At 40.2% G+C, this 576,716-nt stretch overlaps 3 protein-coding genes and 1 long non-coding RNA gene across 5 annotated transcripts; all 4 read right to left on the bottom strand.

Moving 5' to 3' along the window:
- Window positions 1–19,987: 19,987 nt before the first annotated feature.
- Window positions 19,988–78,447, bottom strand: SNX2 (sorting nexin 2). Its single transcript, XM_047778501.1, has 15 exons — window positions 78,279–78,447; window positions 53,337–53,460; window positions 47,886–48,049; window positions 46,239–46,305; window positions 45,869–45,912; window positions 44,172–44,313; window positions 40,236–40,314; window positions 34,793–34,868; window positions 33,182–33,295; window positions 32,835–32,928; window positions 30,630–30,835; window positions 24,268–24,411; window positions 22,752–22,832; window positions 22,569–22,640; window positions 19,988–20,144 (listed from the first exon to the last, which is right to left on the bottom strand). Exons 1-15 carry the CDS (start codon window positions 78,384–78,386, stop codon window positions 20,094–20,096), a joined length of 1,566 nt encoding a protein of 521 aa, XP_047634457.1. The 5' UTR covers window positions 78,387–78,447; the 3' UTR covers window positions 19,988–20,093.
- A 195,739-nt stretch (window positions 78,448–274,186) lies between these two features.
- LOC125124359 (uncharacterized) lies at window positions 274,187–368,196 on the bottom strand. The gene is made up of 3 exons (XR_007134287.1): window positions 367,995–368,196; window positions 301,974–302,098; window positions 274,187–274,315 (listed from the first exon to the last, which is right to left on the bottom strand). It is a non-coding gene; the product is annotated as an uncharacterized LOC125124359 (long non-coding RNA).
- A 9,734-nt stretch (window positions 368,197–377,930) lies between these two features.
- On the bottom strand, window positions 377,931–539,773 carry SNCAIP (synuclein alpha interacting protein). Of its 2 annotated transcripts, XM_047778498.1 has the most exons (11): window positions 539,587–539,773; window positions 459,963–460,066; window positions 443,850–443,922; window positions 422,931–423,799; window positions 421,142–421,321; window positions 415,322–415,435; window positions 405,373–405,498; window positions 400,426–400,595; window positions 394,246–394,338; window positions 392,352–393,420; window positions 377,931–378,562 (listed from the first exon to the last, which is right to left on the bottom strand). In XM_047778498.1, the coding sequence occupies exons 2-11, from the start codon at window positions 460,017–460,019 to the stop codon at window positions 378,557–378,559; spliced, it is 2,757 nt and encodes a 918-aa protein (XP_047634454.1). In that variant the 5' UTR covers window positions 460,020–460,066; window positions 539,587–539,773; the 3' UTR covers window positions 377,931–378,556. The 2 variants fall into 2 exon arrangements, with proteins under 2 accessions (XP_047634454.1, XP_047634455.1); XM_047778499.1 differs by lacking the exons at window positions 421,142–421,321; window positions 422,931–423,799; window positions 459,963–460,066; window positions 539,587–539,773 and adding an exon at window positions 391,015–391,085 and having other exon boundaries at window positions 443,850–443,879.
- Window positions 470,652–471,988, bottom strand: LOC125126267 (neuropeptide Y receptor type 1-like). Its single transcript, XM_047778500.1, has one exon. It carries the CDS (start codon window positions 471,780–471,782, stop codon window positions 470,811–470,813), a length of 972 nt encoding a protein of 323 aa, XP_047634456.1. The 5' UTR covers window positions 471,783–471,988; the 3' UTR covers window positions 470,652–470,810.
- Window positions 539,774–576,716: the final 36,943 nt, after the last annotated feature.

The raw sequence follows: 576,716 nt of genomic DNA, 5'->3' as shown, positions 1-576,716 counted from the left end.
ATGCAGAGCCCGAAGGTCGGCGGCTCACTGAGATAAACAGTCCGGTTTCTTGCTTCAGTTCTAAAATGCTGCGTCTAAGTAACTACACAGGTCTTTTTACCTGTAAGAGAAAAGAGAAGGGGGGGAGGGGAAGATGAGGGCTGAGATTTGCCCCTCGGGCTTTGAGCTACAGATTACTGATCAAGCTTTTATTATACTTTTTATACAATAGCACAAACGATAACAGCCTACTACTAGTAGCCTGACATATATATTTTTATCTGGCATGGCTCACCTATTTACCCATTAGAGTTAAAAGTTAGAAATGTATCAGTCCAAGAAAATCTGACAGGTGGTCCAAATAAATCCTCCCCCCCCCTTTTTTTTGCTGTATTTTACTAACTGTGTATAATTTAATTTTGCTTTGCTGAAAATATATGCAAGCCCTCAATATGCGGGTATGTTCTTGAAGGTCTTTCAGTTCAGCTATAATTGTTATAATTTTGGTTATTTCAGATGGCATAATTAAAGCTCAGAGAGGATAAATAGCTATGAAATTACAGGCTAATAATTAGAAGAGCTAAATTTCTAATCACCTTCTGTGGGCAACCACTATAAAGGAAAGAAGAATGGCACTGCAGTGAGAGAACATGGCAAATGTATTATCCCGATGCTCTTACATATCTTTTAGTATGACTCTACAATCTGTGACAGGTCAGCTGTCTTCTCAGAACATTAAGAAAAATACATGACAAATACATACATAAGAAGTTGAGGAGTTCCCACTGTGGTGTGACATTATGAGTGGAGTCTCTGCAGTGCCAGGACACAGGTTCCATCCCCAGCCCAGCACAGTGCGTTAAAGCATCCAGTGTTTGCCACAGCTGCAGCACAGGTCACGACTGTGGCTTGGATCTGATCCCTGGCCCAGGAACTCCCTATGCTGTGGGGTGGCCAAAAAAGAAAAAAGAAGAAGAAGAAGAAGTTGAGAGGGAAGATTGCTGCCATGTCCTGCCCTGATGTCTGCCCCACATGATGAGCTGTCATCCCAGGACCTTGCTTCAGACATGTAAATGTCCCCATCCATCAGACACCACTGTCTCTGTCGCTGACTCTGGGCTCTTTCTTCATTCTTAAAGCTGGGCAAGTAGAGTCTTTTCAGGCCTGTGGGGTTCAGCCCAACAACCACCAAAGAATAAGCCTTAAAAAATTGTCCCACGGAATCACTTCCCTTTAAAGAAGTGTCTCAGAGTAAACAGGAAAAGAAGGAATTCAGCTGAGGGTGGATGTGCTGCAGACCAAAATGAGTTCAGATCTGTTCAGTTTGTCTACTTACTCTCCAAGGACAAGCAGCATCTGAGGAGAAAGCCAGAGCCTAAGCCAGATCCCACAGATGACACTCTCCTCTCACTTCCCGCCCACTAACATTCCATGGACTGACGAGGCAAGGGGACAAGATGGCAGAGTAGAAAGGCTTGAGCTCACCTTCGATCATGAAAACACTAAACTCACAACTAACTGCTGAACAACCATCAACAAAGAAGACTGGAACCTACCAAAAAAAAGATACTCTACACCCAAGGACAAAGAAGAAGCTAAAATGAGATGGTAGGAGGAGTGATTTTGCAGTATAATCACATCCCATACCCACTGGTGGTTGACTCATAAACTGGAAAATAATGGTATTACAGAGATCCTCGCACAGGAGTAAGAGTTCCGAGCCCCATGTCAGGCTCCCCAGCCTGGGGGTTTGGTATAGGGAGGAGGAGCCCCTAGAGCATTTGGCTTTGAAGGGCACCACAGGGCTCGGGGAAACAGAGACACCACTCTTGGAGGGTGCACACAAGGTGTCTCCTGCACTGGGCCCCAGGGCAAAGCAGTAACTCCATAGGAATCTGGACAGACCTACCTGTGGGTCTTGGAATGTCCCCTAAGGAGGCAAGGGTTGGCTATGGCTCACTCTGGGGGCAGGACACTAGTTGCAGAGGCCCCAGGGAATAATCATTGAGGTGAACTCCCCCAGAGGTCACCATTTTGGAAATGAGACCTGGCTTTATCCAAAAGCCTGCAGGCTCCAGTTTTGGGAAGCCTCAGGTCAAACAACCAATGAAGTGGGAATAGAGCCATATCAGCTGACAGATTGCCTAAGGTCATCCTGAGCCCAGAGCCACCTCTAAACACACCCCTTGACACAGCCTTTGCTCCCTAGAAAGACAGGACCCAGCTCCACCCACCAGTGGGCAGGCATCAGTCTCTCCCACCAGGAAGCCTATACAAACCCCTGGAGCAACCTCATCCACCAGGGGGCAGACAGCAGAAGCAAGACAGACTACAGTCCTACAGCCTTGTGGAATAGAGACCACAAACATGAAAAGTCAGATGAAATGAAATGGCAGAGAAATATGCTCCAGACAAAGGAGCAAGATAAAACCCCAGAAGAACAACAAAGTGGATCTAGGCAATCTGCCTGAAAAAGAATTTAGAAGTTGAACAGTTAGCATCTATTAATAAAGGCAAAACAATTATGTAAGGAAAATAACAAAATTCTTCTGAAAACTGGGTATAAAATTCCTACAATAAAAATATCACATTTACCTAGTATTTTATAGAAACATAGTTCAGCAAATTTAATGATAAACTGCTTTAAATATCAACTTATCAACTTCTATTAGAAATCTTTTTTTTTTTTTTTGTCTTTTTAGGGCTGCACCCTCAGCATATGGAGGTTCCCAGGCTAGGGGTGGAATTGGAGCTGTAGCTGCCAGCCTATGCCACAGCCACAGCAACGCCAGATCCCTAACCCACTGAGTGAGGCCAGGGATTGAACCTGCGTCCTCATGGATGCTAGTCAGATTTGTTTCCACTGAGCCATGACAGAACTCCCTATATTAGAAGTCTTGATGAAAATCTATCTAGAATATATTACATATTCAACATAGAGTTATAAGACTAATCTGTCACAACCAAACAATATTTATACCTGGAATATAAAGATAGTTAAAGACTAAGAAATCTGGTGATGTATTTCTAAACATTGTGGGATTAGAAGAGAACCAAAATAAATGTGTATGCCAATAAATTCTGAAACAACCTTAATAAATCACTACAACTCTTCCTAATAATTCTTACCAGGCTAGAAATCGCAAGAAACAGCTTGAATTTGATAAAGGTTACTACAACCCTACAGAAAATATCCTATTTAACATCATGTGAGGAAGCATAAAAATAGTTTCAGTAACTTTATCATAATTATTGTTAGGCCCTATCCAGTGCAATAAGACAAGTAAAATAAATATGACGTACAGATACTGGATAGGAAGATATAAAACTAAGGTTACTCGTGAATGAAATTATCTACATAGAACAGAATCAACTAAAAAATTATTAGAACTAATAATAGAGTTTCATAAGTTGCCAGATATTAAATCATCATATACAAATCAATAGATTTCATATATAATACCTTGCTTACACACCAACATTAACCTAATAGAAATACCAGGAGCTCCTGGTGTTGGTCAGTGGGTTTAAATCTGACTAGGATCTATGAGGATGCAGGTTCAATCCCTGGCCTTGCTCAGTGGGTTAAAGATCTGGTGTTGCCATGAACTATAGTATAGATTGCAGGCGCAGCTCAGATCTGGCTTTGCTGAGGCTGTGGTGTATGCTGGCGGCTACAGCTCCAATTCAACCCCTAGACCAGGAACTTCCATATGCCTCAGGTGAGGCCCTAAAGAGAAAAAAAAAAAAAAAAAGGCAGACTATTAGAAAATAACATAGGGAAAACCAAAATATTTCATTAATAATAGTATGTAAACTTAATAAGTATGCAAGACCCATATGAAGAAAACTAAAAAAAAGAAAACTTAAAGGACAAAAAAGAAAATCTGATAATAGTTTTATCATATTTCTGTATGAGAAGAATCATATTTTATTGATTCTGGGGGGGGGGGATACTTTGTCACCAAAACAATTTATAAAATTAATACAATCAAATCCCCAACAAGTGACAAGCTTTTTCTATAATTCATTTGAAAAATGAATAGCCAGAGCATGTTTGAAAAAAGAAAAAGAAAAGAATGAGGGAGAGGATAAGTTAATCTATAGGACATTAAAACATACACTAAAGCCATAGTATTTAAACCAGTATCATCCTAGAGCTAAATTAGACAAGTGATAAAGGGAACCAAATAGCCCCAAAATAGATCCCTTGATACATGAGAACAGAATAAGAAACAACAATGGTATTTCAAACCCATGAGAGAAAAAAAATAAGCTATTCAATAAATAGATCAATGTTTAAATAGTTTTAATAAATATTTAAATAGTAAAGTTTTAAAATAAAACTAGCTTGTGGATAACTGGCTATCCATTTGAAAGAAAATAAAATTAATTTTTAAAATGAATTCCATATATAGGAAAAAGCTCTGTGAAAAAACAAATCTACAAATTCTTAAGGTTGACAAAAACCAAAATGTCAGAGTTCCCATCATGACTCTGTGGTTGATGAACCCAACTATGATCAACAAGGACACAGGTTCGATCCCTAGCCTTCAGTGGGCTGGTGATCCGGCGTTGCTGTGAGCTGTGGTGTGGGTCACAGACGAGGCTCAGGTCTGGTGTGACTGTGGTGTAGGCCAGCGGCTGTAGCTCTGATTCAACCCCTAGCCTGGGACTGCCATATGCCTCGGGTTTGGCCCTAAATAGACAAAAGACAAAAAAAAAGAAACCAAAATGTCAAAGACATTAGGGGAAAGATTATACTATATTAGACTAGATAGGGATTTAAAGTTAATGTAAACCAAAGGACCTAGTGTTTAAAAAACATTTGATAAATTGAAAAAATACTTGCAACACGTAGACCAAGGATTAATGTATATTCTGTATGTAAAGAATATACATTGTGGCTCAGCAGGTTAAGAACCCGACATAGTGTCTGTGAGGATGTGGGTTTTATCCCTGGCCTCCCTCAGTGGGTTAAGGATACAGTGTTGCTGCAAGCTGCAGCATAGGTTGCAGATGCAGCTTGGATCCAGTGTTGCTGTGGCTGTGATGTAGGCCAGCAGCTGCAACTCTGATTCAACTTCTAGCCTGGGAACTTCCTTATGTCACAAGTGTGGCCATGAAAAGAAAAAAAAAAAAAAAGAATGCATAGTTTTCCTTAATGGCACAATAGAAAACCAACACAGTATTAACAGGCAATTTCCAAAAGAATACAAATGGACAAAAAAAAAAAAAAAAAAATCTGAATGAACTATCTACTACCAAGTAAAAAAAAAAACACCCCCAAACTTTAGCTGCTTAAAGCAATAAGTGCTTATTATACATATTCTGTTGGTCAGGAATCTGGGAGCGGCTTAAGTTGTAGTCAAGATGTACTTCAAGGCTACCATCATCTCCAATTACAGGGCTGCAAGATCCACTCATAATGTGGTTCACTCACATGATTGGCAAGTTAATGTTGGTTGGTGGCATGAGACCCCAATTCCTAGCTGTTGCACCTCTCCATGGAAATGAGTCTTCCTCCAAATCAAGAAATCCAAAAGCAGAAACTACAGTGACTTCTTATCACCTACCCTAAGAATTCACACTCCACCATTTCTGCAATATCCTGCTGGTTACAAAGTTTGGCCTACTCAGTGTGAGAAAGACTACACAACGGCTTCAGTCTTAAGAGACAAGAATTAATTGCCTATCATGGGGACTAGCTACCACATAAACATGAGCTACCACATAAACATGAGCAGAGATGCTCAAATCCTGTAGTGATCAAGGAAATCACCCTGATTTACATAGGAAAATAGCCAAAAGTCTCAGTAAGAGGGAACAGAAGGTACATCTAAAATGGGAGGTAGTTGGCTAAAAGAAGGAAGACTGAGTGAAAGCTGAGAACTGGGGAAAACCCTTAATCCTCTCTCCAACCACTACACAATTCCAGAGGATATTTCCTCAAGAGAAAGTTAAAAAAAAAAAAGTGAATCTTTGCTTTAGAAGTTGATGGGCCCATCTGAGAGCATGGAAACTTTTATTAAAAAAAAAAAAAAAAAAAGGAGTTCCCGTCGTGGCTCAGTGGTTAACGAACCCGACTAGGAACCATGAGGTTGCGGGTTCGGTCCCCACCCTTGCTCAGTGGGTTAAGGATCTGGCGTTGCCGTGAGCTGTGGTGTAGGTTGCAGACGCGGCTCGGATCCCGCGTTGCTGTGGCTCTGGTGTAGGCCGGTGGCTACAGCTCCGATTAGACCCCTAGCCTGGGAACCTCCATATGCTGTGGGAGCGGCCCAAGAAATAGCAAAAAGACAAAAAAAAAAAAAGTTGGAGTCTGGGGGTAAGTAACCATACATATATTGGATAATGAATGCTGAAACCATATAGAGGCTGGCAGCTACACTTTTAACTTCCAGGCCAGAAACAGGAAGATATTCTCTGGGAAATCTGACAAACCCAATAGGAAAAAAAAAAAAAAGTCCAGAAACACCAACACCGGAAATTACCTAGAAAAAGCCCAGTGAGGTCACTCTTCAATGCTGCCCAAATTTGACAGGCCTTGGGTGTGTCCAAGATGGCAGAGTAGGAAGATCCCAAGCTCACTTCCTCCCACAGGCATACCGAAACTATGACTATTTACAGAGCAACTATTGATGAAAATAATCTGATGACCAGCAGAAAAGATTTCCCACAGTTAAAGATAGAAGAAGGAGCCATAACAATAACTGGTAAGACAGTCAGAGACTTGATATAGTTGAGACTCACATCCCTAGGGTAGGCAATGACACAAACAGAAGGATAGTCACAACTGGAGATGTTTTCTCCAAGGAGTGAGGAGTCTATGCCCTATACTGGGCTCCCCAGCACAGAGACCCTGCACTGGGGAGACAGGCCCTCAGAACATCCAGCTCTGAAGCCCAGTGGGGCTTGTGCACAAGAGAGCCAGAGGGTTGTGGGAAAGACACCCTATTTAAAGGGCATATGCAAAATCTCACATGCTCCAAGTTCCAGCACATAGGCAGTCTGTAAGTAAGAAGCTGTAGTCAGACACACATGCTGATCTTGGAAGGGCTCCTAGAGAGGCAGGAGGTAACTGGTAACCCTATGTCTGCATAAGGGACTTACCCACCAATAGCAGGTCAGCACCAGTCCTGGGCCCCCACCCCCCAGGGTGAGCAGTCAGCCCTGCTGGGATCCAGCCCTACCCATCAGCATACTGGCAGCCTCCATATGAGACAGGCCCAGCAGCCAACTAGACTGGGAGCCAGCCCTACCTACCAGTGTGCTCACAGTAGTCAGCTCACCACAACGGAAATGCCTACAGAGACCATGGAGGGGTCACCTCTAGAGAATATAGCTTGAGTCACCAAAAAGGAGTGCACTCCTAAGCCCCAGAGGATGACTCTTACATAACACCACTTCTGCAAGATTGGAAAATGTAGCTGATTTACACATTACAGAGAAATACAAGCAGCAAATCAGACAAAATGAGGTATCAGAGCAATGTGCTCCAAACGAAGCAACAAGATGAAACCCCAGAAGAACTAAGTGAAGTGGAGATAAGCAATCTATCCAGTAAAGAGTTCAAGGTAATGATTGTAAAGATGGTCAATGAACTCAGAAGAATGGATGAAAACAGTGAAAATTTTAACAAAGAGTTAGAATATATAAAGAAGAATCTAAAAAGAATAGAATATAATAAATGAAAATAAAAAATACACTAGACGGAAATCAACTGAAGATTAGATGATACAGGGGAGTAGATCAGCAACCTGGAAGGCAAAGTAGTGGGAATCACCCCAGCTTTTTTTTTTTTTTTTTTAACCCAAGGAAGAATTTAAAAGATAATTTAAGACATTTTTTGGACAACATCAAATACACTAACATTCCATTAAAGGGTTCCCAAAAGGCAAGATAGAAAGAAAGGGGCAGAGAATTTATTTAAAGAAATAATAGATGAGGGAGTTCCCGTCGTGGCGCAGTGGTTAACAAATCCGACTAGGAACCATGAGGTTGCGGGTTCGGTCCCTGCCCTTGCTCAGTGGGTTAATGATCCGGCGTTGCCGTGAGCTGTGGTGTAGGTTGCAGACTTGGCTCAGATCCCATGTTGCTGTGGCTCTGGTGTAGGCCGGTGGCTACAGCTCTGATTGGACCCCTAGCCTGGGAACCTCCATATGCTGTGGGAGCAGCCCAAGAAATAGCAAAAAGACAAAAAAAAAAAAAGAATAGATGAAAATTTTCCTAACTTGGGAAAGGAAATAGACATCCAGATCCAAGAAGCACAGAGTCTCAAACAAGATGAACCCAAAGAGGAACACAACAACACACACTGTAATTAAAATGGCAAAATTAGGAATTCCCATTGTGGTTCAGTGGTAACAAACCCAATTAGTATTCATGAGGGCATGAATTTGATCCCTGGCCTTGCTCAGTGGGTCAAGGATCCAGAGCTGCTGTGAGCTGTGGTGTAGGTTGCAGACACAGCTCAGTCGTATCCCTCATTGCTGTGGCTGTGGCATAGGCTGGCAGCTGTTGGTCTGATTCAATCCCTAGCCTGGGAACTTCCATATGCTGCAGGTGCAGCCCTAAAAAAATAAAACAAAAACAAAAAACAAACAAAAAAACATTTTTTTTTAAATGGCAAATTTAAAGATAAAGAGAAAATCTTAGAAGCAGCAATGGAAAAGCAACTACTTACACACAAGGAAACTCCCATAAGATTTTCATATGACTTTTCAGCAGAAACTCTGCAGACCGAAAGGGAGTGGCAGGATATTTTTGAGGTAATGAAAGAAAAAATCTACAACCAAGAATACTCTACTCTGCAAGGCTAAAATTCAGATTTGAAAAACAGAGAAAGAGTTTTATAGATAAGCAAAAGCTAAAAGATTTCATCACCACCACACCAACTTTACAGGAGATGTTACAGAGATTTTAAGCAGAAAAGAAAATTAGAAATACAAAAATTACAAAAGGAAAATCTCATTGGCAAAGGCAAACATACAGTATAGGAAAGGTAGATCAACCACTATAAAGGTAGTAGGAAGATTAGACAAAAGCAGTAGAATCATCCATATTAATAATAAGTAATTAAAGGATACACAACACAAAAAGATGTAAAACATAATGTCAAAAATATTATTCATGGAGTTCCCTTAGTGGCTCAGCTGCTATGGAACCCTACTAGGATCCAAGAGGATGTGGATTCAATCCCTGGCCTCGATCAGTGGGTTAAGGATCTGATGTTGCCATGAGCTATGGTGTAGGTCCCAGATGCAGCTCAGATCCCACATTGCTGTAGCTGTGGCATAAGCTGGCATCTGTAGCTCTGATTCAACCCCTAGCTTGGGAACGTCCATTCGCTGCAGGTGAGACCCTAAAAAGCTATATATACATATGAATATTTTCATGATGGGAAGGGTAAAAATGTGTGGTTGTTAGAATGCATTCAAACTTAAGAGATTGACCAATTTACAAAGAGAAAGAAACCTAAATAAAACACTAAAGATAGTCATCAAATCACAAGGGAAGATAGCAAAAGAAGAAAGGAACAAAAAAACTTCAAAAACAATCAGAAAACAATGAACAAAATAGCAGCAAGTACATACCAATCAATAATTACTTTAAATATAAATGGACTAAATGGTCTGATCAAAAGACGTAGAGTGGATGAATAGATACAAAAACAAGATTTGTATATATGAGAGACTCACTTCAAATCTAAAGACACACACAGACTAAAAGTGAGCAGATGGAAAATGTTATTCCTTGCAAATGAAAACCAAAAGAGAGCCAGGGTAGCAATACTTACATCAGACAAAATAGACTTTAAAACAAAAATTATAAAAGAAACAAAGAAGGACATTACATAATGATAAAGGTATCAAACCAAGAAGATATATCAATTGTAAATACACATATACTCAATATAGGCACATCTAAACATGCAAAGCAAATATAACAAAGATAAGGGGAGAAATTAACAGTAACACAATAATATTTGGAGACTTTAACACCACTTATCAGTGGACAGATCATTCAGCCAGAAAAATCAATGAGGAAATGCTGGCCTTAACAAATTAGGCCAGATGGATTTAATGGATATACAAATTTTTGTTTGTTTGTTTTTGGGGGGCCTACATACAGCATATGGAGGTTCCCAGGCAAGAGGTCAAATCAGAGCTGTAGCTGCTAGCCTACGCCACAGCCACAGCAACACGGGATCTGAGGTGCATCTGCGACCTACACCACAGCTCTTGCCAACACCGGATCCTTAACCCACTGAGTGAGACCAGGAGTCGAACCTGTGTCCTCATGAATGCCAGTCAGATTCACCTCCACTGAGCCACGATGGGAACTCCATGTACATATTTTTTTCAACTGCACATGGAACATTCTCCAGGATCACATGCTAGGCTACAAACAAGTCTCAATAAATTTAAGGACTGAAATTATATTTGTCTTTTTGACCACAAGAGTCTGAGATTAGAAATCAACTGCAAGGGAAAAAAAAATGCAAAAATCACAGGCAGGTTGAAGCTAAACAGTATGCTACCAAACAAGCAATGGATCACCGAAGTAATTAAAGAAGAAATCAGAAACCTAGAGACAAATGAAAATGGAAACAAAATGATCCAAAACATGCAGGACACAACAAAAGCAGTTCTAAGAGGGAAGTTTATAGCTATACAAGCTTACCTTGGGAAAGAAGGAAAACTCTTAAACAATCTAACACTACAAACAAAACCCAAAGTTAGAAGAAGGAAAGAAATAATAAAGATCAGAGCAGCTCTTTGACATCGATAGCAATGTTTGGGGTGGGGGGGGGAATATATCTCCTTAGGCAAAGGAAACAAAAGCAAAAACAGACAAATGGAACTACATAAAACTCAAAAACTTTTTTATAATGAAGGAAGCTATCAACTAATTGAAACGGCACATTACTGAATGGGAGAAGATATTCACAAACAATATATCTGATAAAGGGTCAATATCCAAAATATACAACTCAACATCAAAAAAACCCATACAACTCAACATCAAAAAAAAAAAAAAAATCAGCAAAGAACCTGAATAGACATTTTTCTTTCTTTCTTTTTTTTTTGTCTTTTCTAGGGCCGCACCTGAGGCATATGGAGGTTTCCAGGCTAGGGGTCTAATCGGAGCTGTAGCCGCTGGCCTATGCCAGAGCCACAGCAACACCACATCCGAGTCACGTCTGTGACCTACACCACAGCTCATGGCAACACCAGATCCTTAACCCACTGAGTGAGGCTAGGGATTGAACCTGCAACCTCATCATTCCTATTCGGATTCGTTAACCAATGAGCCACGATGGCAACTCCTAGACATTTTTCTGATGGAGAATACAGATGGCCAAGAGACACATGAAATGATAGCATCACTAGTCAGCAAAGAAATGTAACTCAAAACCGTGAAATACTACCTCACATCTGCCAGAATAGCTATCATCAAAAAGACAACAAAAAACAAATGTTGGTGAGCATGTGATGAAAAGGGAACCCTTGGTGGGAATGTAAATTGTAAAACCATTATGGAAAAGAATATGAAATTTCCTCAAAAAATTAAAAATAGAACTACAGTATGATCCAGCAATTCCATTTATAGGTCTATTTCTGCAAAACACAAAAACACTAATTCGAAGAGATACATGCACCTTTAGTTCACTGTAATATTATTTACAATAGCCAAGATACACAAACAATGGATAATACTCAGCCATAAAAAAGAATGACATCTTGTCATTTGTTATATACATTTGACCCTGGAGGGTATTATATTAAGTGAAATAGATCAGACAGAGAAAGACCATATGATATCACTTACATGTAGAATCTAAAAAATAAAACAGGAGTTCCCTCTGTGGTGCAATAAGATCTCTGGAACACTAGGACACAGGTTCAATCCCCAGCTGGGCACAGTGGGTTGAGGATCTGGCATTGCCGAGGCTGTGGCCTAGGTCACAACATGGCTCAGTCCTGATCCCTGGCCCAGGAACTCCATATGCTGCAGATGGCCAAAAAGAAAAAACACAAAACAAACAAACACAACAAAACAGTAAAAGACTCACAGATACAGAGAACATACTAGTGGTTGCCAGAGAGAAGAGGATGGAGAAGTTAAAAAAAAAAAAAAGGTAACTATGTGAGGTAATGAATGCTAATTAGTTTGGTTGTGGTTCTCATTTCACAATGTATATTTATATGAAACCATTACATTTTACACCTTTAATATATACAATTTTTGTCAATTATATCTCAGTAAAGCTAGATTTTTTTTTTTATTATTTGACAAGCCCCATTACTACACTCAGAGCTTCCAATCAGCTTTCGGTTCCCACTCTTCATCTTAAGACATCCAAAGATGAACAGATTAACTGAAGAAAGCATCCAATGTGGAAGAGAGATAAAAATAGAACAATTTTGAAGAAACAGAAGAGGGAGGCAAAAAAAATTTTACAAGTAAAACTATCACTTATATCCTCAGAGAGATACAAGAAGACATTGTTTCATCTATGAAACAAGAACAAGTTAAAGAACAATCAGAAAGTTGAGAGTAGAGCCAAGACCAAACAGTAGAAAAAAATGACAGATGCAAAATAGGAAAGAAAAACAAGAGCATCAGTAGAGGACATCCTATATCCAAATAATGGGTCTTTTAGAAGGAAGAGAGAGTATATGAGGAAAATAGGAGTGAAATAACTCAAGAAAATGTCTAGAACCAAATGTCATGTCTCCCGATTGAAAGTACACACAGAATGAAAAAAGATGTATACCATAGCAAATCTTTATGAGGTTTCAGAACACTGATAAACAAAGATCCTGCAGTCTGGAAAGGGGTGGGTGGGGATGTGGCTCTAATATACAAAAGATCAGAAAACAGAATGGCTTTCAAATTCTCAACAGTAACATTGGAAGATAGATGACAATGAAGCTGTCTTCAAAAGTCTCAAGAAAGTGATTTCCAACATACAATCAGTTAAATTACAAAGTCTTAGTTCATTAAGAAAATAAAAGCATTCAGGAACTATTTCCAAACATATCCATCTTTCCTTTCCTTATTTTTCAGAGGGAGAAATATCCCTATTTTTTCTGAGGATCTTTCCATCTGCCTGACTTCACCTCCATTCTTGCCTCAAATGCTGGTTTTACATGGGATTTTGTTCTAAGATGCCACTCTGTTTTCTAAGGAGCATTAATTAACAGTCATGGTTTCAAGGGACAGAGCATGTTCACATCTCTAAGTTGATGATGCAATACCTAGTCCTGACTTAAGTTTTCACACATTTTCATCTCGGATTTCCAAAACTACATCACAAACAAGCCCCTCATAAGTTTATTTTTACCCAAACCTGCTGCATCTCAGTTAAAGCAGTAGTATCTTAAGTCATCAAAGCCAGAAATCCCGGCATCATCCTAGACAATTTTCTTGTCATTCCCTGACACCCAATCCATTGTTTCAGTGCCTGTCACAGTTGAGACTGACCAGTATTTACTGAATGAGTGGATGTGAAGCTTGCCCCATTCTTATCTCCATTTCCCTAAATTATCTCTGTTCCTACTTCACTGCAATGTCAGGCCCTCACCATTAGTTGGATGTATGCTTGCTCTTCTACCAACTGCTGTCATGATCTTCTTTATTCTCCATGATTTTTCTTCATTGATTACTACTTCTCTTAGGCCACCACATATTCAAGGTTCTTACATGTGTTTGTGTGTGGCAACAAACTTATTTACCTAAGAAATTGCCACATTTCTGCCTCACCCTTCTTTCCTTTGTCTCCAAGTTTCTTAGAAGTCTCTGCTCCTTTCCTCACAACTCATTTAACTAGTAACTCTGAATTTAGAACAACCTCCTCTGTAGTGGGGGGTCATTCTAAATTTCCTGGCTGAATAAAAGCAGACTTCCCTTCCACGTCTGATCGTTAGCCTCGGGGCTCCAAGAGCAGATATCAGGGGCAGCTTCTGCGAAGAAACCCATTTTGGTAAGCCCATTTAGATCCTAAGTCAAGCACACACCCATTGTTTTGAAGAAGCTGTGAGGACTGGTGAAATAATCAAAAGGCAGGTACTTTGTTCAGACTGAGATTGAGTATTCAGTAAACATTTACAGGATGAGTAATAGCTAATATTTATTAAGCAAAGAACACTGCTGAGAAATTCACATCAATTACCTTAATCCTCTGAGGGAATACCTGAACAGGTACCATTATTACTTTCCATTTTACAAACAGAAAAACTTAAGTTTTAGAGAAAAATAACTTGCTCAAAGTCAACATTGAGCCAGGGTTCAAACGGAAGACTACATGTGTAACTTCATTTTTAATCACCCCATTAGACTATCTTGGCCATGCCGTACTAGGTTTTTCTAGAAACAAGGGCATAATAGTTAACTTGAGAGGCATACAGACTGCTCCAAGCAGAAAGACAGCTATTGTGGAAGGCAGACATTAGGAAGCACCATCTGAAAGGTGCAAAGGGTTACTAGAGTCCTGCTGAGTCCTGGCTTCCTTCTAGTTAGATTAAAAAGGATATATGGAAGATGTTGGTTTTAAAGACTGGGTAGGATTTAACCAATTGCTGGTAAAGGGGAAAAGGTAACTCAGAGGAAGTAACATCAACAGCACTGAGCCAGGAAAGGATAGCGCATGCTCGCAAGACACGGGGGTTACTTGATTAAAGCAAAAGGTGGGTGAAGGTAAGGAGTATGATCGACGGGAAAAGCAGTCTGAGACCAACTTGGATATTTTGGACTTTATCATGGTCACAAGATCTTGTGGAGTAAAAAGAGTAGAAATGAGAAGGGAACAGATTTCAGAAACAGAATCAACACAAGCTGGGCCTTGGCAAAATGATATCTAAGCAATAGAACTGAACACGTAAGCATTTTGCTTTATGTCTCAGTTAGAAGAGGCTGGGAAACACATTAAACTGAAATTTAGAAACTAAGTTTGGTTGAAAAGCATTATTATTATACATGCACATAAACATAAATATTCACACCAACTTATACACATACATAGTGAAGACATTTGAAACAAAGATCTAGGAAATAAATATACGTTAAAATCAAGATAACTCAAGACTTGACTATGGAAGCAGTGAGAAAGCAATTTATTGTTTATTTTGTTAAATTTTTGTCTGATTTTAGCTTTCATTAAACAGTTACAAATACATAAATTTTAAATAGAACTTATTTTTCTCAAAGTAGTCCCTTAAAGCAGTTTATTCCATTCACTGATCTAAATGAAAAAATAATTTTATGGGAGTTCCTGTTGTGGCTCAGTGGTAACGAACTCAAATAGCATCCATGAGGATTCAGATTCGATCCCTGGCCCCGCTCAGTGGGTTAAGGATCCGGCATTGCCGTAAATTGTGGTGTAGGTTGCAGACTTGGCTCGGATCTGCTGTTGCTATGACACAGGCTGGCAGCTGCAGCTCTGATTGGATCTCTAGCCTGGGAACTTTCATATGCTACAGACGCTGTCCAGAAAGAAAAAAAAAAAAGAAAAATTTTTTTCTGTGTATTAACACATGGGACGTAGGCAGCTTCACCTTTTTTTTTTTTTGTCTTTTTGCTATTTCTTGGGCTGCTCCCGCAGCATATGGAGGTTCCCAGGATAGGGGTTGAATCGGAGCTGTAGCCACCGGCCTACGCCAGAGCCACAGCAATGCGGGATCCGAGCCGAGTCTGCAACCTACACCACAGCTCACGGCAACGCCGGATCGTTAACCCACTGAGCAAGGGCAGGGATCGAACCCGCAACCTCATGGTTCCTAGTCGGATTCGTTAACCACTGCGCCACGACGGGAACTCCGGCAGCTTCACCTTAATTGGCTTTGGCTTTAATTACAAAGTTTCCGTTTGACTCAGTGAATTAAGAAAAATACTTAAAATTACTCAATTTTTTTGAGAATCAAAAAAGTATGTGACAAGAGAAAGGAAAATGAGGATTTTTAATTTCTCCATGTGCATGAGAAGATTTGACAGCAAGCCACAACTTCTGAAGTAAAAGTTTAAAGAAATAAAATATCTGTATACCAAAGGACTTCCTAGAATTTTGTGTAAATGATTAGAACATTGAAAAGCTTATCATACATTTTCAAGGAAGAATGTTCACAGACGTTTAACATGTTTAAGAGGAAAACTCAGTTCAATCATGATTTAAGCTCTGGATTTGCTAATCTATAAAATGACGAAGTTGTACTAGAGCCTTCAAATTTCCTTCACGCAAAAGTGTTACCACTTGTCCCAGAAGATACTGAGTACCCATTACTTGCAAAGCACTGTGCTACAAAGTCTTGCACCTAACTTGTACCTGTGTTTGAGAGCAACACTGATTGGCCCCTTTTATTTAGGTTTGAATTTTTCACTGGATTTGGGATGGCAAATAACACCTGTTGGACTTGCTTTGCTCTCCATTCCAGGTCCACAGCACTGTTTAAGTCTGTATTGTCCAATATCACACCCACTAGCGACGTGTGATAACTGATCACTTAAAATGTGGCTAGTCCAAATGAAGATGTGATGAAAGTATAAAATACGCAATGTGTATTGAAGACTCAGTACACAAAACAATGCAAAACATCACAATAACTTATGATATATGGATTACATGTTAAAGTATCTTGGAGCTGCTAGGTTAAAAATTATTTTTACCTGTTTTTTACTCTTTAAAAGCTGGCTATAGCAAATTTAAAATTATGTATGTAGTTCACATTATGTTTCTATTGGTCTGAATTCTAAGGACCTCATCCACAGATCATCATGAGCTCTTCATGGCCATGATTACAAAGTCAGGGCAATCACTTTTCATATCACTCTTGTGGCAACTCCCCCCTCTTCTTGCTACTTCTGTCTGGCCAACTATTTACCTTACTACCTGAAACGGTATCCTTTACTATGAGGATATGGATAAGGAAGTTGATAATTCTGTTCGTTTTTTCAATACTTTGAAACAGACTATGTCACAAAGAGAGATATTGCACACATTTCCTGACTACTGGATATGGAAATGCTCCCAAAGTTCTCACCCGTGACTGGACTGCCTTTTCATAGCTCTTATGTTCCCTCCCACCAGGGACCTTCCTTCCTTTAAAACAGGATGACTTTCGCTCAGCCTATTTGTAGTTACTGTTACTCAATTTCAAACTCTTGTCAATCATATGACTGTCCATGCAGTGTCATAACAAGAAAGCGAAGGTGCCATTTAGCTTTATAATTAGTCATATGCTTGAGGACAGAAAAATGAAAATCTTTGCCATTCCCTTTAGTTACATCAAGTATTTTTCGCAGGAATATAATCTTTCTCCAGTCATCTGATTTCCTTCCTTAAGATGTGTGTGTGTGTGTGTGTGTGTGTGTGTATTTTTTTTCCCCTTTTTCTTTTTATGGCCACACTTCCAGCATATGGAAGTTCCTAGTCCAGGGGTCGAACTGGAGCTGCAGCTGCAGCCTATTTCACAGCCCTGGAAACACCAGATCTGAGCTGCATCTGCGACCTACTCTGCAGCTTATGTCAACACCAGGTTCCTTAACCCACTTAGTCAGGCCAGGAGATGAACCTGCATCCTCACAGAGACAATGTCCAGTCCTTAACCTGCTAAGTTGCAATGGGAACTCCTAAAATACAATTTATGAAACAATTTGTAGAAGAACTTGTAAAACTTTACTGTATCTGAATAATAAAAAAGGTTTAAAGAATAGCAACAATGAAACAAGGGCAATTTTGAGAGTAATATAAATATATATGTATAAAACGTGATGGATAGTTGAAAATACCTCATCAAAAAATACAATCAAAAACTTACTTTTTGTATTTAAGAAATTACTTTTTACACAAGTTTTAGTCTTGCTTCACTTTAATAAAACAGTTTTGATTAAAATTTGACTTTCTAATAAAATAATATTTATACTGAAGTCTGGTATTTTAAACAACATATTTTAAAGTAGAAAGGCACTTCAGGAATCAGTTTTATACCTGTTTTATAGATGAGATGTGATATGTCCAAAGTCACACAGCTACTGAGTGACGGAGGCAACACAAGTATGAAGAGTCCAAGTTCAGCTTGTTCCACTGTATTATGCTTAGTCCTTCTTTAATTTTTATCCAGTTAAAGACAAAAAGAAACACTTCAATTCAGACCTTTATAACTAAAAGATTATGTTATCAGCATTATCAATGCTCTCATCATTCTATTTATTTGGAATGAATATGGATTAAGACATTGAGGAATAATGTGTGGAGACAGGTGTGGTGTTGAAGAAATTAAATTAAAATGTTGGTAGGTATCAGAGGCTCATATAAATTACTTGACATTCCCAATATACTCTTTACCTTTTAGTAAAGGTTGTTAAGGAGAATGAAATCTGGAACAGAGACTGGGTTGGTTACTCTCTTTGGCTTGATCAAATCTGAAAATATTTATTATTTTATTTGGAGGTATTTGATGTTCTTACAAATGTACCACTGTAGAGTTAAGATTTGGGCTTGAATAACTAACTTATTATCCTATGTGTAAACTGAATTTTGGAAATAATGTAACTATGTACCTAATACTAGGACATCATTCTTGGTGACACTGTTACCACTAAGCCTATATTTTGATTATTAATGGGACAACAAGATAGGATCTGATATATATTAATATGAATCACTCATTTAAGTATTTTAAGTTACCTCCAATAAAAGCAACAAGAGAAGCTATATTATTTCTGTATCAGCTTCTTCTTAAGATGGCAAACATTATTTTATACCTTCTAGGATTTTTTTTTACTGTTCAATTCACCAAGTCTTTACTATTAACCTGTTATGTGTCAGGTAGTCTTCTGTGTCCTAGGATCATCAATATGAATAGTACTAATAGGCTTAAAATCTCAGTTAAAATAAGTGGAAACAAACATATCCTGAGGATACTCTGTTAAGTTCATTGTACCCAGGAGGCTGCTAGAAAGGACTCACACATATAATATCTCACTCTTCTGGAAGGGAGATACAGTTTTTAAGACTGAGAAGAGAGGCATTTTTAAGAATTCTTTTTAAAAAATGAAAATAACTCTGATGACAGTCGCAATTTAAAAACTTTCATCAGCATTAAGGATAAATAAATAGGTGAGATGGTTGCAAAAGACAACTTTCATCTTACTTCAAATTTGTTTTGCACTATCGTTATTCATCAGATTACAGAGTATTTTAGCATGACACCATTCTTTGTCAATTATGACCACAGAAAACCTACTTACAGTTTAAAATGAAAAACAAAGGAAAGGTAAGGAATAAATTAAATATATGTGAAGATAGTAGAAGATGTGCAAAATCCATAGGACTTGTAGCAGAAGCATTATAAATACATTTTTTCTAATTCTTAAACTGGGCACTTAAAACAGGGATGGATAAAAACAAGCAAAGACAATTACTGGCTCCTTTATCAACACAAGAGAATTCCCCAGAGTTGAACTAAGAGATAAATGTTCTTTGATTTATAAAGATTTTGTAAAAAGAAAACTGAGTTTCATTTAGTCATTTAATAATGAAAAAGTTTTTTTTTCTGTCAATTAAAAAAATTAATAGGTTGTAGTATCACCTATATACATCTAAAAGAAAACTCTTCTTCCTATTAAAAATGCTTTTAAAACATCCTAATATGCTTAAATACCCAAATAATTTGTTACTAATACGTCACAAGGAATATCATTTTATTACTGTAATCACAAAATCATAATTTCTGTACAGGAATGTATAAGTGATCATTAATCTATGCATTGATAATTCACTTCATAAAGAGGATGAACACACTACAGAACATATTGTAAAGGAAAAAATATTGTAAAATTTTCTGGCCTTGCAGTGCACTTTTTAGTGCAAGTATTTAAGACACAATAGTGTTCAATTCGGCAAAGTATTGCAGAATGTCATGCCACAGTCCACTTAATTCAAAAAAGGTCAGGACATGCAGCTTGTAATAAAATGTCAGAATATATATTTATAAAAAACCACATGTAATTCATAAAATATATAGTGGTTTATTTAGATGGTTTTAAATGATTTCATTGTGGAATTCTGCATAACTGGAACATCCAAGATCTTCTTGACAGGAATAATCTTCTTGCTAGGCAATGGCTTTGGCTTCAGGTAGGAATGCCTCCCAGTATTTTATCAGCTGTGGATGATAATAAAAATAAAAGATATTCTCATAATTTTTTTGTCATCTATAGAATATATCCTGTGACACCCCTAATAAAAAATCTATACAAATAGCCAACAAAGATTAAAATTTACTAAAGTCTGGTTCTTAAAGCGAATCATCCAAATTCCCTTAAACTAAGTTTATTAGCATAATTCATGTATTAATTATTAATTAATTTATTTTGTCTTTTGTCTTTTTAGGGCTGCACCCGTGGCATATGGAGGTTCCCAGGCTAGGGGTCTAATCGGAGCTGCTGCCACCCGCCTATGCCAGAGCCATAGCAATGCCATATCTGAGCCATGTCTGCGACCTACACCACAGCTCACGGCAACGCCGGATGGTTAACCCACTGAGCAAGGGCAGGGATGGAACCCGCAACCTCATGGTTCCTAGTTGGATTCGTTAACCACTGTGCCACAACGGGAACTCCTCCCTCCTTTTTCTTAATTTATTTTTCAAAAAATTATTTCAAATATTAATTACTCCTGGCTAATTTCAGTTTTTTTTTTTTTTTTGGTCTTTTTAGGGCTGCACCCATGGCATACAGAGGTTCCCAGGCTAGGGGTCAAATCAGAGCTGTAGCCATAGGCCTATACTACAGCCACAGCAACTCCAGATCTGAGCTGTCTCTGTAACCTATACCACACCTCAGGGCAATGCCGGATCCTTAATCCTCTTAGCAAGGCCAGGGATTGAACCTGCATCCTCATGGATGCCAGTCATACTCGTTTCCGCTGAGCCAGGACAGGTAACTCCTAATTTCACTATTGCATGTAAAAAAATACAACTTTAAAATACCTAAGAACTTCTTTAATTTTTGCAAAACTGTACACAGAGAAAGAAAGTTGGAGTTCCAGTTGTGGCTCAGTGGAAACAAATCCCAAGTAGAATCCATGAGTTCAATCCCTGGCCCCGATCATTGGTTTAAGGATCCAGTGTTGCTTCGAGCTATGGTATAGGTCACAGACAGGGCTCAGAACTGGTGTTGCTGTGTCTGTGGTGTAGGCTGACAGTTATAGTTCTGATTCCACCCCTAGCCTGAGAACCTCCATATTCAGCACCTGCAGCCCTAAAAAAAAAAACTAATTAAAAAGAAAAAAAAAGGAAGTCTGTTAATATAAGCTAAATAAGATTACCTTAAATAATGAAATTGCAACGAGCTTTTCCAATATAAGGTTATAACATTTCCTAGTTCAGAGGATATTCATTTTATGTTATTGCTAGTAAAAAGAATGAGAAAAAATGAGGAAGAAAAGAAAATATCCAAGCAGGAAAAGAGACTGGAAAAAATTACCTGCTGGTCTTTGCTGGATAGTCCAGATAATAGAATAGAGTGCCGTACAAACTACCATTAAGTTAAAACTCCATTAAAAAAAGCTTACAGGACCTACGTTTTTTCTATTTAAAAAAAATGTGGGAGTTCCCATTATGGCTCAAAAGGTTAAAAATGAAACTAGTGTCCATGAGGATGTGCGTTCGATCCCTGACCTTGTTCAGTGGGTTAAGGATCTGTTACCGCCGTGAGCTGTGTGGTAGGTCACAGACGAAGCTCAGATCCCATGTTGCTGTGATTGTGGCACAGGCTGGCAGCTGCAACTCCCGATTTGACCCCTAGTCTGGGATTTCCATATGCCACAGGTGTGGCCATAAAAAAGCAAAAAACAACAAAAACAACACACACACACACACACACACACACACAAACTGACTTTACTAAGTAAAACAAACATAATTTGAAGATATGTCTTCACCTAATTTAAAGGTACAATCTATTTTTTATATACATGTGTGTATATATATATATATATATATTTATATATATTTTGCTATTTTAGGGCTGCACTCGTGGCATATGGAGGTTCCCAGGCTAGGGGTCGAATCAGAGCTGTAGCTGCTGGCCTATGCTAGAGCCACAGCAATCCAGGATCTGTGCTGTGTCTGTGACCTACAACACAGCTCGCAGCAACACCGGATGCTTAACCCACTCAGAGGGGCCAGGGATCGAACTCACATCCTCATGGATCCCAGTCTGCTCGTTAATCCCTAAGCCATGAAGGGAACTCCCTATTATATATTTTAAAACAAATGAAGGAAGAAATCCTTCTATTTAAGATATTACATAATTTGCTCTATTACTCAAATTACATGAAAATATACAGGAATGTTTTCTCACAGCCTAAAATTGGGAAAAGTGTTAAGAAGTAGAAGCAAAAAGGACCCAAGAATTTTCAATTACTTTAACTACCATTTTTTCCTTTGGTGTCTTTGTTTTTCTGTATTCCACTGGTTACTTCTCCAGTTTAAAAGCTGAATTCACTGATGATTATCTTTAAAATGAAAAAGTATACCCCAAACAAATTCTAGAAGTCTGCAAGTTATAAAAAAAAATTACCTTACCTGTTGTTGTGTTTGTACTAATGACTCTAAGTACTTGATAATAACAGTTTTAAAATCTTTCACTCGTTCTTTCTGTTAAAGTACATGAAAAAAAAGGTTCATTAGTACAGAACTAAATTTGATTTTAACACAATAACACAGAAAATGTGACCATGCTGTTAAGTATACAATTATTATACTTGCCTCAAATCTTCCCACTTCTTTTCGAATCGTTTTAGAGATCTGTTCAAAATCTCTTTCTCCTTGTTGCACTTTTGCCTCCCACTAACAAAAACAAAAAAAAAAGGGCACAAGTTTTTTATTCTTGTCTGGGAAAAAATTACAGAACTAGCTGTCATGACCATTCATTTAATTTACAATGCAATGCCTAAAAACCCTGAAAGTTCAATATTGGGAAAGCCCAATTTGGCATCATTCAAACCACTGCACCACGATGGGAACTTTCTCCCTTAATATTTTACTGTCAGATTTATTCAAGATTAGGATATTCTAGTACTTAATGAACTACATTCGCCACAACTTAATTTACATGAAAAGATTTCCCCGAATATAAAATTCATTATCAGGAGTTCCCGTCGTGGCTCGGCAGTTAAAAAACCCGACTAGCATCTATGAGGATGCGGGTTCAATTCCTGGCCTTGTTCAGTGGGTTAAAGATACGGCATTGCCATGAGCTGTGGTGGAGGTCGAAGATGCGGCTCAGATCTGGCATTGCTGTGGCTGTGGTGTAGGCCGGCAGCTGAAGCTCCGACTGGACCCCTAGGCTGGAAACTTCCATATGCCATGGGTGCAGCCCTAAAAAGACAAAATAAATAAATATCAAATCATTTAACAGTATTAGAATGTAATTTCTCATTATTTTCCATATCTTTAAATTTTTAAAAAATATATCAATATTCTGCTGCTAATTTCAGGAATACATGTTCATTACGATTTATATGCCCATGGAAATAATTAGAAAAATTATATGACATTTAAAAAACATTTTTGTAATGATGAAATGTCCAGATTAAAAAAAAAAAAGTACAGTTATGGTCTACTGAACACCTACTGGTAAATATTAAATTCACTACAAAAACAATGATGTGATTAGTGACCAATGGAACAGCTAAAATAAAATAACTGAAGACTTAAGCAATGAAGTGACATTTTCCCACTATGTAACCAAAACACTGGTACATACTCTTCAAAGAGCAGGTACATTTACTTTAAGTAATATAAAGGTTGTCCTACCTCTTCAATTTCCTTATTGAAGCATGGCAAAAAAAGTGTATAAATTATAATAAACTTAGTAAATTTACTGAAATACCATATATAATACATATATATGGGGAATAATGTTGCCTGAACAGCTAAATGTGGGACAAGTCTATCTCTAAAACCATTTTTAGACACAAAGTAAGTAATTATCTGAAATCAAATTAACCATCTCCAAAGAAATATGTAAATATTAATTCAAGGTTAATTTAAGTCTCTTCCTTATATGTTTCTTTATCCATTCCATAATTATGCAGAAGTAACAAAGAGCTCTGGAGATTTTAATGATCAAAATGTTAAAATAATTCTAAAGCAGTTCATAAAATTATGAAAACATAGCTAAGTGTTGAATGGCTCAGAAAAAAACTTATGAAAAATTATGCACATATGAATGACTCATGGAAAATCTGGGTAAAGAGTTAAAGCATTTTGTATTAATCACCTCTCTTATTTCATTTTTAGCCTGCTGTATTTTATCTGGTTTGTTAGCAACCATCATTTTTGCTTCAGTTTCACGTTTTTTAAGTAAAGTCATTTGAGCATCTTCCCATTTCTGCCAGCACTTCATTCGATGGTCAAACACACCCTATAAGTGAATCACATAAAACTATTAACTGGGAATTAACACTAAAACACTTTCATGATACAAGAAATGCTGCAATAATGAAAGCAATAAAACCAAGTACTTATATGCTACTTTCTTATACTGAGATACTGAAAATAAACATGCCATTATCAAAGAAAAAAGGTTTCCATATTCATTTGCTTAAAAGCAAAAAAAAGCTGTGATTAGATGAAATATAAAAGCTCAGAATGGAAAAAACTATATACAAAATCCATTTCACTAGACTTTGGGGATTAATTCGTGGCTCACAAGATTTCTAAGAGTGTTATGCTTTGAAGAAAGATTTCTTTAATAGGAAAATGCTGGTGTCATATCTACGGTGGAATTTTTCCTACTAAGATATCAAAAGCAGATTTAAGTGTAGGAAATATGCCAGAAATTAAAAAAAAAAAAGTTATAAGACAACAGAAAGTAAAGTAAAAATGTGGAAGCGATTACTAAGAGCTAATTAAAAAATTTTTATTTTTATTAGCTAATTTTAATTTAAAAAGGCAAAGCAATATGAGTATAACAAGACTGGGGAAGAAAAAAAAAAGAGTCCTACACAAGATGAAAAGGGCAAACGAATAAATGTACTTAGTATGCAGAACTAAATGAAGAAATAGACAAAAAGACTGTAACAGAACAATTCAACCAAGTCCACTACTTCTTTCAAGGAGTTTAGTGGAGCAAGAGTGAGTGAATGCAGGAAAGAAATGAAACAGGAACATAAAACTGTCATTAGAAACTATATTAAAAAAAAAACCTGATGGATAGGATGAAACAATAATAATCCCTTTTCTAGCTTAATGTTGGGAATATATTCGTATTACTTTAGTATTTATTAATTTAACAAATGATGAATTAAGCATTAATAACTTGGGTGAAACAGTTATTTTCATTTATTCAAAATAAAGAGCTTTTGAATTGAGAAATAATAAATTAATACAAGTTCTTAAAGGAGGCTGATGAAGAAGAAAACACACAGTGTATTTTTAAAATATGGGCTTGGAAACAAATTAAATTTGGATTCAAATACTGGTTTTGTCACTGTAAGATCTTGAGCAAATTCATTTAATTTCTTTCTATAACTCACAGTTCTTCTATATATAAAAGAGGGAAATGAGATCTAGATTTATAGAGTAGAAATAAAACGAAAGTATGTAGCACAGTGCCTTAATCTAGTGGGTGGTTAATAATTAGTAGATAGTATTATGGATTACTCCTAAATAACATACACCTATAGATGTAGGTGACTAACTCTAGATTTCTACTAAAAGTGCAAATAATGACTTAGGTAATAAGGAAAAAAACATACTTAGACTGCTAACTTGTATCATACAGCATATTTCAAAAATGCAGACAATAATGTTAACAACTCCAAATGAACAGAGTTATTCAAGAGTGTGCATATTTTAATTAACTAGGACAAGAGACATCCTCAGCACATCAGGTAGGTTAAAGCACCATATCTATAGGTATTTATATCCATTTTACTAGATTTGTCATTTCATATCATGTCTCTTCTCACATCTGTTAAGTCCCCTTTGTTTAATTTTCTTATATTTAGAAGACTACAGTCTCCTTAAAGCATTTCTCATTATGGAGTAATTTGCTTCAGCCAAATTAATTTGGATTGAAAATCACAAAAGTAATACATCTAACAAATATATTTAAAAAGTAACTATCACTTAAACAATCCCTGCACCTCACCCCCTACCTTTACACAAATTTTAAAAGGAATTTAAGATTTTAGGCTTAGTTTTCCTTTAAAGGAACAGGGCCATATAAGCTCTTCATTTACAAACCCCTCTGTTCAATAACAATTTGATTATTTAAAATATGTACCAATACAGGGCAAAAGTGAACAAAAACGCTCTTTAATCTCAAATTTGCTTAACTTAATATATATCAATTGGCTTTTTCAGTACTATACTAATTTAAACTAATTTGGTCCCTGCACAGTTTATTATCTCTTAATATTCCAGAACCATCACAAGATTCTTGTGGTACAGGTATAGGAGCTATGGTAAAGGCAAAACTAAAGTCAGGTTATTTCGGGGAAAAAAAAAATTTTTTTTTGCTTTTTAGGGCCACACCCATAGCATATCTAAGTTGCCAGGCCAGGGGTCAAATCAGGGCTGCAGCTTCTGGCCTACACCACAGCCACAGCAACACCAGATCCAAGCCACGTCTGTGACCTACACCATGGCTCATGGCAACGTCAGATCCTTAACCCACTGAATGAAGCCAGGGATTGAACCCACAACTTCATGGTTACTAGTTGTTGGATTCTTTTCTGCTGCGCCACAATGGGAACTCCAGGAAAAGAAATCTTTAACTCCATTAGAATTAATTTTTTCTTCACCAGTTTGTTCATTTTTTTTATTTCACTTCATTCTTTGTTCATTTGTCTGTTAACACCGGAATGTAAAAAGAATCAGAACCACACCCAATCTTCTAAAATCTTTTAAAAATGCTATCTTGAAAATCAAATCATAACTTAAGGTTTACTCCTGCAGGTCAAGATACTAATCCACTCTAGAAGAACCAGCTTCTTCTAAAAAGACAGATACATTTTCACTAATGATTCACTTTGGCCCCCCCACTCCCTGCCAATTTATGCTACACATGTATAGGCAAACTAGTCTAGATTGAACAAGGTTGCAGTTTTCCTAGCCAACCAGGAAATTTGAAGCTGTAATTTTACTTTATTATTTTATATATTTTATAAATTTGCATTACCTACAGGAATTTTATGAAGAATTCTAGTGCTGAAAACATTGAAAACTATTACCTTCAATCTCTGATGCTACTCTAGTGATTCAGACATGAAAATGCATGTAACAAGTTTATTGCTTAATATATGTCAGCTAACAGTACTAGTCAAAATATGAAGTCTCGGATGTTAGAGGCTGTACAAAAGAGGGAAACAGGAGTTTCCTACTACAAGGCCAGGCCTAGGCAGTATTTTGAATGAGTGAACTTGATCTCTTTCTTCAGGGCTCCAATTTTTCATGGTCTCAGGTTCTCCACTTTGCCTCTCAACTCTAATTCACAAAGTACTCGCACTTTCAAAATTATCATTTTGAAAAGTACTCTCAATGTGTATAAAACATAGGGTTAAGTAGCACTAAACAGCTATTACAAATCAGTAAGACAAAAAAAATTAAAATGGAGCAAAGGACAAGAACAGTTCATAGAAAAAAGAAATCCAAATAGCTTATCATTTGTAAGGATGCTTAAATTCACAATAACTAGAGAAATTAAAACTTACACAAACACACACACAAAGACCTTCGTCATTGGGATGGAGAGGAAGCAACAGATATGTTTACTGAAATTTTAAATTCCTTGGCCAAGTAATTCTACTTCCAGGAATTTTATGCTCAAAGAGTTAGTATCAAAATATTTAAGATTGGACACATCAAATCATTCAAGGTACATCTATATGGTAGGTTAAGGAATACGATACAAATCTTTAAAAGAATCAAACACATATTTATACAAGCTGATAAAGAGTCCTCTTCAAAATGAAGTGAATAAAAAAAGCAGGCAAAGAACACTGCATATAGTATTCTCCTCCTTGATGAAGGGAGGGAGAAAGGGTGGTTGAGAGAAAGAGACAGAAAGAAGGAAGAAAAGAAAAACACAGAGACAATTAGCCTTATAAATATGCACAGCTAGGAGTTCCCTGGTGGCTCAGTGGGATAAGGACCTAATGTTGTCACTGCTCTGGCTCAGGTCACTGCTGTGGCATGAGTTTGATGCCTGGCTCTGGAACTTCAGCATGCAGTAGGTGAAGCATCCCACCTCCTCAATCCCAGCAAAACAAAACAAAACAAAACTAAACTAAACTAAACAAAACCACATAGCTAATTATAAAGACATACAAGAAATCTAACAGCATTTAACTGAGGGAAAAGAGACCAGACGTCTTGGATAGATAAGAAAGTTACCCTTCTGGGCTGTAGAATTATTATGGGCAGGTATTACTTTTTCAAGTACAAATGAATTAGTTTAAAATAAAAACCAGGAGTTCCTGTAGTGGCTCAGTGGTTGACGAATCTGACTAGGAACCATGAGGTTGCCGGTTCAATCGCTGGCCTCGCTCAGTGGGTTGAGAATCTGGCACTGCTGTGAGCTGTGGTGTAGGTCGCAGATGGGGCTTGGATCCTGTGTTGCTGTGGCCCTGATGTAGGCCGGTAGCTACAGCTCTGATTGGACCCCCTAGCCTGGGAACCTCCATATGCCGCAGGTGTGGCCCTAGGAGAAAAAAAAAAAAAAAGACTGAAAATAAAAAATTAAAAAAATAAAATAAAAACCAAACAAGTAATTAGACCACAAAAATCATCTGCAGTCCTATTCCATAATTTCTCAACTCCTTTATGAAGTGACCTGGGCTAGGTTTCGGCAGAAAATCATTCTGAAAGAGCTTTATTTATCTTAAGGTATAACTTATTCGTAGGTCTTTAACTCTCTTTTAATCAATGAATCACTAATTCAGTGTTTCCCCAAGTGTGTTCCACATACGTAAAAAAGATATTAAGTAGAAAAGAATTCCTGTTCATATGAATTTGGAAGCCTCTGGATTGAACAAAGTTACATGTCTTATTTTACTTTTACTCCTACACGGTTCTGAGGTTTTTAAATTCAGTCTGACTCTACAAGACAGGGCTACATTATCTCCAAAACTCAGCTGATAATGGTACATCTTTTGGTGTCAGTGTTCTGCAGAAAACATTCTGGAAAACATGACTATAACTCTAATTTTATGGAAAGTAAAAATAGATCACGCAGTATGGGAAAAGCTGTTTTTTGGGGATCAGCATCCCTCACACAGGAAGGCCAATTAGGTCATGGAGTCTCTTCCAGGGTTAGCTCTTTGCAGGTAGACAGACAGTGCCTAGTTTCCCTCTTTGAAACCACAAGTTTTCTGGAGGTGTTATACTTTTTAGTAATAGCTCTCAGGCTAGTGGAAGCTCTGGAATGAGGTGAGAATAGGTGGTAGAGAAACAGGAACCATTATCTATAAAGTGGATTTCTGTATATTATAAGTTACCTGCACATAACGAGTTATACTCTAATAACTATCTATATTAACATCTTTAAATAACTGAAAAGATAAATTCACCACCACCAGGAATATAAAGAATAACATCTAAGAGAAAATACAAAATTGGTAATGTAGCTAAACCTAAGAAAGCATTATTCTGAAGTGCTAAGAACTCTCTGGTAAGAGCTGTCAACACGAGCCCGAGAACAGAATCTATAATACTCTGTGCATCAATGTTCTGATTATAGATGAATACTAACTTGATCAGACTTTAGCTGAAAAAAATTAGCCTAAGAAATCAAGGAACGAGGTCTCGTTAACTTTCCGGATGTCTATAATTCAAGGTAAATTCAAGTTCCCCCAATCCATGATAACTAATGTTCATAACAGTAATTCAAAGACACCATAAGATCTTAAAAAGTATACTCCAAAACATGTTACAGAAGAAACAACTATTCAGTTTTATTGTCTGAATATTGGTGATATCTGTAGAATACTAATTTTCATCAGTTAACTGGATTATTTTCCTAACTATTTAGAAACTTAAAACTGTTCATCCTTAAACATTAGTACTAGATTAACACAATTTTAATCTAATTTAGTCCCATCTCATCTATAAATACATGGTGACACATACACAGAATGTGTGCTTACAGTCCAAATCCATGCTATGGCCACTGTTAAACATATTCATGCAACAATCAGTTGTGGTTCTGTCCTGCTTATTATAATTTTAATGATAACAGAGTCCAGCGGGCAGTTTCAGGTTAGAATGAGTAAACAAATGCTATAAAGTAAACTGTTGACTTCTATATGCAAATACAGAGGTGTATATCGGTTTTTATCTTATTTGGCATTGCTTAGATCTCTTAAACACATCAATTCTATTATACTATCTAATATCTAAGATCACAGGGGAAGAAAATACTAAGCTATGGATAACCACCTTAAAGCCAGTTTATACATACTAGTACAGCGTGCAATTTACATACTTAAATACAACACTGTAAGTCAACTATGCTCCAATAAAATTAAAAAATTTAAAAAACTAAGTAAAAGCATATCTAATAGCAAACCATATTCTTCTTATAAGCAAAACATTTAAATGAGAAGGATTCAAGGAAGATTACAAAATAAGGCTTACTTTCACTGCAGCAATAAGACGAATGTAGTCACTAAGTAGTTCTGAAAACATATAAAAGTCAGCAAAAGCTTGTTCTTGATGTAACTGGTCTATCTTCTCCTCAACCTCTGCAAGCTGAGACAAAGCTCTAGATAGAGCAGTATGATCCTCAGAATTACCTAACATGGCAGCACTTTTAGCAAAGGCAGCTGTGTTAGCTGAAAGTTCTGAAATGAAAAAATATTCACTTTTAGTGTTCGTTTGTAAAGTTTTTAAAAATTACATTATTTTTTCATCTTCTCTCTAAATTTTATCTATTCACAAACTGCTCCAATATTTTAAAATAATTAACATGAAACAACCAGTCATTAAAATTCCTTGGGCATCTGGAGTTCCCGTCATGGCTCAGTGGTTAACGAACCCAACTAACATCCATGAGGACACAAGTTCAATCCCTGGCCTCGCTCAGTGGGTTAAGCATCAAGCGTTGCCAGGAGCTGCTGTAGGTCACAGACGTGGCTCGGATTCCGAGTTGCTATGGCTGTGGCGTAGGCCACCAGATACAGCTTCAATTAGACCACTAGCCTGGGAACCTCCATATGCTGCAGGTGTGGCCCTGAAAAGACAAGAAAACAAACAAAAAAATTCCTTGGGCATGTATGTTAACTGCTCAGAGTTCTACTGAAAGTGTAAAAGAACCACTGCCTATATTCCCAGGGGACGAACCTTGTTCAAAAATTTTATGTAATAATCTGCATCCCTGTTCTCCTCCTAGGAAGTGCTTTTTCTCTATCTATTCCTAAGAAAGACAAAAAATACATTTTTCATATGGAAAGCACTGGGAATACTCACAGTTGATTTATACCACATTATCTGGCATCGAAACATTTATTATTGAAAATAATGTTTATAATTTTTGATGAGAGTATTATTTAGCTCACAAGAAGAAAGCAAGGTAAAACCGTATATACAATTCACATAAATCTTTTTCTTTTCTTCTGTATATACAAAAACAATGCGTAGTGAAATACTAAGAAATTCTAAAAATATTTTTGAATGTTATCATTTCAGATACATCAAATAAAGAAAAACAGATGTGAAGGATGAACAATTACACTGCCTGGAATGCTCTGCTACCCTGCATTACCTAAAGTTATCTAGAAGAATCATAAAATGTTCCCTAAGGGAGATCATACAAACAGCAAAAGTCGCTCTAAACTACTTTCAATAATAAATGTATTAGTAAATTTCTGTAATTATTTTATTGCAACATATTGCTGATAATGACACATACCAAACTGCTTATTAAGTATTTTAGAAAGGTGGTATTAAAAGTTGTGAATTCTTTTTTTTTCCTTCTTTTCTATAGCTGCACCTGCGGCATATGGAGATTCCCAAGCTAGGGGTCTAATTGGAGCTGTAGGTGTCAACCTACGCCAGAGCCACAGCAACGCCAGATCTTTAACCCATTGAGCAAGGCCAAGGATCAACGCCGCAACCTCATGGTTCCTAGTTGGATTTGTTGACCACTGAGCCACGACAGGAACGCCCTAAAAATTGTGTATTCTTAACATTTTTTTTTTATAGCATCTGGAATTTCTGGGCCAGGGATTGAACCCCTGCCACAGTAGCAACCAGGGCTACTGCACTGACAATGCTAGATACTTAACCCGCTACGACACAAAGGAATTCCTTAAAAGGCGTGTATTCTTTAAAATAAAATAAAACTAAAACCCTCTATCATGGAATAAAAAAAAAAAATTACAACTCAAATTTTCTATGAATTTTTAACACCCCTCTCTGCATGTTTTCCAATATGCTGATTCAAAAATGAAGAAATTACTTTAGTTTTCCAGGAAACACAGGCACCAAACATCTTAGAGAAAAGTTTCAAGTACCTATGTTTGAGTCTCATTCTTTAATTACAGTAAGAGTTACCAGTAGGATATCTTCATTCATTTATTAAATGCTTAATGAAGAGTTCATCAAAAGTGGATAGTTTTAATCCAAAATATATTTTATAAGCTCAAGATTTTTCTACTTCTTAACTAGAAGACAGATTAAAATAGAACAAAAAATATTAACAAAGTCTAAACAGAAAACATTCTCTTAAACTATCGTTTTCTCTCTTCTACAATGACTTAAAAATATTCATTTAAAAAAATTTTAATGAAACACCTGAATTAACTTATTGTGTTAAACACATAAATAGTAAGACAAACAAACCTTTTCTATGACAGACCAAGGCTTCAACACTGGCATGAAGTTTCCTAAGTTGCTGATCCAGATTTTCAAATTGCTGCTGCTTTTCTTCAAACCACTAAGAAAAAAAATGAAAAATGGAGCTAATTTAGCCAGAAGAAACCACTGTAAATTAGGTTACCAATAGTAAGCTACATTCCTTGTTTTAAAGCAACAAATTAACCATGTATAACCATGGTGGTCAACTGATGTGCTGAGAACTAAACTCAATAAGCAAATTAATATCCTATTTTCTACTTGTACAGCTTTAAAATGCAATTGTTGGGCTCATTAATTCATCTCATTATTCAAGTCGAAAAATCAGCTCTTACTGCATCCGATTCATTCATCTTGATTGTCATTTTGTTGACAGCGTCGGCAGCCTTGTTCACCATCCTCAATATTCCTGCTCCACTCAGAGCCTGTGTATTAACTGCTCTAGGCAGCTGGAATTGAATGACAAATAAGGGCAAACAAACCAGTTAAAAGCCTGGAGGTTTAACTGGCCACAGAAGGGACTGCCCTCACATACCCACCCCCCCCCAAAAAAAAGAAAAGAAAAAAAAGAGGCTGTATTTTCTTGACTCTCGTATGTTTCAACAGTGAGATCTAATTTCTCAAATACACTACTTGTACGTTCTCAAAGGAAAACTTAAAAAATGGACTTTCCATTTGTTTTTCTTCTGCACGTTTACATTTAGATGGAACAACACTCTGTTTGTCAAAATATATTAAGAAATTGCCAAGCACCTTAACACCGGCCACCTGTTTGCTAGCAGAAATAAACTATTTATAAGGAAAAAAGAAGAAAGTCTTGAGAAAAATCTCCTTATGCAGTTAGGACTGTATGATTTTGAATTTTTTAACCATCCCAAGGTTCAAGTAAATTAAAAAAAAAAAAAAAAAATCGGAGTTCCCGTCATGGCGCAGTGGTTAACGAATCCGACTAGGAACCATGAGGTTGCGGGTTCGGTCCCTGCCCTTGCTCAGTGGGTTAAGGATCCGGCGTTGCCGTGAGCTGTGGTGTAGGTTGCAGACTCGGCTCGGATCCTGCGTTGCTGTGGCTCTGGCGTACGCTGGCGGCTACAGCTCCAATCAGACCCCTAGCCCGGGAACCTCCATATGCCGTGGGAGCGGCCCAAGAAATGGCAAAAAAAAAAAAAAGACAAAAAAAAAAAGAGGAAGAGAAACAGGAGTTCCCGTCATGGCGCAGTGGTTAACGAATCCGACTAGGAACCATGAGGTTGCGGTTCGGTCCCTGACCTTGCTCAGTGGGTTAACGATCCGGCGTTGCCGTGAGCTGTGGAGTAGGTTGCAGACTCAGCTCGGATCTAGCGTTGCTGTAGTTCTGGCGTAGGCCGGTGGCTGCAGCTCCAATTCAACCCCTAGCCTGGAAACCTCCATATGCCGCGGGAGCGGCCCAAGAAATAGCAAGAAAAAAAAAAATCTCAAATGCTAACAATAAGAACTCTAAACTGTTAAGAGGGCAAAATGTACCCAATATAAAGAGCAGCATGGTTATAATTAAAGCTCTTTCAAGTTACAAATTTGCATTTCAAAACCCTTAGTAAGACTATTAGAATGTAGACTCACAAACACACATTCAACTATCTCTAAAATGAGGTCTAAATATACTTATTTCAACATGATGCCTCAGCAACAACTTAGGACACTCGGAATTAGACTATATATGACATTCTTTTGAATTTGGATTTAAGTTTTCAAGGAAAGGCATGATCATCCTACAAATATCAATGCAAAGAAGATATTTTGCTGGTAAGTAATTAAAGCTAATCAAAGTTCTAAGTCAAAAAAATCATTGTTCTATTACATCTATTTAATGCAACTATTCACTGAATACCTATTCCTATATAAATTATTACACTGATAATCATAAATAATTAGAACATTTACATATAAAATTTTAAAGTAGAAAATCTTACCTCTGAACTTTCCAAGAACTGCCTCAAGTCAGGATCCTGTAGTAAAGTTGGATGCTTTACTGTTCTTTGAAGATATCTAGATTCAAGAATAAAATCCTCCTTTATCAGTAGCATTTAAAATCTTATTTCAACAACAGAAAAAATTTTAAAAAACAGGTAAAAAGATGTACTGTTTAACTCCTATTATTTGTTTGCCATCACTCTAATTATTTAAACTCTTATAGCAATTTAATGATTAAAAGGCTCTTTCACTCACCTTTTGAAAATTCATAATTATGTAAAAAGAACACGGGGATGGGGGCAGGAGTAGAGAGGTTAAATAACTTACCAAACTTCTCACCGTTAAGTACTAGTTATAAAATGGTGTATATGTATATGTGCACCCTTTTATAGCTAAATATATATATCCCAATCAACCTACTTATTATTATTTTTTTTTACTGCACCATTACCGAAATGGAGAACAGCCTACTAATTTTTTTTCCTTGCAGCAGACTAAATCAGTTTTGGTCCTTATTTGACAAGGACTACATTTTCTTCAATATTTCTGTTTTTAAGGTGTTGCTATTTTTGATGTCTTCCTTAAAGGATACCACATAAAGTAAAAAGTAAAAGGAAACATCATTATTAAATCCTTACCAGCTTAACTTTAGTAATTTCCCTTTACTAAAAGTACACCCCTGACAGTCACAATAAATTACAGTCTTTCTTTCACAAAAAAGGGTAAGATCCACTATTTGATGACTATTGATTACTTATTTAATCTCATTTTTAAAAATTTCTCCTTTCCACTGATTAATGATTATATGCAATAGTATTTCAATTATAGCATTCTGCCTAACAGTTAATATTCCTTTATTCTATCTCTGCAGAATAGTCAGTAATTAAATTGTTCTATCTCTTTACAAAATTATAAAATATGCCTAAAATAAAGTTCCTGAAAAGCAAACCAAAAAAACCAGGAGTTCCTGTTGTTGCTCAGTGGAAATGAAGCCAACTAGTATTCATAAGGATGTGGGTTTGGTCCCTGGCCTCACTCAGTGGGTTAAGGATCTGGCGTTGCCATGAGCTGTGGTGTAGGTCGCAGATCCGACTCGGATCAGGTATTGCTGTGGCTATGGAGTAAGCTGGCATCTGCAGCTCCAACTAGATCCTTAGCCTGGGAACTTCCATGTGCCGCCATGTGCACCCCTAAAAAGAAAAGGGGAAAAAAACAACAACCAGAAACAAAAAAATAAATGACAACCTTCTCTAGAGTCAAACACTAAATATAATGGTTAAAACTGCATTTTATTCAATTGCTATTCAATTGCTGTTTTCATATATTTAAATAAAACACACGCCATATTAAATTTCCTTTTAAGTCATTAGCCCATTTATACTATAATAGAAACAGAGCATCTAATAGATAGGTATAATACAACCCATACTGTGTTTTTTTTTTTTTTTTCCTTTTTAGGCCTGCACCCTCAGCATATGTAAATTCCCAGGCTAGGGGTCAAATCTGAGCTGTAGCTGCTGGCATATGCCATAGCCACAGCGAGGCAGGATCTGAGCTGCATCTGTGATCTGCACCACAGCTCACAGCAATGCCAGATCTCTAATCCACTGAGTGAGGCCAGGGATGGAACCTGCATCCTCATGGACTAGTCAGATTTGCTTCTGCTGAGCCATGACAGGAACTCCCCATGCTGTGGTTTTAAAAAATATTTGTTGCTTATTTTATAAAGCTAAAAAAGAGATGGAAGTTAGAACACTTATCTTGTAAGTTTAAGAAATGTTGGTATTGCCCCATTAGAATTTTACTTATAATAAAACAGGTGATAACCATAAAACAATAAGTAGATAAGTTAGTTGCTTAGGCTGCATACTAAAGCAGTTTGCCTAAGTTGTTTATCTGAGTGCATGCAACAGCTGGTGAATAGCAAGCACTCAGACATTTGTAAAATAAACAAGCAGGAAGGAAGACAAAACATCTTGGACCCAACTCTCAAGAGATATTCTAATATTTTGAACCTCAGTGGAAATATCAAAAACAACTTATATTCTAAAATAGCTTTTTTAAAGTGAGTTCCACAGAATACTAGTCCCATCCAATATTCCATGAAAAAGATTGGTTCTACAATCAAGAAGTTTTGAAATATATTACATACATATTCCTTTCTTTAAGATTCATAATGAACAGCAGCTTATTAAATGCTGTGAACGGTCTTAGAGGAAATAAACCTGGTTTAACTTTAAAATTTTATTTAACAATGATTTTTATTTTTTCCATTATAGCTCATTTACAGTGTTCTGTCAATTTTCTATTGTACAGCAAGGTGACCCAGTTACACATACATGTATACATTCTTTTTTCTTACATTATCATGCTCCACCGTAAGTGACTAGATATAGTTCCCAGTGCTATACAGCAGGATCTCATTGCTTATCCATTCCAAAGGCAACAGATTGCATCTATTGGGTTTAATTTTGTTACATCTTATGTTAATAAAATGCATTTGACTGCAGAGTTCCTTTTTTTCACCCTACCACATACCAGCATCCTGAAAAATCAATTTTGGAAGATGATATTCTAGTAAAGGACAGTAAAACTTTTCTTCTTAAGGGTTACATGAAAATAAAGAGCAATTAACCATTAAAAAGGTATTAAGGTTACATAATGTTAAAATTGAGCGAAGAAACATAAAATGGGAGTTCCCATCTCTGCTCAGTGGAAATGAATCTGACCAGGAACCATGAGGTTGCAGGTTCGATTCCTAGCCTCGCTCAGTGGGTTAAGAATCCGGTGTTGCTGTGAGTAGCGGTGTAGGTCGCAGACGTACCTCGGATGTGGTGTTGCTGTGGCTGTGGTGCAGGGTGGCAGTTGTAGCTCCAATTCGACCCCTAGCCTGGGTACCTCCATATGCTGCTGCTGTGGCCCTAAAAAGCAAAAAAATAAAAATAAAAAATAAAACCCTACACCCTGTATCATGCTATTTTCTATTTCTCAGTTTACATTTACATAAGTGTATCCTTACCTATAAATACAAACTCAACGTGTTTGTAAGCTAAAATACGAAGCACTCTTTAAAAAAATAAAGTGAACAATCTTCCAGATACCTAGAAGCAGTATCTGCTTACTTTACCCAGAGTGGCACAGGGGAGTTACCTGGATTCTAAGCCACTCCCTTTCTCTTCTTATATTTTAATACCATATGTTTATGTTTTCATTCAAGACAGTCATCTGGATTCTATAAGTTGAACAAATGAATATGTAAATGAATATCACAGATTTTACAAAGAAATATTTCCTTGACCCTCCTTATTCAACTCGGTTGTGTATCCCACAGATATGACTGTTCTGATGTTTAGGTTTTAAGAAATGCCACAGAAAAATCACTTGAAAAAAAATCATTCCAGTTCCTTTGCTTTTACACCCTTTATACATGTTATTTTCTTGAGTCACCTTTTCTAATGCAAAATGAATTCACAGTACATGTTTTCTTTTTTTTTCACTACTGCAAATTCCACTAAGGTAGTATTTAACAAGTAACATTTTCAGTACAGAAACTATCTTCACATACACATTAGATCAAGCTTCACTAGTTCCTTAAATCTCTCCTCAATGTTACACACGGAACGAAAAGTATGGTTTAACTACTACGCAACACATTCAAGTTATAAGAAAGGTGACTAGAGAATCAAATTATATGTTCTTGGTACAATAAATCTTCATTAAGGTCCTTATCAAGCATGCCATTTGAAATATTTCAAATTTACTCATAGAAAAATAGGATTGGAAAGGTTTCTCAAAAGGTCGTGGTTACACTTTCAGGAAGGACTAAGTGAAATCAAGGCAGCACATTATCTGCCTTTATTCTTAAAAATACTCATTCTATGACCTCTTTCACAACAAAATCGATTCTAATACCTAAAGTAAACTTCTGTTGATACAATTTAAATCCTTTTCCTAACTGCTGAGTCTTACAGACAATCTCATCTTTTAAGACTTCTCTAGGATTTTTAAGCTATACACTAGCTTTTCTTCCTGCAAATTGTTCAAACCTGACTTTAGTGTGGCATTTTCTTACAACTGAAACAATTTATTACTAAAAATGAGAAATATGTTGCCTTATGGTTTTAAAAAATAACTTGTACATTATACATATATTGCACCCTAAAATCTGTCCTATCTACCCCAACAACAAATTTTTCTTAGCTGCACGTGCAGCACACTGAAGGGGTTGAATCCGAGCTGCAGCTTCAGCCCACATCACTATCACGGCAACACCGGATCTGAGCTGCATCTGTGACCTATGACACAGCTTGCAGCAATGCCAGATCCTTAATCCACTGAACAAAGCCAGGGTCTGAACCCGCATGCTCAAAGAGACTATGTTGGTTTCTTAACCTGAGCCACAATGGGAACTCCCCAAACACGAATTTTAAGCCAAGAGAGAAAATAATGAACAAAAAAACCAAACTCAATTAAGGTAACAAACAAAATTCAATTAAAATAACAAAAAAACTACTACGAAATTAGAAAATGTTTTAAGTCTAGGTAATTACCAATTTATGTCCTAAAGCTGGGCTTTAAGAGAGTTTTAAATTTGTTTCTCACATTTTCAGAATAACAAGAAAGGAATAAATGTTAAGATTCTGGGAGTGGGATTCCTCCCATTCGTTTCTTTCAGTAAGCCACAATGAAAACAAGACTTCAAAACTACGGGAAATGTGCTGAGCCAAGAACTCTAAAGGAAGGTAGCCTATATATCTATCAACCTTCAATGACGCAGTTAACTCAAACAATGACTAATACTTTTGTACACTAAAGTCAAAATCAATCATACACAACTGAAGGAGAGAACACAAACATAAATGTTCATTGTATTTCATAATATTCCAGTATTACCAAGCAACAATTCAAAGGAAAGTTAATTTAGATGCAAATAGGTATTACTCTGCTAAACAGACTAATGAGAATAGAAAAAGAACAAACATATAGTACTGTGGGGTTTTTTTTGTTTTTTTGTTTTTTTCTGCCATTTCTTGGGCAGCTCCGTGGCATATGGAGATTCCCAGGCTACCGACTGAATCGGAGATGTAGCCGCCAGCCTATGCCAGAGCCACAGCAACACGGGATCAGAGCTGCATCTGCAACCTACACCACAGCTCACGGCAATGCCGGATCCTTAACCCACTGAGCAAGGGCAGGGATTGAACCTGCAACCTCATGGTTCCTAGTCGGCTTCATTAACCACTGAGCCACGACGGGAACTCTAGTATTATGTTTTTGAATGAAGTAATATCCTTAATAAAAGTTTAACATATTCTTAAGTAAGAGTCTTCCAGTGGTACTTTAAAAATTTTAACACAAAATTTACATGCGCCACTTAATGGAATTAGACATATTAATGCAGTAAAAACATGAGAGTAATAAAGTATAGCTGATTAGAATTACCTTTCAAGAGCTGCTCTCCGTTTTTCTACAAATTCTGTGGATGATGAATCTTCTTTACCCACTTTGACCTTGGTCATGCCTTTGAAAGAATTGAATGAGACTCATGATTTTATACTACTGAGAAACATTTTTTTTTTTTTTGTCTTTTTAGAGCTGCACCCGCTGCATACAGAGGTTCCCAGGTTAGGGGTCCAATGAGAGCTGTAGCTGCTGGCCTACACCACAGTCACAGCAATTCGGGATCCAAGCTGAGTCTGCAACCTACACCACAGCTCATGGCAACGCTGGATCCTTAACCCACTAATCGAAGCCAAGGATCAAACGCACGTTTTAATGGATGCTAGTCAGGTTAGTTAACCACTGAGCCACGATGGGAACTCTGAGAAACATTCTTTTATAATCATTTTTGCCTAACTTAAAATATATTTTAAATCTGAACATGACAAAAAAGCTCCTAAAATTATAATATCATACTTTTGAAAATTTAAAATTCATGACATATTAGTATCTCTACTTGGCCAGAACTTAAAATATAAGTTATAAAGGATTACAGGTAGAGCAAAGGTTGAGCTATATCTGTAGTTTTTCAACCTCTAAGTGTTTGAATTCCTTATCTGCTATGTATTACACTCTTGGCAAATTAAAACGTGTCTGCATTTCAATATGCATAATGGAGTTCAAATCAGTAAATTTAAATATAAGCTCATTTAATACTTTCATTTCTTATAAGCAATAATTAATATTTACTTTGGGGACTAGAAAAATAAAAAAATAAGTGTAATCCATGAATACGTTAAATATTTCCTCTGTTGCAGAGTCTAAGGACATGTTCTTATTTCTTACAGCTGGCTTTTTAACAGCTGAAATAACAAGCTCTCTCACAGAGACATCTAGAACACTTCAAATCTAAAAAGAAGCATGTTAATCATTTCTGTATTAGCAAGTTCAATTTTAACACTAATATCAGACTGCAGATTTTTTCGGTTTTTTCAAAATTCAGCTCTGTAGAAATGAGTACTGACACATGTATAACATGAATGAACCATAAAAATATTATACTATGTGACAAGCATCACAAAGGATCTCTTCCTGATTCCTTTTTTTGAAATGTCCAGAAGAGGAAAATCTAAACAAGGCGAACTGGTGACTGCCTAGAACCGGGGTTATGAGGAAATTAGAGGATGGAGGCTAAGGGGTAATAAAAATATTCTAAAATTGACTATGGTGATTTATGCACACTCTGAATACATGAAAAGCTATTGAATTAAATACTTTAAATGGAAAAACTCTATGGCATGTGAATTATATCTCATGCCATTAAAAAATGATTATGTAAAACCATGTAATTCTTATCCTTTTTTTTTTTGGCTTTTTAGGGCCACACCTGCAGCATATGGAGGTTCCCAAGCCAGGGGGCTAATCACGACGGGAACTCCAAACCATGTAATTCTTATTCAGGTTGGTACACCTGGTGAATAAACATATATTACCTAGATAAGTTCCCGTAGTGGCCCACCTAGGAACCATGAGGTTGTGGGTTTGGTCCCTGGCCTTGCTCAGTGGGTTAAGGATCTGGTGTTGCCATGAGCTGTGGTGTAGGTTGCAGACGTGGCTCGGATCTGGTGTTGTTAAGGTTGTGGTGTAGGCTGGTGGCTACAGCTCCCATTAGACCCCTAGCCTCGGAACCTCCATATGCCATGGGTGCGGCCCCAGAAATGACAAAAAGCAAAAATATATATATATATATACATATATATATATATATGAAAAACCTAGAAAAGTTTTAACATAATTCCTCAGAAATACAGTAATTTGAAAAGTAAATCTCAAACACTTAAAACTACTTATCCTGAACAGACTACTAGATGTGTGATGTTAATTACTTCCCATATTCTGTTTCTCTCAAAACACCTTACTACTACATAGTTCTTTGTTTTTTCAGTCTTTCCTGCTCATACTACTTCCTAGAGACAAGAAATCATTACGAGTCACTGAAATAAAAAACATACTCCAACCAGTTATCTCTTAACACTTTTAAACTTGTTTGCTGCTTTTTTTCTTTAAAAGTTTGGTGAAAATAGTGTTTTTAAGTCAACTGAAGGTTCTATAAAAGTGGTAACAGCTATATGCTATCAAACTCTTCTTCCTTCCGTGTCGGTTAAAACTTCCCGAGAATGAGACATTACTACTTTATTACTCCACTGTAAGTGCTTGTTACTTGAAAACCACTGGCTATGTAATTAAAAGGACCTCTATATTTAAACATTTTCTTAGACAACAAACATACTCATTTTTATTTTAAGAAACTGATGGAAAATGTAAAAATCTTAAAATGATTGCTTCTCTACTTGGTTTTCTGCCAGGACCTTCAAGAACAACTTGTTACCCACCTTTAATAACTGTTCAGACTTTATACACGCACTTAGAGGAAAATGTTTAACTTAGCTTCATCTTATTAATCACCATAATTTTTTCCTGCTAATTTCTTTATTACTTTTTTTTTCAAAAAAATACATTTTATGTGGCTGCCTCAAATCCTTTCAATCATTTCAATCCTTTTAAAATTAAATAATTTGTGGAAGGGTGAAGATTATTAGGGCAAAATATCAGTGTGAAATACAATAAACTTGGGCATAAAAATTTAGTTTAAAAAAAATTTTTGGCATCAATATTTAAGGAATAAACTACATATCTAGCCACCAAAATGAGAAAAACTATTTTTCGTTTTTTCCTCCTTTGACATATATAAAAATAGTTGTATAACTTAAAGCCAAATAAAAAAGGATATTAATAATAAATATAATACATAATTTATGATAAATGAAACTTAACTTGACTACATAGATAATGGCAGGCCAAAAGATGCCTCTAAAACAGTTCAGAGAAGAGAGAAATAACATTAAATAGATTAGGAGTACTCAAAGTATGGTGAGAATACATGGAAGGTTTCTAAGACCCTTTTGGGGATAGTGGGGGATATATATAAAAATCTGTCTTCATAATACTAAGCTTTATTTTGTCTCTTTTACTCTCATTCTTTCATGAGAGCTCAGGGAGTTTTGTAACAGTCAAAAGTTATATGATGTATTATATCATAACAGATAAGAGTGCAGAAGTAGCTATGAAAGTATAGTTATTTTCTATTAAACCAGAAATGAAAGCAACTTTGTAAAAAAAATTTAACAAAAAGCAAAAGCAAGCCACTCTCATCTTAATATTAAATTTTCTTATGACAATTATTTTTCAAAAAAATTTTATTCATTAACAGTTTATTATTTTAAAATGAATCAATAAACATAATTTAAGGAGTGTTCGTTGTGGCTCAGAGGAAATGAACTCAACTAGTATCAATCCATGAAGATGGGGGTTTGATTCCTGGCCTCACTCAGTGGGTCAAGGATCCAGCATTGCCGCGAGCTATGGTGTAGGTTGCAAATGCAGCTCGGATCTGGTGTTGCTGTGGCCCTGGTGTAGGCCAGCAGCTGCAGCTCTGATTAGACCCCTAGCCTGGGAACCTCCGTATGCCGTGGGTGTGGCCCTAAAAAGACAGAAAGCTGAAGGATAAAACACTTCCAGACCTTAGAAAACTGTTAATATGCCAATAATAACTGTTACCTCTAAGTGTTGCTCAGTAATAAGGTACTCTAATGACTCTAAAAGGGTTTTTAACTGCTTTAACCTTGGCAAATTCTGTCCCAATACATTACATTATCCATTGCATTATTTAAATCAAAATCCTCAGGTACTAGAAAGTAAAACTATTAGCTATACACTCTTCAGATGATGAATGGCTATTATAGATAGAATATTTAAATTCAGTATCTCTAGACATTGAAATATCACGATAGTGAACGATCATGGAATACACAAATCTATACAGGTAAAATTGAAGTAGTAACTGTAACAAAAATCAGTTTTTAAAAAATTCATACTTACCTACTATACTCTTTTCTGGAGCTGGTGGCACAATATAACCAACATGTAAATATTTGCTTGCTAACTTGCTATGCAAACCAAGAAAGTCACTGAATCTTCTTTTAACTGAAAATTCACTCTTACTGAACATGGAAAGAGAAGTCTATAAGTGAAGAAGAGGTATTTCAAATTTTGAATAATAAACAATTATTTAGAAGTTAATGCATAATTATGAACATGCATACACACATACACAGTTTCTACTATGCAAAAAAAAATGCACAGTAGCTACTTAATGTAATATAAAGATTTCTAACAACTGAAAAAAATATAAATCATAGATGTTTTTTCCAGAAACTTCAGAAGACAGAAAACATTTGCTTCACTCTACCCTTAACTCATCTCACTGACTCCACCAGTATTTATGCCAATGATTCTTAAATCTTTACCTGTGGCCCAGATCTCCGAGCTTCAGTCCAACATATTGAAATGCCCAAGGGAAACCTCAGTTTACATCTCACTGACACCTCAAATTCACCATATTTTCCACTGCTCAAACATAAGTTTCTGAGTGAAAGGCACTTCTCCGTACTGTTTTCTACTATACTCTAGTGCTTGGAAAAGAGCCTGACCTGTGGTATTTAATAAGTATGTGTTCAATGAATGAATAAATCTCACCCCATTCTGTGTTCCTCCCTTTGTGTTGCCTTTTCTCCAGGATCATTCCAACAACCACAAAGTCCCTCTAGACAGGAACTTAGGTACCCCTCCTTCCTCACTCCTTACATCCAAGCCCTACTGAGTCTACCTCCTCTACAGAGGCCATTTATTTTGCTCACTCCAGAATCAACTGCTAACTAGAAAGTATCACTTCTCACAGCTAGGACCACTACAGACTCTCTTTAAGATTTGTACAATCTTTTCAAGAATTGCAAGGCCTCTTAACTGGTAATCCTGACCTTTACTTTGACCTTCCCAATCCATCAAGAGTCAGAGAGATCTTTTTTTTTTTTTTTTTTTTTTTTAAGGGCTGCACCTGCAGCAAATAGAAGTTCCCAGGCTAGGGGCTGAATCAGAGCTGTAGCTACTGGCCTACACCAGAGCCACAGCAATGCAGATGTGACCCACATCTGCAACCTAGAGCACAGCTCATGGCAACACCAGATCCTTAACCCACTGATTGAGGTCAGGGATCAAATCCCCATCCTCATGGATAATAGTCTTGTGTTACCACTGAGCCACAACAGGGAACTCCCAAAGAGATCATTTTAGGACAAAAATCTAATCATGCTACACTCCTGTCTGAACCTCTTCAATGGCTCTCCATTATGCTAACAATGAAGCCCAAACTTCTAATGTGGCTGTTCATAACACAGTAGGCATACTGCCAAACAATTTAATCTGACCCCACTTCCTGCAGATCCTAGAAAGCACAATGCTTTCTTGATTTCTGGCTTTTACACAAGCAAATCCCTTTGCCCCCTTTCCCACCCTGATCACTTATCCTGCCTTTGCCCAGATTAAATCCCTTCCCGCATATTCCACTCTACGTACCAAACCACTCAAAACTCATTGTAACTATTTATGTGCAACTTGTATTGGATGGTAACCTTTGCAAAGACAGGGATCATTTACACCTTTACCATCACAGCATCCTCATACGACACAAGGTGAGGAGCAAAAGGCTCCTCCTTTTTTTAAAGGAGCAAAAGGCTCACCTTTGTTGTTACTCTGTAAGCCATGTAAGCATTCATGCCATCGCCTAGAAGAAAAGTCAAACCATTAAAATTCATTAGCTGAACCACACATACATAAGCTAACTATGTGAGATAATATATTAACCTGATTGTGATAATCACTTCATGTGTACATATATTATTACATTACACATTCTAAATATGTATAATTTTTGTCAATTATACTTTCACTAAGCTTGGGGAAAACTAAACAAAAAGCTGCCACAAGTATAAAAATGAAAGCACCATTTTAACACTGTACCAATGGGTATAGCTAGGAAAAATGGCACATTACCAACCAAGCTAATTATCAAAAAGAAGCAAATGCAAAATACAATAAATACTGACTCACCAACTTTCTCTGGATCTGATACGCCAATCTCTATATCAAAAACGTCTCCATTTGCTTCTTCTTCAATCTAGGAAAAATTTTTTAGTATTAAAGATTCCAATTTATATTATTGTCCTAATACTAATAACTATAATTTTTACCATCTATTTTTATCAGGGTCATTGTCACATCAAGAAATTTTAAGAAACCACTCAGCACTCCATTTCGGAAAAACAACAAAAGCTTTCACATTCCCTAACGATGTAAAACACACACAGACACACACAGACACACACAGACACACACACACAAAAAAATAGGAAAGGATCAATTGCAAAAGAAAAAAATCTTGTGTTCTTCCAACCCCTCAGGTGTAGAAGATACTTTTTTAGTCCTCTGTGGGAATATTGCGGATTTTTTTTTTGTTCTATATACTCAATCTTCAGATTTGGATTATTAAAATAATTAACTCCTTATTTTTAATATTAGTATTTTTCAGAGTTGTATCTTCCCTCTTTAAAAAAGAGGACAGGCAGCCATTGCTTTTGCCAGTAGAAGCCTATATACTTACAGAAATTATTATACCTGTAAGTAACTTTAGCATCATGATTTCTCTAATTAGCTAGTAAACACATGTTCTTGAAACTAATGAAAGCACAAAAAGCTGGAAAAACAATAACCCTATGAAATTTTATGCCATTATAAATAAGCAATCCTCATTAACAGCAGTTCTGATAAAAAGTTTTGTTATTTTCTTTTTGCCTTTTTTTTTTCTTTTCTGCTTTTTGCTTTTTTAGAGCTAAACCCAAGGCATATGTGAAATTTCCAGGCTACAGGTCAAATCAGAGCTGTAGCTGCCAGCCTATACCAGAGCCATGTCAATGCCAGAACCGAGCTATACCTGTGACCTACACCACAGCTCAAGGCAATGCCGGAGCCTTAACCAACTAAGTAAGGCCAAGGATTGAACCGCATCCTCATGGATACCAGCCAGGTTCATTACCACTGAGCCATGATGGGAAGTCCCAGAAATTGTTAAATCTTACAAATTTTAAAAGTAGTATTTTTGATAGTCTAATTAAGACTATTAAAAATTATTTTTCTAATGATAGTTTTTTCAAAGTTGCTCTCTTGTACAGATTTAAGTAACCTTATTTAAACTGTAACAAACATAACGTATATAAACCCTAGATACACACTCAATAACTCTTACAAAGTGAACACATCTTTGTAACCAGAACTTAGATTAAAACAGGATCATTAAAACTGAGAAGGCCCTCACACTTCCTCTCCATTCACAACATATCCTCTACTCTGCCAAGTAACATTTATTACACCATTTTATCAAATAAAATGACTCAAGATGTTACTTTATTGTGATTAAGTTTTTTTTTGACCAACAGAGGAACACTGAGAGGCACACATTATCATCATGAGATCACAAATAACAAACTATTTAAGAAGAAAAGTGATGTGCCCAACTCATTGGATTAAAAAGTTGTAGGCAAAAAATTAGAAGCCAAATCATCTGACTCTTTAGTTTAGTGTTCTATCCCCACAATGTCTAAAAGACTTTGACTACAAATGACTAAAAGGAGACAAATGGTGGGTAGGGGGAAAAAACGCATTATATACATATTAATTTAGAATATAAACACTTTCCCATACCTCTTCCCTAGATCTATCAAAGATCACAGGAGCAGACATACTCTTTGATTCAATTCTGGGAGCAATGAGTGTGGTGGGTGTCACAGGTGTGACTGCAGGAGAAGGTTCTGAGGAGAGTATGGGTTCCCTTTCAGGACTGTCTAGAGAAACTTCTTCTGTGGCCTCTAGATACAAATGAAACAAGTTAGTTGAGGACAATGGCAACAAACTCCAAATAGTCTGTAGAACAGTCAGTGAATCATAAAAAAAATGTTTTTGAATGACCCACAATATCAAAATATTATTTAGAAGTAACTGTTATAAATAATTTATGAATCCTTCCTTACTTGTCTACCAAAACTTTAAAACCAACAGTGACTTTGTTGATTTTAGGAAGAATTTCAGTTAAGTTAGCATAATTATCTATACTAGTGATAGGGATAAAGCCAGAAGGAAAGCAAATGAGGATAATTCCACATTCATTTACGTTTGGATCTGTAACATATCTAATACTTGTGGTAACTTACCTTCCAAAATTGTTTATTCAGGCTAACATTACAATTCTTTTATACATATGAACACAAATTTTATGGCAGAAGGCTGCTCAAAATAATCTCAACTGGGATTAAAAATTTGTTATGGAAAATCCACAAAGTTAGTAATCTAAAGCAATTAAATGCTAAAGATTACTAGATATTAGTTCAATACACAAATATGACACAAAGCAAATAGGTGTTTAGGTTTTAATTTAAAATTTGAAAAATCTAAAATTAAATATATTTAAAAATAAATCAATAAACTGAGCATCTACAAACTACATAATATTGTGCTAAACATAATGGAGAAACACATAGAAATGAAAAATATCATACCTGCCCTCAGGGAGTTTATAATCTAGTTGGGAAAACAAGACATAAGCATGTGGAATGTTAAAGAATAATACAAGACAGATAATAGCCAAGAGAACAATAAAAAGAATGTTACAAGACATTTAATTGCTATATGAACTACAGAACAAATGCTGTAATTTGAGTTGAGATAGAGAAAACAATTTAGTCTGAGAAAAATCAGGAATATTTTATGAAACTGAATTGAGATATGAATGAGAGGAAAAAATAAGGGACCACGAAAATGAAATACAGTTTACCAGTGACCCTTGAACAACACAGGGTTAGGGTTGCTGACCTCTCTGCACAGTCAAAAAATGAGTACAATTTATAGTTTAGCCCTCCCTTATGCAGCTCCTCTGAACTCAACGTTCTACCTACTTGGATTCAACCAACCTCAGATCATGTTGTACTGTAACATTATTTACTAATTAAAAAATTTGGTATTAGTGGACTTGAGCCTTTCGAACCTGTTCAAGAGTCAAATATAACAGCATGAGCTAAAAGTCAAGCCCGAAAAGTGAAAATTATAATCAGTGGCCAAAATGATAACCACACTTCTGCTGGTTTACAGAACTGATACCAAGAAAAAGCAGGTGGGACTGCAACGGAAACAGGAACAGATCAGTGGTTTCTAACCTGAGGTTCTTAGATTCCTTGAGGTTCAGGAAAGCAGTAAAGATAGTAAGCCATTTTCATACCTCAAAAAGTATATCAGTAATAACACATTTGCCTGAAATATGATAAATATGTTAACATTTAAATACATAAACTACATAAACAGGTTAGCATTTTAACATGTTACTGTTATCTCATGTTAATGAGCTCCTTACTTGGCATAGGATCTCTTTATATTAAAAATAAAAACAATTAATAACCAAAATCTTTCAAATCATGGTAGCTAAAGGAAGGAAAATGAGACTACAGATGTTGAACAGACCTAGATGACCCTAACATATCAAACTAAAAGCTCGCATGCAAATTTGGACTGTTAAGACTGCTAATAATCAGTCTTAAAAAAAAAAAAAAACAAACCTGAAACTACTGAGCAATATAAGAAAGCAAGAAAATATATCAAAGCCAGGAGGTATGTGATCTTTAATATGCAAACAAGCAAAACAACAAACAGCAAACAAAATAAAAAGAAAACCAAAATCCCTGAAAGAGGTACTGTTATTGGCAAGAGGCCTTTAGACAAAAAACTGTGAAAGATAGTAACTTTGATATAACAGCACAGATAAAGTATTTTTAAGTTTTCAGTCACACTTCACTTCATTGATACAAGATTTTATGTTCTTTGCACAGACTTTACCAGGCTAATCCATAAACAGTAGGAGATCTCAAAATAAGAAAAGCTAAATACAATCTAAATAGCTAAAAAGGAGGGAGAAAAGATAAAGAAATGGGGTAAAGAGAAGAGGGGGAGCAAGACAGGGGTAGGGGGTTAAGAGGTACAAACTACTATGTATAAAATAAATAAGCTACAAGGATATATTGCAGAGCACAGAGAAAATGGTCAGTATTTTATGGTAACTACAAATGGATTTAAAAATTGAATCACTATCCTGTATACCAACTATATCAAATTTAAAAAAGAGGGATAGAGATTTAGGTTCAGCATACAACTGTACAGTTTGCTTTAAATTCTTCCCTTGACTTATTTCAGTGAAAGTAAATTAACATACTACAAATTAACAAATATTAATTTAAACCATATCTAAAGGTTCCATAAAATGCCCCATATGTACTAAGTATAAAAGATAATACTTCCTTAGAAGAGAGACTCTGTTTATGTCAATGTCAGCTAAGCCATAGTAACTTCATATTACAGACACCAGAGAATTTTTTAAACAAAGCAATACTTGTTTAACTTGGATTTAGTATTATTTGTCGAAAAGCATAAGTGAAATAAGCTAAGTACTCTAGCAGAAACAAGTTCTAAAAGACTAGGAAAATTTCAATATTGGCAATTTGCTCACCTTCACTTTTACCCCTAGGACAGTTTCCTAACGTACGTTCAGTGAAGCTTAGTACAGGATGTAACTAATGTGAAAAGGGGCTCTGAAGTTACCTGTATTTGGTGAACACTCTGTAAGCAAGCTAATAACAGTAACATCTATCATGCTGAAACTTTTTCTGATACCACTTCTGACATAACAATATTGAAATGCTACCCAAAATACATTAGCATACATACCAGTACAAGCTAACCTCCTTAGGTTTTAAAACCAAAGGGTTAGATTACTAAAGCAATACCTATAGTTCCTCCTCTGACAAAGGTCTTAAAACACATGATGTCATGAAATGCAGCTGTATTTAAGATAAAAGATAAAGAACAGAAAGTGTTTGTAGATAACAAAAGAAAGAAAACAAAAACCCAGATGACTATTTTTATTCCTTAGTCCCTGTCTCACTGACAATGACCATATTAGAATCACTGTACTTAGCATAGGCTGCCCCAGGAAGACTAATAATGAAAAAGATTTTTCTAAACAAGCTTAGTGGACAAATATCACTATATAGTCCTCAGGTGGCAAACTGATCAGCTGAGCACACAGGGAACAAGAAAACCCTCTTTCCTTGCATACAGTTCTAAGAGTTTCAGCATACTCGGTAACACAGAATTCTGAGACTGAAAGGTGAAGGATTCTTTAATAAAATGGATAATCCAAATGTTTTATGTATGACCCTATACTACTAAAGGAATAGGCACAATTTTATTTTATTTATTTATTTTTTTGGTCATTTTTGCTATTTCTTGGGCCGCTCCCGAGGCATATGGAGATTCCCAGGCTAGGGGTCCAATCGGAGCTGTAGCCGCCAGCCTACGCCAGAGCCACAGCAGCGCGGGATCCGAGCCGAATCTGCAACCTACACCACAGCTCACGGCAACGCTGGATCGTTAACCCACTGAGCAAGGGCAGGGACCGAACCCGCAACCTCATGGTTCCTAGTCGGATTCGTTAACCAGTGCGCCACAACGGGAACTCCACAATTTTATTTTTTAATTTAATTTAATTTTTTTTGCTTTTTAGGGCCGCACCCGTGGCATATTGAAATTCCCAGGCTAGGGGTCAAATTAGAGCTGTAGCTGCTGGCCTATATCACAGCCACAGCAACGCCAGATCCGAGCAGTGTCTGTGACCTACATCACAGCTCACGGCAACGCCAGATCCTTAATCCACTGAGCAAGGTGAGGGATCAAACCTGTGTCCTCGTGGATACTAGCTGTGTTCATTACCACTGAGCCACAACGGGATCTCTGACAATTTTAGATTAGTATGTACTAATTCCAAAGTGACTTAGGCCATCTTTCCAATTCAAACATAAATGCCATGAAAAAAATCTTTAAGAACTGCCTAGGAGTTCCCGTCGTAGTACAGTGGAAATGAATCCAACTAGGAACCATGAGGTGCAGGTTCGATCCCTGGCCTCACTCAGTGGGTTAAGGATCTGACGTTGCTGCGGGCTGTGGTGCAGGTTGCAGACGCAGCTTGGATCCTGTGTTGCTGTGGCTGTGGTGTAGGCCAGTAGCTGCAGCTCCGATTCAACCCCTAGCCTGGGAACCTCCATATGCTAAGGGTAAGGCCCTAAAAAAAGACAAAAGACAAAAAAAAAAATCAACAGCTTAATCCGCTGAGCGAGGCCAGGGATCAAACCCTCATCCTCATGGATGCTAGTCGGGCTTGCTAACCACCGAGCCACAACAGGAACTCCGGGAGAGTCTAATTTGTTTAATGTAGAATGGACTATACCAAATCCTGCCACTAAATCAAAAATAAATTCCTCAAGCATCAACTTACTGACCTAAAACTGAATCAAAACGGAACAGGTGATTAATACTGAAACATCATATTAAAACAGGTTTCAAATATATAGAGATGATAAATTGATTTTTAAATCCAGAGTTTAATTTTGCTTTGTTAACAATTTGTGAGTAACGAAGAATATAATCACTCCTCTTTCTTAAAGCGTGTTTGCTACAATCATTAGGTCTGAGTCCAAGTACTGATCAAAATAATCAAATTATAATGTTCCTGCTGTGGCTCAGTGGAAACTAATCTGACTAGTAACCATGACTAATTTTCAAATGCTTCAAAAACCAGAAAGGGAGTTCCCGTCATGGCGCAGTGGTTAACGAATCCAACTAGGAACCATGAGGTTGCGGGTTCGGTCCCTGCCCTTGCTCAGTGGGTTAATGATCCGGCGTTGCCGTGAGCTGTGGTGTAGATCGCAGATGTGGCTCGGATCCCGCGTTGCTGTGGCTCTGGCGTAGGCCAGTGGCTATAGCTCCGATTCAACCCCTATCCTGGGAACCTCCATATGCTGCGGGAGCGGCCCAAGAAACGGCAAAAAGACAAAACAAAAAACAAAAAAAAAACCCAGAAAGGATCACATTTGTGCAACAGCTTTTATTTTTCACAAAGCAATCTGATGGAAATTTCTTACTCTCCTAAATATTTGGTTAACAAGAAGAGCGAACACTAATACTTTGACACAAAATGTCAATTTTGCCTTAGAGAATATTTTCTAACAAGATATATACTACAACTGACAATTACTAAACAAAGATATTTCCAATTACCTGCAAAAAGATCTTCTCTGTCATCATCTAGCACCACTTCTGCAGGTTTTGGGCCGTTGGAGTTAGTACCAATATCTTCTGCAAGAAGACTAGCTGCAGCTGGTTCTGGAGATGATGGACTGGACTGTTAAAAATAATAATTGATAATTATTATTGGCATGTTTACCTGTTATAGTTATGTTTCTATACACTACAGAAGAGAAGAAAACAGGAATGTTACTTAAAATTCCTCCTTTCAGGGTAGGAACGAGCAAAAAACACTGTTACTCATCTTCTCCTTACTTAAGAAGAAGTCACTTAGGATTTTAAAAAGACAATCTTTTCTAGTCGTCCAGTTACACTAATTCATCGTGCTGAGTTATAATTAACAAAAACAAAATTTAATGATTTATATATCATAATATCTGATGTAATAGTAAAAATCAGATCTTGAAACCATGCTACATGAGTAACAAATTCAAATTACTGCTTTACCATAATAGGAAGGTTTAACACTAGTTGAATTAGGACTACGATTATTCTAAAATTTCTACAGCTTCAAACTAAAATATGCCCTCACCCAAATATTTACATGTCAACTAAGCTAATGGACTATTTTTGTACTTGTACAATGATCAGCATAATAGAATCAAGACTGTAAAGCTTTTATCATAGTTTTCTTATAGTAATAGTTAAAACCAATACTTAAAAAAATTAAAAGGAAGTTTTAAATGTCAAAAGTGCACAGCTCAATTTTTCACAAACCCAACATACCCGTGTAACCGGCACCCAGATCGTGAAAGAGAACATTATCATCAACTCCAGAAGCGCCATGCAGGCTCTCTCCTACTCTTTACCTTCTCCCCCACCTACACTTCTCCCAATATGGAATTAGTGTTTCCTGTTTTTGCTCTTTGTACAACTGGAATCCTAAAGACTATGTTCTTCTGCGTTTGGTTTTTGATTTTTTTTTTGTCTTTTTTAGCTATTTCTTGGGCCGCTCCCATGGCATATGGAGGTTCCCAAGCTAGGGGTCGAATCGCAGCTGTAGCCACCAACCTACGCCAGAGCCACAGCAACACGGGATCTGAGCCTCATCTGCAACCTACACCACAGCTTACTTGGCAACGCTGGATCCTTAACCCACTGAGCAAGGGCAGGGACCGAACCTGCAACCTCATGGTTCCTAGTTGGATTCATTAACCACTGCGCCACGAAGGGAACTCCTGGTTTTTGATCTTAATGTCATGCATACGAGATTCTTACATACTGTTGGGCGTAGTAACAGGACAGTCCTCTTACTGTGAATATTCCACTGTGTACACACACAACTGATCCATTCTACTGTGGATAGGCATTTGGGTGTTAGCAGTTCTTTACCACAACCAGGAGGGCTGTAGGAACTTTCTAGTATATCTTTCAGCAAGTGTGAACAAATTTCTGTCTCGTGCGTATCTAGGAGTGAAATAACTGGATCACAGGGTAAGTGAATGTTCTACTTTAGAAGATATCACTAAACAATCCTCCTAAAGTGGTTATATAATTTACATTTCCACCAGCAATATATGAAAATTTCGGGTTCACCATATCCTTGTCAACGTTAATATATTCCAGCTTTTCATTTTAGCTATTATGGAGGGTAGAGAGTGTGCTTTGAATTTGTATTTCCCTGATAAATAATGATGCTGAGTAATTTTTCAGGTTTAACAGACATTTGGGTATCTTCTTTTGTGAGGGATTTCTTGAAGTATTTTTCCCACCATTTCTATCGTTCTTTTTTTTTTTTTCTTGTCTTTTTGTCCTTTTTTAGGGCCACACTCGTAGCATATGAAGGATCCTAGGGGTCTAATTGGAGCTGTTGCTCCTCCCCTTCGCCAGAGCCACAGCAACGCAGGATTGGAGCACAGCCTGTGACCTACACCACAGCTCATGGCAATGCCAGATCCCCAATCCACTGAGCAAGGCCAGGGACCGAACCCGCAACCTCATGGTTCCTAGTTAGATTCGTTTCCACTGCACCACGACGGAAACTCCTGTAGTTCTTTACTAGATAAAAGTTCTTTGCTAGATATATATAACAATTATTTTCTTCTCATTCATACATTACTTTGTCTTTCCACTTACTTAATGGCAGATATTGATGAAGAGAAGTTCTAATTTTAGTAAGGGTATATTATCAATTTTTGTTTTATGACTAGGAAAGTTTTTGCAGGATCAATAATAACCTTTTAAGGCCACTCCTAATTCATAAGATTTTCCCATCAGCTTTTTAAGTAAATTTATCTTCTATGGCAAGAGGACTTTTTTTTAGAGTTTTCAAGAACAGTTTAAATTTCTTAATGGAAAATTCAAAGGAGAAGCTGGGAGTTCCTGCTGTGGATCAGCAGTAACGAACCCAACTTGTATCCATGAGGATGCAGGTTCGATCCCTGGCTTCGCTCAGTGGGTTAGAGGATCAGCATTGCTGTGAGCTGTGGTGTAGGTCGCAGAAGCAGCTTGGATCCCGCATTGCTGTGGCTGTGGCGTAGGCTGGCAGCTGTAGCTCTGATTCAACCCCTAGCTCGGGAACTTCCACATGCCACAGGTGAGGCCCTAATAAAATAATAATAATAACAATAAATAAAAATCAAATAAATAAAGGAGAGGCTTTCTTGTCTCTCAGGGGTTCACTCATTATTACAAACCTAAACTCTCATAAAGGTGGGCTTCTATTTACTGTAGCATTTTTTCTTGAAGGAATTTAAAAGGATTAAGCTTTTATTATAAGTTTTTTCTAGAAGATGTTCCTGACAACCTAAACTTCATCTCTAGCTGAATCTGGTTAGGTGAGAGGCATATATGCTCCCAGAGCACATCTATTTCTTCTGTCATGGTTTCTCTTACCATACTATAGTTACTACCTGTTTTTTTTTAACTATAAACTCTGCAAGGAAAGAATATCTTGCTTATTATTTTTCACCCAACTCCTGGCAGCAAACACTCAGACTAGTAACTGAATTCTAAGAAAATAATTATGAATATGCCTAAGAATTAGCTGTAACTTTGTCAATCAGAGTGTCCATAATACTGAAAAGTTTGAAATACCCTAAAGCACATTTACCTAAAAATGCAGTAGAGTGGCTCCAACATCCATTCATGGTAAAAGCTTTTAGTAAACTAGGAATACAGGGGCCTTTCTCAACTTGAGAAAGAATATCTACAAAAAACCTACAGCTAACATTATACTTACTAATGTGAAGCTCAGAGCTTTCCCACTAAGATCAGGAACAAGGCAAGGATGTTCCCTGTCACCACTGCTTTTCAACATCATTTTGCAAGTCCTAGCTAGTGCAAAAAGATAAAAGGAAATAAAAGGTATACAGACTGGGAAGAAATAAAACTCCGTTCACAGATGACATGCTCATCTACCTAGAAAATGCAAAAGAATCAAGAGAAAAGCCTTCCAGAACTAATAAGCGATTATACCAAAGTTGCAGGATACCAGACTTTTTTTTTTTCTTTTTAGGGCCACACTTGTGGCATATGGAAGTTCCCAGGCTAGAGGCTGAATCAGAGCTGCAACTGCACAGCCACAGCAACACCAGATGCTAGATGCATCAGTGACCTACACCACAACTCACAGCAACGCTGGATTCTTAACCCACTGAACGAGGCCAGGGATTGAACCCATATCCTCATTGCTACTAGTCAGGTTCTTAACCTGCTGAGCCACAATGTGAACTCCAACAAGACTAACATATAAAAGTTAATCACTTTTCTATACACCATCAACAAACAGAATTTGAAATTAAAAAAAAAAAAAATGTACACCAGCACCCAAACAACTAAATACTTAGAAATAAATCTGACAAAAATATATACAATATCTATATGAGAAAAACTAAAAAAACTTTAGCAAAGAAGTTTAAAGAAGAACTAAATAAATGGAGAGATATTCCATGTTCATGAATAGGAAGACTCAATACCATCAAGATGTCAGTTATTCTTGACTTGTTCTACAAGTTCAGTGTAATCCCAATCAAAATCCCAGCAAGTGGGAGTTCCCGTCATGGCATGGCGCAGTGGTTAATAAATCCGACTAGGAACCATGAGGTTGCGGGTTCGGTCCCTGCCCTTGCTCAGTGGGTTAACGATCCGGCGTTGCCGTGAGCTGTGGTGTAGGTTGCAGACGAGGCTCGGATACTGCGTTGCTGTGGCTCTGGCGTAGGCCGGTGGCTATGGCTCCAATTCGACCCCTAGCCTGGGAACCTCCATATGCCACAGGGGTGGCCCAAGAAATAGAAAAAAAAAAGACCAAAAAAAAAAAAATCCCAGCAAGTTATTTTGTGGACATCCATAAAATGAAGCTAAAGTTTACATGGAGAAGCAAAAAAAAAAAAAAAAAACCCAGAAAAAACAACACACTACTGAAGGAGAAGAAAAAAATGAGAGGCCTGAAGCTACAGACTTGAAGACTAACCATAAGGCTGCAATAATCTACACAGGGTGGTATTAGTGGAAGAATAAATAGATTAGTAGGACTAGAATAGCCCCAAAATAGACCCACTTTAATATAGCCAACCGATCTTTGACAAAGGAACAAAGACAATACAGTGGAGGAAAAAAAAAAATCAATAAACAATGATAGAACTGGAAACCCACAAGCAAAAAAAAAAAATCTAGACACAGACCTCACAGTCTTCACAAAAATCAACCCCAAATGGAGCACAGACCTCAATATAAAGCATGAAAGCATAACGTTCCTAGAAGATAACACAGGAGAAAATCTAGATGACCTCAGGTTTCATGACGAGTTTTTAAGATACAACAGAGGCATAATCCATGAAAAGAATACTTAGTAAGATAACTGACTTTGCTAAAATTAATATTAAAATCTTCTGTTGTGCAAAAGATACTGTCAAGAAAATGGAAAAACACAGGAGTTTCCTTCATGGCTCAGCAGTTAATGAACCCGACTTGGATCTATGAGGATGTTGGGTTCAATCCCTGGCCTTGCTCAGTGGGTTGAGGATCCAGAGTTGCTGTGGGCTGTGGTGTAAGTCACAGATGTGGCTCGGATCCCACTTTGCTGTGCCTGTGGCCTAGGCCAGCAACTGCAGCTCCAATTCAACCCCTAGCCTGGGAACTTCCATATGCTGCAGGTGTGGCCCTAAAAGGCAAAAAAAGAAAGAAAATGGAAAAACAAGCTGCAGACTGAGAAAAAACATCTGAAAAAGACAGAGCTGATAAAGCACCGATATCCAAAATATCGAAAGAACTCTTAAAATTCAACAATTAGAGGAAAAGAGCAGAGAGCATACAATGGAAGCCATAAGGCAGGGTTGTAATGTTTCAGATGGAGACCTTGCGCCCAAGCTGGATCCCAGAAGATGAAAGAAAAGATTTGTGAGTATGTGTTCTCCATTCGGAACTTCCTCATCTATGTGCCCTACTGGGAGTCATTTCTTTAATCTTAAAGAAATTGGACAACACATAAAGAGTGGGTATCATGTGTGAATGCATGATATGAAGAACCTGTTTCTATTCCTATCTGCAAATGAATATGCCCAGAAAGATGTAAGAGCATCTTAGATTGAATGGACATAAAAATTCTACTTAAGAATAAGTTTTGACTTTGCTAATTGAACTTTATAGCTAGAAAATAAAGCTATTTGGAATGAGGTCCTACAGCAAAAGGAACTATATCCAATCCCTTGGGATACACCAAGGTAGAAATTAATATCAGAAAAGGAACGTGTGTGTGTGTGTGTGTGTGTGTGTGTGTGTACATGTATGACTAGGTCACTTTGGTGTACAAAAGAAATTGACAAAACATTGTAAATCAACTATACTTTTTTAAAAAGAGGACAAACAAAAAAGACAAAGCTAATTGGGAATTACGAAAAGATATCTTGTGGTCACAGTACATCCTTTTGCCTGTGATATTCAGCCTCTGTGAATGCTGGTATAGTGGTAAATGATGTCAAACTCCATTTTCTAGCAAATATTAATTTTATAGGGGAATTATATGTGCAAAACAAAAAACAAAAATCCCTCAACAATTAGAAAATAAAAAACCTAATTTACAAATAGGCTAAAAACCTTAACAGACACTTTACCAACAACATACACATGGAAGATAAGCACATGAAAAGATGTCCCACATCAGATGTCATCAGAGAAATGCAAATTAAAATGAGACACTACTCTACCTCATACTGGTACACTCAATACACCCATTTTTTTTTTTTCCTGCACCCACAGCATGTGGAAGTTCCTGGGCCACGGATCAAAGCTGTGCCATAGGTGCAGAGCAATGCTGGACGTTTATAACTCACTGTGCCACAAGGGAACATTCTAGACACCTATTTAAAAGGCCACTGACAACAACAAATGCTGATGTGGACGTGGAACAATGGGAACGCTCTTTCACTGCTGGGTGGGATACAAAGTGTACAGCCACTTTGGGAGATAGTTTGGCAGTACATTTATAAAATAAACATACTCTTATCATATGTTCCAGCAATCACGCTCTTTAGTATGCATCCAGAGGAGCTGAAAATTTATGCCCACACAAAAACATGCACATGTTTACAGTAGCTTTATTCATAATTGCCCAAACTTAGAAGCAATGAAGATGTTCTTCAGTAGGTGAATGAGTTAATAAACTAAGTACATCCAGACAAGAGAGTATTATTCAGACTAAAAGGAATGAACTACCGAGCCATGAAAAGACACAGCGGAAAGTTAAATGCATATTACTAAGTGAAAGAAGCCAGTCTGAAATGGCTGTATACTGTATGATTTCAACTATACGATATTGTGGAAAAGGCAAAACTATGGAGAGAGTAAAAAGATCAGAAGGTTGGAGGAAGGGAGTGATGAAGAGGCAGAGTAGAGAGGATTTTTAAGACAGTGAAACTACCCTGTATGACAGTATAATAGCGGACACACATCATTATATATTTGTACAAACCCAAAGAATGTACAACACCAAGAGTGTACCCTAATGTAAACTATGGACCTTGGTTGATTATGACACGTCAGTGTGGTTTTGTCAATTGTAACAAATGTATCACCATGGTAGACAACGTTAACAATGAAGGATAATGCATGTGTAATGGCATTAGATGAGACATCTCTACACTTCCCACTCAGTGTCGACATGAACTTAAAACTGCTCTAAACAGTAAAAATCTATTTCTCAAAAAATGTAGTAGCAAAGTGGCATTTACTGACACTGAAAGATACTTATAGTATAACATTATACGAGAGGTAGTCGTCTATACATGTGATCCAGTTTACTGATGCTACTCAGCAATAAATGTTGTTTCCGCAGTTGGCCCTCTGCATTTGGAAGTTCCAACAGATTCAACCGAGTATAGATTAAAAACATTTTTTAAAAAAGTAAGTTCCGGGAGTTCCCGTCGTGGCGCAGTGGTTAACAAATCTGACTAGGAACCATGAGGTTGCGGGTTCCATCCCTGCCCTTGCTCAGTGGGTTAACGATCTGGCGTTGCCGTGAGCTGTGGTGTAGGTTGCAGACGCGGCTCGGATCCTGCGTTGCTGTGGCTCTGGCGTAAGCCAGTGGCTACAGCTCCGATTAGACCCCTAGCCTGGGAACCTCCACATGCTGCGGGAGCGGCCCAAGAAATAGCAAAAAGACAAAAAAAAAAAAGTAAGTTCCAAAAAGCAAAATTGGAATTTGCCACATGCCAGCCTATTTCAACAATATTCACATTGTTTACAACTACTTACAAACATTTATATTGAAAGAAGTATTGTTAAGTAATCTAAAGACCATTTAAAGTATGTGGGAAGATATGCATAGGTTATATGGAAATACTATGCCATTTTATACAAGAGATTAACATAAATGGGATTTTGGAATCTGTGGTCCTGGAACCAAAACTCTATAGTTAACAAGGGAGGGACTGTACTTGTTTCGAGTAAGATACAGGCACTAAGGTCCTACTTAGAGCTTGTACACTAACTTCATTTTGAACAAAGGTATTTATCTTTAAAATATCAAAACTTCCTAGGGATCAAAAGTTCTAGGTTCTGGTTCTGTTTGCACACTAACTTGTCTATTGTCTGCATAAAAAACTTCCCTAGGTAGGAGTTTCTTGCCTATACAATGAGAACAACACCAGGATTGCTATTATAGTCGTTTTTAAACTACCCACTTTATTATCTTACAATTTTTTTCTTTTTTGTCTTTTTGCCTTTTCTAGGGCAGCTCCTGCGGCACATGAAGGTTCCCAGGCTAGGGGTCGAATCGGAGCTGTAGCCACTGGCCTATGCCAGAGCCACAGCAATGCGGGATCTGAGCCGAGTCCGACCTACACCACAGCTCACGGCAACGCCGGACCCTTAACCCACTGAGCAAGGGCAGGGACAGAACCTGCAACCTCATGGTTCCTAGTCGGATTCGTTAACCACTGCGCCACGACGGGAACTCCGATTACCTTACAATTTCTAAATCTAGAGTAATCTAACTTGATTTCCTTTCACATTTAACCTTGCTTGATAATTTTGAGAAAAATAAAGCACCAAAATTTGTAAAAATTAAATGCAACTTTAAAAATAATAAATCTCAACTCACTGCTCTAACTTAATGCTTATGTAGTGAACTTGTGACCAAATCTCAAAAGAAAAGACATTCAACAGATGCCAACCCCAAAACAGCCCAGATGTTGGAAGTATTACTTAAAGAAAAATTTTAAGGCTTTTCTAAGCTCCATAAAGTGAAGATAAATACAACTGAAATGAATTAAAAAACAATCACAGCAAAAAAAAAAAAAGAAACCTACAAAAAAAAGGAAAAAAAAAGTCCAGAACTGAAAAAAAATTATCTAAAAGTTTACAGAATGGATTCAATAAAAGAATGAAGAAAACATGAAAAAGTGTCAATGGACTTGAAAATAAACCCATAAGTATGCACTCTGAATAATAGAAAAAAAGAAAGTTGGGAGTTCCTGCTGTGACTCAGTAGGTTAAGAACCTGACATAGCATCTGTGAGGATGAAGGTTTGACACCTGGCCTCACTCAGTGGGTTAAGGATCTGGTATCCCTGAAAGCTGGGGTGTAGGTTATAGGTGAGGCATAGGCCTGCAGCTGCAGCTCTGATTTGATCCCTGGCCCAGGAACTTCCATATGCTGCAAGTGCGGTTGTAAAAAGGAAAAAAAAAAAGTTGAATAAAATGAATTTTTTAATTATATTCCCCAGGGACCTAATCTAACATTCTTGTTGCTAAAGTCCCTAGAGAGATAAAAATTTCTTGCAGCAATACTTAGAGAAAAAAATGGTTGAAAATTCCTTAAATAGATTCAAGGAGCAAAAATGTACAGATTCGAACCTCAGACAGGATAAAAACAGAGAAAACTATGCGTACACACATTATCACAGAGCTAAAAATAAAAGTAACAGGTGAAAAAAAATGAAAGAAGTGAGAGAAAAAAACATTTTTACAAGGGTACATCAACTCAAATGACTGTAGATTTCTCATCAGAAATGAAAAAAGCTAGGAAAATAGTTAAGAATAGTTTCAAATTGATGGAAAAAAGAGCTGTCAACCCAGAAATAATCTATAAACAGCAAAAATACCCTTCAGGAATAAAGTTGAAATAGTTTTCAGATGAAGTACAAATAAGAGAACTCATCATCAGCAGACATGGTCTTAGGAAAAAAAAAAAAACTAAAGGAAAGTCTCTATGTTGAAGAAAAATGATATAAAAAGAAACACTGATCTAAAAAAAGGACACAATGAACTTCTCTGCAGAACAGATACTGACTCACAGACTTTGAAAAACTTATGGTTTCCAAATGAGACTGGTTGGGTGGGAGTGATACACTGGGGGTTTGGGATGGAAATGCTATAAAACTTGGTTGTGATGATGTCTGTACAACTATAAATGTAATAAAATTCGAGTAATTAAAATTTAAAAAATAAAATAATGATTATAAAAAAAATACTGAATGAAGGGAAAACAACAGAAATGCTAGATATCTGAATGACAAGAAACTACATTTTCCCTCTTCAATCCTTTGAAATAGGTAAGACGGCTCAAATTAAAAATTGTAGGAGTTCCCTCCATGGCTGAGTGGTAACGAACCCAACTAGCATCCATGGAGATGTGGGTTCAATCCCTGGCCTCACCCAGTAGGTTAAGGATATGGCAATGCCGTGAGCTGTGGTGTAGGCCAGCAGCTAGAGCTCCAATTGGACCCCTAACCTGAGAACTTCCCTATGTCTCAGGTGCGGCCCTAAAAAAAAAAAAAGTAAAAATTGTAATATAGTACATAGTTATAATACATGTAGACTGCTAACAACCTATAATGTATTACCATAATTGAATGTTCATATTACACTAATATCTTAGGTATTCATAGTCCTCTCACACAAAAATTAGAGAAAGTAGAACTAGTATATTTATAGAACAAAAAGTACCCTTTATCTCAAAGTTCAGTGCCTGAGAGTGGAGGACAGGATGGAAATGGTGTGGATGGTGAGCAACTCCAGGAATGGCTATGGTGGCAGCCATCATCCCACTGTGGGGAAGCTATGAGGCATGTACTTTCTATGGATGCCCATCCGTCGGCAGCATTGGAATCCTGTTCTCAGCTGCAAACAGAGCAGTCAGGAACAGTCAGCCACTCAATAAAGGCTGTGAGGACTCACTTGTCCTTGCCTTTCCTTGTCTCTTTCAGCTTCCTAGTAAGTTCGAGAAGAGCTGTTCTTGGAGTTCCCTCGTGGCTTAATGGGTTAAGGATCTGCTCTTGTCACTGCCTGGCACAGGTTCAATTCCTGGCCTGGGAACTTACACGTGCTACAGGCATGGCCCCAAAAAAGCAACAGTGATAGTTTCTAGGTGATGAGAATTATAGTAGTCCAAGACAGGCAATAAGGAGGCATATATTCTTTTCTTCCAACATCGTGATCTGGTAGTTTGCTGGAGATTGTTTTTATAAAAAGTTTCAAAGTTGCTAATATTTCTTCAAAAAAAAAAAAAACCCACAAAAAAAATCTAATGATGTAGATTCCAATCAAGATTAAATAAGTCCACCTGAACCTCTTCTACTGATGAACACTAAATGCTCTGAACAGAATACAAAAACAACATCTAAAAGTAAATAATAGTCAGATTGGGGAGAGAGCCAAAAAAGTGAAAAATGATCCTTAAGAGGATGAATTTCATGATTTTTTTTTTCTTCTTCTCTCACCCAGCTTTTCCTGAGAATGGTCCCAAATGCAGAAATACACTAGGAGTATGTGAAGAAATGACTCCCCCTCCCCACAAAACACAAAGAAACAAAAAGAACCAAAACCAAAACCTCATCTATTTGGGTATAACACCAGGGCCCTTACAACCTAGAGAACACAGGCGGAAAGTTCCTCTTTTCTCTTCTCCCCTGCCCTCTCCTTTCCTCTTTTGTCCCTGCCATGAGCCCAGACTTAGTTGCTTACTTGCACGACATAGCAGTGATGAGAGCACAAGCATCAAAAACACCAAGAGAAAATCTACTTCTCTAGTCAGTTGAACCAGGAAAAGGGGGCCCAGGAGCATCAAGAGCAGGGGACAGAAATCATCACTGGTATTTCCTCTCCCTTCTTTCACTGCTTTTCTACAAGGCTGGTCGAAGCTGAGCTGAAGCAGACAGCTAAAACCCTAAGAGAAGCATAAGTTTCTGGGAAATGGCCTTGGAAAAAAGAGATCGGCATCTCTTTCCCAAAAGACAAGGTCTGTTTTCTGTCCGTATAATAAAGATAATGTCTCTTATTGTACAAAGAACATGCAGACTTATTGCCTATTATAAATGATTTAGGTTTCCTAACCTCAGGTTCCTCAGCTGTGACACAAATCAAAGGCTGGTGCAACAAAGGCCTGGACCCCTTCATCTCATCATCCTGGCAAGAGCAGGCAAGGGAAATGGTCACAAACGAGCTCATGCTACTTGCAATGCTTTGAGTAATAAAGTCCTTTATCCTGTCAATTCCCAGCAGCCATAAAATAAATTAATCTGTTAGCTTACCAGGAGGGTAAAGTTTCAGGCCATTTACAGTTCTTGAATGAAAATCAGTGACCTTGAAGATAAATCATTAGGAAATAGCCAATGTGAATAACAGAGAGGGAAAAAGAAATAAAAATGAACAGAACATCAAGGATCTGTGAAACAATATAAAAAGGTCTAATATTCATGTTACTGAGTCCAAGAAAAAGAGCAGTGCAAAAAAATATTTCAAGAAATGATGGCTAGAGAGTTCCCATTGTGGCTCAGTTTGTTAAGAACCCAATTAATATCCATGAGAATGTGGGTTCAATCCTGGCCTCACTCAGTGGGTTAAGGATCTGGTGTTGCCGCAAGGTGTGGCATAGGTCATAGATGGGGCTTGGATCTGGCATTGCTATGGCTGTGGAATAGGCCAATGGCTATGGCTCCTATTTGATCCCCAGCCTAGGAAAACAAACGATGGCTAGAAACTTCCCAAATTTGGCAAAAGACATCAATTTACAGATTCAGAAACTGGCAACTCCGAAAAGGACTTCAGAGAAAACTAGCTGCAGCCGCATCATTAAAAATGACAAATCTGATAAATAAAAAATTAAAAACTTGAAGCAACTAAAGAAAAACAAAAAATTAAACTGATGGGAAGAATTAAAACAACTCATCTGTCACATCAGAAATCAGAGACCAGAAGACAGTAGCAAAAAATCTTTTAAGTACTGAAAGAAAAGAATTGCCAATGCAGAATGCCATATCCAGCAAAAATGTCCTTTAGGAATGAAGATGAAAAAAAAATGATTCTCAGATTAAAGAAAACTATAGGAATCTGCCATCCCTAAATCAACTCTTAAAAAAAAAAAAAAAGTGCTAGGAGACTTTCTTCGGCCTGAAAATACATAAGAAAGTAACAAAAACTTAAACCTTTAGGAATAAAGGAAGAGCCATAGAAATGGTAATTAGGGAAATAAAATAGACTATGTTTCTTCTCTTAAGTTATTTAAAATGTTTATAACCAGGAGTTCCCATTGTGACTCAGTGGGTTATGAACCTGACTAGGATCCATGAGGACATAGGTTTGATCCCCAGTCTCAATCAGTGGGTTAAGGATCTGGTGTTGCCATGAGCTGTGGTGTAGGTCACAGACACCAGCTTGGATCCTTTAGTGCTACAGCTATGGCAGAGGCCAGCAGCTTTGATCCGATTTGATCCCTAGATGGGAACTTCCGTATGCCTCAAATGCAGCCCTAAAAAAGCCAAAAAAAAAAAAAGACACAAGGGAACTAGAAAATATTTTAATGAATTAAAACAAAAATACAGTATCAAAAACACTGCTTACAAAGAAATACATAGGTAAATGACAACACTCAAAAAGAAGACTCAAATCAATGATTCAAGCTTCAATCTGACAAGACAGAGGAGCAAATTAAACAGCAAGCAGAAGACAGAAATGAAATTTAAAAACAAGATAAAAAATAGAAATCAAGAAACCAAAGACCGATTTTTTTGAAAAGATTTCAATAAAATGACAAACCTTCAGTAATATTAAAGTAAATAAGCAAACAACGAGATGACATAAATTACCAATAATGAATGGTAATTCATTACCACTGAATGAAAAGGGAGAGGCATTACCTACAGACCCCACAGATATGGTAAACGGATAATGGAGCATTATGAGAAATCTATGTTCATAAATTTCACAACTTACACTGAATGGACAAATTCCTTCAAAGTCACATATCACCAAAGTTCACCAAGAAGAAATACACCACCAAAAAATCCAAAGATAATGAATTTGCAGCTAAAAAATCTTCCAACAAACAAAACTATATGTTTAGATGATTGCACTAGTAAGTTTTGTCAACACTTAACAAAGATATAAGACTAATTTCATACAACTTTCAAGAATATAGAAGAGGGGAGTTCTCTTGTGGAGCACACAGTAGGTTAAGGATCCAGTGTTATCACTGCTGTGGCCTGGAAACTTCCAAGTGGTATGGACACGACCAAAAAAAAAAAAAAAAAAAAAGGAATATAGAAGGGAGTTCCCATTGTGGTTCAGGGATAACAAACCTGACTAATATCCATGAAGACACAGGTTTGATCCCTGGCCTTGCTCAGTGGGTTAAGGATCCAGCATTGCTGTGAGAAGACAAAGCTTGGATCTCATGTTGCTGTGGCTGTGGTGTAGGCCAGCAGCTACAGCTCCACTTCAACTCCTAGCCCATTACCATATGTCTCAGGTGCGGCACTAAAAAAAAAAAGGAATATAGGAGTTCCCGTTTTGGCTCAGTGGAAATGAATCTGACTAGTATCCACGAGAATGCAGGTTTGATCCTGGACCTCGCGCAGTGGGTTAATTACCTGGTATTGCCGTGAGATGTGGTGTAGGTTACAGACACAGCTCGGATCTCATGTTGCTGTGGCTGTGGTGCAGGCTGGCAGCTACAGTTCTGATTCAACCCCTAGGCTAGGAACTTCCATATGCAGCAGGTGCAGCCCTAAAAAGAACAAATAAATAAATAAATCATAATTAAGGGAGGAAAAAAAATATGAGTATTTTCCTTCTATGAGCATGAAAGGGGTAAAGATATCCACCCTCACTAATTCTTTCAATATTATACTGGTGGTGCTAGGTAGCGCATTAAGGCAAGAGGGAAAAAGGCATAAACAGAAAGAAACTGGAATTCCCGTCGTGGCACAGCAGAAACGAATCCGCCTAGGAACCATGAGGCTGTGGGTTCGATCACTGGCCTTGCTCAGCGGATTAAGGATTTGGCGTTGCTGTGGCTGTGGCGTAGGCTGGCAGCAACAGCTCTGATTGGACCCCAGCCTGGGAACCTCCATATGCCACAGATGCGGCCCTAAAAAGACAAAGAAATAAAGAAAAAACTACATCAAAAAAAAAAAAAAAGATTAGAAAGAAATGAAGAGTTCCTGTTGTGTTGCAGCTGAAACAAATCTAATAACCATAAGGATGTGGGTTCCATCGCTGGCCTTGCTCAGTGGTTTGGGGATCTGGTGTTGCCGTCAGCTACGGTGTAGGTTGCAGACGCGGTTCAGATCCCAAGGTGCTGTGGCTGTGTGGATGCTGGCAGCTGTAGCTCCGATTTGACCCCTAGTCTGGGAACCTCCATATGTTGCAGGTGTGGCCCTAAAAAGCAAAACAAAGAAAAAAGAAAAGATTAGAAAAAAATAAAACTAATTAATTAATCAAAGACAACATGATTGTCCACATAGAAAATCCTGAAGACTCCACAAAAAACCTACTAGAGTGTTTTGCACTTGCAGAATACAGGGTCAACATGCCACCAATGAGCAAATATAAAAAATGTAAAAGCACCCCAAAACCATAAATTACTTAGGCATAAACAAAACATGTACCATATCTGTATGCTGAAAACCACAAACACTGATGAAAAAATCAAATAAGACCTAAATAGAGAGAAACAGGATACTTAAGGCTTAATGGCTTAGTCGTGTTAATACATTAATTCTCCTCCAAACTAATCAATGGAATCATCACAACTCCAACTAAAGTCTTGGCAGGAATTTTTGGTAGGAATCAATGATCTGATTGTAAAATTATACGAAAAGGCAGAAAAACTAGAATAGCCAGAACAATTTTGAAAAGAACAAATTCAGTGGATTCACACTACCTAATAACAAGTCTCAGTTACAGTTATCAAGACAGCACAGAACTGTCAAAAAGACAGTTAAAAGATCAATGAAACAGTCCAGAAATAGACCTACACACATACATGCTCTATTGATTTTTGACAAGGATGCAAAGACAACCGAAGGGAGAAACTTTGAAAGTCTAGCTTCTTTAACTTAGTATAAAACATGTGAAATTGATTGATGTTGTTGCCACGCACTGAAAAATACTATCAACCAAATGAAGACTTATAGAACATTCCACCCAATAACAGAATACACACATTCTTTTCAAGTGCACACATAATATCTACTATGAAAGGTCACATTCTGAGCCATAAGACAATTGTAATGACATCATTATCTTTCAATAAATGGTGCTTGAACAACTGGATATTTATATGAAAAAAATGAGCCTCAACTCATAAGAAAATCAACTCAAAATCAATCCAAAGTCTAAATATAAAAACTCAATCTATAAATTTATAGAAGAAAACATAAGCAAAGCCTTTAACGGCCTTAGGTTAACATAAGCAAAGCAGGAGTTCCCGTCGTAGCGCAGTGGTTAACTAGGAACCATGAGGTTGCGGGTTCGGTCCCTGCCCTTGCTCAGTGGGTTAACGATCCGGCGTTGCCGTGAGCTGTGGTGTAGGTTGCAGATGCGGCTCGGATCCTGCGTTGCTGTGGCTCTGGCCGGTGGCTACAGCTCCGATTCAACCCCTAGCCTGGGAACCTCCATATGCGGCGGGAGCGGCCCAAGAAATAGCAACAACAACAAAAAAGACAAAAGACAAAAAAAAAAGAAAAAAGAAAAGGATAATTTGAACCTTAAAATAACGCATTTTGCTATGTGAAAGATACTGCTAATAGCTAATAGCATAAAAAGACAAGCCACAGACTGAAGAGAAAATACCCCCAAAACACACATCTGCCAAAGGATTTGTAATCAGAATATACAAAGAGTTCTCAAAACCCTATAAGAAAACCCATTCCATTTTCAAATGGGCAGAAGGTGTGAAAGAACACTTCACCAAAGACAATTTTCAGATGGAGAATATGCAAAAAGATACCATTGTTAATCATTAAGGAATGGATATTAAAACCACAATAAGATAACAGTACACACCTCTTCCAACGGCTAAAACTCAGTGGTATGCTGGCAAATATTTAGCAATCAGGTCTTCAGGAGAGAGGACCCTGAATTTTAGCTTTTTTTAATTTCTGTGGCATAAACATGCCCTCCATGGCTGATTACTCCCAACTGAATGTGGACCTAGGGAGTATGTACTTTCCACCGCACAGATATAACAAATACATAAACTTAGGAGCATAGAAAATAGTGAAACATAGTAAAGAAATGAGGAAGTGATGAGTTTTAAATATTTATTACTTTTGTTTTTAATATAATTTAGTTACGTTTATATAATTTAATTTTTAACAATGGCTGTTTACTAACCAGCTTACAAAATTCCTGAAACTCTAAAGATCAGATCTTTCAAGCCAGTATAATCTAGCCCCAAGCATGCCACTGCCTGAAAAAACTACCACCACCAAGTGCTGACAAGGATGTGGAACAAATGAATTTTCAATCACTGAAGAAGAGTCTGGTAGTTTCCTTTTTCTTTTCTTTCTTTCTTAGAATCTTTAACTGCATTAGATTTCAGAGATAAAATGGATGGAAACCTTGACCAGAGACTAAAATACGCAAACTAGCTGCCCTGAAGGCTCCTTGGGATCAGCATTCAGGATTCAAACACTCAATAATACATACAAAGTGTGACTCCCAGAATAGGAATGAAATTTCAATATTAAAATAGCTTTTATGATACTTGGAAATACACTGACATGCTTGTGTCTTGAAGCATCATGCTTTTGTTTTAATGAAACCATATATTATCAATTATCAGACCTGGCAACACTGTCCTAATGGATATGATCTTGAATTTATTATTAACCATTAACTTGTGAAACTAAAAGCACATAACTTCGTCTCCTACGCGTTGTCGCCCAAGAATCTTTCTGGCAGAAAGTTTGGCAGTTTCTTAAAAACTTAAACATATATTTACCACACAACCAGAAATCCTACTTCTAAGTATGTTGCCAAAACAGATGAAAACTGTGTTCATAAAAAACCTGTACATAGATGTTTATGCTGTGTCTACTCATTAATGCCAAAAACTATAAACAGCAGAAATGTCCTTCAACAACACTGATACATACATACAAAGGAATACTAATTCAGCAGTAAACAGGAATGAATTGCTGATAAACGCAGCATCATCAATTAATATTGGATGTTTTAGGTTACGTTAAAGAAGCTACTTTCACAAAGTTTCATACTGCTTTATTTACACAAAGTATAATTCTATTTAAACTATTGGCAAAAACAGATCAAGTGGTTGCCAGAGGCTGGGAGTAGGAAGAGTTAATTACATGAGCGAATTTTTCGGGGGTGATGGTAGGTAGTGTCCTTATCCTGACTGAAGTAAATTTTATCACAACTAAAAATTATCATCACAGGAAAAAAACACAAGAGTTCAATTTTATAACAAAGTGGACCTTTGAAAATTAACACTAAAGATAAATTTTACTCTTTTTAAGAAAGAAATATGAAAAAAATTGAGCACTTCTGCCTTAAGCAACTTCACAGAGTAACATTTTTTCAGGCACTAAAAATAGTTCATTCTGGAGTTCCTGTTGTGGCGCAGTGGTTAACGACTCCGACTAGGAACCATGAGGTTGAGGGTTCGGTCCCTGCCCCTGCTCAGTGGGTTAACGATCCGGCATTGCCGTGAGCTGTGGTGTAGGTTGCAGACGTGGCTTGGATCCTGTGTTGCTGTGGCTCTGGCGTAGGCTGGTGGCTACAGCTCTGATTCGACCCCTAGCCTGGGAACCTCCATATGCCACAGGAGCGGCCCAAGAAATAGCAAAAAGACAAAAAAAAAAAAAAAGTTCATTCTAAACCCTTAAATTTAATGGTTTCCAAAGAAGGTGGTCACCTAGAGTTATACCACTTCATAAATCTCTATCTAGTAATTTTCTGTGTTGTTCCCTTTAAATACCTGGTCACAAAATGTCTTTGCTCTGAAACACAGGTAACTTACAGTGAAATTTTCAAAAAAATTAATACATTTAAAGTTGGATGCCTAACTAAAGATTAGAAAACAGAATTAAGAAAACAAAGGGTTTCCTTAATTCTGTTTCTTAATTCTGTTTTCAGGGTTTCAAAGATCATCTCTATGCAATTAAGTGACTCCAATCTTCTATATTATTTCCATACCATGTGCATATTTTTTTCTTTTTAGGGCCACATCTGTGGCACATGGAAGTTCCCAAGCTAGGAGTCAATCGAGGCTGCAGCTGCTGGCCTATACCACAGCCACAGCAACACAGGATACGAGCCATGTTCTGCAACCTACATCATAGCTCACAGCAACAGCAGATCTTTAACCCACTGAGTGAGGCCAGGAATTGAACCCACATTCTCATGGATACTAGCTGGGTTCGTAACTGCCAAGCCACAATGGGTACTCCCCATGTGCATATATGTATTTCAATTACACATATATCATGCGTTTTGCAGGTGTTTGTTCACAAAGCTGTGTTTTTGTGTTGACTCCTGTTGATTCATATACTCTATGAGGGCAGAAACTACACTTCCACAGTCTGGGTTAGTGTCAACCATTCAATAAATCTGACAGACTCTCAAATTTCTATCTCTAGTCCAACCAGTGTTTCCAGCTGCCTGATAGTATCTTCATTGATATAACTTAACCCCAAATGAAACAAACTTAAAATTCCTTCTCCCAGACACTTAAGGCTTAAGATGACCTCTTTTTTTTTTTTGGCCATGCAAGTTCCCCTGCAGGAACTGAACCAGTTCCACAGCAGTGACCCAAGCCACACCAGTCACGATGCTGAGTCCTTAACCTTTAGGCCATCAGAAAACTCTTTTATTATTTTTACTTTTCTTCTTGAGGCCTTTAACCTCAGACTTAAAATAACCTCCCACTTAAATTTATCCCTCAGACTGCTAGCACATTAATCTTCCTAGGTGATCATGTTACTGCCCTGAAAACTTTCCACAGCTCTCATGTGCCTGCATAACTAATTTCAAAGCTCTTCCCAATCTCACCATACACACCTGTAACATCCTATATTCAGCCGCCTAGAATTATTTATGGTTCTGTATAATATGGACTAAACCTTAAGTGACACTTGCTATTCTCCCACACTGACATTTCATTCCACCCTTCAAGGTCTCTGTTAATTACTGCCATCTCAATGGCTTTTCCTAGCCAACATCGGCATTTACTGTTCAACTACTATGCGTAAGGAACACTGATAGGAATTGGAATCTCTCCCATTTCACTGGTATATTCAGTGCAAACTGGTGCTTTCAGATCTACAGTCACAATCAGTCTAAATCAGAGTTTTTTGTAGCCTCTTCTCCATTGGAGAGTTACTGTCTTCAAAGACTTGCATTATCTTGCTGATACCTGCACTCCCATTATCATCTAAAAAGGATGGCAGAGAGTAAATATTCAGGTTTTAATTGAAGTCAATCAAGTACAGTCACTTACGGCATGGAATTACATGGTGGGAAAGGAATTCCAAAACACGTGAACCTACTACACGGAAATTTCATTTAAACTGCTCTATAAACTTTATCATGCGACAGTGTTAGGGAAACTGTAGCTCTCAGATTAACTTCAAGTGACTTTAAGATTTCAGGTTTGTCCAAGAACCATGTATAAACATCTATATAGTCAATTGATTTTGAAAAAGAATGCCAAGACCATTCAGCAGAGAAATTAAAGAGTCTTTTCAACAAATGGTTCTGTGACAAATGGACTGCCACATGCAAAAGAAGCAAACTGGACCTTACTCCACACCATATACAAAAGTTAACTCAAAACGGGCTAAATATAAGAGCCAAAACCATAAAATTCTTAGAAGAAAACAGGTGTAAATTTTCATGACCTTGGATTGGAGGCAGGAGATTCTTAAATATGATGCTGAAAGCATGAGCCACAAAATAAAAAAATAAATTTGACTTCATTACATTTTTTTAAAAAAAAAAATGTGCTTCAAAGAAAACCACTGAGAATATCAAGACAACTCCACAGAATGGGAAAAAATAACTGGAAATCATGTATCTAATAAGGAATGTGTACCAAGAATATATAAAAAATTCATGTAACTCAATTTAAAAAAAGTCCAATTAAAAAATAAGCAAAAACGGAGTTCCCGTCGTGGCTCAGCGGTTAACGAATCCGACTAGGAACCATGAGGTTGTGGGTTCGATCCCTGGCCTTGGTCAGTGGGTTAAGGATCCATCGTTGCCGTGAGCTGTGGTATAGGTTGCAGACGCGGCTCAGATCCTGCGTTGCTGTGACCCTGGTGTAGGACTGGCTACAGCTCCAATTCAACCCTTAGCCTGGGAACCTCCATATGCCGTGGGAACGGCCCAAGAAATGACAAAAAAAAAAAAAAGGAAAGGAAAAAAAAAAGCTCTGAATAGATATTTCTCCAAAGGTGTACAAACAGCAATAAGCACATGAGAAGATGTCTTCAGGAAAATACAATCAAAATCACAATAAGATACCATTTCACATGCATTATGGTGGAGAGAATCAAAAAGTTAAATAACAAGTGCTGATGAGATTGCTGAAAAATTGGTTACCTCATCTATGGCTGGTGGGAATGTAAGATGGTGTGGTCATTTTGGGAAACCCATTCCAGCAATTCTTCAAATGACTAAATGGAGAGTCACCATATAACATCTGAACACAAATGTTTATTGAAGCATTACTTATCGATAGCCAAAATGTGCAAACAACACAAATGCCCAACAAATGACAAAATGTATAAACAAAATGTAGCATAGCCATACAATGAATATTACTTGGGGATGAAAAGGAATAAAATATAGACTTTCAAAACAGTCTGCTAAGCAAAGGCAGTCAGTCAAAAGACCACACATTACATGATTTCATTCAAATGAAATCCAGAATAGGAAAGTCTATAGAGACAGAAAGTGAATTAGTCGTTGCCTAAGGTTGGGGACAGAGGGGTTTAGGGAATGGGGATAGGAGGTGAGAGTTAAACGTACAGTTTCTTTCTGAGGTGATGAAAATGTAAAACTGCACATACCTGTGACTATACTAAAACCCATAAAATTGTATAAGCTAAATGGATACACTGTATGATATATGAATTGTATTTCAATAAAGCTATTTAAAAAAAGAATAGGCATATAATATAAATTAACTGACTTTTTTAAGGTGTTGCCTTACCACTCGATGCCGCTTTAGGGCAAATATCTTTTAAGCTTAGAGTTACATCATTTAAAAAAAAAGGTAGTATTTCCACACAATGTAAATGCTCACCTCCCAGATACCAAAAAAGAACATGTTTTTGCCATATTTTTTCCTTTCTTATTCCCTTCCCTGCCCCCTATTCCAGCCCTTCACCACTTTGTTTCACAGTCACAACAGAAACATAAACTAGGGGTTTAAAATATGATTTAACTACTGAATACAGCCTTATGTGACAGTTCTTAATTTTGAAAGGAAGGAATTTAATATTGGGATAAAAATATACTCATAGCATACACATACACTAAGTTGTATAGTCAGTACAAGCTTAACAATTATGACTGTGAAGCTATCTATAATTTGATTTTCACTTATATGGATTTCAATTAATCTGTCTTTCTCGAAAAGCCGTCAAGGGAAAAAGTTTCTACACGGATAATACCTTTCTTCTTTTTTTTGCTTTTTAGGGCCACACCCTCGGCAAATGGAGGTTCCTAGGCTAGGGGTGAATCGAAGCTGTAGCTGCCAGCCTACACCACAGCCACAGCAACGCCAGATCCGAGCCTGTCGGTGACCTACACCACAGCTCATGGCAATGCTGGATCCTTAACCCAGTTAGCGAGGCCAAGGATGAAACCTGTGTCTGCTCCATGCACATCCCTGCTTCCTTCTCCATCAGTGGCCTCCTGGATACTAGTTGGATTCATTTTCACTTCGCCACAGTAGAAACTCCTGAATAATATCATTTTTAAAACTATGATTTACTTTAAAAAAAAAAAACATACAGACATTAATTTGTATGTCTTTCTTACAATTTACAGCTTAGGTAATAACTATTCAATGCAGATGATCTGCATCAGAATCACCTCTGGCTTTGCAACTCATTATTGTCAACAGACAAGAAGCAATGTCATTAAGAAAAGTTTGTTAAAAATGAAGAATATTGGCTTATCCCAGCCCTCCAGAATCATAATTTGCACTTTAACAAGATCTCTAGGTAACATATAAAAAGTCTGAAAAGCATAATCTAGAACACTTAATTAAACACGCAGATTATAGTGAGGCAAAGGCATGTGCATTTCAAACAAGAATGCTATGGTGTTTCCTGCGCACTGAAGTTTGAGAAGCACTGTTCAAAAGAAAAGTGAGTATACTGAAAAACATTCCTTTAGAGCAGCTTTGGTATACTAATAAATACTGCCATATTCTTCCCCAAACAGCTTGAAAAGCAAAACAAAATTCTCAATTTCTTAACTCTCAGTTATACTACCTTAAAATGACCCTGAATGAGTCTCATGAAATAAAGGGTTTAGATGATCAAAATAAACTTAAAAAAAAAAAAGTTCTTAGTGCACTAAGCAAAACAAATTTATTCACACCCACAATTCTGTAGATTTTTACTGAAAAAAGTCAAATATCTTATTGAAAAGTCCCATCTAAATGGGAAAAATAAATTATAGTTCATTTTACTCAACTTTCCAAGACCCTAATTAAAAAGAATGTTTAAGTGTTCACAACATGCTAGCTTGCACTATGTCAATTAAGTTTTTTCTGATCCTTGCTGGTGGAAAACCTTTGTAGCCCCTCACAGGAAATACAGGTCTTAGGATCCAACATAGACACTAACCTTCAATACACTTTAAGGTAGGCTGCAGAGTGTATACAAAGGACTAAAAGGATATTAACCTCAAAAGGCAATTTACATGCAAGACAATTTTTACCGATTCCCAAGAGATGTTGGTTTAGACAATTCAGCAAACATGCAAATGTTCAAAATTTTGTGAGGAACACAAGGATGATCAAAGCACTATCCCTAGCCCCAAGAAGCACACAATCTTGAGAAGTGGGGCTTGGCCAGGAACTTGCATATACAATTAGAAGAATGTGGTCAGTACTGAAAACAGTACCCCGAAGTTCCCAGTTTCAGGTACCTGAACGTCAAATAAAGGATATTTTACTGTAATTTCCCAACTGATTTCGTGCATAGTTGAACAAGCTAGGAAAGCGTACTAAAAAGCACTTTATAAGGAATTATAGCCCAAAGTAAACAATTTTCTGGGAAATTTGCTTATATTTTAATACACATATACATACTTAAAGTTGGGCTATGAGGTGTGTGTGCTCTCAACAAAAGCAAAGCAATTCAAACATGAACTTGATACAGGAGGCCCAATACAGTTAAGTTCATCGAGGGCGTTTCCTTTGACAAAAACAGGAACATTTAGCTTCAGAGATCGCTGATCATGCGAGAAAAGAGGAAAAAGGAGTGAAGATCTGTTTTCATTTCTCCCCTGGTAAATTAAAAAAAAAAAAACCAACCTCCCCCAGCCCACAGGAGTTTCCTGGACTCTTAACTTTATATTTTATCAATACTATGGCCCTTTGAAAGCCTAGAAACTTAAGAAGACAAACAAAATAGGTCAAATGCAGGTACGTATTAACACGCCAAAACAGAAGCCCCTCCCTCAAAGGGAACTAGGGGCCGCGAAGGGACAGGATCGGGAAAAGTGCATTCAAACGCTCCCTACAGCGCCTAGGACACTCAGCATTCTGTACTCTGCTGTCCCCTTTCAGAGGCACACCCTCCCTTGGGAAGGAAAAAGCAAGCACCCCTTTAAAGGAGCTGCGGAGGTCGCCCAACAGCGTGGTGAGGTTTGTTGGGACCCAGGGCAAGACCTCTGCTCTGTAAAAGGAGGTGCAAGTGACACTGAGGAGGGCCAGCGGGGAAAGGACACTCCGATGCTCCGTCCGGTCCTGGCCCCTTTGGAGATTAGGCTGGCCCCGGCCCGCAGACTGCTCTCGTAAGGAGGCCTAGGGGCCAAGCCAACTCGAGCCTATTGACAGGTACCCGAGGTGGGGCCCGGGTCACAGGTGTCGCCCCAACCAGGTCCTTGCAAACCCGGGGGGTGGGGAGAGACAAGTCAGGGCAGGGCAAAGGCACCTAAAGGTGAGACGCGCGGCGGGGGCGGAGCGCGGCACCCACAGCAACGCAGGCTCACCTCTAGAGTGGAGACAGTGCTGGTGAACAGGTCCTCTCCGTCCTCCAGCTCCTCAAAGTCGGTGGGTTTCCCGTCCCCCAGTGGAGGAGGTTCCCTCTCGGCCGCCATCTTCGCTCGCCCAGACTACTGCGCGAGCGGGACCTCGCGGACCTGTCACGTGAGCACGCACGGCTGGGCTGGCGCGCCGGCCGCCAGGCTCCCCCGCCTCCCCAGCCAGCCTCACGCGGCCCCGCCCAGCAGAGCGAGGCCCCGCCCCCGGCCCGGTGACGCCACCCGCTCCGAGTTGGAGCGTGCAGCCCCGCCCCTTTGCCCCTCCTTCCACCTCCACATCTGGGTGGTGGTCACTTTCTCACTGCCAGCTTGCAGTACTGACTTTTGTGGAAGAATCTTAAAGAGTTTTGTTACCACGTCGTCTTCTTAGCAAGACTAGGCCAAAAGATTTCTGTTGTCATTACCAGTTTTAAAATCTCCTTTAGGAGTGTTAAGAACTTGAAGACCACTCTTTGGGCTTGGATTATGCACAGACTAAAGCGCAAGAGATTCAGGACTGGCGGAAGAGAGACATCTCTTAAATTTCTAGACTGTTCCACAGAACTTTCTGACATGATGGAATTATTCTGTATCAGTGAAATGTGACTAAATTCACATTTAATTCAGACTGAGGAACTGAATTTTAAATTGTATTTAATTTTAATTACCTTAAATAGTCACATGTGGTTAGAGGCTACCTATTGGACAACGCAGCTCTAGATAACAAAAACGTCCTGAATAACTTGTCTGAAGTTTACTCCAATTTCATTACAAGCCATACAGTATTTTTCCTCAACAAAGTAAGAGTCAGAAAGGCTGGAAGAATGACAATTAGGAAAAATCAGTGGATGATTGGTAAGAGTACCGTACTTGGTTCCTTCTGCCAATTACTAGATCATCACTGTGGGAGGGTCTCCTGGAGAATTTCAGCTTAAATTTCTTTATTTAAATGGGAATGTTACCTTACCCATCTCACTGCATAGGATTTTTGTCAAGCTCAAATGAGAAAATACGTGAAAGTCTTCGGAAAGATAAAGAGTGCTATGCCAATGCAAGGTATATTCTTAGAAAATTAAAAGGGGGCATAGCAGATAGCAACCTGAAGTTTTAAGTTTGCTGGAGAAGAAGGCTTCAAAGGGATCTCTCTCTCTCTCTCTCTTTTTTTTTTTTTTTTTGGCTTTTTAAGGGCCAAACCTGCAGTATATGGAAGTTCCCATGTGCTAGGGATCTAACTGGAGCTGCAGCTGCCAGTCTATACCACAGCCACAGCAAAGCCAGATCTGAGCCGAGTCTGCAACATACACCACAGTTCACAGCCACACTGGATCCTTAACCCATTGAGTGGGGCCAGGGATTGAACCTGTGCCCTCTTGGATACTAACAGGGTTTGTAACCCACTGAGCCACAATGGGAACTCCGCCCCACCCCCCGTTTTTTGTTTTTTTTTTTTGTTTTTTTAAAACAGGGATTCTTTACAAGTAAAGTAAATACAAGCCCTCAGCCCTCATTTGCCTGGGAGTTTGAAGGCCTGGGTTCTACCAGCTGTGTCCAAGACTTACTTAGCAGCACAGGAATTATCATTTTTTAAAAAATACACTGGGAGCAGAAAGTTTTTCTACTCATTCTTATTCTTTCCACCCCTAAGTTTCTGAATTTCTGTGATTAGTATCAAGAAACATCAACCTGAACTATGATTAATTTAAGTACACCAAGGTCCAAATGTTGCTTGGGTGGGTTTGATTCATGGGCCAGTTGTCCCTACCATGCTGCCATCACCATTGCCATTGTTTTCTGCCTAACTGGAATAATCACCTGTTGAGGCACATTCACTGGCCTGCATTCTACCTCCTAGAGACAGTCTGGAGTGTGTCACTGATCAGAAACTTTAATATCTTTTGAGACATCACAGCCTGTTCTGAGGAGACTCTTCTCTGTGTCTTTTTTTACCTGTGCCTCTGTTTATTGCTTACTTCTTTTTGTCTCATGTTATGGTCATTTATATTCACAGCTTATCTTTTTCTTTTAAACTGGACATCTGAATTAGTTGAGATATAGATCCAGCTGCTTGTAACAGAACCACATTAAAAGTGGCTTTAAAAAATTTAGTTTCATCCCTCGTGTAGGATGATGAGGATTTTATGAGATCATCCAGGGGATATAGGTGCTCTGCCTTCCCTAGGATATAATCTCTTCCTTGTTGTAAACGTTGGCTCATCACCACAACCACATTCCAGCAGGCAGGAAAGGAGTAAAGGGAAATGGAATGATATCCCTTCCCCTTCGGGGCATAGGTCAGAAATTGCCCACACCACTTCTCTCCATATTCCTTTGATCAGCTCCTTGGTTAAATGGTCATCCCTACCTACAGGCGACTAGGAAAGACCACTGTGATTACACCGCCTAAGAATGAGGGGTTCTCTTACCCTGGAGAAATGGAGACTGTTGTAGGGAACCTGCCATCTCTGTTATAAAGCATTCATTCACTCTTCTCATGGTAGCATACCAGAATTTCCTTCTGGATAATGATTCTTTCCCACCGTTGGCTGGAAGTCTCCTCCAGCTCAGGAATGGAGTGTCTGATCTAGGCTTAGGCCAAATGTAGCACGGAGTCCTTTTAAACTTTTTTTTTTTTTGTCTTTTTGCCTTTTCTAGGGCTGCTCCCAGGGCATATGGAGGTTCCCAGGCTAGCGGTCCAATCGGAGCCGTAGCTGCCGGCCTACCCCAGAGCCACAGCAACGCAGGATCCGAGCCTCGTCTGCGACCTACACCACAGCTCATGGCAACGCCGGATCCTTAATCCACTGAACAAGGCCAGGGATCGAGCCCGCAACCTCATGGTTCCTAATTGGATTCGTCAACCACTGACCCACCATGGGAACTCCAAAGGTGCTGTAATTCTTTTTTTTTTTTTAATATTTATTTTATTTTATTTTTTGGCCGCACCTGAGGCATGGGGAATTTCTTGGGCCACGGGTTGAACCTGCGCCACAGCAGCAACCAGAGCCACTGCAGTAACCAGAGCCACTGCAGTGGCAATGCTGGAGCCTTAACCTGCTGCACCACAAGAGAACTCCTCCTTTTAAACTATTGATTGGTGGGAGGTAAGATTCTGCTCCATTTTCCCAAACTCTCAGCAGCTTTGATTGTCTTTCTTTCCCTATTAAACCTAAATTCCACCAGGACTTTATTTATTCTTGTTTTTCTCAGCTCTTTTTCTTCACTCCTTTGCTCTTCTGTTTTATCTTCTCTGAAATCCCAAATTCAATCTCTAATCTTATATGCATATGGCTAAGAGCATTTGAAAAATAAACCCCAACCTCACCTGGAGAGCCTGTGAGTCCACAATTTCTAACCCCAACTCTCCACTACATAGATATCATCATTTATTTCTTCTCCAAATTCTTCAACTATTCTTTCCAGTAGAGGTTCTAGAAATTCATTTTTTCCTCTAGCATCTCATCACCTTTTCTCCTCATTTTTATCATAAGACTTAGCCTGCTCATTCAATGACATGAAGTAAAATCTGCTAGTGAATCCTTCAGCCATTAAGCATGATGGGAGTTCTCTCTGTACTCCCATCACTCACTGTCTACACCTATGACATGGTGCAATGATCATGGCAACTTTTCTGTCACCCCCTAATAATCTGCAGAATCGTTGAGTCCTGGAGATCTTCCTTACTTGACTTCAGATCCTAGGGAGCCATGTATTAGTTATTTATAACCGTAAATCAAATTATGCCAAACTTAGCTTTAAAAGGCAAATATTTGGGAGTTCCCGTCGTGGCTCAGTGGTTAACGAATCTGACTAGGAACTGTGAGGTTGCGGGTTTGATCCCTGGCCTTGCTCAGCAGGTTAAGGATTTGGCATTGCCATGAGTTGTGTGTGGTGTAGGTCGCAGACACGACTCGGATCTGGCATTGCGGTGGCTTTGGTGTAGGCTGCTGGCTACAGCTCCAATTCGACCCCTAGCCTGAGAACCTCCATATGCCATGGGTGCGGCCCCAGAAAAGACAAAAAAAAAGGCAAATATTTATTTTCTCTTGATTTCTGTGGGCCGGAAATTCAGGTGCAACTTAGCTGAGTGCCTCAAAAGGACTCAGGGTCATTGCGAAATTGCAATAAAGGAATTAGCAAGACTGCAGTCAACTCAAGACTCAACTGGGGGAATTGCCTTTGTGGCTCAGCAGTTAACGAACCCGAACCCGGCTAGGATCCATGAGAATGCAGGTTTAATCCCTGGCCTGGCTCAGCAGGTTAAGGATCCGGTGTTACCATGAGCTGTGGTGTAGGTCGCAGACGTGGCTCAGATCCCATCCTGCTGTGGCTGTGGTGTAGGCCAGGCCAGCAGCTGTAGCTTCAATTCAACCCCTACCCTGGGAACTTAAACGTACCATGAGTGCGGCCCTAAAAAGCAAAAAACAAAACAAAAACAAAAAACCCCAAACAAACAAAACAAAAGACTCAACTGGAACAGGATCTGCTTCCAAGCTCACTCACATGCCTGGTGGCAGCCTCAAGTCCTTGCTGGCTGTTGCCTTGCGATGTGAATTCCTTGCTACACAAGCTTCTCCAGCTTCTCATAGGACATACCCTCAGCTTGCTAGCCCTAGAGTGAGAACTCTAAGAAAGACAGAGTGAGCCGAGAAAGGACAAGAGAGGCTGAACAGACAGAAGCTGAAGTCTCTTTGTAACCTCACCTCAGAAGTGGCATTTCATCACTTTTGGTGTATTCTGTTCACTAGAAGCTCACACTAAAGGAAAGATAAAACAGTGTGTGACTATGGAAGTTCCCATGAGGCACAGTGGGCTAAGGATCTGGTGTTATGGTGCAGGCTGCAGCTCCGGCAAGGGTTTGATCTCTGGCCCAGAAACTTCCACGTGCTGTGGGTGTGGCCAAAAGAAAAAAAAAAGAAACAAAACAAAAAACCAGTCTGTGACTAAAAGGAAGCAGGGATCTTGGGGGCCATTTTAGAGGTTGCCAAAACCCCCAATAGTGTTTAGTACTCAGTAAAGTAAATACCCTGCTAATAGCTTCAGTGAATAGATGAATGTACATACGACACTCAGAAGAGAGGGCTCAATGGAAGATACAGATTCGGTAGTTACAGGCCTCGTACATGATCGGACTCACATATGTGCAATAACATGTATCTGTCTTTCTCTGACTCATTTCACTTAGAAATTCTATCTCTAGGCCCATCCTCATCACTACTATTTCCTGAACACCAGAAAGGGAGACATACAGATTATAAGAGTCTGAATAACAATCAAAAAACCCCCTTATCCTTTTCCTTCCTTCCCTTTTCTCATAATGTAAATGATCCCTGTGCTGCTCTCACCTCAGAATGCCCCCTGGAAAACCTCACCCTGTGTCTCTGGGCCATAGTTTCCTGCAACCCACCTGCTGCCCACTTGCCTGGCTCCAGGTGTCCCTAGGCCCACTACTCCTGTCACGGCCAGCTTCACGGCCATGAGACCTGTGCAGCCACCCAGCACCCTGCACTCAGAAGCACTCCACGCTTAATTTAATACTTTGCGGTCACTGTCTTGAAAGTCCAAGATAAGTTTGAACAGGGGGCCCTATATTTTCATTTTGCACTGGGCCCTGCCATTATATGACTGGTCCTGACTCCAGTCTGCCAGTTATGACAGCACCAGGGGACAGGGGCGGGATTGGGTGGCCCATGTCCTCCGGGGCAGAGACTCTCCATTCAAGAGACTTGCCCACGTGGCTTTGGTGGCTTTACCTGTGGCTCTCATTTCTACAGTGCTGGGAGGAGCAGGAGTGGATGTGGTAGACACTTACATATTAATAATTTTTGTCCTATCGCACATTCTTTTGAGGACAAGAAGTCAAATCCAACCATAGTTATGCGTGTAAGTGTATATGGTTAACTTTACAAGGACTAGAGCATGTCAAGAAAGGCTTAAAGCAATTTTTCAGTAGAATAGAATATTAGCAACACTATAAAGTAGTTAATATTTGATATTTCTAAGGAGATACATTTATGGATACAGACCTCTAGGGATAGGATTATGTACCTGGTTGAGTTGAAATGGGAATGGAAACTTTTTTTCTTTTCTTTTTAGGGCCACACCCATGGCACGTAGAACTTCCCAGGCTAGGGGTTGAATTGGAGCTACAGCTGCTGGCCTACACCACAGCCACAGCTACTAGGGATCCAAGCCACATCTGCAACCATGGATCCTAGTCCGTTTCCTTAACCGTTGAGCCACCACAGGAACTCTGAGAATGGAAATTATTAAACATGGAGAAAAGATCAAAGGAAATAAAATACAGTTTGGGGGGTTAGGTAGACAATGGGGCTAAAACCAAAACAAAACTAAAAAAAAAAAAAGTTGCTGTAATCTCTCTTTTTTTTCAATTCCAGTCATGAGCCCTGTTCTCCTACATCCGAGACTTTCTTGTTCTGATGAAAGATTATATCTTTTTGTCTTTCATCGCCCTTGACGTTACCTTACGCATTGTACTCCTCAATCAATATTTTTGGTTTAATTGAAAATAAATCTAGAGGAGTTCCCGTCGTGGCGCAGTGGTTAACGAATCCGACTGGGAACCATGAGGTTGCAGGTTTGGTCCCTGCCCTTGCTCAGTGGCTTAAGGATCCGGCATTGCCGTGAGCTGTGGTGTAGGTTGCAGACGTGGCTCGGATCCCGCGTTGCTGGGGCCCTGGCGTGGGCTGGCAGCTACAGCTCCGATTCGACCCCTAGCCTGGGAACCTCCATATGCCTCGGGAGTGGCCCGAAGAAATAGCAAAAAGACAAAAAAAAAAAAAAGAAAGAAAAAGAAAATAAATCTAGAAAAGAAACAAAGGCAATTCTTTGAGATCAAAGGAAGCAAACTTTCAGCCTGCGGCTTTGTCACAGCTGGGTTTTATTTGGCCCACACCGGTTTTGTAAAATATTTTAATCAACTGGTAATATTTAAAAATCAGGAAGTTTCACATATAAATCCAGATTTCTGGCTTCTCTTTAAGAAATGAAAAGATCTCTCTGGGCATATGCTGTCCTGATCTGCACAGTCCCCAGTGCACCCTACTGTCCTTCCAAACAGGTTGAGCTCCAAACTGATTGAGTTCCCCACTCCCTCCATGGCAAAGACTGTGGGTCTCCAAATCTATATCCAACCCTACCTCATTTTTTTTTTTAGGGCCACACTCGCAGCATGAGCAAGTTCCCAGGCTAGGGCTCAAATTGGAGCTACATCTGCTGGCCTACACCTCAACACAGCAACATGGGATCTGAGCTGCATCTGTAATCTATACCACAGCTTATGGCAATGCCAGATCCTTAACCCACTGAGCAAGGCCAGGGATTGAACCCTCAATCTCCTGGATCTTAACCACAGAACCATGAAGGGAACTCCCGTACCCCATTCTTCCTTAACAATAACCATCAGGTTTCAGCTGGCATCATGGTAACCCAGAATAAAGAGAACTTTTCCTTCTCCCCTCCAGCCACTGGTGGCCATGCAGCTGAGCTCTGACCATCCTATGTAATATAAACAGAGTTTTATATACAATTTCTTAAAAAAAAAAAAAAATGGAGATGTTCCCTACCCCCACTTACTCCTTCTGTGGGCTGGAATTCAAATATAATTGCTGACACTCCAATAGCCATTTGGAACCGTAAACTTGGAACTGGCATAGCAATCAAGGGGAGGGAGCCTGAGTCCCTGGCTCTGAGAATCCGCTGTATCAGCTCAGGGATGTCAACTTCCAGGCATTGACATCAGACAGAAACAAACTTCTGTTTTGTTTGAGTCATTGTTTGGGACTTTCTGTCAAATACAACCAAACCTAATCCTAAATAATACAACTACGGATCATCTCTGATAAGCAAGATTTTTCTTCCTTATCATGACTACTATTATTAAAGGTAAATACGTGAAAAATCATAGTCTTTGAAAAGAAGGATGTGTGCAGTAGCTCTCTTGGTTTGGGAGCGGTATGTGTATATTTCATGAATACCAACTGGTTGACGCTTCTCTGTCTCTGAGAACATGTGGTGGTAAGGCATGTTGGCTTTGGAGTTTTCATACATAAGATGAGGCAAAAAAAAAAACCCCCAAACCAGGAACTTCCTTAACGGCTTCTTGGAAAGATTAGATGAGATAATGCACCCAGTCAAACAGAAAAGTCTCATTCCTTAAATTCTGGGCAGATGAGACAGAGTGATGGCCGGGAAGTAGCAAGGCCTGTGGCGCTAAAGAGAGGCCCATTTCATTATCTGCTCACACTGCTTTTTCCAACGTTAAGAATTATTAAAGAGGGTGGGAATAATAGTGAAAAGTTTTCATCGGACTTTGAAAGAGCTCAGTGTGTTTTCACTTCAAGCCAGCACATATATGATCTAGTTAAAGTTAAAACTAATGAGGAACTCTCAAATAGTATTATTTTTATATCACACTGAAATCTTCCCTAAAAGCAGTGACTCTAGTGACATTCGATTAAGAATTATATTTTTCTTAATCAAAGCACCATTATTAGGCAAGTAAATTCTCAAGAGAGCCCTGCATGTACCAACAAACTTAATTCCTCCTATTGGAATGAATTCCTGGTCAGAATAGTTTTAAAAATTTTTTTCTTGGTTTTCGGCTGCACCTTTGGCATGTGGCAGTTTCAGGGCAAGGGGTCAAACTTGCGTTACCAAAATGACCTGAGCCATAGCGCTGACAATGCCAAATCTCAACCCATTGCACTGCCAGGGAACTCCCAGAATAGTTCTCATGAACTAAGAGCAATGTACATACAGAATATAGACATTTCTCCTTCTATCAATAGAACAGTTTCCATGTATTTGCATAATATACATGTATTTTTGGAAACCAATGTGTCAGTAAACTAGAATCAGAAGAAATTCTGTCTATTTGGTACCTTTCATAAAACTAAAAAATTTTTCCCTAAGCCAATATCTAACCCTTTTTTAAAATAATCTCCAGGGAAGTCTGAAACTTTAAAATATCCTTAGTTGAAAGTAAACACAGGGCTTAGAAGAAATAAAAAAGATAATGCCATTTTAAGGAAGTAAATGAAAATGGTTTTATCTTGGCAAATAGAGTATAAGCATAAAATATTTGCATAGATGGAAAAAGAATATCATACACAGTCAGTAGGTGATTTACATAGAGTTATATTGCGATATTTTTGTTCATTACTCAGTGTCCACAGTAAGAACATCTTATTCTCAGTGTGTTTTATATTAAAGTTGTCATCTTACCAATGAGGAAGCAGTTTTATATATCATTCCCTTGTCCTCTACATTTATTTTTTTACTTTATTGTTATTATTGCTTTTTAGGGCTGCACTCGCGGCATATGGAAGTTCCTAGGCTAGGGGTTGAATTGTGAATCGGAGCTAGAGCTGCTGGCCTATGCCAGATCCAAGCTGCATCTGTGACCTACACCACAGCTCATGGCAATGCAGAATCATTAACCCACTGAGCGAGGCCAGGGATCGAACCTGCGTCCTCATGGACATTAGTCAGGTTTGTTTCTGCTGAGCCACACTGGGAATTCCCTGTCCTCCATGTTTAAAGGAATATTTGAATTAAATAAAAAAGCTAAGCATCTTTATATTTAATTATGATATAATGATTCATGAATAAATTTTACAAAATGGCCCTAAAAAGGGTTTGAGAAACCATATTGTAACTCATAGAGATCATACTAAAATTTTTTTCCAACAGTTTTTTTAAACTCTCAGCATATGCAATTGTGGGTACATTTTTAAAAATTATATTGTCAGTCTGTTTTTATGAGATTTCCATAGGATAATCCATGGGGCCAAGACCCTGCAGGTAAATACCAATTATAATGAGGCCTTTTATCTTTGATACTAGAGTCTCAAAGTGCTTGAAACCATAGCCTCTAGACATAAAACAGGCTGATGGAATGTGATCAAATATAGGAGTTTAAGTTTAGGTAACAAAGTTCTATCTAAATTTTAGTGTAGGACTGACTTTTGGATATGTTTTCAAAGACTTGGAAAGTCCCTTTTGCTTGGCAGCCCCTTTTCCTCAATGCCTGGCTCCCCTTGATGTAACTGGCAGTCAGTCTTGCCCCTATTTCCTGCCCCCATCAATTAGAGGACTACATCCAGCCAGCCCACTGAGAGGGAAGGAACAGCAACACAATGCAAATAGAGCACACACCCAGTTCTTGCAGCCAGCGCTCAGTACTTGCTAAGTTAAACTGACCTTGTTTGCTGGGGCAAAGTCAGACTCAATCTCCCTGAAGGCTTGGCTGTCTGAATGCCTCCACCCACCTATCTCTTTCACTCGCCAAAGTGGCTAGAGTAACTATCCCTTGGCTAAAGATCACTAAAGATCATTTCCTTCCCCTTCCCCCCATTTGGTCCTGAGAGCATGGTGGAATGACAGGCTGTTTATGCTTTTTTCACACTCCGTGGTACTGTGTCCTTGTTTAAAAGTTGACTTACGGAAAAGAGTGATTCTTAAACTCTGTGTGCCCTAGAATCCCCAGGAGGGTTTGACAAAACAGAGATTTGTGGGCTTCACTGTCAGCATTTCAGACTCTAAGTCTCTGAGGTGGGGCCAAGAATTTGCTTTTCTGAACAGTTCTCCATCATGTTGATGCCGTGGACTGTAGTATCACACTTTGAGAACCACTGATCTAGAGGATAAAAGCCTTTGGTTCTGCCTCTGCAACTGGAAAGTAAGTTACTTTAATCAACTCATAAGTACTTTTATGTCTATCAGATCAGTATTTGAGGGTGTTGTCATAGTAGAACGCCTTAAGGATTCTTATTGTGTTATTCAAATAAGTGCTCTTTGGTGATTTCAAAACATAAGACTGTGGATAGAGACCTGGGTTTATGTGCTGCAGGAGCAAACAGCCTCCCTTAAGATTTGCCTCCTTTTCTACTTGCTTCTTATTTGGTTGCCTGCCCAGCCAGTGTGACCTGAAATCTCTACAGTCACTTTCTAATTTAGATAATGAAGACCAGAGCACAGGCTCCAGAAAAATATGAATAAAAAGAAAGGAAGAAAGGGAGTTCCTGCTGTGGCACAATGGGATTGGCGGCATCCTGGGACCCCTGGGATGCAGGTTGAATCCCCGGCTGGGCACAGTAGGTTAAGGATCCAGTGTTGCTGCAGCTGTGGCTTAGGTCTCGACTGTGGTTCAGATCTGATCTCTGGCTCAGGAACTTCATGTGCTACCAAAAAAAAAAAAAAAAAGGTTGCAGGAGGAAAGGAAGACGAAAGAAAGGGGGAGGGAGGGAGGGATGAAGAAAAGAAAGAAAGTTTTAATGATTTTTAAAAACATATTTTGAAGATGATACATTTAGAGGATGCCTGGAAGGAATTATAATGACTTAATCAAAATAATGATAGCAACTAAAATTTTTTTTGACTTTTTATTCATGCTGAGTAACTGCTAAATGTTTTATGTATCATTTCATTACAAAAATCCTACAAATTAGTGGAGTTCCTGTCATGGCACAGCGAAAATGAATTCAACTAGGAACCATGAGGTTGCGGGTTTGATCCCTGGCCTCACTCAGTGGGTTAAGGATCTGATGTTGCTGTGAGCTGTGGTGTAGGTCACAGACACAGCTTGGATCCCGTGTTGCTGTGGCTGTGTTGTAGGCTGGCAGCTATAGCTCTGATTAGATCCCTAGCCTAGGAACCTCCATATGCCGAGGGTGCGGCCCTAAAAAGCAAAAAAAAAAAAAAAAAATCCTACAAAGTAGGTATTACTATCTCCATTGAAAATGTTTTTGGTGATGTTGAATCACATTTAGAACCAGATTTTAAAACAATTTTAGTGTATTAAATCACAGGCTAAGGAATGTTTATTTTCACATAAGCAGGATAAGCAGAACCAAAACTCTAAACAGTTTATTGTTTCCTCATCTTGTTTTTTAACTATTGCATTTTTGCTCCTGCTTTCGCCTTTTCCTTTCGCCTTTTCCTTTCCCCCATAGCTAAAATTCTAAAATTCTGCCCTTTCTTCTGGTCAAATTCAAATGATACCTCCTCTTTTTTTTCTGTTTCCTGTTTTTACTTCAACTTCTTTTGAACAATCAAATATATGTGCTAATGGAAAACCAGGTAATCTTTCTGACTTTTGCCACATAATAGGTGTGAAACTTTGAGCAATTAATGTTTCTGTTTCTCTGCTTCAAAAGTGAGATTAATAACATACTACTATACTGACCTATTTTTGTCTTATGAATTTATGAATCAGTAACTGAGTGTTCTCTGTGTTGGCTTCTAGAGAACTCAGAGATGAATTGACAGGCCCTCTCTAGAAAATGTACGGAATCTTGTGACACAGCATTTCTGTATTACTTTGTACCATTTTCCTCTAGATTTATCTGAAAATAACTTTAAAATTAATTTACAAACACAATTCAACTCTGCTCATACAGGTTAGAAAATGCAGAACCCTTACCCCCACTCACCCATTGAGGAATGATCACTTCTTATGTACAGTTTCTCATTCATTTCTATTTATTATCTACCTAGCTGTCATCAATCTGCCAATTTAAAATGGTGTTCTATTACACATATTGTTGTATAACCTGATTTTTTTTTTCATTTAGGAATGTATTGTGAACATCTTCCCGTGTCAGTAATTTTCTACAAATGAAAATTTATCACCTGTGGAGTTTTTCATCCTAAGGCTCCACCATAACAATGTACAATTTGAGCAGGTGCAAGGGGATGGAACCCAGCACACAAAGAAGGATTGATTTTAAGTAGAGGGAGAAACATTTCTTCCACTTTAAAAGGAAGAGAGGATGGATGCAGATAAAGTAGATTGTAAATATATATTTCATATTTTATTTTTAATATGTATACTGACACACACACATGTAATTTCCCCTCATTAAACAATAAGGTAAGAAGAAGCATGGGGATAGCAAATGAGATCTTCCTCTGATGACCTAAAAGCAAAAGATAGTCAAATCTCCATTGCCAGAGTTAGGTTCAAAGGAAAAAAAGGGCAGCAGTCTGAATGAATGGAACTGTGTGGTTAAACCTTTTCAAGCACTTCGAATTATTGTTTTGTTTTGGCTTTTTTAGGTTTGTTTCCTTGCTTTTCAGGGCCGAACCTGTGGCATGTGGAAGTTCCCAGGCTAGGGGTCAAATCAGAACTATAGCTGCGGCCTATACCACAGCCACAGCAACGCCAAATCTGAGCTGCATCTGCAACCTACACCACATACTTAACCCACTGAGCAAGGCCAGGGATCAAACCTGCGTCCTCGTGGGTACTAGTCGGATTTGTTACCACTGTGCCACAATAGGAACTCTCTAGAATCATTGGCTAAAGAAAAGAAAAGAAAAGAAAAGGTGTGTTTTTCTCAAACCTGGAAATTAAACTGGATTTAAAGTAAGCAGTTATTTAGGACAGTTAGAGTGAACAAAGCATCTAATGGTATCCAGGAGCTTCCATATTGCTGTATTCATATGTGGTATTTAAAAAATAACTATGGGCATCTATCCGGACAAAACTCTACTTAAAAGAGACACGTGCACCCGTATGTTCATTGCAGCACTATTCACAATAGCCAAGACATAGAAACAACCCAAATGTCCATCGACAGATGATTGGATTCGAAAGATGTGGTATATATACACAATGGAATACTACTCAGCCATAAAAAAGAATGACATAATGCCATTTGCAGCAACATGGATGGAGCTAGAGAACCTCATACTGAGTGAAATGAGCCAGAAAGACAAAGACAAATACCATATGATATCACTTATAACTGGAATCTAATATCCAGCACAAATGAACATCTCCTCAGAAAAGAAAATCATGGACTTGGAGAAGAGACTTGTGGCTGCCTGATGGGAGGGGGAGGGAGTGGGAGGAATCGGGAGCTTGGGCTTATCAGACACAACTTAGAATAGATTTACAAGGAGATCCTGCTGAATAGCATTGAGAACTTTGTCTAGATACTCATGTTGCAACAGAAGAAAGGCTGGGGGAAAAATGTAATTGTAATGTATACATGTAAGGATAACGTGACCCCCTTGCTGTACAGTGGGAAAAAAATAATAATAAATAATTTAAAAAAATAACTATATTTTAAAATATTACTTCATACTTTTAACAAATTTGTGTCAAAATCTCACTGAGTGAAAAGGTGAACTGTGCATTTTCACTCAGGCAAGCAGTGTATGAGAAAGACCAGCTCTCTGTCCTGCTGCTAAGTTTATCCCAGCTGTTTGCACTAAGTGCCTTGTTAAAAGAGAAAAACTACAGCCCTCAAATGGTGTCACTGGGGCTATACCCCATGATACCAAATCTAGATTTAATACTTGACCTATTGGGGTTTTGACTTCCACCAGAAAGGTAACCTTCATTAACCAGTCTGGAATTTTCTGGTCAGCACCTATGAGTTAATCTGTCCCCATGAGCCCTGTCTCCCAGAGGAAGAAGAAGCAATCTGCATGATAAAACCCATGCTGCCATATTCCTCCCCTTCAAAAGAAGTCTTGGCCCCAAATAACCTTTTCTTTTCTTTTACTAAAAATATCTTTGACCCATACTCCTACCTATAAAAACCTTCCATTTTGTACAACTCCTTGAAGCACCTTTCTAGCTGCTAGATGAGATGCTACCTGATTCGTGAACAGTTGAACAAAGTTAATTAGATCTTCAGATTGACTCAGCTGAATTTTTTTTTAACACTTTCATTTGCAGATTGCTTTGTCCTTGGGCAATAAGCAAAGCTGATTTGGCCTTAGATTTTTTTTCCTGCCAATAAGGAAAGAAAATTTTGCTCTAGTTGCTACTTGAAGTTTTGAAGCCCTGAACACTCTGGCTGTGCTATTCTTGGCTATCAGCCACATTGTCAGGCCCTTTAATTACTTCTGGAGAGATGGCAGGAGGACTGCTTGGACTCCTTATGCCTGGTTCTCCAGGGCTCACGTTCATTCTCTACTTTTCCCTGGGTGGGGGGTGGGGGGAGCACTCAACTGGAACCCCTGCTAGCCCACTGTCTGTATCATTTTTTGTCAGCCGCTTCCTGGGTACTGGACCCTGATCTACTTCCTTCATGCGGTGTATTTTTCCATTGACTTTGCTGGCTATGACCTTCCGGCATCCTCACTGCAAAACCCTGAAACTGTACCTTTTATCTCATGCTAGATCAGACCCTCGGCTCCCTCCCTACCCTTCCATTAGCTTCCCAAACACCTCCCTACCTTGAGGGCTCTCCAGCCACTCCCAAACCCCTGCAGGACACTTTGCTAAAAGGATCATGAGACTGTGCCTAAAATGCCCACAAAAATATCCACTAGAGCAAAAATGTAATATACATCAGATCAGTGAAGTTCACACACAAACAGAAGCCATTAATGATCAGTAGTCTATTCAGAAGTACCGAAAACAGTGCAGTGGTATATGAAACACAGTGTTCCTGAGTTGCATCAGAGATGGAGAGTAAAATGTTTACACTTATGCAAAATGCAGTCCATTCAAGTTAATGTTTAAATGACAAAAAAAAAAAAAAATTCCAGCTAAGTGAATGAAGTTGTACAATAAAAATGCACTTACCTTCTGTTTCTATAACATCCTAGGTTCTAGGAGAATTCTTTCTGTAGATAACATCTACATTACTTGCTTATATGACTTCACAATTACTAGCTCCCAGGTGTAAACATGTGAGATACGCAGTCACATGGTTAAAAGATCTGAACAATATAATTCTCAAATGCCATGAGGTTTGTTAATGCTACAGTAAAAAAAAAAAAATCAAACTCAACCAACAGATACAGACACAAAAGGTCTAGTCCTTAACTAAATGAGTTTATTTCCATACAAATGGCTTATTTTTGACTTGTGGGAATGTGGAAAGTATCATGAGACTCATGATATTGGGAAATCAGCCTAGTGATAAGGGATTGTCCAGGGAGATTTTAGGAGAAGAAACGATGGGAGTGAGTGAGAGGGGGTAGTCAGCAAAAGCCGTAAGTCTGACCGAGAGAGAAATGATGGTCATAAACTCACATTAGTAGTAAAGGATATTAGATAAGCAGGCGAAACCAAGTTAATATGTATTCATTTGTGAGTCACAAGACCCAGGGGTTTAAATCTAAGTGAGAATTTTGAAAGAGCCCAAAGGTCAAGTTGCAAGATTGAAGGAGGATTACAACCTTTCTGTGGCATTCTCCAGTATCCGAAAGGTTACATTTCTAAATAATGTCACTACTTCATTAAACTCAGTAACCAGACAGCTGTTGGAAGTATTATAAGATTATTCAACCAAAATTGTATAATGATTATGTTGAAGGTATGATCTTGAAGTGAAAGCAGGTAGTACAAATTTCACTTAGTAGCCACTGTTCCCCCACCATTTGTAGTGAGAAATAGGAATGGGAGAAGGGCAAATGGACAGCTCAGCATCCATGTTTGTGCTGGGTGCTTCTGAGTGGGCCTCTTGCAGGGCAGGAATGAAGACAGGGTGGTGCATTCTTCCTGGATGTTCTTGGGTAAGGGATAACTTGTACCTCCTCCTCATGACTTACTGTATGCTGTTCACAAATGAAGCTGGTAATTTGACCCTAATTCATGTTTTTCCTGTTCCTCCAGATTGAGGAGAGAACGTTGGAATTGTGCACCCTGATTATCTTAAAACTAGGTAGCTTTCTCTCCCTGTTTCTTTTCCCATCTTCTTTTATGGCCAGGGTCAGGGAGAAGTATCCCATATGTGAATAGCTTGGACTTGTTTTCATACTCCAGGTGCTTGCCTTTATAAATTAAATCTGATCTCTTACATTGGCAAGGTCAGTCAGTATTTACCTGCAATGATTGTTCTGGAAAGGGATAACAATAAGGGGAGGACATCCTGACCTTGGCTTGGAAATAGGCTGGGACCTGGGACCTGGGACCTGGGACCCTTTATCCACACACAGCTGGACTAATGTCTCCTCAAGCAATAGAAAACAAGGAAACCATAAGGGACTGAAAATAAGACCACACAGGTGCAGTTGGTACAATTATGAACAATAAGATGAACAAAGGTCATGAACCAACTGCTATTCCTGAGGTGCTGGGAGCCAAATTAGGGTACTGCACAGATCCCTGCAAAGAGCACCACCAAGAGAGTGGGCAGACCACTCAAGCCATCCCTCCAGCCCCACATCATCAATCTGCCCCCAACCTCACCCCATTTAAGGAACCAGCCTGCCCTCCTCAGAGAGTGAGCAAAGGTGTCTTTTTCTTATTTTTGCTCTCTTGTGCTGCAGCAATAAAGTCCCAGTAAAGCTTTGCCTGAATTTGTCTGGCCTCTTCTTAATTTTCTACTGATTAAAGAATCCAAGGACCTGGGTCTGTAACGGCATAACAGTGACATACTTCATTTCCTTTGGTCACATTCCATTGGTCAGAACTAGTCACATGGCTCCACTTCCATGCAAAGAGGCTTTGAAATGAGGTCCTTGGTTGAAGTGAAGTCCCAGACTCCCTCCTCTCAGACTCTAGGAGTATCCTGAACCTAGGAGTATCTCTTTAAAATGCCACTAGGTTGTTGGCTGTTCACAAATGAAGCTGGTAATTTGACCCTAATTCATGTTTTTCCTGTTCCTCCGGATTGAACCTCTCACAAATTGGGCCTCTCACAAATTTTAGGTGGCCCATGTGTTACTGGTTACAACGATATTAAAATATTTTCAATTAGTTGTCAATATTTACAAATAGGGAGATTTTGACATTAAAAAGAAATCTACATTTTTAGTTTCTCTCAAAAGAGTAAGATTCTCTAGCAAAGCTAGGCCTATATTTCTGGATGGTAACAAATGACAGAGAGCTGGAACCTACCTATTTTCCAGTTTGCCTCAATCCCCTTTAGCAATCCCAGTTAATCCATCTGGTCAGTTTCACTGCTTTGCATTACCTGCTTTGGCACTGCTGACCCTTGAGCTTGTGTTTCTGGAGCAGAAATGCAAATTATGGCCTATTTGCCTGGAGGTGGAGGAGATCTTCTTGTTCTGCCACCTCTATAATGTGTTACCACAAACTGGGTGACTTAAACAATAGAGATTTAATGTCTTAGTTCTGGAGCTTGAAGTTCCACATCAAAGTGTTGGCAGGGTTTGTTCTGGCTGAGGGCTACGAGGAAAAGATCTATTCCAGGCTTCTCTCCTTGGCTCGTAGATGGCCATCTTCATGGTGACATGGCATTTTCTCCATATGTATATCCTCGTTTGATAAGGATATGTCCTATTGAATTAGGGCCTGTCTACCGTAATGAGCTCACTTTACCTTGATTGCCCCTGCAAAGACCCTGTCTCCAAACAATGTCACATTCTGAGGAATTGGGAGTTAGGACTTCAAGATGTGAATTTGGATGGGACCCGATTCAACTTGCAATGCCATATTTATTCACGTGGTTTCATGTGCAATTTACAATTACATGAAGAAAGGAAAAAATTCGGAAAATAATCTCAACGAGAAAACTTATACTGCTGTGTTGGAAAAAAATGGGCATATTTTACAACATGAGAGTTGAGATAATAATATTGAAATTAATTTTTTTTTTTTGGTCTTTTTAGTGCTGCACCCATGGCATATGGAAGTTCCCAAGCTAGAGGGTAAATTGGAGTTGCAGCTTAATCTCTTTTCTTTGCAAGGACCATTACAGTTTTGTTTTTCACAGAATAAGACAGGGTCTTATTCTAAGGCCCAGAAGAATCTCTCCATTGCATGGGGGAAAGGCTTTTTCTCATAGGAAGGGGCAGTGCAAAAGATGCTGTTGTGGACCAGGTAGGTCACCTGCCTCATCAGTCAACAAAGGATGTCTCGGTCATCAAGCCAGCAGCCACTACAGCCACTCCCACTCTGTACCCGGAAAGGATTCAGGATGGAGAAAAGCAGAAGGCTGGGCCTAGATGATTAAGGTGCATATTAAAGGAATGATTTCAGTGAGCCCAGACTCTTGCATCTTCTCATACATAGACAAGCACCAAAATGCATTAACTTGAATGTCTAGTTTTCTTTAACTGACAGTAATCTTTTGATGTTTCGACAACCTGGTTTCTGCTGCAGAGACTCCTCTATATCCCTGCTCCTCCCTTATCTCTTTGGAACAGTCCCTCAGAACTATCTGAGAGGCTGCCTTCCAGGCTTGGGTCCTCAGAAAGTCCGCCAAATAAAACATAATTCACAACTTTGAGGTCGTGCATTTCTTTCCAGTTGACACTGTGTTCCTTAACAAAAGAAAGAGGCACGTATGACTACAGCTCTGTTCAATCTTGCATGAACTTTGCTTCTCTCCCAGGCAGAAAAAAGAGGTTCCTTTTCAGGTAATTTTCCACCCACATCGACCCCAAAAGCAGTTGCGAACTTACGCACATATTCAGTGGCTGTCAAGGCTTTCATTAACAGCAATCTCCCCACAGAGCAAACTATAAAATGTCACCACAGTTCAGTGGTGGTACATTTAACTGTTTACTGAGGTTAAGTGGAAGAGTTACTAACCGGCACTTAACAGTTTGTCAGCTTCTCCCACCAAAGCAATCACTGATGTCTCTGAGGGGGTGTGGATGCCTTTCTGGGTGGGGACAGGTGCATGGGACAGCCAAGACAGGCCATGGTGGCTTGAAAGAAAGAGCTCCCAGCTGCTGGGCATGATGGCACAAAGGCCAGCACACCCTTCGTCTTCTGCATCCTTTCATTAATAAAACACAGTAAAAGGGAAGTTGAGTAGCATGAGTTCTCAAAACTCTGCTGTTAATACACTTGGGAGCTCAAAGTGCCAGACGCAAATGGCCTGATTTAGATACAAACAGCTAATGAATCATTATTAGAAGTGGGGGGAAAAAAAAGGCCCAATTTTTGAGTCTTCACAAAGGCAAGTAGCCAGTTTAACTGTGTGTGTATGTGTGTTTCTATTAGCCAATGATTTGACTCACTTCACCAAACAGATCAGTTGTGTGGAGACACGTAAGCATATTCCCACTTAAAAGACTGTATAAAAATCTTTAACATCAGGAGTTCCCCCTGATGGCTCAGGGGTTAAGAACTTGACTGCTGTGGTTTGGGTAGCTGCAGAGGTGCAGGCTTGATCCCCAGCCTGGCACAGTGGGTAAAGGACCTGGCATTGCCACAGCTGAGGCATAGGTCATAGCTGTGGCTCAGATTCATGCCCTGAATAAAGAACTTCCATATGCTGCAGATGTGGCCATAAAATTAAAAAAAAAAAAATATTTAAAGTCAAATCAGTGGGTTATGAAAATAAAAAACCCTGAGGAAAATATGAGCAAAACATTCTCCTTACTTAGATCAAAATTCAAAATGCTTGGAGTTACTGAAACAATTCAAGACTGCTTCTTGCCACGGCAATTCCATGATTCATTTCCTTCCTCGTGATATGAGAGGCTGATACCTTCTTTCACTAGTGTTGGTTGAAAAAGAGGATCTGGAAGTCTTCTCTGGCCACAGAGGTGCTGAGTGGCCAAATGTAACTATAGAATTCTGTAACTCTGCACAAATGAGATACCCTGTCATTTGATCTTAGGAACAATGATAGGAAATAAGCTATTATCTCTTCTGTGGAGAAGAGTTTTCCTTAAAAAGCATGTGACTACATCCTCCTTTAACCCAAGCCTCTGCTCCCTGGTTAGTCCCTGGTAGTCCCTGCCTCCTGTCCTTCTGGAATCACCTTTTCCTTTAATATCCAAATAACATGCCCAAATCTCAATCCCACTCACTACAGTCTGGAGCTCTCTTAATAAACCTGCCTGAAGAAAGTAGTGCCCAGGCTACTCTTTTTTTTTTTTTTTTTTTGCTTTTCAGGGCCAAATCTGTGGCACATGGAAGTTCCCGGCCTAGAGGTCGAATTGGAGCTGCAGCTCCTGGCCTACACCACAGTCACAGCAATGTCAGATCTGAGCCATGTCTGTGACCTACACCACAGCTCACGGCAACTCTAGATCCTTAACCCACAGAGCGAGGCCAAGAATCAAGCCCATGTCCTCATGGATACTAGTCAGATTCATTTTTACTGTGCCACAATGGGAACTCCACCCAGGCAACTTCTGCATCCACCTCCAGTGCTGTCTGCTCCTACAGAGCCTACTGGATCCTTACATTGCTCGTGGCTACCTGTCATCATACCTTCATGTTTCAAATATAAGATGATCAGGCTTCTACAGAAGGCTGGGAGAGAACAGTGTATAATTGCAGCTCAGGGTATTTGGACATTCCTATCCTAAAATTTGTCGGCTGCCTTCAACATATACAATCCCTTCTCAAACAACTTTCCCTCCAGCCTCTGCCTGCAACCATAATGCTTGGGTCCATCTCTCTTGTAGGTTATCAGACACTCCCCTCCTTCAGCTGCCACTGAGGAACCAATACCCAATTCTCTCGATATAGTGTCTATAGAAGTAGGCTTGGCTTGTCACTCAAGGTTATGAGAAAAGCTGTTTTGGGTGTCTCTGGTTCTAATTCTCAAACCCTGGCCCAAATCTCTTGTTGATATGCAACTTCATCTAGCTGAAAATATATATCCCCAAACCTGTTCTAAAAGAACACATTGCAAATTCTGTTTACGGTATAATTTTTCTTTAGTTGACGTGTGTACTTTTGTTTCTGGGAAAATGTGGAATTAAATATGAAAGTGATGAAGGAGATAATCCATATGATTAATATGTATCTGTTAAGGAATAATGTATATTTGGATATTTATAATTTCTTAGATAATTTGGCCTCTTAGAAGGACCTCATCATTCCAATTTAGTGAGTAAGTGAATAACTATTTTTTTTTGTCTTTTGTCCTTTTAGGGCCACATCCATGGCATATGGAGGTGCCCAGGCTAGGGGTCTAATCAGAGCTACAACTGCTGGCCTACACCACAGCAACAGCAACTCCAGATCCAAGCCGCATCTGCAACCTACACCACAGCTCACAGCAACGCCGGATCCTTAACCCATTGAGCGAGACCAGGGATCAAACCCATCACCTCATGGTTCCTAGTCAGATTTGTTTCTGCTGTGCCATGATGGGAACTCGCTGAATAACTCTTTTACATTTGTGACATTAAGTTAAAATCTTACTAGGTTTATAAAGAGTACAATTAAAACAGGAGAACTTATGATTCGTCTTATCTATAAATTTAACTTACTTGATTAATAAGAATAGCTTGATTAAGGGGGTGCAGATTTTCTTTATGGGGTGATGTAAATGTTCTAAAATTGACTGTGATGATGCCTGAACAATTCTGGGAAAATGCTGAATTATACATTAAGTTGTTCATTTATAACTGTACTCTTTAATTGTATGGCATGTGGCATATCTAATAAAGCTGTTAAGGATCATTTGAGAAGGGCTGTGAGTCCATTGTACTACTGAAAAATAACATATAGTATACATAAATTCAGGATCAGTATATTCTTTTCCTGTTTAGGGGTCAGAATATTTAAAAGCATCTAGATTAACTAAATTAGAAAATCTGCCTGAAAAATGATTGTTAAAATTTGCCAAATAGATTACTAGAATTTATGTTATAATTAAAGCTTAAGGTAAAAGGAGGTTTTTAAAATTTAACCTTAATAAAGTGAGTAATAATATCTCATGCATGCTTAGAATTTCCCTATGGAATGAAGGGAACAAAATTTATATGGTAGTTAGTCATTACAATATAAATTAGCAGTACTGAGGAGTTCACTTGGGGTAGAGTAGGTTAAGGATGCAACATTGTCACTTCAGCGGCTGGGGCCCTGCTATGGTGCAGGCTCTATGCCAGACTTGGAAACTTCCACAGGTATGGACAAAAAATTTTTTAGCAGTGCCGAGCTTACTGTAAGATGGATTAACAAACACTTCAGCAAGAGTGGGGTTGAAAATCTAGTAATTCGAAATTAGAGTCCACAACTTTAACTTGTACCAGCTCTGGCTTTTTACAGGATAGAAGCTGACAAAATGCCAACTTTCTCTGCTTTCTTCACCATAAAACAGAGAAAGAAAATTACCTACCTCCTAAGACTGTTGTGAGGATTAAATAAGACAGTACAAACACAAATCAACGTATCTACAAAACAAAAACAGACTCACAGTTATGAAGAACAGACTTATGGTTGCAAGGGGGAGGGAGGGTGGAGGAGGGAAAGAATTGGAATCTGGGATTCAAAAAGGCCAACTACTATCATAGGATGGATAAACAATAAGGTCCTACTGTATGGCACAAGGAACTATATTCAATATCCTGTGACAAACCATGACGGAAAAAAAATATATGTATAACTGAGTCACTTTGCAGTAGAAATTAACACAACATTGTAAATCAACTATACTTCAATGAAATTAAAAAAATAAGATAGATGTAAGTGGCTGAGATCCTGGCACAGAGAAGGTGCTGTGTAAATGCCATCTGTTATTATTACCTGGTCAATGACAGAGCATCCCAGGTAAATGCATAGATAGAGTGGACATCTGATGTTCTTGTTGTTCTAATTTTTGGCCATTTAGTGTCCATTCTTCCTTCCCAAGTCTTCATTTCCTTTTTGAGACGTTACCTACTGCTTGATGTGTAGTACCCTTAGTGGAACTATCTAGGTGCTTGTCTTCATGGACAGACAAGTGATCCAATCTAGCCTGGATCCCCAACCTCTACCTCTGGGGAATTCAATGCTTGAATGAGGTGGTGCAAGAAGAGAAAATGTTTTTCTCATCCAAGGTATGGAAAGTGTAGGTCCACAGCCACGTATGGTGTAGTGCACCTGGGGCCATAGTTGGTCAGCAGGGCCATCAATGAGACAGCTGAGCAGGACGCAGCATGAGGACAATGAGGACAAGCAGGAACCTGCCTTGTGCATCTGCATCTGTCCATTACTGAATCTGACAACCTCCCAAGAGATTCCTTGCTCAGCTTTATGGAACAATACACAGAAGGGGATTCTGAGAAAGGGAACTCTCAAATCAATCAAGCTGACAACTACACATTCCAGCACAGTTTTTAAGAAAATAAATGGCAATGATATACATGAACATGTCAGCGCAGGGCCTGGCCCATAGTTAGGGTTTTCTGAAAGCTCATTTATTTACCATTGTGTTCACAAAACAAGTGACCTGTGCTAAGAGTACTGAGACTTGAAGTCATTGTTTATGACCATTTAAAACATGTGAATAGCTGACACATACTTCTTTATGGTGAATAGCATTGCTGGTCCTCTGTTTTTCTTCCTATGGATATATTTGGAAATTTTTCTCTGGATAAAATAACTTAATTTGGTTAAATATAAAAAATAATAAATACAAGTTTTATAGGTCTTATATTTAGATTTATTTTCACTAGGCTTGTATTTGGATCTATAGTTTTGAAAATAAGGATAATGATCTTTTTCTCATTTTCCTATTAAACTTGAAGTTTGTATTTTTTTTTTTTAAGTCAAGATCTTTTTTCTTTTCTCTTCTTTTTTGGCCACACCTATGGGCCTGCAGAAGTTCCCCAGCCAGGGATCAAACCGGTGCCATAATAGTAACCAGAACCATAGCAGTGACAATGCTAGATCCTTAACCTGCTGAGCCACCAAGGAACTCCAAGACTTTTTTCTTTTTTTTTCTTTTCTTTTTGTCTTTTCTGGGGCTGCTGCCACAGCATATGGAGGTTCCTAGGCTAGGGTCTAATCGGAGCTGTTGCTGCCAGCCTATGCCAGAGCCACAGCAACTCGGGATCCGAGCTGCGTCTGCAACCTACACCACAGTTCACGGCAACGCCGGATCCTTAACCCACTGAGCGAGGCCAGGGATTGAACCCTCAACCTCATGGTTCCTAGTTGGATTCGTTAATCACTGAGCCACGACGGGAACTCCCCAAGGCTTTTTTTCTTATGCTCACTTCATCCTAATTTCTTTCTTTTGGTTTTCTAGACGAGACTGCATTATTTGTTAAACTATGCCAATTTACTGCCCATGCTCTTCTTGCCTGTACTTTTCCTGCAAAAGAGGTAGCTAATAAGCTCTTAGATAAGAGTCTCAGTAAGCATAATTACATCGGAAGTGTTCTATCAGGAAACAGAAGGCATGCCTGGCTGGGATTTTGAAGAGAATTTATTGAAAGAGCCATTTACAGAGGTGAAGCTAGGGCTAAGGGCATCAACAGGAAATGTTGAAGCACCCAGGGAGAAGCCACAATTGAAAGCTATTAATGCCCCTAGGCCTGAAGGGGCCCAGGGAGAAAATGGCCTGGTAAGTGCTAGAGCCAAGCAACAGGGGTACCCAAGAGGAGCTTTAGCTCTAAATGGATGAAGCCTCTTCCAGAACCTTCCATTGAAGCAGGGCAGGAGTTTAGGAAGAAATATCCACCTTTTCCTCCTGCTCAGCAATCTCCTGCCAACACCCACCTAGCAGCAAGAGGACAATGGGGTGTGGGGGATGCAGTCTAAAGAAGGCGGCTCTCTGGGGAGCACAGGACCCATTCACATGCAATTGACTATGCGTGGGCACTAACCAGGTTCCGTGGGTGCCCCCTGGGACAGTGCTTGAGAAGCCCCAGAATAGGGAGCAAGAGGTACCTGGAGCAGGCAAGGAGGTGAAGTACCATCCCTAACAGGCCAAACAGAAGCTGGGGAAACTGTCACTGGTCACTACAGCTGTGGCAGGATTAGGAGGTGGGGCTAAGAGGCTGAGTGCTGGTGCAAAGAAGGTGTCTGATGCAATTCCTCAGCAACACTGTGTATTCGCTATGGTCTTTCTGTCCAACTAGAGACTAGGGTAGGTGGTGGCAGTTGAGGTATCACCTGTGCAAACTTGTCAGTGTTACCCCATTTGTCTTTTCATGATCTTTTTTTTTTTTTTTAACAGGCATTTAGTATCTAATAAAGATCCCATCTCCAGTTGTTAACAGAATAAAGGATAGTTAGAGAAAAATTAATAAATTGAATTTATTCTCTATACCTTAAACTAGGATAAATTCAAACATAGCACATATTTTAAAAGTAAAAAATGAGGAGTTCCTGTAGTGGCTTAGTGGGTTTTGAACTCGGCTAGTATCCATGAGGAGGCAGGTTTGATCCCTGGCCTCACTAGGTGGGTTAAGGATCTGATATTGCCATGAGCTGTGGTGTAGTTTGCTGACATGGCTCAGATCCTGTGTTGCTGTGGCTGTGGTGTAGGTTGGCAGCTGCAGCTCTGATTCAACTCCTAGCCTGGGAACTCCCATATGGTGTGGGTGTGAGTGCGGGTGCGGGTTTTTTTTTTCTTTTTGTTTTGTTTTGTTTTGTTTTTTAGGGCTGCACCTGTGGCACCTGGAAGTTCCCAGGTTAGGGGTCAAATTGGAGCTGCAGCTGCTGGCCTACACCACAGCAACAGCAATGAAAGATCCAAGCATTGCCTGTGACCTACACCACAGCTCACAACAATGCCGGGTACTTAACCCACTGAGCAAGGTCTGGGATCGAACCCAACTCCTCATGGATACTAGTCAGTTTCATTACCACTGAGCCACATCAGGAACTCCCTTTTCATGATCTGTTGTATTAAGTGAAAACCACAAGTAATCTCAAAAAACCACTTTGTCCTATTAGGATAGGTTTTTGGGGTATTTTTTGTTGTTCGTTTTGTTTTAAAAGGCCACACCCTGTGGCATATGGAAGTTCCTGGCTGTGTACTGAATCAGAGCAATAGCTTCCACATGCCAGATCCATTAACCCACTGTGCCCAGCTGGGGCTCGAACCCATGGAGACAGCAATCCCAGCCCTGCAGTTGGGTTCTTAATCCATTAGCAACAGCAGGAACTCCTCTATTAGGATAATTTTAACCTTTTCCTCTTAAAACCATTATAGTGCAACAGAGGTCAACTAGCAGAAAATATAAACTTATTTTGCTTCATCTCCAATTTTTAAAGTTAACTTCAGCAGCAAAAAGGAAGGAAAAAAAAAGTAGCAGTGGCTAGGATTTCTCTATGGCTGGATAATAAGTTATAAAATTGCTTATCTTATTTATAATATTTAGACAGCAGTTCTGTTTCATGTATCAGTTATCCAATAGGTTTTTATGGAACAGCTTTTAGGTTTTTGGGTTGGTCATTATAAATATATATTTTAAAGCAGCTCTTATTCATTTATTTATTTATTTTGCTTTTTAGGACTGCACCCATGGCATATGGATGTTCCCAGGCTAGGGGTTGAATCAGAGCTACAGCTGCCAGCCTATGCCACAGCCATAGCAATTCGGGATCCGAGATGCGTCTGCAGCCCACACCATAGCTCATGGGAAGCCGGATCCTTAACCCACTGAGAGAGGCCAGGGATCAAACCCGCAACCTCAAGGTTCCTAGTCATATTCGTTTCCACTGCGCCACGGCGGGTGGGAACTCCTTGAAGCAGCTTTTAGATTTGAAGTAATGTACTATCCATTTGGGGGATACAAAGAACCAGACATGGGTTTTTTTTGTTTGTTTGTTTCTGTTTTCGTTTTTTTTTTTTTTTTTTTTTTTTGTCTTTTTAGTGCCACACTCACAACAATTGGAGGTTTCCGGGCTAGGAGTTGAATTGGAGCTATAGCTGCCAGCCACAGCCACAGCAATGCGGGATCCAAGCCTCATCTGTGACCTACACCACAGCTCATGGTGATGCCATGTCCTTAACCCACTGGGGTTAAGGCCAGGGATTGAACCTACATCCTCATGAACACTAGTCAGTTTCGTTAACTGCTGGGCCATGACGGGAACTCCTATACATGCTTCTTGACTGGAGCTGCATATAGATTTTGTGAGAGAGTTAGCTAGCAGGGTCTCATGAATGACTGGTAAAAGGAAACAGACGGAGGTCAGATTGGGCGGGGAACAGTCTTGCAAATATCCCTGCTTAGGCAGCAGACATGTGGCTGAATCATCTTGCGTGTTCCAGCCCCAGTTACCCTCTGACTACAGCTGCATGCCAGATTCCAAACAAGATCAGCAGAACCACAGTTCTGAGCCCAGACCGAAGAATCATGTTTAACCTGTTAAAGCTCAGAGTGGTTTGTTGGAGAGTATTTGAAAATCCAAGGTGCAACAGCAGTTGTCTTCTGGATGAGGAGGGTCCTCCTGGGTATCCCCTGATGCTCAGGGCCCTGGACCTGAGCACCTACTACCCTGGCCTGTGGGGAAATACCTCGCAGTATTTTGAACAATGCTGGTTTCCAGCCTTTCACTCTGGTGTTACCTCTACTAGGCAATGTCTCCCCTTTAATTTTGTGTTCTTCGCCTCTGGGGTTAGTGTGATGGTGAACCACACCCACTCTTTTTTTCTTTTTTCTTTTTTAGGGCCACACCCATGGCATGTGGCAGTTCCCAGGTTATAGGGGTTGAATTGGAGCTACAGCTGCAGGCCTACACCACAGATACAACAATGGGAAATCCAAGCCATTTCTGCGACCTACACCACAGCCCAGGGCAACACTGGATCCCCGACCCACTGAGCGAGGCCAGGGATCGAACCCTCGTTCGCATACTAGTTGGATTTGTTTCTGCTGAGCCACAACGGGAACTCTCACACCCACTCTTCTGAGTAGACTTCTTTGGTGCATTTTTCAGGATGGACATACTTTGAATTTTATACTGTCTTCTCCCCTTTTTACAGGGAATTGTAAATCATTTCACTGCCAGCAATTTATCATGGATAAGAGTAGAATTGTATATATAGAAAATAATATACAATAATATCTTCAGGAAAACTGGAAAGCAAGATTTTCTTTTGGAGAAGGAAATAGTTGCTTGTAGTTAATCTGCGTTCTTGATACAGTCCAGTTTAACTTTTTTTATTTTCTCTGAAGTTTTATGATCTAATTCATTGATTTTATGCCATGCTCAACTTGTTTTTAACTGCCTATATTTGAGGGCAGAAGAACCTCAGTGGTTAAAAGACCAGATTTTGAGTCAGACTACTTGGAGTTGAATTCAGGGTGAACCACTTAGCAGTTTATATTTTGGGCAAGATATTTAACCCCCATCAAACCCATTTTACAGTCTGAGGAGAAAACGGAGAAAATAGCAATGCCTAAGAGTTGTTGAAAGGGTTAAGTGAGAGAACACAGGTTAGAGGGCTGAGTGTGTTGGTTGGCCTGTGGGAGGCACATGATAAATAGTTGATGCTTTTACAGTGAGACTTTAAAATCGGCATTGATGACTTTAATTCTTCCCTTTTAATTAAGTCAGAGCATGTTCAAAAATGAAAACCTGGAAAACGGAGGGGGAAAAATAACTCTCCTTTGAATCATACCACCCAGAGACAATTCCTGCTAACATTTTGGTTTTAGTCATATTCATATGTAACAAAATATTGTTACAGTTTCCATACTGCTCTGTGGCCAACTTTTTTGTTTGGTATTATACCATGAACAATTTTACAAATAAATAAAAGTAATTCCACACAATTATATTTACTGGCTACACACTATTCTAAAAATACACATAATAATTATTTTCTTTTTTGGCTACCCCATGGCATATGGAGTTCCTGGGCCAGAGATCAGATCCAAGCCACAGCTGTAATCCTTAACACTGCACTAAGCCAGGGATCGAACCCACAGCACCAAAGAGACAAGAATGAATCGTTAACCCACTGCATGGCAGAGGGAACTCCTATTTCTTCTTCTTCTTTTTTTCTTTATTTTTTTTAAAGGAGACTTCAACATCTTAACTATTTCAAAAAAGGACACCTGGACAAAATGAAGCTTTTTATAAAGATGGAGGAAAGCGAATGGCTATTGGGTGGGCAGTCAACCATGTCTGCTACCAAGTAAAAACATAGCTTTCCTAAATCTTGAATTATAATGAACATGTTATTGACAATTACATTTGTAGCAAAATTCCTGATGGCTTTATTAGAATGTAGGATGACAATTATTTTTGAAATAGTTATGATTTTGTAGTTTCCTTGAAACACAATTTTGCCCCCCCCCCCCCAATTTATGTAATTCTGGCCCATGAGATTTGAAGAGAAGCCTGTTGGATGTGTAGGGGTTGAATTCTGGGAAACTTTTCTTGATCTTAAAAAGAGACTCAGGGAAAAAAAGGTCTTTTCTCCCCCACTCCCCAACCCCAGTCTCTGAAAATAGTATTCATTTCTAAAAAGATTCATGATGGAGGAAATTAGTCTGGGGGTGAGGCTGAAGTGCTGAGAAGGCAAAATAAAAAGATGGAAAGAATAAGGAAAGAAAGAAAATGAAGGAAGGAAGGAAAGAAAGAGAGAGAGAATAAGGGTCCTTGGAAATGTCTTTCAGATGCTAAATTTACCAATCCTGGACTCACTCTATTTTGTGCTTTCTTATCAACACGAGAATCAGTTTTCCTATCATTTTGGACCACTAAGAGAAGGCTTTCTGTTCCCAGAAGCTGAGAGTATTCTAATTAATAAAATATATCAGAGGCATCGTTCCAAATAATTCTTAGAGCATGGGTTTTAATGACAGTAGAGGTATACAGCTATATATTTAGCATATGTAGTATACAGTTGGTTAAAACAATTTATAAAGCACTTAAACTATGCCAGACCTTAGCCTCAGCTTTGGGAACTCAAAGGAAAGTAAAAGAGGGCCCTTTCCCTCGGGGAGAAAAACATGATTGTTTCCCAATAATTTTTATTTTCATCATGTTTCCAGGAATGAAAAAAAAAAGAGCTTTGTTTAAAACTTGTTAATATGGTTTATTTATTTATTTTTAGGATGTTTGATGTGATCATAAAGAAATTTATGCTATTTTAAGATCCTAGAAAGAAAACTAAGAATATGTGTGAAAGGCTAAAGGACAAATGCAGGAAAACTACCATATATATGTATTTTCTAAAGTTCTATACAAGAATGCTACCTTTGAAAAGACCAAAGAAAGCATCTTGATTTGGATTCATAGCACACCCCACAAGAGAGGTAAATTTGCATATTAATGTCCTAATACATTTTTTAGCCCATATTTTATGAGAAAGGTGAAACATTATAATATCTTTGACAGCTAATCAATACGGTAGGCATTCAGTTTTACCACTTCCTAGGTTATTAGGCTGCTGAGTGAAAGCAGAAGAGCTAGTTAAAGGAGGTATGTATTTAATAAAAGGTGTGTAGAATGTTAATTGGTCTTTAAGATAGATATCATATTCCTAGTCGGCCTCTCTGATTTCCTTAGCTTGACATTTAAAAAATTAACAGTTCCAAAGTTCTCAGGCACCTTTCTCCTTCCCTTATTGATCTGCCTTTATATCTGCCACTGGCCAAGATTTAAACACAACGCATAAATCATACACTTAAAGTTATAAGGCTGTAAGTAATACAAGTAATAAGATAAACCTGTGACCTGGTCAGAAACCTCTGCTGAACTGTGAGCCCAATCCATGAATTCACACCCTTTGCATAGACCACACGGAATGCTGGTGTAGGAACCGAGTCTTTCATTGCTCTTGAAGTTCTTGGACTGCCACCCAGGGGGCAGTGTTGGCACCTCCAGGTCACCATACCTGCTGACCAGCAATATTGCCCAAGGTCTTTCAGGGCCTCACCCTTCCATCCTGCTTCTGATTGTGTCACAAATGACTCTTGGTGGAAGACTCTTCCTTTTCAGGCTGGTCCTAATCCTTCAGAGGTAATTTCAGGACTCAGCGCAGTCATTATGGTAAAATTATGATCCCTTCTATAGATATGGAAGATCTGCCTGACTCTTCTGATATAGTTTAGTAGGCTTGGCTTTGCAGGTAGATGTTCTGTACACACAATGTATAGACCAAGTAATTTGGGAAAGGTGCTCTGGGAGATAAAAGGAGAAGGAGACCCCTTCCCTGCTTTCACTGCGGGAAAGCTGAATAGCTTCCAGTACCATCTCAACTCCATTCCACATGCTTCTCCAACCTGTCAACCCTGGGCAACTGACTGATGGGGATTCCATCAGTGAGTTCCTGTGGTTCCCCACTCTATTGGGGTCAGCCAATGGGTTGTCCCGACAGGAAATTAGAGGAAGGGAGGAGAAAGAGGTCAGGGTATTTATGACCCTGGAGACCTCCCTGTGGAGTAACCTTAAGTTGGCTGTATCACAAAGTCTCGGCTCCTCCCAAGGAGGTTCCCTGTCTACAACTCTCTCCTCTGGTAACCACTTCCTACCTGTGAGCCTACAGTGGTGACCGAACCCTTTACCTTCCCAGATTATTAACCTAGACTATGGTTGTGGTTCCTCTATATGGTGTCCAGACCCATGTAATAAGTTCATTGCGAATGATCCCAGTGTGTGTGCACCATCAGCGTAGGGTTGGGATCCTGGCTGTGATAGTGGCCTTGTGCGACATATATACAGAGATTTATAAAGAGATAAATTGTGCAGGTGAACCGATATAATAGGATTTCATAAGAGCAATTCATGTTACCATTGGGTGATGGAGTTTTCCTCAAGGGGCGGGGGGGTGTGTGTACAAAGTGCAGGGGAAAAGGAAGCACTGATCTCGTTTCTCATGATCATGTTTGAGCGCAGGTCTCCACCTACCATGCACATTTTGCGAAAAGAGTGAAAGATAAGACAAAATGTTAAAGATAGTCATCCGTTGCGGCCAAGTACATTTATCAAGTGCCTAATTTAATGTGAGAAATCTTGGGATGAGCGTTCCCTTTTACATTAACTCTTTTTTTCTTTTTTTTTTTTTTGGTCTTTTTGCTATTTCTTGGGCCGCTCCCGCGGCATATGGAGGTTCCCAGGCTAGGGGTTGAATCGGAGCTGTAGCCACCGGCCTACGCCAGAGCCACAGCAACGCGGGATCCGAGCCGCGTCTGCAACCTACACCACAGCTCACGGCAACGCCGGATCGTTCACCCACTGAGCAAGGGCAGGGACCGAACCCGCAACCTCATGGTTCCTAGTCGGATTCATTAACCACTGCGCCACGACAGGAACTCCCCCTTTTACATTAACTCTTATCATCACTATCCCATATATCACCTGAAAGATGCTACAAAGCATCTTTTTGCTCCTTCTCTGTTTTCTGTAAACGTGCTCTCTCTTCCTAAGGGATGAAGAATGGAAATAAGTCACAGCCCCTTAGTTCTTTAGCTGTCTCATCATCACACAGGTTGTGAATTTACCACACACACACACCTCTAATTCTCATTTGCTTCAGTGAGAAAATCTGTATGTGACTGTCCTATAAACAATCATAATTATAGATCTAGTAAAATATTCATCATGATGCATACATAATTCATTAGCAGATATTTACAGAGGGCCTACTATAGATCAGGTGCTGTTCTGGATAGTAGGCAGAGAACAATGAACAGAGTCTCTGTCCTCATGAAGCTCACGTTTAAGTGGGGCAAGCCTGATGAGAAAACAAAACCAAAAGTAAAATACATAGAATTGGAGTGCCATAGAGAAAAACAGTGCAAGGGAGAAGGACAGTAAAGGCTGGAGGCCACTTTGTGATTTCAGACTGAGTGATCATGGAAGGAGTGGTGGCTTTGGAATGTGACTTGGCTAGGCTGAATTATTTTTTCCTCCCCTGTGTGTTTCTTGTGTAATATTCAGAGAGAAGAAGTGAAGCTGCTATGTTGTTTCGTATGCTTGAAAGGTCCATACAGGTCTTACCGAAGCTCATGTGTGTTGCACCTTATCTGGGGGCTTACTTTATTAATAGGGGGCTGTGGCCAGGCCTGTATTATACTTCAGCTTTTCTGATTCTTGGGCCAGGTGTGTACTCAGTTCTGTGATGAAGGGGACCAGCTTCTCATGAAGGATGCCCACAACAACAGGTTGGAGGCAAGTGGAATCTGATATGGGTTCCAATGTGTCATGTTGGATTCCAGTTTGTCCTTGTTCTCCCCAATTTTATATCTTCCTTTCTAACTTTCTCATCTGTGGGCATCAAACTATAATATCAAATGTAAAGAAAAGAGCCTTATAGACTGCTTAACAAGCTCCCACAACTGCATAAAGTCAAATCTCTGTAAGAAATTGATCCCTATTTATCTACCTATCTATCTATCTATCATCTATCTATCTATCTATCTATCTATCTATCTATCTATCTATCATCTAATCTAGCTAAATAGATAAAATATAAAAACATGAATGAGGAGTTCCTGTCATGGCTCAGTGGTAAGGAACCCAATTAATACCCATGAAGACACAGGTTCAATCCCTGGTCTCACTCAGTAGGTTGCTATGAGCTGTGGTACAGGTCGCAGACACAGCTCGGACCTGGTGTCGCTGTGGCTGTGGCATAGGCTGGTTGCTACAGTTCTGATTCAACCCCTACCTGGGCACTTCCATGTGCTGTGGGTGCAGCCCTATATATATGAATGGTATATCTATCACCTTAACTCAGTCTCTCTTTTTATTTTTAACAGGATTTGACTTTACACAACATATATATCATCTATCTATCTATCTATCTATCTATCTATCTATCTATCTATCTAATCTTAATTTCAAGTAATTATGCTCCATCAATTAAACCCTGTCTGAAACAGATGGCTTGACTAATAAGGTGGTATCTTAGCAAAGATTTAGAGGAGGTGAGGGAGCAGGCTATGCAGAAAGGTATTTGGCATAAAATCATTTCATGCAGAGAGAAGAGCAAAGGAAAGGCCTAAAGCAATATCGGGTCTGGTGTGAATGAGGAACAGGAAGGAAGCCAGTGAGGCAGGACCACAATGATGGTGGGGATGAGTTTAGAGAGGTAAATGCAAGGAAAAGATGGCAATGCTAGGCTGGTAGGGCCTCATAGATCACTGAAGGCGTTGGCTTTACTTTGAGTGGGATGGGGAGCTCTTGGAGGATTTTGGAGCAGGGGAGTGATGTGATGTGGCTGAAATCATAGCAGGATGTCTCTGGCAGCTCTATGGAGAATCAACTGTCAGGGAGAAAGAGTGGAAGCAGGGAGACCAGTTAAGAGGCTATTGCAGGGTTCGCACAAGAGATGATGATTTGGAGCAGTGCAAGCATCAGTGGGGATGAGAAGCATTGGATTTTGGATATTATTTGAAGGTGGAGTCAACAGATCTGCTGGTGATTTTTTACGATGAATCTAGGGCAAAGAGAAAAAATCAGGGTAAGTATAGGATTTTCAGCCTGAGCTGCTAGGTAAATAGTAAGATGGGAGAATGGCCATGGAGGAAGGTTTGTGAAAGAAAATTAAGGATTCAAGCAGTGACAACACCAGAGTCCGAACCTGCTGAGCCATCAGGGAGTTGCTTGGTATCTGTTCAAAAGGCAGTGTTTTCGGCCCTATTCCAGATCCACCAAATCAGACACCCTGGAGGTGGGTTCCAGCCCTCTGGGGGTGAAAAGGCTCTCTGTGGCATTCAGATAGATACTCCAGTTTGGGAAGCATGGCTGGCGTCCTTCTTCATAGACACTGATTTTTGAAGGGAACACATCTTACAGCTTCAGAGCCATGGACATGTTCAGATATTAACCAGGCTCCACACAGTTCGTGCAGGGCGCCAGCAACCATCATCCACCGCAGGGGATTCCAGCATGGCCTGAGGGGTCAGTCCGAGAAGCAAAGGGGAGAAGTTTGGGACACTGTGAATTGGCGCCTCCCCCCAAATCTCCCTCTGCCTCTAGGAAGAAGGAAGCTCATTTCAAACGAGTTTGGTTCAGGACTACTTTCCTGGCCAAAGGCGAACCACTTTTCCCTCCATATTGATTTCTTTGTCTTTCTCCGGCCATACCTGTGGCATGTGGAAGGACCCAGGCCACAGCTGGGGCCTAAGCCACAACCACACCAAGCCACATTTTCGACCTACATCACAGCCTGTGGCCATGCTGGATCCTTCACCTACTGAGCCAGGCCAGGGATTGAACCTGCATCCTCAGAGGCCCTGTCTTCTCCTTAACCCCCTGAGCCACAAGGGGAACTCCACCACTTTCCTCTGTCCCTCTCGCTCTCTTTCCTGGTAGGGACTGCAGTGAGGGAAGAGTCATTCACTGGGTGTGTCCCAAGGGGAAGGCATGTATATGAGAGCATGCTCTCATGCATCCCCCTGGGAGGCTGTGAGTGTTCTTATCCCCACTGGGCAGACAGAGATTTGAGGCCCAGCAAGGTGAGCCTGCTTGATATCATACAATGAGGAAGCAGGGAGTGGAGCTTGGATGGGAACTCAGAACTGCCAGGTTGGAAAGTCTGGATCATGCCATTGCAACACAAGGCCTTTTTTGATGAGGGGCACCCCCAACCACAGCTCTTTGTCCCCTGGGAGGCCTCTGACCAAGGCCAAGTGGAGTCCAAGCTCCCTCTGAATATACAGACAAGTCAGCATCCCAGCGGTTAGCCAGGTGGCCTAAAACCCGAGGATGCTTTAGGCTCTGGGCTTCATCAATCATTTCACTATTGAACAATCATTTGCTTTATAGATCATTAATCCAAAACCAAAAAACCAGTTGGAAGACTAGACAACCAGGTGTGGGAAAAGAAACCAAAGAAGATATGTATATTTCTTCCTATACTTCCGTAAACTGATTGCATATGGATTTCCTTAAATATGCTTAAAAGTATCCAGGAAGATGCAAATCAAAATGGGACCAGGGAAACTCAGTTCCGGCAGGTAGGATGTTTTGCTTCAAACTCCGTTTTTGAACCTTTGAACTATGTGGATATATTGCCCGTGAAAAGAAAAAGGACAAGGATGTAAATTCCTTGGCTATTTTTTAATGTGTATTCTTCTTAAAAATCAACCAGGTCAATGGTACAACCAGCCTCTCCACCAGTATTTCAGACAACGTGCAGCAGGGTTTTGTTCTGTTTTGTTTTGTTTCTTTTTTAATGGGAAAACATGGACATGCCCACTGTCCCTAATTTCCTATGGAAACATGTCAATACCACACCTCCTTCCTCCTTTCCCTCACCCCTGCCACACCTCAGTGAAAATGCTGATGCACGAGTCCATCCATCTGTCTGTCCACCTCTTTTGCCTTCCACACAGAAGTCACAGAGCACCTGTGCAGATTGACACTGCCTTTCCAGGAGCAACGGTGCTTTCTGTGCCTGCTGGAGGATCTCTGCATTCCTTTGAACATTATTTGTTTGCATGAACCAGAACTTTTTCAAGAAATAACAGGGAGTGGGTAGTTCTTTTCTCTCTATGATGACCAATGAAGGCCACACTGGAGATCCCTGTGCACATGGTGACAGGATTGAGATGGATATTATTCTTCTGATAAAATTTGTTGACTAATTTACACCCTGGGCAAAGCTGCCAAGTTTCTTTACTTCATTGCCTAAACACCAACAGGAAGGCAGGAGTATTTTTTTAAAAAAATTATTTATTTTGACTTTGAGGGCCTCACCCGTGGCATAGGAAAGTTCCTAGGCTAGGGGTCAAATTGGAGCTACACCTGCCATGGCCATGTAGGATCCGAGTCACATCAGCAACTGATCCACAGCTCATGGATCCTTTTTCTTTCTTTCTTTTTTTTTTTTGTCTTTTTTTTTGCTATTTCTTTGGGCTGCTCCCGCGGCATATGGAGGTTCCCAGGCTAGGGGTCGAATCGGAGCTGTAGCCACTGGCCTACGCCAGAGCCACAGCAACACGGGATCTGAGCTGAGTCTGCAACCTACACCACAGCTCACGGCAACGCCAGATCCTTAACCTACTGAGCAAGGGCAGGGATCGAACCCACAACCTCATGGTTCCTAGTCAGATTCGTTAACCACTGTGCCACAATGGGAACTCCTCACGGATCCTTTAAGCCACTGACAAGGCCAGAGATCAAACCTGCACCCTCATGGAGACTACTTGGGTCCATTACCGCTGAGCCACAAAAGATGCCCCCTACAGGTGGACAACGTCCAAGATTGACTGTCTCGCCACCAGCCTGATCATTGTCCAGATGGGAAAACTGAGACCCAGCAGAGCCAGGGCAGTGCCCGACCTCCTAGGTTCGCTCGTGGTCACATCCAGCTCCAGGCTCCACTCAGCCCTTGGCTCTCCCCAAAAGCAGGGCCATCAGAGAGAGCAGAGCATTCTAGAACCTGGCAGGCCTCCCCCTCCCCCAGCCCTAACCGCCATCTGCCCTGGTTGCCAGGCACCTGTGTGTTTGGGCGGCAGAGTTCCGTGGGGTCAGTTGTGGCCCACAGTCAGAGGCAGAGCTGTGGTGCCCGTGGGGCCAGAGGGCTGCCTGCCACCCAAAGGTTTGGGCTAATGGCCCTGGAGCACCTGGGGGACGTTCTCCCGGTGGTGTCTGATACCTTGAGAGGAGTTCTGGGCCTCCTGGGGCTTTCCTCAGAGATTTCCCCCCCTGCCCCAGGCTGCTCTGCTCGTCTGGATCATCCAGAGCAGGTGTCCTTTAAGAAGAGGAAGAGAGCCAGCCGAGAGGGGCTCTGTCCGTGCTGAAGTCTGTCTACAGAAAGTTCAGGAGAAGATTGGACTGATGGCCTGAGACCTAGAAGCCCTCCAGTCACCTGCTGTGGTGGCCAGTGCTCCCACGTTGCAAAGCCTGTGCTTGGCGGCACCCCATAGGTCTTCTCCCCACAAGGAAGGCTTCCTTGGAAAAGGATGGAAGAGTGAGCCCTCTCAACTTTGCTGTCTCAGGCTGATGTGGGCTCACCTCCAAGGACAGATCCGGTCCCTTGGAGACACATCCGAAGCCGACCACTCCCAAGTGACCGAGGCCCATGACTCCTTGAAAACATGCCAGGACAAGGTCCACCACCTCCAGGAGAAACCTGTGGTTGGGCTGAAGGAAACCCCTCATCTTCAGCAATGTCTGGAACAGCTCTGCCAGGACATGGAGGGATGGAAGCAGAGAATGCGTGTCCTGAGGGGATGAAAAGATGTGCTGGGACATTTACACACACGGAAGGGGCGGGTCTGGGAGGAGAAAGGGAGCCGGCTGACATCTCTGGTCAAAATCATGCTGAAGACCATCCTTTGGCCTGAGCCCTGGGAAGCAGAGGGGACCCGAGATGCGGAGGATGACTATTCCCCAGCGCGGCTGCTGAAAGCCCATCTGAAGCGTCTCACTGATGCTGTGCATGGCAACGTGTCCTTGCAACGGCACAAAGAAGAAATCAAGGACATCTCCAGAACACGGTCTGAAGATTATCAAATCAATGGAGAGCTTACGGGACAGGGACAAAGTCTCCAAACCAGGCGAGCGTCCTTGCCGGCAGAGAACACGCAGCTGCAAAGGGAGATTCGGGAGCTTGGGCTCCAACTCAGGATGCTGCCTCAATGACATGAAGAGCACCTCAAGCTGCTCCTGAGAAGATCCATTGAGGAGGATGCCTAGGCATCCAGAAGAAATGCCCCCAGGGGTTTAGACACCTGGACTCTCTGGGTCAGCGGGGCAGAGTCTACAAGAAAATAGCGCAAGACATGGGCAGAGAGTTGGCAAGAACGACTGTCTCTTACCAGAACAAGATCCTCTTCTATGAGAAAAGAGCATGATAAAGAGGAAGGGCAGCTCTGGGTGCCGAGAGACAGCTCGTGGAGCTCAGAAGGGAAAACGCTTCCATGAGACAAAGGCTGGCCCACCTCCAGTTTGAGCTCCAGCCTTTCCCAAGCAGGGCTTTGGCGCCTGCTGTTCCACACAGGGCCCACAGTTTCCCACAAGCCCCAGGGCATCCCCTCGCTCATCTGGTTCCCTAGGAAGCAGGAAGGTCGTGCCAGGAGGGCTCAGGCTTCCAAAGTCCCACCCAGGTTGGATTCCATGGTCAGACCAGCTGGGTCTACACACCCACAGCCATGCTGAGATCTACACCTGTGACATCTCTCTAGACAAGGACATTGGATTTATCCCTTTCCAGTCCAATGGCTCTATTTACCTGATGCTCCCTCTCCTCCCAGTGAAGTGTGCTGGCATTAGAGTGCCTCGTTAGTGTTGGCTCAAAGAGGGATTCGTTTAGTGTCATTCTTAGGAATACCTTCATTGCATGTTACTGGGCCCTCCCAGTGAAAGAGTATAAGGATTGTCATTTGAGTTCAATAAAAGGCCCACTCTTCATTAGGAAAAAAAAAAAAAAGAAAATTAAGGATTCACTTTTGGGTATCGTAATTTTGAAACGTATTTCACATTCAAGTGGATAGTCTGGAGTTCTAATGAGCAAAAATTCAGACTGGAGAGATAAACTTGTGAGATGTTACAGTGAAATTTAAACCATGGGGCAGACTGAGATTACCCAGGGAGATGGTGAACCTGAAAATGACTGTTTCAGTGGGGTTGTGAGGATCAGAGCTTCGTTAGCATATATCTAAGAGAAAATGGGAGCAGAGGAATTGAAGATGGCAAACTTAGGGAGTCCTCCTACTCTGCTGGTGGGAATGCAAACTGGTGTAGCCACTACGGGAAACAGTATGAAGGTTCCTTAACCAATTAAAATAGAGTTACCATGTGATTCAGCAATCCCACTCCTGGGCAGATACCCAGAAAAGATGAAAAATCTAATTTGAAAAGATACATGTACCTCAGTGTTCATAGCAGCAGTATTTATAATAGCCAAGACATGGAAGCAACCTAAGTGTCCATCAACAAATGAATGAGTAAAGAAGATGTATTATGCACACACATACACACATATCATACACATACAATGGAATATTACTCAGCCATAAAGAATGAAATAATGCCATTTGCAGCAACATAGATAGACACAGAGATTATCATGCTGAGTGAAGTAAGTCAGATGGAGAAAGATAAATATGAATGCACACATTTGTGGAATCTAAAAGATAATATGTGCATTCCCATCGTGGTTCAGCCATAACGAACCTGATTAGTAACCATGAGGCTGTGCGTTCAAACTGTGGCCTTGCTCCATGGGTTAAGGATCTGGTGTTGCTGTGAGTCGTGGTGTTTATTGCAGACATAGCTCGGATCCCATGTTGCTGTGGCTGTGGTGTAGGCTGGCAGCTGCAGCTCCGATTTGACCCCGAACCTGGAAACTTCCATATGCCGTGGGTGTGGCTCTAAAAAAGACAAAGTAAATAAATAGATAAATAAATAAAATGTTTAAAAAATAATACAAATGAACTTAGTTACAAAACAGAAAATGACTCACAGATATAGAATACAAACTGTCGTTACCAAAGGGGAAAGTTTGGAGGGAGGGATAAATTAGGAGTTTGGGATAAACATACATTCTACTTTATATAAGATAAACAATAAGGACCTACTGGATAGCACAAGGAACTATATTAAATATCTTATAATCTATAATGGAAAAGGATTTAAATAATATATATGAAAGAATATATATATATGTATATATATATGACTGATTCATTTTACTGTGTACCTGAAATTAACACAACATTGTAAGTCAACTATACTTCAACTGAAAAAAAAAAAAACCACATAAAGGCCACCTTCTTCAGGGAAGCTTCCCTTAGAAACAAATTCAGGTAAGATCTCTTCCCCTCCACATTCTTTTCCAGACCATCCTTGTGGCACATAACCCACAGTGCCTTGAGTTGTAAATATTTGGACACCTTTTTTTTATTTCCTTATTCTTCAGAGGTAGGACTGAAGTTACTCATTACTGCACATCGCATAATTGGGCACAGACTACTTTGCCCGAAGTATTCAATAAATGTGTGGTAAAATAGGAAAAAAAAAAAAAAGATAGCAAATTTAGACAATGCTCTTGCAGAGTTCTCCTGTCATGAATATTGATTTCTAACTACAGTCCAGGTGTCCCTAAAACACCACCCATCATTTGCATCTTATAGACACTTTCATTAAAGAATAAATGATTTTTTATTTAATTTTTGTTCATATGTATGCCTTTCCTACTAGCCAACTAGCTCCCAGCAAGAAGGATCTGTGTGTTTTTCATCTTTATTTTCTTGCCAAGCACAACGCAAAAAATAGAGGTTTACTGAAGACTAAACATCTTTCATTAACTGTTTCGCTGAGTTAAATGCTTGGTGTATTTCTATACAGTTCTTGGGGGTATTTAAGAGTTCAATTGGGCATGGTTTTCATATGATCACAGCAGTGGTAGAATACATGAGTAGCTGGAGAGTAGGAGAAAAATCTGTCCATTTTAAAAATAAATACTGCCAGTAACTGAGGAAAAGTAAGTAATTGCTTTTTAAATTTTTTTTTTCCTTTTCTTTTTAGGGCCACACTTGTGGCATATAGAATTTCCCAGGCTAGGGGTTGAATCAGAGATTCAGCTGCTGGCCTACACCACAGCCAAAGCAACACGGGATCCGAGGTGTGTCTGCGACCTGAACCACAGCTCAGGGTGTTGCTGGATCCTCTACCCATTGAGTAAGGCCAGAGATTGAATCCACGTCCTTATGGATACGAGTCAGGTTCATAACCCACTGAGCCACAATGGAAATATCCATTTTTAAAGTATTTTATGATTTTGTTTTTTAGACCAGAATAAGGGAGCAGAAGATGAATTCAGAAATCAAAGGAGGAATGCTAGTTTGTATAACCTTCCTGAAAGTAAATTTTAAAAATTTATGTATTTAAACTATTTTTACCTTGATGTAGTATAGGAAAATGAACATATATATTATGTGCACTTCTGAGAGCTTCCTTAATCCAAAGTTTAGTTTTAAGAAACATAAAAATAGCTGAATTGTGTTTTTACAACTCTGAGGAATCTTTTTTTTTTTTTTTCCTTTTTATGGCATATCTGTAGCATATGGGAGTTCCTGGGCTACAGGTGGAATCAGAACTGCAGCTGCTGGCCTACACCACAGCTACAGAAACGCCAGATCTGAGCTGTGTCTGCAACATATGTCACACGGTAATGCAGGATCCTTAACCCACTGAGCGAGCCCAGGGATCGAACCCACATCCTCATGGATAGTATTTGGGTTCTTATCCTGCTTTGCCATCACAGGATCTTCAGAACTCTAAGGAATCTAGAAAGAATAATAATTATTAAAGGCGAGATCCAAATAACACATAGGTAATCACAAAAATTGGAAGGAGGGAAACATAAAGATATTATAGAGCCAAAGAAATAGAAATTATATTGCTATAATCATTGTAGATGTATCTAACATAGACAATATTTGTTAAAACTGTGAGTACTGCAATGCCATGTACTGGGGATGCTATGGACTTAATTATGTCCCTCAAAATTTTTATGTTGATGCTCTAAACCCTAATGTGAGAGTATGAGGAGATAGAGGTTTTTAAAAGGTAATTAAGGTTAAATGAGGTCATAAGAGTGCATTCCCTATTTGAGGGGATTGCTCTTCTTATAAGAGAAGATACCCCTCCCTCTACTGGGTGAGGACACAGTGAGAAGGTAGCTATTTTCAAGACAGGAAGACAGTCCTCACCAGAAACCAAAACCTGCTAGAATCTTGATCTTGAATTCCAGCCTCCAGAACTGTGAGAAAATAAATTTCTGTTGTTTAAGCCCCCTAGTCTATGGTATTTTTCTTATGGCAGTCTCAGCTAAGACAGGGCTAACAGTTAAAAAGGGAAAGAAATGTAGTACTCTTTTATTAATACATGCAAAAAAAATCCAGAGCCTTGATAATGGAACATGTGGGTTATGCCAGGTACATTTAGTTTCAATTAATCCACAAAAGAATTCTTGGAACTAGGGATTGTGATTTCCGTTTTAGTGAGACTCAGAGAAATTTATTCAAGGTCACACAGCTTGTAAGTGGAGGAGTCTAGCTTCATATTTCCTTCATTTGCCATCAAAGGATACATTCTCAGCCATCTATTTTATTCATTCTTCACACAGTACTTGAGTTCTTACTATGTGGCAGGAACTAAAGTGGATGTAGACATGATCTTGGACCTGTTCCATGCCCTCGAGGGACTTATGGTTTGAGGAGAGAGGATCTGAGCCAGGATGCTATATCTGATATCCTGAAAGCCTAGGTCAGGTAGGAAGAAGAAGGTAGGGAGAAGAAACATCACAGAGACGGAGAAAGAAACATCCAGTGCTAAGACCCAAAGTGAAAGGTGAGAATAAGAATCTGAAGCATTCTCCTGCATTCTAGACCAGTGCTTCTCAAAATATACTGTGCATATGAATCACCTAGGGATTTTGTTAAAATACAGTTTCTGACTCAGTTTCAGGCACTGGTGAGACCTGAAAATCTGCATATCTGACAAGGAAGGTGCCAGTTGGTAGAGAAGTTGCTGGGGACCCCAGTAGAAATAGCAAGAAACTAGAAACGAATGCAATACTTCTTTCAGTCCAGGGAGAACCTGGACACTAGTCTTGCATGAACACACGTATTCTAGCTCACTAACGGGTTAGGAAACAGAGTCCTTTTGGTAAGAAAACCCATGTTCATTTATTGAATTATTCCTGATTGAACACCAGGTTTTAATTAAATCAGGTTATATGGTTCTACATAAGCCCAAGTGATCAAAAACGACAGAATTTTAAATTTCACAACGAACGTGTTTTTTTTTTTTTTTCTTTAGAGATCCGGGTTTTGACTTTATTTGAAATCACTGTGACATCCCTATGTCGAGGGTACAGAAAGAAATTAAACAAATTCCCCAAACAAAACTATTATATATACAATAAAGTGTGTTTATAAGCTCTGAACCGTTGGCCATGTAATTAACTTTATTTCGGTTATGGAAACTGAAGCTTGATACATTTCTTCTTTCTTTTTTTCGTCTTAGCTTTATTGAGATGTAATTTACTACTTTTTCTCATTTTAAACCACCACTTTCAAAGCCAAACCACATCTAAAGCTGACCAACAAGATGATTCTTTTTTCAGAGCAATGAATAGGTAGGGAATTCTATACTATTTTGGGATAAAGTACAAAATAATATTTTACTAGAAGGGTTTTGATAAAACCCATTCTGTGATGATTTGAGTCTGAGGCTTCCACCCCATTGGACAATGCTTTACTCTTTTTCATGTATTTAGGGTTTTCTAATTGCTAATGTTTCCATCCGGGAGAAGCCGGAGAAGATGTAAACGTTTTAAACAACTTTTTAAAATCAGCTCTGAGGCATTTCAGTCGCATACAGATACTTTTCAATGTGAGGATTAAAAATAGTGATAAGAAATTAAAGTCTTAAAAAAAAAGAAATTAAAGTCTTTCTTAGTCTTCTTTTACGACACCTGATTTATTCTCATGACAACTATCACTTGATATTTACAGAGTAACTTTCTCTATTTCTCAGTATGATCAAACGCTTATAAATATCGTCACCATATTCCTATAAGAAGTTTAGATACAAATGAAGAGTAAACTCAATTATTACCTTCTCATCCTGAAAATAACAAGAAAATCTTTTTTTTTTTTTTTGTCTTTGCTATTTCTTTGGGCCGCTCCTGCGGCATATGGAGGTTCCCAGGCTAGGGGTCGAATCGGAGCTGTAGCCACCAGCCTACACCAGAGCCACAGCAACGAGGGATCTGAGCTGCGTCTGCAACCTACACCACAGCTCACGGCAACGCCGGATCCTTAACCCACTGAGCAAGGGCAGGGACCGAACCCGCAACCTCATGGTTCCTAGTCGGATTCATTAACCACTGCGCCATGACAGGAACTCCCGAAAGAAAATCTTAAACCATAAATAGAATGAAGTCTTTTATAAAGCTTAGGGAAATTTTTTATTTTTTATTTTAAAGTTTTATTGATAATTTCTGCTATACTCAAAGTAATTCAGTTATACACATATACACACATCTATTCTTTTTCAGATTCTTTTGCGGTTAGGGAAATTTGAGTTGAAAAGATAAGAGATTTAGAAGTTCCCATCAGGGCTCAGAGGTAACAAACTTGACTAGTATCCCCATGAGAATGCAGGTTTGATCCCTGGCCTCACTCAGGATCTGGTGTTGACGTGAGCTGTGGTGCAGGTCGCAGATGTGGCTCAGATCCTGCATTGCTGTGGCTGTGGCGTAGGCTGGTGGCTACAGCTACAAATCAGCTCCTAGCCTAGGAACTTCTATATGCCATGGGTGTGGCCTTAAAAACAAAACAACAACAACAACAAAAAAACCCCAAAAAGGTGATGATATTTACTTAAAGGAAAAAATAAACTGTTATACCAGAGAGAGAAATTACACAGGAAATATTGGCTGTTGGACAGGAAGCAACTGCAGATTATCATAGGATGTGGCCACCCACCAGTGCAGGATTTTTCCTTCCTTTCTGGTCTTACTGTCACTTCCCTAGAAGTAACCATTTTCACCATTAAGAGCAGGCTTTTGCATTTATTCTAAAATGACATCTCTACCTCCATCCTTCCCTCGCCTCCCAGTCTCTCTCCTCTCCTGCCGTAGACTCCAAGGTCATAGAACTGAAAAACCACAACTTCAGACCCACTCTCATCTTCCAACTCAGCTAAAACCTCTGCAATAACTCTTTGGGTACCTCCTGGGTAATACCAGTTGCTGTAACTAATACAAAATTTCCAGTGGCTTAAAACTGGAGATTTTCCAAACCTACTCAGAATTAGAGTAGTAAAACGAGTTTCCATAACCCCATAGCATAGTGTCACCATTTTTCAACTTTTCTGCCAATCTTGTTTTATCTACCCCTCCAACTTTTTGTTACATTTGTTAGATTATTTAAAAACAAACCCCAGAGACCACAGCATTTCAATTGTAAATATTTTAGCATGTAAACATAAAAAATAGGGTATAATATACTCATCCACAATGCCATTGTCCTACTGAATATGCCTAACAACTATTCCTTAATAACACCTAATACCCAGTTCTTGAAATTTTCCCAACTGTGGAAAAAGTCTTTTTACGATTGATATGTTTCAATCTTTAACATTTGGTTGTTAACAGCTCTTAAATCTCTTTTAATCTGTAACTGTCCTCCTGCACCACTGAAGAAATCAAACCTTGTTCTTTAGATTGTCTCATATTCTGGAATTGACTAACTGTTTCCTTGTTGTGTTGTTGAATTTGTTCCTCTAGCCTTTCCTCGCCCCTCACCAATTTTCCATAAGTTAGTCGTTAGGTCTAGTTGTTTGGTTAGATTCTGGAATGGTTTTATGGGAGGGAGGCAATAATATTTTGTAGGATTGCTTCCCCTTTCTGATAGCTGCCCACCCAGGTGGACCTCACTTTCTCATATTCATGTTCTTGTGCAGTCTCTTCCCTCCCACATTGAATAGAAGAACTGATTTGTGAACCAATGGGACACAGCAGAAATGCTGATATGTGACATGAAAGACTGTAGATACGTCATTTCTTCCTCTTGGATCCCTCAGTCTGGGCTCCAACAGATGTCGGGGGGGATACACACTCTAGCAGCACTATGGAGAAGGCTATGTGATGAGGAACTGAGGCCTCCTGCCAAGAGCCATGCAAGTGAGCCATTGTGGGAGGGGATCCTCCAGCCCCAGTCAAGCACTCAGATGACTGTTACCTTAGCTGACATCTTGACTGTAACCTCAAGGTTCCTTGATCTAGAACTGCCCAGCTAAACCACTGCTGAATTCCTGATCAGAGAAACTGTATGGTATGACAAATGTTTACTGTTGTCTGAAGCCACTAAACTTTGTAGTAATATCTTATACAGCAAGAGAAGAAGATCACCAATGCATCACAAATTGTTTGCCTGACATACTTTTAATAATGCTAAGATTGCTCAATAAAATGTTTCAGGTGTTATCAACCTAACTTTTTGATTATAAAGTTCTCCATGTATATTTCACCTAATAGTACTAATAGTCATTGATGTTCACTGATTAAATTTATTATTTTATAGACATTTTATTTGCATATTGTTTCTTTTGTATTTATTATTTGAGATTCTTAAAAACTTAGAAGTTTTTTTTTGTTGTTGTCTTTTTTAGGGCTACACCCATAGCATACAGAAATTCCTAGGCTAGGGGTCAAATTGGAGCTGTGGCCTTCAGCCTATGCCACAGGCACAGCCACAGCAATGTGGGATCTGAGCCATGACTGTGACCTATCCCACAGCTCATGGCAATGCCGGATCCTTTACCCACTGAGTGAGGCCAGGAATCGAACCTGCATCCTCATGATTACTAGTCAGATTCATTTCCACTGAGCCATGATGGGAACTCCAAAACTTGGAAGTTTTATGTAGGTGAAGTTAAGAAACACATTTACAAAATTTTCATGTTGTTTTTATATCTCCTTCCTTGATTGGCCTAAGTGAATTAAAAATCAGTGTCTTCAACTCCCGGACTTCAGACTATGCTACAAAGCAACAGTCATCAAAACTGTATGGTACTGGCACAAAGACAGAAATATAGATCAGTGGAACAGGATAGAAAGCCCAGAATTAAACCCACACACCTACAGCCAACTAATCTATGACAAAGGAGGCAAGAATATACAATGGAGAAAAGACAGCCTGTTCAATCAGTGGTGCTGGGAAAACTGGACAGCCACATGGAAAAGAATGAAATTAGAACACTCTCTAACACCATACACAAAAATAAACTCCAAATGGATTAAAGACCTAGATAGAAGACCAGACACTATAAAACTCTTAGAGGAAAACATAGGCCAAACCCTCTATGACATAAATGATAGCAACATCTTCTCAGATCCACCTCTTAGAGTAATGACAGTAAAAACAAAAATAAACAAATGGGACCTACTCAAATTTCAAAGTTTCTGAACCGCCAAGGAAACCCTAAACAAAATGAAAAGACAACACACAGAATGGGAGAAAATCTTTGCAAGTGATTCAGCTGACAAGGGATTAATCTTTACAATTTATAAACACCTCTCAATACCAAAAAAACAAACAACTCCATCAAAAAATGGGCAGAAGGTCTAAACAGACAATTCTCCAAAGAAGACATATGGATGGCCAAAAAACAACATCACTCACTATTAGAGAAATGCAAATCAAAACCACGATGAGGTACCACCTTACACCAGCCAGTATGGCGATCATCCAAAATCTACAAACAATAAGTGCTGGAGAGGGTGTGGAGAAAAAGGAACCCTATTACACTGTTGGTGGGATTGTAAATTGGTGCAACCACTATGGAAAACAGTATGGAGCTTCTTCAGGAAACTAAAAATAGAACTACCATTTGAATCAGCCATCCTACTCCTGGGCATCTCTCCAGAGAAAACCATGACTTGCAAAGACACATGTACTCCAATGTTCATTGCAGCACTATTTGCAATGGACAAGACATGGAAACAACCTCAATGTCCATCGACAGAGGAGTGGATCAAGAAGATGTGGTACATATACACAGTGAAATATTACTCAGTCATTAAAAGGAATTAAACACCAGCATTTCTAGCAACAAGGATGGACCTAGAAATTATCATGCTGAGTGAAGTCGGTCAGACAATGAGACACCAACAACAAATGCTTTCACTGACATGTGGAATCCGAAAAAAGGACAGAACGAACTTCTTTGTAGAACAGATACTGACTGACAGACTTAGAAAAACTTATGGTTTCCAAAGGAGACAGTTTGAGGAGTGGGGGGATACGCTGGTGTTGTGGGATGGAAATCCTATAAAATTGGATTGTGATGATCATTGTACAAGTATAAATGTAATAAATTTATTGAGTAATAAAAAAAAGATCAGTGTTTTCATGTAGAAAATGGATTTGTGGTTGCCAAGTGGGAGAGGGGAGGGAGTGGAACGTATGGGGAGTTTGGGGTTGGTAGATGCAAACTATTACATTTAGAATGGATAAGCAATGAGGTCCTACTGGACAACATTGGGAACTCTATCCAATCTCTTGGGATAGAATATGATGGAAAATATTATGAGAAAAAGAATGTATACATATGTATGACTGGGTCGCTATGCTGTACAGCAGAAATTGGCACAGCACTGTAAATCAACTATGCTTTAATAAAAAATTAAAAAAATCAGTGTCTTCAAATTAGAACACTTAAAACTAAAATGACATGGGGGTAAAATGAGGGGATATTTATGACATGATGCAAAAGAACTAACCTGGTTTTCAAGGATGCAACTGGCTGCTTCCAGTTGCATGTGGGATTGAGAGAAAATAGTACTGGTTTGTTGTTGCCAGTGAGTGCTGATGTTTACTGATGAACAGGTCTAATATGACTACCAGCATTTTTTGCTCCATTCAGCTTTAAAGGGTCCCCTGGGCTAAGTGTTTTGCAAAGCAGCAAACATTACTGTCAATGCAGTTCTTATTGTCATCGCTTTAACACAGTTTTATGTAACCACTTCTGGGCTATAAAATGGTATAATTCCCAAAGCTATAAGGTCATCTAAAATTATGGTTAAAAATATGCACGCTAATTGTCCACATTTCCAGAAATTATTCACAGCCATTCCTGGTGATGAGAATGGATTTCCTTCCTTCTTTGAATACATCACCTGCCACATATTATATTTTCTAAGTAAGTTAGTCTATTACAATATTTTATTTCCTAGGATTGGGAATAGTTAAAGGCCAGTATTGTGCTTTAAATGGTTTTCAACTATATTTCCTCAAGGGAAAGATAGTAAGATCTTATTTCACATTTTGTGAAAACACATTTTGTAGAGAAAGGAAAATCTGAAGTTCAAACATTTTAAATGTTCATGTTAGAAGTGTGTATCCTTAACTCATGATTAACTTTGACCAGTTACCACCACTGTGATTAACTTGCTTTTAGGGTTTGCCCTCCATTCAGTTAAGTTATGTTTCTCAAACATTTATTGAATATTTTCTAGAGGCACAGCTGTATGCTCGGAAGATGTGAGCTGGTAGAGTTACAAATGTGAAAGATTAAGGGTATTGGACCCATTGTTCATTCAAAATGGCCAATTAGTTTCATTTTATGAGCAAACTTTGATGGGTTACTAGGGATTTTCAGGAGTGCTCTATAGAAAAGAAATCTAGGGCCACACTCAAGGTCAGCAGGCAGAACTACCATCATCAAAGTGATATTTTACATAGTCTAGGAGGGTGGAAACTCATGGTAAAATTGCAGATTTTAATCTAAATATTATGAGATAATTTTAGAGAAAGGATTATTAGTTCTCAGTTGCTTCTTAGAGGAAATAATTATGAACTAGCCTTGGAAAAGGAAAATTTAGATATCAAAGAATGAAGAGGAGAAGGGACATTCCAGGCGATAGGAATCTGGAAGGTATAGAGGTGAGCAATCCAGAAGAGCGGATTGGTGAGATTGAAGCAAAGTTTGCAAGACATATTGTAGGAGACAGGCTGGAAAGAATGTAACCTTTGAACTTTCATCGAAAGTTGCACCCCTATGTTCATAGCACCAATATTCACAATAGTCAAGACATGGAAATAATCTAAATGTCCATTGACAGATGAATAGATTAAGAAGATGTGGTTCATACACACAATGGAATACTGCACAGCCATAAAAAAGAACAAAATAATGCCATTTGCAGCAACATGGATGCAACTAGAGATTCTTGTCCTAGGTGAAGTTAAATCACAAAGAGAAAGACAAATACCATATGGTAGCTCTTATATGTGGAATCTAAAATATGGCACAGACGAACCTATCTAAAAAACAGAAACAGACTCACAGATATAGAGAATAGACTTGTGATTGCCAAGGGGAAGGAGGAAGTAAGAGGGGGTGGATGGGAGTTTGGGCTTGGTATAAGAAAAATATTACATTAAGAATAGGTGAGCAATGAGGTTCTACCGTATAGCACAAGGAACTATGTCCATTCTCTTGGGATAGAATGTGATAGAAGAGAGTATGAGGAAAAAGAATGTATCGTTATGTATGATTGGGTCACTATGCTGTACAGCAGAAATTGACACATCACTGTAAATCAACTATACTCTAATAAAAATAAAATTTTAAAAATACTTGATATTCAAAAATAAAAGGAACATAACTTGACTTCTTAAAGAGGACCAAAATCATTCTTTCCTTAGGTATGCAGTGTCTGGGCTTGATATTTTATATACTTGTATGTCAGACCATAAGTGCTTAGGAGCCTAAATGATTCTTATTTTGAAAATATAAACAATATGCAAAATGTCTCTTTCTAACATATTATAACAGTATTATCATAGTGGACAGTAAGTGTTGTCCAACATACCTTCCCACTCTATCGAGGACCTTCCTTTGGGAAACCACTCCCCTCTGCTCAGCAATTTATCTATTTCCCCTATTCCAATATATCTGGAGAAATAACTCAGGATGAAGCTAAAACACAGAGGAAGACAGAGTTGAAATTTGGAGATGAAATGAGCTTATAGAACATTGCATAAGCCCCTGGAACAAGTTATACCTGAAGCTAGGTAGACCTTGAGCTTGCTGACAAATGAACCAACAAATGCCTTTTCTTTCTTTTTTTTGCTATTTCTTGGGCCGCTCCCGCGGCATATGGAGGTTCCCAGGCTAGGGGTTGAATCAGAGCCGTAGCCACCGGCCTACGCCAGAGCCACAGCAACGCGGGATCCCAGCCGCGTCTGCAACCTACACCACAGCTCATGGCAACGCCGGATCGTTAACCCACTGAGCAGGGGCAGGGACCGAACCCGCAACCTCATGGTTCCTAGTCGGATTCGTTAACCACTGCGCCACGACGGGAACTCCAACAAATGCCTTTTCTTAATTAAGTTTGAATTGGATTTTTCCAACAATTGCAACAAAAAGAGTCCTAACTTATAGAATTATTTAAAGTCATCACTGCTTTAAGTTCTTTTTTTTTTACTACAATGGAAAGTTCTTCCTGTTAGTTAAATGTACCCTAATTGATCCAATGTTGTCACTGCTGTGACATGGGTTCATTCCCTGGCCTGGGAATTCCCTATGCCAAGAGTGCAGCTGAAAAAAAAAGTACCTTTATTAACTTGCTCCTGAAACTATTTTGATTGGCAGCCCATGGGGAAATAGAGAGCTGCTACTCCATCATCCCATGACTTTTATATCTTTGTATAATGATAGGTTTCCCTACCTCTTCTTGGAATTGGGTCTTTTTGTTGACTTACTTGATGAAGCCTAGTTTCAAATTCTCTTTTTCTTTTATTTATTTATTTATTTATTTACTCTTTTTAGGTGCACACTTGTGGCACATGGAGGTCCCCAGGACAGGGGTCAAGTCAGAGCTACAGCTGCTGGCCTACACCACAGCTACAACAATGCTAGATCCAAGTTGCATCTGTGACCTGCACCATAGCTCATGGCAACGCCAGATAGCTCATGGCAACGCCAGATCCTTAATCCACTGAGCAAGGCCAGGGATCGAACCTGCATCCTCATGGATACTAGTCAGAATCGTTTCCACTGAGCCACAATGGGAACTCCTTGTTTTATTTTCAATGGACACTGCATGAACTCACCTCATTTCTTAAAATTGCAATTAGAACACGAATGGATCAACTAAGACAGTTTATGGAGAAATAAGTTCATGTTTGTCACATATCTGAGTAATATTATAAAATTCTAAAATCATGTTTGTCTTTGTAACAAATAGCACCATGTGACACCTTATATTTTATCTGTCATCTCTTCAGACTCATGGCCAAACTTTTGGGAGTATCACAGGGATGTGAAGGTGTGAATCAAAAGCTACTTGGTTCATTGTACCTTAGATTTGTCTATGGTTCCACCAAATCTGTCTTTGGATTGATAAGCCAGAGAGTTTCTCTGGATCTAAAGCTGCTCGTACTGATTTCACTCAGGAGCAATTGATTTTCTTTAAGTCACACAAATACTGGGTTTTAAACATAGCTGGAGATGGTCCTCAACAAACAAGGAAGAAGGAAGGGAAATTATCTTATGTTTCAGTCACTTTACTTTGGAAAATACTGGGTAAGATTTACTATAAGAGTTCCTTTTGAAGAAGTTACATGGTCTCATCCCTGTTGGAAAAACTTAACTTTTCTTATCCAGTACTATAATGATCAGTAAAGAGTTATTTAATCTAATTATATTTATTTATATTTTTTTCCTCCATTTTTATTTTTTTCTTTTCAGGGTTGCACCTGTGGCATATGAAATGTCTCAGGCTAGGGGTCAAATTGGAGCTGCAGCTGCCGGCCTACACCACAGCCACCGCAATGCAGGATCCGAGCCACATTTCCTGATCTTTAACCCACTGAGCGAGGCCAGGGACCGAATCCTGAGTCCTCTTGGATACTAGTTGGGTTCATTACCCCTGAGCTACAACGGAAACTCCCTAAGCTAATTATATTTGGCAACAAGGTTTTGTTGTAAACTACTTGCTAAATATAGTTATTTCCAGGATAACTATTTTCATTGTCACTGATTTAAAAGGACATTTAGGAGTTCCCATCGTGGCGCAGTGGTTAACGAATCCGACTAGGAACCATGAGGTTGCGGGTTCGGTCCCTGCACCTGCTCAGTGGGTTAACGATCCGGCGTTGCCGTGAGCTGTGGTGTAGGTTGCAGACGCGGCTCGGATCCTGTGTTGCTGTGGCTCTGGCGTAGGCCGGTGGCTACAGCTCCGATTCGACCCCTAGCCTGGGAACCTCCATATGCTGCGGGAGCGGCCCAAAGAAATAGCAAAAAGACAAAAAAAAAAAAAAAGGACATTTATGGCCCAATTGGAAAAGAGATACTAAAATGTAAAAAATCAAATCTATAAAGAATCTTCAAGTAGGTGAAAAAAAAAAAAAGGCCTGGGCATTCATAAAACTTTCAAAAATCTACTGAACAGTCTTTACTTGCTCTCTTATGCACTATTAATTTTTAAAACAGTCATCATTTTAAAGAAATGATATGTTTGGGTTTAAATGTGTTGACCTTCGAGTGCTGGTGTGTGTAAGAACCTCTTCTTGGAGAAAGAAAGAGATGTGGGGGTTTGTAGTGTCACTACTGAGAATGAGGATGGGAAAAGGAGACACTGGGTTAGGCACAAAAGGAGGACACTTGAGACCCCTGCAAGGGCAGAATTGGAGGGTGGCAAAGAGAGAAGAGATGGAGTCTGAAGGAAGAAATAGCTGGTGACATTTTGGCAGTGGAGGCAGTGTTTGAGAGGTTTCACAGCAAATAATGTAATACCAGGGCCAAGTAACTGAACTTGCTGGGTCACTTGGAGAGATTATTTAATTACTCTAGCCTTGGAATTCCCTCTGAAGCTCACTGTCAAGACCTGAAATTATCTCTCTGAGGATACAGTTCAATCCCTGGGCTTGCTCAGTAGGTTAAAGATTTGGCATTGCTGTAAGCTGCGGCGTAGGCTGCAGATATGGCTCGTATCTGGTGCTGCCATGGCTGTGGCATAGGCTGCAGGTGCAGTTCTAATTCGATTCCCCACCTGGGAACTTCCTTCTACCACAGGTACAGCCGTAAAAAGAAAAAAATTTTACTCTAGCCTTAATTTTCTTGTCTTATCTATCATTGAAGAACAAACCAGCCCCAAAGGGGGAGCTGTTCAAAACAACAGTAATTTATTTTGCTCACAAATATGCAATTTGTATTCATTTTCTATTGCTGCTATAACAAATTACCACAAGTTTGGTGGCTTGAAACAATACAAATTTATTATCTTATAGTTCTGGAGGTTAGAAATGCAACACAGTTCTCCTTGGGCTAGAATAATGGTGTGACAGGGCTGTATTCCCTCCTGGAAGCCCTAGGAGGGAATCAGTTTCTCTGCCTTTTCCAGCTTCTGTAGACCGCCAGACTCCCTTGACTCATGGGTTCTTCTTCCATCCTCAAAGCTCACAACGTCAGGTCAAGGGGCTCTCCCACTGAATCCCTCTGACCTGCTCGGCTGCTTCTCTCTTTGAAGGATCCTTGTGATTATACTGGACCCACTCAGACAATCCAGGATGAATGTCTCTAGTGGAAGGTTAGCTGAAAAGCAGCATGAATTCCACCTGCAACCTCAATTCTCCTTTGCTGTGTATGACAGCACACTCACAAGATTAGAATGTAAATACTTTCCCATTATTCTGCCTACCATAGGCTCAATGGAGATGGCTGCTCCTCTCTGCTGCACACAGCATTAGCTAGGGCAGTTGGGCTGGGTCTGGAGGAGCCACATCTTGACAGTTCACTCATGTGGCTGGCGGGTTGGTACCGACAGTCAACTGGGGGCTCAGTTCCTCTCCAAGCGGGCATCTCTATGGAGCGGTGTTGGCTTCCTCACAATATCATAGCTGGCTTCTTTTTTTTTGTCTTTTGTCTTTTTTTTTGTTGTTGTTGTTGTTGTTGCTATTTCTTGGGCCGCTCCCGCGGCATATGGAGGTTCCCAGGCTAGGGGTCGAATCGGAGCTGTAGCCACCGGCCTACGCCAGAGCCACAGCAACGCGGGATCCGAGTCACGTCTGCGACCTACACCACAGCTCATGGCAACGCCGGATCGTTAACCCACTGAGCAAGGGCAGGGACCGAACCCGCAACCTCATGGTTCCTAGTCGGATTCGTTAACCACTGCGCCACGACGGGAACTCCCATGGCTGGCTTCTAAAGACTATTCCAAAGGACAGAGAATGGAGGCTGCTGTCTCTTAAGACACAGTGTCATTTCCATCATATTCAGTTGGTCAAAGGAGTCAGCACCTACCTAGATTCAAGGGGAAGGGGCATTGTTTTCCAAATTTCGATGGCAGAAGTGTCAAAGAATGTGACCACCTTTAATTCTCTATATTCCTTATTGGTAAAACTGGAATGATCTTATACTTTTGCTGTGAGAATTAGAAATGAGGCATATAAGTTGCCTAATAACATTCCTACTACATGTCTAACAGTAAATGGAAGGGAAAACTCTTAATGTTTGTTGAATATTTGTGGGTGTGAAACAGTGTAGAAAGATCACTTTTCAAAACTGATGGTTATGTTCCTTCTTCCCAGAAAAATGTATACAACATGCATTTATGTACACACTCTCTCTCTCTCTCTCTTTTTTTTTTTTTGTCTTTTTAGGACCGGACCCATGACATACGGAGGTTCCCAGGCTAGGGGTTGAATCAGACCTGTAGCTGCCAGCCTACACCACAGCCACAGCAATGCAGGATCTGAGCCACGTCTGTGACCTACACCACAACTCATGGCAATGCTGGACCCTTAATCCACTGGGCGAGGCAAGAGATCAAACATGTCCTCAAGGATACTAGTTGGGTTCATTAACCGCTGAGCTATGACGGGAACTCCTTATGTATACTCTTTGGTGATGATTTCAAGGGATTTCCAGACTTGCTAAAGAGCTTTAGCACTAAGACACAGAGTGACAGCAGAAGAAAAAAAACTGCAGGGCAGTTGTGCATGTGCTGTGAGGCATAATTTGGGATTATTTCCTCTTAAAATCTGGGGCCAGGGAGCGTTTTCATATCTGCTTCCAAGATAGCCTGCGTTGCTTTTTGTTGTTGTTGGTTGAGTCAGAGATATGGGGAAAAGATGTTCTACTAAAAGTATTAAGTGTGCTTCATCAGTTGTTAAATTTTCTCTGCTCATATAAAGGAAATGCTATCAGATAGCAATCATGTTTAGGAAAGGAAGGAGCTGAATATTTCCATTTTCTTGTCAAAGCTTTTCATCTTTCATTGTATTTTTTCTTTTTCACTTCCACTCTGGCTGGGTGCATATATGAATAATTGCACTTTTCTGCAATTAATCACTGTTTCAATAGCATTTTTTAAATTTTAAATAAAAGCCTTATTTTTCCCTGATGATCAAAGTCATAGATACTCCTGAGAATTTAATAAGACAGAGATAAAATAAAAGGGGAAAAGTCTTTATAACATGGAAGGATAACCACTATTAATGATCTGGAAGATGTCCTTCCAGATTTATTACCATGTTTATATACACATAAAACAAAAATAGGGTCAGGATTGTAGATACTCTGCAGCTGTTTTCTTTCTCCCACATCTTTCTATCCTAGTGCTTGTTGGCTAGATCACTCTTTTTTTTGGCGGGGGGCTACATTTGTGGCATATCAAAGTTCCCAAGCCTGGGATCGAATCTGAGCTGCAGTTGTGAACTATGCCACAGCTGCAGCAGCACTGGACCCTTACCCACTGCACCGGGCTGGGTGTCAAACTTGCACCACTGCAAAGGCAATGGTGGATCCTTAGCCCATTGTATCCTAGTGAGAACTCCTAGCTCACTTTTTGTTTTCTTCTTCTATTGAGGTATAGTTGATGTATGATATTATATAAGTTTCAGGTGTACTGTGTAGTGATTCACAATTTTTAAAGGCTATATTTCATGTATAGTTATTATAAGATATTGGCTATGTTCCCTATGCCAGTATATACTCACACCTAATTTATTTTACACATTGTAGTTTGCACCTCTTTATCTCCTACTCCAGTCTTGTAATTATGAGTTTGTTCTCTATATCTGTGACTGCTTCTTTTTTGTTTTAATTACTAGTTTGTTTTTTTAGACTCCACATATGTGATATCATGTAGTACTTGTCTCTGTCTAATATCACTAAGCATAATACCTTCCAAGTCCATTCATGTTGTTACAGATGAAAATATTTCATTTTTTATGGCTGAGTAGTTTTCCACTGGATATATATATCACATATTCTTTATCCATTCATCTGTTGACAGACACTTAGTTTGCTTCCATATCTTGGTTTTTGTACACAATGCTGCTATGAATTGGGGTGCCTATTATGCCTATTATCTCTTCAAATTAATGTCATTTTCTTCAGATATATACATAGGAGTGGAATTATTAGATCATATGGTAGTTCACTTTTTACTTTTTTGAGGAACATCAATTCACAGTGGCTGCATCAATTTACATTCCCACCAACAGTGTACAAATATTCCATTTTGTCCTCAGCCTTGCCACCATTTTTATTTATTGTCTTTTTTTTTTTTTTTTTTTCTGGCCACACCAATGACACATGGAAGTTTCTAGGCCAGGGACTGAACCTGTGTCACAGCAGTGACTACGTTCAATATTTAACCTGCTGAGGCTCCTGTTTGTGTTCTTTTTGGTGATAGCCATTCTGGCAGATGTGAGGTGATAACTCATTGTGGTTTTGATTTGTAGTTCTCTGATGATTAATGATGTTGATTTTTTTCTTTTTGTGTTTTTAGGTCCGCATGCATGGCATATGGAGGTTCCCAGGCCAGGGGTTGAAAGAGAGCTACAGCTGCTGGCCTACACCACAGCCACAGCAACTCAGGATCCAAGCCACGTCTATGACCTACACCACAGCTCACAGCAACACCAGATCCTTAACCCACTGAGTGAGGCCAGGGATCGAACTCACCACCCCGAGTCAGATTCGTTTTTGCTGTGCCACGATGGGAACTCCAAGGAAATTATTTCATGTCTCCTCTTCCCTCTCTCTCCTCTCCAATTTATCCTCATAGTAGTTTGATTGGAAGACTCCATTAGAAAACATGCCTTGAAGACTGTCCCTTGCTGTACGTTTTTACACTGCCCCAGTCTGCAGGGGCTTTCTTTCCTTCTTTCTTTCTTTTCTTCCTTCTTTCCCTCCTCCCTTCCTTCCTTCTTTCTTTCGTCTTTTTAGGGCTGCCCCTGTGGCATATGGAAGTTCCCAGGCTAGGGGTCCATTCGGAACTGCAGCTGCCCGCCTACACCACAGCCACAGCAATGCGGGATCTGAGCCATACCCGCAACATAGACCACAGCTCAAGGCAACACCAGATCCTTAACCCACTGAGCAAGGCCAGGGATCGACCCTCGTCCTCATGGATACTAGTCAGGTTTGTTACTGCTGATCCATGATGAGAACTCCTGCAGGGGCTTTCTGCTGAGGAAAGAGCTCTGAGACTTCAGAGACCTGGGATCAAATCTAAATCCCAGGCTCAATGTGCAACTCTAGGCAGTTTACTTACTTCTTTGGACATCACTTTCTTCATATGCAAAGAGGTAAGTGAAATTAGATGGTCTCTCGGCCATCTCTACTTGGGTTTTTGTTTGTTTGTTTCTTGTCCACAGTATGCATTGACTTGATGTGGGATCTCAGTTCCCAGATCAGGGATTGAATCTGGGCAGTGGTAAAAGTGCCAAATTCTAACCACTAGACCACCAGGGAACTCCCTGACTCCCTCCACTTGGTTTTCTTCAGTCTATCATGTGCTAAGCATTGTACAAGGGACTTTCCAGGTAGTCTTTATACTAATTTCAAAAGATAGATAAGAGAATCCCCATTTTTCACCCAGAGAAAGTTGAGGGAGATAGAATGTAAGAAACCAGAAGTCAAGAATGGAGACTGGAATTATTAGAATGGGACTGAGCAAGAAAAAAAGTTGGAGTTGCTAAGCTCTTACAAGCAGCTTTACCTAAACTGAAAGCCTGGAGTTTAAGAGTTCTTGCTGGTTTATAGTCCAGTTTCATAAATATTCTCTCAGTTCTACTTCCCCAAGTTCTATATAAGTAGATTAAAAAAAAAGGATATTTTATTCTCATTTTAAAGGTGATAAAATAGAGAAGTTAATTGACTTGAGCAAGGTCGGATAGAGAGGAAGTGGTCTTAGGATTCATTTCTTGGTGAACAAATCGCAAAGCCAGGCTTCCAGACCTAATTACGATTAACATCTTCATAATTAATATCACAGCTATTTAAATTCATTGTGCTAATTTCTTGGTTACAATAGAGAAAAGAATTCTGGGACTCATAACTGAGAAGCACACATTGAGAAGAAAATATTTTTAGAAATTGATATTCAAAATTTACATGGACTTTTACAATCTCAAAATACAGTTATACTACTTTTAATTTACTCCCTTTTTTCATGTTTAAATAATAATAGGATATTGGTGATAAGTGTATTCTTTAAAATGAGCAATGGATTCTGTTCAGCAGATAAAGATATATCAAGGGAATGAGAACAAGGAAATATTGGGCAATACCATGAATATATAGTTTTAGTTCAGTTTGTGAACAAATTATAGGCTCCTAAATCCATGAAGGAACCATCTTGCTTCATGTGTTTTTAAGGTTGAGTACAAATCACTTTTTATTTTATTATTTTATTTTATTTTATTTATTTTTCTTTTTAGGGCCACACTTGCAGCATATGGAAGTTCCCAGGCTAGGGGCTGCACTGGAACTGCACCCACTGGCCTACGCCACAGCACAGCAAGGTAGGATCCAAGCTGCCCCTGCAACCTACACCCCATCTCATGGCAACGGCTGGATCCTTAGCCCTCTGGGTGAGCCAGGGATCGAACCTGAGTCCTCATGGATATTAATTAGTCAGGTTCATTATCACTGAGTCTTAACAGGAATTCCCAAATCACCTTATTTAAACAAACTCCCTAATCAAGTGGAATTTAATGTTTCCAATGCAGGACCTTTAGAAATTGCTTTTCACCCTAATTTCATTTCCATTGTTGCATTTTAAAAGAAAGCTTCACATATAAAAAGCACGCAGAAATTTCCCATCTAAGAGGACTATGAAATGGGGAATGTGCTTACTCACTGCCATAGTCTCCCTTCTGGGCATTATAGTCCACCTCCTGTTTAGAACCTAGGCAAGAGACCTCTGTGTATAAACACTGTGCCTACTTGGGATTGGGTTTATGATCTCACTTTTTAAACATCTACTTTCATCCCAGCCAGTTCTGGTTTCAATTACATAATTGGTTCAGCTCTCTGAGTTTCCACCACGACTCTCTCTTAGGAACGGCCTAGCTCTCCCTTTTTTCCTTTGCCCTTCCCCTAATCACTGATCATTTTATTTATTTATTTATTTTTAGGGCTTTACCTGCAGCATACGGAGGCTCCCAGGCTAGGGGTTGAATTGGAGCTACAGCTGCCGGCCTACACCACAGTCACAGCAACGTGGGATCCAAGCCCTGTGTGCAGCCTACACAGCAGCTCACAGCAGTGCCAGATATTTAACCCACTGAGCGAGGCCAGGGATTGAACCCACCTCCTCATGGATACTAGTTGGGTTTGTTTCCGCTGAGCCATGACAGAAGATACCCTAATCGCTGATCATTTTAGAGAATCTTTCCTTGCATCATTTTCACACTATTTTCTCTAATCTTTTCAAGTACTTTTTCTCATTTCTGGGTAGGACTTTTTTCCTACCTCTATGCTTTTCTTCAATCAGAAAGAATTTTTTATTTAAAAACTTTTTAAAATTTATTTTTTATTTTTTTTGGCCACACCCATGACACATGGAAGTTCCTGGGTCTGGGATTGAACCCATGCCACATCAGTGACCCAAGCCTTACAGTAACAATGCTGGATCCTTAACCTGCTGCACCACAAGGTGCAGAGAATTTTTTTTGTTTTGTTTTCTCAAAGGAAGAATTTGTTGTTTTCCCAAGTAATTTTTTTTTAAATTTCAGCTTTATTGAGATTGCTGATCATGTGGTAGCTATTTTTCTTTTTTTTTTTTGTCTTTTTTGTTGTTGTTGCTACTTCTTGGGCCGCACCCGTGGCACATGGAGGCCCCCAGGCCAGGGGTCGAACCCGAGCTGCAGCCACCGGCCTACGCCAGAGCCACAGCAACGCGGGATCCAAGCCGCGTCCGCAACCTACACCACAGCTCACGGCAATGCCGGATCGTCAACCCACTGAGCAAGGGCAGGGATCGAACCCACAACCTCATGGTTCCTAGTCGGACTCGCGAACCACTGCGCCACAACGGGAACTCCTATTTTTCATTTTTTGAGGAAACTCCACATTGTTTTCCAGTGGCTGCACCAATTTACATTCCCATCAACAGTGCACTTTTCTTTGTTGGGAGGCTTTTGATTACTGACTCAATCTCCTTACTTGTTATTGGTCTGTTCAGATTTTCTCTTTCTTCATGATTCGGACATAGTAGGTTGTATATTTCTAAGAATTTTTCCTAGGTTGTCTAATCTGTTGACATATAATTATTCATAGTAGTCTCTTATTATCTTTTGTGTTTTTATGGTACCAGCTACAAAGTCTTCTCTTTCATTTGTAATTTTATTTGAGTTCTTGTTCTTTTTTTTTTTGGTAAATCTAGCTAAATGTTTGTCAGTTTTACTTACATTCTCAAAAAAACCAACTCTTGGTTTTGTTGCTCTTTTCTATTGTTTTTTTTTTGTTTGTTTGTTTGTTTTTTTTTTGCTATTTCTTTGGGCCACTCCCTCGGCATATGGAGGTTCCCAGGCTAGGGGTCGAATCGGAGCTGTAGCCACTGGCCTACGCCAGAGCCACAGCAACGCAGGATCCGAGCCGCGTCTGCAACCTACACCACAGCTCACGGCAACGCCGGATCATTAACCCACTGAGCAAGGGCAGGGATCGAACCCACAACCTCATGGTTCCTAGTCGGATTCGTTAACCACTGCACCACGACGGGAACTCCCTATTGTTTTTTTTTTTTTTTGTTCCCTATTTCATTTATTCCAGCTCTGATCTTTGTAATTTCCTCCCTTCTGCTAACCTTGGGCTGAGTTTGTTGGTTTTTTTTTTTTTTTTAGTTCATTGATATGTAAAGTTAGATGTTTGAGATCTTTCTTTTTTCCTTGACCTAGGCTGAAAACTTCCCTCATAGAACTGCTTTTGTTCCAGTCCATAAATTTTGGTTTTGTTATGTTCCCATTTTGTTTGTTTCAAAATATTTTTTGATTTCTCATTTAATTTTATCTTTGTCTCATTTGTTGCTCAGGAGTGTGTTGTTTAATTTCCACATGGTTGTAAAATTTTCAGTTTTCCTCTTTTATTGACTGTGATCAGAAGAGATACTAGATATAAGTTCAATATTTTAAAATTTTCTAAGACTTTTTTTGTGACCTAACATATGATCTATTTTGGGGAATGTTCCATGTATGCTTCAGAAGGATAGGTATTCTGCTGCTGTCATAGTTTGAGCAAATACATATCCAGGCATAATAAGAGTCACAAGATTTCCATCCTGGATTTCTGAGTTTTTGCTGTTCTATGTCCGATTGATGAGCTACTATCACTTATCTTTTGTTATAGCAGTCTCACTTTTAGATACTAAATCTATAGTCATTAGAAATAGGTTTAACTGCTATAACAAAGATCACCGAATACCAGTGGTTTAAGAAAGAAAGACATTTCTTTCTCATGTTGCAGCCTATGTAAGCCGGCCATACCTAAAATGGCATCTCCATGATGTCAAGGCCTATGTCCCTTCTATTGTGTTGTTTTTAATATGTGACTTCTTTAACATGTGACTTTTATGTTTTTGCCTGAGATGGCTTCTCTAGCTCTTGCTGGAATGTCCAGGTCCCAGCCATCAGGAAGAATAAAAAAGGCAGAAGAGTGGAGGATGACCCATTTCGTTTTGAATATAATCAGGGAACTGTAAATGTGACTTTTACTCATAACGCATTGGCCAGTACTTGGTCACAAGGTCACACTTAATCTTTTTATTTATTTTTTTCTTTTGTATTTTTAGGGCCACACCCACGATATATGGAGCTTCCCAGGCTAGGGGTTGAATCAGACCTGTAGCTGCCAGCCTACACCACAGCCACAGCAATGCAGGATCCAAGCTGCGTCTCTGACCTACACCACAGCTCATGGCAACACAGGATCCTTAACCCACTGAGCGGGGCCAGGGATCAAACCTGCATCCTCATGGATACTAGTTGGGTTTGTTAACCACTGAGCCATGACAGGAGCTCCTTCACACTTATCTTTAAAGGAACTCAGAAAATAGAGCTTTACTCTGGGTGGCTATGTGCCCAGTTAACATACTGGGGCTCCACCAATTAAGAAAAAAGAGTAGAATGAATGTTGGAAAGAGCTAGCAATTTTTGCCATATTACTTGAATCTAAGTCATATTTCTTTAAAATTCTGATGTCTGTAACCCTACAATAATGAGTTATGTTGGCTCCTCAATTTTCCTTACCAGGCCTGAAATATTTTATCCTCCAAAATACTCAGACTAGAGATTTAGCTAGCCCATTGGAACCCTCCGAATGTTGAAAATAATCCTTTAAAAAGAGAGCTTTTGTTACTCTCTACCAAGAATCACATAACTCAATATTTTGTTGAAATGGTAGATGGAATCTGCCAGTCTCCAAGGAAACCTTATTTCTTGATGTATGAGGAACCATAACAACAAGGAGGCCAGACGTTAGCTGGGGAAATTACAACCAAGTTTGCCTCAGCCAAAGTTTAAAATGGTCCTATAAGACTTTTTTTTTTTTTTTTTTTCAAATAACTTACTTTCTGGCAAGGATCTTAGTATTAGTCAGGGTCCTCCAGAGAAAGAGAACCAATATTTTACATATGTGTACATACAGAATATCTTAAATATATATGTGTATAAAATAAGGAATTAGCTCACATAAGTATGGAGGTGGAGAAGTCCTACAATCCTCCATCTGTGAGTGGGAGAACCAGGAAAACCCTGGTGTAATTCCCTCCAAGTCTGAAGGCTCAAGAACCAGGAACACTGATGTTCAGGGGGCAGGAAAAGATGGGTGCCCAGGCTCAAGCAGAGGCAACAAGTTCACCCTTCCTCTGCCTTTTTGCTCTATGGGGGCCCTCAATGAACTGGATGATGCCGACCCACATGGGTGAGGGTGAACTTCTTTATTTGGTCTACTGATGCCAGTGTTAACCTCTTCCAGAAAACCTTCGCAGACACACCTCGAATGAATGTTCTTTTCATCTAGTTGGTCGTTCCCTAGCTCGGTTGAGTCGACACAGAAAGTTGATCATCCTGGGAGTTCCCGTCGTGGCGCAGTGGTTAACGAATCCGACTAGGAACGATGAGGTTGCGGGTTCGGTCCCTGCCCTTGCTCAGTGGGTTAACGATCCGGCGTTGCCGTGAGCTGTGGTGTAGGTTGCAGACGCGGCTCGGATTCAGCGTTGCTATGGCTCTGGCGTGGGCTGGTGGCTGCAGCTCCGATTCGACCCCTAGCCTGGGAACCTCCATATGCCGTGGGAGCGGCCCAAGAAATAGCAAAAAAAGACCAAAAAAAAAAAAAGTTGATCATCCCAATCTGCAAGAAAAAGCGAAGGACTGACTCTAGAGTTAGAAGGATTCTGTTTAACTCTCCCCTCACTCTACATACAGAGAATGGTTGTTTGGAGAAGTGGTTGATTCCTGGGCTGGAACAGGAAAAACACAAGATCAGCTTGAAATACCTTGTGGTGCCAACAAGTCAGGAAGTGTTCAAAAGGACACAGGAATCAACTGGAAGGAGTAAACTAATGGCCAAATCTGAACCAGTTAAGCAGAAAATTTTAAAGTTATTATTTATAACACATAAGATAGAATAGGCATAATCCATATTAAATAAATAGTCAAATAAAAATGTTTCTCCTTAGAATGCCTTTCTAATAATAAATGTAGAGGCAATGAGGAAAACAGAGAATCACCATTTGACAAACACCTCAGTAATAGTGATTTTAGGCAAGGATCATTAATGACTGTTTAAATTAATGGGTGAAAGTTTGATGAGAAACAGGATATTTACCAGGGCTCAAAAGTATCTCTCTGTAAAATACGGATTAGTTACAGTGGGGAATCAATACGGGGGCAGCTTGGTGGATCTGACCTTAACAAGGAGATCAAAGAGGACATCCTCAGTAATGAGTCATGTTACATCATGTTCCTCCTGAGAAGTTCACGGCATAACTTCTGCACTAATAATCTTGCCCAAAACAGCATAACCTGAATTTCATCATGAGAAAATATCAGACAAACTAGAATTAAGAGGCATTCTACAAATAACTAGGCAATCCTCTTCAAAAATGTCAAAGAAAGATAAGGAAAGATTACAGTACTGTCCAGATTAGTGGAGATAAAGGCAATATGAAAACTAAATGCAAGGTGAGACCTAGAAAAATGTATTAGTGGGGAAACTTGGTAAAATCTGCGTTAACTGCATAATATCAATGTTAATTTCTTGTTTTTGATAATTGTACTATGCTTATGTAAGGTATTAACATTTTGGGAAGATCGGTGACGGTATGTATACATGAAGTCTTTTTGAAACTTTTTCCCTAAATCTGAAATTATTTCAAAATAAACTTTTTTTTTTTTTTTAAGAGGAAGAAATGGTGATAAGGCTTCAGAGGTGATCACAGGCATTCCCTAGGTCCTTCCTCCCCTCAAAAGTAATTGAGTTGAACACTGAAAGCACTCTGACATGCATACTTTTTATGCAAAACTTTTATGTCACAAACTTCTTATTCACTCTTCTCTGGAGCTTTGTTTTTCTTGACTCCGTTTATAGTTGAGTAACCAGAACTCTATGCAGTATGCCATATATGGCAATTTTGAGATGAGATACTGTTTTGTATCCAATATCGCTTCATAACTAGGCCTGGGGTTTTCTTTAACTTTAAGCCGCAACAACACCCTGCTGGGTCTATGCTCTTAGAGGTCTCTGAATGTGACTTTAAGATCAGATTTCCAGATCACTTCAGAATATAGAGATTTAAAATTTCGTTAGAGAGAGCTTGGATTATTTGTCCCTCTTCTTCCCCTTCCCAATGGATTTATCCTAATTTACATGAATTCCCCCCCCCCCTTTTCTGATCATTATGAGAAAACAGCTTGTGGATGAAAATTTTGCTAAGTTGCCCTTGGTGGTTTTTGTATCTCCTTTTTTCCACTTACATATAATACAGTGGCCAAAATACAATGCATTTTAAATATGTTATCTATAACCTTTGGGGCTTTAGGATATCCATTTTTGAGATGAGAAAACTGAGGTTCAAAGATTATAGAATACCTAGAGAAGTATCACTTTAACCATGTTTACAGGATTTAGAGTTTCTGATGATTCCAAAATGCCATGATCCTCAAATCTTCAGGTAATCCTGGGGAACCTCTCAGAGATTCCACCTGGGTCTTACTCTCTGATGCATTTTAACAGCATAAATGTCTACTCCTGGCAAGTCACATGGGTGTTCTACTCCTTCCAGAATCAGATTTCTCTGAAAACAGTTAACCCCCCCCAAAACTATAATGTATACTCTGCAGCATTAAAAAAGAAAAAAGATAATTGATTAATTTCTATTAGGTCTTTGGCCTCATTTTTAGACCTTTTGGAATTATTTAGGCATTGGATACATGCCTATCTTCATATTTCTAAAAAATTCCATGAAGTTATGTCAAAAAAAATTCCATCCTCATTGGCATTCAGTAAATAGTATTTTTCAATGTCTACATCATGCCTGGAAGTGGCAACATTTTAACCTATTAGAGACCAAACTTTAAAATAGTATCTTTTTTTTAAATTATTTATTATTATTTTTTTCCCACTGTACAGCAAGGGGGTCAGGTTATCCTTACATGTATACATTACAATTACATTTTTCCCCCAGCCTTTCTTCTGTTGCAACATGAGTATCTAGACAAAGTTCTCAATGCTATTCAGCAGGATCTCCTTGTAAGTCTATTCTAAGTTGTGTCTGATAAGCCCAAGCTCCCGATCCCTCCCACTCCCTCCCCCTCCCATCAGGCAGCCACAAGTCTCTTCTCCAAGTCCATGATTTTCTTTTCTGAGGAGATGTTCATTTGTGCTGGATATTAGATTCCAGTTATGAGTGATATCATATGGTATTTGTCTTTGTCTTTCTGGCTCATTTCACTCAGTATGAAACAACCCAAATGTCCATCGACAGATGATTGGATTCGAAAGATGTGGTATATATACACAATGGAATACTACTCAGCCATAAAAAAGAATGACATAATGCCATTTGCAGCAACATGGATGGAGCTAGAGAACCTCATACTGAGTAAAATAGTATCTTAAATTACAAATGAACCATTTCTGATCTCATACATCTAATTTTAAGAGAAGATTTGCATCTATTAAGTCACCCTAAAAATGTGAGTAAGGAATTAGGGACTTAAGTAAACCATATTTCTAGGGGTAAAACATCTTCTGTCAAAAAAAAATTGGGCTCCCTACTGTGTATTTAGAGTTACTGTGCCACATGGGACATAGATATTAATGGACTCATATTTTATTAAATGACCATTCCTGTCAGTTTTCATTTACTATCTTTTTTTTTGTCTTTTTGCCTTTTTGAGGGCTGCTTTCCATGGCATACGGAGGTTCCCAGGCTAGGGGTCGAATCGGAGCTGTGGTCACCGGCCTACGCCAGAGCCACAGCAACACAGCAACGCTGAGCCAAATCTGCAACCTACACCGCAGGTCACGGCAATGCCGGATCCTTAACCCACTGGGCAATGCCAGGGATCGAACCCTCAACCTCATGGTTCCTAGTTGGATTCGTTAACCACTGCGCCACGACGGGAACTCCATTCATTTACTATCTTTATGCTTTATTCAATCTCTGTGAACCCAACAAGGGAAAGTTTTATGGAATTTAAGATGAAGAGAGATTTCAAATAATTTGGGGCAGAAAAACTAATTCCTGTCCAGAAGTTCAGTTATTAGCGACATAATCACTATTTCACATTTTAAACAATACAATACAGTAGAGAAAATATATATTTAATATTTCTCTTAAAATGTCTATTTTCTCTATTCTCATTTTCTAATTCATGGTAAGAAGCTGGAATTATACACTTTCTTTAAGGGAGGAAGGTCTGTATAGAACTCTACAAGAAAGGGAAATTATGCCCATAAATTTCATGAGATGTATCCAGTCAGGAGGTCTTTGGAAACTCATCCATGTGGTTTCCCATTCACTTTCTGGAACACTGCTTAGAGTTATTTAAGTAGGTAGTATCTACATACAGTAGCAAGTTCATGTTATCTCAAAACTCTAGTACCAACATAAAAGATTCATATATTCTGCTTTTATCTAAGTAAATTTGCTTTACTAGTTATTAAGCTCCTAACGAAAGGAAGGTTTTGTTAACTATTCCTACCATTATAATAATTATTTACAATTATATTCATTATATTCCTTGATTCTTTCTGCCCTTTCTCGGTTTCTAACATTTGTTAAAACCAAAAATACAGTAATAAAATTTGACTGGATTATTAAAAGCTAGAGTTACAATGGTTAGGAGATAGAATATCTTAGGTCTTTGGTGGGAAAAAATACAGTGGAACACTTACTCTGTGTTCTAGTGAATGTTCACAGCCACCACTTAAACTTGGAAATATAAAGAGTACCAAAAGCAAAAACAACAACAAAAAAATATGGAGTCCAAAAGAGAAATTTACACTGATGTTAAAATTTGCTGATTTCCTTTTATGATTTCATCAGTTTATATATTACTTTGATGAATTCTGCCATCCTTTATAAAACCAGATAAAAACATTGGAGAAAAAAGACCAATTTCCTCTTTTATTTTTATTGCTAGAAGTTAATAATTAAGGCAATCTGTTTGTTTCTTTTTCCTTTTTAAAAATCTGTTTATTTCTCACATTAGCAGTTATTCAGTACCTTAACCCTTAGGGCTCCTTTCTGGAAACTTAGAAGAATATTACTGTGATATTATGTATATTTTAGGATACACACACACACACATATTTTCTTTTTAGGGCCGCACCCACAGCACGTGGAACTTCCCAGGCTAGGGGTAGAACTGGGGCTACAGCTGCCGGCCTACACTACAGCTCACAGCAATGCTGGATCCCCAACCCACTGAGCGAGGCCAGGGATTGAACTCATGTCCTCATGGATACTAGTCGGATTCATTTCTGCTGTACTACAGCAGGAACTCCAGGAGCAATAACTTTTTTATGATCCATTAGATAAAAATGATGCTTTGATTGTTTGATTAAATCAATTCTATTATGATAATTTTTGTTATTTATGGAAGCTTTAAGTCTTTGCTACAACAAAGTTCTTAACATTTGTTTTCTGCCAAAAACATCTCAGAATTGCAAAGGATTTAAAAGTTGCTGCCCTCCCCCCCCCATCCCCCCTGCAGTCACCCAGCCCCGGGCCCCATTTCTCCTTGATGTAGAAACTCTTTTGTGGATTCCTAGGCAGATTACCATTAATGGTTTCACTGAATACCTTCTAAATGGACCCTTTCTTTTCTTTTCCCCCTAGCAGTTCCTTGCCATTCTTGGAGAGATCTAGCTGTTACTGACCTATCTCTTTTCTTTCCTCTTTCAAAATAAACAAACACACAAATAAACAATTACATCTCTTTTTCACTTTTACTTATTGGTCTTCTGTCTTGTACTTTAGAGCATTTCTGATGAATGCTAGTTAAGACTATCTAGCACAACCTAAACTTCCACAGATTTTTAAAAAGGAGTTTTGATACCTTTTTGAGTTTTCAAGGATTAAGGGTGAGTGGGACGTTGAAATTGTCTCCTTAGGTAGTTAAGTCAAAATGGGAGAAGTTAGCTTGGATAAACCATAAAATCAAATTAATTAATCTAATAACACCCTTTGCTGTTTGTAGGAGAAATGCTTTCCTTTAAACAAAATTAAATAAGAGGTAGAGAATTTCCAAGTCAGAAATGACCTTGGATTTAGAGTTCAAGTTCTTTATTCTGTGTTTGGAGGAACTGTACTGAGCATTTGTTAGAGTTCCCTAAGTTCCCAGGGATACGTGGGAACCTCGGGGACTTATCAAATAGTTCACAGACAGTGTGAAAGCTTCAGGGAAAGAATGGAACAATTTTGTTTACACATGTTTTCCAAATGTGAAATTTAACATCATTTAATGTTTTCATTGGAATCTTTCTATCTCAAAAAGTATGTTAAAAAAAAAGTATATATTGTAGTCTTCAAAGTTTGCATGAATGATAAGGACTGTGTTGATCAGCTTATCTAGTATGAAATATTGACACATAATGTGCTTATTTCCATGTGTGAAATTTGCCCTTTAGAGTTATTATTATATAATTTTAAATGCCCAGTTCACAAAAAATGCATCAGCAGGTCAAATACAACCTCACAAAGGCTCTAGCTTCATGTCACTAAAAAATTTGACTCTCATGGGTTGAGACAAATGAATTACCACGGTGAAGATGTCACACAGGAAACTGGAAGCGGTAAAGGCACATCAGGAGTAAAAAATTAAATATCTGAATATTAAATTTAATTAGATGGGCAGTTTGCCCTCATTTCTGGTATGATGTCAATTATTAAACTTTTATAATGACACGAATAATTAGTGTAATTTTCAAGCAAAGCAGAGTGAATTCATGGGTAAACCAACAGATATTTTCAAGGACAAGTTTAAAATATGCTTTCCAGGACAAAATTGCTAGCATTTAAGAAGAGGACAGATTATATAAAGACTTTACTCAAAGCTTCAATTCAATCTCAAACCAGTCAGAATGGCCATCATTAAAAAGAATAGAAATAATAAACGCTGAAGAGAGCGTGGAGAAAAAGGAACCCTCCTACACTGTTAGTGGGAATGTAAGTTGGTGCAACCACTATGGAAAACAATATGGAGGTTTCTCAAAAAACTAAGAAGAGAATTGTCATATGATCCATAAATCCTACTCCTTGGCATACACCCAGATGTAACTATAACTAGAAAAGATACATGCATCCTGATGTTCGATGTTCGTAGGAGCCCTATTTACAAAATCCAAGATGTGGAAACAACTTACATGTCCATTGACAGATGAATGGATAAAGAAGATGTGGCACATATATACAGTGGAATATTACTCAGCCATTAAAAATAATGAAATAATGCTATTTGCAGCAACATGGATGGACCTAGAGATTCTCATAGTAAGTGAAGTCAGAAAGAGAAGGACAAATACTATATGATATCACTTACATGTGGAATCCAAAATTTGACATAAATCAACATATCTATGAAATGAAAACAGACTCACAGATATAGAGAACAGACTTGTGGTTACCAAGGGAGGGAGGTGGGAGGGGGAGGACTGAGAGTTTGAGATTAGCAGAAGCAAACTATGATATGTATAGGATGGATAAACAACAAGGTCCTACTGTATTGCACAGGGAATTATATTAAATATCCTGTGATAAACCATAATGGAAAAGATCTGAGCTGCACAGGGAATTATATTAAATATCCTGTGATAAACCATAATGGAAAAGATCTGAGCTGCATCTGTAACCTATACCACAGCTCATGGCAACGCCAGATCCTTAACCCCCTGAGTGAGGCCAGGGATCGAATCCACAACCTCATGGTTCTTAGTCGGATTCGTTTCCACTGCACCACCATGGGAACTCCAACTACAATAAAATTTAAAAAAAATTTAAAAATAAACATTTAGAAAAATTTTCTTTCCACATAAATAGCAACGAATATAAGAATATCCTAAAGAATGGAAAAGGTTCATTGGTTTAGTACTGACAGAACTTTATATACACACAAAATGAATTTAAAAAGCCACATTAGGAGTACCCATTGTGGCTCAGCAGGTTAAGGACTCAATGGTGTCTCTGTGAAGTTCGATCCCTGGCCTTGCTCAGTGGGTTAAGGACCCAGCGTTGCCACAAGCTGTGGTGTATGTTGCAGATGTGGCTCGGATCTGGCTGTGCTGTAGCCCTTAGGTGCAGCTCCAATTTGACCCCTGGCCTGACAACTTTCACATACCATTTTTACAGGTGCAGCTGTGAGAAAAAAAAAAAAAAAGCCACACTGTATACCAATCCATACAGTTTTTGCCATAGAAGATAGTTGTTAGTTGACTTAATGTTGGGAAAAATTGTGAAATACTGTAAACATAACTAAACTGGGGCTTCTGAGATTTTGTACTTTCAGAAATGTGCAGAGAAGTAACAAATAAAAGATTGACTGCTTTTCAGGGAAGATGCTGACGTATTTTTAAAATGAGGTATAATAGGACACATTTTTTTTTCGTGTAGATGAAGTAAAGACTATTTCTATGGTTTTATTTTATTTTATTTATTTATTGTTTCTTTTTAGGGCCGTACCCATGGCATATGGATGTTCCCAGGCAAGGAGTCCAATAGGAGCTATAGCTGCTGGCCTATACCACAGCCACAGAAATGCGGGATCTGAGCCGTGTCTGCAACCTACACCACAGCTCCTGGCAACACCAGATCCCTGGCCCACTGAGCGAGACTAGGGATTGAACCTGCAACCTCATCGAATCCATGTCCTCATGGATACTAGTCAGATTCATTTCCACTGGGCCACGATGGGAACTCCTCTATGGTTTTAACTTGCTTAAGTGATAAATCTCAGTAATACTTCAACATCTTGACAAGCCTGAATTGATCACTTTAATCAATGATCAATTCAATTCAATCAATTATGGTTGCAATACCATGATTTTGCATGTTGAGGATGACATCAAGGTTTTCTCAAATCAGATCAGACTAAATTGCAAATAGCTTGATTGTCAAGAATTTTACTCTTCCCCAGGAACTGATGATTTTCTTCAGTCTTCAGAGACAGAAATTGATGATGTATTATCAGACATTAGAAAACCATTGTCCAGCAGCTGTGATTGAACTTGAGAAGAGTAGGTAACTAGATGTAAGTTATGGCAGATGTTGCTGATTGTCCCCCGGCAATTATTTTCCCTGTTTCCCTCATTTACGGAGCCATGGAAGCCATGGGGGATAAAGAACAACTGTTCTAGATTGGGATCATGTACACTTACACAGGTCAGTGAACAATACGGCCATCATGATCATTTATCCCTGCCCTGGGTAGAAGACAATCGTAACAATCCTATTCCCCTTTGCTTGCAGAAGGGTTGGCCATGTGACAATGCTCTGGCCATGAGACCTAGGGTGAGAGGTTTGGGGCCCTCTAGGAAGGCCTAAGAAGGAAAGCCAACATACTAAGGATAACAGAAGAATCATCCCAGCAGCCTTAGGACAATGTAAAGTCTGCCTTGTTGATGACATTGTTGGGCCTCTGAACCAAGTCCAGAATGACCTAAGGACTTTCATTAGGTGAGAAAAATAAAGCTCAATTTGTTTACACAGTATTATTGAATACCCATGAATTGTAGCAAAAAAAATTGACAAAGCCATATACCCATTCTTTAGGAGAGAATTATTTATCCATCTGTCTAAATATAGCTGCTATGAATATTTTGATGTTTTTACTCCCAGATTTTTCTGTACATATACATGGTAAAACTAGGCTCATCTTACACTGACATGCAGTGGAGTGTCTGGGAAGCTGAAACTTAAATAAGTCCAACAATACTGTTGTTAAATGGAGACAGCATGTCAATACGAGGTGATTTTTTGTTAAAAGGTAAGAATCATTTGAGTAACCTTCCTTATTACTAAAAGGCAAGATGTTTACATTGATCTGCCAAAAGTCTATAATGAGACTTTGTTTTCTCCCAAAAAGTCCTTTATCCTAATAACTCCAGAATATAGAGCATAGAGAGGGAGCATGCTGCTTTGCCTAAGGGATCCAGAGGCTTTCTGAGAGAGGAGGTATCAAGACCCCAACCTTCTCTTGCCTGGGACTTAAATTAAGAAAACCTGTTGGGATGGGCTGAGGTGGTCCTAACCATGGCCCAGTTATAAGAAAAAGTAACAAAGTCACGGGAATAAAATGATCATGTCTTTAAAATGGAGCCAATGATTGGGTCTAGAACTAAGCTGAAGGGAGAACAAAGGGAGATGTTGGGGGACCCTTGAACCTGCCCCACCCAGTTATCTTGGGAGTTGACTTGTATTGGGTGTAGTAGTTATGAAACTGAATCAAAATTTCCATAACTTTAAGAACCCTGCCCAAGTCAATGTGGAGCAAAACACTGAAGAACGGGTTTTTATTCTTAAGAACAATTATAGTAAAGGCAGGAACCTGAACCTGGACAAAAGATAACAGTGGACGGACCAGCCATATCAAATCAGGCAAGTCCCTTTGAGAGAGTGCTTCTCTACCATAGCAGAATGCCTCCACAATGGAGAAACATATCTGCTGTATACCAGAGGTTTCACATGTTTATGCCTAGGAGGGTCAGGCAGGTAACATAAATGAGTTGGCTTAATGCAATCATTCATTGACTCTTTAAGTCAACTCCGTATCTGTCAGGTACTGTTTTAAGGAATCCATCAGAAGAAAACCTAACCCAACTCAACCCAAGATAACAAAACAATTCACATCCTTGGGGAGCTTAAATTCTGCGAAGGGGCATTCATATACAGTCGTATTGAAAGATGATATATGTCAACTAACAAACTCAGTGTTAGCAAAAATATAGAGTGTTGGGGTCTGTGCTAAACAGGACTGCACATGCATTGTCTGTAGGAAGCAACCATGGTGAGCCCAGGTGATAAAGGCAGGTTGGCTGAGTCTCATGGACCTACTGGCTTTTAAGAAATTTTAAGTGCATATTTTTGTGTTTTATCTCCTTGTTTTTAAATGTAGGAGTGAATTCCAAAGTAAAATATTGTGAGGACTATGTAAGATGTTATTGGAGGGACGGGGTGATGGGTATCTATAAATCCTCTACTATTTTTGCAACTTCCTGTGATCTAAAATCATTTCTAAATAAAAACTTTAAAAGGAAATATTGTAGGTACTAAAATATATGGTCTGGATGTGGCTCATAAGTTGTCTGTTATAGCTCTTGCTCTTTAAATTGATTCTCTGGTAAAGGAAATTTTAAAGAGCCATATCCATTCGTTCGTTTGTTCAATCTTTATCCATCTATTCATTCAAAATTACTTATTGAGAATGCAATATATGTGTTCTAGGTGCTGGGGCTGTATCAGTGAATAAGACAGATCCTGAAACATAGTCAATGAATAAATTACATTATATTTTTAAAAGTAATACATGTTCTGGAGAAAATGAAGGGAGATGATGGAAGATGGGAAGTGCTGGATAGAAAGAGGACAGCAATTTGTAGTTCCCATCATGGCTCAGGGGTAATGAATACAACTAGTATCCTTGAAGATACGGGTTCACTCAGTGGGTTAAGGATCCAGCATTGCTGTGAGCTGTGGTGTAGGTCCCAGACTTGGCTCAGATCCTGTGCTGTTGTGGCTGTGGGGTAGGCCAGCAACTGCAGCTGTGGTTCAACCCCTAGCCTAGGAGATTCCATGTGCTGTGGGTGTGGCCCTTAAAACAAAACACACACATACAGATAAACCAAAAAAAAAAAAAAAAAGAAAGAGAGTGACAATTAACATATTTTAGTTACTCAAGTAAGAAGGTGATCCAGTTTTGTTTGACACTGCCCTGAGAAAACACAATGCTGGGGTGAAGGAGTGGATGTTGTTTGGCTCTGAAGACTGTGCCAGGGGTGATCGATGAGTGGAATTTGGTCTGGATCCCCTAGTGGAAGTATTAATGCCACTCCCCAGGCTGGCAATTCAGTGACCTAATCAGAAATCACATGCACCCATATGTTCATAGCAGCCCTATTCACAACAGTCAAGACAGGGAAACAACCTAAATAAACGTCCACTGACCTGTGAATGGATTAAGAAGATATGGAACATATACACAATGGAGTACTACTCAGCCATAAAAAGAATGAAACATTGGCATTTGCAGCAACATGGATGTAACTAGAGATTCTCATACTAAGTGAGGTAAGTCAGACAGAGACAGACAAATACTACATGATATCACTTACATGTGGAATCTAAAATATGACAAAAACCTATCTATAGAACAGAAACAGACTCAAGGTCATAGAGGACCGAATTGTGGTTTGCTAAGGGGGAAGGGGAGGGAGTGGGATGGACTGGGAGTTTGGGGTTAGTAGATACAAACTATTGCATTTAGTATGTATAAGCAGTGAGGTCCTGCTGTACAGTGCAGGGAACTATATCCAATCTCTTGGGATAGAACATGATGCAAGACAGAGAAAAAGAACGCATGTATATATGCATGAGTGGGTCACTATGCTGTGCAACAGAAATTGGCACAATACTGTAAATCGACCATACTTTAAATAAAGAAAAAAATCAGTATTGCTGAGTATATGCCAATGGTCTCCAGACATAGTTGGGGAAGGTTGCTTAAAATTTCAGGGAGATGAGTAGGAAGAAGTCAGGTAGCCATCATACCTGTTACCATTCCTAAGAGTCAGTGACTTGTAAGTAGCTTGCTCAGTCACCCAGAATACTAAGAATTATAAAGAGAAACTTATTCAGGATTATATTGCTCAAAATAATTCTTTCATTCTACGCACACACACACATACATTTCTATATAAGTATTTTATTTTATTTTATTTATCTTATTTTGCCATTTCTTGAGCCGCTCCCACGGCATGTGGAGGTTCCCAGGCTAGGGGTCGAATCGGAGCTGTAGCTGCCAGCCTACACCAGAGCCATGGCAACGCGGGATCCGAGCTGCATCTGCAACCCACATCACAGCTCGCTGAGCCAGGACGGGAACTCCAATTTATTTTATAATGATGTATTTCCACACATATTACTAAACAGTTTTTCGAATAACGACTTTACACAGTTGTATAGAACACCATTTTTAGACGCACGTTACATGGTAAAATATTGCTTGATAGACATTTATAAGGTTTTTGTTACTTCATTATAACACATTAGGTACAAATGAACATGATTGAATATAAATCTTTATGTGAATCTGTGTGTTTAAGTTTTTTTTTTTTTAGGGCCACACTAGCGGCATGTAGAGGTTCCCAGGCCAGGGGTCGAATCAGAGCTACAGCTGCCAGTCAACGTCACAGCCACGGCAACTCGGGATCCGAGCCTTGTCTGCGACCTACACCACAGGTCACGGCAATGCCAGATTCTTAACCCACTGAGCAAGGCCAGGGATCGAACCTGCAACCTCATGGTTCCTAGTCGGATTCATTTCTGCTGCGCCACGATGGAACTCCTGCATGTTTAAAAATTTTAAATTCTTCCTGTTAAATTGTATTCTTAAAATATTGTACGAGTTTATACTTCAGCCAAAGCAAATGAGAAAGATCATGTCCCTGTATTATTGCTGGTACTGTGTATTATCATTAACAAAATTCCAATACTCTTTTAGCTTGAGTGGTAAGCAATAAAATTATTATTTTATTTTGCATTTTTTGGATGCACTCAGTTCCAAGATAATTTTGTTACTTGGAATCTTACATAGGAAATATGCTGAGCAACTTTTCTTCTGGGTTGTTAAAATGTTTTTCTATTCATTTAGACCTAAAGTTTTCAGTGTGGGTTTATCCGCCACCTAGATATGTGATCTTGGATAACTAATGACTATTCTGGGCCTCTTTTTCTTCAGCTGTAAAATGATCACTAAAGTTTCTAGTGATTTTTAAATGAGAAATGAGATATAACAAATAATTTTTTATTGAATAGTTCTAAAGAATAACATTAGGATTGGGCTGTTAACTTTATTAAGTTGCTATTTAAATCTGAATAGCACAGAACTGCTATAAATTCCTTTTCAGTTTTAAAAACTCACAGTGTCTACACAAACTAGTGATTGAACTATACTTTAATATGATGAGAAATAAATATGTAAATATTCTACATAGCGTTTATCTTTTTTGGTCTTTGCGATTTTTTTTTTTTAACAGAAGATTATTTCTGGTCCTAAGATTCATAGTTGCTAATTGAATATAATGTGATTTTTATACTATTTCAATGACACTTTTTACACACTCCCTCTAGTGGTTTAGTGAACATTCCAGACAAACTTAGTTTCTTTTTTCTTTTCTTTTTTTTTTTTTTGTCTTTTTGCTATTTCTTGGGCTGCTCCCGCGGCATATGGAGGTTCCCAAGCTAGGGGTCGAATCGCAGCTGTAGCCACCGGCCTATGCCAGAGCCACAGCAACGCGGGATCTGAGCCTCATCTGCAACCTACACCACAGCTAACTTGGCAACGCCGGATCCTTAACCCACTGAGCAAGGGTAGGGACCGAACCCGCAACCTCATGGTTCGTAGTCGGATTCATTAACCACTGCGCCACAACGGCAACTCTGACAAACTTAGTTTCTTAATTGTACTGTACTGATCTTAAATCTGTCCTCTTATACCCTTTCTACATCTATCCAGAACCAATAATGCTTTAAAATTTTTTTTTTATTGGAGTATAGTTGACTTACAATGTTGTATTAATTTCAGGTGTACAGCAAAGTGAATCTAGTTGTACATATACCTAAATCCATTCTTTTTTCCCCTATAGGTTATTATAGAATCTTGAGTAGATTTCCTATAGTTATTATCAATTTTACATACAGTAGTATGTATCTATTAATCCCATTCTCCTTACTTATCCCTTCCACCCATGACTTACCCTTTGGTAATCATAAATTTGATTATGAAAAACTGTGAATTTGTTTTTGTTTTATAAATAAATTCTTTTGTGTCATTTTTATTAGATTCTACTTATAAGTGATATCCTATATTTGTCTTTCTCTGACTTACTTCACTTCGTTTATGGCTCTTTAAAGCAATGACTGAGACAACCAGAAAGAGACAGTAGACAGGATGGAGATGAGAGCCTATTTTTCTTCAAAGCCCAGGTGTTCCTCCAACCTGAAGGTAGCAGAGAAAGAACCTGCAGTAGTCAGCATGGTGTGTTCTGTCTCATGGTGAGTCTTGGCAACTTGAGAGCAGAAAAATAGATGGTAAGAGGCCTCCAGAGTGGGGAGCTGATGTGGAGGTCAGGGGTAGGAAAGCTGGAAGAGAGTCCTGGTAACTTTGGATCCTCTGGAAGTGCAGGAATGGGTTCTGTCTCTTCAAGTGAGCTTACACTCTGCACCTTTGAAATTTAAACGCTCGGTTTCAGTTTTTCCATTGTGCCAAATCTTGGCAATTCAGATATTTTTTTTTCTGATTTTTTTCATGTTTCTTTGAGAGCACACCATGTAGCAGGAGACCGCAGACTTAATGGCCATGTGCATTCTTGGCAGAGAAGTCTACATCTTCAGAACTGGTTGGGAGTAGGTTTTTCTTTTCCTTCCTTCCTCCCTCTCTCCCTCCCTCACTCCCTTCCTTTTGTCTGTCTGTCTTTTTAGGGCCATACCTATGTCATGTGGAAGTTCTCTGGCTATGGGTCAAACTGGAGCTGCAGCTGCCAGCCTACACCACAGCAATACAGGATCCGAGCCTTGTCTGCAACCCACACCACAGCTCATGGCAACGCCAGATCCTTAACCCACTGAATGAGACCAGGGATTGAACCCACATCCTGATGGACACTAGCTGGGTTTGTCACCACTGAGCCAAAGCGGGAACTCCGGGAGTACGTTTTTCTAAAAATTCTGTTGTTGATGTCTATTTTCTTCTCATGGCCAAGTAGATGAATACAGTTTCATCCTTTGTTTTATCTTTCTAAACAAAATAAAATACGATATTTCTTCAAACACATGCAATAAGGAAAAGGAAAAGCCAATTTGACACAACAAAGTATGATATTTGCTGAAAGTGCCTGTCAGAAGAGTCTGTATAATGCAGATGGGCCAAGGGAAACAAGATACAATTAAGGTGGAAACTCATTCTCCCAAGAAAGCTGACATGTGAGTTTATGCATCCTGAGAGGTAGGGGGCCAAAGGAGGTCTAATGGTGTCTTATTTAACTTGGCCTTTTAAATGTATAAACCTTGGCTTTCTTAGCAAATATCGCCCTTTTGTCAAGTTGACCTTATTCTAATATGTTTTTCTTCTTTCTGCAAATGTGAAGTATTTTTGATCATACAATAGTAACTCAACTAACAAAGTTTGCAACTACAAAAGTATATTATACTCTAATGGAAACCATATTGCCAGAGGAAAGAGTTCCATTCCTTATTATTGTATTATAGTTTAAATAGCTCTCTCAGCAGGACCTCTAAAAGGGCCCAGAAAAATAGCTCAAGAAATATTGCTTTTGCAAAGATTCACACACTCAGTTTGAACATACTGGAAAAATAACAGACTTGCCCATCCAGACAAACGGATGTTCATAATCAGGAAAGAAATTTTGAGATATCATCAACTCCAAGTTGTGTTCTAGTTGCACCACAGGAAAGAGTTGTGCTATAGAAAACTACAAATCATAGTTCTTGAGCTACTTAGCTTAGGGTTTATTGAAATAGATAATATTTCCTCTTTCTTTCTCTCTTTCTTTCTCTCTCTCTCTCTCTCTCTCTCTCTCTCTCTCTTTCTTTCTTTCTTTCTTTCTTTCTTTCTTTCTTTCTTTCGGCTTTTTAGGGCTCTACCTGCAGCTAGGGGTTGAACTGGAGCCACAGCCACCAGCCTAATCCACAGCCACAGCAATGCAGGATCCGAGCTGCACCTGCGACCTATACTACAGCTCATGGCAATGCCAGATCCTTAAGTCTCTGAGCAAGGCCAAAGATCGAACACTTGTCCTCATGGATACTAATTGAATTCACTTCCACTGCACTACAATGGGAACTCCAAAATATATAATATTTTCTGAAGGAGATTTAACTTCTTTTTAATTGAAAAATAGCTGATTAACAAAGCTGTGTTAGTTTCTGGTGCATAGCGAAGTGATTCATTTAGTTATATATATTCTTTTACAGATTATTTTCCATTATAGGTTATTACAAGATATTGAATACAGTTCTTATTTTATCTTCTTTTTTTTTTTTTTTTTGGCCAGGGTTTCCATGAATGTCTTAAGGTCTTGAGTACAGGTGATCAGAATTCTAGTCTCAGTTGCCCACAATGCGCATTTGGTGAATCACTCATTCTCTCTGGGACTTCATTTCTTTCTTTCTTTCTTCTTTTTTTTTGTTTGTCTTTTTGCCATTCATTGGGCTGATTCCTCGGCATATGAAGGTTCCCAGGCTAGGAGTCCAATCGCAGCTGTAGCCTCCGGCCTACACCAGAGCCACAGCAACATGGGATCCAAGCCTAATCTGCAACCTACACCACAGCTCACGGCAACGCCAGATCCTTAACCCACTGAGCAAGGGCAGGGACCGAACCCGCAACCTCATGGTTCCTAGTCAGATTTGTTAACCACTGTGCCACGACGGGAACTCCATGGGACTTCATTTCTGATGTGCAAATGACTGTCCTGTATGAGATCACTGCCATGTTCCCTTCCACCTTTAATAACTGTATATAACTCTATTTGCTCTATTTGACTTCGAGCCTTTGTAAATAATCTGAAGTTGAATTAAAGTTGGGAGGAGAAAGGTGGTTTCTTAGTTTCTTCAGTTTTGTGTTCTCTCTCTCTCTTTTGTTGGTGGAGAGGTGGGGTGCTTTAAAAAATTTCAGGAGAAGGTATTTCCCTTGACAAACCAGGATGTCATGTCCTAGGAGAGTTAGGATCTGACCTGGCTCTTTGAGGGAAATACATCAGGCCTGGATAAAGAAGAAGGAAGACTGGATACCAATGAAAGCAGGAAGGACAGAGACGGTGGGAGCTTTGGTTCTGAGGATTTGTAATTGTCCTTAAAGCACATAGACTGAATTCTTGCCTGCTCACCTCCCTGGATCTTGTGTAAGAACCTCCTGCAGAAAATGGTAACAGTGTGAGTGACCTTCACTGGGTTTAATGATTCACTGATTGTAAGAAATATTTTACCTAGAATAACAATGAGTATGTATTTCTGGAGCTTACACCCATGGACCTGGAAGGAGGCCCCCCAAAAGTGTGCTAAGTGGACCAGGGAAGCCTGGCTAGTCTATATTTATCTAACCAGATAATTGAGTGAACTAAAAGGTCTTTTATTATCCTTACGTTGATTACATACCTTGTAGGGTATCCTTAGTCATTATTAAAACCACGTGTATTCCCTGTCTTACTTCTGAGCACCTTCTCTAAAAGTCAATCCATACATGCTCAGGAATGCAAACCATGCTCATTTTGGAGTCAGTGTAAACAAACATAATTAAGGAGGCAAATTTACTTCAGAAATTATCTAATGCCTTCTGCATGAAAATAGAAATGACTTCTGGCTGTTCCCATCTACTTATATGGATAATTGTTAAGTTCCGATCTGATATTTCTGGAAAAACAAGTTTAAAAAAATCTCAACAAGCTTGATCTAATCCTCCATCCTGATATTTTCCACAGTGACAAGTAATTCATGGAGATTACGATCTCAGAATTTTAAATACAATATTCTTAAGACTGAAGCGAAAATAATCTCACAAAGATGCTAGGTAAAACTCATAGTTAGAGAGGTGGTGCTTGAAGAGAGCAGAAACTCTCAGAGGATTTTTGAGTTAGAATACTTTTGTTATATAGGAAAAAGGGACTAGGCAGTCCCTTGGCAGCCATTTTTTTCTTTTTTCTTTTTACTGCTGCATATGGAAGTTCCCAGACTGGAGGTTGAATCAGAGTTGCAGTTGCAGGCCTACACCACAGCCACAGCAATGCTGGATCCTTAACTCACTGACTGAGGCCAGGGATTGAACCTGCATCCTCAGAGAGGTAGTGTTGGGTTCCTAACCTGCTGAACCACAACAGGAACTCCTAGTTTTGATAATAAAGGGGAAGAAAATAAAATAGCTTCAAAAATTCTCATTAAAATTATACTTTAATATAGTCTCACCAAGACATAAAGACTTAAAACCAAGAAAAATTTCTTGACCCACCCTGAGGTGAATATTAAATCATCTTCCAATGTTCTTTGCTGTTTCTTAAAGCTAAAAGTGGATGAGATTTAATAATGTCTTACTTAGCTTGTGCCACTATAAATATTTAGTCCACAAGAGCCAGTACTTTTCATGGTCAAAATCATTTTAGATTGTAAATATTCTTTTAAAAACATTAATAAATCAATAAAATATGAAAGTGAGACCTGTGAAAGTAATTTTATGGAACAGCATTTTAAGATGATTTAAGAATATCAAACATGTCTCTTAATAGTCATTCTTAACTATTAAATATTCTTGCTTATTTTAGTATGGATCTGAAAAAAATGAACATTCTTATCTATTAAATATTCTTGCTTATTTTATTATGGATCTAAAAAATGAATTATCTTAACAGTCATTCTTATCTATTAAATATTCTTGCTCATTTTATTATGGATCTAAAAAAATGAACTAGTATCCTTTATATTTTGCTTTAAAGCTATTAAAATATTTAAAGTTGTTTATTTAAAATGTTTAAATTTAAAATCCATAAATTCATAACATGTTATCTTCTTTAATTTTAAAACTATTGTTGAAATATTTAAAGTTTGATTACACAAGCAACAAATGAATATATTTTCCTGGTAAAAATTACAACTCCAAAGATTTGAGTCAAATTTTTTTTTGATAGCATATGGAATCTAGGTCTCCTACCAAGATCTGAGTATTGCTATCTGCATAGAGTATTTTGGGATATATTTAACATAGCTGGTATGAAATGGCTGTATTATTACATAGCTTGGTTTGTTTGTTTTTTCACTTCATGTCAATTTTTTTTTGCTTTTAAGGCTGCACCTGTGGTGTATGGAAGATCCCAGGCTCGGGGCTGTACTGGAGCTGCAGCTGCGGGCCTATGCCACAGCCACAGCAATGCAGGATCTGAATGTGGTCTGCAACCTACACCACAGCTCATGGCAACTCCAGATCCTTAACCCTTTGAGCGAGGCCAGGGATCAAACTTCATTCCTCATGGATAATAGTTGTGGTCGCTACTGCTGAGCCACAGCGGGAACTCCCAACTTGGTAATATGTCTGGAAGAGTTGTCCCTCTTAGTACATATACTTGACTTCATTATTTTAAGCTGTTCCTTAGTACTTTATGGATTAGCTCTTAAAAATCCATTTTTTATTTTAATTTTCATAAGTATTTAGGTTGTTTCTATTTTGTTTCCAGTGACAAAGAATGCTGCAATGAATCGCATGCTTTTACACAACTGCCAAGTCTGAACGGCATCATAAACAGGATTTTTTTCCCTGAAGCTTTGGTACAGCCAATTCTAAGTCTCCTAAAGATTAATTTTTACCCTAAGGCTCTATCAAGGCATTTTCCCAAACAAAGAACATTCTCTGAGAAGCATTTTGAGACTAGCTGTTAAAGTAATTGAGAAACATCCTACCTCAAGTCCTCTGTGCTTGGCACTTGGGATAGCAAATAGCTGATATTTGACAAACATTTTTGTTGATTGAGTAAATGATATACTTGAGGCACAAAGAGTATTAGACTGGGAATGAGTCAAGAGTTAGGCTTTTGTGACTTGGGTTTGTGATTCTGGGTAGGGGAAAAATCGCTTCTGGCTTTCTTTTTGCTCTTTAGAAATAGAGGATGGTCAACTAGGAGATTTCAAACACCTTGCTCTTTGTTCCATTTTGTAGTTCTCTCTTTTTTAAAGGGCCTGGGAAGTGTTTTCCACAGTGCTGTATATTTAGTAGGTGCTAAAGAAGTATTTGATTTTTATCACAGTTTTATCTAATTTTCACAGTATCGAAATGTAGCCAAAATTTAAATACATGTTTATAAATTCATCTCAAAAGCATGGGTAAAATGAAAAAGCCAGAGTTTAAGGCAATTTGTCACACTAAAAGAACATACTTATGAATCTAGATGTAATCCTGAAGATTAAAGGCAGAAAATACAGATCTCTAGGGAGCAAAGGGAAAATCACTTGGATAATCATTTTTTTTTAAGCTCACACCTGTGCAGATGGGATTTCCTGGGCTAGGGGTTGAATCAGAGCTGCAGCTCCCAGCCTACACCACAGCCACAGCACCAAATCTGCGACCTACACCACAACTCATGGCAACACTGGATCCTTAACACACTCAGCGAGGCCAGGGATCAAACCTGTGTCCTCGTGGATACGAGCCAGGTTTGTTACCCCTAAGCTACAATGGGAACTCCTGGGTAATCATTTCCTAGGGAACAATTATACTTCTTTAAAATAAGGAACCTGTGATTGATTTGCCATTTTTTAAAAAGAAAAGCATATATTCATATTGGACTTAAGACAATAAACTATTAGGTATGTCCTTTATTCTATATTCTAATACTTTAATTTCTAGAAGAAGGTAATGGTTCACATTGACTTTCTTTTTTTTAAATCAAATGTCCATGTCTAATTGCTATACATAAAAGAATCCAGGATACTCTTTGTTTCAAGTAAGTTAGTTCTTACTTGAAAGAGCTGGGGGCTAAATTTAGATTTACAAATCATGAGGAAGAAAAGGGATACATTTGAATATATAAATGACTCACTTTCTATAAAGCTCTTTCCTACTTTGTTGTGAGAGCAGAGGTCAAAATAGAAGAGGCATGCTTTTTTTTTTTTTGGTCTTTTTGGCATTTCTTGGGCCGCTCCCGCGCATATGGGAGGTTCCCAGGCTAGGGGTCCAATTGGAGCTGTAGCCACCGGCCTACACCAGAGCCACAGAAACTCGGGATCCGAGCCGCATCTGCAACCTACACCACAGCTCACGGCAACGCCGGATCGTTAACCCGCTGAGCAAGGGCAGGGACCGAACCCGCAACCTCATGGTTCCTAGTCGGATTCGTTAGCCACGGCGCCATGACGGGAACTCCCCAGAAGAGGCATGCTTTATAAAAATTCTTTTACTGAGAAGAAAGTCTTTAGGAGTTTAAAAAAGCTAACAAGTAAAAGATATACAAAACCCCTCATACTCCTATTATTGTGTAGTTGGGTAATTTAAAATATTTGAACCTTGCATATATTAAATATTTTTACTTGAGTGGAACTCAGTTATGATTAATTAAATTACTATTTTCTTAAAGTCAATATGGCTATGACTGAATCACTAGCATTTCATTTGAAACTATAACCATTAGAGAGTTCCCCTAAGGGCTTTATTCCTTCATTTTTCTTAGAGTATTCTTATTGTCTCTTCAGTAACAATAGTCTTTGCTATGAATTGTTGTGTAAGAGGAACAGGGTGATTGTGTAAACATTTACTAGTATGTTATTTTTCACTGAGCTCTTAGAATTTAGCCTTAGGTGCTCAATGGTCTTTGGAAAGGTTAATTTAATAAACATGCAATAGTCTCTGTAAAATGGTAACTTTATGGATTTTTAGAACTGGGAAAGAGAGCGCTTCAGTAGCTGATTCAATGTCAATACCATGATTTCACTGCAAAGGGGAAAAAGCATACAATATCTCCTTCTTCCTGATTATTTAAGGGGGGAGCTACAATTTATCGAGGGCTTAGTGTGTGCCAGGACCAATGTTAAGGTAGGTTAAGCTACTGTAATGAGACTGAGCAATAAATTAGGGGCTTCAGATTGGCCGAAGGTTGTTTCTCTCTCAGGAAAGAGTTTGAGCTAGTTGCTGCAGGTACACAGGGACTCGGACTACGAGTAGTCTGTGTGGTGGCCAAGGATCCCTCTGAGGCTATTCCAGTCAGCAAGAAGCGGAAATTCGGTGTAGAAGATTGTGTTGTACAGCATTTATGGTCTAAGAAGTGTCATTTTGTTTAAATTATATGGGCTGGGCCTTAGGCTCATGGCTGCATCTGGCTGCAAAAAGTGTCTCTAAAATGGAGTCAATGGCTGGGCAGCAGTTTCCCAAGTACAAGTTTGCCACCAAGAAAGAAGTGGGAGTTCCCCTTGTGGCTCAGTGGTTAACGAATCCGACTGGGAACCATCAGGTTGTGGGTTCGGTCCCTGCCCTTGCTCAGTGGGTTGGAGATCCAGTGTTGCTGTGAGCTGTGGTGTAGGTTGCAGACGCGGCTCGGATCCCATGTTGCTGTGGCTCTGGTGTAGGCCGGTGGCTACAGCTTCAATTGGACCCCTAGCCTGGGAACCTCCATATGCTGTGGGTATGGCCCTAGAAAAGACAAAAAAAAAAAAAAAAGAAAGAAAGAAGTGGAGCACAGCTGGAAGATTCTTCCATGACATTTCATATAACTATCTGATTTAAGTACTACTCTGAACAAATAGGATTTTATAGAAACTAACCCATTACTTATCCAAAGTCATACACCTTATAAGTGACAGAGTCAGAATTTGAACCCAAGCCTCTTGGTCCAGGTTCTTACTCTCTACACCATACAGTATAACAAAAGTTGAAATCAAGCCCAATCAACTGGGTTCAATGAATTGTAAATACTCCTTTTCTTTAGACAGATGTCCCATAAGGCCATAATACCTACCCTGCACAAAGAATGAAGGCGTGTGTTGTTTGACTTGGAATTTCATCTTCGGGTTCTCATTACAACCACAGATGCTGCTCTGAAACATTTAAGGATATCCTGGAAGGTTTCTAATTTAATTTACTTACTTTCATTTCAAATGCATTTGTTGTACTCCCTTTTGCTGAGCTAGGTTGACTGAATATCCATCATCTTCCTTGTTTTCTCACAAGTGGAAATCTGGAATTCCCTAGACCCCTCTCATCCAGCGGGTATTGCAGGTACACTTCTGCTGCCAATGAGATATAGAGGGAAGTATTCTGCAACTGGCCTCCTTTTGCAAATAAAAAGGCAAAAGGCCTCAAGTAGAAGGCTTTGGCCCTATTTACCTTATTTTTGCCTCAAATGTGGATGTTATTTCTACGGGTGCATTGGTCACCTCCAAAAGCCCTGAGGATAAAGGTCTGTATGTCAAGGAGGCAGAGTGGGAAGATGGCAAGTTTCTGCTGGACCTTGGTACATCTACCCTGGAAGGCTAATCTCTTGTGGTCCTTTCTCTAATTTGCTGCAGAAAGAAAATACAATGAATGTCTTACTTCTACTTTCATTCTCTTGCTTCCTTCATTCTTTTTTGCTTTTTTTTTTTCTTAAGGCCACACTCAAGGCATATGGATGTTCCCAGGAGTCCAATCGGAGCTCCAGCTGCCGGCCTACGTCACAGCCACAGCCACATCACATCCAAGCCATGTCTGGATCCACACCACAGCTCACGGCAACACTGGATCCTTAACCCACTGAGCGAGGCCAGGGATGGAATCCACCACCTCATGGTTCCTAGTTGGATTCATTTCTGCTGTGCCACAAAGGGAACTCCCACTTATTCATTTTTTAAAAAAGTATCTTTCTGTTTGTGACGCTGTCCATGTAAGCCATGTAAGGATATGGAGCTGAAGACTGAGAGGGAAGGAACAGCTAGAATTCAAGGAGTAGGAACTGGTTTCTTCACGCTCTTAAGGCAGTTGTCTGTGTGTGTTTCTGGCAAGGCAAAGATCACGGTCCATCAGAAGGGACTGGCATGATGTTGGTTTCTCTGCTTTGGCTTGTTAGGTGATTAGCCGTTCCTGGTTTCTGGAGATGGGATCTGGACGTTCCACTAGACGTACTTCTAGGCAGCCCTTTTTGCACCTCTCTCAACACTGTTCCTTTCTTCTAGGCTGTCATAGAATATGCTGAGGCTGGCAAGTATGCATGTTCTTAACCTAAAGAGACTGGGTTGGTCCTGAGCCACGTGTATTGCTGTTACCTGAATGAATGGACCTTCATTCTCTTAGTGAAGATGGTTTTTCTACATGCTTGTCTTTGGGAAGGAAAATATTCAAAAAGACACAGAGTACAGAAAATGCTTTGATTTTCTTATATATGTACAAAAGGTTTTCCTTATTTTGTACTTCAGATAATGTACACTCATGTTTCTCTGCCTAATTTTTGGATAATGGAACAAAAAAGAGTAAGAGAAAATAAGCCTGAGCAGAGTATGATAATCATGATGGCAAAGGGTCAGGGCCACTGTGTGACCTTGCAGGTTGTATACTGCACAACTGTAGGGGCTGCTATTCATGTAGATTTTGGTGTGGAAAGTGTTCCATAAAGTTATGCAACATGGTGGCCCTGCAAACACTTTAATAGCATCCGCTATTCTAAGAAGAGTCTACTCAATAAATCTTTACCACGGTCCTATGAAATAGATCCTGATATCCTAATTTTACAGGTAAGGAAACTAAGGTTCAAAAAAGTTCAAGGTCAAAGAAACGGCATAACTGGGATTTGAAACCAAATCTGAATTCATAATGAGGGTTCATAACCATTCTACCACATGGACGGACCCTGGACAAATTAGGACAGATCCAAGGCAAATATTCCCTGTTCATGCCATCATTTCAAAATGATTTTTTGAGTGTTCTGGGCATTGTGCTAGGTCCTGGAGCAACGCAGTTCAACAACCCTGTTTTTAGCCCAGTTTAAATTAAGAAAGTTGTTGGATTGTCTTCTCCTTAGGTTTTTAAATGGTGGTGTTGTCACGAATTTCTTTTCTTTTTTTTTTTTTTTGTCTTTTTGCCATTTCTTGGGCCGCTCCCGCGGCATATGGAGGTTCCCAGGCTAGGGGTTGATCTCCAACCCACTGAGCAAGGGCAGGGATCGAACCTGCAACCTCATTGTTCCTAGTCAGATTCGTTAACCACTGCGCCACGACGGGAACTCCTGTCACGAATTTCTGAGGTGAGCTGAAGAAAAGGAACAGTGTGGCTGATTTGTTAGAGTCTTTTGGAAGCACAAAAACCAGGCTGGGACATGGTTAACTGGCATCCCAGACACTTCTTGCTGTAAGACTTTCTATTACTCTCCTGATCCCGGAGGGAATAAGCACGAATGTCACCTTTCTTCTTGTCCTCCTCCTCCCTCTCTTCCTCTTCTTCTCATACTATCTCTCTCCTTCTCTTCCTTTCATCTCATCTTACTGCCTGAATGAAAATTCAGAACAATGACCCAAGCCTTCCCTACTGGTGGGAAGCATGTTAACTCAGTAATCTCATTAAATTTATAAAAATTATGCTAAATGAAACATGTAGACATTATAGTTCTGAAGGCTGAGACTCAAACTGTGTTTCATTAAATAAAACGAGTGACCTAAACTCACTCTTTTATGGTCATACTATCCAAATATGAGCCAAATGAACTCACAGAGGAGGCAGTGCAGGAAAAGAATGAAAACATATAAAGAGGCAAAAATCCATCTGCAATCACCATGTTCCTTGTGCATTATAGTTTCAGGCCAAAGAACTTCTCAGTGAACATATTTTTCCCCTTAGGTTGATCTATATTGACAACCACCCATGGACACTAATTTTTTTAAGAGTAGACTGTGGCTTGACAGAGGCAGAGGCAAGCTGGTATTATATTTCACTGAAGTACATTTGCCATGAAAACAACGGTTATTGTCGTTGCCACTCAATGGTCAATACCTTTCAGTATGAATACCTGGAGTTACATAAATTCTATTTATACCAGCTTCCTTCAGACTGTCACAAGGTGGAAGTAGGGGGATGGGGAGGCCCAGGTTGGACTCTCCCCATGTTCTCTAATTGTTGTTAAGGAAAAAAAAATGCTGAAGTGGCAGAGCGTACCGGGTACAAATGTAAGCAATATTTAACCCAGTCTGTTAATAGAATGAGGTTTGCTTGCTGGTACCCCAGTAAGCCATGCCTCAGAAGCATTGTGGTTTCAAAAATTATTCCAAGTTAGGCACGGCTACAAGTAAAATATGCTGCTGGCTGTGAAATAATGAGAGGGATAATAAATATACAAAACTTGGACTCTCCTGATGCAAAATGAAAGAGATTTCATAAACCCAAGCAGTCAAACTCGGATGAAAAACCCCTGGTGTGCTCACCATGACTAATGCCCTGGCCTTGCATGTGAGAAGTTCAGATTCAATTTCCTCTTCTGATATCTTGCTCTGGAGGTGGTTATGCTGGGGATCATTACTGGGACAGCGAGTTCATCTGGAGGTGGTAAGTGTGTGCCTCCAAGGTCCAGGTGGGACGGAAGGAAAGGTCAAAGCCTTGGTGTGTCAGCATGAACCCCAGAAAGCGTGTCTCTCTAGACCTGGGCGGTGGGGGGCAACTCTGAGAGGGGACAGTTAACAACAGTAACATTGAGCTTTGCTGTGTCCCTATGGAATACTCTTGTTAATTATCCTTCTATTTCTCAAGACCCTGGGAAGTAGTCAAATGAGTCTCATAAAATCATCTAACAGTCAAGGAAACAAAGGCTACCAGAAGGCTTGACCAAGGTCGCATGGTGGGTAAGGGGTTGAGTCTAGAGGAAAAGCTTCATCTTACCCCTGTGAAGAGCTCTTTTCCTTCATATCTTCATTGTTACTCTTTCCCTAACCTGCTCTTAAACCCACATGCTTGGGCGTGCATGTGTGGACACACACACACACACACACACACACACACACACACACACATATCCTCTCCATGGGGCATGAACAAACCAAGCATCCTGTCTAAATTAATTTATTTCATGAGATCATTTCTCCACACTCCATTTCACATTGCCTGTGGAGACATAAACCTAGTCTTGAGTAAAAGAATGAGGACTTTGGTCCCTAATTTGGCCCTAAATGTCATGCAGAAAATGTTTTCTTAACGCAACGTGAGCCCTGGAAGGCTTGTTTGCTTGACTTTCAAACACTGCCAGACAGAAGACGCATCACCCTAAGTGACTTTATAGAGAAGGCCGAATCCTGATGGAAAATTAATGCCTGGGAGGATGTTACTGTACAGAAAAGATTTTTTTGGGGGGTGTACATATGGCTTAGTAAAAATTCCTCCTCAGCTGGAAATTCTGGCCCCTGAGTTCCCAGGCAGGCTTTCTTTTTAGACATTAGCTGTTATGAATGATCAAGATGGTTGGTACGGCCTCATCTCAAATTTCTCAAGTAGAGGAATGTCTCTTAATTAATCATTAAGAAAAAAAAAATAGAAGAATAAAGCAAGACGAAAATTACATGTTTGTCTTATTCTAGATAACGTTTTAAGTTCTTTGACCCCGCCGAGCCCGCAGAAACATGTCTGTGACACCAAGAAGTAAAATAAATTGCCAGGTCATCACACCTTGCCCACCTCAGACCTCCTTTCACATTCGATAAATGATGTGTCATTAGAGGTGGGCCAGTAGCATCGCAAGGGAGGATGTTTTAGGAGCACTTTTTCTCTCTCTTCTCAACACTGGGGCTGTGGCCGAGGGCCACGGTGTTCTAATCTACCTTTCATGAAGATCAGTCAAGATGTTCTGATGGTTTCTGAGTGTAATTCAGAGGTCCCTGTTTGAAACTAGCCTCTCTGTCATCAGTGCTCTTCTAAGGGCCTTGGGAGCCAGCAGCTGCTATGTAGGATGGTTAATGGTACACAGTAGAATATCTTCTCCCCAGTCTTCAAAGAGCCATGCTTTTAGAATAGGACTTTCAAGGCCTCTTTATTTTTCGCTTTTTATGGCCACACCTGAGGCATATGGAAATTCCCAGGCTATGGGTTGAATCGGAGCCGCAGCTGCTGGCCTGCACCACAGCCATAGCAACGGGAGATCGGAGCCACATCTATGACCTACACCCCAGCTCACAGCAACACCAGATGCCTGACGCACTGAGTGAGGCCAGGACTCAAACCCACATCCTCATGGATAAGAGTTGGGTTTGTTACTGCTGAGCCACAATGGGAACTCCCTCTAAGGCCTCTTTAAAAAGCAGATACATGAAAATAAATAAATAAATAAAGTGGATACATGACATCTGGAAGTGACAATAATCAACTATCTCTTATTTATACCCCCAAACAATGTTTCTCAATCGTAAATGTATGCAAAGTGCATCTAAAACACAGCTTACTACCTCCTGGTCCCAGAATTCATTAGGTTGGGTCTGGGCAGGTATTTACATTTTTATAAATTCCCGTGTTAGGCTGATGCTGCTGGTAGGGGCTTTAACCCTTGAGTATCACTGTTCTAGAATTAACTTTTCAGAGTAACAGTTACCTAGTAGGGGTTTGAAGGAATGGGAAAGAGGTAAAATGGGATGATGAAAGGAGAATGAAAAGTTTTTCAGAATTTCAGAATAGTGTAATTGAGGACAAATATAAAAGTGGGCACTGGGAATAGTGTGGGAGAGAATGAAAAATAATAAAGGAGAGCAGGTGGAAGAGGACCTCATCACACGTTTAACCAGGGCCAATGCTGGAAGTGACAGCTGCCACCCCAGCCATTCCTATTTTCTCCTCTTAGGAATGGAAGCTCTTCAGAACATCAAGTGCCACATCCATCTTTTCCTTTTCTTTTCTTTTTTTTTTTTTGTCTTTTTGCTATTTCTTGGGCCGCTCCCACGGCATGTGGAGGTTCCCAAGCTAGGGGTCAAATCGGAGCTGCAGCCACCGGCCTATGCCAGAACTACAGCAACGCTAGATCCAAGCCGCGTCTGCAACCTACACCACAGCTCTCGGCAACGCCGGATCGTTAACCCACTGAGCAAGGGCAGGGACCGAACCCGCAACCTCATGGTTCCTAGTCGGATTCGTTAACCACTGCGCTACGTTGGGAACTCCCATCTTTTCCTTTCCTTTCTTTCTCTTTCTTTCTTTCGTTGCTTCTTTCTCTTTCTTTCCTTTCTTTCTTTCTTTCTTTCTTTCTTTCTTTCTTTCTTTCTTCTTTCTTTCTTTTCTTTCTTCCTTCCTTCTTTCCTTCCTTTCCTTCTGTTTGCTTTTTAGGGCCACACCTGCAGCATACGGAAGTTCCCAGGCTAGGGGTCAAATCAGAGCTGTAGCCACTGGCCTACGCCAGAGCCACAGCAACGCAGATCCGAGCCATGTCTGTGACCTACACCACAACTCATGGCAAGGCTTAACCCACTGAGCAAGGCCAGGGATTGAACCCAAATCCTCATGGTTACTAGTCAGATTCGTTTCTACTGAACCACAACGGAAACACCCAAGTGCCACACCTTTTGACAGTAAACTTTAAGAATGACAAACCAAGCAGCAAGATGTTATCCTTGAATGACTAGAAACTTCTACCTGCCTTTAAAGTTGAATTTAGCGAAATGAATGATGAGAAGAAACTGGAATCCAGTAGGTGATGGGGGGGGGGGGCAGAGGGGGAGGGAGTGGGATGCAGGTGTACTTTGGGCTGGCATGTTGGGTTGCCGTATATTTTCTTTCTTTTTTTTTCTTTTTTGTCTTTTTGCCATTTCTTGGGCCGATTCTGCGGCATATGGAGGTTCCCAAGCTAGGGGTCGAATCGGAGCTGTAGCCACCGGCCTACACCAGAGCCATAGCAACGCAGGATCCGAGCTGCGTCTGCGACCCACACCACAGCTCACAGCAATGCCGGATCTTTAACCCACCGAGCACGGCCAGGGATCGAACCTGAAACCTTGTGGTTCTTAGATTCGTTAACCACTGAGCCACAACGGGAACTCCTATATATTTTCTTTTGAACTCACTGAAGAACCTCAGACATGGCACTGCCTAGTGGGGGTCCTTAGTAAACTCTGACCGTGTTGTCCAGCCTGGCAAAAGTTCAGGGCAACTCTTTGTTGCTTCAGAAATGGAAAGACTGAGAACAATTGCCAAGTCTTTGAAGTGTGTGCCTGTGGGACTCGGTCTCACAACTGTTCAAACCTGAAAATAATTAAGTATTTCACCACTGCAATGATTCATTGGGGTTAGAATCTCACCAGATTGGAGCTTGACTATTTTTAATGCACAAAGTTTAAAAGTAGTTGAGAGGTGTGGCTCAGAATATAACCCATTCCAGAAAAACTCATGCCCTCATACAGTTTCTGGAAACCCAGGGCCTCTAGGGCAGCCCACACGTCTACCAGTCCTGTTTCTAAAGCAGCACCCAATTCTTTAGACTTTGTGATTTCGCCTTCCTCCCTCATCAAAAATTGTCTCTTATGCCCTAAGTATGTTCTAAGATAGTGAGTGACGAATAGGTAATCTGATGAACACGGTGGTTGGCTTTTTCTTGTCAACCGTATCTTAGCTCACTAATAACATTTTCACAGAAATTTCCTTGACCATCCAATGCAGAGCAGTCTTTTCTAAAAATCATCTCACACTATTTTATTTTCTCTACATCATTTACCTCTCTCTGAAATGGCCCTGTTCTCTTGTTTATTTACTAGCTCCCTCCTCACCTTCAGTGTAAGCTCCAGGTGAGCTGAGATCTCGTCACTCTTGTTGACTGCACTCTCTCCAGTGCCAAGACTTGTGTTTGGCATGTAGTGGGTACTTAAAGGTATTTGTTGACTACACGAATGCATTCAAGCCAAGGTGGAGATGAGTGATGTCTACAGGTTAGCCCTACAAGATAAAATACATTTTAACAAGACCCTTAATTCTTTAACTCAAAGGAGCAAAAAAAAAAAAAAAGTGGAAATTTCAAGTTCTTCACGGAAGTCTGTGGGTGGTTGTACCACCTCATGCATTGCTCAGTTGTGTCATGGTGGTGACAAGCCTCATACACATGCTGGCAGGCTCCATCACAAGAGATGACTTTCTAGCCAAAATAACTAATTGGAGTGTCAGGAAGGTGATGGAAAGAGCTTGTCAGCCCAAATTCACCCGCTCCCATTCTATAAGTGCCTCCCTAGAGGGAGTTGTGTCTGACAGTCATTAGGTTACAGATTTTAGAGCAAAGTGACATCATTTCAAAGCTTTGTACTAAGATACAAATCAGCTATTAATTTCAAGTGCACAAACTGTTATCACTGCCTAAAATGAGTTTTATTCATCTGTTTTAAATTGAAGACTTGCACTTTACTGTTCATGTCCCTTCTGTTTCCAAAAATACCAAACAGGGGAAATAAGAGAAGACAGTGATTGGGATCTTCTCTAAGACCTGTGGAGATACCTTATTTTTGCTGTTTGCCAGCTCTCTTTAACGATGTTGAGAAAAGAAAAATCTAAGTTCAGAAAGACATTTCTCAGTGATAATACCACCCCAAGACTATGGCCTAGAATAATAATTTACAAAGTGTGGTCCTGGGATCAGCCGGGTCATTGCCACCTGTGAATCTGTTAAAAAATGCAAATTCTACCCCCTCCCCCCAGAGTCAAGGTGTCGGGAGAGGGCTGGGTTCCACTGGAGACTCTAGGGGAGAATACATATTTTGCCTTCTCGAGCTCGTGGTGGCTGCCAGTGTTCTTTGACTTGTAAGCACATCAGTCCAATTCTGCCTCTGTGGTCATGTGGGTCAGAAATGTGGGTAGGGGGAGCCATTTGTGTTTGGCTAGGTGATTCTGAGGCGTGCTGAAGTTTGAGTACCACTATCTAGAACCCTGCTCAATATGCGACCTACAGTCCGGCAGCATCAGGATCACCTGGGAGCTTATTAGATGTGCCGAATCACAGGACCTGCCCCAGACCTAATGAATCAGAATCAACATTTTAACAAGATCCCCAGGGGATCGTTATGCACATTAAAGTTAGAGAAACACTGGATCGAGAATCTACAGGCCTGTCCTATAAAAATTTGAGGATATTAAAATATTGTACCTTGCTTTGGCACTACATTTTTAGGCACTGAGATGTTCATTTTCTTAAACTAACACATTTAAAGAAGAGTAATTTAAATTTCTTTTTCCAGGACAGTTTTTCCTAAAGTGCGCTCTTCAGATGAATCAATCCTCTGGAGCACTTGCTAAAATTCACCTCCTTGACCAGACCTCTTTTCCATTCAATTAGAATTTATGGACACACGCCCTAGAATCTGCATTTTTTCAAAGCATCTTGGTGCTTCTTGCACATTTTGGTCTAAAGGAGGTGAACTTTTGTACGTAGTTTTTTCTAGTTTAAACCTTAAGATTTGCCCTTGAACATTAACATTTGTTAGTTTATACTGAAGAAATTGGCATGAAAACCAATGCTATCAGATGAGAAACACTGAATAAATTTTATTATAAATTAATAATATGCTTATAATTGTAACAATTACAAAGAGTTACTTAAGGCTATACTTTCTTCCTTTGATATTTCTGATATTAGCATATTTAAAGTAAAAAAGGTAACTCTTCTGAGAAACGTAGCAACCTATAAGGGTCTTGGAGAAAAGGCCTCCACTTATGTTAGATAAGAGTCTCTTTTTCTCTGGTTATAATTTTCCCATTAAAATTATTTTTCTATCAAGAATATAAGTTGTTGAGAAAAATTAAAAGTGACATCGAGGAGAACTCATCCCCTCATCCTTGTTCATGCCTTCCTACCTTCATTTTGTTGAGGTTGCGTGAGAACTGCCAAGACATCCACACTGGTTAACAAATGGCTAATTGACAGTCACCCATCTGTTGATGTGATTTTGGCTGTTTTCAGATGGTGTCAATGATCATTAGATTTTGTTTCCCCTCATGGGGGAAAGCTGTGACATACTGATTACCTGACAGTGTTAGAAAGACTTCTGACTTACTGCTTATGGAGACTAAATACATCTTTCTTCAGGTTAGTGGTCCTGTCCTACTACTAGTATCTACCTAAATCTAAAGTTTAATTATTTTTATTATGGCATATAGATAAGGCAGTTTTTAATGTAAATATATTGTTTTTATTTTTTGTTTGAAGAGTTTTAAATTTTGCTATTTATTGAGTAAGGGATACCATTACATAATTTAAAAATGTGTTTTTCGAGTTTTCCTTTTTTTCTTTTTCTTTTCTTTTTCAGGCCACATCCTGTGGCATATGGAAGTGTCTAGGCCAGGAGTCGAACTGGAGCTCAGCTGCTGGCCTACGCCACAGCAATGCCAGATCTGAGCTGCGTCTGCGTGCTACGCTGCAGCTCATGGCAATGCCTGGTCCTTAATCGACTGAGCAGGATCAGGGGTTGAACCCACATCCTCATGGATATTAGTTGGGTTTGTTACTGCTGAGCCACAGTGGTAGAGTTTTAAAATGAACCGTTTTATATTCATCCTGTTTTTAAACAACTATCCACATATTGTGCCCACTCTTATTCATTTCTGCCAGAGTTTCTTTATGCATATTACAAATAAAATACTTTTTAAAATCTGCATTTTTGATACAAATGGTCCCAGATATACATGCTCCTCCATGTCCTCATTCTTACCAGGGAAAACCCTGTAAATATTATTCATATTGCCTGAAAAAGTTTCCTCCACGTATATTAAATAGGAATATTATTTCAAGAAGAAAAGAATGAAAAACTGAATGCATGGTAAGAGAAAAAGAGTAAAATGAAAAAACTGTAATTGCAGGGCACAGGGAAAAATGTTAGCAGGTGAGGCACCTTGGTGACAATGAAACTCTTCCACCAGCTGCTCACTAACCTTGATGGGCCACTTAGGTTCATTTACAAAATTAACATATGAACAAGAAGCATATATTTTTTAAAGTTATTCAACAAACACTAAAAGATATCTAGGAATAAACCTACCTAAGGAGGCAAAAGACCTGTACTCTGAAAACTATAAAACACTGATGAAAGAAATCAAACATGACAGAAACAGATGGAAAGATACATCCTATTTTTGGACTGCAAGAATAAACATCAGAAAAATGACTGTACTATCCAAGGAGGTCTACAGATTCAATGCAATCCCTATCAATTTACCAGTGATATTTTTCACAGAACTACAATAAAATATCCTAAAATTTGTATGGAAACACAAACAACCCTGAATAGCCAAAGCAAATATTAGAAAGAAAACCGGAGCTGGAGGACTCAGGTTCCCTGACTTCAGACCATGCTACAAAGCTACAATTATCAAAACAGTATGGTACTGGCACCAAAACAAAAATATAGATCTATGGAACAGGATAGAGTTCCTATCATGGCTCAGCATTAGTTCCCAGAGGAGTTCCTATCATGGCTCAGCAGTTTATGAACCCAACTAGTATCCACAAGGATGTGGGTTCAATCCCTGGCCTTGCTCAATGGATTAATGATGTGGCATTGCCATGAGCTGTGATGTAGGTCACAGATGTGGCTCAGATCCTGCGTTGCTGTGGCTGTGGTGTAAGCTGACAGCTCTGATTGAACCCCTAGCCTGGGAACATCCATATGCTGCAGGGGCATCCCTGAAAGAAAGAAAGAAAGAAAGCCCAGAAATAAACCTACACACCTATGGTCAATTAATCCATGACAAAGGAAGCAAGAATATACAATAGAGAAAAGACAGTTTCTTCAAAAAGTGGTGCTGGGAAAATTGAACAGCTACATGTAAAAGAATGAAATTAGAACATTCTCTAACACCATACACAAAAAAATAAACTCAAAATGGATTAAAGACATAAATATAAAACCAGATACTATAGGACTCAAAAAGGAAAACATTGGTAGAACACTCTTCAACATAAAGTTCAGCAATATATTTTTGGTTCCATCTCCTAGAGTAATGGAAATCAAAAACAAACAAACAAATAGGACTTAATTAAACTTAAAAACTTTTGCACAGCAAAGGAAACCATAAACAAAATGAAAGACAGTCCACAGAATAGAAGAATATATTTTCAAATAAAGTGACCAACAGGGAATTAATTTCCAAAAATACAAAAACAGTTCATGCAGTTCAATATAAAAAAACCCCAAACAATCCAATCAAAAAATGGGCAGAAGATCTAAGCAGGCATTACTCCAGAGAAGGCATATAGATGGCCAAAAGGTATGCTCAACATCACTAATTACTAGAGAAATGCAAATCAAAACTACAATGAGGTGCTACCTCACACCAGTCAGAATGTATGTGCATTATCAATATTCTACAAATAATAAATGCTAGAGAGGGTGTGGAGAAAAAGGATCCCTTCTACACTGTTGGTGGGACTGCAAAATGGTGCAGCCACAACAGAGAACAGTGTGGATGTTCCTTAAAAAACGAAAAATAGATCTACCATATGATCCTGTAATCCCAGTCCTGGGCTTATATATATCCGGAGAAAACCACAATTTGAAAAGATACATGCACCCAATGTTCACTGCAGCACTATTCACAACAGTCAAGAAACAGAAGCAACCTAAATGTTCATCAATAAATGCATGGATAAAGAAGATGTGGTACATACACACAGAGAGGAATATTACTCAGTCATAACAAGAATGAAGTAATTCCATTCGCAACAACATATATGGACCTAGAGATTACCACACTAAATGGAATGAGCCAGAGAAAGACAAATGTCATATGATATCACTTATACGTGGATTCTTTGAAAAATGATATAAATGAATGTATATATAAGACAGAAATAGACCCACAGACATAGAAAACAAACTCTGGGTGCTAAAGGGGAAAGTGTGGGTGATAAATTAGGAGTTTGGGATTAATAGATATACCCTACTATATGTATAAAATAGATAATCAATAAAGACCAACTCTACAGCACAGGGAATTATACTTGATATTTTGTAATAACCTATAAGGGAAAACAATCTGTAAAAGAATATATATACACACACATACATATCTGAATCACTTTGCTACATACCTGAAACTAACAAATTGTAAATTAACCAAACTTCAATTAAAAAAAAAAGGTAAAAAAAAATTTCCAATGGTTTCCCATCACACTCATAAAATAGTCTAAGTCCTTGCCATGAACTACAAGGCCTACCAGAGCTGGAAAGTCTCCTGAGCATTTCTGCCATGTTCATTTGCTTTCTTAATATTCACAGTTCTCCTCATGAGACACTATCTGCCTGCAGGTCTCCTTGTTAGTCAGCTAACACCTGGTCTCTACCAGACAGCTTTCCTCATTACCCATCTCAAGTAACTCAATCCCTGCCACTAGAATAAAAACTCCATGAGAGGAGGGAATTTTCCATCTCATCTACTGCTATTTCCTCAGGCGTGGGCTGGTACAAGTTCAGTTTTTAATGGTAATGGTATGTAAAAGGGGGTTCATACTTTGAAATATTGTATACATAAGTTACTGGCAAAACTTGATGATTTGCCTTTCAAGTTTAAGCAATTTCCCCCCCTGCATATTGCATTTTCTCATATGCCTTGCAACCTCTCTGCTATATAAAATATGCAAAAGCATTTTCAGGGTGAGAGGGAAAAACGCAAGAGTGATGCTCTGATCTTTTCATGAGGGGCAGCCTTGACTATATTTTGCCCAGAGAGACCAAGAACCAGGACATATACAGTGGCAACCAGGCTTAGAGGCCTGACATGAATGCAATTTTTCTTTTTGGACAGTATCTGAACAGCATTAGTGTAGGATATCACAGCCGCTTTGAGGTCCCAGGCTTGTTTCTCTGCTGACCTTCCTTTACTTAACCATGGAGCACTCCTTCTCCTTGGGAGACTGGCCTCTTGTTAAGATTGCATCCATCTGTAGAAATAAGTCTACTTTCTAGTAACTGTCCTTTTTTTTTGGTCTTTTTGCTATTTCTTGGGCCGCTCCCGGGGCATATGGAGGTTCCCAGGCTAGGGGTCGAATCGGAGCTGTAGCTGCCGGCCTACGCCAGAGCCACAGCAGCGCAGGATCCGAGCCACGTCTTCGACCTACACCACAGCTCACGGCAACGCCGGATCGTCAACGCACTGAGAAAGGGCAGGGATGGAACCCGCAACCTCATGGTTCCTAGTCGGATTCCTTAACCACTGCTCCGGGAACTCCGTAACTGTCCTGTTTTTGCTTTTTTTTTTTTTTTTGGCTGCTCCCATGGCATGTGGAAGGTTCCGGGCCAGGGATTGAACCTGTGCCACAAACCACTGCCCAGCCTCGGCAGTGACAACCCTGGATCCTTAACCCACTGTGCCACAAGAGAACTTCAACTGTCTCATTTTCAGAATGAACATATGGCTCTTATCTAAGTCTATAAAAATGGGTTTATTCAAAACATTTAGGGTAATTAATTTTAACCTAAAGTTAGCAAAATATGCCATATTAAATTATCTTGTAATTATAACCATATATGCAACGTATTTCGTGAGTACCTACTATCATGAACTGTGCTAAGTACTGAGAGATCATGTATAGTAAACCAGATGTGGCCTTTGTTTCCAGGTAGATTAGATGATAATGGGAGAGATTAATCAAGTGATCACACAAATAAATACAAAGTTATAATGTGATGAGTTAGCAGATGGGTTTGAGCTGAGATTTGAAGGAAGGGTAGGAGTTGATTAGGTGAAAGAAAAGGATAAGCAGTCCAGGCAGCCCAGGCTCTGGGTGGGTTGGATCTTTCCAGGAACCAAAATAAGGCCAATGTGATGACTGGGTGTGATGGGGGCTGTGATAGGAATGAGCCTAAAGAGACGTGTGAGCGGGGAGTTCCCATTGTGGCTCAGTGGTTAATGAACCTGACTAGCAACCATGTGGGTTTGATCCCTGGCCTCGCTCAGTGGGTTATGGAACTGGTGTTGCTGTGAGCTATGGTGTAGGTGGCAGATGCGGTTCGGATCCCATGTTGCTGTGGTGTAGACCAGTCGGTGGACCCTTAGCCTGGGACCCTCCATATGCCACGGGTTCGGCCCTAAAAAGATCAAAAAAAAAAAAAAAAGAGAGAGAGAGACACTTGTGGGGGTTGCCTTGTACAAGTAAAGGACTTCAACTTTTATCCCAGCATTAATGGGAAGTCATTCAAGAGGTTTAGGAGAGGGATTAGTGGGAAGCACAAGAGGAAAAACGTAGGTCTATTGAGGAAACCATTTCAGTTGTCCAAAAGAAAGATGACTGAAATTTGGTCTAGAGTGTGGGACTATCAAGAAAATTAAACAGATTTTTAAGAGGTAAAAGTGATGAGTTTTGATAATGGATTAAATATTTGAAGTGACCAAGAGAAAGATGTGTGCTTTTTTAATTGGACAAATGGGTCCTATGGAGTGCCTTGTTTTAGTGGAGGGATCGGGAGTTGAATTTTGAAGATGTGCAATTGGAATGCCTTTAGGAAGCTTAAGAAATAATATGAACTGGGCAAGTGTCTACATTGAATGTTAATGTAAATTTGTATATGGATGGCATTCAAGTCAATGAAAGTAGAAAAATCGACCTAGTGAAACTACTAGTGTACGACAAAAAGGGAAACTCGCAACATTTAATGACAGTGAAGAAGAGATGAGCCAGCAAAGGAGAAAGAGAATTAGCCAGAGGTAGAAAAAAATCCTCAAAGAATATAATGTCTTTGAAGTCAAGGGCGTGACATGTTTTGGGAAGGTGCCAATAAGGTCAAACATCCCCAGTGAAGTGAACATTCATGCAAAAGAGATGTGAACGTTTCATGTCAGTGAGGAGGACTGGGAGGGAGATGCTGAATATGTAGGAGATGGGATTAGAGAGAGTGACAAGTTCCTGGGAATATAAGAGGGGAGAAGATCCAGAGCTTAGATTGATTGTTGGCCTTAGAGCAGATGAAGGATGTTTTTTCCTGCAGCAATAGTGCAATTCTGGGCTTATAACAGAATCATCTGGAAGACTGCAAATACAGTTTGCTGTCCCTCCACATCCAGGGCTGATTCAGAAGGACTGGAGTTAGACCTGAGACTGCATTGCTAAAAGTGCATAGATGATGCTGATGCTACTTTCCCAGGCCATACATAGAGCAACTGAGGTCAAGTTTCTATAGGCAGCTTCTTATGTTTTGGTTAGTAGATCAGGGAGTTCCTGCTGATAACCTCTGAAATCATTTTTTTTTCTATGATAGTTGATTTACATTGTTCTGTCAATTTCTCTGCACAGCGAAGTGACCTAGTCATCTATCTATCTGTATCTGTATCTATATTTACATCCACATTCTTTTTCTCACATTATCCTCCATCATGTTCCATCACAAGTGACTAGATATAGATTCCTGTGCTATACAGAAGAATGAAATCATTTTGAAGGAGGAGATGAGGTTCTTTTCAGAGAGTAGTGACACGGTGGGCTTGAGAGCAGAGAAATAGGAAATGCCCTTTGTGGAGAGGAGGGGAGTAAAATGGCCTAAGAAATACGAGAGGATAGCCCCGCAGCGTTGAAGGTTCTCTTGAGGTTGGTGGTCAGGAAGTCACTGTCATTTTCATCCGCCCTGTTTGGTAGTTTTCTGAAAACAAAAACAAATACAAAACCAAACCAAAACCAAAACCAGTGGCTCCTCAAATGCAGGCCTGGAGAAACGGGATCATTGGTGGCATCTAGGATAAACAGGCTATAAAATGTGAAAGATGAAAATAGAGAGTGCAAGGTCCCCGGCAAAGGTTTTCACAATTATTGAAATGCTGAAGCATGCAACCCAAGCCGGATGTAGGAGTTAAGAGAGGAGAGGACTGGTGGGTTGGGAGAGAGTAGAGGGTCAATGGCATGGAGGTCCCAGTGAGGTCAGAGGGCAGGTTCAGTGGGAGGGGGTGTAGAACAAAGGCACTGGAAGAAAGCCAGTTTGTGTTTCCAGTGTGGGATATATGAATTAAAGACTGTAGAGGTGGACTAGCTAAGAGTGATGATAAAGTGATCCTGTGAGTGAGAAACAAAGTGACTGTAGATGAGGAGGAAATGAAGGAACGAAGGGTACAGTATGTTGAATTGACTCTTTTTTTTTTTTTTTTTTGCTTTTCTAGGGCTTCACTCACAGCATATGGAAGTTGCCAGGCTAGGGGTTGAATCGGAGCTACAGCTTCCAGCCTACATCCCAGCCACAGCAACACGGGGTCCGAGGTGTGTCTGTGACCTACACCACAGCTCCCAGCAATGCCGGATCCCTGACCCACTGAGTGAGGCCGGGGATCATACCCTCATCCTCATGGACACTAGTCAGATTCATTTCCACTGTGCCACAACGGGAAGTCTCTTGAATAGACTGTTGAATATTGACAATTGGAGTCACCAGAAAGATAAGAAGACTTGAGTTGGAGAACAGGATGGTGACCTATGGACAGGGATTTAATGACGGAGGAAGAATGATGGTGAGAGAGGGAGAAAGCTGAGGAAAATAGCAAAGACTGAAGTAGAGGATGAAAAAGCCAAATATCACAGACAGGTTTCAGATCAATTTTTTTTTTTTTAAATATAAGATTGGAGGGGCCCTAGTCTGAGAGAAGTGTTCTTATTGGAGATCCATTTGCAGAGAGGAAAGGAGAACAGGTACTATTTTCTCTCTTTTTAACAAATGAAGAAACAGGGGCTTAGAAAGGATGAATGGCTGTCTGAAGTCTACTTAGCTGATAGGCTGTGAGGCCAGGTCCAGACCTTGGGTTCTCTGATTGCTAGCCTAAGCTACTCCCCTTTCTACTCCCTCAAGAAGCAGCAAAGCCAAATAATCAAGCAGCAAAGCCAAGTTTTCTCGGCCTCTGTGTCTTTCTGTCTCTTCAAAGGTATTTGTTGTTTCATTTATTCTGATCAAAGTTTGTGAGGACAAGTTTGGGTTTGTTAGCTATAAACCTTTTTTATAAATGTTTTGAGTGGCTCTAAATGATTCTCTGAATTCTAGCGTCATTTATTTCAAATAAGTACATTAGAAACCAAGAAATATAATGCCTGTGAGTCATGTCTTGGAGAAGGAAGGGAAAAGAGCAAACGGATAATATTTTCCCATCAAAAAGTACTTAAATTCTCCTTATTCAAGGAGCTCATGTGAACATGTGCTTAATGAATACTTTCGACATATCAAACTCTCCCCCTACCCTAGCTAAAGTGAAGACTATTGGTGTACAACAGAAAGTGACAGAACATTGTAAATCAACTATAATAAAAAATTTAAAAAAATAAAAAACAAAACAGAAAAAGCCAAGAATAAGCCGTATTACAGAGAACACAGAGGTAGCAAATATTTTCTTTATTTCCTTTTTTTTAGGGCTACACCTGAGTCATATGGAGGTTTCCAGGCTAGGGGTGGAATCGGAGCTACAGCTGCTGGCCTGCACCACAGCCACAGGATGCAAGCCACCCCTTCAACCGACATCACAGCTCAAGGCAACCCTGGATCCCTGACTCACTGAGCCAGGCTACGTGTAGAATCTGCATCCTCATGGATACTAGTTGGATTCATTTCCACTCTGCCACAATGAGAACTCCTTAAATATTTTCTTAAATAAATTAAGGCTTTTTGTTTCATAATTATCTCCAAGTACTAGATTTAAATCCATGCTTTCACTAGCATCAATTTATTTTACAAAAATGTATCGGGGAATGAAATGCCCACATAAAATCTAGCATCAGACTACTTTCCACAGCTAAATATCTGGAAGGGTCATTAAAATAGACTATTTTAGAATGGATTTATTAGGTCCTCGAGGTACGCATATATATTTGTGTGTGTGCATGTCTCTGTGTGTTTATGTGTATGGACGTGTCCTAAAGTGCATGTTTTAGAACAGTGAAAATCATCAGTGAAAATGTTGGCCAGTTTTTGAATCAGTCTCCATTGATAATTAGTCATGAGTTACCTGCATTTTTGCATATTAAATCAGTCTAGGCCCATTTGAAGCACTAATTGACTCAGCTCTTATTCACAGAGGCATTTGGTTATACTACCGGAGTGGTTCAACTGCTTGCATAGTAAATACATTATTCTGGGATTATATTTAATAGGCTTCTGACATCCATCAAACAAAGTAGCATGTCACACTTTGAGGCAGAATTCTCCAGACAGTATTTCAAACTCAATTCTCCAACTGGAATGGAAATAAGAAACTACATTTGATAAAAAGGAAGTACTGACTTGGCAGGATTTCTAAAAAATCCTCTTTATAGCTTGCTGGGCAACCTGGTAGTTGAGCCTTTTGGAAAAAGAATTAGGTAGCTCATTAGAGGTTCAATTCTACACTCACTCAGAATTAGGTAGCTCATTAGAGGTTCAATTCTACACTCATTTTCCACTTGTTCAGATCAGAGTCTATGTTCTGTCCAGCATTGTATATGAAAAAGGTAAGAGACACAGAACAAACTTTTAATTCAAACCCTTCACCGATGGGCTTTATTTTAAACTGGTGATTTGGAAGCTATAAATATCTTAATGTAATACTTTGTAGAAGAGTAGTTCACATGCATTCTTTTAAAGGCTGAACCAAGTGAATAAAAAACAGCAAGTTTCTAATTGGCAAGATGATGAGACATAATGTAAAAAGAATAAAAACAAGATTGTAAAAGATGTAAGAGGTAGGAGATAGTATGGTGTGAGTGCAACGGGGAAGTACATTTATAGAAATTAATGTGGATTGATTTCATTATTTCTACAACAAATGTCTACACTTACTGCTGAGAACTATTTAAAATTATATATATATAAAATTAGGAGTTCCCATCATGGCGCAGCAGAAATGAATTTGACTAAGAACAATGAGGTTGAGGGTTCCATCCCTGGCCTCTCTCAGTGGGTTAAGGATCTGGTGTTGCTGTGAGCTGTGGTGTAGGTCGCAGAGGTGGCTCGGATCCTGCATTGCTGTGGCTGTGGTGTAGGCTGGCAGCTGTAGCTCCGATTAGATCCCTAGCCTGGGAACCTGCATATGCCGTTGGTGCGGCCTTAAAAAAAAAAATTAAAAGTGAGTCTGTGAATGTGTGTGTATGTGTGTTTATTTGTTTATTTATGTTTAACTTATCTATGTCTAGGGATGTAGAAAAAAAACACTGGGTAATCTCAGGTTTTTTTTTTTTTTTTAGTAAAGATTTTTGAGGGTTTTTTTAACATTTTTTCTGAGTTCTTTTTTTTAATCCTTTTAGCAACATTATTTCCTTTTAAGGTATTTTTAGTTTTTCATTTTTCTCTTTAGTACTTGAATTTTTCCTTTACAAACATTCATAAGCTATGTTATTCTTGTGGTGGGTATCATGTAACTAGTTTTATTCACTCCTCTGGCTTTACTTTTCTAATTGAATTTAGCACAGTTTATAGGAGATATTTGCCATGTATGGAGACCTTTAGAAAAGTAGATGTTGCAACTCCCTTTAATAAATCATATCTTTAACAGTGCTGCCTCTTAGCAAATTTCCCCCCAATTATCAACTAAAGCTCGAATAGGAATCAGTTAGCCCTTGTCCATAAATTATCTTCTCCAATCCTTCTGATTTCTTTTGTGGTTTTTCTCCAAAGTAATCCTTTAATAAAATGTGAAGATAAATAACACAAATGAATGCAGAAGAATCAGCCTCCAATTCTCAGAACACTTTTTTTTTCTTTGGTATTTCAAAAATGTGGGGCTCCTGAGAGTGAGACATGAGGTCAAAATGGACTAAGTTCCCAATCTCAACTTAGTCTCTTGCTATAGGTGACCATGACTTTGTTAAACCTCAATTTTCTCATTTGGAAAATGGGGACCATAATGGTGATTTTCTCATTTGAATGTTTGAGGGTTAAATGAAGTAATGCTTATCATACTACTTACACACTTTGTAAGTGCTCAAAATAAATAAAAATCCTAGTTCAGATTTTGACTTAAAGTATATAACACTGAATATTTATTTTACTTTAGGGCTAAAACATCTGTGTAGAGAAATAAGTTCTTATTTAACATGTTTCTGTGTAAGTGGAATGCACTTCTTAGTGCACTTTGCAAACAACTAGGAATTACAAAATAAAACAATACCCCCAAATGAAAGAACTATACTCAATATATAAACTATATGTTGCAGAAACTACCCAGAAGTGTTGTGTAAAGACGTTAACTTTTCTTTCTTTTTTTTTTTTTTGTCTTCTTGCTATTTCTTGGGCCACTCCCGTGGCATATGGAGGTTCCCAGGCTAGGGGTCCAATCGGAGCTGCAGCCACCGGCCTATGCCAGAACTACAGCAATGCTAGATCCAAGCCGAGTCTGCAACCTACACCACAGCTCACGGCAACGCCGGATCGTTAACCCACTGAGCAGGGGCAGGGACCGAACCCGCAACCTCATGGTTCCTAGTCAGATTCGTTAACCACTGCGCCACGACGGGAACTCCAGATGTTAACTTTTCTAAAGCTTAATCTGCTACAACTGTGATGCTATACTGTTATACTGTTGAGTTCTCACTCCTAGACAATAATAGTTTCATTTACATAAGATTTTACAAGGCATTTTGCATAGGGTTAGCTAATTTTATCTTCACAAAACTCTTGTAAGACAGGTAGAGAAAATCCAAACTCACTATCTGCAAAATACCTTATTTTGTAGGCACAGAAAACCAAAGTCTGGAGAAGGTAACATGCCTTAGGACACAAAGTTTTTGAGGAGGAGAAAATCACTTTCTGTTACTAGTTCTTGGGTTCCACAGGCTCCCCCCCCACTCCCCCGCCTGCTGCCCCATTCCCATGTTGCCTCTGTCGGCCTCAGCAATGACAAGATTCAGAGTCAGGTATAAGAAGTAAGAAAGGGAAAGGTGTTTGGTGTTACTCAGATTATCTTCCAGGTCCTGCACTTGTGAGGGGTCATGAGACAGGCAATACCCTCTAGTTTCTATCTGTCTGGACTATCCTTTTGTATGGAAATGCATCAAGATGGCATGTGAGACTGAAATGGCAGTGCCCAGGGGTAGGAAAGGGGGGCAAGATAGAGTTTCAACACAGAGAGGGAAGAGGGCCAGGGTTAGTGAAGGGAAGGTGAGCGTAGGGAGAACATATTTACCCTGATTTTTTTTGCCTAGCCACGAAAGGACCTCTATGCCTGCCATCTCTGAAGTTTCTGCTATTTACTAAGGCAACTAGCAAGTAATAATGACTTGTGCCATCTTGGAGAGCTGATTTTTTTCCCCAAGATCAGTGGGAGTGAACAAAATCTTTTAATAAAGTCTTCATCTAACTCAACAATAAAAAGGATACCTAACCAGTTAAACAATAAGCGATGATGTGATTAGATATTTCTTCCCAGAAAGTACACAGATGGCCAAGCACATGAGAAGATGCTCAACATCATTAATCATTGTAGAGATGCAAATTAAAACTGCAACATACCACTTCATATTCACCAGGATGGTTAAACTAAAAAAAGACAAACAATAATAAGTGTTGGGGAGGATGTAGGGGAATTGGAATCTTCATGTATTGCTGGTGGAAATGTAAAATGGTGCAATGGCTTCAGGAAACACTTTGGCAGTTCTCGAGGAAGTTAAACACAGAGTTGACATTTGCTCCAGCAATTCTACTCCCAAGTATACACTCCAGGGAACTGGAAATATGTTCACACAAAAACTTGTACACTAATGCTTAGAGCAGCATTGTTTGTAAAACCCCAAAACTATAAACAACCCAAATGTCCACCAACAGATGAATGGATAAACAAAATGTACATAGAATAGCCACACAACAGAATGCTATTTGGCCATAGTAAGGAAGGAAGGACTGATTCATGCTATAACATGTATGAAACTTGAAAATAATAAGTCAGACACAAAAGGCTACATATTATATGATTCCGCTTACATGAAATGTCCAGAGAAGGCAAATCTATAGAGACACAAAGTAGATCAGTGGTTGCCATGGGCTGCAGAAAGAAAGAGTAGAGAATAACAGCTAACAGATATGGGATTTCTTTGGGGGATAAAAAACCTTTTTGTGGTTAGGTAGTGGTGATGGTTGCACAATTATAGGACTGAAGTGAAAGCACTAAACTGCACACCTTAAAAGGGTGAATTATATTTCAATAAAAAATCTTTTTTCGGAGTTCCCATCATGGTGCAGTGGTTAATGAATCCAACTAGGAACCATGAGATTGCGGGTTCAATCCCTGGCCTTGCTCAGTGGGTTAAGGATCCGGCATTGCTGTGCCTGTGGCATAGGTTGGCGGCTACAGCTCCGATTAGACTCCTAGCCTGGGAACCTCCATATGCCTCTGGAAGCAGCCCTAGAAAAGGCAAAAAAAAAAGAAAAAAGAAAAAAGAAAAAAAATCTTTTTTTAAGATGATGATAGTAGCTAACATTTCTTAAGGGATAGTGCTAGAGACTGTGCTATGAATTTTATGGATTATTTTATTTAGTTCTCACAACCATCACATGGATATGTACTCTAGTTCCATCTTGCATAGGAGAAAACTAAGGCTTACACAAATGCAATAATTTGCTGCATGTCTGGTTTCACTACACAGTGCCTCTGTGATAAGCATGGTTAGATCTGATATATTTCCTGCTCTCTCTATACTGTAGTCACTGGGTTCAACTTCGGAGTTTGGGGACCTTTTGATATTTGTCCTTTCAGGATTCTGCAATTGGATGTTCTACTAGTCAGGAATAAGAAGAGCGGTCTGAGTTGTGGCCCACCTGCCACCCCAAGAGAGAATTTTGTTGCAGGCTAGTCTTCATCCCCTGTTTGCTGAAACGTCATTGCCTTGGAGCACCCATCTTGACCCCCCCACCCCCATGCCTGCCCCATGTAAATGAAAGACCTACCGTCCGAGGCTTTCACTGAACTGTGCCCTTCTTTTTTTATAGCACCTATCACAGCCCTCGGGAGATTTGATTAATATTTGTCTTCTTCCCTGGACTATACACTGCATGATATCAGGGACCATATCTGTTTTGCTCACCACTGTACACTCCCTCAGCAAGTAGCACTGAGCACACAGTAGGCACTCAGTATGTATTCATTGAATGACTAAACACCATCCCTGTGAGAAGACACCGACTATCTTCACACCTCTCTATCGTCTCCTGCTGTACAGAGTTCCTTCTCAGAAATTTATATACCCTTCCTCTGGCTTCTGGATCCAGCATTTCATCTTGGCATGGGACTGGCTTCAGAACCACTGCTGGCTCACACGACTGGAAAGTGACGCACCAAGGGAAAATTCTGGCTTTGGGTCTAACCTCAGAGACTTGACTGAAACATTTCCTATGCACCACGTTCCTCCACTCAGCCTGGGATTCTGGCTTTCACTTCGTGTCTTGTCTCCACCAGCCTTTATGACTGATCATAGCAGCATTTTCCATCAACTCTCCCGTGATTCCAAACCATGTTACCCCTACAACTCTAACACCACCACTTATGTACCACGCAAAATTCCCAAGATATAAATAAGGGAAGTATCCCAGAAATGTTCATTGCTTTAGGTTATACAAGAAATAAAGAAGTGATAAAACCAGAGTGGGAAACTTAAATAGATTCTTTTTTTTTTTTTTTTGCTTTTTAGGGCCACATGTGCTGCTAGTGGAAATTCCCAGGCTAGGTGTAGAATCAGAGCTGCAGCTGCCAGCCTATACCACAGCCACAGCAACACAGAATCTAAGCCGTGTCTGTGACCTACACCACAGCTCATGGCAGTGCCAGATACTTAACCCACTGAGCGAGGCCAGGGATCAAACCTGCACCCTCGTGGGATACTAGCTGAGTTCATTACCACTGAGCCACAATGGGAACTCTGAAACTTACCAGATGCTAAACTTCTGAAGGCCTTTATTTTATATATTTAAGTTTTTCCTAACAATGCCCAGTGCAGGGCCTGGCACATATTATGAGCTCATTAAATATTTTTGAACGAGAACCCCAAATTCTTGCTAGAAGGGACTCATGCTCCATTCTGCATCCGCTGATTCCTGAAATCCCAATATATCTTCCCTCAATTAAACTTCCTAAGCTATACAAATTTTGGAGTTGGAATGTCCGAATTATAAATGTAGCTAACTAAACCCACCAAACCAACCCCACTTTCTCACTTTTTCATATCACTAATGGATGTAGGCACCACCGTTTTTACTCACCTTTGGTTGAAACCCATCTTTTCAATTCTCCAATCTCATTACTACAAACATGCAATGGTCAAGTCCTATGGATTCACTTGCATAACACCTCTATGTTTTCATTTCAACTCCCACTGAATTGTCCAATTCAGACTTTCATTCCTTTTCAATTGGACTTAACTTGATAACAGTTTCAGGCTTTTTCTGCCTTTAAGCCCTCCCAACTACAATAGTATTCTTGATATATTCTTAGAAACTTTCAATAACTCACTACACTATTTTTTGGTGTGTGTGCCTTTTTAGGGCCACACTTGTGGCACATGGAAGTTTCCAGGCTAGGGGTTGAATCAGAGCCACAGCTGCCAGCCTACACCACAACCACAGCAATGCCAGATCCGAGCCATGTCTGCAACCTACACCACAGCTCACAGCAGCACCTGATCCTTAACCCACTGAATGAGGCCAGGGATCGAACCCACGTCCTCATGGATACCAGTCGGGTTCGTTACCACCGAGCCATCATGGGAGCTGCAACACTATTTTAAATTACATGAAATTTAAAGTTGGACAAAGCCTTTCAAAAAGTAATCCCAACTTAACTTTCTACCCTTGTTTTTCCCTTCTATGCACACAATTTCTCTGGGCAAACCAAAGGGAACTCTACAGTGTTCTCTAGACATAACTCACTTCCTCTGTCCATGCTACCTATGATTTATTCCTTATGTTCAAATCCCTGCATCTTAACCCGAATATCACAAAGGAAAGTTCTCTTGGAACTTTTCTTGATTCTTGTCACCAGATGAAGTCTTGCTATTTTTTTTTCTCTTGTGGGCTGCACCCGAAGCATATGGAAGGTCCCAGGCTAGGGGGTGAATCAGAGCTGCAGCTGCTGGCCTACGCACAGCCACAGCAATGCAGGATCTGAGTTGCATCTGCGACCTACACCACAGCTCATGGCAACACTGGATCCTGAACCCACTGAGCGAGGCCAGGGATCCAACCATAATACTAGTCAGATTTGTTTCTCCTGAGCCACAAGGGGAACTCCAAGTCCTGCCATTTTTGACTCTTCTAGCAATCTTTTTATGCTTCTTCTGTGGCTTAGCTACCTTTTGTTATAGCTTTTCATGGGTCAACATCCCAAGCAGATAATGAGGTCATGGTCCATAACTTACATAACTTTGTAACCTGTACACCAAGCTAGCATCTTGTATAGAGTGAGCAAGGGTGGCATTAAATAGCTCTCTTTCTTTCAAAAAATCCACTTCCTTGCATTTAACATGTTAGGAAGCTGACAAACACAACTCTATCTAAAGCCCACTGTTCAGCTCACTCATGTACTCCATGTATAAGAAACTGTTTACCAGCTTCCAATGGTTGAATAATATTTATAATTAGAAAATATCAATTTTTTTGTTTTTGTTCTTTTTGCTTTTTAGGGCTGCACCCACAGCATATGGAAGTTCCCAGGCTAGAGGTCAAATTGGAGCTGCAGCCGCTGGCCTATGCCACAGCTCACAGCAATGCCAGATCCTTAACCCACTGAATGGGGCCAGGGATTGAACCCACATCCTCATGGATACTAGTCAGATTCATTTCTGCTGTGCCACAACAGGAATTCCAGAAAATATCAACTTTTAAAGAGGGCATAGCATGTGGCAACCAAAACCTTTAGATAGTTATTCCAACTTCCAACTAATTTTTAACAGGAAAACAATGAGAGGAAAACACAAACATTTAAAGGCACAATGGAGTAGCCAATAGACTGGTCTGTCTACCCTATGGAATGCAAGTTTTTGGCTCCTAAAAACATTTAGCTATCTTTATGGCTGCTTTTGAGTAGCAGTAACTGGCATTAGTTGGGATTCTTCTCTCTGGGGGATGAAAAATGAAGTTTGAAAGAATGTTCATTACCATTCAGGTATGTGTTGACCAAATTGATTTTTCATCTGCCAAAACATGTATATGGCTTCTGTCTCATCTACAGACCTCTGGAACGAAAAGTCATTGATCAAATTAGCTCAGCTATAATCCCCCACCAGTTCTTTCACGACTGCAGCATGTCAACCTTAGTACACTGTTTATTTAAACCATGTGAATGACATGAAAACCAGCTTCATTTCATCAAAGCACAGTGCAGACTCTGAAAAACAATTTGGTTTCACACTACTCTAGGACATGGTCTTTTTTTCTTTTCTTCCCTATACTGAAAGATAAAATATAAGACCTCAGTTCTTAGTTGTTTGATATTACTCCAGCTGGCCCTCCTCTAGAAAAATGGAAGCATTTTCATGTCATTTAGAATCAAGCCAATGAAAATATCAAACAAGTCTGTCTCGGTCCTGGAAAAGGAGCAGTGGTGACAGGAACTGTTCTCTTGATGTTCATCTTAGTCTTTAGGTGCCAAGTTCACTTGTCCATGCTGTTTAATGGTTTCCTGTACCAATGCCTGCCAGACAATGTCCAGCAAGGTACTGAGGCCAGAATTAATCACAGAACTGGTAAGCTATTTACCTTGGGTTAGGAAATTTATTCTCCTTTTTTGTGTCCTTATGTTCCTGTACAAGCGCTCATCTGCTTTAATTAGAAAAGTTGGTGTATATAGGTACCATTCTCACCTCCAAGGTGTGCTCAGTTCCTTGTCTCCCATGATGCTTCTGTTGCCACAGTTCTAACATTATTCCACAACCCCAGCTTCCTCCTTAGCATAAGTATTAACACCTATGATACCTAATTTTTGAATATTGGTAGGAGACAGATGAATTGGCAATTTGAAATGGGACCCTCACTTAATTTTTTTTTATTTTTATTTTTTCTGCTTTTTAGGGCCGCACCCACAGCATATGGAGAGTCCCAGGCTATGGGTCAAATTAGAGCTGCGGCTGCCAGCCTACAACACAGCCACAGCAACACAGAATCTGAGCCTTATCCGTGACCTACACCATAGCTCGTGGCAATGCCAGATCCTTAACCCACTGAGCAAGGCCAGGGATCGAACCTGCATCCTCATGGATGCTAGTCAGATTCATTAACTGCTGAGCCACAACAGGAACTCCCTATGGTGAAAATTCCTTAAACTAACTAACCCTACATGTGTTATTAAGCTTTCTTTAGGTACTATGAGGGGTTAAAAAATGTCTAAAATCATAATCATTGTCTGAAAGAAATTGGTAATTTAGCTCAGCATTTCTAAAACTATATTCTGTGGACCGCTAGTTCTAAGACATGCTCTGTGACAAAAGAATTTCATATATAAAGAAGTCTGAATTCCCTCTTGTGAAATCTTAACATATTAAAAGCCCTGAGAAATTCTAAAGTGAGCACATATGTTAAATCTGTTTTGCCTAGAGTTTACCCCATGCATTGGATCATGAATCACTGTTTTTGTATATTACCTCTAAACATCTCATGGAATGCAATTTGGGAAATACAGGCTCAGTAAGCTTGAGTACAGGGACTGCATATACTATTTCTTTGGTATCATCCACAGAAATATCCACAATACCTTTTTAGAAATATAAGGTTAAATGAATATATTGTCGAACACAGGTGGTTCCAGAAGAGACTCTCAAATTCCAGTCCAGAGAAAGGTGTCTGCTGTCTGTATTAGTATTTCTTGGGGAAATTGTTATAAATACAGGTTTCTGGGCTCTCTTCCTAAAGTTTGTAATCCAGTGGGCTTGAGGTCGGGTGTGGTAATCTGCATTAAAAATTTCTCAAGTGACTATCAGTCATGGGTAGTTTAGGAACCTCTAGTTAGTACATGAAAAAAAAAAAATATGAGGCCCAAGGTTGAGTATTCAAGTGTTTCTGAACTAAGGTTGTCCACTGTGTGGTCACAAACTAAATCCTAGCTTTGAAGGTATATGTACATTATATCTGTCTAAAATGTGAATGAACTTGATCACATTAAAAGCACTGAGCCTGAAGGTAGGTCAAGTTACCATCACATACAGAAAAAAATTCATATTTAGCACAAACCCAGGCTTTGAAAGAACTTGGATTGGGCCAAGAAGAAATGGAAATAATAGTAATATTTATTTATTTAAAGTTAAACATCCCCTCCCCAATGTGGATTAATACTGCTGTAAGATACATCATTACTATCTATACTGACTGGCAAAGAAAGAGCTAGCAAGAAAGAGATGTGAAGTATTTCTGGAATTGGGAGTTTTTTGGACTGGTCTTTGAGATGGTTTTAATGGGAGTTTCCGTGGTGGCTCAGTGGTTAACGAATCTGATGAGAAGCCATGAGGTTGCGGGTTTGATCCCTGGCCTCGCTCAGCGGGTTAAGGATCCGGTGTTGCCGTGAGCTGTGGTGTGGGTTGCAGATGCGGCTTGGATTCCACATTGCTGTGGCTGTGGTTTAGGCTGGCGGCTATGGCTCCGATTTGACCCCGAGCCTGGGAATCTCCACATGCTGCTGGAGTGGCCCTAGAAAAGACAAGAAGCCAAAAAGACAAAAAAAAAAATTGTTTTAATGATATTACTGGCCAGATCCTCCCCAGCCTGCAAGAAGGTGGCTTTAAAAGTTGGAGGGTTGTCCTGGAAGTCTGATGTAACTGTGAATCTTGGGTGTTAAGACTAAGCAAAGATGATTTTCTTGATGTCAGCATTGCAATCATTATAAAACAGCAATAAAAATTTCTATAAGCCCATAAATTCTACAGTGTCCCATTACCAGAAAGGTTCTGTATAGTAATATGTACTGAAATGGTCTATCTATTTCATAACACAAATATCTGAGGTCATTCCTGACTTGGCCCTCTTATTAAAATTTAGCTTATAAATAGCTGCTGTTTCTTAGTTATTTTTCATATATTGCTCATAATCAGAGTTGACTGATTGATAATTTACCTTCTAAAATAATCTTAGGGAAAGTCTTCTAGGTCAAACCAGCTAATACTAACCAAAAAGTTGTGGGGTAGCCCTTAAGATTATTTCTCGAGTTGATAAAAATCAGGAGAATTATAAAGAATGTATATTAGTGGTTTTTGAAATTTTTATGGTGATTATTGTGTGCTGCCACCTCTCCTCTTCTTTTTCTTACATTAGGCTTTTTTTTTTTTTTTTTGTCTTTTTAGGCCTGCACCTGCGGCATATGGAGGTTCCCAGGCTAGGGGTTGAATTGGAACCGTAGCTGCTGGCCTACGCCACAGCCACAGCAACACCATATCCAAGCTGGTGCTATGACCTACACCACAGCTCACAGCAAAGCTGGACCCTTAACCCACTGAGCAAGGCCAGGGATCAAACCTGCATCTTCATGGATACTAGTCAGATTCATTTCTGCTGAGCCATGACAGGAACTCCCTTACATTGGGTTTTAAATCCAGTAAATTAAAAAAAAGACTTTAGAGATTTATTAGCAGGCTGTACTTTCACTTTCTTGAGTTCTTAACCTAATTTGGATCTTTATCATGAAGTTTTATTATGGAAGAATAGATCCTTTAAATTGTTTCCTTTGATTGGTTAAATAATTTGATTTTCCATACAGTTGAATGCCATATGGTGATTAAAAGTGATTACATAGGTCTATACTAATGGACATGGAAAAATACTCATTAAATAAAAGGAAAAGATGTTTGAGGTACATAATTAAGTGAAAAAGCAGAATACCAAACAGTATGATTCCATCTGTTTAGATTCTATATATTTAATATACAAATTGAAAAGGGAAATAATAGCTAAAGTTTGTTAACCTGAAATGATGTTCTAAACACTTCATATGCATTAACCTATTTAATTCTCACAACCACCTACTAAGGTGCCTTCTCTTATGCCTTCCCCCTGCTTTGAGAAACTGAAGCACAGAGACTCTAAGTAACTTGCTCAAGGTCATCACACTAGTAAATGGTTTTGAACCCAGGCAGTCTGGTTCCATATCTCACCTTTTTAACCTCTTAGCTGTAGGAAATGTACGAAAATATTAATGTTGTTATCTGAGGTTTTTTTTTTTTCCCACTTCTATTCCTTTATGGACTGTTGCAGTTTCTTCTTCAATCAACGTGTATTACTTTTAAATTAGAAAGAACAAAATTTTGAATGAATATGAAAAACGCCTCCTCCACCTAAAGAACGCAGCAATAAATACAACAGATGCTCAAACGACATCATACTATTTAGGGTTCAGTCAAGCAGTCTAAACTAAACTCTTTAAGGATTACATATTATCTTAATACCACAGATAAGGACGTAAAAGTTTTTCAATGTAGTGAATTCTGTAGTTAAAGATGAGTCAGTGGCAAAGAATTGCAATGTAGTCCAGTATATCTAAGGACCTGAATTGCATTTTAAAACTTCGATGGTGATGAATGGATGAAAGAACTTTTTGTATTTATCATGGTAAAAGCTCCTAGGCACAAGGCTACAAGATCAGTGTGCCCAGGCTCTGCTCCACTACTGTGCGAACTAGAAACACTGCTTTCCACTTCACCTGCTTAGTGTGCTCCTGCTAACTGATTTGTGACAGCTTCTCACTGGATTACAGCAAAGGATGACCTTTGTTTAAGGGTACTCTGAACTCAACCCCCAAGTCATATACCAGGTCTAGTAAAAGGTTCTCATATAAGGCAGCCTAAATTCACACTGCTGTGCTTCATGATTGCTAAGTAGAAAAAGAACTGTCCTCTCAGTTTGATGATCTTCTGTTTCATCATTTTCAAATGAGAGAAATCCCTTCCTCCTATCTATTACGGTTTAACGCTAATTAGTATGATCTAGAGGAAACCTCATTCTTCTATATAATCCACTTTAGCCCTTAAATGGATATGAGATTACCATCTTTAGCACTGGAAAGTTTCCAGTTTCCTTGAGAACCTACAACCAAAATACTGTCTATTGAGTAAATACTATACCTGTTTGTACTATAACTGTGCTAGAAGTGTTGGGAAAAGGAAAGAGACAACTGTTGTATCACTCCAGTTGATTTGTTGTGTTCCACAGATCAAGGGACAGTTAGAAAGTGCAATTTAGAAATTGGATGATTCTAAATAAAGAGAACTGTTCAGTTGACAAGTGATAATTGGGAGGTTCAAGAGGAGATAGCTTAACGTGTAGAGCCACGTTGTTGGTTATTCCTTAAATTGGGGAAGAACATGTAAATAAGATAAAGTTAGCCATTTTTCTAAGTGGGAACATCATATACACATTGCAAAAAATGTAAACTATATAGATAGAAAAAAATCGTATAAAAATTTCACTGCTCAGAGATAAAAGTGTTCTTTTAGCATAATTTCGGACTTTTGGTTATGCATATTTCTTGCAAAAAAAAAAAGACCCCAAAACTGTTTTAAAAGTTGATTTCTTACGTAATGATGGACTTTGGAGTTTTCCCATTAATAAATATAACTTAGCATTATTATGTTTTAAATAATTGCTTATTTCATTGTAAGAAAGGGTCATAATAAATTACTTAATCCTGTCTTTCTGAAGATTTGGTTTATTCCAACATTTTTGGGACATTATCCACAATGCCACTGCATGCATATAACCCTATGTACATATATCTGTACAAATTTGCATACACATATGTATATCTTTGTATGATATATGTATGTATAATTTTTTGCTCTTTCATTTGATTATTTCCTCAGGAATTTCCTTGGAATTATGGCTTCAGGGGGTGAGCACAGTTCCCTCTTGATACAGTATTGCTGGATTTCTGTCCAAAAGGGTAGAACCAGTTTAACCCCTGACCCACAAAATGTGTACTGGGCCACATCACCAGTCGTTGGTATGATTAGCTTCTAAATACCTAGGATTGTTCTAGGTAAGAAACTTAGCTTTATTCTGATGACTAGCAAGGCTGAATATCTTTTTACCTGTTTAGTGGATATTTACATTCTTTCTTTTTTTTTTTTGGTCTGTTGTTGTTGTTGTTGTTATTGTTGTTGTTGCTATTTCTTTGGGCCACTCCCGCGGCATATGGAGGCTCCCAGGCTAGGGGTCTAATCGGAGCTGTAGCCACCGGCCTACGCCAGAGCCACAGCAACGCGGGATCCGAGCCGCGTCTGCAACCTACACCACAGCTCACGGCAACACCGGATCGTCAACCCACTGAGCAAGCGCAGGGACCGAACCCGAAACCTCATGGTTCCTAATCGGATTCGTTAACCACTGCGCCACGACGGGAACTCCTTACATTCTTTCTTTTGTGACTTGCTTCCTTTTGGCCTTTGCCCCCATTTCTAGTGAGATATTTATCTTTTTCTAAATTATCTTTTAATTTATTTTTTATACCATCATTATTTAATTTGTCATATACATCATAACATTTTCCCAGTTCATTTTATCTTTACTTACCTATTTTCTTTTTGTTTGTTTGTTTTCATACAGAACTTTAAAATCTAATTAAAATGAAATTGACTACAGAAAAGTTTCCCCAGGGAGCTTCTGTTTGTCATTACTGTTCTTTCTTGATTCAATTCAAAGAAAACAATCTGACCATTAATGAAATAGAGGAGCGCTTATCTAGTTTGAATAATAAATGTATTCAGTATTTTATTGTTATAAGTAGATGAAATTTTCTATGTATTTAGCCATTATTTAAACTTTGAAGTAGAAGTCTTTTCTCCAATGCCGTGTGTGTTATAAGACACACACTTTTACTTTTTTGTTTGTTTGTTTTTAGGGCTGCATCTGGGAACATACAGAAGTTTCCAGGCCAGGGATTGAACTGGAGCTGCAGCTGCCAGCCTAAACCACAGCCACAGCAACGCAGGATCCTTAACCCACTAAGCGAGGCCAGATATTGAACCCTCATCCTCAGGGATCCTAGTCGGGATGGTTAACTGCTGAGGCACAAAGGGAACTCCTATATTTTTCTAGTTTATACTTTAGTACATATTTACATATATATATCTATCTTTGCATTTTAGGTGCTCACGTGGAAACACATACACAGGTGTTTAAAAATTTGGTCATTTGGGGAGTGTCCATTGTGGCTCAGTGGAAACGAATCTGACTAGTATCCATGAAGATACAGGTTCTATCCCTGACCTTGCTCAGTGGATTGGGGATCTAGTGTTGCTGTGAGCTGTGCTGTAGGTTGCAGATGCAGCTCAGATGCTGTGTTGCTGTGGCTGTGGCACAGGCTGGCAGCTGTGGTTCCAATTCGACCCCTCGCCTGGGGACTTCCATGTGCTGTGAGTGTGGCTCTAAAAATAAATAAATAAATAAATAAATAAAATTTGTATCTATTTGCACACTTTCACAAATATGCATATATTATGGCTTAGCAATATTAGGGAGCATTTATCAGGCTCACAGAATATATCAACTATAAGAACTAACACTCCCCTCCTTATGTGGTTAATAGCAAACGGAAGTGTGCTATAAGCAGTAACTGCTAACAGAACTCGCATTTGCACTTTTTTTTAGTGCTATGAGACAGTTTAAATCACACTAGTTAATAATGCGTATTTTATTTTTTTTAAAGTGTAGTTGATTTACAATGCATTAATTTCTGCTTTACAGCAAAGTGACCCATACACACACACACACACACACACACACACACACACATCCCCTTTCTTATATTATCTTCCATCATGGTCTATCTCAAGAGACTAAATATAGTTCCTGGTGCTACACAGTAGTGTGATATACGTGTAGGGTTTTTTTTGGCTGCACCTGTGGCTTGTAGAAGTTCCTGGGCCAGGGATGGAACCTGCACCAGAGTAGTGACCTGAGCTACTACACTGACAAAGGCAGATCCTTAACCCACTGTATCACAGGGGAAATCCAGCACTATTCTTTAAGTGTAACAAATCTGACCTTTTTATTTTAGTAACTGAAAGGGTGCAGAGGGGACAATAATTCAGCTGCGGGCCCAGTTAGAAGTTTTGGAATATTGCCAAATACCATTTTACATGCACCCACTTACAATGCAAATAGTGATCTTATTGCACAGCCCAGCTCCATGTGTTGAGTCAAAGTTCCTCTGAAGACATCGCAAAGTGAGCTGCCACCCACAATTCAAGTCAGTTGTATGTTACCTCTGGCTTTTAATGAAAATGTAAAACCCATGGGCCCAATTCTTCCTGTTTGGCTCTGTGCGTATAAAGGGTGAGTTGAAATAAAATAATTAAGGACAGACCAGGAACTTTTAGAAAAACTCAACGAGGGATTAACTCAGACGCACTAAGAGTCGTTTAAATTCTTTTTGACCTTCTCTTATAAACATAGCCTGTTTAGGTAACCTTGACTGCTTTGCACAGTTGAATGGTTGATACAGCATCTCCCTGTGAGGTAGGTTCCTAAGCATTCAATCAAACATGAGACCAAGAGATAGAAGTAACAGTATGTTTAGTACTTGAATTATTACTTCGGGATGTGTTATATAGACTGTTTAAAATAAAAATGGTTTTCATGCTCACATTTCTGATTCAGTTGGGGGCCATACTTTTATTGCCACATGGACTTTTAGAGACTCCAAGCTCATTTCGATTGCTGGTGCAAAGGCATAATATATTTTAGTAATTTGGCATTTGTTTATTATTATTGTCAGTGAATCTGCACATGTGAAATTTATTTTAAGTTAATGAACACTGTTGGACATGAGTAGGCCTCTCAGATGCCAATAGGATACACCAAGACCCCAGTGTCAATTAAAAGTTGAGTTATTGTTTCTCTATCTTTTCTTTGGGGCAAATTTTATAGATTTGGGGGCAAGTTCTTTCACCAATCTAAGATAAACTCTTTTTGAGGGTATATGCAAGGTACTAGCAACTGATAAAATATAAAATAATACATAAAATGTAAATAATTATTCCTTACAGCTTTTATAAAAGATTAGAATAAGGACGTGATCTTTTTACGATGTCATAAATTGAAGCTTTAAAATCTTAAAACCAAAGTATGGTCCATAAGATGACAGATTCTGAATTTAAGGAACTTGAGGAAAGTGACAATTCTGCATCCATAATCCTTGGGGTGGCTGTGAGATATAAAGGCATTAGGTTTTCAACAGTACTTAGTGGAACTGTACGCAGTGTGGGCTCTCCACTTGGTGCTATATTTAAAGTGGTTTTCATGAGGTTTCCTTGAGGATTTGATGAAGTTACACAATGTTTCTAGCATCTTGTCTTAGTAGCATAGAGCGGGGGGCTCAAGAAATGTGCTTTTCTTAAGTTAATGACCCAAGCTGCCCTAATACTGGCACTAGCAGGAATTATTTCTCCCATATTACAGATGAAGAAACTGAAGTTTAGAAATATTAAGAAACTTTCCCAACTCACATAGTAAATGACAGAGCTGGGATCCAAATCCAGGCTTGTGGACACCTAAGCTTAACCTCTTTGAGAGTCAACAGTGTTCCCCAAACTTTGGTACTTTTACGTCTCCTAGTATGAATGAGATTATTCTAGGTGGAACACAAATACATCTTTTAAATGTAATTGTGTGTATACGTCCATCTATATATATCTCTATACTTATTTTTACCTATCTCACCACCCATTTTCTTCTGTTTCATTTCAGTGGAAAAGCATCAAGAGAAATCCTTCTTATTTGCAAAGAAAAGCAGTTGTTTTAGAAATAAAATATGTGCAATATCCCAGAAACACCTTTCAAATTTATTATTTTCTTTTTAAAACAATATTGGCTTTAAAGGGGTTCACTCTTTAAAAATGTGCAATTCAGCAATTTTTAGTATATTCACAAAGAATATTAATTACTACTATCTAATTCCAGAATATTTTCATTATCCCTCCCCCCAAATTCCCATGGATATTAAGCCGTCACGTCTTATTCTCCCCTTTTCCTAGTCCCTGAAAACCACAAATTTAATTTTTGTCTCTAGAGATTTACCTATTTTGGATATTTCTTATGAATGGAATCAGACAATACATGGCATTTTGTGTCTGGCTTTGTCCAGTCTCCATGATGTTTTCAGTGTTCACCTATTTTGTATCATGTACCAATACTTGATTCCTTTCTATGGCCAAATAACACACCATTGTGTGGATGTAGCACATTTTGTGCATCCGTCCATCAGTTGATAGACATCTGGGTTGTCTCTACTTTCGGCTTTTATGAATCATGCTGCAATCCACATCCATGTTCAAGTATTTGTAAGAGTCCCTGTTTTCAGATCTTTGGGGTAATATATCTAGCAGTGGGATTGCTAGTCTTATGAGAATTCTATGTTTAACCTTTGAGGAATCACCCAACTGCTTTTCACAGTGGGTGTACCATTTTACGTACCTAGTAGCAGTATTTGAGAGTTCCAATTTCTCCATATCCTCAATGACACTTGTTATTTTCCATTTTTTAAAAAAAATTATAGCCACACTAGTAAGTATAAAGTGGCAGATGCATTTATCTTCAAATATATTTGAAAATATAATCATCCTATCAGACTCATGGTATTGTTGGTTTTCCATTCAGGGCACTGATAAGATTTCTTAAATATACTTTCATTTAAGTAGAAAAAAGTGAATAGTTTAATGACAATAAGTAGATAAATAATGTATGGACGAGATGGGGATATGGCAAAATCTGTGGAGATGTGAGCCAGGGGAAAGTTACTAAATTTCTTTGAGCCTCAGTTTCATTATCTGTAATAAAAGAGGGCCTTGGACTGCTAAGTGGATCAGATGGCTAATATTCATAGAGTGCTTAAAATGGTGCCTGTATAAAAGTATTCTAAATAAATAGAGAAGGTGGTATTGATGACACAAGTTTGAAACACTCTTGAATAAGTTATACCATGCTCTTCATGAACAGCAACTGGCTTCTTCTAGAGAGTGTAAGCTGTCAATGTTTAACTAAGAAAATGAATGGTGGATTGAATTTAATTGTGGCGTTGAATTTCCCTGCTCACCTGAGGCTTGTGTGATAAAAGGTGCCACAGAAATGGAGAATCTTCTTGGGGGGTGGGGGTGGGGGGGTGGCCTGGTCACACAGGCACAGGGTAGTCACTGCTGACTTTGTGCCACAGAAAAACCCAAGCTTTTCACTAGCGCCAGCCACCACTCCAAGCGCTGGTGTTTGCAGGGAAGTGTGAAAAGCACCCATCTCTTCTCCTCTTGGATTTTGGACTTCTTTCTTTTCTTCTCTCCCCGATGCTGCCCACCCTTTTTAAAATCCTATCTAATAATTTTCTAATTAATTGGTGGGGCTAGTTTACAATTTGCCCTGCTTGTGGCCATGGCAGAAAGGCAAGTATACTGTGACAAAAAATAATGGTATTTCAGAGTCTTAATAATGGGATTTGACCTACACATTGTTCTGTGGAAGGATCCTGGTTGAAGTCACCAGGAGTCATTTGACCTTTTGCGAAGGGCAACACGACAAACAGCTCCCTTCTCTTATCAAATTCATCTTCTCACACTTGGATGTTAGAATTTAAACATTCATGAGTTACACAGCCAAATCAGTGATTGTTCTACTTGAGATCAGACATAAAGAATTTCCTGGAGTAAAGCAAGAGAGTTAATGAAGAAAAATATTTCACTGATATTTAAAAAAACACTTTAATTTTCATTTATAGCATTATGAGCAGTATAATGTTCTTTGCTCAGCAGTGCCACTGTTTTATGCATCTTTGCAGTTAATAACTTATTCTAGGTATTAAATCTGTCACATTCCTTTTACTCAGACCTGCAGTGAAGAATTTACAGCAGGAGACCCAGAACTGACCCGGCAATTTGAAAACATAACACAGATATGAATCCAATTATTCTTCATCTAAATGCTGACACTTGTGCCCTGCATCAATAAATGACATCTGAACCAGTCATACTTAATGTCTAACTCATCAAAGCCAACCCAGAAATAAAAACAAAAGGACTAGTTCATGCCCACTTTCTGAAGAGTTTAATAATAATAATAATAAAAAACCCATGCCAGCCTGCTCTATGTAATTTAGATACTGCCATAAAACATATTTTAAAAAGTTGGTTAAAAAACAAAATATGTGCTCCCTCCTGGTGTGCTGGTCTTTTCCCCTTTACTGACTATTTTGCCGTGAAAAAGAAAGAGTTGCTTGTTCAAGTCCATAAAACAAAACAAATCAGTCGCGCAGCAGGAATGTATCAGTGGCTTGCTCCTCACGTCTGAAGGTTCCTGCCAAATGCTCCGACCGTTTCTGTTTTTATTCTTTGTAAAATCAGCAACTGGAGCTGCTGAAAATGTTTTCCGTATAAAAATGTAACTAGATCAAACAGTGGCCTTGTAAAGAGAAGGGCGTGGCCAGGGGAGAGTTCTTTGGAAAAATGCGAAAGTTCAAAAGTTGTGGTGTAAATGAAAATTACTTTTAAGAGGTGTAAAGTGTATTTTTTACATTTCACGTTTCTCCCTCTTCAGTGGGGAGAAAGGAAGACATTGTAGAACAGGCTAAAAAGTGAAAAAATAAAAAGACTGAATTAGTGCTTCAATCAAGGCAGAAAGGAGCCTTTTTCTGGTCCTCGGTGTTGAAGGAAGCAAAAGGAAACAGAAGGTGAAGAGATATTAGCATCAAGAGAAACAGAGCATTGCATGTGTGCACCTGTACACACTCAAAACATGCTCACTTCCCTTTTTAAAGATTAAAGTCAGAGTCAAAGCACAGAAACTAAGTTGGTTATAAGACCTAGTTTCTTATGTTTGATCAAAACTAAATTCTATGTGGAAGAAAAAAAATCAAACCTTTCTGGAATGTGTTTAACTTCTAAGGGATTACATGAAAATGAAGGGACCTGTTCTCTAGCAACTACCAAGAAAAAATTTCTTAGCCACCTTTTTACAATGCGTGAAACAGACTTTGGCTTTTTATTCTGTTACCTTTATGTTATGAGAGCCGAATTCCCGCCTATCCTAGTTACAAAGGGGAACAAAGGCAACACAGTATCAATCCAGAACCTCCAGAACTTCAAGTAGAAACAATTTTTTTTTTAAAGCCTTAACATCAAAACTCAAAATGACAGCAAGAACTATCCTCTTCCACCAAACACATCGACTCTATATTTGCATGTGCACGTATTTTAACATATGGAAAAATTTGATCTGGAAAAACCCCAAAATCTTAGCAGTGGTTATTACATTTTAGGGAAGCAGTGGAGGATGAGGACAGGGGCTTTTAAATATTACTTTGTATATCTTATTTTAAACACAGTGTAGAAGGTAGTGTAACAAGAACCCATGTGCACACCATTGAGGTTTAACAACTAGTAGTATTTGTGGTCTTTATTTCAGATTCCCAGCTTCCTCCTGCCCCGCCCCCCTTTTAAAAAAGAAATAAAACATTACAGATACCATAGTGCATTGATCTATATTCTGAAGAGGATCTCAGACCTCACCTCAGGTTGCTTGGACAACAATTTAGCAAAGACTAGGGTCACCCCCATCCTCTTGTTGAAGGGGCTACACCTAAGTTTGGCTTCCCATCGCACTTGTGATCTCTAACCTGAGCAGAGGTTTGGCAGATCTCCGTGGGACCCACGAACTTCAAATGAAGGGCAGCTGATCCTTCCAGACAACGCTGTAAACAGCCAACGTCAAAAATCCTGACCTTCTAGCACCAGGCAGCCAGTATATTCCCCTATTAATAAGGCATCTTTCTTATCTTACCCTATAAAAATGCAGAAAAACAGGAGGGCAATGTCCCTCCACTAGCGCATAGACTCACCAGTCTCTGTAGGATAGTGGAGTGATGGAGAGGCGTCTTCTCTCTCTGATTGTGGTCTATACACAAGTTTTCTCTTTACCGCAATAAAGCCTGTTTGTTAACTTGTTCCGGGTGACATTACAGAATTTGTTTTCAATCCTGGTATAGGACAGGTGGTCATCCAGATGGGACTCACCTGACATGGTAGGTGATAACCATGAAAGAACCTAAATGCAAAACAGATAGTGTTTTTCTCTCTTGCAACCTTCTCAAATCCCATTTCTACTCTGCCCAGGGGCAAGCACCATCCTGAGATAGATATGTGCTCCTGTTTTTGTACCTCTATGACCTAAATTTGTTTACATGCAATAGATTGAATTGTTTTGTGAGTTTTAAACATTTATATTAATTCTTTTTCTGTAGCTTCCTCTTTTGCATTAACATTATATAAGACCATCCATGTAGATTTTGCACATGCATTCAATCTAATAGTCTCTATATCATAATAAGAAAATTTAATCCATTAACATTTAATTATTGATTTATTATTATGAGGATCATGCATTCCAATTTCCTTTTCTTTTTTTTCTTTGCTTTACTTCTTTTATTCTTTCTTGCTTTAAGTAAATTTTCATTAATCTGCTGTTTTAGAAGTAATTCAAAAAATTTTTTTAAAATGGCTACCTCTAAATTTTTAAGTGCCTGCTTAATAAGGCTAAGGTTGTAAATAAAAGAACCTTAGGCCATTTTTACTCTGATTATCTCCCTCCTATTTTCCATGTATTGATCTAGCATTTTATTGGTCCTCCTATTTACTTATCTATTTGTGTTATTTCATATTCGTATTTTAACATATTATCTATTAAAATTTATTTTATTTTATTAAAGTATAACTGATTGTTACAGTGTTGTGTCAATTTCTGCTGTACAGCATAGTGAATTAGTCATACATATGTATACATTCTTTTTCTCATACTCTCTTTTATCATGGTCTATTCCAAGAGATGGGATATAGTTCCCTGTACTATACACTAGGACCTTATTGCCTATCCATCCTAAATGTAATAGTTTGCCTCTACTAACCCTGAACTCCCATCCATCCCACTCTCTCCTCTTTGGCAACCACAAGTCTGTTCTGTATGCCTGTGAGTCTGGTTTTTTTTTTTGGTAGATAGGTTCATTTGTGCCACATTTTAGATTACACATACAAGATATATCATATGGTATTTGTCTTTTTCTGACTTATTTCACTTAGTACGAGAATCTCTAGTCGAATCCATGTTGCTGCAAATAGCATTATTTTGTTCTTTTTATGGCTGAGTAGTATTCCATTGTGTATAGGTACCACATCTTTTAATCCTTTCATCTGTTGATGGACATTTAGGTTGTTTCCATGTCTTGGCTCTTGGGAATAGTGCTGCAATAAACATAGGGGTGCATATATCTTCTTGAATGATAGTTCCCTTTTTAAGTTGTTTTTGAAGTATAATTGATTTGCAATGTTGTGGTAATTTCATGATTCAGTTATATATGTGTATATATATATATATATATATATATGCATATCCATTATTTTTCAGATTCTTTTCCCATATAGATTATCAAAGAATATTAAGTTGAATTTCCTGTACTATACAAGAGGTCCCTGCTGACCATGCATTCCATATACCACAGTGTGCGTCTGCCAGTCCTAAACCCCTAGTCCATTCTTCCCCCCCCATGTGTCCCCTTTGGTTTGTTTTTGAAGTCTTTGAATCTGTTTTTGTAAATAGGTTCATTTGTATCATTATTTATTTATTTATTTAGGAGGAAGTCTAAGATCTCAGAGTAGCAGGAAGTAAGGCTCATCTACTCCCACAAAGACATTGAAATACAACTATATGTGAAACTATTTGCACAGAAAATTTGTGAAAAACTAATATTTATTTATTTATTGGCTGCACCCATGGTATATGGAAGTTCCTGTGTCAGACAACATCTGAGACATTTTAGTTCCCTTCCTAACAGGAGTGAACTCAGGAAAGCGTGAGTAGTCTGGAGAGCGTGGACTCCCTTCAGTGATCAGGGTTGGTTACCTACACTGCAGCTTACAGCAATGCAAGATCCTTAATCCACTGAGTGAGGTCAGGGATTGAACCCATATCCTTATGGCTACTGTGTTGGGTCCTTAACCCACTAAGCCAAAGTAGGACTCCTGGAATATAACTTTTCTTTTCTTTTCTTTTTTTCTTTTTCTTTTTTCTTATTACTCAAATGAATTTATCACATCTGTAGTTGTATAATGATCATAATAATCTGATTTCACAGGATTTCTATCCCACAGCCCAAGCACATCCCCCCACCCCCCAAACTGTCTCCTCTGGAGACCATAAGTTTTTCAATGTCTGTGAGTCAGCATCTATTCTGCAAAGAAGTTCCGTCTGTCCTTTTTTCAGATTCCACATGCCAGTGAAAGCATTTGATGTTGGTGTCTCATTGTATGGCTTACTTCACTTAGCATGATAGTTTCTAGGTCCATCCATGTTGTTAAGAATGCCGGTATTTCGTTCTTTTTAATGGCTGAGTAATATTCCATTGTGTGTATGTACCACATCTTCTTGATCCACTCCTCTGTCGATGGACATTGAGGTTGTTTCCATGTCTTGGCTATTGCAAATAGTGCTGCAATGAACACAGGAGTACGTGTGTCTTTGAGAGTCATGGTTTTCTCTGGATAGATGCCCAGAAGTGGGATTGCTGGATCAAATGGTAGTTCTATATTTAGTTTTCTGAGGAAGCTCTATACTGTTTTCCACAGTGGTTGCACCCACTTACAAACGCACCAACAGTGTAATAGGGTTGCTTTTTCTCCACACCCTCTCCAGCACTTACCGTTTGTAGACTTTTTGATGATAGCCATTCTGGCTGGTGTCAGGTGGTACCTCATAGTGGTTTTGATTTGCATTTCTGTAATAATGAGTGGTGTTGAACATCGTTTCATGTGTTTCTTGGCCATCTGTATGTCTCCTTTGGAGAACTGTCTGTTTAGATCTTCTGCCCATTTTTTGATGGGATTGTTTGTTTTTTTGGTACGGAGCTACAGAAGTTGTTCATAAATTTTGGAGATCAATCCCTTGTCAGTTGATTCACTTGCAAAGATTTTCTCCCATTCTGTGTGTTGTCTTTTTGTTTTGTTTAGGGTTTCCTTTGCTGTGCAGAAACTCTGAAGTTTGTTTATTTTTGTTTTTGTTGTCAATACTCTAAGAGGTGGATCTGAGAAGATGTTGCTGTCGTTTATGTCAGAGAGTGTTTGGCCTATGTTTTCCTCTAAGAGTTTTATAGTGTCTGGTCTTCTATCTAGGTCTTTAATCCATTTGGAGTTTATTTGTGTGTATGGTGTTAGGGAGTGTTCTAGTTTCATTCTTTTCCATGTGGCTGTCCAGTTTCCCAGCACCACTTATTGAACAAAATGTCCTTTCTCCATTGTATACTCTTGCCTCCTTCGTCATAGATTAGTTGGCTGTAGGTGTGTGGGTTTAATTCTGGGCTTTCTATCCTGCTCCACTGATCTATATTTCTGTCTTTGTGCCAGTACCATACAGTTTTGAGGATTGCTGCTTTGTAGTATAGTCTGAAGTCCGAGAGCCTGATTCCTCCAGCTCCATTTTTCTTTTTCAGGATGTCTTTTGCTATTCTGCGTCTGTTGTGCTTTCAAACAAACTTTAAAATATTTTGTTCGAGTTCTGTGAAAAATGTCCTTGGTAATTTGATAGGGATTGCATTGACTCTGTAGATTGCCTTAGGTAGTATAGTCATTTTGATAATATTAACTCTTCCAATCCAAGAGCATCGTATATCTTTCCATCTATTTGTGTCGTCTTTGATTTCTTTCATCAGTGTCTTATAGTTTTCACAGTACAGGTCTTTTGTCTCTTTAGGTAGGTTTACTCCTAGGTATTTTATTCTTTTGGATGCAATGGTAAATGGGATTGCTTCACTAATTTCTTTTTCTGCTCTTTCATTGTTAGTGTATAGAAGTGCCATCGATTTCTGTGTATTAATTTTGTATCTTGCGACTTTGCCAAATTCGTGGATGAGCTCTAACTTTTCTGGTAAAGTCTTTAGGATTCTCTAGGTATAGTATCATGTCATCTGCAAATAGGGGTAGTTTTACTTCTTGCTTTCCAATTTGGATTCCTTTTTATTTCTTTTACTTCTCTGATTGCTGTGGCTAGGACTTCCAGAACTATGTTGAAGAGTAGTGGCGAGATCAGACATCCCTGACTTGTTCCTGATCTCATCGGGAATTCTTTCAGCTTTTCACCATTGACAATGATGTTCGTTTGTGGGTTTGTCATATATGGCCTTTATCATGTTGAGGTAGGTTCCCTCTATGTCCACTTTTTGAAGGGTTTTTATCAGAAATGGGTGTTGGATTTTGTCAAAGGCTTTTCCACGTCTATTGAGAGGATCATATGGTTTTTATTCTTCAGTTTGTTAATGTGGTGTGTCACACTGATGGATTTGCGGATATTGAAGAACCCTTGCTTCCCTGGGATAAATCCCACTGGATCATGATGTACAATCCTTTTAATGTATTGTTGGATGCGGTTTGCTAGTATTTTGTTGAGGATTTTTGCATCAATGTTCATCAGTGAAATTGGCCTGTACTTTTCTTTTTTTGTGGTATCTTTGTTTGGTTTTGGTATCAGGGCAATGGTGGCCTCATAGAATGAATTTGGGAGAATCCCTTCCTCTGCAATTTTTTGACATAGTTTCAGAAGGAGAGGTGTTAGCTCTTCTCTAAATGTTTGATAGAATTCACCTATGAAGCCATCTGGTCCTGGACTTTTGTTTGTTGGAGGTTTTTTAATCCCAGTTTCAATTTCAGTTCTTGTGATTGGTCCATTCATCTTTTCTATTTCATCTTGGGTTTAGTCTTTGAAGATTGTAGTTTTCTAAGCATTTGTCCATTTCTTCTAGGTTTTCTGTTTTATTGGCGTATAGTTGCATGTAGTAATCTCTTATGATCCTTTGTATTTCTGTGATGTCCGTTGTTACTTCTTCTTTTTCATTTCTAATTTTACTGATTTGAGTCCTCTCTCTTTTTTGCTTGATAAGTCTGGCTAGGGGTTTATCAATTTTGTTGATCTTTTCAAAGAACCAGCTTTTCATTTCATTGATCTTTTCCATGGATTTCTTTGCTTCTAGTTCATTGATTTCTGCTCTGATCTTTATGATTTCTTTCCTTCTACTAACTTTAGGTCTTGTCTGTTCTTCTTTGTCGAGCTGCTTGAGATGTAAAGTTAGCTTGTTTATTTGAGCTTTTTCTTGTTTCCTGAGGTGGGCTTGTATTGCTATAAACTTTCCTCTTAGAACAGCTTTTGCTGCATCCCATAGGTTTTGGAGTGTCATATCTTCATTGTCATTTGCTGCTAGATATTTTTTAATTTCCTCTTTGATTTCTTCAGTGATCCATTGGTTGTTTAGTAGTATATACTTGAAAATGGAAATGGAGGGGTCATGCACTAACTTCATGTTACTCTTTGAGATACTGCCAAATTGTTTTCCAAACAGACAAATGTTATAAAACATTTAATTTTTGCAATTAACTCGGACTTTAATTACATTATGGTCAAAAAAATTTTCCTGGTTCTTTGAATCTTAATCTTGCAGTTGATCCTGCAGTCCTTCCCTTTGTCAGGGAGGCTTTAGGGACTGCTATCTGTAGCTGGAGGTGGGGGCACCGTAGGGGACTTTCTTTGTAGCCCTAGAGGCTAGAGCTGCTCCATAAATGTCACTAAGAGGCTCTCTCTGTAGCTGTAAGGCCTGCACTGTTATGGTGGTCCCTCTTCCTACTGTGCTGATGGTAGAGTGCTTCCTGGAGCTGTTGTGAAGTAAAAACGTGTGCCAGAGGTCCTCTCTTAGCTCCTTTGGTTAACAGTGCAACATACGCTGATTTCATGGTCCCCTGCTTGACTGTTGGCAGGGATCACATTGCTCCTGCTATTTTGGAGATCACTCCACCAATCCACCAACCAGTTTGGGGTTTTTGGATGTAGTGCCTGTGTGCGTTATTTCCAGGTTCACTTTGCCCCTTCACTGGGCCTTTTGGAGCTTTCCACCTGTCCACCTGGCCTCTTTCGATTCTCAGGATCCTTTGTGTTGTTTCCAAGTTCACTTTCTCTGCCCCCTATGCAGGTTGCAGCTCTTTACCTGCTACCAGCCTTTTGTGACTCCCAGGACATTTTGCATTCTTTCTATTTAGCTTTACCAGCTCAGTGGGCTAAACCACTGGGACCTAATTAAACTCAAAAGCTTTTATAAAGCAAAAGATTAAAAAAACAAAAATATAACCCACAGAATGGAAGAAAAAAATCTTTGCAAACAATGCAACAGACAAGGGCCTAATCTCCAAAATATACAAACAACGCATACAACTCAACAACAAAAAACCCAACAACCCAATTGAAAAATGGGCAGAAGACCTGAATAGAAAATTCTCCAAAGAGGACATATGGATGTCCAATAGGCACATGAAAAAATGCTCAATATCACTAATTATTAGAGAAATACAAATCAAAACTCTGACTCCTCACACCAGTCAGAATGGCCATCATTAACAAGTCAACAGATAACAAATGCTGGAGAGGGTGTGGAGAAAAGGGTACCCTCTTTCACTGTTGGTGGGAATGTAAATTGGTACAACCACTATGTAAAACAGTATGGAGATACCTCAGAAAACTAAATATATAATTACCATATGATCCAGCAATCCCATTCCTAGGCATATATCCAGACAAAACTTTCACTGAAAAAGATACATACATTCCATGTTCAGTGCAACAATATTCACAATAGCCACGTCATGGAAACAACGTAAATGTCCATCAACAGATGAATGGATACAGAAGATGTGGTATGTATATGTGATGGAATACTACTTATCCACGAAAAAGATAAACTAATGCCATTTGCAGCAATATAGATGGAACTAGAGATTCTCATACTAAGTGAAGTATAACTATAAAATTATAAAATTATAGTCAACTATAATTTTAAAAAATGAAAAAAATAAAATAAAAAGTTTACATATATTACCCTTATTCTCTTAAAAGATCTTCTGGGTGTACATTTTTTCCTCTGTTATTGTTAATGAGAAGTCTGCTATAGTTCTTATTGGGATTCCTTTGAAGATAGCCTGTTATTTTCCTCTGACTGCTTTTAAGTCTGTTTTCCTGTGTTGGAGATGTATGCTTTCACTAGACTGCTTTTGGATCTCATTTTGTTTCTTCTGCTTTTTCTTTATTCTTTGCTTTTGGGGTTCTTCTTAGATACATGATAGAACTTCTCATTTTATCTTCTACTTCATTTAATATTTCTCCTATATTTTTCCATCTCTATCTCTTTGTGCTATATGCTAGATAATTTTTTTCAGATAAATATTCTGGTTTATTATTTCTCTCTTCCAATATGTCAAATTCACCATTTAATTATAGACTGAGTTTTTATTTCAACAATTCTATTTTTTCATTTTTTAAAGTGAAAAAATGAACATAGCATATGGAAATTCCTAGGCCAAGGATTGACTCTGAGGTGCAGCTGTGACCTATGCTGCAGCTGCAGCAACACTGGATACTTTAACCCACTGTCCTGGGCCTGGGATTGAATTTGTACCTCTGCAGTGACCTGGGACATTATAGTCGGATCCCTAACCCATTGAGCCACAGTGGGAACTTCCATTTTTTCATTTCTAAAGACTGCATTTAGGAGTTCCCAATGTGGCTCAGAGGTTAATAAACCCGACTAGTATCCATGAGGATGTGGGTTCGATCCCTGGCCTTGCTCAGTGGGTTAAGAGTCCAGTGTTGCCATGAGGTGTGGTGTAGGTTGCACAAATGGCTTGGATCTCGCAGTGCTATGGTTGTGGTGTAGACCAGCAGCTATAGCTCTGATTGGACCCCTAGCATGGTAACCTCCATATGCCAAGGGTGCGGCCCTAAAAAGATAAAAGAAAAAAAGATAAAATAAAAAAAACAAAGACTACATTTATTTCTTTTGAAAACTTCTTATTATTCCCAGTTTTTTTGTGTGTGTGATTCATCTTTAATTTTAAAAAATTTCGCTAACATAAAAAGGCAGCTCTATATTCTATATCTGACCATTCTAATAACTACCATGCTTGAGAAGACAGTCTAAATTTGTTAATTGTGTTCACTGTCTCTCAGACTTTGCACATTGCTTTCTTTTGTCTATGCCCTTAAACTATGAAGTCATGGATTGATCTTATTGAGTAGGGGTCCCTTGTTCCCAAATTGGTAACTGGAGAAGCTTTCCTTTAGAAAAGACTCATTTTGCCTCTATCAGTAGCCAGGGGAAGCCATCAACCTTGGAGCAATGTCAACTGCCCTTGATGGTGGCAACTGGTGTGAGGAACTCTGGCATTACTTCCCAACTTCATTGCTAGATTGTGCCCATTTTTCCTAAATGACTTTTCCAGATGGTACCACTACTTTTAACAACTGCTTTAAAGCATACTCACCCCTTCTCACTACCTGTTTTTTTGGCCCTGACTCTGAGGTTTGTTCATCTCATTTTTCTTTCTAGAAAGAGAGGTGACATGGTAGAGATGAGTTGTTCCGCAGTTAAAGAATACCTGGGCACTTCACATGCCAGAAGTGGAACACCACATCTTGTTAATAAACTTATTTTCTGTCTAACTGTCAAAATCATATTCTGCTGATAATACCTAAGAAGTGATACAATCCACTGTTTTTTTATGTTGAGGGAAAAAAGTTTCATATTCAGTTACATAACATAGTTGGAATTTTATGAAAACATAATCCCCATAATCACAGAGGAATATCTATGTTCCCACCTGATGGACAAAACTGAATAAGCTAAAACTTTTTCTACTGAATCTCTGTTACTATAAATTTGCTTCCGAGAAAATACCTATTTCATCTGGCTTTTTTAAAAACTAGTACATTAATTTTTTCTATATATATATAATCTGATAAGAATTATGTTTTTCCAGACACTTACAGTCAATTAATCTTTGACAAAGGAGGCAAGAACATAAAATGGAAAAAAAGACAGTCTTTTCAGCAAGAATTGCTGGGAAAACCTGGACAGCTGAATGTAAATCATTGAAACTAGAACACACCCCCATACCATGCATGAAAATAAACTCAAAATGGCTGAAAGACTTAAATATAAGACAAGACACCATCAAACTCCTAGAAAAGAACATAGGCAAAACATTCTCTGACATCAACCTTATGAATATTTTCTCAGGTCAGTGTCCCAAAGCAACAGAAATAAGAGCAAAAATAAACCCATGGGACCTCATCAAACTGACAAGCTTTTACAGAGCAAAGGAAACCAAAAAGAAAACAAAAAGACAACTTACAGAATGGGAGAAAATAGTTTCACATGATGCAACAGACAAGGGCTTAATCTCTAGAATATACAAGCAACTTATACAACTCAACAGCAAAATAGCCAACAACCCAGTGAAAAAATGGGCAAAAGACCCGAATAGATATTTTTCCAAGGAAGACATACAGATGGCCAATAAACATATGAAAAAATGCTCAGCATCACAGATTATTAGAGAAATGCAATTCAAAACTACCATGAGATACCACCTCACACTAGTCAAAATGGCCATCATTAATAAGTCCACAAAAAACAAATGCTGGAGGGGGTGTGGAGAAAAGGGAACCCTCCTGTACTGTTGGTGGGAATGTAAGCTGGTACAACCACTATGGAGATCAGTATGGAGGTACCTTAGAAATCTGTACATAGACCTGCAATATGACCCAGCAATCCCACTCCTGGGCATATATCCCGAAAAAACGTTTCTTAAAAAACACATGCACCCACACGTTCATTGCAGCTCTATTTACAATAGCTAAGACATGGAAACAACCCAAATGTCCATCGACAGATGATTGGATTCGGAAGATGTGGTATATATACACAATGGAGTACTGCTCAGCCATAAGAAAGAGGAAAATAATGCCATTTGCAGCAACATGGATGGAAATAGAGATTCTCATACTGAGTGAAGCAAGTCAGAAAGAGAAAGACAAAAACCATATGATATCACTTAAATCTGGAATCTAATATATGGCACAAATGAACCTTTCCACAGAAAAGAAAATCATGGATTTGGAGAATAGACTTGTGGTTGCCAAGGGGGAGGGGGAGGGAGTGGGAGGGATTGGGTGCTTGGAGTTAATAGATGCAAACTATTGCCTTTGGAATGGATTAGCAATGAGATCCTGCTGTTTAGCACTGGGAACTATGTCTAGTCACTTATGATGGAGCATGATAATGTGTGAAAATAGAATGTGCACGTGTATGTGTCACTGGGTCACCATACTGTACAGTAGAAAAAAAATGCATTGGGGAAATAATTATTAAAAATAATAATAATAAAAAAAGAAGTTTGCAAAAAAAAGAATTATGTTTTTAGTTAATGAAAGCACAAATGTTCATCTTTCAGTTATCTTCACCTCCTTCAAATATTGGTCTTTATATAATTGCAATCTATTAATAAGAATTCATTAACATTAAGAACAAATCTCAATAAGAACTATCTTTCTGAAGATTTGCACCATCTTTTATTAACAATATAATCAAACATTTTATTTGATCAGTGCTGCCAACCTCCAGGATTTATGAAGCATGGTTACAGAAAGTGGAGAAGAAACATGAAATTGTCTTCATTTAACATTAATTCATTCAATATTCATTGAGCATCCATGTAATACAGGAATAGTACTAGAGATAACACTGGTGAGTAGAAAGATGTTCTCTATATTCTTGGAGCTTGTAGCTTATTGAGGGTGGAGGGAGGGATCAGGTAAAACATTGGTCAAAGAATCACACAAATAAGTGAAAAATTTTAATGACATTCACTTCAATGAAATAGAGAGGCATGGTACTATGAGATAGGTGAACTTGACTTGATCAGGGAGACCAGGAAAAACTGATCTAAGGAAGTGACTATTGAGTTGGCAACTGAAGGATGAATAGGAGTTTACCAAACGAGGAAAAACAGTGAGGGAACACCAAGCAGAGAAATCACCAATGAATGGGAATATGGCTCAAATAAGGTACTGAAAGAATTTTAAAATGTCTGCAGCCAGGAACACAACCATATAGCGAGATGTGGCTAGAGAGGTAATCAAGATCAAGCTAGGGGAGAGTTTGGAATTTTTCTTAAGAGCAAGAGGAAATGACTCAGACATTATGACCCTTCAATGTTTGCGTGTTTGCAGTTAGAAAAGTGTGCAGAAACAGTGTAGACCAACAAAAATAGAAAAAATAAAAACCACTATAAAAAAACCAAAAAGAAGGGGAAAGAAGCAATGTTTGAAGAGATGATAACAAATAATTTTCAAAAACTAATGAGACATATAGATCCATAGATTCAAGAAGACCAGCAAGTTCTAAGAACAATTTAAAAATAAAGACAATATTTTCACTGGCCAAAAGAAACAAACAAACAAACAAACAAAAACAAAAAACCCAGCATATCTCTAGACCAATGGGAGCAAAAATGGATGCAGTAGAACAATTAAGAGGAAATTCTTGTAGTGAGGGTACTTTGACCAGTTACTTTCAACTAGTTACTTTAGAGTAGGATGTCTAAAAAAAATTGTGCTTCCCAAATCACGATTTTAGATTCTTTTTGATGAATTGCCTTTGGAATGGATTAGCAATGAGGTCCTGCTCTGTAAAAAATTGTGCTTCCCAAATCACGATTTTAGATTCTTTTTAATGATCAAATATTTCAAAGTGTACACAAGTTTTGTCAAAAACAGTTATTTTTTTAGGTTTTTATTTTTTTCTATTATAGTTGCTTTACATTGTTCTGTCAATTTCTGCTGTGCAGCAAAGTGACCCAGTTATTTATATCTATCTATCTATCTATCTATCTATCTATCTATCTATCTATCTATCTATCTTATTTTTCTCACAGTATCCTCCATCATGTTCCATCACAAGTGATTAGATATAGTTCCCTGATATAGCAGGATCTCATTCCTTATCCACTCCAAATGCAATAGTTTGAATCTAGTAACCCCAGACTCCCAGTCCATCCCACTCCCTCCCCCTCCCTGTTGGCAACCACAAGTCTGTTCTCCAAGTCCATGAGTTTGAAAAACAGTTATGTTTAAGAGTAGTTATGCGGGGTCTTCTCCAACTGATCCAGGTGCAAAAGTTTCCATCACTGAATTACTTAACAAATTAGACAGCTCAATTGATTGTATTCACCTAACAATAACCATACACAAGTCTTTTTATTATTCATTGAAGGCCTCACATGTGCACCGTTTTACGGTGACTATCTCATCTATGAAGGGAAATACCCACTAGCCAGTTCACTCATCAGTTTTTCTACTTTTTTTTTTTTTTTTTTTTTTTTGCTATTTCTTGGGCCGCTCCCACGGCATATGGAGGTTCCCAGGCTAGGGGTCCAATTGGAGCTGTAGCCACCAGCCTACACCAGAGCCACAGCAACAAGGGATCCAAGCCGCATCTGCAACCTACACCACAGCTTGCGGCAACGCCAGATCGTTAACCCACTGAGCAAGGGCAGGGACCGAACCCGCAACCTCATGGTTCCTAGTCGGATTCGTTAGCCACTGCGCCACGACGGGAACTCCTCATCAGTTTTTCTAAAGGACCATGGAAGTTTGATCATCAGTGAATGTATGGATTAAGTCTGTAAGTTGGTAAGATGTTTCTTTGACTTGGGATGCTATTTATTATAAAATTCACCATTATTTTATATACTACTAAGAAAAAAATGCTGTCTTTTAAACTATTATGCTGATTTCCCATCACTTACAATTTTTATTTTACACTTATTGAAAGGGCTTTTATGCTGCTAGATCACTGCAGTGGCTCCCTTAGCACTTACAGTCTAATTGAAAGCATCTTAAAGAAAGATCGGCCTTTGTTAGCATTTCTTATTTGACTAGACTTGGTTTTGTATTTTTACCACTGAAGTCACATGACACTGTCACACCAGCTTTTCCTCACTACATAAAATTTCTTTTCTCTAGTCTCAGAGATTAAAAAAAATTTCCCTGCATACCATACTGCCATGTGATAATATTTTTGTGCTTATCCCAGGAATAAAATGTAGCATGGCTTCATGAAGATGTGGTGACTATCCTTTCCTAGATTCTGTATTCTCAAAAAAGTACAGTTTTGGTCATTTACTCCAGTGGCAATTCTTTGCAGCACTAGCATCAAATATACATCCCCCCCCCACTCTATTTCTGTGCTGTTCACATCTATAATAACTTTGCTTCCAAGCTGAATCATAGTGTTTTTTATTAACCTACAGTTGATTTACAAGGGTGTGCCAATTTCTGCCATACAGCAAAGTGACCCAGTCATACATATACATAAATTCTTCTTTTCATATTATCTTCCATCATGTTCTATCCCAAGAGACTGGATATAGTTCCCTGTGCTATACAGTAGGACCTCACTGCTTACCCATTCTTTCTTCTATTTTTTATTTTTTACTTTTTTGCTTTTTAGGGCCACACCTGAGGCATATGGAAGTTCCCAGGCTAGGAGTTAAGTCGGAGTTTCAGGTGCTGGCCTAACCCACAGCCACATCAACGCTGGATCTGCACCATTTCTCTGATCTATACCACAGCTCACAGCAACCCTGGATCCTTAACCCACTGAGCAAGGCCAGGGATTGACCCCACATCCTCATGGATCCTAGTTGGGTTCATTAACCGCTGAACTACGAAGGGAGCTCCTTGTTTATCCATTCTTTTCCTTCCTTCCTTTCCTCCTTCCTTTCTCCCTAGTCCTTATGTCCTTCCTTACTTGTTTTCTTCCTACCTTTCTAATCTTCCTGCCCTCCATCCTTCTTTCTTCTCTCTCTCTCTCTCTCTTTCTTTCTTTCTTTCTTTCTTTCTTTCTTTCTTTCTTTCTTTCTTTCTTTCTTTCTTTCTTTCTCTCTTTCTCTCTTTCTCTCTTTCTCTCTTTCTCTCTTTCTTTGCTTTTTAGGGCCGCACCCAAAGCATATGGAGATTCCTAGACTAGGGGTCTAATTGGAGCTACAGCTGCCGGCCTATGCCACAGCAATTCAGGATCTGAGCTGCAACTGGGACATACACCACAGCTCATGGTAACACCAGATCCTTAAGCCACTGAGTGAGGCCAGGAATTGAACCCACAACCTCACGGTTCCTGGTCAGAATCATTTCCACTGTGCCATGATGGAACTCCTGCTTATCCATTCTAAATGTAATAGTTTGCCTCTACTAACCCTAAACTCCCCGTCTATCCCACTCCCTCCACCTCCCCTTTGGCAGACACATGTCTATTCTCTATTTCTCTTGAGTCTTTTTTGTAAACAGGCTGTTATGTGCCATATTTCAAATTCCACATATAAGTGATATCATACAGTATTTGTCTTTCTCTTTCTGACTTACTTCACTTAGTATGAGAATCTCTGTTTGCATCCATGTTGCTACAAATAGCATTACTTCATTCTTTTTTATGGCCGAGTAGTATTCCTCTGTATGTATGTACTACATCTTCTTAATCCATTCATCTGAAGGTATTTTAATATGAAAAGTCTCAACAATGTACATAACTCATTCGAAGTGTTGATAACATGAGCAGCAATGACTATGTTTGTGAATGCATAGGTAATGACTACTATGTCAAGGCTGTCCCCTGGCTGATAGGGATTTTAAGGTCCCATTTGATCCTTTTATTAATAAACTTACATTTAAAAAAATGTTGCATTCACAGAAAAATTGTGAATATAATATATCCCCAGTGCCCCCATATGCATAACTTTCCCCACTATTTACCTCCTGCACCAGAGTGCTACATTTGTTTACAATGGACAAACCTACACTGATGTGTCATTATCACTCAAAGTCCATAGCTTACATGAGTGTTCACATTTGGTGTTGCGCATTCTATGGATGTGGACAAAAGTATAATGGCATGTATCCACCACTGAAGTGTCATACAGAGAAGTTTCTATGTACTTTTTCATCCTCCCTTCCTCCTAAACTCTGGTGACTACTAATCCTTATTACTGTCTCCAAAGTTTTGCATTTTTCCAGATGATATAGTTTGAGTCACAGTACATAGCTTTTTCAGACGGGCTTCTTTCACTTAGTAATATACATTTAAGGTCCCTCCATGTCTGTTATGGCTTGATAGCTTATTTATTTTTATTGCTAAAGAACATATCATTGTTCAGAGGTACCAAATTTATCCACTTGCTTACCGAAGGGTATCTGGGTTGCTTCTAAATCTTGACAATTATCAATAAAGCGGCTATAAACATCTCAATGCAGATTTTTGTGTAGATGTAAATTTTCAATTCAAGTAGCTTGATTACCGGATCATATGGTAAGAACATATTTAGTTATGTAAGAAACCACTAAACTACCTTCCAAAGGAGCTGTTTCATTTTCCTTTCTCACCAGCAATGAATGGGAGTTCCTATTGCTCCATATCCTTGCCAGTATTTGGAGTTCCTATTGCTCCATATCCTTGCCAGTATTTGCCAGTATTGTTAGAGTTCTAGAGTTGGTCATTCTAATACATCTGAGGTGGTATCTCATTGTTATTTTAATTTTCAATTCCTGATTACATACAATGTTGAACATATTTTCATATGCTTACTTGCCATCTGAATCTTCTTTGGTGAGAGGTCTGTTAAGATTTTGGTCTACCTTCTCACATAAAAACAACAAAATTACAACCAACTGCTGAACAACCTTCAACCAAATGGACTGCAAACTTTCAAAAAAGATAGCCTACTCCAGAAGCCAAAGAGGAGGCCACATCAAGGCAACAGGAGGGGCAACCTCACATCCACTAGGTGGGCAGCTCACAGACTGGAAAGTAACTGCATCACAGAGACTCACCTACGGGAGTGAGAGTTCTGAGCCCCACATCAAATCTCCACTCCTGGGGATTTGGCATAGGGAGAAGGAGCCCCCAGAGCATCTGGCATTGAAGGCCATTAGAGTCTTCTTAGAAAAGTACAATTTTACAAGAATAAACCAAGGTGAGATAGAAAAGATGAACAGACCAGTCACAAGAACTGAAATTGAAACTGGGATTAAAAAACCTCCAATAAACAAAAATCCAGGACCAGATGGCTTCACAGGCGAATTCTATCAAATGTTTAGAGAAGAGCTAACACCTATCCTTCTGAAACTACTCCAAAAAATTGCAGAAGAAGGAACATTCCCAAACTCATACTATGAGGCCACCATCACCCTGATAAACAAACCAGACAAATATACCACAAAAAAAGAAAATTATAGGCCGATATCACTGATGAACATAGACGCAAAAATCCTCAAAAAAAACACCAGTAAACCAAATCCAACAATACATTAAAAGGATTATACATCATGGTCAAGTGGGATTTATCCCAGGGATGCAAAGATTCTTCAATATCTGCAAATCAATCACTGTGATAACACTACATTAACAAACTGAAGAGTAAAAACCACATAATCCTTCAATAGATGTAGAAAAAGACTTTGACAAAATCCAACACCCATTTCTGATAAAAACACTTCAGAAAGATTTATAGGGAACCTACCTCAACATGTAGAGGAAACCTACCTCAAAATAATAAAGACCATATATGACAAATCCAGAGCTAACATCATTCTCAATGGTGAAAAGCTGAAAGAATTTCTGCTGAGATCAGGAACAAGACAAGGATGTCTGATCTTGCTACTACTATTCAACATAGTTTTGGAAGTCCTAGCCACGGCAATCAGAGAAACAAAAGAAAGAAAAGGAATCCAAATTGTAAAGGAAGAAGTAAAACTATCACTATTTGCAGATGACATGATACTATACATAGAGAATCCTAAAGACTTTACCAGAAAATTGTTAGAGCTCATCCACGAATTTGGCAAAGTCACAGAATACAAAATTTATACACATGGAGTTCCCACTGTGGTGCAGCAGAAATGAATCTGACTAGGAATCATGAGGTTGTGGGTTCAATCCCTGGCCTTGCTCAGTGGGTTAAGGATCTGGCATTGCTGTGAGCTGTGGTGTAGGTTTCAGGTGTGGCTCAGATCCTGCATTTTTGCTGTGGCTGTGGCATAGGCTGTTAGCTGTAGCTCTGATTTGACTCCTAGACTGGGAACCTCCATATGCTGTGGGTGCAGCCCTAAAAAGAAAAAAAATTAATACACAGAAATCGACTGCATTTCTAAATTCTAACAGTTTAAAGCAGAAAGGGAAATTAGGGAAACAATCCCATTTACCACTGCATCAAAAAATAAAATAAAATAAAATACTTAGGAGTAAACCTACCTAAAGAGACAAAAGACCTGTACTCTGAAAACTATAAGATGCTGTTGAAAGAAATCAAAGATGACACAAACAAATGGAAAGACATACCATGCTCTTGGATTGGAAGAACCAATATTATCAAAATGACTATACTACCCAAGGCAATCTACAGAGTCAATGCAATCCCAACCAAATTACCAAGGACATTTTTCACAGAACTTGAACAAAATATCCTAAAGTTTGTTTGGAAGCACAAAAGACCTAGAATAGACAAAGCCATCCTGAGAAAAGAAAATGGAGCTGTACGAATCAGGCTCCCTGACTTTAGACTATACTACAAATCTATAGTCATCACAACCATATGGTACTGGCACAAAGACAGAAATATAGATCAGTGGAACAGGATGGGAAGCCCAGAATTAAACCCACACACCTATAGACAACTAATCTATGAAAAAAGAGTAAAGAATATGCAATGGAGAAAAGACAGCCCCTTCAATAAGTGGTGCTGGGAAAATTGTGCAGCTACATGTAAAAGAATGAAATAAGAACACTTCATAACACCATACACAAAAATAAACTCAAAATGGATTAAAGACCCAAATATAAGGCCAGATACTATAAAACTCTTAAGGAAAACATACAGCCAACAGTCTCCAACATAAACCACAGCAGTATCTTCTCAGAGCCACCTCCTATAGTAATGGCAATAAAAACAGAAATAAACAAATGAGACTTAAGTTTCTACACAGCAAAGGAAACTCTAAACAAAGCAAAAAGACAACCCACAGAATGGGAGAAAATATTTGCAAATGAGGCAACTGACAAGGGACTAATCTCCAAAATTTATAAACACCTTTTGCAGTTCGATATCAAAAAAACAAACAACCCCATCAAAAAATGAGCAGAGGATCTAAACATACAATTCTCCAAATAAGACATAAGATGGCCAGAAAACACAAGAAAAGATGTTTGATATCACTAATTGTTAGAGAAGTGCAAATCAAAACCACTGTGAGGTATCACTTTATACTGGCCAGAATGGCCATCATCAAAAAGTCCACAAACAATAAATGCTGGAGAAGGTGTGGGGAAAAGGGAACCCTACTACACTGTTGGTAGGAATGTAAACTAGTGCAATCACTGTGGACAACAGTATGGAGATTCCTCAGAAAACTAAAAATAGAATTATCATTTGATCCAGCATCTATCCAGAGAAACCCATGACTCAAAAAGATATATGGGAGTTCCCATCCTGGCACAGTGGAAACAAATCTGACTAGGAACCATGAGGTTTCAGGTTTGATCCCTGGCCTTTCTAAGTCGGTCAAAAATCCAGCATTTCCATGAGCTATGGTATAGGTCACAGACATGGCTCAGATAATGCATTGCTATGGCTGTGGTGTAGGCTGGCAGCTGTAGCTCCGATTCATCCCCTAGCCTGGGAACCTCCATATGCCATACGTGCTGCCCTAAAAAGCAAAAGCAAAAAACAAACAAACAAACAAACAAACAAAAAAAGATATACGTACTCCAATGTCCACTGCAGCACTATACACAATAGCCAAGACATGGAAACAACCTAAAAGTCCATCAGCAGAGGAGTGGATAAAGAAGTGGTACATATACAAAATGGAACATTACTCAGCCATTAAAAGGAAAGACATAACAGATTTGCAGCGACATGGATGGACTTAGAAATTATGCTAAGTGACGTTAGTCAGACAGTGAGACAACAACATCATATCCTATCACTTACATGTGGAATCTAAAAAAAGTATACAATGAACTTCTTTGCAGAACAGACACTGACTCACAGACTTTGAAAAACTTAATGGTTTCTGAATGAGACAGGTTGGAGGGTGGGGGGATGCACTGGGGGTTTGAGATGGAAATGATATAAAATTGGGTTGTGATGATTGTTGTACAACTGTAAATGTAATAAAATTCATTGAGTAATTAAAAAAAGATTCTGGCCTTCTTTTTAATTGGATTATTCATCTTCTTCTTGTTGACCTTTAAGAGTTCTTTGCATATTTTAGATAATAGCACTTTATCAGATGTATCTTTTGCAAATATTTTCTCTTAGTCTATGGCTTGTCTTCTTAGTCTCTTGAAGATACTACTGATTTTAAGACATAATTTTAAATATGTAAAAGTGTGAAAAAAATGTGCATTTGTAGAATCAGTGAAATATAGCAGTTCACGCAGTGGTGTTAAATGAATCTAATAGAAACCAAGAAGGAGGGATCAGACTTGATTTATCATGGAAACTGAATGACCTAAGGCCGAGTACAACAGCAATTTGATTCCCAATTTTCTGTAAGGGTGAGTCAAATATAATAGGAAGAAGTATATTAGGAATAAACATAAAATTCTATATTTAGGTTCAGCAGAAAACTAAGTATAGAACTACCATATCATCCAGAAATCCCACTCTTGGGTATATATCTGGGACAGAACTTTCCTTGGAAAAGATACATGCACCTGCACGTTCATTGAAGCTGTATTCACAATAGCCAAGACATGGAAACAACCTAAGTGTCCATCTACAGATGAATGGATTAAGAAGATGTGGTATATATACACAATGGAATACCACTTGGCCATAAGAAAGAGGAAAATAATGCCATTTGCAGCAACATGGATGGAACTAGAGACTCTCATCCTGAGTGAAGTCAGTCAGAAAGAGAAAGACAAAAACCATATGATATCACTTAAATCTGGAATCTAATATATGGCACAAATGAACCTTTCCACATAAAAGAAATGCATGGACTGGGAGAACAGACTTGTGGTTGCCAACGGGGTTGGGGGAGTGGGATGCACTGGGAATCTGGGGTTAATAGCTGCAAACTATTGCATTTGGAGTGGATAAGCAATGAGATCCCGCTGTATAGCCTAGGGAACTACATCTAGTCACTCGTAATGGAACATGATGGAGGATAATGTGAGGAAAAGAATGTATATGTGTGTGTGTGTGTGTGTGTGTGTGTGTTTGATTGGGTCACTTTGCTCTATGTAGAAAATTGACAGAACACGGTAAACCATCTATAATGGAAAAAAATAAAAATCATTTAAAAATTCTAACGAAATAAAATGCCAAACATACAATATAGAGTAGCGTTGATTTCACGAGCATTTAGTGATGTTAAAAATTGTCTATAAGTTAAAAAAAATGTTAGATGACTGCCAAGGAAAAAAAAGCTACACACAACAGTTGTGTCTTATAGGGTTATCAAAAGTCAAAAAAGACAAGATTCTCCTTGAGTCAAAGGTACCTTGAAAATCTGAAATTTCCCATAAAGAATGGCAATATATTTAGGGGTGAGGAAAAACATACATCTTTAAACCCTTGAATCATATTTATCCCTCCCCTATAAGAAACATTACATTTATGACCCATGAGTGCCCAGATTCACATTTCTCATCTCATGTTTACTCCAAGACATATATTTACTGGGAGGGCTCTGTCCCTTTTTACTTATCTTTGCTGAAATATGTAGTAATATTACTGTATATTACATGCATGTATGATGTAGCATCACTGTAATCTAAGTGATGATTACTGTAAGAATAATTTGCACAGAGCAAGTGAAGGTCCTACACTTTTCTATCCTAGCCATTCTACACCTGGCATCCCATCCAAACCTGCGTGACACATTTACGAAGAGTTGTTGACAAATGTGCAGAGGGCAGTGCTACTAACAGGGAATTGTCCTGGTGACAATAGATTTATTTATTAAGAAGAGGGAAACTTAGCTTGGAGAAGGCAGCTTGAAAGCTGTCTTCAGATATTTGAAAAGCTGTCATGTTGAAGATGGATGATATTTAAAATGCATTACCCTGAAGGCAATACAATACTCCATGTGCGGTCAACTAGGTTGGCACTCAGAGGGAAGATGACCTCCCATTTTCTTGGGGACTGGAAATATGACCAAAGATTTCAGTTGTTTTTGTGGCAGATGTATCACGATTCGCTACTGTTACTTTTTTTCTTTTTAAGGGCCATAACCATGGCACATGGAGGTTCAGAGCCGTAGCTGCTGGCCTACACCACAGCCACAGCAACACTAGATCTGGACCTACACCACAGCTCACGGCAACACCGGATCCTCAACCCACTGAGTGAAGCCAGGGATGGAACCCGCACCCCCATGGATGCTAGTCAGATTTGTTTCCGCTGAGCCACGACAGGAATTCCTCATGTTACATTTTCAATCAACAAAAAAGTCCAGTTCCTTCCACAAGATTTGTGTTTAAGGCAGATCTTCCTAATTCTGTGCATGCAAAGCAAAGATCTGTACATAGAGACAAGCTTTAATTTCTCCTTATTAAATGAAGTTTTATGAGCTTTACTCTTCAAATTCAGTTTGCTGAGGATTTTTTTTGGTAATACTAATTGTCTGAATTTGTGTTCCTGTCTAGCTTTTATAATTCACAAACAAGGTTTAATTGTTTTATGCTTTTCAGCCAAGAAAGTAAAGAAAAATATTGGACAAGATGAAACTCAGTGAAGGACTTGACTAAAAACTCCTTCCTCTTTGATGGCAATTCCTGAGTTAATGTTATTCTTTAAATTTTCCCACAAGAATATCACAAGTTAAGACACATCATCTTTATGACTTTTCCTTAAAAAAAAAACAGTTGAATAGTATGACTTAAAGATGAAATTAGCTTTCCTTGTTATGAATTACTCTTAGTGCAACCATGCAAGCTAATTGTAACCATTTCCTAAATGCTTCTGAGTTATTTAAATATCTTAAAATTGATTTTGTTGCTGAAGAGCAGTGTCAAATGAGTTTTATAATTTTAATTTCTGGAATATACCTTTATTCTCCTTTGGGAAACTGGCATCAATTTCCTACTCCTCTGGCATCTCTTCCATTTTCTGTGTTTCCTCAAAAATCTTTGACAGACTGCATGAATGCACCTGCAGGGTCTTTCATTTACCACAGCTGTGGTCTGTCTGAGGTTAGGTGCCTGAACTTAATCAAAAAAGCATAATTATTACAGTAATAATATATGGGAATTAATTTGTGGAGTCAGTGAATAAAGTGAAAATTGAGTAGAGCCAAAAGTACTTTTGAAATCTTTTAAATCACCCAGAGAGAGCATGATTTTGGTATACAATTATTTATATATACATATGATATGAATAGGTATACAGTGAATATAGTACACTGCAGTTTATGTATGTATTGTACACAGTAATGTATATATGTGATGTATATATATGTAATATATAATATAAAATAAAGCATACTTATGAAAAAAGCAGTGAATGTAGTATGAGGGAGCATAGGTCTGAAATTGATTCAGGGGGCAAAAAACTCTCTACCATTTCATGGCAGGCAGACTGTGAAGCTTGAAGTAAGAGTGGGAGAGAAACTTCCAGTTTTTCTGACTCTGAGTTCCTATAGTTGCCTTCCCATGAATGAAATACCCTTTCATGCCATTCTACTATCACTTGTCCTCTGTTTGGGGCTTTATTTCTTCCTCAAGCTTTATTCTGCTTGGATGGAGTGGCAGAAAATCCCAAAGGGTAGAAAGTCAGAATATTTGGTAACCTTGAGTCAAAAAAGAATCCTGCCTGGCATGTGTGGAGATTTTATTTCCCATTGCATTTAACTGCCCCCCCCCCCAAATCTGTTAATTATTACATGAAGGCGTCATCATTCTGGTATCATACTGGTCTCCTCCTTGACATCATCTAAACTGTTATTTATACTTCAAATCTTTTCACTTAAAAAGAATTCCCTCCAGCTGGACAATCACATGAAAGAAGAACCTATATTTCCAACTGCTTAAATTTTCTGGTGGTGAGAGTAAGGGATACCAAAAAAAAAAAAAAAAAAAAGAGCCCACATGTCAAATTCTGTGCATTTGGACAAAGAAATGTAAAACCTTGAGAGACTGCACAGATACTCCAAATAAACATTTTCTTATGTGCTCCCCATAAGCTACTGAAAATAGTATTTAAAACCAAGCCAAACCTCAGCTGTTTGCATTTTCTCTTTTCCCTGGCCACTGTTCACAGAATTGAGCTCACTCAATTCTTAGGCAAACACAAAACAAAGAATGTGTACTGCCTACCTTAAACACTGCCCCTAAGACACAGGACAATATTATACAATGAAAAACCTGGACAGGGCCAACACAGCCCTGAGCTCCGGGTGGACTTGAGACATGTTTTATCGTCTTTGATAAATAAGATACAGTGAAATGAAGGCTGGTTTTATTCAGAGGTGGGGATAGGGTGGCTGTGGAGGAGGGGGCATATACTTTAAAGTAAACCGTCACTTTAAAGGGGTCAGTACAGCAGGAAAGAGGCAATAGAGAAATACCTGCTGTGAGGTATTTCTTTTTTTTGATGCTCTAGCAATGTAGAAAAGCAATGGCACATGAGGGAACTTTCCTTCTCTTTGGGAAATCATAAATAACATAGTGGTGTAAGCCAAGGACAGAAGAAAAAAGAGACTTCAGATATTTAATTCTTATTTACCTCCTTCTCTATTATGTATGACTCCTGGGCAGGAGAGGAGGTTATAAAAAACATCTCAGCCTGCCCCACTTGTCAGAGCCTCCCAAATTCTGAGCCTGTTGCTCTAATTTACCGCTTTCTGGTCAGTGACTAGAGAAGGGTTTGAAAAGGTCTACAAGAAAAAAAAAGTGGTGAGGTTTCTGCTGGATTTGCTCTCAGGGCTTGTATCTCTCTCTGACTGATAGTGCTCTCCACAGTTTAGGTCTCCACCGAGCCAGGGCTTCTGCTGGGGGTACTTCCAGAAGCTTCTACCTGAGGCAAGGGCTGGGTGTCAAAGATGGAGACAGTGTTTCAACTGACTAGGAGGTGTGAGGAGCATTGAGACAACCTCTGAACGTGGAGAGGTCCCTGTTCTCCCACCCTCTAGCCAGGGATCCTGGCTTTAACTCTGACAATTTCTTTTCTTTTTCCTTTCTTTCTTTTTTTTTTTTTTTGTCTTTTCTAGGCCTGCACCTGTGGCAAATGAAGTTTCCCAGGCGAGGGGTCTAATCAGAGCTATAACTTCCAGCCTATGCCAGAGCTACAGCAACACCAGATCCAAGCCGTGTCTGTGACCTACACCACAGTTCACGGCAACGCTGGATCCTTAACCCACTGAGAGAGGCCAGGGATTGAACCTGTCACCGCATGGTTCCCAGTCAGATTCGTTAACCACTGAGCCACGATGGGAACTCCAATTTCTTTAAGCATGTGCATAAACACTCATGCCATAGACGATGCAGAAATAAATACCATGTGCTAGTACTTTAGCAGCATTCACCGAACATAAATAAAAATGCAATGTGGTGAAAAGAAAGTTAGCCAGGATTCTGCAGAAAAGGACAATGATTGCCACCTGGATATACTCCAACAAATCAGAGATGGACAAGCTCTTGCTTCCCATTGTCACTTCCACTTTGCCATTCTACATTCTTCCCATGGGAAAATAGCCATTGTTCCCTTATTTAGTCTTTTTGAAATGCTTCAGAAATAGACTTACAAACATTTCTCTCCACAAGATCCTTTACTAATAAAGGCAAAATGAAAAGAAATTGTTTATTTATGTCTGTGTCCCTCAATGGGCCTTATGCTTTGATTGGAAAGAAGTGACTTCACTATATAAGCAATTAATAGAGATCCCCTCTAGGACCTTTCAATGATATCACCAGTAAAATTTCAAACCATAATTTGATATTATTAAACTCCAACACAGCATTTTAGGATTAAGTCATCTTTTCTAAGTGCTCTCATTAGCACTTAACATCTGTTACAGCAAAAGATTTTACCTTTCTATAGACTCATCACTATTCGATGACACAAATAAAGTGCAGAAGAACTGTCACTTGCCTGAGGTAATTCAGTGCTAGAGATAAATCTAAAAAGTATGTTTCAGTGTTAAAAGCAAGGCATGAATGTGGATCAAGGAAAGAATGTAAAAAGAAGACGGTGTTATAATTTACTTCAGTTCACAATCAGTGATGTGAAAAACTCACCATTAATCTTGTGTCCAAAGTTTCAGTTTTTGACATAAACCATATATCTCCCCAAGTCACTAAGAAAACAGGATCATATAATAATTTGTACCCAAGATATTTTTTACACAAAATTAAGAATAAGCATGTCTTAGTAAAATGGTCTGTGTTTTCCTTCCATATAAAATAGAAACCATTGGTCTAATTCTTTGTCTGCAATTAGAATTTGAATCCAGTTATTATTAACTTTCACTGGGATGGAGAGTTAGGAAGCAAATCTGGCCAGACACTTGTGACTGGACAAAATTATAGCTATTTGAATGTAAACTTAGCAGAATGGCTGTTACTATTAGGGGACTGGGACCAGTAGGGCCAAGGCTAAGGTGAAGCAAGCAAGGCACCCAGAGTACAAAGCTGAAGTGCCCTCAGTTGACCCTGACAGACCCTGTCTCCTTAAGTTTTGCAGCCCTTCCCTCAGTCCCAGCTCTGGAGAGAAAGATCAGCTCTATGAGCTAAGTGCACTCTATATTCTGAAGATTGACTGCACATCAGCGATCTGAAAACTAAGGCAATGCACAGCATTGGAAATTGTCATTAATTAGTCCACATTATCCTGTACTTTATGTTAAATTTCCCTTTCCACCATGTAAATAAGTCTCTGGTTAAATGAATTAAATTAATAAGAAAAATAAAATAGTCCTTTCTGGGGAGCTTTGATGCAGAACCAATGGTAACAACAACAAAAAACTGACTGTCTGCCATAGCTATTTAAACTTTCTCCCAGAGAAGTTTTTTGCTAGCATTTTCCTACTGGCCACATATTGTGGATAGAGAGCAAGTTGATTTCAAATCACACTGTTGTAGGTAGAAACCTTACCTATTTAATCTACTTTATAAATTCTCATTGTAAGAATATAAGCAAGCCAGTTGCTTAGGAAAGAATTTTTTAAGTGATTGCAAATTTCTTCTTTAAGATCATGCAGTGCTGGGAGAGGAACTGATCAAAGATCTCCTCAATATCTTTCCAATGGTCTAAGATGGAATAAGTCAGAGGTGGATTATCTCAGAGTGAAAAGTTGATGGAAAACCTTTGAAGCTGTTTAGAAGGTGGAAAGATGTTTTCTTGAAAATGGCTGATTTTGCACTCACCCATAGCAGTATGCCAGAGCTACACTGGCACAAATGACTTACATCCATAAATTCTCTTTCATCAGCACAAGTGCCACAACTGTCCCTGAAGTACAAAGGTACAGACCCCAGTTTATAGATACTCTCAGCATTTTCCTTTCCTTTCTGATTCTTCTTTTTGGGGGGATATGCTTAGCCTTCAACCAAGGATTGTCTCCTTTTCTTCAGAGAAGCAAAGATGTTTGCCATGTATATATATATTTACATGACTGTACCTGTGGCATATATAAGATCCCAGGCCAGGGAGCTGCAGCTGTGGCCTATGTCACAGCCACAGCAACATTGGATCCGAGCTGCAGCATCATCAACCTATGCCTCAGCTTGTGACAATGCTGGATCCTTAACCCACTGAGTGAGGCCAGGAAACAAACCTACATCCTCACAGAGACTATGTTGGGTCCTTAACCCTCTAAGCCAGAATGGAAACTCTATCTATCTATCTATCTATCTATCTATCTATCTATCTATCTATCTATCTATATCTGTGTATGTATACTTTTGAACAAAGTAATAATATGTATATATTATATATGTATCTTATAAATAAATATAAAATAATATATAATAAAAGTACATATACTTTTGAACTAAGCCTCAGTTAAGTTAGAATAGCTCTCTCTGATCGTACTTTCTTAAAATAAATAATAAATTGGTAATTGCAAACATTTAAGGCAACTTACTTGAGTGTCAGTTTGCTACCTTTCTTTTCGTTAAGTTGGCAAAGAAAGATGTTCTGTTTCCTACAAGCCACAAATAACTATGAATCTATATGTTTCAGCAAGCCCCAGGCAAATTACAAGTGTTGTAACTACATATAAGCAAACTGTTTCAATGTCAAAGGTTCAATAGCAGGGGGAGGCAATGTGCTGATGACAGCAATGATTCAAATTTCCAAGTATGCTTGCCATCTCTTCTCTGCAGACAGATTTCTTCTGAGCCACCAGTGGAAGCTTCCTAGGGAGATGCGGCTTTATTCCCTCATGGCAAACAGGAGGAGGACGCTGTTACGAAGCTGATGCCACCTGGCAGCAATGGTCGCACAGACTGCTGGAGAGGCACAGATTGGAACCCAAGCTTCATCAGAGGGCAGCTGTGACAGCGGCATTTTTCAAAAATGTATTGCAAAGTTCACAGAAGGGGTCTTTCAAATAATTGGAAATCTCCTTGGATTTCATAGACTTTTAAGAGCAAAAACATCTACTTTGGAAATCAAAGCACTACTTGCTTATTTTATGAATCTGAGGGTAGATAAGAACTTAGGACCACAGTGTTTTAAAATATCTGCCATTGATTGTGCTGTTTTCACATTTAATATTATAATCAGTTTTCTTTAGGAAAAAAACAAAGCCAAAACAAAAACTGGCATTTGGGCACTCACCACTAAAAGAAAAGAATTTAAGAATGTAAGATTTTCTTCCTTTTTTTTTTTTTTCCACACTCACATCACATGGAAGTTCCTGGGCCAGGATTGAACCTGCACCACAGCAGTGACCTGAGCCACAGCAATGACAACCTTGGATCCTTAGCTGCTAGGCCACTGGTCAGCTTTCTTAAACTCCTTAGAATCTGAGCAGCCAATCTGAGTATTCCTCTTGTGCTTACCATGATATTAGCAAAGAAAAGGGTAGTTTTAGTGAAAGAAGTATCTCTTTGGGGATCTCACATGAAAATCTGAGAAATACCCATCTTCCCTGTTAACTTCTTTATCTATCCTCTTCCAGAGATGATTTCTGTACCTGGGTTGATCTATAGCTGAGAAGGATCAGTGGGGATGGCTCTTCTGGCCACAGACAGAATCACAGGTATAGCAGAAATTTTGAGAAGCATTCACTTTTGATTTCAATCCCATGTAAATTCACATTCATGATGAACGAGAACCATGGGCTCTGTGGCTTATTAGGGGTAAGAACATCTACTTCTTGGCCTCAGTGATTCTGTTCTTGCCACAGGTGGTCTAGGTTTTGTGGAACCTGAAGTTCACACAATTTGGGAGGCCTCCTTTGAAAAAATACTAAGGAATTAGAAATAAAAAAAAAATTAAGTCCAGGGCCTTGAGATCCTAAAGCTTCAGCTGCATGATAAGTCCCCCTCAGGGTCTTATATGAATGTCCAAGGCCCCCTTCGGATGTCAACGCAGCGGGCTGGATTGCATTTTCATGTTATTGAGAGTGTGGACAGGGTTTTGTCTGCATGCAGTTTCTAAGGGTGTCTGGAGGGCAGACTGGCTTCATCACAGGTAAGATCTAAAGCTAGTGGAGTCAATTTTTCTGGAAATGGGGGGGTAGCTGGTTAAACAAGAAGAGATGAATGACCAGGCTTTTACCTCTTTCCACAGAGTTTCTGCCAAATGCATTTTCTTAAAGTTTGTGAAGATGAAGAAACAAATAGTTCTCAAATCACACTTGACTCTTTTTAAAAATCAACTATAGGACCACTTGCTTTATCTTTTTCAGTGTTCTAACGAGCCACTCCCATCCAGAGGGCAATTCCCACTTTTAGCTACAAGGCTGTGAACTGAGTTTGAGTCAGATGGTTAAACCTGATCACTACAGGTTGACAGCCTATCTATATATTACTCCAACGGCCACTGCAAAGTAGCACCACCCCCACACAAGCACTAGCAAAAGCCCAGCATCACCCAAGAGCTTCCATCTCCCCATGGATAATGACAACAAGTCCGTTTAGGGACTGACATACTCAGACACTGTCTTAATCAATTCAAAAATCACTGTACTTAAGGTTTTCAGCTAGAGTTGACTCATAGTTCAAAAGTGATAGAAGTAGTTCCCAGAACTGGTAGATACAGAGTATATTAAAATTCAGCCAGGATGGGGTCAGTACCAGGGCATTATGAAGAGGAAAAAGGAGTTCTAGTCACCAGCATTTAACTGGTTCCCTTGATAGCTCAAGGGAATCTATTGGTTCTGTGTTTTTAGTTCTTTCTCCCACATTTCTTGCCTCTGTGTCTTCCTGCGGGGCTCTTTTACACAAATCTCTCTTAATCTCTTACTCTCACTTATGAAATAAATACACAATAAAATACATGAGTGAATATTCCTTTTTCTTTAATATGTTTTCCTAGAAGAATAAAAACCCCACAAGGATTGTATCACTGCTCTGAACATTACTCACCAAGTACTGTATTTTAGCACTTTACAGTAGAAATGATCAATACCAATTGGCTAGATTCAAAAATAGGCTCTGCGCCATATGGATGGGAAGGGAATATAAATTAACACTCATACTTTATAGAACACTGTCAGGAATGAGTTCTGGCTGATGTCAGATGTTGGCCAATGTTGAGATTATCCAGCAATCTGCTAATACTAACCAGCCCTGGAACAGTACAGGGAACAAAGCTGTACTTGGCCTCAATGAAAGGCCAGGAAGAGAAAAGCAGGGCAGGGTCACTCGAAACCTGTAGGATGCCTCTTACCTCACAGAACTGTTATGAGGATTAATTGAGCTTATCTACATGACTGCCTTTTATAAACTATAAACCCTTACTTAAAATTTAGACATTATAATTGTCTGAGGCTGTGACGTGTTGAAAAGCTTCCTCATGTTCTCTCATGATGGGAAGAACTGTCCTTAAACTTGAATTCCATTACGATACTGATTTCCTCAAACCCATGCTGACTTGCCTATGGACAGGATCAATGAGGAAACTTCTGCTGTGGGTGGTGGGTGACTCTGGATGATGAATAAGATGCAAGGTAGATTTAGCGGTGAGCTTTACAATGTGCTTGGATGTGGATCTCACATATGGATCACACATGACTAATTCTTTGATCCAGTTCAAGTAGATATTAAGGGCTCAGGACAGATTTTTTATTACCACAGGGCTAAGCATATGGTGGGGGTACAGTTATATCTGTTAAACAAATGACTACACATCTGTAGTCTGGCCCCTCCTACTTTACAAGTAGGGAGTAGTCACAAAAAAAGTCTAAATAATTAAAATTAAAATAATTTCTCTAAAAGACAGATTTCTCCCCAGTGGAAAGCTGTCATAAGATCCTTAGCTTGGTTGTAGTAAAGAAGAATGAAAGAGCCTTTTTCCTATTATCCATCCATCCATCCAATCTTCCATCCATTACTCAATAAATACTTATTGAACAACTGCTACATCCCAGACTCTCAGCTCTATTCGAGAGATACAAAGATGAATGAGACACTATTCCTACCCTTTGTTACTCTCACAGAGTACCTAAAGTACTATTACCACCATTATGATGAAACAGTGGAAACAGAACACACAGGTTACTATGGAAGCACAGAGTAAGCAGGCCTTATACTGTGACAGACTCTGTAAGTGTTGGGAGCTGAAGTCTAATGCAATACACACACCCAACAGGGCAGTTAATCAACAATGGTGTCACATATGATGGAAGGTATGGCTTTGGATGTGAGCTCTATGGAAAAGAAGAAATACAATTAAGTCATACAGGTATACAGGCACACATGCTCTGTGAAAAAGGGTGGGGGCAAAACCAGAGATCGACAAGGAGAGAGTAAGCATTTCAGATTCATTCACTTCCTTTAAATCAGTGATTGGACAGTAGAGCTAGAGAGTAATTTTCTACTCCCTTTGCACTACTATAGGATCTCCCATTAAAAGGATCTTAAATTTTACTGAATATCCTGGTCTACCTCTAAATGGGCATATAAAGTCTCTCACGTGGTAGGCATTTCAATGTTCATACCACACAGCCTTACTCAGTCCCTGGACTTAGTATCTACCAGCAGTCTCAAAAGCACTGAGCAAGTAAGGGGTGCGCATGGTGGGAGGTGGTTGGATGGATGGTTCAGGATTATTTTTTAAACCACAGGTGGTAAACTGTGGAGTCTTAAAATAAACTTAATAAAAACCAGTAACATCAAATAGAACAAAATAAAAGTGGTGTACAGTACATGTTGTAAATCTATTCTATTTCTATTCTATTCTATTCTATTCTATTCTATTCTATTCTATTCTATTCTCTTCTCTTCTATTCTATTCTTCTCTATTCTCTTCTATTCTATTCTATTCTCCTCTATTCTATTCTATTCTATTCTTCTCTATTCTATTCTATTCTATTCTATTCTATTCTATTCTATTCTATTCTATTCTATTCTGCTTTTTAGGGCTGCAGGTGTAGAATATGGAAGTTCCCAGGCTAGGGGTCAAATCAGACCTGTAGCTGCTGGCCTGCACCACAGCCACAGCAATGTAGGATCCGAGCCATGTCTGCGGCCTACACCACAACTCACAGCAATCCCGGATCCTGAACCCACTCACTGAGGCCAGGGATCAAACCCACATCCTCATGGATACTAGTCCGATTCGTTCCTGCTGAGCCGTGACGGGAACCCCTAAATATAATTTTATGTGCGTGAAATTTTTGTTTCGGTTTTAGGACTATGTATATGTATGTACTGGATTGTGAGGTAAAATATTTCTTACTGAATTACTGATCAAGATAAACATAAATTGAAAGAGCCCTGTATTGATTCTCCTTGAAGCTCCCAGAGCAGTTCTGAGGCTTCGTCCTGTCTGCTGTCTGGCCTCAGGGTCTGACCATGCCAAAATCATGCCTCCACTGCCGCTGCAGGCTGTAGGCTGAGAATGATGACAGTAGGAAAACTGAGCTGGGTGTCATGTGACTGGGTCACTATGCAGACATGCTAATCACAATATTGTGAACCCTTGAGAATCACATTTAGAAACGGTACAATTTTGAAAGGGAGTAGGGTGGTCACTGTTTGTGGAATTACATTTTAATCAGGGACTGAATTGTGTGCAGTGTCACATACAGTAGTTTTGCTGGCTTCTCCTTTGCCATCTTGTGGTGGGACAGGATGTGTTCAAGAGCCTGGCTTCCAGCTGCACAGAAGGGCCTCCAGAGTCCTTCAGCAGCAAAGCTCCCTCAGAGCTCACTTACGCATGTGGCCCACACTCTCCATCCCAGCCGCTCCCAGCTTGGGTGTCTTTAGGTTACTGCACTGGACTGCAGTGATGCTCTTAGGAGGTGAGCTGATGTGAAGCCAAACAGGGTGATGACGTACCCACTCCTTGCTCAACACTTTAAGTTCAAAGGATTGGGTTCACCGGGAGGACCAAACCCACAAAACCTCTTTGTGTTCTAGCTCAGCTCTTACCGCTGTGTGCTTCTCAGACCGCTTTGTTGTTGTTAGAAGTCATGATGAATGATTATATCCTGGTAGACAAGACATGATGGAATGGAGAGTATAAAAGAAAGAAGATAACGCTTGTTTCTAACCTCCTGCTCCCCAAGAGTTTTTTGCTCTGGAGGTAGAAATCCTTTAGTGCAGCACCCTCTGCTCATATGTCGTAGTAACTGATATTCCACAGACTTTGAGAGGCCCTCAGACTCTCTCTCATGCTTATGCTTTTCTGTACTACATCATGCAAGCACCGCAAACCTGCTTTAATGAAATAAAACTTGACAGACCTAAATGAGGGTCTTGTCTCATCCCCTTTCTTCCACCCTCTTCCAAGGCACTCCCTCCACAGCACCCTGAATGATTACATTACTCAAAAATGCTGAGTTGAGCTGGAGTAGTTCAAATGTGAGGCCTCTGCAGAAATGATGGAAATACGAGATGCTATGAAGCAGAAATAGAACACTTTGTGAGTGCCTTGTGGGGGGGAGTTTCCTTTTATAGCTATGAATGCAGTTCATGCACTCTGGTGGGCTTCTAGACCTGGCCTGCGAGGTTCCTCCCTCAAGGCAATGCCTCTGTCCCATGTGATTTCATCTGCCTAGCACAGTGTCTGACACTTAATCACTATTTGATGAATGAATGTCTCGTCGGCTCCAATGGTAAAAAATATTTTGATTACACAAAGTCTGTTAAGGTAGACATTATTACAACCTAAATAGGCCACCATGTAATGAGAAGATTAGCAAGCTCTTGAATAGCCTCACTTTGGATTCATCGCATGAGTAACACATATTTGAATGTGCATTGTTGGGATGTCATTTGCTCTTTTTTCCCCATTTATAAAAGAACATAGTTTTTTGAGATACAGCAAATGATATGGGACAAAGAAAACAAAGGATCTGGCCAAAGAGGTGAAGCTTTAATTTCTTAAAAATTGTGTGTGTGTGTGTGTGTGTGAAAGAGTGAAAAAAAAATTGCAAATGGCTGAAAGGAGAGATACATAAGGAGACAGACAATGTCTCATTTACATCAAGCTGTGAGACCAGATATTTGTTATTGAATCCAGGGAATGAGAGCGCAGCTCTTGTTTATTTACATTTTGTTCACAGTTTGAAAGACAGCCCGAGAGGTAAAATAAAATGAGAGTGCCTCAAATGCCTTCTAAATTTCCCCTTAAATTGAATTTCTTGTTTTATCAGGGAACAATACTTGCACTGATGTTAGCCAGACAGCTAAAAGGTCAACAAGTTCCCTTGGTTGCCTTTTGTCAAGGGTTTTTGACTTGTTTGTGAATAAAGATCTCCCAGGAGGAAGGCAGACCTGCATTTCCTGTCATCTGGAAGACAGCAATGAATTTGAAAATGTTACAAAAAGCATAAGGGACTACAGGCACACCTTCAGACCCACCGCGGATGCCAATCGTTGTGCGTGTAAACATGTAGACAGAAATGTTTTGGATTTGTTCTGTCAACTTTTGGTTGTGAAACAAATGTTCCACCGCAGCCCACCTTGAATACGGAATGAACCCAAGGGTTTTTTGTTGTTGTTGTTGTAACCGCCTCACATCTGATCTGAAGATAGCAGATCACTCTCTGTTCACTCACAATGCAAGAAGCTTGTTCTGTTTCAAGACGTGGAGGAGGGCATTTCAACCAGCAAAGCCCCATTTTCCTGATCACGTTTCTGTTACTCGAACCTCCTCAGATGTTCTTCATCTATTTTTTTAAGGGTCTGAAATTTCTGTATGTTTGGTAAGAGCTAAATCTTAACTATTAGCAGCTAGACAAAAATAATTTCCGCTGTTAATCACTTTTTGAAAGAAGTGAATTGTTTTTCTCTAAAACATCCCCAATGGGAAATATTTTACTTCTGTCTTTCTTTATGGAAGGGAAAGGGACTTTTTTCACTCCTTTTTAAGCTGGCAATTGATTGTTATCTGGAAACATCATCCAAAGGAGAAGAGGCTTGAGCAGTCCTGCAATTTCCTTTAGGCTCTTGAGAAAGCACACAGTTCACTTCCTACATTAATTCCAGTGGGATCACAAATGGATTAAAGAGAATTTAAATTCCTTACTTCAAATGTTACTGATAAAAACATGATTATACATTTATTAGACAAACATTTATGGGGTGACTTCACAGGCAAGAAGTTGAACCAGCTGCTTTAGGGAATAATAGTAATTTCTCCATTTTATCGAAATTTATCACTTCTTGATATTATATTGTTTCTAATAGCCCTTTATAATTTTTCCTTAATAAAATTTTAAGGTAAAATAGCATTAGAGTTACAAAAAATTGTGAAGATAGTACATAGAATTTCCATAATATCTCATGCCCCATTTTCTCTATTGCTAACATCTTACAGCATTATGGTATTTTGTAACAAGTAATGAACCAATATTGATACACTATTATTAACTAAACTCCATAGTTTATTTGGATTTCATTAGTTTGTCCCTAATGACTTTTTATCTGCTCTAGGATCTCATCCAGGTATTTCATTATCTTTAATTGTCATTTTCTCCTTTCTTAGACTTTCCCAGTTTTTGGTGACCTTGACTGTTCTGAGGAATACTGGCCAGTATCTCGTAGAATATGCTCCACTTAGAGTTTTCTAATGCTTTCTTGTGGTTAAACCGGGGTTTTGTGTTTAGGGGAGGAAGATTAGAAAAGTGAAGTGCCATTCTCATCACATAATATCAGGTATATACTTATAGAAATTTTATCTTGTTTTTAATTAAAGTATAGTTGGTTTACGATATAGTGCCAATTTCTGCTGTACAACAAAGAGACCCAGTTATACTTGTATATACAGTCCCTTTCTTATATTATCTTCCTTCATGGTCCAAGAGACTGGATATAGTAAGCAACGTACTTATAATTTTAAAAATATTTTTAGGATCTGCAATAATATCTCTCTTTTCATTCTTGATATTGATTATTTCTTTAATTTTTTTCTTGCTAGCTTTGATAGGATTTTTTTCAAATTTTTTTCTTTGCTTTCGAAGGACTGACTTTGAGGATTCCCTCTATTGTTTGTTTGTTTCCTTGTTTTGGGGTTTAATTTCCTCTTCCTTTTCTAATTTCTTGAAATGAATTCTTAGCTATTTGATTGTTACCTTTTCTTTTCTGATATTTTCAGTATTCTAAAGTAAAGGCTACAAATTTCTCTCCAAGCAATGTGTTGGTTGCATCTACATATTTTGATATGTAGTATTTTATTACCATTCATTTAAAAAATATCATCTGGAGTTCCCCTCATGGCTCAGTGATAATGAACTTGACTAGTATCCATGAGGACATGGGTTCAATCCCTGGTTTCGCTCATTGGGTCAAGGATCCACTGTTGCTGTGAGCTACAGTGTAGGTAGAAGACAGGGCTGGTGTTACTGTGGCTGTGGCATAAGCTGGCAGCTACAGTTCCGATTCCATGACTAGCCTGGGAACTTCCATATGCCGTTGGTGTGGCCCTTAAAAAAAAAAAAAGGCAAAAAATATCTACTTTTCAACTCCGTGGTAATTTAGAAGTCATTTATCTTATTATTGAAAAGTATGAGGATTTCCTAGTTTGCGTGTTTTTGGTTATAAGTTTCTACCTTAATACTGCTGTATTCAGTCAACATATTCTATAAGATTTAAATACTTTGAAACAATTGAGAGTTGTTTAATGGGCTAGGATGCTGTCAAAATTGGTACATGTTCCACATACATTTGTCGAGAATGGGGAACTCTTTATCAGTTATCTGCTTTACATGGACTGTGTACCATTCCTGTTTTGCCTGCTGTTGTTGTTCAAACTGGAGCTTTGTCCCTGAGCCCACAAGCCACAGTCTCCACTAGGGTCCTCTTCCCAGCTTGTACCCTCCGTAGGCCTCCACAGTGTCAGTTAAAAATCACTGGGTTCTCTTTTCATTTCTATCACATTGGATTTCCCTTTTTTTTTTTTCCAAACTCAGATGTTTATGAAAAAAATGTGGAATTTCTCTGTTCTTTTGGTGGAGAAGCTTCTGTGCTGCATTGCCACCAACTCTACCTCCTGCTCCGTCCCTAAACATATGGTCCTGTATGCAAATGTTGATTTAGGCTGAATTCTGAATTTTGGGGGTCAGCCTGAATGAGGTCTCACTATACATATAAATGGAATGATTGCCATCTCCCCTGAAATGCTTGGGTACTAGCAAATGTTAACGTCAGCATTTCAAAAATGGACTACAGACACTCATCAGAAGAAAGAAACTTCTCCTATCAAAAAGAAAAACAGAAAAAAGAGTTTGGGACCCTTCAGGAGGCAGATAAACATGAAATGAAGAACCACCACCTCCAATGGGAACTTGGATGGGAAATGGGAATTTGATTCATTTCATGTCAATGAACGTGAGGGAAAATGCAAAAGGATCCTTAAGGTCAACACGTTTCTAAATTGACAGCTGACAGTTTGAAATGGAGCTGGGTCCCTTTTAAGTTGGCAAAGGTTCTTCTTTCATATATACCAGAAAGGTATACCTCCCTGAGGAAAGGGAAAATATGTAATAAAGGAAGCTGAAAAGGACAGGTGCTTAAACATTTCAAAGTAATAGTCTGCACATTGGCACTATTGGACTTCATCCATAGTGTGTTAAGGGCTTTACCTGCACTATCTTATTCATTTCTCACAGTAACCCTAAGGTTCTTAGGATTTAAGATGTTAAGGAGTTCCCATCATGGTGCAGCAGAAATGAATCCGACTAGTAACCGTGAGGTTGCGGGTTCAATCCCTGGCCTCGGTCAGTGGATTAAGAATCTGGCTTTGCTGTGAGCTGTGGTTTAGGTCACCGATGTGGCTCAGATCCTGTGTTGTTATTGTAGGCCAGCAGCTACAGTTCCTATTCAACCTCTAGCCTGGGAACCTCCTTAAGTGGCAGGTATGGCCCTAAAAAGCAAAAAAAAAAAAAAAAAAAAAGCAAAAAAAAAAGAAAAAGGGATGTTAAATGGGAAATATACAACTGAAATACTGATACATAAAAAGTGCTGCCTTTCTGAGGAGGGTATAGAAGGAAAGGGAGATTGAAACTTGGGGAGAGCTGAGCTAGGACTCCTAGTTTCACTTCAAAGAGGAAGGGTGGAGATTGCCTTTCACTTCAGTCCATGGTGGCTGAAGCCTGTGGAGAGTTCAACATGTCTCTAGGAGCTGGATGGGCACATTGGAGTGAGGCAGAGACACAAGTTTGAGAAATTTAAGAGCAAAATCTGTGCCTAGCGCCTGAGGGGGCAGGGAGATGGGACTTGGGCACACTCCCGCCAATGGTGGGCAGCAAGAATGCCTGAGCCCTTTTAGGCAACAGATGCATACCAGGTAGAAAGCAAGCTGGACTAAAGTTCCTTTACATCTTGTTTAAGAAGACTGCCTGGAAAAGCAATGAGATCACTAGAGTCTGACCAGGTGGGGACTGAGGCCGAGCACAGCAGGAGGCCCTCCATGGGGACCTCAGAAGAAGACATGAAAGTCCTCAAGAGAGTAAGTCATCTTTAAGTATGTGCTAGGCAGACATTCAGAACACATGAAGCTACTGCAGAACGGTACAGTCAGGAAAGAATTTTTGTCCCCCCTTTCCTATCTCTCCTTCCCCCTAACTATGTTGGAGTAAAAAAAAAAATCAGTGTACGCTAAGATGGGGGCAGAGGAAATAGGGTAGGTCAAACAGTAAGAAAAGGCCCGTGTCCTTCTAGGTATACTAAAGGGAATTTACAGAAGTCTAGGCTCTGTAGCTGCATGCAGGTCACTGAGAAGGTACCATTTCTTCATGGTGCAAAAATCCACTCAAGTGTCCTGCCTCCTTTCTATCCCATGCTCATCAGCCCTTGATAGTATCGTACAGTTAGGCTGGAATGCAAACAGTTTCTTCTGGAATCACAGTGGAATTCTGGTCTATGGAGCTCATTTAAACCACTCCTTCATTCCTAGGCTCCTGGAGCCCTTGGCCTGGACCCCTTGTTTACCTAGATGCACAGAATATCCAATTCAGCAAATATTTATGGTTGTCTACCATGTGTCAGACAATGGGGACCAATGGATGAATAAGGCAGTTTCTGAACTCAAGGAGCTTACAATATAATAGGGGAGGCAGATGTTCATGGAGAGCAGTGTCATAAGAGCAAACAGGGGAAGATAAAAATTGAAGGATAGGGGAGAATAAGGGTCACTCTATGAGGAAAGCTTGAGTCAATCCTCTTCTGCTGTAGCTTTAAGGATGAGAGAGAATTGTGTGATGTAGGGACTTTGGAGGAGAGCTGTGTTATGTGTATGATCACAGGACACAGAGCCATCAAGGCATCAAATATCTGAATCTGGCTGGAGCCCCAGGTGCTAGGGTGGAAATGGTGGGATGGCAGGAACAGATCCCACTTCAACCATGTTTTAAACTTCTCATTATAGATGCTGTAAAGCTATGATTACAAGGTTTCAAGAAGCGTATATTATTTTATCAGATATTTGTTTTAAGAATGTGGCTCTGGTGGTTGTGTGCAGGATGGAGGATGTGTGGGGACTGACCACTTCACACCAAGGTTCTTCTGATGGTAGGTAGGTTGAAGACAGATGGGAAATTCATAGGGTTCACTTTTCCCCTGCCTCCTTCCTAACAGCAGTGGAAGAGCTACAGAAATTAGCCCAGCAATTCCTGATACACTGTTGTATTTCAGGCACAGATCTCTGTATTATTTCTGGAGTTGATCCAGCTCTTCGCCTTAAATTTGGGGAATTATATGAGTGCAAATAACTCCTCATGCAGAGCGTGCTAGATCATGGCTCAAAGATCTTCTGGGAATTCTCCAACAAGATGAATCATGCCAGACACTAGAGTTCCACGGGTCTTGAAATTTTTGAGCATAGATTGATTTGAGAATCCCTTGAAAATTGCATGTGTGTGCATATACACACATAATTTTTCTCATGTTCTGAGGGTTCATAGACCCACTTAAGGCCATCTGTTGATTTCTTACAGACTACAAACCCCAAGTACAGGATACCTACTCTGAAACCACTCAATAAACTGGAGGTTAAAATCTTGCATTGGTGGTCAAGTTCAAAAAGGTTCAATTTCTTACTTCATCTAGGAATGTTTACAGTTCATTAGCCGTCTCCTTGTAGCCTAGAGCTGAAAACAGAGCAGGGCTTTATGTCTAGGAGATCTTTGCCAACTGCCATCAACTTTAAGCGTGAAAATAGTGCCAGCTTGACTGTCTTCCTGCCACCTTGAGTAGAGAGCTATAGGGGCAGATGTGAATCCAGCTGGGGGCTTCCAAGGAAAGACTGTGAACTCTCAAGGGAATGCTTATCTTCTGTGGCTGAAGTGGCAAGAGTAGTCATGATAGCTTACTGACGTGCAGCTGAGGTATATATATATATTTTTTCCTATTTGGCAACACCTGCGGGATATGGAAGTTCCTGGGCTAGGAGTCGAATCAGAGGTGCAGCTGAGACCTATGCCATAGCCATGGCTACACCAGATTATTAACCCACTGAGCAAGGTCAGGGATTAAACCCACATCCTCAAAGAGGCATAGTTGGGTCCTTAATCCATGGATCCACCACGGGAACTCCACGAGGGATATTTTATATTTTCTACCAAGGCTGGGCTTGTGGACCATCTTTGTGTAAGGCAAGCCAATATGGTTCCCACATACTTGACTTTCTCGTTTCATTATCACCAATTTTTTATAACCCCAAATAAAAGAGCAATGTTGAGATGAAAAGTAGAAAAGAACCTATGTGTAATCTCATATTACTGCCTGCCTGTTATCTGAGACCCATGAGCCACTGGAAACTCTAAGTGTCTTGCTGAGTTACACTGCAACTTAAATTTAAGGTGTATTTTTGGCACAGTAATTGTTTTAGCAAGTATTTTTGACACCTTGGTTTTGGCACTTCAAAATACAATTTATAGACCTTTACAACTTTTCAAAGGTGGCTTTCTCACATGCTAACTCTATAATTCTGGGTGAGAAATCCATATGCAATGAGCTTCTTTAAAGCTCTGCAAAAGACTGATGGTGTGTACACGCGCTTGAGGAAATACCTAGCATTAATACACTACATATTGGTTTTCTTGAGGAAAGAGCAAAACTGCATTCTTTAAGCATAAGCTACATATCTCTTATGCCTCTAAAGATCTACAGAAAGAGAAACTTTTAAAAACAATTCTGCCATTTTGCTAAATAATAATTAAGACAACAAAAAAGAATCTTGCCAGCATGAAACCTTATCTTTGAGGGTGGCTTTATTTATTATACTGAGACTTTAAAAAATAGTGATATTTTGTAACATGTAGAGACTTTATTTTTATCAAGTCTGGTGTCACATAGGACCAAAGAGAATATGGCTCTCAAAAATGTGGGTTTCAAGAACTGACATGTACTAGTCCTTATCCAGACTATGAGATCCACAGACTTTATCATTTGTTTATTAGTTTATTTATTTTTTCTTCTTTTTTGGCTGCACCCATGGCATATGGAAGTTCCCATGCCAGGGATCGAATCCAAACTGCAGCTTTGATCTACACCATAGCTGCGGCAACATTGGCTCCTTAACCCACTGTGCCATAGTGGGAACTCCCTGTTTGTTTTTTTAAGAATGAACAGAAGTCAACTTTCTCAGAGAATGGGAAGACCCCAGTACATAGCCATACTTACTTCTATTCAATAAAGGCTGCTTCCTGAGACCCTAAGGCCACTGGTTAGCAGTGTGATGCTTATAATTGTGATGCACCACAGCCCCATTCAAGTTTCCATTTTGTAAAGGAATGTTGTTTTGCACTAATCCTTGACACAGAAGCTTATATTTATAAGAACTTTGCCTGGCTAAGTTCTAAATCTTGCTTAAAACTCAGTTTCGGCCTGGTTCCTTTGGGAAATCATCTCTGACTGTCTTTGGGACACATTTAATATTTATGTGCAATAAATAAATGTGCAATAAATTCAATGATAGTAAATTCAACAAAAAGGATGATGCAAGATTGAATAAGGTATAGTTCACACTCCAAACTATTAATCCTTTTGATATTTCATCTAGTTTTTCTACTTCTACAAAGCATTCAACACTATTTCTTAATAAAATTGCCATATAATTAGTATAAATCCTCATAATTTTTAAAGAAATTGGAGTGAGCAAGAACATAGCCTTTGAGGACAGACTGCCTGGGTGTAACCCTTGACTTTTCTTATTAAAAGTGCTGTGATCTCAGCCAACTAACTTAAAATCTCTTGTCCTTGGTTTCTTTAATGAAATAACAGCAACAGTGTTTATGTCATAGGTTTGCTGTATTTGATGCAATCATATATATCATTTTGCTTGCCACCAATTAATTTCTCTAATACTTTTGGCTATTTACCATTACTATCATTTTCAAAAGCAAAAGAAATTAAAGCAAAAATAAATCAATGGAAGCTAATCAAACTGACAAGATTTTGCACAGCAAAGGAAACCATAAAAAAAAAAGACAACTTAGAGAATGGGAGAAAATAGTTTCAAATGATGCAACTGACAAGGGCTTAATCTAGAAAATATACAAACAACTTACACAACTCAACAGTAAAAAAGCCAACAACCCAATGGAAACATGGTCAAAAGACCTGAATAGACATTTTTCCAAAGAAGATATACAGATGGCCAACAAACCCATGAAAAAAAAAAAAGTTCAACATCACTGATTATTAGAGAATGCAAATCAAAACTACGATGAGGTACCACCTCACACCAGTCAGAATGGCCATCATCAATAGGTCCATAAATAACAAATGCTGGAGGGGGTGTGGAGAAAAGGGAACCCTCCTGAACTGGTGGTGGGAATGTAAGTTGGTACAACCACTATGGAAAAGAGTATGGAGGTACCTTATAAAACTATATATAGAACTATCACATGACCCAGCAATCCCACTCTTGGGCATATATTTGGACAAAACTTCCCTTAAAAAAGACACATGCATCTGAATGTTCACTGCAGCACTATTTACAATAGCCAAGACATGGAAGCAACCTAAATGTCCATCTACAGATGAATGGATTAAGATGTGGTATATGTACACAATGGAATACCACTTAACCATAAGAAAGAGGCGATAATGCCATTTGCAGCAACATGGATGGAACTAGAGACTCTCATCCTGAGTGAAGTCAGTCAGAAAGAGAAAGACAAATACCATATGATATCACTTATATCTAGCATCTAATATACGGCACAAATGAACCTTTCCACATAAAAGAAATGCATGGACTTAGAGAATAGACTTGTGGTTGCGGGGGGGAGGGGGAGTGGGGTGGTTGGGGAGCTTGGGGTTAATAGATGCAGACTATTGCCTTTGGAATGGATTAGCAATGAGATCCTGCTGTAGAGCGCTGAGAACCATGTCTAGTCACTTATGATGGAGCATGATAATATGAGAAAAAAGAATGTGTACATGTATGTGTCACTGGGTCACCTTGCTGTACAGTAGAAAATTGACAGATCACTGTTAACTATAATGGAAAAAACAAAAATCATTATAAAAGAGAAAAAAATACCATTAGTATCATTTTCACGTTTTCACTATGCAGGCCACTGTGTCCCCTTCTTTTCTCATTGCTCTTTGTGTTTTCCCCTGAATTTAAGGGGATCATCTCATTTAGAAAAGAACTAATTTTTAGGCACAATTATTTTAGCATTTTCAATATACCCTTAGATGACACCAAACCAATGGGCTGCAGAGTGGTAAGTTCTGGTGATGAGTGTCATTGGTGCCTCACTTTGAAGAATGTGAGAACAGCATCTTTTTCTTCCTTAGTGTCCTGAGCCTAAGAGCTTAAAACGGCCTGCCTATCTGGATGTTAGAAAATGTGGGCTGTGGATTAACCACAATGTACCTTTCTTAGCAGGCATGGGGAGGGGAGGGAGAGAACGGTAAAAATGGACTTGGAAGAATTAGTTTCCTCGGTCCCCAGCTTGAAGTAGCAGCATTGGAATGGCAGACGTTTTTACAAATGAAAGTACATTTTCAGAAAGAGAGAGAGCTCTGTTTTCTGAAGTTTAAAACAGAGCCCAACTCATTTTACAACTGTTTTTATACCCCCAGGAAGCAGATCTGAGTGGAGACCCAATTTCTCCTGTTCCAGCCACCTATGCTGAGCCTAAGTGTTGTTTGATCTCTGTATGGAGCATAGGTGCTCTTCTGATTGGTTCAGGCAGGATACCTTATTTGCATGAAGAACAGGTTATAGGCGGGAGGAGAGGAATGGGTGACATTCCTGCCCTGTCAGGCTGGGTAAGGTGGGGGAAAGGGCATTACCATGAGACATGGCCGGAGGCTTTCAGGTTTAACCTCCTTGAAGGGGACTTGAAGCCTATAACAGACTCACACCCCCAGCATCTGGCAGTACCAGAATGGAAGGAAGAAAATGGAAAGAGGTCGGTGGTGGTCTGGTTAAAGGGAGTATTTGTGGGGATCCATCATCAGGTGCCTGCAGCCAGGCAAGCAATGTTCCAGGGTGTATATCCCTGTGCCCTTAGCCATTTCCAGGAATGTGCCTAACGAACCAGAGCTGAGAGACCAACCCGCCTTCCTCTCTGGGAACCAAGGGAGGAAAACATCATCTATCCAGGAACCCCAAAGAATTCAGTTTCTTTGGCCATAGGTAGTAACCAAGAGCAAAACTTCTGCCTCCAGTTGCTTTCTGAGGCCAAAAATTCCACTCAAAATGGTTTGAGCTAAGACAAATGTCAATCTAGGGGTGATAAGGTTTACACGAAAACTCATTCAGACTTGAAAATAATAGTTTTTACTCATTCTTCACAGGACAGCAAAAATACTACTTATAAAAAATTTACCTCATATTTTGTCACCTCCCCACATAAAGCCCTGCAATGGCTTCTCACTGCATTAAGAGTAAAATTCAGTAAGCTCTTGACCCTGGACAAAAAGGACCTGGGTGAAGTGTCCTTGCCTCTCTATTCAGCCTCAATGTGTGCCAATTCCCACTACAGTGTGCTTTTGTTTCCTCAAAGCACCAGCTATTGCTTGCCCCAGGGCCTTGGCACATGATGCTTCCCAAGGGGTCTTTGAATGCTGTGTCTGCCTTCAGATTTGTTTGAATAGAACTTTCTTGGAGAGACTTGTGTATCCCAACTTAAATAATCTACCCTTCTTTCCCTTACTCTTCATTCTGTTCTTTGCATCCTAAAACTTGTCACGATCTATGATCATCTTCTTCTTTATTTACGTATTTTCACCTCCCCCACCCCATCATACACATTAGAATTAAGTTCCAGGAGAGCAAGGATTTTATTATCTCAGTCACTGCTGTCTTCTGTTTCTAGAACATGAATTGCACATAGTAGGTATTCAATAAATATTGGTTGAATAGATGAGTGAACGCATTGTTATGTGGTTTCAAAAAATACCAGGCTCTTAAAATAAGGCAGAGGCATAGAAAAAGCAGAGAAGTGGAAGGTCATAAGACTAAAATGCAAAATATGCCATTCATTTTAAGTTTTTCTGGAGTTCCTGTTGTGGCTTAGTGGAAACGAATCTACTATCCATGAGGATGAGGGTTCGATCCCTGGCCTTGCTCAGTAGGTCGGGGATCCAGTGTTGCCTTGAGTTGTGGTGTAAGTTGCAGACATGGCTTGGATCCCACATTGTTGCTGCTGTGGCATAAGCTGGCAGCTACATCTCTAATTTGACCTCTAGCCTGGGAACCTTCATATGTCATGGGTGTGGCCCAAAAAACCAAAAAACCAAACCAAACAAAACAACAACAACAACAAAAAACCCACCAAAAAACCAAACCAAACCAAACCAAAACAAATCATTTTAAGTTTTTCTTAATGCTGACCCTATATATCTTTATCAGTCCATGAAGGGAAGAGAACTTTTTTGACACTTTGATGAAAAACTCAGGTTCATGGCTCTCTTTTTCTATATATAGCCTGTTTGCATGCATTATTAATAACAGCAGCACTTACTATGTGCCCAACACTAAGATAAGGGCTATATATGGATTAAATTATATATTTTCACAGTAGGCCCATAAGGCAGGAAGTATTATTTTCCCCATTTACAGACGAGAAAACTGAATTATCAAGAAGTTCAACTATTACCTAAGGTCATAAAGATTAGAAGTAGCAGAGCTGAGATTTGAACCCAGAGAATGTGGCTCCAGAATCCATGCTCTTTACGTCTGTGATGTACTAATCTTTGCCACTCTGATGAGACTTCTAGTTTAAGAACTCTTAGGTGATATTTATTTGCTACCATTCAGGTACATGGCATCTTCTTCCTAGCTTATTTCTGTAGTCTAATCAGCCATTTGAGCTACCAAACTACTGCTGACGTAATGACATTAAGCCTTTCTCTAATCAAGAATACAGCGTTGCCAAGAATGCTCAAGAATTTTACCAGAGTCCTGATTTTGTAGAAAAGTGTAAAAATGCCCATTTCCCCATGGGTTACAAAATAATAAGGTTTTTTTTCCCCCTTTGTTATCCTTTCAGTTAGTTATTTCAGCATATCACAGCATTAAAACGCTTCCACAGAAAAGGTCAGTCTTTCTCCGATCAAAACACTTCTTGGCTGCTCTGTTCCCAGAGGTGCACACGGGAACAACAATCAATAAGACAGGCGCTTTGACTTACTTTGAGAAATATCCATTAGGTCAACATATTTTGTGGTGGTTTTACAACCAGTAATTTCTCTCATGATGGCATTTCCTAATCATTGGGTGAAAATAACTACGGTTGCAATAATAGGGCTCCATGAGAATCTTTAGAACCTTTTTCAGAACTTTGACCTTAACATTTTCTTTTCATTTTGACATTTTTTTCATAACGCAACGAAAGCAATTTTCAGTGTTTCAGACTAAGTGGTAAAATGTTTTCTGGTATGGTATTAGTGGCAAAGTAATTAAGAATTGCCAACAGTATTTCCGGTTTTGTTTTTAAATTTTTAAATGTTTGTAGGTTTCAACTACACATATGATAAAGGGAGATATGATTATTATTATAATTCCTCATGAATTTGAATAGTGACTTTTTCCAGGGTTCAAAACCCTGACTGGATATAACCTCTACAAACTTCCCAACTCACTGAGAAATAGAGTCTAGTACCCTATTCTGAAATAGAAGAAAGTAGCAAAGAGTTTTCAAAAGAGAGCTACTGTGGGAATGTATCAGCACTTAAACTGTAGGACTGCCTTTATGGAAAACCTCCTTAGTCTGTGAGTCTGCATGCAAAGCTCTGTGAGATCCTTTGGGAAGAAAAGGAACACGCTACTGAGTTTCCAAATGGGAATACATACAATTGCATTTGATTTTTTTTTTTTTTTGTCTTTTTGCCATTTCTTGGGCTGCTCCCGCGGCATATGGAGGTTCCCAGGCTAGGGGTCTAATCGGAGCTGTAGCTGCCAGCCTACGCCAGAGCCACAGCAACGCAGAATCCGAGCCACGTCTGCAACCTACACCCTAGATCACGGCAACGCCGGATCGTTAACCCACTGAGCAAGGGCAGGGATCGAACCCGCAACCTCATGGTTCCTAGTCGGATTTGTTAACCACTGCGCCACGACGGGAACTCCTGCATTTGATATTTTAAGCACGACAATTTGAGAAAGTTCCTGGAGGCTTTATCAAGTACATGTGACCCTTAGAGGTTCATTCATGAGTTATAGCTATGATAGATGTGACAAAGGCCCATAAATAACTCAGACAAATTTAAAGCAAGACATGCAGATAAACTCTGAAGCAGTATTATTGTGAATCTGAATGACATCAATTTGTGTCTCTCCATTGTCAGGTGCTCAGAAATTCTCTCTCAGGACAAAGTCTATGTTATATGTGGTTTGATCTGAAGTCCACTGAGATTCTAAGTAAGATTTTTTTTTAAATGGGATTTTTAAAATCATGTGAATATTTCGAACACACAAAAGAATGTATGTATATGTATATATATATAAATATAAATCATGAGACGTAGTAATAAAATAATTACTAGCACACCTGCTACTCACCGAAAACCACAATTACTAATACTGTTGTTACTACTAAGGTACTCCTATGTATACTCCATCTTTGAGGTAAATACTATGTTACATTCTGGTTTTGCATGATTTTGAACTTTATACAAAATAGTATCATTACACGTATATATGTGTATACATATGTATATATTATACAGTTTCCTGATTTTTTTCATACCTTGTAATGTTGTTACTATGGCTATTGTATGAAGATAGGCTTTATTCAGTTTCATTTCTTTGTGACAATACACTGCATGAAAATAAAGCAATGTATATATTCCTTTGCCTGTCAGACACCTTGGAGAGTTTTCAGACAATGCTGTGAAGGGGATTTTTATACAGTTTTTAGGGGTGCACACAGGCAACAGTGTCTCCAGGGTCTCTGTCTGGAGTGGACTTGGGTATAGACCTGAGTCATGCAGAGCTCAAGTGAGAAAAAAGTAATGCCAAATTACTTTATAAGAGCTTGTATCAATATGCCCTCTTCAGCCGGTGACCCGCCTTGCCACCTGGGGGATGGGGATGCTTTATACATCCTTTGGGGCAACTTCACTTGTACAATTTATTCAGATCCTATGGCTAAAAGAAAAAGTAAAACTTCACCACGTGCTGCTTCCTTAAGTGAGTCAAGGGAGGAGGTCTTTCAGAGAAAAGATATACCGCTGACCTGAGAATAATATAGCATATTACAAAGAAGGTAAAGCGCCCATATGACCAGATGCTGGAGCACACCTTGAGATCCCTCCCTTGAGGTGGGGAAAACAAGCTAAAGTTTTTGAGAAACAAATGGGTGCCCAGGAGAGTGGGGGCGAGGGTGGACATCCATCTCTCACTCTCCTTTCCCAGCCAAGGCTAGGCTGTTAAAGGGGGACAAAAGTCACCCTCAAAAATCATGATTGTGGGGAGTTCCCTTCATGGCTCAGCAGTTAATGAACTGCTAGGACCCATGAGGATGCGGGTTTGATCCCTGGCCTCACTCAGTGGGTTTGGGATCTGGCGTTGCCATGAACTGTGGTGTAGGCTGGCAACTGTAGCTCCAATTAGACCCCTAGCCTGGGAACTTCCATATGCCACAGGTGCAGCCCTAAAAAGCAAAAACAAAACAAAACACCCCCCAAAAACCATGATTATCCAACGTCCCAAGTACCCTACTTAAATAGGTCCAGAACAAAATATTAACTGTGTCTAAGTATCTAACTCATTTTTATAAAATCTTCTTTCCCTAAGCCTAATTGTAGAATGGCATCTTCTCGAGCCAAGAGGCTTATATGCTTAGTCCAGTCAAAACCTATTAGAATAAAGTTGATACCTTGATTGAAATTGAATTCATTTGTGCCCATGTGAAACATGGCAAATAGCAACCCTTAATAAATTTTCCTGTCCTTAACTGAATGAAAATAGGTTTTTATAATTGAATTTCTTTGATGTTTCTCATATTTGCATCCTTGGGAAAATGGAAAGATTTATTATAGGCATGACATGAATTGCCCATCTGTAAAAAATATTTTAATAACAGAGGTTGCTACAATGACTGGAAAGGATGGAGAGATAAGAATGGGTCTGTCAGCTTTCCTTTATGATGAATTCAATTAAGAAAAGAAATAGCGCTGCTTTTACATTAAGATGGTATTGGTGGAGGCAAAAGAAATAAAAGCAAAAATAAACAAATGGGACCTAATCAAAGTTATAAGCTTTTGCACAACAAAGTAAGCCATAATCAAAATGAAAAGACAATCTACAGAAGGGGAGAAAATATTTGCAAATGACATGACTAACAAGGGCCTAATTTCCAAAACATACAAATAGCTCATGCAGCTCAATATCAAAAAAAATTAAACAACTCAATCAAGAAATGGGCAGAAGACCTAAAAAGGCATGCTCCCCAAAAGAAATATAGGCAGCCAACAGGCACATGGAAAGATGCTTAACATTGTTAATTATTAGAGAAGTGCAAATCAAAACTACAATGAGTGGAGTTCCCCCTGTGGTGTAGGGGTTAACGAATCTGACTAGGAACCATGAGGTTGTGGGTTCAATTCCTGGCCTTGCTCAATGGGTTGATGATCCAGCTTTGCTGGAGCTGTGGTGTAGGTCGCAGACGCGGCTCAAATACATGTTGCTGTGGCTCTGGCATAGGCCGCTGGCTACAGCTCCAATTAGACCCCTAGCCTTGGAACCTCCATATGCCGTCGGAGCTGCTCAAGAAAAGGCAAAAAGACAAAAAACAAAAACAAAAACAAACCAAACCAAACAAACAAAAACAACTACAATGAGTTATCACTTCACACCAGTCAAAATGGTCATCATCAAAAAGTCTACAAATAATAAATGCTGAAGTGAGTGTAAAGAAAAGGGAACTCTCCTACACTGTTGGTAGGAATGTAAAAAGTTTCAACCACTATGTCAAACACTGTGGAGTTTTCTTAAAAAACTAAAAATAGAGTTACCATATGATCCAGCAATTCTACTCCTGGGCATATATCCAGAAAAGACAAAAACTCTAATTCAAAAAGATATATGCACCCTAATGCTCATACCAGCACTATTTACAAAAGCCAAGACACAGAAGCAACCTAAATAACCATTGACAGATGAATGGATAAAGATGATGTTTAATATATTATATATGTATATATGTATTATATATTATATATATGTATAAAATATGTAGTAATATATATATTACTCATCTATACAAAGAATGAAATGCCATTTGCAGCAACATGGATGGACCTAGAGACTATGATACTAAATTAAGTAAGACAGAAAGACAAATACTAGTGAAACAATAGAGGATCCTCAAATAAAGAGCAACTGTGGTCTTTGTTAGGAAATGAAATTATTTCTGTATCTGTTCTGTTAACTGTTATGAATATTACTCATTATTTATTACAAAATAAACAGATATAAATGTGGATGTTTTAAGAGAAATTTAAAGTATTAAAAAAGAAAGACAAATACCATGTGTTATCACTTACATGTGGAATCTGAAAAATGATAAATGAACCTATTTACAAAACGAAAACAGATTCATAGACATAGAAAACTTATTGTTATCAAAGGGGGAAGGGGGAGGGATAAACTTGGATTTGATATTCACAGAAACACACACTACTACATAAAAAGTAGAAAAACAACAAGGAACTACCATATAACACAGGGAACTATATTCAATGTCTTCTAATAACCTATAACAGAAAAGATTCTGAAAAAAGAATATCTATCTATGCATACATATATATACAACCGAATCACTTTGCTGCATATTTGAAACTAACACAACATTGTATATCGATCATACTTCACTTAAAAAAAAAAAGATAGTATTGGTGGAAATTTAAATAAATTTAAATAATTCTATAGAAATGGAGTCAGGTTTTGGACCAAAACGTCTGACTCATCAGATTTAGTGGATTTCCCAAGATGTACAAAATCCAGAACTTCCTCACCCCTTTGAACACTTATCAAGAGATTTTATATGAACTTGAGGACTAAAGTTTTCAGTTGTGAAGTTCCCGTCATGGCTCAGCGGCTAATGAATTCGATTAGGAACCATGGGGTTTCGGGTTCAATCTCTGGCATTTCTCTGCGGGTTGGGGATCTGGCGCTGCCATGAGCTGTGATGTGGGTTGCAGATGTGGCTCGGATCCTGCGTTGCTGTGGCTTTGGCGTAGGCTGGCAGCTGCTGCTCCAATTGGACCCCTGGCCTGGAACCTCCATATGCCGAGGGTGTGGCCCTAAAATAAAAAAAATTAAAAAAAAAAAAAAAAGAGGACTTGGGTTCGATCTCTGGCCTCACTGAGTAGGTTCAATGATTCAGCTGTCAGCTGTGATGCAGGTCACAGATGTGGCTTGGATCTGGCGTTGCTGTGGCCATGGCATAGGCTGGTGGCTATAGCTCTGATTCGACCCCTGGTCTGGGAACTTCCATATGCCACAGGTGGCAGCCCTAAAAAGACAAAAAATAAAAAAATAAAAAGTTTCGGTTTTAATTCTAACCCTCATGACTATTTGCCATCTCTCATGTCATTTCTTGTAATGCTTGTACATGGTAGACAATACATATTTGTGAAAATAATAAATGAGTATAATCAACCACCCTACCCTTATTCTGCCACTACCATGATCTATGATGGGAAGTTAAGGAAAAAGACAGAGAGAAAATGTCTGCTGATATTTTACACACAGTCTATTTTGAGGTTTTATAAACCAAACTTAAATGAATCATAAGATTATAAGGTTGAAAACAACAAAAATAACAGGTGGCATTTATTTAGTGCCTATATATGCTCTAGTTACTGGGTTGGATACTTCATATGTAATCTTTATAACTGCTCACAATATAAACCTCATTATTTCCATTTTATAGATGAGTAAAGCGAGCCTGGAGAGGAAAATGACAGAGACAGCTATGAAATCCAGATTCAGTTCAGCCGTGCTGTACTGTTGTCCATGAAGGACATTAAGAAATCCTTTCTAATGTAATGTTTATTATTGAATTTTTAAGGCAGTTCTTGAAAAATTAAAGATACGCTTTTGATTCAAAGCAAACACCGTAATGCATTTCGTAGGTTACATGGAGCTTCCAAAAGCTAAGAAGGTCATCCTGAAAATATACAGACATCGGAAACAAACATTGAGTTGTGCTTATTACTAGAAATACAGAGAAAAACTCAGATTATTTAGGGAACTTAGACCACGTACACTATGGTCATGTGATTCTAAAAACTACAGGGTCTGTAATAGCCACCCCTGAAATATATTTAAATTATTTCGTCCATGTCTGCACTGGAATAGAGTTATGCTATCTGGCTGACCACTCCCAGCCATCTGTATGGAGCAGAGTTTTTTGTGCACTGCAAGGACAGTAAGCCAGGGAGTAGCTTTCTTTGGTGTAAGGATTCAATGTCCATCTGCTTCATGAGGTTTTTCTTTATTGAAAATGACACAACAAAACGGCGTCCCGCAGTTCTCCTTTCATTACCCACTGTTAACATTCATGTCTTTTCTCTTTTTAAAACTAAGTTAATCCCTTACTGGCTTAACCAACTTTTTTCATGTTGGCTCATCCCAAGACAAGGCTGATAGGTGTCAGAATATAAGCAGCGAGAGGTTCTGCCACTGTTCAGCTCTCACCAAGGCAAGTTCTCCAGAGATAACTGCTTAACACTGTGATTGCTTTCAGAGATTTAGCAGATATAGGCTCTTACCTTTATACAACAGGACCACATACCCCCAAATGCTGGACATGTTAGTACCCTGCTCCCTGCCCCATCCCCTCATTTGGCTCCACATCTTATATTTGGGGCCAAGAAATAGCAAAGTAAAGGACAGATACAGTGTAATTCTATACCACAGCAAAATTTAGCTTGCTCTCTTGAAAATAGTCATACTATTTTGGGATTTTACAGTAAACAAAATTCAGACAGCAGACCAGAGGGGCCATTTATGAGTTATAAAATTGCCTGGGTGAGATAAGGCAACTCATAAATGATTCAGTGAAGTGCACAAGATAAATCTTATTTCTCACACGCACGGGTCCAAGGAAGATTCTGTGATGTTCTTAGGCGCCGATAATGTAAGAGAGGAACACACGTCACATTAAGAACCTGACATGGCATTAGAGTGCTATAAAGTGTTCAATTAAACATGGCAACCACAGGACAAATGGTACCCAGGATACAGTTCTTTGTTTGCCTTTAAGAACTTTAATGTGTCTTATTTATGGAGGGCAAAGAACATAAGGATAGTAAAGTGACAGACTCTAACCCATCTGAAAATATTTGTGCTAGTGTCAAGACAAATAATAAATGGGGCTGCCTCAGGATCTTAGCCTTTTCAAAAGATGGACAGAGTTGCATTTGGTGGATTGCACCTTATGGAATTAGAGCCGACTTAAGGAAAACTGCTCCAGCATCTGTCTTCCTTCAAGCAGATTGTCAAGAGAGAAAAGCACTGGGGAGGAGGGGGTCGATGGAGGAATGGAAGGGAAAGAAATGAGAATGGTGGGTGGGGGGCAGGGAGAGAAGCGAGCAGGGACAGCTTGCATGTTTTAAACCCTCAAGATAAGCTGTCGCTTAGAACCTTGATGGCTCCAGAACTTGACACACGCGTGTGCCCTCTGGGGGCCCTTTCTTGCTGCTCTGCGGGCAGATCGAGGCCACTGAGCTGTGACGCCCAGGCACTTGCCTGACCTGATATAATGGGCAGCTATTTACTGCAAACAAGGTAGATGGAAGAACATAGGCTTAAATGATGCTCTGGTGTAAGCAGGAATCCACTGGGATCCCTTGCAAACCAGTCAATCTTCTGTTGTTTTTTTTTTTCTTTCCCTTTCTCCTCCCCGCACCCCCTTCTAGGTTGGGACTATTTATTTCTTTCCCTCAGGACCAAACCACAGATGCCTGACTCTGAGCAATGCTTGTCTTCCATCCAACCCCCTCAGCCTCCCGCTCAAGATCGATAGAGTGGGTTAAAGAAGCAATTGCATGACAATAAATAAAGAAAACTATGTTTGGATACTACCACTTTCAACTGACTGTTTTCTTGGCTTATTTTTTTACCTGTTACTAAGAAAAGAAAAAAGAAAAAAAAAAAGAACAGCCCCAGGAGGCCTCTTGGTTAGGCTGTCAGATCGCTTCAATGAGAAACCCAATCAAACTTGATTTGTGAAGAGTGTCAGAAGCTGTAGTGAATCATGCAAGCTGAAGCCTCCTCATGCGTGTTTCTGAAACTCGTGGATGTTTATTTCCGAAGTGTCTAAGAACACACATTTGCACTCTACATTTTCTGATCAAGGGGAACAGTCAAAACGGGAAGCCTCAGGAAGTGAATGGGAGTTAACGCACCACCTGGGGGACTGGCACAGTTTGCTTCCATCTCCCAGATCTACGCCCATGGCAGTAGAAGAAATTATCTGAAAAGTCTCTCTTCCATGGCATCTTGCTATTCAAAGAGCCAAAGGGATGTTATTTCTCTTATTGAATTTATTTCCTGTTAAGTGAGGTCAGATAGGCATGTATACACAAAGAAATCTGAGGCTCAGCAATGCTGCGCTAACCTGTCGGTCGTGAGGTCCACATTTTCGAGCTTCCAAAATGGGTCCATTTCTCACGTGAATTTAAAAAAAGAAAAGGCAAATCTTTTTCTTGAACCTTATCAAGATTTAAGGGGCACAAGTAGGCTGAAAACCTGTTAGTTTGGTCTGAGCCCTCTCTCCACCCCAACATGCCTGCCCTTCTGTCTGTGAATTTCTTTGTACAGTAAGAAGCTCAAACCGAGGGGCTCTGTTCCACACATCTTTGCCAGGAACGGAAGCCAGGTTCCTAGTGGAAATTGATTGTTTTTTTTTTTTTTTTCGTGAAAGTAAAGCCTACATGAGCTATAGAAGAGATGTTCTCTAATTTTATTATCGGATTGCAATAGCTGTGCTGAAACTTTACACTATGGGAAGCAGAAGGCCATATGTAGTTTTCAAAAAATTTCACAAAGTAAGAAAAGTCATAACTCTGCCAACTCTCCTGATTCATCCTTTTAGATACTTTTTCAAGACTTTCTTGTCACTTGATAATTAGTGACGATAAAGTGGAACAAGAGAGAAAACCAACAGATGCTGGAAATCCACAGATAACCTCTACCTTCAATTCTGTTGATCCTTTTTTTTTCTTTTTTCTTTTCCTGCTTTTTCAGGCCACACCCATGGCACATTGAAATTCCCAGGCTAGGGGTTGAATCCAAGCTGTAGCTGCCAGCCTAAACCACAGCCACAGCAGCTCAGGATCCGAGCCATGTCTGCAAGATACACCACAGCTCACGGCAACACCAGATCCTTAACTTACTGAGCAAGGCCAGGGATTGAACCCATGTCCTCATGGACACCAGTAAGGTTCACTACCACTGAGCCACTACGGGAACTTTCTGTAGATCTTTTCCAACTCGTCTTTCCGCAAAACTATTTAGCAGCAGGGAAATTACTTTGCCTCAGTAGAACCCACCATTCCTTCTCCTGTGGGCATCAGTGCAGTCCAGGGGTAGGGGATTGAATAGGTTTTTCTTTTTTTTCCTTTTGAAAATTTCTCTGTATCTGATTCCTTCCTGTGACCTTCAGCTGAGCTCTTGGAAGGCTGATCATGGCTTTGCACACCATGAGCACAATAGACAATTCTGTTTCTTTTCTCAGGCTGCCAAGAGTGAGCTCATGCTCTGAGCTACTTTCACATTTTCCAATAAATTATTTCCAAGACTCTTCTTCCCATATCTGCTCTGAGAAACTCCACTCTTGGCCGTGAGTGTGTTCTGTCAGTGGACTGGTCAGAGGACATTTTCATAGCTATGGTCTCCCTCTGGAGAAACGGAATAAAGGAGCCAGTGTTGGGGCTCCTTTATAGGAAAGGAAGTTGGGGTTTGGTTATCCTCAGCCGGAAGTCAAACATGGGAAACAATAATGTTTTAAATGAGCACTGCATCTCAGTGAGGAACAGTGTATGTGTGGCTTAGAAATGTACAGTGCGGGGCCGTTTTCTTCTCTTCTGACAAAAAAAAGATCGCCGCATCATTCTTCAACCGTGCCATCCGTGAGAATAATATTTGGGACTTATGTACCAACAGTGGGTAGAGTGTGTGTGTACGTGGTGTGGGTGTTTACGGCATTGTGTCTCCACACTGTCTTTGTAATATGTGTGTGTGATTGATTTCATAGACTATACACACGGAATAGGAAATGAGCAAGGGTTGGCAGGTAGAGTTTGGGGTTTGTGGTGCTCTCTGGACGTGCGGTGACATGCAGCATGTATACAAGCTGCTCCCTGCTCACCGCCTTGCATTCTTTTACAAACAGTGTTGATATTTTTTCAACTTGCTGTAAAGTAGGTTTCCTATCTCAGGTGTTACTGACATTTTAAACCAGATAATTCTTCACTGTGGAGGCCTGTCCTGTGTACTGGGGGGCGGGTATTTTAGCAGCACACGTGGCTTGTGCTCACGAGATGCCCTTCCGTTCCCTCCCAAAATGTGACTGTCAGAAGTATCTCCAGACATTGCCAAATATCCCCCAGGGGGGCAAAATCACCCTCACTTGGGAAAACACTGAGATAACATAATGTATGACCTGTATTCAGCAGTCCCTCTTCCCAAGAGATGGGCAAACTGAGTCAGTTTTACAAAGAAGTTCTGAAGCTACCATGTAAGCCGAGGAAGTGTGCTACTCAGATCTCCCTTCCAGAGGGAACGACAGACAGGCTGAGACCAGGCTCTCCCCATGCTGCTCTCAGCTAATGACTTAACACAGCAGAGGCACTGGAGCTGGGCCATTTCTGCCCAACACGGAATCCCTCAAATGAGCAATATTTATTTGAGCTCCCCATGGCCTGGCTGAGACTTGCTCAGAGCTCCATTGCAATCCGAGGCTCTTTCCACGTAATCCTCCTTCCTTCTGCCTCTTCTTTCCCAGTGTCATGACCTAGAGATCTCACAGTCCAGACCTGCTTCTTCTTCCCTCTGTATTTCACAGGCATTTTCCCCAAAAACTTTCTACTCTGGTATTGGATCTACTTCCTGGATTGCCTGACCTGACCAGCTGCCATCATCAAGGTGAAATCTTAGCTTTCTTGCTGTTCCCCAAACATTTCTGCCTTTGCAAAAGCAGTTTCTTCTCAGTAAAATAGGCTTTTCACTGTGCTTTGCATAGCGGGTTTCACCATTCAGGTCTCAAACTAAATGTTACATTCTTACTTTTCTGACATACAACCTGGAGCCACCTCCAGGCAATGTCTGTCACATCACCCACTTTGATGTCCTTCACAGACTTTTTGGTTGACTTTTTTGGTGTGTATCTGTTTCCTTCCTTTAGAATAAGCTCATCACTGACAGGCACCACGTGTGTTGCTCAACAGTGCATTTCTGGTGCCTACAACAGTACCTGAAAATCAGGAGGAAACCAGACACCCAAGCTCTGGATCTCAGCCCCCTTCACCTACAAAATTTGTTATGAAATAGTGATTTCAGACTAGTTGGTTCTTCCTGGGTTAGAAGAGATGCCTACCTTGTTTCTTTGCCAAAGATTTAGATTTGGTTGTAAATTAATCATAAACTTACTGAAAATGCAAATTGTTTCACAGCACTGGGCTAAAGGGATTTAGAAAACACAATTCCTGCCAGAACATTCACAGGAATTAAGAATTTATCCAGCAAAACCCCAATGAAACAACAAAAGGCAACCTCAGTTATGGTACTAGAAAGGGAGTAAGTGGAGAAGGGTATTTGAAGGACAGAGGATGCATCAAGTAAAGAACTGATGGGTAGTTTGGGATTAACATATATGCACTACTGTATGTAAAACGTATAACCAACAAGGGTCTACTGTATATCACAGGGAGATATATTCAATACATATATATATGAATATATATATATAATTGAGTCACTTTTCTGTACCCTTGAAACTAATACAAGATTGCAAATCAGCTGTACTTCAATAAAAAAAATAAACAAAGGGGGAAAGAAACACTTTGTTCTCTAAAGGTATTAAGAACACAATCCAAGATGGCTCCATGTTACTGCAGTATAATCCCACAACGCTGACAAATTTCCTCATTGTCAAATCATCTGAACCTTTTTCCAAGCTGGAGTTGATGCCGAGTTGGTGCTGTCCAATAACAAGGATTCATTTCACTTGAGACATAAACAGGGACAGCCGATACGTGGCTATCCAGGCTTCCCGTAGCCACAGAGAGCCCATCCAGCTCCATTCTCCCCGGTTTCTTGCTCTGCCTCTAACCACAGCTGGAGTTTTTTAGGAATCTATGCAAGAGGCAGCCACCAGCCTTGTGCCATTATTTTGATAACCTATTACTACTAGTGTGAGCTCTCAAAAATAAAAATAGCAGGTTAGAAAGGAGTAGAGTTTGATGGAGGACAATACACTGAAGAGGTATCTGGATTTTAAAGCTGTTTGTCCCAGGTTGGTGTAGATCCGTCCATGCCACCTGAAGCTCACCTCCTGCCACACTCTGCATGGCTGTGTTTGTCACTTTGGCTGATTGGAGTTCGTTCCTAGGACTGTACTAGTCTCTCTTGCCATGTGCAGATGCGTGACTGACTCGTTCCCCTTTCCTCTCTGCCCTCTCTTCTCTTCATGTCAGCAGCTCAGTTTTTTTAGATCTCAACTCAGTCATTACTTCCTTCGTGAAGTCTTCCCTGAACTTTCAGATTTATAAACTCTCGTAGTCCCATTCACCTCTCATTCACACTTATTTGGGTTTATCATCTGATTAATGCCTGTCTCATATTATTCTCTCATGAATAATCCAGGAAGGCAGAGATGCCATTTTTTTCTCATTGTTACAGCTCTAGTGCAGGTGCTCAATAAATATGTATTGAATGAATGAAGGAAGAGAGGATTTTCTTTGAGAAAGAGCAGGAGTTGTCCAGCAATTAGATCGGCTGGAGTTTCTCCTGTATACTTGCCATGACTATCTACTGATGCCTGAAAAATAGCACGGGGAAGTGAATTTGTTCTGGAAAATTGAGTTTCACTCTTTGCTCAGGATGTATTGTGGAAATTCTTCTGTGATGAGGTTAATAAAATGCTTTCTCGAAACACTTGTGGAGCGAAATCAAGTTTGGGCTTTCACCTTCCTTGAACTGTGTGTTGAGCTACTGATTTTTCCTTGGAGTATTTGGGTAATGGACATTTTCCTTCAATCCTTACTGCAGTCCTTGCTCTAAATTTCACAATATTGAATGATGCAATTCGAAATTTAAATGCTTAACAATGGAAACTGTGGACAGTAAGTACTTGATGAACGAACTTCATCAACTAATGAAATTACATGTTTGAATTCAAGTTTTCCTAGTGTGACTGAAAACACATTTGCCCTGTGAATTTAGGATCAGTACAAAGAATTCAAAGTGATTTACACATTCGATTTGATCCAGAGACTCAAGATGTTATCATACAGTTTCTGGCACCTCAAGTGAACCAGAGACTATATCCGGGCAAGCTTCAGGAGACTTCTGTAGACAAAAAAAAAAAAAAAAAAAAAAGGAATCCCTTCCTCTGTACCCTCCCCTTTTGAGAATTCAAGGTCTTCTTTGAATAGCTCCATCCATGAGTAGTCAAAGTCATTTCAGCCCTGGCACTGTCTTGCTAGGCCATGTGGCTTTCTCTAACGCATCATTGCCGCTGTCACTGACTCTGAGAAATGAGCATCCCCAAACCTCCAGCTCCCCTAGCCCGCATCATTTGGCAGCACAGATCCCAGGGTGCCCCAGTGCCGGTGAGCTTCCCTCAGTGTTTTGTCCTGGCACTTGAGCACAGAAGACTTTAAGAAAACTCTTAGAATCATTTGCAGCTCTGAGCAAAAGATTAAAAAGCTGGGGGCAGAACCTCCCCCAAGACCACAGGTCGAGGGGAGAAGATGTAAAGTTCAAAGTTGAGAGCTTGTCTTTGAGCAAACACTCATCTCCAGCATGGCCCTGGTACTCTTACAGAGCCCACTAATGCCCTCCCCTGTTAGGTGCATATGGCGGGCAGAGTGCTGCCTTGTTTTGTTCTTCACTCCTTGTACAAACAAGTGCTTATTCTAATAGCAAGATAGAGGCCAACCTTAAAAAAGGGTGTAGTGATCAGTATCCATCATCTTCCCAAGTGCCTTGTCACTACATCAATTAATACAATTGAGCAAAAAATGTCATGGGCCCGGTGGAAAAACCTTTTCACAGCCTTTCAGGGGGAAGTTTACTTGCAGCTTTTTTCCCTTGTATTAGCTCCTGTCATCTACAAAACAACAGAACCCAGTGGTGTCAATTATATTTGATTGACTGAGTAAAGCACACACACAAATAAGCGAAAACAATGGACACAAAAATCTATATATGACTCCCCTTGTCAGAGAGAATGCTTGTCTTCTCCATTTTCATGCGGCACGGTGTCCTGCTGCTCCTGGCTTAAATGTTGCCTTCAGCCCCCAAACTATCACCAATTAAGTTAGCAGGGTCTTCAAAGGTGTCAAACGACTCCCTAGGCAATCGGCTCTAACTGCTGTTCAATAAATGAGGTCTAATTTATCAGTTTAACTTCACTTCTAAAAACCTAATGCTTCAGAGTGCTGGGCGCTATTTACCTAGATGGAGGCTTGGCCAGAGCCAGCAGCGTGGGTGAAAGTTATAGCCTGGCTTCTAACGACTGCCCATTTTGTTGGGTGCATATTTTTTTTCCCTGGTCCTAATTTCAACATGCATTTTCCAACTCTGGACTTTCCGGCACTGATCACCTTACGCACACGCACAGGCGAAATCCCTGGGGCCCAACATCAAACCAAGTCTGGACTCTCTTTGGTGCGGACAGTTAATAACGGGGGAGGAGAAGCAGAACCTTTCTCTGTCTTTTCTGTTCTGCCTTTGTGTTGTCATTATGTAGAGACTCACATTTTTAAAAACTCCAGGAGGTTAACTTTGGCAGCCGAACAGGAAATGAACGTATGGGCTCTTGTTCCTAAGTACATTAAACAGGTACAGATTTGGCAAAAGGATTGTTTAAGGAGAAAGTCTTCCGAATAAATGGGCCAGAAATTTTAATTAACAGCTCATGAGTGAAAGTCATTCAAATCCATTGATGAGACAAAGAGAGTGGTAATTTAAAGCTCAAACACACTAACTGCACACTAACTACATTAGAATCACTCATATTTAATTATCTTAATATCAAATAAAGACAATGAGCAAGAGAGAGAAAAATAATTCTTGATTGGCTTGGACATAGACTTGGAGACTTAATGGGTATATATGTGTATATACATATTCTTATAATATGGGTTTATTTGCAGAAGAAGGATATAGATAAAGTTTGGGCTGAGATGAATGGGCAATACCAAGTATTATATTAAGAAAGAGTTCCTGAGTATATGTTGTTTTCATTTTAATGTGAAGACATGGCACTGGGAAGTGTGGGTGAAAGTTATGGCCTAGCTCCTAATAGCAAATAGTCCTAAATTTGCAGCTCTATCTCAGTCAAGGGGGTATCTGGAATTTGGATAAAAATCACATTTGTAAGTAAATCTACATAGTTCTGGAGACTCAACATTTTCCCAGGATCCTAAAATATTTCCGAAAGACACTGCACATGATATGACACTGGGGGCAATATTTTATTATTAATATGTTTTCTCTGGTGCCTCTGTAAGTACATTAACTTTGCCCTGAGGAATCCATTAGCCTGGAGGAAAATTAAAATTTGGTTACAGAAAGAAAGCCTGAAGAAATAACATATGCTTGAGCTCCTGACATGCACAATAGAATTTTATAGTAGGAAGAATAACAATATAAATCAGGCCTAGGAGGGATGATATTTTTCAGATTCCTTTGTTTCCCCTTTAGCATATCAAACCCTCAGAGAACCCAGCTCACAGAGTTCTCTGAGGGGTATAGACACCCCAGGATCTTATGGTAGTACACATAGGAAATGAGGAGATGTTTCTCTCTTCACATCTGTGTGTATGTGTATGTGTCTGTCTGTCTGTCTCTCATTAGAGAAAATGTGGGAGAAAAAGAGAATTTGAAAAGAGAAGAGTCTGAGTTCCCTTCCCATGCTTTGGCCAGGCAATGGGAAATTATATGAGATAAAAAGTGTTTACAGGGAGTTCCCATTGTGGCTCAGTGGTAATGAACCCAACTAGTAACCATGAGGACGTGGGTTCGATCCCTGGCCTTGCTCAGTGGGTTAAGGCTCTGGCGTTGCTGTGAGCTGTGGTGTAGGTCGCAGATGCGGCTCGGATTCTGTGTTGCTGTGGCTGTGGTGTAGGCAGGCAGCTGTAGCTCAGATTCAGCCCCTAGCCTGGGAATTTCTATGTGCTGCTGATGAAGCCCTAAAAAAAAGTTAAAATTAAAATTAAAAATTAAAAAAAAAGAGTAAAAAGGTGAGGGAAAAGGGGGGAAAATACACAAATTAAACTGGGTGGGGAGGCATGGTCAGCTGGAGGATTGAGTCATCTTGAGATTTTTCCTCCAGCTGTCCTCACTTTCCAACTTGGGTCTCAAGTTATGTAGACCTCTCTGTTCCAACTGCAAAGACTCTCACCACCACGTGCCACCTCCAGTTTCTCTTGCTTTCACTGTCATATTCATGTAGTGTGAGGCCTGGTTACTTTCCATTTAACTTTATGTATGGGAGTCCTTGAGCTTGTTAATTTATTGATATCAGGGATACTTTATTTTACATAAAAGCAGACGATGGCATCAAACAGATCTGTGTTTGAAGCTGTACTCTTCTAGGTATTACCTGTGAAACACTGAACCTATTGGTTCACCTGAAAATGGGCATAATATGTAGCCCATAGCGTTGTTTTGAGGATAGAATTAACTTACATAGTGCATTTACCCCAGGAATGGATACTGTTCCCTGTTCAAAAATATAGGATGGGGAGTTCCCTGGTGGTCTAGTGGTTAGAACTTGGCTCTTTGATTGCTGCAGCTTAGGGTTCAACCCCTGGTTTGCGAACTGAGATCCCACATTAAGCTGCTTCATGCCACAACCAAAAAAAAAAAAAAAAAATTTGGATTTCTTAAAAAAACAAAACAAACAAACAAACAAAAAACCCGTGATGGCTTCTCCTTCACCCACAGGAAAGAAGTCCCAAAACATTAACCCACGTGGGCTAGGCCCTGCCTACAGCTCCAGCGCCATCTGCCTGCATCTCCTAACAAAACTAAACTCCAAGCTAGACCTTAACATTTCGTAATCAACATCTTTCATAAAACATAAGTAAAAGCAAAGTAAAAAGATTTATGGAGAGGTTAGTTTGACTAAAATCTGGTATTCTGCCTATGAAAGTAGTCACTATCATTATCTTTCCTAGTAAAGCCTTAGGTTGTGTGTCTGTGTGCCTGTCTATACAAAGGTCTAACTTTTAAACATCTCACAGTTGATTAAGAAGGAGCAACGAGGGAGAGGGATAAATTAGGAGTTTGGGATTAATGGATATGCACTACCATATATAAAACAGATAACAAAACCAACTGTCTGGTACAGGGAACTATACTCAATATCCTGTAATCACCTATAATGGAAAAGAATCTGAAAAACAGTATATACATAACTGAATCCCTTTGCTGTACAGCCGAAACACAACACTGTAAATCAACTATACTGCAATAAAAAGTTGGGGAGTTCCTGTCGTGGCGCAGTGGTTAACGAATCCGACTAGGAACCATGAGGTTGAGGGTTCGGTCCCTGCCCTTGCTCAGTGGGTTGCCATGAGCTGTGGTGTAGGTCGCAGATGCGGCTCGGATCCCGAGTTGCTGTGGCTCTGGTGTAGGCTGGTGGCTACAGCTCTGATTTGACCCCTAGCCTGGGAACCTCCATATGCCTCTGGAGCGGCCCAAGAAATAGCAAAAAAAAAAAAAAAAAAAAAGAAAAAAGTTGTTTTGAAAAAAAAAGAATGAGTCAAGTATTTTCTTTCTTAAAAAAAGGAAGGGTGATCTAAGGAAGGGTTAGCAAAGTATGAAATCTATTATATTTGTATGTTTCATCCAGTGGACAATAACATTATTTTTGTAAAGTAACGCTAGCACATAAGATGACTTCCTATTTTATGATGAATTTCTGAAATGTTTTACATTATCATTTTGAAAAAACTACTTAATTCCAAGCATACTGAACCTGCCATAGGACTCTGAGTATGATATGCTGTCATGCTTTCATCCTTTGCTGTTCTAATCCCTCCAACTCCTCTCCTTTAAGTACCGCTTTTGTGTAATTGCAGCCTCCCCAGGACACAACTGATTCTCCTCCTTGAGAGTGTTCCTGTAGCTCCTAAGTGCTCCATAGACCTCGATCATGTTCCCTTTGTTTACGTGCCTTGCTCTTGAGGATGTTAAATTCTCTGAGGGCAGAAACAGTGTCTCACTCATCTATATATCTTGAGGACACAGCATCTGGCACAGAGTAGGTTTTTAAAAATGCTGAGTGGGAAATGGACATTCCCCATAGACCAAACAGAACATAGTAAGTTCTCAGTGAATATTTGATTAATAGGCAGATAAACCCTTCCATTAAACTTGAAACTGAGTCGACTATGACTATAAAGCTGTAATCAGACACATTTTCACACCTCTAATTTCAATTTCTTAGTATTTACCCACTATCAGTACTTCGGATATTTCAAGTACTTCACTCCTCCATAGATTAAGTAGTACTATTTGAGTAAATTCTTAAAGGAAACGTAAATATGGTATTGATTTGGAATTTTGACTTCATGTCAACATTAATAATTTTTGGTGCTAGAGTTCTCTGTATCCCGTATAAAAGTACAAAATGACTATTGGTTAGCACTGGACTATGAGCTACAAAGCATGATAACAGAGCTATTATGAAGTTTCATGCCTTTCTTGAATAACTTGAGATGGTATCTTCTATTTCATAAAAGGGAGGGCAGCTCACAGAAAAATCTGAAATAAATGGCTGTCCGCAGAATGTTTTGCACATTTAACAGCATGTTCCTGCTGCAAGGCCAGTGAGGCCCAACTATAAATGACCCTGGTAGAGACAGCCTGGAGGGGTCCATGTTGGCATATGGAATTTTTGCAGGAAGGCAGCAGGACCCAAAGCAACAGCTCAGCTATAAGGTCAAGCCTCTATCTTTCTTGGTAGAAGAAGTGGCCGGGACCTGATGCTAGAGGGACCCAGAACTCGACAGATTTTCAGACAAAGGCAGTAGCCCCTGAAGAACATGGCTAGGACTGACTTCTAAAAATCAACTTGGAGGCTATCAAAGATGGAGAAAGAAGGCAGGGCTTCCCAAACTTGAATGTACATATAAATACTGGGGGCATCTTGTTAAATCAGATTCTGATTCAGTAATGGGTGGGCCCTGAGATGCTACAATAACCCGGGTGACACCAACACTCCTTTGAGGAGCATCTTGCATGGATTCTGCAGGTTTGGAAAACCTGATTTTCTCACTTGCCTTAATTCATAAGGCAAATCAGAAAGTCAGAGAGGGACCGAGAATCCTCAGTAAAACATTCCATCAGTTCCAGTGCTGCTCAGGGTCCTGGAATCTTTTGCTTGATGGCAAGAGTAGGTGTTGGTGGAAGAATTTGCTGCAGGTTTTTTTCTGTATTTATTTGTTTATTTATTTCTTTAATTAATTAATTAATTTTTGCTAGTAGGTTGCTCTCTAGGTGAAGCTTTTTTTTTTTTTTTTTGTCTTTTTGCTATTTCTTTGGGCTGCTCCTGTGGCATATGGAGATTCCCAGGCTAGGGGTCGAATTGGAGCCGCAGCCACTGGCCTACGCCAGAGCCACAGCAATGCAGGATCCGAGCCGCGTCTGCAACCTACAACACAGCTCACAGCAACGCCGGATCGTTAACCCACTGAGCAAGGGCAGGGACTGAACCCGCAACCTCATGGTTCCTAGTCGGATTCGTTAACCACTGCGCCACGACAGGAACTCCCATGAAGCTTTTTAAACGCTGAGATCCTCCTAGATCAGGAATCAGAGATGTAGGGGAGAATAATCACATTTATAGAGTTCCATACACAACTCAGATCATCAACTGGATCATGCCAGCGAAACCTGGTCTGAGTGAAGAAGGATGGAGCTGATGCTTTGGCCACTGTGCTGAGAAAGAAAGGTGGGGACAAGAGAGCAAAGGGGAGCTTGCTGCTGTAGCTTTTATCTTGTAATTTTACTTTATGCACGCTGCCCTTTAATGCCTACAGAAACATTATTAACACTTGGATTTAATTTCGGTTTTAAGATTAATATTTCCTGTTTCAGTTTCCTTAAACCCTATTTGGAGTGAATGTGTGTGTGTGTGTGTGTGTGTGCACGTGGATGCACACATGGGTGCTACAACCTCACCTGTGCTTGACTTCAGGTCCTTGCAAAAAAGATACCAGAAATTTCTGACTTAGAGCGTAAGTGGGCATTCTGAAAACTTAGAACCTACCTCACCAGAACTCTGAAAGAAGAAACCGCTGATCCGAAGAAGTCCAAGCAAAAGCATGATGTGTCTTGTTTGTTTGGTACCTGCTGTTTACTCCCATTTAGTCCAGAGACTGATTTCCTGGGTCATAATTGAGGCCTAATTGAGTGAAGAAAAAAAAAAAGCCCATTACTCTGAGGGAGCAGGTAATGTGAATTGAGGATAAGTCGGGATCCAGGAGGCATTTTCTCCGGACTTCTTCTTATGAAGCTATTACTCAATTTTTCACATTCAAAGACATCCCCTAGACAGAATCAGCAGAGACAGGATACGACGAAGAAAAATGACACTGCAGTTCTCGAAGCAAGCAAAACCCAATTCCAAATGCTGCCCATCAGCGCGAGCCATTCATCTTCTCTGTAGTTTCATGTCATCTTATTTTACTTCAATCGAAAATCCACCAGACAGGGATATACCTTTTGAATGATCTGGATAGCACTGTAGATCCAATTGCTGTTCAGTGCCTCTGAGCTTGGAGACTCTAAATAAAACTGAAGGAAAAGGAAGTTCCAAAAGGGGCTGGTGAATTAGGAGAAATGTCACCAGATGCTTATTGAAGCCAATAGAAATAGTAGAAAAAGAAGGAGAGAGGCTGAATTACTGGAAGATCAAGATATTCATATTGTTATTCAAAGATGTAATCTCTTTCAGACATTACATGTTAGTGCTGCAGATGGAATTCAGTTGAAAACTATTAATAAGAAACAGGATATGTAAAGTCCATATTTATCAATCAAAGAAACTGAAGAGAACCTCTACTCTGTTTTCTCATCTTTAAGATGATAGCTCTAAGGGTAGTTTCAAGAATTAAGCTAGAGGAGTTCCCACTGTGGTGCAGTGGAAATGAATCTGACCAGTGTCCATGAGGATGCGGGTTTGATCCCCAGCCTTGCTCAGGGGGTGGGCAATCTGGTGTTGGCGTGAGCTGTGGTGTAGGTCACAGACTCCGCTTGGATCCTGTGTTGCTGTGGCTGTGGTGAAGGCTGGCAGCTGTAGCTCTAATTTGACCCCTAGCCTGTGAACGTTCACATGCTGTAGGTGCAGCCCTAAAAAGAAAAAAAAAAAAAAAGAAAAAAAATGAATTAAGCTAGATATATACAGCATATAGCCTGGTGCCTGGTTCAGAATAGGTGCTCAGTAATTGTTAGCCATTATCAAAGCTATTTAAAAGGATTGACACCAGAGTTTCTGCCTTTGTGCAGTGGGTTAAGAATCTGACTGTCGTGGGTTAAGAATCTGACTGTCGTGGCTCAGGTTGCCTTGGAGGTGTGGGTTCGATCCTGGCCTTGCACAGTGGGTTAAAATATCTAGTATTGCTGCAGCTTAGATTCAATCCCTGATCTAGGAAATTTCATATGCCATGAATGCAGTCATAAAATAAAATAAAATAGAAATAAAAGAATTGCCTCAGTGCACAAAAATAATTAACAGAAGATTAGACTATGAACTGGCTCAGTATTACAATGTCTATGCAAAAATTAGATACATTCTTATGTTCCTGGAGGGAGGTAAGCTGTAAATTTGTAGACAGTTAGTTATTCATTCTTAACTCATACTTTGAGCACATGTTATCTCATGAAGTTTCCACTCAAAATTCATTGTCTCCCTAATATAATGCCATGTGAGTGAAATTAGTAAACTAAGACTAAATGAATAGCGAGACAAAAGCAAGGAAAGAAGTAGGTTAAGAGAAGCATTCAGAAAGAGCATCTTACTCAAATATTTCTTAGAGGACAGAAAGCATAGACCAGTAAAGTCCTGATAGGAAGAAAGCCTACAGGCGGAGGAATCAGCATGTGGAAAAGGCAGAAGCATGAAATGCACCATGCATTCCAGGAAGCAAAGCAACTGAGCATGGCGAAGGGAAGGCTGCAGTGGGGTAACCCTGCAGAAGTAGGGGCCACAGGATTTCTCAACCAAGTCCAGGCACTCCACACATTTAAATCACAAAATGACAACTTCAGATTTCTATTTTAGTAAGATCACCTGGTGGCTGTACTGAGGACGGATTGGTGGTGTCAGTCTCTGGTACAAGGACCTAATAATTACATATCAGGGGGAGTTCCTGTTGTGGCTCAGGGGAAATGAATTGAACTAGTATCCATGAGGATGCAGGTTTGACCCCTGGCCTCACTTAGTGGGTTAAGAACATGGCTCAGACCCTGAGCTGCTGTGGCTGTGGTGTAAGCTGGCAGCTAGTGCTCTGATTCAACCCCTATCCTGGAACATTCAGAAGCCAAAAATGTGGGCCTGAAAAGACAAACAAACAAACAAAAAACAAAAACATATCTGGGAATTGCTGTGCATTTTTCTTGTGGCTCAATACAATACAATCAGAATGAAGGTTTGATTCTTTAGCAATGGATTCTTGATGCTTTATATGGATTCTTTAGCATCCATATAACTGATGTAACTTCAGCTATAGACAACTGCATGATGTCTGGGTGGGAGTTTGGGGAAATTCTTACCCAGCAGCCTCTATTCGTTGAGCAGTAGGCATGAAGGTCATTCACGAAGAGTGAAGCAGGGAGAGTTTGGGTTCTTGTGTCACCGAATTAATCACAGGAGGAAAGTGTGCTATTATCTGTGGTAACATAAAATTACAATTACAGGGGTTTCTGTCATGGTGCAGGGGAAACGAATCCGACTAGGAACCATCAGGTTGAGGTTGCGGGTTTGACGATCCCTGGCCTCGCTCAGTAGGTTAAGGCTCCAGCGTTGCCGTAAGCTGTGGTGTAGATCAAAGACACGGTTCGGATCTGGTGTTGCTGTGGCTGTGGCTGTGGCGTAGGCCAGCGGCTACAGCTCCGATTAAACCCTTAGCCTGGGAACCTCCATATGTCGTGGGTGCAGCGCTAAAAAGACAAAAAACCAAAAAACAGGACAAAAAATTATGATTACGGAAGATTTCAGGGACCATGGCGTCAGTGTTATTCTTGGGTCTTCTGAGGACAGCCTGAACCCTAAGGCTTTTAGGAGCACCGTGGGGGTCTCCCAACTCTGCAGTCTTTACTGCACGACACTGAAAATGCCAAGTGCCCAAGGAACCTGGTCTTTACTTCAGGTTTGAATCATATGAAATTACCCTCTTTGACAGATTTTTAACTTTGATATGGTTCAACTGAATAACATTTTTTATCTATTGACAGAGCTTCAAGTATTTTGAAAACTGAATTTAGAGAAAATTCATACCAGGACAGATAGCTGCAATCTCCTCAGCCAGAAAAGGTGGCGGTTTCTGCGTTTCTAGTGCCCCCCCCCCCTTATTCTGAGAGCGCTGAAGCCGTGTCTAACTGACAAAGATCCTCTTCCTGACCAAACTCTCATCAGGCTCCTCTGAGCTCTTTTTCAGCATTTGGGCCTCAATTTTGGACTTCCGTGTTCATCTCTGCCTTGTCTACTTTAAAATATTTTTTTTTAATGAAATCATAGTTGATTTACAATGTTGTACCAATTTCTGCTATACAGCAAGGTGACCCAGTCATATATATACATACATGCACATTCTTTTTTCATATCTTCTGATTGTCCACTTTTAGCAAAAATCCTAAGGTAGTTTAACCAGTCTCACTCTTCAATATCTGATCACCCTGATTCCTGACGGGCCCCCCCACCCCACCTGGCTCCCCCTGGGTTGATGTCTGCTATCCCTGGTCTACCTTTAGCAAGAATCCCACTAGGTCAGTTTAGCCAAAATCCCTCCTTGCCTCTGATGTTTCCTCTAACTGACCATCTGCTGACTCCCAGCACACCCCTTGACTAGAAATCCACACTTTTCCTTGTATCCAGAGTGGAGCCCAAGCTCTCTGTCCTCTTGCAAGACTCCATTGCAGAAGTCCCTACCCCTATCACGATAGTGCCTCTGAATAAAGCCAGCCTTGCTGTTCTTTAACAAGTATCACGAATAATTTCTCTTTGACAGATGGCTGCAAGGAAGAACCAACGACCGAGCCTGGCTAGAGACTGTGGCCCTCAATGAAAATCATGTGATCCTGGTTAACTGCCCCCTGCCGTTGGCTGTTACTAACGCTTCTCAATTAGCCATGGACTCAAAACCAGCCTCCTGCCTGCCCTTGGCTGGACCCTCTCAGGCCTGTGTGTGAAGCTGTACTTTTTGTCAGAGTCAAGGCCATCCATTCTGCCTCTGATTGCTGTTGCCACAGTTGACCACAAGCCATTCAGGTCATCTGTCGGTTGCCAAGCTCTTGACCTTTCACATGTCTGCCCTTCCTCCCCATGGACCCACATCTCCTCCTCTCCCTCCTAAACCCTTCTGAGATGCTCTCGGGGACAACCTCTCAGATCACCCCCTTTCAAGTGGATGGGAAAGCCAGTCAATCAGGATGTACACTGTTTTAAGCAACCACATAGTGGCTATAGTTCCAAGTTGTGTTTCCCATTCCAGCTTTATCCAAAATTATTATAGAATTTCCAGAATTCTAGAATGTTCTAGAATTTCAATTTCAACAATAGAGCAAGGTCTATTTCTGGGTCTGAATCCTCCTCTTGGGGCGGGGTTGAGACTAGCACATCAGTGACTCCAACAAAAACGGCCAGCGTTTTAACATCCCCTTACCTCCTGCCGTGTTCTGTCCTAAACCCCCTCAGACTTCATTCCCCATCTTCTTCTGCTTAAGTCCATGGTACATCGTTACATTATTAATTCTCTCAAAAACACTCTTGTCCCTTGCATTAAAATATAACTTGATTGAAATAATAAATCTGTTATTATCCAGCAAAGGAAATATTAAATCTAAGAATCCAATTTATCCCTCATTTGAGGGGAAAGATGAAAACTAGGCAATCAGAGACATAAATGGTAGCTGAAAAGTAACTTTTTCTGCCAGAGGCTTGTATTTTTAGATAATATTCTCCATCTTCACACCATCTACTTAGCGACGGGTGGTTTCACAATTTCCTGAGGTATTGCCTTTCACTTAAACACCAAGCTCCACAGCCAAGTCTTACTTTCTTCTTTCCCAGTGGTTTCTCCACTTTCAAAGTAGTCTGTGGCAAAGTCAGGGATCACCTTCCAGAATGATGAGAAAAGTAGGAGCACTACTTAAATTGGTTTGGGGCCCTAAGGTCTCAACGTCTAGAGTTCCTAAAACTCTCTGTGGTTGAAAATTATACACATTGCAAATCATTGCCAAGGTGTCAAATGAAAAATTCTAGGAAATGCAATGATTTCAGGGTACTGGGTAGGTTGTGGGGAAGGGATCTGCCCATATTCTGGCCAAGGACTTTTCTCTAATGCCATCACAAGGCTAGTATGCCTTAAACTGATCCTTTTTAACTATTAGTAAAATACTGGAGTAAAGAATTTGACACAGGGCAGTAACTCTCTGCCCCGCATTCACACTCTGCCAGCTTTGTATGGAACTGGGCACTCTTTGGGGCACAATGCTGAAAGTGGAAGGAGGGTCATCTTTTAGCTTATTCCCCTTCTTGGTCTTACTTCCACTCCACTGTCGGTCCTGGCACAGAGTTTATGTAACTAGAAATCATCTATAGCAGAGAACACTGGCTGTTTATCAAAATTCATGCTCTTCTTTCTCTCCCAACTAGAACCTATTTTGGAGTTGGGTGTGGCTGTGAGCTCAAGTTCTGCATAATCAGATCAGAGGATACACTCATGCTGTGTCTGGGCCATAGCTTTCTAAGAACTTGTGTTTCCTCTAGACTTTTTCCCTTTCCACTGGCTGGATGGGCTGGATGCCACTGATGGTGAGGCCCTGGAGGAGGACAGAGCCACAGAAGGGCGTCTGTAAACGACTGTGCACAGAAGAACCCCCATCAACCAGGAGCACGTGGTTGGATTCTTCCATGAACAAGAGATAAACTTTTATCGTAATTGTCCTTCCCCATTTTTGTCTCTGTGGCCTGGTTTACCTGAACTCATTCAGTATATTCACCAGATTCACTTTACTCCTTATAAAGTTTTAACAGATCTCTTATATTTATTCAGGATCATTTTGTCCACCTTGAAAACAAAAGCACTGGCTTATCTATGTAGGAGAACTTCTCCAGATTCTACTTGCCATTTTAGTGTAGCCATTCACAGTACTCAAGCCGAATTATTTATTCTGTATAACCATGAACATTTTAAAAGCTCAGATTTCACTTTCAGCTTTATATTCCTTGTTTCAAATGTGTTTAGTTGTTTCAGAACAACTGTTGCTGAACCTGTTTAGGTTTGTAGTAACCCAATCCTAGAAGGAAAGACATTTGTGTAACCGTGGTACATATTATCTTTTATAGATAGGGTCTCCTCAGCCCAAACCACAGTGTGTGTAAAGCTCTATTTTTTGACAGTTGCCTAATTACCACATTTTGTTTGTATCTGATTCGGTGAGTTTTGAGGGACGAGAGAAGGGAGAAACACAAGAACTATAAAACCCAAATCATGATCCCTTTTATTCAACTCCAAAGGGCATGGAAACTTCTGGCTATAACTTCATGGTAACATTAGATCTTTTTGCTTAGAACATGGGCTAAGCCAATGAATGTGTTAGCAACAGCTACATCTGCAAAGCCCTTTAGAGCTTACATGATTTATGGAAACTTCACAATAATGCTGGGATATAGCTGGGAGGGTATTTTGATTCTGGGATTCCATTTGAAGGAACTTAGATACAGAGAAAATAAGTGATGAACCTGAGGAACTCTGACTATAACACAGGTGGCCTGTATCAATATCCTTTGTTTCTTGAGTTATATGATACAGTGATTCTCAGCCTCCAAGTGTGCTGTTCACATTTATGTCCTGGGGCATCATTTTTCCTTACGATGGGGGATCTGTAAGAGCTGATTTCCAAGGTTCCTTCGGTTTATGTGTTTTATGACTACATTCTGCTATCTACTTTCATATAAAAAAGTTTCTAGGCTTCCCTTACGCTGAAGGCAAAGGGTTTTCTCTTCTGCTAATTCTGTCTTCACAATGTTGAACGGGGTTCAAGTTTTATTTACTGAAGAGCCCCTTCTTCATTTCTCTTCACTCAACATTGATTTCATGCCTTTAAATTTTGTTTGAAGCTGTGATTTTCCCCTGGAATCAAGCCAGGAACGAAGTTAATCTCAGCCCATTACGCTACTAATGCTTAGCTTCACCTCAGGATGTTTTCCAAAGTACTTAGAAGTCATTATCCCTTAGAGGACCTAGCAGTTTACTGAGTTTCTACTTTGTTTAAAATTAATGTGACCATATAATTTATTATTTTAACCAGGATACTTTTAGTGGGAAAGGAGGCTCTATTACTAATTATGTTGGGACAACTGGAGTTAACTGGGACCATCCCAATCGAATGGACACATATGTTCACCCAGTTAAAAGGCATCTCTTAGGGGCGGGGGGTGTGCTCTGGCTCTAAAATCTAAGACTAGTTTTCTCCCTTGTTATTTTCCACTTTAGCAACCAATTATTTTTTCTCATGTCTTTTATCACAATTTTAAGAACACATTTATCCATGTACTTCAAAATATCAGTATTCCTCACTAGAGTTTTTGTTCCTTAAGGCAGGAACTAATACCAGGCACGGCATTTAACACATAGAAGGTGCTCAATAAATTTTTTTTTTTTTGTCTTTTTGCCATTTCTTGGGCCGCTCCCTCAGCATATGGAGGTTCCCAGGCTAGGGGTCGAATTGGAGCTGTAGCCGCCAGCCTATGTCAGAGCCACAGCAACTCGGGATCCGAGCCACATCTGGGACCTACACCACAACTCACGGCAACGCCGGATCCTTAACCCACTGAGCGAGGCCAGGGATCGAACCTGCAACCTCATGGTTCCTAGTCGGATTCGTTAACCACTGTACCACGACGGGAACTCCGGTGCTCAATAAATTTTTGTTAGATGAAGGAATAAACAGATAAGCTTCCTACTCAAAGGCATAATTATTCAAGATCTCAAAGTAAATAAGTTTTTTTTGCAAAGGAGAGAAAATGCTGGAGGTTGGGCTCCTTTGGTAGAATTCAGACCTCGACACAGCTGCTTTGTATTTTTGGTGTCTGAAGGAAGTCTCACCATCTTCCTCACCTATGGCACAGGTTTTGTGTTGAGAAAGATTCAAGTTCAGTGGGCTCTCAAAACGAGTTAACAGCAACTGTAAAGCTGTAATGAAAAACATTTTTTTTTCTCTTCAAGTAGAATAGAGCTAAAGAGTAGTTTTCTGGCTGCTCTGAGAGCCCCCTATCCCCACCCCAGGCAGGGGTAGGGCTTTGGGTGCTGAACAAAGGCTTCTGGGGCCATTCATTCCCTCCATATGATCAGTAAAAAAATTCTACCAGATCTATAAACTGGGAAGGTTTTAGAGGACTGATGCATGTGACTCAAACTCAGAAGAGCCCAATTAATGGACTGGACTGCAACTTTAAAACTTACAAAGAAAATGAGGTCAGAAATACCAGAATGCTCATGTGTACTAATCAGCACAATCTCTCCTATGGAGAAGTGTGAATTAGTGCCTGGAGATTGCCTAGGAATATAGACTCCAGGTAGGTAGTTGTATGATCTTAAAGTCACTGGAATCCGGCTTGGAGGGCACTGTGTGCTCAAGTCCTCAGGTACTCAGGTAAATAACGTCAGGTACTCTAAGGAGCCAGCTTGCAGAAATAGGCTTGCTCCTTCCTGTAAGAGAGTGCAAGTGTTCATCATTTTAATATGTGTGTTTCAACTATTTGTAATAATACACACAATAAACTACTAAGAGTTTTAATATTTAGGAGTTCCCGTCGTGGCGCAGTGGTTAAAGAATCCGACTAGGAACCATGAGGTTGCGGGTTCGGTCCCTGCCCTTGCTCAGTAGGTTAACGATCCGGCGTTGCCGTGAGCTGTGGTGTAGGTCCCAGATGCGGCTCGGATCCCGCATTGTTGTGGCTCTGGCGTAGGCCTGTGGCTACAGCTCCGATTGGAGCCCTAGCCTTGGAGCCTCCATATGCCGTGGAAGCAGCCCAAAGAAATAGCAAAAAAAAAAAAAAAAAAAAAAAAAGACAAAAAAAAAGAGTTTTAATATTTAAAATAAGACAATGGGATCCAAGAAGAAAAAAAGGGGGGGGGGTTCGTGGGAAATAATTAGATGTTTGCATGGAAAATACAGGTCTGTGAAATCCTGTTTGCTCGACAGAGGTGGGTTGTAAATTTAAGCTCCTTCCAGTAGCTAGGATGGAGAAAAAAACAGCAATTCTTTTTCTCCATTTCCTATTTATCATCTCTTCATGCCTGACATATTACCAAATAACGGACTAGTTAAGTAATATCCTGGTTTCAGAGAGTGGATTGGATTGGAAGACTACCTAGTTATTCCAGATACAAATTTACGTATCATCTCCCAAGGAAGGTACTTCTACATATGGATGACTTAATTCTTACTTCAATTCAGAGAGTGTTTGTTTCTTAAGATTATTTCTAAACTCTGTAAGATGTGTCCAACTTGGAAGCAGAGCCCTACGTACTGAATCTAATAACTCACTTAAAAATAAAAATAATTATGAAGACATAGTGTATTCTTAGGTGGAGTATGATTAACTAAGCGTTCTGATATGTAAACCACAGATTTTTTTTGGGGGGGGAAGAAGCAGTTCTGTCCCTCATCACATATATATCATGGCTTGCTATAGTTGAGGCAATACCCTCATTCATTTCTCTTTTTTTTGCTTTTTAGGGCCGCACCTGTAGCATATGGAGGTTCCCAGGATAGGGGTCATAAGGGAGCTGCAGTTACCGGCCTACTCTACAGCCATAGCAACACCAGATCTGAACCACATCTGCAACCTATAGCATAGCTCACGGAAATGACAGATCTTTAATCCACTGAGCAAGGCCAAGGGTCAAACCCTCATGGATACCAGTTGGACTCATTTCCACTGAGCGACAAGGGAGCTCCCCTGATTCATTTCTTTTTTGACATGGTGAGAGAGCGAAATTCCTTCCATGATTAGCAAATACCTTATGTTCCTTCTTAAAATATGATATAGACCAGGAGAAAATATCATTTTACTACGGAGTAGTGGTTCTCAACTTTGGCCCTCCTCTTCTATTCTCTCCCATCTTTCAGCCAGATGAGATGCACTGCTGTGATTTAGGTAGGTGCCATGTTCCACAGATGTACTGCGGTTGTAATTGGGTTGAAAATCACTGTCATGGGGAACACTATTTGGGTAAAGACTGACTGTTTTTTATAATAAAGTCATCTTAGCTTGGCCACTAACTGAGACTTGGTAATGTTTTTGCTTTAGTGAGTTTGCTCTTAGAATCATATTGTGATCTGAACTACGTTTGCAAAGAGAATTGCCAAACATTCACATTTGTCCAAACTTGGATACTGAATTTTAAAACCATATATGTACAGATATAGATAAAGAACCAAAAAAAAAAAAAAGTCTAGCAGTAAAATGAACTCTATGGCATAAACCTTTGAAAAACATAATAATATGTCATGTAGAAGCTGACATATTGCTGAGTTCCCCAGCCAAGGATGGATAACAATTTTTGTAATGTTCAAGGATTGCATTCAATTAGGCATCTGATGTTTCCTTCCCTCATTAGAGATAATCAGTGTCTACAGACTAGATTGATAGATGTTTCTACAGTTTTGGCTTGATGTAGAAAAAACTGGATAAGAATTACAGAAAAATCATGAACAAATTATTTAGCAAAATATTCACAACGAGATTATACTTAAAAATACTTCTTTCTTCCTACTTCACTCCAGGATCTGGTCTTTTTTATGAGAATTTTTGGAATCTAAAACATGCTCATACTGGGGGCAAAATGTAGTGCAAAATATCTTATGTATAAAAAATTTAGCCAATGCACAGCCCTGTACATATTTTTAAAAGTTGAATGTCCCAGTTTAGCAAATGATGACATTACAGCTTGTGAAGGATTCAGCATGAACTTCAAATCTCCAAAACCTAAACTCTAAACTATTCTGTTACTTGGCTACAATAAATGCAGAACAGTGTGTGTGTGTGTGTGTGTGTGTGTGTATGTGTGTGTGTGTGTATTATCCTAGGATTATGGTTTTTGGCTTTTATCAGATTCTCACAGGGTTTGTAACTTTCAGGAGGGTAAGTTTTACTGTTTTTTTTCTGGCCAAATTGGAAATGTGTACATAGCCACAGGGTTAGTACGGTAAGATTAGGACAAATATAATTAAAATTCAGAGGCTTGGCTTACTGGTAATAGAGGAAGATGTTTATTATGTAAAAAAGGAAAGCACAGCACCAACTTAGAAAATAAAACTTAATGAGAAGTCCTTGGTAACAATTTTATTAAGCCAAATAAGACTTTAATGAGTGAGCATTCGTGGCAGAATTTCCAAGACTCAGACTAAAGAATTGTAGGGATTAGTGGGGACTACATATTGGTCAGATATTACAGCATCTCCTGGTTTGGAAAGTTTCAGTTCATGACAATATTTAGCATTATTTTTGTTTTGATTGGGATTTGCATGCACCCTTACTGGCATCTGGATAGATATTAGGAAAATCGGGACCTCAGAAACCTATCAAATTATTTATCTGTTTCAGTCTCATTTGAAATTATTTGAAGCTCCAAAATCTGAAAATATTTATTGGTGTCTAAATTATGTACCACATACAAGGACTAACATTTTCAGAACCGTTTCCATAAGCGAAGACTACTAAGTTTATACTGGTTCCACACATGTAGCATTTGACCTTGCTGATGGAATAACCAGTAAGAATTTGGTGGCAGAGGAACTAGGTCTAGAATATGGAATAACTGTCTTTGGTCATAGACTCGTACTCTCCACCTGTGTTAATTTTAGATGTAAGCAGGATTAATGAGATAGGAGCTAAATGTGATTTGGGTAATAAGTACCAGTGAGATGCTCACATGCTGAGACAGGGAGAGAGTTGAAACTAGAATTCCAACCCTTGGCCCTTGTACTGGTTATCCATCCTCAAGGTAGCCTTGTTCTTGCTCATAGATAAGAAAGGGTTCCGAAGAGAATGATGTGTTATAGTTCAAAACAAAGAACGGCATCATGAAGGGGTCAGCTGATGGCTGATGATCGGGGTACAAACTTCCCTACAGCGATTTGTGGGGAATTTTGATGCTGTATTAATTCATCAGCAAATTCATTTTCTTGCTTTTTCAGTGCTGCACCCATGGAATATCTAAGTTCCCAGGCTAGGGGTCAAATCAGAGCTGTTTTGTTGGCCTACATCACAGCCACAGCCACGCTAGATCCGAGCCACATCTGCAACCTACACCACAGCTCACAGCAATGCCAGATAATTAACCCACTAAGCAAGGCCAGGGATCAAACCTGCGTCCTCATGGATCTCAGTCAGGTTCGTTCGCACCGAGCCATAATGGGAACTCCCAGCAAATCTGTTCTCTTAGCTGGGAACTTCTCTTTTTAGCTCATAAAAATCTGATGTGTTACGTTCTCCTCCCTCACAGGACTTCCCTCTTCAGGGAGGGAAAAGTAGATTTTCAAGGACAGTTTTTTCTAAAAAGGCTAAGAACTGCCATGGAAAATGTGACTTAAGCAAAGGGGGGGAATATATAGATCTGCATAGATCTTGTATAGATCTGTATGTATGTATAACCTGTGTGTGAACTATATGCCTATAAAAATAAGTATAATATTTAAACATATAACGTTTTTCTTTTTAATGATTTTTTCCCATTACAGCTGGTTTTATCACTGTTCGGTCAATTTTCTACTGTACAACAAGGTGACCCAGTCACACATACACATATACATTCTTTTTTCTCACATTATTATGCCCCATCATAAGTGACTAGATATAGTTCCCAGTACTACACAGCAGGATCTCATTGCTTATCCACTCCAAAGGCAGTAGTTTGCATCTATTAACCCCACATTCCCAGTCCACCCCACTTCCTCCCCCTCCTCTTTGTTAACCACAAGTCTTTTCTCCATGCCCATGATTTTCTTTTCTGTGGAAAGGATCATTTGTGCTGTATATTAGATTCCACATATAAGAGGTACCATATGGTATTTGTCTTTCTCTTTCTGACTTCACTCAGGATGAGAGTCTCTAGTTCCATCCATGTTGCTGCAAATGGCATTATTTTGTGTATATATACCACATCTTCTTAATTCAATCATCTGTAGATGGACACTTAGGTTGTTTCCATGTCCTGGCTATTGTGAATAGAGCTGCAATGAACATACGGGTGCATGTGTCCTTTTCAAGGAAAGTTTTGTCTGGATTAAATACATAACTTTTAAAATTATATTTTTCATCAAAATAGAAATCAGCTTTTGTTTTCTTTTGTTTTGCTGCCCATGCAGAAGTTCCAAGGCCAAGGACTGAACCCATGCCACAGCAGTGACAATGCCAGATGCTAAACCTGCTGAGCCACCAGGGAACTCCTCAAGTCAACTTTTTATTTATTTTTTATTATTTTTTTATTCGTTACTATACTTTGCATCTCTGCTTGCTTAATCCTTAAATCTTTTATTTCTTTGCTCAGTCTTTGCCTCCACTTTATTTCCAAGATCTGAAATCATGTTTGTTTGTTTGTTTTTAATTTTTTTTTTGTCTTTTTGTCTTTTCTAGGGCTGTACCTACGACATATGGAGGTTCCCAGGCTAGGGGTCCAATCGGAGCTGTAGCTGCTGGCCCACGCCAGAGCCACAGTAACACAGGATCCAAGCTGTGTCTGCGACCTACACCACAGCTCACGGCAACACCAGATCCTTAACCCAGTGAACGAGGCCAGGGATCGAACCTGCACCCTCGTGGTTCCTAGTCAGATTTGTTAACCACTGAGCCACAACGGGCACTCCCTCAACTTTTAATTCTAATCTTTTTGAAGGCTTTTTCATTTTACAGGTTTGATTTCAGCATTTCTGAAGGATTTCTTTGTTCCTTATTTACCAAAAAGGTAAGGTTGAAAAAGATATTTAGCCAAATGTCTACTTTATCAAACTTATTAAAAAATATCTGGTATATTTTTAATAAGCATATTCAAGAGCTACAGATACACAGAGCAATAAACAAACTGAAGGTCTTATCTCCACAATTTTAAGCACACATCCCCTTTTTCTTTGATTCTGGCTGGGGTCACTCCTGCCCCACATTGGTCATTCTGCCTTTTCTCTCTCCCAGCCACAGAGTAGGCTATCAATATGATTTACATGTGAATAAAGAAGCAGGAGCTGAGTATTGTTAGAGAAGGCTTTGTATTTTTTAAATACATTGAGTCATGAATCACAAAATTTTGTGTGATTTTTAGAGGATCTATTAAAAAAAAGGTACAATGAGTTTGTGTCACTTACACTAGTAAATTTATAGAGTAAAATTAGTGATGATGCAGTAAAATAATCATCACTGTGCTGGAGAGTCTATTAAAGCTAAAATCGCTAAACAGAATTTCCTACTAGAAGCATGAAAGTAAATACAATTTCCTACAAAAACGTGTAGTGCATTAATATAATTCCATGCCTGAAAGGATAATATAAGATCTGAGTTTAAGGTTACTTTCCATAGTAGGTAAAAATTAACTCTTTCTGTTTAAAAAAGGTGGAAAACCCAGAAAGGTTTGTCCTCCTTCTCAGAAAACTAAAAACCAAATTTGTAGTTTCTTTGGTGGCAAAATCTAGAATCTGTTTAGAAATAATTTAAACAGGACCTTCTTCCCACCTGGCTAATGATCGTTAATCTTCACACTTTTATGGTATTTATTTATAAATAGTTCCAACTTTTGGTCTCACATTCACAAAATAGTTTTTAACGACTAAGCCAATGCTTTGCATTGTTAGAAAATGTCATCCAAAGCTATTCATTAAGTACCATGATGGCTTGGGAAGTATGGTTTTACATACAGTTTTAACCCAAGCAGAATAACGTACTTGGGGCTTATACTACCTATAGCATAGTAACCCTCAACACTGGGAATAAAAACCTCAGACTGGCATTTGTCATACAAAGTCTGCTGTCATACCCACCTGAACTATTGGAAGTTCAGAAGCAACTCAGCAATTAAGAAGGGCTTATGCTTGTTTCCCATGGCTGCTGTAACAAATTACCACAAATCTGATGGCTTATAATGACACATGTTTACAATTTACAATCTTAGAAGGCAGAAGTCTGAAAGGGGTTTCACTTGCCTAAGATCAAGCCTATAACCCACACTGCCATTCCTTGTGAAGGCTCTGGGGGGAAAATCTGTTCCCTTAACCATTCAGTCTTCTAGAGGCTTCCTGATTCCTTGGCCCATGGCCCTCTTTATCTTCAAAGCCCAGTCTAGCTCCTTCTGACTCAGACTTCCCTGCCTCCGTCTTTCAATCTTAAGGACCCATGAGATTACAGTGAATAATACCTCCATCTCAAAGCCCTTAATTTAATCACACCTACAAAATCCCTTTTGCCAGGTTAGGCAACATTCACAGGTTCCAGGGAGCAGGACATGCATTTTTTTTTCCTTTTTTCTTTTTCTTTTTTGTCTTTTTAGGGCTGCACCCATAGCATATGGAAATTCCCAGGCTAGGGGACAAATCAGAGCTGCAGTTGCCAGCCTACACTACAGGATCTGAGCTGTGTCTGAGACCTACACCACAGGTCATGGCAATGCTGATTGAACCCACATCCCCATGGAACTCTATTTTTTTTTTTTAAGAGGTGTGGTCATCATTCTGCCTAGCACAGGAGTGTTAACAATATTTTATTACTTTAACTTTAATTATTGTAATAATATAGAAATACATTTACTTACATAATAGATAAATCTAAATTTCTTCACATTCTCTTCCCATCCAGTCATCTCAGAAGTAACACTGTTGCTCATTTAGTTTATGACCTTTACTATTATTTTTTGTTTTTGCTGTGCCCACATATATTTATATGTAGTTAAAGTATAGTTTGGTTTGTGGTTTTCTTCTTTTTTCTTTTTTTGTCTTTTTGCCATTTCTTGGGCTGCTCCCGTGGCACATAGAGATTCCCAGGCTAGGGGTCCAATCGGAGCTGTAGCCGCCAGCACACGCTACAGCCACAGCAACACAGGATCCAAGCCACATCTGCAACTGACACCACAGCTCATGACAACGCCAGATCCTTAACCCACTGAGCAAGTCCAGGGATCGAACCCACAACCTCATGGTTCCTAGTCGGATGTGTTAACCACTGCACCACGACAGGAACTCCTTTTTCTCTCTTTTTTAACAAAGCCTTTGGGGTTTTAAGGCAATTACTTTGGGATTAGAAATGAGTTCCCTTAGTAATATTAATATCTTTATAATATTTAGTATTTCCATCCTAGAACATGGTTTATTGTTTCATTTTTTTCAGGTCTTACTTTAAGGACCTCAGTAAAATTCTACAAGGTTTTTTTTTTGGTTTTTTTTTTGAGGTCTTTACGGTTTGCTCTATTCTGTATTTTTTGTTGTTGCTGTCATGGTGAATGTAATTATATTTTCCATTGCATTTGGGAGGGGGCACCCTGTGGCATATGGAGTCCTGGGCCAGGGATCAGATCTGAGCTGCAGTTGAGACCTATGCCACAGCTGTGACAAGTGATCCTTAAGCCACTGTTTTGGACTACAGATCGAACCTGTGTCTCAGTGTCCAGAGGCACCGCCCATCCCATTGTGCCACAGCGGGAACTCCTCTATTGCATTTTTCTAAATAATTATTACTGAATTATAGGAAAGCTATTTTTTTGTTGCATGCATTATTCTAATACCTAGCCACCTTGATGAATTCTGTAGGTTCTAAATGTTATAGATTCATTTTCTTAGTTGTTTTACAGAGCCAATGAATGTATCTAAAAAATGATGAGAATTTCACCATTACCATCTTTGTGAGAACTGCAGTCTTACACCAATGCATTTAAGGCTATAAATTTACCCTTGGGTTCCATATTGGCTGCATCTAACACGTTTTGATTGTTGTTCAATTCTAAATACTGCAATTCGCTTTTTTTAAATTGTGCTAAGAATAGATACCATGAGATCTACCCACAATAATTTTTAAAGTGTACAGTGCAGTACTGTTAACTGTTGTTAACAGAAGATGTTGTACAACAGATCTCTACAACTTATCTTGTATAATGGAAACTTCATACATGTTGAACAGCTACTCCCCAATTCCTCCTTCCTGCAGAACCTGTAAACCACCAATCCACTTTATATTTTGTTAGTTTGAGTATTTTAGATCCCCCATATAAGTGGAGTCATGCAGTATTTGTCCTTCTATGAGTGGCTTATTTCACTTAGCATAATATTCTCAAGGTTCATCCACGTCATCATATAAGTTAGGATTTCTTTTCTTGATGGCTGAATGATATTCCATTGTATGTATATATCACACTGTCTTTATACACTAATTTTTTTTTCCATTACAGCTGGTTTACAATTGTCCATTAATTGGTCAATAGACATTTAGATTGTTTCCACATCTTGGCTACTGTGAATAACACTGCAATGAACATGGGAGTGAATACAACTTTTTTGAGATTCTGATTTCAATTTTTTGGGGATAAATACTCCAAAACGGGATTGTTAGATCATATAGTAATTCTATTTTTCATTTTTTGAGGAGCCCTCTGTACTGTTTGCCACAGCAGCTGCCTCATTTTACATTCCCATCAATGATGTACAGATTCCAATTTCTCCACATTCTTGTCAACATTTAACTTTTTTGTGTGTGATAATGGTCATCCTACAGGTATGAGATGATTTCTCACTGAGGTTTTGATTTGCATTTCACTGATGATTAGTGACAGTGAGCATTTTTCACATACCTGTTGGCCATCTGGATGTCTTCTTTCAAGAAATGTCTAAGTTCTTTGCCCATTTTTAATTGGGTTATTTGGTTGTTTTTTTTTTGTCTTTTGTCTTTTTGTTGTTGTTGTTGTTGTTGCTATTTCTTGGGCCGCTCCCGCGGCATATGGAGGTTCCCAGGCTAGGGGTTGAATCGGAGCTGTAGCCACCGGCCTACGCCAGAGCCACAGCAACGCGGGATCCGAGCCGCGTCTGCAACCTACACCACAGCTCACGGCAACGCCGGATCGTTAACCCACCGAGCAAGCGCAGGGACCGAACCCGCAACCTCATGGTTCCTAGTCGGATTCGTTAACCACTGCGCCACGACGGGAACTCCTGGTTTGTTTTTCTTTTCTTTTTTTTTTGCTATTGTGATTTAGGAGTTCCTTATATATTTTGGTTATTAAAATACCCTTATCAAATTAAATCCCCTTATCAAATGCATGTTATAATTATCTCCCACTCCATTGGTTGCCTTTCCACTCTGTTGAAAGCAGAAGCTTTTTAGTTTGCTATACACCTGCTTGTCTATTTTTGCTTTCGTTGCATTCCGTTTTGAATGAGTATCTCTTCCTGTTAAATATTTTACCTTATCTCCATTAGATTTATAATTAATACTTCTAGTGCCTCTGGCGTTCTTAGTCTAGAAACAGGTTGTTTTTTTAGGGGTCCTTTTCTGCAGTGACATTGAAACTATCAAAGATGCTGTCACCCGACCAGTAATTCCTGTCTCTTGGACCAGGTCATTGTCCTCCACCACTTAGCAGCTACTCCAGACAGGGCATATCTGTAGCATTTTTTCAGCTTTTTTTGCCTCTTCTGGTGAGCCCCATCACAGCCCCTTGATTTTAAGGAATAAGCCTAATTTTGAATACACAGAAAACTTTTGGTTGCCAATACCTCATAAGCACTGAACTTCTACCACCTGCTGATTTTGGATTTGAACATGAGCAGACTTGTGCCATCAGCCCAGCTCAATGCTGTTTCTGGTGTTGGTATTGCTTTTGAATCTAGCTGGTTTTGTTATTTTTTCTGTTTTATCTATCACTGGGGCAGAGAGATTATATGAAGTTATGGCCTTCTCTCTGCTTCCCTTGGTCAGAGGCTGCTCCTCCTGTATACCCTAATGGCCTCCCTGCTCACTGTGTCATTGTTATCCTGTACCTTCAGAGGTCCTTGTTTCTTATTGTCAGAAAAAGACCTGCTCCTGGGAGTTCCCATTCTGGCTCAGCGGTAACAAACCTGACTAGTATCCATGAGGATGCAGGTTCAATCCATGGCCCTGCTCAGTGGGTTAAGGATCTGGCATTGCCATGAACTGTGGTGTAGGTTGCAGACATGGCTCAGATCCTGAATTGCTATGGCTGTGGCTGTGACTGGCAGCTGCAGCTCTGATTCGACCCCTAGCCTGGGAACTTCCATATGTGGCACGTGCAGCCCTAAAAAGAAAAAAAGAAAAGAAAAAGACCTGCTCCTGCTCTGAAAGGTGGAAAGGCTATCTCACCACATCCACCTAAACCTAGTTCTTTATGGTGTTGCAGCATCTTGCTCTTTCTTTTGTTGTTTTGTTTTTGTCTTTTTAGGGCTACACCCATGGAATATGGAAGTTTCCAGGCTAAGGGTCGAAACAGAGCTGCAGCTGTCCACCTACTCCACAGCTCACCGCAAATCCTTAACCCACTGATCAAGTCCAGGGATCAAACCCACAACCTCATTGATACTAGTCAGGCTCTTAACCCACTGAGCCACAATGGGAACTCCCTGGGACCTTGCTCTTTCAATTACCCTCTGGTCTTTGGAGCTCTCTTTCTCTGCTGCTTTCCTTTCTGAATGAAAACGTGCTAAGACCTCCTTTTGACAAGAGAAAACAAACAAACAAAAATGGGGAACAAACAACTCTGCTACTCCCTTGAAGAATAATGGCTCAATATTTCTCATTAGGAGAAATATATTACACTCTATCTAATTTTTTTCCTCCCATCTCATTATGCTGCTTGCCATTCGGCTTCCACTTAAAGCTAACTTCCCTCGCAAAAATCATTAATAAATCCTTATAGACCAAACACATGTCTGTTTCTTAATTTTCATCTTTCTTAACCCCTCTGTAGTATACCAAGGTGCTGCCACCCCTTTCTGCTTATAACGCATCCCTGCTTCTGTATGTCTTTCCCCAGCGTTCTTGGCTCCCCCCTTACTCATTCTCTATCTACATTTTCCCCTTGGAATCTTCAGTTTCTGCCATTTTTACCTTTTTAACAGATGACCTGAAAAATGTGCTTGTAAGTAAACATTTCACATCTTTTCAGAGGCAGCAAGTTGTGTGAGAAAAATAACTTGGAACCAGGTTGAGCTTCCTTCTGCAACTGAGTAATATTCTCACTGAAAACGTGGCTAACAGTACATGTTGCCTTATTGTCACAATTAAACGAGATAACATGTACAGAATAAAGGCACTGAACTGGAGCTCACAATATTAATTCCTTTTTCTCTTCTTCCTTATAGAAAGAGGCATTTATTTACCTTAAATGAATTCAATAAGCACAAAAATATCCAGTTCTATATTTCATATACACTATCTCTATCTAGCACTTCTTTTGTTTTTGTTGTTTTTCCTTTTTATGGCTGCACCTGCGGCATATGGAAGTGCCCAGGCTAGGGGTTGAATTGGAGCTGTATGTTACAACCACAGCAACACCAGATCTGAGCTCCATCTGTGACCTACGTGCAGCTTGTGGTAGCGCCAGACCCTTAACCCATGAGCAAGGCTAGGGATCAAACCTGCATCCTCACAAAGTCAGTGTCGGGTCCTTGAGCCACTGAGCCACAACCGGAACTCCTAGAAGTACTTTTTACTCTCTGGTGAGACATCTCTAACTAGGCGCCCTAAAAGTACCTGAAGTTCAGTGTCCCAAAAATTTACCTTGTGTGTATGTTTTACTTTGGTTTTAAGCAGTGTAATCACTTTTTCCAAGCTAAATCTCATGCTTCACCCTCTCCTTATGAACTGGTTGGACTAGGGTAGGAATTCTCATCCAGTTTCAACAAGTCTTACTCTCATGCTCTTGGTTGCTCTCAGGAGTGGCACATGCTTTGAGTTCTGGCATAGTCAATGTTCCCCTTTGTTCGCCTGTGCCGTTACACCTGCTATTGCTTTTGCCTTGAAAGAGCTGCTAAAATCATACCCAACCTGCAAGACCCACCTCAGCTGATACCCCATGGATAGAACTTCCCCCAGTGACTGCAGTCTTGTGGGCTCTCCAGCCATGCCTCCAGCAGTCTGTTAATATCCAGCCTAAGGGCACTGGAGACTCTGCTTTGTACTATGGTCATTAGTGTTTACATCTTGTTTTCTATCCTATGTGATTTCCCTGAAGACAAAAAGTTTTAAAGTTTAAAACTCATTGGACTCTTCTCATGCAAAGCATTTGACAGAAAGGATGCTCAAGAAAACATTTGTATAATACGTTTATATACATTGCTGATAGCTTTGAGATTCCTTAAAATCCTCAAGGCAATTGTGAGCATCATACTTCTAATAACAGTCTTAACGTCGTACTTATTATAGCTGGAAGTAGACATGTATGTAAATATATACACGTATGTATATAAATATACATACATATGTACAGTTGATGCTTGAACAACACAGGTTTGAACCGCGTGGGTCCACTTATACAGGGATATTTTTCCAAGAGCAAATAGTAAGTACTACATGATACCCTGATGGTAGAATGTGTGGACACAGAAGGCTGACTGCCAAGCTTTATGCAGGTTTTCAATTGCATAACGTGTGAGTGTTTCTAACCCCTGCATTGTTCAAGGGTCGGCTATCTAAGTACATATACAGATATATGAAAACATCTGAAAAATATCAGAAAATACACACATTTCAGAATTATTTATCTATAACACGTTCACAATTAGAATTATCTTTAAAAGAGAAATGTCAACCTAAAAATTGGGGGTAAAAAAACCCCAAAACAATACCCTACCATCACAGGATAATCAACAAATGGCCCCATTCTTGTTTAGGTAGCCAGTTGGATCATATGTTCAAGGGCCTGTTGATGGTGTTTTTGTTTTGGTGAATCGCCAGTGCCAGATACTATATTCAGAAGGCATAGTTACAGTCCTAATTACCAAGAGTGTTGCTAATTCTTTCATAAGAACTCCTAGTTTATGGTATTCTGACTCTGTGTTCCCAGAGCTTTCTTCAGAGAAAAAGCTCAGTGGCTTATTAACTACTTACCTACTTGAGAAAATCACTTTCAGCAATATATTTGATTACACCTCTACCTTAAGAATCATTTTGCTTTTTAAAAAATACAATCAATGTTGAGCTGCTTTTAATGCACAACCCATCCTTATTTTAGCATAATGTAATGAAAATAACTTAGCTTGCCACCAAAAAATACCGTTTTAGGGAAAGTGAGGTGTTCATTTTTGATTCTCTCATTCCCTCCCCTCCCCCAATATATACATGAAAATAAGTTCCAAGTGGTTGCCTGAATCCCCAAAGTCTCCCAGAAAAAAAAAAAAATGAAATCTTCTTTTCCCAGACCACAATGTAGTGAAATAAATTAGTATAATGATTTATGTTTACTGTTTTAGTCAATTCTGATAGAGATTATACAGACAAAATGACAAACTGCCTTAGTGGTAAACTTAAATCATGTCAGCCAATCTTTAGTTTTTCCTTACCCTAATTGCTCCTCCTGTTCATTTATCTTCCCAAGCAATCTCAGGAAGAAATACTAGTTCAATCAGTGCATGTGCAAACCACCCGAGATAAAAAAGTTTAGTCTAATTTGTCTCGCTAAATTGTAATGCCTCTAGCAAACAAATCTTGCTTTGAAACGAGACTAAAGAAATCTGAATAATTATGGTGCAAAATGCTCTCTTTTTGCATTTTGAAAGATATCATTTATATACAGGTTGCTGTCTCTCCACTCCTACCTCTATACTTCTTTCCTTATTGTCTTTGAAAGCATGCCTTATTTCCAGATTAGAACCAAGGATTGTATGCAAGAGCTTTGCTCAACCAGTTCAGGACTTGCTCAATATAAAAATAAAATATAGACTTAAAAAAAAATCTGGTAGTGTTCTAAACTGAAAAAGGCTAGGTTGAAAAGTCATTTTTATAAGGATAATAAAGAGATACCAGTTTAAAGTGGAGATAAAAACCTCTGGTCACAGGAAGAAGACTTTAAAGCATGGAAGCTTTCAGGAGATGAGAACAGGGTTATGAATGTGTGTTCTGTGTTTCAAGAGCAAAACTATATATTGGGCTTATTAGGTGCCAACAAATGGGCTACATCACTCTTCATTCGCCGGGACTAGGGAATCCAGAGAAACTGGCTTCGTCTCTTTCTGTTTTTATTGAAGAGTCAAAAAATATCTTCTCCATGTGGGAAAACACATCCAACCAGGGTTTTGCTCCACTCACAGAATAAGCCTGACTTCTCCAAGTTCTCTCTGGATCTCTCAGTGAGAAGACTGAATCAGAGCTGTTAAGTGCTGCCAAAGACAAGCTGGGTGGCCTTGCTAACAATAGCGGGGTCGAAATTGATAGCCTACAGTGGCCTGCACACACAAAATGAGGAAGAAGTCTCTAAAGCCCTGGAGGGCATGTGGAAGTCACAGCATCAACTTGCTGTCCCCACCCCCGCCCGCTTGCCAAGTTCCAGGTGTGCCTCCTTAGGAGCTTCAGGTGAGAGTCACTCTTCAGGCCAAGCTCTGCAGCATACCCAACTCAGCGAGATGGGTTTCCAAACTGTTAGGACGAAGGATCTTAGACGCCATCTATACTTTTATTTTGGCCACACCCATGACATGCGGAAGTTCCCAGGCCAGGGATCAAACACACGCCCCATCGGTAAACAGCCACAGCAGTGACAACTCCAGATCCTTAACCCCCCGAGCCACCAGGGAACTCCTTAGATGCCATCTATAAAATGAAGGCATTGGATGTAATGAGACTCTGGTCTAGAAAAGATTGGGGACTTTCTTAAGGTCATATGGGAAATAAGGTAGAGAGTTGGGATTGAAATTGGGGTACTGCCAAACCAGTAGGACTGACCCTAGACTCTCTAAACCCACCCTAAGGAGAGAACAAGAACAAAGTAAGCCTGTGAAGCACATTTAAAGAAAGAAAAGGCTTGAAATATTACAGCAAACGTGACTCTTTCCTTTAGAAGAGTCACATCCATATCAACATACTTGGACTTGAATGACTAACGCCCTTGCTTTGAGTCTTTTCTTTCAAAGGACTGATAGAGTGATTAATTAACCACTGGATGCACATCATTCTGCTAGGAGCTGTGGGGGAAAACGGAGCAGACCATGGCATGACCTCAGGAAGCTCATATCTAGTGGACGAGATGGACTAGATGGGTTAATAACTGGCCACAGCACCAAGTCAAAGAAATCAAAGGGATAACTGAAAGTTATTTGAAGAACTATCATGAGACTACGGATTATGTGGACATTTCTTTTTCTTAGTGGATCTTCGCTGTGCAGGAAGGAAAATGAATAACATACCCAGGGTAAGGGGGAGCAATTCAAATGACAGTCAGCGCAGTCACTCGAGTGCTTGCCCATCTACGTTTTTCTAGCTCAAAAGATAAAAGAATGTGCAATTAGTACAGACAAGAAACAAACAGACCCATGGCTTTCTTACACTGTACAATTTAAGTGCTCAATTTAATACACGTGTAATAGCATCATCATATTTCTCCTTTGCAGGCCTTTATTACAGAGAGATGCATGGCCCTGCCAATGTAGTGTTTATGGGGAGCTACCATCGATCAAATACTGCAATGTGCCAGGCATTGTCATGGGCACTTTGATGTATTTTATCTCATGTACTCATCAGAGCAGTCCTATAAATAATTGTTACTATCGCCATTTTACAGATGAGAAAATTGGATTTTCGAGAGGGTAAGTAATGTGGCCAAGATCACATGGCGAATAAACAGCAGAGCAGGAATTTTTAACCAGACCTGAGGACCCCAGTCTCCATGCTCTTCTCCCTCATTCCATTGCTAAAGCATGATGCTTTGGAGACCAGAGAAGGAAATCAATCATCTCAACCAGCAAAGAAGGATAAACCTTTCACAGGAGAGTGAAGAGGAGAGAGTCTGACTTTGACAGTCAGCAGACAGAAGGAAGCAGGGATGAGGAAAGAGGGTGTGGCACACAGAGGTGTGGACACTGAATAACCATGCACTTGCCTTCTGTCTTATTCTACCCAAACTTCTGGGCCAGAGCAGTGTTTACTACCTGAGAATAATGACTAATACAGGGGGACTTGAACCCTTTTCTTCTGGAAACTCAAACAAAAAAGGGGAAGCCTGAAGGGGGAGGGTTTGAGTTGGAACCCACATTTGTGTACATACTGAGGACTTGGGCAATGAGGCCAGAGACAATGAACACACTATGCAACCAGGCAGGGTTGAAGGAAGAAAGGAAGGGGCCAGCCTGGAACCTTTACAGATGCAACGTGTGTCCTGATGCGCAGGTGAGATGGCAAGGTGTGCTTGTTTGCTATTTCCATAACAAAGTGTTTCTATTAAAGGAAAACAACTTCAATATTTAATAGGGAATGTTATCTTTTATTAAAGACCCCATCAACAACAAGGAAATGAACAATGACAGCAACAATTTGAGCAAGGAAAGGATCTCAGAGTATTTTGGTATTAGACAACAGTCGCAAAATGTTTTGCGAACTCTCTGTGTGCAGGTAGGAATTTTTTTTGTAATTAAGAAAGAGGAAAGATAAGAGAATCTTCACTTCTGTATGAATGAGGACATAATTCACGTCAAACCTCTGAATTCTTATCACTTTCCCAGCATACCCATTTATCATGGTCATCCATCTGCTTATCAAGCAGGCAAAAGGAAAACATCAAAAAGCATGAGCAATCTTGAGCCCTTGAAGAAACCTCAGTATTGGGTGTAACCCTTCAAAAGGCATCATCATCAAACAGAAGCTATGTCAACTCCCTCACACAGCAAAAGGTTGTAATGCTAAAGATTAAAGACTTGATGGTTCAGAAAAAACAGGAGAAACAGTTGAAAAAAAAGATAAATGTCCTCTTCTGAGCTCTTTTCATGATTGTTCTCTGCAACTTACTTTATACAGGATTGTTGGGCAGCAGTTTTCTGAAGGAAAAAGCTTAAGGAAAATATATGTTTTCAAAAATTGAAAAAATTATTATTTTTTTAATGACCACACCTGCAGCATATGGAAATTCCTGCACTAGGGGTTGAATCGGAGCTGCAGCTGAGACCTACACCACAGCCATGATGACAGTGGATCTGAACCCCATCTGTAACCTACCTCGCAGCTTACAGCAATGCCAGATCCTTAACCCACTGAACAAAGCCAGGGGTTGAACCTGGATCCTCACAGAGACAACGTTAGTTCCTTAACCTACTGACCCACAACAGGAACTCCAGGAAGAATTATTTATTTACGTTATTTTATCCAGGAACTCAAAGCCTATCTTCCTACCTGCAATGCTAAAAGTCAAAGATGCCAGAATGTGAAAGAACTGACGAAATGGTTGGTAGAAAAGGTGTGGCCATAGGATTCAACATGATATTATTGGATGTACCATCATAAAACTTCAAAGCCATAAACCACTCCTAGTGGCAGTGCATTTTACAGAAACTGATGGGCAAAGTAGTAACTGGGATTCTCAGCTTTTATTGCAGGGAGCACCTATCCATGGATGTGGAGAGAGTAATTCAGCAACCACATTTGAGCTCTTGCTACCAAAGGAATATTCTGCAGCATTATCCAGGAAGCCCAGTGGTGTCCAACGATCTACCCCTAGCAGAGACTGTAAAATCTTCTCTGTACACTGGCCTTTGGAGGAACAGTTATCCTATAGTGAGAGATCATGGGCACAGCCTTGCAGGTTAAAGGGCTGGAGCTTTGCTGTGCATACTGCAAAGAAGCATAGCCTTCGGCATATAAGCCATGGAGGAACTAAGACTCCGTTTTGACTAAGTGCACAAAAGGACAAATAGTATGAAATAGAAGGTAGGGAGACTAAACCTTGGAGGACACAGAGGAGGATCCTGGTTTAATCAGACTAACCCTAAACTATCTACTTAGTCACATTAGGTAAAAGTTTATTTATAGGTTCTTTAAAATTCCGTATTTAGGAATATGGCATCAGAACCTCAGTATCTTTTTTAGAGCATGAAGTCTATACCTGAGACATGTGAACCCTAAGGTTTCTCAGGTGGCCTCCGGGGAGCCAGGAACCTTTAACGGTGTTGGAAAATTTTAGGGTGTTATTATGTAAATGTTCTTTTCTGAGGAAATAATTTTCCAATGTGCCTAGAACCAAAAGGAGTTGACAACTCTTTTTGGTTTTGCTTTTGTTTTCTTCTTTTTATGGCTGCATCTATAGCATATGGAAGTTCCCAGGCTGAGGGTCAAATTGGAGCTGCAGCTACTGGCCTATACCACAGCCACAGCAATGCAGGATCCGAGCTGCATCTGCAGCCTATGCCACAGCTTGAGGCAAGGCCATATCCTTAACCCACCGAGCAAGGCTAAGAAGTGAACCTGCATTCTCATGGGTCAGGTTCTTAACCTGCTGAGCCACAATAGGAACTCCTAACCAGTGGTTTAATACTTACCATATATATAGATGAGCACATGGCTCTTATGCAGGGTGGGTTAGCCATAACTTAATAATCATGGTCAACATATCTTTCATTGCTTAATTGTCACAGTCTTGAATTCAAAGACTCTTCTAGATTATTCTTCATTGTTAAAATGAAATAGGAAAAACTGCCTTGTTAGGGACAACAATAGGTTGCCAGATAAACAATTTCCCCTACTGAAGTGACCTAATGAAGTTTGACTACATCTGGATATGCAATAATTACAGTCAAATCTTGCAAAGTCAGGTGCCTATAGGCAGCTCACCAAAGGTCAAGCCATAACGTGATAAAAGGCAGTGAAAACTCACCTTTCTCTTAGGAGGCCACAAGGAACTATGGAGCACAGGCCAGGTGCAACTACAACTCAGCTCCAGAAGTTACCATGATGGAATGCATGTCCAGTGTTGCCAGATCTTCTGATTTCCAAGAAGACCTAGAGATGCAGATTTTTTAACAAAAATGTCTGTTACATTAGGAATGACCAAGAAGAGCATTGTTGAGATTATAGATCTTTATTCGATGCATGACTGAGCCATAAATCTTAGTTTGGGGTTTCATGGATTAAATGCTTTCAAAAGCCTTCTAAAATTTATCTTTAAGACTTATAAAACTCTAAAAATATTTTGACTTAAAAATGATAAAATGTGAGAATAGACAGTTGGAAGCTCATTCCTCTTTGAAAATGTAGTTGATGATATTGTCTGCATGACAATAGAATGTTACCAGGAAGACAAGAAGAGCATTCCATCTGGCGCTTGGGGGAGATGTGAACTTGATCCATGTTGTCTGTAGTAGATAGATAGAGAACCTGTGATGCTATTCATTCTGAAGTGCAGCTGATATTATTTTAGAAGGAGAGTTTTACCATATATGGCTAGAGAAAAGAGGCAGCAAAGAAGAGACAAAAAGGGAACTGAAACTGTATAAAGCCCTTGCTTCAGGTCTTTCCCTTCCCTCTTGAGATGGTAAGAGCTAGGCTTGCAAAGTCAGGGAAGCCACAGCCAGGCATAGAGGGCTTGTGATCTGGTGAATAGGAAAGCCTGGGTGCTCATTTTGGCAATAGCGATCTCTCTACTAAACATAAAAGGTGAGTTTCTAGTTTGTCCTGGGATACACACCAAGCCCAAAGACTCAGATCTACCAAACCTGACTCAGCCACACCCTGGAGACATTTATTCTCCCAGGCCCAGTATTTAATTGGTAATGTTGGAGGAGACCCTTAGGAATCATATGAGGTTTGCATTTAGTTCTCGAAGAAATTCAGTGCTTACAAAAAGGGCTATTTCACAAATGGCTAACTTGTAATCCTTTTGCTTTAACTCCAGTCAGCAGAGTCAAAGTATGTTTAGTATATTCTAAAAGTCTTCCCTTTATGGAGAGGAATATAGCATTATTTTATATGCACTGGGACTCTATTCTTAGGACACTCATAGGTGTCCATTGTGAGGGCCATACCTATGATAAGGACACTGCATATCTTCTTCAGTGAACTGGCTGTTCAAATATTTTGTCCATTTTTTATTCCAATAGGGGCATTAATTCTTCTTCCCTCACCCTGGCCTGCAGAAAGAGTGGTCACCCTGCACTGGCAGGGCAGTATCAAGAGAGATGGTAAACATAAAATGTTCACAGAGTGGCTCAGAGTTGCCCTGGAGCCAGCCACTAACAGCAGCAATGTGCAAGATAGGGAGATGCTGGTAAATCAAATCTTTGTTCTTTTAGTGCAATTGACTTGACACCCAAGGAGCTCTTAGCAGAATCTGGTTGTGGTGCTGGTATCTAAACACAAGAATAATATCCAATGCAGGAACTAAAGCAAGAGACGCGGCTTCCAGCATCACAGACAAGACAGCCATTTTCACCTCAAAAAGTGTCAGATCTTAGTCATTCTGATGGTCTTTTGGTCTTTTGGTCAAGCTACAGGCTCCAGTTATTCAATCAAACACTAAGCTAGGAGTTGCTCAGAAGGTATTTTGAAGATGTGATTAAAGTCCATAATCAGTTGGACTCTGAAAGAGACTATCCTACTTAATTTAAATGGACCTGATTCAATCAATCAAAAGGTCTCAAAAATCAGAGCTGAGGATTTCCTGAGGTAGAAGAAATTCCCCCTTTGGACAGCCTATGCCCTTCTGAGATGACCCGTCCTATGGATTTTGCACTTGCCTAGCCAGGTCTGACAATTGTATAAACCAACTCCTTGCAATAAACCTCTTACTATTTATCTTCTACTGCTTCTGCTTTTCTAGTTAAACTTTCACTGACAGAGTCATCTTCTGACTAACATTCTCTTGGACTATGTAGCCTTAGCTTCATTCTTCATAAACATGTCTTAGCCCATAAAACTTTTAAAAAACAAATTAGTTTCAAATTGTTTCTTTTAAGCAGGATATAGTTGCTCTAAAAAAAAAAACTTTAATAAGTTTTCTTTTAATAGAGTCAATGACCTTCTTGAATAATTCTTGTAACTAGTGATCTGTTTGTACTTATACCATTTAATTTTGTGTTTATTTAAATTTTATTCCCCCTTCCCCTCTTTTTTTCCTGCATTTTATTGGATTGTTTAAAAATTTCAAAATTTCTCCTACTGTTTTCTTTTGCTGGCTTGAGACCTATACAATGCATCTCCTTTTTTTTTAGTGGTCATTATTATATCTATAGTTCTTTATATTTTTAGTGATAAACATAGTCATTTGGTATTTATAGCCAGTTTCCAAGCATGCTTTGAAACTTATTAGGTTTTATGGCGTTCCCATCATGGCGCAGTGGTTAACAAATCCGACTGGGAACCATGAGGTTGTGGGTTTGGTCCGTGGCCTCTCTCAGTGGGTTAATCATCTGGCGATGCCGTGAGTTGTGGTGTAGGTTGCAGAAGCGGATCTGGCATTGCCGTGACTCTGGCGTAGGCCGGTGGCTACAGCTCTGATTGGACCCCTAGCCTGGGAACTTCCATATGCTGTGGGAGCGGGCCTAGAAAAGGCAAAAAAAAAATAGAAAAGAAACTTACTAGGTTTTAAATACGATCAAACAACCACCCCCCCAACATTGTTGTTTTTCTCCTAGAGCTTCAGTTTTATTATTTTTATATATACTCACATTTGTTTTGATTAATTCTCATAGTAAAACTGTTAATTCTTCCCTCTACCATTTCTATATGTCAGGACCAAGAAAGTGTGTGAATGAAGGAGCCATCGTGGCTTTGAATTTAACTTTATATTATAGATTTTTCAGTATTTGACATGATCTCAACCAGTAAAATTCTCAAGATGTATCTTAAAAAATGTAAGCCAGAAATGCTCTAAAATTTCACAAAACACAACCAAAAGATGAGGAAACTAGAATTATAAGTTTAATTCATTACTTTTCCCCAAGGGGCATTCTGTCCCTTTTCATGAATTTTTAGAATCTTGTACCACAGCATCAGGAAAGAATAATAAGGCATCCACAAATGCCTTCAAAATATCTGGAAGCCAAAGGTTAACCTTCAGTGGTGCTAAATAAAAAAAAAAATGAATATAACTTAGATACAGAGTTACAGATTATACAGTATAAAACAGGATTTAATATGCAAAAAAAGAAGTTCCTTTTCATTAAATTTTTCTTTCAGAGACATAAAATTGTTCCTTAATTAAGAGTCAAATTTTTAAACCACTACTAATTAAACCAATGTTGTTATTGAGAGAGATTGCAGATCGCAATCCATCGATTCACACAAAGTAATAGCCATTATTACAATGAATTCAAACCTTCTGGGAAAGCAGAACACAAACCCTGATCTTAAATAAGATTCAGAGTTGTTCTAAAAATGGTGTGAGTCAATATTTAATCAATCAGAACAAATCTGTTTTTGTATAAAAATTTAAACACACAAAATGAACACCTTGAGACACTTTTGGAATATATGAAAGCAAACAGTTTCCAAATAAACACAGTCTTGGCTTATGAGTAAAGCCCTCCGTTGTTGTGGGCTGCACAAGTGCAGCGCAGTGTAGACAAAGCATGATAGGGCCATAGATCACAGTAATAACATTTGCAATAAACAATAACAGAACAAAGCAGACATCTATAAGAATCCCACAAGGAATTTACGTTATCCATAATTTTTCTTTACATTTGAGAAACTATGGCAGTAAAGGCCATTACATTCAATGGCACCAATTAATTTCTGCAACTTTTAATGACATCTTTCTGAGTAAAAACCTCACATAATGCCCTGAGCACATGATTGATGGCAGCTTATGTTTGATTTGTACTGGATTCCAGATTTTTTTTAGTATTTTTAAAGAGTCCCTCTGCAGCCAATCAAGCAATCAACATGAAATACTCAGATTCTCTCTCGAAAAGTACAAGAAAAAAGAAAAGACAATGTGGCTCCTTTCCTGGGCCAATAGATGACAAGTGATGTGATTTAAGTAGTTTTCTGGATGATGGATTACAGAGATTTTTATTTCAAGAGAAAGTGATAGTCAAAGAAAACCATTTAATTCTTGTTCTATTCAAGATATCAGAGTATAATACTACCCTTAAATATGGGTTTGTAATATACAATTTCCCTTTACTGATTTGCCTAGACTTTAGCAAAAAATATGTCTTCATATCCTAGAATATACTCCAAGTTTTGTAATATCAATGAAAGGATTTAAACTGAACAAATGGGACCACACAAGAACTTACATAGGTTTTAATGGGCAGGATCAGGGTAAATGAATCCTTGATTAACATGGGGTTTGGAGAGAACTTCTCTCCTTTAACCATAAAAACTCCAGTCTGAATTTGCTTGAAAATAAGTCTGCAACCTAAGACAGTAAATACATACTACTGGTGTGCTAGTAAGCCCAAGGATCCTATTCTCAAGGTATGTACTCTTTAGAAGGGACTTCTGGATGGAAAACAGAGAAGTCTAGAAATAGGTTATAAACATGTGTGCAAGAGACATCCTGCAAAGCAAAAATGGTCTAGTGAAGACCAAATAGTGGTGAGAACCATTTATCAGCAATGACCAAGAAAAGAATACGGAGTGTCTAGGAGGAACAAAACATGCATTTATTCCATACATGTTCACTGTCTATTTTAGTCTAGATACTGAGGTAAGTTTAGAAAGGCTAAATGGCTTGCCCACGTGCACAGACAGATAGTGTAAAGTTGGGGGTCATCCAATTTACTCCAAAATCATAGTTTGTAAACAATATGTTTTAACGCATCATGAAACTAAAACAAAAGGACATTGGATTTCACAATTTAGTGAATTAAAATGAAAAGTAGTGTAAATTTCTCCTATTAATTGGTGGTTTAGATATTTCTGAACTACTTTAACCATAGATTTTATTTTTATTTTATTTTATTTTTTTGTCTTTTTGCCATTTCTTGGGCTGATCCTTCGGCATATGGAGGTTCCCAGGCCAGGGTTGAATTGGAGCTGTAGCAGCTGGCCTACGCCAGAGCCACAGCAACGTGGGATCCAAGCTGCGTCTGCAACCTACACCACAGTTCACGGCAATGCTGGATCCTTAACCCACTGAGCAAGGCCAGGGATCGAACCTGCAACCTCATGGTTCCTAGTCGGATTCATTAACCATTGCGCCACGACAGGAACTCCTAACCATATACTTTAATCACATAGATCATAATTCTTGTCCAAGTGGTTTTATTCATTTATTTATTTATTTCAGCTGCACTTGCAGCACATGGAAGTTCCCAGGCTAGGGGTCGAATGGGAGCTGCAGCTGCCAGCCTACGCCAGAGCCACAGCAACGTGGGATCCGAGCTGCGTCTGCAACCTACACCACAGTTCACGGCAATGCTGGATCCTTAACTCATTGAGCAAGACCAGGGATCAAACCTGCATTATCATGGATCCTAGTTGGGTTCATTACTGCTGAACCACAACAGGAACTCCCAAGTGCTCTATTTTTTTTTTTTTGTCTTTTTTTTGTCTTTGTTGTCGTTGTTGCTATTTCTTGGGCCGCTCCCGCGGCATATGGAGGTTCCCAGGCTAGGAGCTGAATCGGAGCTGTAGCCACCGGCCTACGCCAGAGCCACAGCAACGCGGGAACCGAGCCGCGTCTGCAACCTACACCAGAGCTCACGGCAACGCCGGATCGTTAACCCACTGAGCAAGGGCAGGGACCGAACCCGCAACCCCATGGTTCCTAGTCGGATTCGTTAACCACTGCGCCACGACGGGAACTCCCCAAGTGCTCTATTTAACTGCTAGTAGTTTTGTGTTCATGGATAAGGAAGAAGCCACACCTAGATACTTGAGGAATTAATGTACCCATGCCTTTAAATGTCTATAACCTTCCCATAAGTATCCAAGGTTCCTGGTATGTTCATTAACCAAGAATTCCAGATAACCCAGCAATCACTCAAATTCCACAACCTCTGCTGACAAATAGGGTTTTGGATGACAGAGCTAGATAAGAGATGATAAAATTCAGATTTTTCCATGATTGTCAATATTACCATGAAAGAGTTCTGTGCTTTTATAGCAAGACAAGCCATGGACTATGTTCTGATACATGTTTTATGTACTCTTTCTTTCAACAAACAGAAAATTACATAAAATGATCATTTTTTTTCTAATGAATAGACTCATCCAGCTTTACTTTTTACATTGCTTTTACTTACAAGATTACTGCTTAACTCTTTATTTTTACAATGTTATCCCTGTAGCTAACTTCTGAGGGTTATTGCATATTAAAGAGGATCACAGAACTGGAAGTAACCTCAGAGGCAATAAACTCTAATATCATTTTTCAAATCTAGAAATAGAAGCTTTGAAAGTACTTGCCCGAGACCACTGAGAAAATCTGTGGCAAAGCCAGGGTTAGACCTCTAGTACCCAGAAGCCTAATAAGATACAGGGATGCTTGCTGATTATTCTTTTTGTGACATCAAAATCAGAGTAACAAGAAAGAAAGCATTGTACTGTGTTCCCCAAAACATTTTAAGAGACTCGAGTATTCTTTTGTTTTCCCCTCTTACGGAGATACAAACTAAACCTTGCCCAGAAAGATCAGGATGAAACTTAAAGTTATTCCCCTAAATCTATGTGTTAGTATTTTCGACAGTCAATATTGGTCATTGTTATTCCTTTTAGCAGAGGCTGAGACTCTTAATTGCCATGTACCTTTTTTTTTTTCCCCTGTAAAACAAAATTTATTCCTTGTATATGAAAAGCTTATTTCCTACTCAAATAAAGAAACCAAGAGTTGGAATTCCCATTGTGGCTCAGTGGTTAATGAACTCAACTAGTATCCATGAGGACACAGGTTCGATCCTTGGCCTTTCTCAGTGGGTTAAGGATCCAGCATTGCTGTGAGTTGTGGTGTGGGTGGCAGAAATGGCTCAGATTCTGAGTTGCTGTGGCTGTGGCATAGTCTGGCAGCTGCAGCTCTGATTTGACCCCTAGCCTGGGAACTTCCATATGCTGTGGCTGTGACTCTAAAAAGACAAAAGACAAAAAAACAAAACAAAACCAAAAAAAAGACAAAAAAAAAAAGAAAGAAAGAAAGGAAAGAAATCGAAATGGGAAAGAAAGGTTGGAAAAACTAAATGTGAGGGAAAAAAGGTAAAATGAAGAAAGAGGCCTGAAGAGAGGGAAACATTTAACTTACGGAGTACTGGGGATCATATCACATTCATTTGGATGGCTACTGCTAAAAACACAAACAGGAAAAAAAAAAAAGAAAAAAACAAGCATTGGCCAGGATGTGGAGAAATTGGAACACTCGTATGCTGTTGGTGGGAATATAAAATGGTGTTGCACTGGTATATGGCAAAATTTTTGAAAAACGAAACATATAATTACTGTATGACTGGCAATTCCATTTCTGGGTATATACCCAAAGATGTGAAAGCAGAGACTTGAACAGATCTGTGTGGTTCACAAGAGCCAAAACATGAAGGTAATTCAAGTGTCCACTGATGAAAGGATGGGTAAAATCAAATGTAGTATATACATAAAATAGAATATTATTCAGCTTTAAAAAGGAAGGAAATTCTGACACATGCTAAAATACAAATGAACCTTGAAGATATTATGCTAAATGAAATAAGCCAGTCACAAAAAAATATGTGACTTCATTAATATGTGGTACTTAGACAGTCAAATTCATAGAGACAGAAAGTAGGGTAGTGGATGCCAGGGCCTGGGGGCAGCAGAAGGGAGAATGGGGGAGTTGTTGTTTAATGGACATGGAGTTTAAACTAGGAAAGATGAAAAAGTTCTGATGATGGCTGCACAACAGTGTGAATGTATTTAATTGCATGGAACTATACACTATTAAATGGTTAAAATGGTAAATTTTATGTTATGTGTATTTCCCCACAATTCAAAAAAGAGAGTTTGGGGAAATTTTTATGAAATGCAAAACACAAATGAGCCTTATCCTTCAGTATGCACTAAAACAAACAAACAAACAAAAAAACGTCCGAAGTAATATTCACTTCTTAGCAAACAAATTCCTTTTGTTTGCAGAACAAGCAATTGTTTTTCAAAGACAGGGGTCTGGGGGAAATTCCACTTTCTTTCCCTATAGCCAATATTTAAAGGCAGGTGCACTCTTTCCACCTTAGAAAAGAGTCACAGATTTCAGAAGTATATACTCTAGAGAGCCAAAATATTTTTTCCCTTGTGCAGTACAATATTTGCTTTGATTACTTCCATTTGAAAATAAATAGCCAAGTCTTTACTTTTGCAATATTCTTCCTGATCGATCCAAAGGCAGCAGAAATGAAATGTTTGTTCTATCAGCTCCTTTACAGTTAGTTTTTCTTTAATTACAGGAAATTCTCATTATAAATATGCTCTGTGTTATCAGGCAGCATTGGCTATTGGATACTTAGCCTGGTTGCCAAGTTTATTTTAATCTTTATAGCTCCTACCTTGCAAGGACATTTCAACTTCTTCCATATCCTTTTAGAGATTGGGTAATGGCCAAACTGCAAAGGATCACTATTTATTAAATGACAGAATAGCTTCCCAGGAGCATAGATGATATTAAGCAATTCTCTTAAGATATTTAAAGAAGTGTTCATTTTCATTGGCAAAATATATAGTATCTTGAGATGAATGTTTGCTTAATAACTACTGCAAGAATATTATATTATTATTACTCTTAGATATTTTAGGAAGCTGCTACTGTGGACTAGATTGATTACAAGGCTGCCGTGACACAAAGGATGAACAGATATGGTTCTTGCCTCAGAGGAACTTATTATTTATTAGAGGCATCATATGGATAGATTTTGGTTAACTTTATATAATTTTTTGGTTGAAATGGTTCAGGAGCAGTTCTGTCCCCAATATTGCCAGAAAATGCATTCTTTTCATATATTTCCATCTCTTGTGGTACAAGAACCATATCACATACCTTCCTGTCTACATTAAAATGAATTTACAGGGAATTCCCGTCATGGCTCAGTGGAAGCAAATCTGACTAGTATCCATGAGGATGCAGGTTCAATCCCGGGCCTTGCCTAATGGGTCAAGGATCTGGTGTTGCAGTAAGCTGTAGTGTAGATCACAGATGTGGCTTGGATCTGGTGTTACTGTGGCTGTGGTGTAGGCCAGCAGCTATAGCTCTGATTCAACCCCTAGCCTGGGAACCTCCATATGCTGCAGGTATGGCCAGAAAAAGACAAAAAAAGAAAGTTTATGATTTCATTGTCATCAACAGCATAACTTCACTATTTCAAGAGCCTCTTGCCCAAATAAATACCAGGATTGTTTATTACAGAGATTTCCATAAATTCTTCAATTGAAAGCATTAATGGGTAGTTCACATCCCCAAACTCTTTGAATCTTTGCCCAAAGATACTTGCTTATACAAAATCAATATATAGAAATCTGTTGTATTTCTATACATTAACAATGAAATATCAGAAAGAGAAATTAAGGAAACCATCCCATTTACCACTGCATCAAAAATAATAAAATACTTAGGAATAAACCTACCTAAGGAGACAAAAGACCTGTACTCCAAAAACTGTAAGACACAGATGAAACAAACTGAAGATGACACAAACATATGGAAAGGTTATACCATGTTCTTTGATTGGAAGAATCAATATTGTTAAAATGACCATATTACCCAAGGAAATCTATAGACTCCATGAAATCCATGTAAATTACCAATGGCATTTTTCACAGAACTGGAACAAAAAATATTAGGAGGCACAAATTTTCTGAAAGCCAAAGTGATCTTGAGAAAGAAGAACAGAGCTAGAGGAATCATGCTCCCTAACTTTAGACTAAACTACAGAGCTACAATGACAAAAATAGTATGATACTGACACAAAACAAATAAATAGGTCAATGGAATAGGATAGAAAGCCCCAAAATAAACCCAAGCACTAGGGTCAATTAATCTATGAATAAAGAAGCTAGAATGGAGAATGGAGAAAAGATAGTTTCATTAATAAGTGGTACTGGGAAAACTAGACGGCTACACAAAAAAGAATGAAATCAGAGAATCCTCTAACAATACATACAAAAATAAACTCAAAGTGGGTTAAAGACCTAAATGTAAGACCAGATACTATAAAACTCCTAAAGGAAAATACAGGCGGGACACTCTTTGACATAAATTGAAGCAATATTTTGTTTAATCCACCTCCTAGAGTAATGTAAACAAAAGCAAAAAATAAACAAATTGGATCTAATTAAACTTAAAAGCTTTTGCATAGCAAAGAAAACCATAAACAAAACAAAAAGACAACTTAATTGTCTGAGAGAAAATATTTGCCAACAATGCAACAAAGGATCAATTTCCAAAATATACAAACAGCTCATGTAGCTCAATATCAAAAACCAAACAACCCAATCAAAAATGAGTAGAAAACCAAATAGATATTTCTCTAAAGATTATATAGATGTCCAAGAGGCACATGAAAAAATGTTCAACATCACTAATTATTAGATAAATACAAATCCAAACTACAATGAGATATCACCTCGCACTGGTCAAGATAGCCATTATCAAAAAATATATAAATAATGAATGCTGGAGAGGGCATGGAGAAAAGGGAATCCTCCTATACTGTTGGTGAGTATGTAAATTGGTACAACCACAATGAAAAACAGTGCGGAGATTCTTTAAAAAAACTAAAAATAGAGTTACCATATAATTCAGAAATCCCACTCCTGGAAATTTATCTGGAAAAGACAATAATTTTAATTAAAAAATATATACGTATGTGATAGAACATGAGAAAAAGAATGTAAACATATGGATAATTGGGTCACTCTGCTGTACAGTAGAAATTGACAGAACATTATAAATCAACTACAATAAAAAACTTTTTAAAAAATCCCCCCCCCAAAAAAAATACATGTACCTCAATGTTCTTTGCAGCACTATTTACAATAGCCAAGACATGGATGCAACTTCAATGTCTATCAACAGAAGAATGGATAAAGAAGAAGTGACAATAGAATATTAGTCACAGAAAAGAATGAAATAATGTCATTTGCAGCAACATGGATGGATCTAGAGATTATCTCATTAAGTGAAGTAAGTCAGACAGGGAATGACAAATATCAAATGATATCACTTATATGTGGAATATGAAAAAATATACAAATCAACTTATTTACAAAACAGATATAGACTCACAGACATAAAAAATAAACTATGATAACCAAAAGGAATGGGGGGAGGGATAAATTTGGAATTTGGGATTAACAATATACACTAGTACATATAAAAGAGATAAACAATAAGGAGCTATTATATAGCATAGGGAACAATAGTCACTGCCTTTTACTAACCTATAACGGAAAAGAATCTGAAAAAGATTATATATAGATAGCTTAGAAAAAGATACAGATGTGTGTATAATCTATATTGATGTAGATGTGTATATAGACACACATCTACATCTATCTGTATATAACTGAAATGCTTTTCTGTACACCTGAAACAACATAAATCAACTATACTTCAATAAAAAAAATCTAAAAAAAGATGCTTGACATTTCTACCAATCCTAAACTATTGTATAATGACCCTTAACTAGTCATATTCAAGTCCAAGCTTTAAAATATCATCCTGGAACACAGACTTCAAAATTCTAATAAATCAGAACGTGTCCTTCCCTCAAGTCTACAGTATTCACAATAGCCAAAAGATGAAAAAATTAACAACAAAATCCCAAAAATGTTCATCAACGGAAGGGATAGATAAAGTGTGGTATATCCATACAGTGAAATACAATTCAGTCATAAAAAAGATCAAATACATGCTTCAAAGTGGATGAAATTTAAAAACATTATGCTATGTGGGAGAAGTCAGACACAAAAGGTCACAAACATGGTTCCATTTATATGAAACACCCAGAATGGGTGAACACAGTTACAGAAAGCAGATTAAGCAGTACCTAGGGATTTGGAGCACTGGAAGGGGGATGGGGAGTGACTGCTTAGTAGTTATGAGCTTTCCCTTGGTGGGTGATAAAAATGCTTTGGGATTAGGTAAAGGTGATGGTGGTTGCACAACAGTGTGAATTTACCAAATGCTACTGAATGGTCTACTTTAAAAGGGTAGATTTTATGTTATGTGAATTTCTCCTTAATTTAAAAAATATCTTTAAGTCTGTGGAGTTGATGTTTTCTCTTACCTTCATAAGAAGTAAAGTCTTTTGTATTACTAACAGCTTGTTCTAATGATATTTGGGGAGCCAGCATTCGATAGCTGTAATTTAAACCAGAGACCATAATCCTGTTTGGGTTTTGAAAATAGATCACACCCCCCTTGTTTGTGACCCGTTATGACTTCAAAAGCTGAGTTTCAATTTCTCCTTAGCTTTCTTACCCCATGAGTAAACGGTCCCCTTTTGGCCACCATGTTTATATCCTCCTAAGTCTTATCTTTCTGTGCTTCAGTAATCTTTAAGACGTTATTGATTTCGAGGCACTCCCATTTGCAAATTCTAACCCCTGTTTGGTTAGCTCTGAATTCCTACACACAGTCTGTTTTTCATTATGATGACTTAATCCTTAAAAAAATGGTAGCATTTATACATATCCAACTTTTGGGTTGTCTTTGCTTATTTGTAATCTTTTAAAAATTATTATTTTTTAAAGGTTTTTTTTTGTTGGTTTGTTTTTCGCTTTTGTTTACACCACAGCTCACGGCAATGCTGGATCCTTAACCTAATGAGCAAGGCCAGGGATCAAACCTGTGGCCTCATGGATACTAGTCAGGTTCATTAACCACTGAGCCATGATGGGAACTCCTTAAAGTTAAGTTCTAATGTGGAAACCATGGAGACTCTCTAAAGACATCTTGAACAAGGAGATCTATGGTGAGGACCCTGCATTCACTGGTTCTGGAACAGGTGTGGAAGGGCAGCAGCTGGGCCTCAGCTAGCCTCCAACTATCTCCCTCAACACAAAGAGGAGAGGTATAATCCTACAGGAGATATTCCCCATTCCTGTCTCCTTTGTCCAGGCCTTTTGTTTCTACTCGGAGATGCTTATCCTAACTGACTGTTATTCCAAGTTTTTCTTTATGGCTTTTCAACTTAAAGCGTAACACAGCCAGAATGAGCTCTCAGAACAAGTGTAGTGGGAGGATGCATATGCCTCAAGCTTTGCATTTTCCATTCTGGCCCACACGGCAAAATGTACTCGGATCTAAACACGTCTAAGTCATGGATTATTTGTATAAGTATGTGCCTGCTTTATTCAAACAACTGTTTCATCCTAAAGTCCAATTCAGTAGATTTATCTTCAACAATTACTGGGCTTTGATCGCCCTAGAATAGGCGGTGCCGTGTGGTATGTAGCTGTCCTTTTCCAGGGCACTTCCCTTATCAGGATACATGTCTGTTGATTTGTGGGAAGCTGGCTGTTTTTCGTTCCTGACAAACTCCAGTGATTAAAATGTAGTGGCTTGCTCTTGTTCCCCTGATAAAGGTGACAGCTGCAGACTTTCCAGTAGTGGTGGATATCGTCCATGCAGATTGCTTTTTAATGAAAGCAATATATTATCTTACCTAGAGACCCTGAAGCCTTACCTTGTTAATGTATTCTAGCCTGGCACCACATTTATCTATAAATTAGTTGTATTAAACACACTCCTTACTATTTATCCAGCCTTTAAAGAGTTTTTCTAGGGAGAGGATTTTGCCCTCTTTCTTCACCTTAAGTATCGTTAAACCCAGTGACAACCCCACCAATATTTTTAAATACAGTTTCGTAAACAAAACCAAAAACCTCCCCAGGCTGGAAAGGTATTATAACTCTACTCACTAACTTGATAATCTTTCACCACATTTAGCCATTTAAATAAGAGACAAAATATAGAATCGATTAGAGCTCCAGCCTTTCAGTTGAGTCTCCTGAAAATGTGCAGTAATTCTGAAAGCAAAGTCCATGAAGAAGCATGATTAAATAAATTGAGGAGAAGAAATCAACTCTAAAATTTCTCAAAGGTAAAGGTTTAAGATTTGAGGTTCTAGAAAATCTCTTATTCATATGAATATAAACAAAAAGTCTGTCATAGTTTAAAACTCAAATAATCCCTCAACTCTTTTATTATAATAATCTTTTAACATAATAACTCCTGTGTTAGAATAATCATGCAACTCTTTTGTTATCCCCGTATGTCACATAAGGGTGCATGTAACAGTACCATGTCTCCTGTAAGAAAGGCATCTATTGTCTTCTTGTAGGAAGATGCCACAATGAGGTGCAAACTTCATGTTGTCGATCTGGAAATAGTTACAATACCAAGGCCTTGTAATGACCCATGAACCAAAATTGGAAACAAACAACTATTTTGCTGAATGTGTCCTCTCTGACCTAAACCCAATATTAAACTTTTTACAGAACAATAAATCAAATCCATTAAAAACAAAAAACCCAGTGAACCAGTCTGAACTAAATCCAAACCTACATATTTTCTAAAACAACTGAACTGTAACAAAACTAAAACATCAAAATATTCTCCAACCTGAATCGATATTTCATTTGGTTCAAGTCTCTGAACCATATTTTCTATTTCAAGACAGGATTATTGTTGCTAACCGTCCCTTTTAAGGAGGAAATACAGATGGGAAATTCATGCCATAGTTAGGACTGAGTGTAGATAAGAAAAAGATGCTATAAAATGTGTGAAAAATACCCATTTTATAAATAATTTAAGTAAACATGCCGTCATTCAAAAGAAAGCCAGAAAAACACGGCCAGAGAGAAGAAAATACAATAATCAAATCTGCAAACACTCGAGAAAATATAGGGGAAACAAAGCAGATCCCTATTAAGAAGCGTTAAATTCCATGTTGCATGAAGTGATTTCATTGTATGGCAGAGGGAGCAAGCAAGCAAAGATACATTAAGCACTGCTAACATCTATTTATATTTTAGATTTCTGGGAATTATATTTACTCTCATTAGAATTTTCCTTACTTATTGGTTATTTTTGTTGATTATGAATGGTAGAGAAATAAGCAGTAAATAGAGAAAAATTGGAAAGTAACTTTTGATCTCTGTGAATAAGAAACTACAAAATTCAAAAGCATATTTGAACTTTTAAGTTATTGTAGACAGAATAAATATTTGGATGATTTTCAGAGACGTTTATTCTGATTTTCAGAGAAGTTCAGTGATTCTCTAGCACCCAAAGTTTTCTAAGTTGGTTTTTATGGTGTAGGAAACATGAATGTGTCTCTAAAATAACCAAAACATATTTACACATTATATTTAACTATGCTCTGGCATACACACACACACACACACACACACACGTGTGTGTATACATACATATATATGTATAGATACATGAGTATGCAAGTGCACATTCATCTGAAGAAGTCTAGGTTTTTTTAAAAAATTATTGAAGTAGAGTTGATTTACATGGTTGTGTTAATTTCTCCTGTCTAGCAGTGATTCAGTTATATGTATATATATATATATATTTTTTTTTAAGAAGTCTAGATTTTTATGAATGGCATATCATTAGGGAAATGATCACAGGGCAGAGAATCTACAGATTCATGATTTTTTCTAATGAGTTCAAGTAAACCAATGTTCCTGATAGGAATACTAACATATTCAATCTTTGTACCTCTTAGGGCTATGGTAAAGAGTTTGAAGGTTGACATGTGCTCTCTCTATATATATATATCGGGGTCAAATTGGAGCTGCATCCACCAGCCTACGCCACAGCCAAATCAACATGGGATCTGAGCCACATCTGCAACCTACACCATAGCTCAGGGCAACACCCGATCCCTGACCCACTGAGCGAGGCCAGAGATTGAACCCACACCCTCATGGATACTAGTCTGATTTGTTTCCACTCTGCCACAACAGAAACTCCTCAAAATACTTATTAAGAAAATTAGAATATTCTCTCCTCCTGGAAATTTCTCTTAAAGAGATAATCATGAATGTGAAAAGATTTACTCACAAGAATTATCTACAATTACTACATCACAAGAACTATTAATTAATTACCAAACTCCTTTTCTCATCTTCCAGGGCACTCAGCTAATACATATGTCCCAGCTTCTTTTGGAGTTAAAGGAGGATGCTTGATTAAGTTCTGTCTAATGGGATGTGAGCAGAAATGTGTGATGTGTGTCACTTCCAGTCTCACTGGTAATTGTTTATGCTCTTTTCCCTTCCATGGTGACCTTGGAAGACACATGTTAAAGATGATGGGTCCATATCCAAAATATGACCCAAATGAACTTATCTATCAAACAGAAACGGACACACAGACATAGAGAAGCAGCTTTGCGATTGCCAAGGGAGAGGAGGGGAGTGGGGAAGGGATAGAGTGGGAGGGTGGGACTAGCACATGCAAACTATTATATACACAATGGATAAACAACAGGGTCCTACTATATAGCACAGGGAATTAGATTCAATATCTTGTGAAAAACCAAGAATGTAAAAAAGAATGTATGTATATATAACATATTATATATAAATGAATCACTTTGCTATAAGCAGAAATTAACACAACATTGCAAATCAATTATACTCCAAAAAAAAATAAAAATAAAAAGGTCCATAATATGAAAGGGTATGTCATCCCTGAATCACCATTTGAAGGAACGCTACCTAGTGAGCAGAAAAACTGGTTTGCACTGTATATGAGCAATAAATATTAGAGTTTGAAATCTGTTGAGACCTAAGGGATTCATCTGTTGTATTATTACCTTAATATGAAACTTTATAATAACAGCAAATAATCTGGGAGGCATCACACCAAGACTTGACCAAGCAAATGACTGTGGAATGGCTGGATTTTTAACACTCCCCAAAATTATACTCTATGGCTGCCTAACTGCCCAAGAAAATATAAAGAATCATCTATTATCAGGTGACTAATATCAATCTAAGGATAGAAGCGCATAACCAATTTTCTTTTATATTCACTAACTTTTGCTTTACTGATTACGTAGATGCTTCCCCTTTTCATTAACTATATTATATAACCAACTTTTAATAATTTACTTTTATTAAAAGTAGATGGATACTGTCCTTTATTTACATGACAGGAGCTGTCTTATCTGACTTGTACATAACCAGCTTAAACAGAAAAACCTTGATCTTCTTTCCACTGAAGAACCAATGTTCTGATTGATATTCATTGCACTTTGAATGTGTGTCATTAACATAGCATGTTCCAATATCTTTGTGTAGTTCCAGAACTACCAGTTGAACTGTCATCTTACTGAGGGTTGTTGAGTTTGATTTTTACTCTACTTAGAAGCTATAGATTAGCCTGTTACTATTTCATGGATGCTGGCAGAGGACCCAAGACTCTTGGGTCAGAGACAAAGCACTCTATCCACTCATTGCATGGCAAGCAATGGGAACTTCACCATGTTTGTTTTAGTTCTCCTTGTTTCTAAGTCTCAGGAGTGCAGTGTGAAAGGCCCAGATGGATGCTACACATGCAGCTGGTTTGTTTTGCAGCTGAGAAACACTGGAGCTGGGGAATCTACCTCTTTTATAGGAAGTGGTAACCGAGCCTACTCTTTTGCCAGGGAGAGATGTTATCTCCCATAAATACACAACCCTGAGCAGGGATCTGAATGAATGAGTAGTCAAAGTCTTGTTGTCTCGGTACACAAAGTTGTCTTGAAAAATTGCCCTCAAATATACTATAGACAAGATAATTATGAAACGTTGATAAGTATTTCCTAAAAAGGTAGATGGGTCTGACACTGGACTGTATCACAAATTCTTAAAGCTCTCACTGCATTTGAAAGAAACTGGAAATGGAAGTCACAGATCATGCATGCAGGTCTGCAAAATAAAGTCAACAAAGAATTGCAATTAGTACTTACACACTCAAAGGAAGGCTATTAAATGACAAGACTGGCCAATGAATGTGCATTTCTAGGTCTAAAGTTAAATACATATGGAAAAGATGTATAAGCGTTTCTGACTCAGGGCTTTAACCCACTTTTTCATGTAACTAGTTCTAAGTAGTCTACTTTTTTCTTTCTTTTTCAAGAGCTGTTTATCATCATATGGTACCTAACAATAGCCTTCCAGTGGTCTAGAACTGGGATCTCCTTCTGTTTTCCAAAGAGTGTGTCTCATCGAAGAGGATAAGAGCAATGGGAAGTCCAGAGGCACACTGCCCAATTTTCTCAGGGATTTCCCTTCAGAAATGATTTTCCTCTTTCAGGAAAAAAAATAAAATAAAAATTCAACACCTTTCAGGTTGCTACAGGTATGACAAACCTAGCTACCACAAGAGCTAGTTTCCAGTTTATGAATCACTCACAAGAAAACATTTGCGGACAATGTGACATTTTCTAGATAGAAAGGCCACCACAAATTAAGAAGGAAGCTACAGTAAATAATCCAATTATCTGTGAGATGTTTTTCCAGGGTCTTTCATGAAGTACCAGTTGCCTTTGACTAAGCTGCTGCTGCTTCTTCACATGGTAGATACTGAGGTTCACACCGATCTTGCATGTGGCTCGAAGCCTGGAATTGAGAAAAGGTGACGTGGAAAGCCTTGTGCGAAAAGTGCCAGGCCATGGCCGTCAGTATTATTGCATTTTATGAGCATCTTAACTATGGTGAAGATACTTTTATTTCATAAGCCCAGAGGACTCCTAACAGGGCAGTGGGCCCATAAACACAGTGGCACATTCCCACTCATCAAGTTCAAAGCTTTTTAAACTTATCTAGTGTACTGCAGAGAAGTGACTTGGAAATAGCTTACTCTCAATTCTTACTGAAAACAAATCATGTTGAGAAGGCCACAACCCAGGCTCAGTTTGGAAAATTAGTGTTTCAACCTAATAATTTTATATTATATTAAAATTATATATTAATTATAATATAATAATTTTATATTATATTAAAATTTTATATTATATTAAGAAATAGAAGGGTTTTATGAAAAAGAAAAAAAAAAGGCCATGACTTTTTCCTTCAACCAGAGAGTTCCACAGAATATATATATGCAACCAAACCTGTGAAAGCTCTGACTAGCCCAATTACTCTGCACCCAGAATACCAGTTCCTGCTTTGTAAACTGTTAAACTACTGGGGCCCCCCTTTCTTCACCTCCTTTTTTTTAAGGCTCAGTTCCTGTTGCATCCTGATAATTTGATTAACAAAAATCACCTCCTAATTCGGGAAAAAAAAAAAAGTGGAACTTCAGATTTAGATTACTAGGGAAAAGAAAGAGATTATCAAAGATCTAAATAATGCAACCAATAGCAAAACATCCTAGTAAATCATACTAACCCAGCTAAATTAGATAGCACTGTCCATATACAATTACTCTGTTGGGCTCCCATGACAGCCTTTAAATGTGACATGTTATTTGACATGCTTGCAATTAGGGCTTAGGAAAAAAAATCAATTTTTTTCTATTCTGCTTAAAATAAAAAATGTACTGTTTTCCAATGAAATGCACCTTTTAAAAAAATTTGAGACAGACAAAAAAGTAATACCAGAACAAACATATCACAGCTGCATTATGAAGATAAACATTTAACGTCCAATTTTATTAGATTTTATGAAAGGGCAGCACCTAGAAGTAATTACCGGCGTGTTGTATTTACTTTCACATCATTATCCTTACTCTGCCCTGGACGGTGAACAGGCAGTGAGGTTGACAGTCACTGGCAGTGCTGGGTGAGCTTCTAAGAGGCTCTGGGACAACTGTATGTCCCTCTACCTTCTGTTACCTTCAGTGTTGGTCCCCAGCTGCTCTGAGCAGTCCCTATACATCAGATACGGATAAATATTCAAGGATAAGATTCCAAATAAAATGTTTCCAACATTGTCATTCTTCCCTTTTCATAGTCCCTTGTTGTTTCTCGCATCTTCTGATCTGGAAATCTATAATACATATCTGATATTTCTTGTTTTCTTTCTTTCTTTCTTTTTTTTTTTTTTTTTGCTCCCTAGGGCCACACTGGAGGCATATGGAGGTTCCCAGATTAGGGTTCAAACTGGAGCAACCGCTGCTGGCCTACACCACAGCCACAGCAATGCAGGATCAGAGCCACATCTGTGACCTACACCTTAGCTCATGGCAACGTCGGATCCTTAACCCACTGAGCAAGCCCAGGGATTGAACCCACATCTTCATGGATACTAGTCGGGTTTGCTACCGCTGAGCCACAAAGGGAACTCCACATCCGACATTACTTCTCTTTCAGCAAGATGTTATAACCTTTACTACACTTTGCCCATCATTGCATATCAGATACATACATAATAGGAATAATAACAATAATAGCAACGAGAGTAACAGTGAATAACATTGCCTGTATAGTTTCTATGCACTGGGCACTGTTTTAAGCGTTTTGGGTTTTTTGGGGTTTTTTGTTTGTTTGTTTTTTGTCTTTTTTAGCTATTTCTTGGGCCGCTCCCGTGGCATATGGAGGTTCCCAGGCTAGGGGTCCAATCAGAGCTGTAGCCAGACACTGGCCTACGCTAGAGCCACAGCAACGTGGGATCCGAGCCGCGTCTGCAACCTACACCACAGCTCACGGCAATGCCGGATCGTTAACCCACTGAGCAAGGGCAGGGACCGAACCCGCAACCTCATGGTTCCTAGTCGGATTCGTTAACCACTGCGCCACGACGGGAACTCCTGTTGTAAGAGGTTTCTATGAATTGTTTCAGCTGATCTCCACAGTGACCCTACAGGTGTTATTATCACCAATACATACATCTGCCATCATCAATAGAGTAAGAGAGCCCAGCTGTAAGTCTGAAGTATATCATTGTAATTCTTGCATTAATACCAAAAATCCATACACATAGGGGGCTTATACTTAAATGAACTGATGAATTTTGGTGAAATCAAGTATTGCTGTAGGCAGAATAATGCCCTCCAAAGCTACACACGTTCCAATTGTCCAAACCTATGAACAGTTATCTTACATGGCAAAAGGGACATCACAGATGTGATCTAAGTTCAGGGTCTTGACATAGGAAGTTTACTCTGGACCATCTGTACAGGCTCCCCCAAAGCACAAGGGAAGGGTGGCAGGACAGTCAGAATAGGAAGGAAACAGGAAGGTGGATGCTGCTGGCTTTGAAGATGAAGGAGGGGCTGCAAGCTAAGGATTGTAGGTAGCCTCCAGATGCTGGAAAAGGCAAAAGAACACACTCTCCTCAATAGTCTCCACAGGAAACAAAGCCCTTCTGACACCTTGATTTTAGCCTGATGAAAACCATTGTGGAACTGTGACCTCCAGAACTGTAAAACAATAGACGTGGTGCTTTAGGATACGAAATTTGTAGTAATTTGTTACAGCAGCGAAACAAAAGTCATACAAGCATAAATGCCGATTTAATGTGTTAAATGTTATTCTGTGGTATGAAAAAAATACAGAGCCTGTAGGAGGGGCAGGGAGCGCTCTGTGGGAGCTAGTCAGCTGTGAAGTTGGAGGCAGAACCATCCGCACAAGACCTCACTTCCGACACAACTGGAAGTTCAGGGAGTTCCCCACACCATCCTTGGTTTTGATGATTCTCTAGGAGGACAAACAGAACTACTGAGATCTACTGTACTCAATAGTTTATTACAGGGAAAAGGCACAGATTAAAATCAGCCAAGAGACATATGGAGGGGGTAGACATGATCGGTTAAGCCAGATTAAAAACGAAAAAATAAAAAAATAAAAAATAATAAAATAAAATCAGCCAAGGGAAGAAGATGACAGGCAGAGCTTGGAGAAGTGCCAGATGTGACATTCCATTGTTCTCTCCTTGTTGAGCTGAGGACACCTTAATTTCTTGGCACTGATATGTGACTATATATATATATATATATATATTTTTTGTCTTTTCGTCTTTTCTAGGGCATGCCCATGGCATATGGAGGTTCCCAGGCTAGGGGTTGAATTGGAGCTGTAGCCGTCAGCCTACACAAGAGCCACAGCAACGCCAGATCCGAGCCGTGTCTATGACCTACACCACAGCTCATGGCAACGCTGGATCCTTAACCCACTGAGCAAGGCCAGGGACCGAACCGGCAACCTCATGGTTCCTAGTCAGATTCGTTAACCACTACACCATGATGGGAACTACCCATTCTTAATACTATCTAGTGTAATTACTCTGCACCCTAAATCACAATCTTAGACTATGATCTAAGATTCTCCCACCAGGCATGACACTTACAAGGGCCCAGAGATTTCCTCTCAGAAGCTGAGGTTTTCAGACACACTTTGCTCGTTCCCTTTCTTTCTTTCTTTCTTTCTTTCTTTCTTTCTTTCTTTCTTTCTTCTTTCTTTCTTTCTTTCTTCTTTCCTTCCTTCCTTCCTTCCTTCCTTCCTTCCTTCCTTCCTTCCTTCCTTCCTTCCTTCCCTCCTTCCCTTCCAGAGCCCTACCCATGGCAAATACAAGTTCCCAGGCTAGGGGTTGAATGGGAGCTACAGCTGCTGGCCTACGCCACAGCCACAGCAAAGCAGAATCTGAGCCACACCTGCAACCTACACCACAGCTCACAGCAAGACCGGATCCTTGAGTGAGGCCAGGGACTGAACCAACATCCTCATGGAAAATAGTCGGGTTTGTTACTGCTGAGCTACCATGGGAACTTCGCAGATTAACCTTGGACAAAACTAAATTTTTTACTACACACACGTTAAGCTGCATTTAAAAAGGATTGTTCCCTTGGAGAAAATAAAATGGGAGAAGACATAAGAAAGCAGCATGAATAAAGGCAAACATGTTTGTGGTATTTCTAAAAAAAAAAAAAATAATACAAAAAACTAGTAATCGTCTGCAATTTGAATACAGGGTACTGGGCACTGGGAGATGGGTGTCCTGAAGAAAATGCTGATTGCAAAAGTCCTAACGCCAGATAAAGGAGTTTTGTATCAAGAGAAAGGGGTATTTGGAAGGCTTTTTGGAAGGGAGTGACCTTAACAAAGAATCCTTTTGTAATGTGAATAGTCATCTCCCACTTTGTGTTTTATGAGTTCATGTCTTAGTCATCGGAGTTATTTTTTAAGAAGGGAAAGTGGTACTTATAATGAAGGGGGAAATTCTCTTTTTCTGCTGTAATGCTGACGACAGAGTTAGTCTGCATAGACTAGACCAGGCCAAGTTCTGGGTGAAAAGCAGAGACTCTGGCAGAAATGCTTCCCCTGACTTCTCATCATCATCTAGAAAATGTAGTATAACTGGGAGAAATCCCAGGAATGCTGGGACAGAACTGAAATGCAAGTGGACTTCTTGCCAACAGCCCCATCTACACATGGCTCAACTGCAAGGAATCTTATCCTACACTTAATTACTTAATCTTTATTTTATTCCCCACAGAGGTTTCATGCCACAATGCGGTGATGGTCAAGACCCAGAGGCAGTCAGAAACTCACTGCCTTAGTCAGCTGAAGCTGCTGCAACAAAATACCACAGACAGGGAGGTTTGAATAACAAATATTTTTTGCTCACAGTTCTGGAACCTGAGACGTTCATGATCAAGGTGTGGGCAGATTCAGTTCTTGGTGGAGACCCCTTTCCTGGCTTGCAGAGAGCTACCTTCTCACCCTATCCTCATACAGTTGAGAGAAAATGTTCTGGTCTATTTTCCTCTTCTTCTTCTTCTTCTTCTTTTTTTTTGGTCTTTTCTTAGGGCCACACCCATGGGATAGGGAAGTTCCCCGGCTAGGGGTCAAATTGGAGCTGTAGCTGCCAGCTTATGCCATAGTCACAGCAATGCCAGATCTGAGCCATATCTGTGACCTACACCACAGCTCTTGGCAATCCTGGATCCTTAACCCATTCAGTGAGGCTGGGAATCAAACCCACATCCTCATGGATACTAGTTGGGTTCATTAATGCTGAGCCATGATGAGAACTCCTCTCTTCCTCTTCTTATAAGGGCACTAATCCCATCATGGGGCCTCATCCAAAACCCATTCAAAACTAATTACCTCCCAAGGGCCCACTTCCTACTATCACCACTACAGGGGTTTAGGGCTTCAACATATGAGTTGAAGGGACACCATCAGTCCATAATACACACCATTTTTCCCCATTCAGTTTAGAAGTGTCTATGGGGGCTTCCCACACAAAGCAACATTGAGCCTACCATTTCTTTTCACAAAAAGCTTGTTTCTACACAAAAGCTAAACTTCCAGGTGTCTTTCAGGTATGTTATGTACTTCCTGTAGAAAGGACTGCAAGATTTCAGTGCCTAAGAATATGGCTTCCATACTGGGTTCATCTTTTGTATGACTTTATGCATCTCTTCTATTGAATCTCAACCTGTAAAATGAGAAGAACAGTAATTTTTTTTGTGAGGAGGCTTCACCATTTTGTGGGGGCCAAGGAATATTGAGATAGTCATAAACAAATGCCACACAAACATCGTTCTCATTTTCTGGGAGGTTTGTGGGCCTGTTGGAACTGTTCAAGGACCCCTCAGTTAGAAAGCACTGCTCCATGAAGACCCTCTGGGGAAACAAAGAATTCTGAGACTTGGGATCTGTAGTCTCAAGAATCTTACATCTTCTACTTGATGAGACAATTTACAAAGGCAGAAAGTGGACTCCAGAAGGAATTTTCTAGATTTAGCAAATTAAAAAACAAAACAAAACAGATTTTCAGTTAAATGCGAATTTCAGATAAACAGGAAATGATTTCCATTCGTATAAGTATGTTCTTGATTTTGCATGGGACATACTTAGACTTTAAAAGTTCTGCTGAATAGCATTGAGAACTTTGTCTAGATACTCATGTTGCAATAGAAGAAAGGCTGGGGGAAAAATGTAATTATAATGTATACATGTAAGGATAATCTGACCCCCTTGCTGTACAGTGGGGAAAAAAAAAAAAAAAAGTTCTGTGGTTTTTTCAATCTGAAATTTAAATTTAACTGGCTGCCCTGTATTTTAATTAGCAATCCTACTCATGAGCCAAGTGAGAAAATAAACTTTCTTGGAACTCAAAAGGGGAATGTCTCAGTGGGTTCTCAAGGAAGCAGATGCTGAGGCAGAGTTAAGAGGGCAAAAGCTTTCTTACACAGTAAGACCTGAGAAAGGGAAAGGGAGAAGGCAGGGTTAGATGTGGAGCCACCAGACCTGACAAAGTTTCTGCAAGCACAGCCAGGAGTTCTGACGAAGGACCGCCCACTCCAGGGGAGTCCATGTGGGGTAGAAATGACCAGACTTCTGTCCCCTTGAGCTGCTCAGTCTCCTCCCAGCTCCACCCAAAATAGCCTCCTTCTGGGCTAGTCAATGATGCTCAAAATCCTACCATAAAATGCCATTATGAGTCTGGGATAAACAGACACCCACTACTATATATAAAATAGGTAAACAACAAGGACCTACCATATAGCATAGGGAATTATACTCAATATCTTGTAATAACCTATAGTAGAAAAGAATCTGAAAAATAATATATATATTACACATATGTTACATTATATATATTATATATGTAACATATATATATTTATAACTAAATCACTTTGCTGTACACCTGAAATGAACACAGCATTATAAATCAACTATACTTCAGTTTTTTAAAAAACGCCATTTCTGGGCAACAAGAGAGAAGTGGCTAGATTCTCTACCTTGTCACGCTGAAGTACTATGCTTTCACTAAATATAATTATAGAAAACTGTTTACCAAAAATAGGCTAAAACTCAGATTATAAAATAATATATAGGGAATGGTCGTATTTTGTTAACAGATTGTGTCCAAGTTTATACACATCTCTGCACACACACACACACTACACAGAAACTAGGGGGCTAGAGAGAAGGGGAGAGAGAGTGAGAAACTTACAGCTAACAGGATATGCACTAAAATGTTAAGGATCATTATCTCTGAGTGGTGGGATTTTCAGAGATTTTCGTTGTTTGTTGTCATTAATATTTTTCTAAAATTTCAACAAGGTAGTGTTATTTTTGTATTGCAAGGCTAAGTTATTATAATTTTGTAAAAGCCATTTATGCTTCTTGGCCTGTCCTTCCCTTCTCACAAGAATTAACTATTTTTCTACACAATATTTAAAACATAGTTGGAACTCAGCCTGGGAAAAGACGCCACCCCTTCTTTTGTCCCACTGGAGAAAGTGGTCTAAGCGGTTTCCTAGAATTCTTTTTGGACCCTATATATCACTATAGTGACAGCATGCAAATCTGATGAACGCTGGGTGTCACAACAGAGCCCATCTCTGCTTTCTTTTTTTTTTTTTTCCCTATAGAAGAGGAAAAGAAACAGCAGCTTCCTTCCCACCACCGTCTCCCTTCTATTTTGAACATTTAGTTTCCTCTTCATTCTGGGAAGTAAAAACCATCGCTTCACTATTAAAAACACCTTGATTTTGTCAAGAACACTTTGAGATTAAAGAGCTAGATGTGGAATTTAAAAGCTTATGAAAGTTTTATCAGAGATGTAGATGGCTGGTTCATAAAATATGAAAACATTTACATTTACCTTGAAGAAATACTGTGATTTTCTTGGACCATATAAAAGACCTGCCTCAGTGACATTATAAGAAGAAATTCAATACTCTTGAGGAGAGAAAATAAGATCTTCTTTGGTTTGGATGTTTAAAGTTGATACAGTGAAACCTGTGATTATTTTTTTTTTTTATTTTCTCATTTTAGGAAGAAGACATAAAATAAGACAAAACTGGAAAGAAGGAAGAAAGAAAAAGCCTACATCAATCACAAATTATGTTTCTATTGGCGAAATACGTAAGGGAAAACTGAAGATCTGTTAAAAGCCAAAAAATCTGCTGCTCCTTTATCGCTGGTGGGGGGGGTGTCTTCCCAGGGGTCCAAAGACAAAGTTCTCAACCTACGTCTCAGCCCCAACCTGGCTGACAACAGGTATGGTTTCCAACACCATAACATCCAAATACAGCTGTACAAAGTTCAGACATATATTTAATTCAAGAGCATTCTGAACACCTACCACATACCATGCCCTGAGATGCTAAAGATAAAGACTATGAGATGCTCACTTTAGAGGAGGTGTAAGGAGAAAGGAAGGCACATTTCGTGACTGCGGAGATTCCTTCCGGCTTTAACGTTCTATAGAACAGTTTTCTCAGGGCAATCAGAATTGGAAGGTGGCCAAAATCAAAGCAAACCAGTGGTTTGGCCAAATATAGAGAAAAAGGGAGCCAAAACCCCAAAGAAGGTTTCCTACTCAGCCTGGGGGAAGAGACAGTGGGAAGACTTCCTGGGGCGGGATTTACTTAGCTGAGTCTTGTATGACAAGAAGCAAGTAGGCAGACAGAGCAGAGCAAACAGAGCACTGCACAAAAGGGCCCTGCAGCAGTGGAAGAGTCTGCAGAGAGTCTGGGGGACTGAAAATGGGTTGATGGAGTTGGACAGTAAAGATGGGTCTGCCAGAGCGATCAGCGTGGGAGCAGAAGTGGACAAGGAGCCAATGTGGAGGGAGTGGCACAGCAGATGAGGGAATCTGGGGGCACCGGTGAAGGGTTTTCAGGAAAAGGGTATCTTGATCAGATCTGAATTTTAGAAAAAGACCCTGACAGCAGCTCAGGGCATGGGCTTGAGGCTGGAGGTCAGTGGAGAAGCGAAAGCCAAACAAGAAGCGATGGGGGCCTAATGTGAGGTCCCGAACTGAGGCTATGGGGATAAAAGGAGATGGGTTCCCGATGTATTTAGAAGGCAGAAGTGGAAGAATCAGGTCAGAAATGAAGTGGGCTTAGAAAAGGGTTTCGTATGATGCGCAAGGGAAGATTCTAGATTGACTCCCAAGTTTCTGGCTCCAGCAACTGAGGTAGAGGAGTATTAGCCACTAAGGTAAAGAATAAAGAAAAGGCAGATTTGGAGAGCAGGAAAGACGGTGATTTTGGTTTTGAACATCCTGAGTTATTGATGTGCGGGAGATCACATTTCCAGGGACGGTCTCAACCTTATCTCACACTCTCATTACATTGTGACTCTGATATGTTCACCACTGAGATATGAGGGCCTGTCCCTTCCCCCTAAATCTGGGTGGCTCCATGTGACCGCTGTGACCAACAGAATCTGCTGGAATGGATGCCACGTGACTTCTAAGGCTACATCATAAACATTTCATGCACCTTTACCTTGCTCTCTTGGGATGCCTACTCTCAGAACCTGGCTGCCATATTGTAAGGAAGTGCACACTAGCACCAGCTAGAGAGACCACGTGAAGATCCACCTAGGCTGGTTGCCTAGGCAACAGCCCAGCTGAGGTCCAGCCAACAGGAACATTAACCGCCAGACATGTGAGTAAATCAGACATCCAGATGACTCCAGGTCCAAATTGTCACTGTCCCAACCTTGAATCTCCCCGCTTGAGGCCCCCGAGACAATAAATTACAGATCTGTCATCCGTGTGGTGTCCTCTTTTAAATCCTGACCCACAAAATCTGTGAGCATAATAAAATGACTATTTTACACCCCTACATTTTAGGCTGGTTGGCTGTACAGCAATAGGGCCTGGAACTGGATATGTGTGGGATATTCATGTGAACATGTCCAGTGCAGATCTGGCAGTGCGTCCTGGAGCTCACCGTTCAGGTCTGGCTGGAAACTAATAGCATCAAGATCGTATAGATTATAACTGAAGCTGTAGATCTAGGTCCTCTTTTGGGAAGTGTCTTAAGTAAGAAGACAAAAATGGTGGATCTGGAATCTAAGAGTATACTTATATTTAGGGAGCATTTAGAAGAAAAGAAGTATGTAGAAGAAGCTAAGACTAATACTGGTCAGGATTCAGACTGGAAATGAGAAATAAGTTTTAAGTATTTCAAGCCGAGATCTAGGTTCTTATAAAATGATTAGAAAGACTCGGCATCTGCTCCTAGCTTCCAGGGTCACTGCCTTAGCTGTGGTGCACCACCCAGAGGACAGGGCTCGGCAGAGAACTCTTTGCAACCTCACAGATCCACTTCAGCATTGACTGGGTAGGGGGGCATGGAGGCTGCTGCAAAACCTTTTCTCTGGGCAGCCCATGCCTCTTTTGCCACTAATGGTGGAGAAGAATTATATCCACTTTCCAAATGAATGCTTCTTAGTGCATCCAGAGTACAAATGGTATCCAGGACTCTGAAGCATGAGAATCAAAGAAATATATCCCAGGTTTCTCCTAGTAGAAAGCATAAAGGGGGTTGAGAATGTATACTGACTACAAAAATCAAAACACAACGAACCAAAATAAAACCCAATGACTATCCAAAGGAATGGGGTTACTGGAGGTGCAGAATAAATTCCACCTCCAGAGTCAAGCCAGGAAGTCAACGTGAGGGGTGAAAGGGCAATGGATTATGGGGCCCATCAACCTTGGGTTCAAATCTTCGGTTCAGTCCCTTATAGGGCTCATAACTTTTCTCAGCTTCTGTTTCCTCAAATGTCTAACAGGGGTGAAAATGCAAACATTGCAGGGTTGGTTGTTGGGAGAATTGAAAACAATACGTGTTAGTAGATGCAAACTATTGCATTTGGAGTGGATAAGCAAGGAGGTCCTGCTGTACAGCACAGGGAACCATATCCAGCCTCACTTGTGATGGAACATGATGGAGACTGGGTCACTGCTATAGAGCAGAAATCAACAGAACACTGTCATAAAATAATAATAATCAACTATAATAAAAATTTTTTTTAAAAGAAGACAATATGTGTTGGGTGCTGGGCACAGAGGTAAAACAGCAGGAGCCGTAAATGGTGGCCTTTATTGTTCCTGAGTCATGACTCCATCCAACCATGGGGAGACCCTGACCTTGTGGAGGGTTCCATCCTTCGCAGTGAGTGAAGAGCAAGTTGCAGGTGCATTGGTGGAGCAGAAACTTTCTGAATGACATTTTGTCAGACTTCATCCAATAGCCCTCAGTTTAACACAGCTCCTTTAGAGAGCTTTATTTTTTTATTTTTTTAAAATTATTATTCTTTTTTTTGTCTTTGTCTTTTTAGGGCTGTACCCATGGCATATGGAGGTTCCCAGGCTAGGGGTTGAATCGGAGCTGTAGCCACTGGCCTATGCCACAATCACACCACCACCAGATCCGAGACTCATTAGAGACCTACACCACAGCTCACAGCAATGCTGGATCCTTAGCCCACTGAGCAAGGTGAGGGCAGGGATCGAACCTGCGTCCTCATGGATGCCACTCAGATTCGTTCCTGCTGAGCCACAACAGGAACTCCCTCTTTTTTAGAGATCTTTAGATAAAAGATGGCTTTGTATCTTCTTTGAGGGTTAGTTTCAACACAGAAGAATGAAAGAAGAGTTAAAGAAAGTGGGTCAATACAAGAAAAAGCCGCTACGAGCTTGGTTTACAACAGCTGGTACCAAACTTCAGGTTTCAACATTGATGCTGATCTTCACACCATGAGCTTGTCTCACCCTAAGGAGGGCTTACTTAGCTTTGGACATCTTGTGAATGCCAGTCTATCTCTGCTTTCACCTGGGTTATTTCCATTGTTGAATTATACTCTGAAAGATGGAACAGTGAAATACAGCATATAACATCTAAGGTGATGCTACTTTTGAGTTGGGTCAACAAAGCTACATTCTGAACTCTGAGCCTCAGTTTCCCTACTTATATGTTGGGGGAAAAAGTACTTAACTACCTTGCAGGACTGCTGTGAAGATGAAATGAAATTAGTGAATCACGACAGCTGCCATTTACTGACACATATGTGCCAGATTCTGTGCTAAAAACTTTATATACATTTACTTAATTTAATCCTCAGAGTGAACCTATGAGGATTTGTTATCCCTAAGGTGTAAGTAAGGAAACTTAGGTTTCAAGAGATTAACTTGTCCCAAATCACCCAAATACCAAATGTGTGGCTGAGGCAGGATCTGAGCTCTTGCCCGTGGAAAGGCCTAGCAGGGGTCTGGCATAGAGAAAGTACTCAGAAATGGAAAACGCTGAATTGATAGACCCCCCAGATTCACAGAGAGCAACTTGCCAAGGGGCAGGGCTGGGGTTGAAACTTAAATCTCCTGCTTCTGAGTCTAGTGCTTTTGCCTTTAATCTAAACTGTCTTCCCCCTATCAACTCTTTTTCTAGGAAGACTATAAACTTGAAGCTTAGAGAGGTTGGACCTGAACCACATGTGCATGACACCAGCTCCCTCTGCTGGCCGCTACGAGAACTGAAGGCGGCCACCGGGCAGTTGCTCGAGGTTTCTATCTCTGGGCGCTTGACCACCCACCTCCACTTCCTGTATTAAAAAAATGAGCATCCTGTGTCCTTGTGTCTTTCATTTATATATTACTACAAAATTATCCTTGGTCTTTGAAAACCTTGTGACCCTACCCAGACGAGGGTGGACCCAGACATAATGGGTTCCTCTAATTCTCCAGGAGCCCTGCCCTAAGAATCTAGCATGTTCTCCCCCAGGACCCCATTATGAAGAATCACTACTTCGCTGAGTACTGTAACCTGGGCCAAACACTTCTGAGGTACTAGTCAATGAGAGGATGAAAGCAGAGTGAGCATACAAAGCGATCTTTCCGGTGTGAGTCCCTCCCATCAATGCTCTGCTGACGTCAATCTGAGGACCTGACACCGCACAGGACTCCACCTAGGCTTCGTGCTGCTTCTGCATAAACCATGGTAGTCAGATGCAGAAGCTCTTGGCATCTAACTCCAGAGATGAAATAGATGGTGTTCAGTAACTACCGCCTATTCAGTGGCAAATATCATGAGCAAATGTTGGTGTGTCTACATGATGAACACACCACAGTTGTCTTCTCTTGAAACCCTATTTTCACTGAGGGTTTAAGGAGACCTTGCATGTAACATGCAATGCATGGTACCTGCCACTCAGAGAGCAAGTAATAAAGATCTGCTAGGACAAAAACCAAAACTAAGCCATTATGTCCTCAGGACCTCTTCAAGCTCTCTAATCTAATGTGCTTCCACAGACTGGGCAGGGGTAGGCTTTTGGAATGAGAATCTGATTGCCAGGCATTTCCTACCCAGTGCCAATCCCTGCCCTTGGTAATTCTGGAATCACCAGCCTTCTCCTGGCATCAGAAACAAACTTGTCATTTGAAATATTTTTCTCATCAATCCTCCTGCAATTACCAAGAGAGTTTTCTGCCCTTTATTTTCAAATTAGAGAAAATTCACCCCAAATTTTCCTTGATAGCTCTTTTCCTGAAGAGGAGGAAAGATGGGGCTCTGGGGAGGGAATGAACTCAATTACAGTACTGACAGAATCTGCCAGTACTGGCCTGGATGTGGTTTTCTATCTTATTTAGGTCGCATTTTTACCAACGGGGACCAGGCAAAGTCCTACTGATGTATATACTTGCATAGAAGTTTCTGTAACTACCTCAAGCCTGACTGTATTTGTATAATCATTTCATTCAAAGAGGGCAATTGGCTAAGGGCACAGCCTGACACGGTCCTGGGCTCATAGCCCCAGCCCCATCACTCACCGACTTGTTAGGCAGTCTTAGATAATTTATTAACTTTGAGTTCTTCAACCCTAAAATAGGGATAATGATAACAAGATGTCTCCTGACAACTCTTGTGGGGGCTAGAGAAAATATTGTAGGAAAACTGCTGGTCACCATGTCTGGCACAGAATAAACAATTAAACAGTCATTTATTTCAAAAAAAAAAAAAAAAAAGACTGAGCGCCTACTATGTGTCAGGCACTGATCCATGGTCTGGGAATTCAGCAGTGAATGAACGGAGCTCCCTGGTCTCAGAGAGCCCATGGTCCAGCTGGGAGAGACAGATGCTAAACGCGTGAGATACAATATATCTGGAGCGAAGCGCTATGAAGACAAAGCCAAATAAGGGCTCTGCGTCAGTAACAGGAGCGCTGTTTTTAAAAGGAAATCTTCTCTGGGAAAATGGCACTTAGGAGGAGTCCTCAGTGAAGTACAGGAGACGAGCCCTGGGGATACCACAGGAAGAGTGGGCTAAACAGGATCATGAGCGAGCACCAGGCTCTCAGAAGGCGTGTGGGCACTTGGACCTTGGAGCAGCAGCAGCACCCTGTGAGGTCTGGGGTGGGAGGGAGGTGCGGAGTCAGAGGCAGCTGGGAGTTTGTGCGCATGCGGGGACCTGTTAGGCATCCGAAGGACCAGGAAGTGGCAAAAGTGTGCAGCCCAATGAGCCAGTATCCTTCCTCCTCGGCTCCTTCTCATTGGCCCTTTGCACCAATCTTAAAAATCATCTTGTTTCATGATTGTTTGCTCTCTGCTGATTCTGGAGAACTTAAGACTAAAGGGAACTGCAACTTGGGTTATCCCTTTAAGAGAAAGGATTTGAATAAATTCCAATCCAGAGCTCATTCTGCCTTCTATGTTCAGTACTGTTATTAATATTATTGTTATGAATATTAAGTACTTCCTAAAAGCAGCTTATTTTATTTACCACCCAGGAAGGTTTTTATAATTATTCTATTGGAAAACTCACTCATTTGACTTCAAAAAAAAAAAAAAATTAACCCAGAAGGTTTGGTTTATCTAAGAACAAACATGAACGTCACATTTACATTTCCCAAGAAGAAAAAATTGATTGCATGTTTCCTTCAATGCACAGAAGTAAATATTTTATTTTCAAATTTGAAAAATATCTCAAGGCAGTGGATCTCCTAAAAACATAAACCTGTCTATCAAAAATGTGTTTGATGAGGAGTTCCCATTGTTGCTCAGCAGTAGTGAACTCAGCTAGTATCCATGAGAATGCGAGTTGATCCTTGGCATTACTCAGTAGGTTAAGGATCTGGTGTTGCCATGAGCTGTGGTGTAGGTCGCAGATGTGGCTTGGATCCTGCATTGCTATGGCTGTGGCCTAGGCTGGCAGGTGTAGCTCTAATGGACCCCTAGCATGGGAACCTCCATATGCTGCAGGTGTGGCTCTCAAAAAAAAAATGTGTTTGATGACATATAATGGATAGATGAAGCTTCAGGAACCATGTTATGGTATTAGAGTTGGAATCTTGTTTTGAAGGATATTCAAATTTCACCCCTTTGTGTGTATGTGTGTTTAGGCATATGTATGTATATGCAAAGATGTGTGTATGTATATGTGTATGGGTGTATATATACACATATGCATAATGTATATGCACACATATACATATATATATATATATAATTTGCTTACACACACACATATATCAAACCTGTAGTAGGCAGTCTTATGATGGGCTCCAGATGAACCCACCCAGCCCCGAATTCTTGCCCTTGTGTAAATTCTCTCTTCTCCAGGGAGGGCTGGATCTAGTGACCTGATTCTAACAAACAGAAAAGTGAGATGTTACTTTGGAGACTGGGTTCTGTCTTGTGCACTTTCTCACTCTCTTTCTTCCTCCCTCTGAGGTAAGCCAGCTGCCATGTTGGGAACAGCTCTATGGAGAGGCCCACGTGGTCAGAAACTGATGTCTTCAACCAACAGTCAGCCTGGAACTGAGGTGCCCTGAGTGCGCTTGGAAGCTCACCCTCATCACTTAAGCCTTGAAATGGCTAAAGCCTCAGATCACAGCTTGATCCAGTGAGGGACCATGCGCTAGAGGCAATCACGTTGGGCTATGCCTGTATTTCTGACCCGTGAATCTGTGAAATTATATATATATAATTTTAAAAGCAATATACATATATATGCACACACATACCCACAGCACATGGAGGTTCCCAGGCTAGGGGTCTAATCAGAGCTACAGCTGACAGCCTGTGCCACAGCCACAGCAATGCAGGATCAGAGCCATGTCTGCGACCAACACCACAGCTAGCTTATGGCAACACTGGATCCTTAACCCACTGAGCGAGGCCTGGGATCGAACCTGCATCTTCATGGATGCTAGTCAGATTTGCTTCTGTTGCACCACAATGGGAACTCCCACCAGTATTTGTTGTTTTAAGTCACTGAGTTTTCCACTAATAGAGAACTAATCAACAGCTCATAGATGAACCTTTTTCTTTTAGCTTTTCCTTGATATTTTGGTTCAAAGAAATTCCTTAGGAATATAATTCTTACTAAAAGCACTAGGTTTACATTATGATTCCATAAACATAAGCTCCAGACAAAAGGCCCAAGTTTTCTTACTACAGAAACTGTAAAGCAAGTAAATAGTCAAAGCATTTTGAACTGAAATAATAAACAAATGCTTTAAAATTCTCTCCACTACTATTCACTCCTCTGAAATATATTAAAATGTAATAAAAGAATACAATCAGTTCAGCACACAGTGGCATTTGTAGCACATGCCAGACTCGGGGCCAAGGTGCAGAGGGTACAAGATGGTAGCATAAGTCTCTGCCTGTAGCAGTCAAATTCATAGCCATCACTACCTGATATTGCCATAGAGCTCACACCAGCATCACAGTCCTGGAGAAAGTTCCTGATTCCCTCTAAGAAAACTTCCTTCAGTTTTTTTTTTTTTTTGAGCAATAGATTTTATTTTATTTTTTCAAATTAAATTTTTAATTGAAAATTTTACTGACATAACTGTAGATTCACATGCAGTTGTAATAAAATAATACAGAAAGAGTCCATGTATCTTTTGCTCAGTTCCCCCAATGGTAATGTTTGCAAAACTACAGAACAATATCACAACCATACCCACTTTCCTCCTCCACCCCACACCCCATCCCTAACCCCTGGCAGGCTTTCTTCAGTTTGGATGAAAACTTTCTAAGAGCATTGGTATTTATTTGCTCCTAGAAAAAGTCAGATAAGCAGGATGATAAGCCATGAATTGGGTCAAGGGGATGGATCTGAAGAAAATAAGGACAGAGAAAGAATCCCTTTCACTTACCTGAAAAATTCCACCAAGTGCAAAGGACTTATAAATGTTGTTTAAGATTCCAGAACTAAGTAGTTACATGGGATTAAAGGCTTACTCCTGTGCAGGAATGGGCCTACTGATGAAAAACTGGAGGTAAAACAAAAAATATCTCCAGAAGCATTAAAATGGCAACAAAGCAAATAGCTCTAATTATGGAGAGAACAGGGCCTCAGACAAACACATAACTAACCCCAAATAAGAAACACTGACATAATCACGGGGACTTCTCGCATAGAGAGACCTGGATTGATGCAAATGATACCGAGTTAGCTAAATGTGAATGCAATATTGCTAAGGTCTGTCTGAAGAGTGAGCACATAAATGAGACCCGAATTAAACCAGACATGCTGGCTAGAAGTCCTTTAAAACTTATTTTCAGAGTCATAAAAATTGTTTGGAAAAGCCAATGATCTAATAATTCTGGAAAACAAGAACTCATCATAAATATTTGTTTCTCTCTAGCAGTAGCTCTTAGTCTGTGATAAATGTACTCATGAGTCATCTCAGCACTGAGAATTTATTCCTTACGAGGCAGACCCGTATAACTTCCCTGGAGCATTTACTGCTAGATATGTGTTCCTCCTGTCTAAACTGCGAACCCTCGGAGAGCAGCCCAAATTATTTTTTAATCCTCAATGAGCCTAATTCCTGGCATGTAGTAGATGATCAAAATCAGCTAGTGGAGCAAATAGGTGATAAAGTTAAGATGTGAAAGGAGAACTTGTGTGAAGACGTAATGCCACAATCCCTCATCAGAGGAGGGCCTCGCTAGACCTCTGCTTCCTCCCCAGGAACCACTAGGTTGTGATCACCCCCCTTGGATGGGAGCCCACTCTAAAGCGCTACCCTCACCTTGAATCTAGGACTCCTGTTTCCATTCCGTCTCCTCTGTCCACTTTATTCATCCACCCCTTCTCTGCTGGGGTTGGGTTTCCAACATGACGTTTTCACGACAGGGTGAGCAAAGAGAGAGGAGATAGAGTCTGCCCATCCATCCACCCAACTGTTACCCAGAGTCATTTTTATCTTTCATTAGGGTTTGAGAAAAATTTATCAGAGCCCAATAAACGCAACAAGAAACAAACATTTATCTAACTTATCCTATTTAACCTAATGTGCTCAGGAAGTCTTCCTTGTTAAAGAACATTTGTAATATTGTCATGAGCAGGATGTCCTGACTGAGGAGAAAAAGGATTTACTATGGGATCGTTTTAAAAGGATGGCCTATAAAAAATCCATGGTGCTATTGACACATGAGCGCTTTCCCAACTTTGGCTCAAAGCACAATGCCATGGTCATGGCTACCATTCCATTAAAAGTCTGAAAGCATATCTGTTGATTCTCATGTGACTTCTGAAAGAGAAAGCCACCTCTTTATAAAATGGGAAACTGAACTATTAGACATGTTTTCTTAACCTGGGACAGAGAAGGCAAATAAATGACTCCTTCATGGCACGTAGTTATTAGTCCATCATGGAGCCTGGGAATGACCCAACATCCTTTTCAATACAGCAAAATGTGGCTACACCATTTGGTGGCATGAGAAGAAACAGACTTGCCATCCCTCAGGAAACAGGGGCAAAAGGTAGCTGTGGCCATGGAGAGATTGTTCTATAGATATCTCAGTAACTGAGGCATGAAAAATGTTCAGATGAGTGCCCTGAATCTCAGGGAGTCTGTCACTGGACTAAGATCACACAGCAAGGGGAAGGCAGAACACAGTTTGAATATGGAATGTCTGGCCCAAAACTCCTCGATGGTACTGGGTGGCTTTTCTTTTTCATGTCCATATTGGATTCCATAGTCCTAACAGAGAGCATAGGAGGGAATAAGTAGACCCACAACCTTAATATCTGTCCTGATTATAAATCACCCCTTCTCCAACCCCCTGCCAAATTATAGCTAGTAGCCATCACTCTTTGTTTAAATTCAAGCTCTTGCCATCTAGAGCTCGAAGTTCATACTCTAATATGCACCATTCCCCACCGTTGGTATGTGGCTTTTCTACTTTCTGAACTATGAATCTGCAAAAGTATTTCCATCACAAAGCCTTTTATAATAAGCTCTAGCCTCTTGACTTAGAGAACACACCTGAGAAATACAAAAGATTAAAATTAAGAAGCATGCGACTCAACAAATAATTTGGGAAATTAATTTGAGACAAATAATTTGGGAAACAACCACAAGATGAAAGCACACCAAGGAGCTCCTATGACTTGCCTCTTGCCCCCTTCCTGAACACAATGTGGTTTAATGCTTCTGAGCTTAGGGTGGCCACAGATCTCACTGGTGGAATGAGCCCACTTTGAGCTTAGGTGTTCACTTGGTGGGCCATAGTGATGAAAGGGAAGGGGATCAGAGCTCAGTAGGCATCTCTGACCGTCTGAAAAAATTAGTTATTATTCTAATATTGTTTTAGTCATCTCTGCTAGAAAAACAATTCAACTACTGATAGGCCACCTCTTTCCAACAAGAATTAGCTCAAGAGACCAAGTAAGTGGTTTCTATGTAGCAAGATTTGCACTTATTTACACCAGTAATCTTCAGGTTAGGAGGGCCTTGTCATTTTAGCAAGCTGACAACCAGAAGGTCACGTTAGATTTGTGGAGTAGTAATAAGAGTACTAAACCTGGAGGAGTCAGAAAGCCCAGTCAGAGTCCTAACTATTTTTCTTTTTATCTTTCAGAGCCTTGCAAAGTCATTTAACGTCTGGGATCCTATCTCTTTAACTGTAAACAGGAAATAAGGTTACTTAAGGCTAACCTTTATGGAATGTTGAGAATGAAACAGAATAGGAAAGGACTTCAGGATTGTAATAGGACATTGAGCAAGACTGTTCGAGGAAAGGAAGCTTTAAAAGCTACTGTCTAATACCTTTACTTATTAAACCATTGACTAGCCTGTAACCTTGGGCATGTTTCTTAACTTCTGTGGGTTTCGGTTTCCTCATCTGCTAAATAAGGATAAATAGTACTACCTACCTAATGAGGCTTCTGTACATATCATTATTATTTTTTAAATGTTTAGGCAGAGAAATATTAAATAAAATAAAAATTATTGAGGTGTCTCAAAAGTTGTTTCTCATAACATTTTGCCTTACAGGGTGATAAATAAAGCAAGAAGACTTTATGCAAATTATAACTCATGATTTTTGATGATTGTGAGCTATTTTGCTAGAGGTATTTGAGTCTTGTGACAGTACCTTATCCTTGGGTTGGGTGATGAAGGACTTGCAAAATCCTGTCTTGAGACACCATTCAAACAGAAAAGTGGCCGTAGATGACATACCACTGGTATAAAGTCTGGGCTATAAGATGGACTACAGAAATCTGGTTTTTATTTTATTCTTTTTTTTTCCATTGAGTGTGGTTTATTTATTCAATTTTTTATTTCCCCAATATATATATTTTTTATACTGCATAGCATGGTGACCCAGTTACACACATATGTATACATTCTTTTTTCTCACATTATCATGCTCCATCATAAATGACTAGACATAGTTCCCAGTGCTACACAGCAGGATCTCATTGCTAATCCATTCCAAAGGCAATAGTCTGCATCTGTGAACCCCAAGTTCCTAGAATATTCACCTCGGTCAAATTTTCAGTGATCTAGGTTATTGTCACTGGATTCATCAACTTGAGTAACAGTGCTTCAGGACTCCTAGGTGCTCTAGTTCTTTGGGGCTCATTGTGACATTTGTGCATAACCACATAGAGGAAGTTTAAAGCACAGAACCCCTTCAGCAGTCACTAAATGTATGCCCTCCCCTTGGACATGGATCTCCCTCAGCCGCTACCAAAGATCTGTTTTGTTTGGCTTTAACCACGCCTTTGTTTCACATATTTTACAACAGGTGCTTTCTTACTCAAGACTCCCCCTCATTCTTTCCCCAGAAGAAAAGCACACCTCCGAAATGGTAATTTTGTGATCACACATTCTGAATGCTACAGAAATGAAACACACACATGAAATATACAGTCCAAGGCAACTTGAAACATGCCTCCAGATGTTGCCAGATATGTTCATGTGCAGTTCCGGGTCATCCTACAAAACGAGCATCAAACCAACCCATCTGTTTGTGGGAAAGAATTTATGAACCAACACTGTTGTTTTATATACAGGAGCTTCAGTGGAGACACTTCCAATCATTGAATCCTTTTCCTCAGTGTTTTAATACCATTCCATCAAAGTTGACTAGGCTGGAGGGAAGTGTCCCCTTTAGCTAGTCCATGGACCAGGAGCATCTCCCCATGAGAGGCGCATGGACATGGTGGGCTGTCCTTAGGTGGGTGGGGTGGTGCCCACTGAATGAGCTGAAGGGGAAGCAGTCTCACTCCTGCGGCCACATCTGTTTAGATCAAAGTTTAGCCCTTGATCCAACCTGGACCAGATTCTCTGTTTGGGCAAACCGGGCAAGGACTGTCAGGACCTTGAGTTCAGGGAACAGGTAGGATTGTTTAATGTGGTTGTTTTTCTACACATACAGTGAAGTCCATAAAGCATCGCTTTAGCAAAGTAAAGGGAAGAAGAGACAAAAATAGAGAAGGAGATGTGTAATGAGAAGAAGACAGATGGTTTGGCAGGAGGGTAGGAAGCAGGGCTCAGGGAGATTGGTTTGGTTCCTGACTGCTTTGCTATTCCTCTTTCCCCACCCATGAGTTCGGTGAAGAATCCTTGAGTCCTTCCAGTACAATATCCTTCCTCTCCCTTAGCCTAGGTTGAGCTGTTTTTGCTACTTTTAACCAGGGATCCCCTGGCTGGAACAAGTGGGTGGGCAGACATAGTGAGAGGAAAAACTACTGCTCCAACACTGGCTGGTTCTCTACTGTCACCTCTGAGTCCTGCTCTCGCAACCCTATCTTCTCAGATGGGCTACCTGGTGGTGTGGTGGGGGTCAGCCTTTCTTTATTAGATCTTCTGTCTGTGCAGAAGAAACCAGGTAATGCTAAATCTTTGCTTCATTAATCAATTTGGTAAATATTTTCAGAGCACCTTTCTCATGCTCACACACTTGGAGACCCACTGCAGATGGTCTATGATAAAACTAAGTCTCTCCTCTCTAGGAGCTTAGTGTCAATAGGCTAAATACCTTCTTTAATTAGATCTGTGAATCAAGAGAAAATTTTATTTTAATCCTAGCAATTAAAAAAAATTCCTGGGATTTCTTTGGGGGCCTAGTGGTTAGGATTCGGCACTTTCCCCACCAAGGCCTGGGTCCAGTTTCTGGTCTGGGAACTGAAATCTCACATCAAACCACTCATGCTGCAGCCAAAAAAAATAAAATAAAATAAAATAAAAAAATAAAAGGAGTTTAAAAAAATTCCTTTCCTTCTCATTGTATGGCAAATATTCTAACGACAAGCCTTGAGTAAATTTAAAATCTAGAAATGAGTTGATCAGATCTTTAAAAAGAAAACTTTTATGAGTGTATTTTCACCTATCTGTTATTTATACAAAATGTTTAGGTATTTAAAAATTCAACTTAAAGTTTTATGGCAAGAAAATCCTGCGGATTAATTCCACATCAAACTCTCTGCCTTGGCAGTATTCAATTTCTTTTCTCAAAAAAAAAAAGATTTTTTTTTTAATCTAGTGTTGCTTTCGTGTTTCTGTGAAGAACCCCAGGATCTGACACAGGAGCTATAGAAATTCTGTCAGTGCCTTTTAACTTAGAAAAGCAGTGTTTTCTCAGATCTCAGGTGATGTGGCTCTGGGCAGAGTGTTTTCTCAGATCTCAGGTGATGAGGCTCTGGGCAGTGTACTTGGATTGTACACTCTGCTAAAGCTGCTTGTTACAACTTAGAAACAGGCAAGGAAGAGGAGGAGGGAGGGGTGAAAGCAGAGAAGGAGAAACTAAACCCAGACAAAGGCTTCTATCAGCAGCTGTTTTCCTCCAGGTTCTGCACATTGCCAAGTTCTGCACTGATGCTGAAATAGAAGAGCCTGTGATGTCTCAAGCTCTGTCTCCCTCTGGTGACCACTCTTACTATCTCCGGATTCCTGCAAAGCCTGTGGCCATCCCTATTTTTCTGAGAAGCTGAACGGCCATTGATCAAAAAAAAAAAAAAAAAAAATTCCCACTCTTTCCCTCTGAAGAGTCTGATGGGCACCTCAGCTGGGGCGGCCGTGGAACACCAGCAATGAATGACACACGCCTGGGGTTCAATGTCAGCTCCATGGTCTACTATGAAGCATCCTGTGCATCTTTGAAACTCTCTGTGTCTGCATTCTCCTCTGTAACAAGAGGGTGAGAGGTGCATGAACCAGAGGGCCTTAGAACAAAGGATGAGATACTCTCCCTCAGCACTTGCATGGAGACCATGTGTTACTGAGGCTCTGGTCAGAGGGCACTGGACTGGGAATGATGAGAGAGACAGCTTTCCCCACAAGCCAAAGGCATCCGCAAAAGATGTATTAGCTATGAAATGGTGACGGTATGTCTATTAGGCGTCAGTTACCTTGTCTGGATCCACAGCTTATACCTTGTTTTATTTTATCTTTGTCTTCTTTTAGGGCCATACCCATGGCACATGGAAGTTTCCAGACTAGGGGTCGAATTGGAGCTGTAGCTGCTGGCCTACCCCACAGCTCACATCAATGCCAGATCCTTAACACACTGAGCGAGGCCAGGGATAGAACCCGCATCCTCATGGATGCTAGTTGGGTTCATTACTGCTGAGCCACAGAGGGAATTCTCCACAGCTCATACTTTAAAATCAGATCCTAGGTGGTACAAAACATGAAAAACATATTAAGAATTCCCCAGATCTTGGTCACTAGAAGAATTTAGACATTTCCTTCTCAGGGAGATTCTGAAGTCTGACTCTTTCAGTCAAATCCTGATTCCAGCACCTTTCTGTTGTTTGCCTTTGGGCAAATGATTTGACTTTTCTGAGCCTGGTCGCCTCCTCTGTAAAATAGGAGTAAGAACATTCCCCCATCCTCACAGTGTTCTTGGGACTACTAAGTACATCCATACTTGTGCAATGGAAAACCTCAATCTATATTACATACGTATCATCAATTCCAGTGCAAGATAAGCTTTTTACTCTGAGAGGAGAAGGGAGCTCTGCATCAAGGGAGAAAGCTTTCTAACTCTAGAATACTTTTTATTTTTTATTTTTTGGTCTTTTTAGGGCTGCACCTGCTGCACACAGACATTCCCAGGCTAGGGGTCAAATTGGAGCCGTAGCTGATAGCCTATGCCACAGCCACAGCAATGTGGAATCCAAGCCGCATCTGTGACCTATACCACAGTTCATGGCAATGCTGGATGCTTAAGCCACGGATCAAACCTGTGTCCTTATGGATACTAGTCAGGTTCATTACTGCTGAGCCACAACGGGAACTCCTAATTTCAGAAGAAATGGGGTTTAGCAAAAAGGAAACTTGCTTTCCTTACAAAAGTGTGGTTTTCAGAATTAGTTGTATATTAGAATTTCTTGGGGAGCTCTATGAAATGTCAAAACCTGGCTCCAACTTCTGGGGTTCTGATGTAACTGACCTGGGGTGTGGACTGACATTGAGGTTTATAAAAGCTCCCCAGCTGCCAGCAATATGCAGCCAAGTCTGAGAGTCACTGCCTTAGGAGGATTTCTACATACCTGCATGAAGTTGGATTCCCCCCCCCCTTTTTTTTTTTTTTGCACCTTCATGCAAAATTTGGTAAGGTATACTGGCTAAAAAGCACTTTACAGAGTTCCTGTCTTGGCTCAGGGAAAACAAATCTGACTAGTTATCCATGAGGTTGCAAGTTCGATCCCTGGCCTTCTCAGTAGGTTAAGGATCCAGCATTGCCATGAGCTGTGGTGAGGGGCACAGACATGGCTCAGATCTGGAGTTGCTGTGGCTGTGGTGTAGGCCAGTGGCTATAGCTCCAATTCAACCCATTGCCTGGGAACTTCCATATGCCGCGAGTACAGCCCTAAAAGGACAAAAAGACCAAAAAAAAAAAAAAAAGGCAGTTTAAGAACTGAGAATTTTTAAAACTAGAGCAGCCTGACTGGCTTTTGAGACTCAAGAAAACAAAAGGGGAAAGGACTTCTAAGTCCCACCAAGTGTTTTCATGAATTGCAATGCTCTCCAGGATATCAAACCTGCCTTCTCTTTAAAATCTCCTTCACTTACACAGGGCAGAAGTCCCTTGCCATGCCCTGGAGATCCAAAACCAGCGCACAGGTGTGCACATACGGACACATGTGAACCCAAGCCAACATCAAAGGAAGTTTTACAAGGGGTCGGTCTCTGTGACATATATGAAGGGACTCTCTTCAGGAAGGGAAGGAGGGGGCCACTAGGAGACACCTGCCTCTTTATTTGTGGTGTTCTATTTGTCTGAGGCTCAGAGCCCATCTGGAAATAATAGGGTCAGGCAGTGGCCATGAGCCAGACCTAGGGGATACACATCTCTGGGGATTGTGAGGGGAGTACAGCAGGCAACTGAGGAGGTGCAGGCATGGATGGCATATCTAGAAGGCAGGGAAGACGTATCTAGTGGGGACAGCAAATAGCAGTGAGGTGGAGGGAAGCTTTCCAGTATAACCTGAAGTGTTACTTGTCTCATTTTTCAATCAAGAGCATAGACTCTGGAGCCAGCTGATCTGAGTTTGAATCCCAGATTTGTGACTCACTCTGTGACTTGAGCATGCCATTCAACCTGCCAATGCCTCAGTTTTCCCACCTGTAAAATGGCAATGATAACAGCATTAGGAAGAGTTGTCGAGAGGCTTACAAAAAGTATTCAATGTCAAGTGCTTTGATAGTTGGGAACATATGCAGTGTTAAGATTTTTATGATTTCTGAATAAAGGTTTTTAAGTCTTAATGAAGGGAAAATTTAATTAAAACGAAAGTGACTACAATCAAAAGAGTTGTACAAGAAAATGAAAAGAGAGCTCTTTGATTTGGGAGACTTCTTATACCCCCCGCAATGTGGACCCTTCCTTTAACTTCTGCAGGAGAAGTGCTAGAAGGATGCAGCAGCTGAGATGCAGCTAGAAAAGAATGCCACATCAGGCCAAAGCCAGCTGGTGTCCTCCGAAGGGACAGCAGGGGATGCTACAGGCAAAATGCAGGCAGAACTGGAATCTTTTCACCTCAGAGGAGAACGTCACGTGCTGTAAGAAGAATGCCTCAGCCCTTCTGGGTTCTAGGGATAAAAATTTCTAGTAATTTTGTTGTAGGGGTGACTACACATAACTATCTCCATTGTTCGGTCTTAAAACTCCCTTTTCCACTTAGATGGACCTTACTGACCAAGCTGGTTTCCAGATGGTCCCTGTAGCATGAGGCATGTTAAACCTGCAGGCAGAATGATTATTCTCATTATATCATCTTTGGGGGCAATTCTGCTGCACAAATTCTCAAGGGCAACTCCAGGAAGCTTTTGGAACATAAGATGAAGTTCCTAAGGAGAGACACTGCCCCTCCTTCACGAATGTGACAAACCAACAGACTTTACAGCTTCTCTCACATTATCTTGGGGGTGGGGAAGATCCCCAATGATCACCAGAGTCAGACAGGGTCAAAGGGGTTAGAATAACCAATTCTGGGTCCACTTAAGCACTGATTTAAGAGTTCATAAATTCCCCAAAGAGCTTCAGTCCAGAGAAGAGTCCCGAAAGTGTAAGACTCAAAGAGCAGCATGATCAAAGGAAAAGCTCTTTCAGGGTCTGTGTTAATGAGGGCATCACTCGAAGTTTTCTCAGGAAAGGTTTTTCAAGAGGCTTCATCGTTTTTTTTTTTTTTAATTAATTAACATTTTACATTCAGCATCCCACAGATTTCACATCTGCCACTGATTTCCTTACTAATTAGAAAAGCTGTTGGTGGAAGGATTGTTAGATGTTTGCATAGTCCAAATTAGGGCGTAATTAGAAGGCAGGGTGTGCACTAAAGAACAGCAGGGTTGATAAACCAGTGTTTACAGCAACAGGAGAAACTTCTTGATCATAGATGCCCGAGCTCATTTCTACTAGAATCCTATGTGAGTGCAGGTACAAATCTCTTTTGACATTTGGCTGGGAATTATCTGAAACTCTACAATCTTCAGAGAGAAGACTCACCTTGGGAAGCCTCTTAGCCTCAAATAGTAGAGCCATTCAATACCTGTGCTCAGGTGTAATCAGGATGAGACCGGGCACCAGTTTCATTACTATCTAACAATTTTTGGAATGCTTCTAGATAGGCATCTTAAAGGATTTCTTCTCTCTGTGGACTCTCCAGCCTGGCAGGGGTCAAACAGGTCTGGGCTATCCTGCCATTATTGCTCAGCCATTTTGTCTTTTTGATCTTCCTTAGGTACTGACAACAGCCTGCTGATTCAATTTAGAACAAATAAGGAGTATGGGCTGTTTGGCTAACACATAGTGGTTTGTCATAGAAAGTAACAAGAGAGATGTAAAGCATTTCCCTGGCGACAGAAAGTAACTACCCTTGTAAAGAAATGAAACACCTACTGAAAGCCAACACAGGATAGGATATGAGTAACTGGTGAAAATGAGGCTGCTATGAAGGTTTCCAAAGCCAGAGCCCTTGCTCTTGCCTTGGAAGATAGCAGTGACATTGACAAGAACTGGTAGCCCTTGAAGAAAGGTATAACTCCCGTGGGATTCCTGCTTCCTTTTGTAGAAGGAAAGCACTGTGGTGTAGATTGTCATGGATGTGACATGTGGGCTCCAGATGACACCAGCATGTTGTAAAGTCCAACAACTGCCTTCTCCACTCTTGCGGAATCATTATCCACCATCAACCATATCATCCCACTGCCCCCTGCAACCTTCATGCCCTGATCTTCTAGGTCTGTGGACCTTCCCTTCAGCTGCACGGCTTTGACCACACTCACAACTAGGTTCTTTGATCCAACATGACAGGGAGCCATCTCTGCCTGCTTTCCCACATTGAGTGGGTTTGTACAATGTTGCATACACCTGGCCCATGCTTAAGCATGGGGTGGCACATTCAAAGTCCACCAGGACCAGAGAGGTAGCACAAATAATTGTGGAGACACTAGCCAACCACAGGGCACAGGCTCCTTCTAGAGAAAGCAGCCGCCACTTGGCTCCAGCCATGTGGGAATGTGGACTGAGCATTTCCCGATATTTCTCATTTCTCAAGAGAAACTGGAACACTGGATTTGTAGAGGAAATTTGCCCATTTTGGAAATGTTAATGACAAATTCAAAACTTTAAAAAACTACAAGTCAAACAAAAGGACACACACACACACACACACATACCACTTGTACTGTATTCATTCTATATGTGGTCCAGATGGATTCTGCCTTAGGCTGAGGATCCCAGTCTCAAAAGATATAAACAAAAAGTGCCAAAGGAATTTAGAGATGGGTGATTTTAACGTGAGCTGGACGAATAATGGAAGACTATTAGAAGGACCATGACAACTCTTACTGCTTTGTACCAAAGATATAATCTCTAATGTTCTGCTTATTGTTTACCTTTTCCATTCTTAAATTGGGGATTTTTTTTTAATTATGAAATATTTGTAATTTGGGAAGTATTCTGTTCATATAGTACCCTACTAAGTCTCTATGTCCCTAGGAAGCTATTCCTGGCAGTTTATGCATGTTATTTTATGATGTAATATGTTAGGATAGAGGTAAATAAATCCCTGAGGCAAAACATAATTTTTACAACTCAGGAATTTTAGCACAGATCATTTAAAAAATCTAGCAGAGTGACATCTGCTAAAAGAACATTTACTCTCTGAAGACATATCTATAGCTGAATGTTGCCTTCAGAAACTAGAAATGTCTCGTTTTTACCAAGGGCTTGTCTATGAAATAAGATCACAATCCAAAGATGGTTATGAAATGTTCTTTTAGAGTGAACATGGTGAAGTGATGCATCTGCAATAACACACTTTTTTTGTATAATATTTTTAAGGGAGAAAACTGACTTTAAAATTTTTATAATGGTCATAATCACATATTTAAGAAAAGGGATTTATTTCTTGTGGTACATTTAAAATTTTCTTTTTTATTAAGAACTTAATTTATGTGGAATAAAATTCACCCTGTTGTGTATCCAGCTCTATGAGTTCTGAGAAACACATACAGTTATGTAACCTCGGGTGCCATTTGGATGTCGGAAGTCAAATGTAAAGAGAGTCTCAAACCTTGATTCATTCACTGCTTCAATTAATTATTTCCACTCATTCAATCATTTAACTCTGAAAATGGACCACCTATGGGGAATACAAAGAAGCGCAGACATGGTCCCAGCCTTCCTGGAGCTTTTTGATTGTAGATGAGCCAGACATCCAAAAGTCATAATGCAGTCAATAGAAGAAACTGCTCTGAAGGATATCTGTACATAAACATCCCATTCATTCATTTAACTAATAGAATCTGATCCATCCATTGGTACCAGGTCCACTGATAAGCATTGAGAATGCAGCCATGGGCAGGAGAGCCCTCACAAGCTCAGACACCAGCTGCCCTGGGGAGGATAGAGATCTGGGGGGAGAGCTCCGGGCCTGGACAGAACTGCCTCTGACACTAGGAGCAGAGGGGAAGGTGTGCTGGAGATGGCATAAAGGGTCTTACTGAATTGCCTGTGCAATGTGTCTGGCACAGCCCAGGTCTGGAGGGGTTGAGGAAATCTTCACTGCGAAGGTACAGACATTGCTCAGTAGATTGATTTATGACAGGATAATGATGGAGAAAATATGTGAGAGAGCATTTTCACTCAACTATAATCCAAGAAAGCTTCTGCTTTTCATGCTGCAATCAGGCATAGAAAAATGGCTGTCTGGCCTACAGGGAGTCTATGATCCATGCACTGGCAGAGCCAGGAAAGCCATTTATTACTAATGGGAGGACAGAGAACAGGCCTGGGTGTCTGGTACCAGTCACCCTGCCTAGGGCCCCTGCTGGCCCAGCTCCAGGTGCTGACAGCTGGAGGCTGGGCCCGTAATGAAGGAGACATTGCTGGGGCTCACGCCCAGCCAGCCATGGGTGCTGCGATAAGAGGGCCTAATGGGCTGCCTTGGTTACTCTGACAATCTCAAGGCAGGCAGACGATAGTCAGAGGGAGACAGAGTTAAAGGTTCCTTGGACTGGAATGCTTGGTTTTGTTCAGAGCCATTGGCAGCATCTTCAGGATCTTCCACCATGCCGGGCAGTGTTCATCAGATGACAAACAGGACAGTTAATTTGAATGATGACATGTTTATGGGCTTGAATTCTGTTGCCTGCTCACACTCCACCTCTCCCTTACAAATGAATGGAAATCTCCACTCCAAGCCAAGGACTTGCCTTCATTTTCTTTTGCCTCCAGCCACACCTTTGCAATCTCATCCACATTTCCCTGTATATCTAGATGCTGGATGCTTTGCAAAGCACAAAATCAACTTTAGAGTGAAGTCAGATAGATGGGGAGGTGGGGATTCTCAGCCTTGGCACTATGGACATTTGGGACTGGGCAATTCTGTGTGGCGGGGGCAGTCTTGTGCTTTGCAGGAGGTGTAGCTGTATACCCAACTTCTACCTGCTAGATGACAATAGCACTCCCTCTAGTTAGAGTAACTCCAAATGACTCTAGACATTATTATCAAATGTTTCCTAGGTGGAAAAAACTGCCCCTCATTGAGAAACTCTCAGATAGACCTGGGTTCTAATCCCTAACCACTTATTAGGTTATTCAGCATCTCTTAACCCAATATTCTTGTCCATAAAATATTTTCTCTGGTTGTTATAATAGTTGACAAACTATAAAGTTGATTAATTCCTGACACGTGGAATATATTTAAAAGGCAGTTATTATTACCATTTCAGAAAATTCATTTCTATGAATTTTCCTAATTTTCTTTTTGTTGTTGTAATAAGATTTCTGGTGACCAAAAAAGTTCAATAAGAACTGACAGAGATTTTCTTGGCTCTGTCCCTAGCCACGTAAAGATGCTTGGCTTGGATCGCATCACCTAAAAAGTAGGTCTCTCTCTGGGAAAGCTGATGTTTTCAACATTCCTATAGGATGGGATCAGTATCCCAGGGAGCATAAAGAGACTTAGGCCTTGTTTTTGCCGGCTCTGGGGTTTGAACTGCATCCTTCACCTCACATTATGAGCCCACAGGTCACTTATGGTTTCTGAAGCCAAGATTTGAATCCCCAGACTTTGGGATTCAGGGCTTAGGACAGACACAAACTGATTTAGCAGCAGAGTTTTTAAATGGCTTGTGAAGTAGGAACCATTTCTTGGAATAAGTTATATTTTTGAGAAAATGGCCTTGTAGGGTTGCTGATCAGGGCTTAAGGAATGTTCTCCATCTCCCTCCACCATCTCACCCTACATTCCCTTCTCTTTCTCTGTCATTCTGAGAATATGAACATTTTAATATAATTACATTGAAAAGCATGCTTCAAGAAATTAATATTCTTCTCTTGGCTGATTTAGAAGAAAAGGAAAGGGGAAGAGGCAGAGAAACAGGAGACATATTTTGTTTTTCAAAAATATGAGGTAACATATGGGACATTTTCCTCCCTCTTCTCTTTCTCCCCCTACCCTTTTCCTTTCTATAAAAACCTTTCCGTTTGCTCTATGATCTGCCATGCATAATGATACTTACAAAACTAGGACATAATTTGAATTGAATAAGAATGCCAAAATCAATTGTTTAATTACACTGGAGTAAGCTACATTAGTGTATTCTTTAGTTGTACAGGGATTTTGGTTAAAATTTTACTTTTTCGGAAGAATAGGACCCAAAGAGGAATAAGATAATCTGGGTATCCAAGAAGGAGAAAAACTAATTAGGAGAGAATAGATAATATAGTTATTACGAATATTAAATTAGAAACTGAAAAGAGATTATACAGTGCTCACACAGAGTAAATGGTTAATACATTTTGGGAGAGGAAGCAGAAGGAAAGACAGGGGGAGGGAGGGAGGGAAGAAGGAAATAGCTTGTAAAATAGCATGCAGTAAATGACAAATGAGGGCGAAGATGATTCTTAAGGAATTTAGAAAAGATTCTAGGGCATGGGGTGTTCAGAGAAAACTCGAGGTAAACATGGAGAGACATATGAACTGTTAGACAGTGAATAGAAACGGAAGTCTCAATTTAACCAATAACTTAAGTATTTCTAAGAGATAAACACGCATCAGGAAACATTCTACTAAACATGAATTCTTTTGAATTGCCACAATTCTCCTGTGAGCTCCTTGAAATATGAAGCTAATGTAGGACAAGAAAAATGATTGCTTCTTATATACAAAAGCTCATAGCACTACAACCAGGTGGAATTCATCCGAAGTTCACAAGGCTGGCTCAACGTGTGCAAATCAATTAACATCATACATCACACTAACAAAAGAAAAGTGAAAAACCACATGATCATCTGAATAGATGCAGAAAAAACATTTGACAAGATTCAACATTCGCTCATGATAAAAACTCTTACCAAAGTGGGTACAGAGGGAACATATCTCAACATAATAAATGCCATTTATGATAAACCCACAGCCAATATAATACTCAACAAAGAAAAGCTGAAAGCCTTCCCACTAAAATTTTTAATAAGGATGCTCACTCTCACCACTTGTATTTAACATAAATTGGAAGTCCTAGCCACAGCAATCAGATAAGAAAAAGAAATAAAAGGTATCAAAATTGGAAGGGAAGAGGTCAAATTGTCACTACATGCAGATGACATGATGCTATATATAGAAAACCCTAAGGACTCCACACAAAAACTATTCAAACTGATCAACCAATTCAGCAAAGTAGCAGCATACAAGATTAACATTCAGAAATCAGTTTCATTTCTATATACCAACAATGAACAATCAGAAAGGGAATACAAAAACAAAAAAAACAATACCTTGGAAGTTCCTGACATGGCACAGTGGATTAAGTCTGACTGCAGTGACTCAGGTCCCTGCGGAGGTGCAGGTTCAATCCCCAGCCCAGGGCAGTGGGTTAAAGGATCTGGCATTGCTTCAGCTGGCGCTTGGATTCGATCCCTGGCCAAGGAACTTACATATCCCACTGGTGAAGCCATAAAAACAAACAAACAAAACTAATACCATTTAAAATCACACAAAAGAAACTAACCTAGGAATAATCTGACCAAGGATATGAAAGACTTATATGCTGAGAATTATAAAACATTAATAAAGGAAATTAAAGATGATTCAAAGAAATGGAAAGATATGCATCCCATGCTCTTGAATTAGAAGAATTAATATTGTTAAAATGGCCATACTACTTAAAGCAATGTACATATTTAATGTGATCCTTATCAAATTACCCATGATATTTTTCACAGAACTAGAACAAATAGTCCAAAAATTTGTATGGAACAATAAAAGGCCCAGAATTGCCAAGGCAATCCTGAGGGGGGTGGGTGGGAGAAAGCAGGAGGAATAACTTTCTAAGACTTACAAAGCTACAGTAATCAAAAGAATGTGGTATTGGCATAAAAAGAGACACATGAATCAACAGAACAGAATAGAGGGCCCAGAAATAAACCCAGACACCTATGGTCAATTAGCCTTTGACAGAGGAGGGAAGACTACAAAATGGATAAAAACAGTCTCTTCAGCAAGAGGTGGTGGGAAAACTGGACATCTGCATGTAAATTAATGAAATTAGAACACACCCTCACACCATGCACAAAAATAAACTTAAAATGGCTTACAGACTTAAACATAAAACTAGAAGAGAAAATAGACAAAACATTCTCTGACATCAACTGTACAAGTGTTTTCTTAGGTTAGTCTCCCTAGCAACAGAAATAAAAACAGAAATAAACAAATGGAGCCTAATTAAACTTATGAGCTTTTGCACAACCAAAGAAACCATAAAAACAAACAAACAAAAAGACAGCCTACAGAACGGGATAAAACATTTGCAAACAATGTAACTGACTAGGGCTTAATCTCCACTATATATACAACTCACACAACTCAACAACAAAAAATACCCAAACAGCCCAATTGAAAAATGGGTGGAAGACCTACATAGACATTTCTCCAAAGAAGATATACAGCTGGCTTACAATCACATGAAAATGCTCAACATCACTAATTATGAGAGAAATGCAAATCTAAACTAAAATGAGGTACCGCCTCACACCAGTCAGAATGGCCATCATTAACAAGTCTACAAATAAAATATGTTGGACATGGTGTGGAGAAAAGGGAATTCTCCTATACTGTTGGTGTTTATGTAAATTGGTACGACCACTATGGAAAGCAGTATGGAGGTACCTCAGACACCTCAAGTACTAAATATAGAACTACCATATGATCCAGCAACGCCACTCCTGGGCATATATCTGGACAAAACATTCATTCAGAAAGATACATGCACCCCTATGTTCACTGCAGCACTATTCACAATAGCCAAGACAGGGAAACAACCTAAATATCAAACAATAGATCAATGGATTAAGAAGATGTGGTATATATACACAGTGGAATACTATTCGGCTATAAAAAAGAACAAAATAATGCCATTTGCAGCAACATGGATGGAACTAGAGACTCACATGCTCAGTGAAGTAAGTCAGAAAGAGAAAGACAAATACCATATGATATCACTTATATCTGGAACCTAATATATAGCACAAATGAACCTATCTACAGAAAAGAAACAAACTCATGGACATGGAGAACAGACTTGTGGTTGCCAAAGGGGCAGGGGGAGGGAGTGGGATGGACTGGGAGTTTGGGGCCAGGGGTTGAATCAGAATTGCAGCTGCTGGTCTACACTACAACCACAGCAACACCAGATCTGCGCTGCATCTGAGACCGAGGCCTAGGTCGCAGCTTGCAGCAACACTAGATCCTTAACCCACTGATGGAGGCCACAAGATCATTCCCATATCCTCTCAGAGATGTCAGGTCCTTAACCTGATGAGCCACAATGGGAATTCTGATATTGATTTTTTATTAATTTTATTAATCAGTTGTATACTTCATTTTTAATGCTCAAAATTGACTTGATTACATGTGAAGTATGTAAAAATACTTTTAACTTTGTTTTTAAAATGTTTTTATTATAGTTGATTTACAATGTTCTGTCAATTTCTGCTATACGGTAAAGTGACCCAGTCATGAATGTGTATATATATATTCATTCTTTTATATATATATTTTTCCATATCATCCTTCATTGTGTTCCATCATAAATAGCTAGCTAGCTATAGCTCCCTGTGCTATACAGCAGGATCTCATTGCTTATCCACTCTAAATGCAATAGTTTGCATCAACTAACCCCAAACTTCCAGTCCACACCCTCTCCAGCATATGTTATTTGTAGACTTGTTAATGATAGGTGTGAGGTGGTACCTCATTGTAGTTTTGATTTGCATTTCTCTAATAATTAGCGATGCTGAGCATCTTTTCATGCGCCTGTTGACCATCTTTATATCTTCTTTGGAGAAATGTCTACGAAGGTCTTCTGCCCATTTTTCAATTGGGTTGTTTGTTTTTTTGCTATTGAGTTGTATGAGTTGTTAACATAGTATTGGAAGTTCTAGCCACGGCAATCAGACAAACAAACGAAATAAAAGGAAGATAAGAAATAACTGGAAAATAAGAGGTAAAACTGTTACTCTATGCAGATGATATGATACTATACATACAAAACCCTAAGGACTCCACACAAAAACTACTTGAACTGAACAACTAATTCAGCAAAGTAGCAGGATACAAAATCAACATTCAGAAAATGGTTGCATTTCTTTTAATTTTTTTTTTTTTGCCTTTTTATGGTCGTACCCTCAGCATATGGAGGTTCCCAGGCTAGGGGATGAATCAGAGCTGTAGCCACTGGCCTACACCACAGTCAAAGCTACACCAGCTCTGAACCGCATCTGAGACCTGACAGATCACAGCAACGCAGGATCCTGAGCGAAGCCAGGGATGGAACATGCGTCCTCATGGATGCCAGTCAGATTCGTTTCTGCTGAACCATGATGCGAACTCCCCTTTTAAATTATTTGTAATTGCCTTGGAATTTCCCCTTTCTGGACCAATTCTTTGTGAGACATGTTATCTAAACCTCAGAGAGTAAACTAACCACTTATTCTCAGTAAGAAGCTCTCTGGAGCAATTGTGCCAAGCAGATAGACCTTTGAAAGGAGTGGCATTTATAGTCCCACTTAAGAAGTTGTGTAGTTTGTGGAAAGCACGATCTGTTTGTGTTTCACCAATGTGATCTGTGATCTGGATGGTGACCCAAGTTAATAGGTGCCATGTTTTCTATGTATTCTACCCAGTTGGCCTGTCATTGGACTCAGCTCTGCGTTACCAACTGGGCATGGCCTCCCAGTGCCAGTTACTCCAGGCTCTACTCTGGCCATTCCTTGAAGGCTTACTATTTGGCAATTGCTCATAAGGGATTGCCTTTTTTTTTTTTTTTTTTACAGATCTATAAAAATAAGATTGACCATAGCTTTACCAGAAAAGCATATTTAGAAAAGGATGGATAATTCCATTGTGACTCAATCATGTCTTCCATGATTTTAAAAATTAGAGTTACATCTCATTGTGTACTTTCCCCTTCAGATTGTATCAGTCATTCTATGAGTCACGGAGATTAGTTATCTTGCTCTCAATCTGCTTGTATGCTGGTGGTCTAGTTTATACTGTTTGCTACTGGGACAATGTGATATCATAAAGATAGTCTTTGACTTCAGAAACTTAGGGTGATTCTAATTACCTTCAAAGGCTTCCATGGAGTGTGGTGGGGGCAGGACAAGTTACACCTCTGCCTTGGTAAAATCACTTAAATTGTTCCTACGTTCCCTTTAAGGCTCTATAACTACATGATTTGTCCCATTAACTCACCCTCTGCTCCTATCACTCTGCCTCAGTCACTCTGTATACACCACGGGGGGCTCTTCTTCCATTTCTTAAAGATGGCAAGCTCGTTTCCAACACAGCGTTTTTGGTTTGGAACATTGTTCATTCTCTACTTCATTTGGATGTCTATTCAGCTATCACCACCCCAGAGAAGCCTTTCCTAACTACTCTTGAGAAACATGTCACCAGCCTCATAATCAATCTCTATCATTCTATTTAATTATTTCTTCTTTGACTTTCAATATCTGATGTTATGTGTACATTTATTTATTTTCATTGATTATGTTTTCTCCTCTAGAATATAAGCTCACCTGGAATAGGATTTTCATGTTTTACCTTACCACTGTGTCTCTAGTATTATATATCTAGAGTCCAAAAGAGATAGATGTAGAAATAATTTAAGGAATTAATGTAAGAAATACGGTAGCTAGTTACTAAAGATCAAACAACACAGAATGAAAAAAATTTACAACCACCAACATAGAGTAGGTAAGCAAAGGAGACTGTGGTATTCCATGTCAAGTTTCTCTCTCTTTGCTTTGCTATTTTTTTTTTTTCTTTTTAGGGCTGCACCCACAGAATACGGAAGTTCCCAGGCTAACAGTCAAATCAGAACTCTAGCTGCCAGCCCACACCACAGCCACAGCAACACAGCAAAGCGGGATCTGAGCCAAGCCTGCAAACTACACCACAGCTCATGGCAATGCGGGATCCTTAACCCACTGAATGAGGCCAGGGATTGAACCCACATCCTCATGGATCCTAGTCGGGTTCGTTACTGCTGAGCCATGATGGAAACTCCAAGTTTCTGTCTCTTTCTGATTCCTGGCTTACAGTGGGGGCTTAACAGTATCTATCTTTCTGTGGGGTGGGAGGGCTGCACCCAGGGCATATGGAAGTTCCTGGGGCTGAATTGGAGCTGTAGCTGCCAGCCTATACCACAGCCACAGCAACGCTGGATCCGAGCCACATCTGTGACCTAAACCACAGTTCAGAGCAATGACAGATTCTTAACCCACTGAGCAAGGCCAGTGATTGAACCCACATCCTCATGGATACTAGTCGGGTTCCATGACCAGGAATTCCAACAATACCTATTTTTGCATGAATGATTAAATGCCTCAAATTAAGAGTTGGGACTAGACAATTTCCAATGGTTTCTCCAGTTCTAAAATTTTACAAGTCTTTAAAATCTTAAGGGCCATCAATGTTGTGAAATAAGATGTTGCTGGAATTCTCTGAGATCCTAGACTAGGGGAATTCTCTCAATATCATACTGACGAGAGGGAATGTTTAGGGAAGTAATAAGCTTGTGTCTTTTTTTTTTTTTTTTCTCTTTTCCACTGGAAAAAGCCAGGGAAGATATAAAAAAGAATCAGAGTGTTTTCATAGTGGAAACTGGGCTAAACCAGGGAAGGTGTGCTCCCTATTTTTCAAAGTGCCCTTGTTGGCAAACAGGTAGAGAAGTTTGAGAGTTAACAGCTGTCACAGTTGCAGAGAAGGTCAGGCTTGCATTTTGCATTCCAACACACCTCTTTCTTCCTGAGTCCACTTTTCACCCCATTTATTGCAGTCTAGCTATTGAATTTCCTCGTGCTGCTGCTTGCCTTCTAAATCTTTCCCCTCCATGACTATTCTACTGCTCTGCAGAGAGATTTATCTTGTTGCTTTCTCACCCAGCTGGAGTTCCAATACCCTCATTCTCATGGTAGCCCAACCGGTTAAAAGCATTCATATTAAAGGGTTAATGGGACCTAAAGAAATTTTGCATTTTGTAAAAATGGTGCAATGTCTTTCCTAGTCTTCTAGGACCTGACATTCATGGAATTAAGGCTGTAGTCTCTCTTTCTCACACACATCCACAGACACACAAAGCCTACTGCCCTGAAAAGTTACCCTGCAAGCTTGGATGCAATAAACAAAGGCATGCCTTGTGAGCAATCATGGCTGTCTACATGCTAAGAGCCTCACATATCTCCTGATATTCATAGGTTTGGAGGTACAATCTTTGATGTTTTTCTAATCAGATCAAACTAGCAAATAAGGTTTTCAGAAAAAGGTATTTCCTAAACATTGCAATTTCTATGGTCTTAAGGAACAGGGTGCAGAAATATGTACTCTGACTTAATAAAGTAACTAAGTAGTAAGCATCTCTTAGAAATTATCTTGACATGCAGCCAGAGCAGAGACCCTCATTCTCACTTTGCCATTAAAGGATTTTATCCCTAATCCTGGATTTCAAAGACAAGTGGTGATGAGGAGTAGGATGGATTTCAGCATCTAGGTAACTTTTCTGGAGAGTTTTGAGATTACCAAAGGGAGAGGGCCTACAAAAAAACAAGGTTTTAATTTGTATCAGGGCCCTCATAATTTGGTGTAAAAATGATAAAGTGACATCATTGTATAACTCAAGATGCTTACACTGGAAAAAGGCACTTATTAAAAAAGTGAGGCCGGAGTTCCCATCGTGGCGCAGTGGTTAACGAATCCGACTAGGAACCATGAGGTTGCGGGTTCGGTCCCTGCCCTGCTCAGTGGGTTAACGATCCCGCGTTGCCGTGAGCTGTGGTGTAGGTTGCAGACGCGGCTCGGATCCCGCGTTGCTGTGGCTCTGGCGTAGGCTGGTGGCAATGGCTCCGATTCGACCCCTAGCCTGGGAACCTCCATATGCCACGGGAGCGGCCCAAGAAATAGCAACAACAACAACAACAACAATAACAACAACAACAACAAAAGACCAAAAAAAAAAAAGTGAGGCCAGTGTCCAATGGTAGCCCTGGACTTGAGGGGGAACTGAGTTTTAGCAGAGAGCCTTGCAACAGTGACTCGATATCGAGTGCATTTGGGGTGTGAGCAGTGAGCCTAGGACAGAGCATATGCCTTGGAGTTAAAGCAGACCTTGAAGATCAGAATTTCCAGGGAAAAGGTCCGGGAGTCTGGATTTTTAATGCACACCTCAGGTGACTATGATGCATCACCAGATCTAAGATCACTTCCTGGAAGCACCTCATCTGGTGGAGCAGAAAAAGGCTGGGGGAGTGTAGACTGATTTCTAGAATCAGAAAGAATATGATCCCTAGAAAATAGGGAAAGGCTGTGCTGGAGTTTGCAGTCGGGGATGAGAATATGTGAGAGGACTTGCACAGCTGTGGGGCAGGAGTAAGACAGTCTTTAAAAAAAAATTCTTTTTTTTTGTCTTTTTTATTTGCCTTTTCTAGGGCTGTACCCATGGCATACGGAGGTTCCCAAGCCAGGGGTCTAATTGGAGCTGCAGCCACCGGCCTATGCCAGAGCCACAGCAACGCCAGATCCGAGCTGTGTCTGCGACCTACACCACAGCTCATGGCAACATCAGATCCTTAACCCACTGACTGAGGCCAAGGATCGAACCTACAACCCCATGGTTCATAGTCAGATTCATTAAACACTGAGCCACGACAGGAAATCCCAGAAAATATTTTTTAAAGATCCGACTTCATTGCATTTATTGAGATGTAATTTACATGCAATAAAATACATAAACTCTACTGTAGAGTTTGGTGAGTTTTGAAAAAAATATATTCTCCTATGTAACAACAACCCTAATCATGCTGTAGAACATTTGCAACCCATGGAAAATCTCCTACATGCTACTATGTACTCAATCTCCTGATCAGCTGGATCCATACTCCTGGCGACCACTATTCTTTCCATCATTTTACATTAGTTTTGTCTGTTCTTGAAATGTGTATAAAGGAATCACACTGTATATATTTTCCTTTGTGTCAGAATATTTTTGCTCAGCATAATGTTTTTGAGACTAAATTATGTTGCATATTTTAGTATTCCACTGTATGAATGTGGATGGGCATGTGGGATGCTTCCACTTTTGTGCTACTATGATTAAAGTTTATATAAATATCTTATATGCCTGGAAGTTCCTAGGCTTGGGATTGAACCAGTACTGACAATGCTGAATCCTTAATTGCTAGGCCATGAGCAAATGCCCTCTTATAGGCTTGTAAGGTTTTTGTGCATACATGTTTTTACTTCTCTTGAGTAAATCTGGATCATGCAGTTGGTACATGTTTAACATTGTAAGAAATTGCTGCTCTTCTGTACATTTTTGCATTCCCACTAGCAGTATAAGAATTTCAGATGCTTGACATCCTTGACAATATTTGGCATAGTATTAAGTCCTTTAATTTCAGCCTTTCTAGGGACTATATGGTGTCTCATTTCGTTGTAATTTGGATTTCCCTAATGACTAATGGTATTGAACATTTTTTTTTTCAAGTGTGTGTTTGCCATGTGTGTATTTTCTTTTGTGAAGTACTGGTTCAAAATTTTGCCTATTTATTTTGGAGGTTGTTTGGCTTCTTATAACTGAATAGAGTTCTTCATATATGCAGGAAATTAATCCCTTGTCAGAAATACCTATTGTGAATATTTTATGCTGTCTGTAGCTTGCCTTTCATTTTCTTAATGGTATCTTTTTAAAAGCAAAAGATCATTACTTTGCTTAAATCCAAGTTATCATTTTATTCTTTTAACGTTAGGGAATTTTGTATCCTAACTACAACAATCTTTGCTTGCACTCTAAGGTCCCAAATATTTTTATCATAAGCTTTATTCTAGAAGTTTCATATTCAGACTTTTATACATAGGTCTCAGCTCAATCTTCAGTTAACTTTTCTTATGACCTAGCATTCAAACTTCTTTTATCTACTGTTTTAGTTAGGGTTCTCCAGAGAATGAACAGAACACACATCTAAAGCTTATCTATTTCTATCTATATGTCTATCTCTACCTTCAGTGTTAGATTTCTTTTAGGAAGTGGCTAATGAGATTGCAGAGGCAAGGTCAAAATCAAGTGAGCGCTTGTTTGGAGGTTCTAGCAGGGGAGCGCAGGTAGTCATATACCTTTGACCAAAGAACAGTCCTCCTCTATCAGGGATGGTTGTCCTTTTCAACCAAGCATGCTGCCTTGGGAGGGACGGACATGGAGCAGTGAGGGAAGAAGGTGACCCGCCTCGCCAGCCAGACCAGATGAATCAACCCTGGTGATCAATGGGGTGGCAGATGTTGCAGCCAGATTTTTGTGGTTGCCAGGGGTGGAGGGGGGAGGGAGTGGGGTGGATTGGGAGCTTAGGGTTAATGGATGCAAACTATTGCCTTTGGAATGGATTAGCAATGAGATCCTACTGTGTAGCACTGGGAACTATGTCTAGTCACTTATGATGGAGCGTGATAATGTGAGAAAATAGAATGTATACATGTATATGTAGCTGGTTTACCATGCTGTACAGTAGAAAAAAAAAACTGTATTGGGGAAATAACAATTAAAAAAATTTTAAAAAAAGAGAAAGGAACAGTGTGTCCATGCCACATGGCAATTCTGGGTTCCAATTTAGGGTAGAACTCGTATTTTCTGACCCAGAACTAGACAGTGCTGTCAGAATTTTCAGTTTTGACTGATATTTGAAAAGCTTTGTAATTTTTTAAAAAATAGAAGAAAATAAATGCTCATTTCTGCATTAAAAAAAAATCTAGTGGGGGAGGCTGACTGGCTGCTGACTCAGAAGGAATTGCAGTTCAAGTTCAAAGGCTGCTGGCAGAATTCATTCTTGCTCAGGGGAGGTCAGTCTTAATTCTATTCAGGTCTTCAGCTGACTGCATGAGGCCCATTCACATTATGGAGGGCAAATGGCTTTACTCAAAGTCCATAAATTTCAATGTTATTCTCATCCAAAAAACACCCTCACAGAACCATCTAGAATAATGTTTGACCAAATATCTGGATACCATGGTCCAGCCAAGTTGACACATAAAAATAACCATCACATCCACACAGATATCCAATTGTCCCAGGGCCACCTGTTGAAAATACTATCCTTTTCCCTCTGAATTATTTTGCGAAATTTTTTAAAAAAGTTGATTAACTATATATATATATATGGGTCTATTTTTGGACTCTTTATTTTGCTCCATTGATCTATAAATCTATCCTTAAGCCAAAACAATTGTTTTGATTTCTATAGTTTTGCAGCAAATCATGAACTCAAGGAATGTAAATCCCCTAATTTCCGCTTTTCCAAAATTATTTTGGCTTTTTTAGCTCCTTTGCATTTCTATATACTTTTTTTTTGGTTATTTTAGGGCCATACTGACAGCATATAGAGGTTCCCAGGTTAGGGGTCTAATCAGAGCTACAGCTGATGGCCTACACCACAGCTCATGGCAACGCTGGATCCTTAATCCACTGAGTGAGGCCAGGGATAGAACTTGCATCCTCATGGACACTAGTCAGGTTCATTAACCACTGAGCCACGAAGGGAACTCCTCTGTATACGTTTTAAAATAAACATGATAATATCTTTAAAAAATAAAATATTGTCAGGAATTTGATTCAAATTGTATTGAAGCTACAGGTAAATTTAGGACAACTGACATCCCAGCAATATTCAGTTTTTCAATTCATAAAAACAGCTTGTTTCTCAGCAATATAAACATATATGAAAACATATATGAAAAAAAGGAATTATACTTTATTTGTATATGTTACCTGCTTTTTACCTAACAGTATAATCAAGAACATTTTTCTATTAAATAATTATCTGCAGCATTATTTTTAAACATGCATGGTTTTGCACATTATGGAAGCTTCTATTATTGGATAACTTAGTTGTTTCCAACTTTTCACAGTTACATTGTTGTGATAAATATCCTCATATATCAATCTTTGTGCAACTAAGAATGTTTTCTTTGTATAATTTTCCATAAGGAATTTCTGAGTAAGGACATCTTCTTTTAAGGTAATTTCTTCTTTTCATAATGACTTCTTCCTGGGCTTAAGTCTACAGTTTTTACATGGTTGAATTAATGTATTTGGCAAAAACAGCACTTGTTTGATTTCCTCTAAATGTTTTTATTTGCTGGTGGATGGTTTTTGCAGAAAATTCTACTGAATTCATATTAAATCAGGTAAAGACATCAAATGATATATTTGTTGGTATATTTGTTACTTCTTAATTTTTTCTCATAGTTGATGTGGATTGTGGGTTACATTAGTCCATATACGTGGCTATTTGGCATTCATAGTGATGAAAGATATTAAACCTCCAGTATCGAAATCATAAGGCGGGGTATTGCATATAGCATAGTGATTTTCAGACTCTCTTAGAAAAGTGGGAGTCTGGGGACACTGGACTAGCATTCCCACATGATACAAAATAATGGAAAGGAAGTTATTTATTTATTTATTTATCTATTTATTTTTGCTGTTTAGGGCTGCCCCTGCAGCATATGGAGGTGCCCAGGCTGGGGGCTGAATTGGAATTATAGCCGCTGGCTTATACCACGGCCACAACAATGCAGGATCTAAGCCATGTCTTCGACCTACACCATAGCTCACGGCAACACCAGATCAAGGCCAGTGATTAAACCTGCATCCTCATGGATACTAGTCAGATTCATTTCTGCTGAGCCATGACAGGAACTCCAGGAAGTACTTACTTTAGATCGAGCATGCCCTTTCCTCTTTGTCATAGTTCCCACTTAGCCAGTGTCATTGATTAGGACACAGCTCAACTCTTAAAGATATTTGGGTTCATACTCTCTGAATTTTTCGAAGAGAACTTTCAAGAAAACTAATGCCAGCCATGTATGGGCAAACCCTGATTTGCTACTTTAAACCACTGTCACATGGTCTCTGCAGGCAGACATGAAAATTTCCTGGTGTGTCCATGATTGATCCTGTCTCTTGCATCCTTCTCCAAGAAATTCCAGACCTCTGTCTGGTAACCTATCAGCTCCATACTTTCAACAGAAAACTTCACTCTTCTGAGATACAGAACAGAGATCTTCTCTGTGCCTAGGTTTTTCTAGTTTCTTTTTCTAGTTTTTCTAGGTTTTTCTAGGTTTTTCTAGTTTCTAGTTTCTAGGTTTTCCAGGTTTTTCTAGTTTCTTCAGAACTGTGCAAACATAATGTATCTACATAGCGCCTCTCAGATTGGTAGGCTCTGTTTTAAGGATCTAGGGAAGATACAGCTCCCACTTTTCAGTAGTTTTTAATTCATGATACACTTATGCTGGGACCAAATGCAGGATGTTCACTGTCTATTTTCCGACCCTACCCAGCCAAAGAGAATTCTCCAATTACCAGATGAATTTCCTGATTCTTTTCTTTCTACAAATAGGTATTCTCTTCTCCTAGGAGAGAAGTAAGGTCAATCTGCACAATCAAGCAATGCAGAAAAGAGAAGGTGAGGAAAGGCAGAAAAAGGAGAAGGATGTGTTGAGAGAAGTTATGGGGAACTGTGAATTGAAATGATCTGGACCGGCAGCAAGGGGGAGGGAGAGGGGTAGAAGACGAAAGGGGGTTTTAATAAATACTGTTCCAGCCTTTGAATTTGGATACCCTTGATGGTTTTTAAGAAACAGAAGGGTTTGAGTCCTTTTGAAATTACTTTTGGCTGTAGGAATCGGTTTCTTGATTGCAACCCTGCTCTGAGACCAAACTGTGTCTGCCCCAGGTTTATAAAGGTTACACAGACTTAGGAAAAGGTTTTCCTCCTTCATACCCTTTTGAAATTGTGCTCTGATTGTATTAATGTGCTGTTCATGGGATGGTAAGTACCGGACACCTGTTTAAACAGATGCAAGATTGTTCCTTCTGGCCAAGAGTTTTGTTGTGTACCCTTGTGAAAAAAAAAAAAAATCCAAAACCAAGACAATTGAGACATGAATTTCTGTTTTCCTTTTCTGTTTATATTTCTCATTCTATGGTTTTTCTGAGGTAGGGAGTCCACATTAAAGGTCATAATGCTTCTGGCTCTAGGGTTTAATTTCTTAAACATAGCCCAGGTCAACTGGAGTGCTCGAGTTTATTACTTTTTAAAAACCAAACCCTTGCCAAGCGAAAGGAGAGAAGGGCATGTTTAGATGAAAGTGCTTGATGTTCAAATTCTGCAGTTTGTTGACATTTTATTGCTCAATGCAATTTTTCCTACCCTGCAGGGCATTTTGCTTAATGGTTTCACAAGAACAGTACAATGAGGCTTCAAAGCAAGCCCCAGGTTTCAGCAACGATGGTCTTATTCCAGTTTATATGAGTCACATGTCCAAAACCTTGTATAAATCTGAAGTTTTTCTTATAAATGCTCGAGCCCAGAAAAATATGGTAAGCTACGTTAGCAAGCCATATAAGACATCACACACTAACACGGAAATAAACTAGGTAAGATAACAGATTTTTGCACAGGCTGGAGGGGACGAGACGTGTACCTAAACCTGACCTTAAACGTACAGTAATCAATTCATTCTGGGATATCTGTCACCAGTGGTCTGATAGTGCTGGCTGTTGAGTATGAATTGATCATTTAGAATTGGCATGATGCCATAAGCACTGAATTATTACAAATGCACCAACAAGATGAGGTACAACCCCAAGAAGTCTGTCCTTCACGAGTATTTATTCCACAGGTCAAGGGGAATATGAGCCATTTATTAACTTAAAGTGGTTCTCATCTCTCAACCACATACAACCAGTAAAACATGCCTTTATGAGGGGATATATACTTTCACAGTTAAAGAAGGAAGTGCCAGTTCTTACACTTGGCACTGGAAACGCTCTCCCCTCCCTCTCTTATCATTATCTGATTTGAGATCTGACTCTTCTTCTTTCTTCTCATGTTTGCACCGGACTGGGTACTTGTTACGGTCAACACGGTCTTTGCGTTTTTTTCTTTTTTTGTCTTTTTAGGGATGCACCTGCGGCATATGGAATTTCCCAGGTCAGGGTCAAAACTGAGCTGTAAATGCCAACCTACCCCACAGCCACAGCAACGTTAGATCTAAGCCATGTCTGTGACCCACCCCGCAGCTCCTGGCAACACTGGATCCTTTAACCCACTAAGCGAGGCCAGGGATGGAACCCACATCCTCATGAACACTAGTCAGGTTCATTATTGCTGCACCAGGAGGGGAACTCTCAACAGGGTCATTGTTAAAAGGTGCAATGCTAGGAAAGCAGGCCCAGCAGAAATGAGTAGGCCTGGAGGAAGACCTGGCATTAATGGTTTTAACAAACCCAAAAAATGTTGAGGGGGACTGTGGAATCACAGTCTCCGGAGGTTAGGTGAAGAAAAGTAGGCGCATTCCCCTGTCTGGAATGGAGTGCCTACACTGCTTCTAGCAAACACGTGAAGTCTGTGGATCGTTCAGGTCTCTGCCCAGCATACCATGCTTTTCTTTTCAAGGAAAGGGCTCTCTTACCTTTCAATAGAAGTTCTCACAGCAGGCAGAGTGGGCAGAGGCATTTCCTTGCTGATGGTTTCCAACAGGCTAATCCTTCAGGAACTAACAGCAGCCAAACCTGCAACATTTAGGAGACGGTGGGGTCTGAACTCGGGCAGAGGAAAATGTTAACACGTACGTGAAACTCCATCCGACAGCCCTACTGCAATACTCATTGCACAACAAAGGAAATTTTCAGCCCTGGTTTCAAATTTTCTTCTCATTTGCGGGCTTCGGGACAGACCTCAATGTTATTTTAACTCCGTTTTCTCCAGGCCAGGAGATTTACTTAATTAGGTAGCCAATCAAGAAACCCTGTGACCGAGCACTTTGCAGAGCACAGGGTGGAGGGCTCCTTGCAGTTTGTGGTGTGTCTGGGAAACAAAGGAGCCTCTGGAGAGGTAGTGCAGCCATTTAAACACATCTGGGAAGAGGCGGAAGGATATTCAAATAAAGTGACAATTTTATGCGTCCGTTGTGCCAAGATCAATTCTGGTAAAATGTTCCTAAAATCGAGGTGTGATTTTGCTCCACTGTCAGAATTTAAATCCGGGAAGAAACGATAGCTAGAAATTCACTTGGAATGCTGCTCTCGTACGTACAGACAGAAAGCAGTACTTTCCAATCCCTTCTGATCACTCTGAAGCTTAAGGATAAATTGCTTCCTCCTGGAGAGACATCATTACAACCCAGCAATTGTTCCGAATGTGACATCATAGAATTTTTCTTACAGATGTATATACAGATCCAGACAAACAGAGAGGTTTACAGCCATGATGTCAGGAATCCATTCAGACAAGTTACAATAGAATGGTTTCTTTCTCCTTCAAGTCTTTACACATTTTAGAAATTGCCTGAGACAATAAATCTTGCACGAAAAGGCAGGCCCCCAAAGGCAGCCACCATCAATAACATGACGGGTAACTTTCAATCTAACTTGTTAATTATTCCCTGTACCTGCTATTCACTGCTTGTAACAAATTTATGACAATTTAAAACGTGTTTATAATTGAAAGTTGATCTCTTTCAACCGAGATGAATTGCAGACAAATAAATGCCACAAATAACAACATGTAAGTCATTCGTTAACATATTCTCTGTGCTAAATTAATTCACAAAAGGAAAAGTGAAGGAGGAACCTGGGGTGAGAGAAGGGAAGTGTGAATGACTCACCTATGAGCAGTACAATTTTTGCAAAAGAGACAAGAGATGCAAAAAAAAGGAGGGAAGCTTAAGGTAGAATGAAAGCTCTTTTTCACCTTTTATTGACCATCCTTTGAAACTCAAGTCATAAGTTTTACCTGTGTTAGAGTGTGTTTTCCTCAGTCACATGCTGCCTCTCCCTGCCCCACCAGTTAAGAGAACAGAAGATGGGTTTTTGTGGCAAAACTCAAGTGGGGGCAGAAATAGACTCTTTTGGCATAAATTACGGGAGACATACTTACCAGCACCAAGTTCATTTTTGCCAAGAGAAGACCTGCACCCCTACCCACCTCTACCCACGGGCTGCTAAGAACCATCCTTACCTCACCCCTCCACCCTCCCTAGGCTGGGAGAGGAGAGAAAAGTAGAGAGAAAAGGATAACCCATGCTGAATGCTTACCCCAAAGAAGGCTGAACCTTGAAGAGGGTGAAAGACTAAAAGGAGGCAGGCCCAAGGATGGAGATTCAGTGGGGTACCAGTTTAAGGTCATTTGCGAAGCAGCGGTCAGAATGGGATTAGTTGTGCATGAGAGTGACTGGGCACAGGCCTGGGGAGGCTGAAGGGAGAGGGAGCAGGAATAGACAGCCTTCATAGGGGCTGCAGGGCTGACACCTGTGCAAAGAGAGGGGGTGGAAGAACCTCAGACCACAGTCTATTGTGGGGGAGATTGGCTAGATAAGGGAGTCCTAGGCCACAGCGGGGCCCATAGAGACTGGAAGATATGCTTTGACTTTAATGCCTTGGCTGTGCACGATCACTGGCTAAGAAAACACAGAGACGTGTAGCCACAGCAGAGCTGAAGGGCTCCCCACAGCAAGGCTTCTTGGACGGAGGTGGGCAGGGTTAAGGCACTGCCAGCACCATGGCAAGTCCCTGGTGCTGACACAGGAGTGCTGGCAGAAAAGACTCTTAGGGGCCAGCACTAAGGCCCTGCATCTAGGGTAGAGTAAGAAGACAGGTGAGTCAAATAGAGAGCCCATCGGAATCTCTTCCCAGCTGTCTCTGTGTTAGAAAACAGGCATTGCTTGATCATTTCAAGGGCTGGCCGAAAATTTGCCAAGATTCTCTGACTCGGACAAGATACCAGGGAAGCCACTTGGCTGTGGACATGCAGCGCTATGTTCGGATCTCTCTCATTTTGACAATTGATTACACTGATTGGGGCAGCGTTTGCCAATCGCAATATCTGAGGATACTTGTCTGCCCCTGTTAAAGGGGAAACACAGAGCCCATGCCTGGCTTCCACCCAACCCAGGAATAGACAGCCTTCATAGGGGCTGCAGGGCTGATACCTGTGCAAAGAGAGGGGGTGGAAGAACCTCAGACCACAGTCTAAAAAGGAAAACACAAGTTATATAAGGTTCTCAACAACACTGGCGCTGCAGCCCCCACCACACACATCCTTGTTCCCTATCGTGCGTTTTACACATGTGTGCAGGTGATCTGTCTCTTCCTGAGTAGACAATAAGCACCTAGAGGTAACAGTTCTTTTACACATGGAATCAGCATCACCTTGCACGCACAGTGTGGGTTTCAATATCAGGTAAATAAAATGAATGGGAAGGATCGGGGAGGCAGGGGCAAGGTGAGGAAAAAAATAACAGGAACATTTTAATTGATTTCAACTTAGTTATTTTCAGAAGGTCTAAGGGTGGCTTATAATAGACATGTGGCACAGCTATTAAAAAAGGATGAAGTAAGAACAAAGAGAGGGAATAGAGGTGGAAAGACTGGTACACAGCCAGCCCTCCATATCCACCAACCACACATCATGTACTATATTACCTGCCGCGGATGAATGAATCCGCAAATGCATGACTGGGAATATAGAGGACCAACTATGGACTTAAGTATTTGCAGACTTTGGTATCTGTGGCGGGTCCAGTAATTAATCCTATGTGATACCTAGCGAAGAATGTACTAGAACAAACTAAGCTAAGGATTGCTACTGAGATGGAATGCAAGCTTTACTTTTGGCCTTTTCCTGGCAGGCAAGACAAAAAGGAAAACACAAGTTATATAAGGTTCTTATTAGCTAATAAAAAGAAGTATGCTAGTTTTTCTATAGAAGCAGATTTTTTTCCTAGCACTAACTCTAAGAAGAATTTATTTTATGGCCCCTAATAGAGCCATTGGCTTTTAAAACATATGATGGTTTCAATAACAGTCTTATAAAAAATATACACTTTTTTCTTTATGGTTATTTCTTATATTGATTTTTGATAAATGCCATAGTTCACAGATGACATTTCTTTGGGAAATTAGAACGCAGTTCAGCCATCGGCAGGGAAATAAGGTTGATGGATTACATCTGGGTCCATACCTGAAGGAAGGACCCTGAGAAAGGTAATAATAATAATAATGCCCACAGGCTGCTATGTTAAGTATCAATTTGACATTATTAGCAAACAAAGCTATATTCAAATAGAATATAACTTCAGCTGCGTTTCTTTGAAATTTGGCTAAGCGGTTCTGTTGTGGCACATGCAATTTGATTTGACATGGGGCCTTCTCTAGAATAGTCTAAATTCCATATATATACAATGATTTAAAATTGATTCCAGTAGTTCCCAAACTCGGGGGGATGTGAAAAGTATTCTAAAAGTCCTCTGGGAATAAAAGAATGGTTATATATATATATATATGTATGGATAGATAACTGACCACTAATACAACATCGTAAGTCAACTATTTCCCAGTAAATTTTTTAAAACAGTCCTTTGGTTTACAAATAAGGTGAAGCTCCAAACACAGTTAGACAAGTTGCTTTGGTACACTGAAATTCTTTAAGACGTGAGCAGGCTAATATGCTGTCATAGTTTGAATTCCCTGGAAAGTGGACTCTGAGATTAGAATGGAGGAAATTTATTAGAAATGGCTCCTCCATCAACAGGGGAGGGGGCAGGATAAGGCAGAGGAAGAAGTTGGACTAAGCCCACAGGGAGCTCTGAAACCAGGATGGCGTTTTGGAATTGTCTGGAGTTAGGTGAGGAGCTGACTCTGTCTACCCACATGCTCACTGGTCACCGATACAGGCTGCTCTGGGAAGAGGGGTTCTCGTGGACAAGGTGACTCTCTTCCACCAAGGGCAGTTCCCAGAGGAGAAGGCTAACGCCCAAGGGCTCTGGGCCAGTTGCCCTGCCAGCAGCTGGGAGAGTAAGCCCTTTGAAGGTGGTAGATCACAGTGCGTTACCAGATTTTGTGTGAACTGTTTAGCAAACTAGCAAAACCTACTTCATCCTGCAGCAGAACCGAACATCTCAGAGACCTAGTGGTGGACAGAACACAATTTGTGAAATGTTCCTTTATGCCAGTGAATTGAATATATACTACCTCTTCCGTATGATGAGCACATCAGTTAGGTTTTACATTTGGCTACTCCTACGAAAAGCCAGGTATCAGTAACTGAATCAGTAAAAAGACTTTATTTTACTCACTTACATAACAGACAGGACAGCCCAGGGCTCGTAGGGTTGTTCACGGGCCACGTTCCTTCTCTTTCCTTCTCTTCCTTTCTCGCCACATGACTTTGTTCTCCTGGTTGCAAGAGGTGCTGCTCAACCCCGGAGGGGAAAGAACAGATGCAAAGACAAGTGCCTGGGAAGCTTCTTCCTCCACAAAGTTTTCTAAAGCACCACCTTATGATTTCTGCTGTTTCATTAGCCAGAACGGAGTCACATGGCCATTCCTAATTTCAAGGGCAGCTGGGAAAGTAATTTTACCTGGGAACATTTAACTGACTTCTCTTAATTAGGAAGAAAGGGAGAAAGGATATTGAGAAGGGAACTAACACTGCCTACCACGAACAACAGCATTCAACTCCTTCCTTCCTTGTTACTAACTGTCCTTCCTTCTTTGTTCCTAATTGGCTGAACAACGGCAAGAACTCATTCTATAGAAGCACAGATGAAAAATGTTTATAAGATACAAATGTACTAAGACCACAATGTCACAACAGATTGCTACCCTTTTCAGATTGATGCTGTTCAACTCAGACTTTCCACATATCCTCAAAGACGCTATGCCTTTATTACCGTAGATTTATGGTTACATTTCCACCACTTGGGACAGAGTTGTGCACATGGTAGGCAGTCATTCTGTGTGTGTGTGTGTGTGTGTGTGTGTGTGTTGTGTAAACAAAGGAACACCTCTGGCACAGAGTATAAGCACTGTGCTGTGAAATGAGGTCATAAAATACATGATGAATCTTGCTGGCATCTTATGGGGAGCCCCTACAGTGGTGGTTTTAGGCTTTGCTTTGGTGTGCTTTTGATTTGGTTATGCCACTGCCAAGTAGGGATATTTCTGATAAGCTGACTTCTATAAACATGGGTTTTCGGAAACTTAGGGAAATAACAATTGAAAAACTAGACCCTGGAGTTCCTAAGGTGGCTCATTGGGTTAAGGATTGGGCGTTGAAGAATTTATTTAAAAATTATTCTGTCTTCTTCCTGTTCCGTACAGAAGAGAAGCCTCACTTTCTATAATAAGATGATTCCTAAATGTCCTACATATGAAATTATAGTATTGAATATGATTTTCTGTCTATAGACACATTAAACAGAAGACTGCAACGACCTCAATGACACGTTCCCTAGAACATGTAGTTATCTTTTCTCCATACCCCATCCCAGGCTTAAGGGGCACATCATTCTTCTCGTCTCCTTCAGGAAGGGTTTTTTGGCAAAGTCTCTTAACTACTGTCTCAACAAATAGTTCATAGCATCACAAAACTGAACATAGGCACCGTAGTAAATGCCAGAAGATTCTGTATTTCTAACATGCTCCTAGCTGAGGCCAGAGGTGAGAGTACCTGAACACACTTTAAGCAGCAAGGAACTGGTTTTAAAATGTGACTGCACATTGCAGTCTGGGGGCAGTTTTTATAAGTGCTGATGCCACTTCTACTTCCAGAGAGTTGAATTTATTTGTTAGGGGGTTCAGGTTGGGCATCATATTTTTAAAAGCTCACCCAGGTGATTTTCTTGTGCAGCAAAGTTTGAGAACTGCTGCTATAAACCACTTAGAATATCTTTTTTCCACAAGTCCCTCCAAATGAACAACTTGATGGTTGAAATCAACTTCTGAGTTGCTTTTATTCAAGGAGAGTGCCTAGCACAGAGCCTGATTCCTGCCATGTCTCAATCACAATGTGTTGACTACATCAGCCTATAGAAAGATGAGTGTTCTACTGACATGTTCTGGCAAGGATGAGAGGTGATTTACTTTTCATTGAAGACATGGGTCTAATACATTTCTATTTACTGCAATTCCTTTGCTAGGTTTCTTCCAAGGAAGGTCTTATATAAAGGGCCTGGAAATCCTGGGAATGAGGGTAGAGGAAAGGGACAATAAGGGAGGGAAGATGAAAGCAAAGAGGAAGGAGAACAAGGGAGAGAAACATACAGAGAGAGAGGAGGCGGAAGGGGTGGAAGAAGATGAATGGGGAAGAAAATGAGATGGATATAAAAATATTGAGGGAGTTCCTGCTGTGCTGTGGGTTAAGGACCTGTGTTGCTCCTGTGGCCACTTGGGTCACTGCTGAGGCATGGGTTTGATCCCCAGCCCCATGCAGTGGGTTAAGGATTAGGTGTTGCTGCAGCTGTGGCATAGGTTGCATCCAACGTTCAGATTCTATCCCTGGCCCGGGGAACTCCATATGCCTTGTGACCAAAAAACCAACCAACCTACCAAACAAGAACATTGACAAAATTACTAGTAGATATTCACTAACCACCACCTATTAAGATCAACAAACTTATCGTCTCATTAAGAGGCAGGAGTCAAATGCTTGGAAAGGTTCTATAAAACTATGCAACAGTTAAAGAATCATGGGAAATAACACAAGTGATGACACAGAACATATAGACAGATCAACAAAAGAGAGTTACAGGCAACAGACAATGCAAACTCCATTTTTATGTGGGAAAATGGTATCAACTCTCTTGTAATGACTTCCTAATTCTTAATTTATCAACTTAACATTAAGCATTTAGGAGTGACAAAATAACACTGAACCCATTTAGTATCAGGGAGTCTCTCAGGGAGTTAAATATTTATTTTATAGTTATTTCCTCCAGCTTGTACCATCCTGTAGGTTGGCTATGAATATTAACTTTGAGAAAAAAATTTCTCCAAACTTACTTCTTGAAGATATGCTTTCAGAGTCTCATCCACACACCCAACCCATGATACCCATCTAAAACTTTCATACTGGGGTTGGGGTCTTGATTCTAATGTTTTTATGAGAATAAATACTGGGAATTCAATCCATTCAAAGTGGTGAAAGCTTGGTATCTTGTTATCTTTTCTAAGAAACATTCTTAATTTGAAATGTTGAACTTAGACAATACAAGTCCCTTTAGTGACATAAAAACAGCCAGTTTTTAAAAGATGCTGACAGATGTTGTGATAGTTTTTTTTTTTTTACAGCAGAGCAGAGTTCTCTGCTCTGCTGGATGTAATTAGGCATGCAGATAGAGCAGCACTCTTTTTACTGGCCCAATGGGAGGGAGGTGGGGCCAGGGCCCCAAAGCTGTTCTTACTAAAAGGAAACACACTCTTTCTTTCATATGTAAATGTGTCTCGATTTCCCTAAAGAAATAGGAGTTGGTGTTTTCATTTTTAAAATTCTGCACAATGCTAAGTTTGTGGTAAGGAAAACATCATTTCTATTAATTTCAAGCACAATTTATCCATGTCATAAGGAACTTGGATGGTAAAGATGGCATACATGTGTGATTTAAGAACAGCATTTTTCGTGTCCTAGCAACATCATTCAACAGAGAATACCTTGTCTTGTGGTCTGACTCATCTGAATCTGCTCAGCTTCCCTATTTTACCTTTTTTGATCTTCCATGCTTAGTACTGTGGTATCTAAAGTGATAGTGTCATAAACAATCAAACTGGTTTCTAGGTCAAGGTAGCATCTCTTTTTCAAATTCTTCAAATTTCTTTGCTATGTTTTAATGGGGAACTCTCTGTATGGCTCATACAATTCCTGCAGGATACTCAGCCCTCTTCAACTTTCAGGTTTAAAAACACACTGTGTCTAGGAACAAAAGTGGGGTCCCTAGGGGACAGAGAGCACTCTCTGGTCTCCTTCCTCTGCAGGCTCCATTCTGGGGCTAAGTCCCAAAGCTTGGCTCACATGTGACTCCAGGGTCACCTCTCCTATACCAGGCAGAAAACACAGGAATCTGCATTTTACATACGCTTGCCATGTATTCTTGATTTGAATCTCAAACACTAAGTACAGAGCAGTGAAATATGAGGAAGCAATCAAAGAGGACACATGAGCCCAAGGGGCCAAAATCAGAATAGGGCATCTTATTTGAGAAAAAGACTATGTGAGAAATGCAGAAATAGGAGTTCCCATTGTGGTTCAGTGGGTTAAGAACCTGACTAGTATCCATAAGGATGCGGGTTCTATCCCTGGCCTTGCTCAGTGGGTTAACAATATGGAATTGCCAAAAGCTGTGGTGTAGGTCTCGGATGCAGCTCGGATCCAGTGTTGCTTTGGCTGTGGTGTAGGTCGGCAGCTGTAGCGCTGACTCAACCCCTAGCGTGGGAACTCCCATATGCCACAGGTGTGGCCCTAAAAAGAAAAAAAAAAAAAAAGACATGCAGAACCACACACAGTGCCAGGCTCTGACCACAGGAACTCATAGGAACCGAACAAGGACAGAGTTAACTAGCTCTTAAATACATAGACATGTTGCTCTAAAAGCTGGAAGGAACCTACCTCCCCCACCTCCTAGATATGTAGGAAAGCCAGTCTTCCCCTTTCCCAGATTTATGAAAGAGGCAGTATCCACTGCCCAAGACCAGAGTTGTCTAGGAGTAGAGCCAACGGCACATAGCTCATGCTTCCTGTGTGCCAGGCAGGTGGTCAATGCCCCATAGAGACAGTGTAGTGCAGGACGGATGATGGATAATTTAGTGGGGATAATGAGCAAACGTGTACCAAAGGCAGTCCTGCTATTTGCCACTAGTGTTACCTTGGACACAGGACATCCATTTTCTGAAGTTTAATTTTCTAATCTAGAAAATGCAAGTTACAATACCTCCACATAAACACGGCCGGTACATGAAAGACACTTAAATATTATTTCCTTCTTCTATACTTCGTTGTATCTCATCAAGCCTACGTTTGGCAAAGCCCACCAGGATATAGAATGGCCCATGGTGACCGCAGTTGCACTGCTAGTAACTGGTAAGAACATACACTGCTTCCTCCTACTGATAAGAATACATTCTACTTTCAACCTAACATTTGACAGGCCTCTTACAGGCCATGCCAACACTTTGGACACTCTTGAAATTTCAGCAGAAATGTATTTTTCCATGATAGGACGAAACCATCTGGAACTTACTGCTTATGTGCGTTTGGAGCTGCAGCAACAATAGCGCTCTTATGAATTCAGGCTCCACACTGTCTCCTAAAGGGATTAGACAGGCCTCGTAATGTGTTAGAGGCAGAAAAAAGTGACCCCAAAAGGGGCTAAATCCTTGGTTGTCATTAGTATTTTCTCATGTCAACGCTGTGATTTGAGAAGACAGAAGGAACTGACTGACTTGATATACTTGTCTGATCCTTTAGTACTTAGCAAAAACTGGAATGTTTTATTTGACCCCTATGGGAAAGCAGCTAAACTGCGCAGTTTGTTCCTGAAATAAAATAGCAGCAGTCAAAATATTCTTAAAGCCCCTTAGAAATCAGAACATCACAGGTTTATTAGAAAGTAAATGCCCCACGCTTACAGGTGGCTGTTAACATTGTTTTATTTCCTTTATACAAAAGTAGAAATGACAGAAAAAACCCTCTTAACAGAAAACAATACCACTGACCTGGTCTCAAGGAGAAGCTGAGCCAAAACTGCCCATGTTATGGGGAAAGGGAAGTTCAACCAACATCCGCAAACACTCATGCAAGTGATGAAATACAAAGTGGTGTCAGTGGCTTGGTGAATGCCCTGGAGGGGGGGGGGAGGTTGAATAAATCCAATCTTAAAAAAACATATATTTGCCCAGTCATGCTTTTAAACAGCATCTCTTCAAAAACAAGTTATATACACAAATATCACCCAAAAGTGTGTCTTTTATACTCTAGTGCTATAAATTTAAGGCATCCTGATAGTCTGTTCTTCTGCTGGTGAGGCATTGTTCTCATGGTTCTATTTCCACAGAGGACAGTCCCAAAATTTCCAATGGTGTCCAAAGGGCAGCAACGAGAGATAATAATAATAAAAAAATGATTTATAGGAAGAGTTCTTTCGACTCTGGCTCAGCCACGTGCCTTATGCTGCAGGATTTCTTCATTTTTCTATTGATGTCATTATGCCTAAGCAGAAGAGAAACCACAAGGCCAAAATTAGATAAAACTATGGTCAAGTTACAATACAAGGCCACTAAACAGCTCACCAAAAATGGAAATTATCCTCTCACAAGCCACACTGAAGAACACTTCATTCCAGTAGGCAAATTATTCCCTTTTCATATAAACCACTCTTTAAACTATAAGAGCAACGGTCGTATAATAACGCACTTTGAGGACACTTTGCAATTTGGCTCCGGAAGTAATTTCTCAATCACGCTGACTGGAATCTAGGCAAAATTCTATACTCAGGTGAGTTTGATCCATCAAACAAAAAGTACAGTCCTGCTGGTTGAGTGGAAATAATAGATACTTAGAGTGTAGTCACTGGATTCCCTGGCAACACCTTTTACTTTCTAGTGAGCTTAAGCATTAAAGAGTTTAAAGGAAATGCTTTTCCTTTGGGTGTGAGATTACTGAGTAGGAGCAGGTTAAAAGACCATGAGTGGATAAATCTATGAGAAAAAGAAGAAACTATGGAGCAATAGTGCTGTTTTTCCCTCATTACTGGATACCTCATAAACCTATAAGAAGTACCAGCTCAAAGAGCTTTGCTTTTTAAACGGATATCTCTCTTGGTAGAAGCATTCATTTTCATGAGATATTCATCCCATTCTGGGTATAAACTCATCAAGAGAGTTATCTCCTGAGCTTGAGGGAGCTATATATTACTAAATTCCTTCTTGTTGCTATACCAGACAAAAACCATCTGTTTCCAGGAATGGTCCTTGCTTACATGAGGATACATGTGGATGAAGAATCCCAAGTGCGGTTCTATGGCCTCAAAATCTACTTGTTTATAAATACCACGTGGTATATTCTCAATATTCTAGTTAATATTTGATCATCATCACCATCTGAAGGTTATAATTCTTATTTTTATTTATTCATCTGAATAGAACTTTAGGGAGATGTTCATGGCCAAGAGAGGGAAGAGAGTGAAAGAAAAACCTGGTTGGTTAAAAGACGTTCTAAGAACTTCAAATTAAATATGATGGATTAAATATACACATTTATCATCACTTTCTTATAAAACAACACTAAGGCGAAAGTAAAGAAATAAAAAAGGCATCAACCTAAATGAGTAAGGGAAACAGGAAAGGAGATGATGACATGCAAAATGCCAATGAAGAAGCTGGATGGACATGTGGAATTGATTTAGCAGAGCGGGCAGGAAAAGAAGAAATCTAAGGTCCCTATGGTCAGGGAACCCAACGAACTGATTTGAACGGCAAAACTCAGGAACTAGAAGTACTAGGTACTTCTGAAAGTGAGAGTGGGGGCTGTACGGGTGCTAAAAATGGAAAGATTATTTGCAAAACTTTGGAAGTAGCAGTGCATACCCTAGATTACCTTCTTGACCCAGTGTAGCCAGGTGACTGTTCCTTTCCCAATGTGAAAAAAGACCGGTGTTTACAGTTGGCAAGGCATGAACCAGAGACTCTGAATCAGCTGAAGTGGGTAGAAACTATGAGGTTGAGTGAAAGCCCCTACAGAACCCAACTGTCCTGTTAGTTTGACCTGGTAATCAGGTTAATAGGCCTTAGAAGGAGACTGGAGTTTCCTTACCTTAAGAAATCAAGTGCCAAAAGTAAAGTCCTATAAATACTGACAATTAGTGAGTCTCCCCCCAAAAGAGCCTAGTACTTAACCAGTCTGTGTAAAGAAACATCTACCAGTCAATAAGCCTCACCCATAAAGACAGAGCTTTTATTCAGCTTTAGTGTTTCGTTCTTAAGTATGAATGAGTCAAGGGCCACCAGACACTTGAGAAAAGTGCTGTTATGGCAAAGACCAAAATAAATAGAGAAATGGAAGTTAAAGTGAATAAATAGAGATATTATAAAGAGGTGATGAAAAATTAAAAGAAGAAAAGAAAAACTAGGGAAAATGCTTGCAATTCATATTACAAAGAATTAATTTTTATAATGTGTAATATAAAGAGCTTATATAAATCAACAAGAAAAAGACTAGAATTCCAATAAATGTAAAATGATTAAAAATAGTACATATAATGAAATAATATGTAGCTATGTAAAAGAATGAAGACACTCTCTATACTAATACATAAAAACCTCCAATATGTTAGGTGAAAAAAAGCAAGAAGCAAGACTGTGTGCATTAGCAGTACACCACCTCTACCGTAAAAAGGAAGGAAAGATAAAAATATCCCTTTGTATTTGTACTTGATTGTAAAATTTAAATGTCTTGCATATAAAGTGCTGTGCAAAAGAAAAAAAAAAAAGAAAACCAGCAAAGTGCTATTAGAAATTAAATCTATAATAGCAGAAATAAAACATGAGAAAGGATGGAAGTTAAAGTTCAGCAAATATCCTAGAAAGAACTTTAAGAAAAAGCAAAAGTATGGATAAAGACAGAAGAATAGTTAAAAATAGAAAAATGCAAAAATAGAAAAGGATCAGTCCAGTGTGTTGGACATTAGAATAACAGCATTTCCAGAAAAGTGAACGGAGAAATTGCAGGGAGTAAAATTTCCGAAGAAATTGTACAAAAACATTTTCCAGAACTGAAGCATATAGGTTTCTAGGTTGAAAAAGCCCACTGAGTGTCTACACTCCAAGAATGAAAATGGAATCACGGCCAAGTGTCAAGAAATCAAAATACTGGTAATAAAGAGAAAGCTGTAAAATCTTCCAAGGGACTACCAATTAGAGAGGAACTGTGCGTCCTTAGTTCTTGCTTAGAAGTGAGAGAAAAATGAAGTAATCTGTTCAAGATTCTGAGGGGAAATAATTCCCTACCCAGAATTCTACACCTAGCCAAATAATCATAAGCTATATGAGGGCAAACCAATGATGCTTTCAGACAGGCAAGATCTCAAAATTTTAACACTCCTTTACCTCCCTAGGATAGGAAGATGTGTTTGCCAAAGCAAGAGGATAAACCAAAAAGAGGACAAGACAGATTCAGGAAATAGGGCTCTATACAGGAGAGAAGCAAAAGGAATTTCCAGGATGATGTATGTGGGAAACTGCAGGATGACAGCTGTGTAGCACTGCCAGATAGCCACAGGCCAGACTGGGGCAAGAGGAAAAAGGGTGTCTCCAGGAACAGACTGAAATGCAGAGGTACTTCTTTTGTTTGAATGCACTGAAAGGAGGGTTCCATCTCCAGCAGAGGTGGTTTTTTGGTTTTTTGGTTTTTTTTTTTTCCAGGGCCACACCCGCAGCATATGGAAGTTCTCAGGCTAGGGGTCAAATTGGAGCTGTAGCTGCTGGCCTACACCACAGCCACAGATCCAACCAATGATATGTGACCTACACCACAGCTCATGGCAATGCCAGATCCTTAACCCACTAAGCAAGTGAGGTCAGGGATCGAATCCATGTCTTCATGGATACTAGTCGGGTTTGTTACCACAGAGCCACAAATGGGAACTCTCTCTAGCAGAGTTTTTAGGATTATACTGTAAACTAAAAAATCAAAATTATTGTCTCCAGGGGAAAAAATAAAGTTACAGGAATCAGGAAATGTAATAATAGTACACTACATGGATCCTCTGTGATTAGTATTTAGATAGCCATAAGAATAATAAACATCAAATACTGATTTAATTCCAATGACCAATAGAGCTATACTGATGGTGGGAAGAGGACTCAGGGGTGTGTGTGTGTTGGAGTTGGGGGGAGGGCAGTATTGGTTGTCAAAATAGAGCTGGACAAATCTGGGTTATTGTTGAGAACATGGATTTTGGAACCAGACTAAGTTGAAATCCTGGCTACATAATTTTTTTTTTTTTTTGGTCTTTTTAGGGCTACACCTGCAGCATATGGAGGTTCCCAGGCTAGGGGCTGAATTGGAGCTGCAGTAACATTATATCCAAGCCGCGTGTGCAACCTACACCACAGCTCACAGCAACGCTGGATCCTTAACCCACTGAGGGAGGCCAGGGACTGAACCTGCATCTTCATGGAAACTAGTCAGATTCATTTCTGCTGAACCATGACAGGAACTCCCTGGCTACAAAATTCATTACCATAGCTCTGGTGTAACCTTGGGCAAGATATGTAATCTCTCTGTGCCTTGGTTTCCAATCTGCAAAATTTGGATGATAAGAGTATCTACCATATCATTGGGAAAATCAGAACAGTCAATATGCATGAAGCACCTGGAATATTCTTCAGTACACTGTTAAGCGTTTTCATAAGTGTGAGCTGTCATTTTAGGCATCCTACTGTCCAGTAGGATGCCAACAGACATTAGAGATAACATGTAAAATTGAAAGACTGCCTGAGCATGTTATTTACAATTACGGAATACTAGAGAAAACATCTGAAGGAAAAGCAAGTGGCTGATTCAGGGGGCAGGAGTAGAGAACAGGGTAGGGAGGGTACAGGGGCAGCCTGTTTTTGATATGAAGCTAACATTATACATTACTACTGGTACTTATAGCACTTTGACAAAAAATTAAATGAATAATAAAAATTAAAAAGAAGTCTCGAGTTGTAGTGTGAGAATATCGTCACCATTTGGACATGGATGGAGTATTTCTACTTCACCATAAGAGGTGCTGTGCTCAAAAACACTAAAAGCACATTCTGTAGGACAAAACTCAGCACGATTAGAGTCCATACCAAGTAAAATGTTAATTTGAGACATTTATCTGAATAATATCAGGATGATTCAAGTCTTTCTGAACCCTTCAATTTCCTAGTCCTGAATTACTACTATTCAAAAAAAAATATGCAAAAGTGTTTGGGTAATTTGAGCATGAATTATTCAGATAATTTGCAGCTCCTTGATTTCATTTTTGGATATAAAATCACATTCTCAGTGACCAAAATTGGAAAGGCTTACATTTAAATAACAGTTTTTCAAGTCATCTAACTTGCTGACTCATCTAGGCATGGATTCCTCATTTCCACAGCCCAGGGTGACCAGACGGCAATTTATTTAGAAGGTTTGTCTAAAACAGCCCACGGGCAGGCACTGCATTTCCCACTGATAACCGAAACAGGTAGACTTAGTTATTTACCCTGGTGATCTCCCTCAGGCCTTCCCTGAGAGCATCTCTCTAAATCCCATCTACTGAAAATCATGATTCTGATTCAAAGAACGAAAACTTATACTCAAATTCCCAGTAAGAATCTCACCAGAGGTGGGTAGATGGGAATCAAAAGGCCTAGATTTCTACAGAGTGTACCATTCTTTCTGCGGGATGACAGGCTTCGTCCTTTTTATTTCCCTTCCCCTGTCTTCTTCCTCTGTTTCCTCTCTAGATCTCCCTCTCTCCCAATACTCTGAAGTCAGAACCACGTGCAGGCACCAGGCTAGACACTGGGGTACGGACTGGAACTACTGAGGGTGGGGCTACTGAGGGTCCCTGCCCTCAGGAAGTTCTTGTACGTTTCATGGAGTTGATGTGTTTTAACGGTCATCTCTCCTAATGCTCCCTTGATTATGACCTTGCTGAATGAGGGGACATGCGTAACCTTGGCCAAGTAAAATGTGTGGCTTCTTGCTAAGGACATCGTTGAAACAAGGGTACTGGCAATCCAGGAGTCTGACATCCAGGACGGTCATGCAGCTGCACAGTTCTCAGCACGGGAAGGAAAACCCCAAATGGCTGTGGCTGGCGGGGATGCTCAGTGAAGATAATGGAAGGTGTTTGGGTAAATATATATATTTATATACATTATTTACTATATATATAGCAACTATAAATATATATACTTACATATATTTATAGTTACCACATATATGTATATATATTTATAGTTGCTATATATACATATATAGTACCACTTATATATATAGTTACTATATATATAAGTATATATATTGATAGTTGCTATATATATATAACTATATATAAACAGTAGTATATATACACAATGTAGTAAATATATAAATATAAATATATATTTACTACATATAGTAACTAATATATAAAAATTATATAATATATAAAAATATATAACATATAATATAATATATAAATATATAGTAAATAATATATATAAATATATATTATATAATATAGTATATAATACTTTTATAATATAGTATAAAATATATATTATATAATATATACTATAAATATATAGTATATATTATAGAATACATTTTATATATGTGTGTGTATATACATACACACATACACACACACACACACACATATATACACATACATACATATATACACACATTTTTTTTTGGCTGCGCCTGTGGCATATACAAGTTCCAGGGCCAGGGATCAAACTTGCACCACAGCAGTGACCAGAGCCACAGCAGTGACAATGCCAGATCCTTTACCTGCTGTGCCACAAAGAAACTCCAAGTCTCTGATACTAAGTCTCAAACGACTTGATGCTTCTTTAAAACTCCAGCCTTAAGAGAGTTTATGGACAGACCCTGCTCTTTTAATGTGCAAAGACACTAGTGGTGGCCAGAAGGTGCAAATATGACCTTGGTTCCTGTACTGATCCCCCTTGGAGTTACACAAATCAAAACTGGACTCTAGGGGTCAGGAAGGAAAGGTAGGTGGAGGTGGAAGAAGGGAGTTGTTGCTTCTTAACTCTGGGGACTACACTTAAACCAGGATTAGCATGCTCAAAGATTGTATTTGTAGTGGGATGACTCTGGTTTCCAAGGCAGATCCCCCGGTTTGCACCCCCCTACCTACAGCTGCTGGGTGTTCCCCATGTTCATTTCCTGCCTCCCAAGGGCAGTGCTTTAAGACAGAAGATAGGGTCTTAGTTCCATAGCTTTTTCTGTGTCTCAGCTCATCATGCTTTGATACTAAACCTTGTTCCACTGTCTTCCTGTGATGGAATATGCCTTCTCCTTTTTCCCAGAGGGTATAAGGAGCTGATGAAAAGAAACTCCATTTGTGAATCACGCGCTCGTCAATCCTGCAAACTCTGGCAGCTTTTATAATGAGTTTGCTAAGTTGTGCCCAGACACTGGAAAGATCCGATCACTTTGAGGATTCCCCATAACACAGGCATTTTTCTCTACACACAAGATTCTTGCAAAACTGTGACCCATTTCAAAGGAGCTGCCACTTAATGGATGTCATCTGGAGACATGGTTCAAGACTGAGGTCTCCTTTCCCCTCCAAGTCATAGGGACAAAGCTTCTGTATGAAACAAGGGTTTTTCCCTCTGAAAGGAATGAGAGCCCTAGGGAGGCAGAGGTGGGGGTGCACAGGACAAGAGCGGGGCCAGAACACCAGAGAAACATGGATGGGGGTAGGCAGGGGACGGAGACCAGAGAAGCCCTAGGGGTTTCTGGAGCACAGTGAGTCACCCCAGGAACATCCACTCCTAGACTCAGTGGCTCTGGACCCCAGAGCCAGTACAGTAGACACAGAGACACAGGAAAACAAATTTCAGATCAGAGATTAGAACTTGAGACTATAGTTTCGGGGCAGGAAGTCTAACGTCTCTAGCGTTAGCAAATACCCTTTGTTACTAGCACCCTAACAAGTCTTCTACACCATTACCTTGGTAAGATGCAGTCTGGTCTCAGGGGTTCCCTCTACAACTCTGCAATCAACAGTCACTCAGCTAGCTTCCTAACACACCGCTGACTAAGCAATTACACAATTATCCCCTCAAGGATCCTTCAAGAGCCTACGGGCTGAAAACAAATACTTTAAGGTCAAACTTTAAGACTAGATGAAAATGTGGTTCTTTTTATTATATCCAGGGAAGTGATGGGAAGGTTGCCTTTGTGAACCAGGATCAGGGATTCCTTTCTGTGCCGACTACATTTTCCATCATAATTATGGAAATGCTGCTCAGTGGGGCGAAGCCTACACTCTGATCAGGACAGGATTCAGCCAGGGCCTCTACTTCCCTAATGTCTTCCATTAGTGTGCTGATTTTTCTGTTTAGTAGTATGTCCTGAAAATGAGGACAGAAATGTGTGAGTGTGCGCATGTGTGTGCATGTGTGCGTGCATACGAACATGCCCTGGTGGCAGGGGTACCCTAAACTCAGACCTCCAGGTAACTATCGTCATATCCTCATATCATCTCAGGCCAAACTTGCCACTCTCTTTGAAGTGGCTGTTAAACAATATTGACATATAGGTGAAATCCATGCTACCAGGTCTTGGCTCTGGATGTATAATTCCCAATGTGGCTAATTTCTTGGCAGTAAAACCCACACTAATGGTGTTTATTGCTTAATGTCTTTTTTTTTTTTTCTTTTTAGGGCCACACCCAAGCTGGCACATGGAGGTTCCCAGGCTAGGGGTCAAATCTGAGCTGTATCCACCAGCCTATGCCATGACCACAGCCTCAGCAATGTGGGATCCAAGGTGCTTCAGCTCACAGCAACTTGGGTCTTTAACCCATTGAGCAAGGCCAGGGATCGAACCTGTGTCCCCATGGATGCTAGTCAGATTCATTTTCACTGAGCCACAATGCGAACTCCTTGCTTGATGTCTTTTTAAGGAGTCTCCTCTCATGTTGGTGCTAGAACTAGGGGTTTTCTAATGCTAACCCCTTGGGCCACAGTGCCACATGGTCAACGAGGATGTGACCAGTGGTGGCCAGGGGTTAATGCCCTCTGCCTGCCAGTGACCAGAATCAATGCTCACTGCATGTGTCACAGATCTCAGATAGACTTAAACTCTGGGAAGTGAATGTCTTATTGGCATTTTAAGATAGATAATTGCAAATATTCCCTTGGAGTTGTAATCACTCAAAACTAACTTGTCCTTTTATGAGAAAAAGTAAAGATAAATCTGCTTGTTATAAACAAAGTCATCCTCCACAGTTGAAACACACTGGGAAAGATATTCAAAGTAATAGAGTTGAATCCAATTTTAAAGGGCATTGAAAAGAAATTTAGATTCTTTGCTATCAAGCTGTGACCAATTTAGAAAAATAAATAGCAAACAAAACCTCCTCACAGAGTTGACATTCTTTAAAATGTTGTATTTATTGTTCCTCTTTTCCATTTACTAGGGAAAGAGAAATCTTAGGAACTAAAATGTGATTCCAGTGTAGGTCTGGAATGAAGGTCCACTGCCCCACTCTTTCTCCCAGGGCTACACCGCTAGGGCCACCAGGGGCATAATGTTTAGAGCAGCTCCAACCCAATGACTATGCCGTCCCAAGTTATATGATCTGGGGCAATCCCTGCCCCTGACAGGAGCCACGCGGCCTTCAAGCAAATTCCTGGGTCAAGATTTGAAGGCATCACTGATGGATGAACACGTGGGTCCCTTTCTTTGTTGCATCTTTCTCTGGGATGCCCTTTCTAAGGGTCCCACAGGGGAAACGAAGCAGGCACCAGAATCAATTAGCATGGGAATCGCATCCACATTCCCACACCAGCTTATGTCTCTGAGGAATCTTTCTTTCAGCCAGAGATACATCCATCCTTACTTTATCTAGGCAGTGGACTGGGCCGGTTCTCTCTGCCTCTGTGTGATGATGAGTGAATCAGAGGAACTCCCCCTCTCTAGCATGAACAAACGAGTGGATTTTCACTTTTCAGGAAACACAAGCCAAACTAAAACCATGATCAAGTATAAGTCAAATGATAAGGCAGGGAGGGGAAGGGGTCAGGATGTTTATTTAAATATACTGAGCATTTTTATTTTGAAGTTTCTTTTTGTCACTCAAAGGTAACTGTTAATACATAAGCCAGTGAAGCCTTCAGAAGGACTGTTCCTTAAGCAGAGTAGGAATGTGCTAACCCAGTTGTCAGATATCTGAGTAGTCTCTTAACCGTATTTTGTGCTCCGATTTTTGTAATCCTATTAGGGTAGGTTGTTCGCTTTGTTCCCTGGCTTGTAAGACGACAGGATGAACTATATCTGGCAGGAGAATCTACTGTGATACTAATTGTCTGGTTTCTATGCTGTAGGAGCAGGGAAGAAATGGGAGGTATTCTCCTTTCCCTCCCAAGGAGTCCGCCCAGCCTTTTGCTTCCTTGCCTCAGGGTATTGTTGGTGACTTCCACTGAAGGACAAATGCAGAAATTTCCAGGCATCAGAAAACACAAAGTAAGCTGGGGAAGAAACAGAAGTGGGCCAATACCGATGTCTGGGAAGGGAAGGGCTATTTTTTTTCCTATTTCCCTTCTCGTCCAGGCATTGGGCTCCTAATACTGGTCAAGATGCCCTGACCCAGTGTGGCCAGAAGTAGCCCAGACTGAGGCAACATGTGAATCTGACCCAAGCAGAACGCTGGTGACCAGTAAATACTGAAGCGCCAAAGGGCTTCCTGCAACGTAGAGAATTAACGAGACCCCTAGGGGCACCTCTGAAAATGACTGAGATTTACTTTTCCTCTGGCCTGAAGCAGATTAAACGTGATGTAGAGGGAAAAAAAGAAGAGTGACATTTCTTACACCTTAGAATTCTGAACTAACATTTATATCCACAACACATTCACTTGCGTATGTGTGTGTGTAACTATATACACATAGACACACACAGTCATACAAATGTTTCAGAGGATTTTGGAAGGGTGCTAAAAGGCATGTCATAGCTTTCTTTTCATTTAAATGACTAGTCTCCTTTAAAAAGAGGGGGTGGGGTTCAACTCTTCCGAAATAAAGCAGCCAAGAGGCACTGACTGTATTAACTCCCCTCACCGGCTCTCTTCTTAGAACTCCCCTGTTTTTGCTCTGTTAGAGTCATGGGTATCCCCAGGGATGAAAGAAAGCTATGCTGGGTGGACTTTGCTCAAGGAAGAACCTGAGCCACTAGGGACCTTGGAGGTGATTCTTTGATGGACCCAGTCCGTTCATTTTTGAATCTTGAACATTTTGTGTGACAAAGGCTATTGTTTTGTTGGTGGGCACTCACTAACTGGCTTCTGGACCAGCATCGTGGTTCCAAATTGCAAGAGTCACTTTGGAATGGCAAGACCTCACTTCTCCCGAGGGCAGCCGACTGGTGACTGAAGGAGCTTTCAGTCTATAAACAGCAATGAAAGAAAACCTCAGCTTTGTCGCAAAGTTGATTCTGATCAGAGGTTGACTCATTCCACCCAGGACAGGAAACTTAATTTCTATACTTACTTGGTACTTGACTCCATTAAAACAAAGACTGAAATCAAGGTCAACTGAGGCACCATGTGTTTGTGAAGGGGATAGACTTAAGCCCTTCCATTACTTGCTCCCTTTCTAAGGTCCGGTTACAAATCTGCCTGGTTCTATTTGGGGGAAGAGTTGTAATTTCCTGCCTTCTTGGTGTCAGTGCCTGTGAAAAGTGCTTCAGGACACCATTTAAAAGTTTGTGGAAAAGCTTTTAAGTTTAAGGAGGTCCCGTTTGTTTATTTTTATTTAAGCTTTTTCACAGGAAACAGTAAACAAAACAAAAAGAAAACCTACAAAATGGGAGAAAATGTCTGTGAACGATATGACTGACAAAGGAATAATCCCCAAAATATATAAACAGCCCACCCAGCTCAATATCAAAAAAAAACCAAACAACCCAATCAAAAATTGGGCAGAAGATCTAAATAGACATTTTCCAAAAAAGACATACAGAAGACCAATAGGTACATGAAAAGATGCTCAACATCACTAATTATTAGAGAAATGCAAATCAAAACCACAATGAGGTACCACCTCACATGGGTCAGAATGGCCATTACCAAATAGTCTATGAATAATAATTGCTAGGGAGGGTGTGGAGAAAAAGGAACCCTTCTATACTATTGGGATTGTAAATTGGTGCAGCCACTCTAGAGAATAGTATGGGGGCTCCTTAAAAAACTAAAAATAGACCTACCATATTATCCTGCAATCCCAGTCCTGGAGAATATCATAATTAGAAAAGATACACGCACCCCTATGTTCACTGCAGCACTCTTCACCATAGCTAAGACATGGAAACAACCTAAATGTCCATCGATAGCTATGGACAAAGAAGATGTGGTACATACATACAATGGAGTATTACAATGCCTTAAAAAACAACAAAATAATGCCATTTGCAGCAACATGGATAGACTTAGAGATTATCATGCTAAGTGAAGTAAGCCAGACAGTGAAAGAGAACTATCATACAATATTGCTTATATGCGGAATCTTAAAAAAAAAAAGGATGCAAATGAACTTAAACACAAAACAGAAACAGACCCATAGACACAGAAAACAAACTTATGGTTACTAAAGAGGAGAGCAGGCAGGGAGGGATAAATCAGGAGTTTGGGATTAACATATACACATAACTATATATAAAAAAGATAACAAAGACCTACTACATAGCATGGAAACTCTACCCAATATTTCACAACAATCTATAAGGGAAAAGACTCTGAAAAAGAATATATAGAGAGATACATGTATACTAAATCACTTTGCTATACACTTGAAAATAACAGAACACTGTAAATCAATGATATTCCAATTTTTTTTAAAGGGTCATGCAATTCAAAGCAAAGGCATGGCACTGCTGTGTGATACACCCCCAGCACCACATACCGTGCATAGTTACGCAGATGCTCTTCAATCAGCGTGTTAGAGGAAAGATTGATGCAGCTGCCGTATATCTCCTAGAGAGGTGCAATTAAAAGTCATCTGAACACATGCAACAAGCTCAGCACATGCACAAGCCTCAATAAACAGGAGGCATGCAGGAGAGAGATTAAAGGACAGAAGATTGGGATACACTTTAAGGAGCATGGGGAACTGCTGACATCTTTGACTCTTGAGCAAGAGAACCCATTAAGTTACCTGGGAAAGTTTTATGCAAGCAATGTAAGTGTGGACCTATTTAATAATCAAAGGGTCTGGTGTTTGGGATACAAGTGTGACTTTTCTAGCTGAAACAAATGTATGCTAAAGTCTTTTATGACAAAGACAACTCACAGTGGACATCAATGTGTAATGAAAATTTGTGTTGGGTTAGAGTAATATTAACTAAAACTTGATTTTAGTATTGCAAAAAGAATTTGGACAGTTCTTAGACCTCATTATAATGGGATTTTATCTTACAGCAAATAATAAATTTTGCAGGTGTGACTCTCTAGATTGCACGATGGATATTCTGGATCTTTCCATCCCTCAGAGAGTTTCACATTTTGGCTGCTATACCATTTTGCAGGCATGGCATGCACAGAGCATGCAGAAAACATGGCCTAAAAAAAGATGTTTGTATATCTTATTCACTGGATTTAAGATTAGAGTGCATGGTTTTCCAATAAAGGCAATTATAAAATATAGTTCACAGTGCTCTCTGCCATCCCCCGCGTGCTGGCGAGCGCTTCAGGCCGCTAAAGCTTTCTTAGGGGCTTGTGGTGTAAAATGCCCATGTGGAGGTCCTTACGGTGTTTTCAGTCGAAAGGTCACTCCAAAGTGGAGTAGTTAAGTCTTTGGAAATGGAGTTTCTACTTATGTGTCCTTTAATTGGGCTTGAGAATAAACTATCCAGTCACATGAGGAGATGAAACTCTTCCTGAGGCAGAATCAGTGCCCAAGGAGGGCCTGATTTCACATGGATTTATCGTCCAATCTTGTAGAAATGCCTCCCAGTCTACGACTCCTCATTCGCAAGGATTAAACTACTTAGGGAAATCTAGGGACCAGAACATAATCTCTTGTGATTTGTTTAATTGTTCTCCCTTAATGTACTTTCCAAGGGAGGAGCAACCTGTACTCTTAGAGGACATAGCTCATTAGGAACACAGGAATCTGGCTTTCTGTGCATCCTTTGGAATTCTGGGGATTCCCTCAAGGTGGCCAAGGGAGCTATCTGTGGTGTTAGGAACAACTCAATTAATTTAAAAGAATAAAAGGGAGGTTCTCCAAAGAACACTCACCGCCTTATTCTTCCCTTTGCCAGCAGAGCTCCCGGGGTTTCCTTTACTGTCTGTGGTCTTCCGTCCAAGTGAGGTTAAGGGCAGCGTGGACGTCTTTAGCTGGTTGGATGCCTGATAGTTATTATTATTGTTTTGGTTGCCACTCAATGTCTCCATGATGGATCGGAAGGTTCCAAAAGGCCTTTTCAGTTGATCCCCTGATTCGTTCCCCGCGGAGGTCCGTGGGAGGGGCCTGCCCTTATCTCTGTCCTTTTCGCCGTTCTGTTCAAGGCCACTTTGCTCCATCTGCACCACGGGCTCCTCAAAGGTAACTCTGAGTTTCAAGTTCTGAGATGTCCGGCGCTTGGAGGATGGGGACTTGAGGGCACTCTTAGGACTCGTGGCCACTTTCTGGGCGGCTGTGCTGTCGGGGCTGGGCTGAGGGGGTTCTGCAGAGGGCTGGTTTGGGGGAGTAGTTCCTGAGCCCGGACACTGGGATTCCAGGTCTGGCTCGCTGCTCTCTGAGGTGGGAGATGGGCTATGGCCGTCCAGAGATTTGGAGGCCTTGATACCAAAGGGAAACCTGCGGCCTGATGCCAATGTGTGTTTCTTTATCATCAAGTGTAAGCTTTCGGCACTGTCCACGCTCTCCACGCTTTCCACGATGGGCTGAGGTCTGGGCCTGTCAGCCTTTCTCACAGGTGTGCCCTTGGGGTCCTCAGAGTTGTTGGAGTCTGTGTCCGACTCACTCATCGACCGCTGCATCAGCTGCTTCAGCCTGGCTAGCTTCAGTTCCCTCTTCTCCAGAGGGATCTTTTTTGAGTTTCTTGAAGACGCCTGGGCATCCTGGAATTCCAAGGACAGCTTTTCCTGCGTGCAGACGTTTTCTGAGATATCTTTTCCTAATAACTGGCGGAGGATTTTATCAGAATCTTCATCTTTTGCTTTGGCCCTAGCCCGGCTGGATACAGACAGGCTTCCAAGAACCTGAACCCCCTCTTGGACTCCTGATTTGCTTTTGGTGAGAGACTCATCATCGGTATCTGGGGATTTCCACTGGGACTTTCTGGAAGCTGGGGAAGATGGTGAACTGCAAGAGAATAAAGGGCACAGGACATGATTTCCTAGAGGGTTAAAATGACTCAGCCATGAATCACTGCATGGCTTTACTGCTGCTAATAACTTACACATCAGAAAGACTGAAACAAGAATAATTAATGTCTGTTTAAAGCAATTTGTAAATAGTTCATGGTGGCAACCATAACCAGTATTGTATGCCTCATACCTTACGCTATGACGGCTAAATTTATCTACTGTTGCATTGTTTACACATCAATATTCACAAATGTTCTGAACTAATCCCATCTTCAACAATGCTGTGCTATTTCACGGATGAAGAAATAAAAGATTCTGAAAGAGTAACTGAGTAGTTTATAGTCATGGAAAGAAGACACAGCAGTCAAGTCTTCTGACCCTAGGATCTGTGCTTTTTCCCTATGATATTTCACTTTTATTTCTCTTTAGAAGAATAAGACGTTTTCTGGAGTTCCCATCATAGCTCAGCGGAAATGAATCTGACTAGCATCCGTGAGGATGCAGGTTCAACCCCTGGTCCCGCTCAGTGGGTTGAGGATCTGGCGTTGCCATAAGCTGTGGTGTAGGTCACAGAAGAGGCTCTGACCCTGTGTTGCTGTGGCTGTGGTGTAGGCCAGCTGCTGTAGCTTCCATTTGACCCCTAGCCTGGAAACCTCCATATGCTGTGGGTTTGGCCCTAAAAAGACAAACAAACAAACAAAAAAAAGAGTAAGTTGTTTTAGGTTTTTATCTTCTTAAAAGATATTAAAAGGAAGTCCAAAAGAAGGTTCAGAGATTAAAGACACTTAAGAATTCTAACCACCAACATTCCTGGTATTACCTGGGTGAAGAAAGGAGTGATCTGGCCTCTGATTTCTGGGCTTCTAGAAGGTGTTGGAGCTGGTTCTGCAGTGTGACGCGTTGCATTGTCTGCCTGGGAAAGACAAACCGAAACATCTAAGCTCCCTGATGCATGACTACTTCCATAAATTAGTAGGTATAATTTTTTCATGATAATTTACAGTAAGTTGCAATAAATCCAAAAGCCTCATAAATGTACATAACTGTCATCCTCATAATTCAGAAATTGTTTAAGGATACAGTCAAAAGTACCCCCAAAGATGTTTATTACTCACATTAGTAAAAAACTGTAAGTAACCTAAATGCTCATCGGTAAGACCAAATAATTTATAATTATTTCTGTGAAGGCAGCTATTAAGAGTGATGCTATATCTGAATATCTATAATATAGAAAAAAATTTCCCTAATATATGTATATATACACATCTATAAAGTATACAGTATAAAGTGTATCTATACAAACATGCACACACAGTGTATTTTACTTTAAGTAAAAATTACAAAATACTGTTTGTAGTATAATCTCATTACTTCATTTTTAAAAAAATCTCTTTCTCTCTCTCTTCTTCCTACCCGCCCTCCTTTGAGCTGGAAGGATATATTCCAAAATGTTACTTAGTCTTTCTAAATTGTTTGAATTTCTTAAGTAACTGTATTAATCTAGCCATCAGAAAAAAATGAAGCAAGCAAATTAGTTCCAAGTTGGCTAAAAACGATAACTTGAATTTTTCTATATAAAAGAAAAACAATGAATAGCAACACAATTTACTCTGGATATAGACGTGTTTGTATTAGAATGTGCTTTAAAGTTAAGAAAATAGGTTAAAAGCCATAGGTTACAGAAAGTTAAATTTGTTTAAAAACACATAAGACTTATTACAGTACTTGACAAAAGTAAAGTAAACTAATTCTCATTTTGGAGAAGGAGGATTTACTGAACTCTGTAGCATTAGTGAGGTACCCCACCGCCCCACAAAAATGTCCATCACATTCTAATCCCTAAAAAGTGTGACTCTGTTACCTTGCTTGGCAAAAAGGGAATTAAGGTTGCAGATGGAGTTGAGGCCACCCTGGATTATTGTGTCCATCCAATCTCATTGCATGTGTCAATAATAGTGAAGAGGAGGCAGAAAAGGAGGTCAGAGAGAGGCAAAGCATGATGTGAGAAAGAGGAGGACTCAATCTCCGTTGCAGACTTCCTAGATGGAGGAAGGGGCTGTGAGCCAAAGAATGCAGTGGCCTCCAGGGGCTGCCAATGACCTTCCGCTGACAGCTAGCAAGAAAACAGAGACCTCAGTCCCACACCTGCAAGGAAGTGATTCTGCATACAATCTGAGTGAGCAAGAAATAGACTTTCATCATTAAGCCTTCAGAAAGGAACGGCAAGTGAAGATATCTCAATTTTAGTCTGGAGAGACCCTTGCTGGTCTTCTGACCTACAGAACGGTAAGATAAATGTTTTTGTTTTAAACCACTGAGTGTGTGGTAACTTCTTAAAGGAGTCAAAACCGAATCCACCTAACATCAAAACTGGTAGCCGCTCTTGTGAGCTGGGACAAGGAACTTAACGAATGAGTGACGGTGTTCTTAAAAGAACTGCTGAATCGTGGACACTGGCTTGAGGAAGCCCATCTTCTCCAGGTCAAACGTCACTGCACAGGCTCAACAGCTGTTGGGCGCCTAAATCTATTTCTGTAAGATCAGACTTGCACAATACCCTTCCATCATTCCCAAGGACTCTCCTTTTCTCAGAAGTGGTCAGTCTCAGTCCTAGTTTGATCCCTAAGACCAGAGAAGTCTGTGACCTCACCTTATCTCACTCATTCTGTGACTCACATACGGAAAACTTAATCGTCTAAAGCAGGAGCCAGAAAGCTTGTTCCTAACAGGTCAGGGGATAAATATTTTAGGCTTGTGTGCCACACATTCTGTGTCATAATTACTCAGCTCCACTTCTGTAGCATGGACTCAAGCCTAGATAATATGTAAATAAGTGCGTGCGGCTCTGGTTTTTGCCTTTTGTTTTCCACACCCGTGGCACGCAGAAGTTCTCAAGCTAGGGATCAAACCTGCACCACAGCAGTAACCATCACCCACTGATGTATGGCTCTGTTTTTAGAAAACCTTATTTATAAAAACAAGTGATGGGTTGGATTTGGTCCACAGTCCATATTTGCTGACCCTAAACGAATGAATAAAAAACAAAAATACATAAGAACACTGAACTTTTCCCACCTTGAAATTTGGTGCTGCATGTCAAGTTTTTTAGAAAAACATTTAGCGAGGGACTAAAATAGAGGAACAAAGACTATGGTCTCCTTTTAAAGGGTTTTTAGGTGTCAAAGCGAATATGACACAGTCAAGGAAGCTACTTGGCGGCAATTAGGCTGACTGATGGCAGGAATCCCAGGTATGAATGGAGGAAAAAAGGACTCTCTCCTTTAGATTCTAAAGAAGCCCTCAGAAAGGACTAATCAACTTTAATTCTAACATGTGAGCATGTAACATATGAATATATGAAAGTATGTGAGCATATGCATAGTGTATTATCTATTACAGCTGCTGTAACAAAGTTTTACAAACTGCCTTGCTTAAATGACAGACATTTATTTTCTCAAACTTCTGGAGGTTAGAAGTCCAAGACCAAGGCGTTGGCTGGGCTGGTTCCTGCCGAGGCTGTGAAGGAGGATCTGTTCTATGCCTCTCTTCTAGTTTTTGGTGGTTTGCTGGCCATCTCTGGCATTCTCTGGCTTGTAAATGAATCACCCTCATCTCTGCCTTCATGGTCACATGGTGTTCTCCCTGTGTGTCTGTGTCTGCGTCCAAATTTCCCCCTTTTAGAAGGGCATGAGTCATACTGGATTAGGCCTAACGCTAACGACCTCATTTTCACTTGATTACTTTCGTAAAGACCCTACCTCTAAATAGGCTCACATTCCGAGGTACTAGGGGTTAGGGCGCCAACAGATCATTTTGTGGGACCCCAATTCAACCTGCAATACCTAGGCTTGTAGATTAGGATCTCGAAGAGAGCCAAAGGTTTCCATTTCTAAATAACAACTATGTTTATCAACTGTACAGTTGGTAAAAATATTCTAGGAGGAAAAGGCATTCGAGACTGTCTCTCAGCCACATTTTTGGGCTGGAAAACCAGTGCCTTCCATCCTTCCTGCTACATCTTTCTAGGTTGCTGGTGCCCTAGAGCCGGAAGGGTCCACCGTGCTGTGGCAATACTCAGTGAACTTCTCTGTTCATGTCTAGTTTTGCCAACCTCACCCAGTAAGTACAAGACTAGGCTCTACAACGTAACCTCTCCCATTTGATCTTGTCAGTGGCTACCTACAACTGTCTACAGCATTCAGCTTGGAGACAGTGGAAGAACTGTTGTCTATTAGCGTACATGTGTGTTTTGTCCTAGGATCATCAACAGAGAGTGCAGCCAAGGCCCTGACCTTGAAGAGGTCTACCAATAAAACAGCTATTATAGCTCATGAAAGCCTCTGAGATGCAGTGGTAAGAGACGGAAGGAGGTTTTGTGATTTTTTCTCTGAGTACAAACCATTAGAAAAAATACCACATTTTTTTTTTGTCTTTTGTCTATTTGGGGTCACACCTGCGGCATATGGAGGTTCCCAGGCTAGGGGTCACACTGGAGCTACAGCTGCTGGCCTACTCCACAGCCACGGCAACTCAGAATCTGAGCCATGTCTGCAACCTACACCATGGCTCACGGCAATGCCAGATCCTTAACCCACTGAATGAGGCCAGGGATCAAACCCATGTCCTCATGGATACTAGTTGGATTCGTCAACCACTGAGCCACGATGTCCTCATGGATACTGGTCGGATTCGTCAACCACTGAGCCATGACGGGAACTCCACATTGGGTCATTTTAAAGTTTCTCATGATGGATATGTCCGTACACTACTTAGGGGGAGTGTCTGCTCATATAACATTGCTGGGAGGATATTAGGTAACATCTAATCACATTTTAAATATGTATGTAATACCAGCATTTTTAGCAACATGGATGGACCTAGAAACTATCATGCGAAGTGAAGTTAGCCATACAATGAGACACCAACATCAAATGCTTTCACTGACATGTGGAATCTGAAAAAAGGACAGACGGAACTTCTTTGCAGAACAGATGCTGACTCACAGACATTGAAAAACTTATGGTCTCCGGAGGAGACAGTTTGGGGGGTGGGGGGATGTGCTTGGACTGTGTGATGGAAATCCTGTGAAATCAGATTCTTATGATCATTATACAACTACAGATGTGATAAATTAGAGTAATTAAAAAAAAGAAAAAAAAATATGTATGCTCTTAGCGCTGGCAATTCCCTTTATACGAACTTACTTTTAGAAATAACTGGAGTTCCCATTGTGGCTCAGGATAACGAACCTGAGTAGGAACCATAAAGATGTGGGTTTGATCCCTGGCCTTGCTCAATGGGTTAAGTATCCAGTGTTGCCATGAGCTGTGATGTAGGTGGCAGATGCAGCTTGGATCCCATGTTGCTATGGCTACGGCATAGGCTGGCAGGTGCACCTGTGATCTGACCCCTAGACTGGGAACTTCCATATGCCCGAAGGATAAAAAAAAAGAAAGAAATACTATACATGCACATAAAGACATGAGCACAAGTAATGTTCACTGTGGAAAGATAACTGAGTTATGAATCTGTGTGCATTTTCCCTTCCATTACATCCAGACCACCTTCAAGTTCACTTAGCCACCTGCTCTTGGTTGTCTTGCTGAAATGGGTAGAGGACTCTTGGAGGGATAGGAATCCCTCTAATTTTTAAGTTTAAACTTTATTTTTTTTTTTCTAATTAAAGCCTAAATTCATTGACGAGTGTATTCTAGGTACTAGTAGGGGTAAGGGAGGAGGAGTGCAGAGTCTTTTACCTCTAAAGCAAGAGAGCAGGAGCAGAGAGGGAAACGTTTCTCCAGATATGAGAAGAGCTAGAGGGTCTAAGGACTTACTGCATGGTTGCATGAATTATACTTCTAACCAGTGAAGCCCTCCCACCAACCAGAGGTCTTTTCTTGCAGGAAAAAAGGAAGAAAAGCTTTTATAATTTTAAAATAAGATGTCATGGGTTTTTTCCCCCTAAAATTTAATTTTTATAATTTGTCCTCCTAATCTGCCACCATTACTTTGAGTACCATTCACGATTTTCAGTGATTCCCTTCACACTACACCCACTATAACTTGACTGATGTTTTTCCAAGGGTGACCTCAGTCCCCTCAGATGGGCAGCAGCTCTTAATCCTTCAGCCTGCTAGAGACCCCCTAATGGCCTCTCCTCCAGCCCTCCTTTCTTCAAGAATTTTGTGGCAACTCTTTAGTTATGCTTCCCTGACATCTAGATATGCAATATGTACCAATTTCTTAATCTCATCAAAAAACCAATTTTGGAGTTCCCTGGTAGCTCAGAAGGTTAAGGATCCAGTGTTGTCACTATTGTGGCTCGGGTTATGGCCGTGGTATGAGTTGGATCCCCGGCCTGGGACTTCCACGTGCTCCAAAAACGGAGGGGAAAAAAAGAAGCAATTTTCGGTAGACAAAGAGTGTTTTAAGTAACATCACGCTGAGTTTACATTCTGAGGATTTTATGTTCTGTGGATTCATGAATCATCCACTTAATTTTTATAATAAATTTGCCAGTGATGGTTACCAGGTTACCTGCCTGTCATTTCCCAAATATTTTTTCTTTTTGAGAAAACAGAAACTGGCCCATCTCTAGCCTTTTTCTCTCTCGTGCTCTTTATGATTTGCTAGACTATTAAGGACAGAAGTTTGGAACGATGCCTGTGTGTGCTTTCCACGCCTGCCACATCACCTGGTCCTAAGATGTGAACACAGAGAGAGGCTCTCTCCTTTTGTCCATGGCAGCTTAAGTTCCCTGCTTAGGAAGCTTGCCCTGCACTTTTTGTTTGTTTAAATATCATTTTGCCTCTGCAGAGATGGCATCTTCAGCATCAGCGCTGGCCCAGAGGACTTGGGATGGAGGAAGAAAAGAAGATGAGGGGGCAGCGAGGAATTCCGTGTACGACTGGCCTGAGGGAGAGTTTCAAGGTCCTCCGGGAAGCTAAGCACCATGATGACCAGCCAGACTTGGGTCTCAGGGAACCAACAGGTCACTCACTCCTTCAGCTGTTTGGTGAGCTTCACCACCTGGGAAGCCAGCGACATGCAGGTCTCCACCACCACCAGGTACCGGGAGCACAGGGTGTGTCCGTGGCGCTCGGCGCTCTGGGAGGGCTTTTCCCCTGCATGGTTCTGCATGGTGACATTGGCTCCATATTCAACCAGGGTCTGTCAGAGAATGCAGAAACATGTGATTGCATCAGGACCGCTCTCTAAACATTTGTCTTTTACTTTTTTAAGTTGAAATATAGTTAATTTACAATATTGTTAGTCTTGGGTAGGCAGCAAGGGGATTCACTTATATGTATATATATTTTTCAGATTATTTTTCGTTATTGAATATAGTTCCCGTGCTATATAGTCAATCCTTGTTGCTTATCTCTTTTATGTACAGTAGTGTGCTTATGTTAATCCCATACTCTTAATTTATCCCTCCCTCCTTTCCCCTTTGGTAACCATAAGTTTGTTTTCTGTGTCTGTGAGTGTGTTTCTGTTTTATAAAGATTCATTTGTAATACGTTTGAGATTCCAAATATAAGAGATATCCTAAAATATTTGCCTTTCTCTGACTTACTTTACTTGTTACAATATTCTCTAGGTCCATCCATAAATGTTATTTATTTATTTTTTCGGCTTTTTAGGGCCGCACCCATGGCATAAGGAAATTCCCAGGCTAGGGGTCAAACTGGAGCTTTAGCTGCTGGTCTGCGCCACAGCCACAGCAATGTGGGATCCGAGCCGTGTCTGCTCACAGCAACTCTGGATCCTTAACTCACTAAGTGAGACCATGGAGTGAACCTGTGTCCTCGTCCTCATGGATACTACTCAGATTCACTACTGCTGAGCCACAACAGGAACTCCTTATAAAAGTTATTGCTACATGACTGTAACAGAAGGTTGAATAAAACTTTTTCTGTCATGCCAAAACCAGTTACCAGAGCCCAAGGTGGGCTGGTACCCTCGCATACAAAAGAGGGTCTCTGGGGAGCTTTGAGCAGTCAACATTAGATGGCTCCCTTGAGAGCCTACACGGATGCAGCCCTAACCAATCCCAGTACTATCCATCTACACCTCTGCCCCTTCCCCTACCCCCAGGAGGAGACCGGGATGGGGAGGAGGTTGCTGCCTCCTTAGAGTCTGTTCTTTTAGGAGCTGTGCAGGGCAGTGTCTGTGGTGAGAGGCTTTGCCCCTCTTCATCGGGTGGGTTCGTGGAATTGGGGATGGCCGTGAGAAGGAATTCTGTTGACCTGTTCTTATTTACTTGGGCAGCACATGCAATCTGTTTCTGAACCTACCCAATGAGGGAGAAAAAGAATGGGACAGAACTGTCACGGCAGAGGCTGTGAAGCAGCACACATTTTGACCATGTGCCAAGGCAAGGATATGTCCCATGTATCAAGCAGAGGTTGGAGAAAGGGCTTGCTGGGAGCTGGTTAGCACCTGATTAAAAAGGAAAGGGTTCTTCCGTGTGGGGTGCAACTCAGGTGGAAGGAACTGAATGGGGAGAAGGGTGTGAGGTGGGGGTCAGATGGCCCTCGCCTGGTATCAGTGGGGAGGCTCTAGAGGACCCTCTGACAACCTCATCCCCCACGCCCACCAGAGAGTCAGCATCTGCAGGCTGCCCCAGAGGCCATCAGTGGCAAACCACAGTGAGCTAAAGAAGCAAGACAACTTTCAGGGAGAAGCTGTGTGACCTTAGCCAGTTAAAGAGAGAGCTGACGTCTCTCCATACCTCCTCTTTGTCTCCACCAGTGGAGCTCAGAAGAGAGAGGAGAATAGAAGCTAATGTGCTGTGTAAAAGCTGATCATGCCTCAGTCCCACGGCAACCCCAAGTCTTATCTGGGGTGGGGAGGAGAATGCCTTGAACCAGAAACAAGACTGAGTTTTTAAATTGGTTTGAAGTACATGTTAACAGTCAAACACAAGCAAAAAGTCATGGCATCTGGCCAAGGTTATCTTAGGAGAGGGGAGAGAGAGAGGTTTGATGGAGTGTGGTTGACGTTGCTAATTTTAAAAACATCAAAACTCTTTTGTATTTATGCTCTGATAACACTGGATTCCACGAGTGGTTATATCAATATTAATCAACTGCCATAGTCTGACATTTTTCTTTTTTTGAATACTATCAAGATGAGGTTGTAGACCTCTGGGTTTATTTTAGTAACAGGTAATATTTTTTTTTTCCACAAGAAATACTTGTCATTTTTAAAGTCCCAGACTACTTAGACTCGGGTCATGAAGGAGCTTCATTTTCCTTTCAGTTTATGACCACTCACCAGGAAAGGTCAATCTGCCACAAAGCCACGCACCTCACAGAGTGTCACAGAGACCACTTCACTCTGAGCTCTCGGGGTCCCAGCATAAACACACACTGTTATCACTCCCCTGGACTCTGGCCTCTGCAGTTTTCTTTGCAATGTTTTCCACATTCAGTCTCCTCCTCATCTCTTAAAGGCTCTTGCTCACCCTCTTTTCTACTTTCAGTCTCTTTGTACCTATTTTTTTTTTTTTTATTCTCACACCCACTGGATACACCCACTTCTAAGATGATCCAAGTTTCCACAACCATGGTGTCTAGTGCCAAAAATATCATTTGTGTTCAGTGGAGGGATGAACACCCTGAAAGGACAGATCGCCTCTCCTCACATATGAAAAGAAAAATAACTGAAATCTCAAACAGAATTAGTGATGTCAGCTGGTTTTCTTTGGCTCGCAGGCATTTATTAGCTGGTAAAAAAAAAAAAGTTTACTTCAAGACTATTAAATACGATAGTGTTTTGTGAAACGGAAAAATGTCCCCTTTGCATTCAATTTATTTTTCCTCCACAAAAAAGTCACGCCGCTCCTTTCATCTTTCTGCAGATGCTGGTCATTATTTAAATTTCCCTCTTTTCTATACCCGCCAATTTTTCATCACTCTTTTTAAACTTGATGTCTTATATTGGGAGGTGCACGCATGGCCAACAAGAGCGTGGAAATTTCCCAGACACCTGGACGATTTCCTATCAACGCGTCTCTTCCAAGAGCAGCCGCACGTAAGGAGGCTCTGTGGAGAGCTTTCTGCCGTGTCCCCTTCTCTGCCCTTCCTTCTGTTTGTATGCATCTCTTGCCTCTTACTTTTCCCTATCGTCTCCTGTCACTTCCCGAGTCCTCTACTTGCTTGAGCCACCAGTTCTCTTTGCCCCGTTTCCTCTCAGATACAGGCTACCCTGCACCCAGTAGGACCTCAGTACGTACCTGCTAAATAAACAAGCACATGGATTTGGAAGAAAAGAAGCAATATCTAATAAGGTAGAAAAGAGTATTGCTTTCTTGGAGGCATCAGGTATTCGTAACACAGTCTCAACTGTAGGAACTTGGTGATGCGAATGAAAGTCTCTTCTTGAATCACAGCCTTCAGCTGTACATCCTCAGGCCTCTTCCTACATCCCAGGCAGATGTGGGAATGGCGAGAAGTAACGTAATGTCTTTTCTATCAAAGGAAGTCTTGGTTACTCCATTTGGGCTCTGGTTTCCGCTGAAATGCCCTCCTGCAACCCTCTCCTCTTTACACCTTCTCCCAGCAACAGTTTGTTTCAAATTAGCCAACCGGGAAGAACGTGAGCCCTGACCTGGCCGATGGGAAGGGAACAGGTACATCACCCGCGTTAGGGATACACAGGGAGGGTCTTTTCTTCCTTGTGTGTGCTTTTTGAGGACCTGCACCGTTCTGCAGAAGTAAAGAGCCTTGTCGAGATCTTCCCATGTTCACGTGTCTCATTTTCCGACACTGATGATTCAAGCCATTCTCCAACAGAATGAATCTATGGACACTGGGTCATTTTTAACGATAAGCATGGTGTGATTGGTCTGATTCTGGTAATTATGATGTATACTCATAAATGAAATTTCAGGTCAGTTCTAAACTTTGTTTCCCGTTCAAATCTTTTCCTCTCTTCTTCTCTGTCCCTCCTCCTCCTGCTGTTTAGCTATTTTCTCTCTTTGTTTTGTCATTTGGGGTCGCACCTTTTCTAGGTGAAAAGGCCTATCCAGTTTTTATGTTCATGTGTGCCCCAAGCTTCTGAGGGCCCTGGCAGCCTCCCCCACTGTGTGTGGTCAGGATGGTGGCACTGGTTTGGCTCAGCTTTGTGCAGCTCTGCATTCAGCTGTGGGATGAGATGCTGACTCCCCTTCTTGAGGAACCTCCATGCTGTCTAGGCAGCCCCCTCGTATGCCCCTCAGGTGGCCTGAGGCAGGGGGAAGAGTCTTCCCCCAACTGTGGTTCTGCCCCCCAACCTCTTTACATCACGGCACACACAGAACATGGCAATATACTTGAAAGCTATGTTGGGCTAAAAGGGTTAGGCCCCCTGAGGCTGTTGTTGGCACGGCTGGCCAACCAAGGCCCTGCCAAGCCTGCCTATGGGCTGAGGGGATCAATATCAAGCCCCTTGTAATCAGTTTTTGGATGCATTTGAGAAGTTTAGTCCTATACAAAGACAGGTAGAAAACCACAGCTGTCTCCTTAGGCCTTCTACTCCCTACTCTGAGGAATTCTTCTAGTTCATTCTTGAAAATTCAGTCCTGTTTTTCAGACACCTGGGAAGGCAAAGTGTGGCTAACAACAGCAGGAATGGCCCACTCCTGTGTGAGATGTGGTCTGATAATGGCTTCCTGCTGTCTTGAGAACACAGGATACTTAACATCTATTGTCCTCAGCACTGGGGAGAGGGCAGGGATAGTCCCTCCCAACATGACATCCTGTGACACTCAAGGAGAAACCCAGACAGCCAATGTCAGCATGTGTTTCTGGAAACACAACTTTGTCAGTTTGATTCCTTATTATCCACTGCAATAGAGAAAGCAGATTTAATCCAGACATTCTCCCAGGGAACAAACTTCCCATTTTCTGATTTATTACTTGATGCCCTCATTTCTTGCTTCAGAGCTGCAGGGCCTGCATACCTGTATGCACCCGAGGTAGCCATGCTGCGAGGCCACATGAACGGCGCTGTTCCCATCCTGGTCCACTTCATCCAGCGAGATGCCCTGTTCTTGCATGAACTGAAGAAGCCACAGCAGAATCTTCTCCTACAAACACCAGGACAGTTGGTATTAATGGCCTGTCATGTACAAAAGTCTATAATATAAAAGACGAGGAGTTCCTGTTGTGGCACAGCGGGAAAGAATCTGACTAGGAACCATGAGGTTGCTGATTTGATCCCTGGCCTCGCCCAGTGGGTTAAGGATCCAGCATTGCCATGAGCTGTGATGTAGGTCGCAGACGTGGCTTGGATGGTGCATTGCTGTGGCTGTGGTATAGGCCAGCAGCTATAGCTCCAATTAGACCCCTAGCCTGGGAATCTGCATATGCCACCGGTGCGGGCCTAAAAAGCAAAAAACCAAAAAAAAACAAAAAAAAAAAACAAAAAAAAACACCAAACCAAACCAAACAAAATAAAACAAACAAACAAACAAAAAAAAAAAACGAAAACAAAACTCCAATGTGTTGGATAAGCTTAGGTGTAACCATAGGAACAGAGCATTTCCATTCAGTATAAACCAAAAAATGCATGAATCTGTGACAGAATTAAAGAAAGGAATACTTTGAGAATTCAAAGAACAGAAAGTTATCTCAGAAATGCTCATGTTTTTGGAGTTCCTGCTGTGGCGCAGTGGGTTAAGGATCTGGTGTTGTCTCTGAGGTGGCTGGGTTTCGATCTCCAGAACAGAACTTCCACATGCTGTGGTTGTGGCCAAAAAAGAAAGAAAGAAAGAAAGAAAGAAAGAAAAGCTCATGTTTTGCTTACATATTCTATAGGTGGAAAAACTGATTCATAGAAAAGTTGGAGCATCTCTTCAACATCACAGACTCAACACTGGAATCAGAATCCAAGTCTTTTGATTCCAAGGCAATGTTTTTGGTACTTTGTTATGTTATTTGGAGGCTTCAAGAATATTGTTATAAGACCTCAGACTACTGAGATAATTAGATTCTACTTTAAATATATAATGCTTCAACTGTGCGTTCTAAACCCATAGCTACTATCAAACCGGCTTACAAAAAAGAGGTAACATCTGTAGTTGCCAAGTATAAGACAATGACACGGAAATAAAACTGGGACCCTCTTGATTTTTCTGACCAAATGTTGGTGGTATTTTGAAAGGGAAGGCTTTCTTTTCTTCCATGTTAAAGGAAGGGCACCCAAACCTTAACACAACCTTTCAAAAGGAAAGACACAGAACAGTCAGCGTATGCTGTCACAATCTGTTTACATTTTACCCGGTGAATCTTTTGAGGTATTTTCATGTTATGTTTGGTCTCAGGAGAAAGCAGGGGCATGGGATTACACTGTTTTAAAACAGAAAAATTAAATATAATGTTAAAAAATATGAGAGTGGTAAAAACAACAGCGTGAAGCTAGTGGGTGGAATTTGACATTTAAAAAGATGATCTTGCGTTTGAAATCGCCTTGAACTTCTCCTTAGCCTTTTAAAGGATTTTTTTTTTTTCCAGTTATTTGCTTGGGCTGGTCATGAACTTTTATACTTTTTCTGGATTAAATTTGCCTTCACCTTCTGAACATGCCAACTAATCTGCTAAAGGAATGCTGGATTAAAAACAGCCAACTCCTTTCATGTTTCACCCCTCATGTGGCGAACGGGGCACTGTTTATGAAGGCATCTGTAACATCAGGAGCAGCCTGAGTATTAGCACCACACTTTTTTCACACATGCAGCGAGGAGGAAGCCCCCCTGACGAGCAAGGAGAGAAAATATAATCAATACATCCAGCCAACCGAGAATACCCGCAGGGAAAGCAGGGTGAGCGTTAGCTGCAAAAGCAGACAGATCTCTAGGAAGTGAAACCCTCCACGGCCCCTACAGAAATGAGGTGGAGCCAAGCCTGGAGGCCAGGGCTGGGAGTTAGCATCTGGATCAGGATAGGCTGATGTGCTTAATCCTCTGCTTTAGAGGAAAACTTGGAAAAAGTTGTGACTGATATCTGGACCAGAGCAGGGGATGTTTTAAACGCATGAGGTAGACTAACTCCTCTTATTTTTTCTAATTACGTAGGGGGAAAGTGGAATTACTTTTATTTGGAGACAGATGATCAAAGCATGAGATCTTTACTCCTGAAAAGATCCGGATGAGTAGACGTATCTCAGGATAACTGACATAACCAACTGGTTTGAAGATAATGTCTAAGACATGAAAACATCAAGAGGGCAGGAGGCTGTGCCTCCACCAGTGAGAATGACAGCCCCGCCCTTTTCAGTGTTAGTACATGTGCTGCTGAGGCAAGCACAGCCCTGCCATCTTCAAGGAGCCACTGTCAAGCCTGTGGTGACTTGGCTGGTTCCTTGCCATTAAATGTTAAAACAGCAGAGTGGAAGAGGTTTCAGGGAATCAATCAAACGCTCTTACTCTACAAATCATAAAACAGAAGAAGACAACTGGATATTCTCTGATATTCCAGCAGATTCTTTCTTTAGCAAGCAAAGCTGAGAGGAGTTCAAGGTATTCAGAAACATTCTGTATGTACCTTCTTATCAGAGACACTTTCATGTATATTATAGTGGCTATGTCTACTCCACATGCACAGAAAATGCCCTTTACTGTAATTCACAGGGTTTTGACTTTTGGTAATGGAGTTATAGGAAACAAAAATACAATAGGTCCTAAGATTAGGAACTTTCCACTTGTAGAAATCTGGACTTTGCAGGGCCTTGATGATCTGGGAGAGCAGGAGAAGGTATGTATGCGGGCTGTTCCAGCCAGGGGTGGTCCATACTGTTACCATAACCTGCCTGCTTTTCATGACGGCATGGGTAATTCTTTATAATTAAAGATTTGAAATGCAAGACTTACATAAAGGAAGAACCTGTTGCTCAGAACAATGCAAGTTCTTGTACAAACTCAAACTCGGTTTTGTGTTCTGCAGGGTACAATTTAATAACAAGCCATGCAAGTGGCCTGTTTACTGAGAAATTATATGGAAACAATCTCTCCTTGATACTGTGCAGAGAAGCACTGCTCACAGGGATGGGCTGACTATCCATTTGGTCTAATAACCAAAATTTAGAATTTCTGAGATGGACACGAGATGGCTAGAATCCCCTGGTCTGGGTAAAAGCATGTTTAGCATCCACTCTCCAAGAAATGCTTTCTGCTCTGATTCTGGAGAACATGCCAGCAGAGGTCCATGGTCCTACAATTTAAACAGTGACTTATTTGACAAATATCTAATAAGGAGAACAGAACAAATACTGCTGTTTTCTCCAACTAAGAAGGTCCCTGTGAATGCATTATGTGACACAGATATTTATGCCATGATGCTCACCTCTCCTTTTAGACTTTTTTTTTTACTTTTCTTCTTATATAATTTTTATTTTTCTCCATTATAGCTGGCTTACAATGTTCTGTCAATTTTCTATTGTACAGCATGGCGACCCAGTTACACATACATGTATACATTATTTTTTCTCACATCATGCTCCGTCGTAAGTGACTAGATATAGTTCCCAGTGCTACACAGCAGGATCTCATTGCTAATCCACTGCAAAGGCAATAGTTTGCATCTATTAACCCTGAGCTCCCAATCCACCCACCCTCTCCCCCTCCTATTTGGCAACCACATTTCTATTCGCCAAGGCCATGATTTTCTTTTCTATGGAAAGGTTCATTTGTGCCGTATATTAGATTCCAGATATAAGTGATATCATATGGTATTTGTCTTTCTCTTTCTGACTTACTTCACTCAATATGAGAGTCTCTAGTTTAGATTCCAGATATAAGTGATATCATATGGTATTTGTCTTTCTCTTTCTGACTTACTTCACTCAATATGAGAGTCTCTAGTTCCATCCATGTTGCTGCAAATGGCATTATTTTGTTCTTTTTTATGGCTGAGTAGTATTCTATCATGTATATATAACACATCTTTCTAATCCAATCATATGTCGATGGACATTTGGGTTGTTTCCATGTCTTGGCTCTTGTGAATAGAGCTGCAATGAACACGCGGGTGCATGTGCCTTTCTCAAGCAGAGTGTTGTCCGAATATATGCCCAAGAGTGGGAGTGCTGGGTCACTCCTTTTAGACTTTTAGCATGATCTCTACCCCGCTTCCCTCCCAGCCCTGTGTGTGTGTGTGTGTGTGTGTGTGTGTGTAAGAAAGAGAGAGAGAGAGAAAGGAAGAAAGAGAGGGAGAAGGTATTAAAGGAAGAATAACTTCAGATCTTCATCTTTCCACAGGTGTTACTGGCAGAGAATATACAATGCAGTCACATGGATTGAGTGGCTCTTCTGTGTTATTTCTGTTTTACATCCAAACACCCACGTATCTATCTATCCATTCAACTTGCATCTAACAAGTGAAAATGTACTTCATGTACCAGTTTTCTCTTCTGTGGATTTTCTGCTCTTTTAGTAACCCTTTTAATGTATGTTTTGTGCGTTCTTAAAGGCAAGGCAATTTATTTTAAGAGGCAATTACTATGTGTAATTTATTTTAGAAGTGCTGGACAGTCTAATTAAAAATGTCATTGAAAAGTATGCCACAGGTTTAGTACTGGTATCAATAAAATCTCTACAGTTGTGTAAGTTCTAAAGGAGGCAGCTTTGTCTGTGATCACAGGTCATCAAATCTAATGTGCCATCAATTGTAAGATTCATTCCAGTCTTTGAGACATTAAATATATTTTTTAAAATGGCCAGTAATTTCATATTGTCACTTATTGTATGATAAATGTAGACTCTAGAGATAGTAAAATGTGAAAAAAAATACATCACAGTATTAATTAAATAGGTTAAGGCCTAAATAATTCTTTGTCAAGTTTCTTTTATACTTGACTTACCATAAAAAAAAATGAAATAATATTTATAGGAATAAAAACAATTAATTGGAAGGTATTCAATAACCATAATAGCTGACATTTACCCACTCTATGTGTCTACTACATGCTGGCAGTAGGCAGTGGTCAGGTAGCTTTTCTCATTTAAATCTCAGAGAAACCTGTAAGGAAGGTTCTATTATCTCCATTTTATTTTATTTATTAATTTGCTTTTTAGGGCTGCACTCATGGCATATGGAGATTCCCAGGCCAGGAGTCCAATCCGAGCTACAGCTGCTGGCCTACACCACAGCCACAGCAACACCAGATCTGAGCTGCATCTGCGACCTATACCACAGTTCACAGCAACACCGGATCCTTAAGCCACTGACCAAGGCCAGGGATAGAACCTGCAACCTCATGGTTCCTAGTCGGATTCATTTCCGCTCTGCCACTACAGGAACTCCTGTTATCTCCTTTTTTAAAGATGAGGAAACTGAGGTCCGGGGAGACATTTTCTTCTTTTTTCTTTCTTTCAAGAAAAATAAACGTACCCAAGTCTACTGAGCTAGTAAGAGTAGGCCTAGAATTTAAACTGTGACTCAGGAGCCTGTGTCTCCATGACTCTGTTCTCCGCCTTCTGAAAACGAACGTCATTGCCCCATGTCCCCTGAGTCCATGAGAGACACACTCCCTTTGCCCCCCCTGGGTCACAGAAACCACACTAACTGCCTGTCAGTCCATGGGTTGAGGAGCTCTGTGTCAGTTATGCTTTTTCAAAGGTCCTTGGAGAACAGATGGATGCTTATGCCAATCAAAGATTGTCCTCTTTGCTTTCATCTGCAATTGTAGCACTTCCAGTGTTGTTTACTTATTTCTACCCCCGACAATGAAATAATAAAGTCAACAAAATATTTTCTGTTTTACACTGCAGAAAAACACTAACACAGAGCTTGTGGAAGCAACCCCCTTACCCACATGCCTGTCACTGTTCATGACCATTCGTAGGAACTGCTGAGCCTTTCCTTTTTTGAAAAAGTAGCTTTTTTTCTTTTTTCTTTTTTTTTTCTTTTTGACCTGTATTAGCAGGGCAAACATTAAAAATAGAGAATGAACACAGTGGAGGCAAATGTGATTTATCTTGGGAAATGCTCAAGGCTATGATGTCTGTTGTTTCTGTAGGAGAATCCCATGAAAGATTGCAAAACAAAATGGGAAACTCCCTGTTGAAAGTGACAGAGAGCCCAATGAACCAGTGACCAAGGCAAAACAGGCTGGGGCCCCCCAACACCTGAGGGATGAGAGCTTTGCTGAGACCCCGGATCAGATCGTCTGAACATTCGGATTCAAATAAAACAGCCCCAGTTACACAGCCAGCAGTTTTGATTTGAGACGCTTCTGTCTCAACTGTTTCGCCAGTAACATCTCTCTCAAGAGAGAGCAAAGCAGGCCTATCAGAGGACACCTCTGTCTGTACCCAAGCATCCCTCAGTAACCTTCATGCTTCCTGTGGCTAGTTCCGCTAGGTCCAAACAGGCAATGAAATAATTGCACCCTCCGAGACTTCATGTGTCAAGAGGTGGAAAATCAATTCCTATCACCCAAAGATCTATCACTCCAGGAGGCCACTAAAAATTGTGGGCCACCCTGACCTTCTGGAGTCTTTAAAGGTAATTTTTACAAGAAAAAGGACACAAATTGGGAGGCAAATGGAGCCCATTCTTTAGGAATCTATAGGCGGGGCAGAGGGCAACTAAAATAAACGAAGAGAAGAATTTTCCTCTGTGCTATCCTTTTCAAAGGTATTTACTGAAGAAACAAAACCAGAACGCACTCAAGTGCTTGCTTGATGGAGAAAAACTTGCATGTGCTGAATCCATTAGAAAACTGTTCAATAACAGTCTTCCTTGTGAAAATATTAGCCTTGTAATGGTTCCAAGTTCAGCATCTCCACAGGTTATCTGTTACATAAGTGGCGGCAGCGGATGTAGGATGGCTGGGCAGAATTTGCAGTCCTAATGGGTTTCTACATTTTCCACTTGGGTAAGAAGGCTCTTCTGAAGGCCCTGCTGGAGTGCCCTGCTCAAAGCCATACTTTAGGTCATTAAAAATGCTTATCAGCTTGCAATAACAATCTGAAGATTGATACTACCATGAAGCAAGTGTTTGACACGGCTCTTCACATAGGTCATTTGTTTCCATATTTTCCTCTAGTCCAGCCAAGTAAGCCACACCATCACCCAACTAGTCCCAGAAAGGGCACTTTCTTTTGTTTTGTCCCAACAGTTTCAAAATTATGAGAAGCCTGCTGTGAGAGTTGAATAGAGAAACTGGCACATATAAGGAACATTTCCCAGGACAAAGAAGGCCGGATACCCAATTATTGACTTAAAGTCTCAGAACAGCAATGCAATCCTTTCCTCCTTTTCTTTGCCAGGCTCTTGCAAAAGTGCAGTCAGCCGTTCCACCGATATCTGAAATTCCTCCTTAGCTTTACATAAGCAAGGGAAATCAGGGCTTTGAAACAATTATTCAGACGATTTGAGAATAAATAAAATTTTCTTTCATAGTGAGAATGACTTATGCAGACTATTTTTCTTTATGGTTCTTCCGGTCATTTGAAAATACTACTCTCCCCTTTGCCAGTCTAAGAAAAAAAGCAAAAGGAGGGGCCATCTTAAGCCAAATGCTTATTAGTTCTTAAGGTTGTTTGTAGGACACCATGGCTGGGGGGTCATAAGTGCAATCAATACACAAAGAAAATGAAGTGATGCTTTCAAAGGCAGAGGATTTTGCAAATTTTAGATGCGCTTCCTGCTCCTTTCTTCTTTCCATAAGTTTCGTACAATGAGCTGTGTTAAGATACCCTCTAACTCTCACAATGTATTGTGAAGTTGTAAAAAAGACTTCTACAGCTCTATCAGTGCCACTGTAAACAAGCTACACAAATTGTCTACACAGATGGGAGACAAAACATTCTGGCCCCACAGTCAGAGGACTCAGTTGAAATCTAGCCTTTGCTCTTATAAGTCAGAGGCTACACTCTAGCCTCGTACAATTCTCTATTCAGTCTCCTCATCTATAGAGTGGGGATTAAAAACAACATGATCCAAAAAGGTTGTTTTAAGGAATAAGTCAGATAATGTACACAAAAGCCAATGGCATGGTGCTTGGTACATATAGGAAACATTATACTTATATGTGTGTGTGTGTAGGCACACGTATACATATATATATAAATATATATATTAATCGAAGTTACCATAGCAGAAAATAAACAATCACCTAACATGACTTCCACTAAAAAAAGGCTGTGGTAATATTCTACAAGTCTATTTTTACAATTTGAGATTGTCATGCTTGAAAAAGCATAATCTCCTGTTGACAATACCACAATTTACTGCCACTGGGAAAGTTTATGAGGCCAAAGGGATACAGTTATATGCATGAGAAGCAATTTTCTTTGCCACAAACAAATGTGATTAAATCTATTTTAATACAGGGCTGACTTTATTTATTTTTTTTTAAGACTGAGATTGGTGTTTTGTGGTTCCAATTTTTTTTTTAGAAAAAGATAATGTATACCCATCCTTCTCAAAGGAATTTGAGTTAGTAATGATTTTTTTACTCCATACACTGGATTGCGCTTTGTCTACGTCAGGAACTCACAGTGGGATTTCCTAATGCAGACTTTGGTTGTAACTGAGACTCATTGAATTAGCATGCCGCGTATCTTTAATGGACGGAGATGTTCTTGCTTAATGTCTTACTAAAGATTTTCTTTTTCTTTTTCGGCGTTTTAGGGCCGCAACCTCGGCATATGGAAATTCCCAGGCGAGGGGTCGAATTGGAGCTGTAGCCGCTGGCTTATGCCCCAGCCACTGCAATGCAGGATCCAAGTCATATCTGAGACCTGCACCAAAGCTCAGGCCACACCAGATCCCCAACCCACTGAGTGAGGCCAGGGATCAAAACCACATCCTCATGGATACTAGCCAGGTTCATTACCACTGAGCCACAATGGGAACTCCCAAAGGTTTTCTCCTTAATTTTGAGTTCAAGAAAATCTGTCACTTTTCCTTTTGGCAAAAGTTAAATTTGTTTATTATAGAAGATTTGGAAAGATGTGAAAAATACAAAAGAGAAAATAAAAGCCACTGTGGAATTCCCACTATGGCACAACGGGATCTGTGGCATCTTGGCAGCACCAGGGTACATATTTGATTCCCAGCCCAGCACAATAGGTTAAAAGACCCAGAGTTGCCACAGCTGTGGCATAGGTGGCAACTGTGGCTTGTATCTGATCACTGGCCTGGGAACTCCGTATTACTCAGGGCGGCCAAAAATGAAAAAAAAAAAGTTAAAAAAAGACACCTTTAACTCCACCCTGAGTGATAACTACTATAAACCTGCTGTGACATAGTTTTTTCCAGTATTACTATCTATTTCTCTCTCTCTCCAAAATTCAAAGTTGATACCAGCTTACAGGAACAGTTTTGTATCATACATTTTAATTCAATATAATGTAATGAATATTGTTCTGTAAAATTCCATCATACAGGAGTTCCCATCGTGGTGCAGCAGAAACGAATCCGACTAGGAACCATGAGGTTGCAGGTTTGATCGCTGGCCTTGCTCAGTGGGTTAAGGATTGGGTGTTGCCGTGAGCTATTGTGTAGGTCACAGACATGGCTCAGATCTGGCGTTGTTGTGGCTGTGTAGGCCAGCAGCTATAGCTCTGATAAGACCCCTAGCCTGGGAATCTCCATATGCCGTGCCATGGGTACAGCCCTAAAAAAAAAAAAAAAAAAAAAAAAAAAAAGACAAAAAAAGACCCCCCCCCCCAAAATAATTCCATCATATGGATGTTGCTTCATTATTTATCGACTATCCTATCATGGGATATTTAGGTTGTTTAAAACATTTCTTCATATAAAACTGCTACAATGAATATCATTGCTAATAAATCTTTGAATATATCTTTGATGATTTCTTAGGTTTGGATTCTGATGAACTAAAAATTTAAAAAGAAGTAGCTAACACAGCACACAAAAAGATAGTTACAAATTTCTTCATACCTGGCCGAAGCAACCTGCATAATGAATAAGGCTTGGAAAATCCTTAGAACAACTCAATTCAGCAATGGCTTCTGTTTCACTCACCATCCAGCGAACACACTCTAACTGACCATTCTAGATTAAAAAGAAAACACAAGGAAAGAAAGAAATTTAAAGTAATTCAGGTTTAAAAAACATCACACAGGCGAAAATTTTACCAAAGAAAGAAATCACGTGGATTTCAGCGTTTATATCTAGCCTAATTCATTTACAATATATGTGTATTGCCTATTCTATTTCTGATCAAAAGTTTCAACTCTAAATCAACCACATTTTTACTGAAATACATTTTCAGAATTTCATCAGTTACTTTAAAATCAATCTATTGAGGTATAACTTGCCCACTATAAAATGTACTCTTTTAAAAAGACATTCTGGTGAATTTTGACAAAGATACACTCTCTTGTAATTACAACTCCAATCAAGATACAGAACATGTCCCCCCAACATTTCTCGTGTCCCTTTGCTCTCACCCCCTCCTCACCTTTGCCCAGGTATCGCTATGATTCCCACGGTAATAGAACAGAGTATGCACTCTTTGGTAACTGGCTTTTTTCACCCAGCGTAATTTTTCAGAGATTCACCCAAGCTACTGTTTGGAAAGAGTTTGTTCTTTTTAATTGCTAAGAAGTGCTCCATCGCATGAATACACCACACTTTGTTCATCCATTAACTCTTAGCATAGGCTTTTTCCCTTGAGAAGTTGGCTCAAATGCTACTTTCACCGAAGCCTCCCCAACTTTTCTCCTGTACTTACATCCCACACCCTGCAGATCAGGAAGGCAGCAGGGACGCATATAATCGGGTGATTAAGACCCAGAATTTGGAATGGACTTAAATCCTTAATTTACCACTTAGTTACCTTGAACCTTGAACAAGTTACTTCACCTCTCTGATACTCAAATTCTCTCATCTGCGAAATAGCAGGGGTTAGTAGCAGCCACTGCACAGAGTTACTATAAAGAGCAAATGAGGCAAAGCATGCCAGCTTACTGGGTGCTGACACAATACCTGTTACCTTATGCTATTAGATCCTCGCAGTAACTCTGTAGGAAAAATGAGACGTGCAGCTGCTTTCTTGGTTTGCACAGTGTGGGACCTTAGCGCAGGAGATAAAAACTACCGTAGGCATGGAGTCAGGGAGGGAGGCCTTTTCTAAAAATGAGACACTTACTCCTATTTGGATAATGGAATTTCAAGTAGTCACCTTCTAACTATTCATGAGCAAAGTCTTCTCTCTGCCTGGGGCATCCAGCAGGATCAGGTAGGTGCTGAATAGCTTCTAGGTGCCCCATTCAGATCTATCTCCTCTAGTCTCTGCCCTCCTTGCTGCCCTGGGGAGGCTGATCTATATGGCTTGGTTCCCTTGCCAGCTGGATTCTGCCTGGGTCTGGCTGATGGAAAGCAGTAGCAGGAGACCAAGAAAAGATGGTGAGTTTGAGGTCCTCTCTGCTCCTAGTTTCCCCATTACGGGGGTGCCAATGGCTGGCTGAGTTCTGCCACCACGCAAAGGTCAAAAGTTAGCCAGTTCTATTCAGCCCTTTATCTCAGGTCCTTCCCCTGTTCCTTCAGGTTCTGGGTTAATAACTATGTTCTGGCTGTTACCCCGATATACTGCACTTTCCTTAGTGGACAAACTGTTCAATACACACTTTTCCTTAAACTACACAGTTGGAGAACACAGTGTCTCCAGGAGGACTAAAAAATCCCACTGATACAACGTCCTTCATTCTCTCAGAACCTTGCAATTTACATAATTCATCATTACATAAATGGGTATTTACATGGAACACAGAAATGAGGCAATACTTCTGATTTTGATAATTTGAATCTTCCCTCTCTTCTTTTGGGGGGGGGGTCAGTCTAACTAAAAGTTTACTATTTTTTTAAAATCTTTTTGAGACCAAAAGTGATTTTGTTGATTTTCCCTATTGTTTTCCTAGTCTCTATTTACTTTTCCCTGAAAAATTTTAAAATTTCCTTCCTTCTGCTTGCTTTGAATTTAGTTTGTAGCCACCGGCCTACGCCAGAGCCACAGCAACGCTGGATCCAAGCTGCATCTGCAACCTACACCACAGCTCATGGCAACACCAGATCCTTAACCCACTGAGCAAGGCCAGGGACCGAACCCGCAACCTCATGGTTCCTAGTTGGATTCGTTAACCACTGCGCCATGACGGGAACTCCAAGTTTGTTTTAATTTTTCTAGTTTCATGATGTACATGAGGCTATTAATTTGAGATCTTCCCCCCCTCCATCTTTTTTTAAACATAGGTATTTATAGCTATAAATTTCCCCCAAGCACTTCTATAGTTGCATTTTTTTGTGTGTGTGTGTGTCTTTTTGCTATTTCTTTGGGCCGCTCCAGCGGCATATGGAGGTTCCCAGGCTAGGGGTCGAATCGGAGCTGTAGCCACCGGCCTACACCAGAGCCACAGCAACAAGGGATCCGAGCCGCGTCTGCAACCTACACCACAGCTCACGGCAACGCCGGATCGATAACCCACTGAGCAAGGGCAGGGACCGAACCCGCAACCTCATGGTTCCTAGTCGGATTCGTTACATAGTTGCATATTTAAATAGTGGTTATGTTGCCTTTTCATATTCATTCATCTCCAAATATCTTCCAATTTCCCTTGTAATTTCTCCTTTGATACAATCATTATTTTGGAGTATGTGTAAATTCTTGTGTAAATTCCCCTGTTATTAATGCCTAATTGAATTTTATTATAGTTGAAGGACATACTTTGTATGATTAGAATCCTTATAATTTACTGAGATCTGCTTTATGACCTAACGTATGGTCTATCATGGAGAATATTTAATGTGCACTTGACAAAAGCACACATTCTGCTGTTGTTAGGTGCAATGTTCTGTTAGATGTGCATTGGGTTTAGTTACTCAAGCAAGCAACATTGAAATAAATAAAAAGCTGCAAGAGAGGCAAAAGGAAATATTACATCACCACTATGAATTTGAAAGCAATATCACTTGCCATAATTAGAAATACCAAGAAAACAAAAAAGTGTTATTAAATTCCAGTGGGAAATTTTTGCCTGCTGAAGTTTCTGAGCCTTGGGTCACTCACTTGTACGTTAAAAAGGAGTATTAGTAGATTATGTGCTTGAAGTCATTTTCTCACCAGACTAGCATTTGGTCTTTGGGCTTTAATCAGACATAAAAAGAGAATTAAGGTTATTTCATTCCAAATATGCTTATATTTTAAAATAATTTATGGTGGCTCCATTTTAGAAAACAGACTGCTCTCACCTTTCAGAAATCCTTCTTTGCAATTACTTTGCTTAACTGTTCCCAAAGGACACTTAATAATGCCTTCAACTCCCACAGTATCTAGTGCTGGGTCCCCCACTAAGCACTCAATAAATTCTACATGTAGCTGGCAGAATTTATGATATTCCACTTAAGGAGGTGAACAGTGGGGGAGAGATGTTCCTAAGGCTTGGTATGACTTCAGAGCCCCTTTTCTCATGCAATCTTTTTATCTGATACCTAGTCTCTGACTCTGTTTCCTGTCAGCCAAGTCATATTATCCGAACAACTTCTGCCCCTCTGTACCAAGTTTGTTTGTCTTTAATGACAGCAGGGCTCTCAGAACTGTGCTAAATGAGGTGAAACACTACTAGTTAGTCACTAGTGTTCAAAACAAGGTCTTACAACGGAAGAACGATGACTCCTTAGGACTCTCTTGATTTCGTCAATGTCCATCACAATGCAGTGAATGGACAGAGGCAGGACAGGTATCAGGACAGATTTCCAAAGAGGGTGGCATGTGTTTAAAATATTTGTATTTACTGCTTTTGAAAATTCTAAAGTAAATGAAGGAGCAAACGAATACTTCCATTTCTCAGATCACTGTCCAGAAGTGAAGTATGAAAAGCCTGAGACTGCAAATCTGTAAGAGCTTTTGAGTCCTAGGGGTTTGATATGTATTCATCATTAAAGCAAAAAAAAAAAAAAATTGCTGTTTAAGTTTGCATGCTGAATGTATGAAGGAGAGCCTATGCTGACTGGAGGAGTTTAAAAAGGAATCAGCACTTAACATCGATATCCTAGAAGTTTACCCTGGGTCGGCTTAATGACCACTAAATTTCTTATGTTACCTTCCTACTCTGAAGATTCTTACTCTATCAAAACAAGCACTGGGGCATACAAATTATCAAAAAAGTTTGCATCCAACTAAGTAGTCAGGATATATTCCAAATTCAACTAATGAAACTCTATTTTATAAATACTAAAGAGCAAGGCAAACGTCAATAATCACTGGCTTTGCAAAAATACTTTACTCATCACTGACATATGCCCACTGATTACCAAACCCAATCCCTGCCTTCCCACAGGACTCTGAGATGGGACCAGATTCGTGAATTTGCCATCCTGCATTATTGATAACTTGCCTGTCTCATCCACCAGGCTTCAGTTCCTTAAGAAAAGGGAATATAATCGCATTTAAATCTGTATGGCCAGCACCTGACACAGTACCTGGGGAACTCATACGCATTTTGAATTCCTCTATGCTCAACTCTGACTTCACGTTTGATTTCTCTTTCTTCTTGATGGCTGCCTGCCGTTCAGCTCTTAATTTAACATAGTATTCACAACTAAAGGAAAATTAATATCCTCTGAAGACACCATGTTTTATTTGATCAAAAAATGTTATTTTCTACACTATCATGAAAGAGTACCTAATCACTGAGTAAAATTAAATAAAAACAGAAAACAAGTTTTTAATATATAAAATTTAGCTGAATAGTAAGTAAACTGAAGATACAAAAATTCAGACTTGTGTAAGAGGTACACTGGGGAAGGAAATTACTTGTTTTTCAAGTATAACATGTTCTTTAGTGAATTCGCAAGGAGACTTCTTTAACTAGCAAGTTCTCCTAGTAAATTTCAGTATAATTCCATTTGTAAAAATTATGATCATTCAGCTTTTAGAAGACATAACTATTATGTAAAGCAAAGCACATATGCAGAAGCACAAGACATATTATATTTCCCTAAACTTCACTTCTGGCTTCTTAATAAATGTGACTGAATTCTACATTTATTTGCCAAAGATCTTAAAAGTAATTTTAGTTTAATAGCTACCTTCTAGTGATTGTTATATTTTACAGAGGCACTCACAGCAGTGTCATAAAAGACCGTGTTTTCCTGTATCACAGTTTCTAGGTTTTAACTCTATCCCAGTCGGCATTAATTTATGTAGTTTTTGACAGATAACACACAGTGCTCTGCAAGAGCCAAACTCAAACTCGGCACAGATACTCTAAACAACTCCTGATACTGCAGACATTTAAACTTCAGATATAATCCATCAGAAGCCCACTTTATTATCTGAAATATTCGTGAGTGCTAACATCCCCTAAAATGCATCTTTTCCTCATTCATTTTGCTCACTGTACGCACATTAGAAAAAAAAATGAAACAGTCTCACATAGATCCAGGTGCAGTTAAGAATTTAAATTGCAGTCACCATGAGTGACAAAAGTTCTTAGAATGGCAACAGATCATTTTCCTTTCTCCTCATTAGCTGATGTGAAGCTTCCCTTAAACTGGAATATGGTCTCAAAAAAAAAAAACAAATCTCAAAGCAGTTAGTGACTGAAATGATTAATCTTTTAAATGCATTGGGTTCATGTGCTGCTTGTTAGACAGATTACTCTTCTCTCTCCCTCCATTCCAACACTTTAGCTTACTAGGAATCTTAAAAAATAGAAACCCAGCTTTTAGCTGTGGAGAGCCCAGCCCCCAGCCAGTCACCTTGATGGCCAGGCCCGCGGGAGTCAACTTGTCGGCATTTCGCTCATTGAGGCAATCTTCTCCCATCAAAGAAGTGAGGTGCTGCAGACATTCGGCGTGTCCCTGTGACGCGGCAACGTGTAAGAGATTGTTTCCGTTTTCGTCATGGATTTTGTCTAGATTGTCAGCAGCCAGGTGCGGCTGTACACACAGTAAGATGAGAAAACATTAAGTCAGTCAATCAGAGTGAGATGTTGTGGGGTTTTTGCTCTGGGCACTGGGAAGAAGAGATGAGCTTCTAGAAGCTCTGGTGGCAGCTGTGGGAATCTAATAAGTCAGAACTTGCAATAAATTCTGATGATTTTCAGTGACAGTTTTGGTTGTACTGTGCTTTAGAACATGAATGCTCAAGTGACTTATCTTCATGTGAGACAGGTGACAGATGAGTCAGCGAGCTTGTAGAGGCTCCAAGCTGGCTAACAACTGCAATGACACTTAGGGCAACTAGCAGGTTCCCTGTCCTGTCTCCTCGAGTCCTGAGGGTCAGGCTGGGTTTATTCCCTGTTGTAGGCTTTAGAATGGATGAACTGCTTGTCCTAACTGTCTGCTTTGCCTTAGACCGTGGTGATGAATGCTGCAGCTAATGTTCCCACGGGTACCTCCAGATACTTTCTCCCCCAAACTAACTCCTGGGGGCATCTGGAGGCTCCCTGGCCTTTGATTTTCTCACCTCTAAGGACATTCAGTCCCCTGAATACGAACTCATTGATAAAGCTCATTGACAGGTGCTACATTTGGGAAACAAAAGCACAGGCAAGACAAAAATAAAGAATGAACCAAAGGAAAATAGAGGGAAAGAGCCAAGGGAAATGGAAAAGACATTTTCAGCAGACCAAAAAAAAAAAAAAATCACTTTATTCAGTATCATTGTTCAATCACATCATCCTATCACAACGCAAAGATGTGTGATAACAGACCAAGCACATCGTACTTATCTATGCCTGGTTTTAGTCTAAGTAGAATCACACTGCCACTATGCGATGATTTTCTTGAATGAGACTTTAATTAATATCACAGTGGCGGCTCAGGCTTACTACTGTTTGATCCAAGTCTGGAAGCCAGAAAAGAACAATGTAGGCAGATGGAGTGTGATTTCAGTTTAGTTTTCTCTGAGCATAAGCAGAACAGACTTTTCTTACATCATGTTACTCTGTGTCTGCAGTCTTTGGAAAAGCTTCTTCTTGTTCCCTAGACATGCAGACCTGGAACTAAATAAAAACTCCACATGGGTCAGAGGCCAATCAAGCTCTAGGGTAAGTTTCTATCTGCAAATGTTTTCAAACATCCTGGTCCAGGTCTTCTGAATAATGATCAGGATGAAACAGAAGACCCTCTATTTACATAGGTGGCAGGTCCCCCATCAGCAAGGAACTGACATTCCCACACATAAGTGAGTGAGAGCACTGGAGCCTTTAGAAATGCAGAAAGAAAGACATTGGGATTCATATTAAAGAAGGCGCTGGGCTTTCTTTGTTTTGTTTTTGTTTCAGGCTATGTCTCCTTATTTGAGGTGAATGCATGCAAAGTTCAAGTGAAATAACACTCCCTCTCTAGCCATTGTTTTTTCCCTGTATTCACCACCTAACTTCTAATTTTAAAACTCACAAGTCACATCACCCAGCTAAAGCCACAAGGAGAGATTAAATAAAGATAGGAGCAAAAGCATCATCATTCTGTTGCGAATGAATGGAGCTAAAAAAACTGGAGTCTCCAGATGGTCCATATGTATACTGAATCTGACGATACTCACCAGGAGAGATATCTGCCCTTCTTTAACGATGTTCAAAATGCTTTTCACTTTCTTCAGGTACTCACTCCTTTCTTCTGGGCCTTGGGAGCCGGTCCAGTTCACGCCACTGACCTGCTCATCTAGTTTGGGTTCTGCGGCTGAGGATTGCAGATGGAAGGCCCTGAGCTGGCAGTCTGGTGTTGCCTTGTCAACTTTGTGAATATGAGGATCACTAAAGGTCTTGTTTAGGAAGTCTTTACTCTGGTTTTCAGACTCATATGCAGAGCTACATTTAACCAGAGGAGGCGAAGTCTCGGATTCCTCAGTGGAGAGCTTTTGCTGGTCACGGACGACAGAGGGTGCTTTTCTCAAGTAAGGGCTTTTCACGGGAGAAAGAACACAAAACGGGGTCACGTTGGACGGCGAGTTCTCAGCACTACCTGCAGAGCAGGCTTTGCCAGAAAGGCCATTGATGGTTGTGCATAAACCTAAAATTCTTTTCTCCGAAGTCACCTTGGTAAAAGAGGCAAGTTGTTGACTGGATTTAATGTAAGGCACATCCAGAATCTCATCCATGTCGAGGTCGTAGTGCTCCAGTTCACCCAGCAAGGCGCTGGGTTCCGTGCTCTTACTTTGAGGGCTGCCCTCTCCATCTCTGGGGCTGAGCTCCTCGGGTTGGGGGCCTGGGTCCGAATCACCCCCTTTCTGGTACTCTGCCTTCTGGTTCTTCTGGTCATCACTTTCATTGTTCTCCAAAGTCTCTGGCTGATGTTTCAGTGGGGACACTCGCTTCACTGGACGGAACTTACTGTACACATCAGCGATTCCTGTGGGCTTTTGCGCGTTCGTAATAAGAGTTGAGACACCACAATTCCAGCTGGAGCTAGAAACTGTTTGTAAAAAAAAATTCAAAGAGGGGACTATTAAACTGAAACGGTGACAATATCTTGGCCAGGAAGGCAGACAATGGTCCACTCAAGTTATGCTCAAAGGAAGCCTGGCTATAAGGGGACAAATTAAGAGAGAATGTATACTATAAAACGAACAGTTCATACTTACCATTGAGACACAATGAATGGTAAAAGAAAGTTGTCACGTATTGGCTCAAAATTAATTCCAAGAGTAATCCTAGTGAAAGCAGATGGTGAAAGAAAACAAACCTAGACACTCAGGCTTACTCCCCAGATGGCTGCAGTTCCCCGACAGTATTTTGATACTTGTCACCTCCCTGAGAAGCACAACTGGAGCACAGGATCCTCTGTGTCAAATGAACTTCCAAACTAATGCAGGGAGAGAAGAGAGGCACACGCACGTGTGCACATATGTACACCCTTAAAGCTTAAGACGTCTCATAGGAAGAAGGGGTCAACTGCTTAATATTGGGCAAACTTAAACTGAGACCTATCGGGTGATTCCCTAGGTGACTTGTTCGGTGGATTAGGGAAATAAAAGCAAGGAATGAAGTGGTCAGGACTGACTGGACCATGGGAGATAAGCCCCAGTTGAGCCCATCCCACCCCAGACTGAGTGTCCCAGTCAACCCATCCAGCACAGGCCTTCCACGGTGCTTTCTGGCAGAGGACACTGTGACCTAATGGACTAACACTTCACAACAGAACCTGCTCTTCAAGCTTCAGTGCTGCCCTCCCTCGTTAGGAAAGCTGGAAACGAACAGGAGGAGAAGGAAGTTGCAAAGGGAAGGTGAAGTAGGCAGACTAGCTTTTTTTTTTTTTTTTTCTTTTCTCATTTCTGGACAAAGCTCAGATAAAGACTGTATAGTCTGCCTTTGAGTCAGTGTCTGGTTGAGATGAAGCGTGACGTGAAACAGCAACACATCCAGAGGTGAAGGATGAGCACAACCTCCTCTCCAGCTAGCCTCCTAGGACCCGCTGCCCCTGGCTAATCTCGGTGCAGCCTGATGGGGCCACGGCCTTCTCCCTCAGCCCTAATGATACCACTTCCTCTGTGGGACACTCCCCTGGCCAGACACATGAGCCAGCACCCTGGGTAACTTGCAGGCCACTGATTTATGGAGTCCTACTCCCTTTCCACTTAGTTTACACCATCCAAGGGGTGAGGTTTCAGGACATGCCCTCCAGCTGGGGATCTCCCATCTATCTCTCCTCTTCTGGAACAACAGCAGGTGGAAAGTATTTAACCCCAAAGCCTGTGTATGTGTCTGTTCTTTGCCGAAAAGTAAAGAACCTGAGATGGGGCTGTAATCAGGTTTGTGACTTCGGCAACAGGATCTTGCTACCTCTGATTCTTGGGGTGAAAGTAGCACACAGATTATTAAAAGTTCCTCGAATTGAGAAACCTGGCCATTCCTCTTCCTACTGGGATGTATTTTAAAAGGATTCGGATCAGTTCTGAAACCAAAGGAAGGAGGTGAGAGTGAGTGTTCCAAACACTCACTATATCCCTGTTGGTGGGTGAGTTCTTACCCCAAAGGGGAGCCTAATTTTGCTTTTTGTTTCAAAGGTCTGCCCTAAGTGGTCCTTTTGTGAGGACTTTGAGGAATCTGAGAGAATACTGGATTCTGTCCAATAGGGAATAGGTATTAACAGAGAATGTTCCAGAAGGGAAGAAAGATACCTGGATGCTCTTAAGCTGCTCCTTCCCTTGACTCTTACTGGCTCTGGTTCTTAGCTGTACACAGTACTTGGCATAGAGCAGACAATTAACAAATGCTTGAATTTGAATCTCACTTTCTCCAGCGCCTTAAATCTCCTTTTCAATACCCAAAGTGCATCCTTCTCAGGGATTTATAGCTTAATTTCACAGGGGACAAAGTTCCTGTTAATAAACTCAGAGGAGTGATAATCACCAATGAGAGTGGGATTTTCTAGTTATTTACAAAATGTAAATATGCAAAGACTAATTCCACTTGGTCTGTTATAAATTTGAAAATGTTTCTATCCTTTATATGTCCTCCCCCTGCCCCCATCCAAATGTAAAGCTAAAAAAAATAATGCCTGCCAGAAATTTTTGCCAAGCCTTTCTTCCTTTCAAGAACATATGGTTACTTACTTATTTAAAACAGCAGAGACATAGTGAACATAGAGTTTATGATATGTAAATATGCCTTTAATTTTACCCATCAATTTTCTGAAAAACTTACAATATAGTAGGAAACATACATATATTCCTTCACATTTCTGAGATACATACTCATTATTAGGTATAGGGTTTGCTAATATTTTGTCAGTTATCTTCATTTTTTTGGAGCTTCCTGATAATGTGCATCTCAGGATGTAATAAAAAATTTTAAAGCCACATAACTTAGTTGGCCAATACAACAAGATCATTGTACCAATGTATTTATGTATCGTACAAGGTCGGGGGTTCAAAGGGCTACTCTTTTATGTTGGCTTTATTTACATGTGAAATTTTTTCCAAGTGATACAGGGGAATGGATACCATATGTTTCCCAGCTGTTTTGTTCTGACAGGAGCCATTAAGAATGCTCCATGGAAATGAGTTCTGTCTGAGTCTTATGAAAACACTTCTTTTCACAGAAGAGCCTAGAAACTGAAGAATGGGCATCAATATTAGGCTTGTTGTCCTTGTTCAAACCTATGACTCCTTTTTAGGCTGAGAGTAAAATCTGTGTTTTCTACTCCCTGTCTTGACTCCCAGGAAAAATCCCAGTTGTGAAAAATGGATTAGGTAACAGTTTTCAGGAGAATGCTCCAATTTATTACTACGTCATACACTTGTCTGAGAAAAAGGACAATTTTATACACACACACACACACACACACACACACACGCACGCAAAAGACAAAACTCAATTAGTTTATTTCTCCTAAGCTGGAAAAAAAATGGGTATTTTAAGCACAGGCTCTTAATGACTGGCAGGATTTTCACCTTCAATTCCATCAGTCTATTCAAAATTCTACTGATACTGCTGTTCTACCCTGACACCATAATACATTTCTTATAATGCATGAAAAAAAGATCAGACTAACCACGATTATGAGGAAGATTTTCAGGACAAATCTGTTTCCTGGAAATCACGAATAAATATTTCACATGCTAAATTTTAAATCCCTGAAAAATTTATGTTACCTTATGAGATCTTTACAAGCTCTGTAAGAACAGTCTCTGTCTAATTTCTCTCACTGTCCCTCAAAGCACCAGCAAATTGCTTTACATAAATAGGTTCTCAGTGACTTTTTGGTTGTGTGGATTCATTTTTAACCTCTTATATAAGTAAATATGTCCAATATCTCTTAAGCTTATCTACCTGATTATGGCACAGGTTTTCTAAACGGTCAGTAGGTAAATGGAAATGTACCTGAGGCTGATGATTTATAAGGCAAAATTACTTCTTCCAATCTAACCGGTATTTGGAATGTCTCTGATCTTCAGCAGGATATTTCCACCTGTGTGTTGACCATTTATTCAGTAAGGATCTAATGTGAGCCAGGATGTGCAAGTTTGCGTTAACAAAGTAGCATGTTCTGAACTACGAGCCTTATCATCCTCCATCCTTGCTTGCTTTCTCCCTTCCCCCTTCACTTCCAACACACACGCACACACACGCACACACGCACACTCCACTGTCTCTCTTCAATGTACTCCTCCTGGCCTGGATCACATGACCATGTATGCAGGCTCCCAAGTAATCCATCTTTAAGGCATTGCTGACCCTTCTCTTTTTTTGACCCCTGCCCCTCACCCGTTAGGCACCAAGTCCTACTGTGACCTGATCCCAAGTCCCTCTCAAGTTTGGTTCCTTTCTTCTTCTTACTACACTGACTAGATCACACTGGGATCCTCCCACAGCCTCTGCAGGGCTCCATCTACTTCTTTGGTCTCCCTTTTCAATCCTGAGGAACACCCTCTACAGGTGTAAGTCTGACTTTGTCACTGCTTGGCTCAAAAACTTCAGGTGGCCCTGTACCACCTAAAACACCGCCTCCCCCGCCCCCCCGGCAATATATGGGATATATGCCCTTGCAGTACCTCAGATGGCTCAGAGAGTAAGTAAGCTATTCACCATTCAACTCTTTCTTCTTCTTAATTTAAGGACTCTCAATGACTTTATCCCTCTCCAGAACTTACAAACTCCCTTCAGAATAGTAAGACTGTGGGCCTTCGGCTCAGAGACTTTGATAAGCAAAGAGCTAACAGAAATGCTTTATTTTCACCACATTCATTTTCATGAGGTCGAATTTATTGCAAGTGACATTGATTTTCTACTTATGACACTGACAAATGTTTTAAAAAAAACATGTATGGTTAAAAGTAAGCAATTTTAGAAAAAGAGGTCAAAAATAAGAGTACAGTGTTTCACAGGTAAAACAAAAATGACAGAGGAAGAGTTTGCATGTGATCCAAGTTGTGGAAATGATACTTAAACAATGAAGATTTGGGAAACCCTAACTTTCAGGATAGTAACTAAATTCTTCAGCCTGGTCGGTAGTGGGTGTTTTATTTTCTAATTTATCTTCTCATCTCAGTGCCCGTCATTCCCACGGCACTAATTTTTCCCTCCCTGCCAGCACTCAACTCACCCTTTCTGGATACCCCATGTCCTCCCTTGCTACTTCTTGCCATTGGGCGAGTTTGCCCTCTTCTACAATGCTTTTTGCTACCTTCTCTGTCTGGGAGGTAGGCTCATCTGACAAGATTCCCCTCAGGTGTTACCTTCTTGGTACACTTCCTCTGACTTTCCCTGGGAATTGTTGCTCATTGCCTGCCAGTGCCCTGAAGTACACTTCCCTGTACCTAGAGTCAGTCAACGATTTATTAGTGTTTCAACAATTCACTCATGCATCTGCCTCACCTTCTCTCTTGAGGGTCTCTCAAGGGCAAAGACTGCTTGTGAACCTCCTCGTGTTTATAACCAGTGCTCTGTCTAGCACGGCATCTCCCAGATGTAGGGGTTCGAGGGCTAAACCCTTTAATGAATGAATGAATGAAGGGAGGAGAGAAAGAAGGAAGGAAGACGCTAGACTGAAGATGCAAAGAATATTAAATAAATATGTTTTGTCATACTGTCACAATGAGTCACTCTGGCCACATTCTGGACACACTAAGTGTGCTGAATATTTCAAAGACAGTGTTGGTAGAGCTATTAAAGATGTGCTGCGTATTAAAGTATTTCTAGACCTCAGCTTCTTCATCTGAGAGAAGCTGAATAAAGGGGTAAGACACATGATTGCTCAGACCTGACCCACCTCTAAATTTCTATGACTGTATGGAATGTCTACAAATAACAGGGCTCTTTATTCTGAGTGACTCACTATGAAACACTATAATTCTCCTAGATCCATGTCTTTCAACAGATCCTCACAAATTTATAATTATGAGGCTAAGCTGATTGCTGACACAGAACAACTTTTTGGCTCCTGGGACTGATAAATTAGTATTTTCTTAGGAAGATAATGGACAGTTTGCTATTGCAACGGTGGATCCAATTTTCAAGACTGAACGTCAGTGCTTGGCTTCTAAAGTGGCTATTTATTTTACTTCTAAATATGGAGTTAAGTGTCCATATTAGAAAATTAGCTTTGGACATCATGAAGAGAAAGAAAAGGGGTGAGTCTAGCATAAAATAGCGTTTTCCTCTTCTGTTTATTGCTAAAAGTTAAAGAATACTACTTTTCCTGAGAAACGAAATGGTCAGCTTTAGTTATAGCTGTCCCAAAATGTAGATAACACTACAGATCCATAGCTACTGGCATCTGAGACACCTTCAATGGCATGCCTTCCAAGTTCTCTGAGACTCCATTTCCTTCCACTTTTTGCACCTAAGGAAGGGATATCATGAAAGATCAGGAGGGTCAACGCTAGAGTCAAGAGTTTCCTTAATTTAGCATAAATGAAATCCATGGTGGGCACTCTTATTACAAAACACCTTGGGCTCTAGGTAGTGGGGACAGGTGACCTTGACCATCTCATGACAACAGGAAGAAGGCAATGGAGTCTGAGTGAAGACTGTGTGCTGGGTGCTCTTCCGTACCATCCTCGGAGACTAAATTGTAGCCTGATCCACAAAAGGGGGTTGAGTTCGCTCTGATTTGGAGAACTGTGTCCACCATGTTGTCAGGAAGAACCAGTGGGTGGGAGGAATGTGTGTTTCTGGAACGTTCCCGTGGAGTTTTCTCATCCCGTTCACTGCTGTCACAAATCCTTTATTGAGAGTGTTGGGAGGCTAAAGGGCAAGTCCAGAGGACTTTCTTATAAAAATTTTAACCACTGATTTGTCCACACCGAGATGTTAAAGTTCTATTGGAAAAGATTCATTGATTTGGTTCTAAACTTGTTGACCACTGATATCAAGCAGCTGTAGAATGTGTCAGATTGTTGTTTCATTATTTCCAGCTCTGCCCAGATATGTCAAGACCTGCTCACGCCACTCGGTGGCCCATCTGCACCCATTTCTTTGTTCTCTGATAACTCACAGATATACTCAAAAGCCCTTACTACTGTGGATAGAAAAGATACTTCTCCACCAAAGAGGCATGTTCTATCATGAAATCAGACTCAAGGTTCTGACACCTTTAAACCCTTGGGCTTCAAAAGCAGGGCTCCCAGAGATGAGCAATGGGTGATTCTGAAGAAAGCACGTGGTGTCAGAGTTATTCTGTCATCTAAAAAGCATGCTGTCCTTCACTCCAACATCAGCAAAACCTCTTGAGTGGATTAAGTCTTGCATCCACTCCAGGCCTCTTTACCAAGCTTCCTTTCTTTCTCTCCCTCTCAGTGCTGAACTGTAGAGAGAGAGACAAATCAGGGATGGTGCAAAGACTCATCAAGCAGAGAAGTCAGGAAAAAAGGGGAGTGTGTGTTCAGCGTGGTTTTTGAAAAGTGTTAGCAAGCTCTTTTTCCAGCAGTTTCTGGAAAGAAACACACTTAACAGTTTTAACTGAAGGTGGCGATCTTTTACAGTGCTGATCTACTGTCAAGGGCAGGGAACACCAAGACACTTGGTCCTTGGTCAGGAACAGGAGGCAGATGGGGGAGGGGCAGGGATTGAAAATCCCTATCCTCTACCCTCTACTCCCCATCTCCAGCCAATGGTTCCCAAAACGCCTGTTTATTTTACTTCTAAATAGGGAGCTACATATCCACATTAGGAATACAGCTTTAGACAAAAAGGGCATATGTCTTTAGGGTACAAGAGTGTCCTATTTTTTTTTTTAATTAATTTTTTATTTTTTGCTAAATGCTACATGAATGCTATTTTCTGAGAAATGAAGGGGTGAATCTGTGAAATCTGATCCCATGTTGAGAGGGACGGACTTCAAGGTCTGGAGGGGACAAGAAATGGAAAGAAGAACTGGAATGCAGCCCATGGATGTGCCCACCCAAGCCCCTGCCTGCCTGGAGTTCTGCACAGAGAAGAGGGCAGGTACAGGTCAAGTGCAGACAGAGGCTCCTTTAGGACAAAGCCTGAGAGAGCCATGCTGCCTCATTGACTGCAGTTTACTACATGCTTCATAGGCACTGTTATAAACAATGCAAAAAAAGATTTACATGTATTTTAAAAGTTCTTCCAAATGCTATTTCTTTTTTTTTTTTTTTGCTTTTTTTTTAGGGCGGCATATGGAACTTCCCAGGCTAGGGGTCGAATTGGAGCTGTAGCTGCCGGTCTACACCACAGCCACAGCAACGCCAGATCCAAGCCTCGTCTGTGACCTACACGGCAGCTCACCCAGATCCTTTAACCCACGGAGAGAGGCCAAGGATTGAACCTGCGTCCTCATGGATCTTAGTCAAGTTCGGGCCCACTGAGCCACGATGGGAACTCCCCAAATGCTATTTCTTAAGTAGAGTTTTCCTAAAATGTTCTCCATCTAACACTCCAAAATCTAATACAGGAAGCTCCCTGATGGCCTGGTGGTTAAGGATCCAGCATTGTCACTGGCCCAAGAACTTCTACATGCTGTGGGTGTGGCAAAAAAAGAAAATAAAATAGCTAATACAATATATTTGTACAAAACTTCCTATGTTTCTGACTCTAAGCAAGTGTACGATGTTACCAGATGTTTGCACAGCAACTCTAGAGGATGGAAGTGTGGTGCTTATGTATTCTCACTTGAAAATAAAGCAGAACTCACTCAGGGAATTTTAAGTGTTATGTGGAAAATTACATTCTATACTGACTGCTCAATTAGGGCCAAGGTCCCTTGACTCCAACTTTCTTTTCATAACACTGCAGAACTGGCTTATCAAAATTAAAATTATTCCCTAAACATGCAATTCACATTTTCTCTATTTGAGTCACATGTAGGCAATGGAATCCAGAAACCAGTAGTAAAACCTGGTTGTACTCATTTTAGATTCATTTTAACTTAAATTCCAAACTGAACCCTCTGCCTAGATTTTGGCAACCACTGACTGTGAAGCAACAAGTGGTTTTTAATAACAACCTTTCTTAAAAATATTTGAGTGGAAGAATTTCCCTACTTTGTTTATCTTTAGTGGCATTAGCCTAGGTTTACAGTCTTCTTCTCACTGGGAATTTGACTTCAGCTGCCAATTCCTCATCCTGGTTAAAGGTGGCAATTTCTATCCAATGTAAGCAAGAGATACAGGAATATATTACAGCTTGTTCAGAAGTGCTAAGGTAAGTGGAAGGATGCTCAAAGACTCTTACAAGGTCCATTCACTCCACAAACATCTGCTGAATGTTCTCTGTGCACATGGTTACAGGGGTGCAGAGAGGAATGAAGCAGACATAATCACTGTTCTCATGGGGCAAGCAGACAGCCAAGCAAGTACACAGATGAATGAGAAATTACAAAATGCAAAGCACTTTGATGGAAACAAGTTGGGTATTGGAACAGAGAAGAGCTGAGAAGCCAAGATGTTTAAGCCAAGATCTGAGGAAGAGAAGATGACAATTATTTGAGGATCTGGTGGGAAATACAAGAGAAAAAATGATTTTGTAAAGATCTGGCTAGAAAAAAGCCCATTCTCAAATGCCTAACATAGGAGAGAATCTGGCAGGTTCCATGGTTCTTATATCTAGAGTAGAGTGAGCCAGGGTGAAGGAGATCAAAGATAAAGTTGGAAGAGGCTGCCAGCGGCCAACTCACTCTGGGTATTTTTTTGGCAACAAAAAAGAGTTTGGTTCATATCTTAAGTGAAATGGGGTGTTCTTAGGCAAGCGGCAGTTCACAGAGAATGAAACGATCAGTTTTACATTAAAAATACATCCTTGTGCCTACTCTGTGATAAATATGAGATGGCAAGGACTGACGGTGAAAAAAAGAGACTAGTTCATGGTTGTTAACCCAGATGAAACATAAGGGTGGCCTGGCCCAGCTGGGGGCTTCTAAGATGGAAATAAATGGACAGATGGGGATAGCCTTGGAGCACAGAAGACTCAAGACATGCTGAAAGATCTGGAGTTGAGGGAGAGGGAGAATCCTGGATGTTTTAGCAAATTGAGTGCTGACTGCTGAGGGGGAGTCTGAGTTGGAACAGGTTGCGATGGGGATTCAAGCATTCCTCCTCAGAATCCCATGACATGTGATGCAGAATGGGTCACTGATTAGGAGGCCAGAGCACTGAGGTGACCAGCAGGAACTAGGGGGCATTTGAAGCCATGACAATGGAAGAGAGATTGGAGAAAAAAGGGAGTTCCCTTGTGGCTCAGTGGGTTAAGGATCCAATGTTGTCACTGCAGCAGCTTTGGTTGCTGCTGAGGCACAGGTTTGATCCCTGGCCCAGGAACTTCCATATGCTGTGGGTAAGGACAAAAAAAAAATGGAGAGAAAGAGAAAAAAAATGGATGAGCTATCAATCCAGAGAGAGAAACTTGGAGACTAAGAGGAGAGAGCATCCTACTGAATACGTCCATCCCACTTGGATATATAAAGGTCAAGCAGAGAAAGAGGAGGAGATGTAAAGGAGACTAAACAGATGTCAGATTGTAGGAGAAAAATGAGGAGAGAGGTGGTATAATAAAGCCATATATAGAACTACCATATGACCTAGCAACCCCACTCTTGGGCACATATCCCAACAAACCTTTCCTTGAAGAAGACACATGCACCCGTATGTTCACTGCAGCACTATTCACAATAGCCAAGACAGGGAAACAACCTAAATGTCCATCTACAGGTGAATGGATTAAGATGTGGTATATATACACAATGGAATACTACTCAGCCATAAAAAAGAACAATATCATTTGCAGCAACATGGATGGAACTAGAGACTCTCATACTAAGTGAAGTCAGTCAGAAAGAGAAAGACAAATACCACATGATATCACTTACATCTGGAATCTAATATATGGCACAAATGAACCTCTCCAAAGAAAAGAAAATCATGGACATGGAGAACAGACTTGTGGTTGCCAAGGGGGAGAGGGAGGGAGTGGGATGGACTGGGAATTTGGGGTTAATAGTTGCAAACTATCACCTTTGGAATGGATAAGCAATGAGATCCTGCTGTACAGCACTGGGAAGTATACCTAGTCACTTGTGATGGAGCATGATAATGGGAGAAAAAAGAATGTATACATGTATGTGTGACTGGGTCACCTTGCTGTACAGTAGAAAATTGGCAGAACACTGTAAACCAGCTATTATGGAAAAAATAAAAATCATTAAATAAAAAAATAAATAAATAAAGCCATGGGGAACGTTTCCAGAAAGGCATGGCCAACAGCTTCAAATTAACGCAGCAATGCCAAGAAAGAGGAGAATATCCTTGTCAACGGATTTGACCAAATGGAAGTTGTGACCTTGGCAAAAAAGGTGGAAGTCAGACTGAAGATATTCAAGTTAAGGTGAACGGGAAGTGAAAGACTGAAGATGGAGGTTCCCTTAACTCTTTAAGGCAGGCCGGCTACGAATGAGGCCTGAGGTGGGGAGAGAAAGGAGCAGAGGATTAGGGTGGAGCCACCAGAGTGGTACTGTCTGCTTGTTTTTTAGGACAGGAAATAATTAGAAAGTATGTGATGAGGGGTAACGGCGTCGACAGAGAAAGACACTGATGGTGCAGATAAAAGAGGAGATGACTGAATATCAAAGTATCAAACCAAATGAAGAGAATCAAAGCAGCTGTCCCAAACCTCAATTATGATACAAAACCCAAAGATGTGGGTCTCCTTTCACCTCTGTTTTCTGGGTTTTGTTTGTTTGTTTGTTTTTGTGGGGTTCTTTTTTTGGCCGCCCTGCACCATATGGAGTTTCTAGGCCAGGGATCAGATTCGAGCCACATTCATGACCTAAGTCACAGCTGCAGCAATGCAGGACCCTTCATCCTCTGCGCCAGGCCTGGGATAGAACTGCGTTCCAGTGCTTCCAAGATGCCCCCAAGTCCGTTTCGCCACAGCGGGAATACCCTTTCATCTCCTTACACATTCATCCCTCCATCCTACCTCAGATGTGTATTGAGCATCAGCACCAGGCACTGGAAACACCGGAATGAACACCCCAGAGAGATTTTAGAGACTACTAGAGAAAACTGATAGTAAACTACATTATTAATAGTTTTTAAAACGCACACATTCAAAGAGGTGGAAAAGTACTGGGAGCTGGAAAATAATAAGTTGGGGAGGTGCGAGTGTAATCTAGGATTGCATTGTCCAAATAGGAGCCACTAGACACCTACGGCTATGAAGTACTTCCAACGCGGCTGGTGGTACTGGTCAAAATGATAAAAGTTTTGACTTATTGGGTTAAATAACAAGTATTATTAAATTCATCTCATCTATTTACATTTTTAATGTGACTATGAGAAAAAATTTAAATTATGGAAATAACTTGCATTATATTTCCAGTGAACAGTGGTGGTCTAGGAAGTCTGGTAAAGGAGGCCGTGAGGAGGTGAACTTGGAGGTGAAAGGAGAAAAGGAAGGCCATGTCATGTGAAAGAACACAGCACACTGGAGGACCTGAAGGACGTTCCTTAATGGGACTGGCAGGCAGAAAGCAGGAGGAGATGCGCTTTTGAGAAAGCCTGCTGATCCAGGAGGAATCATGCCGCACAAGGGAGGTTCCCACTGAGCACCTTGAGAACCATCTTTGGGAACTACTGCTTGATTCTGAGCACAGAGTGATAGGATAGCTCATCACAGACAACGGGTTAGCATCAAAGTGCCTAGGTCAGTACTTCTCGAACTCAAATATGCACAGATGAATCAGCTGGAGAGCTTGTTAGAATGCAGACACTGATTCCAGAGCCTAGACTAAGGACTCAGAATCCACATTTCTAACAAACTACTGGGTGGTGATGGTTCTGGTCCCAGATCACACTGTCAGATGCTAGCGCCTGAGCAATCAATGCCATAGAAGGGTCTGGATTTTTGTAGATGACTCTGTACTCTCTCCAAGGACCCTTCAGTTAAAAGATTCTAGGATTCTCTTTCTATCTACTTGTGTTTTTTTGGCCATGCTGCTGGCATGCAAAAGTTCCCGGGCCAGGGATCAAACTTGCACCCCAGCAGGGACAACACCTGATCTTTCACCCACTGGGCCATCAGGGAATCCCATATTTATTTGAGTTTTAAGTGATTTTTTTTTTTTTTTAAGGGAAGAGTCAGGGCAAAGGAGATAAGTGGACAAAGAGCACTCATTTTAAATGTGAAGAAAGAGTCCACTGGGAGACAAAGGAAAAAAGGATATGCTTTCAGCAAGAAGGGGGTGCTCTCAGAGATGCTATGAAACTCCCAAACTGGTCACAACCTCCCACCCCCAATCCTACCTCTGCCTTGATTGCGAAGATGGAGCAGGGAAAACACCTCCCTTCCACAGGATCGAACTTCCAAGAAGGAAGTCACCACGAGGACATGCAAGGTCAAAGGCACTTTGCTCCTGCATCAGTTCTTCCCTGTCCCTGTGCCTCATCTCTTTCCCTTCCTGCCTCCAGGACAGTTAGCTCTCAGCTTCTAGCTTCTCATCCTTCCTTACCGCCGATTCCCTTGGCTCATGTCTACCGACAGGAGAGTTTCTCAACTGCTGTTGAGGGTGGGAGGTATGTTCCTTAAGAGCCCAATAAAAGCAAAACACAGGAGAGGAGACTTAGTCCCTTTCCTGGAAGTTTTCTCTCCCTCTAATACGCCTCATTTTTGATCTTCTTAGCTCTGCAACTTTCTAGAAAAGCAGGGGGCTGGGGGCCTTCTATCTATGATTCAGCGAAGAGAAGAAGTGTTCAGGTAGAGAAAAGAGGGGTTCAAGATGCCATGCATTTAAGCTCTCCAATTCCATCCCTTTACGTTATTTCTGACATTACCGGCATTTCCTTTTTTACTTTTTTTAATCACCCCCCCGCTCCTATCTGTCCCTGCATTGACTTTAAACCCTTTCTCCCAGAAACATAAAGTGTTAATGGATTAAAGGCAGACCAAGGGGGTGGCTCTGCTTTCCTGAGTAAGTTTTGTGGTTCATTCACAATGATGGCCATGCACATTCTGTAAAAGCAGTGGATGAGACGGCCCCTGCATTATGATGACAACCATATAAAAAATATGCCTCATAAGAGAAATACAGTAATTTTGTTTTGGTGGCTTGGTTAATTGTAGTTTTTACTTTCCATTTAAAAAACAGGAATTATATCACCTTTATAATTACCGTTTTGTTAAAGAAAATAATCTTTTTTTTTTTTTTTGTCCCAAGGCATATGGAATTTCCAGGCCAGGGATCAGATCTGAGCACCAGTTGCAACCTATACTGTGGCTGAGGCAAGGCAGCCTGGCCCTGCAGAGATGCCGCCAATCCCACTGAACTCCAAAAGTAATTGTTTTATTTGACTAAAATTCTCATCTAGATGCTATACTCTATGTAGATTTTTACTGTAGCTAATTAGATTTCTGTCATAAATGTTAAGAGTCTGCCACGTCAGGGTAAAGTGTTCATTTTCTTGATTGAGATCTTAGCAAATGTTTCCTTATTCTTTGAATCCATTTTATTAGATCATGTGAAATGGATTAATCAGTAGCTTTTCAATTTAAAGGGCTGTATCAACCTTCATTTTCATGCTTTTAGCATGCAACCTTAATAAAACTGAAATCAGGAGGTTTATATATTTAGCATCATCAGCCATGTCACAGCAGTGTCAAGAGAGTAAATTTCATGTCAATGTATTATTTTTGGTGCTGGCCAAAATCCTTGAAAATCTTAGGAAACCATATATTTTCAAAGGTTCAGAGTTTGTCACAAAATGTGCTGCACAAGGGCTAAAAATACAGCAAATCTGCAATGTTTCTAAATACACACCCAAAACAACTACTATCAGACTTTAACAGTTTAAAAAGTATGATTTTCTTTTTCAATATCTCTACCATTGAGATATTGAAATTCTTTCAGGATCTCTTCTCAAACGCACCCCTGGTCCATCTGCTACTGGTATGTAGCTGAGTTTTCCAACTTCGGCACATGGAAGTTCTCTGATGTAAAGCTGCATTAATATGTATCTGCCTTCTTTCATAAGAAAATTATACCATGAGCTGAGCAGATGCATATTTTGAAAGACTCACAAGACATTTAAAGCACCAGGAATTGAAACCAATGTGTATTTGAATGTCCAATTAATTAAAGAAAACTCGAAGTCAATGAAATTGAATATGCTTGATTTGAATACCACATGTTGACCTAAAGTACTTTAGTCCTTATGTGGGGAAAACCATAGAGCAGAGTTAACACTCCTTGCTTTGTGCTCTCCTCCTTTTCCACATGAAGAGCAGAAATTAAGCAGAGAATACACGCAAACCTTTCACAAACAACAACCCTTTTGCAGGTGCCAATTTTCCACCCATAACCTCCTTGATGCTCATCCTTGCCCCACCTGGCTCCTCTGACTGCACCTGCTCTTCAGCTGCTCAGCTTCACAGGGGTTCTGGAGTCCGCAGACCTAGTTTCAAATGCAAAACCCCAGGCGCATTATTTGCCTTCTGTAAGCTTCAGTTTCCTCATCAACAAAATGGGCATAATACTGGTCCTGCCTCAGAGAATTATTTTGAGGATAAATAGGCTGTGTGCCAAAGACACGGCTGATTGCCTATACCCTGAGAACCTAAGACATAACTCAGAGACCCCAGGACACCCGTACAGCTACAGGCAAAGTGTGCTCTCAGGTTTCTCACTCCTAGTTCTTCCTCTTACTCCTGCCTTCCTATGATATCTGCAATTCCTTCACACTTCTTTTCAAAACTTTTCCTCTTAAAAAATTTATTTTAGTCATAGTTTAGTGTCATTGATGGCAAAGAATTTAAAGTATTATCCCTATCAGGGAACACCTAGATTTTAATCGGAGCCAGTGCCTTGGACTAAAGGGCAGGCCCCTCCCAGGGCGGATCCATGGCACTGGTGAGCCAGTGGAAGGTGCAAGGATGCTGTCCCAGGTCTCTGGTGACACTCGCCTCTTGCCTCTCTCAAAGTCCACCGTGGGGCTGGCCCGGTGCCCAGGGATGAAGGGGGTGAGCCCCAGGTTGTGTCTCTCACAAAGAGGCTTTCAAGAGCCACCAACAAGGCGCATCTGTACTTGGGTTCCTCCTGACAGGCAGAAAGGGCAGGCAGGAGTCTTGTCTTTCTAGCCCATGAGGGAGGACAGGAAAGATGTGTGTTAAGTCCTGGGGCTGATGTGTGGGGCTGACAGCTTCTGATCAACCTCATGGAGCCACTTCAGGTTGAGTTTGGGGTGTGCCGCTTTTAAGAGGGACACTGGTAAACTGTAGTCACTCACAGGAAAGCAAGAAGCCTGAGCAGGATACACTCAAAATCATGGAGGAAATTTTGGTTTGGAGAAGACAAAGCCAAGGGTGACTGCTATGTCCAGACACTGCGTGGCATCCTTGCCCAGAAGAACTGTCCGTCTCTAAGCTTCCAAGGAAGAACTAGGATCCAGGGATGGAAATCTGAGGGACAAGGATTTTGGCTGAACAAAACTTAACCTTTATGACAGTGAGTTCCCAGTCGCTGAAATGACAAAGTACAGACTGGATGACCCCATGGTCAGGATAATAAGAATCACCTTCACACATCTCATGGACTTTGGAATACCTTATTATTATTGGTATTGTCATTAGTATTATCATTACTAGCCTATAAAAAACTCATACATAATTAAACATTTTCATTTAAATTTATAGAATAGTGGAAAAAATAAAAACAGTACAAAGAACGCCAGGATACCCTTTAGCCACATCCATCCACTGTCAACGTTGTATCCACTTGTTTTTATTATTTGCACTTTCTCACTTTCTTTCTCTCAAACTGGATGATTTTTAGGGTCCCTTCTACTGAGATTTATGATTCTGGGCTTCTTTCCAAGTAACAGGCTTTTAGAAAAAGTGGAATCCTGCTGGTGGTGCTCGTCACAGCACTTAGCATAAAGCCTGAACTCCGAGTTCCACGATCCACAGGGCCCCGAGGAGTCTGACCCTGACCCACACCAGGGCCTCATCCTCATTTTGAGCACCCCACTGCAGCCAGGTTGGTTTTTATTCTCTTCGTCATACATGCCAAGCTCATTTCTGACCCCAGGGGGCGCTACATGTACCACTTCCTGCCCCTGCACCACTCCTCCCTGGCTTCCCCAAAGGCTGGGCCCTTCAAGTAGTACTTTGGGGTCCCCCAAACCCCCTCCCTCACAACCTCTACAAGCTACTCTATCACTATCCAGGATGGTCTGGTTTATATATTCAGTTCCTTGCCTTTTGTCTGTCACCCCCCCCCCCCCGAGAATGTAAGTGCTGTGAGAATGGAGGCCTTGTCACCACCTTGTTGTTACTGTGTGTTCAGAGCATAGGACAGAGAACACAAAAGTTATGTGCAGAATGAATAAATAAAAGAACGAATGGGTCCAAAAACATCTATCTAGTCAAAGACTTGTTAATACAAGGAGGGATGTTAACACTTGACAACCTATACAAAAGAGAAAGTGCCTAACAAACTTGGAAAGGTAAAGAGAAACCTCTTTTTCTGGTGGCGTATATTCCGACTGACAGGAGGTTTAGGGAAAATTCCCCCAGAGGGTGTCCCATGCAGAATATGTGGACACTTCTCAGAAGCCAGTGTGTCTTCTGCTGCCATCTGTCTGAAAAGATTACCCTAAAGATGGAAATGTGCACGTGCCCCTGGGGCAAACTTTTCCTGGGCCCTTGAAACATGAAAGACTGGGGAACAGTGTTGGGGGGAGGGGCAGTGATTTCTAATCTGAAAGCCCACAGAATTAACTGAAAGTGCCTCAGTTCTTTCAGAAATGGAGGGGGAAAGCCTGACCATGTTGAGATTTCTTTCAAAGGAGCTGACAGATAATTCTACAGCAATGCTTTGGAGAGCTTGATTTTTCCACATGTTTCTTTCCCTAGGAACACTCTTGCTCTATTAGGAAGTGGTTTGCCAGCCTCCAAATGGTCCATCAAATTGGAGGTGTACATGCGATTCTGCTAAAGAGGCTTGAGTTTTCTCCTCATATATCCATTTCCTGTCAGGTCTAATTACTGGTGATTACCTTGAGCACTGGATCTCTACTCTGGGTGAGTTTAAAAGCATCTAAACTTGAACTTGGCCTCCTTCTACACCGCAAAGGAAATATCTAAATATTACCTATTGTGAAAATGGATAGACGTCACAAGGCCTGGAAAAAATGGAATAAATCAGCTTTAGGAAAATTATTTTTAAAATCTTCAGTTAATTCACTTAACTTGGTAAGGAAGAGAAGCTATTTAACAAAGAAAAGAAATTTCCACTTCGTTGGTGAGGGAAAATGCTAACTTTTCAAGTTTTAAAAAAGAAAATATCCTAAAATTAAATTATTTTCCCTAAGCCCAGCATCTGAGAGAGAGTATACATAATGGATAAGGGAGTTCCCATTGTGGCTCAGCAGAAATGAACCCAACTGGTATCCATGAGGACATGGGTTTGATCCCTGGCTTCGCTCAGTGGGTTAAAGAGAGCGGCATTGCTGTGAGCTGTGGTGGAGGTCACAGACACGGCTAGGATTTGGCGTTGCTGTGGCACACGCCAGTGGCCACAGCTCCAATTCAACTCCCAGCCTGGGAACTTCCATATGACATTATGGGTGCGGCCCGTAAAAAAAAACAGTATATATATGTATATATGTATGTGTATATATATGTATGTATATGAGAACAGTATATATATGTATATATGTATGTATATATGTGTGTGTATGAGAACAGAACATATATATATATATGCAGTGTGCATGTGTATATATGTGTGTGTGCGTGCATGTGTGTACACACACATGCACGCACACACACACACACATATATATATATGAACAGACTCTAGAGGCAGACTTCCTGAGGCCTGAGTCCCAGCTATGCAATGTAACTGCTGTGCAATTCTGGTCAAGATACATAACTTCTGTGCTCTGTGTCTCAGTTTGCCCATCTCTAATATAAACATCTGAACAGTGCTCAGCTCATAAGGATTTTAGGATTAACTGAATTAATATAAGCAAAGGCCTTACAACCTAGCTTCCAACTTACAACTACAGAAGTGTTTGCTATTATTTCTTCTCACTCCCCACCTCCAATTAAAAAAAGAAAAAGAAAACCTTCTATCTACAAGGTACCTCATAACACCACCACCAAATTCTGATCTTAACAGCAGCTTAGTGACATTCACAGAAGTTTATTTTGTAGGTAACAAATCATAGGCTCAGGGCTATATAACTGATAGTGGCTGAGTGCTGACTCAGACGGAGGTCTTTGGATGCTGAGGCTGGGAGCCTGCTATGGCGTCTCCTGCCTTCATCACTGATCACAGACCGAGGTTCAACTTTGAATCTGGCCATGCCTTTTAAGGAGATAAGCCTTATGATCAAAGCCTCTGTAAGCCCCGCAGAAACATGACGAGTGTGTTTGAAATAAAAAGATTTTTTAAGTGAAGGTAAATGAAAACTTGGACTTGGACTTACAAATATCTTCTATGATGTTTCTGACCAAATATTGAAGCATTATGTTCACTCGCACACCCGAAAACACAGAGATAAACTCACCTAGAAAGAGTAATTATTTTCCCCATCTCATCTAAACAAAATGTTGAAAGAAAACAAGCAGTCCAGGAGAAAAGTAAACTAGTTTTGTACAGTCCTTTCAGTTCTAAAGGCCTAGAATTCTGGTAGCGGCACAGGTAGGGGCCATCTATTTATTTTTAAGCACGATACATATTATCTTAAGTCTTCCGTCACCCATGGTTCTCAGGATTCTTGTTACTATCAGAGGTCCAGCTTTGGCAAGGTTAATGGTGATGCCTTAAGAGTAATTACGTGGAAAAAATAATAAACGGCATTTCTTCGTTTAAAGCTATGGTATCATTCCCATCAATATCCTCTTTTATTTTCATTTCTTGCCTATCACAGAGAGAAAAGCAGAGAGGCTTAATTTGATTTACAGAGGGGAAAAACAACCCTGAATGTACTTTTTTTGGTCAAGGGTGGGGGGGCTGTGCAGGGAGAAAAGGTCAGCCAGCTGGTTTTCATCTATATGCCATAATTCTCTGTTTAGTTTACACTATTAAACTCCAAAGCTTTGCTTTAATCTTAACTGTTACAGTATGCCTTACTGCAGATTCTATCAAGTCGCATCCCTGATAGGGTTTCAGACTTTGGCAAAGCACCATCCCCCAGTCTTGTCCTTGCCATATGGGTAGTAAACACATCCAACATTTTTTTATTGGCGCCTGCATCATTATGTTTTGTCACCAATGGTTTCTCGGGTTTTCCATAATTGCTGCGTATTCTGTGGTTTGGAGCTGCCACAAGGATCGCCTGCATTTATTTGTATACAGCTGGGTCCTCGTTGGGGCCTCTCTGTCCAGTTGGCCTTTGGCTGATGACCTAACATCTGCTTGTTGAGGGTGGGGGAGTGAGTGGAGAAGCCATAAAAGAAGAAAAGAGAAAGCAGGAGCAACTTCTGTGAGCCGAGAGAGCTTCCAGGAGGAGTGCCCTATACTCTGCAAGTCAGGGTGAGAGGGAGATGGGGGGAGCGAAACTGACCTGGTCTGTCTTCATTTTGCGAATCACATCTTCGGCACAGTTCCGGGATGGTCTTGAGTGATGTGACTGAATACTGAATGGGAAGCCAGAGGAGAGACAGCGTGTGAAATTTAAAATAAGAGCATTACATTCCCTCAATTTGACCAGAATATCAAAACACAAGATATACTATTTGAGTACAACGTGTATCTCTGCAGAGTCTATCTAGTTTTACCCTGAACGGGCTGTGTGGTGATCTGGCAGCATCCCAGACTCTACCGCTAAGCCTGTAAGTACATGTACATTAAAAAGGGGATTGGACACTCCCTTAACAAACAAGGTGGGCTGTAGCCAGCAGACATTCTCTCTCTTCTGCTACTTGTACAAGATGGAAGAACTTTCTGACCTTGACGCTTTCCAGAAGATGGCCATGTTATTTGCATTCTCAATCCTAAGAGTGAATCTATATGGGGGGGGGGGGCAGGAGAAAGAGCACCCAGCTTTCTGCAGCATCCAGGACAGCCAGGAGCCTACCTATTGGACTAGAGACACGTCCCTAATGATGACACTTGCCACAGATTTTGCTGTACTCTTCATGGGAAATACCTGAATAATGCTATAAAAAGTGAGGGGAGCACGGTTCTGTGTTTGAAAGCTCATCTGTTTCATGCATAGATTAGTTTGAATGGAAAGAAACCACCTTGCAGGCACAGTCCCAGGCCAACTCAGGGGCCTGCTATCAGGACCACAAATTATGACATAAAGGGGCATAAAACAGAAGAGCTACAGCAAATGTAAAATCAATAGCTGTGATGTATGGGGATGGCATTTGATGCCCATCAATCTTTCTTTGGAGAAGTCTGTTTTAAAACAAAATAAATAGAAGGAACTCTTTCTTTAATCAAAGGCCAAGACAGAGCCTGTCTTCAATCACACTTCAACTCATAAAACACAACTTCCTAAAAATATTTTGCTCTGTACCTTTAAGAACAATGTTCTTATGTAAATTGGCATGGGTTCTGGATGGCTTACTTCACTGTGGCAAAACTGGGAGGGGGACTGAGAAAAAAACATTTAATCTAAAAGAAAAATGATCATGGGAAACTCATTAGGATTATTCTAGCATTACGAGTGAGGAATGTGTAATCAGGACACATTTGTCAATAAGAAGGTGCTTTAGTTTTTGCTTGATGTTGATAGATGAAGCCCAGTGTCTACATCAAGCCCCCTCTTCCCCAACACTCCTACCCCCTGCTTTCCATACAGTATCAAGACAGCAAGACAGAAGGAGGGGCCGTTGAAGCTATTGTCAGTTTGAAGCTAATACCAATTGTGCATCACAAACAAATTAAATTTCCAGCACTTCCAAGTGAAAAATGAAATCTCAGATGACTAATTAAAGAAATGACTCTTACCTGTCTGATGCAATAACATCCTGTTTATGTTGGCCCTTCCCCAGAGGCTACAGGTGCTTTAGCAAACCCACTCACACACTCCAGGGAGGGAGGAATGCCTCGTAAGCCAAAAATGAACTCCAAGGGTTTTTTTTCCTCTTTAGGTTACTCTCTTTGGGAATGGGAGGGGGGTGAGTAACATAGGTACGGAAGGCATTTTTCTTGTTACTAATAAATTACCTTATGTTTCTAGCCAACTACAAGCTCTCTAAGGAAATCTGGTAGCTTCTTGAGACCAGCTGGTACAGGTTAAATAATTACACAGTCTGTAATTCAATTAAAATTGGGCCTTTTGTTTCACCAGCCATGCGCCCCATGAAAGCACCCTTCGGCAAAGTCTTACCCTCTCTCCTTTTTTTTTCCTCCTCCTTTCCTTCCAAGGCAAAATTTCAGAAAGAGGAAAATTTGAGATCGACGGTGTTCAGTAACTTGCTCAAGGGGCTTAATGATATGCGTGGGATTAACCGGGTGTGCTGCCATCTGCATTTCCAGCCACGTGCATCCTAACTGCCACCACCCACCCCACAGTCAGATATGCCAGGATCTCACATTTATTAGCTGCCCCTTCAGCTCTTCCACTGTGACCTCAAAGGTCTATCATGTGCAATCACTAATTTGATGAGGTTTAAATTTGAACAACACAAGCTGCCTGGCTGGTACAGGGACTGAGCTCCAGGCAAAGCCTAACCTGGCTGAGCGCCACCTACTGCCTCAACCTACATCACACCTGGAAGATTGGCCTCTCCACTCATGTCACACAAGAATCACTTTTTTTTTGTTTGTTTTTTTTTGGTCTTTTTGCCTTTTCTTGAGCCACTCCCGCGGCATATGGAGATTCCCAGGCTGGGGGTCTAATCAGAGCTGTAGCCACTGGCCTTCGCCAGAGCCACAGCAACGCGGGATCCGAGCCGCGTCTGCGACCTACACCACAGCTCACAGCAACGCCGGATCCTTAACCCACTGAGCAAGGCCAGGGATCGAACCCGCAACCTCATGGTTCCTAGTTGGAATAGTTAACCAATAAGCCACGACGGGAACTCCATCACCTTTCTTTTCTTTTTGGCCACACCTGTGGTACATGGAATTTTCTGGACGAGGGGTCAGATCAGAGATGCAGCTGGGGCCTATACCACAGCCATGGCAACCTTGGATCTGATCCACAACTGCAATCTATGCTGCAGCTGATGGCAACTCCGGATCCTTAACCACCTGAGCCACGAATCGAGCCCACACCCTCAGAGAGACAATGTCAGGTCCTTAATCTGCTGAGCCACAATGGGAGCTCCCAAAGGAAGTCACTTTTGTGAAAACAACCATCTAAATTCTTTGGGAATAATAAAACAGATTAAAAAAAAAAAAAGTCCATGTGCTGTTCCTGGTAATGGAAACAAAAAAGTATAGTAATCTGGGAGTTCCCTGGTGGTCTAGTGGTTAGGATTTGGCACTTTCACCACTGAAGCCCAAGTTCAATCCCTGGTCTGAGGACTGAGATCCCACATCAAGCCATTGCTCAACATGGCTCAATAAACAAACAAACAAACAAACAAACAAATGCCTCCCTTTAAAAAAAAGTGCAGAAATCTAAAAAAAAAAAAAAGATGATGTGTTGGCCAGAAAACCAAAGTTATAAGCACATAAGGAATGTAAGATATTCAGCAATGACTCCAAACTACACTGTGAACAAATTTACCATTCTTTATAAGGACACAAAAGGGAAAAAAATCCACTTGTGGATTTGTTTCATCACAATACTGTGCCAATACTGCTATCTGGATAGATGGTAAACCTTAAGGGGATGGTGTATAGATGGTTAAGTTGTGATATGGAGGAAACACAATTCACAGAACACAAAAAAATTGTTCAAGTCTGCACATTTGGGAATAAGCAAATGACTCAGGACGTCCGCCTTCACAAGTGACCTGTCATAGCATCTCAGAGCTGAAAGGGAAGACTTCCCAGGCCTTCATCTCAGTTCACAGGACAGATGGCCTTTTATAAGGAGCTGTCGGGTCACCAATCCAGCTCATTCTTAGGACAATGCCCAGTTCCCAAGGCAGTGAATACTGTTCTTTTGGTCCTAACAGAACCAAAGCCCAATGTATCTTTCCTGTCTCTGGACCCCAGTCTAAGCCTTTAAATTCTGTTCCCTTGATTCCTATTATCCTTGGGTGATAAGAGAGGAGGGGGGCTTACAGATGACTGAGGAGTATTATACTTCCTGTCTCTATGTTGCTCTCTAATTTATTCTTTTTCTAAAAATCTTCCAGAAATAATTCCCTGTTGAAACAGCCTTTTTGATCCAAACCTCTTTTCCACTCCTCCATCAGGCCTCAAGAAAAGCCCCTGCCAAAGGGTGAACAGCTATCTATGCTTCTTCAATGTCCATGTGCATGCAAAGCTGAGTTCCCCTTCAGTTCCTTGACCCCAGGCTACCTCCTTACCTGTGATGCCTTCCTCTGGCCAGGCAAATGCCACTGCTCTGCAAGGCCACTTGAGTTCTGCACTCCCCGTGAAATCCTGGCTGACCCATTGCTTCAGTCCTTACTGACCTTACTTTCTATCTGCCCTTAATAAAAAAAAAAACAAAAACAAACCTACCTTCCCTGTGCTCTTGTGCTCTGTTGTTTGCTTGCCAACACTTGTGTGCCTGTTCCCACAAGTGCCCGAGGGAAAGGATATTCTGGACTTGTACATAGGCATGGAACACAATGACTTATTAACTGTTTGACTGAAATACTAAGCGGTATTAGGATCCCTGGACATAATATTATAGATGATCAAAGGAGTTCTTTCACATTTAGAGCTAAGTGGGAATTTACTCCACACGCCATATTTACACTAGAATTAATTAGCTTTTTTTCTTTTTTTCTTTTTTTTTTTGTCTTTTTGCCATTTTCTTGGGCCACTCCCATGGTATATGGAGGTTCCCAAGCTAGGGGTCTAATCAGAGCTGTAGCCACTGGCCTTCGCCAGAGCCACAGCAACTCGGGATCCGAGCCGCGTCTGCAACCTACACCACAGCTCACAGCAACGCCGGATCCTTAACCCACTGAGCAAGGCCAGGGATCGAACCCGAAACCTCATGGTTCCTAGTCGGATTCATTAACCACTGAGCCACGACGAGAACTCCAAGCTTTTTAAAATGCAAATTTGACTAGGATGCTTCTGTTTCAAATCCTTCAGTGGCTCCGCATAGCCTGTAGGAGAAGAGCCATATATACCTTAGCATGGAATGTAGCCCTCCATGAACTCAGACACATCTCTCATTGTGCTCCTCTTTTGACTGTAGTCATACTAAATTTCTTGTGGATACCCCTGCAATATCTTTTCTGACCCTCCTAGACAGAACTTAACCCAGCTTTCAAAGTGTGGTGTTCAGATGAACGGCATTAACACCATATAGGGACTTGTTAGGAATTCATATTCTTTGGCCCTATCCCAGATATTTTAAGGGCAGGGCCCAGCAATCTGTGTTTTTACAAACCACTCATGTGATTCTGATGCATATGAAGTTTAAGAACCACTGCCCTTTATTTCCTTATGTTGGGTCCATTAAAGAGTCTATCACAAGACATTTCACCTATATGTGTAATTTCTTTCTCTGCTTACTGAGGGTGTGGACAATATCTTATTTACCAGGGACACTAGGTAATTACTGAACTGAGTAAAATGAATTCTCTTGTGTAGCCTATAATTTTAGTAGCAATGATAATAGATAATGATAGTAGTTAATATGTATATAGCACAAATCTTCTCAGAAAATCCCTTAACTATCAGTCTAGCAAAGTAATCATGATATATTTAAAAGAACAAGCCCTTCTAATATAGTAACAACACGTATGCTGGTTGATGCCTTAGCTTTTTGTATAAAGAACAATGGATTTGGAGCCAGAAGCTCTGGATTTGAGTCCTGTTATGATATTGATTAACTTGGTATTTCTGGACAAATAAATCATTGCCTATCTCTGGGGCTCAGTTCCTTTATCTCGAAAACAAAGATAACCATATGAGATAATGTATGTGAAGTCAACCTGCAAGCTGTGAAGTGATGTTAAATGATCCGGTCTCTTTAACGCATTTCCACGTGGGTACCACAGGCCCTCCCTCCTCATCTCCATCCCTCTCATGATTTGAAGCTCAGCAGATCAAGGCTTGAGAACTGAGGAGGCAGGAAGAGGCGGGCTATGCTGGGACTGGGAAGGAAAGAAAGGACAGTCCAGCCTGTTCCAGCACATTATTCGGTTTCCTTCGTCTTTCTTCATCCCAGAGAGGCCATGGCCAAGACCAGACACCGAACCCTAGCTTTGGAAACTACATAGAGCTGCTATGACGTAAGACAATCCTATACATTCTGGCTTACGCCAAAGTTGTCACCCTGCCATGCAAAACAGTTTGAATATGTTCAGGATTCATAATAACAGACCGTGATTTCTACATTGGGCTTTGGGGATCTCTGACCACCCCAGAAACTGTTCAGGACTGAAAAGCTTTGGCCCTTCCTCCTGAGAAGTGGAGCCAGTTGGGTGAACAAGCAGACGTTACTCCAATGGTCATAAGCTACAGAAAACGAAAGAACTAAAATCTCAAGCACCTTTTCAAGCTACAGATTTTTTTTTGACAACTAATGTCTCATTAAGTTTCCAAAAGAAATAATTAAGACGGTCATCCAAATCCTGAAATTCAGGATTTCTCACCCAGCTTTCCAAAATTTGAGCAGGCGTCTCCGTGGTCACACAATAAAATGACAAAAATGTATACATGTGAACCTAGTAGTGAAAGCTCACACAGCTGAAGTGAGATTTTTACTTTATTTATTTATTTATTTATTTATTTATTTATTTATTGTCTTTTTGCCATTTCTTGGGCCGCTCCCGCGGCATATGGAGGTTCCCAGGCTAGGGGTTGAATCGGAGCTGTAGCCGCCAGCCTACACCAGAGTCACAGCAACGCAGGATCCGAGCTGCGTCTGCAACCTACACCACAGCTCACGGCAACGCCGGATCCTTAACCCACTGAGCAAGGGCAGGGACCGAACCCGCAACCTCATGGTTCCTAGTCGGATTCGTTAACCATTGTGCCACAACGGGAACTCCTGAAGTGAGATTTTTAGAAGCACAATATTTTCCTAAAATTGTGACCCCCCCCCCCCCCACAACAGTCTGACCATTCAATTCAGGAAGGAGTGTCCTCAACACATCATACTATTTTCCTTTCTCTGGGGATGTGGTGTTAACACTCCACCCCTTTATCGCTGACCTCTGCTTGTGCTCGGATCTCCTCCTCTTCCATCCCTCAGACTCATGTGCTGCCATCATCCCCTTTTCTCTCCTTCTCTTCAGCCACTTTCTTTTTTTTTCTTTTTTGTCTTTTTACATTTTCCAGGGCCGCTCCCGCAGCATATGGAGTTCCCAGGCTAGGGGTCTAATCAGAGCTGTAGCCACCGGTCTACACCAGAGCCACAGCAACGCGGGATCCAAGCCATGTCTGCGACCTACACCACAGCTCACAGCAACGCCGGATCCTTAACCCACTGAGCAAGGCCAGGGATTGAACCCACAACCTCATGGTTCCTAGTCGGATTCGTTAACCACTGCGCCATGATGGGAACTCCATCTTCAGCTACTTTCTTAATATCAGTTCCCTGCTCTGATCCTGTAACATTAAACAAGCACCTTGGGCACCTCAAGACCCACTGCCTCCTCAGTGGGCCATGAGTGGACTTTCCTGCTCCCATGTTCACAGACATCTTCTCTGAAAGGACTGCCTTGGTTCTTGTCTCTGCTTCCTCCCCTCTGCATTCACTCCTCCAGCCACAATGGCATGGCATCTGTGCCATCACCTGTGGGCACTGCTCTTACTATGGCCACTAATGAGTTTTAACTGGAAAATCCAATGGCACTTTTCAAACCTTTTTCTTTCTAGCAACCTATCTCTCAGTACTGACCATTTCCTTCTTTAAATTCTTTAAATCATCCCTTCTCCTCTTTTTCTATTTTCCTCTTGTATCTCTGAAAACTCCTTTCCAGTCTCCTTTGTAGAAGCCTCTTTTTCCTCCTACCTCATGGGATGTACAGTTCCTTTGTTTTAAAACATTCTTCCCTTTCCACATTCCATGTTTCACAGTGACCTTATGACTCCCACAGTTTTAACCTCCATCTCTGCATAAGATGTTGGTGATCTACATTTTCAAATATCTATCCCAGTCTTAATGATTGATTGATTGATTTTGCTTTTTAGGGCCACACCCATGGCATATGGAAGTTACCAGGCTAAGGGTTGAATCTGAGCTCCAGCTGCTGGCCCATGCCATAGCCACAACACCACCAGATCCAAGCTGCATCTGCGACCTACACCACATCTTGCAGCAACACTGGATCCTTAACCTGGTGAGTGGGGCCAGGGCTTGAACCTGCATCCCCATGGATACTAGTCAGAGTTATAACCTGCTGAGCCACAACGGGAACTCCTCCAGTCTGCTTTAAATACATTTCTTTACCCTTTCAAGATCTAAAGAAAATTATTATAAACATTCCCATTTTCAAATGCATTTGGTTTTTGCTCTTGTTCTGTTTTTATCTTATGTTCCAAGAGGTACAAAAAAAAAAAATGAATAATCCTCAAAGTCTTTTTTGCTGAAACATGGCTTGTGGTTGGTATCTGGGAAAACTGAGTAATTCATTTTGACCATATTAAGAGTATTCCAGGGCGTTCTCTTGTGGCACTGGTTAAGCATCCAGTGTTATCACTTCAGTGGCTTGGCTCACTGCTGTGGTGAGGGTTTGAGCCCTGGCCCAGGGATTTCTACATGCCTTAGGTGTGGTCAAAAAAAAAAAAAAAAAAAGACTATACCAGGACCAACTCTATTATAATGCTAATATGTGTAGTGAGCCAAAGACCCACTTGGGTAAAGCTGATAAGAGCACAGTACTGAATGATCTCCCTCTACTGTGAGAAGTAGTCATAGATGGGAAAAGATGTGAGTGAATGAGAATGGCCAGAAGTGACCGAGCAGAAGTCAATTTTAATGCAGCAGTCGCACATGTGGATTCTAGAGCTAGACTGCACATGCTATATCCTGGTTTCAAAGTTTTCTAGCTAATTAATCTTAGTGACTTCATCTCTGTATAGCATCAGTTTCTTCATCTGTAAACAGGTACTAATGGTATCAATATCAGAAGGTGGCTGTGAAGATTATGAGCTAATAATGTGAAACATCAGGACTAGTGTCTGATGCATAGTAATGTATCAATAAATGTTACTATTATTGTCAAAAGTATCAAAAGTGAGCATTTAAAAATGAAGCCAAGGACACTGACAAAGATGTTCAACAGATGGAGCTCCTGCTGTGGCACAGCAAATTAAGGATCCAGTGCTGCCACATCTGTGTCATAGGTTTTAGATGTGGATCAGATTCCACCCCTGGCCTGGGAACTTCCATGTGCCATGGGTGTGGCTGAAATAAATAAATAAATAAATGAAGGCAAAACAATGGTAAATATTGAGGCAAAAATTACAAATTATTGAAGATTTATAAAAGAAAGTTATCTTGCAGTAGGGCAGAAGGCTGACTATAAACCTTTTTTGACTTCAATGATTGTCTAGTTTTAATTGTGAGCCAATAATCAATCACGACCAAAATATAAAGACTGATTTCAAGAAAGAAGTTTGAGGAGTTCCCATCATGGTTCAGGGGAAACAACTCTGACTAGTATCCATGAGGACACAGGTTCGATCCCTGGCCTCGCTCAGTGGGTTAAGGATCCAGCGTTGCCATGAGCTGTGGTTTAGGTAACAGATGAAGCTCAGATCTGACATTGCAATTAGACCCCTAGCCTGAGAACCTCCATATGCTGCCAGGTGCAGCCCTAAAAAGACAAAAGAAAGAAAAGAAAGCAAAAAGTTTGATATTGTATAAATGTGACCTACCATTAAGTTAACCTGACATTTTATAATATGTTCAATTGTTAACATACAGTACTGTAAACTCTGTGAGAGCACAGAACAAGTCAGTGTCACTTACCCCAAGCCTAAACCCATGCGTGGTGCACTGTAAATGTTTAATATATGCCTGGTGAATAGACTGATATAAAATCTAGTTGTTCATAAATGGTAAACTGTCTGTATAAATAACCTGCACAGCCAATCTAATTAACGAATGCCATGACTACTTTCAGGGTAGTCATGATGAGAACTTTCAGGGCTACCTTCGCAATAAGAGAGGAGCCATCAAAAAAAAAATCTGGGAGTTCCTGTCGTGGCGCAGTGGTTAACGAATCCGACTAGGAACCATGAGGTTGCGGGTTCGATCCCTGGCCTTGCTCAGTGGGTTAAGGATCCAGTGTTACCGTGAGCTGTGTGTCTGTTGCAGATGTGGCTTGGATCCCGAGTTGCTGTGGCTCTGGCATAGGCTGGCAGCTACAGCTCCGATTCAACCCCTAGTCTGGGAACCTCCATATGCCACGGGAGTGGCCCAAGAAATGGCAGAAAGACAAAAAAAAAAAAAAAATCTGGCAGTTGCTCATTCTGCTTGGAAATCACTCTATCTAGAAGAAAGATCTCTTCTCAGGTAGAAATGTCAGTCAGGTCCAAGATTCAGGGTCTGGGGACTTGGGTTCTAGACCTGGACTCTAACACTAGTCACGGGACATGAATTTACAATTCATTTTGTCTCGATGAGATTATCCCTAATTTCTTTCCTGGTGGGTATTAAGAAAACAAGGTAACACATACAATGTCAGAACAAGTGTAGGGCTTTGGATAATGGGGAGCTGGAGAAGGGACCAAGGAGAAGTAATTTAGACTTGAATACAAGACATCACAAAAAGTTGAGACATTCTGAACAGGTGACAAAAATAGATCATATTGAGACACATTAAGGAAAGTTTAAACGTAGATAGGAGCACGGCGACTGCTCGAGGGCAGGGCTGACAGACTGGGCTGTGAGGAAGGGATGGAGACAATCAGAAACCATCTAGGAGTTCCCGCCGTGGTGCAATGGAAACCAATCCGACTAGGAACCATGAGGTTGCAGGTTTGATTCCTGGCCTTGCTCAGTGGGTTAAGGATCTGGCGTTGCTGTGAGCTGTGGTGTAGGTCACAGACACGGCTTGAAACCCACATTGCTGTGGCTGTGGTGTAGGCCAGTGGCTACAGCTCTGATTCAACCCCTAGCCTGGGAACCTCTATATGCCGCAGGTGCAGCCCTAACAAAAGACAAAAAAAAAAAAAAAAACAAAGAAAGAAACCACCTAAATGTCTTGGTCACCTTCAAGGAAGCACAGAGGAAAGTACGACAGGGCTTTAGACAATTCCTTGCTAGAGAGGAGAGACGAGCCAGGTTCTCTGTACCTTGGACATCTTTCTAGTCTTTTCCACACCTAAAACTGGAACAGGAGGTGTATTCTTTACCTGCCCCAACTCAGTGCCTGAGCCCACATGATAAGTTCCACATGTCCTTTCGCAAGGTCTTGGTTCCAATGTAATGAAATCTGGGAAGTGTCAGTGGAATGAGCTGAGCAAAAGATGGTGCACACAAAACAGAGAGGGGGCAGGTATTTTAGTGCAAGTGATGCCCTGTGGAAAAATGTGAAAACTCTCTGAAAGTGATTTTATTTGCCGAAAGAATTTATTTTTCTACCAGACAGTGGTTTAAGCATCTTAGGAAAATGAATCCACTTAAGGCTGTGCTATTGGGCTGGGTTGCAAGGGCTTGGGTCAAAGGGGGTAAGCAGGTGGAAGGACACTTACGTGTCTTGATCTCATTTGATGTGCACCCAAAAAAAGGCTATGCAGTTGCCCCAAAATGTCAACTTTCACCAAAGCTGCAGCCATGGTGACACAGAAAAGCAACAAAAATTCCTGTGCTGAGGAATAGATCATTGCACTTTATTCTATTTCTGTATGTGTGCATATATGCCTGTGTGTATGTATTTACATGTACATGTATATGTTTATATGTACATGTAGGTATGTATATACATATACATGTATTTGTGTCTGTATATAAATATGAGCATGTGTATTTACATATGTACATAGATATACATTTTCTTATCTTCTCCATGAAACCTGGGACCATAGGTAGAGATGGATTATTATTACCTTACAGATGGAAAAGTTGAGAAACAATGAAATTATCTTAGCTTGTTATATTTTATTTATTTGCACTATACACCAACTCCTTTACTTCCAGGAAGCGGTTTGCAATCGCTTCAGTGACAACTGGGGATAGTGATGGATGAGGTGACTGGTCCAGGGATAATTCTACTCAACCAAGATGCTCAGAAGAGAGAGAGTAATGCGCTCAGACAGATCTGTATCTAAATCCTGACCCTGCCACTTATCTCTTTGTAACCTTGTGAAAAATCATACTATCTCTCTGATTCTCATTTTTTTTTTTCATCTGCCAAATGGGATAAAAATAGGGCCTGCCTTGCAGAGTTGATGCGAGGCTTAAACAAGACTGACGATTTAAAGAGTTCAGTGTGGTATGTGGCACAGCCAACATTTGATGGCTCATAAGTGAAGCTCTTCAGTGGATCTGTGGTTTGGCCTCTGCTTTATTCAGTCCCACGTATGATACTATTTTTGAGAAGAGCAAATTTGGCCTCTCCTAATAAAATAAATACATCACGGCTACTAAGAACCCAATGGTAAAATAATATTCCAGAGCATTTTTCTTTTTTTAAGACAGATCTGGTTCCATAGGAATAAAGACGGAAATCTGTAAACACATTTGCAGTGACAGAAAAGCCCTACTTTGAAAAGCCCCATGTTTATGTGTGTCGTCATCTCTCCCTCACAGATCTTCAGTTATTATACAAGGTTCCACCCTTTCAGATGGAAGCGTTACAAGAATGTATAGTTTAAACTCTGTGTTTTGCAAAAGATGAGCATTATTTTTGAGTCTGGGAAACTTCAAAATAATTTGATTGCCTTCTGTGTTTTGTCTCATTAGGTAAAAGCAAAAAAATTCTAGCTGTTTTTTTAATACCAACATACAGCTTGTGTTTTAATTAAAACAAGAACCAGGCTCAGGACCAGAGGGGAAAATCATGAAACAGAAACCCTGTAATACGTAAAAGGGGTATGGCTGGAGAATAAGAAGAGGAGTTTTAAACCGGGGCATCTTTTCAGTAAACATTTTTTCAAATGCACTGTGCATTCTTCTTCCCCCTTCCTGCCACTAAACCAGGGAAGAAGCTTAAGGGCTGCCAGAAAAGGAGATTTACAGAATCCTAACGATACAGGCATCTTTATGGGAAACTACATTTCTTGTTATACCAGTGAATTAGCAAGTTGAACACATCTTTGGGTTTGGGTGTTTTTTTTTCAACATTAGCATCTGAATTATCTCCATTGAGCCCTTAGGGCAGTTGTAAATTTACTGCTCCTAGGTTACCTAAACAGGCTGAGAACAAGTATTTCAATATTTTAGAGGTTTTCTCTACTGCTTTCCCCATGAAGTCATTATACACGAACAATATGGTCCGTTGACAGATGAATAGATTAAGAAGATGTGGTACATATACACAATGGAATACTACTCAGCCATAAAAAAAAACAAAATAATGCCATTTGCAGCAACATGGATGGAACTAGAGACTCTCATACTGAGTGAAGTAAGCCAGAAAGAGAAAGACAAATACCATATGATATCTCTTATATCTGGAATCTAATATATGGTGCAAGTGAACCTCTCCACAGAAAAGAAAATCATTGACATGGAGTACAGACTTGTGGTTGCCGAAGGGGAAGGGGAGGGAGTGGGAGGGACTGGGAACTTGGGGTTAATAGATGCAAACTGTTGCCTTTGGAATGGATAAACAATGAGATCCTGCTGTATAGCACTGGGAAGTATACCTAGTCACTTGTGACGGAGCATGATAATGGGAGAAAAAAGAATGTATACATGTATGTGTGACTGGTTCACTTTGCTATATAGTAGAAAATTGACAGAACACTGTAAACCAGCTATAATGGAAAAAAAATAAAAATTATTAAAAAAAAAAAAGAACAGGAGTTCCCATTGTGGTACAGAGGAAATGAAGCCAACTAGGAACCATGAGGTTGCAGGTTCAAAACCTGGCCTCGCTCAGTGGGTTAAGGATCTAGCATTGCTGTGAGCTGTGGTGTAGGTCACAGATGTTGCTCAGACCTGGAGTTTCTGTGGCTGTGGCACAGGCCGGCAGCTATAGCTCCAATTAGACCCCTAGCCTGGTAACCTCCATACTCCGAGGGTGCAGCTCTAAAATAAGACCAAAAAAAAAAAAAAAAATGAAAGTGGATATTCCAGAGACAGTGCTCCTAATTAGCTGGGTGACTCTGGGCAAGTTCTACTACATTTCCACACCTCAGTTTCCTCATCAGTAAAAGATAGTAATATTCCCTTCTTCACAGGATTGTTGTGAGAATTAAATAAGATAATGACTATCCCCCAGGAGAAGTGCTCAGTAAGTGTTAATCATTATCATTATTGGAACAATTCTATGCAATTTCATGCTCTTCCCTCCTGATTTCAGTCTAAATGCAGGTTAAAGATCCAAACAATAGGAATATATTTCGAGGGGAAAGTTTAAGTGCAGTTACACAATTACACATGGAGATATTTATGTTTCAGAGTGGTCAGGTTATAGAAGCTCAACTATTGCATAATCCTGTGTCCTAATTTGCTAGACAGCTTCAGTTATTGCTTAACATGTTTTATTATCTTTCAAGTAGAGATTCCTAATTCATCAAAATTATGGGCTACTGCCAGATGATTCCTCTATAAATACAACTGCTCTATTGTATTTTTTTTTTTTTTTAAGTCTTGACATGATGCCTGGTCTTTTCCCTGGAGTTCTTTCTTCACCATTGGTCATATAAATATTATGGTAGTATTCATTGAAATAATAACAAAAGCTACCAGTTTTAAGAGCAACTTACTTGTGCCAAGATAAGTGTTTCCCAGATATTATTCTTTCACTCAATCCTCAAAACAACTTTAAAAATCAGGTGGGTATCTCAGAAAGGGGAAGTTACTGTGCTCCCTCCAGCAAAGGTCAGAACGAGGCCGGAGCCCAGACTGGTGCCTTTAAAGCCTGCATTCTTAAAACGTAACTTCATTGTATAGACTCAGAGAGCTACCCCAAACTGATAATCATAACACGTGTCCCTTTCTTGAAACACCTTCCTCCCTACCCCCACTCCCACATCATCATTCACTTGCTTCGCTTTTCCCTACTCAGCTCAAAACACGTGGAGGGGAATGGTTATGAAAGAACCATGCTCTGATCCACATTTAAGTCAAACATCATGATTTTAAAAGGGAGAGAGGAGAAGAGAGGTACCCTCACTTCCTACTGGTCTTTATGAAGACTAATAAAAACTGTGTGAAAGCGTAAATAGGGAAAGGCTGAATTCACAAAGAGGGAAAGGTATGAAGATTCATCCATGGCTGCATAAAATAGGTGATAACATTGAATGCATCCCAGTAATGCAATTCTTGCAGAGTACTTTTTTTTTTTTTTTGCTTTTTAGGGCTGCGCCCATAGCATATGGAAGTTCCCAATCTAGGGGTCTAATCAGGGCTACAGCTGCCGGCCTACGCCATAGCCACAGCCACGCCAGTTCTGAGCCACGTCGGCAACCTACACCACAGCTCACGGCAACACTGGATCCTTAACCCACTGTGCGAGGTCAGGGATGAACCCACAACCTCACAGTTCCTAGTCAGATTTGTTTCCGCTATGCCACAGTGGGAGCTCCCAAAGCCCATGTTTTTAGACAACTGCCAGTGGCGAGCAAAATACGGAGAAATCCATGGAAAGTCAAGTCAGAAATCATGCCCTTGGTGTTCCTGGGAAGAAAAGTTCTATCACTAGTTTAGAAACAACAACCTTCTCAACACATACCCTGAGAGTCAACCCACTTAAGCTAGGGTGTGAGAGGCCACCATGTTTGCTGGCTGGCCTCTGGCAGAATAGACCACGTGGCCCAGGGGAAGTCACATGCAGCTCTAAGCAAGGTACAGGTAGAGGATCCACTTGTAGCAGCCAGGAGTTAAGCTGGAGGCAGCAGGAAGTTTGCAGTTATTGTGGGAACCAGGAAGTTCATCAGCCCACAGATTAAGTAGGGCCTTAGTGGTCAGCCCGTCCCCTCCTTATCAATGCACGACTCTTCCTCAGTATTTCCAACCAGTGTCCAATCTGTGTTTTGACACCTCCCGTGACTGAAAGGATGCCTCTCACTGTCCATAAATTAATAACTTGGTCATCCTTCAGTCCATGTCCTTGTGAATGCTAGAGGATGCAGGCTGTGGCAGAGCCAGTCACATAAAAGCGACTGACATTGATAGGGTTAATTTTGTAAATAGATAAGTTAATGAAAGTGCCTACTATATGCAGACACCTTATCAATTTATTCAGTGAATAATTTTGACAACAATAAAGCAGATTAGGAAGGGGAGGTCCAGTAGGGGTAAATGCCTTTCTCACCCAAGCTCATGCAAAATTAAGTAGGATTCACTTCCTGGGCCATGGGGCCCTAAAACCACACTTTGCCACAACAGGATTTTTGCTGTCAATTTCTAAACTTGGTTAGAAGAGTCTAGGTGTGTATCAACTACAGCAAAGAAAGGAACCCAGATAGATGAAGGCAGAACGCCCTGAAAGCATTATGTGCAAGTAGCAATACTTACAGAGATGTCATCGCTGAAGTCAATTTCATCCAAATCAAGGTATTCAGGGGCTTCCATTATTCTTCTCTGCACATTTTGAGTAAAGGTCAAATACTTATAAAGCCCTGGACAAAATAGGAGCACAAAAGAAAAGCAAAAAGGTTAGCTGTTTTATAATCCCAAATTGTACTAATATTTAGGCAAAACAGGAAAGCTAATTGAGTGCTAGGGCTGAGCTTGAGAACACTTCCTCCCTTCGAACGTCCTCAGGCTGGCTTTTCAGAAGCGGTAAGCATCACTCCCCCAGGCTCCCCTGGCAGCTTCCCCCTGAGTGGCCATGGTCCTTGCTTTATGTCATTTGTACCCGTTTGTCTTTGCTAGAGCAGTTAACTCATGACAGACCCTTCCCTTGAGATCAATATTAAGATTGACTCAGCCCACATCTAATACCACACCCTGCTTTAAACAGGGGCTGCGCAGATGGGGAGCAAACCTTGAAATCTTAGGACAAGCCCATTCGGGTGTTTTATGTGGGCATATCCTTGGATCCTGGGTATGGAGTAATGAAACATGGATCTCCATATTAACAACATTAAGGACAGGGCAGATACCAACTAGCCAACAGCAATGGATATTTCAGAATTTGTGGTACAACCTCCAGTTGTCGCCTCAAGAAGATCTAAGTACAGATTTAAACCACAGAGTTATTACATTGCCCTCTACTTCTAACAGCTTTGCCTGACGGTGCCAGAGTGACCCAACACAGGCGCCAGAACGTCCTGAGTCAGCACTTGCCTGGGGGCTGCCTGTGGCAGTTCTTTAAATCTGTCAAGGAAGATACATCATCTCCCAGTTCATTTTCCCATCACTTATCATCATCACCACTGGTGGAGGCGCTGGCACCTACAGATGTCGAGAACAGAAATACAAAGCTTCTGGCAGTGCCTTGCTGTGTGGTTATCTTCTACAGAGCAAACTCTCAGATATGGAAAAAAGAGTCCATTTCCCGTAACTGAGCTCTCTTATTATAACAACTGTCTTATGTACACACACTTGAGTAACTGAAATAATTTATTTTCTCCTCTTTCGGAGCTCTAACAAAGGGGTACTCTGTCAAAGTGTGAGGAATACCTTATGGGGAAGTGAAAATAAATCTAGGCTGACGAAAATGAGCTTATCAATACAAGATCAAGAGTATAAAAATACTTGGTTTTTAAAAGGAAACTAACACTGAAGGCATCAATTTCTCATTTTGAGGTTTTAAAAAAACCCCACACAAATAGCCTAATTACAACAAAAGGGGAAAGGTCACCTGCCATTTCACACCTCATATCCATCATTTGCCTCAATTTTCAGTGTTTCCCCTTCCTTCCCTTCCTAAAGGCATGTATCATTTTTACATATTTTTAATTATAGTGGATACAGAGTTGATCCAAGAAAGGATTACTGTGTGCAAATGAGATTATACATTTAGAATAAATACTAAAAGTTCTTCTGAAATCACAGTAAGGTTTAAAATAAAAAGAAAACCATTGTGTATTTGATATCTATATACCAAATTTTATTATTACAGAAATCTAAAAATAGGTCCTGAAGCAAACTGCTGGTAAAGAAAAAATTATCATTTTTCCTCTAATCCTCACAAAGCTTTTTAGAAAAATACGCACATTCATACTTGCAAATTACTCAAAGTAACTTTCTCTTCCATTCTGGTAGATTCTGAGAAAATCCAGACACTGGATTCCAGCTTGTCAACTAACAGATTTTCTTCCAATCCAATTTATTTTCACTGAATCTGTACCCCACAATGAACTGCTGACTCACAGAGTCTATTCCCAAGACTTCGGCAGCACAAAGGTGATTCTGGGTGTCAGGAAGGGGTATGGACCAACACAGTATCACCAGGAACACAGCAACATGACATGAAGTAGAAAAACATGAGTCAAGGCTGGAGACCAAGTGCATCTTTAAATATACGGAAATATAAAATGCAAATGAACACATCTTAAGCTAAGCAAAATAATAAATAATCGAGTCCCTGTTTGAGGTGTTCTTGACAACATGAAGGGTGATTTCCACTTGAGCAGAGCCATTCTAATGGAACATAACCAGGGGATAATATAAATCATGCTCGTAAAGTAGAAAATCTTTGTATGTGGACATGGAGGCCTGGTAGTGAGATTCTTTAATCTATAGGCCAGAAAAAAAGAGTTATCACAGTTACAGCCCATTAGAGAAAGGCCATATTTGTCTAGTTGGATGTTCCAGCCTCAGACAAGGGGTCTAAGAGGGGCAGGACTCCCCTTTGCTTCCCAATGGACCCCCACAGGGGGGCTACCTGGGGAGCCATGGTGACTCCTTTAAAATGCCTTATTCTATCTGCAACACAATTCCTTTTGTCTGGTTTCAATGTGTATTTCTTTCAAGGTGCCACTTTGAAAGTATTATATCCTTATGTATAATGTGCAAAATCGCTGTTGTTCACCAATCCTGGCCACCTTCCCAACATCAATTGCTTCTTTTCAGTTGAGGGTGAGGTGAGTCCATGGTTGTCCCAACAATCATTACGCTGCCTCTTCCTTCCCCATCTGCTCTTCCACTGAGCACATGGCAGCCTCTAGCACTCCCTTCTGAGGAATTAGGGATGTGATGGCAAGGGATGAGGTCAGGTTTAGAGCAGCTGCTGCAACAGTCCGGCATGATAAGGAAACCGAGCTGAGCTGCAGGTGCTTCTCTCATTATGCTTTCCAGGCTGTGTCCCACCCCACACAGCAGCCCACAGTGGGGACCAGTGAGCCCCCCTCTCTGAGAGACACAGAGGCTCTGGTGGGATGCACAGCTACAGTGGGCACACGCTGCAGGCCTATGAGCCAAGTCTGGCCCACAGATGTGAGGTGTTTGGCCCTAGCAGTGTTTCCCCCCAAAATGGAATCTGTTGCCAACGTGCAGACCCTTGGTGATTTCACATAAAATTCTGGATCTCTGGCTTCACTTCAAAAAATATCTGAAGCTCTGGCAGCACAGGTCTGTGTTCCCCATGATGACAAGTGGCTGGAGCTGCACTGCAGCTGCCCCACCTGGCTGGGCGGCACGGGCACCCCAGCCTGCCAGCCCCCTCCCCATGGGCTCTTCCCTGCCTGGCCTTGGGGGCCCTTGAGTCTTTGACCCACCCAAGGAATTCAGTATGAAATACTAAGTGCCATCCTCCTCCATTTCCTTACTGGTGCCTCCTGCCAAACGATATTTAGTTCATTTGTATTCGAATGTTGCATCTGTATTCTGCGATTGTTTTAAATTCGCATACCACAACAGCAGCAAAACAAAATACGATGCAAACTACCAGCATGTTCCAATTTGAGTTTTTCCAGAGCCTCCATTTTATCTCTTAGTCGAGTAAAAGAAAACCTTCACAAACATAATAAAATGTTACGAGGTAGGGATTACAGTTTCCTTCATTTTACAACTGGAGGAAGGAGAGACCCTTGCCTTGTTGTCACTGGTGTCACGCGGTTACATGGTGCCATTTCACAGCTGTGACCGGAGCGGGGAGGGTGGAAGCTGGGTCAAGGACAAGCCCAAAAAAAAGGTGGAGACCCTCCTCCATGTGGCCAGACCAGCAGCTTGGATGCAAAAAGCCCAACCCCGCTCCAGGCCGACCAGAGTGGGTTGACACCTCAGTGGAAAATATTTTTCAGCCTCTCCAGAAAAGGCAGTCCCACTAAAGACCTTTTACATGGGATTTTTATTGCTATACATCATAGTTGGCCCTGGACCCCTCTGGGCTCTCAGAGCCCAGTCCATGAATGCGGACTGCGCCCTCACCCCTGGCCCTCATCCCACAAGCTGCAGTCACTTGTCCCAGGTTCTCCCAGGGCTCTCTTCTGTATGGATTCCCCCTCCCCTCACACCCCTCTTACAAGATCTGTCTACCTCAGGGACTGCTGACGGGTGAACTCATTCCATTTCAAGCTCAATTGGGTTTTTAATTTCTCTTCACTGACACTGGCAAGTTTTAATTTCTTATGATGCACTGAGGTAGGTATGTGGTATGTTTAACCTTTTATGAAGCAGGGAAAGAGGTGAAGAAAGAGCCTGGGTAGGGAGGTGGGAGAGCAGAGAAAGGGAAAGGCAACATTTTCCAATGGCCAAGCTTTACTATTTTAGGTAGGAAAAATTATAGGAAGGAAAAAGAATACAAATATTAAAATGTGGGGACGCAGGGCAAGGTGGCTGAGACCTGCATGCCATGTAGAAGCTACTGGTGACCCCTTCTTTTGGTATGCCCAAAGCACCGGGAAAAACTTTACCCAAACTCCAAACTGACGCTGGCTAGAGGAGAAAACAAGAATAAAGCAGTAACGAACATCAACGGTGTGCGCTATGTCTGTAGGGTTTTTGCTACTCTCGCAGAACTCTGATAAACTGCCAAGCACAGAAGTCTCCTCAGTGCCTATTAAAATGTACAGCAGGGGCTCCTCGGCCTAATGGGTCTATCAACACCATGTCACCTTCTCATGGGTGACCTCAGTGACGGCCTAACTGCTTCCTTCAAGGCAAGATTCGACTCAGGAAAGAGCTCCAGGTAACTAGGAGTCCAAGTGAAAAATGAAAAGGAGGCATCAATTTTAAAATAAACCTCCACCCTCCAGTATTATAAGTTTCAGGTGACATTTCAAAAAAAATTTGTAGAGTGACTTGAAAATGGACTCCGAAAATAATTCCAAATGAAGACTTTGAAGAATCTGTTGGGTAATGGCTTGGCGTGGCCAACAAAATTTCTTTGAGCAACTACTCTCATTGAATGTATACATTCTGGTGTGCTTGGCTCAGAAAAGGCACACTGATTTGTGACTACAGTCACAGAGCACATCAACTGCTCTACTGAAATTCTTCTTAAAATGAATTGCCTCACTCTTTTTTATAAGGAGTCAGCGTGGACTCATTCGAAAGGCTCATGTTACACAGATTTCTCCTCTCCTGCCAAAGTCACTATTACCACATTCACCAGTGTACTAGGAGGCCTGGTAATTAAAAGTTAGTTAGGCTTGTCAAAATAAATGAGCAGGGTACATTCAGTGATGAGGTAACTTCGGTTGATTTGCATTACAACTTCTTTCTTTACTCTTGAATTCACTAATTCGTGGGAAAGCACAGCAACTGCCTACACCCTCAGACATACATGTGCACACACACACACACACACACAGACACACCCAAATTTGTACGTGGGTGCACTTAAAGTTTGAAAGCCTACACATAGATACTGAACTTTCTTTCATATAATAAGAGCTCAAAAAAAAAATCATAAACTAAGTACTGGAAGGCTTGGGTGGAAAAAAGTGGAATATATGAAATGCTGTCCCCAGTTGGCTCAGTAGCTTGGCTGGCAAGGAAGTAACTCATTCCAAATGTTGGATTCAGCTTCCTTCACTCTTTGATTTAACAGTGGCCAAGAAGCATGGTAGTCACTAAACGCCTCGTCTTGAAGCAGAAAAATGATAGAGGCAAGAAATTTCTACTGGAAAGAGGTAACCGAAGGAGAGCCAAGAAGTGCACATGAGGAGTAAATGGGGAGAGCACAAGATGTGTGGATTTCATCCACTTCTTCATTGATGGAATATTCCCATGTGTACTTGCTGGGTAAGACTGACGCTACTCTCCAGGCCAGTATCGGGCACACAGTGCAAGGGGGAGCCAGACAAGGAAAGAAGCCACTGCAATATACTGTGGTCATTGTTAAGACAAATACAGATGCAAGAGCCTGAACCTAGACCTTGGAGAGGAGGGAGGTCCCAGCTGAAAGCTGAAGGGTGACGGTACAGATAGTGAGGGAGCTACAGGGGCAGGTGGAAGTGTGCCAGGTAGTGCTACACATGAGCAAAGGCCTAACGGTGAGAATTCTAAAGCGGAATTTCCAGAAGGATGGGTAACACTGATTGAACATAGCTGTTTCTGCTTCAAAAAAAAAAAAAGGGGTCTTGAAGGGTGATGGCCACGGTGGGCTGACAAGCACAGTGGTCAGGAGAGTCGTTCCAAAGCCAGAGGGTCAACAGAGCACACGTTGGAAGAGCAAATTTTCTGGCATGTTCGGAGAAAGTACAAATGAGTAGGGGCTCTCCAACAGGAAACTTCAGTGTGATACACGGAGCCTACTTCAGCTCCCATCGGGGGAGAGGAGCTGCATTTCCAGTCTGAATGCCCACAGCCATTTGTGACGCAAAACTGCACACCAAGGTCTCGCGCTGGGTGCGTTCATCTGTGCCCTCTCAGTTATGTTTCACAAAGACCACAGGAAACAAATACCTTTCCAATCTCCTTTGTGGACACAGGGAGATCAAGGCTCAGAGAGGTTCTGGAATTGCCTCACACCCAGCTGGGCTTCTGATGATACGCCTGCTTTTCTCCTTTACCTCGGCTTGTCCAAACTACAGTGGTACGGTAATACATCAAACATTTTATTTTTTCGAGTCTTTTTTTACTGACTTTATTACAACTCTGTGAGGGAGGCAGTGGGTGTGTATGGTGATTTGCAATCACATCCTTCCCATGTTAAGGATGGCAAAACTCAGGATGGTTTTGGCCAAGGTCATGTACCTAAACAGGCGCAAAGCCAGCTCAGACAAACCAGTTCCCAATAACAAGTCCAGAGCTCTTCTGATTTGTCCCCTGGACTGTTCTGAAACCTGGGCATGTCTTTAAACCACCTAGGTCAGAATTCCGTGAGCTTGTATCACGTTGGGTGTTTACCAGCCATCACTCCAAACAAACAGCACTTTCCTCTCTCCAGCAGAGTCTAAAGAGAATGGGAGGCATGATTTTCATCATGAAAGAAAAGTATAGAGACCTTTGTGTATCTTCTGGCCTTATCCGCAGGCATCCCTGACCTGGCTTATAAAGCATTATATTCCATAGCCACCTGGTTTAATGTTTCATCTTCAGAGAAGATTTGATCATGACCACCTTTCTTTATGTCTGATTAGAAAGGCCAGCAAAAGACTGCTGTACTCGAGAATCTCATTCTAGAGATCAGGATTGTTCTGATAAATCCCCATAAAGATTGGTCTTTTTATAGTTTTTGTTTTTTTTAGGTATAGTTGATTTACAATATAGTCTTTTTGTAGTTTTGAGCCCGAGCCTGTAGTTTAAAATTCTTAAAAATGATTTAGGGGTAATGTCATTATTTCTAAAATCTAACACTGAGAATGAATTAACTTATACCAGAACCTCAGAGCCTGAAAGGACCTTAGTTTTTGAGCCCTGAGGTAAAAGTTCTTTTCAAATGCGTGTGTGTGTGTGTTTGTGATTTAAAGTGAATTTAATGTTTAAAATTCTTTGGGGGAGAGTTCCCATTGTGGCCCAGCAGTAACAACCTGACTAGTATCCATGAGGATGTGGGTTCGATCCCTGGCCCCACTCAGTGGGTGAAGGATCCAGTGTTGACGTGAGCTGTGGTGTAGGCTGGTATCTGCAGCTTTGATTCGACCCCTACCCTGGGAACTTCCAAATGCTGCAGGTGCGGCCCTAAAAAGCAAAAAAATAAAAATAAAATAAAATAATTTTTGGAAGAGGAAGGGAAGAAGCCATGCTCAGAGTAGCTGCGTAAGAAAAGCTCAAAGAATGTAGAACAGAAAAAATATAAACACATGTAAACACAAGAAAATGTGTATTGTGTTCAGTTCTGGATGCCCCTTCTCAAGAAGGCCAAGGCAAAATGGAATGTAGGAGTTCCCATTGTGGCTCAGTGGTAATGAACCTCACTAGTATCCATGAGGACATGGGTTTGATCCCTGGCCACACTCAGTGGGTTAAGGACCCAGTGTTGCTAGGAGCTGTGGGTACAGGTCACAGACTTGGCTTGGATCTGGCATTGTTGTGGCTCTGGTGTAGGCCGACAGCTATAGTTTTGATTCAACCCCTAGCCTGGGAACTTCCATATGCCTCAGGTGTGGCCCCAAAAGGACAGGGGAAAAAAAAAAAAAAAAAAACCCTGGACTGTAGCAAGATGGAACAAGGAAGTCAGGACAGCCAGCGGCTGGAAAAGTCTGCCTCGTGTGACAGAGCTAAGGAAACACCTAACCCGGAGGAGGGAGGAGCACTCCTCTCTCTCAAAGACTCTAAAGAGCCATCAGGTAAAAGGAGTATCTGCCTTCAAGGGGAGATCTTGGAGGAAGTTTCAGGGATGCCAGTCTCAGCAAATAATGACATGTGGAATAGGCATAAATGGAATTGGCTCCTTAAGAAGATCACAACGAGACCAGCAAGAAACTGTTCATTTAGAGATCCTAAATTTAGAGATCCTAAATGAACAGTTTCTTTTAAAGGGATCCTCGGATCCTCTGGGAGAAGAGGAGAAGCCTGCACGGGACAGGAGAGAGAGCTGGTCTGTGTGGTGGCAAACTAGGACCTCGGGACACATCTGACCAATTCTGAGCCCGCTCCAAGGTGCTACCATGACAACCTTGAGAAATGTCCCTTATATTATTTCATCTGTCACCCTGATCCCACCAGGAATGTGAGTGAAATAAGGAGTTTAAGGGAGAGAAAAGGAAAGAGGTAGTTAAAGGGAAACGAATTTTTAAAAAGTGAACTGGAATGTTGTTCACTTAGTGAGAATATGATTTACTCTCTGTTGTAGATGAAAACTTATCAATTCCACAAGGACAAAACCATGACCTAATGAGGCCCAAACAAAAAGAAAATATCTGGGAAGGAAAAGGAAACATTTCTAGCACTGGGACGTTGAGCCTGGGAGCACGCCAACCGTGTCTTGCACCGGCTTCTGGAAAGGAACGATGGAATAATTCAGGAACTGGATCCCCTACTCAGTTATGTACAGGAAACTCTACAAGTCCAAGTTCTAAATTTTTGGCGCACCTGAACTGGTCGGGCTTTACTCTTGATTTTGCAAAGATCACTTGATTTCTACAGTGAATTTGTTTGGCAATTATTATTGAGAATGTATGGAACACAGATGACATTCTGATTTCCATTTTAGAGAGAAGCAGACATAACACCAATGTGCATGGGAACATTAAAGACTACATCAGGAGTCAGTTATCTTGGCTTTGTTTCCACACCTCTCATCGTTTGTGAGGATTAAACTTCTGAGTAACCCTAGCCCAGTGGTTCTCAAAGTTCAGCCTGCATGAGAATCAACCAAAAGCCTTATTAAAACAAATTGCCGGGTCCAACCCCAAGAGTTTCTGGTTCAGTAGGTCTGGGTTAAGGCCTGAGAATTTACATTTCTAACAAGTTCCCAGATGATGCTAAATCTGCGGGTTGGGTCCCAGAACCACATTTGAGAACTACTACCTAAGATCAATGGCTGGTCCCAGCCCTGGCTACATCTGCACTTAATTAAAAGATGGTGACCTCTTCCCCACATCCCCCATCTCCACAGATGTTAACTTCATTATATAAGATCCATGCCTAGTGCCCTTCTGATTAAACTTCCTCAGTGGACTCAACTAAGCATTTCCCATGAAGACCACCCAGGAACCTCAGAAAGTCTTAAGTTTGTGTGTGTGTGCGTGTGTGTGTGTGTGTGTGTGTGTGTGTGTGTGTGTGTTTTAATTCCCAGTGCTATACAAGGGACAGACATTGGCCTACAAAATCCTACAAAATTTGGGCCCTGGTTACTTTAAAAATTCCTTTCTCTGTAGCACTTCATGGCAACAAAGATGTTCTAAGTTTCTCCAGCTAATGAGAGCCAGGTTTATAAGTTAGGATGCAGTCTGTTCAGAGCAAGAATCTTGATTTAGGGACATCTACGCACTAGAACTACAGTATAATAAGTCCCATGTCTACTAATAAAGAAAAAATGCAAGAATCAAATAAGCATTAGCTCAAAATTCAATGATTATACAACAAATATGCATCATAAGATATTTAAAATTACTACTCATTGAAGCAGCCCAAATGGCTACACTGGCTAACTATAAAAAAATAAAATCCTGCTCATACATTTTAAATTATAATTATAATATGCTTCTTTTTATTAAATCCAAGTTCAGAAAGCACGTTACTATGAATATTTTATCAATTCATCCAATTAAAATGTACCAATTCAATAACCAAAACAGGAAATTAAACTATCTGTAAAATCCCCTTTTTTCTTAAGAGTAGTTTGCTATTTAAGTGATTAAGTAAGAATAGTTGGCTAAATGTCTATAGTAAGCAAATATTTGCGCATCTGTAAATACACACGGAATATGATTTAGCAAGCACTATTTCTTTAATCCTATGCTTTTATCTGTCCTGAATTCACTAAAGACACTTAGAGGAAGGAACATGAACAAAACGTGCTTCTTGATTAGATAAGGTCCACAACTGAAAGTGCAAAAACTGAACACTGTATACTAAGCTAATGTATTTCCAGTACGTGTCAAAGCAGTTCAAGAAAAACATAAGATAAAAACACACAATTATTGTTAAGTACCTTTAAGATTTCAGCTAGGAGGTATAATCTCAGATTCCACAACATGCTGCTTTTTTAACCCAACACCTTACACAGAGTAAATAATGAATATATTGGTTGTTGAGTTCACTTTCACACTGTGATCATTGTTGAGTCACTGGAGAACTTCTACACTAAAAGCTGTAGTACTGCACAAAATAATAAATGTTGAGGTAAGTATTTTTCTTCAACATACAATAACCTCATGCTCATATATTTTCTTCTTAACACAGTTTCTCTCGAAGTTTTTGTTTGTTTGTTTGTTTTTTTGTTTGTTTGTTCGTTTTTAGGAAGAGTCAATCTTCCAGCCTCTTGTTCATAAGCTATCTATTGATGAGGGCAATGGGAACTTCAGCTGAACTTCCAATGATAGGGTCTGTTTCCCAAAGATTAAAATAGAGGTTTTTTTGCCACTAAGCGTACGGAGAAAGAATAACATTTGCAGGCTGTGCTGTGGGTTTTTCCTCTTTGGCACCACAGAAGGACACCAGCTTCATTTTGTAGTTTACCAGCATCAGCAGGAAAGGACTGAGAGCAGAGAAGCCTGAAGAGAGAACTGTGAGAACAGCTGGGAAAAAGACACAGGCTGCCAAGTCTTTCAAGAAAGAGACTAAGATAAAGTGAGAGATCCAAAGTGGAGTGATCAGCCACATTAATAAAATACTAAACTTGGCCCCTCTAAGGATTTCAGTTTCTGAATCATCATCTCCCATCCAGATGTCGCCATATGTCATCTTCTTTCTTTCTGAAAGGAGAAAAGACATCCAGAAACAGACAAAGACTAAGATGGCTAAAGGAAGAATATCAATCAGAACTAAAAACATTTTCCCATAGTAAAACTCTACTTGCTTGTTACCAAAGTCAATCAGGCAATCCTTGTGAATCCCCTTAGTAGACAAGAGGTCTGTGTCATTTCCTGCACCCAGGTATTCTGATCTTCTGGTATAAAGTAAAACTGGGAGGTACACTGCCACGCCAGCCACCCAAAGGGCAGAAACCACCTTCAAGGCATGCTTCTGATGGTCCGGGATGGGAGCCTCACTCAAGGGGTGGACAGTCTGGTAAAGCTTCTGGTGGTAGAGCAATGCGAAGTGTAACATGAACCAGATGGCCAAGGAAGTCGTCAGGGCTGCTGTGAAGTGCACAACTTTGCAGCCAGCTGAATCCAACATGAAACCAGAAGAATAAACAATTTTCATGACATTCACCACCAAGTTTTTAATGAGGTGGACAAAGATGAGACTGAAAATCAGAAGAAAGGATGTCTGTAAATGCCCAGTCATACATTTCCTTGTAGAATAAAATAAACACATATTTCCAACAAAGCTCACAAGGATTAGAAGAGTGCAAGCGACGATCTCAAGCACATCTGCGGATGGCTTCATGGTAAGCGGCAAATCAGTGATCTCAAACGTCCTTCTTTTCAGTCTAAGTCATCAGGCAATTGGAAAAATTTTAAGAAGTCCTTGGTGAGAAGACTTGGGATTTTCTAGTCCACTACATTTGCACAATCATCAACTGGCGTCGCCCTAACAGTTCAGAGATAAGTCTGTAACAGAATTCTGCTTGCTCCGATGCTAAAGTGCTGAAAACAAAACTGCTTCTCAAGAGGATTCTTTTTTTATCATCTTGGGGGATTTAACTATAATGAGGAAGTACTAGGTATCATCACTTAATTAAAAGTTCTCAGAAATGTATTTATAGAACTGTAATGCCATTTCCTAGATACAGTGATATAATTTCCAGCACCCATGAGGGAGAATAAGATGAAGTTTGAGACAGCAAAGGAAAGGTGGCCCGAGATGGAAATGCCCCTCTCTACTAGTGAAAAAAATTAAAGAAGTGGGGGTGTCTGAATAACAATGAAAATTTCCAAATAAAATTACATATTACCAGTGCCATTAATTACATAACAGGGATTTATGAAGTGTAGTGGTTTTCTAATTTCTCTACCACTTTTGCAAAGCAGGAATACTATTACCTGTTCTGACGATCTTGAGGTTGTTAGGATTACAAAAGAGACAGTAAAAAATACTTGTGAGGCTTAGGAAACCATAAAAAAAAAACAAAAAAAAAAAACCCTGAAAAGACAATCTACAAAATGGGAGAGATAGTCACAAATGAGGAAACCAACAAGGGATAAATCTCCAAAATATACAAACGACTCATACAACTCAATAACAATAAAAAAGAAACAATTCAATTGAAAAATGGGCAGAAGACCTAGTAGATATTTCTCCAAAGAAGACAAACAGCCAGTAGGCACAATGAAAAATGTTCAGCATCACTAAGAGAAATGCAAATCAAAACTACAGTGAGGTACCACCTCTCACCAGTCAGAAAGGCCATTACTAATAACTCTACAAGTAACCAACGCTGGAGAACGTGTGGAGAAAAGGCAACCCTCCTTCACTGTGGGTGGGAAGGTAAATTGGCACAACCACTACAGAAAACAGTGTGGAGGTTCCTCAGAAACTAAGTATAGAGCTACCATATGATGCAGCAATCCCATTCCGAGGCATCTATCTGGATAAAACTACAATGTAAAAAGATACATGCATCTGTATCTTCATAGCAGCACTATTCACAATAGCCAAGACATGGAAGCAACCTAATTGTCCATCGACAGATGAATGGATTAAGTTTCGATACATATATACAACGCAATACCACTCAGCCACTAAAAAGAATGAAATAATGCCATTTGCAGCAACATGGATGCAACTAAGAGATTCTCATACTAAGTGAAGTAAGTCAGAAAGAGAAACAGAAATACCATATGATACCTCTCTTATGTGGAATCTAAAATGTGGCATAAATGAACTTATCTACCCAAGACAGACTCACAGACATAGAGCACAGACTTGTGGTTGCCAAGGGGCGTGGGAAAGAGAGGATGGACTGGGAGTTTGGGGCTTTTAGATGCAAACTATTACATTTAGAATGATAAGCAATGAGGTCCTGCTGTACATCACAGGGAACTATATCCAATCTCTTGAGATAGAATACACACGCACACACAAATACATAGTATGTGTGGGTGTGGGTGTGGGTGTGTGTATATATATATATGAATCACTTTGCTGTACAGAAATTGGCACAACATTGTAAATAAATTATAGTTTAAAAAACAACAAAAAAGAAAATCCTTGTGAGGCCATGTGGAAGGGAATAGAAAGACAGGGATGGAGGGAAGGAGGGAGGGAAGAAGGAAGGAAAAAGAGAGGGAAGGAGAGAGGACGTAAGGGAGGGAGGAAGGAAGATATTTTTGTAAACATGGGCACTATGTCCAAGACCAAATCTCTAAACTACTGGTTAAAAAAACAGTCTGCTAACTGGGAAGTCATTAGGGAGACCCCATCCCTGACCCCACCACCACCACTACCGCAACAACTAAGTACATAGGCTCAGAAAAGATTTCTGTTCTAAGTATGACTGGAGAGTATAGAGAAAGGACAGAAAAATTGCATTAAAACACATTGCTCAAGTAACCACTTTCTGGATGAATTCTGTTGGTCATTTTAGGGATAAACTATTTTCTCTCTACTCTATTTGCTTGTAGGTTTCGCTGTCAATCATCCTATCCTGTACCATCACACATATGCTTTACTCTGATGCAGTGGTGTTCTGGAGCCAGTTTGCACTGACTTGAGCAACTGTGCACATCTCTTCCCAACTGTGCTCAGCAACTTCATGTTGGAAGCTTGAAACGGGGTATGCTGGGAGTGTTTACACCATAGAAATTAGCAAATGCAACAACTCAGGGCTTTTGGCAGAGGAAGAGTTGTTTTACTAGAACAATACTGGCCTGACCAAAAAGTACAGATTTGAGGAATAAGAAATTAGCTGGTTGGAGTTCCTGTGTGGTGCAGCAGAAATGAATCCAGCTAGGAACCATGAGGTTGCAGGTTTGATCCCTGGCCTCGCTCAGTGGGTTAAAGATGCAGTGTTGCCATGAGCTGTGGTGTAGGTTGCAGACTCGGCTCGGATCCTGCATTTCTGTGGCTCTGGTGTAGGCCAGCAGCTACAGCTCCAATTGGACCCCTAGCCTGGGAACCTACATATGCCGCAGATGTAGCCCTAAAAAGCAGAAAGGAAGGAAGGAAGGAAGGAAGGAAGGAAGGAAGGAAGGAAGGAAGGAAGGAAGAGGAAGGAGGGAAATGAAGGAGAGGAAGAGAGAAAAGAGAAAGAAAGAAGAAAGAAGAAAGAAAGAAAGAAAGAAAGAAAGAAAGAAAGAAAGAAAGAAAGAAAGAAAGAAAGAAAGAAAAAAAGAGAAAAGTAAAGAAGAAAAGTAAGAAAGTAAAGAAATTAGCTGGTATTTCATCTATATAAGGATAAGATCAGTATTTGGTACTCATCAACCCTTTCAATAAGGATATGTGTAAGAGGTTTATGGCAGTGCTAACACGTAGGAAAGCTGGATCTTGCAATTCCATTAGGGGGAGGTAGACACTTCCTATTAAACCCCATCCCTAATTGGCTTTTAAGGCAGGTAGCCAAGTCAGAGTCCCCATACCACATTTTTCTTCCCTAACAAATATCCATTACCTCAGTGTCCACAATAGTCAGTCCATCAGGTATTGATAATTTTACAATAATTAAAATAATAAAACAATGATATAGTGATAAGAGTATTGTAAGTGTCATAGTGGCTGCCATTTATTTAACACCAAGTTGAGCCAGACTCTGTGTTGGTGTTTTGCTTTATAAATGTAACCTGGTTTAATCTTTAGTATCATTCTTATTTCACTGATGAGAAAACAGAAAACCAGAGAGGAGAAAGTAAGTTGCTCAGAGCTGCTGAGAAATGGAGACAGGAATCAAAGCCAGGTATGACTGATTCTGCAACCACTGATGCTTAACCATGGCCTCTCCACATGTGCTGTTGGACTGTGGATTTTCTACTGACTGTTCTCCATCTTCCCCTCATGATTTACAAGGGGTATACCCAACACACAGAGCCTACAATACACTCCTCTTGAGAAGTTTCCTCGGGCTTATAATACACAAGTCATGCAGGTTTGGAGAGCAATTAGTCTTCTCCCTTCTCCTTCAAGAAAAATAATACACATTATGGGCATTTACACCTCTGCATCCCATAGAGATCTTCAAACATTCTGCACCAGTTCAAGATGCCTTATTTGAAACGGAAAAGGATTGTTCCCAGCAGCAGTGAGCCCCATTCCTGGCTGCACGTAAGCAGAGGCACCGTGACAGCCTGGAGTGAGTTTATAGATCAGTGAAGGACAACCCTAAACAGCGAACTTAATTGGGGATAATGAATTAAGAAATTGTCTATGTAATGCTGTTTCTCAAATATGTCCTAACAGTAATAATTTATGGGAAATACTACTGATGTCTCAGAGCTGAGAGCTCATGGCAAAAAATGATTTTGAGGGAGTTCCCGTCGTGGCTCAGTGGTTAACGAATTCGGCCAGGAACCACGAGGTTGTGGGTTCAATCCTTGGCCTCGCTCAGTGAGTTAAGGATCCAGCGTTGCCGTGAGCTGCGGTGTAGGTCGAAGACGAGGCTCGGATCCCGTGGTGCTATGGCTGTGGCGTAGGCCAGCGGCTACAGCTCCAATTAGACCCCTAGCCTGGGAACCTCCACATGCCACAGGAGTGGCCCTAGGAAAGGCAAAAAGACCAAAAAAAACAAAAAATAATTTTGAAACCCCCTCTCCCCCCAAAAAAGGCTACATAAACTTTATTTTTCAAAGGATTAACAAATATGTAATATGTTCCTTTGCATCAGGGCAAACGTGGAAAACATGTCCTTTTTTTCCTTCAGCGTTATTTCTATACTAGAAAAACAGCACACATTAAAATATAAGAGAAGTAAGACTATTTTTTTGTGACTCTTGGCTTGACTGACACTTCTCTTAACTATGGCACAGAAAGGCTAAAGAGGCACCTTCATAAGACTGCCTCGACTGCTTGTCTACTGAAAACCTACTGCATCCCCCAGCATAACAATGGACAATACACAGGAGTGGAAGCCACTGTCCCAGTCTTTAGCAATCATGCGGTCCAGGGCTAAGAACACAATGATGTATAATATATGCCATATATATGACATTACATGCATATATACATACACATGTATATAATGCATGACATCATTTACTCCAAGATACATTTAATGATTGATAATTAATAAATCACAAATAATGCAGTGTAATCAATGGCGTGGTCTCGAACTCAAGAATAAAACATTCAGAGACGAGAAGGACCCACGTGGGCAGGACTATTTCTCATCTCCAGTTCACAGAGAAGGAAACTGAAGCTTGGAAGAGTTAAGCCACTTGCCCCAACCAGGAGGAGGAGGTGGCGCTGAACTCCAGACCCCCGCTTTCAACAGCTCTTTTTGAAAGAGAAGGGGAAGGCGGGAGAAACACAGCTGATGGACTTGTGCAGCAGAGGTGCTAAGAAACCTGGGTGCCGACTCCAAGGCTCCCAGAGAGCTGCAGTGATGAGCCCCTGGTGGGTGGCAGAAAGCCCAGGATGCCCAGGACTCCCTCCTGCATCATGGTCCTCTGAGGAAGGTAACTGTCATGTAAATACTTCAAGGAGGAAAGAAAAACATCTTCCTTTGGAAACTAAACACTGGCTCTGCCAATCCAACTTCACTGAGGTCATTTGAGAACTGAGGAGTTCAAAGGTTCTCTACAGCTTCCATTTACTTTGGCAAAAGATTTAACAGAAAAAGAACTAAGGGAGAATTTATATGGCCCAGGCCGTTTTCCAAATCGCAAACTGCTAAAGTTATTTAGAATTTACTTTAACTCGCAATCACATGTAAAGTGGCTCAGATGTAAATGTTTTCCGTGTGGCTTAAGGCAATCTAGGTTTCCTCAGATGCACATATGCCGTTCTCATATTAAAGATTTGGATTCAAAATCTCAAAGTATTCTGGGTTCCTCTTGATTAGAGGCTGCGCATACTTTATGCAAGGCTGGGTCGGAGGAGAAGAAATAAAACACGCTGCCTTCATTTGGGCATTAAGTTCTCACAGTAGCCCTAAGATAAACAAATGGTGCAGGCTGAGGGAAGGGCATTTACTCCTCTAAATTGAGTATGTAATATAAATAAATGTCTTTTAAGACGAGATGCCTGAAACCTGATTCTAGGTCTGACTCTACACGAGGGCACTCATTGGTTTTAATGATCAGTATAGCTCCTGCTGAGAAGGGCACACCTTCAGGACAGCAGTGTTGCTCTAAGCAGGATAATCCACTAAGTCACAGAGGGATGCTGCTGGAGATGGTCTGATTTATTCCCTGGCCAGGAACAAACTGATATTTGCATTTTTATATAGACCAAAATGGAGAGAATGACTACATCTTTTATCCTGTAATCAATGGCTGCCTGAAGGGTTTTTTAATTTCCTCTATGGTAGTGATTTTGAGACCAGCCAGGATAGGACAAAAAACCCCGAGCTCCAAATTAGAAGTGAATGGAGAGGAACTTCAGGCTGGCTGGGGCCAGAGCAATTAAATGGTAATTGCCTTTTAGATATACTAATGCTGCTAATTATATTAGTGTGCTAAGTGCTGGGAAATGTAGATAAGGGCTCCAGGCCACTCTGGTGGGGAAAGGGAGCTAAGATTGATTAAGCCTGGCACTGAGCTGGACCCAACCCAGACAGTCTTTTGTGAAACCCTCCGAGTAACCTACAAGGTATTATTTCCTTCAAGAAGGCTGAGGAATTTGCTCAGTTGGTTCCAGTCGTACGTGACTGAATCAGGAGAAGTCCCAATCAGGGTTACGTGACTCCAAAGAGCAGGGGGTTGGCAGGGCCTTGAGTTAGGAATGTGGAGAAATGCTGGATTCAAAACTGGAAGAAATGGGGTAGCAGAGAAAGATGAGAGAATCCGGGAAGAAAAGGCCTGCAGGTGCAGGATCCTGGTGGCGCCTTTTCTTACTATATGTGGAAAGGAAGAGCCTAAGATAGGGAAGATTTGTAGGCAGAATCTGGAGGAGCTTCTCCATCAGAATACAGGAGGCTGGGAGGGGAAGAGCTGCCAGGGGAAGAAGGGTAGGTCCTGGGGGGTCTGCCTGAGACAGACAGGCCTGGAGAACCAGGAAGTAAAGTGGAGGAGGCAGTGCCCACACGTGACACTCTCTAGGCCTGTCTCTGAGAATGACAAAGTCTGTCCCTAGGAATCCGAAGCCTGAAGACCTGGGTTAAATCATGTAAAGCTATGTCAAGTCATACCTGCTCTGAGCCTCAGATTCCTCCTAAGGGCTTTCCCTGGGACAATGAAATACATACAGCCATATGTGTGTCTGTGTACAAGTGCGTACAAATGTGTGTATAAACAAGCATATGCATGTACACATACATATGTTTGTATGCATGTATATGTTTATATTTACATACACACAGGGAGGTGTATATAAGGTGATCAAAGGTCAAATGAACCCATTCTGAAGGCTACAGAGTGTTATGTAACTGCTAGTTTTTGTGAATATTTATTTTCTAAAATAATACAAACAGTCATAGAGATACTTTCTGCTTGTAAATGAAAGGTGCTTCAAGGGCTCTCTGCCAAAGCCTGGAATTCTAAATGCACTGTCTTTGCAGCATAAGCTCAGCTCCTTGGCAAGCAGCTGTGGAAAATTCCCCTCACCTTCTCTAGGCCTGGCTCCCAGCCCCAAGCCCCCTGGTCTCCATCTCTACTCCATCCTCACCGGATTAAACCCATCTCTGGCTTTTTGCACCTGACCACACACATCCTCAAGTCTCACTAACCCTACAAATAAAATCCACTCCAGGTTTGGATTCCATCCCATCTCTTCTCTCCTCTCCTGGAGACATCTCAAAAGGGGCATCTACTTTCACTGTTGCCACTTTCATGTCTCCTCTTACTTCTTAACCCGCCATCATTTTCTACTTCTTTTTCCTTTGAACATTGTTTAGAACACGATAAGCTCCTACTACTAAATCCAGTAAGACTTGGACCTGTCTGATACTCCTCCTCTTTTTTCCTCTAAGGGTCTGTTTTGCTCCTTACAGGTTAAAGATCTTGGTCCACTTCTCTTCCCACTCAACCAGTGACCCCTATATGTACAAGTTCCACCTGCTCCTTGCCATCACTACCTGTTTGTCCCATAGGCTCCCCAACTCAAACTTGACCTTACGTGGCAACACCATCTTCTTCCACTCGGCTGAGGTTAGAGACTTGGGTATTATTCCTGGCCCCTCCCTCTCCCTCGCTTGCACAGGCAAACATCCTAACAATTAAATTTTTATCCTTTCCATCCTTCTTACCATTTTCTTACTATAGCGTTTCGCTGTTTCTTGCTTGAATGAATTTGAGAAGGACAAAACTAAAGGCAGGGAAATTAGTACATTTTTTGCTTCTTCAAAATCCCTCTTTGAGTCTACACAATTGTCCAAGTGACTTAAAACACAAAGATGGCTTTGACACTTTCCTACTGAAAACACTTCAGTGTCTTCCCACAGCTTTCAGGGCAGATGGCCAGTTCCTCCACCAGGCATGTGGGGTGCCTGCCTACTGTTGAGCTCCTACCGACCTCTGACCCACACTGGAAGCTTAAATGACATGGACATCCATGCTATTCCTTATCCTGTGTGTTGGCTTATGCTGATGTCTCTATGCGCATCCTTTTCCTCTTGTGACCACCACCCCAAATCATCAAATCCCCACCTTGTGCTTTTCATTTTCCAATAAATGGTGGGATCACTTGCCTGTGTACTCTCAGATATATTTCTCTGGTAACTATTTCCTAAGCTCCTTAGAGTAGCACTTCTTCTCTCCGTCCTCCCCGCCCCACACACACATGCACCCTTCCCCTGCTCAAGGCAGTGTCTCCTGCTCGTCATCAGCTCCCACAAGGCAGCATCAGTAGCATCATTCTCATCAGTCTCGATTGTGCTGGAAGGGCCTAACTTGCACATGGTAACAGACCTCTCTCCTTTAACCTCACAGTCCTAGGGGTGGTAGTGGCTTCCCTGCTTTTGCTAATCTTAGGATTGTCTTGTCCTGCTTAGTTTGGTGCCTCAGCTCTTCAGCACCAGGAGTAACTAATGTCCTCTGTTTGAAATAGCTACAGAGGTTTCTGTTTATTCTGACTTGACCATGACTAGTTCACTCTGTTTACTCTTTAAGCTTTTTTTTTTTCTCTCATTTTTGAGGGCTGCATCCATGACATATGAAGGTTCTCAGGCCAGCGGTCCAATCGGAGCTACTACAGCTGCCGGCCTGCACCACAGAGACAGCCACACAGAATCCGAGCCACATCTGCGACCTACACCACTGCTCACGACAACGCCAGATCCCTAACCCACTAAGCGAGGCCAGGGATCGAATCCAAAACCTCATGGTTCCTAGTTGGATGCCTTTCTGCTTCACCACAATGGGAACGCCTCAGCTTATTTTTTAAAGCCTCACCTGAGGGGTAACTTCGGAAGTAACTGAAGGAAAGCGTCAAGTCTACACCTGACTTTGAGTTTAGATTATCTACCTGCCTCTTCCTCTCTGCAAAGTTCTTGAGAAAATTCCATCCAGTGTACTTACTGTAACTCTGTATTATTATCTGCTCATGCATCTGCCTCCCTCATGATGAGAGCTTTTGTCTCATTCACCATAATCCACAGTGCTCAGCACAGAGCTTGGCATATGGAAGACACTCAAAAATGTGTTGAATGAATGAAAAAGTTGAGTGAATGAAGCAGAGGAAACAAACAGGGATTTTTTTTTTTTTAATAAGAAATTAACTTCAGCTTAGCCTCAAAAAGTATCCAAAATTTTCTGCCCTGGTGCTGTAAAAAAAAATCTTACCACAAATCACATCATAGTTTAATATTTTAAAATAGATATAGGACATACTACATTTTGGGGAATGATATGTATCATGAAATCAAAGTCATAAACTAAAAATTTTAGGATTCATGGTTCCAAACAGTCCAGACAGGGAATTGGAGAAAGTGAGAAAAGGATGGGTATTTGAAAACATTAAACACCCTAAATAAGACTGGTCAAGGGTCGGAAAGGACAACAAAGCAGGCAAGCCTCCAAGGGGCAAAAACCACTACCAATACCAGAGACACGTTCTTCTAAGATTCACTTTTTTTGTTTGTTTGTTTGTTTTTGCCTTTTCTAGGGCCACTCCTGCAGCATATGGAGGTTCCCAGGCTAGGGGTCCAATTGGAGCTGTAGCCACCAGCCTACGCCAGAGCCACAGCAACTCGGGATCCGAGCTGCGTCTGCAACCTACACCACAGCTCACGGCAACGCCAGATCGTTAACCCACTGAGCAAGGGCAGGGACCTAAACCACAACCTCGTGGTTCCTAGTCGGATTCGTTAACCACTGCACCACGACGGGAACTCCCCAGAGAGTCATTTTATGTTCAAACTCTAGCCTTACCCAAATGTCTTGTATGCGCCTCTTTTTACTACAATTCTCCTCTGTGTTTCCTTTCATTGGAGAAAGCTATTGAATGTTACTATTTTAAAAATTATTATGGAGTTCCCATCATGACTCCAGAATATATGGTTAATATACAAAAATCAATTCCTTTCCTATATACTAGCAATTAGCCAGTAGAGTTTGATATTAAAAAAAACACGATTTACATTAACATTACAAAAAATGAAATGCTTAGTTATAAATCTAACAAAATACATACAATATCTATAAGAGGAAAACTACAAAACTAGCAACACCTAGTCCAAATGACTTCACTAGTGAGCCATTTGTGAACACAGGGTGTCACACGGTCATTAAAGTAGGCAAAAATACATGGTAGTATATAATCTGTTTTAAATACGAAATTTTTAGACTATGCATCAAAAGTCTGTACACTAGAAACACAACATTGTAAATCAACTATACGTCAATAAAAAAAATTAAGCATCACAATGATGTCAACTATCTGAACAATAAAAAGCTGAACACAGACATTTATTTTTTCTGATGAATTTTATGTGATGGGTTTCTTCATGATATTTTTCAGCTTCAAACCATTTTAAATCAATCAAAAGATGTTTTTTAAGTCCTGACCAGTTTGTAGCAATGTTCTAGGTGCTATGGCAAGTGGGGATTATGTTTTCTTTCTTCCTTTTTCCCTTTGAACTTGTCATGTTGGATCCTCAGTTCAAACACTCGTTACTTCCAGTTCTACATTCATTTCCCCTTATTCTGGGCCTCACTCTTCCAGGTGAGGTACAGCAAAGGGCCCTGATCAGTCTCAACCACCTTACACAGGGTTTCCCAGAGAAGGAAATCTGTCACTTCCAGATCAACTCTCTCTTGGGAAGCAACACCAACTGGCAGAACAGGCGTCACAATGTGGACATGTGACTACCTGAATTGTTGGCATTAAGAGCAACAAAGTCAGTGAGACAAACAACAGAAGCCATGGTATCTGGAAACTCAATGTTTTAAACATAGATTTTTTCTCTCTTGACCACATCTTTAGTCTGTAACTCAAATCCCTTAGCAGACTTTTCAAACTCCATCCTCCAAGGTGAAGCTAGCTGGAGCACATGTGGCTGCATGATTCAATTCATTTGCATGTGTCTGTCATCCTTATGTCATTATTGGAGGGGTGCACTGCCACGGCCACCGAATGTGGTTCGAGCTCAGCTCAGTCTCAGTTGGACCTCGGCTTTATTCATCCAACTCCAATTGAGTTCTTGGCTCACTCCGTTCTTGTTATCTAGTGAAATGTAGACATTCTCCTGTTTCCTCCTCTCCCAATTTAATCTGATTCTGCACTTGGTAACCGGCACGCATTCCTGTGAGTCCCACTGATAAGCCTTAAAATTTCCCCATTCTAATCCACTACAATTCTCTTCAAGTCAATCCTGTAGTTCCTCTGCACATCTTTGAGTTTAGCAGAGAATAAACCTGTCTTTCTATCATTAGACTTTCCATTTGCTCCACTCCCGGGGGTCAAAAACCACCCAGGTTCCTAAATTTCCAACATTTTCTCTGTGGTGACTTATACTGATAGTCTTTATACCTCAGTGACAACACTCATACTCATCTCACAGTCTTGCCCGATTTCTACTTCATCATCCAGGGATCACAGGCACTTAAATGATAGAGACTCAGTATCATCATCTGTAAAATAGGAATACTGGATCTCAGAAGGTTTTTAAAAATTTTTTTTTGAAGTGTAATTGATTTACAACGTTGTGTTAGTTTCAGATACAGAGCAAAGTGATTCAGATATGTGTGTATGTGTATGAATTTTTTTTCAGGTTCTTTTCCATTATAGGTTTTTATAAGATATGAGTACAGTTCCCTGTATTATACAGCAGGTCCTTGTTTACCTATTTTATATACAGTAGTATGTATATGTTAATCCCAAACTCCTAATTTATCATTACCGTCCACCAGCCTTTTCCCCTTTGGTAACCATGTTTGTTTCCTGTGTCTATTTTTAGTTTATAAATAAGTTCACTTGTATTATCATTTTTTAGGTTCTACATATTAATGATATCACATGATATCTGTCTTTCTATGTCTCACTTACTTCACTTAATATGATAATCTCTAGCTCCTTCCATGCTGCTGCAAATGGCATTATTTTATGCTTTTTTATGGCTGAGTAACATTCCATTGTATATATGGGCCACATCTTCTTTATCCCTTCCTCTGTCAATGGACATTTAGGTTACTTCTATCTCTTGGCTATTGTAAATAGTGCTACTATGAATATTGGGGTGCACATATTTAGAGGGGTTAGTTTTCTCTGGATATATGCCCAGGAATGGGATTGCTGGATAATACGGTAACTCAGGACTTCATGAAGATTAAATGAGAGTATGTAGGCAAAGTCCTTAGAACTGTGCTCAATAGATGTTAGTGGTTGCTGCTTTTATTATTTTCATTACAGAGCTACTATAATATATCCAATGATGAGCAAAAATTACTCAGTGAAGCAAAGTCAGGGATGATTAGGAAATCGAGACTCTGCAGCTAGAATTTATAACATTCACATATGTTATCTTCCATTCTTAGTTGTTCCCAAACTAGATTAATAGTAGAAAACTACAAGGATCATTCTTTCAAAATCATTACTGGCCAGTTTTATAGAGGGTTAAAAGTTGATTATGCTGACAGAGGGCTAAGGAAGCATGAAAGATCTCTTTCCCCCTCTTCTGTGTCAGGCCTGTCATTAGAAACTGATTATGTTAAAGCAGAAGATCAAATGATACTGATGGAAAAGCTATTCTGAAGAACCCAGGGACAGCATGAGCAAACATGTAGAAAAAGATCGTGCTGGGGAACTTAAGGTCAGTGATACAACTCTTAATTCCACTCAGGGAGGCCTGGTTATCCAACTGCCAGTTTCAAGGTTGCATAGGGACAGAAAAGTCATCAAGAAGAGTTCTCCTGTGGCACAGTGGGTTAAGGATCATAGCGGCACAGGTTGAAGCTGCAGCTCAGATTTGAACCCTGGTCCAGGAATCTCTGCATGATGCAGGCATGGCCGAAAAAAGAAAAGTCATCATAACATGAAAATATTCATGGAATTCCCATTGTGGCGCAGCAGAAATGAATCCGACTAGCAAACATGAGGTTGAGGGTTCAATCCCTGGCCTCTCTCAGTGGGTTGAGGATCTGGCCTTGCTGTGAGCTGCGGTGTAGGTTACAGACATGGCTCAGATCTGACATTGCTCTGGCTGTGCTGTAGGGCCGGCAGTTGTAGTTCTGATTAGACCCCTAGCCTGGGAACTTCCACATGCCCTAAAAAGAGCAAGCCAGCAAGAAAGAAAATATTCTTGAATTGACTAATTTAGGCCCCCTGCCTCCAACAAACCTCCCTGCTTACAAGTAGTATCTCCCTGTATCCATTAAATCAACATTTGTGCAAATCAGTCCCACATTGGCTGTGGGATGTTTCAAATCCTCCTTCAGTGCAACACAAATACAATGCAAGTGGATTGGAAGTGAAATTGCAAAGTTTGCAAAAGATGCAGGACCCATGAAGTCAGATACGTTGAGTAACTGCTTAAAATACTCATCAGGTCACTGGAAAAGTTGAAGCAGTAATTTCAGAAATATATCAACAAGGATGATGGTGTATAACAGATGTTTCACAAGAGAATGATGTGGCTATTAAAAGATAAAGACAGGCTTTGGATAAGTTGATGAAGCACAGGACTTTTGCAAAAATGACCATCATTATGTACTGAAAAGACAAACACAAAATAAAGCATGTCATGTAATACGAATGTATAATTTTGTTGAAAGAACTGACTGCCAATTCATTTTAAAGATCCAACTTAAATCACATTAAGTACAGGTATAAATGGACTTATTTTCATAATTTCAGTTTAACTTTTCAAGACAAATTCCAGTGAGGTGAATTTTGTTTGTTTTACTGTTTACTCTGAAAACATGTCCTAGTTTTTAGTGACTTCACTTTTTAAGCAGGCTTTTATGCCTCTCCTGATTACTCTCTGATAATGAGGGCCTCTGGTACATATAATCATACCTTTTTTTTTTTCATGGGGAATACTTGGAGACATTACAAAATAAAACTTAAGTGCTAAGTGAAAGCGATCCAAAAAGACACTTCCCTTCTCCAAGCAGCGTTCCAGCTAATGAATTTCGTGAACCTAAAGAGACAGGACTGCTTTTACAGCAACTTCCACGTGCCAGGCACTTTACACGTCTAACTTCTAAAACTTAAAGACAACTCTGCAAAGTTGTTATAACCATCCCTGTTTTAGAGACAGGAAAACTGAGACACAGGCTAAGTACTAATTAGTTCACAGAGCAGGTTACTGGCGGAGAAAGGATTTCGCTCCAGAGTGGGTAAGGTTCCTCAGGTCCCAAGGAGACAGTGCGCCCGGGGCCAGAGGATGGAGGTGGTGGGAACCAGTGACTTTCAGTTCATTGCTAACAGAACCCTGCTCGTCACTGGGCTTCACAAGAAAGAAAGCGAAATGTAGTTTCGGGGGCTGGCTGTATCTAGAGCCCACCAGGAGGAAAGAAGGTCTTGAGCTTCAAAGCGGCTCCAGGCAGTCTCCGACAGGTGCCGCTAGAGGCAGCTGAAGCACTGCCAAGCATCCTCATGTACTTGCTGTGGTGAGGAGAAAGGCTGGCTGTGTTACGAAATATTTAGGTCTCCAGGAGCCAAAAGCAATTCTGACATCAAGATGTTAAAACCCAAAAAGAACTGTGGGAAAGTGGTTACAGGTGTTCCCTGGAACAGTGTTTTCCCGCTTCGGCATAAAAGAGCCTGGCCACAAGAACAAATAATCGACACTGACTGCGTGAAGAGGTCCTTAAAAATCCAGTAGGTTCTCCAAGCCGTAGCATGTTCCACACACAGGAATCCTGGTGGCATGAGCTTCTCTTCTTGAGAAGCTGGAGGCATTATTATTTGCAGCTAGCAACACATGCTGGAGACCCAGATCTTTATCTCTAAGCCTACGGATTCATGGGCTGCTCAGCACTCGGCTTTTAAAAAGACATGTTATGCTTGACTTCTTCCAATAAAAATAAAATACAACTTTCCACTAGCAGCTATTATATTTCTCTCATAAGGTCTCATTCAATAAAGGTATTCACTAATTCATTAAGCTTTCTGGAGAAAGGCAGGGCGAATCTGCTAAGTGCATTTGTCTCATTCAAGATCTAAACATCACATGCTGTTACTCAGGGCAACAGAACATTCAACGTGACAACTACTCAAAAATTTAAACGCTCTGACATTATTTTGAGTGTTCGAATGCAATAAATTTCTGGAATCTAGGCTTCAGGACATAATTTAGTAAATGATATATTTCTCCATCTTTAGACAAAACAAAGAGACAAATTACTGTTTTTGAAACCATTCTTATTTGAAAATCATTTTCATATCAACTATACGGAATGATTTCCGATCCAGACAATAATATATTAAGAACTGCTTCCTCAAAACCCTTCATAAAGTGTATTTAAAGGTTTCAGATAAGTTTATAAACATTAAGTCAGAAGAAAACCTTAAAAAGCCAGGAAACAGACTTATTTTTTAATACATGCGATTTGTTAGAAGGAAGACACAAATTCTTAGCCCTCGATTACCTTACTTATTACATATATTCAGAAGTTTCTCTGGGTTCAAAAGTTCACAGCAACAATTTATAAGGGTCTTAAGCTCTGAAGCAAGCCAAAAGGAAAGTGCTGCTTTTAATCAACACTCAGCTACAGTCCTTATGCTAAAACAGATCTTGCCAATCAGTGTGATACAGAGTGCTGCAAGTTCTTACACTGCCAAGACACCTTTCAAAAGCTTGGTTTCCACCAGGTAAATTCAGAAAAGCTATACAGATAACCTGAAAGGCACCTGCATTCCCTATTTTTAACTTTGGGGCAATGTAGCCTTGGAGGAGAAAAAAAAAATTGTGCACACATCTTAGATAAAGGGAGCAACATGGTTTATCATACTATATGGAGACCAGGAAAAATGTGCTTTTCTTCTAGAAGCCTGACAATGTCTTCATTTGAAGGTTGGAGCCCCTAAAGTGAGACTCTAAAGAGAGGCGGTGTAAGATGGCAAAAAAAAAGAGAAATTACAAGGGATTCCATTATGAAAACGAAGTATTTTCCCCAAGTCCTCCCTTACATATTAAAAAACATATTTTTTAGCCTGACCTTTGAGCCTATTTTGGAATATGAAAGGATTGGAGAGAAATACAAAAGTGAAGAAGATATCTCTTTCTGAATGACGCAAGGCTTTTCTTTTCTTTTCCTTCTTTCCCCTCCTGTTCCTCTCTTCTTCCTTCCTTCCACTCATTTTTTGAGCAGCATGTGCAGGCATAGTTAATGAGTATTCAGGACTGAACAAGCAAGACAGGCTTGCCGCCCTCAGAAAACTTTTTTTTTTTCTTTTGCTTTATAGAGCCACACTCACAGCTTATGGAGGTTCCCAGGCTAGGGGTCGAATTGGAGCTACAGCTGCCAGACTACACCACAGCCACAGCAATGTGGTATCTGAGCTGAATCTGTGACCCACACCACAGCTCACAGCAATGCCAGATCCCTGACCCACCGAGAGAGGCCAGGGATCGAACCTGCATCTTCATGAATACTAGTTGTATTGTTTCTGTTGCACCACGATAGGAACTCCAGAAAACTAATTTTTTTAAATGTAGTCCCTGTACTATACAGTAAGTTCTTGTTGTTTATTTTACATATAGTAGTATATATCTATTAATCTCAAGTTTCTAATTTATGCCCCCACCTTTCCCCTTTGGTTACCATACATTTGTTTTCTATGCCTGTGAATCTGTTTCCATTTTGTCAATAATTTTTTTTTTTTTTTTTTTTTGTCTTTTGAGGGCTGCACCTGCAGCATATGGAGATTCCCAGCCTAGGGGTCGAATTGGAGCTGTAGCCACCAGCCTACGCCAGAGCCACAGCAATGCTGGATCCCAGCCACGTCTGCGACCTACACCACAGCTCACGGCAATGCCGGATCTTTAACCTACTGAGCAAGGCCAGGGATCGAACCGGCAACCTCACGGTTCCTAGTAGGATTTGTTTCCACTGAGCCACAATAGGAACTCCGTCAATAAGTTCTTTTGTATCATATTTTAGATTCTGCATATAAGTGACATGATGTGATACTTGTCTTCGTCTGATTTACTTCACTTAGTCTGATAATCTCTAGGTCTATCCATGTTGCTGAAAATGGCATTATTTCATTCTTTTTTATGGCTGAGTAGTATTCCATTGTATGTGTGTGTGTGTGTGTATATATATATGTATATACACACACACACACATATGTATATGTACGTATGTATATACATGCACTGTATCTTCTTAGGAAGAAATGAGACAATTTGTTTTTGCAGTAGCATCATCCAGCAGAACTTTCTGTGATGATGGGAATGTTCCATATCTGACTGTTTGACAGGGCAGCCACTAGCGACAAGGGGAACTCACCTTTAGATTTTATTTCCTTTTGACCTGTCACACTTAAATTTAAATAACCACATGTGGCTACTGGCTACCACATTGGACACCACAGTTCCAATGGATTAATCAGACAATAAACAAGTAAATAAGAATATAAAGTCTTCTTAGGTTTGGATAAGTACAATAAAGGAAAAAAAAAGGCAGGCTAAGGATGCCTAGGGGACAAGGCTGGGTTTTTTTTAATTCAAGTGCATCAAAAAAGGCCCCTTTCTGTATGACATAAGGCATCAAGGCACCCAAAATGTGCGGGAAGAGGATTCCAAGCAGAGAGAACTGCAAGTGCAAAAGACCTGAAGTGAGAGACAGCAGGAAGGCTGGTGTGGCGGAGAACGGCAGGAGTCTGAGGAAACCAAGTCTGAGAAGCAGGTAGAGGGGTGAACGTACAGGGCCTTCTGGCCCATGGAAAAGAGTTTAGAGTTTACTTTGATGCAGAAGGAAGAAGACAGCAAATGGTTCCAAGTGGAGCGTATCATGAGCTGATCTATATTTAATGAGAAAGGAGTAGCTAGTGGGAGGCCAGACTACCAGGATGGAAGAGTGGAAACAGCAGGCAGGAAGGAACCGCATAGTCAGGCTTGATGCCCCTGGGGCTCGGCTAGGACCCTGCCAGTGCCAGGCTCCAACATACGAGGAGGGTAGAGCCAACAGGTCTAGGTGATGGGTGATGTGACCTGAGAGGACTTGCGTATGTGAGAAAGGAAAGGGAGAGAGAGAGGAAGATGATTCTAAAGATTATTATAGAGCTAATCCTAGCATCACCAGACTCTGGGAAGACAGTATCATTTGAACCCTTGAATAGTGAGAAAAAATGGTGCACCAGCTCTCAGAAAGACTCAGACCAGAAAAACCCTTATCAACATATCAGGAAGACCATATGTGTGTGTATGTGTGTGTGTGTGTGTGTGTGCACACGCATGTATAAAATTTTAAATAAAATATGCCCAATTATTTCATTCCAATCAAAAGAAACCTCTTTAATTTTAGGCATATAAACTCTATAATGACTTTTTTAAAAAGGAAGCCAACTCTTGCAGCAACATCTATTGTTGCCAAAATACATTTTGGCATAGTATTAAACACAATCTACATATATTTAAACATGCATAAATGCCACCCACCTTCAAAACCAGTTATTCTAAACTATAATCAAATGTTATTAGGAGAGTTGGGGTACAGACCACTGAAATCTCTCATTACACGTGTTGTTTTCAAGTGTTTAGCCCTGGGACTGACAGCATATTTTCCCTGATAAATCCATGGGTGTGTTACACACAGAAAAGCCCTTCTGTGCATAACACACCAATTATAGTGACTTCATAGAGGTGGTGTCTTTATACGAATGCATTTAACTTAAACTCAACTCTACAGAGAGAGGGAAGAGGAAAGGAAAGCAGAAGACATAGTGTGAGAAATTCCACTCACCATTCCCCTCAATGAGTCTAGGCTGGATAATGAACAGAGGACTCAAGAAAGGAAATCCACCCATTGACTTGCTTCCCACTTATTTCATGGTGTGGGGATCCTACCAGGTAGGGGGCCCTTCTAGTGCTACTGTCTCCTATCATGTGGCCCTCCGTTCTCTGAGGCACAAAGAAAAAGCACTGTTTCTGATGCTGGAGGAAAAACTCCCCTGCTCTGGGTTCAAGGAAAGGTGGGTGGATTTTAAGGGTGGCTTAATGGGCATTCAAGGGTCATTTTAACTAGACATAACTTTTGTCTCATGCATGGAGTTTATGACCTAATCAATCACCTTACAGGATGGGGGCTCACTCTATAACATTACTGGCACAGAGTTGCTTCAACCTTACTTAGAAGGAAAATCACGAAGGCTCTTCTATGGCTATCTCTCAGTTTGAAAGAACTTGAAAATCAAGCTTTCTCAAGACTTTTTTTAGGGGAGGCCATCCTATATATGAAGGACATTAACACAAAAGAGAAGATACAAATTTTGAGGGGTCTTACTTATTGAATGTATGGCCTTTGGAACATGGTTTTAAGTCTAAGTTGAGTTTGTTGTGTGTCTGTTTATATAACTTGTGGAGAAGCAAGAGGAAAGTCTTTGCACGGAATCTGCTTACCTCTTTAGAAATGTCTATCGTATGAGGCTAAACTCTTGAACGAAGAACGTATGCACCCCTCACACTCAAACTTTTATTCCACTAAAGATTATATGATCTCAAAACCTAAACATTCCTTTGGAACATAAAACCAGAATTTATATCCTGGCACTTGCAGGTTTGGGAATGATGCCTAGAAAAACAAACATGTTTTCTTTAATTAGTCCTAAAGGAAAAGAAATAGAACTGGAAATTAATATTGTTGGTTTAAAAATGCAACAGAAAACCTGGTTCATAAAGCCTGAAGGAAATCTGAAGTTGTCCTATGCTTTAATCTGAAAAAAAAAGTAAAATAAATAAATAAATAAATAAATAAATAAAAGGCCAGTTGATCTGCTTTAAAAAGGGATGTTTTATTTACTGGTTTTGATTAGTTTGTGTTTTTGCTCTTGTTTAAACTCCTACTAGGCTGATCACTGAAAATATCACATAACTCTAGTCACATAATATTAACATGATTACTTCACTATATATTTTGCTCCAAGACAATCAGCTCAGTCAGGGCAACTTTCCTTTCAATTGCCTTTGCTGAAAAGTTGCATAAACATCCAAGACCAGTTAATTCTTTCCGTGGGCTTTAAGGCTCATTGACATGCAGATGAGAGCCTGATCAAATGACAAGCCTGGGAGCCAAGTGCTGTGAATGGGTTTACCCACATAGAAATGAGGGAGACTCTAGTCTACAGGCCCAGAGGGGGATGAGGCAAGAATTCTCGCATCACAGACTCTTTGCAAGACCCGTGTTTCTTGCAAAGAATATTAGACAACACACAATGCACAAAACATTATTCCTTGAACACAGTGAAACATGCCACAAGCAGAAGTGTGAGGGAAATTCAAGTCCATGCCTTAACAAAATGAAATGCCCAGCTTTCTGAAACAGGAAGATTAATGTGAATTAAGGAAGTGCAAATTCAAATGCCTACTAGGCAGGGCAGGTCATGCAAATGAGTCGGCTAGAAAACCTGAATTCTAAACTCCCAGAAGGCGGAGTCCAGCTGGGTCAGCCTGGTTTCCTACTGTAACCCAGCATCCTGCCCCATATCTGGGGTGTAGTATATGCTCAATACATATGCCGAGTAAATACATATTTAGTAAATAAGTTAATAAATGTCATCATCAAGTAGCTGTGCAATCCGGGGAACTCAATGTCTCTCAGGGTGCACTTCTTTTCTTAGTTCCAAATATGGTGGAAGGGTTACACCAGTGGTTTTCACACTAGCCTAGCCTCACTCCACCCCAATCTTGGGCCCTCCATCCTGTTCCTGCTTTCACTACAGAAGCTGTCTTTCCCCCCAGTGCTCTCATAACTGTGATAATTATTTTAAGCTTTTGGTTGAAAAGTACACTAATCATAATTGTACAGCTTAATGAATTTTCACAAACTAAAGCCATCTCCCCACTTGCCCCATTCAGTCACTGCCCCCTCCCAACCCCAGGTAACCACTATTCTGAATTCTAACACAATAGATTGATTGGCCTTGCTGACTTTATATAAATGGAATCACACAGTAGGTACTCTTGTGCCTGATTTCTTTTACTCAACACAGTGTTTAGAATACTTAACAATACTGCTGTGTGCAACTGTTAATTCCTTCCAGGTCTTAAATTCGAATGATGCTAATTACAAACCCAATATGTAAGAAAAAATACTTGTGAAAACATTCAGGGCAATATAATTGATCATAATAATAACAAACAGACCCATAAGCAGATACAACCAAGGCAATAGTATCTCTGTCTACATGTGTATTAAAGGATTTTTCAGGTAGATGGGGTTCCTTATCCACCAGGGAGAAGTAACTGGAAGCTGAACTGCAGAACTGCTTTAGAGAAAGTTCCCCCGAGTCTACAGTCCTGGTAATTGTTCAGTTACCTTGGCATATCAACTATGGTTAACCATATGATTATCCATTAAACAAGGTATAAAGTGAGTAGTCTGTAACTCAACTGCATGAAGATAACAAAAGGAAATATTTGTTGAAAAATGGACTAATATCCTCTTTTTTTCTTGGCTTGTAACCATGAGGATTAAAAAGCTTGATTCTTTTCACAAGGTTCAGAGGAGGCAAGTAAACAGCTATCTGGAGGGAGAGGGGAATAGGCAGAACACAGAGGAGTTAAAGGGCAGTGAAACCACCCTCTATGACACTGTAATAGTGGATTTGGGCCATTTACACATTCGTACAAATCACAGCCTATAGACCAGCAAGAGTGAGTCCTAAGCTTAACTATGGACTTTGAGTGATAATGATTTGCAAATATAGGCCCGTCAAGTTTTTTTTTGAAGAAGTGAAAAAGTAACTTATTTTTTACTTATTCTTTTTAAATTTTTTTAAAAAATTTTATGAAAACATAATTTACATTTTATGTCAATTTCCACTGTATAGCATAGTGACCCAGTCATATATATATATACATACATTCTTTTTCTCATACTATCTTTCATCATGTTGTATCCCAAGAGATTGAATATAGTTTCCTGTGTTGTACAGTAGGACCTCGTTGATTATCCATTCTAAATATAACAGTTTGCATCTACCAACCCCAAACTCCCCATTTACCCCACTCCTCTCCCCTTCCTTTTGGCAACCACGAGTAGATTCTCAATGTCTGAAACTGTTTCTGTTTTGAGATAGGTTCATTTGTACCACATTTTAGATTCCACATATAAGTGATGTTATACAGTATATGCCATTTGCAGCAACATGGATACAACTAGAGATTCTAACACTAGGTTCATCGATTTTTTTTTCTTTTCTGCAGAAAGGTTTATTTGTGCGACATATTAGATTGCAGATATGACTGATATCATATGGTATTTGTCTTTCTCTTTCTGACTTACTTCACTCAGTATGAGAGTCTCATTTGCTGCAAATGGCATTATTTTGTTCTCTTTTATGGCTGAGTAGTATTCCACTGTGCATATGAACCACATCTTAATCCACTCATCTGTCAATGGACATTTAGATTATTTCCATGTCTTGGCTACTGTGAATAGTGCTGCAATGAACATATGACTACATGTATCTTTTTCAAGGAAAGTTTTGCCCAGTCATATGCCTAAGAGTGGGATGGCTGGGTCATGCGGTAGTTCTATATTTAGTTTTCTGAGGTACCTCCATACTGTTTTCCACAGTGGTTGTACCACAGGCTCATCAATTTTAACAAATGTTCCACTCTGGTGGGGGACATTGATGATGGGGGAGGCTATGCTGCTGTGGGGGCAGAAGGGATATAGGAAAGCTATCTTCCCCTCAAGTTTGCTATGGATTAAAACTGCTCTAAAAATAAAAATGTATTAAAAATACTATGGGAAGTGGGAGAATGAACAAATATCCAGGAACTTGCACAAAGCATACAAATTCTAAAATATTTATACTAATATTTATATTAATAAAAATTCATACAGTTGTAGCATTGGGAAGACTAAGAGTCTATTTTTACTAGACAACACTTCCCACGAACTTTTACAATAATAACATTTCAAACAAAACTGTTTCTAGCACTTCCCTTTTTATAAGATGAAAGTATAAATCTATGTGATATTAATTGTGAAATATCAAAAACTGTCTTAGGTATAAAAGATATCCTGGTAATTTATTTAATCTTTCTTATTTAGGATCTGAATTTGGGAAGGCAAAATTCAAAAAGTTTTCAGAAAAAATGTCGACACTTCATTGAGCCAGGACCACGGATGATTTGTCACAAAACACTTGATAACAAGGTAACAAGAATATGGTTAAACATAATCAGAAATAACAGAGCTAAAAAGAAACTTAGTTCTTTTGTAAGTGAGGAATTTTTGCCTTTTGCCTTTTCTTTCCTTAAAAATAAATCAAGAATATAATAACATCAAAACAAAGCATTTTCTTAAAAAGTTTTGCTATCTAGGAAAATAACAAGTAAATAATAATCTTTGATTTTGCACTGTGTTAATTAGTAAACCAAAGAAACAAGACCATCAAAACTGAGCAAAATTTTAAAGATTGCAACAATTCTCATACCTTGTTTTCAGACATTAGGTAATAAAAAATAGGAAAAATAACATTTATTTTTCAAGTTTGGCCCTTCATTAGAACAAGACTTAGGAGGTCTGTGAGGTTGAATCTTACCACAAAATAATAGTACATGTTCTTTACATTAACATGCAGTGCATTAATACCAAAGCAATAAATATAAAAGCTATCTGAAATTTTTTAAAGGTTAGAAAACATCTTTAATAACCTCTAAGAACCTTTTCTGTAGTGAGGAACTATTTTCTCATCCTTATAGAGAAACATGAAGAAAGGTTTCTAATTGTAGCTGTGGTGTAGGCTGGCAGCTACAGCTCTGATTCAATCCCTAGCCTGGGAATTTCCATATGCCTCAGGTATGGTCCCAAACAGGAAAATAAAATAAAATAAAATTTCTTAAAAAAAAGAAAAAGAAAGGTTTCTAATGTTTATGATACCACAAAATCTTAGAAATCAAAAAAAAAATCAGACATTAGATCCAAAAAAATCAGAATATACATTCTTCTCAAGTGCACATGGAACAGTCTCCAGAATTGATCACACAATGGAGCACAAAGCTAACCTCAACAAATTTAAAAGTATAGAAATGATTTCAAGTATCTTCTCTGACCACAATGGCCTGAAACTAGAAATCAACCACAGGAAAAGAAATGAGAAAAAACTTACTACATGGAGACTAAACAACATGCTACTAAAAAACCAATAGGTCAACGAGGAAATCAAGAAGGAAATTAAAAAATACCTCGAGACAAATGATAATGAAGACACAACCACTCAAAATTTATGCAATGCTGCAAAAGCAGTGCTCAGAGGGAAATTCATAGCAATACAAGCCTTTCTTGAAAAAGAAGAAAAATCTCAAATCGACAACTTAACCCAATACCTAAATGAATTAGAAAAAGCGGAACAAACAAAACCTAAAGTCAGCAGAAGGAAGGAAATCATAAAGATCAAAGAGGAAATCAATAAAATAGAGATTCAAAAAACAACAGAAAAAATCAATAAAACCAAGAGGTGGTCCTTTGAAAAGGAAAATAAAATTGACAAACCTCTGGCTAGACTCACCAAGAAGAGGAGAGAAAAAACCCAAATAAACAAAATAGGAAATGAAAAAGGAGAAGTCACAACGAATACTACAGAAATACAAAAACCATGAGAGAATATCATATGCTAACAAATTTGACAAGCTAGAAGAAATGGACAACTTTCTAGACACTAACAGCCTGCCAAAACTGAATCAAGAAGAAATAGATCAATTGAACAGACCAATCACTAGAAATGAAATTGAATATGTCATAAAAACACTCCCTACAAATCAAAGTCCAGGAGCAGATGGCTTCACAGGTGAATTCTACCAAACATACAAAGAGGAACCCATCCTCCTTAAACTTTTTCAAAAGGTCAAAGAAGAAGGAATACTCTCAAAGACATTCTATGATGCCACCATCGCCCTAATTCCAAAACCAAAGATACCACCAAAAAATAAAACTATAGGCCAATGTCTTTGATGAATATAGATGCAAAGATTCTCAACAAAATTTTAGCCAGCTGAATCCAACAACATATTAAAAAGATCATACTTCACGACCAGGTGAGATTCATCCCAGGTTCACAAGGATGATTCAAGACACACAAATCAATCAGTGTCAAACATCACGTTAACAAAAGAAAAGTCAAAAACCACATGATCATCTCCATAGATGCAGAAAAAGCATTTGACAAAGTCCAACATCCATTCATGATCAAAACTCTTGCCAAAGTGGCTACAGAGGGAACATATCTTAACATAATCAAAGCCATTTATGACAAACCCACAGCAAATATTATACTCAATGGAGAAAAGCTGAAAGCCTTCCCACTAACACCTGGAACAAGACAAGGATGCCCACTCTCACCACTTTTATTCAACATAGTACTGTAGGTCCTAGCCACAGCAATCAGACAAACAAAAGAAATAAAAGGCATCCAAATAGGAAAAGAAGAGATAAAACTGTCACTGTATGCAGATGACATGATACTATATATAGAAAACCCTAAGGACTCAACCCAAAAGCCACTCAAACTGATTAATAAATTCAGCAAAGTAGCAGGATGTAAGATTAACATTCAGAAATCAGTTGCATTTCTGTATGCTAACAATGAAATATTAGAAAAGAAATACAAAAATACAATACCTTTCAAAATTGCACCCCCAAAAATCAAATACCTGGGAATACACCTGACCAAGGAGGTGAAAGACTTATATGCTGAGAACTATAAAACATTAATCAAGGAAATTAAAGAATATGTAAGAAATGGAAAGATATCCCATGCTCCTGGGTTGGAAAAATTAATGTTGTAAAAATGGCCATACTACTCAAAGCGATCCACAGATTCAATGCAATCTCTGTCAAATTACCCATGACATTTTTCACAGTGCTATAACAAACAACCCAAAACTTTATATGGAACTACAAAAGACCCAGAATTGCCAAAGCAAGCCTGAGGAACAAAAACTAAGCAGGAGGCCTATCATTCCCAGACATCAGGCAGTATTACAAAGCCACAGTCATCAAGACAGTGCAGTACTGGTACCAAAACAGACATACAGACCAATGGAACAGAATAGAGAATCCAGAAATAAATCCAGACACCTATGGTCAATTAATCTTTGACAAGGGAGGCAAGAACATAAAATGGGAAAAAGAAAGTCTTTTCAGCAAGCATTGCTGGGAAACCTGGACAGCTGCATGCAAAGCAATGACACTAGAACACACCCTCACACCATGCACAAAAATAAACTCAAAATGGCTGAAAGAGTTAAATATAAGACAAGACACCATCAAACTCCTAGAAAAGAACATAGGCAAAACATTCTCTGACATCAACCTTACAAATGTTTTCTCAGGTCAGTCTCCCAAAGCAACAGAAATAAGAGCAAAAATAAACCCATGGGACCTAATCAAACTGACAAGCTTTGCACAGCAAAGGAAACCAAAAAGAAAATGAAAAGACAACTTACAGAATGGGAGAAAATAGTTTCAAATGATGCAACTGACAAGGGCTTAATCTCTAAAACATACAAACAACTTATACAACTCAACAGTAAAAAAGCCAACAACCCAATGGAAAAATGTGCAAAAGACCTGAACAGACACTTTTCCAAGGAAGATATACAGATGGCCAACAAGCACATGAAAAAATGCTCAACATCACTGATCATTAGAGAAATGCAAATCAAAACTACCATGAGTTACCACCTCACACCAGTCAGAATGGCCATCATATAAGTTCTCAAATAACAAGTGCTGGAGGGGGTGTGGAGAAAAGGGAACCCTCCTGCACTGTTGGTGGGAACGTAAGCTGGTACAACCACTATGGAGAACAGTATGGAGGTACCTTAGAAAACTATACATAGAACTACCATATGATCCAGCAATCCCACTCTTGGGCATATATTTGGACAAAACTTTCCTTAAAAGAGATACATGCACCTGCATGTTCATTGCAGCACTATTCACAATAGCCAGGACATGGAAACAACCTAAATGTCCATTGACAGATGACTGGATTAGGAAGATTGGTGTATACACACCCACACACACACACACACACACACACACACACACACACACACACACAATGGAATACTATTCAGCCATAAAAAAAGAACAAAATAATGCCATTTGCAGCAACACGGATGGAGCTACAGACTCTCATACTGAGTGAAGTAAGTCAGAAAGAGAAAGAAAAATACCATATGATATCACTTATATCTGGCATCTAATACACGGCACAAATGAACCTTTCCATAGAAAAGAAAATCATGGACTTGGAGAATAGACTTGTGGTTGCCAAGGGGAAGGCAGAGGGAGTGGGATGGATGGGATGCTTGGAGTTAACAGATGCAGACTATTGCATTTGGAATGGATTAGCAATGAGATCCTGCTATGTAGCACTGGGAACTCTGTCTGGTCACTTCTGATGGAGCATATACATGTATGTATATACATGTATGTGTAACTGGGTCACCATGCTGTACGGTAGAAAATTGATAGAACAGTGTAAACCAGCTATAATGGAAAAAAAAATAAAAATTATATTTATATATAATCACTAGAATTCTGTATATGCAATTTGTCCTTTAACAGAAGTAGAAAGCTCAGTAATCACAGAAGACAACTTAGCCAAAAAAGTGAACTTTAGTCCTATTAATGAGAGCCCAACAAAAACACTAATAAGTCAAAAGAGACTATTCCATCTATAGATTTTTTTTAAAAAGAAGGCTTAATAAAAAACCACAATTAAAAAAAAAAAATCACTGGAAACTTGTGAAGACCTTTGAGATTTTTAAGCAAGCAGTGGTGAAATCCTTTTTGGTGACAATGTAGAACTGTTTATGCAAGGAACTTCACTTTCTGGGAGGGACTGGATGAAATCCGATAAGAGGAGCCGAGACGAAAGATAATACGTGACTTTCACACAAATTACCACATGTACCAACTTAATATATTTGTGAAAACATCAAAAGCAAACACTGAGCATCCAAGATGTTGAAGATGGTACTTTGCCAATCATCCATAAGCATTGCTGCTTCTAGCACAGCCATTACATGAATCAGACATGCCCACCTCCTAGAGGATATCCGCAGGTGAGGTCACAGTATCTTGCTTTTTGGGAAATAAGAAGTCATCATTGCTGACAAATCCTTCCTCGTGAGCAAAGGCATCATCTGGTCTTTGGGTATAAAGCCCACATACTGTATACAAACTCTTCTGGTTTGGGATAGGGTTGGCCAAATTTGCTAAGCAGCCAGCCTTCCCCAATGAGGTCAGTGCAAACATCCCAGTTACAGAGGTGGGTCCAAAAACAGAGAGAAGATGCTGCATGCTGCTGCTGAGTGTCCTTTGTTCAGGCCTGTCTAGGTGCTAATGGCACTAAATTGCAAACAAACAACAAAAAGCTGCTTACTGGCTATGCCAAGTACATAACTACCACAGACGAAAGAAAGAATGTCTTTGATCAGCCCACATTCTTAATTTTCCTTTGGAATCAAAAAGCACATCTGCTAATGGGGGAAAAAGATATAAAATGAAGAGAGAAGACACCACAAAACAAAACTCAGGGTAACAAAGGCAAGAGAAAGGATAACACTTTCATATCCAAGAGAACACAAAAGTATATACGCTAAATCCACGGAAAAATGTTGGAGGCATAGCAGAGCTAAGACAGGATCTGGGTTATAGGAACTGACGATCTAGCTCACAGTTAACGCTTCTTACAAAGCTCTCTAGGATTAAAGAAAGTAAACAGCACTCAACACTATAAGCAAGAATAAATACTGAATGTCTTCGTTGTTCCATGGTCTTTGGTCTTCCCGCTTCTGTCAAGCCTCATGCAATCCCTCGGTACCACACCAATCTATGCTCCTTACCTCATTGTGAACCCACCCTGATTTCATCTCCTACCTTCTTTCATCCCACCTTTTCATCCAGGACCCACCATTCTGTCAGGCTTTACCAGGAAGCAGCCTGAGACTGGTTTGGAGACCTGTCTCATGACCCCATCATACACATTCTGTGACCCCCCAGGCTTTGCTGCACATATAAGCACAAAAAAACTAAAATAACATGGTTTTTGCCCCCATGCCCTTATAATTTAGGTTGGTCAGTGATGAGCTGTGAGTCAGACTCTGAGCTAAAATACAGAAAGGCAATTTATAAGACTTTCCTAGTAATCAACAATGACTCAAGCAAAACTCTTCAATCCATGTAAACACTTTGTGAGGCACTACTCTTTTTTTTTGTCTTTTATCTTTTTTTAGGGCTGCACTGGAAGCATATGGAGGTTCCCAGGCTAGGGGTCGAATTGGAGCTACAGCTGCCAGCCAATGCCACAGCCACAGGGGCACAGGGTCTGAGCCAAGTCTGCGACCTACACCACAGCCAAGGCAACAGTGCATCCTTAACTCACCGAGAGAGGCCAGGGGTCTAACTCGCATACTCACGGATACTAGTTGGGTTCGTTAACCACTGAGCCACAACAGGAACTCCTGAGGCATTATGCTTTGTGCATAAAAGAAACGCACAAATCTGAACTATAATATCTACTTAGTGTTTACTAAATAAAAATAGTAATATTAAAAATTATATCATCCCAATTAAAAAATATATTAGCTGAAACTAATTCTGAGAAATTGAATTAAGAAAAAAGAAGAGGAGTTTCCATCGTGGCGCAGTGGTTAACAAACCCGACGAGGAACCATGAGGTTGCAGGTTCGATCCCTGCCCTTGCAGGGTTAACGATCCGGCTTTGCCGTGAGCTGTGGTGGAGGTCGCAGATGCGGCTCGGATCTGGCGTTGCTGTGGCTCCAGCGTAGGCTGGCAGCTACAGCTCTGATTCGACCCCTAGCCTGGGAAACTCCATATGCCACGGGAGCGGCCCAAGAAATGGCAGAAAGACAAAAAAAAAAAAGAAGAAAGTATCTTCTTTATTTGAAGGAAACTTGACTACCTTTCATACTTTCTTCCTCTAAAACATAAAAATCAGCAAACCTGTTTATGTACTTACAAGTCTTTCAGGTAGGATGGACCCCTGAATTTAGATATTACCATCCTTACTTAATTTATTCCATATACAGAAATGTGCCATGACCAAGAAAACGCAATTTGTAAAACAAATCTGTACAGAGAAAACTTGTATTACAATTGGATGAAAGTTTGAGATTCTCCCTGCCATTAGAGACTTTTCCATAATTTCCTAACTTAAGAACACACTGAGTGTCTATCTAGTATAAGAAAATTATAATATCCATGGAGGGAGAAATACAATAGAGTTCTTTCTAAAGAATATTCAGTCGATAGGGGAGCAAAGGGCTGTGGAAGTTCTGAGAGGGTCTACAGGCTGGTAGGAGGGGACACATGATAGGTAGGAAGCTGGTCACAGGCAAGGAAGAAATTCATCCAAAGTATTCCAGCTTGGAGTTCCTATCGTGGCTCCTCGGAAACAAATCTGACTAGGAACCATGAGGTTGCAAGTTCAATCCCTGGCCTCGCTCAGTGGGTTAAGGATCCGACGTTGCCGTGAGCTATGGTGTAGGTCACATACGAAGCTCGGATCCCATGTTGCTGTGGCTGTGGTGTAGGCTGGCAGCTGTAGCTCCAACTCGACCCCTAGCCTGGGAACCTCCATATGCCATGGGTGCAGCCCTACAAAGCAAAAAAAAAAAAAAAAATTATTCTAGGTTGAGGAAGCACCACAGGTTTAGCTAATAAAGGGTGTACTTAACTGGCTCAAGTAGGCTGCACAACGGGATAGATGGTAGAGCAGAGGAGACTAGAGAGAGGTGTGACAAGTCTCAAAAGGCCCTGCCTGCCAGGTCTGCCCCCTCTCAGAGACATAAATAACACTATGATGTTTTCTCTTAAGAGAGGAAATACCAGCAGAAAACAACAAATTAAAGAAATACCTTGTTCAAAATATAGAAATGAGTTATAGTTTAAGAAAATTCTCTTTCTTGTCAACGAGGACCTAACATGCCACATTACTTTTTCAAATTTGACTTATTTAAAGGAAAACTTTAGAACTTTTCCATATTTAAAATACTGTTAATAAGAGAAAACATATCAATATTAGTTTCTTTGGCTATGAAGCAAATCGTTGGTGGTTTTAAAACCTTTCTGATGTGGTACTTACTAAAACCTCATGGGAAGATTTAAAAAACAGTTGCTCTTGAGCTTTAACCTTCAGAGGTAATGCTTTAGCTGTTCTGGGAGGGGAGCCTGGGTGTCAGTATTTTTAAAGGCTCCTCAAGTAATTTTAAAGTCTGACCAGAGTTGAGAATTACTGTGCTAAGTAAACATGCTGAGATGAGACTAATAAAGAATTTGTTTTTTAATGGAGGGAACAACTGAGGCACATTCTACTCAAAATTCAGTGGTGGCTTTATTCACGAAGTTTTCATTAGCAGAGAAAAATTGCTAATAGGAAAAGGCTAAGCCACTTTTTCAATGAAATAATGAAAAAATTTCATGCTGGAGTGTTATCTTAAATAAATCTATTAAAATTACATCATAAGGAAAAAGTGTAAGGCATAATTGTACCTATGAAGTGGAGTAAAAACGGAATCAGTGGACATAATTTTTCTTTTCTGACAAAATTCTACAACGGTTCAATCTAAACTGGAGCTATTATTTCAAAAAATACCAAAAAGAATTCATCAATTTTTCCCAGAGTTTCCCCTACCCTTAGATTCCGAAATAATTCTCATATGAAACATCTACTCCTGTCCTCATCCATCTTGTCTTCTCGTTTTAAATTGTTCATTGCTCTCACTCTGCTGGATCCTCATTTATCAATGGATTTAGATGTGATTCAGGCAGTTTTCCAACATCACTGTTTTGAATTAATGACTTTTTGCTATAAATTTGTTTTGTTACATGCATCGTATGTGCATTTTATGTTTATTAGCACTGCATCTTTTTTCATTAAATTGTTATAAGCGTCTTATAAACAGCCTCAAGCGGATTAATACAAATATTAACTTGATGAGGTTTCAGAAGGCCTACTTTTATAATGTGTCATTTCATCAGCAAGTCTTTTCCTCTTACAACAGCTCACCATGCAATCAGAATGTGAGGACTTCAGATGATGAAGGCTCTTGCTAACCACAACACTTACTCAAAAACACCAGGGTAATCAAGAGCAGTAACTCCATAGACCATGATGTTTCAGAAAGAGAAAAGCCAGGTTTATACTTCACTTTTCCCTTTAACGAACAAAGATGTCTTAACAAATATGAAGGAATAAACTTTATAAACAGTTGTTTCTATATTCCACATTTCTTTAAGGAATGTATAAAATACTTGGAAAATTTAAATATGTCCATTTGTATACCAATTGTTAAAATGTTTGGAATGAAAGTCATATGTCTCAGAATCGGAAATAATGGGGGAATCACAAGTATTTGAATCAAACATAAATGGAATCAATATTTGTACCATTGTTTTACAAACTGAAAAGCACTTTTAATTAAAGAGAGAAAAACAAAATAAATATAATTTGCTTTGCTCATGATATGCCTGGTTATGTTGAACAGTCAAAGGCTGAGAAAAAGGGAAAAATAGGAAGGGAAACACTTTAATTTTTATTTTTTAACCAAAAATGACATCAAAGGAAAAAGGAGGATGAATGTTCCCCAAATTCAACCTTTTCCTCCCTCAAAGACCATCACAGTTCTATTTTAGAAGAGAAAGTGTACCTTTCTTTTTCCAATATTCGACAAATAAGACACAAACAGAACTGTTTGAATACAGTGCTCATCATTCCAAGCTGTCAGGTTCAATGCATTATTTTAATTAAAAATGTAAAGCACTTCTAGGCTGGGATCCTCCGTTGCTATATGGCTGTTGCCTAGGTCAGCAGCTGTAGCTCTGATTCGACCCCTAGCCTGGAAACTTCCATAAGCCGCAGGTGTGGCCCTAAAAAGCGGAAGAAAGGAAGCAAAGAAAGCAAGAAAATAAATGTAAAGCATTTTTAGAAATTGAGAACTTAATCAGAAGGGAGACAAAGGAAAAATCAATATTTAATTTTTTTTTCAAGTTGAGGCTATCTATACACATGTGAATGTACCAAGGACTTTCAACTTACCTGGAAAAACAAAATATTCTTATATTGGCTTATATCTAGGCTTATGATTTGAGCATACTTTACACACGACACACACATACACACAAACACTACTGCTATCTTTACAGTCTGCCCTCAAGCACAGAAGCCTGTCCAGAGACAGAAAAATCATTCCCTAAAGCACTCCTATAACCAGAGAAAGCAGAGCTGGTAAGTAGATGTTCTTTGCGGTACAGATGCTATGATGACCACTTTATCCCAGCAAGCTTTGAAAAGCACTTCTCACACAGACCTTCCAGAAAGCTGTAGTGTATTATGGGTGACAAAGAATTCATAGCCTATCTTTTCAAACCATTTGTGAGTAAAACGAAGAAAATTAAGTAACTCTGGCTTCTTGTAGGTCCTACTGAAATACAGGTTTTTTGCTCCAGCTGCATTAAAACACTGAGTTATCTCTAATCTAATGATAAAAATTAGCTCATTCACATATGGGAATCATTCCTGCAAAGCTTGCCTCAAACTGTGTTTTAATTATTCTGTAATATTGTTAATGTGATTTAAAAAAAAAACCTCTACACGATCCATTGACAACTGCTTTCATTGTATCCATAATTATATCCATATCATTAGTGTCTCTTAACAACCTCACAGTTCATATACCTGAGTAGTAAATATCATTACATTCTTTGTGGCTGCCAAAAGATTTTAGAATGGACTTCTTGGCTTTATGCTACTATGGACTGGACCAGTGAAATACAGATCTCCTTTCGTTTATTCAAACGCCAGGAATTTATCAGATAAGCAGACTAGAATGTAAAAGTCCTGTCACTCAGTGAGTAATGGGAAGGTGTGTATTTAAGGTCTACTAATTCAGCTGTCTTGGGTTATGATCTCTAATAATTTCAGAGCTCTAAAACTCTATCCGTCCATGAATCCATGCTTTGCAGGAGACACAATTTAGTTCACTGGTCAAACTGCCTTCTACTTGAATGTGGAGAAAAGAGGAAGTTTGACTTTGGAAAAATCATCAGTACTATGAGACAAATTCTATTCCCTCTAACGCTAGAATCCTACTTTTAACTTCTAATGGTGTGAATGTACTTAGAAAATATAAAGCCACACAGAGCAAACCAGGGGATAAATGAAATGTATTTTTAAGTTTAAAAAAAAAAAGTCTTTGAGAGGATGAATTCTAAAGAACTACAAAGATATTACCCAACTATATGGTGTAAGCCATTCTGTTGGATGTCCAAAAGTCACAGGAGCATGATTTTCTTGAAACTCTAACATCTCCAGAAAGATCTGTAGCCATGGGCTGCAGTGGACCATCTCAAGGAAGGAAATCAGCAGAAGGCATGCCTTCCTGAAGGGCAGTCTATAATCCATCTTTGCAAGCCCCATATCACCTATCAGATATTCCGCATGTAATGGAAACTTAACACGTCTATTAACTGAACATATTCCTGAAATGTTCTGCCATCACATAGCATTTTATTTTTTGTTTGTTTGTTTTTTTTACATATAATGCTTTTTTTTTTCCATTATAGCTGGTTTACACTGTTCTGTCAATTTTCTACTGTACAGCACGGTGACCCAGTTACCTATGCATGCATGCATTCTTTTTTCTCACATTATCATGGCAGCCCTCAACTCTATTCCCTCTTTCTTTGTTCCCTGTCACCTCCACTAATGCTATTACCATTATAAAACTATACCAAAAAGCCTGGCTCCAGATGTTGAGCAATGTTAGGATCCACAAGAGACAAGATATGGTTATGATATACCACAAAAGCCAGATGGGAATAACACCGGACAGAGAGCATCAGAGAAAAGTCTCAGGCAAGGACCTATCACCAACACATTGTATAAGACTGGGTGAGTCAACCCCTCTCCAAGTCACAGCAAATAAAGGAACAGGATGGACTTTTCACTCTGGCGGTTCTTGTGCTTCACAGTTAATCTATGATAAACTGTGCCCAATCCACAGCCCCAGGGCTGCCTTGGACTCTTCAGGCCTTTATATATCTCAGGAAGAAAAACAAACCTGGTGTTCTTATTAACTGTATTGATCCTATAGTTAAAACTAAGAAACGTTAGGTTTTTTGAAAGGGCTAAACAGGCATTATAGTTAAGAAACACATGAAGGTACTCTAATTAACCAAGGATCATAAATTTGAAATTAACATTTTTTGAAAGATGAGTCATCACGGCCCTTTTGTTGACGATACAAGTGAATCCTGGCACCTGTCTATAGCCAGGTCAGTCATTCTTGTCATATACAATTTCAAGTGGTGTTCAGGATACAGCCTGAAGGGGCTGCATTTTTCACCTTGCCTGGTATACATGTCCATAATTCTTCAAGACAAATACACATTTGGTGGAATATGTATCTTTACTATTTGCTAAGCTGACTGCATTTTATCCCATTCATTTCTGGGCCTTATAACTAAGCCCAGGATTTTATGTTCCATCTTTATGATGAAATGCAGATTTCCTATTAAAGGCAACTACTTCACCTCAAGAGACTGAGTTGTAGCAACACTTAAAAAGACTTGCATTTGGTTAAATTTAGGGAGCTGAAAAATTAAGTACAAAACAAGAAAAGTTTTGAAAATACAGAATAAAAATTTTAAACTCAATGGATCAATTGGTTGCTTTAAATTCTAAATGTCAGTTGTTAGTCCTCAAACTACAAAACAAGGGTTCCAAGGACTACTGTTCTTGTTTTTCCATACCTTCCTGTGACACACCTAATGATAGTCTTTTGCTTATCGACACATTTTCAATGATTGCTTGTACAAGAAATGTTAGTATTTTCCAATTGTTTTCTGACTTCATGCATCATCTGGGCTTTCTCATTTCCTTACAGCTCAAAGCTTTCTCTTACCTAAAGCCATTGTTTGCTTGGCATGAAAAATGGACTCTAGTACAACTAATTCCATCAAATGAGGGGAAAATCTAAACCTCAATTATGAAGCAATTAATTATAAAACCATTAGATAGAATTATTATACTCGAAGCCATGCTCCTTCATTAAAAAGTCTCTCAATTTAAGCTATGTTTGCCATCTCTAATATCCTCACTCTACCTTTTCACCGCAAGTATCTCTAAATAATTGAGTCATTTAAGTCTACGATTTTTCACGGATGGCAAGTTGTGTGCCAGGTATTGATCTATGCTCTGCAGTTACAGTACTGAACAAAACAAAATTTCTTGCTCTCACATAGCTTACATTTTGATGGGGGAAAGTGACAATAGATAATTAAATACATAACTTCAGGCTGAGAGGGGTCCTAGGAAGATAAATAGAGCAGGTGAGGTAATAGTCATAGGGTTGTGCTATTTTTGAATAGAGTGGCTATGGAAGGCCTGGGATGATGACACTTGGGTAAAGAAAAGAAAAACAAACCCATCCTGGCCTTAGACCTTAGTTAGCCACGTTAGCCACTGTAGCTCGGTCATCACCAGAGCTGATAGTTTGATCCCTCTCTTACCATGGTTTCTCATCTGGAGAATCACAGAGCAATGGTTCTCAATATGGGGTGATTTTGCCCCAAGCAAAGGACATTGGGCAATGTCTGGATATTTCTGTCATAACCGGAAGGAGGCTGCTACCCACCTGCAGTCGGTGGAGGCCAGAGATGCTACTAAATATCCTTCAGTGCACAGGGACAGTCCCCACAATAATAAACGATATGGCCCCAAATGTCAGGAGAACCAAGGATGAGGAGCCCTGCCATGGAGGATGAAGCATGCCTAGCCTCTCCCCAACACTCAATATCTACCTAAAAGAAAACAAACAACAACATATCATTTCTAAAGACTATCTATGCAGAGCTAATTTACAAAACAGCTTTAGTGATTCATGAAAGCAAGATGTAATTACTAATGTTTTATTATTTCAATTTAAATAACTGCTTACATATAAAAGCCATCTGTTCTTTCAAATATCTTGTAATTAAAACTTGCACTAATTTCAACAGGCTCCAGTTAAAATGAGTGAGTTTTTAAAAATGTGTACCTAATATATGTCTCTGCTTAAATGAAAGATTTCGGACAGTACTGATTGGCTGGAGAACAGTGAGACTGAAGGCGGCGGGGGGCAGGGGGGGGGGGCATGAGAAAACTACTTGACCAGCAAGAGCTAAACTCCCCACATGAATATTTAGCTACCCACAACTAAGAGACAAGCAGAAAGTAATTTTTGGTTGACTTTGACAGCTAAGCACCTAAGTAGGTTTCAACATTAAAATGTTCAGTTTTCATTGTGTCATTAGAAAATCTGGTTGGTACGAAAGACAGACAATGTTTATAATGAACACATTAGTTGAAACCATTTGCCATGACATCTTATCCAATGCAAGTGTAATCACAAGTTTAAAAGGAAAGGAATAAAGAGACATTCTCATTCCCCACCCCACCCCTTTTTTTCCCTTTTCATGGCCATACCTGCAGCATACGGAAGTTCCCATTCTAGGAGTAAAATTGGAGCTGCAACTGCTAGACTATACCACAGCCACAGTCAGAGCCACAGCCACAATGGATCTGAGCCACATCTGCCACCCACACCACAGCTTTCTGCAAGGCCAGATCCTTAACCCACTGAGCGAAGCCAGGGATTGATCCTGCATCCTCACAGACACTATGTCAGGTTCTTAACCCACTGAGCCACAACGGGAACTCCAGTTTGTTTCTTAAAGCAAATACAGAGATAGAATTTCACATATCCATCGCCAGAAGCCCCTATCCCTCTCCAGGATAAGAACAATGTATTCTAAACGTTCTGCCACTGGAAAAAGCACTGCCTGCTTGTCACACTGTCACTGTGAAAACAAGTGACAAGTGAAGAAGCCAACAATGTGGAACACTTTATACACACTGTTGAATGAAGAGGACAGTGGGAAGAACACAGGCTGTGTGAGGGGCACGGGCACCACCACTTCCCTGAGAATAACCACGGCAACTTCCTTAAGTCTCTAAAAGCTCCCATATAAACAGGGAACAAGGTCTTCAAAGTCTTCCCAGGACTATCAAGAGGCTTAAGTGAGACAATGACCGGAGTACCTGTGCTTCGCGGATCGCTCCATGGGACTCAGTAACAACTGAGAGCATTAGTGAGGAAACTGGCTGCACCTGGACCGAAACGACACTGCCAAATCCATACCCGGCGATCTGAATCATGAGATGCCAGCCCTCCGCTTGCTGGAGGCCACTGGATGCCTGTAGTTTCCATCCCCCCCGGACATGACCTAAGGACCTGTGCACTGGGAGCAGTGACTCCCACTGAGGGGCACAGAGCAGGGCTGGTTCCATTCTTCCATTCCTCAAACCGCCCAACTCAGTCCTTTCCACTCTTACCCTGAGTACTTGGATAACGCGGCAACAGAGGATCAGCCATGGAGGAGAGGAGTAAAATAGGAGGAAAGGAGAAACCAAAAAAATTGCAACTCTGGGTGTATTAATGGCAAGCAGTCAATATCCCAATTACTGTCAGAAAATGCAGCTGATGGGCAAACACAGCGAAAATGCAAAAACATCCCACGTGTCACCATCCATGGAGGAGTGTTAGGTACCACTCTCCCGGAGACAGAGGCAACTAGAAGACAAAGAGCTTATTTCATTCAAATATACTAGAGAAATCTTCTTAAAGTTTATACTCCTTTAACTTTTGATTCCATGATATATTCAAGAGTAAATTTATGACAGACAAAGGGTATTAGAAACAGCTCACTTCAGGATGGGGTGTTGTTTATTTCATGTGCTGGCTATTCCCACTACACCCCATGTATCCTCTACTCAGCATTTCCAAGAAACCAGGGCTGGATTTCAAATGATGGAGCCTGCCCCCAATGGCACGTCCTGCAAAGGTTCTAACTACTCTTTTGAGGAGATACTAGACAGACCAAAGTTTTAAACAGTGACAAGATGCATAGAAAATTCCACAGTTTTCCATTAAAAAGTGTTAAAAAACAAACAAACAAACAAAAACCTGGAGGTTCACTGCACTTGTCTGAATTTAGGCAGATTTTATTTGAAATTTGGGATTGGGTTAATTTCCAAAAGATTAATAACTCTAAGTCTTTAAGTGGTTTGCCTTAATGCACTGAACAGCAGAGAGCCTTCCTTACCAAACGGAGAAAAGGATATGGTTAAGGTACCATAAAACTATACAAAGTGGACATTCCATGAATAAGGTCAATTTCTGTATTTCAGAGTATGCATTACCAATTTTTTGACCACGCCCAAAGCATGTGGAAGTTCCCAGGCCAGGGACTGAATCCACTCCATAGCAGTGACCCGAGCTGCCGCATGACAACTCCGGATCTTTCACCCAATGCACCACAAGGGAACTCATACACTACCAATTTTTACGTATTAGCTAGAAAATGCTGATGACTAAAGTAGCCAATTCATTTACTGACCACAGTGCATTACTCTGATGACTGAAAAGAACAGAAGTTTCCAAATCTTCACTGAAGCCAGGAAATTGAGACTGCTCAACCCATAAGGTCTGTATACATCTTTTTCAACACTTTAAAAATGTACCCTGTCAGTTTTAAGAGAGACAAGGTGCTGATTATCCTCAATGGTTAGCCCAGACAGAAAAGAGAAATTTCTGGCACTAGAGAGTCTACCCTTAAATATGTCCTTCCTTACGGTAGAGCAGGTTCCTGGGGTTGAAGGAAAGGGAGGGGTTGTAGGCCAAAAATGCATTAAAAAACATTTTTCTTCCCTCTTAGTCCATGATTGCTTGATTCAATTTATGAATGTCTAATCTATGTTTAAGCTTAAATCCTAAGGTACTAAAGCTAATTTATGAAAGCTCTCATGTAAGCAGCCTGAAAATCAGCTTAATAAACAGGTATTACTCACCATAAGCAAGTGGCTAATAAATTTGTCTAGACACAGGTGACGAGGCAGTAAAATTTACTCTAAAATTTCCGTGGACTTGTAGGATCGTGTGGTTCGTTCGAATAATGAAATATAAGCGTTCACATGTTTCAATAAAAAGGGTCATTGAAATGACTGTTTATGTTTGTAGCACAAAGAAATAGTAAATATTGAGGACACAATATTGTTATGCACAATTGACGAAGCTGAATCCTTTAAGGGCAGATCAGTTTTCTACATTACTTTCATAGCTGCTGTAAATATTTCGAAAAACGTTCCTTTGCTTCAAGGTGTCAGCACTTCGAATTACAGGTCTTTGCTTGGTGATTCTTAGTCTGTATGGATGAAGGAGAGAAACAGAAGCCTCCTTGGTGAGGGAAGGGAGAGGTCGGTGTTGGAAAGCACCAGAATGTTTCATCACTCCCTTCCACTAATTCCCATTCTCATCCCCTAGTGAATTCTTGCCAGGTATCCTAGTCCAAAAGGGGTTGGGGGGAATAGGATGGTTCTCTTATTCACATATACGGCAAGGGGACCACATCGTAGGGGACCAATCACATGTGGCTCCTCAGTATCTAAAACAACTCAATTGCAGTTTGACCCCTCCTCATCCATCACATGTTTGAGAACCACATGTTCTCTACCAAGCAATCAACATGAAACTCAACACATGGAAAAAACACCTCAGGTACAGCAGAGGAAAGAATCCCCCCCACCCCACCCCCCAGTTTCCAACTCTAAGTAGGCTCTGTGCTGCAATTTTTTCTCAACTGCGTGTAAGGGCCATTCATGACCTCCTGATTACTATAACATATTGTGCTCTTAAAAAAGAAAAGGTAATAGGAGTTTGGCTCCTTGTTGGCATTCCATTTTTTTATAGATTATTATATTGTCTTCAAGCTGGGTTGAGTCTGAAATTAATGTAATTAACCTCCTGCTCCGCTACATGCATCTATTTTCCATTCTCATTCATCTTTTTTCTCTGCCCCTGCAGACACACTTGGAAAGGAAAGAAACCTGTGTTCAGTGGTCTCACATTCATTGTTAGTTCCCAGACTTCTGTTCTAGAAGCCAGTGTCAGTCGAATGTGAAAACAACTTGAGAAATCACAAGAGACCCTTCACAGCCGACCAGCTTGCTTTTCCATAAATAGCACTTACATTTTCTGTTAAAAATGTTACAAAAACATATCAAGGATATCAGACTGACAAATGATCAGATAAAAGCTAGCCACAAAGGCTTAAATAAGGAAAGGAAATCTCATGCTGAGATTATAAATGGGAAAGAGGAAATTGGGTATTCAATTTTGGACCAATCAATAAAAGACAATAGCCCAAATGAAACAGGATTCCAACTCCACCCTTCTCCCATGCCACTTCTGGGCTAAAAAGTACATACACATGGCTTAAACTAGAAAACTTGAGTATTTTTCCACACGTGAAAAAGAAAATTTAAACCTATGCAAAGTTGGTTTCGATTCTACTCTGAAGATTCTATTAAGATAATCAGTTTCCTCCTCAAATTGTATTGGCATTCCATGTAATGAACAATGGAAGCCAACCCAAGACACCCGTTTTCCATGACCTAGATGGGAATGTGAACACTGGAGGCCTCTGGGCCACATGGAGCTCTCATCAGGGATTGATCTGGCCTACTCAGTGTTCTAAAAATAAGGAATTCTACCCAAAAAATCCATATTTTTGTCTTCTTTTGAAAATCAGATGTGGAGAAATCGGCACTACCTTCCCAAATGATCACAAACCCAGCTGCCTCCTACAGACCAAACAACTCCATTCAGTATGCCAGCTACCACCTCTCCCCTCTGTGTAATACCCAAACCCCCCTCCCAGTGCCCAGGTACCTTCTGCCTCCAGATACATATGACTGCAGGGTCCCTAAACTTGAAACAGAGGTGCACATGAACCCTTCTGTAAACTCTATGGTTGGCCCATAAAAAGGGTTTAGGAAATGAACATTCCCTTGAAGACTTAAGCCAAGAGACTCAAATGATATACAAAACCCCACTCGAATACTACAGGGATCTAACGTAACAGTGAAACCTGAAAGTCTTCATTTTATCGTTGTACATTAAATGTGAATTCTCAAGATATTTTATTACGACTGGATTTCTAACTTCACTGTAGGAGGAAAAAAAAGGAACTCAAAGGCATTTTTAATTTGGTTCTCATTTATAATCCTTTACAAAAGTGTCGGTGTCAATCAGCATAACCTAATATATGTACGCAGAGATGTGAAACAGTATGACTGTAGTTCTGTGACCGTTTTAATACCCAGAAAAATAAAAAAAAATAATAATAAATTCTTAGTTGATTTTGAATGCAGCACTAGTCATGGTAATTCAGCTAACAGGTGTTTGGATTAATACTGATACATGGTGAATGTGTGTGTTTTGGCTGACTGAATTGTGGTCGTTAATGAACGGACATGCATTTGTGATGTATTCAAGTCTCTACATGTTTATATACCAATATCCTTCTTTGTGCATTTCAGAAAGGAAACCTATTGTCATCTGTTTTCAATATTAAAGCCTCAAATAATTTATAATGCAGTTATATGATATACATGGACACTGCATCAATCATGCAGAAATACCTGTTTCAACTGTTGCTGAAATCCTCCATTAAATTAGGATTTGAGATGCAACCAAAGACATGAATAAACTAAGAGTTGCTTGAGAAAACACTTAAAAATGCTTCTGATTGAGACTGCCATTTACTTCATTTTATCAAAGAATATACATGACTGAAAACATCACAATGACTCACCTTATTCCTTTTTTTTTTAACTATAGAAGATGAAATACTATATGAAAAAGTGACAGATGCCTTAAAGTGCTTCTGGATTATCTGACACAAGCAGTACCCTATTAAAATAAGCAAAGCAACAAGAGAACCTTGCCATTCTTCAAATTGTGCTGTCAAAAACAAGCCAGAGGAAGCCAACTGTCAGGGAGCTATGGAAGTGTGGTGTCATTTGTAACCCGATTCAACTATGGGGATCAGACAACTCTCTTTTCTCAAAATACAGAACACAAGTGTAAAACCACATAGTCAGGGCATTCTAATCAAATGAGAAGCCCATAGGGCATTATTCTAATTTAAATGAGGTTTAAATTCATTTCAAAAGTCACATACTTCAAGTGCATATATTTATGTTTTTCCTAGTAGACCCCCAAATGATTTCTTTCTACTAGTTCCAGAATCTCATAATCATAAATGAAATGATTATAAATGTAGGGCCATTTAAAGGTTGGTTTGCCTTTGTATGTACTATACACAGCCACACACACATGGCTTTTCTCTCCCCATATTAATCTCACAAAGGAGGAATCAAGCCTGGGGTCTGAAATCAGTACACCCAACTGCACCTCTGACTCCTACCACATTTTAGCTTCATGAATTGCCTTTACCTGCTAACACATCTATTAAGTGGGGGCAGAAGTGCAGGACAGAAACCATTCCAGCAGGGTCATGTTTTTATAGGATGCTGGTCCACTGTCATCAACACTATAGTCCTGATAAGTGAGGATAAAAATACTTGCCTTTTACCTGTGAAAGCCGTCTCAAGGGTCAAAAGCAATAAACATTCAGTTTAAATATCAAATTTCCTATGTTTGTGAAGACAAAAACCTGGATAAGGAAGCATGGCTACAACTAGGGTAGAAAGTTATCCACCAAAGCAGAAAATCTGGCTAAGGTTCAAGGATTCGAACAATGCAGCACAGGATCAAAAAAGGGCTTTAACTTGGGTGGATCTGGCTTAGAGTCACGACTGCACCAAGACCTAGCCGTGTGATCTTAGACAAGTCACTTAACCTCTCTGAGTCTCTTTAATTGTCAGCTGAATCAGAATAGTACCTTCCTCACAGGGGAGTTACAGATTAAAGGAAAGGTTAAATTCCTAATAGAGTACACAAGACAAAAAGTGGGTCATTCTATTTATCTATTACATACACATTCCTGCACGCACATGTGTATTCTCTTGATAATCAGTATGTAACTACACGACTTCGTCCTTTTTCTACACACAAAAAGACTCATTCAAAAGAAATTTCTCTGAGCTTCATTTTCTTTGTAAAATGAAAGCTTTCTGATAATACTATTATATAATGTAAATGTACACAAAGTGTAGGGGTTTTTTTATTATTTCCATTTTCTTCTTAAAATTTCACAGTATTTTAGTCATTTACTATAGAGGACACTGTTGCTCCCTGTTTGAGCCTGAAGGACTTACCCACCCCAGACGCTGTGAAGGATGCTGCCAGGCAGCGCTCAGCTGTCCTCTTATCTGGAAATTGCCCCTGACTAGAAAGAGCCCCTTCACTCTCCACATGTCAGCTGAGGCCTTTGGTGAAACTGCATCAGAGCCCAACTTCTGCCCACTCCTGCTTCAACTAGAATGGAAGGTGTCAAGCTTCCAATTAAACAGGAATGTGAATTTTGAAAAGCCCACTGCTTTTCTGTAAATGAGTTATGGTCTCTGTCATCAAAAATGCCTTTATTTCAACTTCATCTAATAGCATCATCAACAAAATGAGCTCTGGTTCACGCCGACATCCCGAAACTCTTCGGGGCTCTGTGAAGCAGAAAGGACTCTACCATGCTTTTACAATAGCTACTGTGTACTGGCTACGCAAGGCAGGCAGTAGTAAAACCTAGTGGGAGTCAATAAACTGAGTAGATGGGACTCGGAAAATACCTAACCAACAAATAGGTTCCGTAATAATGTGACATTTTTATAGTCACATTTTTTAACCATAACAGCGCCTCAATGGTATGCATTATAGTATTTCAATTTAGTCATTTATCTAAAATGAGTTTTATCTTGGCTCATAAATAAACAGTGACATTCCAGCAATTCGAAAAGCTCAGCTTCACCTTCTGTTGCAAAGCTCATTTTACAATTACAGAAACATGCCCTTTTGTGCCATGTGGCTAAATCTTTGATTTATGGTTCTTATCTTTGAGCTAACCTCTTTCTGTAAACTACATGAAGTTTGCACAATCTCAGCTATTTCATTCTTATTTTTTATCTTAATGGCTTGTTTTCTCCCTAGTGACCATGTCTCACTACTGAATAGGTTAAGGAGAAAGTATTTACTCGTTAGCTCACCAAATATTATTTAGTGTCTCAGTGGGTTCTCAGTCTGAACTAGGTAATGCACTCCCCTAAAAGCCTTGGCTAGCTCCTCCAGAAAGCCCTTCTTTTCTGCTGCCCCGTTCCTCCCGCTGCATGCTCCAGGGGACGTCACAGCCAAGCTCTTACACGCAACAGCTGCCTCTTCTCCCTTCTTTCCACACTTTGCTTTCACCAGACATGTTCAGCCAATGGCCAAGGAGAAGAAAATGAAAATGGCGCCTTAGAATGGCTTCTCCTCCAGTTCCACCTTGTTTGCCTTTCATTGGTAACACTTGGATGTTTACAGAGTCACTCCCAACTTCTCCCAGAGTCCATCTACAGCTCTAGGCCTTGTGGCAAAATTCAGGGAACAATGGAGCTGTCTTTTGTGGCAGTGCACCTAATTTGAAGGAAATCTGCGTCTTGCTCAAGGTCCAAGACGATGAGATAAGTGTAGGTTCCTATGTCTTCCTTCACCTGTATCCATACATTACAGACTTGGCAGGTTGTACTTCAAGTTTGGGGCTCTGGGGTTGTTGCTAATGACTTGTTTCATTACAGATGGATTTTCTTCTCTGTTTTTCATTATTTCTGTTGTTGTCTGGAGGTAGGGCAAAATGTACTTTAACTCCGCCATTGAAAATAGAAGTCTTTATAAAACTTTGGTAAAAATATAGGAAGATGCTGATGATAGAAGACTAAATGAAAAATAAAGGATACAAAATGAGACAACCAGGATGGTGCACAACTAAGGCATCAAATACATGAAGGGGATAACACACCAAAACGTTAAATCAATGTCTCAGAGTTGGAGAATAATTGAAAAAATTTCTGTTGATAGTTCTTTGTATTTTCCAAGTTTTGCTTTTGGTCTTCAGTGAATAAGCATTACATTATATTCAGCAAATAATATTTTTCACATTTATGTAGCAGCACAATCTTGTCTAGGCCCCTTAACTAAAGATAAGCTTAGACATGTACATTTTTTCATTCAACAAATATTTACTGAATTTCTGCTGTGGGCCAAGCACTGTGCTTTGTTTGAGGGGTATAAGAGTGAACAAAGGAGAGTCTTGTACACAGCAGCTTATATTCAGGTGGGGGAGGCAGATAATAAATAAACAAAGAAACCTAGGATATGTTAAGTTGGGGTCAGTGCTACAATAGACAAAAAATAACACAAGGTAAAGGCCCAGAGAAAATGACAGTAGATTGAGGGGAGCCATCCAGTGTTTCAAGTCTGTATTGATCAAAGAAGCCAAGGAAGGCAAAGAAGCTAAAAAAGCAGACCCTCAGAAGAGACTCACTAAATCAACACTATAGGTTCATTATTTATTATCAGTTAGATGGTCATTAAATCAATAAACATATATATTTAAAAATTTCTGGGCAATTCTCCTTAAGGACAAATATTTTTACCTTGAAATATACAGTGACTAATTATGTCTTATAAGCATTTGGGAAATAGTCTATTTCAAGGGTCCTTCCTGTTAAGATGTTTAATGGCTAAAATAATGAATAATAAAAGAGATTGCTTAATGACCATCCCAAACCACTGAACTGGAGAATTCCCATCAAACAGGAATTAACTCTGTCCCCTGCTTTAACACACTGTGTGCATTAAATGATTGTTCATCAGCACTAACACCCCTTCACCTCACCACCCCTTTGCAGGAATTCTGTGGGAAAACTAAATGCACTGACGCTATATACCCTAATAAACACAAAGTTCCTTGAAATGGATTTCAGTAACAAAATTTTCATTTTAAATATAAACCAAAGCAAAATTTGACCCATTATAACACATCTACAAAGTGTGATGAAAGCCTGTCAAAAAAGCGGTAACTGCTCTCCTTCTCACTTTTGCTAAGGAATGCTATTGGTCAGGGAGGTGAACCCACACCTCACCTGCTGCTTGCTACTAAAACACCCCAAGAAAGAAAGCACCTCCATGTTAGAGGTTAAGTAACTTCCTCCAGGTCCCATAGCTAGTCAATGACTGAGCAAGAACTCAAACCAGGCACTCTGATTCCAGGGTCCTCACTTTTAGCCATTACTCCCCAGTGACGATCCCTAAGCTTAAGGTTGGGAAGCTTCGTTATTGCCTTTTTTCTTTTTTTTCTTTAAGGCCACACCCAAGGCATATGGAAGTTCCCTGGCTAGGGGTCAAATCGGAGCTGTAGCCACTGGCCTATACCACAGCAAGAGCAATGCAGGATCCAAGCTGCAATTACAAACTACACCACAGTTCATGGCAACACCGGAGTCCCCAACCCACTGAGAGTCCAGGGATCAAACCTGCATCCTCCTGGATACTAGTCAGATTCATTTCCGCTGCACCACAACAGGAACTCCCATGAAGCTTCATTTTCAACTGAAAAAAATCTGAATACTTTCACGCTTAAACAATTGTGGACCTAGTTTAATAATTTTATGTGTACATTTAAAGTATCTATTTTTATTTATTATTATTATTTTATGGCTTCGCCCACAGCATATGGAAGTTCCCAGGCCAGGGACTAAATCCGAGCTGCAGCCTACACTGCGCCGAGCAGAGATAGAACCTATGCCTCCACAGCAACCCAAGCCACTGTAGTTGAATTCTTAATCCACCGCACCACAGAGGGAACTCCTAAATATCTATTTTTAAAAGCCATTACATATTAGTCTCTCATGATATGTCTTCTTTTAACTTTGTTTCTCTCAGGCTGTTGCCACAAAGTTTGCTTCTGCACCCAGATAGTTGTTCCTTTAACCTAATAAACTTGCTGCACCAAGGTTATTAAGACTTGTAAGTTAAATAAAAGTAAGTTTCACAGAAAGGTTTTCTATCTTTCCACCCATCCATCAATCCATCTATCTATCTGTTCAATATCTCTAGGAATCACTGTAATAAATTCTCTCCATTTGATTTCTACTGCCTCTACCCTCGTATAGGTCTCTTTTAAATTCTCACTTGTTTTGATAAAATACTGTCCTTACTAAAATACTGCCCTGTCTTCACTCTTCTGCCACATTCTCTTTCCAAATCATACCTTGATTTTGTTAAAAGAGATAATGTATATAAATAAATTAGCACCTTGCCTGGTCTATAGTAAGTTCTTTGTCAACCACATGATTTTTGCTACAACTATGAGCCAGATACGAAGCTGAGCATCGGGAATACGGCAGACATGAAGGAGACATGCATGGTGCCCGACACTGAGGAGCCTGAAACCTAGTGGAGAAAAGTAAACAATCGACCACCACACAGTTGTGGAAACATCTCACCCTGACTTGGGTGGAGGCAGAGGTCAGGAGGAATGAGCTGACAGGGTAAGAAGGCTGGAAACAAGAACAGGAAAATTCCCAGGAGACTAATGGACTGGAAATCACAGGAACTCCATGCCATTTAATAAGACTATAGAAGGGTAGGGGATCAGTCACAGGACCCAGGAGGTTAGACAAATGTGTGTAGGGCCAAAATCAAGGGTTAGAATATCAAGCTAAGGGTTTTGGATTTTATCCATCAGCAGTGAGAACCCACTACAAATTTAAGAGCAGTCACTGACGCAATCAGTTAGAAAGACCAACCTGGTAAGCATGAGAAAGGGATGGAGGAGTGGAGTGAAGAGACTGCTGTGGATTTAATCAAAGAGAAAGAAAACAACAGCCTGAACGAAGTTACTAGAACTGGGCATGGAAGTAAGACAATAACATTGAGCATAACTGAATAAACAACTGAATAAACTGAATAAATAAGACATCTCGTTGAGTGTTTGGAGAATGGGAGATACTGGGAGGTTCAGGAGATGGGAATGTCATGAATAATTACCTTGAAAATTGGGGCCATTCATTACACTAAGAAATTGGGACAGAGCCAAGATTTTGAGTGAAAGTCATGAATTAACTTTGGGGTGCAGACTTTGTGAGAAATGATGAAACATCAAAATGTAGAGGAGCAGAAGACAAAGAGGATCCTAGCCTGGGGCTAGAGATAAAAATTTGGGAGTCATCAATACAAGTGACGGTATAATCCTTGAGTATGGATGACTCAAAAATAAAGGGTTATTTATCAATATCAAACAATGAAAAAGATATATAACCTCCCTTTTTCCACACTGGAAAGCAAATCAAGTTTTCTTAAAAAAATATTTTATAGTTGATCTATAATATTCCTTCAATTTCTGCTGTACAACAAGGTGACCCAGCCATCCATACATACACGTTCCTTTTTTTTTTCCATTGCCCACCTTTAATACCTCGGGCATGCTCTTTGCTAGCTCAGCTGGTAGCAGATCAAGACTTGGCTCCCATTGTCATTTGCACATTTTTTTCCTGCCACCCCACACCATGTATCTTTCAAGTCACACCAAAATGCCTATGATTTCCCAAGTCTGTCAAACGCTAACACTCTCTCCTAAACGTCCCACCTGGTGAACACCTACTCGGCCTTCAACTCTAAATCAAATGTCACTTTTCCTGGGAAGCCCTTGATGATCTGACCACCTTCCTTTCTCCTGTTTCCAGGCAGAGTTCATTGCTTCCTCTGCCTTCCTACGAGAGCTCTTGTCCTTGTCTCTACTATTGAGATAGTTTTCTCCTCCATTAGACATAAAATTCAGAGAAGGGAAAGAACTGCACCCACACAGGTGCAGGTATCACAGCATGTTTACAGAATGACCACATAAAGCTATGTGTGTTCATTGCTTCCTCTGCCTTCCTACGAGAGCTCTTGTCCATGTCTCTACTATTGAGATAGTTTTCTCCTCCATTAGACATAAAATTCAGAGAAGGGAAAGAACTGCACCCACACAGGTACAGGTATCACAGCATGTTTACAGAATGACCACATAAAGCTATGTGTGTTCCATCTGTAAACACCATCCACTCCTCTACTTAAAAAAACTATGACTACTGGAGTTCCCGTCGTGGCGCAGTGGTTAACGAATCCGACTAGGAACCATGAGGTTGCGGGTTTGGTCCCTGCCCTTGCTCAGTGGGTTAAAGATCCGGCGTTGCCATGAGCTGTGGTGTAGGTTGCAGACGCGGCTCGGATCCCGCGTTGCTGTGGCTCTGGCATGGGCCGGTGGCTACAGCTCCGATTCAACCCCTAGCCTGGGAACCTCCATATGCCGCGGGAGCGGCCCAAGAAATAGCAACAAACAACAACAACAACAACAACAACAACAAAAAAGCCAAAAAAAAAAAAAAAAACTATGACTACTTCTGTTGCACAAGAACCCACACAAAGTTTTTGATAGTGTGATACTTTCAGTATGACCTACTAAGAATTTAATTTTATTCCCACATTACTAGTATGCATATGGACACAAGTGATGTGGTCAAAACGGTAATCATTTAGGAATGATGAACATACGAGCTCCTCTCAGTAAATACACCACTGTATTTCACTCAAGGCAAAAAAATGGGAAGAGATGAAATCTAAAAAGAAGTAGACAGGTGGAGGGGAGCAACAGGAGGCTTCAGCCCCATCAAGTAGGAGCTATTACGGCACTCTGATACAACATCTCCTCCAGAAAGGACAATTCGAAGACAATAAATAAAGAGTTGAGAAGGCTCATATTGGTGAAGTGCCCAATATATGATAGGCATATTCTTTAAAAAGAAAGAAGACAGCCACCTTATCTGGGTCTGACTTTGACTAAAAAGCTAAAGAATACTAAGAGATCCAAATGTACCAATGATAATCATTCCTTCTAGAAGCATCAGCTCTTCTGGAAACAGGATATTTGTCTTTGCCTACTTAGCCCCTTGAACAGAAGGGACAATTTATAAATCCTTAATCTGACTAACATCAAAAGGCCTTTCAAACTGCTCTTCCTCCCACGACTCTACTTAATTGCACAAAAGAGACATTTCTGAAATTCACTTGCTTCCTAGTTAGAGAATATTTATACAAATTTTCCAAGACATTGATACATGCATATTGTCTGAAATTTCAACTATGACTAATTTATGATCAAATGGAAGGAAGCTGTAGGATATTTTGTTTTTTAAACTTACCGCTACTTCTTCAGGGAATCTGTTAGTTTTCATTCTTGACAAACAGTTTAATGAGTGGATTATAAGATAAAGATGAGATGGCTCCAAATGTCACAGAGCGACCTATTTTATGTGACTTAAGAAAGAGAACTCTAAGGTGGAAGTAAGAAATATGTGCATGTGCAGAAAATCTCCTATACAAGCATCATAACGCTGGCCTCCTACTTAGCTCTGAGTAAAAACAAACAAATATCCCCCAAGTATCTGTAAGAAACTTAGTCCTAAGGATCATCTGTCTTGACACTACCAAGAGGACATTAAGGTGAGAATGCGCAGCCCCAGTTTTTACACGGATTAAGGTGAAGATGCCAAGTCGTCCATGACTCAACTCAATTATTTCTTACTGGTCACAAACAGGGCGTATCACCTCAGGCAGACCGTTTATTCCAAGAAGGCTGAGTTTTCATTTACTAAATACCTTGAAATGGCAACTTTCCTTTCCAGACATGTTGTGATTACGTACCAAGTGCAAAGAAACAAAGTCAAAGTCTTTGTTTCACTTTTTAGCTCTAGAACTGAAGCACTGTGATCTTGAAGTCCCTGTTTCACATTTCCCATTTTTAACACTAACAACATGACAGTTTTCTTATCTTTTGAAATATTTAATACACTGTCATAACAATGAACATGACAAACTCAACATTTTGAAAGAACAACTGATTTTGACAATAGTTAAACTTGTTGACTCTGAGCCAGTCATTGTTTTAAATTCTACCTAAACCATGTTATTCTTACAACGACCTCTAAGACAGGTAATCACTTGTGTCAGGTTCCCATGAGGAAACAAGTGGCACAATCAACTACAATTTGAAGGCATTTTAATAAAGAGATCATTTGCAAAGGTGTGGGCAGGGACTGGAGAAACTGTAAGCGATGGTGCAGTACCCTGAGCTTATAAGACTACAGTGGAGCAGTTATCAGTATGAAGTGTCTGGAGGAGGGGACAGTTACCAGAATTCAGAAAGTGGCTTTAGGGAGATGGCTGCCTGCCAGGAGCCGTGGCCTACAGTCGAAGGAGGTGAGCTGATAAGGAGGGAACCCAGGGAATAAATGGCTCCCACTCTCCCCACCACCTGCTTGCTAATCTCCTGCGGCTGCCTCCCACTGGACAAACCCAACCAGAAGCCAGAGAACTGATTCGATCCAAGTATCTCAGCACACAGCAGGTGGAGAAAGGAAGAGAGTGGATCAGATATCTACGATTCCCATTCCCATTTCACCCCACATGAAGTTTCATCCAAAACTTACCTTGAGTCAAGGAGGTAATCAATAAATATTGGGTAGTGAATGAAGAAACCATTTCAAAACATCAAGAGGTCCAGTAAGCTTCCCCAAATTACACACATAGTAAGAGGCTGAGCTGGGCCTTGCTCTGAGACTCAAACCTATGTTTTATAACTGGTACAGTGGTCCATCCACTGCCTTTATCCCACACCATTTATAAGTATGCTCTTGGGTGTTCAGGTGACAGTGAGAATGACAGGAAATAATCACCACCCCCAAGGAGCTTGTGATCTGTGTGCCAGTTTTGTTATCTCATCTTTCCATCTCATGGTGTCAAATCTCCAAATTGCCTTTTAGCATCAAAAGTTTTATAAAAGCAGGTCTGAGGCCTCTTAAAATTCTATCATCTATCCCAGCTAGTGGCTGAGCAGTGAAACCTTCCATCACATGGCATTTTGCCCACTTGCCTGGCAGTATCCTGCTTCAAAGGGATGATATGAGTATAAATGACACAGGTTACACAATGATATCTTCTGAGAAGACAGGCCTTTAACCTCTATTTACCGCAATGGGGTAAGCCTTAGGTCTTATATTATTCATATATTTACTAGTTAGACATCTTGCAGGATTCATTTACTCAGTCAAAATCTACTGATCATAGAGTATGTACCCAAAAAAACTGTGTTGGGTACTTGCACAGACTGAGAAAACATTCTTATCAAAGTCAACAAGTGGTTTTCTACACAGATGAGTTAACAATGGCCCAGACGGAGGTTTAAAGTGTGTTAATCACCAGGAGAGGTCATGGGCATGCACCCTGGAGGGCGGTCAGGGCAGCACCCTCCTCTCCTCTCCAGGTTGTTCAGAGTTGGGATATAGGGTAAAATCCTTTATCAAGCACAAGTCATCCAAAGGCTGTTGTTCCTCAAGACAATCAAGTATTTTGCTATTTTCCATCTTCTTTTAAGAAGGCCCTCTGCTTCTTTTTTTTTTTTTTTTTTTTTTGCTTTTTAGGGCTGCACCCGTGGCATATGGAGATTCCCAGGCTAGGGGTCGAATTGGAGCTACAGCTGCCAGCTTATACCACAGCCACAGCAACTTAGGATCCGAGCTGCGTATGTGACCTACACCACAGCTCACGGCAACACCGGATCCTCAACCCACTAAGCGAGGCTAGGGATTGAACCCATGGTTCCTGGTTGGATTCACTTCCACCATGCCTCAGTGGGAACTCTAAGGCCTTCTGCTTTGAAATATCAGCCCTCTGTGCAAGGGCCCGCCTCAAATAGATCAAATGGAAATCCGTCCCTGTGGGTTTTTTCTTAGTTCTGCTTTTGAGCTTGGGGAGGCCACTCTTTCATGCCTGATCCTGACTGAAATAGCACATAAAAATCTTTGGTCCTTTCCAGGGACAAGGCAAGTGAGCTGGCATAGCTACTCCCTTTCATGCTGTGCAAGCATTAGCTTTGCATTTTTAAAAACTATTGTACAATGTGTCATGCAGTGAGGTTTGCCAAAAGGAGGGAAAGGGGAAAAAAGAATAGCAGAATTGATTTCCTACATGCCCGTTTGAATGATTCTGGAAAACCGTCAACCTGGATCATGTTCTTACACTAATTTGACAGTGTCCCACGGATGGCAAGAGTGCGAAACCATCAATTAGCCTTGTGATAACTATTAACAACAACCTATTTTCTTACTAATTCTAACAAATGGACAAATTCATGCCATTAAAAACTCAAATACTTGATGCAGTTTATTTCATCCAAGAGCTCTAGGTGAAATCACTCTTTCAAACATTCTCCAAATGTTTACTTAGGTGCACACACCTGGGCTTTCTGCTGCCTACAAAAGCTCTGCGTGCACGGGACTTGCTGTATGAATTTCATTTACATACATTATGAGACAGAAACAAAGAAGAATCAATCAGGTCTGTTAGCGGGAGTCGCTTACAAGCCTTTTCTGACCAAATCAATCTGTAACTTGTGAAGCGCTCTGCTATTTCCTAGCAACAGGAGTAAACACTGTGCTACATCCAGTGCCCGAGATTTGTAACCATGTTAATCTGTGAGTACTCAACTTAATTAAAGATTAGACTTTTAAATTGTATTTTTAGTGCACAACGGTACTGCTAAATTATGATGATCAGCGTTTAAGTGTGCTTATGTCTGCAGAACTCGGGGAATGGAAATGAATCATTTATTTCCATCTTGATATGACTGCTCTTCACTGAGGCGCTATTCTCCAAGTTCACAGGCCTCGGAGTTCATTGGAACTGTATGGCGAAAACACAGCTTGGAGACCTCATTTATGAAAATTCCTTTAAACCTTTCACCACTTTGACAAATCCAGTCCAAGTTCACTGAGCCAATTCAAAAGTAGCTCTCAGGCTTTTTATAGGTTTTCAATTACACCAACACAGCACACCAGAGCCGTCATGCTGGACCAAGGACGCTGCACTTACAGGGAGGCACAAGTTCTTTTGTAAGAGACTCAAATGAAAGCAAGAGACCCCAAACTGGAGCCAACAGAGGAAAAGTATTGTCTGTCTTGAACCATCCTTGACGTATTAAAAAGGGATCTTCAAATTACTTAAAGATGGCCAGTGTTTACTTATTTACAATAGGATATAAGCTTTGATTTTTTTTTTTTTGTCTTTTTGCTATTTCTTTGGGCCGCTCCCGCGGCATATGGAGGTTCCCAGGCTAGGGGTCCAATCGGAGCTGTAGCCACCGGCCTACGCCAGAGCCACAGCAACGCAGGATCCGAGCCGCGTCTGCGACCTCCACCACAGCTCATGGCAACGCCGGAACGTTAACCCACTGAGCAAGGGCAGGGACCGAACCCTCAACCTCATGGTTCCTAGTCGGATTCGTTAACCACTGCGCCACGACGGGAACTCCCTGATTTTTTTTTTTTAATTTAAAAATTACTTTGTGAAAATACTGGCAGCTACTTTGCTCTCCAACTGTTTCAAATAGGTTTTTTTTGTATGTGTCTTTTTAGGGCCGCACCTGAGGTCCCCGAGCTAGGTTTCGAATCACAGCTGTAGCAGCCAGCCTACACCACAGCCACAGCAACGCCAGATCCAAGCCACGTCTGCAACCTACAGCACAGTTCACGGCAATGCCAGATCCATAAACCACTGAGAGAGGCTAGGGATCAAACCTGCATCCTCATGGATACTAGTCAGATTTGTTTCCACTGAGCCACAAAGGGAACTCCAGTTTTTTCGGGTTGTTTCTTTTTTCAAGAATGGTTCAAAACATTTTCTATATTTCACCCTCCTCCTACACCGTGTGTGACAGCAGAATTTACTTTTCCCTGTACGCACTCCGAGAAACAAAACCCTCAAGCAGGTCAATGAGCTTTCCAGGTTGAGACTGGGAGTCAATGGTGAAATGGAGGTTAGGCCTAATTCCACTTCTATTTCCACATACCCTTTGAGTGGGCCCAGAGTAACCGTATTCCTTTCTGAGACAAGAAGCCCTTCTGAAAGTGCTTATATGCCTTAACGGATGAAACACGAATACTTTCTTCCATTTCCAAACTTCGAATTTATTTGAATATGTGGTTGGTGTGGTTTTACGCAGTACCAATCTTTGAGACATGGTTAAATGAATTATTTTAAGTGACATTTATCACTAGAGGTAAAGTAGATAAGCGAGCATATTAGTTGGTGGGGAGCACCTGCAAAATTTAAATACTGGATGTGCAAAGGCCAATTTACTCAAGCTATAAATCACCCCTTCTCTCAGGGGGAGTAGTGATGACTCTAAAACCACTGGAAACATGGAGAAAGCTCATCATTATGACTCTGACGGCTCTCTGATTCGGGCTATTCCTTCTCTGTATATTTAGTGTTCTAAATGTCAGTTGGCCTTTTTTATAATCTCAGTAGGAAGCTTGTTCAGTGGGTGAGTTTTATTTTGGTGTTTGGTCCGGCCTGTTTTTTTTTTTTTTTTTTTTTCTCCTTCCTGCTAAATAAGACCATTATCATTTAACATGCACAACTACAGATAAGTCCTCCTAGAATTTAATATTAGAGGAGGGAAAGCCTTGAGCTAAAGGAAACAGGCCGAAGGGCAGCACAATTCTAGGCTGGAATGTCCCCTTCGACACCAGAGGCTCCCTCAGTCTGACTCAAGCATGGTTCTCTGGCACTAGGCAGGACCAGGGTTGAAAGGCAGGAGGCAGGGCTGGGGAGGGGAGCCCCCAGAGACTAATCCTTGGAGCTCCTGAGGCTACAAATAACCTTCCCCATCCATGAATGCTTTCAATGTTGCAAATGCCAACTGCGGGCCTCCTAAACACTGCCCCCTGCACTCAGGACAGAAAGATGGCCGACACATTCCCTACCCTCAAGGGCTCGGGTTCAAGAGTACCAGCAGCTAAGTACAACACCCCCTGGAACGGCAGAGGCGCAAGCTAAGCACTGGGGGTTGGGGGTGGCAGTGGCCAAGTCTGCCCCCAGGCCTCCCAGGGCCTCCTCAGAGGCCCGGCCTGCAGGCCAGCATGTGAGCCACCAGCCACACGTGGAGACAGAGCACAGCAAGTGTGGCTTGTCTGAGTTAATGCAATATCCCCTATTTTCAAAGAGTTTGGGGGAAAAAAGAATGTGAAGAATCTAATTAATTTTTTTAACACTAATTACATGGGGAAATGCTAATAGCTTGGATATACTGGGTTAACTAAACCATTACCAAAATTAATTTCATCTGTTTCCTTCTACCTTTCTTACTGTGCCCACTGGAAAATCTGAAATGACCTAAGGGCTCGCATTCATAGTCACAAGCAGACACTTGGAGAAGAAAACTCTGGAGTCTGTCTTGAGAGCAGGTGGGTGAGTGGGGAGAAGTGATTCATGGAAAAAGAGGAGATGAGACACAAGGGAGCCCACAAGGGGCTACAGAGGGAGCAGAGCTGGCGGTGACTTCTTCCTGAAGAGCACTGACCTGCCAGGCTCATCTACAGCAGAAAGCCACAACATGAAGGCCAAAACAAAGACCACAGTCACATCACGAAAAAATGAGATGCAGCCTGTGGTTTACAGGGAGCCCTGCTCTGGTGGGGACCAGACCAATTAGGGAGCCCTGTCTTCCCCCTCCTGTGGCTTGTTGTCTGGTCACTCTGCTTGCTCATCTGCAAAGGGGGGCCTGCAAGGAACTGCTCTGCTGTGTCCCCTTTACCCTGTTGATTAAGTCTCTAGAAACCTGAAGTTCTCTCAACACCCAAGGAGAGACAGAAAGGGCAGAGAAGTAGAAACATTTGGGACTTGAGTTGCGAAGCTGCAAAGAATGGAAACTTGTACAGAACGAACCCTTTACACTTCCTTTTTCATTCAACACGTCACACTTTAATCTCTTTGTTAGCCCCCTTCTCCGCTAGATGTGAACCAGGTGCAAGTGCCATGAGGTCAGGAACCATATCTGTATGCTGTGGTGACCACAGCATTGAGCGTGAAGCCCAGCCAACTGCAGCCCAAAATAAACGTCTGTGGATGGGCTCAAATGGAGAACATGCAGCCACCTGCGTTGTGGAGGCTCTGCTGCGTTAAAGTGCCCAGGTGTGTAAAGGGCACTCAGGAATGAGTGAGGCTCTCACCCAGGGATGGTCAAGCAGCCATTCTGCATCCCTCTATGGGCACGTTCTGCTCTGCGTGGGGAAAAAGTGGCGACAGGTGGCGGGGGACAGCGAGCTGAGACCTTCCCAGCCCTCGTCTGCTCCTAGCACTGGAAACATGCCTGGAGGCTCCAGGGGCCGAAGTAGCCGCTTGACCTACTCAGCTGAAGGCTGAGGGCAGTCAGGGCTGACAAGGGCTGGGCGTTTCCCTGGCCAGGTCTCACGTCTCGCTTGGTGAGATGAATGGGCATGGAGACCAAGAGAAGGAGCAGTGATGCAGATCTGGGCTCTGCATTTAATTCTACGCTCACCACTTGGCAGCCGGGAGACGAGTACATTCCTTCTCCGAACTTCACTGCTCATAGCTTAAAACAGGACTCATCATGCACGTCTTAGGGGGATAGTGGGCTCTGAGGTGCTGTTCAGAAAGAGCTGGCACATGGTGAGCGCAATAAATGGTTGCATGTGATGCATGGTAAACATTCAACAATGGCTATTATCATTCTTCCAGATTTCAGCTTCTAAGCAAGGTTTTTAACCTGGAGTCTGTGGAGCCCCCAGGAAGTCCACAGATGGAAACCCTTGAAACCAAATACAAAGTGGTGTGTGCGTGTGTGTGTGTGTGTGTGTGTGTGTGTGCGTGCACATCTTTTTTCTCTAAGGAAAGAATTCCATAGCTCTCATCAGAACCTCAAAAGGCTCTCAGACTGAAAACAGGTTAAGAAACATTCTTAAGCTTCTGTGGCTTCCAAAGTGTTTAGCTCATTTTGTATATCTCTGGTATAAATTTCTGCATGATCCTCAGAACTAAGCCTCTTCCATGCCTGTTCAAGAGGCCTACATTTTACACACAGCAGCACAACTTCCGTGAGAGGCGTTTATTATCTCGCCACAGCAGAATCACTAGAACATGCCTGCAATTTCTAAGATAGAAATTCATCTTATTTTCAACCACGTACAGTACTAAAGTCCTTAACCTCTTTACACACATCTTTTTCCAGTGTTTCTGACACAACTGATGGCCAAGGGAGGCAGCTGCAATGTTTGACTCCTGGGAAGGGGTCACGTCATTTTAGAACAACCACGAAAACATATTGGATGAGTTGGAAGAGCCCAATTGGAGACTGGGTCTACCCCCTCAGCAACCCAGATGAGTGTCTGGCAACTATGCAAGGTCCAAGAAGAAGGAGCCTAGCAACAAGCAAGCTGCTTCTACTCTTGGAATGTCAGTTTCCGGGAGTTCCCATTATGGCTCAGCGGAAGCAAACTCAACTAGTATCCATGAGGACATGAGTTCGATCCCTGGTCTCACTCAATGGGTTAAGGATCCAGTGTTGTGCGAGCTGTGGTGTAAGGCACAGATGTGGCTCAGATCTGGCATTGCAGTGGCTGTGGTGTAGGTAGCAACTGCAGCTCCAATTCGACCGCTAACCTGGGAACTGCCAATATGCCACTGGTGCAGCCCTAAAAAGCCAAAAAAAAAAAAAAAAAGTTTCCTCATATGGAGAAAAGGGGTGATAACAGTAATAGGTCCTACCTGGGGCTGTTTTGAGGATTCAATAATAATAATTGTAAGGCATCTGGTAAATGCAGACAGGAAGCACCTCACAGGTATTAACTATTAGATATCCTCTTAAAGGGAGGAAGAAAAATTATTCCTCATCTGATATCTGAGCCAGGTATTCTAGCCTTGAGATTAATTTCTGGTCACTATATTTTTCCACCTCTCTCTTAAGGTAGTTCTTGGTGACCAAGCAGGAAACGAGCACACCAACAGTTGGGAGAATTGCTGCAAAAGCATCCAAGTAGCAATTTCAAAGAGAACCTGCTCTTTATGTCCAATGTTTTCAGATGCAAATGTGAGAGTCAAGTTAAAGGAAAGAAAATAAACCTAAAAAATCATGGGATGAAGGTGAACAATTTAGTACACATATTTCATTCATTTAGAAGTCACTGTGCTTATCTGATGTGAAAGACACTGTTCTGAGCACAGGGATACACAAAGACAAGAAGGCACTCAGGACATTCGGAGCAGCAGGAGAGACAGACAAGCACACCCAGTGCTGCACCACAGGGTCAAGTCCAATGTAGGGACTGGGTAGGAGGATGTGTTCAGCAAAGGCTTCCTGAGAGAGCAACGCTTGGGTTGTCTCTGAAAGGAGGTGTTCACTAGGTCAAGAAAGGAGAAACAATATTCCAGAGACAAAAGCACATGCAAAAGCATGAACATAAGGGAGAAAATGGACAGCTGGTGCTCTTGATGTTATGTAGGCCAGCACAGCATGGGGATAATATGGGCAGCTCAAAGAAGTCTTTGCTGCACACCCTCCCACCCATCCATTCACTGTGACACACAGGAGGCAGGGCACATCATGGGGAACCTCGGAATTCATGGCCATGAACTTGGACTTCTTCTCCAAGGCTATGAAATTTTGAATAGTTCTTTTTTACTGAGATACAACTGACATATAACATTATATGTTTCAGGTGTATAATACAATGATTTGCTATTTGTATAAACTGTGAAATGATTGCAAAACAAGTCACCATCTATCACTATACATAGTATCAACTCTTGTGATAACTCTTAAGATCTACTTTCTTGGCAATTTTCAAATACGCATGCTATTATTAACTTTGGTCACCAGGCTGTATATTATATCCCCACGCCTTATTTATTTCACAGCTGGCAGTATGTACCTTTTGACCGTGGACTCATGGTTTGATTTTAGCTACTTGTCCTTTAGTAAGAGCACTCAGGCAGCGGTGAAGAGGATGGCCTGGCAGCAGAGAGATGGGAGGCAGCATCTTAGACGTGACTTAGGAGTGAAGCAGGGAAGGTCTAAACTCACGGGGGAGGGGGGGAGAGAAAGATTGAGAGATGGAGCAGCAGGCCCTGCTGATGACTGGGTGGAGGCGGAAAGGGAGAATGTCAGACCAGGACCATTCAGGTTGATGGCTCAGTGGCTTATTGAAATATGCTCTGTCCTCCAGGGAAAAACAGATGCAGCAGCAGCAGCAGATACCTGCTATTTCTGCTTGCAGACTCTACTCTCTCTTCTTTTCAATATGTTCTCTTTAAAAACCACACATTCTCTGCTCTCAGGTCATGTGTTTTAGGACCACATTCCCAGGTACCTCCTCCACTCCCCCACCCCGGCCCCACTCCTCACACAGACCTCCCTCCCGGTCCCCAAGGCTCCAGGACATCAAGGGCGAGCCAAGCAGTATGTGCCCAGTCTCAGGCCATAAGAACTGGTTTGGGCATGGGCATATGATCAAAGCGGTCTAATCAGAATTAACCCTGAATTATTCTCTTTTCCCACAGGGATTATGTCTAAAGCTGCTCATGAACATTTACCACCCTGAAGAAGACAGAAAATCAGAAGTGGATCTTCCCTGAACTTTTCCAATACGGGAGCCAGGATATGCCCCTTCCTCTCTGAACACTGGGTTTCTGTGACTTCCTGACAGAGTCCTGACAAATACAAAACATAGAAACAATTTTTTTTTCCCAAAAAAAAACTCAGAGTCTTAGAGTTCCCATCGTGGCACAATGGTTAATGAATCCGACTACGAACCATGAGGTTGCGGGTTCGATCCCTGCCCTTGCTCAGTGGGTTAAGGATCAGGCATTGCTGTGAGCTGTGGTGTAGGTCACAGAAGCGGCTCGGATCCCGCATTGCTGTGGCTCTGCGGTAGGCCGGTGGCTACAGCTCCGATTAGACCCCTAACCTGGGAACCTCCATATGCCGAGGGTGCGGCCCTAGAAAAGGCAAAAAGACAGAAAAAAAAAAAAAACCCAGAGTCTATTTTTGCAAGTGGTGGATTATAAAAACCTATATTGCTGTGACACTAGTATCTTAAAACATGCATATCTATAAAAGGCATTTAGGGACTTTATAACAAAATCTTCTGTGAATAATGAAAAGCCAGACCCAACTGCTTTAGAAAATGTTACTACAGCAGATAATGGCACATTCACTCATTAAGTTAACATTTACTGATTATCTTCAAGGTTCTTAGATGTGTGCCATATAAACTAGAAAAGTATATGCCCGGGTCTGAGCTGGTCCATCCAAGGCTCTTCCCTAAAGAGCAGCTGTGTGTGCTGTTCGTGCTGTTCAGACTAAATTGTGTGATGCTAGCTAGGCCAGGTGTTTCAGTCTGGCCCGGCAGCTGCACTCAATGGTAAGGACGCCACCTGAGTTTCAGACTGGCCATGTATAAAACAAGGCTGGCAAAGCAACACCTCCACTGAGCCTACAGGACGTGTTTTGCATTCCTCTCCCCTCTAATAAAACATCCACTGACGTTTATGGAGAAGCCTAGATGTCATCGTGCCAGGCTTTCTCCTTCCTCTTCTCTCCATGAGAAAACCCCTCCAACTGGCATGGGTTTCACTCTCATTCGTGCACTGACATCTCTATGTGAATACGCCCACACTGTCACCTCCTACCCTACCTGCTTCCCAGTGGCTGGGCCCAAATAAATCTTCAAGTGTTCGTCTCTGGCAGGGACTGGTTGGTTGTGCCACTCTGTGTCCAATTCCGACAGCAGTGCTCCCATGACCTTCGAGGAAGCACCCACCTGCTCCTGAGGTGAGCTACCTTAGTGGGGCTGTCAATCAAGGCTTCTGGCTCACCAGTGTGCCTGCCACTCACACTCGGCCAAAGATGTTCTCCTTCCTGCTATGCTAAGTCCAAGGGCAGACCTCCAGCTGCGTGCCTCAGGAAAAAGAACATCAGTTCCTACTCCCTAGCCCTCCGGAGTAGTTTTGTTTGTATCCTGAGAGGGATTCTGAATTTCCTTTGACCCGTAGGATATCCTCCAGGTTGGATTTTGTTTTCTGTTGCTTTATGACTAGAGAAACTTAACTATATACAATCCACTGCGATTTAAACACTAAACAATAGTAATGGTCATAGCATGCTCCACTGCTTATAAAGGACTTTCACATTCAATTTATCTCTTTTAATCCACCTTCCTGGAACTGAATTTTTCTCCTCCCCCCAAATATGTCACTTATTGATTCCTCTATTTCTCACAACAGCACAATCATTCTTTTAGTCACTTAAGCCTTTTTAAATCTCAGAATGATTCTGACCCTAGGCTTTCACTAACCTTTTATAATCAATCACCTAATCCTAAATATGGGATCTTCCAGATTGATTCCTTCCTTTCCATTCTTTGTCAGAGCCTTCTTCACCTTCCAGCAACGAATTATGATGCAGCTATCAGCCTACTGTCTCCCAACCATCCTGACACCAATGGCAGAGCATATGGCTAAAACTTTATTATCACTGTCTCTCCTCGTCTATGTATGGTTTACAGAATAATGATTATAGGACAATGTTTTATAGGGGCAATTTCCTAACCTCATTTTTAGGCCATCTACAAGTACGCTATCTTACGGTACACTATTCCTCAGCAGAAAACAGGAACAAGTGTTTCATACATGTACTAGATTGAAAAAAAAAAAAAAACTACAATTTTTGGCAGCTACCTCTGATTGTTAAAGTGTTTTTTTCAATACCCCTTGAATCTGTGATTTGTGATTTGATTTGGCCAATGGAAGGGTAGCAAATATAACACAAGCAGAGGCTTAAAAATCACCTTGAACTGGGGTTTGCTCTTTCACCGCTCTTGGAATACGGCTTGTCTGTCATGTAAAGAAGCTCAGGACCATCAGAATGGGAAGCACATGCCCCCGTGACCTGGCCCAATAACTGCAAGACATAAATGAGGTCATCCTAGATCAAACTACCAGCCAACTGAAGATGTCTGAGGAATTCAACCAAGACCAGCAGAAGAACCACCTAGCTGAACCCAACCTAAACTGCCAACCACCAAATCACAGGCTCAAGAGTTGTGTTCAGCAACTACATTTGGGTGTGATTTATTACACAGAAATGGATAACTGATAAAATCTAAGCAGATTTGGTTATGTTCTCTTCGGAATTCCTTTTCAACGATTATTCAGTGTCTTGGGTGCGCAATAATACAATAATTTCTTTCATGTTTCATGCCATTACTTCATTTTTCGTGTGTCCTATTTCACCCCTTGTAAGTTCCTTGTGAAGAGACTCTGCATTTTGTATTTTTATACTCCATGTATATGCACAAAGTATATACACAATGGCTGTTTAGGAATCAATCAGTAGTTTTCTAGGGCCCAGCTGTCAATTACAACAATAACATTCGTCATGTCAACACATATTTTGATCAATTCAAAAAACTTAAAAAAAGAGCTGATAAGATCAAGCCATAAAATAAAAATCTAGTAATCTAACCTAGACATCTAGATATCTAACCTAACAGTATAAGACTGTGCATCATACAGATCGTATTAGTAGACATTTCATTGATTCATTTCTAGAAATATTTCCAAAAAATTATTTCTTGTAAGTGGAATCCACACCAATTTAAGGGGCACAAGGAAACATGTATATAAAGGTAAAAGTTTCACAGAAGCAAATATTTGATTTTCACCAGGAAATTATTTTTCTCCCAAGACAAAAATTTCTCCTGTGTGGTTTGCAACTCTAATCTGACAGACTGCCAAAAACAAGGCTTCTATTCTAAGAATGTCACTCATTCTCTTGTTGCTGTTCAATTAGATTTTGCATTTAAGAGAAATTCCCTTGTGTTTCTAATAATGATGCACCTGCTCCTTGGGAAATTTCCTCTTTTGACAAGGAATGCCTTCAATCTGGCAAGAAAAACAGCTCCAGGCTTTCTCTGATAATATCAAAGATCATTTGTTTGTATTAGATGTTTATGTGGGTTTCCCTCCTCTTAAGCACAATAAAACACTGCTACAATTCCTTCCAAAACAACAGCACACACAAAGTTTCTTGGCCTCTGTTATGTATTTCCACTGTACACCTGCACCAGCACAACTGCTGGGAATTAGCAAAGCTGTGACACAGTAGACGGAGAAATTCATCTGCTTTAGTCCCTTCCTTTTGGATCTTAATACATGGTAAATGTCAAATCAATAAATGAAGCATCATCTCAAAGCTACCATCTTGTAACCTTTCCTCATGAAATGCATGCCATGGAGACAATGCAATTTATATTCAAAATTGTACTGCTTATTTATTTTGTGTGTTGGGGGGAGGGGGGGGGGACTCTGCGTGCAGCAGCTTGACATGGAATCTCAATTCCCAGTCCAGGGACTGAATCCAGGCCACAGTGGTGAAAGTGCCAAGTCCTAACCTCTAGATCACCAGGGGACTCTCTTGTATTGCTTGTTGTTTATATTTTATTTCTACTTGAGATGTCCAAAGATCCTTAAGAGAAGCACCATATTTTTCTTTCTGGGTCTAGACCTGGAACTCGTACATATTTGGCTATGGGTACTCTTCAGTTACTATGGCCGTCCAGAGAGAGATTTCTGCGATGATGATGAAAATGTCACACCTGTTCAAATAGTTTTAAGGACACCTTAAAGCTGTCTCCCCAGACTCTAACCATGCTGAATGCAAGCTAACACTGAGATACATCAGAAATGCCCAACAGACCTTTTCTCCTAGATGCAAAGTCGTTTCCACACTGCTTTCCTACACCTTGTCCTCTTTGCCTTTTACAATTTCAATATGGACAAATGAAATACAGATTTCAACCCAGTCCCAACTGGGACGTCTGCTCCGTAATAAGAGAAATAGGTTTTTGCCTTCCTGCAGATTCAGCAAGGAAAAGCCTGTGCTTGAAAATTACGTGTTTAGAGTGACACCTTGGAGAACTGACATACTCTGCACACATGTAATCCTCATAAACCTCCCCAGACAGCCCTTATTTCATTTTGCAAACTGCACCCTGGCCGGGCTCCACAGCACGTGGTGTGTGGTGAGACTGTCCTGCAGTGGTTCTTCCTTCCTCTGGGCTCTTTGATGGACACTTGTCAGTAAGAGCCAAGAAGAGTAAGACCCAGCCACCAGCAAGTGAAAAATGGCCCCGACAGTAAGCTTCCTTAATTAACTTTCCCAAGGAGAGCCTGTTCCCACAGGAAAAAACACCACGTTTCCCCCCTCCTGGCGGTCCATTGAAAATGAGCAACAATGCTGTTGCCTTTTTGTTTCCTAAAGACTTTCTTCCCTGCGAGCAGTAGCGTGTTCCTCAAAGAATGCTAGTATTTCCTGTGGAAACTGTATGGCTGCCAGTAATGGCTCGTAATTTTCCCTCTTTTCTTTTCATAAAAATGAAATAAACAAAACGTGGCATTTCACAATAGCCAAAACACCAGTTCACCTCACTTACCACCTGCAGATGAAAGTCATCACCAGGAGAGAAGCCAGGAGAGAAACACTCCCGGCTAAAATTGACGCGGAGGAGCCCGCGGACGCAGGACAGCGCCAGAGGGTGGTGGTCGGAGCCTGGGCAGGACCGGGCATCCAGGGGGCCGCGGGAGCAGACGAACGAGGAGGGGCTCCCCTTGGGCCATAGCATCCCCAGGCGTCCCTGTTTTGCTATTACTATTATTGCTGTTGATACTGTTGATATTACTAGTACTTCGCCCCCTGGTTATCTCGGCTCTTAGAGCCGCAGCACTGCCCATCCCTGCCTCCCCTGCGATCCGAGGTGGCAGCAAGAATAATAACCACAAGAAACGGGCAAATGAAAAGAACAATTCTTTGGAAATTGAGGAGAGGGTTGTTCCCCCCTCTTCCAAGGAGACCAGCCTCTTGGCAGCCACCGCCGCGGTTACTATAGAGACCTTCCCCCTAACCCTTTCTGCAGAGGCGCCGCCGCAACTGGAGCAGCTGGGACTCGCGGCACAAAGGGGGCCCGGAGCTCTAGGGGAACCGGGGCGATACCCGCTCGGGTCGCCCGGTGCAAACTTGGAAAGGCTCAGCCGCCCGCGCCGCCGCCCCCAGCTACCCCGCGGCGCCCGCGGGGGACCTGGACTCACCGGGGGCGCCCCGCGCTGCGGCGGCTCGAGAGCACGGACCGACGGACGGACAGACGGATAGACGGCGGCGGCGGGAGCAGGAGCCGCCGCAGCAGGAGCGGGCGGACGGTGGAGGCGCTGCCGCGGCCCCACTACGTCACAATGCGGCCGGGCCTCCGGCGCTGCTCCCCGGGCCCCCCAACGGGCGCGCGCGGGAGGGGGCAGCCCCGGGGCGGCGGGCGCGGGGCCGGCGCGGAGGGACGCGAAGCGCGGCGCGGGCTCACAGCCGGGACGGGGGCGCGGCCACCACTGCCTGGGCTGCGGGAGCCGCCGCGCTCTCCCGCTGCCTCGCGCCCGGCGCCCGACCCCCAGCCGGCAAGCCCGGCTCCTCCTGGCTGCGACCCTCCACGCCCTCCCCGCGGCGCCCCCCGTGCGGCCCACGCCCGGGCCGCGCCGCCTCCTCGACCTCGACCCCCCCCCCCCTCCCGCGCCCGCGCGGGTCCGCGAACCTGCTCTTTCTTTACCTTTGGCTCCTGTACCTCTGCTGCCTTTGCGGCTCTTCAACTGGCCTTCCCCTCTCCTCCCCTCCTACTTTTTGCCCCCGCTTCCCCCTTTCTCCTCCGCCCCCCACCCCGCCTGGAAGCCTCACCCCCCCCCCCCCGAGAAGAAATCGCCCCTCACCGTGATCCCGGCGTCAACCGCTGCCACCTCATTGGTCCCCAAACCATTCCAGGGTTTCAGCCTCAGCGAGGAAAAGAGACGCGAGAAGGGGGGAAACGGAACATGGGCACGGTCCTGGGAAACTGCTGTGCTTCAGGAGCCCTTGGCAGAGTGGGGGTTTTTTTGTTGTTGGCACAGTCTTCAGCTCCCAATCTTCCCCGCATGCACACCCCACCCCACACCCCCGCTCGCCCACCCTCGAGGATTTCACCGAGGAGGGAAGGGCAAGGGGGGTTGCCCGGAATGTTCTGTGCCCAAGAGTGGGCGGTGCATGGAGGAGACTTTGGTCTGAACTAATGGCTTTTTAATTCAACTACATTCAATACCCCAACGGCCCTGCAACAGTAGTAACTTTACTCTTACCGTCTCTTTCTTAATTGGGAGGGGGTGGGGAGCTGCTGGGTGAGGCTTGGGCAAGTCAGCGGTGGTGACTGCTTCTTTCCTTCCTCATTTCCGAAATGAAATCAAGAGGAGTGGAAGCATTTATGCTAACATTGGCTTCGATCATCTCGCTTTTGCCCTTTGGAAAGCTTTAAATGGTTTTTAAGAAATCCCTTTCCCAGGAGAGATGTCTCAGAGAAGCTCACTCAGCAAAGCCATTGAGGGCCACGCTCTTGCTCCTGGGTGTGGCTGCTCGCCTGAAGCTGCTCCACAGAAGAGTGTAAGGAAGCAAGTTCTCTGTGCTTAGGGGCATTCTCTTTACCCTCTCAGTTCCAAAAGACAAGAGTGGCGTCACAAACCTGGGAAATTCGGCCCTATCTGGGTTAAGGGCAGTGGGGTAGTGTATTATATGTAAGAGTGTCATTGAAAACATATAACCAATTAAAAAAAAAAAAAAAAGGAAAAAGGAAAGGACCCGGTTGTTTAAAAACTGGTCCCCTGGATAACTAGCATAATACTGCATGCAGCGCCTGTGTAGTTCAAGGGCTGCTTTGTTGGCATTTCAGGGAAGAGATCATTGTACGATTGTACTGTTTGGGGGACATGGTCAGGCAATCCTTGCCCTAGACCTACTTGGACAAGTACAATAGTCACTGAAATAAGGACTATCTTGAAGGCCAGCAAAAGACACTGCACATGCTTTTAATTCCAATTCTTATTGAGAAACTAAATTTCTCTCTGCTTTTTCACATAAATAGCCAAAAGCCTGTTCTGCAGTGTTGTAATTTGTTTATTATAATTTGTCATATATGAGATTTTAAGTACATACATGGAAAGTGGCTTCACAATTTTAAAAATACACATTATCCCTCAGAAAATATAAAATCAGATGACATCATATGGCACTAAAAAATACTTGAAAATGTTGGGTTTAATTCTTTCACATCTGGTTAAAATAAAAATACCTCTTTTTTTTTCTTTTTTTTTTGCCTAGTATAAACTCTGAGAAAAGCACATCTTGCTTCCATCCATTAGATATGGATGGAATTGGTGTCACCTTTGATATGTTCTATACGCAAACATACTTTTATTGCCACCCGTTAAAATATTTTGACAGCTTTCTTTTTAAAAATCAAATTTTAACTTATTGAGGGAGTAATTTTTTGAGAAATTATAAATGGCTATCTCGTTGCAACTGCCCTAAACTCTAGTATCTGTCCCGGTAAGACGAGTGTTAACTCAGTGTAAATGGTTCAACAAGAAGGGGCTTGATTATGTTGCGTGGACAGAAAATGAGTTGTCCCAGGAAAGAAAATTCTGGGTTTTTTGTGTGTAGCCAAAGGAATAACATGCCAGAGTCTAAAAGAACAATCTTTAAGATATTGTTACAGATATTTTCCCATTTTTTATAGTCATTTTGTTATGGTTTATTCTAACATGTTTTTGATTACATATTTACCATTGTTTCCATGTGATGATTTTTACACTGTGATTTAAACATACGCATATACACATTTTCCCACATAGGCGATGAGTTTGCTTTTATTTGGACTGTTTGTTGGTTTGCTTCTCCTGGACAGAGTTTTGCCAAATCCTAAACCACAAACTGATATACCAAAGTCTGGAAATAGTGAAGTAATTGGGTTGAAACAGAGCTGCTAGATTTTATATGGGATGGCAAGAAAGCCAGCTTCCTCAACATAAGGTTGACTTTTTAGCAAGCTAATAAATGGCTCTGCCTACTCCTTTAGTCGCTTCTTACTACCAACTAGTCTGATACTCAGTTCTCTGTTCAAGCAGCTGCCTCCTTAGGCTAGCACGAACTATGAGATGGTTTAGCAGCTTTAGCCACTAGATCATTTCCCCCTTTTCAGAATTCCCATGCCTCTCACAACATGGAGTGTGCAACTCTTAGAGCATTTAGCATAATTCTGCTTCACGTCATTTCTTATCCCCTACTATTTAATCATCAGTTCCCGTCAAATGCCAGGGAGTTCATACTACTCACATTTGGATCTTCGACACTGAGCAGATTTTTAAATTCCAGAGTTAGCTACTGAAAACAATTAGTACAGAAGTTCATTTTGCTGTATATCATCTGCCAAAGAGCTGCCATGTAATTATTCATTCAATTATTACAATTAAACATCTGCCTCTTTCTTTTTACCCAGTTTGCATAATATATTTTTTATTGTGCTACAAAAATTGGATAAACCTGCTAAAACACTGCCAGTAATCAAACAGACATTAGTCTTTTTTTTTCCCTGTTCTTTAAGTGTAGATTTGCTTAATAAAACATTCAATTCTGCATTAAATGCTCAGATTTTTAATTCTCACTGCCGAGTTGGGATCATTGAAGAGAGCCCTGCTTAAAGTCCTTTCTGATTTCTGGTTGGGACCTATAGTTCATTTGGGCCAGACTATTCTTTTATTCCGGAGTCAAGTTTGCTTCATTTGCTATAAAATGTCTATAAGTGATTATAAAATATGTGTATCAAGAATCAAATAACACTTCTTATGCCAGTGTGATTATTTCAATCATGATAGATGACGTTATGCTGTGGTAACAAACACTCACCCAAGGAGTCAAAACTTACATAGGTTATTAAAAATGTATTTCTTGCTCTCACTATGTAACAGTTCTAGGTCAGCTGCATCTCTGCTTCATGTCTTTTTCACTTTAAGACTCCAGCCTAACGAAATAGCCACTAACGGCCATATTCTGGTCATTCTAGTGAGGGAAAGAGAATCCAGAGGTCTTACACCAGGACTTCAGTGCTCCAGCTCAGGAGGTATATATGTCCTTTCTGCTCAAACTCATTGGCTGGAACTAATCATGTGGCTCCACTACTCACAAGAGGACGAGGAAGTGTATCCTACAATATACCCAGGTATTTGGCAAATAAGATGAGACGATATGAACATATCACCCTTCACTTTAGATCTTATAAAATAGGAGAGAATTCTGTCTTTTACAAAAAGCCATAGAGCTGACATCTGGAAATAGGTGATGAACAGAAATATAAATTCCCCAACAGTTTTAATTTCTCAAATAATTGCAAACTCAAAAGCAAAGAAGTATGTCTGACGAAGAATGATTAGGAGCCCAATTTTCGAACATTTTTAAGTTTCACAGAGCAAAGAATAAGGATAGAAACACGTAGTTTTACCCAGTTTTCCACCTGGTTATAGGACCTCCCGCATGTTCTTCCACTTCCTTTACCCGGTACACACGTCCTTACCTTCAACTTCTTAGACCAGAGTTTCTCTTTGCTACGTCTGTTGGTCTTTGTGTCCCGAACTGAGTGTGACTTGGAATTTAGCATTCCCTGCCTCACTTGTTTTTTATGGTCATTTCTTCAGTCTCCAGTGTTCTTTTTTTTTTTTTTTTTTGGTTTTTGGTTTTTGTTCCCCCCCTTCAATATTTCTTCTTTTCTCTCTTCTTGGAGCAAGTGTTAGCCTTTTGCTTCATCTTAGCACTTCTAATAAAGTTACAGTTGGGGAGGGAGGTGAAATTCAAGGCCAGCAACTTAGCTGCTTATGATATATGGCAACTATAGCAACTTCATTTTTTTTTTGTCTTTTGTCTTTTTTGTTGTTGTTGTTGTTGCTATTTCTTGGGCCGCTCCCGCGGCATATGGAGGTTCCCAGGCTAGGGGTTGAATCGGAGCTGTAGCCACCGGCCTATGCCAGAGCCACAGCAACGCGGGATCCAAGCAGCGTCTGCAACCTACACCACAGCTCACGGCAACGCCGGATCGTTAACCCACTGAGCAAGGGCAGGGACCGAACCCGCAACCTCATGGTTCCTAGTCGGATCCGCCAACCACTGCGCCACGACGGGAACTCCAACTATAGCAACTTTAATGAAAGATCCAATATAGAAGAAATGGTATGCAACGTTAATCTGATTCGCTGAGATTATCCTAGGCTTCCATTTAATCCTATTACTATGCTTACAGATCATTGGGCATTTTGTCATTGGTATTTTTAAATAGAAAAAAAATTAAACCATGTGCGAAAATACAATCAAGTGATGAGTATCTGGCCATGTGTTCTGAGGCAACCTGGGGCAAAAACACCAACTATCCATGAAGATTAACGGGTTTTTGGTAAATCAACTGATTTGAGACCATGATCTTTTTCCCTGTCCCTTCTTCCATAATGAGCCATCAATAAGGAGCAAGAGCTGCTGTAAAGCTGCTGGGATTTCTAGAGGAGCTCTGGATTCAAATTTTATACAAGTTTCAGGCTGGATTTAAAGACACTTCCTTTAACCCAGTAGCCAGACTTGCGCAGGTTTGAGCTTTATCTCCCTAATTGACTTGGGCTCACTCTTCTCCTTGGCCCTGAGAGACCTTCTGCCCATTCTTAAGCTTCAGTTTTGATTGACAAGTATTAATTTCTGCAGCAACCTGAGCCCAGTGGCCTGATCTCTTCCCATGGACTGCACCCACTCCATCTTTAATAGGTGACTTTTTTCCTGGATAATTTTAATGGAAAGCCATTTCCCTCCCCGGGGGCTTGATGCCTTCAGATTTGTTTGAAGTGATCTTCTTTTGCGTCCTATCACATCTCCCCATATGTCCACTGATGCCTCCAATCTGAATCAGTTTGCAGTTGACAGTGGTGGAATCTGCCTGAGCCCCGTGATCCCAGCAATGATTGAGACATGCCCCCACCTATTTGTGTTCCGGGAAATGGCTTACCACAAAGAGCCCCCCCCCCCCCACACATATGGCTGTGATAAAACTCGCAGCCCCCTCTTTCTCATGACTCCATAGGATTTGTGCATGATTCCCTTGTTTACCTACGACAAGGCCAGACACACACTTTCCCTTTTCTGCCTGAACCTGCTGACAAGACCAGACCCAGACCTTCTAACTTCCCATTCTCTGTCTCATGAATGAATTGCTGAGATTAGAACTGTTTGTCCCTCTTAAACTTGCTAGACACAGAGAAAAACATTTCCTGTTCAGCTAACTGACCTAGACTTCCTCTGATGACAAAATGATCCCAATTGTAAGTCACCCCACCTGTAACTTGTCTGTTTTCCCTATAAAAGCCTAACGTAACATCACCACCCCTCCTCTTGAAACACTGTGATATACAGATTTAGGGTGCTCTTCCTATTGGAAGAGCCTGAATAAACTCAATCATACTTGTCTGGTTTTTGTCTTTAATACCATCCTTTCCTCTTTTTAAATTCTAGTCTCTTTTTTTTCATCTTCATTAATGGCTACTCCAGTCATTGATGTGAACCAATGTCATGGATCTGTTATTTAACCCTAAAATGGTTATTTCTAAGCAATCTTGTCATGTAACATTTTTATCTCTAAGAAAAATAACACTTTAGGAAAAAAAACATGGAGAGTGTTTAAATCCTTCAAATTGTACAGCCTAATTACTCAACTTTGTCTTAGGTTTCTTTTTTCTCTTGGTGAAATAAATAGCCCTATATCAGAAGTATTCAGTTTAGTTTGGGATAAATGATCAGCATACTTGCTTTTATAACATGACGTGTATATATAACAGTATCTTAGTTATTAAATACTCAGCCATAGCATACTCTATGCTATACCAAGGGATTGATATATTTTTCAGAGCTGCCAAATTAACAGTTTGCCTGCTGGGTTATACTACTTTCCAACTTGGGCCAAGAGGACAGATAATTTCTGAAATGTAGGCCTAGGATGAATGGTTTCAACAACTGATGTATCTCACAGATTAAGGACCTCTTAACAGAAAGGGAGGGAGGGGGAGCAAGAGAGAGCAAGCGAGCGAGAGAGAAAGAGAGATAGACCCCCTCTCAGAGGGGGCACCTGTAGCTTTCCTCCTGGGAATGATTCTCTCCTACTGCTCAATGTGCCTGAAACCAAACATTATCTGAGGCCATCTGATCCTGACTGCAAATCGTCCTGCCTTGTTCCATTTCCAAGGGAAAAGAGAAAATTCCCTTAAGACTGGGGAACTATGGCTGGGAGGTCTTGTCAAGTTCATCTTCTATAAACATGGAGTAGTTGTAGGCAAAGGGCACATTTAGATACCAGAGATTTCACACATGTGCATAAAGAGATTAAATTTCTAACTAGAGGTTTTGGTATTTGAAATGAACTTGAGGAGGTTGTCTTAAAAAGGAATGCAGGTCAGCTGAGTGTGGTTAAATGATTTGAAGAGGAACGCAGGTCAACTTCCCCGAACACCATGCCACGTTTACAGGGACCTGCCACGGTTGCAGAATATGAAACCTGTGGAAACATATTCCATTGATTACTTATCAGCTGTAACCAAACAGTATATTTCTTTTTTTTTTTTCTTTTTATGACCACACCTGTGGCTTATAGAAGTTCCCAGGCTAGGGGGCAAATTAGAGCTGCAACTACAGGCCTACATCACAGCCACAGCAACACCAGATCTGAGCCACATCTTCGACCTGCTCCACAGCTTGCAGCAACACTGGATAGATCCTTAACCCACTGAACGAGGCCAGGAATCAAACCCACATTTTCATGGCTACTATGCTGGGTTCTTAATCTGCTAAACCACCACAGGAACTCCTAAACCATATATTTAATTGCATCCATTCCTACAGTCAACTACTAAGTCTCTCTTCTATATTTTCATAATGATTTTACTAGAGCCTATAATTTGTGCTTTGAATATTACTATGATATATATGTACTTGGATTCAGAGTTTCTATTGTCTTTACAAGTAATTCACCTTTTGTGTCACCTATTCTACCTTGACACCAAAAACAGACATTTGGAGATAACTACATAGCTCTACAGTAAATGATGCCTAGGACTATGAAATGGAATAAAGTAATTTAGATTTTATGAGGATTAAAGCTATAAAGTCTTTGACTTTATCTTTAAGTTGCTCCTAGTAGATTAATAGAACAGAAACTTTTCCCCCTTGGCTAAGCCATGCCAAGATATTAGAATTGGTTACCTCTAAGTAGCAGAAAAAAGTGAATCAAATGCATAAGTAATTATAATCCCCACTGTTTCAAGCCAGAAAAAAAAAAAATCCTATTTCCAAACAGCTTATTTCCAAAAGAAAGACTAGTTCTGAGAATGAAGTAAGAGTTTCAGTCTTCTTAGATATGACTGTTCTGTGAGTTTTACATTCTTCCACAAATTTATAGCTTCCAGTTCCAATTCCTCAGCCTGGAGACATATGGTCCTCTTTAGAAGAAAACAAGGAGAGAAAAACTAAGTATATATTGAACTGGATGAGAAAAGCTGATGGCTGATGAAAAATGTTCCTTGTAAGTCATGGGAAATGTTTTAAAGGTGGTTTGAGGGAATAATAGAGAAAGATGTAATTGTTGATAGACTAAATGCTTTAAAACTCAAAGTTCAAAGTAGCCCTATAGTACAGAGGTTAATGACACGGATCTGGGAGTCAGGCTTCCTGGGTTTAAATCTCACCCTTCCTTCTTCCACCTTCAAAGTTATTTCACAAGTTATTTCACGTGTCTGAGCCTCAGTTTCTACAACTACAAAATGGAATGTTGGAGTGCCCACCCTGGCTCAGCAGAAACAAATCTGACTAGGATCCATGAGGACACAGATTTGATCCCTGGCCTTGCTCAATGGGTTAAGGATCCAATGTTGCCATAAGCTGTGGTGTAGGTCACAGACCTGGCTCAGATCTGACATTGCTGTGGCTGTGGCATAGCCAGTGGCTACAGCTCTGATTCGACCCCCAGCCTGGGAACCTCCATATGTCACGGGGCAGCCCTAAAAAAAAAAAAAAACACAAAAAATATGTTAACAATGCTTTCTCAAAAGATGGTTGTGAGACTTAAATAAGTCAATATTCTAAGAAAAATGAAAATTGAACCCATTAAAAGTTTTAATAAGTAATTGTTAAATAAATGAACTCTAAAACTATGGCGAATTCACTGGAAAAAAATGGACTCTGGAACTGAGTGCTTGCCAGCTGGATGGAAATGTCCCTATTTCTCTACTTGTATCACGGCATGAAATAGCACTAGAATTCTTTTCTCCTCAGACTACTATAATAGTATTTCCTGATTCCTATATGGTATGTGTATAGCTGTCCACAACCCTCCTTTTGTTATAACTATTTAGATGATGCGAAATATTATTTAGAAGACCTTTCAGTTCATGTTTAAGTATTGCCATTGGTTCTGACAATTTAAGTTTTTTTTTTTTAATTTTACCCTCTAATTTTATATTTAACTTTAGTTTGTAAACAGTATTTAACATCCTATCTAAGCCTCCAGTGGTGATTTGACTAAACATTCAGGAAGAAATGAAGAGGAAATATTTTTTAAAATGAAACATTTTTTAGTGAGGGTATATCATCAGCATTTAACTCTAGGGCTGTCAATATGATTTTGATATGTTGACCATAAAAGTGATATAAGTGGAAAAATACAGTTTCTGGAAGAATGCAAAGTACTTTGTTATACATTTACTCAACAAATATTTTTGAGCACTTGCTGTGTAGTAGGCCCTATGTTAGTTGTTTAGGTTAGATTGGAGGGGACAGAACAGACACATCAGATTGATCTTACGGTTAATAAACAAGTATATTTCAGGGATTCCCATCGTGGCTCAGTGGTTAGCAAATCCTACTAGCATCCATTAGGATGAAGGTTCGAGCCCTGGTTTTGCTCAGTGGGTTAAGGATCCAGTGTTGTTGTGAGCTGTGGTGTAGGTAGGTCTCAGATGCAGCTTGGATCCCGTGTTTCTGTGGCTGTGGCTTAGGACCCCTAGCCTGGGAACCTCCATATGCCATATGCTGTGGGTGTGGCCCCAAAAAGACCAAAAAAAAAAAAAGTATATTTCACCATTGCCAAGAGCTGTGAGGGCAAAAGCAAATTACTGTGGGAAGAAAAACAAAGAGAGAATTGAATACAACGTTAGCTGGTCAAGGAAGTCCTCTAAAGTTTAAAGAAAGAGGAGAACTTTGTGAACAGTGAGAGAATAGTTCCAGGCAGAGGATCCAGCTCAGGCTACTGAGTATTCTTCCCCCAACCATGCAGAAATCAAAAGTGTATTCAGGAGTTCCCGTCGTGGCGCAGTGGTTAACGAATCCGACTAGGAACCATGAGGTTGAGGGTTCGGTCCCTGCCCTTGCTCAGTGGGTTAACGTTCCGGCGTTGCCATGAGCTGTGGTGTAGGTTGCAGACGCGGCTTGGATCCCGCATTGCTGTGGCTCTGGCTAGGCCGGTGGCTACAGCTCCGATTCAACCCCTAGCCTGGGAACCTCCATATGCCGTGGGAGCGGCCCAAGAAATAGCAACAACAACAAAAAGACAAAAGACAAAAAAAAAAGTGTATTCAGAGTCATTCTGAAGTAACTAAGTGATTTACAGAGGCTCATATGTAAGCTGCCTCTTGGAATGATAACACACACATACAAAAACAAAAACCAATTATCAGCAAGACCATTAACCATATATTCAGAAAACACGAGTGGAAATACTAACACATTAAAGTGCTTGCAAAGCATCTATGAGAACAAGATCACTGCATAGTGCTTATCCCGAGACAGCAAAAACTCCTACGGCGTACTCCCTGATGTGAGAGGTTGGAGCAGTGCTATTGGAAATATGTAGTCAAGGTAGAAAGAGATTAATTGTTCCAAAACATTGGAGAATTGAGACTAGAACACAAAGCATATTTCAGAGCAAGTCAGGTGGCAGGAAATCCTGAAGGTCCTCAAAAAGTCTATGAGAATCATAAATAATCAGGTAGATACATTTTAAACATTTTGTTATCTAATATGGAATTTAACTTAAGAACTGGGACCTAGAAATTTGCAGTGTTTCTCCTCAACTCTAACTTTCCACATTTTCTAAAGTCTGTCATAACCTTGGCAATGGCTTTTAGCAGCTACACTGACGAGGGGGGAAAAATCTTGGAATCTTGGTCCAGATTCGAGGAAGTGAGGATGTTTGAAAAAAAAATTCTATTGTTCACATCCGGAACTAGTCAGAACTAGGTATTATTACATAAAAGCACAACAGGTACATAGCAAATTCTCTAAGTGTAGTCTACACGATCCTTCCAAGGCTGGACCATTCTGTACAGTAGCCACTGGCCAGCAGTCATTATTGAGCACTTGAACTGTGCTCAAGTCCAAACTCATCGCTAGTCCAAACTGAGATGTACTGTAAATGTAGTATACGTGTTGGACTTCAAAGTCCGAGTACAGAAGAAAGACTGTAAAGTGCCCCATTCATAATTATATAATCTTGAGACATGTTGGATTAAATAGTACATTGAAATTTAATTTTGCTATAATCATTTTTAATCCAGCTACTTCAAAACTTAAAGATGAATATTTTACTTGCATTGTATTTATATTGGACAGTTCGGTTCTAGGGAGTGTGAAAAATTACCCCCCTCATTCCTGCTCCTAAACATCCATCCTGAGCTGTCCTGTCAAAATGGATGGTAGTGTCAGAGGGTGGCTTCGCCAGCCTTAGTTTTCAGTGGAAGGTAAGAGATGGATGTGACACTTGCACAGTACCAGAAAAATTGATGCTTGGTAGGAAGACTCATCAATAAGTGTTGGAGCAAAATTACTGATGTGATTTGTAGATATTCCCAAAGAGGAAACCAGGAGCACAAAAAAATAAAACCAGACAAAATACTGCATTATCTTTGTGCCCAGTGACTGAGGAGATGCAGAATATACTATCCTTCAGATTGTTTGTGTTTTTTTGAAAATGAGAGCAAGTATAATTCTCCAAACCTCTACCCAGCCTCCCTTCCCCTCCTCTAAAACAGTAACAAAACAAGGAGAAATAAACCTTTACAATCAGTAAGCCAAGGCATCCAGTGGTTATTCCATAAACTACATGACAATAGCCCTACTCCATGTAGATTATGCAACAGATGTTGAAGATGCTTAGCATAAGCTAAGGATAGAGAAAAAACTTTTGTGTCTTCATACTTGGCTGAAGGAAAAATCTGCTTCCTTGAAAAGATCTGTGTAAATGTACACCCTTAGCAAACTAGCTAATATGTCAGGCTTCAAAGTGACCAGACTGTTACACTTACTGTTTTACTAATCCTCCCGCTTCCCCTGTTTTGAAATGGTTACAGAAAAGTCCATTTTGGAATATTTTGCCCTTGGCTTTAACACTTGGCAGAGAAGTTCACTGTTCTCTACTCTTCCTTGCGTTTGTTATAAAGCTGTTTGTCATCTCTAGTATCCGGAACACCTGCTTTTTTTTAAAGGACTGCTGGCTCAGGGAAAAGAACATAAGTTATTTTTATGCAACAACTCGCCAACTCAAGATTTTAAAAACCCTGTCTGAAACAGTGTATTCCTCTTTCCATCCCCATGCGAATAATGCATTTTAAAAATCAGAATTTTTCATTTTACCAGCTTTCTTTTAAGACAAATCATTGGAAGGCAAATGACAAGACAGTTGGGCAAACCAAAGAAAGAGTCTTTTGCTCATAACAGGATACACAAGGGATGAAGAACACAGGCCATCATTTCTGATTCTGCGAAAGATTTTTAAAGAAAGTCAAGAGGGAAAAACATTCAGGAATTCAGGAAGACGGAGAAGATGAGGGAGACTTTTTTTAACTTCATATGGAATGTGACATATTTAAAATGCAACGTTTAGGGTGTTTCTGTTGTTTTTGCCTTCTTGGCAGAGCTTCTCCCCTCTTGTGACAGCTATTAATCTTTTTCTTCTGGGAACTCACCCTTCCTCAGTTGACAGACGTGTTGGTTTATCACTTGATCTGCCTCCCTGGCCATAAAGATGGGCACTTGGCCCAGACTAGCCAATCAGAGTCCCTCATCCTCTCAGCCATAGCAATTTCACAGAGTTAGTGGGGGGATTGCTTGGGGCTCCTGAAAAATAGGCACTATTTCTTGTTCTCTTCAGACTGTTAGCTCTGAGAGTGATCTATGTCTTAGAAGCTCATGGCTGCCCTCTTTGCTACCCTGAGAAGACGACCTGACTGAGAATGAAGACAATATAGAGAAATATAGATGAGAGATATAAAAGAAAGAAAATCTTTTTTTTTTTTGTCTTTTTAGGGTAGCACCTGTGGCACATGGTAATTCCCAGTCTAGGGGGCAAATTGGAGCTGTAGCTGCCAGTCTATGCCACAGCCACAGCAATGCCAGATCCAAGCCATGTATGTGACCCACACTGCAACTCACAGCAACGCTGGATCCTTAGCCCAATGAGCAGAGCCAGGGATCAAACCTGTGTCCTCATGGATACCAGTCGGGTTGTTACTGCTAAGCCATAACAGGAAGGAAAATTTTGATGAAAAAAATTTAAGTCCCTGGGCTCCTTCCTTATATGATCACAAAATTCCCATTAAGCTTCCCTGTTCAGCATAAGCTGGGCTTCTGTCTCTCATGGTCCAAAGGTTCATAACTAATACAGTTTGTTGGAGTGCAAATAAAAACTATGTACAAAAGAGGGAAGAAGGGGTGGTTCAGCAGAAACAAACCTGACTAGAGTCCATGAAGATGCAGGTTTGCTCCTTGGGCCCACTCAGTGTGTTGGGGATCTGGCTTTGCCATGAGCTGTGCAGTGTAGGTCACAGACATGGCTTGGATCTGGTGTTGCTGTGGCTGTGGCATAGACTGGCAGCTATAGCTCCGATTTGATTGACCCCTAGCCTGGGAACTTTCATATGCCACAAGTGTGACCCTAAAAAGCAAAAAAAAGAAAGAAAGAAAAAGAAAATAAAAAGGGAGGAAGGAAAAAGAAAGAATAAGAAGGGCCTCCCAAAAATGAAGGAAAAAAGAAGTGGAAATGATTATATTATTTCTCCTCTTTTCTCTCTCAGTATGTTAGCAGAAAGTATACACAATTACATAAACAGAAATTCTAAAGTGAATATCAATCTCAACTTGCTCACTAGAATTGAATAAAAACTAAATAATTCAAATAATCCAATAAAATTAACTACTCCTGCCAAAGGAGGGAGTCTGCATGCAAAATCGCAATTTTTTGAGCCATATCTCAGCTCTGTTTTTTCTATTTTACCACTTCCCTCTTTTTTAAATAAAAATTTGACTGCTTTTAAAAAAATAATAAACCCGGAGTTCCCGTCGTGGCGCAGTGGTTAACGAATCCGACTGGGAACCATGAGGTTGCGGGTTCGGTCCCTGGCCTCGCTCAGTGGGTTAACGATCCAGCGTTGCCGTGAGCTGTGGTGTAGGTTGCAGACGTGGCTCGGATCCCGCGTTGCTGTGGCTCTGGCGTAGGCCGGTGGCTACAGCTCCGATTCAACCCCTAGCCTGGGAAACTCCATATGCTGCGGGAGCGGCCCAAGAAGTAGCAAAAAGACAAAAAAAATAAAAAATAAAATAAAATAAACCCATATATACTTTTTAAAAAAATATAAGTAGTAGAGAAGTCAAGTCATAATAAAACTGCAAACCTCACATTTCATACCAAGTACATGTTCGTACTCTCCCAGATTGCTTTTCTTGAATTTGTCAAAAAGAATTTCTTCTTAACAAAAAAACAGAATCAAATTATGCATCTTGTTACCCAATTAATTCCTTTTTTAACAATTAAAACGTTTTATGGACAGCTTTTCACGCAAAAACGTATAGTCCACCTCATTCTATGTGGTTGTTGACTGATAGTTCAACGTATTGATGAACATTAAATCTGTCTCTAGTTTTTTGTTGTCGATTGCTTTTGCTGTTAAATGTTGTGAAATAACAACCAACCCTCAATATATTCTTATACTCATCTCCCTTTTATAATTATGATCATTTTTATTATCCTTGCATTTTAATTGGCCCTTGTTCTGCTTGCTCATTAGTACACAGAACAAGGACTCGTTAAAACTAATGATTAGAACAAAGGCCAATTAAAATCGCCGTGTTATACTCATCCTTGTGCACAAACGTGCACACACACGCACACACACTGGTCTGATGAGACAGGCGTCAGCGAGGCAGGATTTACAGTGTGACCTGTAAGAAAAGCAACGTAAGTTGATCTGACCTAGGGTTGGTAAAGTCTACATCCACCATCGCACATGCACAGTGGCCCTCCCATGCCTTCATGCATAACATGCAAATCACGTTCCAGGCCTAAGGTCTTGGCACATGACTGACCTCTTTACCTCCATCTCTGCCATGTTCATTGTTAGCTTCTGTCCATTACCACAAAAGACAGTTAGTAAAACAGTTCTTCACCTTCAGGCAGACGTCTAGTTGTCCATTTGTCTAGATCAAAAGCCTTACAAGCACCTCTGATTCTGAATTCTGTGGGGGCCTTTGACTTCTGGCAGGATTGACAAAACAATTGCTGCTCTTTAATCAGCCCAGTGGACAGGATTCATTTATTTTACCATCTGCTGTGAATTCCTTTTTAAGGAAACTGAGAATTTTTAAAAATAGTTCAGTTCTTTCTTTTCGCTTTTGTATCCTTAGTAAACCTGCAGACAGTATCAGCCCCCCCGCCTTTTTTGCCAGTGGGAGGGGGTGTCGTTTATGACACTGCAGGTTCCTAAAGCCTGACCCAAGTACTTGTAGTATTTTCCTCTCCCTTCTCTAGGCAAGAACACTTGAAATAAAAAGATCCCTTCTTGTGGTGGTTAATCACTTGGCTTAATTTTCTTTACACTGGCATTTTTATGTCTGAAAGCAAGGAGATAAGACATGTTGACTGATGCGTAACTCTTGTTCTCAGATAACCTGCGGGAACAGGATGTGCAGGTGCCTTGCCTGTGACCCCAGAGAGGCAGCAGGGCCCACTTTCACTCCTATTGTATTGTCATCTTCAATATTGCGTCAAAAGGAACAAAATAACATGAGGTGATTTTATCATGAAATCTCCAACTGCAGTAGGTTATGGGGTGAAAAAAGCAGTGGCCAATTAAAACAGCAAGCCCTGCCTCTTTGCTGACAAGGAAGAGAAGCTCCTGATGGCAGATTCCTGTTAAACACAGAAGAATGCCTGAAGCCCAAGGCAACCAGACTTCCGGGACAGCTTTTGTTTTACTTTGTTGGTGATTATCAATGTGCCATAAATGGCTGCCGTCAAAACAGGGTCCCTTTCTCACCCAAGGCAGTACTTGACCGTGAAATTGCGGGGAAGGCCTAGTTTAAATTGGGTACCAACCACCTCACTACACTTTCAACTGCCATCCATTTCTCAAAATAGGCCCTAATGGCCCATGCTTCTAGAAGTTCACTATTCTCACCCTGGGCTGGGCTGCCTGGGACCACCCTTGATTCTCAGATCCGGGCTGTGTACCACTTCTCGGACTTTTCTCTCTCCACTCCACACATGCCACCAAAATACCCTCGTCTTGTGTCCCACTCCCTCTGGACCCTAATAGGATCTGGAGTGAAGCTGTTAAACCTACACAAATGAAGGTCCCTCGGTGATACACTTCTTGGGTAATATGTGCAGCTAAGAGGCTCTTCCTGAATCTGGTTAGAAGGCAAAAGGAATGACATAATGGTGGGGCTTTAAGGCACTTTCTTAGGGGAGGTTTTCCGTGACAGAGTTGCTGTAGAAACTCCTTTATAAACTCCTGAAAGCACATTATGAAGCAGTGCCCTACCACACCAACCTAACCTGGCCTTCTGCCTTGTACCATTTTGACGGGAAACTTGAATGGCTACCCTGAGAGAGCAGCAACTGTAACTTAGCAGTCCTTAGGTCTCCTCCCTACAGCAGAGGAAGAGAGCTCTGCCAGGGAACACTCTCCAACATGAGACACCTTCTTGACAGTCTCCAAGAGAAGTAGCACCACATCTTAGTGTTTGGAATATGTGAATTTCACCAATGACTTTTTTCACACTTATATCTCACCTCCTCCATAGCTAACCCGCCCTGCCTTTCAGAGGGCTAGGTATGCTAAGCAATTCCACAGAATCTCATTAAAATGCCTACCATGTTATGCTCAACAAGGGAACACAAAAGAAACACATGTGGGCTCAAACTGGAATGAAGAAGGCAGCACTGTTCCAACTGAATTATTACTTCTGTCTCTTGTCTTTTCAATTCAGTCCCGTCTTTTTTGATATCTTCAAGTTTCTATTTCATACCATGCTTGCTTTTTTTTAAAAAAAAGTATGTGAAATATGATATAGATTCTATATATTTCAATCTTTTTTTCCAAGAAGTAGCTGAAAAAGTGGTATGAAATATAGGTGATTTTTTAGATTAAGATCTTAGGGAAGAAAAGTTAATCGAAGGTTCTTATGAAGACGATGGTCTATTTATCTACATTTCTTAAATTTAAATTTATTTCACAGACTGTAATGTTTCCTCTAAATATTTCTTTAAATGCAAAGATTATTCTTTGGTCCATTCTTCTAGGTTCACTGTGTTCTTTTATAACATAGTTTGGAAGAGCTAATATTATTCTATCACCAGGAGGAGATTTTCCTGATGACTTAACCGTTTTGGACATAGTTATATTTAAGCATAGCACTTTCTAATTTTTCAGTAAGTGATGCCTATTTTGTTCAATTTACTTGAACTTCAGCACAAATAAAGAAAATTTACAGGTACCACGTTACTTAATTTCATATTCGAGGAAGGAGCTGTGTGCAGGATAAAGAATAATTGAACGCTTGGATTTGTGAATTGCATTAAGCTCTTAGGAATCAATTATAAAAGGAAAATTTATTTACTTTTCACTCACTTAATTAAATATGTTCATGTCCAAGAGAGGAGAATTATGTGGTTGGGGAAAACTTCACATCTCAAGAAATATAATAAAAAGGAGATTGCAGTTATAAATCCCTAATCAGGGTATCTTAATGGTGACAGGACATTAGACAGAAGCTAATTGGCAATGTAAGAAAGACCTAGGGCAGGAAGGAGACTTGCAAATCAATAGAGTAAACAAGTGGCTGACATCAGATAGATAAGTGAAACTTATTTCTATACAACCATCTGAAAGCATTTCCCTCTTGCTCTCAGTCTGGGAAAAGCTGAATATATAATGTGAAGTGGTGAACAGGAGATGAATTCAGGGATTTCAGGCTTTCAGTTTGGGGCTTTGCCATAGTCCTAAATCATCCCTATGGTCTCAACTCATCTTTTCCTCCTTTCTCCACAAACCATCTGTAAAGGCAATAAAAATATCTGTCATATTAGCATTTGAAGGCAAAAGCTTGGGAAGAAGACTGAATTCTTTTCAAGAATTTTTTTTTTTTCCTAAAGAAAATACCTTAATGACCTGGGCCAGTCTGGATCTGAAAGTTGAGCCACTCCCCCTTCCCCCACCTAGCTGAAAAGGGTGCCTCACCTGTGATGAGAATACGCTCACCAATCACTCTCAATAATTAGCCACAACACCTCCAATAAACCTTTATCTTGAGTTAACAATACTTTCCAAAGTGAAAAAGAAATTTTAAAATTTTCTTTTTTTTTTTTTTTTTTGGCGGCTTTATGTTGCCAGATCTGGCGCCACCATGTACTCTAGATGTATTCCGGAAGACGTCATTCACATAGACCTCAGAACTCTCAGTGCCCCCTAGCTTTGTGCATCGAGGTAGCCCTCAGGGCTGTCCAGAGATGGGTGATAGAATGTGGAATGTGGAAGGGGCCACTTGCCTCGTAAGCACAGGAATTTAGAGAAAGAAACTGGAAACTAAACGTCTCTAGGAAATCTGTGAAAATGTGGCAAGGGGCACTGGGAATGGGATATTGATCCAGTTTGGATGTTGAAGAAAAAGGGCGGCTCTAGGAGCCTGGAGACTTGGGAATAACCTAGGAGAGACATTTGAGTATGCCTCCACAAATACACATCCTCCTGCAGGTCCTGTCAAAAAGGATTATGGATTTGTGATTTTTTTGAGTCGTTCCTCCTGGAAGCAGCTATCCCCAGGGGAGAGGCTCACCCCATGTGAGTAAAAGAGGGACATTTCAAGGCGGACCAAGGAGATTTACTAATGAATCTCATTTTCCTTATGTTCTCCCCTTTCATTAATCTCTGCATCTTTCAAAAGCTAAAGACTTGGTTCTCCTACCTAAAAACACACGTCTGAGAAGTGAACACTGTGCAGACTTAATTCAAATATGTATATAATGGATTTTAGTTAAATGTTTATACTCTTAATAACAGATTGAGAAGTTAGGTGAAAATAATCAGTTTAAGATATTTGTTTTGATTTTGTGAAAGCATGTGTTTTTTTTCTTTCTTTCTAACATAATTTTTCAAAAACGGTTTCTTTTTTTTGTTTGTTTGTTTCAGGTCTAGACCCTGAAAACATAAGATGATCAGAAAGAAGAATCAACGAAGAGTGGAGGAAATGAGATATTCTGACCACTGTTGCCCTACAGGGAGACTTTTTCAATAAAAGAAAACAAGTCTTTTTTTGTTTGAGCTTAAAATATTGAAACTGAGGTACCCTAAGCTACTGTGTATCTGACTTAAAATACTTTGCATATAAAACAGCCACGTTAGAGAAAGGCTGGTTCAGCTGCAAAAACCACGTGATACCTAAAAAGCAGGCATTTCAGAGGGGGACGTTTTTCATGGTGAGCCAAATAAGAAGCAGCTGGGGCTCCAGCATTCCTCCTCACCCCAGACACTCCAAAACTGGGAACTGAAGTGCCAGCTTTATGTGCATGCTGCAAGAGCTTATCTTTAAATAGTCATTCTATTAAACTCATCTTTTACCTATTAATAGGAACACTCCCCTCTGACTCCCAGCCCAAAAACACAAAAAGGGGTCTAAATCTCAAAGGAATAGTGGTGAATCCTTATTCTTCTGTGCTTAAATGACTGTGGGCCAGGATGTACATACATCCCCATGAAGAAGTATATAAATTCTTTTTTTAGTAAAAAAAAAAAAATTATTCACAATGCTGTTAATCAACTATAATTTTAAAAAATCATTAAATTCTTAAATTCTATAAATTCTTAAACTGTGAAAATTCCAATCTGCCCTACTGGATAAGAAACCAGGTGGTTTCCACAAGAAATGCCCTTGAAATAGGCAAAGCATCTGGGGAAAGATTCTACCCCACTCAAAATGCCTGAAAAATAACATCAGGCGCCTGTTCCCCAAAAGTACCAGGACATAAATGAAAGGCCAAGCATGCTTTAAGCATAAGGAAAACTTGCAGGTCCAAGAGCAGGAGAAGATATTTTAGATATTGTCACATTTAACCCTAATGAATAATACTGTCTGTTACAGCACAGATGTTTCCAATGGTTGCCAACCTTCCAGGCTGTAGAGTTGGAATGGAAGTCAGCACAGGGACAGAGTCAATGGCTCAAGGTCCAGTTCAAACACAGAGTGCATTTTTATCTGTTTTATCTCTTGTTCTGTCATAACAACAGAACAACACCGCTTGTGACAGCAAATTGTCTTTAGTGTTGCTGAAACACTGCATCTGCAAAATCCAAGGGAGGATTTTGCATATGTATGTAGGTGACTGACGGTCGGTGGACTCAAAAAACAGCTTGGGGACTTGGACATTCACGCCAAGCACAATCCACAGAGGAAAATTTGGGCTCCTTCATGACAGGGATAGTGACATGGTGTCATCTATCCTCATCCCCTGACTGACACCCATCACATGGCAGACCCATTGCCTTGCATTGTCCTGTATATCAGAGAAGAATGGCCACTGAGAGACCACTCCTGCTGGCGGAGTGAGGCTGCCGTGACCTGACCATTGTGGGAAACACTTATTTTAGGCTTGGGCCATGTCCTGTAAGTGTCGTGAGACGTCTGGGACGGGTCAGCACAGCACAGGTTAGAACTGCCCACATGCTCAGGGTGTATCTTAATGTTCAAGGCCAGCCTGGACCTGCAGTGGAGCTCTTCTTACTTTCGAAGGTGATGGTGGGAAGGTACACAGTCAGGAAGATCCGAGTCATTCTGCAGTTTGCAAATATACATCTTGGGGTGGGGATGAAGATAATGGCCTGCAGCAGCTATGGGCACTTGGGCCATGTGGTACCTTCCACCCCAGACACCTGCTTTGGTACTTATCCTGGGCAATTTCTGTTCTCCTTGATCTACCAAACTATCCTAGTCCTGACATTATCCCAGGGATGGATGGTCTGGGTTATGAGTCTACCTGACCAAAACATATTTTGCAAAGCCAAATATTTCCATCAGAGCAAAATAAGTGTGCTTGCCAAAAACTACAAACTCATAATTTCAATCTGTTAACACTGGTAAAAGATAAAGATACAGAACAATCAGTTTCCTTGTATTCTTCGGTCTCCTGTGTTACCTTTACCGTTGTTTTTAACTACCTTTCAACTTCTACTTGCACACCAAGGTAATCACAGCTTTCAAGAAAAAACCTAGGTGTCTGGATAAAGAGGTACCAGTTCAGTCCCTGAGAGCAATTGTCAGGCATCTAGGAGAGGAGTGATCTGTCTGATGCAGAACAATTCACAATTTGGAACCACTTCTTTAAAACTTTGTACTCAATATGACTCAAATGGTGGGTGCATGTTTTAAAAATCACTGTAACTACAGCTATTCAAAGAAACACAGACCTAACATGTTTCTACATTAAGTATATCTAAGGAGGAAAATTCTGATCTCATACTCCTGACGTAATGTATGAGAGAAGCCAGTTTATTCAGGTGAGTGAACTAGACCTTTACTGAGGAGGAAAATGCAAACTGGATATTGTTACTTAGTATCTGGTATTTGAGATTACCACATTGGTTTATAGGCTGGGCTTTCTACGTGTGCGTGTGGCAGGGGTGGTTCTTCACCTTGAAACTGATTACTTGAGAAAATGTACAACCATTTATTATTCTGAGCAGTAATACTTGAGACATTTTGTTTATAAGGTTTACATGAAATCTACTCATCAGAGTTGAGGGTACGCTCCATGGGGCAAGGTAGTAATTAAACTTCCCTGTGAAGCTGTGGGTTCTTAGATGGTGTGTCTCCCAAGAAGTTCAGTCCTGCAATCTTGTGATTACAAGTTTGCTTTGTGATCATCAAAAGGGTAGGTCTGTGTGTGTATGTGAGCAAATGACTCTAAATCTCCTATCTACACAGCTGTTTGAAGTACAGCTCATCAGGCTAAATTAAAAACATTCTTTGTTGCTCTGAAACTTTCTTTTTTTGAAACATGCTGATTGAAATAGGTCTATTATATGAAGTCACAACATCTCTGGAATTAGAAAGGAGAAGGAGCAGGAGAGGGTATGAAAGGCCTTTGTGCTAATATTTCAAGAATTTACATATGTGTTGTTTTTGTTACGTCACTCATTAGTCAAATTAGAGGTGGGGCATGATGAAGGCCTACTATTTTAATGTTTGAAAATTTTTTAAGATCAAAACCTGAGGTCTTAAAAATTATTTAAAGAAAATGTTAACAGGTATGTTTTGGATGTGATCAACATTCACAGTCCAAGTGAACACTGCTTTAAAATTGGAGGGCTCATTAAATTTGATTTAGCCACTTTTTACTAAGATAAAAATTACTTTATGGTTATTGGAAGTGGTTCTTATGATTTAAAGGATGTTTAAGATCAGTTTTCCAATAGTTCATTATGTGACATGGCCACCTCTTCATTTACTTATGCCTTCTTTTGAATCCAACACACACACACACACACACACACCAGGGTATCCAGATTCTGGGGGAACAGGAAAAGAGAAAGTTAAAATTTGTAAGAAAACACTGCTTGACATCGACTTTACCAATCGTCTCATATGAAAATGTATGAATGAGCATCAAAAATCATGTCCCAAATTAACTAATTTGGAAATGAAAACTACTCCCCACACCTCTCTTAAACTCCTTCAAGGATTAGTGTTAGATAATATATGCACTTTAGCTATTTACCAGCCTGAGCTTGGCCAGGGATAAACAGACACAGATTGAAAGAAATTTACATCTGATGTCCTCACACTGACTTTGGCAAATATCCTAGAGGGATGTGTACTAATTTTTCTTTCTTTTCCTTTAGACACCACGGGGAAATTCCAAATTTTCCTAGTGCTTCAGGGCAGCCATTCTTAAACCCTAATCCCCCAAAGAATTCATGCTTATAAATGATTTCTTGATTGCTACGCTTGTGTCAATGTTCTCTTCTTCTATCTCCCTTGTCGATGAAAATATCAAAAAATATTTTAATTGCAGAATTTTAGATATTTAGCACTCCTTAATTTCTTCATTTTATGGATAAGGAAATAAGTACCAGCAAAAGATGTACTGAGTGACTGCAGAAGCTTCTTTGCAAAGCAGTCACTGACCTGCCCCTGGGAATCCAAGCAAGCTTGATCAACCAGTGTCAGAGACAGAGACAGAATTCAGGCCATCTCTTTAACAGCCTAGATGGCCTCAGATTTCCTTGGCAACTCCAGAGACCTTGACTCCTCTGCTCACTATTTCAGTTTGTTTGAATCTGGCCTTTTTAAAGAGTCCACCAGATGTCATTCTCTCTGTAAAGCCTCACCAGTTTCTCTAGGTTGGAAAGACTCACTTCCTCTGAGCACTGACAGTTCCTTGCTTATAAAGCCTGTGCTCAGGGCGTTTAAGATGTTGTTTTATGCTGTGGTTTCTGGATGAGTATTACTTTGAAGTCTACTTGAGGGCACAGTGCTATTTACACGTCTGCTCTGCTTCAGTGCTGAACATAATTTTATGCGATACTATGTTCTCTGTAAATGTTAGTTGAATAAATGAATACAAAACTAAATAAATTCATGAATAACAATGCTCAAATGGCATGTTATCTTTGGTGTCAACATCCATACACCACAGTGCAAAGAATAAAGAAGGTCTCGTGGCCTCAGCATCCAACCCGAGGATTCAGTTTCTGGAGCACATTTTACCATTGTTTCCTTTGCATGGAAATGATGAGATTTTTAACTTTGCCTTATAGAATCACTCCAAAAGACAATTCACTTTACCTATCTTGATGTTAATAAATAGTTCATCATCAGAGAATAAAACTCATTAATAAGCCTGCATACTGATGACAGAAGATATACTACTTAAAGCTGCAATTTGCAGATTAATTGAGAAATGCTACATAGTTAACATTCTATATATAGAATGTGAGATTCTGTACTAAAACCCAGCACATTTTGGTTTCTCATACACCATCTTGTTTTGGGTTTTTTTTTTTTTTTGTCATTTTTTTTAGGGCTGCACCTGTGGCATATGGAAGTGGCACCTGTGGCATTTGTTCCCAGGCTAGGGGTCAAATCAGAGCCACAGCTGCCAGCCTACGCCACAGCCATAGCAGGATGCAAGCCATGTCTGCAACCTACACCACAGCTCACAGCAACACCAGATCATTAACCCACTGAGGGAGGCCAGGGATTGAACCTGAATCTTCATGGATACTATTCAGGTTCATTACCACTGAGCCACAACAGGAACTGCTACAACATCTTGTTTTATATAAGATCTGAGGAGGCAATGCCATATTGTTTGTCTTGTAATATCCATTATGGGGTTTCAGACCACTAGTATTATGGAGTACTAGCCAATATTCCATAAAATAGATTAATAATTCCCTTTTGCCTCCCCATAAAATTATAATTTGATTCCTATAAAAATTTATTAAATAATTAGAAAATAGGAAAAGATTAGAACTGATTTTTAAAATTAAACTTTTAATTTGAGATAATTAGAATTCACATGAAGTTTTAAGAAATAATCCAGGGGTTCCCACTGTGGCTCAGTGGTTAATGAACCCAACTAGTATCCATGAGGATGTGGGTTTGATCCCAGGCCTAGGTCAGCAGGTTAAGGATCTGGCATTGTCGTGAGCCGGGGTGTAGGTCTCAGACGTGGCTTGGATCCCTCATTGCTGTGGCTGTGGTGTAGACTGGCAGCTACAGTTCTGATTTGACCCCTAGGTTGGGAACCTCCATATCCCAGGGGTGCAGCCCTAAAAAGACAAAGAAAAGAAAGACAGAAGTAATCCAGAGAGATCTATGTACACTTTACCCAGTTTCTCTTAATGGTAACATCTTGCAAACCTACAAGACAATATTTAACCAGCATAAAGATATCACTACAGGCAAACTTCTCTCTTGTTGTCTATTTATAGCCACACCCACCTACCTCCACCCCTGCACATGGGCAACCAGTAATGTGCTCTCTATTTCTATAATTTTATCATTTTAATAATGTTATACCAATAGAATTATACTACACAGTAAATAATCTTTTAGGGTCAGTTTTTTTCATTCAGTGTAATTCCCTAGAAATTCATCCATGTTGTCACGTGTATCCTTTTTATGACTATGTTCCATGGGGTAGATGGACCACAGTTGAGTTGTTCACCTGTTGAAGAAAGGCCACGTGGGTTGTTTCCAGTTTGGGGCTATTATGAATAAAACACTCATTACATGTTTTTGTGTGATCATCAGTTTTCATTTCTTTCGGATTGCCCAAATGCAATTTCTGGGTCATGTATCAGTTGCATGTTTAGATTTTAAGAAACTGACAAACAGTTTTCCAGAGTACTAACACAATTTTTCATTCTCACCAGCAATGTATATATAAGTAACTCAGTTTCTCTTCATCCAATGCCAGGAATTGGTGTTGTTGCTAATTTTTACTTCAGGGGTTCTGTTAAGTACTTAGTGATATCTTATTGTAGCTATAATTTGCATTACCCCAATGGATGGTTAATTTTTCTTGTCCTCTATTTTTTCTCAAGGCCTGTAGCTTGTTTTTTCATCCTTTGGACAGTCTTTCAGTGAGCAAAATTTTAAAATTTTGATGACTTCCTATTTATTAATTTTATCTTTTATGGATTGTGACTTTGGTATCAAATCTAAGAACTCTTACCTAGTAACACATTACCAGATTTTCTATTATGAATATGTTACCAAAGATTTTCTCTTATTTTTTTTTCCCTAAAAGTTTTATATTTTCATGTTTCACATTTAAATCTGACACATTTTGAGTTAACATGTGAGGGTTGAGTTTTTTTTCCTGTATAGCATTCTAACACTGTGTGTTAAAAAAGCTAATGTTCATCCACTGAATTACTTTTGCACTTTTTTCTTAAAAATCAGCTGAGTATATTTTGTGGGGATCTGTTTCTGGGTTTTCTACATTGTTCCATTGATCTTTAAGTCTATCTTGGCACCAAAATCACAGTGTCTTAATTACGGTAACTGCATTAACAGGCATCATATTTCTTCTACCTCATTCCTTTTCAAGCTGATTTTAGCTATTCTAGGACCCATGCCACTCCATGTAAGTATTAGAATAGGCTTGTCTTGTATATGTTGGCAAAACACCTTGCTGGAATTTTGTTAGGAATTATGTTAAACCTGCAGATTGATTAGAGGATAACTGATATCTCTATTACGTTTCCCTCTTTATTTAGGTCTTTGATTTCTTTCATCAGTATTTTGGGACTTTCAGCATACAGATGCTATGTATATTTTGTTAAGTTTATACCTAAGTGTTTCATTTTCTTTGGAAAGATTATTAACGGTATTGCAATTTAAATTTTGTTTTCAGCATGTGCCTCGTTTGTATATAGAAATGCGATTGATCTTCATGTGTTGATCTCGTATCCCACAACCTTGCTGAACTTACTGGTTTTAAGAGTATTTTTTATGGATTCCTTAGGATTTCCTACACAATCATGTCATCTTCAAACAGGAACAGTTTTAGTTATTCCACTCCAACATGTATGTGTTTAATTTTTCTTTCTCTTCCCCGCCTCCTTCTACTAATTTTTTCTTTCTCTTCCTCGCCCCCCTACCCTTCTTTCCTCTCTCCCTCCCTCCTTCTTTCCATTTGTCTCAATGCAGTGGCTGGAACTTCCAGTACCATTTTCAACATGAATGGTGAGAATGGACATCCTTACCTTGAGTCTTACACCATTAAGTGTGATATCTATAGGTGTTGATGCATTTTGCCACATTCTATTCCTAGTTTGTCTAGAGTTTTTATTTTGAATGGGTGTCAGATTTTGTCAAATACTTTTGTGTCAAATGATTTGATCTTATGGTCTTTCTTCTTTAGCCTGTTGATATGGTGAGTTACGTTGACTGATTTTCATGCCTGATGTAAATCCCACATGGTTTTAGTATATAATTATTTTTGTACATTGCTGAATTTGATGTGCTAATATTATGTTGAGGATTTTTACATCTAAGTTCATGAGAGATATTGACCTATAGTTTTCTTTTTCTGTATTATTTTTGTCTGATTTTGGTATCAGGGTAGTGGTATTAGCCTCATAAAATGTTCCCATCTCTTTTATTTTCTAAAAGAGATTGTGTAAAATTGCTGTTAATTACTTAAGTGTTTGGGAGAATTCTTCAGTGAAACCATCTGTGCCTGGAGATTTCTTTTTCATGAGCTTGCTTTTACTTACTTATTCATTTATTTACTTATTTATTTATTTGTATAAGTATAGTTGATTCACAACACTGGGCCAGTTTCTGCTGTATACCAAAGTCACTCAGTTATACATATTCACCCTCCTCTTTATATTCTTTTTCATTAGGGTCTGTCCCAGAAGATTGGATACAATTCCCTCTGCTTTACAGCAGGATCTTGTTGTTTTCCCTTTCTAAATGTGATAGTTTATATCTACTAACCCCAAACTCCCAGTCCAACCCTCTTCCTCCCCCTCTCCCCCTTGGCAACCACAAGCCTATTCTTTATGTCGTGAGCTTTTAAATTACTAATGAAATTTGGTGTTTGTAGGACGGTTCGGGTTGCCTATTTCATCTTGGCTGAGTTTTAGAGCTGTGATTTTCAAGCTCATTTCTTCTCAGTTGTCAAATTTATGAGCATAAAGTTGTCTGTATTATTCCTTTATCATTTTGATGTCTGCAGGATCTGTATTGATAACCCTGTTTTACTCCTGGTATTGGTGATTTATGGCTTCTCTCTTTTTATCTGTCAGTCTTGCTAGAGATCTATTGATTTTATTGATTTTTTCAAAGAACCAGCTTTTTATTCCATTGGTTGTCTCTACTCTTTTTCTGTTTTCAATTTTATTGATTAATGCTCTTATCTTTATTATTTCCTTTCTTCTGCTGGATGGTGTCAAAAGTGTATTTTTATATACATATTTTTAAGCTAGTGATTTCAGAATTGACACGATAGCCAGTCCATAAGTATAATTTTAGCTGTGTTAAACACTGAATAAGCTTCAAATTGGTAACAATGTTTAGTATTTAACTGTTCGTGGTGACAAAACTTTAGAAAGAAAACAAGAAAATCCATTAATTGGCACATAATAAATTCAGGTCCTACTTAAGTTTCCATTTGAAGAGATTCTGGGTATTTATGAGTATTCTCTCTCCATCTAAAAACATCATATTTGAGGGAAATTTGCAACATAACTCTAAATCACTGTGTGTACATATGTTGAGAGCTAAGAAATTTCTATTAAACGTCTTTCTTCCAAGGAAGGACAGGGAAACTGCAGAGTAGAAAATAAACTGGAGAGAAATGAATTACCCACACAGGAAAGAAGGGATATTTTCACTGAAATATAGCTGGAAAATTTAGGTAGAAGTCTTACACGAGAGAGGGGGAAAGGCAGAAACGTCTGAGTCAGAGAAAGATCGCTCCCTGAAGAGAAGTGAGCTGCCAAAAGAACAGGGGTTTGTAACTGAGCTAAGTTGAGAATAAATGTAGAGAGAAGACAAGACCTTTCTTTAAAAAACATAGATATATTTGAAAAGAAATAAAGGACAAGAAGTAAAAATACTAGTTAATTAAACTTTAGGACCTTATGAATTTAACCCACAGTTCCTACCCTATTAAAGCTTGCAGTCTAATCCACTGATTATATTTTACCGCATTGCTTTAAAGTATATTACACTTCAAGTAGGTGTTCATCTATTGGTTTAATTGCTTAAGAGAGATAGTGTTTTTTAAATTACAGCTTTTAAATTTGTATGAACTCCTCCAAGTTTATCCAGCATGTGTCTGCCTTAACAGTGAATCCTTTTGAGCTTACAGTGTATCAGGCTTCCTGTAGACACCAGAACTGATAGGACGCTAGGTGCTCATTGTTAACCTCTGCTGGCGTCCCGGGACAGTCAGTATGTCATTCTAACATTTGTACACTTAGCTCTGGGCATTAACTTCTCCCAAGCCTCTGAAGATGCCCTGTCTCTCTTTTGCTTTCTCTTCTTCCTTTGTCTCCCGACGCGCAAACTTCCAATAACGCTCTGTGTTCAGGCCTTCCCTCTCTGGTCTTAACTTCTAAGACATTTTAGTCTGGAATGTCTGTGTCCTCCCCCCCTCCGCCCCTGTCAAACTCCACGTGAGCTTTTAAATCCAGTGCAGGAGTCACCTGCTCTGGAAAGTCATCCCTAAGTACACATTCTCTCTAGTACTCTTTCTATCCTGTACATACTGTTGGTGTTAACACCCAGTGCAGTGCACTCTGTGCTGAATTTTACACTCGTCTTCCTAACTAGGCTTGGTGACAGAGACCGGGTCTATGACTCTACTGTTTCGAGTTCCTAGCACAGGGACGGTTCTTAATACTAGATAATGTCCAATGAATGGATACATATAAGAAGAGGCAATGGCCACTGGATACCTCTTCATTAAAATAGATTCAAGCGTTTCCCTCATGGCGCAGCAGAAATGAATCCGACTAGTATTTGTGAGGTTACGGGTTCTATCCCCGGCCTCACTCATTGCCGTGAGCTGTGGTGTAGGTCGCAGGTGCAGCTCAGTTCCCATGTTGCTGTGGCTGTGGCATAGGCCAGTGGCTACAGATCTGATTTGATCCCTAGCCTGGGAATCTCCATATGCCACGAGTGCAGCCCTAAAAAGACAAAAAAAAAAAAATTTAAATTAAAAATAAAATAGATTCAAGGCATCCACAAAAATACTCAACATATTTGGAGTACGCTTCCTCTTCTGAAGTAACAACAAAGCTAGTTTAAAAGATATTTTTAATAATTCATAAACTTTCTGGACATAGAATCACTGCTAAATAGTATGGCTTGACTTTATGAAAGGATAAAAATCTAAGCAAGAAATGATGCCTTTTGCCTTAAAAAATAATATCTATCAAGAGAATGAGAGGGAAAGTCACAGGCTGCAATATATTTTTGCAATATATTACTTGCAAAAGTCACATATTATACAGGACCGTTATTTAAAATATATAAAGAACTCTTAAAACTCAAAAAATGTTCAAAAGCAACCAATTAAAAAATGAGCAAGAGAGCTTATAGACACTTCACCAAAGGAAGATATGTAGATAGCAAATAAGGATATAAAAAGATGCTCAAAATCACATGTAACGCATACCTATTAGACTTGGGTGGGGGTGGGGGAGGCTGGTGTGCAGCAGCTTGATATGGGCATCTCAGTTCCCACACCAAGGATTGAACCCAGGCTGCAGCCGTGAAAGCACTGAGTCCTAATCACTAGACCATGAGGGAATAAACTGCATACCTATTAGAATGGTCAAAATCTGGAGCACTGATAACACCAACTGCTGTTGAGGATGTGGAGCAATAAGAACTCTGTCCATTGCTACAGCCACTTTGGAAGACAATTTGGTGGTTTCTTATAAAACTAAACATACTTTTACCACATGGTCCAGGAATTTGCACTCCTTGGTATTTACCCCTAGACGTTGAAGACATATCTACTGCAGAGGCAATAGAGAACCAGGCAATGTTTAACTATGACAGGGAGGTATTTTTGTATATTTGAAAAGAAAACATTGAAGTAAACCATGTAGATACATTTGAAAAAAAAAATAATACTGATTTAAAAAGAAACTATTGGAGTTTCCGTCATGGCGCAGTGGTTAACGAATCTAACTAGGAACCATGGGCTTGCGGGTTCGATCCCTGGCCTTGCTCAGTGGGTTAAGGAGCCAGCATTGCTGTGAGCTGTGGTGTAGGTCACAGATGTGGCTCAGATCCCGCGTTGCTGTGGCTCTGGCGTAGGCCAGCAGCTACAGCTCTGATTAGACCCCTAACCTGGGAACCTCCATATGCTGCAAGATCGGCCCTAGAAAAGGCAAAAAGACAAAAAAATAAAATAAAATAAAATAAAATTTAAAAAAATGAAAAGAAACTATTGGAGTGGCACATACTAAAGGATATAGAGACTAGGAAATATACTTTTCTATCAGACCAAAAAATTGATCAAATCTAAATTTGGACAAATTAGAAAATGAAAGTTTGGATGGCTGTTAGATGTAGTGATAACAATAAAGTCTAATATATATAGATACATTTTAGCACTGATTCTAAGTCAGAAGTGTCAGAGGATCGTTGTTCCCTCAAATCTAAACTCCTACATTACAAGACACCCATTAAGCCAATAAAGTCATACTTTCCAAAGTGCTATATCCAGACAGTGGAGTATTATTCAGAGTTACGTAGAAATGAGCAATCGGCCCATGAAAAGACATGAAGGAACCTAAGTGAATGAAGTCAATCTGAAAATTCTACATACTATGTGATCCAAATTACATGACATTCTAGAAAAGGCAAAACAATGTCGACAGTAGAAAGATTAGCAGTTGCCAGGGCTTAGGCAGGAGGGAGAGAAAAATAGAGCACTGAGGATTTTCAGGGCAATGAACCTATTCTGTATGATAATGTAATAGTGGATAAATGCCACTTTATATTTATCAAAATTCACGGAACTTTACAAATGTCAATCTTAATGTAAATTATGGACTTTTCAGTGATAATGATGCTTTAATGTAGGTTCATCAATTGTAAGAAAAGTGTCCCTCTGGTGGGGGATGTCAATAGGTAGCAGGGGGAGGAAGGGGAAAGGGGAGTATATGAGAACCCATTGTACCTTCTGTTCAATTTTTCTGTGAAGCTGCTCTAAAATAAAATTTATTAGGGGAAAAAAACGAATATCTGTTCAACTTTTTTTTGTTTTTGTTTTTGTTTTTTTTGTCTTTCTGTCTTTTCTAGTGCTGCACTCATGGCATGTGGGGGTTCCCAGGCTAGGAGTCTAATCGGAGCTGCAGCTGCCAGCCTACACCACAGCCATAGCAACACGGGATCCAAGCCGAGTCTGTGACCTACACCCCAGCTCACGGCAATGCCGTATCCTTAACCCACTGAGCAAGGCCAGGGATCGAACCCACAACCTCATGGTTTCTAGTCGGATTTGTTAACCACTGAGCCATGACGGGAACCCCTCAATATTTTTTTAAGTGCAAGCAAGTAATATAAAGAAGACAGCACTATTACATAACACAGTGCACACCGTGCTACTTGAAGTATATCTGTGGACCAGCTGTAAGGACAGTACCCGTGAGCTTGTTAGAAATGCAGAAGCCCAGGTCTCTCCCCAGACATACTAAACCACAGTCTGGGCTTTAACAAGTTATCCAGGTCATTTGCATACACATTAGAGTTTGAGAAACACTCATGTAAACACTCATGTAAACAGAAGCAAGAAGAACCAGGTTCTTTGCTCACCTCCTCCACTCATGTCCTTTAGCATTGGGCAATGTGCTGAACCTGCAGGAGTTTTGTCTGTAAATCAAGACCCCCAACTGGGTCAGAGGTTCTCACATTGTGGTCCCTGGACCATCAGCATCAGCATCACTGTACTTGTTGCAAATGCGAATTCTGCTGAATCAGAAACTCTGGGGGTGAGCCTCCCATCTGTTTTTTAACAAACCTTCTAGGTGTTTCTGACATGAACTGATTTGACCACTGGATGGCCTCTAAAGTCCTCTTCAATGTGAACATTCTATAATCATTTGGAAACATTTGTGTCTCAAGATTTTATAATTATATTTGTACACATAATTAAACATATACACATGTAAATTTTATATATATATATATTACTCAAAATGAAATCCTTATGCACTTTAAACAGTTCACTAGCATTCTTTTTATAATTATTTGGAAATGTTTGTGTCTCAAGATTTTATATGTATAATTTTATACATATATACTACTTGAAATCCTTATGCACTTTATTTTTTTATTTTTTGGTCTTTTTGCCTTTTCTAGGGCCGCTCCCGAGGCACATGGAGGTTCCTGGGCTAGGGGTCAAATCGGAGCTGTAGCCACCAGCCTACGCCAGAGCCACAGCAATGCGGGATCCAAGCCGCGTCTGCAACTTACTCCACAGCTCATGGCAATGCCAGATCCTTAACCCACTGAGCAAGGCCAGGGATGGAACCCGCAACCTCATGGTTCCTGGTCGGATTTGTTAACCACTGAGCCATGATGGGAACTCCTCCTTATGCACTTTAAACAATTTGCTAGCATTCTTTTTATTTTCAGATAGTGCCTTTACCTATTTAAAATTATTTCTGCTGCTGCTAGAAATTCCTATTGAATTTTTCTTTGTTTTTTTTTCAGTTTATTTGTCTGCACCCATGGCATGCAGAATTTCCTAGGCCAAACATCAAACTCACACCACAGCGGCAACCCAAGGCACTGCAGTGAAAAGTCCAGATCCTTAACTCTCTGAAACACTAGGGATCTTCTCTATTGAATTCTTCAAGTAATGAAAGTAGAGTCCTTGGACTGAGATACAAGAGGAACATCTGACTTGAAAATATCCTTCAGACAAAGAAACTCTGAGCTTGCTGCCCATTAAGAGACAAAGATTTTAATCTGTCATAATAGCTTTTTTTTCCCCCTTTTGTAATTAGCAAACCACATATTTTAAGTGCCAGGATGGCTGGCTAGGGTCATTTTCATTATCATAATACTCCCTGAATGCTATGTATGTTCCTTTCATCCAATAAGAAACTTGGGAAAAAAGCAGACAATATAAACATTAATTTGGGTTAATCACAGAAAAGAAGGCCACGATCACATACAAAATTGTGAGTCATGAAACAACTAAAAGGTTTCAGTAAGGAAACATAAAGGCAATAACTGCTTTTCTGCTTCGAGTGGGATGAGAGATTTGGCTTCCTCTGAAATTCTGTCAGGAACAAAACAGACAAGCTTTACTTTTAACTTCTTTTATCGTAACAAGTCATAGGGTAAGCACCAAACAGTTATTGTGAAAGAAGGGAAAAATAGGTACATAATCCAGTAGCTCAGTTTTCATGATCAGACAGTTGTTCCTATTGCTGTGGGAGAATCTACATTCCAAGATTGTGGGGGCATGGGGCCATGTTGGCTTTCACTTCATGAGCAGAGCACTCACCCACAGAGTGCCAAGGGGCCGTCTTTCCTGAGTCTGTGGATTATTTCCCACATACATTAAACCGGTAGTGGGAAGGGGATGCATCTGCATACTTTAGGCTTAGTTTCCCTTAAACATTCATTTCGATCTGCAATCCAGCATACGTCTGGCCAATGCATCACGGGCATGGATGAAATTAGTTGAGAGGCAGGGCTATTCTCCTGAGAGACACCGTTTTCCTAGAGTAGGAAAAGCCACAATGTGAAATTTCTCTGCTGTAGTCATTGGAAACCAGTAAGACGGTCAGAGGGCAGATTCTGCCACAGTATTGTCACATCCCAAGTAGCCTAGAAAAATCCCCATTACTCTTCCCATAATGGAGCTTAGGTCGCTGTAGGACATGCTAAGGCATATGGAGGGCTTTCCTGAGTTTAGGATTTACACCAGACCCCCTGTTGTAACATGACAATATCTGTCACAGCTTCACTCACAGCACCATGTTTTCTATATGATAAATGGATACTGTGTTCTTCTAATTTTTATTTTTAGAACACAGGCCTAGTGGGAAATTTGGGGAAAGAAGTCCAGATATTTCCTTAGTTTTACCTATTGTGTAATAAAATTAAATTTATTTCTGCTCAACCTGACCATAAAATGTATATTATGCATTTATTAATCTCTTTGCTATGCTTGGACTGTACGTAAGTTTACTAAAGACACTGGGGTTTGTCATTCGTGTATTTTATGATATCAGATTTCTGTTCCCAGTTATTTCATACCTGTTTACCCCAAGAGAGATTCTTACTGTAGTGGGCTAAATATTACTTCATGTCGTAAGCGTTCTATAAATAGAAATATGCCTTATTCCTTTTTTACTCTTTATGAACTCTTAAGAGTAAAAAAAAAAAATCACTGATTTTTAAAAAATAATTGTAGTCTCCCATTATGTTTTAATTTGTTTTCACTTTGTCCTCCGGAAATGCTAGGAAATAAATGACTCCGGATAAAACACCCGTTAAATAAATCTTCAAAAGTCTTTGTTAGATTATAGAAGTAACTCCTCCACAGGCAATTTGGATCGTGTTCAGCACAAGTGTGAATCATCTATATGTAATCTTTGAGAATATGTTGAAAAGAAAGTCTTTGCAGAAGAGAAATTACCTTACGACAATTCTATAGCATCTGGTTCACACCTGGAGAAGTAAAATTTAGTGTTGCAACCGTGATAATTTTAGAACTGTAATGTGAACTGTCTATATGGATTTTATATGTTCTTATTTCAGACAGTTTCTACTATGAAAACAATTTGAGTCTTTTTTGTGCACAACAAATACCTGAAGTAAATGTTGGAGAGAACCGATTAATTACATTGCAGCATTCTCTCAAATACCAGCCAGAGGCAGCTGCCTGTGAATTTGTGTTACTATAATGCTCAGATATTTGGAATCTTTCTTTTCTTCTCTTTTCTTTTGTCCTTTGTCTTTTGAGGGCCACACCTGTGGCACATGGATGTTCCCAAGCTAGGGGTTGAATTGTAGCTTCAGCAACGTGGGATCCGATTCGCGTCAGCAGCCTACACCGCAGCTCACAGCATTGCTGGATCCTTAACCCACTGAGCGAGCCCAGGGATCGAACCCGAGTCCTCATGGATCCTAGCTGGGTTTGTTAACCACTGAGCCACAATGGGAACTCCTAGAATCTTTACTGTCTTTAGTCTACAGTTTTCAGTCTAAGCCTATGAACAAACCTATTCTCAAGATTCGTATGTAAAACCTATTTATGCAGAGGAGTAACATATGACATGCTTTCGAAATAATGCAAAAGTGTTGGTGAAGATAAGCATAGAATGAATTTTTCTTTTTGGCATTGTCGTGGTTTCCAAATGTGATTCTAATACATTCCTTCATAGTATCAAATACGATGTATGTGGGTCAGGCATTCAGAAAACATTGTTTTCTTTGCACTTCCCTTTTGGCATATCACTTCTGAAGTTTTGCATATGTAATAATTTTGTTAAAAGGTGAAACATCTCTAGAAAACTAATTTTTCGCAGATGATGTCAAACAAATTTTCACATTATCTTCATTAACGGAGCCCCTCCTTTCCATTTCCTCTTTCTAAACCCTCTATTATGTAGGTCCTGTCCACGTGGTTTCCTCATGTGGGTTTGCTGATGTGAGCTCATAAACAGGTCGACACTTGTGTGTCTACACACAGAATTAAATATTCTGTAGCTAACTTTAGACACCGTCTTCTTTCCTGGCCATTTTTTTTTTTCCTTAATATTTGTGGCCCTAATTCTACCACTTGATGTCTGAGATCAGGATAGATAAAGCTGTGAAGGAGGCCACGAGTGGGTTCAACATTCTCCTTTCTTTCTTTATCACCTCTCCCATTTTTCCTTCCTCTCACTGAATTAGTGCCCTCATGATACCTCGAGACTCTCTCTCTTTTCCTCCCTGCACACATCTATTCCCTGGGAAGAATCTCCTATTTCTGAATATTCCCTGGTTCTACAGTCCATCAAAATGCATCTATTTTGTGTTATGGGGATTTGCTCTTTAATAGATGACAAGAGCACTAATGAATTAAGCATGCAACTACCCCATCCACATGAAACTGACGAAATGTACTCACATTTGCCGAGGGCATAATTCTTCCCTAACCGTGTGCCCCTTTCTTGTCTTCTAAGACTTAACTCAGGTCACCTCCTCAGAAAGCCTTTCTCTGACCTCCCTCCTCTAGATATTCTCCATTCCATTACTGATTATTTCTGTCACAGCATTAACACATTTTTATTCACCGTCTTCATGTTTACCAAAAAGCACATAAGTCATAGCTCTCCAGTTTGATAGGTCTCTATAGGTTGACCTCCTTGGACCAGAGTATAACATGGCCAGTATCCAGAGACTCACCTGATGCCCCCTTTAGATCATTATTCCTCTTCCACCCCAGTTAGTCACATTCCTAACCTCTGTACCCAGGATTAGTCTGATTTTTTTTTTTAAACTTTATGAAGTAGTATGTGCTTTTTTTGTCTGACTTTTTCATGCACTATAGTGTTGATGAGATTCACCCAGGTTGTTGTATAAAGCTGTAGTTCACTTACTTTATTGCTAAACAGCATTTCAATGTATTACTATACCACAATGTATTTATAGACAATTTGGGACTATTACAAATAATACTGCCTTGAACATTTTGTCAGTTGTTTTGATGCACATATATATGCATGTCACTGAATAAATTTTTTTCAGGCTTGATATATATTACAAATAAATTTTCCCAAGTGGTTGTATCAATTTACACTTGCACCACCAAAGTCTGAGAGATTCACATCTGTAGTAACTCTTATATTGGTGATCATTTACAAAATCTTAGCCACTTTGGTGAATGTGTTGTTATATCTCATTGGGGTTTTGACTTGAATTTCTCTCATGACTTAGTATATGTTTATTGGTCACGTGGATAGTCTCTTTTATGAATCACTTGCTCGAACTTACCCATTTTTTTACTGTATAATCTGTTTCCTACTGATCTGTAGGAGTTCCTTATATATTCTGGATATTCATCCTTGCAAAACAAATGTATCAAAAATGTCTTCAGGAGTTCCCGTCGTGGTGCAGTGGTTAACGAATCCGACTAGGAACCATGAGGTTG

Source organism: Phacochoerus africanus, chromosome 4 (genome assembly GCF_016906955.1).
Source record: "Phacochoerus africanus isolate WHEZ1 chromosome 4, ROS_Pafr_v1, whole genome shotgun sequence".
Taxonomy (NCBI): Eukaryota; Metazoa; Chordata; class Mammalia; order Artiodactyla; family Suidae; genus Phacochoerus; species Phacochoerus africanus.
The sequence above is the reverse complement of the archived record's forward strand: the minus strand, read 5'-3'. Positions and strand labels throughout refer to the sequence as shown.

What these genes read in the sequence shown, in the direction of transcription:
- SNCAIP (XM_047778498.1), bottom strand. Translation starts at nt 460,019, where the DNA reads ATGGAAGCCCCTGAATACCTTGATTTGGATGAAATTGACTTCAGCGAT. An exon ending in CCGCGGGCCTGGCCATCAAG is followed by an intron (nt 415,436 to 421,141) that starts GTGACTGGCTGG and finishes TTTTTAATCTAG; the next exon opens with AATGGTCAGTTAGAGTGTGT. An exon ending in ATGCAGGTTGCTTCGGCCAG is followed by an intron (nt 405,499 to 415,321) that starts GTATGAAGAAAT and finishes TGGTGTTTGTAG; the next exon opens with GAGAAGATTCTGCTGTGGCT.
- LOC125126267 (XM_047778500.1), bottom strand. Translation starts at nt 471,782, where the DNA reads ATGAAGCCATCCGCAGATGTGCTTGAGATCGTCGCTTGCACTCTTCTA.
- SNX2 (XM_047778501.1), bottom strand. Translation starts at nt 78,386, where the DNA reads ATGGCGGCCGAGAGGGAACCTCCTCCACTGGGGGACGGGAAACCCACC. An exon ending in AGTTCTTGGAAAGTTCAGAG is followed by an intron (nt 33,296 to 34,792) that starts GTAAGATTTTCT and finishes ATTCAATTCCAG; the next exon opens with CTGCCTAGAGCAGTTAATAC. An exon ending in TAGTACAAACACAACAACAG is followed by an intron (nt 20,145 to 22,568) that starts GTAAGGTAATTT and finishes TATCATCCACAG; the next exon opens with CTGATAAAATACTGGGAGGC.